The sequence below is a fragment of the Pleurodeles waltl genome, chromosome 5 (genome assembly GCF_031143425.1).
Source record: "Pleurodeles waltl isolate 20211129_DDA chromosome 5, aPleWal1.hap1.20221129, whole genome shotgun sequence".
Taxonomy (NCBI): domain Eukaryota; kingdom Metazoa; phylum Chordata; class Amphibia; order Caudata; family Salamandridae; genus Pleurodeles; species Pleurodeles waltl.
Genome location: NC_090444.1, coordinates 623928265 through 624504980, shown reverse-complemented (window position 1 = coordinate 624504980; position 576716 = coordinate 623928265). Strand labels below are relative to the sequence as shown.

At 45.2% G+C, this 576716-nt stretch overlaps 2 protein-coding genes across 2 annotated transcripts in view; one reads left to right on the top strand and one right to left on the bottom strand.

Moving 5' to 3' along the window:
- The window catches only part of HEATR1 (HEAT repeat containing 1), a 710058-nt gene extending 643092 nt beyond the window's left edge, over positions 1-66966 (bottom strand). The window contains exon 1 of the mRNA XM_069234483.1: positions 66855-66966. The gene's annotated coding sequence lies outside the window, so the exon portion shown is untranslated. The remainder of the gene's footprint in view (positions 1-66854) is intronic.
- A 158526-nt stretch (positions 66967-225492) lies between these two features.
- On the top strand, positions 225493-500372 carry ACTN2 (actinin alpha 2). Its single transcript, XM_069234482.1, has 21 exons — positions 225493-225907; positions 330664-330778; positions 334438-334557; positions 338486-338572; positions 346213-346300; positions 352639-352717; positions 355659-355740; positions 369679-369764; positions 372757-372849; positions 375603-375833; positions 384051-384198; positions 388328-388478; positions 450952-451060; positions 453742-453882; positions 456690-456872; positions 459158-459292; positions 469253-469432; positions 472837-472983; positions 488664-488729; positions 489905-490063; positions 498968-500372. The coding sequence occupies exons 1-21, from the start codon at positions 225779-225781 to the stop codon at positions 499124-499126; spliced, it is 2688 nt and encodes an 895-aa protein (XP_069090583.1). The 5' UTR covers positions 225493-225778; the 3' UTR covers positions 499127-500372.
- The last annotated feature ends 76344 nt before the right edge of the window (positions 500373-576716 follow it).

The following is a 576716-nucleotide window of genomic DNA, read 5'->3' as shown; positions in this document are numbered from 1 at the left end:
CGCCCTCCATCTTCTCCGGAGCATAAGGGGGCTTGAAGCATTCTAAGAGGAACAAAGCAATCAGCTGTCTATGCATGGAAGAAAATATTTTTTAGGACACCTGACAAAGAAGTAGGGGGACAGGATACCAAGTGGAACTACAAACGTGAACACCTTCCATGATGAACATTCCAACAGGGGATGGCTTCAGGCTGCCCTAATAATCAAGGGTAAGCAGAGTTCCAAGCAGCACAGCAATTACTAAAAAGACGGCCGACACAGCAGTAAAATAATAAACTAGATTGTAGCAGGACTAAACACTTTGCTGGGAAAAAAAATAAACAAAAAAAAAAAAAAGATACCCTCGAGTATCTGAGTACAAGGGATATCCTGTGCTTTAAGGAAACCTGGTCTATCGCAACCACGTCTATCCCGCTATCCCGGGCTATCATGCAATCCACACAGTTGCACAGAAGAAGAATCAGTTTAGGAGACCCCTTGGTGGCCTTTCTACCTTAGCAAAACTTGACCTTCCGCTGAAAGTGAAGGAGGTAAAAAAATCTCATCCATGATCTGCAGGCACTTGAACTCATAGGCCTGGTAATGGATGGGAAAGCCACACCTATCATGGTAATAAACGTGTAAACCAATCTGCGAAGGGATGGAAAAAAAAAGGTTGTTTTGGATAGCTGCAAACAAATAAGGCCCACCCAGGCCACGAGGTCATTGTGGTCGGTGAGTTCAACACACACACAATCTATGTCAACCAGAAGAGGATCACAAGAATATTCATCTAAATATACTAGAAGCCTGCATCAGAGAACTCGACCTATGTTCATGCAACCAGAAAGGTTCTTCAGAGAACAAACTAAAACCCACATCCAGAAACATCTCGACATTAGATTATATTTTCTTGAGTAAGAATTTGCTAACAAAATGCAAGGAATATCAAGTTCAAACTAGAACTGAACGTGATCACCATCTGCTATAAATTAAAGGTCAAAGTGAGCTCTAACATCCAAAGGTGTGTCAATCTCGATGAACAACCGCTGTCCACCAATGCAGGCCTCGAAAACTCTACTCACCCACTTGCTATGGCATTTTATCAGATTGTGCTATTTTTAGCACATACTCATCCGTTCTGGCGAGTGAACTTAAGCTGGAATGAGCGGGTGATCTGTCCATTCAGAAAGTAAACGAGCAATAAAGACGCCTTTAAATCCTGTTTTTATCTTGACACATTTGCTGTTTGTTCAAGGACAGAGGTCAAATGTCAGTTTGTCTTTTTACTAATTGTTTCTTATCTTATTCTGGAAGATGGTGTTTACATTTCTTTCTCTTACTGCAGTAGAGATTTTTGTCAAGTGAGCGGTCAATCATTGTGAAACAAAAGGCTGTTAGATGTCAGTTTTTTTTCTTCCTAACACAACATTTAAACAGCTTGTAAATGAACAGTACAAGTATTTCAAAATATATATAGAATTCCGAAATAACTTTTTTTGTAGCACAAACGTGTGATGAAAAAAAGATTTAAATAGGAGTAAAACAAACCAGAACACTTTATTTGGGGATATAGCTGCAGAAACTCGATTTCCAAACATTATATATACCATATAGTTTTATCAGTAAAACCACATGTTAGCTGGAAATGTTTTGGCCATTTCAATGGAAAATCTGATGACTGCAATTAAGTGCGCTACCAGTTCAGATAGATTATGAACATGATTTGAGAAACGTTCCTGCCCCCGCCCGGACAGTGCGGTTAATGAAATAAGAGGCAAGACAGCAGTCCTGTGTATCCTATTCATAGTTAGATTTGTATTATATATGTAGCAAACGTTTAGACTATCAAATCAAGTGTTTTTGATACAGAACAAATGCTCAACTCTCATATCTGAAGGTGCTCTTACATGTGATAAAGAAGAACATGGTGGCTCAGAGATTTAAAATATTTGCCAAAGATCACATATTTTGAAACCAATTTATTGGTCAAGAGCATTATAATTAGGTGGAGTAGATTATTTAAGTCACTAGACCTGCAGGCCAAGTAACATTTTTATGATTTTTCAAGGCCTGCAATGCCAATCCAGTACTATGAAGAATAAAGTGGGGACCAGGCAGAAAACTTCTTTATCAACAGTGGAAATTAGATAGATCACTCACACTTCATCAAAAAGCTACCATAGAAGAGAAATCCGGGGGGGGGGGGGGGGGGGGCCCTAATAGGAGAACTACATTCAGCCTTAACCTCCAAAAATGTCCAGCAAAACCTTGGCCGCCAATGAGACATATGTCCTCATCATCGCACACAAAAAGTTCAAGCACAGCAAAAGGAAATGTCATCTGGCCAAACTAAGACATAGAAGGCAGAAGGATCCAACCACGGAAAGTGCGCAAAAAGGGGCAAGAAAAAAAGAAAAAACACAAAAGACAATCTGGGTTCTAAAAAAGAAAACACAGAGGATAAGTGGAAACACATATGCACCCTTTTTGCCCCAAGTCAGTCACTGGAATTATGGGGCTACATCAATGGCCTGGTAAACAAATCCATTGGCAAAGAGAATGCAGTTTCTGCAGAAAAAAGGATCACACATGTGTGGAATACCTGGACAGCAAGAAACCCAGGGTCACTGTGGAAGATCTAATTATTGGAGCCACAGAGGGGCCAGAAAAGAACTCGTATGAGATTACTGAAAAGAAGAGAGCAAACATCCTCAAGTCAATTCGCAAGGACGGAGCCCAAGGCCACATGGTCTACCTGGAAGTGCCTTCAGGGAAGATATTGAGCTCTGGGCACCGTATATGCACAGACTTTTTAACAAATGCATCCTCTTGTCCCTTATCCCAAAGCCCTGGAAAAGCTTTATTCGGCATCCAATCCACAATCATTTGCAGTCCAATAGGTCTCGCATTTATTTGAGTTGAAGCTATTGGCATTGTAAAGTCATACCTGGTTAACTGGTCAACCCTGTTGCATATTTTGTTCATTTCTGCCACATAATTCCAGTGGCCCTGCATATAACTGAAGGGCTAGCAGGCTTACTGTAATATTTTTTCAAACAAGGCCCTTAAAACACAAACTAATCCCAGGAGCAAAACAAAAGTTCCAGCCATAAGAGAGCTTACAAATACACTGGATGGTGGGATGGGTTATTATTTTGCATCCCCACTTACCTACTGTGGGGACCCAGAGGTGATCTAGAGAGAAAGAGCACGTTGTGGTGAACACGTTTTGAAGGTGGTCACATTGTCCAGGAACCATCACAGGCTGAGTTATGAGCAAAAATGTTTTGTAAAAGGAATGTCATGCAAAGTATTATGGGGGAGTTTCCGAATGCCGCCAATATTTTAGTATGTTGACTGTAATGCTCAGAACATCCCCTAGAGGACACCACTACAATAAACATAGCACAAGAAACATGATCATGTAACCATATAGTTAGTTACTAGAGGGCATAACTACATGAAAACAGAATGGCAGAAAATAATGCAGTGCAAGCATATATTTAGGCCCTAGAGGGTGTAGTGCATTACACATTTTCAGGGTTGGCGGACCCGTTGCAACAATATTACAAACAAGGCCTTTAAAACACAAACTACTCTCAGCTCTAAAACAAAAGTACCAGCCATGAGAGAGCTTAGACACTGAATGGTGGGAGGGATTATTTTGGGGTCCCCATTAACCTAGTGGGGGGGCCCAGAGTTGACCTAGACAGACAGAGTGTGATGTGCTGAAGATGTTGGTGGTGGTCCCATGCTGAGTTATGGGCAACTAGGTTTTGTAAATGAATGCTTGCAAAGCATTATGGGGTGAGTTTCCCAAGTGCAGTGAATAATGTAGTATCAGCTCTCCTGTTATGTTGGGAGAGTCGCTTTGAGGATTTGTAGTTTATTTTTTAGTTTTTTTTTTTTACGTAAAGCATTTGTCAATTACAAGTGTTTTTGTGAAAGCTATGAAGCGTGAAGGGGAGAGCCCAAAGAAATGACTTTGATTAGGTAACAGTGAGTACACTGTGACCAGAGCTTCAATATCGCCGATGGAGTTTGCGCTGCTGTTCTGCCCTGTAAGCGCCATGTGGCACAAAGGGGAGAGCCCAAAAAAAAAAAAGTTTGCCCACGCTGAGGTATATCAACAATCGTGCAATAATCCATGTAAAAAGGTCAGTCTCATGGTAGTAACAAAACCACCCCACGGCGGGACAAACGTAAAACATTTAATAATGACATCAAGGGATTTTTGAAAGACAACCCCACGAATGAGTGAAAGGGATGGGTGTAAGATGGGCATGGTTACAAGCCCACAGAACACTTTCAACAGGTCAAAATGTGCTTGGCTTAAAAGGGACACAACGTAACACCAGAAAAACCTTTGCGAAACTACTCATGTGGTCTAGAGACTTGGGTCAAGGACAAAAACTTCATCCCTTATAATCAAACAGGATACTGACCAAAAGCACCCACAATGGATAATGTGATAGCTCTCTCATATTTGGCAGACAAGGCTGTCAAAAAACCTCGAGCCCACTATATGCTTCCTTCACAGATTATAGTGTGGCGTTCGATAAAATCGACCAAAAACATTATGAGCTGAACTCGCCACTAGGGGAATCCCAAAACATCTCCTGGCAGGTATTTTAGCTCTATACACAGACATTTGGGTACAGATGAAGCTAACCCAAACCCATGCCACGCCAAAAATACACACAAACAAACAAAGGCCTGAAACAGGGATCTCTCATCGCTACAATCCTGTTTAACCTTTACAACGCAGACCTGAGTTCAGAATTGTTGAAAGGGAATCTTTTTCCATGGAAGCTAGGGCCCACAAAGTTACCCATTATACAATATGCTTATGACCTGTAAAACTGACCACACACGCATTCGCATGAAGAGGGCATTGGGCATATTGCACACTTAAAATAGTACTAACTCCTTGAAAGCAAATGCTACTTTTAACGTGTTTCCTTAGTTATGAGTTAGTGGAGGTCTATGGATCTTTTGCAACCAGCTGGGGGACGGCAAAATCGAAATAACAAATCCAATTTACAGTATGATCCATTTGGTCGCACAAGGAATATTCCAGGTGGAGAAAAGGTTACAAGTTTTATTACAAACTGATGCTCAGAATGATATAAATAAGCCTCAAGACAAAACCATCAAGGTACAGAATCACCATGAGCTGAACAAAGCGGCAGAAAAGGTTCAGGTGAGTTACCATTTAAAGGACCAAACATTCCATGATAATCATAAAAAGAATATTAGTAATACAATTTGAGGTTTGAATAATAAAGTCTTCATTAAGACAATTCTAATTGTCACCTCAGCTAGTTAACTGGGACAAGGAGCACCCTACCAATCAGAAAAAGGACTAACGTGCTGAGCAAACATTTGAAAATCCAGCAAGTGCTGAGAGGTCAGTACTTCTCAGAGTCCAAAGAGAATCAGCTCCTCTTGAGACGAGCAAGAAGGGTCTGGGGGCAAAGTCTAAGAGGAAAGAGGACATGGTGACAGCTCCAGGGGAAACCAAAGCAGGGCTGTTCAAAGGGAAAGCCAGGATGAGACTGTACCGGCAGAAGGATCAATTAGGACTGCTGCGGGGGGAAAGGTCAGGACAAGAGTGCTCCTAATCCACAAGTGAACCATATATCGAAATCCAAAGTGCAAGATGATTCACCAGTCCGCTCCACACAACTCGACAGATGAAAATGTCCAATGAGCACTAATCATATGACAAGAGTGGCAACATAGGGAAATTTTCCCAAATCCAGCATAAGAATGCCATGCATCTTAGCTCATCCGTTTGACTGAAAACAAATGTAGATACTTTTACTTCCACAGTTCCTGAATGTACTGAAGTCAAGCTTAGTTTCCCAGTCTCACTATGTGTGAAACAATAGGACATTCTATTACCAATCAAGCATCTCATGAAAATATTACCTAAAAGGAAAGCTCATGTTGGCAAGAATGACTGAACATCTTCAACATTATCAGAAATCAGGGCACTGCAGTCCACACTTAAGCTAAGCACAGGAATATGTGAGGCTCAGCAACATCAATTAAGGCTCGAACATTTCAAATCATACATATATCATTATTTAAAACTAAACAAACATATTAATACATTCAGTTACAACAATTAGGGCACAAACATTCAAAATCATAAATTCATCATTATCAATAGTCAGTCTTATTCATTAGTGTTTAAAGCGGAACAAACTTTATTAATACATTTCAGTAAGTGTGATGCAGCATTTGCATGTAACTTTTGTAACATTTCTCTTTAGAAAACTTATCTTTTTATTGAAAACTAGTAATCAACCTAAAGAAATGATTAGAATCACAATGAATAATTGTGTTTGAAGTTTTGGTCTATACCACATCTACTAGAATGCGCTAACCCTCAGTAAATGCACATTGGCATAGGCTGTCAGCACACCACTTTACAACTAAGTTGATAGAACCATTAATGACAAAATACAAACTGTCACATTCAGGTGATTACTGTGATGTCAAAGGAGCTTTGACATTTCTGCTTTATCAACCCGTCCTCTGATTATGAATCAAGCCATCACACTAACTCAATCTTTCTAATTTCAATGAGACCGGTCAAAATCTTAAATGCTCATCCAGGTAAGGGCTTCTGGATTCCTCTAACTGCTTCATGTAACTATAATAAATTATCCTCATCTTTTCCTGGTCTATTTGTTCCTTTCTTGTCCTCTCTGTGCTCTCTTCTCGTTCAGCTTCTTGCACATTCTGAATAGGCCGTAGGCCACCAGGGCGCACACGGCTATCATCAGCAGTGGTCTAAGACCAATCAATCCACTCCTAAGTTTTGAAACCACTTCCCAACCGTTGAAATAACATTCCCTATTGTTTACCAGAGGCACCTGTGACTTCCAAGTCCTTCAGATCTTTTTTCAAACTAGTCTGGTCAGTAATGTACTTTCGCAACTCCCTGCTATTATCAAGGATGTTGGTACAACATTGTTGAATCTGCAACATTTTCTAAACTCTGGTCTCCTTTGGGAGAAGAATGTCTAGCGCAAGATGATTTTGTAAAGCCATTGGGCAACCCTTTCTGTGTCTACAAACAAGAAGGCACCTGCTAGTCTGTAGATAACATATCTGCAATTGATGAAAACTTCCCTATCTTGTGAGCATTCAGGAACACTCCCATAGATGGAATTATGGCACCACAAATTTCTCCAACAATCTCTGAAGCACTGGCACCTCTTAACTCTGGAGTTTGACTTCTCATTCCAAACAAGATCGCCAAAATGCTCCACATGATAAATCTTTGGAAAGATTACTCCTAGATAACATGTTCCATAACAACCTTTGGGTATCTTGTAATAAGCATTTTTCCCCACCAACAAAATACACAACTGGTATGTCGGAGTCTTGTCCATTCAACATAAAATTCCAAACACTTTTAATCACAAACACATCTACACTCACTAGTCCTTATGAATTTGGTGTCCGTCTTTGTCTTAGGCCTATATAGACACAGCTTCCTTACATGCTGCTAACCTAAGGCAAGGGGCCCTGCATTGCCTGCTATTAAGCAAACTGCTTTTCTCTACCACAGCTAAGTTTTCCTGCTCCTTTCTCTGCTTTAGCTTCCATTGCTCTTCTTCTACCTATCCAAATAAACACTTTTCTACTGGGGTAAGAATAAGGGTCAGATTGTTCTTGTGGGCATATACTGTTCCAAAGGTCAAGGAAGGTTCAAAGAAACCTCCCAGTATCAATGCTTTTAGCGTTAGTAATGCTGCTCAAATGTCTGATGATCGGGAAAATTGAAAAGACCAGTTCATAATTGGAGTGTTAATACTGGTAATACTCTTGCTGATGAAATAATGTCAACAACATACTACTGGAGATTCCTTAGGTAGGGGAATACTATGATTATGTTATCCCTTAACTAGCTGAGAAAGGCAATTGGGTACACACGTAGGAGTCCTTGACCTCCATGGTATTTACATACTCATTCAATAACTTATAATATACATTGGTAGACCGATCATCTCTGGATCCGTCCGCATGTAAATCCTTTTCATTGAACAAAGACTTTTTATTAGCTAAAGGGCTACTATAACTTGGCGTACTTGTGGCTCTAACCTCTTCTATGTTGTTCGGTGTGGGCAGATTTAATCCAATAAATAATAAAATAATCATTATGGCTGTCACAACTAACACTCCTATACATCTGTACCTACGTTTACTGCATGTGTTTTTGTTTGACTCTATCAGTTCTCTAAACTAAGTTCAAAAGTCAAAAATTTATCAAAATGAAAAAGGTGCAAGTAGTGGCACTAAAAACAGTAAATGTCTCTTTCAGTCTTTTTTAATTTTGTTGAACAAGTGAATAGCAAATAATTTTTCTCTTTAGATAAGTTTAAATGTTAACAGCAAAAGCTTCTTTATCTTCTAGAAAGTTCATCAAGTTTTCAAAAATCTTCCAAAATTGTCTACTTAATTGCACAGCTCATGATCAGCAATAAACACATCCAGGATATAATGTCTTAGTTCATCAAGTGGTAATGCAATTTCAAAGTTCGGTTCTGCCACAAAAACGTATTTAAAAATGCTCACCTGGGTACGAATTGTTAATACAAAAGGATGCAAATTATTTCTCCCATTCATTCGATGCAAGGTAGGTCCATTCGGGTGCGCATACTTTTGGGATGAGATCCCTTTTCTCCTTGATTTCCGGCCACTGGTCGATCTGAATCACTGAAGAATCCGAGCAAAGTGACAGTTTCTTCTGCAATAGCTGGGGCACTGCTACAGCTGGGACAACTTTTTCTCTTGACACCTAGCCTCCGGGTACAACTCGCTTTGTCGCAGTACTACTGCCTTCATCAGCATCTGCGTTTTGGGGAGCCAAACATTTTTGTCTCGACCCTACTGTACCAACTGCTGCTGTTGACTCGTTCGACCCCTCCTCAGACAGCAATTGTACAGTACTAGTCACTTCTGCATTCCCCACAGCTTGATTAACCTGCCCTCTTGGTCTTACTGTAACTGGCTCTTCAAAAACAGATGCTGTATTGTCAAAGGGAGCAGGAACCTTACTAGTACGGGATGCATGTACCCAGTTGACGACACCAACACACTTCACTGCTGTAGTGGTAACCAGCACCACCTGGTATGGCCCCTCCCAACGTGGCTCTAAGCAGGACTTCCAAGAATGCCTCTTGATCATCACATGATCACCAGGGCATAAATCATGACAGGCTTCCTGCAACTGCGGGACAGTAGCTTCTCCAACCCGATGAGGCACAGAACAGACCACATCCTTTAGTCCTTTGCAATAATCCAGCACCAAATCATCTGCGATGTTCACAAGTACATTTGTAGGTATAGCTGGTAATCTCATAGCGCGTCCCATCAAAATCACGTGGGAAGATAAGACATTTCTACTGTCTGGGGGTACTACGCAAACTCATCAGAACAAGAGGCAATTCATCAGGCTATTTCAGGGAGGTTAAAGCGCATACTTTTGCCAGTCTGGAATTTAAAGTTCTGTTAACCTGCTCCACCAAACCAGAAGCTTCGGACCTGCAGTCTTTACTCAACCTGTAATGCCTCACATTACAATATGAGGACATCCCTGTTAAAGTGAGTTTCTCGGTCTGACTCCAGAGAAGTCAGGAAGCCGATCTTGGTTATCAGTTTCCCCAAGTAACAGTTTTGCAACTGTGAGACTGTCATTTCTCCTAGTTGGGTATGCTTCAACTCGACGCGAGAAGTCACAAACAATAACTAAAAAAATACCTCAGTCAAATGGTCCTCCTGATCTGCCTATATGATTCAGTGTGACTGCAGTTTGATTACCTCCATTCATCTGTTGACATGTGATCCACCTGTGACAGATGTAGGGGTTTGGAGTTTAATAAAATATCTACTTGACCATGGGACAGGTTGCTTCATAAATCTACTTGCCCTGCAACAAAATGTACTTGTCCCTTCGGTGCCATGTGGTGCAGCGACAACATATGGTAGCAATCTCAAATAAGGGCTCTAATAACAGCCTCTCTGATTATGCCAGGGCTCATACCATAGTAGGGTTTGAATACCATAAAATCCTTTATTTTGCCACTGTAAGGAAATGCCTCCTTGGCATGGTTACCCCCTGACTTTTTGCCTTTGCGGATGCTATGTTTTGAATTGAAAGTGTGCTGAGGCCTGCTAACCAGGCCCCAACACCAGTGTTCTTTCCCTAACCTGTACTTTTGTATCCACAATTGGCACACCCTGGCATCCAGGTAAGTCCCTTGTAAATGGTACCCCTGGTACCAAGGGCCCTGATGCCAAGGAAGGTCTCTAAGGGCTGCAGCATGTCTTATGCCACCCTGGAGACCCCTCACTCTGCACAGACACACTGCTTGCCAGCTTGTGTGTGCTAGTGAGAACAAAACGAGTAAGTCGACATGGCACTCCCCTCAGGGTGCCATGCCAGCCTCTCACTGCCTATGCAAGTATAGATAAGTCACCCCTCTAGCAGGCCTTACAGCCCTAAGGCAGGGTGCACTATACCATAGGTGAGGGCACCAGTGCATGAGCACTGTGCCCCTACAGTGTCTAAGCAAAACCTTAGACATTGTAAGTGCAGGGTAGCCATAAGAGTATATGGTCTGGGAGTCTGTTTTACACGAACTCCACAGCACCATAATGGCTACACTGAAAACTGGGAAATTTGGTATCAAACTTCTCAGCACAATAAATGCACACTGATGCCAGTGTACATTTTATTGTAAAATACACCGCAGAGGGCACCTTAGAGGTGCCCCCTGAAACCTTAACCGACTATCTGCGTAGGCTGACTGGTTCCAGCAGCCTGCCACAACAGAGACATGTTGCTGGCCCCATGGGGAGAGTGCCTTTGTCACTCTGAGGCCAGTAACAAAGCCTGCACTGGGTGGAGATGCTAACACCTCCCCCAGGCAGGAGCTGGAACACCTGGCGGTGAGCCTCAAAGGCTCACCCCCTTTGTTCCAGCACCACAGGGCACTCCAGCTAGTGGAGTTGCCCGCCCCCTCTGGCCACGGCCCCACTTTTGGCGGCAAGGCCGGGGGAAATAATGAGAATAACAAGGAGGAGTCACTGGCCAGTCAGGACAGCCCCTAAGGTGTCCTGAGCTGAAGTGACTCTAACTTTTAGAAATCCTCCATCTTGCAGATGGAGGATTCCCCAATAGGATTAGGGATGTGACCCCCTCCCCTTGGGAGGAGGCACAAAGAGGGTGTACCCACCCTCAGGGCTAGTAGCCATTGGCTACTAACCCCCCAGACCTAAACACGCCCTTAAATTTAGTATTAAAGGGCTTCCCTGAACCTAAAACTTTAGATTCCTGAAACTACAAGAAGAAGACTGCTGAGCTGAAAAAACCCCTGCAGAGGAAGAACAGAAGACACCAACTGCTTTGGCCCCAGACTTACCGGCCTGTCTCCTGCCTTCCAGAGAAACCTGCTCCAGCGACGCTTTCCAAGGGACCAGCGACCTCTGAATCCTCTGAGGACTGCCCTGCTTCAAGAAAGACAAGAAACTCCTGAGGACAGCGGCACTGCTCCAAAAGAACTGCAACTTTGTTACAGAGGAGCAGATTTAAAGACCCCTGCAACTCCCCGCAAGAAGCGTGAGACTTGCAACACTGCACCCGGCGACCCCGACTCGACTGGTGGAGAACCAACACCTCAGGGAGGACCCTCCGGCGACTCCAAGACCGTGAGTAACAAAAGTTGTCCCCCCTGAACCCCCACAGCGATGCCTGCAGAGGGAATCTAAAGTCCCGACAGCTGGAAAAGACCCTGCACCCGCAGCCCCCAGCACCTGAAGGAACGGAACTTCTGTGCAGGAGTGACCCCCAGGAGGCCCTCTCCCGTGCCCAGGTGAGGTGGTGGCTACTCCGAGGAGCCCCCCCCTTGCCTGCCTGCACCGCTGAAGAGATCCCTTGGTCTCTCATTGAACATCATTGAAAACCCGACGCGTGTTTGCACACTGCACCCGGCCGCCCCCGTGCTGCTGAGGGTATACTTTTTGTGCTGACTTGTGTCCCCCCCGGTGTCCTACAAACCCCCCCTGGTCTGCCCTCCGAAGACGCGGGTACATACCTGCTGGCAGACCGGAACCGGGGCACCCCCTTCTCTCAATTGAAGCCTATGTGTTTTGGGCACCTCTTTGACCTCTGCACCTGACCGGCCCTGAGCTGCTGGTGTGGTGACTTTGGGGTTGCTCTGAACCCCCAACGGTGGGCTACCTTGGACCCAAACCTGAGACTTGTAAGTGATTTACTTACCTGCTAAAACTAACAATAACTTACCTCCCCCAGGAACTGTGAAAATTGCACTAAGTGTCCACTTTTAAAACAGCTATTTGTGTTTTATGTGAAAAGTATATATGCTACTGTAATTATTCAAAGTTCCAAAAGTACTTACCTGCAATACCTTTCAAATGAGAAATTACATGTAGAATTTGAACCTGTGGTTCTTAAAATAAACTAAGAAAAGATATTTTTCTATAACAAAACCTATTGGCTGGATTTGTCTCTGAGTGTGTGTTCCTCATTTATTGCCTGTGTGTATGTACAACAAATGCTTAACACTACTCCTTTGATAAGCCTACTGCTCGACCACACTACCACAAAATAGAGCATTAGTATTATCTCTTTTTACCACTAACTTACCTCTAAGGGGAACCCTTGGACTCTGTGCATACTATTCCTTACTTTGAAATAGTGCATACAGAGCCAACTTCCTACATTGGTGGATCAGCGGTGGGGTACAAGACTTTGCATTTGCTGGACTACTCAGCCAATACCTGATCACACAACAAATTCCAAAAATTGTCATTAGAAATTGATTTTTTGCAATTTGAAATTTTTCTAAATTCTTTAAAGTCCTGCTAGGGCCTTGTGTTAGTCCCTGTTAGCATTTCTTTTAGAGTTTAAAAGTTTGAATTAGATTCTAGAACTAGTTTTAGATTCTTAAAAAGTATTCCAACTTTTAGAAGCATAATGTCTAGTACAGATATGAATGTGGTGGAACTCGACACCACACCTTACCTCCATCTTAAGATGAGGGAGCTAAGGTCACTCTGTAAATTAAAGAAAATAGTAATGGGCCCCAGACCTTCCAAACTACAGCTCCAGGAGCTGTTGGCAGAGTTTGAAAAGGCCAATCCCTCTGAGGATGGCAACTCAGAGGATGATGATAGTGACTTGGAGGGTGATTCCCCCCTACCAGTCCTATCTAGGGAAGACAGGGCCTCTCAAGTCCTGACTCCAAGCATAATAGTCAGAGATGCTGGCTCCCTCACAGGAGGGACCAACCTCTCTGAAATCACTGAGGATAACCCCAGTGAAGAGGACATCCAGTTAGCCAGGATGGCCAAAAGATTGGCTTTGGAAAGACAGATCCTAGCCATAGAAAGGGAAAGACAAGAGATGGGCCTAGGACCCATCAATGGTGGCAGCAACATAAATAGGGTCAGAGATTCTCCTGACATGTTGAAAATCCCTAAAGGGATTGTAACTAAATATGAAGATGGTGATGACATCACCAAATGGTTCACAGCTTTTGAGAGGGCTTGTGTAACCAGAAAAGTGAACAAATCTCACTGGGGTGCTCTCCTTTGGGAAATGTTCACAGGAAAGTGTAGGGATAGACTCCTCACACTCTCTGGAAAAGATGCAGAATCTTATGACCTCATGAAGGGTACCCTGATTGAGGGCTTTGGATTCTCCACTGAGGAGTATAGGATTAGATTCAGGGGGGCTCAAAAATCCTCGAGCCAGACCTGGGTTGACTTTGTAGACTACTCAGTAAAAACACTAGATGGTTGGATTCAAGGCAGTGGTGTAAGTAATTATGATGGGCTGTACAATTTATTTGTGAAAGAACACCTATTAAGTAATTGTTTCAATGATAAACTGCATCAGCATCTGGTAGACCTAGGACCAATTTCTCCCCAAGAATTGGGAAAGAAGGCGGACCATTGGGTCAAGACTAGGGTGTCCAAAACTTCCACAGGGGGTGACCAAAAGAAAGGGGTCACAAAACCTCCCCAGGGGAAGGGTGGTGAGACAACCAAAAACAAAAATAGTAAAGAGTCTTCTACAGGCCCCCAAAAACCTGCACAGGAGGGTGGGCCCAGAGCCTCTTCACAAAACAATTCTGGGTACAAGGGTAAAAACTTTGATCCCAAAAAGGCCTGGTGTCGTAGCTGTAGTCAGTCTGGACACCAAACTGGAGACAATGCCTGTCCCAAGAAAAATACCACTCCAAACTCCACTCCAGCTAAAACTGGAATGGCCAGTCTCCAAGTGGGATCAACAGTGTGCCCAGAGCAAATCAGGTGTCACACTGAAGCTACATTAGTCTCTGAGGGTGGGGTGGATTTAGCCACACTGGCTGCCTGGCCCCCTAACATGCAAAAATACAGGCAGCAGCTCTTAATTAATGGGACCAGTGTAGAGGGCCTGAGGGATACAGGTGCCAGTGTCACTATGGTGACAGAGAAACTGGTTTCTCCTGGCCAATACCTGGCTGGACAAACTTATCCAGTCACCAACGCTAACAATCAGACTAAAGTACATCCCATGGCTATGGTAACTTTAGAGTGGGGAGGGGTCAATGGCCTGAAACAGGTGGTGGTCTCCTCAAATATCCCAGTAGACTGTTTGCTTGGAAATGACCTGGAGTCCTCAGCGTGGGCTGAGGTAGAACTGAAAACCCATGCAGCCATGCTGGGTATCCCTGAACTGGTGTGTGTCAAGACAAGGGCACAGTGCAAGGCACAGGGTGAAAAAGTAGAGCTGGAGTCTGGAAGAAAGGCCCAGCCTACCAAGAGAAAAGGAAAGTCAGCTGGGAAACCAGCTGCAACACAACAAGAAAAAGAGAACCTCTCTTCTCAGGAAGAAGTTCTGCCCTGTGAGGGAACTGAGCCTATGGAGCTGGAACCTTATCAGGTTGAGCTCTTGGGCCTAGGGGGACCCTCAAGGGAAGAGTTGTGTAAGGGACAAGAAACCTGTCCCTCTCTTGAAGGCCTTAGGCAGCAAGCTGCTGAAGAGTCCAAAGGCAAGAAAAATGGAACACATAGGGTCTATTGGGAAGATGGACTCCTGTACACTGAGGCAAAAGATCCCAAACCTGGTGCCACTAGGAGAGTGGTAGTGCCTCAGGCGTTTAGAGAGTTTATTCTGACCTTAGCCCATGATATTCCCCTTGCTGGGCATTTGGGACAAAGGCGTGGGAGAGGTTAGTCAACCACTTCTACTGGCCCAACATGTCCCAGAAGGTTAAGGAGTTTTGCATCTCCTGTCCCACCTGTCAAGCCAGTGGTAAGACAGGTGGACATCCAAAGGCCCCCCTCATTCCACTTTCAGTGGTGGGGGTCCCCTTTGAAAGAGTGGGTGTGGACATAGTGGGTCCACTTGAACCTCCCACAGCCTCAGGAAATATGTACATCCTAGTAGTAGTGGATCATGCTACTAGGTATCCTGAAGCTATTCCACTTAGGTCGACTACTGCCCCTGCAGTAGCCAAGGCCCTCATTGGTATCTTTACCAGAGTGGGCTTCTCTAAGGAGGTGGTGTCTGACAGAGGTACCAACTTCATGTCAGCATACCTGAAACACATGTGGAATGACTTATAAATTCACTACACCATATCATCCACAAACTAATGGCCTTGTTGAGAGATTCAACAAGACATTAAAGGGCATGATCATGGGTCTCCCAGAAAAACTCAAAAGGAGATGGGATGTCCTCCTGCCATGTCTGCTTTTCGCTTACAGGGAGGTGCCTCAGAAGGGAGTAGGGTTCTCACCCTTTGAACTTCTGTTTGGCCACCCTGTAAGGGGACCACTTGCTCTTGTTAAAGAAGGCTGGGAGAGACCTCTTCATGAGCCTAAACAAGACATAGTGGACTATGTACTTGGCCTTCGCTCAAGGATGGCAGAGTACATGGAAAAGGCAAGTAAAAACCTTGAGGCCAGCCAACAACTCCAGAAGTTTTGGTATGACCAAAAGGCTGCACTGGTTGAATTTCAACCAGGGCAGAAAGTCTGGGTTCTGGAGCCTGTGGCTCCCAGGGCACTTCAGGACAAATGGAGTGGCCCTTACCCAGTACTAGAGAGGAAGAGTCAGGTCACCTACCTGGTAGACCTGGACACTAGCAGGAGCCCCAAGAGGGTGATCCATGTGAACCGCCTTAAGCTCTTCCATGACAGGGCTGATGTGAATCGGTTGATGGTAACAGATGAGGACCAGGAAGCTGAGAGTGAGCCTCTCCCTGATCTCCTATCATCAGACCCTAAAGATGGCTCAGTGGATGGAGTGATCTATTCAGACACCCTCTCTGGCCAACAGCAAGCTGACTGTAGGAAGGTCCTACAACAGTTTGCTGAGCTCTTTTCCCTAACCCCTGGTCAGACACACCTGTGTACCCATGATGTGGAGACAGGAGACAGCATGCCTGTCAAAAACAAAATCTTCAGACAGTCTGATCAAGTTAAGGAAAGCATCAAGGTGGAAGTCCACAAGATGCTGGAATTGGGAGTAATTGAGCACTCTGACAGCCCCTGGGCTAGCCCAGTGGTCTTAGTCCCCAAACCTCACACCAAAGATGGAAAGAGAGAGATGAGGTTTTGTGTGGACTACAGAGGTCTTAATTCTGTCACCAAGACAGATGCCCATCCCATTCCTAGGGCTGACGAGCTGATTGACAAATTAGGTGCTGCCAAATTCTTAAGTACCTTTGACTTAACAGCAGGGTACTGGCAAATCAAAATGGCACCTGGAGCAAAAGAGAAAACAGCATTCTCCACACCTGATGGGCATTATCAGTTTACTGTTATGCCCTTTGGTTTAAAGAATGCCCCTGCCACCTTCCAAAGGTTGGTGAATCAAGTCCTTGCTGGGTTGGAGTCCTTTAGTGCAGCTTATCTTGATGATATTGCTGTCTTTAGCTCCAACTGGCAGGATCACCTGGTCCACCTGAAGAAGGTTTTGAAGGCTCTGCAATTAGCAGGCCTCTCTATCAAGGCATCCAAATGCCAGATAGGGCAGGGAACTGTGGTTTACTTGGGACACCTTGTAGGTGGAGGCCAAGTTCAGCCACTCCGGCCTAAGATCCAGAATATTCTGGACTGGGCAGCTCCAAAATCCTAGACTCAAGTCAAGGCATTCCTTGGCTTAACTGGGTACTATAGGAGGTTTGTGAAGGGATATGGATCCATTGTGACAGCCCTCACAGAACTCACCTCCAAGAAAATGCCCAAGAAAGTAAACTGGACTGTAGAATGCCAACAGGCCTTTGACACCCTGAAACAAGCTATGTGCACAGCACCAGTTCTAAAAGCTCCAGATTACTCCAAGCAATTCATTGTGCAAACAGATGCCTCTGAACATGGGTTAGGGGCAGTTTTGTCCCAAACAAATGATGATGGCCTTGACCAGCCTGTTGCTTTCATTAGCAGGAGGTTACTCCCCAGGGAGCAGCGTTGGAGTGCCATTGTGAGGGAGGCCTTTGCTGTGGTTTGGTCCCTGAAGAAGCTGAGACCATACCTCTTTGGTACTCACTTCCTAGTTCAAACTGACCACAGACCTCTCAGATGGCTGATGCAAATGAAAGGTGAAAATCCAAAACTGTTGAGGTGGTCCATCTCCCTACAGGGAATGGACTTTATAGTGGAACACAGACCTGGGACTGCCCATACAGATGGCCTTTCCAGGTTCTTCCACTTAGAAAATGAAGACTCTCTTGGGAAAGGTTAGTCTCATCCTCTTTCGTTTGGGGGGGGGGGGGGGGGTGTAAGGAAATGCCTCCTTGGCATGGTTACCCCCTGACTTTTTGCCTTTGCTGATGCTATGTTTTGAATTGAAAGTGTGCTGAGGCCTGCTAACAAGGCCCCAGCACCAGTGTTCTTTCCCTAACCTGTACTTTTGTATCCACAATTGGCACACCCTGGCATCCAGATAAGTCCCTTGTAAATGGTACCCCTGGTACCAAGGGCCCTGATGCCAAGGAAGGTCTCTAAGGGCTGCAGCATGTCTTATGCCACCCTGGAGACCCCTCACTCTGCACAGACACACTGCTTGCCAGCTTGTGTGTGCTGGTGAGAACAAAACAAGTAAGTCGACATGGCACTCCCCTCAGGGTGCGATGCCAGCCTCTCACTGCCTATGCAAGTATAGATAAGTCACCCCTCTAGCAGGCCTTACAGCCCTAAGGCAGGGTGCACTATACCATAGGTGAGGGCACCAGTGCATGAGCACTGTGCCCCTACAGTGTCTAAGCAAAACCTTAGACATTGTAAGTGCAGGGTAGCCATAAGAGTATATGGTCTGGGAGTCTGTTTTACACGAACTCCACAGCACCATAATGGCTACACTGAAAACTGGGAAGTTTGGTATCAAACTTCTCAGCACAATAAATGCACACTGATGCCAGTGTACATTTTATTGTAAAATACACCGCAGAGGGCACCTTAGAGGTGCCCCCTGAAACCTTAACCGACTATCTGTGTAGGCTGCCACAACAGAGACATGTTGCTGGCCCCATGGGGAGAGTGCCTTTGTCACTCTGAGGCCAGTAACAAAGCCTGCACTGGGTGGAGATGCTAACACCTCCCCCAGGCAGGAGCTGTAACACCTTGCGGTGAGCCTCAAAGGCTCACCCCCTTTGTTCCAGCACCACAGGGCACTCCAGCTAGTGGAGTTGCCCGCCCCCTCCGGCCACGGCCCCACTTTTGGCGGCAAGGCCGGGGGAAATAATGAGAATAACAAGGAGGAGTCACTGGCCAGTCAGGACAGCCCCTAAGGTGTCCTGAGCTGAAGTGACTAACTTTTAGAAATCCTCCATCTTGCAGATGGAGGATTCCCCAATAGGATTAGGGATGTGACCCCCTCCCCTTGGGAGGAGGCACAAAGAGGGTGTACCCACCCTCAGGGCTAGTAGCCATTGGCTACTAACCCCCCAGACCTAAACACGCCCTTAAAATTTTGTATTTAAGGGCTTCCCTGAACCTAAAACTTTAGATTCCTGAAACTACAAGAAGAAGACTGCTGAGCTGAAAAAACCCCTGCAGAGGAAGAACAGAAGACACCAACTGCTTTGGCCCCAGACTTACCGGCCTGTCTCCTGCCTTCCAAAGAAACCTGCTCCAGCGACGCTTTCCAAGGGACCAGCGACCTCTGAATCCTCTGAGGACTGCCTTGCTTCAAGAAAGACAAGAAACTCCCGAGGACAGCAGCACTGCTCCAAAAGAACTGCAACTTTGTTACAGAGGAGCAGATTTAAAGACCCCTGCAACTCCCCGCAAGAAGCGTGAGACTTGCAACACTGCACCCGGCGACCCCGACTCGACTGGTGGAGAACCAACACCTCAGGGAGGACCCTCCGGCGACTCCAAGACCGTGAGTAACCAAAGTGGTCCCCCCTGAGCCCCCACCGCGACGCCTGCAGAGGGAATACGAGGCTCCCCCTGACCGCGACTGCCTGAACCTAAAGTCCCGATGGCTGGAAAAGACCCTGCACCCGCAGCCCCCAGCACCTGAAGGAACGGAACTTCTGTGCAGGAGTGACCCCCAGGAGGCCCTCTCCCGTGCCCAGGTGGTGGCTACTCCGAGGAGCCCCCCCCTTGCCTGCCTGCACCGCTGAAGAGATCCCTTGGTCTCTCATTGAACATCATTGAAAACCCGATGCGTGTTTGCACACTGCACCCGGCCGCCCCCGTGCTGCTGAGGGTGTACTTTTTGTGCTGACTTGTGTCCCCCCCGGTGACCTACAAAACCCCCCTGGTCTGCCCTCCGAAGACGCGGGTACTTACCTGCTGGCAGACCAGAACCGGGGCACCCCCTTCTCTCCATTGAAGTAACTTTGGGGTTGCTCTGAACCCCCAACGATGGGCTACCTTGGACCCAAACCTGAGACTTGTAAGTGATTTACTTACCTGCTAAAACTAACAATAACTTACCTCCCCCAGGAACTGTGAAAATTGCACTGTGTCCACTTTTAAAACAGCTATTTGTGTTTTATGTGAAAAGTATATATGCTACTGTAATTATTCAAAGTTCCAAAACTACTTACCTGCAATACCTTTCAAATGAGAAATTACATGTAGAATTTGAACCTGTGGTTCTTAAAATAAACTAAGAAAATATATTTTTCTATAACAAAACCTATTGGCCTGGATTTGTCTCTGAGTGTGTGTTCCTCATTTATTGCCTGTGTGTATGTACAACAAATGCTTAACACTACTCCTTTGATAAGCCTACTGCTCGACCACACTACCACAAAATAGAGCATTAGTATTATCTCTTTTTGCCACTATCTTACCTCTAAGGGGAACCCTTGGACTCTGTGCATACTATTCCTTACTTTGAAATAGTGCATACAGAGCCAACTTCCTACAGCCACCTTTCCACAGATGTACGAACTGGGGCTGTAAGTAGCAGTAAGAAATAGATACAGGTTTGGAATTCCCATTTGAGCCTGCAAACCTACAGAACTGCATGTTTTAGGGGGTTTTACCAGCTCTTCTCAAATTGTTTTCCATATTGAGAAAGCTTGGAAATGTATTCTTCTTCACAGTTGGGGAAAAATGTAATTGGAGGGAGAGTGGAGTTGTAAATGCCCAACAGATTTTCGCATGAGCAAATACAGGGAGTGCAGAATTATTAGGCAAGTTGTATTTTTGAGGATTAATTTTATTATTGAACAACAACCATGTTCTCAATGAACCCAAAAAACTCATTAATATCAAAGCTGAATATTTTTGGAAGTAGTTTTTAGTTTGTTTTTAGTTTTAGCTATGTTAGGGGGATATCTGTGTGTGCAGGTGACTATTACTGTGCATAATTATTAGGCAACTTAACAAAAAAAAATATATACCCATTTCAATTATTTATTATTACCAGTGAAACCAATATAACATCTCAACATTCACAAATATACATTTCTGACATCCAAAAACAAAACAAAAACAAATCAGTGACCAATATAGCCACCTTTCTTTGCAAGGACACTCAAAAGCCTGCCATCCATGGATTCTGTCAGTGTTTTGATCTGTTCACCATCAACATTGCGTGCAGCAGCAACCACAGCCTCCCAGACACTGTTCAGAGAGGTGTACTGTTTTCCCTCCTTGTAAATCTCACATTTGATGATGGACCACAGGTTCTCAATGGGGTTCAGATCAGGTGAACAAGGAGGCCATGTCATTAGATTTCCTCTTTTATACCCTTTCTTGCCAGCCACGCTGTGGAGTACTTGGACGCGTGTGATGGAGCATTGTCCTGCATGAAAATCATGTTTTTCTTGAAGGATGCAGACTTCTTCCTGTACCACTGCTTGAAGAAGGTGTCTTCCAGGAACTGGCAGTAGGACTGGGAGTTGAGCTTGACTCCATCCTCAACCCGAAAAGGACCCACAAGCTCATCTTTGATGATACCAGCCCAAACCAGTACTCCACCTCCACCTTGCTGGCGTCTGAGTCGGACTGGAGCTCTCTGCCCTTTACCAATCCAGTCACGGGCCCATCCATCTGGCCCATCAAGACTCACTCTCATTTCATCAGTCCATAAAACCTTAGAAAAATCAGTCTTGAGATATTTCTTGGCCCAGTCTTGACGTTTCAGCTTGTGTGTCTTGTTCAGTGGTGGTCGTCTTTCAGCCTTTCTTACCTTGGCCATGTCTCTGAGTATTGCACACCTTGTGCTTTTGGGCACTCCAGTGATGTTGCAGCTCTGAAATATGGCCAAACTGGTGGCAAGTGGCATCGTGGCAGCTGCACGCTTGACTTTTCTCAGTTCATGGGCAGTTATTTTGCGCCTTGGTTTTTCCACACGCTTCTTGCGACCCTGTTGACTATTTTGAATGAAACGCTTGATTGTTCGATGATCACGCTTCAGAAGCTTTGCAATTTTAAGAGTGCTGCATCCCTCTGCAAGATATCTCACTATTTTTGACTTTTCTGAGCCTGTCAAGTCCTTCTTTTGACCCATTTTGCCAAAGGAAAGGAAGTTGCCTAATAATTATGCACACCTGATATAGGGTCTTGATGTCATTAGACCACACCCCTTCTCATTACAGAGATGCACATCACCTAATATGCTTAATTGGTAGTAGGCTTTCGAGCCTATACAGCTTGGAGTAAGACAACATGCATAAAGAGGATGATGTGGTCAAAATACTCATTTGCCTAATAATTCTGCACTCCCTGTATAGGCATACATATTTGCTTGAGCTAAAATGTAGTTCACTAATATTTTCTAAATTCTTGGTAATTCAGGAGTCGTAAATTTGCACTAATGCAAGGACATATACCATGGGTGCACTTTTGTGACTTCCTTTAAGAATTGGGCCCCTAATTAGGTCTGATTTTAACCAAGTTCTTTTGTTTTTATTACAATTCTGACTCTCTGTCTGTTGGCTGGCTTCACTATGAGTGAGAGCATTGTGCTCTTTCACAAAGAGCATATCGGCACACAGTAGTTTTGTTCAATGCCAGGAATTACTGTGGCAGTGTGTGCTTTTTGACAAAAAAAATAATAATAATAATTGCCTTTGCCAATGTTTGTTATAATAGTGAGGGCCCAACAGCTTCCACAACAATAATGTTTTACAAAAACAATGTCAAAACAAGACACACATTGACAAAACCAAAAGGCTGATGACCAATGTCAAACCTACTGACTTTGACAATGCTTGCTTATTTTAATGTTTCCCATAAACTTGTTGAAACTGGTTACACTGATTTTTCCATTATGGATAAATATTTATATATTTTTTTAATAGAAATACTAGCATGCATCAACACATTTAACTAAATGATACTTCAAAGAAATGGAACCTAAAATATTGCAGCAGCTTAGTAAAATGTTTGTTTCCCCCTCATGCAATCTTTTAATGAACATTTTGATTTGGAAATCAAAATCCTCAATATTGCTTTCAAGCTTATGCAAATAGTTGCATCTAATCAGAGAGCATTCTGGGAGCATTATACATAGCCTCATAATGTTCAACTTTACAAACATGTGTACACATTTTTATACTGAAACTAATATTAGTAGTGCTGTCCGAGCTTACAACACTCCGTTAGCACACGCTCACCCAAGTAATAAAATCTTTGCATTAATAAACCATAAATACACGTTCAAACAACATTAACATATGGACACATGTTACCTTTATTATAGACAATGCCCTTCCCTAATCCATATGTGGTACGGTGAACTGGTAGTCATAGGCTTTCTGCTGCAGAGTGTTGAGCCTACTGGTCCCAAGGACAAAATAAATATGAAAACTTCATGTCCTTGACCCCAGACAATATGTCCGGGGTATCAGGCTTTATGAATTACACACCCCTGCAGATGTCTTCAGCCATCAATCTGAATCTAGGGTGAAATCATGCCTGCTTAAAAGGTCGGATCACTGCATCATATCTCACATGTACGGGTCCATGATAAAGCCTTACCCCGGGTGACAGACAACTTGGCATCACAATTCTTCCTTAATTTGAAACCCAAACATCATCCTGCGCTCCCTTGACACATCCTGCTCTAACTCAACTTTGCTGTTCTTCTTCCGAAACTTATTCCTGCAATCTCTTAATTTCCTCCCATGTATATGCTGCAGTTAACAACAGACTGTAAACTGTCTGTGTTTGATTCGTTGGTGTATTCGCTATTAAAAACTCAACAGTTAAGTGCACAGTACCTAGACACCTCGTCAGTATAATTGTTGCCAAGAGTAACATAATCAGTGGATTTGCAAAGTGCAGAACACTTGACAACTGCGTTTTGGGCATGCAACTGTAATACATTCAACGAGCTGTGCACTGTCTCTATTAAGTAAAGTCATGCTCAATTTCATCAATGTCATAATTTACATCAACGGGTTGGCATTAGTGTTGCAGGATTTAGAGATGTGCAACACCGAAAATGTCACATTTTGTGTAATTAAAATAGTTTGCTCGTATCGGATGAAACGTGCACTGGTAAGGTGTTGAGTTTTGGTAAGAGCTAACAAAAATGTCCATTGAACGCGGAACAAAAACATTCAAAGGTGATCTATAATAATGCTTTTGCACTGTTTTATACGGACGCCCACTACTGCAACAGCTTTCAGAACAACCGGGCGAAGCTGGAGCTACAAGATCAAGAGTGGCGGTAAAATCTGCCACAGGCTTGTTGGCATCTCTATGTGACTGACTCAAAAAGAGAGCACATCCCTCCCTCAGCAGTACAAAGTAAAACATTATAAATCAGGCATTCCCAGAGCAGGAGAACAACAGATAATCTCTCTGTTCTGAAGGCTTTTTTGGAGTTGTCATCCTTTGGTACCAGATCTGATCCACTGATGACAGTACCCAACCAATCCCAGAAACATCCTGACCTCTTTCTGCATTGTTGGGGGGATGCATTTTTAAAACTGCAGAAATTCTTTCTGAAGACACCCTCCTTGCACAGTTCTCTATTGGTGTCCTAAATACAAGACTTCTCTTGTGGTACTGCATTTTAGTTGGGGAAACTTTGTCCATTCTCAGCCAAGTGGTTCAACAAAGCAACTGTATCACTTTTTACATGTTTCTCAGTTGTTTGATGCCACTAGCAGATCACCAATATATTGTACCAAGACTGAGAGGAAGGGCATTTCTAGGGACTCCAGATTCTTCTTTAGAATCTGATTGAAGATGGATGGGCTCTCTGTGTATCTTTGTGGGGCTCCGCACCATACCAAAACACGACTGCCAAACCAGAAAGCGAAGATAAACGGTCTCTCTTCATCCAATAGCATGGAAAAGAAGGCTTGACACAAATCACTCACTATGAACCACTGTGCTTCTCATGGAATCTGAAGCAAAAAAATAACTGGTGGATTCAGTACCACTGGATAGCAAGGAATCACAATTTAATTTATCTTCCCAAGGTCCTAGACTATTCAGTACTTTCAATTGGGCTTCTGTAGTTCCATAATGGGAAAGTTACAGGGACTCCCCATTACCTCTAAGAACTCCCTGTTCCATTAAAGAGCCTATCATCAGAGTAATCCCTAAAATTATTTTAAGTGTCCTATTACATGGGGAGGTTTTGTGGTACACAGCATTTGGCTTCATTTTTATTTTAACAAGCTCAACTCTTATAATGAGCCCTATCTCTTTTCCTGAAATGTCCCATACTTCAAGGGACACAATTTCCCCTAAATCTTCCAGTGAATTGTAACAAATTAGCAATGGGAATAATGTAACACATAGGGATTAATTTACCATTTTAAATGCTGAGTCCTCATTACTTGTGTGTATCTCTGTAGCACTTGGAGTACAACTGATGGAACAGTTTAGCTTGCACTGCAAATCGCGCCCAAGCAGATTCACTGGGATGGAGTCACACACCACAAATTGGTGTTCATCCTCAAAGGAACCTATTTTTACAGGTACAGAATCCGTTACTGTGTTGGATGATTGTTTATTTGTAACCCCTATAACCAGGATTCTTATTTTGCACCTCTACTGTTCTGAAATTAGACTGTGTAGCACTTGTTTCTACAAGAAATTACACATGACGCTCATTCACATCACCGTTCACATATTGACCATGCTGCCCAACATCCAAGATGCACATAGCATGAGTACTTCTGTTTGGACAGTCCAACTGAAAAATTACTGAAATATCTTTGTCACTCAAATTAATCAAAAGAAACTGTGATGTCAATTCACTTGTATCTCCATTAGTAACCTTATTAAATTTTTTGTCTGGAAGCATTTGGCTGTAATTGGGGCATCAGAGCTTGTGGAATCTGCTTCTACTGTCTCAGAGGTGCACTTTGAGTTTGTACTCTGGGTCTCTGAACTTTCTGCATTTGGACTTGAATATCGGCTTGCATTTGTATGACTATATTACCTTGTACCTCGTTATTTACAGCATTAATGGGACAATTCCTCTTCCAATGGCCTAACTGGCTGCAAGTGTGACACAGATCTGTCCTTTTCAAAATATTCACATCCACAACACTACTCTGATACATGACAACGCCACGTCCTCTACCCTATTGCTGACAATTCCCTCTTTGCTGGGGTTGCACTCTTTGAATTCCACTTGTATTGATCACAAACTGCTCATTCAGACTCACTTTCTGTGAAGCTTTCAACTGAATCACCATTAATTTCTCTTTAAGCTTTTTCTGCTTCAATTGCAATTTATCACTGCAGTATTTTGCATACACCAGGATTCCATCAATGGATTTTTGCTGCCAACAAATGAAATGCTGCTCTATGATGGTGCCGACATCTGGTCTTAATCCCCGAACAAATCAGAACACAAAATGCCTCATGTCTTTTGCTTCTATCGTTTCAGTACCACAGAAATGATTAAAAGCCTGCAACAATTTCACATAATAGGAATACATTTATTACTTCGACTCCTGAGTTGTGTCAATCCTCAGCCAATCAATGTCTTTTGGTAACACCTCTTTAAAAAAAACGATTACTTTATGGTACTTTTTCATTACTTCTTCAGACGGTGCACCTGCAACTGGATCTCTCAGAGGCTCACTATCAAGCCAATCAACTCTAGTTTTACATTAAGTCCACAAATCACTCTGAACCACAATATCAAACAAGGTATTCAAATCTTCCCAGGGGCATTTTGAAAGCTTCACAAATCATCTGTCTGCTTATACCAGTCTATAGGCTTCTCTCTCGATTTCAGGAAATCATTTGTGAATAACAAAATGTCACTCCTACTCCAAGGTACATGCCCTCCACCAGAAATTTCTCTCAAAAGGCAAATTCAGATTGACCTGTTCTAGCTTGGAACAAATTTTGCTTTTCTCTCCTGTGTTTTTTTTGCCCATCTATCTTCCCATTTATTTATATATTGCTCCAAGTGTTTTAATGTAAAAAAATCTCTAATTTGCAGTCTCAATCCAGGAGGCCTCATGTCCATGTGATCCCCGTCACTAAATTAATAGGTTTTGATTTTTCTACATCCACATCATATTGTTTAGCCACTTCAGCAAACCTCTCCTATACTAATCCTGCACATTTTATAATGCCCTTGCACACGCACCTCAATTCATGTTCAGTGTAAATTTTCAATCGTTCTGTGTCAACGGCTCCCAAAATCATCTAATTTAATTCTAACTTTTGTCTATGTATGTCTAACGAGTTCCCCGTCCGTGGAATGGGTTCAGTTCTTGCACTTCCTAGTGCACTTCCAGAACTCATAGTGTGCAGCCAATCATTTAAGTGCTGGACAGTGTAACCCTTCAAACTTACTGTAGCATTGGGAAAGTGTCTGCTTTCTTAGCAGTATTCTCTCCTTGTTTTCTGTCTTTTTCTTAATCTTTGGTGTAGGAAGTTGGCTCTGTATGCACTATTTCAAAGTAAGGAATAGTATGCACAGAGTCCAAGGGTTCCCCTTAGAGGTAAGATAGTGGCAAAAAGAGATAATACTAATGCTCTATTTTGTGGTAGTGTGGTCGAGCAGTAGGCTTATCAAAGGAGTAGTGTTAAGCATGTGTTGTACATACACACAGGCAATAAATGAGGAACACACACTCAGAGACAATTCCAGGCCAATAGGTTTTTGTATAGAAAAATATATTTTCTTAGTTTATTTTAAGAACCACAGGTTCAAATTCTACATGTAATATCTCATTTGAAAGGTATTGCAGGTAAGTACTTTAGGAACTTTGAATAATCACAATAGCATATATACTTTTTACATAAAACACATATAGCTATTTTAAAAGTGGACACAGTGCAATTTTCACAGTTCCTAGGGGAGGTAAGTTATTGTTAGTTCTTGCAGGTAAGTAAACCACCTACGGGGTTCAAATTGGGGTCCAAGGTAGCCCACCGTTGGGGGTTCATAGCAACCCCAAAGTCACCACACCAGCAGCTCAGGGCCGGTCAGGTGCAGAGTTCAAAGTGGTGCCCAAAACACATAGGCTTCAATGGAGAAGGGGGTGCCCCGGTTCCAGTCTGCCAGCAGGTAAGTACCCGCGTCTTCGGAGGGCAGACCAGGGGGGTTTTGTAGGGCACCGGGGGGGGGGACACAAGTCAGCACAGAAAGTACACCCTCAGCAGTGCGGGGGCGGCCGGGTGCAGTGTGCAAACAAGCGTTGGGTTTTCAATAGGTTTCAATGGGAGACCAAGGGGTCTCTCTAGCGATGCAGGCAGGCAAGGGGGGGGGGGCTCCTCGGGGTAGCCACCACCTGGGCAAGGGAGAGGGCCTCCTGGGGGTCACTCCTGCACTGGAGTTCCGATCCTTCAGGTCCTGGGGGCTGCGGGTGCAGGGTCTTTTCCAGGCGTCGGGATTTTGGATTCAGACAGTCACGGTCAGGGGGTGCCTCGGGATTCCCTCTGCAGGCGTCGCTGTGGGGGCTCAGGGGGGACAACTTTGGTTACTCACAGTCTCTGAGTCGCCGGGGGGTTCTCCCTGTAGCGTTGTGTCTCCACCAGTCGAGTCGGGGTCGCCGGGTGCAGTGTTGCAAGTCTCACGCTTCTTGCGGGGATTGCAGGGGTCTTTAAATCTGCTCCTCTGGAAACAAAGTTGCAGTCTTTGTTGAACAGGGCCGCTGTTCTCGGGAGTTTCTTGGTCTTTTGGAAGCAGGGCAGTCCTCTGAGGATTCAGAGGTCGCTGGTCCTGGGAAAAGCGTAGCTGGAGCAGTTTTCTTCTGAAGGAGGGAGACAGGCCGGTAGGGCTGGGGCCAAAGCAGTTGGTGTCTCCGTCTTCTCTGCAGGGGTTTTTCAGTTCAGCAGTCCTCTTCTTCGTAAGTTGCAGGAATCTAAGTTCCTAGGTTCAGGGGAGCCCTTAAATACTATATTTAAGGGCGTGTTTAGGTCTGGGGGGTTAGTAGCCAATGGCTACTAGCCCTGAGGGTGGGTACACCCTCTTTGTGCCTCCTCCCAAGGGGATGGGGGCACATTCCTATCCCTATTGGGGGAATCCTCCATCTGCAAGATGGAGGATTTCTAAAAGTTAGAGTCACCTCAGCTCAGGACACCTTAGGGGCTGTCCTGACTGGCCAGTGACTCCTCTTTGTTATTCTCATTATTTCCTCCGGCCTTGCCGCCAAAAGTGGGGCCGTGGCCGGAGGGGGCGGGCAACTCCACTAGCTGGAGTGCCCTGTGGTGCTGGAACAAAGGGGGTGAGCCTTTGAGGCTCACCGCCAGGTGTTACAGCTCCGGCCTGGGGGAGGTGATAGCATCTCCACCCAGTGCAGGCTTTGTTACTAGCCACAGAGTGACAAAGGCACTCTCCCCATGTGGCCAGCAACATGCCTTGAGTGTGGCAGGCTGCTAAAACCAGTCAGCCTACACGGGTAGTTGGTAAAGGTTTCAGTGGGCACCTCTAAGGTGCCCTCTGGGGTGTATGTTACAATAAAATGTACATTGGCATCAGTGTGCATTTATTGTGCTGAGAAGTTTGATACCAAACTTCCCAGTTTTCAGTGTAGCCATTATGGTGCTGTGGAGTCCGTGTTTGACAGACTCCCAGACCATATACTCTTATGGCTACCCTGCACTTACAATGTCTAAGGTTTTGCTTAGACACTGAAGGGGCACAGTGCTCATGCACTGGTGCCCTCACCTATGGTATAGTGCACCCTGCCTTAGGGCTGTAAGGCCTGCTAGAGGGGTGACTTATCTATACTGCATAGGCAGTGTGAGGTTGGCATGGCACCCTAAGGGGAGTGCCATGTCGACTTACTCGTTTTGTCCTCACCAGCACACACAAGCTGGCAAGCAGTGTGTCTGTGCTGAGTGAGGGGTCCCCAGGGTGGCATAAGATATGCTGCAGCCCTTAGAGACCTTCCCTGGCATCAAGGCCCTTGTTACCAGGGGTACCAGTTACAAGGGACTTACCTGGATGCCAGGGTGTGCCAATTGTGAAAACAAAAGTACAGGTTAGGGAAAGAACACTGGTGCTGGGGCCTGGTTAGCAGGCCTCAGCACACTTTCAATTCAAAACATAGCATCAGCAAAGGCAAAACGTCAGGGGGTAACCATGCCAAGGAGGCATTTCCTTACATTTGGTCTAGTACTTTCTCCTTCTTCAGTAGCGGTAGCTGGATATAAGCTAGATCCTCAATGATGTCTGCTCTCCAAGCTTTCCGCAAATTGTCCAATCTAGTTACTGAAAATTATTTTACCCGTTTTTTTACTCTGTTCTCATAGTTCTCTATGGTTCAGGTGGAGCATGTGTTCCCAAATGTTAAGTGCCTTAAACTGTGCAGCTCTAGGTGGTCATTTCATGAAGTATTCTCCTCAAGTTCTCAAGACATTACATTAAGAGTTCCAGGGAAATGCTAATGTACCTTCTTTCTAAGTAAGCCTATACCATTGTTCAAAACATGAACATACATGAAGACCATTTTCAGACATTACATGACAACCTGGAGGACCTTCAGGTGAGGACTCTCACCCAACTCTAACTGGAATTAGTACATCTCCCTTCATTAGGTTTTTCAATCTTTTAAATAACTTAATTTTCAATCAATAAGTCAATTATTTTCAATAAACTTTGCATTCACAATCGGTAAATAAACTTGTTCCCACAATTTCTCCTCTAGATGTTTCAAACCAATAGCAGTGCAACACTCTGTGACGTAGTCCACCAGTACCAATGCAGCTTTACACCAATTGACCAATACCAGCACACACAATGTGACGTCCTTGCAGCAGCTCACTCACTTTCGCAACTGTGTCTCACACAATTACTGGCACAAACCTAATGCAAATATTGAGAGCAAAGACAACTTAACAACCTGTCTGCTCACTAAAGAATAGGATTTCAGACACTTCCAAAGCATTTCCAACTATGCTTCTGCACTTACACACATGAGCAAGTCTCAGCAAGCGAATCTCACTCGGGTCGGTATGATTCCTCCATGTGCACTAAGGATTCACCAATACCAGCCAACCACATTCACTCAAGAAATACTTCTGGCACTGTTAATGGTGCCTTACAGCCACTACCCACTGCAGAAATAAATTAACCAAGTGTCTTCTACACTTTTGTGTTACCCTGGGAGCTTAGGCCACGGCGAACCAGTTCAACAATAATTCCTTAACATTAAGCGCTACAACCACACAAGTGAAGAAACTCTGAAAAACACTCAAACATCACACTTCACTGCAATCTTTAGCCTAAGCAATGCAAGCGCAAACTCTATTGATACTAAGACCTCTTCTGCAATGAATGCCGGAACACTTCAATCCTCGGAAGGAACCATGGGATGAAAATTCTCAGACTGGGACAACTGAATATAACAAAATTAGGGGATTCCTTTTCTCACTAGATCAGCTAGTCTTCCCCTCTCATGGGAAGAACCATTGTACTGCCAACAAGATCTGTAAATGCATTTCCTTAGTTATGCAAAAGGCGAGGTCTAAGGATCTTTGCAATCAGCTGGCAGTAGAAGGCAGGCAACAAAATCTCAACAATAAATCCAATTTACAGTATGACCCATTTGGTCACACAAGGAATATGCCATGCGGGGGAAAAGGTTAAAAGGTTTTATTACAAACGGATGCTCAGAATTACATATTTAAGCCTCAAGACAAAACCACAAAGGTACAGAATCACCAACTGACCAAAGGGGCGAAAAATGTTCAGGTGAATTCACATTAAAAGTACCAAACATTCAAACATTATCATACAATATATTAGTAATAATAATGCCTGTATTAAGACAATTCTTGTCACCTAAGCTAGTTAACGGGGGCAAGGAAAACCCTACCAACTGGATAAAGGGCTAACATGCTGGACTACAACACATATGGACAAAAAGTGAAAAGCAAATAAAGGACAACAATAATTGGGGAAAACAGTAATCTTGGGCAAAAAGAAACTAACCAAAATTGGTAAACTGTAGACAAAAAAAGAAAGTGTCAGTATGTCAGAAGCTTAAGAGCCTTCTTCTCTGGGTCAAGAGGAAAAACCTCTAACCTAAGCAAACATTTGAGAATCATACAAGTGCTGAGAGGTCAGTACCGCTCAGAGTCCAAACAGGAATCAGCTCCTCATGAGAAGAGCAAGAGGGGTCAAAGGGAAAAGACCAAGGGGAAAGAAGACAGGGTGTCTGCTACAGGGGAACCCAAAGAGAGACCATCCAAGGGGAAAGTCAGGATGAGACTGCTCCAGCAGAAGGATCAAGAAGGACTGTTACAGGGGAAAGTCAGGACAACAGTGCTCCTCATCCACAAGGGGAATGGTATATCAAAATCCAAAGTGCAAGATGATTCGCCAGTCCATCACTCCACACAGCTCGAAAAATCAAATTGTGCAATGAGCATTAATCATATAACAAGAACTGTGACAAAGGGATATTTTCCCAAGCCTAGCATGAGAATGGCGAGCATCTTAGCTCATTCATATGGATGAAACAAATGTAGATACTTTCACTTCCAAAGTTCCTGAATGTACTGAAGTCAAGGTTGGTTTCCCAGACTCACTATGTGTAAAACAACAGAACATTCTATTATCAATCTAGTTTCTCACAAGAACTCTGCCTAAAAGGAAAGGTCATGTTAACAATAATGACTAAACATTTTCAACACTGTCAGAAAACAGGGCCTTGCAGGCCGCACTTCGTCTAGGCATAGGAATATATGAGGCTCTGCTACATCAATTAAGGCACATAAACATTCCAAATCATGAATTAATCTTTAACAATATTGTCAGTTTCTGGTATTATAAGCGTTAAAAACGGAACAAACTTTGTTAATACATTCTAGTATTTGTGATGAAGAACTGTGTTTTCCCACATTTGCAAGCAACTTTTGTAACTTTTTTTTGTGGAAAATGTTAGAAAAGGGGTCTTTAGTTGACAGTCAGGTTACCCCTGTTCAAGCAAGAACCCTCACTCTAGTCCGGGTAAAGGAGAATCACCCTCAGCTAACTCCTGCTTACCCCCTTGGTAGCTCGGCAGAGCAGTAGGCTTAACTTCAGAGTGCTAGGTGTAAAGTATTTGTACCAACACACACAGTAACTTAATGAAAACACTACAAAATGACAACACAGGTTTAGAAAAATAGGGAATATTTATCTAAACAAAACAGGACCAAAACGACAAAAAATCCACAATACACGAGTCAAGTTATCAATTAAAAAGCAAAAAGAGTCTTTATGTAGTTTAAAACACACACACTAACTCAGAGGCCTTCAAACTGGGGGGCGGGCCCCCCTTGGGGGGCCTCAAGTGATCCCAGGGGGGGCTCCAAACTCTGGCCAAAAGAAATATTATACAGATGACATGCCTTTGTTTTAAGCAGAAGCATGTTATTGCAGTTTAAAAAGGTAACAGTACTTAATTGTATTGTTTAAATAGGTTTAGACCTATTTAAACATTGCCATCTTACTAAAATAATTGTGAAAAATTCTGAGGGGGTGGCCCAATGATTTTTATTTTTCAACTGGGGGGCGCGGCATTAGAAAGTTTGAAGACCACTGCACTAACTGGTGGTGTAAAAATGGACTTTGGGTGTGTCAAAAATAACCCCGCACGGGCGAGTGTGCGTCAAAAAGGGCTTGTGATGCGTCGATTTCACTCACGCAAGAGACTTTGCTTCGTTTATCCTTTCGTCGGGTTGGGCGCGTCGTTTCTTCTCTCCGCAGGAGAGCTATGCGTCAATCCGGTCAGCACTCTCGGGTCCGGGCTGGCCTTGCATTGTTTTTACACGCCCATCCGTGCTTGCGTCGGAAATCCAGCCACATGATGATCCGAAAACCACGCAGCGCGGGTTGCGATCTCCCAGCCTCCGTCAGCGATGCTGCGCGTCATTTTTCCAGCTCCGTGCATTGATTCTTCAGTCGTATTTCCAGTGCACGTCGATTTTAAGCCGCAGAGCCAGCGGCGCAACGTTTCTTCAGCTGCAGATCGGAGTTGCGTTGATCTTTTCCCAGTATGGCGCTCTGTGCGTGGATTTCCTCCTCTTAGGCTGCCAGCTTCTCCTTTCAGGTTCCCAGGAACTGGATAGGCACCACAGGTCAGAGTAGGAGTCTCTCCAGAGACTCCAGGTGCTGGCAGAGAGAAGTAGTTGCTGTCCCTGAGACTTCAAACAACAGGAGGCAAGCTCTAAATCAAGCCCATGGAGAGTTCTTCTCAAGATGGAAGGCACACAAAGTCCAGTCTTTCCTCTCTTACTCTGGCAGAAGCAGCAACTGCAGGATAGCTCCACAAAGCACAGTCACAGGCAGGGCAGCTCTTCTTCCTCAGCTCTTCAGATCTTCTCCAGGCAGGGGTTCCTCTTGTTTCCAGAAGTGTTCTAAAGTCTGTGATTTTGGGTGCCCTTCTTATACCCAATTTCTCCTTTGAAGTAGGCCTACTTCAAAGCAAAGTCTCTCTTGAATGTGAAATCCTACCTTGCCCAGGCCAGGCCCCAGACACTCACCAGGGGTTTAGAGACTCCACTCTGTGAGGGCAGGCACAGCCCTTTCAGGTGTGAGTGACCACTCCTCTCCTCCCTCCTAGCACAGATGGCTCATCAGGATATGCAGGCTACACCCCAGTTCCCTTTGTGTCACTGTCTAGTGTGAGGTGCAACCAGCCCAACTGTCAAATTGACCCAGACAGGGAATCCACAAACAGGCAGAGTCACAGAAATGGTATAAGCAAGAAAATGCTCACTTTCTAAAAGTGGCATTTTCAAACACAGATTCTTAAAATCAACTTTACTAAAAGATGTATTTTTAAATTGTGAGCTCAGAGACCCCAAACTCCACATGTCCATCCGCTTCCAAAGGGAATCTACACTTTAATCAGATTTAAATGTAACACCCATGTTAACCTATGAGAGGGGCAGGCCTTGCAACAGTGAAAAAACGAATTTAGCAATATTTCAATGTCAGGACATATAAAACACATTACTATATGTCCTACCTTAACCCTACACTGCACTCTGCCCTTGGGGCTACCTAGAGCCTACCTTAGGGGTGTCTGACATGTAAGAAAAGGGAAGGTTTGGGCCTGGCAAGTGGGTACACTTGACAAGTCGAATTTACAGTTAAAACTGCACACACAGACTCTGCAGTGGCAGATCTAAGACATGATTACAGGGTTACTTATGTGGGTGGCACAACCAGTGCTGCAGGCCCACTAGTAGCATTTGATTTACAGGCCCTGGCACCTCTAGTGCACTTTACTAGGGAGACTTACTAGTAAATCAAATCTGCCAATCGTAGATAAACCAATTACATACAATTTACACAGATAGCATATGCACTTTAGCACTGGTTAGCAGTGGTAAGGTGCTCAGAGTTCAAAAGTCAACAGCAACAGGTCAGGGAAAAAAAGGAGGCAGGAGGCAAAAAGGATTGGGGATGACCCTGCATAAACTCAAAAGTCTAACAGAAAACTACTATTGTTTTGATGGAAACTAGTAATTAAAACGAAAGAAATGATTAGGATCAAAACAAATTAATACATTTGAAGTTTTAGGTCTAAACCGCATCTACTCAAATGTGCTAACCCTGAGTGAATGCACATTGACACTGTACAACTAAGCTGCTAGAACCTCTAATGACAAAATACAAACTCCTGTCGCATTAAGGTGATAACTGTGTCGTCAATGATGCTTTGACATTTCTGCCACATCACTACGAAAACTAAAATCTTAATCTTGGAACAAAAGGCTAAAAAACATCAGTTGACATGAAATCTGGGTCCCTTAGCTACAACCATGACTGGTAAATACAATTACCTTGGTGTCTGGCTGTCAGACACAGGTAATCCCTTTCTACAGGCTAGGGCCGTAGAGGAAAAGGCAGCTAAACATAATTCTTCCTAACCAAATTTTTATGTTTGATAGGGTCCGACTAATAGCTCGTGCCAAACTGCTACCCACCATCAGCAATGGGTTTCTCATCTTTCTTGAAATGCTCACACAGACACACTAGAGCAGTGTCATACTGCAGCTTACAGTAAAATATTCGGGCTCCCCAAATCAACAAGGCCAACATTGATAGGATGGGAGTTTGGGCTGGTGATCATGGTTGTTGAATGCAACAAAGGATTTCATCAAATTTTCCCACCAAGTGATGAGAGCAGAAGACGACACCATGAAACGTGCAAGATGTGAAGAGCCGATGGGCAAGCCATCTTAATAGCGCTCCACTAAATTAAACTTGGGTACAGAAAACCCCAATAATCCAGCTGTGATGTTACACCATCTAAAGAAACTGGTAAAGCAACTATCAAAAGGACAAGATGAGAATGAAATTAGACACACCCTGGGTCTTTACAAATACCATGAAGATGTGGCATGAGAGGCATACTTGAGCAGCCATGGGGAGATAAGCCCTAAGAAACATACTATTGACCAAAGTTCTGACTGCCCAAATGGGAATACAGAACTCACTGGGAAATAAAAAACCCAGAGCAAAAGGCTATGTCTATACACTCTGGAATCCGTGGAATACCTAGTATTTTGCTGCCCAGCACTGCTTTACCAAAGGCAAATCCTTTAACGGCCATGCTCTTGCAGCATGGTATAAGAACCTGCAAAGAAGCTGTGTTTTATGTTTATCTGTCTGATTTTCCCATGGAGCTAGCATGAATCGCCAAGTGCTTTGCAATAGCAGGGAGGCTACTGAGTGACCACACTTCACACATGCGCACAGCATGTTGCATTAACCGTGAACTCGCGATTATCTCCAATATGAACAGGCGGACCAGGTCTTATTGTCTTACTGTTGGCTTTTACCTCTAGCAGTTTTTGCCACTATTTTAACAAACTGTCACCCCTATCCACAACTATAAGTGGCACTGCAAGCTTTGCCCCTTCACTGATTTTTGAGTTGTACATTTATCATCTTTATGAACATGCCGCAACGATGAAATGCCTTTATCGCGACAGCACGGCACTAGACACTTGCTGCAACAATCTTGAGATAATAGTGCAATGCCTCTACTAACTGCCTTGAGACAGTGGCATGTCGCACTTTTCTGTGGAAGGCATTCGTATTTGCTGAATTAAATGTTGTTTTTAACCATGGTAGGGAAAGGTGACACTGCAACAACTGCAGTAAAAATCTAGGCCAGAGGGTTGGCTGCACTATATGTAGTGCCTCTAGTGAAATGTTCTTGTTCTGGACTGTAAATATCCTACTCTGTAGATTTTACTTTACAGATTTTATTAGCTTTTCTTTATACTGAAGGGCACTAGAAATTAATTGCCTTAATTATGAGATAAATGCAAGAACTTGGCTACCTGTCTATAAATATTGGCTACTGATTTACTGACGCCGTGTGTTGCACATTTTTGTGGCTGCACCGACACTTGCTGTAACTAGACGTTATTCTTAACCATGATAAGGAAATGAGATACTGCACCAACTGAAGCGAAAGCTGGGCCAGAGGGCTGACCGTACTGCACGTCGCACTTCCAGCGAAATGTGCTTGTTTTTATTGGGAAAAAAAAACGATACTATCTTACTAACTTTACTGAATGTTTCTTGCATGTATGGCATTGTGAACAATGTAATTAATCACACCATAAACTTGTTTAGTTGTAAACTGTAAACTGTAAAAACTGTAAACTTTGCACTTGTATAGCGCACTACTCACCTGTTAGGGTCTCAAGGCGCTGTACTCATACCGCTATTGAACCCCTCCTGGCTTTTCCCTGTGAGGTGCCAACTCCTGGGCACCCCCAGGGCGAAGCCAGGCATCCAAGCGCTGTTGGGGCCATTGTGGAAATTAAGCAAGCTATTGCCCAGAGTTGCAGAGTGGGACTCATTAATTAGATTAGGCACCGAGGCGAGAATTGTCTGGTCCAAGGGAATTGAGCCCAAGACCTGCCGAAGCGGGACTTGAACCCTGGTCTTGAGCCAGATCTCTGCTTCAGGGTCTGCCACTCTAACCATTGTGCCACACTTCTCCACTCGCCACCAGTTGTCAGTTGTTCCCATTATTGAACCATCAAAAGCTTACGTACCAGAGAGGCTGTCTATACCATGTAAAAGACCCTCGGGTCCCTTCTAGACCTCAGCATCTTTTCTAGACCTCAACACTTACCGATGGGAGGATCAGAGAAAACCACAAGCAACTCATCTAAAGCAAAAGGCAGTTGCGAAATGTGTTTGATGTGTAAGAATCCTCCTAACTAGCTATGCTGTTCGGCCCATGAACATTTCAGGATAGAGTGAGCCTACCGCAGTCTCTGTTTCCAGCGTCATTCCCACTGAAGTAACACTGGTATCAAACACCACCGTTTGGCATTGCGATCCCAGTGTAGTAGTTCTAAATAAACAATACACCATTGACCACCTTATCTCAGAACAAAACCTTCCAACTACAGACATGATGTCCCAAAACTGTAGGAGGCTGGACTGGCTTGTAGTGAGTACCAAGGGGTACTTGCACCTTGCACCAGGCCCAGTTATCCCTTATTAGTGTATAGGGTGTCTAGCAGCTTAGGCTGATAGATAATGGTAGCTTAGCAGAGCAGCTTAGGCTGAACTAGGAGACGTGTGAAGCTACTACAGTACCACTTAGTGTCATATGCACAATATCATAAGAAAACACAATACACAGTTATACTAAAAATAAAGGTACTTTATTTTTATGACAATATGCCAAAGTATCTTAGAGTGTACCCTCAGTGAGAGGATAGGAAATATACACAAGATATATATACACAATAGCAAAAATATGCAGTATAGTCTTAGAAAACAGTGCAAACAATGTATAGTTACAATAGGATGCAATGGGGAAACATAGGGATAGGGGCAACACAAACCATATACTCCAAAAGTGGAATGCGAACCACGAATGGACCCCAAACCTATGTGACCTTGTAGAGGGTCGCTGGGACTATTAGAAAATAGTGAGAGTTAGAAAAATAACCCTCCCCAAGACCCTGAAAAGTGAGTGCAAAGTGCACTAAAGTTCCCCTAAGGACAAAATAGTCGTGTTAGAGGAATAATGCAGGAAGGACACAAACCAGCAATGCAACAACTGTGGATTTCCAATCTAGGGTACCTGTGGAACAAGGGGACCAAGTCCAAAAGTCACAAGCAAGTCGGAGATGGGCAGATGCCCAGGAAATGCCAGCTGCGGGTGCAAAGAAGCTTCTACTGGACAGAAGAAGCTGAGGTTTCTGCAGGAACGAAAAGGGCTAGAGACTTCCCCTTTGGTGGACGGATCCCTCTCGCCTTGGAGAGTGGTGCAGAAGTGTTTTCCCGCCGAAAGAACGCCAACAAGCCTTGCTAGCTGCAAATCGTGCGTTTGGCGTTTTTGGACGCTGCTGGGGCCCAGGAGGGACCAGGAGGTCGCAAATTGGACCTGAAGAGAAAGGGGACGTCGAGCAAGACAAAGAGCCCTCACTGAAGCAGGTAGCACCTGGAGAAGTGCCAGAAACAGGCACTACGAGGATGCGTGAAACGGTGCTCGCCGAAGTTGCACAAAGGAGTCCCACGTCGCCGGAGACCAACTTAGAAAGTCGTGCAATGCAGGTTAGAGTGCCGTGGACCCAGGCTTGGCTGTGCACAAAGGATTTCCGCCGGAAGTGCACAGGGGCCGGAGTAGCTGCAAAGTCGCGGTTCCCAGCAATGCAGCCCAGCGAGGTGAGGCAAGGACTTACCTCCACCAAACTTGGACTGAAAAGTCACTGGACTGTGGGGGTCACTTGGACAGAGTCGCTGGATTCGAGGGACCTCGCTCGTCGTGCTGAGAGGAGACCCAAGGGACCGGTAATGCAGCTTTTTGGTGCCTGCGGTTGCAGGGGGAAGATTCCGTCGACCCACGGGAGATTTCTTCGGAGCTTCTGGTGCAGAGAGGAGGCAGGCTACCCCCACAGCATGCACAAGCAGGAAAACAGTCGAGAAGGCGGCAGGATCAGCGTTACAGAGTTGCAGTAGTCGTCTTTGCTACTATGTTGCAGGTTTGCAGGCTTCCAGCGCGGTCAGCAGTCGATTCCTTATCAGAAGGTGAAGAGGGAGATGCAGAGGAACTCGGATGAGCTCTTGCATTCGTTATCTGAAGTTTCCCCAGAGACAGAGACCCTAAATAGCCAGAAAAGAGGGTTTGGCTACCTAGGAGAGAGGATAGGCTACTAACACCTGAAGGAGCCTATCAGCAGGAGTCTCTGACGTCACCTGGTGGCACTGGCCACTCAGAGCAGTCCAGTGTGCCAGCAGCACCTCTGTTTCCAAGATGGCAGAGGTCTGGAGCACACTGGAGGAGCTCTGGACACCTCCCAGGGGAGGTGCAGGTCAGGGGAGTGGTCACTCCCCTTTCCTTTGTCCAGTTTCGCGCCAGAGCAGGGGCTAAGGGGTCCCTGAACCGGTGTAGACTGGCTTATGCAGAATTGGGCACCTCTGTGCCCAAGAAAGCATTTCCAGAGGCTGGGGGAGGCTACTCCTCCCCTGCCTTCACACCATTTTCCAAAGGGAGAGGGTGTCACACCCTCTCTCAGAGGAAGTTCTTTGTTCTGCCATCCTGGGCCAGGCCTGGCTGGACCCCAGGAGGGCAGATGCCTGTCTGAGGGGTTGGCAGCAGCAGCAGCTGCAGTGAAACCCCAGGAAGGGCAGTTTGGCAGTACCAGGGTCTGTGCTACAGACCACTGGGATCATGGGATTGTGCCAACTATGCCAGGATGGCATAGAGGGGGCAATTCCATGATCATAGACATGTTACATGGCCATATTCGGAGTTACCATTGTGAAGCTACATATAGGTAGTGACCTATATGTAGTGCACACGTGTAATGGTGTCCCCGCACTCACAAAGTTCAGGGAATTGGCTCTGAACAATGTGGGGGCACCTTGGCTAGTGCCAGGGTGCCCTCACACTAAGTAACTTTGCACCTAACCTTTACCAGGTAAAGGTTAGACATATAGGTGACTTATAAGTTACTTAAGTGCAGTGTAAAATGGCTGTGAAATAACGTGGACGTTATTTCACTCAGGCTGCAGTGGCAGGCCTGTGTAAGGATTGTCAGAGCTCCCTATGGGTGGCAAAAGAAATGCTGCAGCCCATAGGGATCTCCTGGAACCCCAATACCCTGGGTACCTCAGTACCATATACTAGGGAATTATAAGGGTGTTCCAGTAAGCCAATGTAAATTGGTAAAAATGGTCACTAGCCTGTTAGTGACAATTTGGAAAGAAATGAGAGAGCATAACCACTGAGGTTCTGATTAGCAGAGCCTCAGTGAGACAGTTAGTCACTACACAGGTAACACATTCAGGCACACTTATGAGCACTGGGGCCCTGGGTTACCAGGGTCCCAGTGACACATACAACTAAAACAACATATATACAGTGAAAAATGGGGGTAACATGCCAGGCAAGATGGTACTTTTCTACACAACCCCCCCAAACGAAGGACAATAAGACTAGCCATGACCTGATGAGTCTTCATTGTCTAAGTGGAAATATCTGGAGAGTCCATCTGCATTGGAGTGGCTACTCCCAGGTCTATGTTCCACTGTATAGTCCATTCCCTGTAGGGATATGGACCACCTCAACAATTTAGGATTTTCACCTTTCATTTGTTTTAGCCAAAGTAGAGGTTTGTGGTCTGTCTGAACAATGAAGTGAGTGCCAAACAGGTATGGCCTCAACTTCTTCAGAGCCCAGACCACAGCAAAGGCCTCCCTCTCAATGGCAGACCAACGCTTTTCTCTAGGGGTCAACCTCCTACTAATAAAAGCAACAGGTTGATCCTGGCCCTCAGAATTAAGTTGTGATAGGACTGCCCCTACTCCTAATTCAGATGCATCAGTTTGGACATAGAATTTTTTAGAGTAACAAGGGCTTTTCAGGACAGGTGCAGAGCACATGGCCTGCTTCAGCTCCTCAAAAGCTTTCTGACAGTTTGCTGTCCATAATACCTTTTTAGGCATTTTCTTGGATGTGAGGTCATTAAGAGGGGCTGCAATGGAGCCATAGTTCTTAATGAACCTCCTGTAATACCCAGTGAGGCCTAGGAAGGCTCTCACCTGAGTCTGAGTGGTAGGGGGAACCCAATCAATAATTGTTTGGATTTTCCCCTGAAGTGGTGCAATCTGTTCCCCACCAACAAGGTGTCCCAGATAAACCACCTTACCCTGCCCTATCTGGCACTTTGAAGCCTTGATAGTGAGGCCTGCCTTTTGCAGGGCCTCCAAAACTTTCCATAGGTGGACCATGTGATCATCCCAGCTGGAGCTAAAGACAGCTATATCGTCCAAATATGCTGCACTGAAAGCTTCCAGCCCTTGCAGGACTGTGTTCACCAACCTTTGAAAAGTGGCAGGTGCATTTTTCAAACCAAAAGGCATTACAGTAAACTGGTAATGTCCTCCAATGGTAGAAAATGCAGTCTTAGGTTTAGCATCTTCTGATAATTTGATCAGCCAATACCCTGCAGTCAAATCAAAAGTGCTTAGATACTTGGCAGATGCCAGTGTATCTATAAGCTCATCTGCCCTGGGTATAGGGTGAGCATCAGTTTTGGTTACCAAGTTGAGACCTCTATAGTCTACACAAAACCGCATTTCCTTCTTTCCATCTTTAGAATTGGGTTTTGGTACCAGTACCACAGGAGAAGCCCATGGACTGTCAGAGTGCTCAACCACTCCTAGTTCCAACATTTTCTGAACTTCTTGCTTTATGCAGTCCCGGACATGGTCAGGCTGCCTATAGATCTTACTTTTGACAGGTAAACTGTCTCCAGTATCTATAGTGTGCTCACACCAAGAAGTGGTACCTGGCACAGTAGAGAAGAGTTCAGAGAATTGATCTAGGAGATTTATGCAATTATCTTTCTGCTCAGCAGTAAGACAATCAGCCAAAACTACACCTTCCACAAGAGCAACTTGTTCTGTGGAAGAGAAGAGATCAGGTAGAGGATCACTGTCTTCTTCCTGTCCCTCATCAGTTGCCATGAGCAGGGTGAGATCAGCCCTGTCATAGTAGGGTTTCAGGCGGTTGACATGGAGCACCCTAAGGGGACTCCTGGCAGTGCCTAAGTCAACCAAGTAGGTGACTTCACCCTTCTTTTCAACAATTGTGTGGGGACCACTCCATTTATCTTGGAGTGCTCTTGGGGCCACAGGCTCCAAGACCCACACTTTCTGCCCTGGTTGGTACTGAACCAAAACAGCCTTCTGATCATGCCATTGCTTCTGGAGCTCTTGGCTGGCCTGAAGGTTTTTACTGGCCTTTTTCATGTACTCAGCCATCCTTGATCTGAGGCCAAGTACATAATCCACAATATCCTGCTTAGTAGCTTTTAAAGGTTGTTCCCAACCCTCCTTTACAAGTGTGAGTGGACCCCTAACAGGGTGTCCAAAAAGAAGTTCAAAGGGGCTGAAGCCCACTCCTTTCTGGGGTACCTCCCTGTAGGCAAAAAGGAGGCATGGTAGAAGGATATCCCATCTCCTGCGGAGTTTTTCAGGGAGACCCATAATCATGCCTTTGAGAGTTTTATTAAATCTCTCCACCAGTCCATTTGTTTGTGGATGATAGGGTGTTGTGAACTTGTACGTTACACCACACTCCTTCCACATGGCCTTTAAGTATGCAGACATGAAATTGCTTCCTCTGTCTGATACTACTTCCTTTGGGAAGCCCACCCTGGAAAATATTCCCAGGAGGGCCTTTGCCACTGCAGGAGCTGTAGTGGTCCTTAAAGGAATTGCTTCAGGATATCTTGTGGCATGGTCCACTACCACCAAGATAAACCTATTGCCTGAAGCAGTAGGAGGGTCAAAGGGGGCCAACTATGTCAACCCCTACCCTTTCAAAGGGAACCCCAACCACAGGCAGTGGGATAAGGGGTGCCACCTGTCTTGCCACTGGCTTGACAGGTTTCACAGGACTTACAAAATTCTTTTGTGTCCTCAGACATCCTAGGCCAATGAAACAGGGGAACAAGCCTGTCCCAAGTTTTCATTTGTCCTAGGTGCCCAGCTAAGGGAATGTCATGTGCCAGTGTTAGGAGGAACTTTCTGTACTCCTGAGGAATCACTAATCTCCTGGCAGCTCCAGGTTTAGGATCCCTATGCTCAGTGTACAAGAGGTTGTCCTCCCAGTAAACTCTGTGAGAGTCACTGACATCCCCATTAGCCTGTTTGACAGCTTGCTGTCTGAGACCCTCTAATGTGGGACAGGTTTGCTGTGCCACACTCAGCTCCTCTCTGGCAGGCCCCCCTTCACCCAAAAGCTCAGCAGTGTCTGCTTCCAGCTCCTCTGGTGTAGGTTCTGAACAGGGAGGGAATTCTTCTTCCTCAGAAGTTGAATCCACTGTAGAGGGAGGGATAGTAGGAAGTGGTTTGCTTCTACTAGCCCTAGCTTTAGGGAGCACTTGGTCCATTGTTCCAGGATCCAAGCTTCCCTGTCCTTTTTGCTTTTTGGCCTGAGCCCTTGTCAAAGCAAAAATATGCCCTGGGATGCCCAGCATTGCTGCATGGGCCTCCAACTCCACATCTGACCAAGCTGATGTCTCCAAATCATTCCCTAATAGACAGTCTACAGGTAAATCTGAAGCTACCACAACTTTCTTTGGGCCAGTAACCCCCCCCCCCCCCCCAGTTGAGATTTACAACAGCCATGGGGTGGCTTTGTGTTATGTTGTGAGCATCGGTTACTTGGTACTGGTGTCCAAGTATGTGTTGTTCAGGGTGCACCAGTTTCTCAATCACCATTGTGACACTGGCACCTGTGTCCCTGTAGGCCTGGACCTCAACACCATTTATTAGGGTTAGTTGCTTGTACTTCTCCAAGTTATGGGGGCAAGCAACCAAAGTGGCTAAATCAATAGCCCCTTCAGAGACTAAAGTAGCCTCTGTGGTCTCCCTAATCAGACCAACCCCAACTAAGTTACCAAAAGTGAGCCCAGCTACTCCCTTGGATTGGCTATTAGTAGGTTTGCTCCCACCACCACTGCTATTAGTAGGGACACTAGGTGTAGCAGTAGGGGTTGTAGTGGTAGGAGCAGTGGTGCCTTTCTTTGGACAACTGGGATCTGTTGTCCAATGGCCTTTTATTTTAAATAAATAGCACCATGGTTTCTTTTCCTTGTTCTGATTAAAGGAGGATTTGGACCCACCACCCCCACCAGAGTGTTTTTGTGGGCCTGATGAAGACTCATTTTTAGATTTGTCCCCACCCTTGTCAGAAGACTTACCATCCTTCTTTTTGTTGCCATCTTTGTCACCCCCTGTATGAACTTTTCTGTTCACCCTTGTTCTGACCCATTTGTCTGCCTTCTTTCCCAATTCTTGGGGAGAGGTCAGATCAGAGTCCACCAAGTACTGGTGCAACAAATCAGACACACAATTATTAAGAATATGCTCTCTCAGGATCAAGTTATACAGGCTGTCATAATCAGTAACTTTACTGCCATGTAACCACCCCTCCAAGGCCTTCACTGAATGGTCAATGAAATCAACCCAGTCTTGTGAAGACTCCTTTTTGGTCTCTCTGAACTTTATCCTGTACTGTTCAGTGGTTAAGCCATAACCATCCAGGAGTGCATTCTTAAGAACTTGGAAATTATTAGCATCATTTTCTTTCACAGTAAGGAGCCTATCCCTACCTTTTCCACTAAATGAAAGCCATAGGATAGCAGCCCACTGCCTTTGAGGGACATCCTGTACAACACAGGCCCTCTCAAGTGCAGCAAACCACTTGTTAATGTCATCCCCCTCCTTATAAGGGGGAACTATCTTGTGCAGATTCCTGGAATCATGCTCTTTTGCAGGATGACTATGGGGAATACTGCTGCTGCCACCATGGGTATCTAAACCCAACTTCTGTCTTTCCTTCTCTAATTCAAGACTGTCTATCCAAATCCAGCTGTTGCTTTTTAAGCTTCAGTCTGGTTTGTTCCACCCTCAACTTATTGAGTTCCCTCTCTAACATTCTGTCATCACGGTTGGTGGGAGGGACATTTCTAGAAACAGAGCTATGATGGGAATGAACAGAAGGAGACCTGTCCCTTACAGAAGCCACCCTAACAGCTTGGTTTACAGAAACATTACTACCAGTATGGTGAGAATAAATGCTTTTGCTATGATGTGAGACAACACTATTTATATGGTGTGGCTCATCATCATTACCATCTATGCTAGATTGTCTAGTAATGGGCAGGCTAGGAAGTTTCTTTCCTGAATCTTTTCCTGGGGGAGTCCCTGAATCAGATTGAGAACTATTAGGTACTTTTTCAACAGATGAGGCACCTATGGCCTTATCCTGTTCTCTAAGCATGTTAAGTAACAGTTCTAAGGAAGGATTCTTCCCTACACTCAAACCTCTCTCTATACAGAGACTCCTTGCTCTTTTCCAGCTAAGGTTGTCATATGCAAGTTTGGACAGATCAACATTTTGGCCTGTGCCAGACATTTTTTTGAGAGAGTTAAAGTGATAGAAAAAGAGAAAAAAAGTTTTCAGAACTTTTTGGAAAGACAGAAAAAAACTTTTTAAACTTTTAAGAACTTTTTGAAAGTTTAGAAGTACTTTTCAGCACTTAGAAAAGAGTGAAAAGAGGAAATGCAAAACTTTTTGGCTATGTGTATATACACTGACCTTGTTTTGTATATTTTTCTCTTATGAAAAGTACAATGACAAGAGTGGTAAGTAGTCTCAAGCACTTATCCCACCACTGCACAACCAATGTAGGAGGCTGGACTGGCTTGTAGTGAGTACCAAGGGGTACTTGCACCTTGCACCAGGCCCAGTTATCCCTTATTAGTGTATAGGGTGTCTAGCAGCTTAGGCTGATAGATAATGGTAGCTTAGCAGAGCAGCTTAGGCTGAACTAGGAGACGTGTGAAGCTACTACAGTACCACTTAGTGTCATATGCACAATATCATAAGAAAACACAATACACAGTTATACTAAAATTAAAGGTACTTTATTTTTATGACAATATGCCAAAGTATCTTAGAGTGTACCCTCAGTGAGAGGATAGGAAATATACACAAGATATATATACACAATAGCAAAAATATGCAGTATAGTCTTAGAAAACAGTGCAAACAATGTATAGTTACAATAGGATGCAATGGGGAAACATAGGGATAGGGGCAACACAAACCATATACTCCAAAAGTGGAAGGCGAACCACGAATGGACCCCAAACCTATGTGACCTTGTAGAGGGTCGCTGGGACTATTAGAAAATAGTGAGAGTTAGAAAAATAACCCTCCCCAAGACCCTGAAAAGTGAGTGCAAAGTGCACTAAAGTTCCCCTAAGGACAAAATAGTCGTGTTAGAGGAATAATGCAGGAAGGACACAAACCAGCAATGCAACAACTGTGGATTTCCAATCTAGGGTACCTGTGGAACAAGGGGACCAAGTCCAAAAGTCACAAGCAAGTCGGAGATGGGCAGATGCCCAGGAAATGCCAGCTGCGGGTGCAAAGAAGCTTCTACTGGACAGAAGAAGCTGAGGTTTCTGCAGGAACGAAAAGGGCTAGAGACTTCCCCTTTGGTGGACGGATCCCTCTTGCCTTGGAGAGTGGTGCAGAAGTGTTTTCCCGCCGAAAGAACGCCAACAAGCCTTGCTAGCTGCAAATCGTGCGTTTGGCGTTTTTGGACGCTGCTGGGGCCCAGGAGGGACCAGGAGGTCGCAAATTGGACCTGAAGAGAAAGGGGACGTCGAGCAAGACAAAGAGCCCTCACTGAAGCAGGTAGCACCTGGAGAAGTGCCAGAAACAGGCACTACGAGGATGCGTGAAACGGTGCTCGCCGAAGTTGCACAAAGGAGTCCCACGTCGCCGGAGACCAACTTAGAAAGTCGTGCAATGCAGGTTAGAGTGCCGTGGACCCAGGCTTGGCTGTGCACAAAGGATTTCCGCCGGAAGTGCACAGGGGCCGGAGTAGCTGCAAAGTCGCGGTTCCCAGCAATGCAGCCCAGCGAGGTGAGGCAAGGACTTACCTCCACCAAACTTGGACTGAAAAGTCACTGGACTGTGGGGGTCACTTGGACAGAGTCGCTGGATTCGAGGGACCTCGCTCGTCGTGCTGAGAGGAGACCCAAGGGACCGGTAATGCAGCTTTTTGGTGCCTGCGGTTGCAGGGGGAAGATTCCGTCGACCCACGGGAGATTTCTTCGGAGCTTCTGGTGCAGAGAGGAGGCAGGCTACCCCCACAGCATGCACAAGCAGGAAAACAGTCGAGAAGGCGGCAGGATCAGAGTTACAGAGTTGCAGTAGTCGTCTTTGCTACTATGTTGCAGGTTTGCAGGCTTCCAGCGCGGTCAGCAGTCGATTCCTTATCAGAAGGTGAAGAGGGAGATGCAGAGGAACTCGGATGAGCTCTTGCATTCGTTATCTGAAGTTTCCCCAGAGACAGAGACCCTAAATAGCCAGAAAAGAGGGTTTGGCTACCTAGGAGAGAGGATAGGCTACTAACACCTGAAGGAGCCTATCAGCAGGAGTCTCTGACGTCACCTGGTGGCACTGGCCACTCAGAGCAGTCCAGTGTGCCAGCAGCACCTCTGTTTCCAAGATGGCAGAGGTCTGGAGCACACTGGAGGAGCTCTGGACACCTCCCAGGGGAGGTGCAGGTCAGGGGAGTGGTCACTCCCCTTTCCTTTGTCCAGTTTCGCGCCAGAGCAGGGGCTAAGGGGTCCCTGAACCGGTGTAGACTGGCTTATGCAGAATTGGGCACATCTGTGCCCAAGAAAGCATTTCCAGAGGCTGGGGGAGGCTACTCCTCCCCTGCCTTCACACCATTTTCCAAAGGGAGAGGGTGTCACACCCTCTCTCAGAGGAAGTTCTTTGTTCTGCCATCCTGGGTCAGGCCTGGCTGGACCCCAGGAGGGCAGATGACTGTCTGAGGGGTTGGCAGCAGCAGCAGCTGCAGTGAAACCCCAGGAAGGGCAGTTTGGCAGTACCAGGGTCTGTGCTACAGACCACTGGGATCATGGGATTGTGCCAACTATGCCAGGATGGCATAGAGGGGGCAATTCCATGATCATAGACATGTTACATGGCCATATTCGGAGTTACCATTGTGAAGCTACATATAGGTCGTGACCTATATGTAGTGCACGCGTGTAATGGTGTCCCCGCACTCACAAAGTTCAGGGAATTGGCTCTGAACAATGTGGGGGCAGCTTGGCTAGTGCCAGGGTGCCCTCACACTAAGTAACTTTGCACCTAACCTTTACCAGGTAAAGGTTAGACATATTGGTGACTTATAAGTTACTTAAGTGCAGTGTAAAATGGCTGTGAAATAACGTGGACGTTATTTCACTCAGGCTGCAGTGGCAGGCCTGTGTAAGGATTGTCAGAGCTCCCTATGGGTGGCAAAAGAAATGCTGCAGCCCATAGGGATCTCCTGGAACCCCAATACCCTGGGTACCTCAGTACCATATACTAGGGAATTATAAGGGTGTTCCAGTAAGCCAATGTAAATTGGTAAAAATGGTCACTAGCCTGTTAGTGACAATTTGGAAAGAAATGAGAGAGCATAACCACTGAGGTTCTGATTAGCAGAGCCTCAGTGAGACAGTTAGTCACTACACAGGTAACACATTCAGGCACACTTATGAGCACTGGGGCCCTGGGTTACCAGGGTCCCAGTGACACATACAACTAAAACAACATATAGACAGTGAAAAATGGGGGTAACATCCAGGCAAGATGGTACTTTCCTACAAAAACCATAAGAGCATATGTTGCTAAACCTCACTGGATTAATTTATCGAGTGCCTGATCTGTATTTTAACCGATAATCACAGGTTTGAATCCCACTCTGGATTCACTACGTTTTTTCATCTTTCCAAGGTTAATAAAATGAGTACCGCTGAGTTGGTTAACAATAAACATGCTTTGTAGGCCAGGAACCCACATGGACCCCAAATGTTGACAGCAAGCGCAGAAGCGCTACAAATGTGCCTGTTGTGTATTTTTGTGCTCACTTAATTTTTAGCCTGCAATGCAATAATGCTAGGATGAAGACAATCAGATGTGTTGGGTTATTGAAACGTCACACACTCTGCCCCTACTTTACTGCCATTTTAGATGCAACACTGACAAGGCTGCCACTGCCGCGGTCAAGCTAGCATTTTAGATGAGACCTGAACATGTGAATGCCTATGTTCAAGACTACAATTAATTTAGTAACAGGTTTATTATGAATAAATCTGAACCAGACATACTAGACTTTCAAAGTCAAAACTGTCACCCTTACCCAGCGCTCTGAGGTGATATTTGCAAGTGACCAACTGCTGGTCATTTCTGCCTAAGGTAACGCATCCCAACATATGAAAAAAATACACTCAAAGTCTGTCGACCGCTCACATTATCCTAGCAGGGGAGTGCAGCGTTTTCAAGTTGCCCCATACCATATGTGGCACCTTCAGCCAGTCCAAGCTTACGGTTTTGCCCCCCCCATCCCCTTTCTAAACATATATACGCATGTAAAGCAGGCCTGCATAATTTTGGGAATGGTGCATTACACTTGTTGCATGAAACTACACCATAACACTACTTTGCGTAATTACGTGCCAGTCCCAGGAAAAAATCTATCGAGGATGCAAACTTTACTGCAAACACACATGAACAACTGCAACTATTGTTTGTGGTGCTTTAGATTTTTTGGTCTTTTTTTTTTTTTTTAAAGAGAAATGTGTCCTTGCATTAAAAGTTGATGCGAGGGCGCACTTCGTACTACAATGTAGCACTAGGTGACAGATTTGCATTTTGCCTAATTATGGGTAATTTCCATATTTTAGCAAACATTTTATGTAATTATACAAACAAATAGCGCAGGTTTCTAGCGCCTCCTATTGTAAAGTGATGTTTACTAATAAGCCAGAACTGTCTGCGGGTTTAGCAGTTAGCATGAGGTTGCTAACTGCTCCCCCACACAACCATCCTTTAATAGTCAATCTGCTTTAAAAATAGAAATGCTTATAACGTTATTAATAAGACAAGTCAAATAAGTATTACCCAAGCAAACACAAGTATTACTAAAATTATAAGTAAATTGCAACTTTGAGCACTACATTTCCCTTCGTAGATCAAAGGAGCAATTTGATGGCTCTCTGGGCACATGAAAAACAAACGCACAATGCTTTACATAGGAACAGTTTCATTCTAACAGAGAATAAATATTACAGTTACACAGAGTAGCATACAGTAAAAATGAATTATCATGTGAACGATTCCCACTTATAGCTACAGAGTTAAATAATTAACATTATTTAGGCTCTCTTTAGCGTACTCACCAGCATGCTGCCTTTTACAATTGGGACTAGCAACAGCCTTTCAACTATCTGTTTAATGTAAGCTTCATAGGACTTAGTTGTCTCAATGGTCGGTAGGGTGCAGTTCCACGTCCTAGGTGCACTTCCTAGGGGAATTGTTTTTTATTGTATTTGATGTCTTAAACCCTGATATTTACAGAGGGGGTGTCCATGTTCTGAAGGTAGAATTGCCAGCCCAACACAGCCATTTTTTGGGGGGAAGATAGTTAGGGGCTATTTGAGAGATTCTGAGAAGCAATGCTTGAAGCACACTAACTTGGAGATACCTCTTGCAGCTATGGGTGGCCACTTCAGAGGAATGTGAAAGTTAGAGGTATGTTAAAAGTTTCTCACACCTGTAGCCAGCGTAGTTGCTACCTAAAAAGGCTCCTTTGAAGGATGCTAGAAGCAGTAATGGAACACCTATGAGCGGGGACTTACTGTATTCCAATCTCGCTAGCACAAAGGAATGGGGTATACATATGAAATCTTGAATACAAGATTTGATTCAACAACAAAGTCTAAATTGAAATTGTGCATCTTACGACACTGTGTTGGTCTGTGCTTGCAGGTTAAGGTGTTGTTTTCGAACCCAAGAGATTCAAAGCACTTCATAACAAACAAGGTTACAGTTTAACACCAAACAGGAGTTGAGCCATGTTTGGATCAGAATTGGACATGTAGGTGGAATGATCAGGAGGAACTAGAGTGGATTAATCTTAAGGTGGTCATGGTACATCCAGCACCTTCTAAGGCTTTAGCATGTGTAGTGTAGAGGCTGTTAAAAGCACCTGCCCTGTGTGCATCAATCAGAGGAAGCTAGCAGGCTTGGAGAAGTTTGACACTCAACCTGCCTTTGAAGCCCACTGTCTGAGTCCTAACTCACTTCATTTACCTCTTTGGTGAAGGTGGTTTTGAAGATAAGCCTTGGAGCACGCTGTGGAAAACAGGTAAACGCTGAGGTGACCTACAGGAGTCCTTGAGGTTGCTTAATAGCAGCGTGAGAATAACAGCAGCTCAGAGGCTGCCACTCTTAGCTAACACCGCAGTCCAGAGAGCTAATCAGAGTTCCTCACAAGAATCACTCTGGCTTACCACAGGTAACTAATACCTACTAAGAATGGCAAAGGGGCTAAGGCATGCGCTCTCAGTGTTAAAAGATATAGCAACCTGCTCATAACTCACGTGCATGTACTTTGGGTAAAATTATGTGTCTGGCGTGTGGACGGATGTATATCAGGAGGGATACTGAGGGGGTTTCAAGTACAAGGCATATGCACAGGCATTGAGCACAAGTAGAGTGTGGTTATCAGTGGAAGAGGAGATGCAGGCCCCATTAAATCTGAGTGGGGCAACATTGACCTGTGCTGTGTGGACCCTTAAGCCGCAGAACCACTGTTCTTCGTAGGTGTAAGTATCTTGTAAATGTTCAATATGGCCTCATAGGGTGGCTTTTCAACTCTTGGGGGTGCAACTATTTTATCTTGGAGAAGGGCATTTGAGAGAGTCACTTAAATCAAAAATATCCTATCAACAGAAACAGCCAACTATTTACCATTTCATGGCAGGATTTGGCCTCATAAAAGAAACCACTTTAATGTAATGGGGAGTGGGAAGTGCTTAGCCTCTGGTTAAACAAACTACATAAGTGCAAATAAATCCTTACAGTCGTGAGAATGACAATATCTTCTGCAATTTGTTTAGAGAGTGCATTAGCCCAAAGTACTTTACACAAAACAATGGTATGAAATTAATTTGGCTAGTCTAACATGGTCAACTTTCAATTTACCATGGATTGATTAAAATCAGAGCTGACCATGTCTTTGATCTAGTTAGCCGAAGGTAGCAACAACACATATACATTCGCAGCAAGTGCCCAATCAAGACAGGTAAAAGCAGTGTAACATGTATAGACATATTCCTTGCTAGGTGAGACAACACAGTGATCACTAAATACTAGACTGGAAAACATCACCAATCCTTTTAAAATCAATGGTTTGCTATGGTAGTGATGCTGCCATGTATGGAACCACTTCCTGTAGCATAATTGTTTATGATAATTAGGTCCTCCATTTTTTTTTTAAAGATTGTGTTCTGCACAAGTGTGTTCCCACATTGTTTAAAACATAAACAAGGACTACAAAAGCTAAACATGAAGTGTGTTTGAAGCAATAAGAAACACACAGTGTATCTGATAAAGCATGCTATTAAAGTGTACATAGCACCGTTGAAAATCCTAGTACAATTAGGTTTTATGTTGCCAATAAGTAAGATCAGAAATAACCACAGCAGGTAAGGAGTAGGCCTCACAGTCTGTCCTCCAGCTAAAGAAGTCTAGAAAGCGCAGTCTTTTAGAATCCATCATGTGCAATGTCTTAGAACACACAAGACTACACTTTCATAGTTTCGTTAGTCAAATACTGGGATTACTAAAACTATCCACAAGTGGCAACTTTGCATTTTCCTCCATAGATAGTCATAGTAAAATTAACAACAAACTAGGACTACTTTAAGCTCCTGAACTTTTTTTTTTTTTTGTATTCATCATCATTTACTTTATTTCGGTAAAAACATACCATAAAAGTACAAGAAATGCAGTCAAGGGAGAAATTTTAGAAGAAAAATACAAATAAAATAAATTACAAACTCCTGAAAATGAGATAGTAAAATGAGATAAAACAATGACATAATTTTTTTCTATAAATACAATACTTAAAAAACAACCAGTCCCTACTAAAACATCAGACAAACGGACTTACACTTAAATACAACGCCTGTGCACTATATGCCTGGTTTTAAAATCTGCTACAAAGTCTTATTCTTTAAAATCGCTAATCTAAGACGCCAAATTGATTCAAGGAATTTTGCCACAGAACAAACTATTTGTACAGATGGGTCTGATTTGAATACTCTCTCAGCTGATAGACAGTTCCTAAAACCCATTTGTTTACATAAAGGAGTAATCCAAAGGGCCCTCTGTTTACCATGTGCACGACATTGAAAGAAAACGTGAAGATCAGTCTCTTCAGACTTACAGCCCATCGGACATAACTTAGACTTGTTAATAGAATTGGGCCATTTGTAGGTTAAAGAACACAAGGGAAGAGACCCTATTCTAAATCTGATGAAAAGAGCACGCGAAAGTGGAGAGAGTACTGCATCCATAAAAGGCTCAAACGCATAGTGACATTTATATTGCAGAAACCTGTCAGTCATAGAAGAGGGCATAACTTCCATCATTTGTGCAGTTTGAACTTTAAGCCAGAAAGCGTCCTTCAATGTCTGAATGGCATTTTTGGGAATAGAAGAAGGATCCTTCCAATAGGACCCTAGGCCAAGATGGAATAAGGACCGTTCAACATAAGCACACCACTTGATTTTAGCATTAGAATTAGTGCCCATCAGTTTGGGCAACCCACATCTAAATGGAATAAGAGCATCGGTTGACCATAACCGGATCCAGAACAATAGTGGCCTTAAAGCGACGATCTGGTTGATTGAAAAAAGATTTAAATCCATTTGCATAGGCAAAGAGGGAGTGCTTGAAGGAACTCTTAACAGCGTCTTTAAGAACTGGTTTTCCACCCTAGCCAGATCCTCCAGATTGCAGTGGCCCCATAACTCAGCAGCATACAACCCCACCCCCCCCCCGGCTTGTGATTTATATATTTCGAGAGCTGTGGTCAAGGCAAAGCTAGGGGAGCGGGTTGCAAATCTCACAATGTCGCCCACCCTTTGCTTCAAGCATATCAATGATTTCTGGAGGTGGGCATGCCAGTAATGGGAATCTTCTAGTTTTACACCTCAGTGTAAAACTAGAAGATTTACACTGTCGTCTTGACCCAGGTACACAATCCCCCTATTGCCCTGCCTATAGGAGACTGCGTAGCATTATTAATAGCATTATAATATAAGAACAAAACCCTTGCCTATACACACTTTCCGTCGCCCACATTTCCTGGAACATGCAGATACAGAAAGTTTCTAGATAAGCCCCCCAATCAGAGTCGACTAATTTACTCTTAATACCAGCCACGTTCCAAGACAAGAGCTCAGTATGCAGTACACAATTGGAATTCTCAGGAGAAACAATTTGAGGATCCCGTTCAGTATGAACTCCTAAACTTGGCAGAAATCTATAATATAGTGGAGACTGTGAGCCAGATCTAATGCTAGAATTACAAGAACTAGAAGGACAGTCAGTCAACATCTGAGGTAACCCCCTGTAGTTCAGGATCACGTACAATAATATGATTGGAGGGAGGACCCATATCAGACTTGCATGCAATAGTACGTTTAGGAACGGGACCCTTATCAGTCACAACAACTGAGCAGGATGTCGGGCCAGTAAGAGTATGATGGTCTATGGCATTATTTGATGCCGACATAATCATGTTTGAAGAAGAAGGCAACCTCATGCTTCCAAATGCAGGGCAGCTGGCACTGGAAAATATGTCAGAATCCTTCCTCGTGTGATTGCGTGCTTCCACCTGCAATAGGCCCGTGACCAAATGGGGACTTGAAAAATTAAGTTTAATAGTATCCCACCTGCCAGATCGGCCACTTAGCCGTTTGGCCGATACAATGTCAGGATGAATAATTGAGCCACAGCCTCTGACATGACGGATCCAACGTGAGACCTTATTAGTTAACGAAAATGTACCTTCCCGCAAATGTGCTGAAAGCGGAGGAACATTGCACATATAAATGCAGTTTTCATTGGGCATATATGCGGACTGGCCAGATGCTAATATAGTGTCCTGGTTCCGATCAAAATTGAAAAGGGAAGGTATGGATTTTGCCAGGGGAGGGAAAGCAGCTTTACTATGACTAAATGTTAGAAATGGGGTTTTTGGTTGGCAGTCAGGTTGCCCTCTGTCCAAGCAAGAACCCTCACTCTAGTCAGGGTAAGTCACACACAATCCAAAATCAGCCTGTGCTCACCCTCCGGTAGCTTGGCACGAGCAGTCAGGCTTAACTTAGAAGGCAATGTGTAAAGCATTTGTGCAATAAATCATACAGCACCATAGCATAACACCACAAAAATACACCACACAGTATTTAGAAAAATATATAATATTTATCTGGGTATCTTCAGGTCAAAACGATCAAAGTTGCAATACGAATTTGTAAAGATATCACTGAAAAGTGATAGAAAGTGTCTTAAGTCTTTAGAAAGTAAACAAAGTCTCTTTCAAACACAAAGTACCTGGTTTCTGGTGGAAAATCTCCTCAGAGGGCCACAGGAGAAGAGGTGCGTGGAAAACTGGTGTGTGCGTTGATTTCTCCTCAGCACACACGGACTTGCGTCGTTATTTTCCATGCGGGGAGTCGGGCGTTGTTTTCCGGCGCGCGGACAGTCTCTTACTGTGGTTTGCGGGGAGTACCAGATGTCCCGGGTCTGTGCGTGGATTTTCCTGCTTGTTTTCCGGCTGCGCGTTGTTCTGCGGGGCTGCGCGTCGAAGTTTTGATCTCACGGCAGGCGTCGCGTCGATTTCTCCTGCGGAGTCGGGCGGCGTTGTCCTTGCGAGGCCGTGCGTCAAAGTTTCGGTCGTCCCGAAGACGTTGCGTCGATCAGCGTCGGTGTGCGGCGTTTTTCTTGCCGCGGAACAAGCTGTGCGTCGAAAAGTTTGGCGCACGGAGCGTCCAAGAGGAAGAGAGAAGTCTTTTTCGTCCTGAGACCTCAGGGAACAGGAGGCAAGCTCTATCCAAGCCCTTGGAGAGCACTTTTACAGCCAGACAAGAGTTCAGCAAGGCAGCAGGCCAACAGCAAGGCAGCAGTCCTTTGTAGAAAAGCAGACAGGTGAGTCCTTTGAGCAGCCAGGCAGTTCTTCTTGGCAGGATGTAGTTTCTGGTTCAGGTTTCTTCTCCAGCAAGTGTCTGATGAGGTAGGGCAGAGGCCCTGTTTTATACTAAGTTGTGCCTTTGAAGTGGGGGTGACTTCAAAGAGTCTCTAAGAAATGCACCAAGCCCCCTTTCAGTTCAATCCTGTCTGCCAGAGTCCCAGTAGGGGGTGTGGCAGTCCTTTGTGTGAGGGCAGGCCCTCCACCCTCCCAGCCCAGGAAGACCCATTCAAAATGCAGATGTATGCAAGTGAGGCTGAGTACCCTGTGTTTGGGGTGTGTCTGAGTGAATGCACAAGGAGCTGTCAACTAAACCTAGCCAGACGTGGATTGAAGGGCACAACAAGATTTTAGTGCAAAGAAATGCTCACTTTCTAAAAGTGGCATTTCTAGAATAGTAATATTAAATCCGACTTCACCAGTCAGCAGGATTTTATATTACCATTCTGGCCATACTAAATATGACCTTCCTGCTCATTTCAGATCAGCAGCTGCCACTTCAACAATGTATGAGAGCAGCCCCAATGTTAGCCTATGAAGGGAGCAGGCCTCACAGTAGTGTAAAAACGAATTTAGGAGTTTTACACTACCAGGACATATAACCACACAAGTACATGTCCTGCCTTTTACCCACACAGCACCCTGCTCTAGGGGTTACCTAGGGCACACATTAGGGGTGACTTATGTATAGAAAAAGGGGAGTTCTAGGCTTGGCAAGTACCTTTAAATGCCAAGTCGAAGTGGCAGTGAAACTGCACACACAGGCCTTGCAATGGCAGGCCTGAGACAAGGTTAAGGGGCTACTGAGGTGGGTGGCACAACCAGTGCTGCAGGCCCCCTAGTAGCATTTAATCTACCTGCCCTAGGCACATGTAGTGCACTCTACCAGGGTCTTACAAGTAAATTAAAAAGTCAATCATGGATAAACCAATCAGTAGTACAATTTACACAGAGAGCATATGCACTTTAGCACTGGTTAGCAGTGGTAAAGTGCCCAGAGGTCAAAAGCCAACAACAACAGGTCAGAAAAAAATAGGAGGAAGGAGGCAAAAAGTTTGGGGATGTCCCGGTCAAAAAGCCAGGTCCAACACTAAACCTTTGTTTGGGACCTTGAACAGCCTCAAGGTTCAACGGCGGATCTGCTGGCAAGGGCACAGGAGCCGAGAGGTGGTTGCTCCGCAAAGGCGATGGCTTCAATACACTGGGAAGGGATAAGTCAGGCTTCTTAAGAAGCTTGAGTACTTCAAGCAGTAAATGCTTCAACTCTCCTACCTCACTTTTTAAACTAAAACCAATGCTGAAAGTTCATCTCTGGAAGAATAGCAATTGGAGGACAAGGGAGCCAGTGGAAACTGTTGGACACTATCCAGGTCTAATTGTTCCAATATGGAAAAACGATTTGAACAAGAGATCCCACAACTGATGGTATCGGTGTCTGAGGCTTCCAGACTGGAATTGGGCGCAGGATATAAAGCGGGATTGTCATTTCGGGAAAGGCTTTTGGCAACGGGTGCTTGGGGCGGATCACACAGGGGTTGGGCATCCATAGAAGAGTGGATCCCAGTGGTTAAAAATTGTATTAGAGTACCTGATTTCAGCGTCTTCCGAACATTCCTCTCTTTTTTGTTAAGAATCAGCTCCACTTCTTCTATTAGATTATCAATCTCTCTAGACACGCAATTGGTGTGAGGTTGCGTGACTCTATTAGATTTTGAAATTTTTGATTTGGCAGGGCCCAGTTCGGGAATAGTTCTTGCCTTACGTTTCCCCATTCTGTGCAAGGATCTCTGCACCAATGTAAAGGTTATTTAAGAATAAAAAAAGTCACACAACTGTGTCAGCCCGGCCCCAGATGGTCTCAGTCGGGTACGGACGGGCCTACTCTTGGCCCAGGCTTCGAAGCACCCTGGACCACGTCTGCTTTCTAAAAAGTACAGCAGGGATCCTGGAATGTGAAATTGGCTTAAGCTCCACAAGCCCCGCAGTTATGAATTCGAGATCTAAACACTGGACCCCAAAACAAAAAACAAAGAGATATGGCTCAGCCCAGCCTCTTCCAGGCGCTGACGGGCACAGGACAGGCCCTGTTTACTTTATCCACACGAAAAGTAGGCACAATCCCCTGCAGCAGAAATGCTTTTGCTGTCAGTTTACAGTACAACGGTATGCATCTGTGAAAGAGAACTGTCTGCCACTAAAGCAAAGATTTGAATCCATTTGTGCAAGTTGTTCAAGCTTGTATGTACGATATGTGAATATGAATGCCTTTACTATTAGAGCAGGCACTCTAATAAGATGCTGTGAGCTCAGCTTGCACTACTGACAGTGACTCCAGTATAAAAATGCGCGCACGTTTCTAACAATTTGAGGCTACCTTTAGTGTTTACAGAATTCTCCCCAGTAATATATAAGTACATATATAAGCAAGAATGAAAGATTGGCGATTGTTAGCTTTTAAAAAATGATGCACACAAAAAAATGCAACTTGAAAAAAAAAAACTTTTTACTAAACTATTGTCCAACAAGCCCTGCCCCTTGGTTGTGCAGGGTCATCAACACTGCACTTTATCTGGCCTAATTTTACTGGTTTAGTACCATCATCTCCTATGGCAATGGTAAGGAATCTCAGTATGTGAGATTGTGACCTCTCTTTTGAAGCCCTGGCAAAGGAACAGGTAAAGTCAACTCACCTCTAACTTTATTCGCTCTAGGGTACATCCTCTAGTGGAATACGAAAAAAGCAAGAATTCTAGTTCAGGATTATATGTCAGTTTAGCTGACATTTAGGTAAATAATCAACAAAACTGTTGGTGTTCCACAATACAGGCACTATGGTAATTTTTGGTTTGTAAATTTATGTCCATTCTTCTGAAAGTCCCAAGCAATGAGGCTGGACAAAATTTCTGTTAATTTATGTTACATGTATTTGTATATGTACAAGTCATCCACAAGGTTTTCTGACCCTAAAGCAGGAGCTTCATAAGCAGAGTCATAGATGGGGCTAGGTGAAGAACAAGGTCTTCAATTTCTGTCAGAATTCAAGACCCGAGGAGGAGGCTCTGAGGTGCAGTGGCAGGCCATTCCAGCCTTTAGGAACAAGGTAGGCACAGGGAGGACCACCGGATCTGGTTCTGTGTATGCAAGGTGTGTGAGCACAAGTAGGAGGCCTGCTAATCAGATGTGTCTGGTAGGTTTGTGGAAGTTTATGCAGTTGTTGAGATGAGAGGACAAAGTTATGTAAGGCACTGTATGTGTGCATGAGGAACTTGAAGAGTGTTTGTGTATGAATTGGGAGCCAGTGGAACTCTTTGAGGTGCAGAGTGACACAAATGCGGGGTTGGAGTGTGAGGGTAAGCATGGGTTTTGTATGGTCTAAAGCCCTCTGGTCTGGATTTTAGTTGTTTTAATAATTGAGGATTTATTGTTACATTAGTTAATGAGCCCCTGGCATGCTTCAATCAATAGGATGTTATATTGTAATTGTATTTTAGTTCTAAAAAGCTGTGCATCGTTATTTGTACTTACACCTTAAAGCCCACAAGTTTGCATTGTTGGTTCATAAATAAACTATGCTAAGCTAAATATTTGACAGTCTGCAGAATTAGTTTTATCTGTGAAATGAGAATGAAGTAGAACTGTCTTCTTGTCTTGTATTACCATTCAAAATGAAGTGCGCTTCCAGGGGTGTGGAAAAAATATATACTTGTCCATAGAACATGTTGCTTCATTAATCTACATGTCTTGAAAAAAAACACTCCACTTGTCCCTTTGGTGCCATGTAGTGCGGCGACAAATTATGGCAGGAATCTCATTAATGTAAGAGCGCTGATAATAGCCTCTTTGATTATGCCAGGGTTAATACTAAAATAGGGCTTGAATACTAGCAATTTCAAGCTCTACTAAAGCAATTTCCTTATTTTGCCACCTTTCCGCAGATCTACATACTGGGGCCGGAGGAATCAGTAAGCAATAGTTCCAGGGCTGGAAAGCCTTGGAGGCTGTGCAAACCTACTAAAAAGTGTGTTTTAAGGAATTTCACTAGCTCTTCTCTAATCTTTTCCCATACTGAGAAAAGTTGGAAATGTTCTCTTGACAAGGGTAGAAGTAGAAGTTCTTCAATGGTTGGAAAAAAATGAAAAGTGGTTAGAGGGAAAGTGAACTTGTAAACGCTCAATAGATTTTTGTGCAAGCAACTCTACACACCCATATTTGCTTGTGCTAAAATACAGTTCACAAATATGTTCTAAGTGTACGATTCCCTAGTCTATTTCTGTAAATTAATGAAAGCCACTAATGCAGAGTCATATACCAAGGGTGCACTTTTGTGACTTTCTTTAGGAATTGGGCCCATATTAGGTCTGACGTTAAACAACACATTTTATTTTTATTAAAATTCTATATCTCTCACTAGCCAGCTGGCTTTACTGTGAGTGGTAGCATTCTGCTCTTCCAGAAGAAGAATATTGGCACAGAAAGTAGTTTTGTTAAGTGCCAGGAACTACTGTGGCAAAGTGTGCTTTTTGAGACCATTTTTTTTTTTTTTGCTTTTTGCCAATGTTTGTTACAGTGGTGAGGGCTTGGCAGCTCCCACAACAATAAAGTGTTACAAAAGCCATGTCAAAACAAGACGTACATTGACAAAACCAAAAAAAATAAAAATACCACCAATGTTGAATCGGCTGGCTTTGCCAGTGCTTGTTTAATTTCATGTTTCTCCTATTCTTGTTGAAACAGTTACACTGATTTTCCGTTATGAATAGGTTTTAGAAACACTAAGATGCATCAACACAGTTTATTAAATGATGCTTCAAATAAATAGTACCTAACATTTCCAAGTAATTTAGCAAAACTTTTTTCCCCCCACTTGCATTTTTTTACTGAACATTTTATTTGAAAGTAAAGAATCAACAATATTGCTTACAAGCCTCGGAAAACATTTGCATCTAGTCAGAGGGCATTTCAGGGGCATTAGACATAGCCTCATATTGTTAAACTTTTTTAATGTGTATACACACTATTTTTACTGGAACCACTGTCAGTAGTACAGTGTGACCTTACAATGTTTATTTACATTGCTCACCCTAATAATAAAGGCTCTGCATTAATGAATCATAAATACAAGTTCAAACACCATTAATGTATGGACACAAATATTACCTCAACCGCAGGCAGTTCTCTTCCCTGTAAAAGGACAGCCAAAGGGTTTGTGCTGCAAGGGGTTAGGCCTATTTGTCCCAAGGGCAAAATAAACATGAAAACGTGTTGTCCTTGATCCCAAACAAAATGTCCTGGGCACAGGATAAAGTAATTCCACAACCCTGGTGCTTTTTACACGTGGGCTAGGCTATGCTGGAAGGCTAAGTGCACTGAATGTTCATCAGCTGCCTGAATGTGTCTTGATGTCAAAACTCATTCAGAAACATTTAATGCGGCTAGCCGAGATCCCAGTTCCTGCCCAAGAATAGGTGCTGGTAACCATAATCTTGTAAGTTCCCACAGCATCCCTGCACCATCTGGTCCTTATGTATAATTGTTATCTTTCAGATTCTCATGTTGTCTTACTTTTAACCGCAATTCCAGGTTCTTGTTTTGGATTGGTTCTACTTGAACTACAGCTTTCAGGGGAAAGAGACGATATTTTGGATGGGCATATTCAAAAATATGTTTTTGGATTGAAGCAACAGAACAGTTTTGGTGTAACCATTAAGACTGATAACTGTGAGCTGGGTGGCATAGGTTGAATGAGTGAGGGTAAACAAAGTCATGCTATGTTCTTAGTGCCATCTGGGGACACCCAAAACAACGGCTTTGGAGAGATGTTTTTTTCATGAGACCTCACAGATCATTGAGGCACAGCCTGTTAAATGTAACAATGTAGAAGCCTGGTTTCATGGAATGGGTATTTACCAAGCAAGGTGTATCAAGCCTTTATTTGTTGCTGAAGTGATTTGTTTGGGGTTGAGAGTTTTTAAAATGTCTGTGCATCGAAATTTTCCTGGTGATTTTCTATTTGACAAACATAATAAAATATATTGTATGAAGAGAGTTTCAGAAGCATGCCAATAAAGGTGAAAGAGAATATAAATGTCTGCGTAAAGGTGTTGAGAAAGGGCATTCACAAGTTGAATGGACGGTCATTCGAGATGTGTAGGTGAAGATGTTTTAGCGGGAAGCTCAAATCTCAATAGGTAGAAAGGAAAGTCAAGTGTAGGAAAAACGAATGTAAACAGTAGTGTAAAGAAAGGTGAGGAACCAAAAAGGATAGTGACCAATGTTCCCTCAATTTTTTTCCACTGTGTGCGGCAGTGTGCAGTCTCTGTGCGCTGCAGCCAAGGATACGTGCGCCAAGAAATTGACCATTCACGCGCGTGCAGCACATAACTAGCCAAGATCTTTGGCATTAGCTTCTCCATACCACTAAAGCAAAAAAGGGATATCATTGCTCCATGCAATAGGGCATCAAGGCAGTTTAGTGACCTGGTTGCACACCCCAAGGACATGACCTGTTAAGTGCCACCTACACCCCAGTTAGAGAAAACAGAGGACCATTGCCCGTGGCCTTTAAACGCTGTTTTCATTGACTTCAATCCAGATTCAAATATGAGCATTTTCTGCAATAGGAGAGCACGACTATCGCTCTAAAAGGCTTATTTGATCATAGAAAGTGATAATGCATATAAACAACTGTGAAGTATGACAATGATGGAAAAGTTGATAACAGCACATTCCCTACTGCTCTGAAGCATTTCCTAGCTCATTAACCATTAATTTTCAACATAAATATCACTTGCTCGCTTGTATGCTAAAGTACGCCAAATGATGTTTAAAACACTCCCTGCGGCCTTTAAACGCTGTTTTCATTCACTTCAATCCAGATTCAAATATGAGCATTATCTGCCTAAGGGGAGCGCGTGTATCGCTCTAAAAGGCTTATTTATTAACGTGCGCGCTTGCCGAAGGGGCCTGCGCGATGGGGGAAGGAAAGGTGCGCGCGCCTTACAGGGAACATTGATTGTGACTCTGATCCTGTGCGTCACCACAGCGAACACTCAGTTTGTGGGTTTCCAGAGTAAAAAAAAATTTCTAATTGCCACCACCAAGAGGAATCCTATATAAAAACTAGGAGGTAGTGGGATGAATACACACTATAGAAAAAGGGCAGTGGTGAGTAGGAAATCCTGAAGAGCAACTCTACATTGAAGAACAAGCAATTAAAAATGGGAAATCTGGTAGTCGGTCTATCTAAATATGGCAAGGGCTTAGGAACCAAGGGAGTGGGTTATCCCCTGCAGATTTTTAGGTAGGCAGAACAGAGGGGGACAAAGGACTGAGCAGCCAGCCCAGTTTTAACTATTTAATTAGGTCGAACCTGCAGGCAGAACATGCGTGCAATCATTTAGCGACCATTTGTTGTATCGTTAAAAAAAAAAAAAAACACTTAGAAGGTTCTTGAAGCTCACCCATTACTTACTATAGAGTGGCTTCATGGTCACTCTGATTTCATTTCTTCTGATTGGTATCCGGTTATCGCATCCAGTTTCACTTTCTTTATATTGTCTCTTTAATAGGGAGCAGGGACCAAGTACTGATTGATAACTTTATTTGTGTCCTCACGCTCCTCACACTGATCACTTTCAGCTAGAGGTACTATCTTGTTCTCCATTCCGCCCACATCCTGCTTCATTGCTTGTAGCCCAATCCTCCCACGCTGTTGATATTTCTTTTGTCTCCTCGTACCCTTATAATCTCATGAGTGTTGACTTCATTCACCTCCAGTCTGTAGCGCCTATTTCATGTGATTATGTTAATACTTTTAATAAATGAGCTGCTATTTCTGTCAAATCCGATATTAACTTAAAACAGTGATGCTTTTAAGTTATTCAGGTCTAGTAAGTAATTTGCAACTTGCACTAGACCAAGTTGTGTGATGTCCAGCAAATGGCACTCAGCTTATTTACAAAGCTATTCTCCAGTGTCTGTCTTGTGTGTTCACTGTTCAAATATGCGTTCTGAAAAGTGTTTAATAACTGGTTGCTTAAAATGAAGCCTAGCATGTCTCAGTGGGTTAAGTGCTTGCTACAGAGATCCACAAGGAAACACTCCTATTTGTAAACAGTTGTGCCCACGTTGTTATCGCCGTTTTGGGTGCCCAAGAGAAAGTGAATCTAATTAAAAGTGCTAAATGCCAAACGTAAAGCAGTTAACAACCAAACACCTGCATATATTACAAAAGAAATAAAGCTACGTGTTCCTCCAAGTGGTCGAAGACCCACTAATAAAATGTGTTATAGATACAGATTCGACTTTAGTCAGTAAAATGGGCACCTGTTGAGTAACAGTGATGCAAGGTAGATGGGCACCTGTTGAGTAACATTGATGCAACAAGGTACGCAGCGGCAAGACTGTGGTACCACACTGTAAAAGCGGGTTATTTTCACAACTGTATAACAAGCCTGGCCTACCCAAACAAAGCCTTATAAAAAACATTGTAGCCTTTTCCATAATTGTAGCGTTATTTTGGTACTGTATAGAACAATATATACCATCAAGCAGCCTAGTAAATATAAAAGACTGACTTGCATGCAGATGCCTTTCTGGACGCTAAACCAACGAGCTACCATGCTTGGATCTGAATTAAATCAAAAGAACAGATAATGGACGGACTGCCAAGGCCAAGCCCTCCCTGGACAAGAAACAAGGCTGGACAGCTCCCATGGGGGCAGGATCAAGACTGATTTGCATATGGTTGGGTCCAAATTAGGGTGGTGTGGTGAGCAAAAAAAAAATGAATCAAACCCACATATGTTACAGGGGGGTTGTTCGATTTGTTCAGCATTCCGTCCATCATCAGTTCTTTTTGGATCTGACTTAAAGCACATGTTCGCTCCAAATGTTCTAGCTGCTCCATTTCGCTAGGTTTCTACTTGCTTAGTCTACAATGCACCAATTAAGCCACATTCACTTATGTATCCTTTGTGAGTTAAGCACGACTACTAAAGTTTTGCGACCGGGGAGGATGGGATTATGTGACAGAGCAATTATGTACCGTAATTCTGAATTCTGTGTGACAGTACTACTTCATTGTTTGTCTTTTTAAGTCTTAGAAAAAAGGCTATGAGGCAGCCAGAGCTGGTCATGTCACCTTTCTTTTTAAAACTTTCAGCCATGTAGCAAAGCAGCTGTACTGCTGTACGACATGGCTAAAAGACATTGACAAAACCAATAGCTCTTATAGGAAAGCTTTGCTGGCGTTCTTAAGGCTTGTTTTATTTAGTTTATGGTAAAGCAAAGTAAGGCTGTGCACGAGCAAAGCACCCTTCTGTTAACAAGCATCCCCGAGTAAACAGAGGGGATGTGATCTCACTTGTGGGTTATGCCCTGGCCAAGGGAGCAGAAGCTGTGAGGACTATTTAGGAATCATTAACGGGGAATGACACTATTGTTTTACACTACGTAACAAAAAAACAAAAAAAATTAAAAGAATCAAGCACTAATTTATTTTTCTGTCTTTCTCTTAATAATTCCTCTAATAGGAATAGAAAGCTGTTTTTTACAATGACCCATAAGAAATGCTGCAAAATAAGTTGTAGATGTCTGCCCAACAAGCTAAGTGCAAAACACTTTTATATGTTTAATTTGGTATATTACTTGTTGTGTGCCCATTTAACAAGCAAGCACTTAATACTAAATAGTCAAAATAAAAATACTGGAATAGCACAGGCAAGCTTGGTTGTGAGCGACGGAGTTACCGCAGTCTAAAAGAGAGGATGCGAATATAAATAATACTGCCTTTATAATCGCCATAAAGATACTCGCAGCATCCTTACCTTCAAACATGCGACGTGATTGCTGCTGCCTCGGATCCTTTTACTGTCCCGGCTGCTTTACAAACTCGCATACCACATGGCATCCAGCATGTACTTTTACCCGGAAGCGATCCCAACCATTCTGACCAATGAAGCCTGGTCTGGAGTACAAAACAAGCCCAATAAATCGTGAAAAAGAGAAAAAGAGCAAGACTAGCAAAACACATACGAATTATCTGACCGGTTTTATAAGGTGGGTGAGAAATACGAAAAGGATATGTTTCAGTACCAACTTTACTGACGGAACCACAACTTCACAATTCCTTGCTGCTTTGTATAATATAGGTGCACATCTTGTCTACAGGTTTTGGATCACATATCCTCTGGGATACTTTGTTTCTAAATTCTCTTTAGGTTTATTAATGCCGATCTGATATTTTCTTAATTTAATTAAATCAAGCTCATGAAAAAAGCTTATGAATTGAAAAACCTTCCCTTTGCTGTTGTATTGGTAAAAACGAAAACATTCTAAAATGGCCGCCATTCTACCGTGCATTTTGAACCTTTTTTCCGCCGAGTTTTCCTGTCAACTGAGTTAGCGGCGCCGTAGTATAGTGGCTAGCACGCATTAAACGGTGCTAAACTTAGCAATGGCCAGGTTGACCAGGCGTCCCGGATTTCCCGGGACAGTCCCGGTTGTTCAAGTTTATCCCGGCAGACTTCTGGAAATGTAGCTAATGTTCTGGTTTTTAGAGAGGGTCACCTGAAAACTGTGGGAGGCGATTTTTTTTTGTTTCTCAAAGATGAAATAGCTGGTGTTATCAGAAAGCAATTTAATTAACAGACGTTATACTGGTTTTAAAGAATGCATTTTATTTAAGCTCTTAGGCCTCTTCTGTAATTCTGTGCTGATGACTGCTGTCATTCTGTGTGCTCGGTTTAAGTAAAATAGTAGTCCTCCTTCTATTTTTTGTGATATGTCCTGGTTTTGGTCCTAAAAAAAAAAAATTCCAGCATTGTGCAAATAATTAAAAAATTCTATTAGAGGCACGGAGGCGAGGATTATGGTTCTCTTTCTCCACTTTAATTACTTCAACAGCCAATCAGAGAGTTAAAACACAAAAAAAGACAAATCCCATGAATATGCATAACACCTGATAACCATAGAGAGGCCCCCGATATAATGCTCACAACAAAGTATCAAGTCTTCTTTCTTTGCAAGAAACATCCAGGAAAAGTCTACACAAGTCAATAACAAGAGCATAACTTTGAGGTGCACAAATTTGAAATGTAGAAGAAGACCAAGGTAAGTCCAAACTTTGGAAGAACGAAGAAGACTGAAGAAACGACACCGGCTCCAGCTGCAGGGGGAAATCCTCTTGATGCACCAAAGGATCATTTATCATCATTACCTGAAAGGAGACGATACAAACCAGGCCGTAAAACCGATCTAGAACCAAACGATAGTAGTAGTGACGGGGGAGAGAAGCACTGCAGATACAGCAAACAATAATATCACAGAATACATATTACGGTAATAAAAACAGATCAAACAGTGCAGATGGGATAATCCTTGCCTCCGTGTCCTTAATAGATTAATTTTTTTATTCTGTCAAGACCGGAGACGCTGATTACGCTTGTTTAAAGATGACCCACAACCACTGAAGCAATGTCAAAAATAGTAAAAAGATTTAAATGTAGACTCGGTTGACCAATCTGCTGATCTTAAAATGTCTTCCAATCTGGAACCCAAGGCAAAGGATTTCAAAGCCAGGGTCCCTCTCGTTGAATGGGCACCAAACTTCAAAATGTCAATGCCAGCCTCGCTTAAGAGCCAACGAACCCATCTTGCCAAAGTAGCTGACAATACAAGGTGATAAGGATTGACAAGTGAAATTAATAATTGTCTGCCCATACCAGAGCAAAATTCTTCTGTACTTACCTCGGACGCCTTTAAACATTGCGCCACACACAATTTAGGATTGTCTACAAAACAAGGGTAAGACACTGATTTTGAATTGTAATTGGTGCAGCAAGAAATGGAAAAGGTTACTCCTTCAGGGGAGAAAACCCTACCCGCCAAATCCAAGACTCTAACATCAGAAACACATTTGCAAGAGATCAAATATAATAGCATAGTAAGCTTAGCTAACAGTTGTTTTCTAGAAAGAAGTATATTAGCTGGCCAAGTTTCCAAGAACCTCAAAATGATATTCACATCCCAAAGAGCAGAATAACAGTGCTGAGGGGAGTTAGCCAACCTGATGCCCTTCAAAAGCTTGCAAATAATGGGCAAATGACCCGCAGATATAGCAGACCGATATGTATTAACCAATCTGTAAGCTAAACCAGATGACACCAGGAAGGATAAGAAGTTCAGGACCAGACTGCAATCCGCTGAAGAAGGATCTGCGTTCCGTGCACTGCACCAAGAACACCATTGTTTTCAAGCGGAAGCATATCTCTTATGGGTGTCCCGGAAGACCAGGCCCCTGAAATGAAATCGGAAGACTCCTGCAAAAGGCCTGGGAGACTCCATGTCACCACGCCATCAGAGGTAGTTGCCCCAATAGCATTAGAGGATGCGGAAGGCCCAGCAGATCCAGAAGGAGGTTCCACCTGTGCAAAATTAACACTGGATGTGCGCAGTTCAATTCCAGAGCCACTGGGAACCACGCCTGGGCTCTCCAAAGAGGAGTCACCAGAACGAGATCTGCCTGCTGATGATGGATCTGTGCCAAAACCCTTGGGATCATCAGAAAAGGAGGGACTGCATAACCCTGACCCAGAGGCCAGCCCTGGGGAAAAGCACCTGTAGCCAGAGCTTCCGGGTCCAATCTCCAGCTGAAAAACCTCTTTGGATGAAGGTTGAGGGAGGAGGCAAAGAGATCTACCAAAAAGGGACCCCACAGGACATGGAGAACTTGAAAAACCTTCGGATGAGGGCTCCAGTTGCTGAAATCCCAAAGGTGGCGAGAATGACAGTCCACCACCGAACTGCTGCTCCCTGGCAGAGACTCTGCCACCAACGAAATCCAGTGCTGCAGACAGAAGTGCCAAAAGTCCTTGGCAATCTCCGCCAGAATGGAAGGCTTGGTCCCTCCCAGTTTGTTGACATATCTCACCGCTGATGTATTGTCCATTCAAAAAAGGATACTACAATCCATCTTGAGAGGGGATAAACTCCTGAGCACAAACAAGCACGCATGGAGATCCAGACAATTGACATGAAGATCCAACTCCACTTCGGACTAACGACCCCCTGTGGATACTGGCCCGCAACAAGCTCCCCATCCTAAAAGACTGGCATCAGACTCTATCACAATCTCTGGGGAAGATCCAAAGATAGCTCTGCCGTTCCAGGCTTCTATGTGGTCCAACCACCAGCACACCTCCATCTGAGCCTCCTCTAAGAGGGGAACCTGATCCATATAACTGAGACCTTTCCGAAGATGGGAAATCTTCAAACGCTCCAGAGCCCTGTAATGAAGTGGGCCTTGAGGAAGAGAGCAGGCCCACCATGCAGACAATCGTCCTCCATGATACACTCTGTCTGGACGATAGTTAGCTCAATTCCCTCTTGATTGTATGGATCTTTTGAGCTGGAAGGACCAACTGTCCTAGGGTAGGGTAGGGTCCTAGAATCCAGAAAATCCAACTGTTGAGATGGAATTAAGACCAACTTCTGAGCGTTTACTATGAGCCCCAGATCTTGGAGTAGGAAGATGGCACACTCAAGATGGGAGAGGACCAGTACAGGACATTGAGCCATGATGAGGATGTCGTCGAGGTAAATTATCAGACGTAACCCCCTTGCTCGGAGGAATTCCGCAACTGGTTGCATCACCTTCGTGAAGCACCAAGGAGCTGATGAAAGGCCTGAAAGGAAGGACTTTGTATTCTTAACAATGGCCCTCCCAGAGGAACTGGAGAAACCAACGTTGGGGAGGAAAAATAGGGACGGTCAAGTAAGCATCCTTTAAGTCTAAATGAACCATCCAGTCTAGTCCCGTTCCTGAAGAATATCTCTCAGTAAGTGGATGCCTTCCATTTTGAAATGGCGACAAACCAGCCATCCATTGAATTCCTTGAGGTTCGAAACAAGGCAGGAGCCCCCACCCTTTTGTGTCTACTAAAAAGATCGGGCTGAGAAAACCCATAGGGTGAGGGAGAGCACTGATAATAGCACCTTTTTACAAGAGCTCTGTAATTTCTGCGGAAATGAAATTGTGATTTTGAAGGGAAAAATACCAAACCTGTAGGAAAGACCCAGTCCTAAACCCACCCCCCCCCCTGGAAATTAGGCTCACCTGTAGATCCTGAGTCCTGAGAGTAGCAATGGTTACCTCTGGACCTCTCTCTTCGGAATTTGGAGCGACCTGCTCTTGGGCAAGATGCGTAGAAGGTGGAAGAGGAGAACCGTAGTCTTGGACACCCCCTGTGCCCTGCTGATAGTAACCCCACTGAGGGCCTTGATTGGAGAAGCGGCCGAAAGTACGTCCTCTGTACCGTCCGGCCCCTCGAAAAAGTGGACGCAGAATCTTTTTGATAAAACCTTGGGCCTTGTCCAGATTGCAATAACTTGCTGCAAATTTAGAAAGCTCCTTGAGGAAAGGAGAACCAAAACCAAACCTTGGGTCAAAGACCCCGACTCAGAAAAAGCGAGGTCCGCTAACTTGGGCTCCATCTTCATTAAAACGGAGCGGCGACATTCACTTGAAATCACACAATTAGCATTCCCCAGGAAGCATAGGACCCTTTGAGCCCAACCCACCAGAACATCAGGATCAATGGAATTTCCAGATTCTTTAGCCTGAAACCCCAGTTCCAGGATCTTAGTCAAGGGGCCAGCCACATCCAGGAGTTTGTCCTGGCAACCGTGCCATGTGCGGTCGATACCCTTCTTCGCGTCCTTTGAAACCGTTTTAAAATATGTGACCAGTGTGAGGTCCAGTTCCCGGAGTCTCCGTCACCTTGGAAGGGAAATCTGGCCTGGGGCATTCAGAATGTAGCCTAGAACGAACCTCCTTCTCGAAGTCATGTCGAATGTGGGACTCAACATAGTACGTGACCTCTGCAGAAGGTAGTCATAAAGAGGATCTTGGGGTAAATTATATCCTCCAGCTCAAAATCAAGTTCCTTCGGAGGAATAACATGTTCTTCCGGATGGCGTGTCTTCTTCTTGTGCTTCCGAGGAAGTTCTTCCCCCTGGTCTGAGGAATGGGCTGATGAGGAGTCAGATTCCTCTTGAGTCTTAGACTTCGGGGTGGAAGCAGACGTGTTATAATCGTGTTCCTTGGCCAGGGATCTGATAAGACTCTCAAAATCAACCATATGCGGATTTATATCCTTCTTGGGGGCTTGCGAACTGAGAGGCAGGGAGGATCCTTCAATAATCTGAGACCCAGAGGGGGCCACCCATCCCTGCTGTTCGGTGAAGTCCAATAGATGATTCTTAATAGGCCTAATAGCCTGGGCCAAGGTTTGATTCACTGTGTGACGCACACCAACATCTAAGGCATAGACAAGGTCCTGTTTAAAAGATCCAGCAGGATCATCCACATAATATTCATCACCCATTTCTTCATTATGTGCAGCCACGCTGACCAGATGCAAATCGAACACCTGGGGAGCAGTCCACAGAGGTGATATAGGCCAAAGGACAGGTTAATAAACCCTAAAAAACCAGGGGACATATCAGTTTGGATATGGAGGAAGCCCTGCCAACAGAGCAACAGGCCCAGCCTGTGTCAAAATTATTTCAACCCCAAGGATAAAGCCCTTGGGGCGTAAAACGGGGAGTGAAAGCTCTTGCAAGAGTTAAGAGACGAACACACGCATCTCAGTGTGTTTCTTGCCTTGATAGAGGTATTTAGCGCGTGCATGCTAGCCCTGGAGTTGCAAAAATAGAAAGAGGACTGCGCGGCAAAGCAGTGCGTCCTCACTCTCCTGCTCCCACTCCACTGAAGAGACACGGCCTGGAAAGGCCACGTACCGGAGGTAAAGATGCTTCCAATGAAACCCGGAGATGGGTCAGAAGCCGCTCGCACCGACTGAGGTGAACGACGCAGCAGCGTGGCAAATCGAGATAAAATCAGTACTGTGCAATACAAATGCAACAATACTGATAAGAGTCTTTAAGTACTTAACTGGCTGCAAAGCAGCAAAGAAAGAGGAGTTGATACTTTGTTGTGAGCATTATATAGGGGGGCCTCTCTAGGGTTATCACGTATTATGTATATTCATAGGATTTGTAGTTTTTTGTATTTTAACTCTCTGATTGGCTGCTGAAGTAATTAAAGTGAAGAAATAGAAGCATAAACGGAGCCTCCCGTCCTAATATAGAATTCTGGTCACCCTAGCAACGCCCCTACCTCGAACTGTTACTGTACTTAAAGATAAAGTTATCCTTAGGTTCACAATTTATGAGCTTTGCTAGTCTCAGCTCCCAGTAGACACTGTGGTGACAATAATGAAAAAATTCCTAGCTAACCAGAAACACATGGAGGTGAGGATTATGCATACACGTCTCCACTTTATTAATACAGCAGATTCAAAGAACAAAAGAAAAAATAAAGACTACATGTCCCATGAGACCCATGGTATCAGGGTCCAAACATAGTCCAATCACAGCACAATCCACCATATAAATAGATATGACGTCCCTTCCTGTTCTTCTTCTTTACTGGAGGAAGTTAATGTTGATCCTTATTCTAATCCAGTCCCTGGTTATAGCCTACTGTAGATTGAAAATTATAAACCATGTTATCCAGTTCTTTAATTAAAAAAGGTTATATTACAATAAAGACCATAATGTTGAAAGAGAATGATTTATTTCTTCTAAATAACACATTAGAATATATGCATTTAAATGAACATTTAAATTTATGAATGAATGATACCAATATATAATTGAATTACTTACTGGTATTAAAAGGTATATTTCTCTGTGGGAGGGAGAGACTCCTTATGAAAAAAGTGCCTGGGTGGGATAATCCTCGCCTCCGTGTCCTTAATAGAATTGAAACTTTCCTTCTCGTTAGCTAGGAAATTTTTAATTCTATGTCAGGACCAGAGGAGAGGATTATTCATGTTTAAAGCTCACTGACAACCAGTGTTGCGGCTTCTAGTATTGGTTTAAAATATAATTTATTTGAAAGTGGATTCCGATGACCAATCCACTGATTTCATGATGTCCTCTAATATACCACCTACTAGAATGGCTTTAGATGCCATTGCGCCTCTTGTGGAATGTGCGCCAAACCTATGAAAGTCAATACCTGCCTCTGTCATGATCCATCAAATCCATCTATCAATAGAAGATGAAACCGCTCTAAATGGCTTTTGTAATGCAATGAGAAGTTGATTCTCACCTGAAGGTTTGGTATCCAATGTCATGTCTCCGTATGCCTTAATACATCCGACTACACATAATTTAGGGTGGTCTGGGAAAGCAGGATAAGATACTAATCTGATATTAGTTTTAGTCCTGTAGATTGTGAAAGTAACACCTTCTGGAGTGAAGACTATAGTTGTCAAGTCTCCGGCTCTAACGTCAGAAATTGTTTTGCAGGATAAAAAGAATAGCCTATTTAGCTGCCAGTTGTTTTCGAGATAGGAAATTATTATATTGCCATTGATAACGAAAAGGTAAAGTTACATTAATGTCTCAGAGTCCCAAGTATCTGGGTTCTGGGCGTTTAGAAAGGCGAATGCCTTTCATTAACTTACATACCCATGGGTGTTCGCCTACTGGTTTGTTATCAATGGAGATATGTCCAGCAGAAATAGCTGATCTAAAGGAATTGGCTGTATGATAAGCTAGACCCGACTGAGCAAGTTCATCCAGGAAATACAGGATGTAAGTGAGTTCTGCCCCCAAAGGATCGAGATGTTTCTCCACACACCAACAATTCCATCAGATCCAAGCCGATTTATATGCCTTGGTGGCACTTGTAGCCCAGGCTTGTTGTGTGAAGTTATTAGCTTCTGTTGATAGATGTTTGTTTTTCCAACGTCCCCGGAAATCCTCCAGGCCATGAGGGTAAGATGGCCTTGAAGTACTAATGGGTGAGGGGAGCCTTGATGATCTATAAGTATTGAAAGGAATGATGGTAGTTTTATTGGGTGATCCCAAGATAATTCCATCAGTGCTAGGAACCATGCTTGAGACTTCCATATTGGTGTCACTAGCACACTAGCACCAAAGACGTCTGACCTGAGCGGCTACTCTGGGAATCATGATAAACGAAGGGACTGCATAGGGAAGATCCTTCGACCAATCTTGGAGAAAAGCATCTACTGCAGTCGCTTCCATGTCTGGTCTCCAGCTGACGTTGTCAGTTGGTGATTCCGTCAAGAAGCAAAGAGATATAGGTTGCAAGGATCACATTTTTCCATTAGATCTAAAAAAAATGTTCCGATCCAGTTTTCAGTCTGTGTTGTCTGTAAAGTTCCTAGAGTTCCAGTCTGCTACAATGTTCTTGACTCTTGGAAGATATTCTGCTGTTACAGAGATCTGTTTCTGAAGGCAATAATGCCAGAAATCCTTTGCTAATTCTGAAAGGGCTTTCTATTGAGTGCCCCCCAGGTGACCTTTGTACTGGACAGCTGATATGTTGTCCATCCTCAAGAGAATGGAGAAACTTACTTTGTCCTTGGTGAGAGATTTGATTGCAAATGATCCCGCCAGGAGTTCTAGGCAGTTGATATGAAGAGAGAGTTCTTCCTCTGACCATCTGCCTCCCATGGATATCTCCCTGCATGTCGCCCCGATCCCAGACTACTGGCATCTGATTCTATTATCGTGTTTGGTGACGTGCCGAATATTGCTGTCCCATTCCAAGCTTCCATGTGGTTTATCCACCAATGGAGTTCCGTTTGGCTTCTGGAGATGAGATTATTTCGGAGTAAGTTGACCCTTTCCGGAGATGAAACACTTTTAGTATCTGCAATGCACGGTAATGTAGGGGACCTGGGAAGATGGCGTGACTAGAAGAGGATAGAAGTCCCACTATCTTAGCCAATTGGCGGTGAGATATCTTTTCCCTTCCGAGAACCTTCCTGAGTTCTTTCCGAATCTTGGAAAGTTTCGATTATGGAAGGCTGAGTGATGCCGTGACTGAGTTTATGAGGAATCCCAGAAAGATAATCTGTTGGTTTGGAATTAATTCCACCTTTGATTTGTCGATGACAAAGTCAAGATTTTGAAGGAGTGCAATAGTTGTGCTCAGATTGTATCTGAGCTGAACTATGGATTGCTACATCAGAAGAATGTTGTCCAGATAAATAATCATCCTTATTCCCCTAGTACAAAGGAATTCTACTACTGTATGCAGGAGCCTTGAATTTGTGTATTTGCTCTTTCCATGCAAACTTCAGAAATCTCCTGTGAGAAAGAAACATTGGAACTGAAAGATATGCATCCTTGAGATCCAATCTGATCATCCAGTCTTTCAGGAGAAAGATGTCTCTCAGTAGATGAATACCTTCCATCTTGAAGTGACTATATATTATCCACTCCCTGAATTCTTTCAAGTTTATGACAGGGCGAAAGCCTTTGTCTTTTTTCTCTACTAGAAATATATCACTCAAAAAACTGTTTGGGTGAAGTACTGACCTGCAAATGGCTCTTTCCTGTAGCAGATCCTCCACTTCCAAATCTAAAAGATTTTTCGCCAATCTTGAGAACACTAAAGGTCTGGGGCGAGTTTGTTGGATTGGTGTTCCATAAAACTCTATGTGAAAACCCTGAACTGATTGAAGGGTCCATGGATCCTTTGTTATCGTTTACCAGTTGTGAGCAAATCTCTGAAGTCTTCCCCCAAGATTTTGAGGGAAAGAAGGGGTAATGCTTCTCAAAATTTCCTCCTGGTGTGTTACCTCCTCCTCTGATGCGGTTGGTTCTGCCTCTGCCGGAACCTCTGAAGAGATAGAAGGTTCCCTGACGGCCATCATTCCAGCAGTTGTTCCTTTTGGGGTATTCTCTAGAAGGGCCTTGATGGTAAAAATGGCCGGAGAAGCGGCCCCTTCCTCGTCCGGCCACAGCAAATACCTTGGGAGGGAAAATCTTTTTTATAGAAGTTTGGGCCTTGTCTAAGGCAGAGAAAGTTGCTACAATCTTCCCTAGTTCCTTAACAAAAGGTTGCCTGGGATATAGCTCCCACCTCTGAAGTTGCCAGTCCCCTAAGTTTGGGATCTATTTCAATGAGAAGGGATCTCCTGGGTTCTGCCACCAAAGCGCAGTTCGCATTCCAGCCCTTTGTGCCCAACGGGCGATAATGTCAATAATAACGAAATTCTAGTTTGTTTAGCCTGTTCAGCTAACTGGATGATCTGTGTTAGAGGGCCAACAACATCTAGAAGTTCATCCTGACTACTCCTCCAGGATCTATCAATTCCCTTTTTTGAATTTTTAATTTATTTGCTAAAAAAAGGTACATAGATTAGGATCAATTTCAGGTGTAATTGCCACTTTGCCAGGAAGGGAAGGTCTGGGACCTTCTGCCCTAAGCTATGCTCTGATATCTTTTTCTAAACGTTGGCGAATTGGATTGGTCACGTAGTCAGCCACTTTAGGTTCAGGGACCCATTCAGAGGATCTGGGGTGATAAATATCTTAAGGGTTAAGCATGTCAGATTGACCCATGTCTTCCTCTGGAGAATCAGGGGAAACAGAGTTAGGATGGCAAGGTCTACTCATTTCTTGGTCCTCATCAGAGGAAAATTCAGCATCCGATACATCCTCACCTCCATGGGCGACCCCAAAAAAGGGTCTGGATTTTTTGTGACAAAGTCGCTGATTTCTCTGAGTTGGTCTTCCTCCCGGTAGGGCAAATGTTTAAGCATGCACGTACTCTTAGGAAGGTCTCTGTAAGTTTATTGAAACCTTCTAAGTGCCTTGCGTCATACTTAGTGGTCTTATTTCGCCCTTATTTAATACTACTAGGACTTGCTTTAAGTTGAACTGGTTCGCTAAAAACCCCTGCATTGCTCTTAGCGAGCTTATCAACTTGTTCCTGAAGAGGCGTCAGCGCATTATAAATGGCGATGGAAGGCGCTTGATTCACCTCTGGGGAAGACGCTGAGGAGGCCACTCCAGTTCTGCATCCTAAAAGGATGCATTTTCCTTGCCAATATTATGGTCCATATTATGAGGGTGAGAGCACAAAAACTATTAACAGTAATTTTTTATAATAATAATATATGTTATATTTTTAGTAATTGAGAAAAAAATATTTTGACAATTTTTTTTATATAATATAAAATGTCACCCAATTTAAATATGTATGGGTAGCCCCTTCACTGGTGCTCTTAGAAAAATTCTAGTCAGAAAATATATAAAACACCACAAGGTGGTGCTGTTGTGTTAGAATTACACCAAAAACGGTGTTAAGAGCAAGGCTTGGTTCTGGGAAGTGATGCGCTTGAACGGAATACCAAGAATTTCCTGACAGGTCTTCTCCTAAACGCGCATAGCAGTCAGCGGAAGCGCTCACACAAAGCCGCTTCAGAGGCTGCTGATGCAACTGACAGGTCGTTGAGCGGCGCACACAAATGCCCTCGCAAAACCTGTGAGGAAAATAAGAAAATAAGCGTTCGGACAAAAGCCTACTGCTCTAGTGATAGAAAATGAATAAACAATATACAGTTGCATGAAAAAACGCTATTTCCACAGTTAAGAGTACATCACAAAAAGGGGGGTTGCACTTAACTGATGAGCAGTGAAGAAAGAAGAACAGGAAGGGACGTCATATCTATTTATATGGTGGATTGTGCTGTGATTTGACTATGTTTGGACTCCGATACCATGGATCTCATGGGACATGTAGTCTTTATTTTTCTTTTGTTCTTTGAATCTGTTGTATTAATAAAGTGAAGAAAGTTATGCATAATCCTCGCCTCCATGTCCAGATATTGAATTTGCTCACAAGATTGGCTGCAAATTAAATGAATGCCCAGCTGCACAGTAAATGCAGGTGTCTGGAGAGTAAGTGGGCTGGGCAACTACAGAGATGTTATCAGTGAGTTTCTGGGAGTGTATGCTGGCATTTGGGGCTGTGGGCGCAATTAAAAGGTGCATATATGTCAACAGCACATGCCAATAGACCCGATTCAGGTGGGAGACCCCCCTCCACCTCCCATTTTTGAATCCAAGTAAGGATTTATTTTAGATGCCTCCTGTCTAACGTTGCATTTGTTTCAATATAACCCTTCGGGGAAACTACAATCCCCTGATTTTATTTTCAAAACTTCACTCTTACCAGCTTGAAAATGTTGGCATGTTTGCAACAGACCCGATCCAAGCTGGAGACACCCGATTTTTTATCCATGAATGGCTTTATGTTCGGTGTCTCCCGTCTACATTTCCGTTGCTGCACTGTACGCCAATGGGGAAAATACATTTCTCCTATTATTTTCTCCATATCATCCACTTGGCGGTCTGAAAACGTTGGCATGCATGATAAATGGTTTGGTGCAGGGGCGTAGCTATGGATGTAGCATGTGCCCCGACACCAGGACCCAGTGTCCTCAGGGCCTTATTAAAGACTAACTATTGTTGTATTTTAAAATCCAGTTGGGGACCAAGTTCGTACATGCCAACAAGCCCTATTCAGACAGTAGACTCAATTTAGGAAGCAAAACTTTACTTCATTCAGATGTCTCCAAACTGAAATTTTCTCTGCGTCAATATATGTCAATGGTGAAAATACATTCTCCCAAATCTTTTTTAAGCTCCCACTTTACACTTTTAAAATGTTGGCATGTATGCAAGTTTCCATGCTTGGGAAAGGGTCCATGTCAACCTTGCTATGTCTCAGGACCTGAGGAACTCAGAGGTGTCGTAGGTTGTTAAGTGATGGTTTGCCAGTAAAGCTAGGACTTTGAGTTTGCGTTAGGGTCAGCATAGCTGACAAGTAGGTCGATCTCATGAATGACAAATTCAGCCAGTAGTTCTGGTGTTTTATTCATGAGCACTGGAATGTGTAGTTTCACTTTACACATAATAATCATAGGTTACACAGTATTAGTGTGTGATGTGCTGTTGGCAAACAAGGCCAGACTAGCTGAGGGTTTCATGCATGACACTGAGCTTACAAATGAAGAACAGCTGAGAGCATTTAAAGGTCTACTAAGTTGCTCCTCTGTGCAGGCTAAGAGCCAAAATAGAAGATCTGATGGCCTCTTGCAGTAGCCACAGTGAGACTAATGGCCCAGAGATGGGTGGGTGTGCAGCAACAGCCGATAGTCTGTGAGGCAGTATGAGACAACGGTAGATAGGTCTTCTGGGGTTTGGCTGATGGTCTTTTGGACAAAGGGTCTCTAGGGACCTCTGAAAGCCTCCACTGTATGTCATGTGGTGGATTGAGGTAAGGCAGAAGGTGTTGGCAGAGTAAGGGTCATCTGAGGTCTAATGGAGTGGATAGGGTGACCAGATTGTCCAAGGCAGTCCTGGTTTTTCGTGATCTCTCTGACACTTTTCTCTAAATATAACAGTTGTTGTTGTTTTAGGGAGAGTTGGGTGACCTTGCGCTATAGTTATAATGTTTTGCATGCCAATGTTTCCATTTACCCGATCTCTCTACATCTCGGGATTGTCACAGTTATTTGCCATAAAGACTCCCCTGCTGTGCTGCCTTGTCTTATTCATGCAACACAGCAAGTTGTGAAGAAGTGCAATTCTGCATTCGAAGAGACCTTTGAAAATCAGCAGGGTCTAGAGAATATGTGGAGATTTTGTGAAGTGCTCTTTGAACTAGCAGAGTGGTATCAAACATCTGTGAGGTGCAGCTCAAGAAGTGAGAGAGCTGGGCAAGTGTCTCTTAGGCACTCTTGGATTTTCTGAAGGACAGCTGAGAGTTTTGAGGGTCATATGGCTGGCACAGACATGTTTAGATGCTTGATTGCAGGCTCAGGACAATTAGAGGATATGTGGTAACTCAGAGGATGCTGAGGGAGCATCTGAGGGCTAGCTGGTGGTGTGTGAATGCCAGCAGCTTCTCACTGAGCGCAAGTTGATAATCAGGGACAGTCAAAGACCCATCAGGAGATTTATTACCCTAAAATGGAGGCAGAGTGGGTCTGTGAGTGCTGGGTGAAAGTCTGTAAATGCTCTCTGATGCCCTCGGTTAAGGCTAGCTGACAGTTTGTGAGGTCCTGCTAAGGATATTTGAGGATTTGCTGAGTAATCAAGGATCAGGTAAGAGCCTCTGAGGGCCATCATTTTGACAGTGGGTGCCTCAGGGTCACCTGTGGGTCTCAACAGGGCCAGTAAACCGGATCTGAGGGACTCTGACAAAGTTATTCTAAAGCCTGTGGACCAGTTTAGATTTTAAGGGGTAAAATGAAGGTGTTTCTGTGCCATCTGTGTACGTTTGACAGTGCTTATGTTTGGCTGAGGGACATTTAGGAAGGGCTTAAGGTCTCTGCAGTCTTTCTCATGGTTAGTGGAGGGCCAGGTGAAGTTATCATAGGGTCTACAGACTAAAATGTAAGAATTGGTTGGTCTGTGAGAGTCAGAGGATGGTCTTGGGGCAGGCTGAGGATTTGAGAGTGTCAACAAATGGCCTCTGAGTTCAAGAAAAATGATTCTGAGGTCCAGTTGACTGCCTTTATGACACCAGAATAAGTGGTGGGTAAAGGTGTTTCATGGCAGATAGAGGAAGGGTGGCGGGCACCGTGGAATCGAGATTGTGTCTGAATGCTTGATGAGTGTGTCTGTCGACAATATGAAGATATCGTGGAACAGCCGTAGGGATTCTAGGGTCTCTGGTTGTCAGATGAGCAGCCATTGGAGAGACCTGACGATTGTGTGAAGAGTACTGATGCCTGGCTAAAGAACACTGAAAATCAGCAGGGTTCTGGGAGCAGATGTGTACTGTTACTACTGGATCATGATGTAGTGTTCTATAAAGAGGTGCATCTTGTCCCCCTGATTAAGGACTTCTGCCAAACTGCAATTGCGTCTTCAGTAGAAATGTTTGGATTTAACACAAAAATGATAATTATTTTATGGAATTAAGGATTCTTAAATGTTATAAAGCAAGTGCTTTGTTGGACTCTTATATCAAATAAAATTGGCAAATGTGAAGAATTTAAATAATTTACACATATACCATACAGAATCATTAATGCATTGCAACACAGAATGCTCTTTGTGATTAGTACTTGAAAATACTGATTTGTTTATGGTTCTCAGGCTGCAGGAAGCTTTCTTGTGAATAGACAAATTACAAAATACATTGGTGTACACTGCAGTTAAATACATAGGGGGTCAGTACGAGTTTGGCAGACGGAAAAGACTGTCTGCCAAACTCCCGCAGTCAGATTGCCACCACTGCGGCCACCTTTCCGCGTGCCCCATTAGGAGTTTCCCACTGGATCAGCGTGCCACCACTGCGGCCACCTTCCCGCGTGCCCCATTAGGAGTTTCCCACTGGATCAGTGGGTTTCCCCCGCTGGCCCAGCGGGAAATAGCCCACAACATTGACGCCGGCTCATAAGTGAGCTGGCGGTAATGCTGCGGTGCGTAGGGTACACCAGCACCCATCCCACTGTTCAATGTTTGCAACAGCACGTTCGGCTGGCCATGGGGGCCCCTGCACTACCTATGCCAAGTGCATGGGCAGTGCAGGGGCCCCCACTGGGACCTCTGCGCCCTGTCTCCACCAGCCTTCACATATCGGTGCTACCGTCATGTAAAAGCTGGTGGAGAGTGGGGTCATAATCCCCAGCGCAGCGATGCTTGCAGCGCTGCCCTGGTGGATTACAGCCGCCGGGACTGCCAGGCTGCAGGCTGGTGGCAGCCTGGCGGTATCAGCGGTATTACCGTCGCATCACCGCCTCAGTCATAATGTGGCAGTAAGTACCGCCAGCCTGTTGCTGGTACTAGCGCCACATTATCGCCTCCCGCCTAGGTCATAATGGCCCCCTAATTCATTAAGCACTGAGGTTTGTGGGTTTTCTGATTCTAGGGATTTTGGTAAGGGTTTTTCATATATTAAATAGTTTGCATTAACGTGAAATAAAGTATAGTTACACTAATGCTATTTTTTTAGATAAATGGTGTTTGTTCAGCTTTAGTGTTATCATAGTCAATGTAGGAATACATTTCAAAATGATTTCCATCTTATTTATGACATGCAAACATTTTATTTCTAGGCAAGCTGAAGTTCTAATATTGTCGAACGCAATGTTCTTTTCCTTCTTAAGAATTTTTTTCTTTTCTTTAAAATCATAGTGTGATGTGGTTTCAGTGAATAGCACACTCCAGTACTATTCACTGAAACAACATCACTATGATTTCAAAGTGCAGTATGCAGACTATCCTATGTATCATATCTTGTTACGGATAATGTAAGCTTGAAGGACATAAAGAGGAGCCTGTTTGTTGAGAAACCTCAAGAACCTATCAAGTATGCAATTTTATAATTTTGCTTTAACCTGACTAGATAGTTTTCCTGAGAGCTGCATTAGTTGTGCAAACTGTTAGACTTTATTGGATTTTTTTGTTCCTTCCTTTGCCATTCTTTTTACCTTTGGAGGTCAACCCATGCTGAACCACCCTCTGATTTATAAGACTTTCATTTAATCTAATTTGTATATTATTTGTTGCTTATGTATTCTGATTACTAACGACTGTTGACCTGATTTTTGCCTTCTCTAAATGATTAACTTTTAATAAACCTTCATGGAGTGATACCTGTGATCTAAGTTAATACTGTACATAAATGGTGCAGTAGAAAATTATTTAAATATTGCATCAAAGAGCAGAACATTCCATCCTCACCTTTGTGTTTTCCTCAGTGTGATGAACTAAGTGTGACAGGTGTTCCTAGATGTGAGTCCCTTCCTCGCTCTGCCACAGGAAGTAAGCTGAACTTCAATGATGAGGCTGAATTAGGCTAAAACCTGGCTAGAGTTGCTTGTGTTCCTGTTTAGAAGAGATGTGGCATGGGAACCTTGTTTGGGCTGTTTCTGTTGGAGCAGGCCAAGGCTGATTTGTATATGACTGGTCTCAATCTATAGTGGCACTGTCGGAGATGAATGATGGATTGAAGATTGAATGTGGCTTATGCAATTGTCAGTGGCTGAGACTCTTTGAAAGCATCCCATCCATTACCTTCATATTTTCCTTGCTGTCACACTAGTGACCTTTCTGAAACGTATATACAGGAAAAATGCAATCTTTATGGACTATACAATCTACGAGAGGACAGGACCAACCACAATTGGTGTCAATTATGTGTGGTGCAATGTTAAATGATCTGAATTTGACATTTATCCCCTTTAGTGCTATTGATGTGACCACCTTGTCAACAGTGCTCTTAGCCATCAAGCAAGGAAATTGTGCAAGCTATAAACTCCCTGGATGGCTGCAAGGTCCCTGGCCTAATAGATTCACTGGGGAATTCTACTAAAACTTCAAACACCTCCTCACCCTGTGGTTGCTAGCCACGTACACCGGAGAAGACTTTATCCATATGGCATGGATGTGTAGACACATTGCTTTCTACTGGGGTGAGGTTTTTTCCCGACAGACCCAGATGAAGGACACACATGGCGCTAGTAGGTTACATACAGGATCTACAGAAATGCACTAGACACTTTGCTGTCATGGCCCTCCTTTTAGGCAAGCGCGAGATCCCAATACACTGGAGGTAGTGGATGTCCACCCACACTCAAGAACTGGCTCCAAAGCGTGGCATATTGTGATACCACCAGCAAGCTATACACCTCCCTCCAGCCCCCAACTTCCAGGCCAAGGGACATATGGCAGCCTTTGTGTGACTACCTACTGTTGGTGACCAAGGCGTCCCAGGGCTCTAGTGCCATGGACGCTGCTGTTCGACACCGCACCTCACCCTCCGCTTTCTCATCACCTCATTCAGCCAACTCCACTTACGTATTCTCAGACGACCAACAAATCATAGGCATATCATGCACATTGAGACACAGATTTCCCCATCCTCTCCCTCCTTGAAACAGGCTGTAGGAAGTTGGCTCTGTATGTGCTATTTCAAAGTAAGGAATAGCATGCACAGAGTCCAAGGGTTCCCCTTAGAGGTAAAATAGTGGTAAAAAGAGATAATACTAATGCTCTATTTTGTGGTAGTGTGGTCGAGCAGTAGGCTTATCCAAGGAGTAGTGTTAAGCATTTGTTGTACATACAGATAGACAATAAATGAGGTACACACACTCAGAGACAAATCCAGCCAATAGGTTTTGTTATAGAAAAATATCTTTTCTTAGTTTATTTTAAGAACCACAGGTTCAAATTTAACATGTAATATCTTGTTTGAAAGGTATTGCAGGTAAGTACATTAGGAACTTTAAATCATTTCAATTGCATGTATACTTTTCAAGTTATTCACAAATAGCTATTTTAAAAGTGGACACAGTGCAATTTTCACAGTTCCTGGGGGAGGTAAGTTTTTGTTAGTTTTACCAGGTAAGTAAGACACTTACAGGGTTCAGTTCTTGGTCCAAGGTAGCCCACCGTTGGGGGTTCAGAGCAACCCCAAAGTTACCACACCAGCAGCTCAGGGCCGGTCAGGTGCAGAGTTCAAAGTGGTGCCCAAAACGCATAGGCTTCAATGGAGAGAAGGGGGTGCCCCGGTTCCAGTCTGCCAGCAGGTAAGTACCCGCGTCTTCGGAGGGCAGACCAGGGGGGTTTTGTAGGGCACCGGGGGGGACACAAGCCCACACAGAAATTTCACCCTCAGTGGCGCGGGGGCGGCCGGGTGCAGTGTTAGAACAAGCGTCGGGTTCACAATGGAAGTCAATGAGAGATCAAGGGATCTCTTCAGCGCTGCAGGCAGGCAAGGGGGGGCTTCCTCGGGGAAACCTCCACTTGGGCAAGGGAGAGGGACTCCTGGGGGTCACTTCTGCAGTGAAAGTCCGGTCCCTCAGGTCCTGGGGGCTGCGGGTGCAGGGTCTTTTCCAGGCGTCGGGACTTAGGTTTCAGAGAGTCGCGGTCAGGGGAAGCCTCGGGATTCCCTCTGCAGGCGGCGCTGTGGGGGCTCAGGGGGGACAGGTTTTGGTACTCACAGTCGTAGAGTAGTCCGGGGGTCCTCCCTGAGGTGTTGGTTCTCCACCAGCCGAGTCGGGGTCGCCGGGTGCAGTGTTGCAAGTCTCACATTTCTTCTTGCGGGGAGATTGCAGGGGTCTTTAAAGCTGCTCCTTTGGATAAAGTTGCTGTCTTTTTGGAGCAGGTCCGCTGTCCTCGGGAGTTTCTTGTCGTCGTCGAAGCAGGGCAGTCCTCAGAGGATGCAGAGGTCGTTGGTCCCTTTGGAAGGCGTCGCTGGAGCAGAGTTCTTTGAAAGGCAGGAGACAGGCCGGTGAGTTTCTGGAGCCAAGGCAGTTGTTGTCTTCTGGTCTTCCTCTGCAGGGGATTTCAGCTAGGCAGTCCTTCTTCTTGTTGTTGCAGGAATCTAATTTCTAGGTTCAGGGAGAGCCCTTAAATACTAAATTTAAGGGCGTGTTTAGGTCTGGGGGGTTAGTAGCCAATGGCTAGTAGCCCTGAGGGTGAGTACACCCTCTTTGTGCCTCCTCCCAAGGGGAGGGGGTCACATCCCTAATCCTATTGGGGGAATCCTCCATCTGCAAGATGGAGGATTTCTAAAAGTTAGAGTCACCTCAGCTCAGGACACCTTAGGGGCTGTCCTGACTGGCCAGTGACTCCTCCATGTTATTCTCATTATTTTCTCCGGCCTTGCCGCCAAAAGTGGGGGCCGGGGCCGGAGGGGGCGGGCAACTCCACTAGCTGGAGTGTCCTGCGGTGCTGTGGCAAAGGGGTGAGCCTTCGAGGCTCACCGCCAGGTGTTACAGATCCTGCCTGGGGGAGGTGTTAGCATCTCCACCCAGTGCAGGCTTTGTTACTGGCCTCAGAGTGACAAAGGCACTCTCCCCATGGGGCCAGCAACATGTCTCTAGTGTGGCAGGCTGCTGGAACCAGTCAGCCTACACAGATAGTCGGTTAAGTTTCAGGGGGCACCTCTAAGGTGCCCTCTGTGGTGCATTTTACAATAAAATGTACACTGGCATCAGTGTGCATTTATTGTGCTGAGAAGTTTGATACCAAACTTCTCAGTTTTCAGTGTAGCCATTATGGTGCTGTGGAGTTCGTGTAAAACAGACTCCCAGACCATATACTCTTATGGCTACCCTGCACTTACAATGTCTAAGGTTTTGCTTAGACACTGTAGGGGCACAGTGCTCATGCACTGGTACCCTCACCTATGGTACAGTGCACCCTGCCTTAGGGCTGTAAGGCCTGCTAGAGGGGTGTCTTACCTATACTGCATAGGCAGTGAGAGGCTGGCATGGCACCCTGAGGGGAGTGCCATGTCGACTTACTCATTTTGTTCTCACTAGCACACACAAGCTGGTAAGCAGTGTGTCTGTGCTGGGTGAGGGGTCTCTAGGGTGGCATAATACATGCTGCAGCCCTTAGAGACCTTCCCTGGCATCAGGGCCCTTGGTACCAGAGGTACCAGTTACAAGGGACTTATCTGGATGCCAGGGTGTGCCAATTGTGGAATCAAAAGTACAGGTTAGGGAAAGAACACTGGTGCTGGGGCCTGGTTAGCAGGCCTCAGCACACTTTCAATTCAAAACATAGCATCAGCAAAGGCAAAAAGTCAGGGGGTAACCATGCCAAGGAGGCATTTCCTTACACAACCCCCCCCCCAAACGAAAGAGGATGAGACTAACCTTTCCCAAGAGAGTCTTCATTTTCTAAGTGGAAGAACCTGGAAAGGCCATCTGCATTGGCATGGGCAGTCCCAGGTCTGTGTTCCACTATAAAGTCCATTCCCTGTAGGGAGATGGACCACCTCAACAGTTTTGGATTTTCATCTTTCATTTGCATCAGCCATCTGAGAGGTCTGTGGTCAGTCTGAACTAGGAAGTGAGTACCAAAGAGGTATGGTCTCAGCTTCTTCAGGGACCAAACCACAGCAAAGGCCTCCCTCTCAATGGCACTCCAACGCTGCTCCCTGGGGAGTAACCTCCTGCTAATGAAAGCAACAGGCTGGTCAAGGCCATCATCATTTGTTTGGGACAAAACTGCCCCTATCCCATGTTCAGAGGCATCTGTTTGCACAATGAACTGCTTGGAGTAATCTGGAGCTTTTAGAACTGGTGCTGTGCACATAGCTTGTTTCAGGGTGTCAAAGGCCTGTTGGCATTCTACAGTCCAGTTTACTTTCTTGGGCATTTTCTTGGAGGTGAGTTCTGTGAGGGCTGTCACAATGGATCCATATCCCTTCACAAACCTCCTGTAGTACCCAGTCAAGCCAAGGAATGCCCTGACTTGAGTCTGGGTTTTTGGAGCTGCCCAGTCCAGAATAGTCTGGATCTTAGGCTGGAGTGGCTGAACTTGGCCTCCACCTACAAGGTGTCCCAAGTAAACCACAGTTCCCTGCCCTATCTGGCATTTGGATGCCTTGATAGAGAGGCCTGCAGATTGCAGAGCCTTCAAAACCTTCTTCAGGTGGATCAGGTGATCCTGCCAGGTGGAGCTGAAGACAGCAATATCATCAAGATAAGCTGCACTAAAGGATTCCAGCCCAGCAAGGACTTGATTCACCAACCTTTGGAAGGTGGCAGGGGCATTCTTTAAACCAAAGGGCATAACAGTGAACTGATAATGCCCATCCGGTGTGGAGAATGCTGTCTTTTCTTTTGCTCCAGGGGCCATTTTGATTTGCCAGTACCCTGCTGTTAAGTCAAAGGTACTTAAGAATTTGGCAGCCCCTAATTTGTCTATTATCTCATCAGCTCTAGGAATGGGATGGGCATCTGTCTTGGTGACAGAGTTGAGACCTCTGTAGTCCACACAAAACCTCATCTCTCTCTTTCCTTCTTTGGTGTGAGGTTTGGGGACTAAGACCACTGGGCTAGCCCAGGGGCTGTCAGAGTACTCAATTACTCCCAATTCCAGCATCTTGTGGACTTCCACCTTGATGCTTTCCTTAACTTGGTCAGACTGTCTAAATATTTTGTTTTTGACAGGCATGCTGTCTCCTGTGTCCACATCATGGGTACACAGGTGTGTCTGACCAGGGGTTAGGGAAAAGAGTTCAGCAAACTGCTGCAGGACCTTCCTGCAGTCAGACTGCTGTTGGCTAGAGAGGGTGTCTGAGTAGATCACTCCATCTACTGAGCCATCTTTAGGGTCTGATGAGAGGAGATCAGGGAGAGGTTCACTCTCAGCTTCCTGGTCCTCATCTGTTACCATCAACAGATTTACATCAGCCCTGTCATGGAAGAGCTTAAGGCGGTTCACATGGATCACCCTCTTGGGGCTCCTGCTTGTGCCCAGGTCCACCAGGTAGGTGACCTGACTCTTCCTCTCTAGTACTGGGTAAGGGCCACTCCATTTGTCCTGGAGTGCCCTGGGAGCCACAGGCTCCAGAACCCAGACTTTCTGCCCTGGTTGAAATTCAACCAGTGCAGCCTTTTGGTCATACCACAACTTCTGGAGTTGTTGGCTGGCCTCAAGGTTTTTACTTGCCTTTTCCATGTACTCTGCCATCCTTGAGCGAAGGCCAAGTACATAGTCCACTATGTCTTGTTTAGGCTCATGAAGAGGTCTCTCCCAGCCTTCTTTAACAAGAGCAAGTGGTCCCCTTACAGGGTGGCCAAACAGAAGTTCAAAGGGTGAGAATCCTACTCCCTTCTGAGGCACCTCTCTGTAAGCGAAAAGCAGACATGGCAGGAGGACATCCCATCTCCTTTTGAGTTTTTCTGGGAGCCCCATGATCATGCCCTTTAATGTCTTGTTGAATCTCTCAACAAGGCCATTAGTTTGTGGATGATATGGTGTAGTGAATTTATAAGTCACTCCACACTCATTCCACAAGTGTTTTAGGTAAGCTGACATGAAGTTGGTACCTCTGTCAGAAACCACCTCCTTAGGGAAACCCACTCTGGTAAAGATACCAATGAGGGCCTTGGCTACTGCAGGGGCAGTAGTCGACCTAAGGGGAATAGCTTCAGGATACCTAGTAGCATGATCCACTACTACTAGGATGTACATATTTCCTGAGGCTGTGGGAGGTTCTAGTGGACCAACTATGTCCACACCCACTCTTTCAAAGGGGACCCCCACCACTGGAAGTGGAATGAGGGGGGCCTTTGGATGCCCACCTGTCTTACCACTGGCTTGACAGGTGGGGCAGGAGAGGCAAAACTCCTTAACCTTCTGGGACATATTGGGCCAGTAGAAGTGGTTGACTAACCTCTCCCACGTCTTGGTTTGTCCCAAATGCCCAGCAAGGGGAATATCATGGGCTAAGGTCAGAATAAACTCTCTGAAACCCTGAGGCACTACCACTCTCCTAGTGGCACCAGGTTGGGGATCTCTTGCCTCAGTGTACAGGAGTCCATCTTCCCATTAGACCCTATGTGTTCCATTTTTCTTGCCTTTGGACTCTTCAGCAGCTTGCTGCCTAAGGCCTTCAAGAGAGGGACAGGTTTCTTGTCCCTTACACAACTCTTCCCTTGAGGGTCCCCCTGGGCCCAAGAGCTCAACCTGATAAGGTTCCAGCTCCATAGGCTCAGTTCCCTCAGAGGGCAGAACTTCTTCCTGAGAAGAGAGGTTCTCTTTTTGGTGTTGTGTTGCAGCTGGTTTCCCAGCTGACTTTCCTTGTCTCTTGGTAGGCTGGGCCATTTTTCCAGACTCCAGCTCTACTTTTTCACCCTGTGCCTTGCACTGTGCCCTAGTCTTGACACACACCAGTTCAGGGATACCCAGCATGGCTGCATGGGTTTTCAGTTCTACCTCAGCCCATGCTGAGGACTCCAGGTCATTTCCAAGCAAACAGTCTACTGGGATATTTGAGGAGACCGCCACCTGTTTCAGGCCATTGACCCCTCCCCACTCTAAAGTTACCATAGCCATGGGATGTACTTTAGTCTGATTGTCAGCGTTGGTGACTGGATAAGTTTGTCCAGTCAGGTATTGGCCAGGGGAAACCAGTTTCTCTGTCACCATAGTGACACTGGCACCTGTATCCCTCAGGCCCTCTACACTTGTCCCATTAATTAAGAGCTGCTGCCTGTATTTTTGCATGTTAGGGGGCCAGGCAGCCAGAGTGGCTAAATCCACCCCACCCTCAGAGACTAATGTAGCTTCAGTGTGACACCTGATTTGCTCTGGGCACACTGTTGATCCCACTTGGAGACTGGCCATTCCAGTTTTAGCTGGATGGGAGTTAGAAGTGATATCTTTCTTGGGACAGGCCTTGTCTCCAGTTTGGTATCCAGACTGACTACAGTTTCGACACCAGGCCTTTTTGGGATCAAAGTTTTTACCCTTGTACCCAGAATTGTTTTGTGAAGAGGCTCTGGGCCCACCCTCCTGTGCAGGTTTTTGGGGGCCTGTAGAAGACTCTTTACTATCTTTGTTTTTGGCTGTCTCACCACCCTTCCCCTGGGGAGGTTTTGTGACCCCTTTCTTTTGGTCACCCCCTGTGGAAGTTTTGGACACCCTAGTCTTGACCCAATGGTCCGCCTTCTTTCCCAATTCTTGGGGAGAAATTGGTCCTAGGTCCACCAGATGCTGATGCAGTTTATCATTGAAACAATTACTTAATAGGTGTTCTTTCACAAATAAATTGTACAGCCCATCATAATCATTTACACCATTTCCTTGAATCCAACCATCTAGTGTTTTTACTGAGTAGTCTACAAAGTCAACCCAGGTCTGGCTCGAGGATTTTTGAGCCCCCCTGAATCTAATCCTATACTCCTCAGTGGAGAATCCAAAGCCCTCAATCAGGGTACCCTTCATGAGGTCATAAGATTCTGCATCTTTTTTAGAGAGTGTGAGGAGTCTATCCCTACACTTTCCTGTGAACATTTCCCAAAGGAGAGCACCCCAGTGAGATTTGTTCACTTTTCTGGTTTCACAAGCCCTCTCAAAAGCTGTGAACCATTTGGTGATATCATCACTGTAAGGAAATGCCTCCTTGGCATGGTTGCCCCCTGACTTTTTGCCTTTGCTGATGCTATGTTTACAATTGAAAGTGTGCTGAGGCCTGCTAACCAGGCCCCAGCACCAGTGTTCTTTCCCTAACCTGTACTTTTGTATCCACAATTGGCAGACCCTGGCATCCAGATAAGTCCCTTGTAACTGGTACTTCTAGTACCAAGGGCCCTGATGCCAAGGAAGGTCTCTAAGGGATGCAGCATGTCTTATGCCACCCTGGAGACCTCTCACTCAGTACAGACACACTGCTTGCCAGCTTGTGTGTGCTAGTGAGGACAAAACGAGTAAGTCGACATGGCACTCCCCTCAGGGTGCCATGCCAGCCTCTCACTGCCTATGCAGTATAGGTAAGACACCCCTCTAGCAGGCCTTACAGCCCTAAGGCAGGGTGCACTATACCATAGGTGAGGGTACCAGTGCATGAGCATGGTACCCCTACAGTGTCTAAACAAAACCTTAGACATTGTAAGTGCAGGGTAGCCATAAGAGTATATGGTCTGGGAGTCTGTCAAACACGAACTCCACAGCACCATAATGGCTACACTGAAAACTGGGAAGTTTGGTATCAAACTTCTCAGCACAATAAATGCACACTGATCCCAGTGTACATTTTATTGTAAAATACACCACAGAGGGCACCTTAGAGGTGCCCCCTGAAACTTAACCGACTATCTGTGTAGGCTGACTAGTTTTAGCAGCCTGCCACAAACCGAGACATGTTGCTGGCCCCATGGGGAGAGTGCCTTTGTCACTCTGAGGCCAGTAACAAAGCCTGCACTGGGTGGAGATGCTAACACCTCTCCCAGGCAGGAATTGTCACACCTGGCGGTGAGCCTCAAAGGCTCACCTCCTTTGTGCCAACCCAGCAGGACACTCCAGCTAGTGGAGTTGCCCGCCCCCTCCGGCCAGGCCCCACTTTTGGCGGCAAGGCCGGAGAAAATAATGAGAATAACAAGGAGGAGTCACTGGCCAGTCAGGACAGCCCCTAAGGTGTCCTGAGCTGAGGTGACTCTAACTTTTAGAAATCCTCCATCTTGCAGATGGAGGATTCCCCCAATAGGGTTAGGATTGTGACCCCCTCCCCTTGGGAGGAGGCACAAAGAGGGTGTACCCACCCTCAGGGCTAGTAGCCATTGGCTACTAACCCCCCAGACCTAAACACGCCCTTAAATTTAGTATTTAAGGGCTACCCTGAACCCTAGAAAATTAGATTCCTGCAACTACAAGAAGACGGACTGCCCAGCTGAAAACCCCTGCAGCGGAAGACCAGAAGACGACAACTGCCTTGGCTCCAGAAACTCACCGGCCTGTCTCCTGCCTTCCAAAGATCCTGCTCCAGCGACGCCTTCCAAAGGGACCAGCGACCTCGACATCCTCTGAGGACTGCCCCTGCTTCGAAAAGACAAGAAACTCCCGAGGACAGCGGACCTGCTCCAAGAAAAGCTGCAACTTTGTTTCCAGCAACTTTAAAGAACCCTGCAAGCTCCCCGCAAGAAGCGTGAGACTTGCAACACTGCACCCGGCGACCCCGACTCGGCTGGTGGCGATCCAACACCTCAGGAGGGACCCCAGGACTACTCTGATACTGTGAGTACCAAAACCTGTCCCCCCTGAGCCCCCACAGCGCCGCCTGCAGAGGGAATCCCGAGGCTTCCCCTGACCGCGACTCTTTGAACCTAAAGTCCCGACGCCTGGGAGAGACCCTGCACCCGCAGCCCCCAGGACCTGAAGGACCGGACTTTCACTGGAGAAGTGACCCCCAGGAGTCCCTCTCCCTTGCCCAAGTGGAGGTTTCCCCGAGGAATCCCCCCCTTGCCTGCCTGCAGCGCTGAAGAGATCCCGAGATCTCTCATAGACTAACATTGCGAACCCGACGCCTGTTCCTACACTGCACCCGGCCGCCCCCGCGCTGCTGAGGGTGAAATTTCTGTGTGGACTTGTGTCCCCCCCGGTGCCCTACAAAACCCCCCTGGTCTGCCCTCCGAAGACGCGGGTACTTACCTGCAAACAGACCGGAACCGGGGCACCCCCTTCTCTCCATTCTAGCCTATGTGTTTTGGGCACCACTTTGAACTCTGCACCTGACCGGCCCTGAGCTGCTGGTGTGGTGACTTTGGGGTTGCTCTGAACCCCCAACGGTGGGCTACCTTGGACCAAGAACTGAACCCTGTAAGTGTCTTACTTACCTGGTAAAACTAACAAAAACTTACCTCCCCCAGGAACTGTGAAAATTGCACTAAGTGTCCACTTTTAAAACAGCTATTTGTCAATAACTTGTAAAGTATACATGCAATTTTTATGATTTGAAGTTCCTAAAGTACTTACCTGCAATACCTTGCGAATGAGATATTACATGTAGAATTTGAACCTGTGGTTCTTAAAATAAACCAAGAAAAGATATTTTTCTATATAAAAACCTATTGGCTGGATTTGTCTCTGAGTGTGTGTATCTCATGTATTGTCTATGTGTATGTACAACAAATGCTTAACACTACTCCTTGGATAAGCCTACTGCTCGACCACACTACCACAAAATAGAGCATTAGTATTATCTCTTTTTACCACTATTTTACCTCTAAGGGGAACTCTTGGACTCTGTGCATGCTATTCCTTACTTTGAAATAGCACATACAGAGCCAACTTCCTACATTGGTGGATCAGCGGTGGGGTACAAGACTTTGCATTTGCTGGACTACTCAGCCAATACCTGATCACACGACAAATTCCAAAATTGTCATTAGAAATTGATTTTTGCAATTTGAAAAAGTTTTCTAAATTCTTAAAAGACCTGCTAGGGCCTTGTGTTAGATCCTGTTTAGCATTTCTTTTAGAGTTTAAAAGTTTGTAAAAGTTTGAATTAGATTCTAGAACCAGTTTTAGTTTCTTAAAAAGTATTCCAACTTTTAGAAGCATAATGTCTAGCACAGATGTGAATGTGGTGGAACTCGACACCACACCTTACCTCCATCTACAGATGAGAGAGCTAAGGTCACTCTGTAAACTAAAGAAAATAGCAATGGGCCCCAAACCTACCAAAGTACAGCTCCAGGAGCTTTTGGCAGAGTTTGAAAAGGCCAACCCCTCTGAGGATGGCAACTCAGAGGATGAAGATAGTGACTTGGAGGGAAATTCCCCCCCTCCAGTCCTACTTAGGGAGAGCAGGGCTTCTCAAGCCCTGACTCCACAAATAATAGTCAGAGATGCTGGTTCCCTCACAGGAGGGACCAACAACTCTGAAATCACTGAGGATAACTCCAGTGAAGAGGACATCCAGTTAGCCAGGATGGCCAAAAGATTGGCTTTGGAAAGACAGATCCTAGCCATAGAGAGGGAAAGACAAGAGATGGGCCTAGGACCCATCAATGGTGGCAGCAACATAAATAGGGTCAGAGATTCTCCTGACATGTTGAAAATCCCAAAAGGGATTGTAACTAAATATGAAGATGGTGATGACATCACCAAATGGTTCACAGCTTTTGAGAGGGCTTGTGTAACCAGAAAAGTGAACAGATCTCACTGGGGTGCTCTCCTTTGGGAAATGTTCACAGGAAAGTGTAGGGATAGACTCCTCACACTCTCTGGACAAGATGCAGAATCTTATGACCTCATGAAGGGTACCCTGATTGAGGGCTTTGGATTCTCCACTGAGGAGTACAGGATTAGGTTCAGGGGGGCTCAAAAATCCTCGAGCCAGACCTGGGTTGACTTTGTTGACTACTCAGTGAAAACACTAGATGGTTGGATTCAAGGCAGTGGTGTAAGTAATTATGATGGGCTGTACAATTTATTTGTGAAAGAACACCTGTTAAGTAATTGTTTCAATGATAAACTGCATCAGCATCTGGTAGACCTAGGACCAATTTCTCCCCAAGAATTGGGAAAGAAGGCGGACCATTGGGTCAAGACAAGGGTGTCCAAGACTTCAACAGGGGGTGACCAAAAGAAAGGGGTCACAAAGACTCCCCAGGGGAAGAGTGATGAGACAACCAAAACTAAAAATAGTAAAGAGTCTTCTACAGGCCCCCAAAAACCTGCACAGGAGGGTGGGCCCAGAGCCTCTTCACAAAACAATGGGTACAAGGGTAAAAACTTTGATCCCAAAAAGGCCTGGTGTCATAGCTGTAAACAGCATGGACACCAAACTGGAGACAAGGCCTGTCCCAAGAAAGGTTCCACTCCAAACTCCCATCCAGGTAACACTGGTATGGCTAGTCTCCAAGTGGGATCAACAGTGTGCCCAGAGCAAATCAGGGTCCACACTGAAGCTACTCTAGTTTCTGAGGGTGGGGTGGATTTAGCCACACTAGCTGTCTGGCCGCCTAACATGCAAAAATACAGACAGCAACTCTTAATTAATGGGACTAGAATAGAGGGCCTGAGGGATACAGGTGCCAGTGTCACCATGGTGACAGAGAAACTGGTTTCCCCTGGCCAATACCTGACTGGAAAAACTTACACAGTCACCAACGCTGACAATCAGAGAAAAGTACATCCCATGGCAATGGTTACTTTAGAATGGGGAGGGGTCAATGGCCTGAAACAGGTGGTGGTCTCCTCAAATATCCCAGTGGACTGTCTGCTTGGAAATGACCTGGAGTCCTCAGCATGGGCTGAGGTAGAGCTAAAAACCCATGCAGCAATGCTGGGTATCCCTGAACTGGTGTGTGTGAAAACAAGAGCACAATGCAAGGCACAGGGTGAAAAAGTAGAGCTGGAGTCTGGAAAAATGGCCCAGCCTACCAAGAGAACAGGAAAGTCAGTTGGGAAACCAACTGCAACACAGCAAAAGAAAGGGAACCTCTCTTCTCAGGAAGAAGTTCTGCCCTCTGAGGGAACTGAGCCTTTGGGGCTTGAACCTTATCAGGTTGAGCTCTTAGGCCCAGGGGGACCCTCAAGGGAGGAGCTGTGTAAGGGACAAGAAACCTGTCCCTCTCTTGAAGGCCTTAGGCAGCAAGCTGCTGAAGAGTCCAAGGGCAAGAAAAATGGAACACATAGGGTCTATTGGGAAGATGGACTCCTGTACACTGAGGCCAGAGACCCCAAACCTGGTGCCACTAGGAGAGTGGTAGTGCCTCAGCTGTTCAGAGAGTTCATCCTAACATTGGCCCATGACATTCCCCTTGCTGGACATTTGGGACAAACCAAGACGTGGGAGAGGTTAGTCAACCACTTCTACTGGCCCAACATGTCCAACATGGTTAAGGAGTTTTGCCTCTCCTGCCCCACCTGTCAAGCCAGTGGTAAGACAGGTGGGCATCCAAAGGCCCCCCTCATTCCACTTCCAGTGGTGGGGGTTCCCTTTGAAAGAGTGGGTGTGGACATAGTTGGTCCACTGGAACCTCCCACAGCCTCAGGAAATATGTATATCCTGGTAGTAGTGGATCATGCTACCAGGTATCCTGAAGCTATTCCCCTTAGGTCAACTACTGCCCCTGCAGTAGCCAAGGCCCTCATTGGTATCTTTACCAGAGTGGGTTTCCCTAAGGAGGTGGTGTCTGACAGAGGTACCAACTTCATGTCAGCATACCTAAAGCACATGTGGAATGAGTGTGGAGTGACTTATAAATTCACTACACCTTACCATCCACAAACTAATGGCTTAGTTGAGAGATTCAACAAGACATTAAAAGGCATGATCATGGGGCTCCCAGAAAAACTCAAAAGGAGATGGGATGTCCTCCTGCCATGTCTGCTTTTCGCTTACAGGGAGGTACCACAGAAGGGAGTAGGGTTCTCACCCTTTGAACTTCTGTTTGGTCATCCTGTAAGGGGACCACTTGCCCTTGTTAAAGAAGGCTGGGAGAGACCTCTCCATGAGCCTAAACAGGACATAGTGGACTATGTACTTGGCCTTCGCTCTAGAATGGCAGAGTACATGGAAAAGGCAACCAAAAACCTTGAGGCCAGCCAACAGCTCCAGAAGTTTTGGTATGACCAAAAGGCTGCACTGGTTGAGTTCCAACCAGGGCAGAAAGTCTGGGTTCTGGAGCCTGTGGCTCCCAGGGCACTCCAGGACAAATGGAGTGGCCCTTACCCAGTACTAGAGAGGAAGAGTCAGGTCACCTACTTGGTGGACCTGGGCACAAGCAGGAGCCCCAAAAGGGTGATCCATGTAAACCGCCTTAAGCTCTTCCACGACAGGGCTGATGTCAATCTGTTGATGGTAACAGATGAGGATCAGGAGGCAGAGAGTGAACCTCTCCCTGATCTTCTGTCATCAGACCCAAAAGATGGTACAGTAGATGGAGTGATCTACTCAGACACCCTCTCTGGCCAACAGCAAGCTGATTGTAGGAGAGTCCTACAACAGTTTCCTGAACTCTTCTCCTTAACCCCTGGTCAGACACACCTGTGTACCCATGATGTGGACACAGGAGACAGCATGCCTGTCAAGAACAAAATCTTTAGACAGTCTGACCATGTTAAGGAAAGCATCAAGATGGAAGTCCACAAGATGCTGGAATTGGGAGTCATTGAGCGCTCTGACAGCCCCTGGGCTAGCCCAGTGGTCTTAGTCCCCAAACCTCACACCACAGATGGAAAGAGAGAGATGAGGTTTTGTGTGGACTACAGAGGGCTCAATTCTGTCACCAAGACAGATGCTCATCCAATTCCAAGAGCTGATGAGCTCATTGATAAATTAGGTGCTGCCAAATTTCTAAGTACCTTTGACTTGACAGCAGGGTACTGGCAAATAAAAATGGCACCTGGAGCAAAAGAAAAGACAGCATTCTCCACACCTGATGGGCATTATCAGTTTACTGTTATGCCCTTTGGTTTAAAGAATGCCCCTGCCACCTTCCAAAGGTTGGTGAATCAAGTCCTTGCTGGCTTGGAGTCCTTTAGCACAGCTTATCTTGATGATATTGCTGTCTTTAGCTCCACCTGGCAGGATCACCTGGTCCACCTGAGGAAGGTTTTGAAGGCTCTGCAATCTGCAGGCCTCTCTATCAAGGCATCCAAATGCCAGATAGGGCAGGGAACTGTGGTTTACTTGGGACACCTTGTAGGTGGAGGCCAAGTTCAGCCACTCCAACCCAAGATCCAGACTATTCTGGACTGGGTAGCTCCAAAAACCCAGACTCAAGTCAGGGCATTCCTTGGCTTGACTGGGTACTACAGGAGGTTTGTGAAGGGATATGGATCCATTGTGACAGCCCTCACTGAGCTCACCTCCAAGAAAATGCCCAAGAAAGTGAACTGGACTGTGGACTGCCAACAGGCCTTTGACACCCTGAAACAGGCAATGTGCTCAGCACCAGTTCTCAAAGCTCCAGATTATTCTAAGCAGTTCATTGTGCAGACTGATGCCTCTGAACATGGGATAGGGGCAGTTTTGTCCCAAACAAATGATGATGGCCTTGACCAGCCTGTTGCTTTCATTAGCAGGAGGTTACTCCCCAGGGAGCAGCGTTGGAGTGCCATTGAGAGGGAGGCCTTTGCTGTGGTTTGGTCCCTGAAGAAGCTGAGACCATACCTCTTTGGGACTCACTTCCTAGTTCAAACCGACCACAGACCTCTCAAATGGCTGATGCAAATGAAAGGTGAAAATCCTAAACTGTTGAGGTGGTCCATCTCCCTACAGGGAATGGACTTTATAGTGGAACACAGACCTGGGACTGCCCATGCCAATGCAGATGGCCTTTCCAGGTTCTTCCACTTAGAAAATGAAGACTCTCTTGGGAAAGGTTAGTCTCATCCTCTTTCGTTTGGGGGGGGGTTGTGTAAGGAAATGCCTCCTTGGCATGGTTGCCCCCTGACTTTTTGCCTTTGCTGATGCTATGTTTACAATTGAAAGTGTGCTGAGGCCTGCTAACCAGGCCCCAGCACCAGTGTTCTTTCCCTAACCTGTACTTTTGTATCCACAATTGGCAGACCCTGGCATCCAGATAAGTCCCTTGTAACTGGTACTTCTAGTACCAAGGGCCCTGATGCCAAGGAAGGTCTCTAAGGGATGCAGCATGTCTTATGCCACCCTGGAGACCTCTCACTCAGTACAGACACACTGCTTGCCAGCTTGTGTGTGCTAGTGAGGACAAAACGAGTAAGTCGACATGGCACTCCCCTCAGGGTGCCATGCCAGCCTCTCACTGCCTATGCAGTATAGGTAAGACACCCCTCTAGCAGGCCTTACAGCCCTAAGGCAGGGTGCACTATACCATAGGTGAGGGTACCAGTGCATGAGCATGGTACCCCTACAGTGTCTAAACAAAACCTTAGACATTGTAAGTGCAGGGTAGCCATAAGAGTATATGGTCTGGGAGTCTGTCAAACACGAACTCCACAGCACCATAATGGCTACACTGAAAACTGGGAAGTTTGGTATCAAACTTCTCAGCACAATAAATGCACACTGATCCCAGTGTACATTTTATTGTAAAATACACCACAGAGGGCACCTTAGAGGTGCCCCCTGAAACTTAACCGACTATCTGTGTAGGCTGACTAGTTTTAGCAGCCTGCCACAAACCGAGACATGTTGCTGGCCCCATGGGGAGAGTGCCTTTGTCACTCTGAGGCCAGTAACAAAGCCTGCACTGGGTGGAGATGCTAACACCTCTCCCAGGCAGGAATTGTCACACCTGGCGGTGAGCCTCAAAGGCTCACCTCCTTTGTGCCAACCCAGCAGGACACTCCAGCTAGTGGAGTTGCCCGCCCCCTCCGGCCAGGCCCCACTTTTGGCGGCAAGGCCGGAGAAAATAATGAGAATAACAAGGAGGAGTCACTGGCCAGTCAGGACAGCCCCTAAGGTGTCCTGAGCTGAGGTGACTCTAACTTTTAGAAATCCTCCATCTTGCAGATGGAGGATTCCCCCAATAGGGTTAGGATTGTGACCCCCTCCCCTTGGGAGGAGGCACAAAGAGGGTGTACCCACCCTCAGGGCTAGTAGCCATTGGCTACTAACCCCCCAGACCTAAACACGCCCTTAAATTTAGTATTTAAGGGCTACCCTGAACCCTAGAAAATTAGATTCCTGCAACTACAAGAAGACGGACTGCCCAGCTGAAAACCCCTGCAGCGGAAGACCAGAAGACGACAACTGCCTTGGCTCCAGAAACTCACCGGCCTGTCTCCTGCCTTCCAAAGATCCTGCTCCAGCGACGCCTTCCAAAGGGACCAGCGACCTCGACATCCTCTGAGGACTGCCCCTGCTTCGAAAAGACAAGAAACTCCCGAGGACAGCGGACCTGCTCCAAGAAAAGCTGCAACTTTGTTTCCAGCAACTTTAAAGAACCCTGCAAGCTCCCCGCAAGAAGCGTGAGACTTGCAACACTGCACCCGGCGACCCCGACTCGGCTGGTGGCGATCCAACACCTCAGGAGGGACCCCAGGACTACTCTGATACTGTGAGTACCAAAACCTGTCCCCCCTGAGCCCCCACAGCGCCGCCTGCAGAGGGAATCCCGAGGCTTCCCCTGACCGCGACTCTTTGAACCTAAAGTCCCGACGCCTGGGAGAGACCCTGCACCCGCAGCCCCCAGGACCTGAAGGACCGGACTTTCACTGGAGAAGTGACCCCCAGGAGTCCCTCTCCCTTGCCCAAGTGGAGGTTTCCCCGAGGAATCCCCCCCTTGCCTGCCTGCAGCGCTGAAGAGATCCCGAGATCTCTCATAGACTAACATTGCGAACCCGACGCCTGTTCCTACACTGCACCCGGCCGCCCCCGCGCTGCTGAGGGTGAAATTTCTGTGTGGACTTGTGTCCCCCCCGGTGCCCTACAAAACCCCCCTGGTCTGCCCTCCGAAGACGCGGGTACTTACCTGCAAACAGACCGGAACCGGGGCACCCCCTTCTCTCCATTCTAGCCTATGTGTTTTGGGCACCACTTTGAACTCTGCACCTGACCGGCCCTGAGCTGCTGGTGTGGTGACTTTGGGGTTGCTCTGAACCCCCAACGGTGGGCTACCTTGGACCAAGAACTGAACCCTGTAAGTGTCTTACTTACCTGGTAAAACTAACAAAAACTTACCTCCCCCAGGAACTGTGAAAATTGCACTAAGTGTCCACTTTTAAAACAGCTATTTGTCAATAACTTGTAAAGTATACATGCAATTTTTATGATTTGAAGTTCCTAAAGTACTTACCTGCAATACCTTGCGAATGAGATATTACATGTAGAATTTGAACCTGTGGTTCTTAAAATAAACCAAGAAAAGATATTTTTCTATATAAAAACCTATTGGCTGGATTTGTCTCTGAGTGTGTGTATCTCATGTATTGTCTATGTGTATGTACAACAAATGCTTAACACTACTCCTTGGATAAGCCTACTGCTCGACCACACTACCACAAAATAGAGCATTAGTATTATCTCTTTTTACCACTATTTTACCTCTAAGGGGAACTCTTGGACTCTGTGCATGCTATTCCTTACTTTGAAATAGCACATACAGAGCCAACTTCCTACAATCACCATCTTCATATTTAGTTACAATCCCTTTGGGGATTTTCAACATGTCAGGAGAATCTCTGGCCCTAGTTATGTTGCTGCCACCATTGATGGGTCCTAGGCCCATCTCTTGTCTTTCCCTTTCTATGGCTAGGATCTGTCTTTCCAAAGCCAATCTTTTGGCCATCCTGGCTAACTGGATGTCCTCTTCACTGGAGTTATCCTCAGTGATTTCAGAGTTGTTGGTCCCTCCTGTGAGGGAACCAGCATCTCTGACTATTATTTGTGGAGTCAGGGCTTGAGAAGCCCTGTTCTCCCTAGATAGGACTGGTGGGGGGGAATCACCCTCCAAGTCACTATCATCATCCTCTGTGTTGCCATCCTCAGAGGGGTTGGCTCTTTCAAACTCTGCCAACAGCTCCTGGAGCTGTAGTTTGGAAGGTCTGGTGCCCATTGTTATTTTCTTTAGTTTACAGAGTGACCTTAGCTCTCTCATCTGTAGATGGAGGTAAGGTGTGGTGTCGAGTTCCACCACATTCACATCTGTATTAGACATTATGCTTCTAAAAGTTGGAATACTTTTTAAGAAACTAAAACTAGTTCTAGGATCTAATTCAAACTTTTAACAAACGTTTAAACTCTAAAAGAAAATGCTAACAGGGACTAACACAAGGCCCTAGCAGGACTTTTAAGAATTTAGAAAACTTTTCAAATTGCAAAAATCTATTTCTAATGACAATTTTGGAATTTGTCGTGTGATCAGGTATTGGCTGAGTAGTCCAGCAAATGCAAAGTCTTGTACCCCACCGCTGATCCACCAATGTAGGAAGTTGGCTCTGTATGTGCTATTTCAAAGTAAGGAATAGCATGCACAGAGTCCAAGGGTTCCCCGTAGAGGTAAAATAGTGGTAAAAAGAGATAATACTAATGCTCTATTTTGTGGTAGTGTGGTCGAGCAGTAGGCTTATCCAAGGAGTAGTGTTAAGCATTTGTTGTACATACACATAGACAATAAATGAGGTACACACACTCAGAGACAAATCCAGCCAATAGGTTTTGTTATAGAAAAATATCTTTTCTTAGTTTATTTTAAGAACCACAGGTTCAAATTTAACATGTAATATCTTGTTTGAAAGGTATTGCAGGTAAGTACATTAGGAACTTTACATCATTTCAATTGCATGTATACTTTTCAAGTTATTCACAAATAGCTATTTTAAAAGTGGACACAGTGCAATTTTCACAGTTCCTGGGGGAGGTAAGTTTTTGTTAGTTTTACCAGGTAAGTAAGACACTTACAGGGTTCAGTTCTTGGTCCAAGGTAGCCCACCGTTGGGGGTTCAGAGCAACCCCAAAGTTACCACACCAGCAGCTCAGGGCCGGTCAGGTGCAGAGTTCAAAGTGGTGCCCAAAACGCATAGGCTTCAATGGAGAGAAGGGGGTGCCCCGGTTCCAGTCTGCCAGCAGGTAAGTACCCGCGTCTTCGGAGGGCAGACCAGGGGGGTTTTGTAGGGCACCGGGGGGGACACAAGCCCACACAGAAATTTCACCCTCAGCGGCACGGGGGCGGCCGGGTGCAGTGTTAGAACAAGCGTCGGGTTCGCAATGGAAGTCAATGAGAGATCAAGGGATCTCTTCAGCGCTGCAGGCAGGCAAGGGGGGGCTTCCTCGGGGAAACCTCCACTTGGGCAAGGGAGAGGGACTCCTGGGGGTCACTTCTGCAGTGAAAGTCCGGTCCCTCAGGTCCTGGGGGCTGCGGGTGCAGGGTCTTTTCCAGGCGTCGGGACTTAGGTTTCAGAGAGTCGCGGTCAGGGGAAGCCTCGGGATTCCCTCTGCAGGCGGCGCTGTGGGGGCTCAGGGGGGACAGGTTTTGGTACTCACAGTCGTAGAGTAATCCGGGGGTCCTCCCTGAGGTGTTGGTTCTCCACCAGCCGAGTCGGGGTCGCCGGGTGCAGTGTTGCAAGTCTCACGCTTCTTGCGGGGAGATTGGAGGGTTCTTTAAAGCTGCTCCTTTGGATAAAGTTGCAGTCTTTTTGGAGCAGGTCCGCTGTCCTCGGGAGTTTCTTGTCGTCGTCGAAGCAGGGCAGTCCTCAGAGGATGCAGAGGTCGCTGGTCACTTTGGAAGGCGTCGCTGGAGCAGAGTTCTTTGGAAGGCAGGAGACAGGCCGGTGAGTTTCTGGAGCCAAGGCAGTTGTTGTCTTCTGGTCTTCCTCTGCAGGGGATTTCAGCTAGGCAGTCCTTCTTGTTGTTGTTGCAGGAATCTAATTTCTAGGTTCAGGGAGAGCCCTTAAATACTAAATTTAAGGGCGTGTTTAGGTCTGGGGGGTTAGTAGCCAATGGCTACTAGCCCTGAGGGTGAGTACACCCTCTTTGTGCCTCCTCCCAAGGGGAGGGGGTCACATCCCTAATCCTATTGGGGGAATCCTCCATCTGCAAGATGGAGGATTTCTAAAAGTTAGAGTCACCTCAGCTCAGGACACCTTAGGGGCTGTCCTGACTGGCCAGTGACTCCTCCTTGTTATTCTCATTATTTTCTCCGGCCTTGCCGCCAAAAGTGGGGGCCGGGGCCGGAGGGGGCGGGCAACTCCACTAGCTGGAGTGTCCTGCGGTGCTGTGACAAAGGGGTGAGCCTTTGAGGCTCACCTCCAGGTGTTACAGCTCCTGCCTGGGGGAGGTGTTAGCATCTCCACCCAGTGCAGGCTTTGTTACTGGCCTCAGAGTGACAAAGGCACTCTCCCCATGGGGCCAGCAACATGTCTCTAGTGTGGCAGGCTGCTGGAACCAGTCAGCCTACACAGATAGTCGGTTAAGTTTCAGGGGGCACCTCTAAGGTGCCCTCTGTGGTGCATTTTACAATAAAATGTACACTGGCATCAGTGTGCATTTATTGTGCTGAGAAGTTTGATACCAAACTTCTCAGTTTTCAGTGTAGCCATTATGGTGCTGTGGAGTTCGTGTAAAACAGACTCCCAGACCATATACTCTTATGGCTACCCTGCACTTACAATGTCTAAGGTTTTGCTTAGACACTGTAGGGGCACAGTGCTCATGCACTGGTACCCTCACCTATGGTATAGTGCACCCTGCCTTAGGGCTGTAAGGCCTGCTAGAGGGGTGTCTTACCTATACTGCATAGGCAGTGAGAGGCTGGCATGGCACCCTGAGGGGAGTGCCATGTCGACTTACTCATTTTGTTCTCACTAGCACACACAAGCTGGTAAGCAGTGTGTCTGTGCTGGGTGAGGTTGTCTCTAGGGTGGCATAATACATGCTGCAGCCCTTAGAGACCTTCCCTGGCATCAGGGCCCTTGGTACCAGAGGTGCCAGTTACAAGGGACTTATCTGGATGCCAGGGTGTGCCAATTGTGGAATCAAAAGTACAGGTTAGGGAAAGAACACTGGTGCTGGGGCCTGGTTAGCAGGCCTCAGCACACTTTCAATTCAAAACATAGCATCAGCAAAGGCAAAAAGTCAGGGGGTAACCATGCCAAGGAGGCATTTCCTTACACAGGCCATCAGCTTTTCTACACTTTAATGCTAATTGTATGGTTATTAGTTTAATGCAACACATTGTGATCTGGATGTATGACGGAATACTGAATGCCATTAGAACGAATGGCTTCAGAATGCAAGCGTTCTAACAAAAATGCCTATATCATGTTATATAAATATATAAATATAATAATATATATTATGTATATAATAGGTTTATTTGTACTTGTAAAATACTTGAATTGTTTGTGGAAATGCATCTATTGTCACAAGGCCCAGAATGCCTCATTATGGGTGGAATGAACCTTTCACTATTTAAGGAGAATGGTAAAAGGACTCACTAACCGTGAGCAAGACTCGAAACGAGTTGAAACGCATTGGTGGTTGCGATATTTGAAAAAAGAAAGACTCATTGAAACCTCCTGGAGTGCGGTGAATTACTCTTGTGACCATTATCAATCCAAGGGTGGTCTCCACTGGCACCGGCAGCTGAGTGCGTCTATCGAAAGTCTTTCCAGACCATTTATATATCATATATATATATATACATATATTCCTCCAAATGCTCGTTTTTTCCAATAAAGAATGAGCTCGGACATGCTCAGGATCTCCAAAGCAAGGTTTTCTTGCCAGTTCATGTCAAATTCACAGGTTTAGGCGTAACACGTATATATATATGTATATATATATATATATATATATATATATATATACATACAGATTTATATATATATATATATATATATAAATATATCAAAACTATAAATACATATTTACATAAATATACATATATATATGGATATTTATTTATATATATATACACACACACACACCTTTTAACCAATAACCCCTGAACCCTAAAAAAAAATCCTTTCCCACCCCAAAATTCCCTTACCACCCACAACAGATTCCCTTACCACCCAAAATCCCATACCCACTGCAAACCCTAAAAGTTCCCTTACCACCTAAAAACCCATACCCATCCTAGAACCTAAAAGTTCCTTTATCACCCAAAAACCCATAACCACCCTAAACCATAAAAGTTTTCTTACCACCCAAAAACCCATAACCACCCTAAAACCTAAACATTTCCTTACCAAACAAAAACCTATTCTCACCCTAAAACCTAAAAATCAATCCCCTTACCACCCAACCCACCCTAAACCCTAAAAATCCCCTTTCCACACAAAAATCAATGCCCACCCTAAACCCTAAAATCTTCCTTACCACCCAAAAACCCATACCCACTCTAAACGCTAAAAATACCCTTACCACTTAAAAACCCATGCCCACCCTAAACCCTAAACTTCCCTTATCATCCAAAAATCGAAACCCTAAAATGTCCCTTACCACTTAAAAACCCATACCCACCCTAAACCCATACCATCTCAAAACCCATACCCACCCTAAACCCTACAATTTCCCTTAACATCCAAAAACCTATACCCACCCTAGACATTAAAAATTCCCTTACCACCCAAAAACCAATACCTACCCTAAACCTAAGAATCCCCTTACCACCCAAAAACCTATACCCATCCTAAACCCTAAAAACGTCCTTACCACCCAAAACCCATACCCACCCTAAACCCTAAACTTCTCTTATCATCCAAAAATCCATACCCACCTTAAACCCCTAAATTTCCCTTACCACTCAAAAACCCATACCCACCCTAAACCCTACAATTTCCCTTAACATCCAAAAACCCATACCCACCCTAAATCCTACAGTTTCCCCTAACATGCAAAAACCTATACCCACCCTAAGCCCTGAAAATTCCCTTAACACCCAAAAACCCATACCTACCCTAAACCCTAAATACCCCCTTACCACCCAGAAACCCATACCCAGCCTAAAACCTAAATTTTCCTTATCACCCAAAAACTCATACCCACCCTAAACACTAAAATGTCCCTTACCACCCAAAAACCCAAACCCACCCTAAACTTTCATTTAAACCCTAAAAATCTCACCACCCAAAAACCCATACCCACCCTAGAACCTAAAAGTTCCTTTACCAGCCAAAAACCTATACCCACCCAAAACCCTAAAAGTTCCCCTTCCACCAAAAAATCCATATACACCGCAAACCATAAACATTTCCTTACCACCCAAAAACCCATACCAACCCTGGAACCTAAAAGTTCCCTTGCCACCCAAAAACCCATAACCACCCTAAACATATATATATATACACACACACACACACACATTATATATATGTATTTGTACACACAAATATATTTAAAAACTGTTTACTTACCTGTAATATGCTTACATTTCCCACGGTTTTAATTGTAAAAGGCATTTATTGTTATTGCATAATCATTGTAAAGAAGTTTGTTCTAAAAGTCTTTCGTTGTAAAGGCATTTTCATTAAAAAGCTTTTTCGGATGTATGACGGAATACCGAATGCTATTTGAATACATGGCTTCATAACGCAAGCATTGTAACAAAAGTGCCTTTACAATGAAAAGCTTACAACAAATATGCCTTTAGAACGAAAGCCTTTACCACGAAATGTAAATATTTAACAAGTATAAACCACATAAAAACAAAGGTTACATAGACGTTATAGTTAGGCAATAGAATTTTAAAAAAACTTAGAAATTCACTGAAAAAAACAAAGGTTACATGGACGTTACAGTTAGGTTCTGAATTTACTCGTACAAAACCGTAGAAACTTAGCAGTTATATTTACCTGAGCTAACAATAACTTGCGCTCCCATAATCCACTGCTTATGACCTCACATATTACATCGCTCAAGACATGGTCAGATGACATCACTGATGACATCATCCAGTGAGTGTAAATGGTTGTATCGATGTGTGAGTGGGTCTATGGATGAATGAGTGGTTGAATCATTTACTGTATGGTAGACGGAATGGATGTGGAAGTTGCTGTATGGGTAAGCAAGTGACTGTGTAAACAGCTGCATTTCATTTAGTGAGTGGGTCTGTCGATGACAGTATGTGTAAGAGAGTGGGTGTCAGAGTGGTTGTCTGAGTAAGTGAATTTGTGTCACTGTATTGGTGAGTGATTTGGTGAGTCGGTTACTGTATGGGTGAGTCAGTGAGTGTCTGAATGGCTGTAAGTATAAATGAGTGGCTGTGTCAGTGAGTGTAATGGGAGAGTCAGTGAGTGTATAAGTGGCTGTATCCTAAACTGAGTGGGTGTGTTAGTTTTTATATGGGAAAGTGAGTGGACGTGTCAGAACGTATGTTGGTCAGTGAGTGGCTTTGTGAGTGGCTGCATGGGTGACTAAGTGGGTATGTGAGTGCCTGTTCATGTGAGTGCCTGTTCATGTGAGTGAACTGGTAAATGAATAGTTGTATAGTTGAGTGATTGCATGTGTAAGTGACTGTACTGATGAGTCAGTGACGGTGTCAGTGACTGTATGGGTGGGTGTGTGGGTGTGTCAGTGCTTCTACAGCTTATTGACTGGATGTGTCATTAGATGAGTGATCTATTAATGGGGTGTGGGAGTTATTGTATGGGTGTATGAATGGGTGTGTCAATGGGTGTATGAGTGGGTGTGTAAGTAACTGTATGAGACTGTTAATACTTCAGTTAGTAGTGTACAGGTGAGTGAGTGGTTGTGTCTGTGGCTATTTGACTCAATGAATGTCTGTATATCACTACTTATATGAATCCCTGAATAAGTATGTGAGTAGATGTGTGTTTGTATGGGTATACAAGAGTTTGTATCAGCAAATGAGTAGGTATATGACTGTGTGGATGATGTCATCAGTGATGTCATATGAGATGTGATCAGTGATGTCATGAGCGATGTCACTGACCATCTCATGAGTGATGTAATATGTGAGGTCCTAAGCAGTGCATTTCGGGAGCGCAAGTTATAGTTAGCTCAGGTAAATATAACTGTTGAATATCTACGGTTTTGTACAAGTAAATTCACAACCGAACTATAATGTCGATGTAACCTTTGTTTTTTTCAGTGAATTTCTAAGCTTTTTTATTCTATTTCCTAACTATAACATCCCTGTAACCTTTGCTTTTTCAGTGAATTTCTAAGGTTTTCTTTCATTCTGATTACTAACTGTTATGTCCCTGTAACCTTTGTTTTTTTTTTGTGAATTTCTAATGTTTTTCTAATTCTATTTTCTAACTATAACATCCCTGTAACCTTTGTTTTTTTCAGTGAATGTTTAACTTTTTTTATTCTATTTCATAACTTTAATGTCCCTTTAACCTTTTGTATCTTTATGGAACTTCTCTGCTTTGTTTAAGTGTATTTTAAAACTAGAACTTGTGTATAATGTTTGGCTTTTTTAGGTAATTGTAATTTATTTCTTATACTTACTCAGATGTTAACCCCAGATGTCTGGGGAAAAAGTTTTAGAAATCCTTTTATTTAGCTCTCTTCCACAATGAAATACACAACCCTGTACAGTGTTGCAAAAATCCGTCTTATAAAAGTGCTGCTGATAATGTTTTATACTTTATTTAGTACTTACACAGTTCTGAAGTAGTATTGTGATAATATTATTTTTTTAAAAATTAATTTTGGGACCACAGCACCATTTGTTGTTCCGTAGAAGCGGAGCGGCTCAGCTCTATGGTTTCCATTCTGATCACATGACCAGAATGAATCCACTGTTCGGATCCGTGAAGTTTATTAAAAAATTACAATATGCACCCCATTCTTTCCCATATAAACAGAAGGCTGAATTTATTTACAACTCACATGCATATTTTATTTATTTACAATAGAACACAAAACTTATTTTACCATTTTTGTGGAACCGCGACTCCAGTTCAGAACTGCGGATCCGCTCGATGGGTAAAGAGTAATCTGTCATTTCATTTGCTACTTTTTTTGAACCACACCTAGTTTTGGGAAGGGACACTCTCTAAAACAGTTATTATTCGATTGTACGACGAAACAACGACTTCAAAAACAACTACTGCCTTAACAACGAGGTCGGAACACCGACCTCGTTGCTACTACTAATGATTTTACCACGAATGCCTTAACAACGATATTTCGTTGTAAAGGCATTCCTGATAAAAGCATTAGTAATAGGCACCATTCACCCTACATCCCTCACCCCACCCCAAAACCTAAAACCCCCTGACCCCCCACCCCCTCCCCAAAACCAAAAACGCCCCACCCCCCCAACCCCACCCCAAAACCTAAAACCCCCTAACCCCCCACCCCTCCCCAAAACCAAAAACGCCCCACCCCCCCAACCCCAGCCCAAAACCTAAAACCCCCTGACCCCCCACCCCCTCCCCAAAACCAAAAACGCCCCACCCCCCAACCCCACCCCAAAACCTAAAACCCCCTGACCCCCACCCCCTCCCCAAAACCAAAAACGCCCCACCCCCCCAACCCCACCCCAAAACCTAAAACCCCCTAACCCCCCACCCCCTCCCCAAAACCAAAAACGCCCCACCCCCCCAACCCCACCCCAAAACCTAAAACCCCCTGACCCCCACCCCCTCCCCAAACCAAAAATGCCCCCCCCAACCCCACCCCAAAACCTAAAACCTCCTAACCCCCCACCCACTCCCCAAAACCAAAAACGCCCCACCCCCCCAACCCCACCCCAAAACCTAAAACCCACCACCCCCCACCGCCCACCCCCTCCCCAACACCTAAACCCACCACTTACCTTCGCCAACTCCCTTCTTTGTACCTTAACCACTCATGTTCGTTGTTCAGAACATACGTAGTTAAGGCACAAAAAAATGGAGTCGTGGTTAAAAAAAGCGTTGTTGCGCTTTCGTTAACCACGACTTTCGGAAAAAAAAAGTCGGAAAAAAGGATGTTTCCCTTATTATTCTGCTACCTCTTGAGGGCAAAGCATCTCAGCTGTGATCCTCCTGCTACAGAAGTTTCCAGAATGGCTGAAGGGAGTGCTCCACCACCACCTGGAGAGCCTCAAGATATTCCTCAAGAAGATGATTCTCAACAGGTGCCTTCTTTATCAAGACAAGAGAGTGATGTATGGACATTTTTTACCATACCTAGTGGGGAAATAAAAGTCAGTGCAGGAATTGTGAAATGCACCCTCTGTGAAAAAAAGCTCTCTCATGGTACATCAAAGAAATACAACCATGGAAAGTCGAGTATGTGGAAGCATATGCATACAATCCACAAACGGGCAAATCAACAAATGATGAGAGAAAAAGAACTGACACATTTTGATGTAGAACCTGGTACATCATCAGCTAGCCAACTACTGCTCAGAATATCAGTATGCCAGCCACATGCATCGAATTAGGTTGGATGGTAACATCCTGCAGCATCTGCCATAATCTTGTGGTTGCAAAAGTTTAAAATGTCAACGATTTATTTTTACTGGTCAAAAACCACAGTTGCTAATTTTTTTCCACAATGTTTTTCTTCAGACTAGCTGTTATTGCACAAAGTTGTGCTTTCATAATGCAAAAGTATTGCATTTGTGTGTTGGCCACATTTCCAATACATCTTCTGAATAAAGGAAACATAAAAAAAAATGTAAAACTTATTCTATAAAAACAAAAAAAAATGGTTCTTGTTAGAACCATCGCTGAATCAAACGAAGATCTGTGTTCAAATCTTCATTACTCATCAGTATTTCCATACCTTTGTGACTGCATATATAACTTTTCATTTCCATGTATAAGTTTATTTATTAATTTCTGTCTATGTGACTCAATCTATTCAAAATTGTGTCCCTGGGTGTGTTAGTGTATGTGTAAATCTGATCCTGGGTATGTCACTGTGTATGATAGTGTCTACCTGTATGTTTGAATGGAAGCATTACTATATAACTGGCTTTGTTAGTTTCTGCATTAGTGACTGCCTGGGTCTCTCAGTATATGCATCAGTGTGTATCTTGGTGTGTTAGTGTGTGTATTAATGTGTCTCTGGGTGTATCAATCTATACATCAGTGTGCATCTGGGTGTGTCAGTGTATGCACTGATGTGGGCCTGGGTGTGTCAGTGCATGCATGACTTTGCATTTGGCTGTCTCAGTATATGCAGTAGTATCTGCATGGCTTTATCAGTGATTGCATATGTTTGTACATGGTACATGGTTGATTTAGTGTATGCATCAGTTTCTGCCTGGCTATGTCAGTGTATGCATGAGTGTGTGCTTAAGTGTGTCAGTGTATTTATTAGTATGTATCAGGCTGTATCAGTGTGTACATCAGTGTCCATGTGGGTTTGTCAGTGTATGCAATCTGGTGTGCCAGGGTATCTCACTGTATGAATAAAAATGTGTACCTGGGTGTTAGTATATACATAAGTGTGTGTCTGAGTGTGTCATTACGTGAATGAGAGTGTACCAGGGTTGGTCAGTTTATATATTATTGTATGCCTTTGTGTATTAGTATATGTGTAAGAGTGTCCCTCTCTGAGTGTGTTACTGTATGCTATGGAGTAGACATCGGTGTGTTTCTGTATACATAGGTGTATGGCTGGGCATGTTAGTATATGCATCAGTGTGCACTCGGAAGTGTCAGTGTACAAATGACAGTGTACCTGGGCGTCTTAGTATATGCATAAGTGTCTCCTTTGGTGCCATTCTGTCTACATGAGGGCATACCCGGCTGTGTTATTGTATGGATCAATTTGTGCCTTTGTGTAGTAGTGTATGAATAAGAGTCTTTGGGGCTCATTACAACATTGGCGGTAAAAGCCGCTTACCGCCGTGCAGAAGACCGCCAACACACCGCTGCGGCCGCGGAATTCCGCCACATCTATTACGACCCACATCCCGAAATCCGACAAAATTCAGACACCCACACAAGTCCGCCACACCAAAGGTTAGTGAGAAACTGGCGAAAACAAAACCTCCACCGTCACGCCAACAGAAATACGCCATCATATCACGACCCACGAATCCACGCGGCGGTCTTTCAACCGCAGTATTCCATTGGCGGTACACACCACCGCGCTCAAAATACACACACTCATACAAAACAACCCCACATTGGACAATTCAAAAGACACACACCTGATACACATACACACACCACTCCCACACACCCAATACAATATAAAACACACACCCACATCACCCACAAACCCCTACGACAACAAAATTCAGAAAGAAGGCCAGAGAGAGACACCACCATCCACCAACTAGCAGCCACAGGCACACAACACCATCACCCACACTACTTCCGTGCACAAAACACCACACACCACTACATATCATCACACTTATCACCACATACACCACCCCACACATCACCTACACCACCCCATGGCACGGCAAAAACACCCCAGTTTCTCGGAGGAGGAGCTCAGGGTCATGGTGGAAGAAATCGTACGGGTAGAGCCACAGCTATTTCGATCACAGGTGCAGCACACCTCCATAGCTAGGAAAATGGAGCTATGGCGAAGAATTGTCGACAGGGTCAACGCAGTGGGACAGCACCCAAGAAATACGGACGACATCAGGAAGAGGTGGAACGACTTACGGGGGAAGGTGCGTTCCGTGGTCTCAAGACACAACATCGCGGTACAGCGGACTGGCGGCAGACCCCCTCATTGTAGCGTTCCTCTGCCCTGGTCCTGGGATTCCTCACTGGGGTCAGTAGCCATGACAGGTTGGGGTAACCAGAGTCCCCTAATATCCACACACGGTGCCTCTGGAGTTGACCCATCACATAAGGGATGCTGCTATTCCGCAGGATGTAGGCGTCATGCACAGAGCCAGGGAACATAGCATTTACCTGGGAGATGTACTGGTCTGCCAAACATACCATCTGTACATTCATGGAATGATAACTCTTCCGGTTCCTGTACACCTGTTCACTTCTGTGGGGGGGGACCAGAGCTACATGGGTCCCATCAATGGCACCTACGATGTTAGGGATATGTCCAAGAGCAGAGAGGTCACCTTTAACTGTAGGCAAATCCTCCACCTGAGGGAAAACGATGTAGCTCCGCATGTGTTTCAGATAGGCAGACAACACTCTGGACAACACGTTGGAAAACATAGGCTGGGACATCCCTGATGCTATGGCCACTGTTGTTTGAAATGACCCACTTGCAAGGAAATGGAGCACTGATAGCACCTGCACTTGAGGGGGAATCCCTGTGGGACGGCGGATTGCTGACATCAGGTCTGGCTCCAACTGGGCACACAGTTCCTGGATTGTGGCACGGTCAAACCTGTAGGTGATGATCAAATGTCTTTCCTCCATTGTCAACAGGTCCACCAGCGGTCGGTACACCGGAGGATTCCGCCATCTCCTCACATGTCCCAGCGGACGGTGCCTAGGATTGACAACAGCGACCACAGAGTCAAACAACTCAGAGGTATGTACCCACAGTCTACACAGAACACCATTCATACACAAAATCTGGCCTGTATTTGTGTTGCCCGACAAGGCCTAGGTCTGTGTGACGCAGTTGGTAATTAGGCCATGTGGGCCCCTGAAATGGCGGCTGCCTGACCTCTAAAGTGGGACAATGGGATGTGAGGTAACTGCGGTGGCGTTGTACACCATCGAGGTAGGCGGTCGAAGACCGTGGCGCAATGCTGCATTGGATAACATTGGACCCTATGGGTCCCAGGAGCCAATGACGAAGTGCGCAGGCGGTGATGGTACGCACCGCCGTGGACGTCACCGCCGTGGATGTGACCGCCATTTTCTATCTGTTCAATCACTCAATACCTGATCTTCGACAGGAGAGGACCAACACTGCAAGTGCTGCTGTGACCTCGGTCTGGAAGAGACAATGGCTCGTGCGTCTGGGGAAGGGGCCCCTGCCTTCACTGCAGAGGGGTTGGAGAAGCTCGTGGACGGGGTCCTCCCCCAGTACACGCTACTCTACGGTCCTCCAGACCAACAGGTAAGTACACAGGGAGCACGTTGTATGGGCTATGCCTGACTGGAGAGGGCTGGTTGTAAAAATGAAGGGGGCACAGTTCTGCGTGCATGAAGGACTGTGAATGCATGTGCCACATGACAAGGGTAGGGATGTGGGCCACTCACTTCGACGGTGCAGTTGGTAATGACTTCTCTTCTTCCCCTGTACATGTCATGTAGGTCAGCGCCCACCAGAAGAAGGATATTTGGCGTGCCATCGCCAAGGACGTCCGGACCCTGGGGGTCCACCAAAGACGGAGCACCCATTGCCGGAAAAGATGGGAGGACATTCGCCGCTGGAGCAAGAAGACGGCGGAAGCTCAGTTGGGGATGGCCTCCCAACGTGGGAGGGGTGCCTGTCGAACCATGACCCCCCTGATGTTCCGGATCCTGGCGGTGGGGTATCCGGAGTTGGATGGGTGCTTGAGGGCATCACAGCAGACACAAGGGGGTGAGTACAACATCATTCAGCGGAGTTTGCGCGCAGTGAAGGTGTCTGGGTGGGGGAGGAGGGCTGTCGGTTTCCCTAGGCCAGGGCGAGTTCCGTAGGCTAGGCCCCTCCGTAATGCAGGCCATGTGGCACCCCACCCCACCTCTGTAGAGTGCCAAGTACAGGTATACATGCCCCTGTGTCATCTATGTGTGCAGATGTCGACCATAGCCATGTAGGACATATCCCAGGAATTGCATCTGTAGAGCCCAACAGCGCAACGTAGTGCAGGGGGCTGCTGTGTCTGTATTGTCCGCCAACGGTAGCGGTAAGCCATGCACTCAACTTGTCTTTCTTCTGTTGTCCCCCCCCTTTTTGTGGTCTCCCTGTTCTTGTGTGCATCAGCATCATCAGGCGGAGGTACAGTGGCACCGGAGCACGAGGGAGCTGCATCCCACATGGCCATGGAGGGCCACACCACGGACTCTGAATACACCAGTGGGACGGAGGGCGAGGGGAGCTTCGCGGCGGGGATAGGATCAGCAACCAGCGACACAGACTCGTCCTCCGATGGGAGCTCCCTTGTGGTGGCGGCAAAATCTGTGCCCCCCACTTCTACTGGTACAGCCGCCACCCCCCTACCAGCACTGCCCTCCCAGCAGCCCCTCAGCCTTCGCACCGTGCCCGCTCACCCAGGAGGGTGGGCATCACCTTCGCCCCAGGCACCTCAGCCCCTGCCCCTGTCACCTCAGCTGCCCTCAGTGAGGAGGCCATTGACCTCCTCAGGTCACTCACTGTTGGGCAGTCTACCATTTTGAATGCCATCCAGGGTGTAGAAAGGGAATTGCAACACACAAATGCATTCCTGGAGGGCATTCATTCTGGTCAGGCTGCCCTTCATCGAACCCTGCAAACTCAGGCCTCAGCACTGATGGCAGCCATTGTCCCTGTCTCTAGCCTCCCCCCTCCAACTTCCTCCACCCAGACCCAATCCCCTGTACCCCAGCCTATCCCAAGCACACCATCAGACCAGCCTGCACACACCTCACCACACAAGGGAAGCTCAGGCAAACATAAGCACTACACATCCCACAGTCACTCACGCAAGCATCACACACATACAGACATAGCAACATCCACTGCCTCCACTGTGTCCCCCTCCTCGTCGTCTCCCTCCTCCCTCCCAGTCTCGTCTACACTTTCACCTGCATGCACTACCTCTACAGCCACTACGTCCCGCACCAGCACACCCACCACCACACCCCGCTCACGTGCAGTCACCACCCCGACTCCCATTTACACGTCCCCTGTGTCCTCTCCCAGTGTGTCGGTGACGCCCCCTCCGAAGATACACAAACGCAGGCACACACCCACTCAACAGCCATCCACCTCACGACAGCCTCCAGCGCATGCACCTTCACCCAAAGTCACCAAACGTACACCTCCTACAACCACTACCTGTTCCTCCACTCTCAAACCCCCTCCAGCTACCCGTCCCAGTGTTCCTAAGAAACTTTTCCTGGCCAACCTTGAACTCTTTCCAATCCCCCCACCCCCTCCAACTCATAGGTCCCGTACTAGCACCTCAGCCAATAAATCGCCGGGACCAGTGGTGCCTGTTACAGGTATGTGGAGTGCACCGGCCACCAGGCCAGCCAGTGTGGCACGGAGCCACAGCACAGCCAGTCCCCCCCCGTGAAGCACCAGATGTTGGACAGTGCCCGGCGGGAGAGGGGGAAGACTCCAGCCAGCAAAGCCGCTCACAAGGGTCCCGGGGGTAGTGTTGACTCAGCTGTGACTCCTCCCAAGGTGGGGAAGGGGCAGAAGAAATCTCCAAAGTCTAGGAGGGGCAGCACGTCGGAGAAGACCGCCATCATCCCCGCTGCCCAGGAGGCCACCGCCAGCCCAATCATCACTGGCCAGGAGGCCACCGCCAGAGTCACTGCCCAAGAGGCCAGCCCCATCGTCACAGGCCAGGAGGCCACCGCCAGAGTCACTGCCCAGGAGGCCAGCCCCATCGTCACTGGCCAGGAGGCCACTGCCAGAGTCACTGCCCAGGAGGCCAGCCCAATAGTCACTGGCCAGGAGGCCACCGCCAGAGTCACTGCCCAGGAGGCCAGCCCCATCGTCACTGGCCAGGAGGCCACCACCAGAGTGACTGCCCAGGAGGCCAGCCTCATCGTCACTGGCCAGGAGGGCCCCGCAAGCCACAGCCCAGCTGACCCATGAAGGACCGCCAGCCACAGGCCTGCTGGGCAATGAAGGACCGCCTTGGCAAGCACCACTGAACAGGCCAGGGACCGCTGAACAAGGCAAAGGCCGCCATGGCAAGCACCGTTGAACAGGCCAGGGGCCGCTGAACAAGGCAAAGACGGCCATGGAATGTACCGCTGAACAGGGCAAGCACCGCTGAACAGGTCAGAAACTGTCAACTCAAGCACCGCTGAACAGGGCAAAGACCGCCATGGAAGGCACCGCTGAACAGGGCAAGCACCGCTGAACATGTCAGAAACTGCCAACTCAAGCACCGCTGAACTGGGCAAAGACCGCCATGGAAGGCAATGCTGAACAGGGCAAGCACCGCTGAACAGGTCAGAAACTGCCAACTCAAGCACCGCTGAACAGGGCAAAGACCGCCATGGAAGGCACCGCTGAACAGGGCAAGCACCGCTGAACAGGTCAGAAACTGCCATCTCAAGCACCGCCGAACAGGGTAAAGACCGACAAGGCGAGCACCGCTAGCCCATTAGCGGCAGGGGCAGTGACGCAACTGGGACCGTCACAGGGTGAGTGCTGCACCAGAACCAATGGAGACATGCATCCACTCCGTCTGACCTGCACATGATGAAACACTCTGGGCACCAGTCCCCCTCCAGAACCAGTGGAGACATGCATCCACTCTGTCTGTCCTGCACAGGATGAAGCACTCTGGGCACCAGTCCCCCTCCAGAACCAGTGGAGACTGTTATCCACTTGAGAGACTGTGGCTTTGCACTCCCCAGGATGGTACAGTGGGCAAACCACCCACTTGTGAGACTTGAGAGACGGTGGCTTTGCACTCCCCAGGATGGAACAGTGGGCAAACCACCCACTGTAGAGACTTGAGAGACTGTGGCTTTGCACTCCCCAGGATGGTACAGTGGGCAAACCACCCACTTGTGAGACTTGAGAGACTGTGGCTTTGCACTCCCCAGGATGGTACAGTGGGCAAACCACCTACTTGTGAGACTTGAGAGACTTTGGCTTTGCACTCCCCAGGATGGTACAGAGGGCAGACCACCCACTGGAGAGACTTGAGAGACTGTGTCTTTGCACTCCCCAGGATTGAACAGTGGGCAAACCACCCACTGTAGAGACTTGAGAGACTGTGGCTTTGCACTCCCCAGGATGGTAAAGTGGGCAAACCACCCACTGTAGAGACTTGAGAGACTGTGGCTTTGCACTCCCCAGGATGGTACAGTGGGCAAACCAACCACTGTAGAGACTTGAGAGACTGTGGCTTTGCACTCCCCAGGATGGTACAGTGGGCAAACCACCCACTGTAGAGACTTGAGAGACTGTGGCTTTGTACTCCCCAGGATACATCAATGGGCATGGAGCCCCCTCGTGGATCTGGCATGGTGCACTCATCCGGCTGAGGTGCCCCCCCTTCCTTCCCCCTGAGGTGCCTGTTGTATTTCTATCTGATGCCCCTGCATTGTTCTCTCCATTTTGATCAGGTATCTAGTGTGGGCCTCGCTCATGCATTTTGGGCCCAGTGGTCCACGGACAATGGATGGTGCATTACCTGCACTACTAATCGTGGTGTATATTTTGTTTAATGTGTATACTGTATATATATATGTATATATTTGGTTACTGTATTTTGATATATTACAATGGTTCAACTAATTTCCTTTTGTCTTTGCATTCTTCCAGAGGGGTTGGGGGTTGTTACTGTAATGTTTGGTTATGCATTGGTGTGTGTGTTGTAGTGGGTGAGGGTCGGGGTGGGGATTGTGATGTTGGTTGTGTGGGTCCCTGTGTTTTCCCTCCCCTCCCCTATGTCGTAGGTGCAGTACTCACCGTGGTCTTCGCCGCCGGCGTTGTTGATCCTCGTATAGGAGCAGGAAGACTATCGCAGGGAGAATATGGAGTTCCGGCTCCATGGTGTCGTCGTTCCTCGTGGGGTGTGTAGAGGTGAGCATTTTCCCTTTGAAATGGCTGTTTCCGCCGTGTTTTTATCTGCAGTGAATCCGCACCGGAAAAGGTGGCGGATTGGCCTGTTGTAATAATGTGGGCAGTACATTGTCTTCCGCCTGTCTGTTGGCGGTGACCGCCGCGCTGTTTGTCTGCACCGCCGTTGTGGTCTGAGTGTTATAGTGGCTGTCTTTGTTGGCGGTTTCCGCCACGGTCATCATTTCAAAATTTTTACCACCAGCCTGTTGGCGGTTTTACCGCCGCTTTAACACCGACCACCAGGGTTGTAATGACCACCTTTGTGTGCTGAGCAGTCTATGTGGGTGTGTTAGTGTATACATAAGTCTATGGCTGGATGTGTTAGTGTATGCATCAGTATGTACCTGGGTGTGTCAGTGTACAAATGACAGTCTACCTAGCTCTGTTAGTAAATGTATAACTATTGGCCTGGGTGTATCAGTATGTGCATCAGAGCGTATATGGGTGTGTTAGTCCACAAATCATTGTGTATCTGTGTGTATTATTCTATGCATAAATGTGTCCCTGGGTGTCTTAGCGTATACATGACAGTGCACCTGTGTGTCTAAATGAATGCATCAGTGTGTGACTAGGGGCCAAATGTACGAAGCATTTTTCAAGTGGCAAAGGAGGCGATTTGCAGAATCGGCCCGTTTGCAACTTGAAAAATGCTTTTTGGGGATGTAGAAAGCCCAAACTGCGATTCAGTAACTTGTTACCGAATCGCAGTTAGGGTTTTGCGATTCGGTATTAAGAAGGGGCGTGTCAAGGGCGTCCCTTCCTAATACCAAATTCAAATGGTATGTATGATTGTTTTGTGACCACGAATGCGGTCGCAAAACAATCGCAGTTAGCACCAGTTTCAAACTGGTGCTAACCCATTCACAAAGGGGAAGGGGTCCTCATGGGACCCCTTCCCCCTTTGCGAATGGCAGCCCAAATATTTTTGCAGAGCAGGCAGTGGTCCCTGTGAGGGCGGCCATTCCCAAAGGGGTCACAAATTGCGACCTACCTCATGAATATTCATGAGGTAGGTCATTTGCGACCCTATTGGGAATCGCAAACAGTGTAAACTATACTGTTGTACATCTGGTTTTGCAACTCGTAGTTTGCGAGTTGCAAACCTGATCTTTGTACATGTGGCCCTAGATGTTTGAGAGTGTATTCCTGTGTATCCTTCAATATATCACTCTACGTAATAATCTTTGTCAAAGTTTCTGAGGTTAAACATCAGTGTTTTGTGAGTGTCTTAGTATTTACAGATATATAAATACAAATGCATTTACATTAATGTATTCCTCTATTACTATCATTACATATCTGTAGCTGCATATAATTATGGACAGACACAGATGTACTTACTTTCCTACATTACTACAGTAAAGTCATCTTTTTACATGTATAAAAATACCCAAATCATAAATATAAGTTAAACTTTGATTGTATTAGGCTGTCCATTCGAAGTTTTCAACCTGTAATAAAAAATAATATAGCAAATATTAACACATGACAAATATTTAGCACTATATATGAATATTACAAATATGATTTAAACGTGTTAAATTTCCTAATTCACTGTTCTCAGCTTCTACACTTTCGCACTACATAATAAGTGCATATAGATATTCATCCTTGGACAGTGGGGGGAAAAATAGTCATAAAGACTTTACAAAAAAAACATAACTTCAAGTTATTTCAAATTAACATTCCTATGTGTGGTACTCACTAGCAATATTAATCAAACTCTGTCACCTATACTTTTCAAATTATATACATATTATTACAGGTTTTTAATGCAATTAATGTGTATGAATCACACTACTAGTTTAAAAAGTGTCCGTAAACATCACCCTTGGTAGGCCGCAAGATGTCAGAAACTCCACTGATCTATTAAAGAGGACTATAGTATGTCATCAGTTTTTTTATCTTCAGTAGATGTATATTGCAGTTCACTGATTGTATTGTCCATTTTCAGGTTAGTTGTATGTGTCCAATTACCATCCAATTCTATGCCTTATATTCTGCTTTTAAAACTCCCATACATGTACTGTTCCATTCCTCCAGTAATGCACTTCCTGTGAAGCATCTTCAAACAACTTTTCAAAACTGACAGTTTTTGAATCTGGTACAATTAGGTAGATAAATCGTTCTGAATCTATGTCTGCTGTTGAAGAAGAGGAAAAATGTTCACAGTCATGCTGCCCTGAGTGACTTAGTGCAAACAGTTCATTAATAGGTACCATTTCTTCTTCTAAAATTCCCAGTAGGACAATCAAACATTCTTGTGCATCTTCTTAAGTATGTTGTCTAAAATGTACACATCAAGAGCACATAGCTGCAATATCTTTAATCGAAGATGCAGAGTATGTTTTTGTTCTATCACTCCACAGCCTTTCTAACAAAGATAATAGTGCAGAGCATAATTGTTTTCCCTTTTCTCCTTAAGTTCATGGATGAGAGTAGGTAAGGAGAACAGCGCATTAACTACATTAGTATAGCAGTTCACTCCAGACAAATTTGATAACTGATAACCTACAATTTCACATTTACTATTGCTCTTGCTTTTCTTTGATACTTCTTTTTTTTTATTTTTCTTCTTTTTCTCTAGAACATCAGTCAGATCGTTTGCAATGTTTCATTTTGGTAAGATAATAGGTTTTTTATAAACAGGATACTACTTTAGGTGGGGAGCATACAGGGTGCTCAAACGGTTGTACTCCAATACACAACTGGAATCAGCATTTAGGGGGTCATTCTGACCCCGGCGGGCGGCGGTTGCCGCCCGCCCGGAGGGAACCGCCATTTGGCCGCCCCGCGGTCAAAAGACCGCTGGGGCCATTCCAACTTTCCCGCCGGCCCAGCGGGAAAGGGGCCTGCAACACTGAAGCCGGCTCCGAATGGAGCCGGCGGTGTTGCAGGTGGGGGACGGGTGCAGTTGCACCCGTCGCGCTTTTCACTGTCTGCTAGGCAGACAGTGAAAAGCATGCTGGGGCCCTGTTAGGGGGCCCCTGCACTGCCTATGCCATTGGCATGGGCAGTGCAGGGGCCCCCAGGGGCCCCAGGACACCCGTTCCCGCCATCCTGTTCCTGGCGGTAAAAAACGCCAGAAACAGGCTGGCGGGAAGGGGGTCAGAATCCCCATGGCGGCGCTGCTTGCAGCGCCGCCATGGCGGATTCGCCCAGCCGGGGGAAATCCGGCGGGAAACCGCTGGACCCGGTTTTCTGACCGCGGCTTTACCGCCGCGGTCAGAATGGGCAAGGAAGCACCGCCAGCCTGTTGGCGGAGCTTCCGTCACCCGCGGCGCCAGGGTCGGAATGAGGGCCTTACTTTACTGTCACCAAAGTCAATTAGATACAAACCAGACAAACTTCTTATGGGTGATAATGCTACATAAAACATAGCTTCTTTAAATACAGTGCTACCAATATTAATAAAAGCTGCATCTACACCTAAACCTTGAGACTCATGTATTGTTACAGAATAAGCTAGAGATATAGGAAAAAGCTTTCATAGAGGTCTCTCACAAGTAAGAAATACAAAACAGATCTTGCTATCTATTTTACAACTTCAAGATCATCACATTTAATTGCCTGATACTAAATTTCACTTCTGTTTGGATACAGAATAAAATGTATTATTTTTCCTATAGCTCCATTAACTAGTCCTTCTTCAACATTTAAATTACGCCGCAAAATTACTCTACAGTTATTGTAAACACTTTTCTAATCCTGCAGTTTTGGAAATAGATTTTTCCAAAGAATACAGTTTTGACTGTAGTTTATCATTCAATAGTATTGTTACTCCTTGGTATTCCATTTTATCAATTGATATCAACTCTAATATTTGCTCATTCTGTAGTTGTAGTAATTGTTCATTAAAATGTGTGAATTATTGAATGGTAGGCATTAGGCAATGTAGAACTGACTTTTATTCTTGAATACATTTAAACATTAGTTTTGCTGCAGTTTTTTGAAGGAAATATGCCCCTCATTCTGATTCTGGCGGGCGGCGGAGGCCGCCCGCCAGAATTCAGCCCTCCATAATACCGCTCCGCGGTCAAAAGACCGCAGAGGGTATTATGAGTTTTTCCCTGGGCTGGCGGGCGGTCTCCAAAAGACCGCCCGCCAGCCCAGGGAAAAACTCCCTTCCCACGAGGATGCCGGCTCGTAATCGAGCCGGCGGAGTGGGAAGGTGCGACGGGTGCTACTGCACCCGTCGCGTATTTCACTGTCTGCTACGCAGACAGTGAAATACTAGCGGGGCCCTCTTACGGGGGCCCCTGCAGTGCCCATGCCATTGGCATGGGCACTGCAGGGGCCCCCAGGGGCCCCACGACAATCCTTACCGCCATCCTGTTCCTGGCGGGCGAGCCGCCAGGAACAGGATGGCGGTAAGGATTGTCAGAATCCCCTCGGCGGCTCAGCGAGCTGCGCCGCCATGGAGGATTCTTTTGGGCAGCGGAAAACCGGCGGGAGACCGCCGGTTTTCCCTTTCTGACCTTCCTAAATAACTATGAGTTTCTTCATGTGACAGAGTCTTAAATATAGGTTGTTCTTTCACAGGGGGAAGTTGTAACAAATCCCCAAAAACAATCACATGCTTTCCTCCAAAGAGCACATCATAGTCAGTTTTTAATATCTGTTGCATTCTCAGATGCACAAAGACAAACATTAAGTTTGACACCATGCTTACCTCATCAATAATTAAAAGCTTTAGTTTCTTCAAAAGTCGGGAAACTTTGTGGCAAGCTTCACCAGATAACCTTTGGTATTCTAATTTATTGTTGTGTTTTACAGGGAGCATTTATAGATGATGCAAGGTAATTCCTTTGATATTGTGTGCAGTTAATTCAGTTGCTAGAGCTTGTATTAGAAAGCTTTTTCTAGTACCTGTCTGCCAACTAACATATAAAAGAATTAGTTTAAAACTTGAACAGATACATTGATTTCTTTCATGCAGTAATCTGTGGTCTATTTTTCCTTTGATTTCCATATATATATTTCTTTCTGCTCACTATTGAGTTGGTCTACTAAATCTTCCAACGTAACATTTTTTCTCTTACTTGTTGCATTACTGTCTCCACTTCATTCATTGCTGTCACAGCTTTGCTTTCTATTACTGGCTGTCTAAGAGGATCTTGACAAAAAGGTGCAGAACGTTCGCTGCTTTGTGAACTTTCCTTTGCAATCTCAGTAGCAATTGTTTCTTCTTGTTCAATTGCTTCATTTAACATTTTCATATAACTTGGAGATACTATACACTGAATAATGTCTTTCACAGCATTGAAAGAGTCTTCATAGCAGTCAAATTGTCCAAGTAACTATGTTTCAGTTTACCAAGATATGACTAGCTGAAGAAGTGCCAAGTAGCAAAATTCTCTTTTTTTCAGTAGCTTGACAAGTACGTTTTCTATGGTTAATTAAGTTACCCTTCACATGCCAAACTAAAGAACCATCACAGCCAGCTACACTGTTTTTGCCTTCATCAATGTTATCTGAAACATTATTTCTATACCTATAGTGTTGTAGAATTTCATAAAGACACAGATTTTCAAGGTATACACATCTTTTTGGATAGCATGAAACTAACATATTTGTTTTTACAATATCTGTACTCTCTGGATCAAATTCTGCTAAGTACTGAATTTCTAGAAAAGATTTCAAAACTCTGTTGTGTGTTCGCAAGGCCTTGGCTAACCCAAACTATTCCTCTAGACTTTGAGAACAAGCTAGCTGAACTCAACCTATCACAATACTCATAAGAACTTATCTCTCTATGTGAAAGCATTTTCAAACTGAAACTGTACAATTTCTTTGATAGGGCCTTTTCTACAGAGATGTCCTCCCAAGCTTCCTTCATCTCTTTTTTTCTGACTTAGTGATGTATGAAGTGACATACCAAGCAACATCAATGGAATTGTCAGCAACAAACTGTTTGCCCATATTTGTATTCCACATTTTCAGAGTGAGAGGATTCTAATTGTTAATATATTTGGAAGCATCTCCTCTCCTCAGCTTGTATGTATTTTTTGGTGATTTTCTGTTGAGTGTGTACCTTACAGAATACATAAAGCTGTTTACTCTTCCCATAGAGAGGATAGGCCTTGGAAATCCAAAACAACATCTAGTATAAAACTTTCCTTTGCATCTATATCTTCGGTGACAATATTTGCTACACTTCTGTGTTTGGAAACATAGACCTTGCTGTCTTACATGTTTGTTATGATTGTCATCTGGAATACCACATGTAACATACTGCTCTATAAAAGACAGCACACAGTCATCATAGTCAGTTCCAAATTTCTGGGAACCCTTTATCCATAATAGCATGTGTACACGAGGGGCTCCTCTTGCTTGGTATCCTTTTCTCAAAAGAAATCTGTAACGTCTCCAAGAGGAAGATTTGTTTTATTGCATATGAAAGCCAGCATAGCTTGAAACCTGTGACTGAAATATCTACAAACATCAGCTTGATCCAAAGAGCAAAGTTCTCCTGCTGTCTTCAAATGGATATCCTTTATGTTAGAGTTTGCTATTCTTAGAAATGTTAGTGAATCATCCCATGCATACTCTGTGCAATTGCTACTAACCAAGTAGGAGGACCTAGATTATATTGTATAGCATGCATTTAGCTTCTCCATGACGACGGTACCAGTATTCTTTAGTTCCATGTTGACAAGCCATCAAATTGATTAAGTTGTAATCTAGATTTTCATTTTCCCTAGTATGTTATCCACAAAATCTCTTGCAGAAAGATTTTAGAGATCAACTCCTGTTTTAAGAATATGGTTAACAGCATAAAGAGAGTCTAGACAAATCGCTCCCAAATAACAGATTGAATATATCAGGAATACATTGTCAGAACCTAGGATCCTCTGAAAATAGTCTTGTTGACCTATACTCAGCTGCCGGTATTTGTACAGGTCGGTCATCATACTGTCCACCTACTCCTGTAGGAAACAGATGTGGAAAGGAACGAGCCTCTAAAGTTTTTCCCAGACAATCAAAGGAGCTCCTATAGCTTGTTTCATTTGAAACAAATCAATAGAATCCCCTACAACATCTTTGGAATGTAGTGGATGAATACTATAGTGTTCATATATTTCTTCTGACTTCTGCTTGTCCACTTTTTCAATCTGTCTACTAGATTGTACTATTTCATCTTCAACACATGTTACATCTCCAGTAATATTAACGTTAGGATAAAACAATGTATTTTCTTTTAAATAAATTGTAGCTTTTTGCACTTTATTGACATCTGCTAATTCTTGCCAGATTGTTTTATTTTTTAATATTTACTAGATTAATCAGTGGTTCATTTACGTCTCCGTATCAACATTTAAAAAACAATCTAGATGTAAATATACTACTCTTCCCTTTAGACCTTTTTGTAGTTTGGTTGCTGGCAGTTTCCCTGTTTTTGGCTCCCTTGGAACAATTGCTTGAAATGGATGCACAATTTGTATTAAAATTGATTTATACACATTTAATTCATTAAGTTCATCTGGCATAGGTATCAACTCAAATTTGTTATGAATTGCTCTAGCTGGCATTTTATTCTCTTGTAAAATATCATAACAATACTTACATATAATTTGCTTTGTACCTAAATCAAAACATTCTTCTACAAATAGATATGCACCAAATTCCTGCCACTTATCATCATCTTCTTCAGTTTTAGAAAATATATCTATATAAAAAGATCATTTTTTTGTAGTGAGTATGTGGACAAGAGACACAAATATACCTAGGTATCTCAGAACACACTGAATTGAATTTGTCTATTTCCTTTCAAAATGTGTCAATATTAATTTCTGTATCTATTTCCTGAACAGTTTCAAGCAGTACCTGGCCATTTTCCCTATTCTCTTCTTCAGGGCCAAAGAAACCAAACGGATTGTCTTCAGAAACTTTCTAAACCTCTCCTATAGTACTGTGTAAGAGAGCTCTATTCAAATCTCCTAAACATAAAGCTGGAGCATTCACATAATATAGTCTCCTTACCAAATTTTGCATTCTTGAATGATGCACAGCTAGCATTCTAATGTGATGAAAACTACTTTGACATACTTTCTTTGAAAGACATACCAGAGAATACCCTTGTAAGTTACTATATTTTCTAACTCTGCAAGGGTCTAATTCTTGAAGCATTTTAATTTTTGTTTTAAACTTCTCCATGAAAAATCCTCTTAGTAAATTGTTAAATTTATTAATTGACTCCTGACAAATACTACAAATACTACTTCTCTTCCACTTGTACACAGGAGCCTGTTTATGTCTTCCTTGTAGTTCTTCAGCTATCATTTCTTCTACATTCATAGCAACTATCTCTTCTTTTTCTATAGGATTACCATATTTCACTTCACAACAACAACGACTTGTATCAACACATGTGCTAATGCATTCTCCTGGAAGTAACTCTCTTCATTAAAAAACTGTTCTGTACTAGATGTGTGCACCCATTCACCTTTAAATATTTTGCAAAAATTACTTTTGTTAACAATTCTCTTTCGTAAACTCCTCTTCCTCATAGACCTGACTGTTTTATCCAGTGTCTTCATTGTATTCAATAGTAAAATAAAAAGGTTCCTCTTCACAATAAATGCTTTGTCACTTACATTCTCAATATAGTGCTTTTATTTGATAATAGCACTTCTCCTCTTATACTTCTTCATCTGATTCTACAAATTTTTAAATACTTTGTGTCAAAATATTTGTACTCTCAACTCCTTAAATTGTTGCTGTCTAAAAGTCTGTGGCTTCTTATTGGATTTCCTAATTCTGACATCATCCATATGTTGCAATTCATCACTACATTCCAAATTTCCTCTTTTAATTAACGTCTTCCTATCATTTTGCATTTTACAGCATTTTATTTTTGTTAAGTCCTTAGTAGTCTTGTGGGTATCTCTTTTCTTTTTCTGAACATTTTCTACCTTACTTCATTTTTTACTGTCAGTTTTTAGCAGATAGTACAGTTGTTTCTTTTTTTTCCTTGTTTCTCTTTTGTCTTAAAAAAAACAGTACCTGGAAACCAAATAAAGAACACATTTTCACATATAGAAAAAAAGTTAACAAAATTTTCTAATACACAGTTTACTTTAGACTAAATTTGCAAACATACATTATATCACTGTTTATCTGTATTTGTGAAACTATGGTGGTCATTACAAGTTTGACAGACAGATGCCTGCTACGCAGGCGGTGACAATCTGACCGCCAACAGGCTGGTGGTGCGGACTGCCATAATATGACCATGTCGGTGAGGGATCCGCATACTGCCATCATTTCCTAGGGGGGGTCAACCTCCACTCAAAGCATGGCGGAAAGGAACAGTAGAAATGGAAACACTCACCGCAGGGACACAGAGGAGGCTGCGGATGACATGGATCATGAACTGGAGATCTTCCCGATGCTGGTACTTGCCATCCACCTCCAGGACATACAGTTCTGACAAAGATGACAACGGTGAGTACGTCACCTACCACGCAAGGGAGGGAAGGGGTCAATTACACACTCAGATGCCACACACCCCCCAACACCGACTACCATGCCCACACACAAACACACCCACAACAACACCCATACCCATAGACACACACACATGCGCACTCACAATACACTCATGCACAACCAGAACACACACCATGCCCCCCACAAACGACACACACACACCAAACAACAGCAACCATAAACACATCACAGCACACATACCCAGCCACACACAAACTGATCACAAACCTACGGCCGACACAGACACCAGGTAAAAGACGGCATACCAAACACATATATGGCACACAACCACAAGTGCCAACCACACATACACTGGTACCATACCATAACGCCATCGTCCATACCACGCACTCTACCCACACCATTCACAACTGAACACACATCACAAACAAACACCCACACACATACCATCCACACCAACTTCCAAAACTATCACCACACAAACAGCATTGCACACACAAATACAGACAGGGGAAACATTGAAAAATAGAAGTGATGCACCCACACAAACAAAATACAGATGCACAGATGGGGCCAACGATGCACATACTTGTGCATACAAGGCAGCCTTAGTGAAACGCAGGACAACTTGATCAAAGTGCACCTACTGCGCATGTTGGCCAGATATATTAAATTTAAGTTGGCAATCATGAACTATTTACAAATGGGCCCCCTGGGCAGTTCAGAGGACCGTAATCATGCAGCCACATAGGCACAACAAGGTCCCAACTTGACTCCTGATAAGACCATGGTCTCCACAGGGCAGGGGCATCAATGAGGCACGCATCTCAGGGTGCAAGGGGAGGGTTTTTTGGTGTGGACTCAGGTCCACACCAAAGGGGGAGCTTGGGCTTTGGTGGGGGTGGCTTGGGCTTCTGCTTTGGTGGGAGTGGCTTGGGCTTTGGCTTGGGAGGGAGTGGCTTGGCCTTAGTACCTGATGGAAAACGGTGGGTGGTAGCAGGATCAGGGCTCATGCCTGGTGTCTTCTTGGAGGGTGAAGGGGCATGGGAACTGGAAGGAAGGTCCACGGAGGAACATGAGGCAGAGGTACTGGGTTTGAGGAGGCCACAGGAATGCGCAGGGACAAGACAGGGTGGGACCAGGAGGTTCAAAAAGGTCAATGTGGGAAAGGAAAATTTTCTTAGGAGCACAGGGAGGGGCTGAGGGAAGAATGTTGGGAGTATAGGTAGAGGGAGTTGTCGTAGAACGTGTAGGTGTGCTGGACGTGGATGCAGGTGGGTGCTCAGTCTGCTTGTGTATGGTGGATGAATGTAGGGAGCCTGAGTGGGTGCGTTTATGTATGTTGGCAGGAGGTGGGTGAAAAAGGGTGGGAAAGGACAAACAGGCAGTGTGGATATAAGTTGTGGTGGTGTCTGCATGTCTGATGTGTGTGCTGCAGGTGTCTGTAATGGTTGTTGTGGTGAGTGCAGGTGTGGTGTCTCTGGTGCATGTCTGGGTGACTGCTGTTGCGGTGACTGTGTCAATGTAGGCAGGATCTGGGAGTGAGGTTGCAGTGCTTGCAGGTGTGTGTGGTGAGGTCACTGTAAGGGAGGAGGGGGTGGGCGAGACAGTGGAGGACGTGGCTGTTGTTGTATTTGCATCTGTATGTTAAGAGTGTGCATGGCTGTGGTGTGACTTGTGGTGCCTGTCTGTGTCCTTGTGTGGTGTATGTGTTGTTCTGTGTGCATGGGATGGGTGAGGGGAGAGGGGTGCTGGATGGGGCACAGGTGGTTGGAGGGGGGACAGAGATACCAGGGACACTGGCTGCCATCAATGAGGAAGCCAGAACCTGGAACTGGTTGTCTGTCCCACAGAGATGGTCCTCAGGAGGTCAATAGCCTCCTCATTGAGTGCAGCAGGGCTGATTGGGGCAAGGGCTGAGTTGCCTGCAGGGAAGGAGACGCCCACCCTCCTGGGTGAGTGAGGACGGGCAACTCGGTGGGGAGCTACTGGGAGGGCAGTGCTGGAATGGGGGTGGCAGACGAAGATGTTGTTGGGGTGGTCCCAGAGGGGTTTGCCATCACGAGGGAGCTGTCCTCGGAGGAGGAATCCGAGGCTGATGTTACAGTGGTAGTAGGCTCCCCTGTGGTGCTCCCCTCTCCCTCCAACCCACTGGTTCCCTCGGCTTCGGTAGACTGTGCCTCCTGGGTCCCGTGGGCTGCAGCATCCCCACTCACTGGTGCCTCTCCTCCTTTGCCTGATGATGCTGATGCACACAAGGACACAAGAAATCAGAGAGGGAGGGGGGAGACAAAGAAAGGGATGCAGGCTGTGAGCAACTCAACTATGATGCAGGTAAGCACACATGCAGTACACTTCAGTCCCTGAGCTCACCTTACCATGCCTTTCCACTACAGGAATGTACCACTGATAGGGGTACACCTGCCTCTTTGGGGTACACTACACTACAGTGGTGCCCTAGAGATTCAATTTACATGTCCTGCAACTCCAACTGAGGTATCAATTTAATGCTCAGATGTCATGAGTACCACTACGTCACTTAGCAAGACAGCCGGAACACTACCTGACTGACTGTACTATACAATGTTCACCTTGCCTGGGTACACATGTCCCCTACATAACATGGTAACATAACCTGACCAAGAAGCTGAACACCTGCATACCCGAACACCTATGAGTTACTGTAACAGCAACATTGCCTATCATCCTCCCAATACAGTTGGCATGCAGGACTGTGTGAAAACTCACCCCTTGTGGTTGCTGTGATGCCTTCAAGCGCCTATCCAAGGCCGGGTAGGCCACCGCCAGTATGCAGGCCATTAGGGGGGTCAGAGTCCGGCGAGCACCCCTCCCTAGTTGGGAGGCCATCCCCAGCTGAGCCTCTGCGGTGTTCTGGGCCCAGCGTCTCAGGGCCTCCCACCGTTTCCTGCAGTGGATGCTCCGCCGGCTATAGAACCCCAGGGCCCGCACATCCTTGGCAATGGCTTGCCATAACCCATTCTTCTGATGGGTGCTGACATGCATGGGAGAAATTTGGAATACACATTAATGTAGACTGATCACATAAATGCTGACATAGGATACAATCACACTGACAGTTGACAACAATACATCCCATCATCTTCCTACAGGTACACATTGATGGCCTACTTCACTACTCCTACACACTTGGTAATCCTATGTTCAAACATACCTGCATCCAAGCAATCGCACTCACTGCTAGGACACTGTTCATCCACTCACCTGCTCCTCTGGTCACCCAAACAACTTTGCATAAAGGGGAAGGACCCCGTCCACAAGCCTTGTCAGCTCCTCCTGGGTGAATGCTGGGGTCGTTTCCCCTGTAGCATGTGACATTTTCGTGACCAGATGTAGGACACAGCAGCACACGCAGTACAGTAGTGATCGTGGTGAGTGCAGGAGTCAAGTGGCTAAGGTAAATCAAAATGGTGGGACACCAATGTTAACCAATGGGAAATTGCACAGCAGTACAGACCGCCTAACGCAATGACGATATATGCCAGCGGAGCCATGTCACTTCCATCGGTCCTCAGCATGTAGGACAGGCAACCACCATTTGAAGTGTAATGTGTGATACAGTGCAATATCTGCCCGCCCTCCATGCTGTCTTTTCCTCCTGAACATGTCATGCACACCAGTCATACACAGCATTACATGCCATATGTGATGTGTGGCATCAGTTATCTGCATTTGTAGGTTGCTCGTCGATTGTCAGAGTGTTAGCAGCACGCAACCCTTCCATGATGTGAAGGCTACATTTGTGCAGTTGTGTGTGTGTTGACATCATCCGTAATGTGTTGGTGTGGTGAAATATGTGTGTTGTCCCTCCCTAGGGAAGAGTTATCGAAAGGACATTTGGCCTCCTGAAGGCAAGATTCCAGTGTCTGCATTTGTCAGGCAGATCCCTGTTCCATTCCCCAAACAAGGTTTGCCAGATCATCGTGGCCTGCTGTATGCTGTACAACTTGGTACTAATGAGACATGTACCCCTACTGGAAGATGAGGAACGACATGATCCACAGGTGGCACCTGAGGGGACAGAGAACAGCGATGAAGAAGGGGAGGATGATATGGACTCCAGGACTCATTCAGCTGTACTTCCAATGAGTTGAAGGTACATTTAGCCTAATTTTGACTACAACATTTCCTATGTAGAGTAGTGTACAATTGTAAGATTGTACAACCATTGCTGGTGACACGGCAGTGTGTGTGTGTGTGTGGTGCAATGTGTGTACTGTCACATACCCCTTACTGCTTCATGGCACCTCCTGTTGGCTGCCATGGGCAGTGTCACCTGTGGAGTAAAACACATCAAATTGATTGTGTGTCCTGCAGAGTATTTGACTGTGCTTTAGCTGGATGGCAGTAGTGTTCAACAGCTTCAGGGGATATGGCATTGACAATCAGTTAGTTGTCCATGGTGGGCATTGCACATGTGAATTGCTTGCACACATTTGCAGTGGCATGTGTTTCCTTCTGTTTCCGTCCTTTGTCCTGTCATTGCCATTTTCTTATCGCCAACTGCCACCAGTTTCTTGTGCTTACATTCCCATATATCTGCATGCAGGACTCACATTAGGATGGGTGCAGTGCATAGAATTAGTGGGATGGGTGATGCATTGTGGGAGTTGTGCTTCAAGCACCACATGCAGGGACTGGTGGTTGTGTGCACATTGGTTGGGTAGGTGTTAGTGGGGTGCGTGGACATGCAGGGGATGGGTGTAGGTGATTGATAGGGTGGGATGGATACGGGATAGGGTGTCTTGGGTCTGGTACAGGGGGAGGGGGTGACATGCCTTTCAGGTACAGGTAGTGGGAGGGGTGTGTCATTGTTTTACCAGAGTCCGGTCCTCCAGTGGGTCCAGTAAGGCCCCCAGAATAAAGGATTGCCATGACCTTCTCCTTCCACTCAGTCAACTCGGGGGAGGTGGTGGTGGGACAACCGCCAGTTCTCTGGATGGCAACCTGGTGTTGTGATGCCATTGCCTGAACCTTCCCCGCAGGTCGTTCCAACTCTTTCTGATGTCGTCCCTTGTGCCTGAATGGCTTCCCACTGCATTCACCCTGTTGACAAACCTCTGCCATAGCTCCATCTTCCTGGCTATGGATGTCTGCTGGACGTGTGCACTGAACAGCTGTGGCTCCACCCGGATGATTTCATCCACCATGGTCTGCAACTCCCTGTCAGTGAAAGGGGGTTTCTTAGGGGGTGCCATTAAGGGTTGTGTTGGGAGATGTGTGCTGTGATGTGGTGGTGTTGTTTGGGGTTGTGCAGTGTGTGAGTGAGTTGGTGGTAGGTGTAGTGATAATTGAAGGTGCAGTTGTGGGATGCGTGGTTGTGTGTTTGTGAGTTATATGTGGCATGGGGTGTGTAAAGACGTGACTTGAGTTCGTGGTGTACCTTTCCAGTTGGCCGGTAGTTGTGTGGCAGCAGATAGGAATGGCTCGGATTGAGGGAATTGTGGGTGTGTGTTTTATAGTGGGGTATGTGGGTGTGTGAAGTGTATGTATGTGTCTCAGGTGTGGGGTTTTCAAATTGTCCTATGTGGGTTGTTGTTGTTGGTGAGTCCATTTCATGACCGCGGCAGTCCGTACTGCCATTGCACGACTGATGTGCTGATTTCTGATTCGTATTTGGGAGGGAGGTTTAGTTTTTGGCATGGCGGAGGCAGATTCTGTGCAGCCTATTACCTGCCGGCGTTCGGCCTGGCGGGGTCAGATGCCTTGCTCTTTTCTGGGGGATTTTGCCTTTGGGGTCGTATTACGGCGGTAAGTTTTCCACGACCACGCCGGTCTTTACACGGCAGACTTAACCGCGGTTGGCAGTAATTACTGACAAACTCGTAATGACCACCTGTAACTTAGATTGTGTATTACTGCATCACTGAACACAAGACTTTCTCCTGCATCTACAAGTCAATGTACTACTGTATGTCTACCTGTGTTACAATATTCATATGTGTTACCTTGTTCACGCCACTATATGTATCACTGTCTTCTTCACAGCTTTTTTATATATATTAATGTCCTCCTACATGTTTCACTCTATGGATATTTCTCTCGGATAGTCTCTTACTGTATGTATAAATCTCTCTCACGATGTCTGACAGTATTCACGTCTGGGTGCATCAGTAAATACATCACCATATGACTGGGTATATCAGCCTCTGCCCAGCTGTATACCTGGGTGTGTCAGTCTATCCATTGCTACCTGTCTCAGTCTATGCATCAATATGTCCCTCAGTGTATGAGTGTATGTATTAGTGTGTACCTACCCATAAACCTCTCTATCTCTCACTGTGCACCTAAGTTTAGTTTAGTTTAGTTTTTAGAATTTATAGAGCGCATGGCGACCCGAAGGCATCCCAGCGCTAAAAGCAACAAGACACGAGTAGGAGGAAGAGTCGATACTAATTACAGAATAAAAAAGTTTAAAGCTTTTTCCTGAAGAGGCGCTCAGAGGGTTCATAACGGAGCTCCATAGGAAGGGTATTCCAAAGGTGGGAAGCCTTACTGGAGAAGGAGTTGTTGCCCCAGGCTCTCTTAGACCGAAAAATGTGTGCATACCTAAGAGAGGAGGAGCGTAAGTTCCTAGAAGGAGTATGCAGGAAAATACGTTTCCTCAGAGAGATGGGATCTTTACCATGTAGGGCCCTATGGACGATGCAGAGAGATTTAAAATGGATCCGTTCTTTGATGGGGAGCCAGTGGAGAGTGGAGATAGCCAATTTGGCAGATGAATATTTTGAGGAGTGAGTAAGAAGCCTGGCAGCTGCATTTTGCACTCTTTGCAGCTTCCTTATAACACAAAGAGGGGAGCTGTGGAACAGGGAATTTCCATAGTCCAGCCGGGAAAGGATTAAGGCTTGGATGAGAATTCTTCTGGCTGTGGGAGGGAGAAGGGTGAGAATCTTTCTGAACATGCGCATGAGACCAAAACAGGTAGAGGAGACTTTACTGGCTTGGGAATCCATAGTAAGCCGGGGGTCAAGCATCACACCTAGAGTTTTAACTTGAGGTTTGGGGAGGGGAAGAGTACTAAAGGCGTCTGAGAGCGAGGGGAGAGGAAGAGCGGGGGGACCATTGCCCAAGACTAGGACTTCCGATTTTCCATCGTTAAATTTGAGTTTGAACTCGGTCATCCATTTGGCGATGTCATTCATACAGCGGGAGAGATTAGCCACCGGCGAGTCTCCAGATCTGGAGAGGGACACCACTAGCTGAGTGTCATCTGCATAGGTGACCAGTGACAGATTATGAGGGGCGATTACTCTAGCTAAAGGTGACAAGTAAACGTTAAAAAGAGTGGGGCTAAGGGACGAGCCCTGAGGGACTCCACATGTCAAAGGGAAAAGGCCAGAAAAGAAGGTGCGGTCCAAAACTTGGAAAGATCTATCTTTAAGGAAGGAGGAAAGCCAAGACAGGGCAGAACCTCCTACTCCTATATCTGATAGTCTCCAACAGAGAAGATCGTGGTCGACAGTGTCGAAAGCTGCACTTAGGTCAAGCAGGATGATGGCTACGTGAGACCCTAGGTCTAAGAGCTGGCGGGCCGACTCGGTTACGGTAAGAAGAGCTGACTCAGTGCTGTGAAAAGCTCTAAAGCCCATTTGGGTGGGATGAAGGAGTTCATTGATTTCGAGATAGCTGGTTAGTTCAGTGTTGACATGTTTCTCAAGGATTTTTGCGGTGATAGGGAGGAGGGCAATAGGTCTGAAATTTTCCAGTAGAGTGTGGTCAGGTTTGGGTTTCTTCAGAAGGGGCTTAACAACAGCGTGTTTAAATGACTGGGGAAGGGAGCCTGAGGATAGGGAGTTGTTAAGAATTTTAGTGAGAGGAGGAACAATAGTGCCTGCTACCTGCAAGAGAGCAGAGGGAGGGGTGGGGTTTAGAGGAGAGCCAGATTTAATTTTGGACAAGAAGTTGATGGTCACCTCATCGGTGAGAGGGGGGAACGTGGTTAGGGAGACTCCTACAGGAAGGGAGTCTGTATCTTTACAAATAGGGAGAAGATTCATATAGGCGGGGAACCCAGAGTATATACTGATGACTTTGTCCTGAAAAAAAGATGCCAGTCGATCACTATGGGAGACAGAGGCCTCCGTCATAGGGGTAGATATGAGAGGGGAGGTCAGATCATTAAAAATTTGAAAAAATTATTTCTGAGGACATGAAGAACATTCTATTTTCTCACCATAAAAAGTGGACTGGGCAATTTTAATATTATGGTGATATGTTCTGATCGCTTGCTTGTAAATCTCTCTGTTGGAGAGACTGTAGTTTTTACGCCACAGTCTCTCAAGTTTTTTACAGTTCTTTTTAAGTCCAAGCAGGTAAGGGGAGAACCAGGGTTTAGATTTGTGGGATGAAGGAACTACTCTGGTTCTGATGGGTAGAACAGCGTCCAGAGAGGATGAGAGCCATTTATCAAAAGAATCTGCAGTTTCTGGGACAGGAGGGTGATAGGTTTTATCAGGGGCCAAAAGGGCCTTACGCCATTCTTCTGGGTCCAGTTTTGACCAAATACGTCCAGATGTAGTAATACTGAGGAGGTGCCCTTGGATGGCGTCATACAGGAAAGTAAAAGAGAGAAGGGAATGATTGGTCCATAGTAAAGGCAGAGGGGGGGGCGTCAGCAAGTTGGCAATGTTGCTGAATATAAGATCTAGCGTATGACCCTTCTGGTGGGTGGGGCCAGATACATGCTGAGTTAGTTGGAGTGCTGCGAGAGAGGTTGCCAATAATTTAGCCGAAGGGCAGTCCAAGTTGTCGAGATGAATATTAAAATCTCCTAAAATAGTTAAATTAGAGAGATTGCATATATGACTGGCTGCAACCTCCGGGAGAAAATCCAAGAAGCGTAAAGCAGGTCTGGGAGGTCGATAAAGCAGAATTCCTGAGAAAGTGAAAGTGGGGGACAAACATAGTGAGAACATTAAGCTCTCACAGTAAGGAATATCTAGGGGTAAGGTGGTGCATTTAGTGGTAATTTTATGAATGATAGCTATTCCACCACCTCTAGTAACGGGCCTGTGTAGATGGATCATAGAATAGAAGGAAGGCAGGGAATTACAGATGTGTACTGTAGAATCATCATCGAGCCAGGTTTCAGTAAGAAACAGAACATCAGGCAGGAGGTCTTCAAGGAGATTATAGATGTACAGGGAGTGAGCAGGGAGGGATCGGCAGTTAAGCAGCATCATTCTTGCTGGGTGGGGAGAAGGAACTTCAGAGGACGTAGAGGGGAGGGCGGTCCACCCACAGCGTGGGCAGGAAAGGAGGAAAGGGAGGTGTGAGTCGCTAGAATGGGAGAAACAGGGATCAGTGGTTCTACATGCCAGTATTTGCGAAGAAGAGTAGACTAACCTTGTTGGGGAAAAAAGGACAGCATCTCTGGGCTCAGTGTCTCAGTATATCTATATATTTACCTACGTGAATCATTGTATGCATTGGTGAGTGCTTGTGTGTGAAAGTGTATACATCAGTGTACTCCCAGGTGTGTGAGTGTCTCTCTCCCTGGCTGTCTCAGTGTATAAATCACTGTACATCCCAATTGTTTTCTGAATACATCAGTGTCCACTTGGATGTGCCTGGATCTGTCACTAGATTCATAATTGAATCCCTGGATGTATCACTACATGTAAGAGAGTGTGTCTGCATGTGTCATTGTATACATCAGTGAGTGCCTGGCTCTGTCAGTGTTTGTGGTGGGTATGGCGGTGTCAGCCGTCCAACCGTGGTGCTTTTGCCATGGTCCTAATGTGAAGGTCGGACCGCCTGTACCGCCACTTTTTCGCCTGCCAGCGGTCTTAATTCACCAGGGCAGCGCTGCCTTGGTGACTACGAATCCCCTGTCCGGCAGCTTTTTCATGGCAGGTGCACTGCCATGTAAAAGCTTGTGGAGATGTGGTGCTAGGGGCCCCATGAGGGCCCTTGCACTGCTCATGCACTTGGCATGTACATTTGCAGAACTCCGTGAATCCAACTGCAGATTCACACCGGGGGCCGCGCTGAGCTCCTTGGGTGGATCCGTGGATCTCACAAAGCGTCAAAAATAATAATTTTCCACATTTCAAAGGCATTATTTGTCCCATCACCACAATTATATCAACCCCATGGGGTCAAAGAACCTATATCCTGACCCCATCAACTCAATTGCCCCCACATTTCTGCCCCAGGGACCGTTTACCAAGAACAGAAAATGGCGGCGGCAACATTTCTCTCAGGTTGCAGGCAGCCAATCAGATTCTTCCTGTGGCGCGGAGGATCTGCGTCCCTATATATCTATATTTTTGGCCTTAAATTTCCCCGAAACTACTGAACCGTTTCGCACCAAATCACAAAAAGCATGATCTGCGGAACAGAATCTAGCTTCGTGCCAAATTTGGTGTAATTCCGATCAGTTGTTCGGGCTGTAGGCGTGTCTAATGGTCCTACAGAATATCACTGGGGAAAATGCATTTCGGCCCCCCCTTTTCTCGTCCCCCGCTTAACAGATCACTCTGAAACTTCCCAGACAAAAGCTGAACTTAGCAAAGTATACGTTTTAAAAAGTTTGTGAAGATTCGTCAAGCAACGCCACAGTTATAGGCAAAACAAAAACTCTCTTTCTATAGAAACTAGGTCCTAACTATAACTACCTACTGGCAACCACCAGTAGGTATTATATATGTGTGTGTGTATATATATATATATATATATATATATATATATATATACACACACACACACATATATATATATATATATACATATGTATATATATAGTTTTATATATATATATAAATAAATATATAATATATATAACATTTTTTGTTGAAAGGCATCCATTGTAAAGATATGTATATATATCAACAATATAAATACATATTTATATAAATACACATTTATGTAACTATATATATATATATATATATATCTATATACACGTATAAACAAACACCTTTCAACCAATAACCCCTGAACCCTAAAACCAAATCCTTTCCCACCCCAAAATTCCCTTACCACCAAAAAAAACCATAACTGCCCTAAACCCTAAAAGTTCCTTTACCACCCAAAAACCCATACCCACAACAAACCCTAAAAATGATCTTACCACCAAAAAACCCATACCCATCCTAGAACCTAAAAGTTACTTACCACCCATCATCACCCTAAAACCTAAAAGTTCCCATACCAACCAGAAACATATACCGACCCTAAACCCTAAAGGTTCCCTTACCACCCAAAAACCCATACCCACCCTAAACCTTAAAAATTCCCTTACCATCCAAAACCCATACCAACCCTAGAACCCAAAAGTTCCCTTACTACTCAAAACCCTTAACAAAGCTAAAAGTTCCCTTGTCACCTAAAACCCCATAACCACCCTAAAACCTAAACATTCCTCTACCACCCAAAAACCCATAACCACCCTTAAACCTAAAAGTTCTATTACCACCCAAAACCCATAACCACAATAGCACCTAAAAATTCCCTTACTACCCAAAAATCTATACCCACCCTACACCCTAAAAATCTCCTTACCACCCAAAAACCCATACCCGCCCTAAACCCTAAAAATTCCCTTAACACTCAAAAACCCATACCCACCCTAAACCCTAAAAATTCCCTTACCAACCAAAACCCATATTGACGCTTAAACCTAAATTTCCCTTATCACCCAAAAAACAATACCCACCCACAAACCCTAAAATTTCCCTTAACACCCAAAAACCTATACCCACCCTAAATCCCCAAAATCCTGGTACCACCCAAAAAACCTATACCCATCCTAAATCCTAAACATCTTGTTACAACCCAAAAACCTATACCCACCCTAAATCCTAAAAAATCATTTACCACCCAAAAACCCATAGCCACCCTAACTTCTAAAAATCTCCTTACCACCCAAAAACCTATATCCATCCTAAACCCTAAAAATTTCCTTACCACCCAAAAACCCATACCCACACAAAACCTAAAAATAATATATTTATGTATATACACACACATATATATATATATAAAATTAAATATTATGCAGAAATATTTATTTTAAAATTTGCATGTGTGTATATATATACATGTATACACACCACACACACACATATATATATGTATATATATGTGTGTGTATACACAAATAAATATATTTAACAGCTGTTTATTTACCTGCAATATACTTACATTTCCCACAGTTTTCGTTGTAAAAGGTATCGGTTGTAAATCCATAATCATTGTAAAAATAAATCTCTAAAAGCCTTCCGTTGTAAATTCATTTTTGTTATAAAGCCTTTGTGATAAAGGCTGTTTCCCTTGTGATGTATGTAAAGAAACAAGGCATTGTATTTCTCTTTTTGTGTTTGTTTGCTCTATCAAATATTGGCCCTGTTCACAGCGTCCGTTACAGCACTTCGGTGCCCTTCAAGGGACTACTTACTATACCCCATTGAGTATCGTATTGTCTCCCCACTTTGAGATCCTATAATATCAGCAATTGTACCCTCTTATAGTGGTTATAACTCGAATTACCTAACAGCATGACATGTATACGGCTACATACCACATCTGCCCCCTGTATATGACATTGTATTGATGTTGTGATTCATTATGTGTATGTTCATTTACAAGCTCAATAAAAACATAATTAAGAAAACAAAACAATGCTGTCATCCAGCTTTCCTGACGTGAAGGTCACGTCAAAGCACCCAGGGCAGGGAATCCCTCTGGTGCTGGTCTTTCTACCCACCAAGGTCTGGATGGGGGGACGAATACCACCAATATGCACACTAGGGGAGTGTGGGGGCTGAAAGTCCACTAGATGCTAGAGAAAAATAACAGGTCCAATTAACACAGAAGGGGTGGGTGGCCCACCTAGGCATCAGACCATGCCCTGACCCCAGAACAGACACATTAGTCATTTTGCCGCACTAGGGGTGGATTGGAGAGTTGACCTACTCTCTCCCCATGGAAGGGCAGACAACCCACTAGACACCAAGTATTTTTTTTTTAGAAAAACAAGAAGGGGCAGTACGGCCCGCACAGGCATCAGGCAGTGCCCCTACCCTACTCCACCGTGGGGGGTGGACCCCCAGTCTGACCTCCAGGAAGTAAAAAGCCCATTAGGCACCAGGGCCAAAAAGGCAAAAAAAAGAAGTGATGGGGTCGCCCATCCAGGCATGGGGCTATGCCTCCAAACTAGACTAGAGGCAACTGTCATTTTACCTCCTCCATAGTGGTGAGTTGGGGGAGCTTAACCCCAATATGTCACCCTAGAGGGCCGAAAGCCCACTAGACAGGAAGGACAAAAAGTCCAAAGTAAAAGTAGAGGGTAGGGTAGCGTGCCCAGGCATTGGGGCGTGCCTCGACCCCAGAAAGGGTGTGACAGTCTTTCTGCACTCCATGGTAAACTAAGGTACTCCTCTTCGGGAGGGACACTACCGTTTGGAGTGCTACCTAGTGGCCACAGAATATAGGTACTCTTCTGTAGGAAGTTGGCTCTGTATGCACTATTTCAAAGTAAGGAATAGTATGCACAGAGTCCAAGGGTTCCCCTTAGAGGTAAGATAGTGGCAAAAAGAGATAATACTAATGCTCTATTTTGTGGTAGTGTGGTCGAGCAGTAGGCTTATCAAAGGAGTAGTGTTAAGCATTTGTTGTACACACACAAGCAATAAATGAGGAACACACACTCAGAGACAATTCCAGGCCAATAGGTTTTTGTATAGAAAAATATATTTTCTTAGTTTATTTTAAGAACCACAGGTTAAAATTTTACATGTAATACTTTAAATGAAAGGTATTGCAGGTAGGTACTTTAGGAACTTTGAATAATCACAATAGCATATATACTTTTCAAATAAATCACATATAGCTATTTTAAAACTAGACAGTGCAATTTTCACAGTTCCTAGGGGGAGTAAGAGTTTGTTAGTTCTTGCAGGTAAGTAAACCACCTATGGGGTTCAGGTTTGGGTCCAAGGTAGCCCACCGTTGGGGGTTCAGAGCAACCCCAAAGTTACCACACCAGCAGCTCAGGGCCGGTCAGGTGCAGAGTTTAAAGTGGTGCCCAAAACTCATAGGCTTCAATGGAGAAGGGGGTGCCCCGGTTCCAGTCTGTCAGCAGGTAAGTACCCGCGTCTTCGGAGGGCAGACCAGGGGGGTTTTGTAGGGCACCGGGGGACACACAAGTTAGCACAGAAAGTACACCCTCAGCAGCACGGGGGCGGCCGGGTGCAGTGTGCAAACACACGTCGGGTTTCCAATGAAAATCAATGGGAGACCAAGGGGTCCCTTCAGCAATGCAGGCAGACAAGGGGGGGGGGTTCCTCGGGGTAGCCACCACCTGGGCAAGGGAGAGGGCCTCCTGGGGGTCACTCCTGCACTGGAGTTCCGATCTTTCAGATCCTGGGGGCTGCGGGTGCAGAGTCTTTACCAGGCATCGGGATCTGGGAGTCAGGCAGTCGCGGTCAGGGGGAGCCTCGGGATTCCCTCTGCAGGCGTCGCTGTGGGGGCTCAGGGGGGGCAACTCTGGCTACTCACAGTCTCGTAGTCGCCGGGGAGTCCTCCCTGAAGTGTTGTTTCTCCACAAGTCGAGCCGGGGGCGTCGGGTGCAGAGTAGCAAGTCTCACGCTTCTGGCGGGAAACGCAGTTGTCTTGAAGTTGCTTCTTTGGAAACAAAGTTGCATTCTTGGGTGAACAGGGCCGCTGTCCTCAGGAGTTTCTTGGTCCTTCTAGAGCAGGGCAGTCCTCTGAGGATTCAGAGGTCGCTGGTCCTGGGGAAAGCGTCGCTGGAGCAGCGTCTTTTCGAAGTGGGGAGACAGGCCGGTAGAGCTGGGGCCAAAGCAGTTGGTGTCTCCGTCTTCTCTACAGGGTTTTTCAGCTTAGCAGTCCTCTTCTTCTTAGGTTGCAGGAATCTGGTTTCCTAGGTTCTGGGAAGCCCCTAAATACTGAATTTAGGGGTGTGTTTAGGTCTGGGAGGGCAGTAGCCAATGGCTACTGTCCTTGAGGGTGGCTACACCCTCTTTGGGTCTCCTCCCTGAGGGGAGGGGGGCACATCCCTATTCCTATTGGGGGAATCCTCCAAAATCAAGATGGAGGATTTCTAAAGGCAGGGGTCACCTCAGCTCAGGACACCTTAGGGGCTGTCCTGACTGGTGGGTGACTCCTCCTTGTTTTTCTCATTATCTCTCCTGGACTTGCCGCCAAAAGTGGGGGCTGTGTCCAGGGGGCGGGCATCTCCACTAGCTGGCGTGCCCTGGGGCATTGTAACACGAAGCCTGAGCCTTTGAGGCTCACTGCTAGGTGTTACAGTTCCTGCAGGGGGAGGTGTGAAGCACCTCCACCCAGAGCAGGCTTTTGTTTCTGTCCTCAGAGAGCACAAAGGCTCTCACCACATGGGGTCAGAAACTCGTCTCTCAGCAGCAGGCTGGCACAGACCAGTCAGTCCTGCACTGAACAAAAATACAGGTGGCATCTCTAAGTGCCCTCTGTGTGCATTTATTAATAAATCCAACACTGGCATCAGTGTGGGTTTATTATTCTGAGAAGTTTGATACCAAACTTCCCAGTATTCAGTGTAGCCATTATGGAGCTGTGGAGTTCATTTTTGACAGCCTCCCAGACCATATATTCTTATGGCTACCCTGCACTTACAATGTCTAAGGTTTTGCTTAGACACTGTAGGGGCATAGTGCTCATGCACCTATGCCCTCACCTGTGGTATAGTGCACCCTGCCTTAGGGCTGTAAGGCCTGCTAGAAGGGTGACTTACCTATGCCACAGGCAGTGTGAGGTTGGCATGGCACCCTGAGGGGAGTGCCATGTCGACTTAGTCATTTTCTCCCCACCAGCACACACAAGCTGGCAAGCAGTGTGTCTGTGCTGAGTGAGGGGTCCCTAGGGTGGCATAAGACATGCTGCAGCCCTTAGAGACCTTCCCTGGCATCAGGGCCCTTGGTACCAGGGGTACCAGTTACAAGGGACTTACCTGGGTGCAAGGGTTGTGCCAATTGTGGAGACAATGGTACATTTTACATGAAAGAACACTGGTTCTGGGGCCTGGTTAGCAGGGTCCCAGCACACTTCTCAGTCAAGTCAGCATCAGTATCAGGCAAAAAGTGGGGGGTAACTGCAACAGGGAGCCATTTCTTTACACAAGCCCCCCCCCAGCCCACAGGCCAGGAGACTCAGCCAAAGCTGGGAGAGTCTTCCTAGTCTGTCAGGCGAGGAAGAGTAGAGGAAATAGGCTGGTTTGTTGCAGGGCCTACTCTGCCTTACATCCTCCTGTTCAGGTCATTCCCTCTGGGGAACTGACCCACTTCCACAGTGATAGGACCTAGTCTGAATTGCCTCTTGTCTATGTGTTTAATGTCTCCACCCATTCTCTCTATTTTGGAGTTAGAGGTATCCACCTCTGCTAATCTTATTTTAGCCAGGGTCACCCCTAGCTTACCCAAAGAGGCTACCCAGAGCTGGAGTAACCCCCCCATGACCAACATGGTCAGGGGGCCTAACTTGCTATTTGGCATGGGGTCAGACCACCATGCCAAGGATAGTGTAGCCATAAAGGCCAACACCCAGCAGAGGCCACTGACAGCTGTCAGTGCCCAGAACCACACCTTTAGCTCTTCACCTACAAGGGAAGGGGCTAAGTTACAGGCTTCTTTGGGTTCAGGGTGTCTGTCTGCTGTATTAGAGTGGGGGGTTACCACATCTTGTAGTAAACACCCTTCTTCCACTCTTTCTTCTGTTAGCTGAGGCGCCACCCACTCAGGCTTAACAGTTGCCTGACTAGCCAGGACTTCTTGTGGGACAGGTTGGACTTTACCAGTGCCACTTTTGGAGTTCTCCCCTACTGGAGCAGAATCTCCTTGGCTTGCTGGAACCTTGGCTAAAGGTTGTCCACCCTTCCTACACTGTTTTCTTTTCTTTTTCTTCTGGGGCCTGCTTGCAGTTCCTGCAGGGGCAGGACCTCCAGAATCCTTGGGCTCTGACTGGCACTGGACCAGTTCCTCTCTTGGGCTCTGACTAACCTCTGGGTAGTCATTTCCAAGGAGATAATCAAGGGGGAGGTCTGTACTGACTACCACCCTTCTCCAGCTAAAAGTCCCACCCACTTCTATGGGCACAAACGCCACAGGCCTATCAGTGACCCTGTCTGGGCTAACTCTTACTCTGGCCATCTCACCTGGGATGTACTGGTTTGAGAACACCAGCCTGTCGTGCACAATAGTGTGACTGGCACAAGTGTCTCTCAGGGCAGTGGCTGGGATTCCATTCACCAGTAGGTGGTGGAAGTGTCTACTTCCCTCTGGAATCTCCAACTCACCTGTTGGGCCCTTTTTCCAGTTGAAGGGTATGAAGACCTCCTCATCTGAGGAGTCATCCCCAATGGCTACACTGGTCACCCCTGGGATTTTGCTGGGGGGTTTGTTTTTGGGACAAGAAGTGTCCTTGGTGTGGTGCCCTGTCTGTCTACAGTTATGGCACCATGCCTTAGTGGCATCCCAGTTCTTACCCTGGTACCCACCTTTGTTTTGGGTTGTATCTCGGGACCCACCCACCTGGTCTGGTTTTTGGGGCCCTACAGAGGACTCTTTTTCTTTGTTTCTAGTGTCACCCACTTTCCCCTGGGGAGGCTTTGTAACCCCTTTCTTTTGGTCACCCCCAGTGGAAGTTTTGGTTACCCTAGTCTTGACCCAGTGGTCTGCCTTCTTTCCCAATTCTTGGGGAGAAATAGGACCTAGGTCTACCAGATACTGATGCAACTTTTCATTGAAGCAGTTACTTAAAATGTGTTCTTTCATAAACAAATTATAAAGCCCAACATAGTCATGCACTTCATTTCCAGTCACCCAACCATCCAGTGTTTTCACTGAGTAGTCTACAAAATCAACCCAGGTCTGGCTTGAGGATTTTTGAGCCCCCCTGAACCTAATTCTATACTCCTCAGTGGAGAATCCAAAGCCGTCAATCAGGGTAGCCTTCATGAGGTCATAGGAGTCTGCATCTTTTCCAGAGAGTGTGAGGAGTCTATCCCTACACTTTCCTGTGAACATTTCCCAAAGGAGAACACCCCAGTGAGATCTGTTTACTTTTCTGGTTGCACAAGCCCTCTCAAAAGCTGTGAACCATTTGGTGATGTCATCACCATCTTCATATTTAGTTACAATCCCTTTTGGGATTTTAAACATGTCAGGAGAATCTCTGACCCTATTTATGTTGCTGCCACCATTGATGGGACCAAAACCCATCTCTTGTCTTTTCCTTTCTATGGCTAGGAGCTGTCTCTCCAAAGCCAATCTTTTGGCCATCCTGGCTAACAGGAGGTCCTCTTCACTGAGGCTATCCTCAGTGATTTCAGAGGTGCTGGCTCCTCCTGTGAGGGAAGCAGCATCTCTGACTATTTATTTGGAATCAGGGATTGAGGGTCCCTGATCTCCTTAATTAGGACTGGAAGGGGAGAATTCTCCTCCAAGTCACTATCATCCCCTGAGTTGTCATCCTCAGAGGGGTTGGCTTTTTCAAACTCTGCCAAAAGCTCCTGGAGCTGTTGTTTGGAGGGTCTTAAGCCAACTGGGATTTTCTTTATTTTGCAGAGAGACCTTAGCTCCCTCATCTTAAGATGGAGGTAAGATGTGAGGCCGAGTTCCACCACATTCTCTTCTGCACCAGGCATTATGTTTCTAAAAGTTGGAATACTTTTTAAGAATCTAAAACTATTTCTAGAACCTAATTCAAACTTTCACAAAAATTATAAACTCTAAAAGAAATGCTAACAGGGACTAACACAAGGCCCTAGCAGGACTTTTAAAAATTTAGAAAAATAGCTAAAATTGCAAAAATCTGTTTCTAATGACAATTTCTGGAATTTGTCGTGTGTTCAGGTATTGGCTGAGTAGTCCAGCAAATGCAAAGTCTTGTACCCCACCGCTGATCCACCAATGTAGGAAGTTGGCTCTGTACGTACTATTTCAAAGTAAGGAATAGTATGCACAGAGTCCAAGGGTTCCCCTTAGAGGTAAGATAGTGGCAAAAAGAGATAATACTAATGCTCTATTTTGTGGTAGTGTGGTCGAGCAGTAGGCTTATCTAAGGAGTAGTGTTAAGCATTTGTTGTACACACACAAGCAATAAATGAGGAACACACACTCAGAGACAATTCCAGGCAATAGGTTTTTGTATAGAAAAATATCTTTTCTTAGTTTATTTTAAGAACCACAGGTTAAAATTTTACATGTAATACTTTAAATGAAAGGTATTGCAGGTAGGTACTTTAGGAACTTTGAATAATCACAATAGGATATATACTTTTCAAATAAATCACATATAGCTATTTTAAAACTAGACACAGTGCAATTTTCACAGTTCCTAGGGGGAGTAAGAGTTTGTTAGTTCTTGCAGGTAAGTAAACCACCTACGGGGTTCAAGTTTGGGTCCAAGGTAGCCCACTGTTGGGGGTTCAGAGCAACCCCAAAGTTACCACACCAGCAGCTCAGGGCCGGTCAGGTGCAGAGTTCAAAGAGGTGCCCAAAACGCATAGGCTTCAATGGAGAAGGGGGTGCCCCGGTTCCAGTCTGCCAGCAGGTAAGTACCCGCGTCTTCGGAGGGCAGACCAGGGGGGTTTTGTAGGGCACCGGGGGGGACACAAGTTAGCACAGAAAGTACACCCTCAGCAGCACGGGGGCGGCCGGGTGCAGTGTGCAAACACACGTCGGGTTTCCAATGAAAATCAATGGGAGACCAAGGGGTCTCTTCAGCGATGCAGGCAGGCAAGGGGGGGGCTCCTCGGGGTAGCCACCACCTGGGCAAGGGAGAGGGCATCCTGGGGGTCACTCCTGCACTGGAGTTCCGATCTTTCAGGTCCCGGGGGCTGCGGGTGCAGAGTCTTTACCAGGCGTCGGGATCTGGGAGTCAGGCAGTCGCGGTCAGGGGGAGCCTCGGGATTCCCTCTGCAGGTGTCACTGTGGGGCCTCAGGGGGGGCAACTCTGGCTACTCACAGTCTCGTAGTCACCGGGTAGTCCTCCCTGAAGTGTTGTTTCTCCACAAGTCGAGCCGGGGGCGTCGGGTGCAGAGTAGCAAGTCTCACGCTTCTGTCGGGAAACGCAGTTGCCTTGAAGTTGCTTCTTTGGAAACAAAGTTGCAGTCTTGGGTGAACAGGGCTGCTGTCCTCGGGAGTTTCTTGGTCCTTCTAGAGCAGGGCAGTCCTCTGAGGATTCAGAGGTCGCTGGTCCTGGGGAAAGCGTCGCTGGAGCAGTGTCTTTTCGAAGTGGGGAGACAGGCCGGTAGAGCTGGGGCCAAAGCAGTTGGGTGGTCATTACGACCCTGGCGGTCGGAGACCGCCAGGTGTAATGTAGCGTCCGTTCCGCCAACAGGCTGGCGGTACGGAGGCCCTCATTACGACCACGGCGGTAGCGCCGCGGTCGCACCGCCGGGGCCGGCGGTTTCCCGCCATTTTAGCCCCGACAGTGATAATCCGCCCGGGCAGCGCTGCAAGCAGCGCTGCCTTGGGGATTATGACATCCCTACCGCCAGCCTGTTTCTGGCGGTTTGCAAAGCCAGGAAGAGGCTGGCGGTAAGGGGTGTCCTGGGGCCCCTGGGGGCCCCTGCACTGCCCATGCCACTGGCATGGGCAGTGCAGGGGCCCCCCAACAGGGCCCCGGCCAGCTTTTCACTGTCTGCATAGCAGACAGTGAAAAGCGCGACGGGTGCAAGTGCACCCGTCGCACAGCCGCAACACCGCCGGCTCCATTAGGAGCCGGCTCCTATGTTGTGGCCTCATCCCCGCCGGCCCAGCGGGAATGTCATAATGGGGGCCGCAGGGCGGTTAATGACCCCCTTGGTGTCTCCGTCTTCTCTGCAGGGTTTTTCAGCTTAGCAGTCCTCTTCTTCTTAGGTTGCAGGAATCTGGAAGCCCCTAAATACTGAATTTAGGGGTGTGTTTAGGTCTGGGAGGGCAGTAGCCAATGGCTACTGTCCTTGAGGGTGGCTACACCCTCTTTGTGCCTCCTCCCTGAGGGGAGGGGGGCACATCCCTATTCCTATTGGGGGAATCCTCCAAAATCAAGATGGAGGATTTCTAAAGGCAGGGGTCACCTCAGCTCAGGACACCTTAGGGGCTGTCCTGACTGATGGGTGACTCCTCCTTCTTTTTCTCATTATCTCTCCTGGACTTGCCGCCAAAAGTGGGGGCTGTGTCCAGGGGGCAGACATCTCCACTAGCTGGAGTGCCCTGGGGCATTGTAACACGAAGCCTGAGCCTTTGAGGCTCACTACTAGGTGTTACAGTTCCTGCAGGGGGGAGATGTGAAGCACCTCCACCCAGAGCAGGCTTTTGTTTCTGTCCTCAGAGAGCACAAAGGCTCTCACCACATGGGGTCAGAAACTCATCTCTCAGCAGCAGGCTGGCACAGACCAGTCAGTCCTGCACTGAACAAAAATACAGGTGGCATCTCTAAGTGCCCTCTGTGCGCATTTATTAATAAATCCAACACTGGCATCAGTGTGGGTTTATTATTCTGAGAAGTTTGATGCCAAACTTCCCAGTATTCAGTGTAGCCATTATGGAGCTGTGGAGTTCGTTTTTGACAGCCTCCCAGACCATATATTCTTATGGCTACCCTGCACTTACAATGTCTAAGGTTTTGCTTAGACACTGTAGGGTCATAGTGCTCATGCACCTATGCCCTCACCTGTGGTATAGGGCACCCTGCCTTAGGGCTGTGAGGCCTGCTAGAGGGGTGACCTACCTATGCCACAGGCAGTGTGAAGTTGGCATGGCACCCTGAGGGGAGTGCCATGTCGACTTAGTCATTTTCTCCCCACCAGCACACACAAGCTGGCAAGCAGTGTGTCTGTGCTGAGTGAGGGGTCCCTAGGGTGGCATAAGACATGCTGCAGCCCTTAGAGACCTTCCCTGGCATCAGGGCCCTTGGTACCAGGGGTACCAGTTACAAGGGACTTACCTGGGTGCCAGGGTTGTGCCAATTGTGGAGACAATGGTACATTTTAGGTGAAAGAACACTGGTGCTGGGGCCTGGTTAGCAGGGTCCCAGCACACTTCTCAGTCAAGTCAGCATCAGTATCAGGCAAAAAGTGGGGGGTAACTGCAACAGGGATCCATTTCTTTACATCTTCCTACCCCAGTTCCAAAAGTAAGGAATTGTCGGGTAATATCTGATTCTAAACTCACTTTTTCTGATCAAATAAATAACATAATTTCTATCTGTTTTTACCAGCCAAAAATCCCCCCAAAATTCTGCTCTTTCTCCCTGTAGACCTCCAGAAAACTGTTGAGATATCTTTGGTTGTATCAAGGTTGGATTACTGCAATGCTCTCTACCTTGGCATGCAAGAGGCCTCCCTCAAGAAAATGCAGTCAGTACAAAATGCAGTGGCAAGCCTGATTAAAAACATCAAGAAATTCGACTCAGTATCGAAAGCCCTAAAGGACCCACACTGGCTTCCAGTAGAAAAGAGTGTCTTTCAAGGCTCTGTGCCTAATGCACAAAGCACTCCACAGCACAGGCCCTGATTACCTTAGGAACAAGCTATCCTGCTATGTCCCAGGAAGAAGCTTTTGATCAGCAAACTCAAAATCTGTCAAGGTGCCTAGAATTCCAACTGCCTCATGGGGTAGCAGAGGTTTTATATTCTCGATTAGTAAACTGTGGAATCAGCTGCCTCTCTACCTTAGAAACCAGTCACATTTGGTGACTTTTAGGAAAGTGCTCAAAACATGGTTATTCCTACTCCCTATATAGCCATGATTAGTAGTTTTCATTACAGAATTTCTTCACATGCAGATGTTAGCAACAACACGCTCTCTGGCATATGTTGCGCTCTACAAAATGAATATCATATCATAGCATGGTATCGATTGTGAGAGGGTACCCTCAATCTGCCCCACAGGGTGTGGGGCAGAAATCCCAGTAGATACCAGGGGAAAAAGGTACAAACAAAGGGGTGGATGAAGCCCAACAAGGAATTTGGGAGTTTCCTACCCTAGGATGGTTCCAGCAGCCTTTCTTGCCCCTGGATGGATTGGGAGAGTTTACCTCATGCTGCCTCCAGAGAAGCAGAAAGCAGATTAGACCTGGAAAAAAAGTAAATAAAAAAATAAATGCCCCCCCACAGAATGGGCACAACAATCTTTTTGCCCCCCCCTGTGGATAGATTGGAAGTGGCATCCAATATCCGCCTCCTCTTATGGGGTAGAAAGCCCGCTAAAGAGTAGGGATTTTGTTTAGGGCAAAAAAGTGGTGGGGAGGCTGCAATAGCATCTGGCCATGTTCCACCGTAATAGGGCAAAACAGTCTCACTATGTCCCCCAGAGTGTGAAGAAGGGGTATTAATCTCCAATCTTCCTCCCCTGGGCAGAAAGCCCACCAGAACCCGGGGATTTTACATGGCAGAAAACACAAGAGGGGGCTCATGCCATTCTCAGGCCAAGCATCACCCGAAAAGGGGAAATGCAATCTTTCAGTCTCTCTGGGGGACAGAAAGGGAGTTTGATCTGATTGGGATTTGCACACAATCTGCCCTGGGGTAGAAACCCCATTAGATATCAGAGATTTTTACCTTGGGGCAACACAGAGGTGGAAGCAACCCACCCTGGCATATGACTATGCCGCCACCTCAAAAGGGGCAATAAAGCCTTTCTTCCCTCGGAGGGCTAATGGGAGGGTCTGCTCTTATTCAGTCCCGGGGAGTACAGAAAGCACATGGGGTGACAGAGATATGTTTTAAAGAAATTATGGGGGGGGGGGGTGGCCCATCCAGAAATCAGCCTACACCCTCATCCCGAATGCCCCAACAGTGTTTGTGCCTCTCTGGGGACTAAAGCATCCTTACTCCCATTGCAAGCTAGATGAAATCTTGATTCTTTTGGGGAGAGTTTTTATATATGGCCCAGCAGAGTGGGATAAATCATGGCAATTTCCTCTTAGTTGCCATGCAAAATGCCAGTCTGCAAGAACGGATACATCTTGCAATATACCCTGGAACCACAATCACATGATAGTATGGGTAACTCCAAATTCAGATGTGTACAAATAACCACTGGTCCTAAACTCAGTGCCTGTTGCACATTTAAAAAATAAATAGATTTCTTTCATACCCAGTTTTCATTCATCAAATTTTACCCTCTGATTTGCTGCATGATTGGTACACATTGAAACATCATTATAGGTTGAGGCTCAGCTGTTGGATCTAGTATTGCGTGTTTTTGTACAACCAACAAACACTATGGTCCTCATTACGAGTTTGGCGGTAATTACCACCAACCGTGATGCAGTGTGCCATCAAAAGATTGGCTTCGACGCAGGATACCTACTGCCATAATACAACCCCAAAGGCAAAATCCTCCAGAAAAGAGCGAGGTATCTGACCCTGCGAGGCCTAATGACAGCAGGAAACAGGCTGCACAGAATCCGCCACCACCATGGCAAAAACTAAACCGCCCTACCAAGTACGAATCAGAAATCAGCACAGCGGTCGTGCAACGTCGGTACGGCATTGGCGGTATGGACCACCACAGCCACAAAATGGACTCACCAACAACAACACCCCACATTGGTCAATTTGAAAACCCCAAACCTGAGACACATACATACAGCTATTACTACCTGCTGCCACACAACTGGAAAGGGACACCACAAACTCAAGTCACGTTTTTGCACACCCCACGCCACATATAACTCACAAACACACAACCACTCATCCAACAACTGCACCTTCAAATATCACACCTGCCACCCAGTCACTTGCACACTCCACTACCCCAAACAACATCACCACATCACAGCACACATCTCTCCACACAACCCACTATGGCACCCCCTAAGTACCCCAGTTTCACTGACAGGGAGTTGCAGACCATGGTGGATGAAATAATCCAGGTGGAGCCACAGCTGTTCGGTGTACATGTCCAGCAGACATCTATAGCCAGGAAGATGGAGCTATGGCAGAGGATTGTCAACAGGTTCAATGCAGTGGGAAACCATCCATGCACAAGGGACCACATCAGGAAGAGGTGAAACGACCTGCGTGGGAAGGTCAGGGCAAAGGCATCATCACACCAGATTGCCATCCAGAGGACTGGTGGTGGTCCCCCATCACCTCCCCCCCGAGTTGACTGAGCGGGAGGAGAAGGTCATGGCTAACCTGCATCCTGAGGGCCTCACTGGACTCACTGGAGGACTGGACTCTGGTAAGTCAATGACACACCCCTCCCACCACTGCACCGTAAAGGCATGTCACCCCTTTTCCCCTGCACCGAACCCAAGACACCCTATCCCATATCCATCCCACCGTATCAATCACCCATACCCATCCCCTGCATGCCAACATACCCCACTAACACCTACCCAACCAGTGTGCACATAACCACCAGTCCCTGCATGTGATGCTTGAAGCACAACAAGTCCCACAATGCATCACCCATCCCACTAATTCTATGCACTGCACCCATCCCAATGGAGTCCTGCATGCAGATGTATGGGGATGTAAACACAAGAAACTGGTAGTAGTTGCTGATAGGGAAATGGCAATGACAGGACAGAGGACAGAAACAGAAGGAAACACATGCCACTGCTAATGTGTTCAAGCAATGCACATGTGCATTGTCCACCATCGACAACTAACTGACTGTCAATGCCATATCCCCTGAAGCTATTGAACACTACTGCCACCCAGCTAACGCACAGTCAGACACTCTGCAAGACACACAATCAATCTGATTTGTTTTACTCCACAGGTGACACTGCTCATGGCAGCCGCCGGGAGATGTCTGGAAGTGCCAGTCCCAGAGCAGAAGAAGCCCCCAGTGATGACAGTACAGCGGGATGTCTGGATCTGGACGAGCAGCCTGGCCCATGGGAAACCTCTGGTCAGTCACCCTTCAGAAGCCCCACCCAGCCCACCATACAGACCCCCACTACACAGCCACCACCAACAGCTGTGGCTCCATGCCCCCAATCCAATGTCCCTGGCTCAGCCACTGTGTGCCCACCTGTACAGGGACCGGAGTTACCACCTGTCACCAGGCAAGATGATGAAGGTCCTGGTGCAAGTGGGAGAGGGGTGACTGTAACGGGTGTCACAGGCACAAGTGGCCCAGGTCAGTGAGAGGCCATCTGTGGGAGAAGGGGGGAGCCAAACAAGGGTAGCGACTGGCCTGGAGGGCATTTCCCAAATCGTGTCAGCATACCAGCACACCCAGAAAAGGTTGGGCCAGATCCTGCCCACTTTGCAGGAGATTCAGAGGCTGCAGAGTGAACAGCCTCAGGAGGCCATGGAGTAATGGCAGACCCACAATGCCACCTGGCCTTCATCAAAGGGGTGCTGCAGGACATGACTGGAGTTCTGCGTAAGATCTCCACCCATATGCAGGCCCCGTCCATAAGGCACAAGACACCCCAGCTCTCCACATCTGCTTCTGGTAGTGAATTGGTGGCCCTGCCAGGGAACTCACAGGACACCAGCACCCATTCCTCTGCTGCCCAAGAACCCCCATGCAGATATGGCCATCCAACCAGACATACCTCAAACACTGTAGCCCTGACCAAACCCACCACCAGGAAGTGATCTCTTCTTGAACTGTCTCCCTTGCGTGCCACTGACACCTTGTTGACCATCTACTGTCCGTGCTTATTTCCCAGTAGCCCCATGGGCTCTGGACCTTTGGTACCAACAGCTGTGAACACCAAACTGACTATTTCGTCCACCATCTGCCCACTCCCTTGTATTTCCCCATCCCTGATTTTGCTGCACTTAATGAATCTGTGCTGTATTCATAATTCATGCACGTGATGTATTACTTTCTCAATGTCAAATGTTAAAACAGTACCAGAAATTGGCTACGTCGAATGTCTGCAGGCATGTAACATACCAAATCTGAGAAATGGCTTCCTGACACTTGCACGAGGAATGTCCTAATCCTCCTTGTTCACTGCATGGCAAAGGGTATCCTACCATAGTAAGACCTGTGAGGAACATATATGTAACATACATTTAAGTACAGTTTGTTCAATGACACATGTACCTGCTTTGTGTTCAAAGTTGGACATCATTGCCAGAGTACTGTCACTTTTGACTGAGCAGTATTACCATTTGTCAGTTGCACTACACAAGAGTTATGCACTCATATATGCAGCTTTGCAGATTAGTACCACTGTAGGGACATCTACTTCTGCTGAGGTGACCCTTCACCCACATTGTGAGGGATACTCGGTTGGTGTGCAAGTACTGAGGAGATGTGGTGTTACAAGTACTGTCAGCAAAGCTGGCCCACACGCTCTATCCACACAGCATGTCCAAACAGTCCATACATGTGGAGGCAAGAAACACATGCAGGAAAGCAAAACTTCAGTGTGTGAACTACCTTTGGGAGTCATCAAACACATGAAGCAGTAAGGGGTATGTGACAGTACACACATTGCATCACAGACACACTGGTGTGTCTCCAGCACTGGTTGTACATTCTTACAATTGTACACAACTCTAGGAAACATAGGAAATGTTGTGGGAAACATTAGGCAAAATGTACCTTCAACTCATTGGAAGAATAGCCGAATGAGCTGAGTTCTGGAGTCCAAATCCCTTTCTTCCACTTCTTCATCGCTGTCCTCTGTCGCCCCTCAGCTGCCACCGGTGGATCAGGTCATTCCTCCTCTTCCAGTAGGGGTACATGTCTCCTTAGCACCAAGTTGTACAGCATACAGCAGGCCATGATGATCTGGCAAACCTTGTTTGGGGAATAGAGCAAGGTTCCACATGACTAATGCAGGCACCGGAATCTTGCCTTCAGTAGACCGAAGGTCCTTTCGATAACTCTTCTTGTCCTGCTATGTGCCTCATTGTAGAGAATGTTACCCCCTGACCTGGGACACCTCACTGGTGTCAACAGCCAGGACAGGTTTGGATAGCAAGAATCACCTGGGAAGAGTGGGACTACATAGCACATGTCAGCATTGTGTAGAGAGTAAAGAGTAAGAAAGGCAGGCTGTTAGCTACTGCACTCTCACATCTCACTAACTCACAAGCCAGGCTCTCTCTCTTTGTAGTTGTGCCATCAGGTGTGGGACACTGCTGTTCCTCAAAATGTATGAGTCATGCACAGATCCAGGGAATTTGGCAATCACTTGGGAGATATACTGGTCTGCAAGACACACCACCTGCACATTAATGGAGTGATAACTTTTCCTATTCCTGTACACTTGTTCATTTACCCGGGGAGGAATCAAGGGAATATGGATGCAATCTATGGCCCCAATCACATGTGGAATCCGTGCAATGGCATAGAAATCAGATTTCACAGTCGCCAAGTCAACAGTTTGGGGAAATTTGATGTAGCTGTGGAGGTGTTTCAGTAAGGCAGTCAGGACATCCCTTAAGATGTCACTGAAAAGTGGCTGTGACACACCTGCTGCCAGGGCGACTGTCGTCTGAAATGACCCAGTAGCCAAAAAATGTAGAACAGATAGTACCTGCACAGTAGGAGGAATAGCATAGGGATTATGCAGGGCTGGCAGTAGATCTGGCTCCAGTTGGGCCCACAGTTCACGTATGGTCATCTGATTCAGACAGCGGATCAGTATGATGTGTCCTTCCTCCATGGTTGCCAGGTCAACTAGGGGCTGATACACCGGTGCATTCCTCAGTCTCTGCAGGGGTCGGTACCTAGGGAGGGACAACATACATATTTCACCACACCAACACAGTACGGATGATATCAACGTACACACAACTGAACAAATGTAGCCGTCACATAATGGAAGGGTTGTATGCAGTTAACACTGTGACAATCGATGTGTGAACACGGTGCTATGCAACCTACAAATGCAGCTAAGTGGTGCCACACATCACATATGACATGTATTGCTGTGTATGACTGGTGTGCCTAACATGTACAGGAAGATATTTCATCATAGAGGACGCGTAGAGATTGCACTGTGTTACCTTTCACACTTCAAATGGTGGTCGCCTGTCATACATGCTGACGACAGATGGAAGTGACATGACTCCGCTGGCATAAGTCGTCATTGCGTTAGGCGGTCTGTACCACTTTCCAATTTCCCACTGGTTAAAATTGTATGGGGAACAGGGGCCAATCATGATCGCCGCCGGCGGTGATGGTGCGTACCGCTGTGGTCTTTACCGCCATTTTGATTTCCCTTAGTCACTTGACTCCTGCACTCACAACAACCACAACTCCACTGCATATGCTGCTGTGTCCTGCATCTGGTCCCGAAGATGGCACTTGCTACAGGGGAGAGGGTCCCAGCCTTCACTCAGGAGGAGCTGATGAGGCTTATGGATGGGGACCCCTGTATTCCAAGTTGTATGGGTGACCAGAGGAGCAGGTGAGTGGATTAACAGTGTCCTAGCAGTGAGTGCGATTGCTTGGGTGCATGTGTGTGTGAATGTAGGATTACCAAGCGTGTAGGAGTAGTGGAGTAGGCCATCAATGTGTATCTGTAGGAAGATGATGGAATGTATGGTTGTCTACTGTCAGTGCGATTGTACCCTATGTCAGCATGCGTCTGGTCAGTCTACATTAATGTGTATTCCTATATGTCTCCCACGCAGGTCAGCGCCCATCAGAAGAAGGGATTATGGTGAGCCATCGCCAAGGACGTGCGCACCTCAGCCTTCACCCAGGTGGAGCTGATGAGGCTTATGGATGGGGACTCCTGTATTCCAAGTTGTATGGGTGACCAGAGGAGCAGGTGAGTCGATTAACAGTGTCCTAGCAGTGAGTGTGAGTGCTTGGGTGCATGTGTGTGTGAATATAGGATTACCAAGCGTGTAGGAGTAGTGGAGTAGGCCATCAATGTGTACCTGTAGGAAGATGATGGAATGTATGGTTGTCTACTGTCAGTGCGATTGTACCCTATGTCAGCATGCGTCTGGTCAGTCTACATTAATGTGTATTCCTATATGTCTCCCACGCAGGTCAGCGCCCATCAGAAGAAGGGATTATGGTGAGCCATCGCCAAGGACATGCGGACCCTGGGGGTCTATAGCTGGCGGAGCAACCACTGCAGAAAACGGACGGAGGACCTGAGATGCTGAGCCCGGAACACCGCAGAGGCCCAGCTGGGGACGGCCTCGCAACAAGGGAGGGGTGCATTTCGGACCCTGACCCCCCTAATGGCCCGCATACTGGTGGTAGCCTACCCAGCCTTGGATGGGTGCTTGAAGGCATCACAGCAGCCACAAGGGGGTGAGTTCTCACACTGTCCTGCATGCCAACTGTATTGGGGGATGGTAGGCAATGTGGGGAAAGGTTGCAGTTACAGTGAGTCATAGGAGTCAGGGTATGCAGGTGTTCACCTTCTTGACCGGGTTACATTACCTTGTTGTGTAGGGGGCATGTGTAACCAGGTAAGGTAGAAATTGGGTGGTACAGTCAGTCAGGTAGTGTTCCTGTTGTCTTGATAAGTGACGCAGTGGTACTCAATACATCTAACTATTAAATGGATACCTCAGTTGGAGTTTCAGTACATGTGCATTGAATCTGTAGGGCACCACTGTCAGTGTAGTGTACTACAAAGAGGAGGTGTAATCCCTATCAGTGGTACATTCCTGTAGTGCAAAGGCTATGGTAAGGTGAGCTCTGAGACTGAAGTGTACTGCATGTGTGCCTACCTGCATCATAGTTGAGTTGCTCACAGGCTGCATCCCTTTCTTTGTCTCCTCCCCTCCATCTCTCTTTTTCCTTATGTCCTTGTGTGCATCAGCATCCTCAGGCGAAGGAGCAGAGGCACCGGAGAGTGGGGATGCTGCAGCACACAGGACCCAGGAGGCACAGTCCACTGATGCCGGGGCAACCAGTGGGTTGAAGGGCGAGGAGAGCACCAAAGGGGAGCCTACTACCACTGGAACATCAGACTCGGATTCCTCCTCCGATGGCAGCCCCCTGGTGGTGGCAGACCCCTCTGGGACCACTCCAACTCCATCTTTGTCTGCCACCCCCCTACCAGCACCGTCCTCTCAGTAGGTCCCCACTGAATTGACCATGCCCGCTCACCCAGGAGGGTGGGCGTCTTCTTCGCCCCAGGCACCTCAGCCCCTGCCCGAGTCAGCCCTGCTGCCCTCAATGAGGAGGCTATTAACCTCCAGAGGACCATCTCTGTGGGACAGACAACCAGTGTTAATGCCATCCAGGGGCTGGCATCCCAGATGCAGCAGAGCAATGCCTACCTGGAAGGCATTCGCAGTGCCTTGTATGGCCTCTAGTGATCGTTTCAGGCTCTGGCCTCGTCTTTGATGGCTGCCAGTGTCCTTGGTACCTCCGTCCCCTCTCCAACCACCTGTGCCCCATCCAGCATCCCTTATCCATCCCAAACACACAAACCAAACAGCATGCACACAGAACAACACACATGCAATACAAGGACACACAGGCACCACAAGTCACACCGCAGCCATGCACACACTCAACATACAGGTGCAAACACAACAACAGCCACGTCTTCCACTGTCTGCCCCACCCAGTCCTCCCTTACAGTGAACTCACCACACACACCCGCAAGCACTGCATCCTCACTCCCATATCCTGCCCCCATTGAAACAGTCCCCACAACAGCAGTCACCCGGAGATGCACCCCAGACACCACACCCGAACTCACCACAACAACCATAACAGACACCTGCAGCACACACCAGACATGTATACACCACCACATTCATTTACATTCGCACTGCCTGTTTGTCCTCTCCCACCCTTTTTCACCCAACTCCTCCCAACACACATAAACACACCCACTCAGGCACCCCACATTCATCCACCACACACAAGCAGACAGAGCACCCACCTGCCTCCATGTCCAGCACACCTACACCTCCTACGACCACTCCATCTACCTCTACTCCGATGCCTTTTTCTACAGCTACTCCCTGTGCTCTTAGAAAACCTTTCCTTCTCTGCGTTGACCTATTTGAACCTCCTAGCCCACCCCATCTTGTCCCTGCGCATTCCTGTGGCCTCTGCGTTAGGTTCCTCCCTGGACCTTGCTTCCATTTCCCATGTCCTTTCCCCCTCCAAGAAAACACCTGTCAAGAGGCCTGATCCCGCTACCGCCCAACGTTCTCCATCAAGATCGAAGGCCAAGCCCCTCCTCCTAAGCCAAAGCCAAGGCCACCCCCTTCATGACCTGAGTCCCCACCACACACCCCTCCCCCCTGCACCCTGAGGTGCGTGCCCCATTGATGCCCCTGCCCTGTGGAGACCATGGTCGTGTCAGGAGTCAAGTTGGTGTCTTGTTGTGACTGTTTGGCCGCATGGTCATGGACCTCAGTACTGCCCAATGGGCCCATCTGTAAATAGTTCCGGATTCCCCGTTCATATTTGGCTTTTAATATATCTGGAAAACCTGCACAGTTGGTGCACTTTGATCAAGTTGTCATGTGTTTTACTATGGCTGCCTCGTGTGCACAGGTATGTGCATTGTTGTCCCCAACTGTGCATGTGTACTGTGCTTATGTGCGTGCATCACTTCTATTTTTCACATTTGCCCCTGTCTATATTTTTGTGTGCAATGGTGTTTGTATGGTGGTGGTTTTGGAAGTTGGTGTGGATGGTATGTGTGTGGGTAATTGGTTGTGATGTGTCGTCATTTGTTGTGCATGGTGTGGGTGGAGTGAGTGGTATGGACGATGGCATCATTTTATGATACCAGTGTATGTGTGGATGGCACTTGTGGTTGTGGGCCTTATGTGTGTCTGGTATGCCGTCTTCTACCTGGTGTCTGTGTCGGCCGTGCTTTTGTGATCAGTTTGTGTGTGGCTGGGTATGAGTGTTGTGACGTGTTCATGGTAGGTGTTGTTTGGTGTGTGAGTGTCATGTGTGTAGAGCATGGTGTGTGTTCTGGTTGTGCATGAGTGTATTGTGAGTGCGCACGAGTGTGTATGTGGGTAGGGGCGTTGCTGTGGGTGTGTTTGTGTGTGGGCATGGCAGTTGGTGTTGGCATGTGGGTGTGTAATTGTCCCCTTCCCTCCGTTGCGTGGTAGGCGGGGTACTCACCGTTGTCGTCTTCATCGGTGCTGTATGTCCTGGAGGTGGATTGCAATCCCAGCATCGGGAAGATCTCCAGTTCACACTCCATGTTGTCAGCAGCCTCCTCTGTGTCCCTACAGTGAATGATCCCTTATATATTGTTCCTTTCCGCCAGGCTTTGAGTGGAGTTGGCCCGCCCCAGAAATTGTGGGGTGTGCTGATCCCTAATACGGTGGACGGTAAGGTCCTTTCCGCCACCCTGTAGATGGCATCCGTAGATGTAGATGGCATTGGCGGTCAGCCTGCACTGGCGGTACAGGTGGTGTACTGGGTGTGTACTGGCCTGTTTACTGCCACAGTTGTATTACGGCGGTCTGCACCTCCAGCCTGTTGGCGATCGGATCGCCACCGCCAGCGTTGTGGGCCTGTATCTGCAAGAATCGTAATGAGGGCCTATATATCTCTCTGACTAGAAGGGTCTGACAGATGTAATGCGATGTCACTTTTGTCAATTGGCCACAGTGGTAGAATTACAGATTAAAATGTTGTCACCAATTGCTATTTTTCCTATTCATTTTCATCATTTTGTTTAACTTTCTTTCATGAGCAATCTACACAAATGACATATCGCTGAATTCCAAATGTTGTTTAGTTTACAGAAATGTATAGCTTTCTGGGTTTTCCCATGGGTTTCACACCTGTTTTCACCCCAACTACATGTAGACTGAAACCACAAAAATAGGAAAAATGGTCTACCAGTAAGAAAAATGCACAAACTGTGCAAATCTTTTTTCTTACAACTGTGGTTTTCCTGAAAGTTGGGAGATGGTGATTTTATCACAGCAAACCTTTCATTGATGACATTTTTAGAAAAAAATATCTTTCTTACACAGCATTGTTTTTCCAATATTGTTTTTTTTAAAAACATGTACTTTAGTCATATTTTGCTAAAGTCTCTGTTCCCTCTAGGGGAATCCACAAACCATGGATACTTTTAGAATCCCCAACACGTGGAGAAAAACAGAACACAAATTTGGCTTTGAAGCATCTTTTGGAAAAAAAGTTAGAAAGACTTAAGTGGGATCTGTCCCAAGCAAAACAGGGCTCAGCACGAGTGGGAACCCTCGCAGTCAAATGGTCATTCAATCTGCAGTGAGTTGAAGTGACCAATGTACACTGCAGTGAGTGACTAATTAGTACCCTCATTCAATGCATCAGCTTGAATGTCTTAGGGTTGAGGGAGCGAGGTCAGAGTGAAGTGGAAAGCGAGCCAACAAAACCTTGATTTCTTTCATTTGGAGTGGTAATAATGCTTAGAGGACTGCAAGCTCAACTCCTCAATAATTTCGGGAAATTATACTTAATGTGGCGTGGCCCATCTCTGGAGTTAGTTGATGGAGTTGGCTATCTGCAGCACAATATAATGGCAAGGAAATACCCCAAAAAAGTCCTAAAGGATGGTCCACTCCTTTCTGTGGCTGGTGCCAAGAGCTTCTTAAAGTAAAAGGGAAACTAAACAAACACTGCCAAGACAGTAGTATTTCTATGGTGCTCTTGCTAAAAGCCACCTTACGTACATCTACATGAGGCAAAATGTGCTCCTTTAATGAGGCACAGATTATATATACTAGCACTGCAAAGCACAGACTGGTAAAAAGAAACCCGGTGACACAAAAGGGACCCTTTAGCATAGGTAGGAGAGGCAGGGTTAATCATAGACATGAAGAAAGGGAAAAGAAGTTGCCCAGTTCCCGCTCATAAAATGGGGATCACGATTTTGTGTGTGGAAGCAAATTCTCATATTAAACACATTGCAACATCCACATGCACACTCAGAAGAAAGTGAAGTGTCCCAGAGATATGTAACATGAGGGCCCATAAGCATCTCAACCAGGGCTCACATGTTAAAAGGACTGTGCCACTAAAGTATTTAAGGAAATCGTTGAATGTAGAGGAAAAGCAAAGCTAAAAAAAAGAATTAAAAATGCCTTACCATGGGGCTTGACATGACTTCACCCCTTTGTTTTCTAACTTCAGATCGAGGAACCCTGGACAACAGAAACAGGAGGAAGACTATCTGCAATGGGATTATTTTCTGGGCAAGGCGTCCTTTCCCAGAGGAGTTCCTTCTTTTCCCAGTTGTCAAGCTTACCCACCTTATATACTTTAAACAAACTAAAGAGGAAGGTTCTAGAAAGCCCCCTCCTTTTGAGTAAGTTGTGAAATTCACGTGTTGGATATGTCAGGTCAGTGTTGAGAAAACACACATCAGACTGACCAAATCTCATGGTGTTTTTCCAAGACCGAGCTGTCCCGTGCTCTATCATAAACATTCTCAGCCTGGTACCTGCTTATCTTCATTGCTCCCCCATGTTTTGTTCCTTTCCCTGGTGAGAAGAGAGAAAACAGGTTAACAAGCTGTGCACCAAAAAAATACCTGCACCACCAATATGACAATGTTTGAAGCTAAGCTAAGCACAATATGGAGTCAGTGGTCAAGATGGAGCCGGTGGTTAAATACAGATAGCATTACACTCCACTCTTTGACCAGTGACTCTCATAACATACTGGTTCGTTAAATCAATGGAAGTATGATTGATATTCTTAACCATTAATCATGCTAACTTGTTAATAACTCGAGTATTATAAACAGCCGATCCTGGAACTCCTACAATAGAAAGACTTAGGGGGTCATTACAACATTGGCGGCAAAAGCCGCTTACCGCCGTGCAGAAGACCGCCAAAACACCGCTGCGGCCGCGGAATTCCGCCACAGCTATTATGACCCACATCTCGGAATCCGCCGAAATACAGACACCCACACAAGTCCGCCACAACAAAGGTCAGTGTTAAACTGGCGAAAACAAAACCTCCACCTCCACGCCAACAGAAACACGCCCATGCTATTACGACCCACGAATCCACGCGGCGGTCTTTCAACCTCGGTATTCCATTGGCAGTACACACCGCTGCGCTCAAAATACACACACATCTCCAAAACACCGCCACATTGGACAATTCAAAATACACACACCTGATAAACATACAAACACCACACCCACACACCCAAACACCCAACACAATATAAAACACACACCCACATCACCCACAAACCCCTACGACCAAACATTTGTCACAAAGGCCAAAGAGATAGCACAGAATAGACAATCCCACCACACAGAGGCACACAACACCATCACCCACACAACATCCACGCACAAAACACCGCACACCACTACACATCACCACACACATCAACACTCACACCGCCCCACACATCACACACACCACCCCATGTCACGCCAAAGACACCCCCGCTTTTCCGAGGAGGAGCTCCGGATCATGGTGGAGGAAATCCTACGGGTAGAGCCACAGCTATTTGGCTCACAGGTGAAGCACACATCCATAGCCAGGAAGATGGAGCTATGGCGCAGAATAGCCGACAGGGTCAACGCTGTGGGACAGCATCCAAGAAATCGGGAGGACATCAGGAAGAGGTGGAACGACCTACGGGGGAAGGTGCGTTCAGCGATCTCCAGGCACAACATCGCGGTTCAGCGGACTGGTGGCGGACCCCCACCTCCTCCCCCACAACTAACAACATGGGAGGAGCAAGTCTTGACCATCATGCATCCTGAGGTCCTCGGAGGAGTCGGTGGAGGAATGGACACTGGTAAGTCAAATCTTAACTATCAGATCCCCCACCCTACCTGCATGCTATCACACACCCCCACCCTCACACCCTCCCCTATCACCCAAACTCCTCACTAATTTACTAAGAACACAAACCACACATCCCAACAACAAGCCCTGCATGACACAACTAAGCATGGACACCCATCACGAAAGCATGCTCACTGCACATACCCAGAACCACCCCTAACCATCATCACACAAGCCCCCACACAGGAATGCTTGCACTGGGGTACACGCACACCCACCCATTGCACACCAAGACACACACACATGCAATAATCATGCTCTTATGCCCCTGCAGGATCACGAAGGACCGTCACCACAATGGAGGGTCCAGACAAATCCACTCCGCCCACAGAAGAGGCCCACAGTGACGATAGCAGCTCTGCCCTACTGGATCCTGATGACCAGCCCGGACCATTGTGGGCCTCGGGACGGTCGGTTCCCCTTGCACAGGCACAGCCCAACACTGACCTTCCACCTTCTGGTAACAAAAGCACAGCACCCACCCAGTAGGCCCAATCCTCCCTACCCAGGACAGGTCAATCAGCTGTGAGTCCACCACTACAGGGAACCCAGGATAACCCACCACCCCAACAACAACAGGGACCTGGGGGCAGTGGTTGTGGGCCAGGGTCCAGGGGACGGAGGCACAGGAACACAGGGGAACTGGGAGGGCTGCTGTGCGACAGGGGGCGGACAGGCCAAGGGAACCGACTCTCCACAAGGCCCTCTCCTCCATCATGGGAGCATACCACCACTCCCAGGAGACGATGGCGACGGTCCTGGTCAAGTTTCAGGAGACCCAGCGCCTGCAGGAGGACCAGTATTTGGGGTTCAGGGAGGAGCTCAGGACCATCAGCTCCGCCTTGGGCACCATCGTAGGGGTGCTGAAGGACATACAGCAGACCATGAGTGACACCGTGGCACTCCAAGGGGCCCCTGACACTAGCATGGACGATGAACTGCCCACCACCTCCGCCGGCGCTAGTGGACAGGACGCCCCGCCACAGGACCACCACACCAGCACCCCACCCCCTGCAGACGGACAACCACCTCGCAAGCGGTCCCTGAGATCCAAGAACAGGACAGAGCAAGATGGCAAGACCCCCGCCAGGAAATGAGACCACCCTGATTGTCACCCCACTGTCCCACTTTGTTACCCTGTCCATACTTAAACTGCCCCCAGCTCCACTTCCTATGCCCATATGGGCAGTGCAACTGTGAGACTAATAGACTGGACTCTGCCATGGACATTCCTCCACCATCACCCCTCACCATTTTACAACCCCCCTCCATTTTTGAGCACTTAAATAAACACCCTTGAACCACAAAACAATGTGGAGTCAGTCTATGATTTGTTAAAATGTATTATCAATGACAGTGTCAAAATGCGTTTCTAGTTGTAAAGGCAACATACCTATGTCACACATCACAAGTCCTTGAAGGATGCATGCAGATGACACACGTTGGTAGGCACACCTGTGAAACCGTAATGTAAAGGAACAACTCAGTTACCAAATAATCCTATGAAATTACACACAGGATAGAGGAAGACGTGTGACAGTGAATGTAATGGTAAAAATGAAAATGTTCTCACCTGTGTGTCACTGGAAATATTACTGTATGACTGACTCCCTGTTGTCGTTGTCTTCTTCCTCAGCTTCCTCCTCATCACTGTCCACAGGCTCCACAGGCTCCACAGCTGCCATAACACCGTCATCTGGACCATCCTTCTGCAGAAAAGGCACCTGGCGTCGCAAAGCAAGATTGTGAAGCATCGAGCAGGCGATGATGATCTGGCACACCTTCTTCGGTGAGTAGAATAGGGAACCACCTGTCATATGGAGGCATCTGAACCTGGCCTTCAGGAGGCCGAAGGTGCGTTCGATCACCCTCCTAGTCCGCCCATGGGCCTCATTGTAGCGTTCCTCTGCCCTGGTCCTGGGATTCCTCACTGGGGTCAATAGCCAGGACAGGTTGGGGTAACCAGAGTCTCCTAATAGCCATACACGGTGCCTCTGGAGTTGACCCATCATATCAGGGATGCTGCTATTCCGCAGGATGTAGGCGTCATGCACTGAGCAAGGGAACATAGCATTTACCTGGGAGATGTACTGGTCTGCCAAACATACCATCTGGACATTCATCGAATGATAACTCTTCCGGTTCCTGTACACCTGTTCACTCCTGTGGGGGGGGACCAGAGCTACATGGGTGCCATCAATAGCACCTATGATGTTGGGGATATGTCCAAGGGCATAGAAGTCACCTTTCACTGTAGCCAAATCTTCCACCTCAGGGAAAATTATGTATCTCCTTACGTGTTTCAGCAGGGCAGACAACACTCTGGACAGCACGTTGGAAAACATGGGCTGGGACATCCCTGATGCCATGGCTACTGTTGTCTGAAAAGAGCCATTCGCAAGGAAATGGAGCACTGACAGCACCTGCACGTCAGGGGGGATTCCAGTGGGATGGTGGATGGGTGACATCAGGTCTGGCTCCAACTGGGTACATAGTTCCTGGATAGTGGCACGGTCAAACCTGTAGGTGACGATTAAATGTCGCTCCTCCATTGTCACCAGGTCCACCAGTGGTCGGTACACCGGAGGATTCCGCCATCTTCTCAATTGTCCCAAATGACGGTGCCTAGGAAGGACAACAGCGACCGCAGAGTCAACTTTTTTCCAGGTATGTACCCACAGTTACACAGAACATGACACCAAACACCAAACCCTTCCTGTATGTGTGTTGAGTGTAGGCCTAGCTATGTGTGACGCAGAAGTAAATGAAGCCATGTGGGCCCCTGAAATGGCGGCTGCCTGACCTCTAAACTGGGACAATGGGATTGTGGGGTAACTGCGTTGCCATTGCACACCGTCGTGGTAGGCGGTCGTAGACCGCGGCACAATGCTGCATTGGTTAACATTGGACCCTATGGGTACCAGGAGCCAATGAACAAGTGCGCCGCCGGTGATGATACGCACCGCCGTGGATGTCACCGCCGCGGACGTCACCGCCATTTTCTATCTGTTCAATCACTAGATACCTGATCTTCGACAGGAGAGGACCTACACTGCAAGTGCTGCTGTGACCTCGGTCTGGAAGCGACGATGGCTGCTGCGTCTGGGGAAAGGGCCCCTGCCTTCACTGCTCAGGAGTTGGAGAAACTAGTAGACGGGGTCTTCCCCCAGTACACGCTACTCTACGGTCCTCCAGACCAACAGGTTAGTACACAAGGTAGCACATTGTATGGGCTAGGCCTGGGTGGAGAGGGCTGGTTGTAAGAGGAAAGGGGGCAGAGTTCAGTTAACAATAATGCATGTGAATGAATGTGCCACATGACTAGGGTAGGGAGGGGGGACACTCACATCGACGTTGCAGTTGGTAATGACTTCTCCTCTTCCCTTGTGCATGTCATGTAGCTCAGCGCCCACCAGAAGAAGGACATTTGGCGTGCCATCGCCAAGGACGTCCGGACCCTGGGGGTCCACCAGAGACGGGGCACCCACTGCCAGAAAAGATGGGAGGACATTCGCCGCTGGAGCAAGAAGATGGCGGAGGCTCAGCTGGGGATGGCCTCCCAACGTGGGAGGGGTGCCCGTCGAACCATGACCCCCCTGATGTTCCGGATCCTGGCAGTGGCCTACCCTCAGTTGGATGGGCGCTTGAGGGCATCACAGCAGACACAAGGGGGTGAGTACACTCTCATTCTGCGGACTTTGCGCGCAGTTAGAGGGGTCTGGGTGGGGGAAGAGGCCTGTGGGTGTACCTAGGCCAGGCAGAAATACGTAGGCTAGGCCCCTCCGTAATGCAGGCCATGTGGCACTCTACCCCACCGCAGTAGAGTGCCAACTACAGGTATACATGCCCCTGTGGCATCCATGTGTGCAGAAGTCCACCATAAGCATGTAGGCCAGATCCCATAAATTGCATCTGTAGAGGCCAGGAGCATGGCGTAGTGCAGGGGGCTGCTGTGTCTGTATTGTCCAACAACGGTAGCGGTATGCCATGCACTCAACCTGTCTTTCTTCTGTCTCCCCCCCCCCCTTTTTGTAGTCTACCTGTTCTTTTGTGCATCAGCATCATCAGGCGGAGGTACAGTGGCACCGGAGCACGAGGGAGCTGCATCCCACATGGGCATGGAGGGCCACACCACAGACTCAGAATGCACCAGTGGGACGGAGGGCGAGGGGAGCTTCACGTCGGCCACCGGATCACCAACCAGCGACACTGACTGGTCCGCCGATAGGAGCTCCCTTATGGTGGCGGCACCATCTATGTGCCCCACTTCTACAGGTACAGCCGCCACCTCCCCTACCAGCACTGCCCTCCCAGCAGCCCTTCAGCGTTCGCCCCGTGCCCACTCACCCAGGAGGGTGGGCATCACCTCCGCCCCAGGCACCTCAGGCCCTGCCCCAGTCACCCCTGCTGCCCTCAGTGAGGAGGCCATTGACCTCCTCAGGTCACTCACTGTTGGGCAGTCTACCATTGTGAATGCTATCCAGGGTGTAGAAAGGGAGTTGCTACATGGTAATGCATTCCTGGAGGGCATTCATTCTGGTCAGGCTGTCCTTCAGCGAACCTTGCAATCTCTGGCCTCAGCACTGATGGTAGCCATTGTCCCTGTGTCTAGCCTCCCCCCTCCAACCTCCTCTACCCAGACCCAATCCCCTGTACCCCAGCCCATCCCAAGCACACCATCAGAGCAGCATGCACACACCTCAACACACAAAAGTAGCTCAGGCAAACATAGGCACCACACAACCCACAGGCACACACACAAGCATCACCCACATGCAGACACAGCAACATCCACTGCCTCCACTGTGTCCCCCTCGTCGTCGTCTCCCTCCTCCCTCCCAGTCTCGTCTACACTCTCACCTGCATGCACTACATCTACAGGCACCAGGACTCGCACCAGAACACCCAGCACCACACCCCGCTCACCTGCACTCACCACCTCCACTCCCATTTACACGTCCCCTGTGTCCTCTCCCAGTGTGTCTGTGACGCCCCCTCCCAAAGTACACAAACGGGGGCACCCACACACCCAACATCCATCCACCTCACGACAGCCTCCAGTACCTGCACCTGCACCCAAAGCACCTAAAGTGACACCTCCTACAACCACCTCCTCTTCCTCCACTCCAGACCCCCTCCAACTACCCATCGTCAGAAACTGTCCCTCTGCAAAGTTGACCTTTTTGCCCCCACCCCCCCCTTCAATTCATCAGTCCCGTCGTAGCGCCTCAGCCAAAAAGCCTCCAGTACCAGTGGTGCGTGTTCAAGGTGTGTGGAGTGCACCGGCCACCAGGGCAGGCAGTGTGACACAGAGCCAAGGCACTGCCAGTCCACCCCCTGTAAAGGCTCTGAAGTTGGAAAGTGGCCGACGGGACCGTGTGAAGACTCCTGGAGGCAAAACAACTCACAGGGGTCCCAGGGGGATTGCAGAGTCAGCTGTGACTCCTCCAAAGGTGGGGAAGGGCCAGAAGAAGTCTGCACAGCCTGGTGTGAGCATCACGGCGGAGAAGGGCGGCATCCTTCCCGGCGGCCGGGACGCCACCGCCAGCACCGTTGTCACTGGTCCGGAGACCACCGCCAGAGTCATTGCCCAGGAGGGCCAAAGTATCGTCACTGCTCAGGAGACCACCGCCACCGCCGGAGTCATTGCCCAGGAGGGCCCAAGTATCGTCACTGGTCAGGAGACCACCGCCACTGCCGGAGTCAGTGCCCAGGAGGGCCCATGTATCGTCACTGGTCAGGAGACCACCGCCACCGCCGGAGTCAGTGCCCAGGAGGGCCAAAGTATCGTCACTGGTCAGGAGACCACCACCACCGCCGGAGTCAGTGCCCAGGAGGGCCAAAGTATAGTCACTGGTCAGGAGACCACCGCCACCGCCGGAGTCAGTGCCCAGGAGGGCCAAAGTATCGTCACTGGTCAGGAGGCCACCGCCGGAGTCATTGCCCAGGAGGGCACAAGTATTGTCACTGGTCAGGAGACCACCGCCGGAGTCAGTGCCCAGGAGGGCCCCGGCAGCCACAGCCCCGCTGGGCAATGAGGGACCGTCATGCCACACACCAATGCCCAGTCCAGAGAACGTCATGCCACACACCAATGCCCAGTCCAGAGAACTTCATGCCACACACCAATGCCTAGTCCAGAGAACGTCATGCCACACACCAATGCCCAGTCCAGAGACCGCCATGGCTAAGCACCGCTGAACAGTCCAGGACCGCCATGGCAAAGCACCGCTGAACAGTCCAGAGACCGCCATGGCAAAGCACCGCTGAACAGTCCAGAACTGCCATGGCAAAGCACCGCTGAACAGTCCAGAGACTGCCATGGCAAAGCACCGCTGAACAGTCCAGAGACCGCCATGGCAAAGCACCGCTGAACAGTCCAGGACCGCAATGGCAAAGCACCGCTGAACAGGGCATGCACCGCTGAAGAAGGAAAAGACCGCCACGTCAAGCATCGTTATCCCATGTGCAGCTGGGACAGTGACGGGACAGGAACTGTCACGGGTAGATTAATCCAGTCTGGGCACCAGTCCCCCTCCAGAACCAGTGGTGGCTGTTATCTACTTGAGAGACTGTGGCTTTGCACTCCCCAGGATGCTACAGTGGGCAACCCACCCACTGTAGAGACTTGAGAGACTGTGGCTTTGCACTCCCCAGGATTGAACAGTGGGCAACCCACCCACTGTAGAGACTTGAGAGACTGTGGCTTTGCACTCCCCAGGATGGTACAGTGGACAATCCACCCACTGTAGAGACTTGAGAGACTGTGGCTTTGCACTCCCCAGGATACATCAATGGGCATGGAGCCCCGTCGTGGATCTGGCTTTGCACTCATCCGGCTGAGGTGCCCCCCCTTCCCTTCCCCCTGAGGTGCCTGTTGTATTTCTCTCTGATGCCCCGGCAGTGTTCTCTCCGTTTGTGGACAGGTATCTTGTGTGGGCCTCGCCCCTGTATTTTTGGACTAGTGGTGCACGGACATTGATATGTGCATATCTGCACTACTTCTCATAATGTATATCCTTTTGAATGATTTTATGATATATCTATATATATTTGAGACATGTGTATTGAGACATTACAATGTTTGAACTGATTTCGTTTTGTCTTTGCATTCTTCCGGGGGGGGGTTGTGAGTTGTTACTGTGATGTTTGTGAATGCATTGGTGTGTGTGTTGTAATATGCGAGGGTGGGGGTGTTGCGTGTGTGTCCCCCTGACTTTTGCCTCCCCCTTCCCTATGTCTTAGGTGCAGTACTCACTGTTGTCTTCGCCGGCGCCGGCGTTGCTCTTCGTAGATGAGTAGGAATACAAGGGCCGGTAGGATTTTTAATTCTGGATCCATGGAGTCCTCCTTCCTCGTGGGATGTGTTCAGGTGAGCGTTTTCCCATTGCAGAAACTGTTTCCGCCGTGTTTTTATCCACGGTGAATCCACCTCGGAAAAGGTGGCGGATTGGCGGGTTGTGATACTATGGGCGGTACATTGTCTTCCGCCTGTCTGTTGGCGGTGAACGCCGCGCTGCTTGTCTGTACCGCCATGGCGGGCAGTGTGTTAAAGTGGCTGTCTTTGTTGGCGGTTTCCGCCAGGGTCATGATTCCCTTTTTTTGTCCGCCGGCCTGTTTGCGGTATTACCGCACCTTTAACACCGTCCGCCAGGGTTGTAATGACCCCCTTAAGCTTATATATTCTGATTTAGATAATAATTGAATTTCAGAATCACAGTTCTCGCTTAATTGAACTGTTTACCTTGGATAACGAGTTTGTACAGAATGAAATGGAAACATCACCAGTCCTAATCGTGTAAAGGTACAGTCCACTAGTTATATTAGGAAGAATGTATGTAAAGGTGGTATTTCCACAATAGAATAACCATTGTACAGGTAGTTTGACATTCTTGGTGTGACGTTCTTGGTGTGACTAGTAGCAGTCACAATGTGTAGACAAGACATGTCATTGTCTACATGTTTGTACTGTTTATTAGTTCGATAGTAACACAGAGTTTGTGGTTCCCATGGGATCTCTTTAGGAGACTCCGTTGTTGACTCTAGGCTCAGTTGAGCACATTTTCTGATTTTGTGGTAATCACAGGCCATGGAATAACATACGTCTCCGTGATAATGTTGTAAGTAATCACTTGGGTCAAGTTGTCCCACTTTTCAGTCATTGTTTCTTGGCAAAACCTACAGTACTCATATCGACTAAAATGGGATAATACGTCACTTTCGTGTACATCTCCATCTTTGTGAGTGACACTGAAAATGTCTAGTAAATGTCTAGTAAAACTTTTGCAGGCGTTGGTATGGCCACCAGACAGGTTAATATAACATCCACTGTACTTTGCATGGGAGTCATACAAAAATCCGACCTGTTGAGTACGACTCGTGCCAGATGGGTCCAAACATTTTTGGTCAAGTGCAGTAAAGGTGTCGATCGGAGTGCTCGATCAATCATTTCGGAGCTGGGGGCTTTCAGTCCCTCCCAATCCCACATGCACACACCCGAAGGGAGACCAGCTAGCATACTGCTAGCACACAGACACCAAGTAGGATGATCTGTAAAAGAAATAAGTATGATCATTCTCGCGAATAACATTTGTACTCCCACTTGTCTTTTCCTGGTTTTATGACTAGAAGGGTATTCACAGTTTTTATCAAGTCTTGGGGAATGTGCATCTCTCACCCAGGTGTCTACATTTTTGGTGCACCTACTTAGCTTTCCCCACCAAGTCAGAATCTTGTGTCGCCACTTCTGCCTCTGAGATTTTGGCTTTGTCGCCTCCAATGGAATTGAACCAGCGTTCTAGTGAATCAGTGGGACAGTAGGCATCTACATGATACACAGTAACAGTACTTTGTTCTAGAAATTCCCAAATTTCTTGCCACAACTCTTTGCGCCACACCTCCTTCGACTGTATTTGACAGTTATGTGCATGCCATGTGGGAAGCCAGGTGGCTAACCCATTGGGGGTAGATCAAGAATCAGTATAAATGTGACAAGTCCCAGGTAATTCTTGTTTTAGTGCCTGATACACAGCGTACAATTCTTTATATTGACTACTCTTTCATTCTCCTGTAGTGGACAACACCTTCTTGGTAATTGGGTAATATGACACTGCTTTCCAATGTCTTTTAGCCCCCACATACTTGGTTTACTGATGGCTGAACCATCAGTAAATCGTACATGCTTCCTATTCTCAGGGGACAAGGATTCAAATGGCTCACCCTACCTCACTGGTGACTCTTATTTACGGATACGTCCTGTACCCTCTCCTCTCTGTTTATGTAGAGAGGCTGTCCCTGCTGGTCCTAATTGGCCCCTACCCTGTATGTACCATTTCCAACATATGATACTCGCCTCTAGTGTATGTCCTATGCAGTGAGTTTAGGGGAACTCATCACCCACTGCATTATTGGAATCTCAGGTGAGAATCAATTTATGACCTAGGGTAATTTGCTCAGTATCCAGAGCCCAGAAACAAGCATGTAACTGTTTCTCAAATGGAGTATATTGCTTTCCAGCATCAGGTAGCTTTTTAGTCCCAAAACCCAGGGGCACCTTCGTTCTTCCCAGCTTTGCCACATGCTCCAGTTTGCATATTGCCCCTGAACGTTACATGCATCTCAATGTCTCCTTCCAGTACTGGTCATAAGTCTAAAGTCTGTTGAATCGCCTCCTTTGCCAAGTCAAACGCACACTGCTGCTGTTCACCCCATTCAAATTTGTGTTTCTTTCGTGTCCCTCTGTACAAAGGGACCAAAATCTGACTCAAGTGAGGAATGTGCTGTCTCCAAAAACCAAAGAATCCAATAAATTGCTGTGTCTCCTGCTTAGTGTGGGGAGTGGCAAACTCCAAAATCTTTTGTTTTGCCTGAGGCAACACCTCTCTATGTCTCTGATTCCACTGAATTCCTTGAAACTTCACATTTTGAGAGGGTCCCTGTGTCTTATCTTGATTAACCATCCACCCTTTACTCTGCAACAGTTCCACAACCCGCTCCAACTGAGTCAGCACTTTTTCTTGTGTCTCTACTTGAATCATCAATCTAATGGGTCAGTTGCACCCCTGGAATGACAGATATTTCATCAAGGTGCTCTGCCACTAGCCGGTGACAGATGGTGGGACTATGGCCTTCATCATGACTTTGGTAGTCTTTTCCAAAGACCACCGAAGCTGCCGGCTCTGAAATACTGCCAGTGCTGGTGGTCTTAAGACCGCCCTAATATGACTGATCTCTGAATTCTACCTGAAATCGGGTGGAATTCCGAGACCAGTCGTGCTGGTGGTCGGCAGTGCAGAGGCTATACCGCCACCAGTACCGCCACACCAAAAAGAGATCGCACACTATATTATAACACGTAATATGGTGTGGCAGTGTCCAGATGGTGAGGCGCTACTGGCGGTGGACGCGCCAGGACCCGTCCCCTCCCGGGCAACTTCCTCAACAGACAAGGTAAGTAGATCATCCGACAGGGGAGGTGTGTGTGTGTGTGTGTGTGTGTCTGGGTGTGTGAGTGCGTGTATGAATGTCGTGAATGTGAGGGAGGGGGTGTTTGTAGGTGGATGTCTGTGTGTGTGAGTGCATGTGTGAATGTCATGAATGGGGGATGTTTGTGGGTGTGTGTCTGCCTGTGTGAGTGATTTTTGTGGATGGGGTGAGTGAGTGTTTGTGGATGGGAGGGGTGTGAGCGACTGAGTTCTTGAGTGTGACTGAGCGGATGGAACGGGTAAGTGCGTGTATGCATGTGCATGTGTATGTAAGTGGACAGGGAGGGAGGGTTAGGGTTTGTGTAAGTCAAAGGTCTTCAAACTGTGGGGCGCAGCATCATTCCTGGGGGGGCGCGCACTTCGTCTGATTGTTTCACCATCCCTCGTGTACTTTCCGACGTTGAAAGTACGTTCGTTTCCTTTCCTTTCCATGGAGCTCTCTGATTGGCAGATAAGAGCATAGCAGCCAATCATGAGCCTGCACCATGAACTATGACGTTTAACAAATCACAGGACAGCAGCTGAAGGAGATGGAAATGTCGCAGATTTTTGCTTCAAAAAGCTCCAGAATGTGCACTATTTTGGAGTTAGTGGCACTTTTCCGCTGCTGCCTTTCACCTCCGTTTGCTGCTGTTTGGATTCTGCTTGCTGCCTTTCACCTCGTGGATCCTGCCCTTCGCCTCCTGTGTCCTGCCCTTTGCCTCTTGGCCCCTGCCAACGACGTAAGACAGACATTACAGGTAAGCCTGAACAGCTTTTGTAGTGTCTTGCAGTAATTATCCACTTTGGCTCGTGGCACACAGGGCATGCCGTTATATACTAAATATGTGCATGTCCCCTTGGTGTTAAACACAGGAGTTCGTTATTTGTTAGGTTGTCCAATCTAGAGGAATCACTGGGCTCCCAGGGGCTGAAAGACTCAAGATGCAGGAAAAAGGGAAGGAACAGCTGAAGAGAAATCGAAACTGCACTGTGAAACAAGGAGTCGAGGCTATTTACTTTTAATTGATCTGATGATGCAGGAGAAACACTTCACTCAGGCATTAAATTAAGAGAATACGTCTTCCATATTGTTTTACTTAAAGGTCAGGAAAGAGCCAACAAAATAAATTAGGACAAACAGAACCAAATCACAACAAACTATTAATCATCATTATAAAGATCCATTGAATCGTTATTGACTTCGGAACGAGACTGGCATCAATACTGGGCATCAAGCGCTGCCCTGGAAGGGTGGTGGTGTGCTTTTGTACAGGGGTGGTGGAGGGTGATTTTGTAGCAGTGCAGCAGTTGTGAAAGCACTGCAGAGTTCCCCAAAAATCCAGTCGCTTTCAGGTAACAATAAAGGCGCCAATATGTTGTGATTAAGGTACCTGCTGGAAAGAGATGGGGTTTTGTCTATTGCCAGTTGTGACTCATGAGAACTCAAAGAATGTATATATGCAGATCACAGAGCAGTATTTTATGTGCATAGCTCAGTGGCATACTGCCCTTGTAACAGAGCTCCTTTTGTTACTGTGCAATTGATTTATAATCTAGCACAGTGAGCTATGAACTGCCATCAAACAGCGGCATGCAAACTGCATGGTACAGGTTAGAAAGTTATGTGTTTCTAATTTTGGTAAAGACGATTTGTTGGGGTAGAAATACATTATTGATAGTAAAATCAACCCTAACCACTGTGTTACATTCTGAATCCTGAGTTTGTGCCCCCCCCCCCTTGACCAAGCACTGTTAAAAAATGCCTACCGGCATGGGTGACATGAATCCTACACCTTGTAGTTCTCTTTGTCAACACTTTCTATTTACTGATTTACACGTGTATGGTTGTGATGTAAGGTTCTCCAATCAGTTGATGAAAAGGTTAATCTCTTTCCCCCATGGTAAATCCTCATGCATACAGACAAGCCCACTGAGGCTGTAAACCTTGTTGACTCCATAGGCCAGATGTACTACTATTCCAAATAACGATTACCTAATTGCGATTCTCTGTGAATCACAATTGGGTAATCGCTATTCTAATGTATAAAACTCCATGAGTTTCATTTAGCGTTTCCTAATGGGTCGCAAATTGCCCTAACTCATTAATATTAATGAGGTAGGTTGCAATTTGCGACCCATTAGTAAATGCAAAAATCACACGGATGGTGGCCTGCTGAGGTCAGTAGACCACCATGTCTGTCACTGGTTTTAAATAAAGCTATTTCTTTTTTAATGCAGCCTGTTTTCCTTAAAGTAAAACGGGATGGGTTTAAAAAAGGAAAGATGGAAAGTTTTTAAAATTATTTTAAGGAGGCTCCCTTCCCATTTGTCAATGGGTTACTACCCACTTGAACTAGGTAGTAAAATGCAACTGTTTTGCGACCGCATCTCAGTCAAAACATTCTTGCATACTGCGGTATTAGGAAGGGATGTCCTGAACATGCCCCTTCCTAATATCAACTTAATATGTTTTCGCAATTCCAAATTGCGATTCAGTTTTATGTTACCAAACTGGAAATTGGAATTCATTCATACCAAAACGCATTTTATCAGTCGTGCAGAATCGGGCAGTTAAAATGCATGATACATATTGCAGCATTTCTCTAACATACCATTATGCCACCCCACTATACATGGTTCTATGTTGACACTCTATGCTACTCTACTCCACAACCCTCTACCGTACGACTCTCCACTCCACACCACTGTCCACTACATCACTACATTTTTGCCATGTGGATACAGGCACTGGCCTTGTGGCACTTTTCGCTAAAGGTTTCCCATCAAAGCATTTCTGATGTGGTTGGTGATTGAGTATCTATGCTGTCTTGTAATTTATTGACCTTTCTTGACTTTGCAGGCCACAATTCCTCAGGGTGAATGCTTGATTTTTATTGGATGTTTCTTTGTAATTTTCACATGTGACGTATTAGTTACATACTGTGAACTGAGTCGCCTCTAGGTGTCTTATGAGTTGCGGTTGTGGGTGGTGTTTATGATGGACCCGAGATGAGAGCTCTGGAGTTGACACTCGGAAGTGCAAGTTTATCATAGTACCGTCTTCAGTGTCATAACTTTATCAATTGAAGTTGCCCAGTTTGAGCCATTTCCATGTTTAGTCGATGCTCCTGAAGAAACAGAGTTAATAAAAAATCACCTGACATCACTCAGCGACCGTTTTCACAAGTATTTTCCTGAGGAAAACAATCATATTAATGACTGGGTCTTTCAACCATTTCTGGCAGATGGGGGTATCCATCTCCCAATTCGCATGCAGGAAGAACTAGTTGATCTCCAGAGTGATCGCACACTGCAGATGCAATGTAGCAAACTCTCCTTGGGGGAGTTTTGGCTGAAAATGCCTGAAGAACATTCAGCTTTGAGGGAAAGTGCTATCAAAACTCTCTTGCCTTTCAGCACATCATATTTATGCGAGATTGAGTTCTCAGCACTTGCGGTATTGAAGACTAAGTATCGCTCAAGAATGGAAGTGGAGCACAACCTTAGGGTGGCAGTTTCAAAAATTCATCCACAAATTGACCGTCTCTGTGGTGATAAATAGGCACACCCGTCACATTAGTTTTGAAAGTATTATGTCAAATTCTGTGTCTTAGTGAAAAATAAAGCCGCATTGTAAATTGTTCTGTGCAAACATTTTCTTGGAGGCTTTTCCTTTGAACTGTGTAATAAGCACTGGTGCTCTCAAACCTTCAGTTTATTAGACACTCTGAATTTGTATAATAATGTTTCCCATATATGATCTGGACTCTGGGGGTGGGGGTTGCCGTCGATGAAGCAGAGTACCAGCTTCCAGAAATTTGCGGCAGGTGGTGGGGGGGCTCGATGCCTAAAAATGTTTAGAAGGGGGGATCAGCATAAAAAGGTTTGAAGACCTCTAGTGTAAGTGGATGGGGAGGTGGGGTGAGTGTTTGTGTAAGTGGACGGGGAGGGGGGTGAGTGCATGTATGTGGTGCAGGGGAGAGGGGGAGTGAATGTATCTATGCAGTGCAGGGGGAGTGAATGTATGTATGTAGTGCAGGGGGAGTGAATGAGTGTGTGAGTGCGATGTTTGTGTATGTATGTTAGTGTAAATGGTGTGTGTGACGCAAGTGTGTGGGTGAGTGGGTGTTTGTTTCTTTGTGTGTGGCAGTATGTGTGAGTGTATCCTGGCGACAGGAATGCTTATTCCTGTTGCCAGGGTGCAAGACCACCAGCTTTTTCTGGCGGTGCGAATGGCAGAAAAATGCTGACGGTCTCCCGCCTCATGATACCACTAGTGGTATCACGCCTTCCGCCGTGCTGGAGGTGCTCACCTCCAGCCCGGCAGAACGCAGTAATGTGGCAGGACAGGTGGAGGCTCAGAGTTTTGGCTTCGGCCAAACCTCCAAACTCCTAATTTAGCAGTATTCACCACCGGCCCCTATGTGGTGACACCGCCACAGCGGCCCTGGCAGTCTTCGGACCATCAGGGTCATCCTGAGGGCCTATGTATATACCACATAGGCAAAGATAACATTTTAAATTGTCTGCCACAAAGTGAAAAGCTGAATTGCTCTTGACACTCAGGGGCCAATGGTATAGAAAATAAAGCATTAACAATATCAATGGTGACATACCAGGTCCCTTTATGTTTCTGTATTCTTTCAATCAAAGTGATGGTGTCGGGGACCGCAGATGTCTAAGGGGGTGTATGTTTATTCAGCTCACAGTAATCCACCGTCATTCTATAGCACCCATCAGGTCGACAAACAGGCCACAGAGGATTATTCCATTCATTGGTGGTTGGAGCTATCACACAAGCCTCAATCCATTCTTGTATAGTTTGATGTATTTGCTCATGCCCTCCTGGAATGCGATATTGCTTTAAGCAAATTACCTTGGTTGCTGGGGGCACCTTCACTGGGGGTATCTTCAGATGGCCCACCCTCAAGGCTGCCATTGAAATGTATCTCTTTGATCCAAATTGATAAGAACCATCATTCAAGTATAAAGTCATCCCCTTCAGAATGTCAGTTCCCAATATATAGTCCAGGAGCGGCACAAACCAAAACACTATATTCTCTTTTTGGTGTTTTTCCTATTTTCATGTGAACAGTAGTCTGCACAGCAGGGGTTTGTTTTCCACCCAACACTGTGATGGTGTAGTGCTGACTGGTGAACCCTTTAGGATTTATATAAATTAAAGAGGCCTCAGCTCTGGTGTCAATGAATGCCCGGACCCTCTGAACATTTTTATACTTTCAATGTATTTCTAAATCAACATATGGGGTCTGTTATCTTTACGAGCCCATCCATGTACCAGAGCTTGGCCTGTTTCCCAATCTGATTTAAACCTGTCAACTTTTGCCCAAGTCAGGTCTGGATATATGTTTTCATATCTGCAAGCAAATTCTCTTCCTTCCCTGCTTTCAGCAGTTAACCACTCACTGTCCAAATCGTCCTCCTCTTTCCCTCCTGAAGAAACATTTTTCTCCCTTTCTTTTCCGTCCTCCTGTGTCTGTGTCTGACTCTGAGTTGCACATTTATTATCTTGCTTGTTAACTCTTCTGATGCCTTCTTTCCAGTCTAAATCTATCTTATGGTACACCTCTCACAAGCTTTTGGTATCTATCCCATCAATCTTCTCCTTCTTGACACCATTTTTCAGTAATCCCATAAACATGCCTTTCCTAGATACTCTGTTATTATCTGTGCGACCCTCAGATGTCAAGGCTGTCTCTGGTTTATTCCAATCTCCCAGCTCTCCTAACTCACAAACTACCTCCAGCACATCTTTCAATACCTGCCCTATCTGATTAATTAGGAGAGTTAATATTATTTGCTTGTAAGGTGGAGGAGCAAGGCGAATATTTTATTTCGTACTGAAATTGTTAATGGAGCATCTAACAAATTGTGAGCTTTATCCAAAAGAATAGCAGTTTTCATACCTTCTTCTTTAATTCTTTGCATAGCACCTCTCAATGTGTACCAAGACTTATTATCTGGTGGCCAATCTGAATCAGTATGGTTTTTCTGGCTACATCCCATAACTGCCAATTGCAACAAGTTAGCCACTCCTTGATTCTCACAACTTCTAAATTGTTCCTGTATTACGGGGTCAGAGCTAAGAATAAAAAACTTCCTTGAATCTCCCTCATCTAGTGCCACTCCAGAGGCACCCATGCCAAACAACCTCACCATCCACATAAGCAATGCTTCCCCAGATTTCTATTTAAATCTGTCTATAATATCATTGACTTCTTTCTGGGTGTAACCTTCTAGAAAGTGCATTTCTGGGGAGTACACGAACCACTTTTGGCTCGTCTGTCTCAAACTGGCCCCCACCTTCATTGCTGGAATTTGAAAAATCAGTACGGTCCCAAATATTCATATACCATTTTTTGGGGTCCCAGTCTAATCCTACTTTAGCAATTGCTAAATTACCTCTCTTATGATTGATTTTACCCCTTTGTTTCCAATACCTGTTTTGAGCGACTTTGACAGCTGCTTATTCAGAAATAGACTGATAAGTATCGTTCTTATCTTGCAATAATTTATTCTGACAAGACAGCATGGTTACATAATTTTTGGTGTCAACCAGCTGCCTCTCTAACTGTTGGTTTTAATGTTCCAGCTGCTTAGATTTGTCATGCATTTTTCTATAAACAGATAATAAAATCCACCCTCTTCTTCCAAAAATAGATAAATCACAACCCCGTTCAAGAGGTACTTTTTGTAAACATAATAAAGCATTTTTTGGCTCAGCTTCATTAGGACATTCGTCCCAGCTTTCTGACAATCCAGCCCCACAAGAGTATCCGTTCGCAAGGACATTCTAAGGTTCTTCAATCCACTCTGGAATCTAACATGAAACTTGGGAAACTGCTGGTGAAGCTGCTTTTGACTTCTTGCCAAGCATTTTTCACTTTTAAATCTTGCACTTTTCAACCTCCCACCCACGTACTGCCGGACTATGCCAATTTGTTCTGCTCTGCTTCAGATTGAAAGAAAACAAAATAAAAGGAATGTGTAGTATGTTGGCTCTGTATATACAGTAAGAGATAGTGTGCACAGAGTCCAAGGGTTCCCCTTAGAGATAAGATAGTGGCAAAATTAGATAATTCTAATGCTCTATTTTGTGGTAGTGTGGTCGAGCAGTAGGCTTATCAGAGGGCAGGGTTAAGCATTTGTTGTACACACACAGGCAATAAATGAGGAGCACACACTCAAAGACTTAACTCCAGGCCAATAGTTTTTATATAGAAAAATATATTTTCTTAATTAATTTTAGAACCACAAAATTCAAGATTTGAAGAAAATACATAAAATGCAAGGTACACCACATAGATAAGTAAGGAACTTTGAATTAGATCAGTAACATACACAGTTTTAATTAAAATGGCAATAAGCTATTTTAACAGTGGACACAGTGCAAAAATCAACAGTTCCTGGGGGATGTAAGTATTGGTTAGTTTTTCAGGTAAGTAAAGCACTTACAAGTTCAAGTTCCTGGGCATATGCAGCCCACCGTTGGGGGTTCAAAGCAACCCCAAAGTCACCACACCAGCAACACAGGGCCGGTCAGGTGCAGAGGTCAAAGGAGGGCCCAAAACACATAGGCGCCTATGTAGAACAGGGGTGCTCTGGTTCCAGTCTTCGGAGGGCAGACCAGGGGGTGTTTGTAGACCACTGGGGGGGGACACAAGTAGGCACACAAAACACACCCTCAGCAGCACAGGGGCGGCCGGGTGCAGTGTGCAAAGCAGGCATCAGGTTTTGAATAGGAATCAATGGAGGGACCCGGGGGTCACTCTAGCGGTGCAGGCAGGGCACAGGGGGGCTTCTCGGGCCAGCCACTGACTGGGCTAGGCAGAGGGTCGCCTGAGGGTCACTCCTGCACTGGAGTTCGGTTCCTTCTGGTCCTGGGGGCTGCGGGTGCAGTGCTTGGTCCAGGCGTCAGGTTTCTTTGTTCAGGCAGTCGCGGTCAGGGGGCGCCTCTGGATTCTCTCTGCATGTGTCTCTGTGGGAGTCCAGGGGGGTCGTCTCGGGTTACTCACGAGGTCGCAGTCGCCTGGGAGTCCTCCCTGTAGTATTGGTTCTCTGTAGCACAAGCTGGGGGCGTCGGGTGCAGAGTGTGAAGTCTCACGCTTCCAGCGGGAAGAGTGAGGTCTTTAAAAGTTGCAAGAAAGTTGCAAAGTTGTTGCTGTTTTTGAACAGTGCCGCTGTTCACAGGAGTTTCTTGGTCCTTCGGGTTCAGGGCAGTCCTCTGAGGCTTCAGAGGCCGCTGATCCCTGTCGGATGTGGCGCTGTGCAGGTTCTTTGAGTCTGGAGACAGGCCGGTAGGGCTGGGGCCAAAGCAGTTGTAGTCTCCGTCGTCTCTGAGGGCTTTCAGGTCAGCAGTCCTTCTTTGTGTAGGTTGCAGGAATCTGATTTCCTGGGTTCTGGGTCACCCCTAAATACTAGATTTAGGGGTGTGTTTAGGTCAGGAGGGCAGTAGCCAATGGCTACTGTCCTGGAGGGCGACTACACCCTCTTTGTGCCTCCTCCCTGAGGGGAGGGGGGCACATCCCTAATCCTATTGGGGGAATTCTCCAATCTCAAGATGGAGGATTTCTAAATGGATGGGTCACCTCTGCTCAGGGCACCTTAGGGCCTGTCCTGACTGGTGGGTGACTCCTCCTTGTTTTTCTAATTATCTCGTCCAGCCTTGCCGCCAAAAGTGTGGGCAGTGGCCGGAGGGGCGGGCATCTCCACTAGCTGGGATGCCCGGGGGCGCTGTAACAAAAGGCATGAGCCTTTGAGGCTCACCAGCAGGTGTTACAGTTCCTGCAGGAGGAGGTGAGAAGCACCTCCACCCTGTACAGGCGTTGTTCCTGGCCACAGAGTGACAAAGGCACTCTCCCCATGTGGCCAGAAACTCGTCTGGTTGTGGCAGGCTGTCAGAAACTGGTCAGCCTAGCACTAGGAGTCGGACTGGTATTCAGGGCTCATCTATAAGATGCCCTCTGGGTGCATTTTACAATAAATCCCACACTGGCATCAGTGTGCAGTTATTGTGCTGAGAAATTTGATACCAAACATCGCAGATTTCAGTGTAGCCATTATGGTACTTTGGAGTTCGCGTTTGACAAACTCCCAGACCATATACTCTTTATAGCTGCCCTGCACTTACAATGTCTAAGGTTTTGCTTAGACACTGTAGGGGCATAGTGCTAATGCACATATGCCCTCACCTGTGGTATAGTGCACCCTGCCTTAGGGCTGTAAGGCCTGCTAGAGGGGTGACTTACCTATGCCACAGGCAGTGTGAGGTTGGCATGGCTCTCTGAGGGGAGTGCCATGTCAACGTAGTCTTTTTTTCCCCACCAGCACAAACAGGCTGTGAGGCAATGTGCATGTGCTCGGTGAGGGGTCCCAGGGTGGCATAATACATGCTGCAGCCCTTAGAGACCTTCCTTGGCAACAGAGCCCTTGGTACCAGGTGTGCCATTTACAAGGGACTTATCTGAGTGCCAGGGCTGTGAAAATTGTGGAAACAAAGGTACCATTTAGGGAAAGAACACTGGTGCTGGGGCCTGGTTAGCAGGGTCCCAGCACACTTTCAATCATAACTGGCATCAACAAACGGCAAAAAGTCAGGGGGTAACCATGCCAAGGAGGCATTTCCTTACACACCCCCAACGCCCAAACGAAAGATGATGAGACTAACCTTTCCCAAGAGAGTCTTCATTTTCTAATTGGAAGAACCTGCAAAAGCCATCAACATTGGCATGGGCAGTCCCAGATCTGTGTTCCACTACAAAGTCCATTCCCTGTAGGGATGTGGACCATCTCAACAGTTTAGGGTTTTCTCCTTTCATTTGCATCAGCCATCTGAGAGGTCTGTGGTCAGTTTGAACTATGAAGTGAGTACCAAAAAGGTATGGTCTCAACTTCTTCAGGGACCAGACCACAGCAAAGGCCTCCCTCTCAATGGCACTCCAGCGCTGCTCCCTGAGGAATAACCTCCTGCTAATAAAAGCAACAAGCTGGTCAAGGCCATCATCATTTGTTTGGGACAGGACTGCTCCTATCCCATGCTCAGAGGCATCCGTCTGCACAATGAACTGCTTAGAGCAATCTGGAGTTTTCAAAACTGGTGCTCTACACATAGCTTGCTTCAGGGTGTCAAAGGCCTTTTGACAGTCCACGGTCCATTTCACTTTCTTGGGCATTTTCTTGGAGGTCAGTTCTGTGAGGGGTGTCACTATTGATCCATATCCCTTCACAAACCTCATATAGTACCCAGTCAAGCCAAGGAATGCCCTGACTTGAGTCTGGGTTTTTGGAGCTACCCAGTCCAGAATAGTCTGGATCTTGGGTTGGAGTGGCTGAACTTGGCCTTCACCAACAAGGTTTCCCAAGTAAACCACAGTACCCTGCCCTATCTGACATTTGGATGCCTTGATAGAGAGGCCTGCTGCTTGCAGGGCCTGCAAAACCTTCTTCAGGTGGACCAGGTGATCCTGCCAGTTGGAGCTAAAGACAGCAATATCATCAAGATAAGCTGCACTAAAGGACTCCAAGTCAGCAAGGACTTGATTCACCAACCTTTGGAAGGTGGCAGGGGCATTCTTTAAGCCAAAGGGCATTACAGTAAACTGGTAGTGCCCATCAGGTGTAGAGAATGCTGTTTTCTCTTTTGCTCAAGGTACCATTTTTATTTGCCAGTACCCTGCTGTTAAGTCAAAGGTACTCAAGTATTTGGCAGCACCTAATTTATCTATGAGCTCATCTACCCTTGGGATGGGATGAGCATCTGTCTTGGTGACAGAGCTGATCCCTCTGTAGTCCACACAAAATCTCATCTTTCTCTTGCCATCTTTTGTGTGAGGTTTGGGGACCTAGACCACTGGGCTAGCCCAGGGACTGTCGGAATGCTCAATCAACCCAAACTCCAGCATCTTGTAGACTTCCACTTTGATGCTTTACTTAACTTGGTCAGACTGTTGGAATATTTTATTCTTGACAGGCATACTGTCTCCTGTGTCCACATCATGGGTACACAGGTGTGTCTGACCAGTGGCTAAAGAAAAGAGCTCAGCAAACTGCTGGAGGACTTGCCTGCAGTCAGCCTGATGTTGGCCAGAGGGGGTGTCTGAGTGGATCACTCCATCTACTGAGCCATCTTTAGGGTCAGTGGAGAGGAGATCAGGGAGAGGGTCACACTCTGCTTCCTGGTCCTCATCTGTAAACCTTAACATGTTTACATCTGCCCTATCATGAAAGAGTTTGAGGCGGTTCACATGGATCACCCTTTTGGGGGTCCTGCTAGTGCCCAGGTCCACCAGGTAGGTGACCTGACTCTTTTTCTCAAGAACTGGGTAAGGGCTACTCCATCTGTCCTGAAGTGCCCTTGGAGCCACAGGCTCCAGAACCCAGACTTTCTGTCCTGGCTGAAACTCAACCATAGCAACCTTTTGGTCATACCACATCTTCTGGAGCTTTTGGCTGGCCTCAAGGTTTTTCTTGCCTTTTCCATGTACTCTGCCATCCTTGAACGTAGGCCTAGTACATAGTCCACCACATCTTGTTTAGGCTCATGGAGAGGTCTCTCGCAGCCTTCTTTTACAAGTGCTAGTGGTCCCCTAACAGGATGGCCAAACAGAAGCTCAAAGGGGGAAAACCCTACTCCCTTCTGTGGCACCTCTCTGTAGGCGAAAAGCGGACATGGCAAGAGGACATCCCATCTCCTTTTGAGTTTTTCAGGGAGCCCCATGATCATGCCTTTCAATGTCTTATTAAATCTTTCTACAAGACCATTGGTTTGTGGATGGTATGGTGTGGTGAATTTGTAAGTCACCCCACAGGAAATCCCACTCTGGTAAAAATACCTCCTGAGTTCTTTGGCTACTGCAGGGGCAGTAGTCGACCTAAGGGGAATTGCTTCAGGGTACCTAGTAGCATGATCCACTACTACTAGGATATACTGGTTCCCTGATACTGTGGGAGGTTCCAGTGGACCCACTATGTCCACTCCCACTCTTTCAAAGGGGACCCCCACCACTGGAAGTGGAATGAGGGGGACCTTTGGATGGCCACCTGTCTTACAACTGGCTTGACAGGTGACACAGGAGGTGCAAAACTCCTTTACCTTCTGGGACATATTGGGCCACTAGAAATGGTTGACTAATCTCTCCTATGTCTTGGTTTGTCCCAGATGCCCAGCAAGGGGAATGTCATGGGCTAAGGTCAGAATGAACTCCCTAAACTACTGAGGCACTACCACTCTCTTAGTGGCACCAGATTTGGGATGTCTTGCCTCAGTGTAAAAGAGTCCATCTTCCCAATAGACCCTGTGAGTTCTACTGACATTTCCCTTTTCTTGCTCAGCTGCTTGCTGTCTTAGGCCTTCAAGAGAGGGACAAGTTTCTTGTCCCTTACACAGCTGTTCCCTTGAAGGTCCCCCTGGGCCCAAGATCTCAACCTGGTAAGGTCCCAGCTCCATGGACTCAGTTCCCTCAGGGGATAGAACTTCTTCCGGGGAAGAGAGGTTCTGTTTCCTTTGCTGTGTTGAAGCTGGTTCCCCAGTCTTCTTTACTTTTCTCTTGGAAGGTTGGGCCATTATTCCAGACTCCAACACTTATTTTTCACCCTGAGCCCTGCACTGTGCCCTTGTCTTGACACACACCAGTTCAGGGATACCCAGCATGGCTGCATGGGTCTTGAGCTCTACCTCAGCCCATGCTGAGGACTCCAGATCATTTCCTAGCAGACATTCTACTGGGATTGCAGAAGAGACTACCACCTGTTTCAAGCCAGTGACCCTCCCCATTCTAAAGTTACCATAGCCATGGGATGTACTTTAGTTTGTCAGCATTGGTGACTGGATACGTTTGTCCAGTCAGGTATTGTCCTGGGGAAACCAGTCTGTCTGTCACCATAGTGACACTGGCACCTGTATCCCTCAGGGCCTCTACTCTAGTCCCATTAATTAAGATCTGCTGCCTGTATTTTTGCATGTTAGGCGGCCAGGCAGCTAGTGTGGCTAAGTTCACCCCACCCTCTGAGACTAATGTAGCTTCAGTGTGAACCCTGTTTTGCTCTGGGCACATTGTTGATCCCACCTGGAGCCTGGCTATTACTGTGCTAACTGGAGTAGTAGTTGAAGTGGAACCTTTCTTGGGACAGGCCTTGTCACCAGTTTGGTGTCCATGCTAGCTACAGCTGCGACACCAGGTCTTTTTGGGATCAAAGTTTTTATCCTTGTACCCAAATGAGGATTGTGAAGAGGCTACGGGCACACCCTCCTGTGCATGTTTTTGGGGCCCTATAGAAGACTCTTTACTTTCTCCCTTGGATGTCTCAACACTCTCCCCCTTGGGAGGCTTTGTGACCCCTTTCTTTTGGTCACCCCCTTTGTAAGTCTTGGTCACCCTAGTCTTGGCCCAATGGTCTGCCTTCTTTCCCAATTCTTGGGGAGAAATTAGACCTAGGTCTACCAGATGTTGATGCAGTTTGTCATTGAAACAATTACTTAACAGATGTTCCTTCATAAACAGGTTATACAGCCCATCATAATCACTTACACCACTGCCAGTTATCCAACCATCTAGTGTTTTGACTGAGAAGTCAACAAAAGCAACCCAGGTCTGGCTCAAGGATTTTTGAGCGCCCCTGAACATAATCCTCAGTTGAGAATCCAAAGCCCTCAATCAGGGTAGCCTTCATGAGGTCATAGGATTCTGCATCTTTACCAGAGAGTGTGAGGAGTATATCCCTACACTTTCCAGTGAACATTTCCCAAAGGAGAGTACCCCAGTGAGATCTGTTTACTTTTCTGGTTGCACAAGCCCTCTCAAAAGCTGTGAACCATTTGGTGATGTCATCACCATCTTTATATTTTGTTACAATCCCTTTTGGGATTTGTAGAATGTCAGTACTTTCTCTGACCCTATTCATGTTGCTGCCACCATTGATGGGAGCTAAACTCATCTCTTGTCTTTCCCTCTCCATGGCTAAGAGCTGTCTCTCCAAAGCCAATCTTTTGGCCATCCTGGCTAACAGGAGGTCATCTTCATTGAGGCTGCCCTCAATGCTTCCAGAGTTACTGAACTCCCCTGTGGAAGAACCAGTATCTCTGACTATAACTTGTAAAGTCAGGGTTTGAGGGACCCTGGCCTCCCTAACTAGGACAAGAGGGAGGGAATTATCCTCCTGGTCACTAGTTTCCTCCTCTGTAGAGTTATCCTCAGAGGGGTGGTCTTTTGCAAACTCTGCCAAAAGCTCCTAGAGATTCACTTTGGTAGGGTTTGACCCAGTCTTTATATTTTTTAGTTTACAGAGAGTCCTTAACTCTGACATCCCTAGATGCAGGTAAGGGGTGAGGTTGAGTTCCACCACCATCTCTTCTGTGCTATACATCACTTTTCTAAAAGTTGGGATACTTTAAGAATCTAAAACTATTTCTAGAACTTAATCCAAACTTTTACAAAACGTTTAAACTCTAAAAGAAATGCTAACAGGGACTTACACAAGACCATAGCAGGACTTTTAAAAATTTAGAAAAATAGCTCAAATTGCAAAAATCAGTTTCTAATTTTTGGAATTTAGTCTTGTGATCAGGTATTGGCTGAGTAGTCCAGCACATGCAAAGTCTTAGACCCCACCTCTGATCCACCAATGTAGGAAGTTGGCTCTGTATATACTATTTCAAAGTAAGAAATAGTGTGCACAGAGTCCAAGGGTTCCCCTTAGAAGTAAGATAGTGGCAAAAGTAGATAGTTCTAATGCTCTATTTTGTGGTAGTGTGGTCGAGCAGTAGGCTTATCAGAGGGTAGTGTTAAGAATTTGTTGTACACACACAGGCAAAAAATGGGGAACACACACTCAAAGACTTACTCCAGGCCAATACATTTTTATATTGAAAAATATATTTTCTTAGTTTATTTAAGAACCACAGGTTCAAGATTTACATTAAACACTTTAAATGCCAGGTACTTCACTTAGATACTTTAGGAACTTTGAATAAAAGCAATATCATATACAGTCTTTGTAAAAATTACAATAAGCTATTTTCAAAGTAGACACAGTGCAAAAATCAACAGTTCCTGGGGGAGGTAAGTAAAGGTTAGATTAGGAGGTAAGTAAAACACTTACAAGTCTCAGTTCTGGGCATAGGCAGCCCACCGTTGGGGGTTCAAGGCAACCCCAAAGTTACCACACCAGCAGCTCAGGGGCGGTCAGGTGCAGAGGTCAAAGAGGTGCCCAAAACACATAGGCGCCTAAGGAGAACAGGGGTGCTCCGTTTCCAGTCTGCCAGCAGGTAAGTACCTGCGTCCTCGGGGGGCAGACCAGGGGGGTATTGTAGAGCACTGGGGGCACCTTGGCGACCATCTTGCCAGCCGTTGTTCCTGACGCCGAAGGAACTGGAGCCTTGTTGGGAGAGACGGCCAGAGGAGCGACCCCTACCTTGTCCGGCCCCTTCAAAAACCTTGGCCAGAAAAATCTTTTTCATGGATGATTGCCCCTTATCCAGAGCCGAAAAGGTGGCGCCAAATTTACCCAACTCCTCACAAAAGGGTCTCCAAATAAGTTGCCCTGGGCGATCGCCCCTGCCTCTGAATTGGCCAACTCCCCCAACTTGGGGTCTATTTTTATAAGAAGGGAGCGGCACCTCTCCGCTGAGATGGCGCAATTCTCATTGCCCAGAAGACAAACCGCCCTCTGGGCCTTCCCCACCATGACATCCGTGGGCAAAGGGGTGTCTGTACGTCTGGCAGGTTCTGCCAGTTGGATAATTTGCGTTAGGGGTCCTAACACATCCAGAAACTTGTCCTGGCAAAGCCCTCCAGGACCGATTGATACCCTTTTGAGGGTCATTGGTAAACTTGGTGAAAATAGTGCACATTTTCAGGTCGATGTCTGGAGTGGCTGCCACCTTACCCGCCAAAGTAGGACGCAGGCATTCCGCCTTAAGACAGGCTCTAACCTCCTTGTCCAGAGGTTGCCTGATCTTACCGGCTACATACTCAGCCACCTTCCGTTCCGGTCGCCATTCTGAGGACCTGGGGTGGTAAATGCCCTCGGGATTTTTCTCCCTTTCTTTTCCGTCCTCCTGTGTCTGTGTCTGACTCTGAGTTGCACATTTATTATCTTGCTTGTTAACTCTTCTGATGACTTCTTTCCAGTCTAAATCTATCTTATGGTACACCTCTCACAAGCTTTTGGTATCTATCCCATCAATCTTCTCCTTCTTGACACCATTTTTCAGTAATCCCATAAACATGCCTTTCCTAGATACTCTGTTATTATCTGTGCGACCCTCAGATGTCAAGGCTGTCTCTGGTTTATTCCAATCTCCCAGCTCTCCTAACTCACAAACTACCTCCAGCACATCTTTCAATACCTGCCCTATCTGATTAATTAGGAGAGTTAATATTATTTGCTTGTAAGGTGGAGGAGCAAGGCGAATATTTTATTTCGTACTGAAATTGTTAATGGAGCATCTAACAAATTGTGAGCTTTATCCAAAAGAATAGCAGTTTTCATACCTTCTTCTTTAATTCTTTGCATAGCACCTCTCAATGTGTACCAAGACTTATTATCTGGTGGCCAATCTGAATCAGTACGGTTTTTCTGGCTACTTCCCATAACTGCCAATTGCAACAAGTTAGCCACTCCTTGATTCTCACAACTTCTAAATTGTTCCTGTATTACGGGGTCAGAGCTAAGAATAAAAAACTTCCTTGAATCTCCCTCATCTAGTGCCACTCCAGAGGCACCCATGCCAAACAACCTCACCATCCACATAAGCAATGCTTCCCCAGATTTCTATTTAAATCTGTCTATAATATCATTGACTTCTTTCTGGGTGTAACCTTCTAGAAAGTGCATTTCTGGGGAGTACACGAACCACTTTTGGCTCGTCTGTCTCAAACTGGCCCCCACCTTCATTGCTGGAATTTGAAAAATCAGTACTGTCCTAAATATTCATATACCATTTTTTGGGGTCCCAGTCTAATCCTACTTTAGCAATTGCTAAATTACCTCTCTTATGATTGATTTTACCCCTTTGTTTCCAATACCTGTTTTGAGCGACTTTGACAGCTGCTTATTCAGAAATAGACTGATAAGTATCGTTCTTATCTTGCAATAATTTATTCTGACAAGACAGCATGGTTACATAATTTTTGGTGTCAACCAGCTGCCTCTCTAACTGTTGGTTTTAATGTTCCAGCTGCTTAGATTTGTCATGCATTTTTCTATAAGCAGATAATAAAATCCACCCTCTTCTTCCAAAAATAGATAAATCACAACCCCGTTCAAGAGGTACTTTTTGTAAACATAATAAAGCATTTTTTGGCTCAGCTTCATTAGGACATTCGTCCCAGCTTTCTGACAATCCAGCCCCACAAGAGTATCCGTTCGCAAGGACATTCTAAGGTTCTTCAATCCACTCTGGAATCTAACATGAAACTTGGGAAACTGCTGGTGAAGCTGCTTTTGACTTCTTGCCAAGCATTTTTCACTTTTAAATCTTGCACTTTTCAACCTCCCACCCACGTACTGCCGGACTATGCCAATTTGTTCTGCTCTGCTTCAGATTGAGAGAAAACAAAATAAAAGGAATGTGTAGTATGTTGGCTCTGTATATACAGTAAGAGATAGTGTGCACAGAGTCCAAGGGTTCCCCTTAGAGATAAGATAGTGGCAAAATTAGATAATTCTAATGCTCTATTTTGTGGTAGTGTGGTCGAGCAGTAGGCTTATCAGAGGGCAGGGTTAAGCATTTGTTGTACACACACAGGCAATAAATGAGGAGCACACACTCAAAGACTTAACTCCAGGCCAATAGTTTTTATATAGAAAAATATATTTTCTTAATTAATTTTAGAACCACAAAATTCAAGATTTGAAGAAAATACATAAAATGCAAGGTACACCACATAGATAAGTAAGGAACTTTGAATTAGATCAGTAACATACACAGTTTTAATTAAAATGGCAATAAGCTATTTTAACAGTGGACACAGTGCAAAAATCAACAGTTCCTGGGGGATGTAAGTATTGGTTAGTTTTTCAGGTAAGTAAAGCACTTACAAGTTCAAGTTCCTGGGCATATGCAGCCCACCGTTGGGGGTTCAAAGCAACCCCAAAGTCACCACACCAGCAACACAGGGCCTGTCAGGTGCAGAGGTCAAAGGAGGGCCCAAAACACATAGGCGCCTATGTAGAACAGGGGTGCTCTGGTTCCAGTCTTCGGAGGGCAGACCAGGGGGTGTTTGTAGACCACTGGGGGGGGACACAAGTAGGCACACAAAACACACCCTCAGCAGCACAGGGGCGGCCGGGTGCAGTGTGCAAAGCAGGCATCAGGTTTTGAATAGGAATCAATGGAGGGACCCGGGGGTCACTCTAGCGGTGCAGGCAGGGCACAGGGGGGCTTCTCGGGACAGCTACCACCTGGGCTAGGCAGAGGGTCGCCTGGGGGTCACTCCTGCACTGGATTACGGTTCCTTCAGGTCCTGGGGGCTGCGGGTACAGTGTTGGTTCCAGGCGTCGGGTCCCTTGTTACAGGCAGTCGCGGTCAGGGGGATCCTCTGGATTCTCTCTGCAGGCGTCGGTGTGAGGGCTCAGGGGGGGCCATCTCTGGTTACTCACGGGCTTGCAGTCGCCGGGGAGTCCTCCCTGAGGTGTTGGTTCTCTGAATCGCGAGCCGGGGGCGTCAGGTGCAGAGTGAGAAGTCTCACGCTTCCGGCAGGAAACGTGCAGTCTTGGAAAGTTGCTTCTTTGTTGCAAAGAAGTAGCTGGTTTTGAACAGGGCCGCTGTTCACAGGAGTTTCTTGGTCCTTTAGTCCAGGGCAGTCCTCTGAGGCTTCCTGTTGGATGTGTTGGATGTGTTGGATGTGTTGCTGGTTGCAGGTTTTCGAAGTTGGAGACAGGCCGGTAGGGCTGGGGCCAAAGCAGTTGTCGTCTTTCTCCTTCTCTGCAGGCTTGTAGATCAGCAGTCCTTCTTGTTTCTTCAGGTTGCAGGAATCTCCTTTCCTGGGATCTGGGGTGCCCCTAAATACTGAATTTAGGAGTGTGTTTAGGTCTGGGAGGGCAGTAGCCAATGGCTACTCTCCTTGAGGGTGGCTACACCCTTTTTGTGCCTCCTCCCTGTGGGGAGGGGGGCACATCCCTAATCCTATTGGGGGAATCCTCCAAACTCAAGATGGAGGATTTCTAAATGGATGGGTCACCTCTGCTCAGGGCACCTTAGGGCCTGTCCTGACTGGTGGGTGACTCCTCCTTGTTTTTCTAATGATCTCGTCCAGCCTTGCCGCCAAAAGTGTGGGCAGTGGCCGGAGGGGCGGGCATCTCCACTAGCTGGGATGCCCGGGGGTGCTGTAACAAAAGGCATGAGCCTTTGAGGCTCACCAGCAGGTGTTACAGTTCCTTCAGGGGGAGGTGAGAAGCACCACCACCCAGTACAGGCTTTGTTCCTGGCCACAGAGTGACAATGGCACTCTCCCCATGTGGCCAGCAACATGTCTGGTTGTGGCAGGCTGTCAGAAACTGGTCAGCCTAGCACTAGGAGTCGGACTGGTATTCAGGGCTCATCTATAAGATGCCCTCTGGGTGCATTTTACAATAAATCCCACACTGGCATCAGTGTGCAGTTATTGTGCTGAGAAATTTGATACCAAACTTCGCAGATTTCAGTGTAGCCATTATGGTACTGTGGAGTTCGTATTTGACAAACTCCCAGACCATATACTCTTATGGCTACCCTGTACTTACAATGTCTAAGGTTTTGCTTAGACACTGTAGGGGCATAGTGCTCATGCACATATGCCCTCACCTGTGGTATAGTGCACCCTGCCTTAGGGCTGTAAGGCCTGCTAGAGGGGTGACTTACCTATGCCACAGGCAGTGTGAGGTTGGCATGGCTCTCTGAGGGGAGTGCCATGTCAACGTAGTCTTTTTTTCTCCACCAGCATACACAAGCTGTGAGGCAGTGTGCATGTACTCGGTGAGGGGTCCCAGGGTGGCATAATACATGCTGCAGCCCTTAGAGACCTTCCTTGGCAACAGAGCCCTTGGTACCAGGTGTGCCATTTACAAGGGACTTATCTGAGTGCCAGGGCTGTGAAAATTGTGGAAACAAAGGTACCATTTAGGGAAAGAACACTGGTGCTGGGGCCTGGTTAGCAGGGTCCCAGCACACTTTCAATCATAACTGGCATCAACAAACGGCAAAAAGTCAGGGGGTAACCATGCCAAGGAGGCATTTCCTTACACACCCCCAACGCCCAAACGAAAGATGATGAGACTAACCTTTCCCAAGAGAGTCTTCATTTTCTAATTGGAAGAACCTGCAAAAGCCATCAACATTGGCATGGGCAGTCCCAGATCTGTGTTCCACTACAAAGTCCATTCCCTGTAGGGATGTGGACCATCTCAACAGTTTAGGGTTTTCTCCTTTCATTTGCATCAGCCATCTGAGAGGTCTGTGGTCAGTTTGAACTATGAAGTGAGTACCAAAAAGGTATGGTCTCAACTTCTTCAGGGACCAGACCACAGCAAAGGCCTCCCTCTCAATGGCACTCCAGCGCTGCTCCCTGAGGAATAACCTCCTGCTAATAAAAGCAACAAGCTGGTCAAGGCCATCATCATTTGTTTGGGACAGGACTGCTCCTATCCCATGCTCAGAGGCATCCGTCTGCACAATGAACTGCTTAGAGCAATCTGGAGTTTTCAAAACTGGTGCTCTACACATAGCTTGCTTCAGGGTGTCAAAGGCCTTTTGACAGTCCACGGTCCATTTCACTTTCTTGGGCATTTTCTTGGAGGTCAGTTCTGTGAGGGGTGTCACTATTGATCCATATCCCTTCACAAACCTCATATAGTACCCAGTCAAGCCAAGGAATGCCCTGACTTGAGTCTGGGTTTTTGGAGCTACCCAGTCCAGAATAGTCTGGATCTTGGGTTGGAGTGGCTGAACTTGGCCTTCACCAACAAGGTTTCCCAAGTAAACCACAGTACCCTGCCCTATCTGACATTTGGATGCCTTGATAGAGAAGCCTGCTGCTTGCAGGGCCTGCAAAACCTTCTTCAGGTGGACCAGGTGATCCTGCCAGTTGGAGCTAAAGACAGCAATATCATCAAGATAAGCTGCACTAAAGGACTCCAAGCCAGCAAGGACTTGATTCACCAACCTTTGGAAGGTGGCAGGGGCATTCTTTAAGCCAAAGGGCATTACAGTAAACTGGTAGTGCCCATCAGGTGTAGAGAATGCTGTTTTCTCTTTTGCTCAAGGTACATTTTTTATTTGCCAGTACCCTGCTGTTAAGTCAAAGGTACTCAAGTATTTGGCAGCACCTAATTTATCTATGAGCTCATCTACCCTTGGGATGGGATGAGCATCTGTCTTGGTGACAGAGCTGATCCCTCTGTAGTCCACACAAAACCTCATCTTTCTCTTGCCATCTTTTGTGTGAGGTTTGGGGACCTAGACCACTGGGCTAGCCCAGGGACTGTCGGAATGCTCAATCAACCCAAACTCCAGCATCTTGTGGACTTCCACTTTGATGCTTTCCTTAACTTGGTCAGACTGTTGGAATATTTTATTCTTGACAGGCATACTGTCTCCTGTGTCCACATCATGGGTACACAGGTGTGTCTGACCAGTGGCTAAAGAAAAGAGCTCAGCAAACTGCTGGAGGACTTGCCTGCAGTCAGCCTGATGTTGGCCAGAGGGGGTGTCTGAGTGGATCACTCCATCTACTGAGCCATCTTTAGGGTCAGTGGAGAGGAGATCAGGGAGAGGGTCACACTCTGCTTCCTGGTCCTGATCTGTAAACCTTAACATGTTTACATCTGCCCTATCATGAAAGAGTTTGAGGCGGTTCACATGGATCACCCTTTTGGGGGTCCTGCTAGTGCCCAGGTCCACCAGGTAGGTGACCTGACTCTTTTTCTCAAGAACTGGGTAAGGGCTACTCCATCTGTCCTGAAGTGCCCCTGGAGCCACAGGCTCCAGAACCCAGACTTTCTGTCCTGGCTGAAACTCAACCATAGCAACCTTTTGGTCATACCACATCTTCTGGAGCTTTTGGCTGGCCTCAAGGTTTTTCTTGCCTTTTCCATGTACTCTGCCATCCTTGAACGTAGGCCTAGTACATAGTCCACCACATCTTGTTTAGGCTCATGGAGAGGTCTCTCGCAGCCTTCTTTTACAAGTGCTAGTGGTCCCCTAACAGGATGGCCAAACAGAAGCTCAAAGGGGGAAAATCCTACTCCCTTCTGTGGCACCTCTCTGTAGGCGAAAAGCAGACATGGCAAGAGGACATCCCATCTCCTTTCGAGTTTTTCAGGGAGCCCCATGATCATGCCTTTCAATGTCTTATTAAATCTTTCTACAAGACCATTGGTTTGTGGATGGTATGGTGTGGTGAATTTGTAAGTCACCCCACAGGAAATCCCACTCTGGTAAAAATACCTCCTGAGTTCTTTGGCTACTGCAGGGGCAGTAGTCGACCTAAGGGGAATTGCTTCAGGGTACCTAGTAGCATGATCCACTACTACTAGGATATACTGGTTCCCTGATACTGTGGGAGGTTCCAGTGGACCCACTATGTCCACTCCCACTCTTTCAAAGGGGACCCCCACCACTGGAAGTGGAATGAGGGGGACCTTTGGATGGCCACCTGTCTTACAACTGGCTTGACAGGTGACACAGGAGGTGCAAAACTCCTTTACCTTCTGGGACATATTGGGCCACTAGAAATGGTTGACTAATCTCTCCTATGTCTTGGTTTGTCCCAAATGCCCAGCAAGGGGAATGTCATGGGCTAAGGTCAGAATGAACTCCCTAAACTACTGAGGCACTACCACTCTCTTAGTGGCACCAGATTTGGGATGTCTTGCCTCAGTGTAAAAGAGTCCATCTTCCCAATAGACCCTGTGAGTTCTACTGACATTTCCCTTTTCTTGCTCAGCTGCTTGCTGTCTTAGGCCTTCAAGAGAGGGACAAGTTTCTTGTCCCTTACACAGCTGTTCCCTTGAAGGTCCCCCTGGGCCCAAGATCTCAACCTGGTAAGGTCCCAGCTCCATGGACTCAGTTCCCTCAGGGGATAGAACTTCTTCCGGGGAAGAGAGGTTCTGTTTCCTTTGCTGTGTTGAAGCTGGTTCCCCAGTCTTCTTTACTTTTCTCTTGGAAGGTTGGGCCATTATTCCAGACTCCAACACTTATTTTTCACCCTGAGCCCTGCACTGTGCCCTTGTCTTGACACACACCAGTTCAGGGATACCCAGCATGGCTGCATGGGTCTTGAGCTCTACCTCAGCCCATGCTGAGGACTCCAGATCATTTCCTAGCAGACATTCTACTGGGATTGCAGAAGAGACTACCACCTGTTTCAAGCCAGTGACCCTCCCCATTCTAAAGTTACCATAGCCATGGGATGTACTTTAGTTTGTCAGCATTGGTGACTGGATACGTTTGTCCAGTCAGGTATTGTCCTGGGGAAACCAGTCTGTCTGTCACCATAGTGACACTGGCACCTGTATCCCTCAGGGCCTCTACTCTAGTCCCATTAATTAAGATCTGCTGCCTGTATTTTTGCATGTTAGGCGGCCAGGCAGCTAGTGTGGCTAAGTTCACCCCACCCTCTGAGACTAATGTAGCTTCAGTGTGAACCCTGTTTTGCTCTGGGCACATTGTTGATCCCACCTGGAGCCTGGCTATTACTGTGCTAACTGGAGTAGTAGTTGAAGTGGAACCTTTCTTGGGACAGGCCTTGTCACCAGTTTGGTGTCCATGCTAGCTACAGCTGCGACACCAGGTCTTTTTGGGATCAAAGTTTTTATCCTTGTACCCAAATGAGGATTGTGAAGAGGCTACGGGCACACCCTCCTGTGCATGTTTTTGGGGCCCTATAGAAGACTCTTTACTTTCTCCCTTGGATGTCTCAACACTCTCCCCCTGGGGAGGCTTTGTGACCCCTTTCTTTTGGTCACCCCCTTTGTAAGTCTTGGTCACCCTAGTCTTGGCCCAATGGTCTGCCTTCTTTCCCAATTCTTGGGGAGAAATTAGACCTAGGTCTACCAGATGTTGATGCAGTTTGTCATTGAAACAATTACTTAACAGATGTTCCTTCATAAACAGGTTATACAGCCCATCATAATCACTTACACCACTGCCAGTTATCCAACCATCTAGTGTTTTGACTGAGAAGTCAACAAAAGCAACCCAGGTCTGGCTCAAGGATTTTTGAGCGCCCCTGAACATAATCCTCAGTTGAGAATCCAAAGCCCTCAATCAGGGTAGCCTTCATGAGGTCATAGGATTCTGCATCTTTACCAGAGAGTGTGAGGAGTATATCCCTACACTTTCCAGTGAACATTTCCCAAAGGAGAGTACCCCAGTGAGATCTGTTTACTTTTCTGGTTGCACAAGCCCTCTCAAAAGCTGTGAACCATTTGGTGATGTCATCACCATCTTTATATTTTGTTACAATCCCTTTTGGGATTTGTAGAATGTCAGTACTTTCTCTGACCCTATTCATGTTGCTGCCACCATTGATGGGAGCTAAACTCATCTCTTGTCTTTCCCTCTCCATGGCTAAGAGCTGTCTCTCCAAAGCCAATCTTTTGGCCATCCTGGCTAACAGGAGGTCATCTTCATTGAGGCTGCCCTCAATGCTTCCAGAGTTACTGAACTCCCCTGTGGAAGAACCAGTATCTCTGACTATAACTTGTAAAGTCAGGGTTTGAGGGACCCTGGCCTCCCTAACTAGGACAAGAGGGAGGGAATTATCCTCCTGGTCACTAGTTTCCTCCTCTGTAGAGTTATCCTCAGAGGGGTGGTCTTTTGCAAACTCTGCCAAAAGCTCCTAGAGATTCACTTTGGTAGGGTTTGACCCAGTCTTTATATTTTTTAGTTTACAGAGAGTCCTTAACTCTGACATCCCTAGATGCAGGTAAGGGGTGAGGTTGAGTTCCACCACCATCTCTTCTGTGCTATACATCACTTTTCTAAAAGTTGGGATACTTTAAGAATCTAAAACTATTTCTAGAACTTAATCCAAACTTTTACAAAACGTTTAAACTCTAAAAGAAATGCTAACAGGGACTTACACAAGACCATAGCAGGACTTTTAAAAATTTAGAAAAATAGCTCAAATTGCAAAAATCAGTTTCTAATTTTTGGAATTTAGTCTTGTGATCAGGTATTGGCTGAGTAGTCCAGCACATGCAAAGTCTTAGACCCCACCTCTGATCCACCAATGTAGGAAGTTGGCTCTGTATATACTATTTCAAAGTAAGAAATAGTGTGCACAGAGTCCAAGGGTTCCCCTTAGAAGTAAGATAGTGGCAAAAGTAGATAGTTCTAATGCTCTATTTTGTGGTAGTGTGGTCGAGCAGTAGGCTTATCAGAGGGTAGTGTTAAGAATTTGTTGTACACACACAGGCAAAAAATGGGGAACACACACTCAAAGACTTACTCCAGGCCAATACATTTTTATATTGAAAAATATATTTTCTTAGTTTATTTAAGAACCACAGGTTCAAGATTTACATTAAACACTTTAAATGCCAGGTACTTCACTTAGATACTTTAGGAACTTTGAATAAAAGCAATATCATATACAGTCTTTGTAAAAATTACAATAAGCTATTTTCAAAGTAGACACAGTGCAAAAATCAACAGTTCCTGGGGGAGGTAAGTAAAGGTTAGATTAGGAGGTAAGTAAAACACTTACAAGTCTCAGTTCTGGGCATAGGCAGCCCACCGTTGGGGGTTCAAGGCAACCCCAAAGTTACCACACCAGCAGCTCAGGGGCGGTCAGGTGCAGAGGTCAAAGAGGTGCCCAAAACACATAGGCGCCTAAGGAGAACAGGGGTGCTCCGTTTCCAGTCTGCCAGCAGGTAAGTACCTGCGTCCTCGGGGGGCAGACCAGGGGGGTATTGTAGAGCACTGGGGGCACACAAGTAGGCACACAAAACACACCCTCAGCGGCACAGGGGTGGCCGTGTGCAGTGTGCAAAGCAGGCATCGGGTTCCAGGTAGAAAACAATGGAGGGACCCGTGGGTCACTCTAGGGGTGCAGGCAGGCACAGGGGGGCTTCTCGGGACAGCTACCACCTGGGCTAGGCAGAGGGTCGCCTGGGGGTCACTCCTGCACTGGATTACGGTTCCTTCAGGTCCTGGGGGCTGCGGGTGCAGTGTTGGTTCCAGGCGTCGGGTCCCTTGTTACAGGCAGTCGCGGTCAGGGGGATCCTCTGGATTCTCTCTGCAGGCGTCGGTGTGAGGGCTCAGGGGGGGCCATCTCTGGTTACTCACGGGCTTGCAGTCGCCGGGGAGTCCTCCCTGAGGTGTTGGTTCTCTGAATCGCGAGCCGGGGGCGTCAGGTGCAGAGTGAGAAGTCTCACGCTTCCGGCAGGAAACGTGCAGTCTTGGAAAGTTGCTTCTTTGTTGCAAAGAAGTAGCTGGTTTTGAACAGGGCCGCTGTTCACAGGAGTTTCTTGGTCCTTTAGTCCAGGGCAGTCCTCTGAGGCTTCCTGTTGGATGTGTTGGATGTGTTGGATGTGTTGCTGGTTGCAGGTTTTCGAAGTTGGAGACAGGCCGGTAGGGCTGGGGCCAAAGCAGTTGTCGTCTTCCTCCTTCTCTGCAGGCTTGTAGATCAGCAGTCCTTCTTGTTTCTTCAGGTTGCAGGAATCTCCTTTCCTGGGATCTGGGGTGCCCCTAAATACTGAATTTAGGAGTGTGTTTAGGTCTGGGAGGGCAGTAGCCAATGGCTACTCTCCTTGAGGGTGGCTATACCCTTTTTGTGCCTCCTCCCTGTGGGGAGGGGGGCACATCCCTAATCCTATTGGGGGAATCCTCCAAACTCAAGATGGAGGATTTCTAAAGGCAGGGGTCACCTCAGCTCTGGACATCTTAGGGGCTGTCCTGACTGGTGGGTGACTCCTCCTTCTTTTCTCAGTATCTCCTCCAGCCTTGCCGCCAAACGTGGGGGCAGTGGCCGGAGGGGCGGGCATCTCCTCTAGCTGGGATGCCCTGGGGCGCTGTAACAAAAGGGGTGAGCCTTTATGGCTCACCGCCAGGTGTTACAGTTCCTTCAGGGGGAGGTGAGAAGCACCACCACCCAGTACAGGCTTTGTTCCTGGCCACAGAGTGACAATGGCACTCTCCCCATGTGGCCAGCAACATGTCTGGTGTGTGGCAGGCTGGCAGAAACTGGTCAGCCTACACTAGAAGTCAGATTGGTATTCAGGGGGCATCTCTAAGATGCCATCTGGGTATATGGTACAATAAATTGCACACTGACATCAGTGCGCATTTATTGTGCTGAGAAGTTTGATACCAAACTTCCCAGATTTCAGTGTAGCCATTATGGAACTGTGGAGTTCGTATTTAACAAACTCCCAGACCATATACTCTTATGGCTACCCTGTACTTACAATGTCTAAGGTTTTGCTTAGACACTGTAGGGGCATAGTGCTCATGCACATATGCCCTCACCTGTGGTATAGTGCACCCTGCCTTAGGGCTGTAAGGCCTGCTAGAGGGGTGACTTACCTATGCCACAGGCAGTGTGAGGTTGGCATGGCTCTCTGAGGGGAGTGCCATGTCGACTTAGTCTTTTTCTCTCCACCAGCATACACAAGCTGTGAGGCAGTGTGCATGTGCTGAGTGAAGGGTCCCTAGGGTGGCATAAGACATGCTGCAGCCCTTAGAGACCTTCCCTGGTATCAGGTCCCTTGGTACCAGGGGTACCAGTTACAAGGGACTTACCTGAGTGCCAGGATTGTGCCAATTGTGAAGACAAAGGTACAGTTTAGGGAAAGAACACTGGTGCTGGGGCCTGGTTAGCAGGGTCCCAGCACACTTTCAATCAAAACTTTGCATCAGCAAATGCAAAACGTTAGGGGGTAACCATGTCAAGGAGGCATTTCCTTACACCCACAAAACTACTACACACCCACTTATAGACCCATACAACCAAGTACACACCCACTTACACACTCATATACACACTCAGACTCACTCACCAACACATACAGCCACTCACACATACATCCTATGAGTTTACAGGTTACGGTTAGAAAATAAAATGTAAAAAAACGTGGAACATCACTGAAAAAAACAAAGGTTACAGGGACCTTATAGTTAGGAAACAGAATTAAAAAAACCTTAGCAATTCACTGAAAAAACAAAAGTTACAGGGATGTTATAGTTAGGAAATAGAATGTTTTTAAAACTGAGAAATTTCCTAGCTATCGAGAAGGAAAGTTTCAATTTTATTAAGGGCAGGAAGGCAAGGATTATGCTCGTCTTTCTTCACTCTTTATTAATGCAGCAAGTTCAGAGATCAAACAGCAAGAACAGAAAACTACATCTCCCATGGGAAAACATTCCCATGACGACCAAAGTCAAATCAACATCAGTTCCGACGGTGGTATAAGTATCCTTAGCCGCCTCCCGACTTCTTCGACTTCACTGCGAAGGAAAATTTAGCACACTCAGGTTGTTGTCTTCTCCGAACCTACGAAAATAACATCATATATTCAACGAAGGAAAAATATTGAAAACCAGAAAAATTGAACAGTCAAAAAGAAAAAACATAGCATGTATGCATACTTGAGATCTCCAATTCCTATGAAAAAATGCAAAGCATAACACATAAGGGACCCAGTCATTAAAAGTTCCGATATCACGGTTCTAAACATAGATACCACCAGAAAACATTGTCGTTCCAAGGGAGGCCAAAACTCGTCTGTCACCTCCTCATAAGCCTTGAGGCATCGTACTACACAAAGGTTCGGTGCATGAGGAAAAGCTGGATAGGTTACCGGCCTGATATTACACTTGGTCCCTCTGGAAACCATGAATGTGACCTCCTCTGGGGAAAAAGCCTTGGCAGAGACATCTAATGCCCTGACATCAGACACCCTCTTGAAGGAAATAAGGCACAGTAGAATGGCTAGTTTAGCTGACAATTCCTTCCTAGAAAGGTACTGGTTATCCTGCCACAAGGATAATAAGTGTAGGACCTGATTGACATCCCGCAGTTCCGGGTACCTAGGCTCTGGGGGTTTAGAAAGTCTAATACCCTTGACCAATTTGTACACCCAAGGATGCTCCCCACCGGCCGATTGTGGAGAGGGGGATGGCCTACTGAAATTGCTGATCTGAAGGAGTTGATAGAACAATGAGACAAACCTGATTCAGCCAACTCCGCGAGGACATTTTTGACATCCGTAATGTGGGCCCCCATGGGATCGATTTGTTTTCCCAAACACCAACAAGCCCATTGATGCCATGCAGACCTGTAACGTTTGCAGGTTCCCGGAGCCCAGATGAGACTCTGAGCTTCCTATAAAAGTCGGCCGTGTTCCCAGTTTGCCTGGAAATTTTCCATGCAACTAGTGTGAGGTGACCTTGAAGGACTAGGGGATGAAACTGGCCCATAGGATCCGAGAGAATCGATGGAGAACTCGGAAGGAGGATGGGGAAATCGCAAGAGAGCTCCAGCAGGGACGGAAACCATACCTGGGATCTCCACAATGGGGTTATCAGGACCCCTGTAGCTCTTTGACGACGGACCTGGGCCGCGACTCTCGGGATCAGAATGAACAGGGAAAACGTGTACCCCGAGTGATTCTCCAAATCCTGAAGGAAAGCATCGACTGCTGATGCCCCCGGGTCCGAGCACCAACTGAAGTATATCGGCAATTGGGCATTCCATCTGGATGCAAAGAGGTCCACAGAGAGTGGTCCCCACTGCTCCATGAGTGCCTGAAAGACTACCCTGTCCAGGCACCAGTCGCTGGAGTCCCCCAGAAACCTGGAGTTCCAGTCTGCTAGGATGTTCTGGGAGCCTGGAAGATACTCCGCCGTCACGGAAACCTGGTGTTGGAGACAAAAATGCCAAAAATAATTCGCCAATTCCGCAAGGGCCTTCAAACGTGTGCCCCCCAGGCGATTGATGACTGCACCGCAGACACATTGTCCATCCTCAGGAGGACCACACAAGAAACCCTGTCCTGAGTCAAAAACCTGATTGCAAAAGAACCCGCCAGGAGTTCCAGGCAATTGATATGCAACTTGAGTTCCTGTGAGTTCCACCATCCCCCGAAGAAGATGTTCCCGCATCGGGCTCCCCAACCCTGCCGGCTGGCATCTGATTCTATGACCAGGTCCGGGCAGGCACCAAAAATGGCCCTGCCATTCCACGCCTCCATATGCTCCAGCCATCAATGGAGTTCCGTTTTTGCCTCCTACATAAGGGAAATGAGCTTGGAGTAGGTGAGGCCACGTCGGAGGTGATGAGCCTTCAGGTGTTGAAGCGCTCGATATTGAAGAGGGCCCAGAAAAATGGCCTGGATCGATGATGAGAGCAGACCCACTACACGGGCTAGCTGTCTGAGAGAAATTCTGTTGCGTCTCAAAACCTTTATCAGTTCCTTCTTGATCTTGGAGATCTTCGCAGCAGGAAGACTGAGGGTCGCTAACTGGGAATCTATGAGAAAACCCAGAAATATCATTGATTGCGATGGCAGCAGTTCTGATTTCTGCTGATTTATCACAAGCCCCAGATCCTGAAGGAGTGCAACAGTTGTGGTCAGTTGGACAAGAGTTGCGTCTGAGACTGATCCATAAGAAGGATATCATCCAGGAAAATTATTAGATGGATCCCCTGAGAACGAAGGTATTCTACCACTGGTTTGAGCAGTTTGGTGAAACACCACGGAGCCGAAGAAAGGCCGAAGGGGAGGGACATAAACTCAAATACCTGACCCCTCCACAGGAATTGTAGGAATCTGCGATGAGGGGAAAAGATTTGGATCGGCAGATAAGTGTCCTTGAGATCCAGGCGGATCATCCAGTCCCCCTGAAGGAGAAGGTCTCTGAGCAAATGGATGCCCTCCATGTTGAAATGTCGGTAGACCACCCATTCGTGGAAGTCCCTGAGATTGATAACTGGGCGAAACCCTTTGTCCTTCTTTAGGACAAGAAAGAGATTGCTCAGAAAACCCCTAGGATGAATAACGGACAGAAGGATGGCCCCCTTCCGAAGAAGATTGTGCACTTCTGCATCTATGAGGGTTGATTCTGCTGCTGACAAAATCAATGGTCTCAGACGCCGTTCCTGAACTGGCGTCCCCCAGAACTCTATGTGGAACCCTGAAACAGTCTGCAATAGCCAAGAATCCGAAGTTATACATGCCCAAAAATGCCTGAATAGCCGAAGTCTCCCTCCTATACATTGAGGAAAAGAAAGGGTAATCCTTACCGGAAGGGCCTCCTGGGGCGTTCTCCCCTCTGCGGGTGGTTCTGCCGGCTCGGCCTTTCCCTCTATCCCAATTGTGGAAGAAGGCCCCTTGGCGACCATCTTGCCAGCCGTTGTTCCTGACGCCGAAGGAACTGGAGCCTTGTTGGGAGAGACGGCCAGAGGAGCGACCCCTACCTTGTCCGGCCCCTTCAAAAACCTTGGCCAGAAAAATCTTTTTCATGGATGATTGCCCCTTATCCAGAGCCGAAAAGGTGGCGCCAAATTTACCCAACTCCTCACAAAAGGGTCTCCAAATAAGTTGCCCTGGGCGATCGCCCCTGCCTCTGAATTGGCCAACTCCCCCAACTTGGGGTCTATTTTTATAAGAAGGGAGCGGCACCTCTCCGCTGAGATGGCGCAATTCTCATTGCCCAGAAGACAAACCGCCCTCTGGGCCTTCCCCACCATGACATCCATGGGCAAAGGGGTGTCTGTACGTCTGGCAGGTTCTGCCAGTTGGATAATTTGCGTTAGGGGTCCTAACACATCCAGAAACTTGTTCTGGCAAAGCCCTCCAGGACCGATTGATACCCTTTTGAGGGTCATTGGTAAACTTGGTGAAAATAGTGCACATTTTCAGGTCGATGTCTGGAGTGGCTGCCACCTTACCCGCCAAAGTAGGACGCAGGCATTCCGCCTTAAGACAGGCTCTAACCTCCTTGTCCAGAGGTTGCCTGATCTTACCGGCTACATACTCAGCCACCTTCCGTTCCGGTCGCCATTCTGAGGACCTGGGGTGGTAAATGCCCTCGGGATCGAACATATCTGAGCCAGAGTCCTCAGACTCCAGCGGATCTGGCGCGGTGGCCCCAGGGTCCTGGTCCTCTGCAGAGGAAGAATCCCCCTCCGAATCCTTCTCCGCCCGTTTAGGAAACCCCCGTTCAGGGTCCGATAATTGGTGCTCCCAGTCACTTGTCAGCCCGGGTGCCAAGCCCTCCCTGCAGGGTAGGCGCTTATGCGTGCGCGCACTCTTGGAGCACACCTCCGTGAGGTGCTGGAGGCTGTCCAGGTGCCCTGCGTCACGCTTGCGCGATTTCTTGGGAGGAAAGACCGCCTTGTGCCGAGGTCGATCTCCCGTTTCCCCACTCATACTAGTCCCCTTAGTAACCTTTTCAGTCAACTGCGCCACACTCTCCTTAATGGGGGCCAGGGCCTGGGCAATCACTTGCGAAAGTAAAACATCTACCCCAGGGGGTAGAGTGTGATGTGAAGGGCCCTCCCCAGGGGACAAGGTGGGAAAAAATGACTTATCTTGGGTGGCCTGCATCCTTAAGGAGGATTCAAATGATGACAGACCAAATGCCCTGCAGATATATAGGGCAGCCCCCCCACTTATCTGTCACAAAAAAGGGGCCAAGAATAGACAGACCAACAATGGTCTAACGCGCTGTCAGGAATGAGTGTATTTGGATTGGGTGAAAAACACCCTAGCCGCAAAGCGGTATAATCCTGCCCGAAGGAGGGCCTGCTGCACTAGCAACACATCATAACATCGGCTCCGGGTAATAATAGCAATAAGCACAGAGCCACAAACAAGTTTATAAACAATATCACAGAGTTGCACAATTGAGAGGCAGAGCAAAGAAAAGGGCGACTTATCTTTCCACCAGAGCAGTGAAGAAAGTGGAAGTTGGGAGGTGGCTAAGGATACTTATATCACCGTCGGAACTGATGTTGATTGGACTTTGTTCGTCATGGGAACATTTTCCCATGGGAGATGTAGTTTTCTGTTCTTGCTGTTTGATCTTTGAACTTGCTGCATTAATAAAGAGTGAAGAAAGACGAGCATAGTCCTCGCCTCCGGTCCTGCCATAGAATTAGAAATCCACTGAAAAAAAACAAAGGTTACAGGGTCATTACAGTTAGGCTCAGATTGTACACACACAAAATCATAGAAATTCAGCAGTTATAGTTACCTCAGCTAACTATAACTTATGCCCCCACAATGCATTACTTATGACCTCACATATTACATCACTAATGACATGGTCAGTGACATCTCTAATGACATCTCAAATGACATCACTAATGACATTTTCCACAGAGCCACTCACACACCCAAACAACCATTCAGACCCCCACTCACATACCCATACAACTCACACTACCCACACAACCACTCACACACCTATTCACAGACACATACAACTACTTACACATCCACTCACATACCCACACAAATACTCACACACTGCCACAACCACTCACACACCCATACAACCACTCACACACTCATGCAACCACTTACACACCCACACAGTTATTCAAACTCCCAGTCACACATTGATATAACTACTTACAAACCCACTCACACATCCATACAACCACTCCTTCACCCATATAACCACTCACATATTCACTCACACACCCATACAACCACTGACACAGCCACTCACACACAAAACACGCAGCCACCGATTCACAGATGTATATAGCAATTCACAAATCCACTGACAGACCTATACAGCCAATCACAAACCCACTGATAGATCTATACAGTGACTCACAAACACACTTACACATCCATAGAGCCACTTGCATACCCAGTTATACATCCAAACAGCCACTAAAACACCCACTCACACACTGATATAGACAGTGACACAGCCACTCAGATGACATATGTTAGAAATAGTATCGCTTATTAGTAGTAGAGAACAAATAATAATTTAGCGTATGCAGTAGCTCAGCTGTTCCCAAACTGTGGTTTGCGGCACCTCCAGGGGTCTGTGACACATTCCCAGGGGGTCCACAGGCCTGGGCCACAGGAAGGCAGTTCTCCAGCTGGGGTTTCTCAACAGAAACATATGAATGTTTTTTTAAATATTTATTACTTCCTTTGTGCAGAAGTTTTAAAAGCACTGCAAAGTTCCTTGTACATTCAGCAACTGTCTTAAAAAAATAAAAGTGTCAAGGTAACTCTGGTGGTTAATGTACTTGCTGGAGAAAGATGGGAGTTTTGTCTAGTGGCAGTTTTGCGCAGATGGTTAAAATATCTGCTGCAAAGAGCGTGTACAGTATTTAATGTGCATATCACAGTGGGTTACTGCCTTTGTCATAGAGATTCTTTTGTTACTGTGCAGTTCATGAGTTACAATTGTAATCTAGCACAGTGAGCAATGAACTGCCATCAAAGAGCTGCATGCAAACTGCATGGCACAAATTAGAAAGTTATGTTTTTTTCCCCAGTCTTTCATTATCCTTATGCTGCTAAAAAATGTTTGCTTGCTTAGAAATACATTCCGATTATTAAAGTCAACACCAACCACCGTGTTATGTTCTGAATCTTGAGGTTGTGCTTCTCCAGACCAAGCACACTTAGAAAATGCCTACCAGTGTGGATGACATGTAAATCCTACAACATGCAGTTCCCTTGTAAAGTGCTCTGACACCCTACACTGGTAAGTGAGGTGCTATAGACCAAATGAATTACATGTAACAGAGAGGCTATGGAGAGATGAAAGCCCCATATGGTTTTATTTCCTTTCCCCACCACATATTTAAGTGAAAAAGCTTTCTCAGATCTTATGTACCTAAAAAATAAAAACAGAAATCGCTTGGAAAATTTAGAATCTAACCTGAGGATTCAGCTTTCCTAAATAAAACCAAACAATGAAAACTTAGTCTCCGAGATGCAGCACCAACCTTCCCATTAAAATGTTTCAATTTTTGCATATTTTTTCAATATAAAATATTAATATCTTTAGTTATTTGAGTATTTGTTTGGTGTGTATTTGTTTGTATATTTTTTGTGAATTACTGTTTTAAAGTTTGAAATTTAAATTGTACAAATTGCTTGGGGGCCCCCGGCTTCCAGTAGTGATTAAGTGGGGGTCCTCAGGAGTCAAAAAGGTAGGGAACCACGGCAGTTGCTTACTATATAACTTTAGGTGCCATAAACATTTATGAAACACTTACTATTACTCAATGATGTAATCAGTGAATCCATTTGAGATGTCATCAGTGATGTCATCAGTGACCATGTCATGAGAGATGTAGCTGCTAGGTAGTTATAGTTAGGACTTTTTATACCATAGATAGAGTGTTTTTTGTTTTGCCAATAACTTTGGCGCCGATTGACGAATCTTCACTAAATTTTCAAAACTTATACTTTGGTCAGTTAAGATGCTTTCCTGAAAGTTTTGGGGTGATCTGTCAAGTGGGGCTGAGAAAAAAGGGGGGTCCCAAAACACTTTTTTCCAATTCTAATTCAATAGGATTTTTAAAAACGTTGCACACAACTACAGCCCGAACCGCTGAAAGAAAATATACCAAATTTGGCAGAAAGCTAGATCGTGGTCCCGAAAGCACCCTTTTTGTAATTTGGTGTAAATCCTTTCAGTAGTTTTGAAGAAATTATAGTTTTCAAAACATAGATATAGAGGGATGCAGATCCGTGGATGTTTCTGCTGTTTAAAAAAAAAACAAACGTGCATTTTCCCATCCTTTTCATGAAGCCCTTGGGTGGGCCACGTCTCAGGGGCATGCGATAAATAAGGAGGGGGGTGCACGGCTCCCCCTCCTGGGCTTGCCAATGCCCCGTGGACCACCACATCCCTGGGGGCTCAAATATAATTAAACGTAGGGGGGGCGTCTGCCCCCCCTGCAGCCCAAGGGACTGCCACCTCCCTAGGGCTTCTATCTAAAGAAACGCGGGGGCCATCTGGCCACCCAGCAGCCCTTGGGACTGCCACCTCCCCGGGGCTTTAACAAAATTAATGTGCGGGGGCCCACAGACCCCTGCAGCCCCAGGGACCTCCATCTCTTTGGAGCTTCAAACAAATAAAATGTGGGGGGACACCATGCCCCCCCGCAGCCCCAGGGAGCGCCACCTTCCCCGGGCTTCAAAGAAATAAAATCTGGGGGGGGGCTGCACGGCTGCCCTGCAGCCTTGGGGACCGCAACCTCCCCAGGGCTTCCAACACATTAAATGTCGGGGTTGTCCGGCCCCTCCCCAAAGCCCCGGGGATCACCACCTACCCAGGGCTTTAACAAATCTAATGCGGAGGGTGCCCGCCCCCCGGTAACAGCCACCTTTCCCGGAGCTTTAACAAATCTAATGTGGAGGGCGCCCGCTCCCCCCAGAAACTGCCACCTTTCCCAGGACTTTAACAAATCTAATGTGGGGACACCCGGCACCCCCCACAGCTCCAGGTCCACCACCCCCAGGGGCTTTATTAAAACAATGAAGGGGGTTCTTCACAGACCCCCAGGCATAAGGGACCACCACTTCCCCAGGGCTATTTTAGTTGGAGGTGGGTCCCTCCTCATGAAGCCACTGATGGCCCTGGGGACAATCACTCCCCAGGGACACCTTCTGCTATGTCCCAAGGTGCCCACCCCCGGGACATACCCGGCAGGAGTATTGTTTGCTGTGACTTGGCAGGAGCTTTGACAGCTCCCACCAAGTCAGAGCAAACACTCGGCTCACAGCTGTCAAACAGCTCTCCCTCACTGCGAGTGGAAGTTTTCTCTGTTTACCTGCCCATGGAGATGGAGGCAGGGAAACAGAAGAAACTGCTTTCACAGAGAGGGAGCTGCTTTAGCACGCAGCTACCCTACCCCCCCAAAAAAAGTATAACTAGGCCAGGCCCTGGGAGATGGGGTTCCCAGGGCTGAGATCGGCCTGGGAAGGTGGGCCAGGCGTGGCAGCCAACTCCCCTGCACATTGCTGAAGGCCAGGAACAGCATTGGGTTGGATGATTATAGAGGATCGCCACAGATCCTGGCTGAAGGCCAGTCGTTATGGGCAACCCTGAAGGGTTAGAAAACTTAGAAATTCAATAAAAAAAACAAATGTTACAGGGATGTTATAGTTAGGAAATAGAATTTTTTTTAAACATAGAAATTCAATGAAAAACAAAGGTTACAGGGACATAATAATTAGGCTCCCATTTCACACGTACAAAACCAGTGAAACTCAGCAGTTATAGTTACCTCAGCTAACTTGCGCCCTGCAATACACTGCTTATGACCTCACATAATACATCACTCATGACATGGTCAGTGACATCTCTGATGACTTCATCCTCAAAAAAAGGTCATACATCCACTCATATCCCATACAAACAATTGTGCATCCACTCACACACACAACTACTTTGTTTTCTTCAGTGAATATATATATATATATATATATATATATATATATATATATATACAAAACAAATGATCCAAAGCAAAAACAGACAGCGCAGTACCCGAGAACCCACATAAAATTAGGAGCTCAATAGGCAAAGAATAAAACTCATGAGCTAACCTTAATTGACAAAATACCAATCACCCAAAAGATGAAAAAGAATATCCACGACTAATACTCACCAACAGTAAGAAAAGTAAGGATATTATTAAAAAGTTTAAGAAACATTGGAGGTTATTAAAAAGTGATCATGATATAGGACAATTGATAGGCTCAAGACCCCAAGTAACATACAGGAAATCATGTTCCATAAAAGACATGTTAGTGAAAAGCCACTTCACTTCACAAGTGACAAGGAATTGGCTGGAGAAAGAATCGACTGGTTTTTATAAATGTAACAACTGCAAGGCTTGTCAAATAGCCAAAAATATGAAAACCATAAAAGATCACAAAGGAAATGAGATAGGTATCTCACAAAGAATAACATGCAACAGCCAATATGTTGTATATCTGATTGAATGTGAATGTGGCTTACGGTACATAAGTAGTACAATATGTCCTTTTAAGAAAAGCATATTGGAACATATACGAGCAATCCAACATCAAGAGTACAGCTATGCCATTGCGAGACATCACAACAGACATCACACAAGAGTTGGAAAAGCATTAGATTCTTTGGGTTAGCTCAGGTACAGGAAGATGAGAGAGGTGGAGACAGAACTCTTAAATTACAGCAGTTGGAGAGTAAATACATTATTCAATTTCGAACAAAGACAACTTATGGATTGAATATGGACGAAGAATTGTTTGTTCATCTATAATTAGTAGAGATTACAATATAAATGACTTAGTGAATAGCAGCATAAAAATAGTATTACTAGGAAGAACAGGAAAATCATCAGTCCCATTGTCAAAGAACATGTGAACATAATCGATTAAATGATTGAGTTACTATAAGATACATTAAGGATTAAATATAATTAAAGAAAATAATAGATTTATAGTGCATAGTAATAGAAATAATGGTATACATATATGGTTAATAGACACTTAGCCGAGAAACAATGTATTAATTATTATATAAGGATTATCTATTTGGAATTGAATACATGTGTAACTAATGGCAACACTTAATTGCTTCTTGGAATTTTTTATGATTTGTGTCTTATAGGTTGAAAGTAAAAATGCATCAGTAGAGAAAGAATATATTTAATACATTATATTTTATATTATATTTAATAAGCCTGACTGATTGTATTTTATCAATGTAGTATAATGGTAAAATTAAAGTAGAAAATGAACTGTTATAGTGGACTTGTGGAGCCCAAAACAATGAAACACCAACAACACTTCCATCACATACCCTTGGTTTCTAAAAAATTACTTTTTCATTTTAAAATTGTTATTATCCCCTTCGCTGCCAGGCCTTTTCCCCCTCCTGTGCCTAGCCTTTTTTTGGCTATTTGGGGCAGTTTGCGCTTAGGCCCTCATAACTTTTTGTTCACATAAGCTACTCACGCCAAATTTGCATCCTTTTTTTCCAACCTCCTATGGATTCTAGAGGTACCCAGACTTTGTGGGTTCCCCTGAAGGAGCCCAAGAAATTAGCCAAAATACAGTGAAAATGTTTTTTTTTTAAATAAAATGTGAAAAAAAGGGCTGCAGAAGGCAGCTCGTGGTTTTTTCCCTGAAAATTGCATCAACAAAGGGTTTGCGGTGGCAAGATCACCATCGTCCCAGCTTTCAGGAACAGGCAGACTTGAATTGGAAAACCCAATTTTTCAATATAATTTTGACATTTTACTGGGACATACCCCATTTTTACTATTTTTTGTGCTTTCAGCCTCCTTCCAGTTGGTGACCAAAATGGGTGAGAAACCAATGCTGGACCCCAGAAAGCTAAACATTTCTGAAAGGTAGACAAAATTCTGAATTCAGCAAGGGGTCATTTGTGTACATCCTACAAGTGTTTCCTACAGAAAATAACAGCTGAAATAAAAACATATTGAAATTGAGGTGAAAATAAATAGCCATTTTTCTTCACGGTTTACTCTGTAACTTTTTCCTGCGATGTCAGATTTTTTAAAGCAATATACCGTTACGTCAGCTGGACTCTTCTTGTTGCGGGGGTGTATAGGGCTTGTAGGTTCATCAAGAACTCTAGGTACCCAGAGCCAATAAATGAGCTGCACCTTGCAATGGTTCTATACCGGGTATACAGCAATTCATTTGCTGAAATAGAAAAAGTGAAAAATAGGTATCAAGAAAACCTTTGTATTTCCAAAATGGCCACAAGATAAGGTGTTTAGAAGCAGTGGTTATTTGCACATCTCTGAATTCCGGGGTGCCCATACTAGCATGTGAATTACAGGGCATTTCTCAAATAGACGTCTTTTTTACACACTGCCTTCCATTTGGAAGGAAAAAATGTAGAGAAAGACAAGGGGCAATAACACTTGTTTTGCTATTCTGTGTTCCCCCAAGTCTCCCGATAAAAATGGTACCTCACTTGTGTGGGTAGTCGTAGCCCCTACGAAAGGAAATGGCTCAAAACACAACGTGGACACATCACATTTTTTCACAGAAAACAGAGGTGTTTTTTGCAAAGTGCCTACCTGTGGATTTTGGCCTCTAGCTCAGCCGGCACCTGGGAAAACCTAGCAAACCAGCACATTTTTGAAAACTAGACACCTAGGGGAATCCAAGATGGGGTGACTTATGGTGCTCTGACCAGGTTCTGTTACCCAGAATCCTTTGCAAACCTCAAAAGTTGACCAAAAAAATACTTTTTCCTCTCATTTCGGTGACAGAAAGTTCTGGAATCTGAGAGGAGCCACAAATTTCCTTCCACCCAGCGTTCCCCCAAGTCTCCCGATAAAAATGATACCTCACTTGTGTGGGTAGGCCTAGTGCCCCCGACAGGAAATGCCCCAAAACACAACATGGACACATCACAATTTTTCACAGAAAACAGAGGTGTTTTTTGCAAAGTGCCTACCTGTAGATTTTGGCCTATAGCTCAGCCGGCACCTAGGGAAACTCACCAAACCTGTGCATTTTTAAAAACTGGAGACCTAGGGGAATCCAAGATGGGGTGCCTTGTGGGGCTCTGACCAGGTTCTGTTACCCAGAATCCTTTGCAAACCTCAAAAGTTGGCTAAAAAAACACGTTTTCCTCACATTTCGGTGACAGAAAGTTCTGGAATCTGAGAGGAGCCACAAATTTCCTTCCACTCAGCGTTCCCCCAAGTCTCCCGATAAAAATGATACCTCACTTGAGTGGCTAGGCCTAGCGCCCACGACAGGAAATGCCCCAAAAGACAACGTGGACACATCCCATTTTTTGACAGAAAACAGAGGTGTTTTTTGCAAAGTGCCTACCTGTGGATTTTGGCCTCTAGCTCAGCCGGCCCCGCGGGGTCAGAAATGGCCTAAAATAAATTTGTCCCCTCCTGCCCCCCCCCGGGGAGCGACCCTTGCCTACGGGGTCGCTGCCCCTGCGTGACATTGGCGCAATAAAAAAAGATCCCCGGTGCCTAGTTGTTTTCGGCCGATTTGCCCCCAAGGGGGGCAGAAATGGTCTAAATATAATTTGCCCCCCAGGGGAGCGACCCTTGCCTACTGGGTCGCTCCCCATCTCTAAAAAACAAAAAAAAAACAAAAATTAGTCCTGGCGCCTAGAGGTTTCTGCCCCCCCTGGGGGTAGATCGGCCTAATAACAATAAATTTGCCCCTCCCAAATCCCACCCGGGGAGCGACCCTTGCCTACGTGGTCGCTCTCCTTGCGTGACATTGGCGCAAAAAAAAAATCCCCGATGCCTAGTGGTTTCTGCCCCCCTTGGGGGCAGATTGACCTAAAATCGGCCGATCTGCCCCCAAAGGGGGCAGAAATGGCCTAAATACAATTTGCCCCTCCAGGGAAGCGACCCTTGCCTAAGGGGTCGCTCCCCATCTGTAAAACAACAACTAAACAAAAAATCCCCTGTGCCTAGTGGTTTCTGTCCCCCTTGGGGGCAGGTCGGCCTAATTAAAATAGGCGGATCTGCTCCCCAGGGGGGCAGAAATGGCCTAAAATAAATTTGCCCCCCAGGGGAGCGACCCTTGCCCAAGGGGTCGCTCCCCTTGCGTGAAAATTGCAGAAAACAAAAAAAACACTCCCTGGTGTCTAGTGGTTTCTGTCCCCCTTGGGGGCAGATTGGCCTCATAAAAATAGGCCAATCTGCCCCCAAAGGGGGCAGAAATGGCCTAAATATAATTTTCCCCCTAGGGGAGCGACCCTTGCCTAAGGGGTCGCTCCTCACCTCAAAAATACAAAAGAAAACAACAAAAAAAACAAAAAAAAATGCTCCCTGGTGCCTAGAGGTTTCTGCCCCCCTGGGGGCAGATCGGCCTAATTATAGGCTGATGGCCTTTACAAGAAAATGCCCCCCCGCTGGGAGCGACCCTTGCCCAAGGGGTCGCACCCTTATGCCAATTTCAACCCAAAAAAAAAATTCCCTGGTGTCTAGTGGGCGTTTTAGCAGCCGGATTGCTTTCAATCCGGCTGCTAAAATGCTGAGAGAGACTTCAAAGGGAAGGAAGTACATTTCCTTCCCTTTGAAGCCTCTCTGGGCCTCCTCCACGTGATTGGAGCTTCCAGCGCGATGGGAGGAGGCCGTGTGACAATCAGCGTGCGATCGCGCGCTGATGTCACAGGGGGGGTGGGAGTGTCGGGGGTTGAAGGGGAAGGGCTTCCCCTTCCATCCCTGCCTTGGGGGGGGTGGGAGGAAACCCCAAGAGGGAGCGCTAGCGCTCCCTCTGGGCTCTGTGCCCAGGACGTAATGGTTACGTCCTGGGCACACGAGCACTGTGCCTCAGGACGTAACCATTACATCCTGGGCACAGAAGGGGTTATTATTCTTTGTGACTACAACACCCAGAATGCTTCATTATAGGCAGGATGGTTTTTCAGTATTTAAGAGAAAGAGTGAAAGGACTTACTAACCGTGAACAAGACTCTTTGTTGAGTTGAAACGCATTGGTTGTTGCTTATTTCTGTTAATAAAAACTGCAACTTTGGAGCTTTTGGAGTGCGGTGAGTTTTCTTTTGTTTTGCAATATTAATTTGAGGTTGGTCCACCTCGTCACCGTCACCGGCAATAGAGTGCGCTGTCTGTTTTTGCTTTGGATTGTTTGTTTTGTATATATATATATATATATATTCACTGAAGAAAACAAAGTAGTTGTGTGTGTGAGTGGATGTACAATTGTTTGTATGGGATATGAGTGGATGTATGACTTTTTTTTTAGGATGAAGTCATCAGTGATGTCATCTGAGATGTCATCAGAGATGTCACTGACCATGTCGTGAGTGATGTAATATGTGAGGTCATAAGCAGTGTATTACGGGGTGCATGTTAGCTGAGGTAACTACAACTGCTGAGTTTCACTGGTTTTGTACGTGTGAAATGGGAGCCTAATTATAATGTCGCTGTAACCTTTGCTTTTTTAGTGAATTTCTATGTTTTTATTATATATATATATATATATATATATATATATATATTACCTAGTGGCAGCCTCCCACCAGGTAGTTATAGTTAGGACCATGTTTCCATAGAAAAAGTGTTTTTTTACTTACCTATATCTTTGGCGCCGGTTGACGAATCTTAACGAAAAAAAAAATTTAAATTCTTGCTGCATATGGAAAGTTTTGGGGTGGTCGTCAAGCGGGCGATCAAAAAAGTTTTGTTTCCCATGTTAATTCCCATATGGCCTTTGAACACAACTGCAGCCCGAACCACTGAATGGAATTACACTAAATTTGGCAGTAAGCTAGCTTACGGTACGAAGATTGTGCTTTCGCTTATTTGGTGCAAATTCGTTCAGTAGTTTTTGAGAAATTTAGGAAAATCCAAAAATGTTTATTTCTGGCTGCTACAAGTTCTCAAATATTTAGTGGAAATTTGCGGATTTTCGTGAATGCACATGTGAAAAAAAGCGCTGTAATCGACTGACTGCAGCCTGACTAGAAAGTTGCAGCAGCATTTTATTTCAGGGACATGGTCTCCAGGGGTGAAAACCCTGATTGAAAGTGGCATAAAGGGTCAGAATGAAGGTATCCTGACCCCAGGGGTGTGATATAGGTGTGTTTTAGGGGCAAATTACAGGTTTAAAATAATTTTGCATCACCATGCTTGATATTAATGAAAATTCACGAATTTTCACGAATTTTTCACAAAATATTCTCTAATTTGGAAACAATTTCATGAAAAACCACAGACTCGTTCATGCACTAAATCATTCACTCACTCATACATGCACTCAGAGACTCATGTGCCCACTTACACACCCACTCATGCACCCACTCAGACCCACTCAGACACTCAGGCACCCACTCACAGATCCACTGAGACAGACAGGCCCTGTGACCAGCCTGCGCTACGCACTGCCAAAGGCCGTGGGTTGTGCGTGGTTGGTCATATGGGCTTGGCTGCAAGGCCTGGCCTTGCGGGCCGAGGTTGGAATAACATACAGTAATTAAAATTACTTTACGTTAAAAAAAACATAGAAATTCACTGAAACAACAAAGGTCACAAGTTTGTTATAGTTAGGCTCTGAATTTTCTTGTACAAAACCATAGAAATTCAACAGTAATAGCTAAAAGTATTTTAAGTAACTATGGGCCATATGTACAAACACTTTTTCCCATAGACACAGAATGGGTAAAAACCTTTGCTGCATCTGGCCCTATAACTTGTGCCCTGCAGTAGCTATAACTCGCGCCTTCGCCATGCACAGCTAATTACTCCACATATTATATCATTGATGGCATCTTCTATGGCATCTTTGATATTATCACTGCAACATTTGCACTAAAATTATTGATAAGAAAACTGCATGGCAAAGATGCAAGTTATAGTTACTCGAAAGAACTCTAACTATAACTGCTGAATTTCTATGATTTTGTACGAGTAAATTAAGAACCTAACTATAACGTCCCTGTAACCTTTGGATTTTTTGGTGAATATATATACAGTGTCTGAATCACCAAGTGCTTTTATTCCACATCAAAAAAACGGCAGCATCCTTCATTCTCCTAGCACATTTCGGCTCTTAGCCTTGATCACAGGTGAACGGCAGTCCAAAGGAGCCCCATGCTCTTATAGGCAGATTTCTCAGTGGGTCTGCAATCTTACTGGGCATACCTTTCCCAAAATGCACCTTGAAACCATAGTCAAATATCAATTTGGACTCCAGTGCTAAACATCTTCAATTACAGTAAAGTACTTTTCAAAAGCACTGCAGTCTCCAATAAAGATAAACACGGTGCCAATGCGCTTTTGCAATATTCTTACTGCCTCTTTTAATTTTAAAATGTCCTGCAGGGCAGGCATCCAGACACAGCAAGTGGCAGTAAACTACCCCTCTCACATCCATTGCTCTTCTTCATTAATTTTGTTTATATTTGGATAGTTCCTTTATATATCCATATATGTATGCACATATATATATACATCTATATGTATTGGGGGTGAAGAACAACAACAGCTTACAACAATTGGGTTGTTCCATAGTAGAGAAATGACTTCACCATACTTAAAGGGCTTTTGAATGTGTCAAAACCAGAAACTCTGAGTGACTGTGCTGAGAAGGTCCTTTTAACAGTGGAACAATGCCAGAAGCACGCACAGTCCAACAGCTGTTCATTGCTCTATGTGAAGCCAACTTTGGTGGACACTAAGGATCCTTTTCCTAGCTCAGGAAACCCTCCTGTCCTTGTTCATTTGTTGAAACTAGAATTGAGAACCCACTTGATTAATGTTGGAAAATTAAATTTGCATATTGCAAGTTGCAAGCAGTCAGTAATTCATCAACTCCACGTGTTGTGATTCAAGTACATTTATTGATTTCCATCATGAAAAGTGCAGAAAAAATTGCCTTAAGGTAGTTCATGTGCAGTAGTTCATTCCCAACAAAGGAGTAATTTTGAAAGTTGCAAGAGAAGGAAACAGTCTATAATTCATGTACAATCGTTGATATCCAATATTGGAAAAATCTTGAAAGTTGCACGAAGAAAACAGCCGACACATGTTTCGCCCCTTGTGGCGTGTTCACCTAGGGCTTTCTCAAGGCTGCAAGTGATGGCGAGTGCGCAAGTCCGGTATTAAGAGTAACCTTCCAAGTATTATAAAATAAAAGACTAGTGAGGTCATGTAGGGCTTGCACCCATCAGTGCTAAATAGACTAGGCAAAGGTAGTGAAATTGTGAGCGGAAGAGAAAACCTAAATGTAAGCCCAGTGAATGAATAGTCCCATAATCTAATCAGGAAAACCATTGAAAAAGGCAACAGAGTATTATTTACTGTAATCCCATCCGTATAAGTCAAGACTGAACAAGTGTCAAGAAAACCTGTACCAAAAGTGGGGTTAGAGGACCATAGAAACAGTGAAGAGATGTAGGGGTTAGAGCGGTACTGGCACAACATAATATAATATAATATGTAGGTGGACGAGCCAGGGTGTCCAGATGGTCCCAGAGAGTTAGTCAATCATGCACTCCTTTATAAGATTGTACAAACAAACAGAGAAAAATCATACAATGGAAATATTCATTTCAAATTTTTCATAATAGGAATATGGATGGTCTAAATACAAAAATATAACAAGGATAAATGACATATATCAGTTAAATGCTATAAACATTGCAGAAGGAGAATGGCACTTTAATGATTTGAATGACAATATGCACTATAAGGTGGTTGTAAGGGTATAAGCAATATTCAGAGGTATCTTGAATATAGTTTAAATTTACCAAAAATGCAATGGTAGGAGGAGTAACGATCATATTATAGGAGAGGTTTGTCTGGCAATGTGATGTAAATCCCTAGTCTTCGATATCAACAAAGTTTATCAATAGGGTTGTCTGTTAATGGCAATTTTAGGGATCATAAAAATGATTTATAAAGTTCTATAAAAGTCCGCAGATGATGGATTACAAGTCTAGCCATATCAGAAAATCTCCTATAACTCACCCGAATTCAGCAAATAAAGTCAGGAAAATAAACACCGATTGGAGAAGCCGCGTGTTGGTCGGGCGCCATGTCGGATGCGTCTAGAGACGCGAGCGAACATGTCATGGTATTTAATTAGGAAATGCGGCTGAGTCCTACTTTCATTTTCAGCATAAGATGTAAGGAAACTGAAGTGTTGGTGGGGCGCCACATTGAAACCGGCAAAAAGCGCAAATGGGCATATTGCCATTAATACATGCCGAGCATGTATTGTACGTTCTAAGTTGTTCATTTTGTTTTTTTAAGAAAAGAATGAATCTGTATACGAATTATGCACAAAGTAAAAATGTAGCTAGTAAAATACTGAAGATAAATTTACAATAGTGTTAAATGTACAGATACAAGGCATGGCTAGACCGTCGGCCATGTTGTGTGTTTTATGTAAATAGGTGCTTGTGGCCAGTGAAATTAGAAAAAGGTCACTTATGGATTTACTGAATATAAAATTATCATATGTATGGAAAAAAGTTCCTAAGAAAATGATCCTGATATTTGTACTAATAATAGAGGTGGGATTGGGGGACAATGATATTCGGCTAAGTGGACCTTGGGTTTGATTATATGTATAAGGTCACTGTCTGTGGTGATGTATAAAGGGTTGGGTGTAGCCTTGATATATTCAAGGTAAACTATGAAAATGGAGAAGAAGAAGAAAAAAGGAAGAACAAATACCCTCACTGCTGATACAGATAGCTAAGAAGTAAAAGGAGAAAGAAACAAAATATCCTCATACATAATAAGAATGATTTTAAATAGCCTACTTTCAGCAGTAACCTTTTGAAGTACGGAAATGACATGGACATGAATGACAGGTGATGAATAAATAGGTGTAAACCTATATATAATTAGTCAGTTTTGAACATGAATAGTAAATTAGGTCCCTTGAGATAATAACAATTCTTCAAAACAAAATGATATGCTTAGACCTAATACAGAATTAAATCTAGCGGAACAATGTAAGTGTAAATATAGATGTAAAGTTCATCAAGCGATATTAATCAGGCTTTTCTAATGAAGCCATTAGTGCCACTCAGGATCCTTATTGAGACCTTGCCGTACAGTATCATAGCGAATAATGAGTCGGCTTTCATTCCGTCGTAGCTGAAGTTCAAGTTTGCCACCCCGCGGGTGTGGTTTCAATTCCATCAGGCCACTAAATGTAAATGATCGTGTGGGGGGGGGTGACATTTTACAAAATGTTCAACCAAAGGGAGTTTTGTGTCATTTTTTTGTATGTTACGATAATGTTCCTGTATCTGGATTTTAGGTGCTCTTAATGTAAGGATGTAAGGGTCAGCACGTGCACTAGGGCATTGTTTTTCCCAGGACCGATGATTTCATTAAGTTTACTTGCTATATTGAAACCCATTTTGCAGTGTGTTTTTTTTCTATTGGAGGTGCGTGACCTTACCGGCTCACTGAAACCATAAACAGTATGGTGGTGGAAGCAGCCAGTATTTAGTGTGAAGCTGGTTTGGGTCTCACTGTCCAAGATCATCATCCTAACTTTATAGAAACACATGCCACGACCAGAAAGCTCCTTGCGCGCAGGGCCCTTGGATCTCTCTTATTCATTCCTTGCATCATTCCTTATTTAGATCAATATTTAATAGCCGGGGTACAATGATCTCTAATGAAACATCTGAAATTCTTCTGATCAATGAAGGTTCCACCCAAAATTCAAAAAGAATCTCTTCAAAACAAGCCAGGTGACACCTTTGTAAGATTACTCCAAATGTTCAGAACATCTCCAGCTATAGAGATAGGGGATTCGTTGACAAGGTGCTGGAAAATGCAAGAATCCTGTGACTTGCAATCTCTAACCTAAGCTCCAGGGTTCTCTCTGAGAGCACCATATGGTAGTTTAATAATCTACATTTGAGTCTTTGAACTTTTATTTCCAGTAAGGCTAGAAGCTCCTGCAGTGGAAAACTAGCAGCCAGCGAACGCATGTCTTTAGGCTTTGGTGCCATGCATTGTGCGGCCTGCACATTGTTTGAAAATGCTCCAGTGATACATGTGTTCAAAAATAACCTCTGAGAGGGGAAGGTGCTGGCGAGGGCCGGGTGTTCTCGTTTTGCCCAGGCTTTGAAAAGAGCCTGCCACTATTAATCCTGGAGAAGCGTGCCATGCCAGTCACATGACCCCGGAGGATAATAGGCAGCTGCCTGCCCCAGTCGGAGCTTCTCTGGAGGGATCAGCCACCGGCAAGTCCAGGAGGGAGCGGGCGAGAGCAGAGGTCACAAAAAGGCGCGCAATCCACGCAGCACAACAGGTGCGACTCTCTCACCTGCAGGCCACCGAGTGAGGAGAAGAGGCGAACACAAGGCACGGCCGCCTGCCCCACCGAAAGAAACTGCGTGTCTCCTCAGTCAGTGTCACTCACCGCCAGGGCAGAAAAGAAGCGCTCACAGAGAGAGCACTAGCACAGGGGCACCTGGCTGCGGCAGCATGATGAACCAAACAGAGATAAACGCGCAGTACAACTATGTGTACGAAGAGGAAGAGTACATGAACCAAGAGGATGAGTGGGACAGGGATATGCTCCTGGACCCAGCCTGGGAGAAGCAACAGAGGAAGGTGAGCTCGGCCCACACACCATCTGCAAGCGAGCGGGGCCTGCTAATGATAGAGCGTCTCTAGTGGTCAGGGCAGGCGAGAATCTGTAATATATACAGTTTTCAGAGAACCCACATCACCGAATTTGCAGCACTAGCAAGATTAGAAGTTGAAAGAATACGTAAACATTATTGGCAAATTAATACTGAGTTCAAACTACCTGAATTTAACAAAACCCAGTTTTACACCCAGATACATAAATGTCAAGCGCGCAACACACACGCTTGTGATATTGCAGGTACTATACATTCACAGATTGCCAATAAAATGTGGTACGTGTTCAGAGATGACAAAGATAGAGTTGTTGGAGGTTTGGGTCAATTACTATGAAGCTAGCTCTGTACCCCGGGGGAGGGATTCCGATCATGGTGGCCCCTGTGGCCTCGCGTTCTCCCTCTGTTGCTGTACATGTATTGGACCTCTTTGAAACACGCAACACGTCTCCATACCATTTACCGCTCAATTAAATCACACAACCAAAACATTGATAAACTTCCGGAATTATCTGCATGATCTATGTTGGCATGGGCACACTGGTAACACCTCAGTTTTCTCGATAAGTGAAGGTAGGAGGACTTATCACTTGTCCGTCTTATAATGGGTTTATACAATAAATGTCCTTTCAGAATCCCTGTAGGGTTAGCACCCTTCCCACCAATCTTCTTTCTGAGCAGATGCTCACCGAGATGAATGTGGCCCAGCAGTACCAATCAATCTAACACCCTCACAGTTTTATAGCAGTCAATATGTTCAATAAAAAGAGTTATTTATTGTAAAATAGATTTAAGTACTATCCATGGTCTTTCAAAGCGAAGTCTTTACCATAGATACGGTATTTATCAGATATACTTGCTAATCCTTTATGTACAGTCAAAAATAGGTCCTGCTTTGCTGTTCCAAACACCATGAATCTTTGGGGTGTCAATATGTTGTGAGGTGTGTACACTTTCATGAACTACTCTGCTTCACATTACTAGGGAGGACTTATTTATTTTTGTAATTCGCTATTGCTTTGCGATTGTTTTGTCCTAGCCACGTACAATACTCCCTTTAATGGAAACTAATGGCCTTCAAAAAATACCTTCAGGATTTCATGCCTGGCTCATATTGTGCACCCTGAACATTGTTTTAAAATGTTAAGGTGACACACTTGTTCAAAAATAGCTTCCCGGCGGGAGTTCTGCATTCCCGTTTCTTGGCAGCCTAGTGGGGCAGGATTTAGTTGCCATGGAGGGGGCACGTAATCTCTCGGGGTAGCCAGACAGCCGCAGGGCTGAACATACACAGGGTGCATTCCCCAACTCCAAATGTGTAGGACCTCGTGCGGTGGCAGGGGTGAGGGCAGGTAAGGCGGGCAGGGAGGACATAACTGTTGTGCGGCTGCTTTGCTGACGCCCAGCCAGTAACACAACCCCGGGCGCAGGGATCTGAGTGCAGGCTTCGCTGGCAGTCTGAGGGCGCAGCATAGATGCTCTCTGAGACAATCTGCTGGTACACAGAGAGATAAAGTGCCGCTGTTTCTATTGTGGGCTGCCCACACTTGACTGCTGCCATTTCAGTGATACGCAGGGTATGAGACCTGTCAGCAGTTGCTGGTACCAGATGACGATGACTGTAGGACTGCGATGTAATTATAGCTCCCGGTTTTCGTTTAACATACTGCCTAGTGTGGATTTCTTTGTAAAGTTCCGAAAAGGCGGGAAAACCCCAAACGCCACAGCATAGCTAAAGGTCAAACTGGGCCGTTCAAACATGGATGGGATGGATGGTTGGATACTTGTGATAATGGCAGTGATTAATTTGTGTTAGGAGTGGCCCTCATTTTTGGAGTCCTGAACTTATTTTTTATCATAAAATTTAGACCCATAGCATGAGAGAGAAGGGGAGAAAAGGGAGAAAAGAGGAGGAAGTAAAAATGGCAATAGTGAAAAAGAGAGAAAGTAGGAGTGAAAAAAAAACCTGCAAGAGTGAGTTAAAGTGAGAGGAATTTTAGAGTGATGGAAAAAAGCAAGGAGGAAGAATCAATAATTGCAGCTGTCACATTCAGCAAGCAGGACATCTAGCAACGCCAGTGGCAGGCTCCTAAGAAAAATTATTAAAATGTAGCACTCAATATAGTATATATTTCTGTGATTGTCTAACTCAGGAACTAGGGTAATTCCTGTCACAACAAGTATGGAACAAACATTGGCAAAGCCAACAGGTTACCCCCTATTCCAGAGCTATTGGCTTTGGCAATGTGTACACCAGTGTGGCTGCTGTCTAGCATGGCTAAACGGTAATGGTGTTGAGTGTCAGAGTCGAGTGGGGGAGTAGAGTGTCATAGAGTTGATTTGTTGGAGTGTCATAGAGTGGAGTAGGGGGAGAAGAGTGTTATAGAGGGGAGTAGAGTTCAGTGGTTCAATGGCAGAATGTGTCATAGAGTAGAGTGGAGTGGAATAGGGTGGAGTGGGTTGGAGTGGATTGAGGTACTGGGTAGGTTGGACTGGAGTAGAATGGGGTGGATTGAGTGGAGTGGGGTGGATTGGGATAGAGTGAAGTGGCTTGAGTGGGGTGGATTGGATTAGATTTGATTGGGGTGGGCGGTTTGGATTAAAGTGAGAGGGACGGGGTGTGGTGGATTTGACTGGGGTAGATTGGATTCACTGGATTGGGAGGGGTGGATTGGATTAGGGTGGGGTGGGTTGGTTTGGGGTGCATGGATTGGATTGTAGTCGGTGGACTGGGGTGGACTCGGATGGGGTGAATTGGATTGGGATAGAGTGGGGTAGATTGGAGTAGAGTGTGGAAGGTTGGAGCGAGTGGGGTGGATTGAGTGGAGTAGGGTGGATTGGGGTAGAGTGAGGTGGATTGAGTGAAGTGGGGTGGATTGTATTAGATTTGATTGGGGGCGGTTTGGATTAGAGTGATAGGGCTGGGGTGTGGTGGATTGGATTGGGGTAGATTGGATTCACTGGATTGGGAGGGGTGGATTGGAGTAGGGTGGATTGGATTGGAGTGGGGTGGATTGGATTGGATTGGAGTGGAGTGGGGTGGAATGAACTGGGATGGGGTGAATTGGATTGGGATAGGGTGGGGTGGATTAGAGTAGAGTGTGGAGGATTGGAGTGAGTGGGGTAGATTGGAGCTGGGCGGGGTTGATTAGGGGTGGATTGGAATGGAGTGGGGTGGACTGGATTGAGGTAGATTGGATTGGGGTGGACTGGAATGGGGTGGATTGGAGTGGGTGGACTACATTGCGGTGGGGTGGATTGGAGTGGGGTGGGGTGAACTGGAATGGGGTGAATTGGAGTGGGGTAGATTGGACTGGACTAGGGTAGATTAATGTGAACTAGATATGACTGTAGTGGGATGGATTAAAGTGGATTGGATTGGAGTCAAGTGGATTGGGTTGCAGTGGACTTGACTGGAGTGAGGTGGATTGGAGTGGGTGGATTGGTTTGACTGGAGTGGTGTGAGTGTTACTAGAGTAGGGTGGGCTGGATTTGAGTGGGGTGCGATGGATTGGGTTGGATTGGAGTGGGGTGGGGTGGTTTGGACTGGAGTGGGTTGGATTGGACTGAAGTGGATTGTGGTGAGCAAAAGTAGGGTGGATTAGATTGGGGGAGGTTTATTGGATTAGAGTGGGGTAGATTGGACTGGGGTGGAGTGGATTGGATTGGTGTGGGGTGGATTGGTATAGGGTGCAATGGATTGTAGCAGGTGGATTGTGGTGGATTGGAGTGAGGTGAATTGGGATGGACTGGGGTGGTTTGGATTGGAGTGGGGTGAACTGGAGTGGGAAAGATTGTTTTGGATTGATGTGGGGCAGGTTGGAGTTGGCAGATTGTTTTGGATTAAAGTGTTGAAAATTGAAATGGACTGGATTGGGGTGGTTTGGAGTGGGATAGGTCGTTTTGGATTGGAGGGGGCAGATTGTTTTGGATTGGAGTGGGGCAGATTGTATTAGGGTGGATGGAGTGGGGTGGATTGGAGTGAAGCATATTGTTTTGGATTGGAGAGAGGCAGATTGTTTTGGATTGCAGTTGGGCAGGTTGTTTTGGATTAAAGTGGGGTACATTGTAGTGAGATGACTTGGAGTAGGGCAGATTGTTTTGAATTGGAGTGGGGCACATTGTTTTGGATTGTAGTGGGACAAATTGATTTGGATTGTAGTGCAGCAGATTGCAGTGGGGCAGATTGTTTTGGATTGGAGGGGGGCAGATTGAAATTGGGAAGATTGTTTTTGATGGGAGTTGGGCCTGTTGTTTTTGATTGTAGTGGGGCAGATTGTAGTGGGGTGGATGGGAGTGGGACATATTGCTTTGTATAGGAGTAGGGTAGATTGGAGTGGGGCAGACTGTTTTGGCTTGGAGTGGCGCAAACTGGAATAGGGCAGATTGTTGTGGATTGGAGTTGGACAGATTGTTTTGAAGTGGTGTAGATTGTTTTGGATTGGAGTGGGACGAACTGGAGTGGGGCAGATTAGATTGGGGTGTATTAGGAGGATTGGAGTGAAGTCGGTTGAAGTGGATTGGATTAGGGGTGGATTGGTGTGGGATGAAGGGATTGATTGGGGTGGGCTGTAGTGGGGTGGAGTGGAGTGTGGTGGATTGGGGAGTACTGCACGATTATGTGTTACAGCATAATTTCACAAATTACACATAATAAAGAAACAATGTTGCTTTGCAATACCTAGAACAAGATAACCTGCATCTTTTGGGGACAGTGGCAAGAAGCAAAAACAAAAGAAAACATGAGTGCAAAGTGAGAAAAGACCACTTGGCAAAATAAAAGAAAGTTATCTATAAAAAATAAAACTTTGCAATTTTGTTTGTACTGCTGGGCATGTTGTTGACAGTCACAAGCCTTCTATTTGCAGGGCAGTAGAAATTAAAAAGAACAAAATAACACCTCAATCACGTTGGAAGTAGTGGACGGGCACTGATCAAGTTGAATCAATCAGTGCTTGGTCCTTGCTCCACAGAAAGGAAGGGAAATTATGCCAGGCTTGCAGTGACAAATTATGAGGTTGTAAAGCAGAAAGCTAAGCAAGCCAACAGATGGTAAGTGACAGACGGGCTCCAAGCGCTTTAATGTACACAACAGAGTCTCGCAAGTGGCCACATGCGCATAAGGGTCGCAGGCTCGACCCTAAAAATGCAGCCCAACTTCTAGAAGTTAACGAACTCTGAGAAGGCACATTTTTTTTATCCAATAATACATGCCACTGTACCCCTAGTGTAAAGACTTCTTGAAGAAAAACATAGCTGAAACTAGAAACAGAAAGGGGGCTAAAGGTTCAATCTTTGCCAAGCTGCATGGCAACCTGAATAAAGAAACACCTGTTAATCTAAGACGTGCGCAGAGCACATTGGTGCACAATGTGGCTTGGTAACCTTATATAAGACTCATACTACAAACAGTAGCTGCCTATTTCCTACATGCGACATATCAGTTTAAAGATGGATCTCATTAACATGAGGAGGTACTCATAACACAACACCCTTTCACTAACCTTTCTCCACTTTTAGCGGCACAAACAAAATCTACTTAAACAACATACAGTGCGCCACCCTCCCAGAGGCACTTAGACGGATCAAGATAGAACCTTTGTTGCAGGGGCCCTGAGAATTCATGGGTTTATGCAGCGCTTTTGAGTTAAAGTCAGTGTTATTGCTTGCATCTGCTTTTACTGCACAGGTGCGCAGTGCTTTTGCTCCAGTTGCTCTAAAGAAACAACGTTTGGCTTTAGGGGAAGACTGGTGTACTGTATATCCACTTTTGCAACATAAGCATTCATTTGCTGTTCTCAACGCCTGATTCGTGCACCGGGTGGTCAGATTATGTAACGGACTCCCTAGAAGGCAACAGGACACACACTTTCACTTGCACTGTTAATCATTCTTTCCGAATGAAAATTTAAACAACCATTGGCAAAGTCAAATTTGTTAGCTTTAGCTGCCAGCCTTCTGGATTTGTCAATGCTCGTTTTGTCATTGATTTTATAAAACTTTATTTTTTGGAGAGTTGTCATGGCAAAAAAAGACATTGGCGAAATGCAGGGGTCTACTTTGGGTGTGGGTCTGCTGCTTGGGATGACACAGAATGCCATCACTCACAGGGAAATAATCAAGGGACTGATACGGGCCTACCCACTGCCCTATTTTATGTGCTGTAGTGGGTGGAAGACAAATCTGAATCACATCACACCAATGGATGAAAAAGGCTGGTGAAAGCCCCTATCAGTAAGTGTATTACATGCATAATTTTCGTAAAATCAAAGGGTCTGGGCTATAGCCAGACCTAAAATATATACATGTGTATCCCTAAAAAGAAAGGAGTGCGAAATTGCCTACACAAAAGTAAATAAGCACATGTGAATGGAGGCATGTGCATTGGGTTTTGAACGCATGTCTTTTAAGTTTCTCACGGCAGAATAAAACACTACATAAAAAAGTAGTGGATGTTTTTAAAAGGAACAGAAATAGGGCAATAATTGTATTCTTGGGCCACAATCTGGGGTAAGAAAATAATGGCAGCAGGCAATAATGGCCGGCATGTTCTCCTTTTCCATCTAAACCCATGCTGTAGTTCAAGTCCACAGTCTTGCTGGAGGTTTTTTCAACACAATCAGTTACCACGATTCACACATTCAACCGAAGTCTTGTGACTTGTTCATACTAAGTGCTTATCGTTATTCAAATTCAGATATAGCATCAGTAGAGCAAATAATGTAAGAAACAGCCTTTTTGCACAAAATCTGGAACACTCCATGACGCTTCATGCCACTTCAGTGAATCGTGGTAACTGATTGAGTAAAAAAACCTCCAACTATAACAGTTGCATTTTTCATCACACAACCGTTGTGCTAAGCGTTAAGGTTGTTTTGTTATTGCCAACCTCACACCTCACCATTGAGTTTTCATGTATTCTGAGGCTTCCTATTGAAGACAATAATCTTTGTGAAAATCTTGCTCCGCACTAACTGCCAACAGAAAAGAACAGGGCTGCTCACTATTCGGGGCGGGTGATGAGGTTGCTCAAGGAATTCTGCTCCGAGAGGTTGATGCAGAGAACTGTGTGTGATGTAGGATACGTGTGCTTCACCCTCGTTCATGGGAGCCCCCAGTACAAGGGTCGCCCTCCCAAGGTGGCAGAGAATGCCCGGTGTAGCTCTTCTGCGCAGAAGGCCCCATTCCACTGGTGCATCGACAAGTCTATGAGGTGCGCGTGTTGTACAGATCGGAACACATCCATTGTGCAGATTGGCTCTTTGCATGCCTGTGTCCTGTTCAGCTCTCTCAGTTTGACACCAGTAGCTCTTGTGGTTCTGAGTAGCCAATAGACAACTGTATTGGGCAGTGTCAGTCTGACAGGGCGAGAGACGGCCTCATTGAACTGCAGCTCTTCTAGTCATCCTTATGTAGTCTTTCTTTTCTTCCCTCGATGTCCGCATTGGTAGGAGCGCACCGCGTTTTTCCAAGCTAAAAGCTGACGTCTTTGTACCACCGCAGCCAATGAACATTGCTTACACCACCGAGCCCCCAGCCAGGTCAACTGAACCTCCGACTGCAATCTTCAGATGCAGAATTTGTTTCCCACTAACATTCGATTAGGAACGAGCTTGATTCAAAGCAATTTCCATTTATTCATATACAGTTGCCTAAAGCACCATCTGAGAAGCACAAGCTATCTGTTGCAAGTGTCTAATCACAGCATGGTGCCTGTTTGCACTTTTGGCGGGTACCGGAGCACCCTACATACCAGGGCCTGCCCTTGTGCCCAAAATCCTTTGCTTGAAGATAATCACCACAACTTTAACATGCTGCATTCCCAGTGCTTAATTTGTGCTTGTTGTTTCCGGTGCTGAGCACCGGCACTTATTTTTGAGGGCCGGGGCTTATTCTTCTGCCTCAAGCATTTGCTGCGAGCAAAAGACACATGGGAAAGATGGAGAAAAACAAAAACGAAAAAGCGTCACAAAGGTAGAAAGTAGAAAGCTACAAGAGTGAGCTAAAGGGGCAGGGAGTGGCTTTATATGGATTAAAGAGGCCCGAGATGGCTTCAGGATTACGCCGCCTCAGTATTCCGTGTTCCCACATTTAATTACAGCAGCCGCATGTTTAAGAGGAGGGATTTGGGCACCAGCCCCTTTTTATTTACAAATTAAGCACTGTGCATTCCTAGAATGTAGAAACTCGGGAACCTGTCATGCAAAGTTGTCAATGACTATGTTTGCATCACTGGTTTAGATAACCTCCTGGACGTCCAATCTAAATATTTACTGTCCATGTTATAGAAGGCAACCACCATTCTTTTAATTCAGCCTGTTGTGGTCTGTCCAGGTACAGAGTGGTGGAAGTATTTTGGACACACTTTGCAAAATGCTGTCTAGCCACAATACCCTTCCATTTCAGTGGTTCCATATTTGATGTTTGAACTGAGAATTCGGCACTACGCTGCTGTGGCATCCTAGATGGCCCCTAGTATGTCTTTCCTAGGACTGGTCCTGGGTGGCAAAGGACTACAGAGCAGTGGTTCCCGCTCCCCATCGTTAACAGGGAGTGAAGAGGCACATGTAAGAGGACTGCAGTGCTTGAGCCCTGCCTTTCCTACCCTTATTCCTCTAACTTCATCCAACATCCCGTCTGGCGACGGTGAATTTGAAAGCCAACATGTGAGTTTTTATAATACACACCATTTCAGATGGGCTAGTAGAGCGCACAAAGTTTACAATCTAGGACAAGTGATAAATCGGATGTCTGCATGAGAAGAATCTTATTAGAACTTCCATAATGTAACCCAACCCTCCTAAAGTGTTGACAGGCTCAAGTGCCCTGCACATACTTCGGTTGCAGAAGAGATTATTTCCTATCCAGTAGCAGCAAACCTACGCATCTGCCCACATGTTGGCCTAGAGCGTCATTGTGCCACTGCATGAGTTCATCTTTAAGTCGAGCTCCACTGGAAATGCACATCGAAGTGGGCAGTCTTGTTAAGAGAAACAACCTTCAGGCAGGCAAATTCGCTTCACGCCAGGAAACGAAGGAAATAATGTTGCATCCTATATGCAATTTGATTACTTTGGCCCTTCTGTGTCACCATCTGCTCTGCAGTTTATTTCCTAAGAAGTCGAATTGCAATGCTCATACTAAATAAGTTACATTGCATTCGTTCTGATGCCTCGCCTGCCCCAAGTGGCTTCCGTACCGAGTCCATGCCCTACAATTCTGATTCTGTGTAGACTATTTTTTGAGAACTCTGTGCAGTGGTTTATTTGTAATGTGTTTTTATAAGGATTGGGTACGAATCTGAATGTTCCATCATGTTGAACCGAATGCATAATTAAAGTGCTAGTGTTACAGTTCACTTATGCTCATTGTTAATGGTTGTTCTGGTGGATAACCAATGGGCTTCTCTATTCACTGATTGACTAACTGCAAAACTGCTTTAAAAACCCACAGTCTCATACAAGGAGTGATCGATGAATTCTTCATCACCCGCCATCTTTAATCACCCATCACCTCGACTGTGTACCCCACGAATAGACCTATTGTAAGCTATATTAATGTATGTAATGTCTTGTAACGCAGTTTTAGGCACCATGAATAAAAAATAAAATAAAATAAATAAAATCGTTTCCATCACCACCCATCCAAACCTGGCCTCAATTAACTTGATATACTATGACTTAAGTCTGCAACCATTGCGGCTGGCATACTTCTTTGGCAACCAGCAAGCAGTATGAGACCACCAAACACGTCACTTCCCCCAGTATTGGATTTCATGCCCCCGGCTGCGAGCTGAAAGCCACTTGTGCCAAGACACACTGTGCTACCTAGCCTGTGGGTGTCACCTTCAGTAAAGAGGCCTCTGAATAATTGAGCGCTTAGGGCACCGTTTTTAGATAGCCTATGTCATGAAGAGACTTATGCTTTTTTGAAGTCTTGCCATGAAACATTCTTGTTTGTTATTATGGGCGATCGCTAAGCCTGTGGGAGAAAGGAAGGCTTGAGTCTGCGCGACAGGTGCAGCACATTTTGCCTTTTAATGTTGGTGCCTGGGCTAGCAGGCCCGGTGGTGCTGTAGCAGTTTCACAACTCCTGCGGCTGCCTTCCGTGATTGAAGCCACTGGCTTACCACCGTCTTCCACCGCTTGGAAACTGTTTGCTAGTGTGATTGAACTGACGCGTTGCAGTACAGGTTCAGCCAGCAGAATCTACTCACAAAAATATCAGCTATTTCAGAATGGTTGAAAACATGATATTCAAAAAGTCTTTCAACGCTTCCTCGGTGGCAGAAAAGGCTATATTAATGCAATTACAATGCAATACCACTCCTGCTAAAATTAATTTACATCTCCCTCTGAAACCTCTTCTACACATCCTTTCCTATTCCATAGCGTCAAATCACATTTGTCCCAATTTTCAATGATAATTATGTAGTCATCTCAAATACCAGGAAAGCTGAATAGTCAGGGGTGGGTAAGTTAAAGGAAAACCATGGTTTAACAACCCCCTTAAAACAATAGAATAATTATAATATCATTACTTACCTGTGTCTGGGCCATGCTTTTTTTAAATGTATGGGTCACTGTGGACCTTCGCAGTATCTTTATGAAGGTGGTTCACCTTGTGACGTTTACAGAGCACATATAATGCAAATCTTGCTATACTCTCCATTTTAATGTCATAATCTCTTTGGACTTCAACTTTATCTTTATCGATTTAGTCTCCAACTGAACTCATCAATACAGTCACATTAAAACATAACCAAGCATTTACATCTCATTCCTATATACAGTTGTGTAACTCAAAATAACCCAGCAAATTCAGAATCCTAATAGATATATATATATTTTAAATAAAAAACATCTAAAAAAAAAAAAACTACGATAGCATAGCCTTTCAGATATTGGAGCTAACACAATTGTGAAAATGTATTTTCCAGCATTCCCTAATATTTTTTAATATTTAATGACTTGCCTCGTTTTATGTTTTTTCCTTTTAAAGAGTTCAACTATTTCTCTTTTCTCATTTTCACATTTCGGATCTCTCCCGGTGATTTCCTGAGGCACAAGGCGCTTCACTGACAGTCATGGAGCAGGTCTGTGCTTCTTCCACTTTCCCAGGAAGAGTCGGCAATAGTAGAGCCCCAAGAGAAACCTTTCGGCTTGTCGTAGGTCAGGGGTCGGAGTCACCTCGGGATGAGATAGGCCTGTCGACATGACTGTATGCATGATCGTCAGTAACTACAATAACATAAAAGGTTCTGGAGCAGAGGACATGGTTCTATCAAAGACTTTGGTTAAAAAATGGTACAGTAATGTGAGGTCATTAAGTAAATTAGTAGGATATGGTGCATATGAAGTTCCTTGGGCACGAGACATTGGTCGAAACTGTGTAGGGAACAGAGGATTGACCTCAGAAGAATTTCAGATAAATTCAGAACAAAACTGATACATTTTCACAGATTTTTTAAATTGAGAAAATAGGTAGAAAATCCTTCTTCAACATCACTTTGAGGGAGGGCTATTGGTCAACTATGAGCAGGATTTAAAGATAAATTTACTGCCTCTATTGCCAATTGAGTGGAACATGGTGCACTTCTAAGCATGTTACATTTCTACCGCTGCTGAACATAAGAAATAATACTCATGGAACTCACCCTTGTGGGTGAGAGGAGTAATCAGTTGTTTCGGTGGGATTGAAGGCTTCTTGATATCAGGCAGTTTATAGGCTGTCAAGGTGAAATTTACTTCTCCACTCATGTCACCGCCACATTTGTCCCAACACTAAATACTAATAATCAGGGATTCCATACCTGAACTCTCAACAGGAGCACTCAAAGCAGGTCTTCCTTGCTTCTATAGGACAACACATACACTTCTCAGCTCGGCTACTATACATTCTAGGGTCCGTATTAACACTTATATGGAAGGCTTATATACTTTTATTGGGCAGTGGCAGCACTTGTCAGCGAGGATTCCCTACTTCTCATGAGAAAGTGCCAGATTACACCAAAACTGCCTCGACATATCATTACATAGACACCACTACTTTGACATTTACCATGACGCTGATTTCATTATACTATGATATACACAATACTACATTGATTGCTAGGGTAAGAGGGTTTGGGTAAGATAACTAGGCTTACATTTAGTGTAGTGACAGGCTTAAGATTTGTTTTAGGGTAAGAGTTAGGGTTAGCGTTAACATTAGGTCTAGATGTAAGGTTAGGGTTTAGAGTTAGTGTTAAGGGAAGTGTTAACGGGAGGGGTATAGTAGGGCTGCTTTTAGGGTTAGTGTATTGTTTGGGTTATGCGTAATGTTAGGGTAAAGTTGTAAGTGGTGGTGATCTTAGGCTGAGACTGTGGGAGGGCAAGGCTTAGGTTATAAGGGCGACTCTAAGCTAGACACTTTAGCTTAGCTAGTGTTATTATTAGGGAGGATGTAGCATTTCTGACGATTTACTGGCTTCTTACATTATATAAATACATATTTAGTTCATACATCGCTGGGTGATTGGAGTGGTTTACATGTAGGGCCTTAAGGGTCAACTGCAGCTACTTGTGGCTTTTTTGCCAACAACATTTTGTGTTTTTTCCACCATAGGCATTGACCAGCAAATCCCACCAAGCTTGGTGCGGGAGGCTAAAACAGTGAATGTCTGAAGCTCTCTCCAGCCAGATTGCACGTTTTGCTTGATACGCATGATACAGAGTGGTTCGTTCAGGACGTGCATTCCCTGAGTCGAGTACAAAACACTAAAACTTTTGTACACAGGGAGGTTGGGTAACATAATACACTCTGCACTTTCACTTCTCTTTGAGATCAGACAGCCCCGAAATACACTATGAGCAGCCTAACTGTGGACTAAGTAGAGGGAAACAAGCAGGACCGGACTAGAAACCAAAAGAAGTCCTGGCAAAAAAAGTTCAAACCAGCTCTGCTCCCTTCTTCACCGCTTTCTCTTCTCTCTTTCCTTTCTCTCTCCCACCTGAAGGTACAACGCCATTCCTCCCTCTATGGGTGCTGTAACTACCCGGGGAAGCTAGAGAAGGTGACAGAGGAACCAGCAGCAGCTCCCTCCCTAAAGAAGCATTGGCAAAGCCATTAGGTCTCGCCTGTACATGAGCTATTGGCTTTGGTAATGTGTTTTGCCATGTTGTGCACCAGTGTGGCTGCTGGTCAGCATGGCTAAAAGTTAGTGGCGTGGAGTGGGGGAGTAGAGTGTCATAGAGTGGATTTGTTGGAGTGTCGTTGAGTGGAGTAGAGGGACTAGAGTGTCATAGAGGAGAGGAAAGTTCAGTGGTTCAGAGGCAGAAAGTGGCGTAGAGGGAGTGGGGTGCAATAGGGTGGAGTGGGTTGGATTAGATTGAGGTAGTGGGGTGGATTGGACTGGAGTAGAGTGGGTGAATTGGATTGGGGTAGAGTTGGGTGTGTTGAGTGCATTGGGGTGGATTGGTGTGGTGTGGTGTGGATTGGATTGGAGTGGGATGGACTGAAATGGGGTAGGGTGGATTTGAATGCGGTGGATTTGAGTTGGTGTGGATTAGATTGGATTGGGGTGGGTTGTTTTGAATTTGAGTGATAGGGCTGGGGTGGAATAGATTGGGGTGGATTGGAGTGGGGTGGCTTAGATTGGACTGGAGTGGGGTGGATTGGAGTAGGGTGGACTGAACTGGGATAGGGTGGGGTTGATTGTATTGAATTTGGATAGAGTGGGGTGGATTGGAGTAGGGTGCGGTGGATTGTAGTGAGTGGGGTGGATTGGAGTGAGTGTGGTGTAATGAGGTGGGGTGGATAGGATTGGAGTGGGTTGGGTTGGGGTGTGGTGGGCTGCAGTGGGATGGATCGGATTGGGGAGGGGTGGATTGGGCTGGACTGGATTGGAGTGGGGTGTGTTGGATTGGATTGGGGTGCATTGGATTTGGGCGAATTGGAGTGGGGTGGACTGAACTGCAGTGGGGTGGATTGGTTTGGTGTGGGGTGGATTGGATTGGGGTGGATTGAACTGGAGTGGCGTAGGCTGGATGAATTAGATTGCAGTGCGGTGGGCTAAACTGGGATGGGGTGGGGTGGATTGGATTGGGGTAGAGTGGGGTGGATTGTTCTGGAATGGGGTTGATTGCAGTGGGGTGGAGTGGATTAAAATGGGGTGGGATGGATAGGGATGGGGTGGACTAGAGGGGTGGATTGGGGTGGGTTGGACTGCGGTGAGGTGGGTTGGAGTGGGGTGGATTGGAGTGGGGTGGACTGGAGTGGTGTGGATGGGATTGGGGTGAATCAGACTGGAGTGAGGTGGATTGGATTGTGTGCAGTGGATTGGATTGAGTGAAGTGGATTATGGTGGGGTGGGATGGATTAGTGTGGGGTGGATTGGATTGGGGTGGGGTAGACTAAAGTGGGGTGAGGTGGATTGGACTGGAGTGGGGTGGATTGGATTGGAGTAGGGCAGATTGGATTGGTGTGGGGTGGATTGATTGGAGAGGGGTGGACTAGATTGGAGTGCAGTAGATTAAGGTGGTTTGGAGTGGGGTGGATTGGACTGGAGTAGGGTGGGTTAATGTGGACTGGATTGGACTGGAGTGGGGTGGATTGCACTGGAGTGGGATGGATTGGGGTAGTGTGGGTGGATTGGATTGGAGTTAGGTGGTTTGGGTAGTGGTGAACTTGTTTAGAGTGGGGTGGACTGGAGTGGGTGGATTGGGTTGGATTGGAGTGAGGTGGGATGGATTATAGTGGGTTGGATTGGTGTAGGGTGGTTTGGACTGGAGTAGGGTGGATTGGACTGGAGTGGATTGGGGTTGGGTGGATTGGATTGGGGTGACGTGTATTGGAATGAACTATATTAGAGTTGGCTGGATTGGATTGGTGTGGGATGAACTGGATTGGTGTGAGGTGGAGTGAATTGTAGTGGGCTAGATTGTGGTGGGGTGAATTGGGATGGAGTGGGGTGGATTGATTTGGGTGAGGTGGAGTGGGGCAGATTATTGTTTGGGATTGGAGTGGGTCAGGTTGGAGAGGGGAAGATTGTTTTGGATTAAAGTGGGGCAGATTGGAGTGGGGCAGATTGGAGTGGGCAGGGTGTTTCGGATTGAAGTGGGGCAGATTTGAATGGGGCAGAATGTTTTGAATTGAAGTGGAGCAGATTAATTTGGATTGGAGTGGGGCAACGTGGGGTGGATTGAAGTGGGACAGATTGTTTTGGATTGAAGTGGGGCAGATTTGAGTGGGGCAGAATGTTTTGAATTGAAGTGGGGCAGATTAATTTGGATTGGAGTGGGACAGAGTGGGGTGGATTGAAGTGGGACAGATTGTTTTGGATTGGAGTGGGACAGACTGGAGAGGGGCAGATTGTATTAGGGTGGATTTGAGTTGGGTGGATTGGGTTGGAGTGGGGGAATTAGATTGAAGTGGAGTAGATTGGGTTGGTGCGGATTGAATTGGATGGGATTGGGGTACATTGGAGTGGGGTGAATTGGGATGGAGTGGGGTTGATTGGATTGGTATGAGGTGGATTGGAGTGGGGCATATTGTATTTGATAGGAGTGGGGCAGATTGGAGTGGTACAAATTGTTTTGGATTGGAGTGGGGCGGACTGGAGTGGGCAGACTGGTTTGGATTGGAGTGGGGCAGATTAGAGAGGGGCAGATTGGAGTGGACAGACTGTTTTGGTTTGGAGTGGGGCAGGTTTTTTTGGATTGAAGTGAGGCAGATTGGAGTGGCGCAGATTTTAGTGGGAAAGATTGTTTTGGATCGGAGTGGGGCAGATTGTTTTGGATTGGAGTGGGGCAGATTGGAGTGAAGCAGATTGTTTTGGACTGGAGTGGGCCAGGTTGTTTTAGATTGCAGTGGGGCAGATCAGAGAGGGTCAGATTGTTTTGGATTGGAGCACAGCAGATTGCAGTGGGCTAGACTGGAGTGGGGCAGATTGTTTTGGATTGGAGTGGGAAAAATTTGAGTTGGGTAGATGGGGGTGGGGCATATTGTTTTGGATTGGAGTAGGGCATATTGTTTTGGACTGGAGTAGGGCAGATGGGAGTGGGGCAGATTGTTTTGGATTGGAGTGGAGCAGATTGTTTTGGATTGGAGTGGGGCAAATTGGAGGGGGCAAATTAGATTGGGATGGGTTGGAAGGATTGAGTGGAGTGGGTTGGAGTGGATTGGGGTAAGTGGTTTGGATTGGAGTGGAGTGGATTGGTGTGGGGTGAGATGGGTTGGATTGGGGTGTACTGCACGATTATGTGCATTTCAGAAATTACACATAATAAACAAACAATATAGCTTTGCAATATTTAGAACAAGATAATCGTCATCTTTTGAGAACAGAGCTCACAAGCAAAAACAAAAGAAAACATGAGTGCAAAGTGAGAAAACACGACATGGTAAAATAAAAGAAAGTTAGCTAAAAAAAAAAAAAAATTGCAATTTTGTTTATCCTGCTGGGCACATTTTTGCCAGTAACAAGTCGTCTGTTTGCAGGGCACTAGAAGTTAAAATAAACAAAACAGTACTCCAATCATGTTGGTAGCAGCGAATGGGCACTGATTAAGTTGAATCAATCAGTGCTTTGTCTCTGCTCCACACAGAGGAATGGAAATTATGTTTGCCATACAGTGATGAATTACGAGGCTGTAAAGAAGAGTGCCATGCAAGCCAACAAATGGTAAGCGTCAGGCGGGCTCCAAGCCCTTTACTGTACACAACAGAGTCTCACAAGCAAGATGCATGCGCTAGTGCATGCAATCGCAGGCTCAGCCCAAAAAACAGCTTCCAAAGGCTCTATCCATCCGGGTAAATACCTGGTTGAAATAATGGGCACTCTGGACCTGAAAACCAGATCCGGCGAGCAGAATGGCAAGATTGTATATTTGCAATCCTCAGTCCTTTTCACTATTAGTTACGCGTGTTTTCATCTTCCTATTAAATAAAGGTTATGTGGCTATTTGGTAAGAAACAATATGTTATATAGGTCTTTTGGTCCTGAGGGCTGTAGTCGAATTGTGTTTAACTGCGGTTTTAGCCTCTGGTACCAATGTCCAATGCTAAAGTTATTTTGGTGTCTGTCGTCTTTCACTGTCCTGGGCCCTGTCTTTGTATCATCGTATCCATTCACTGCATCAGTTCCATTGTCAGCATCCTAGTGTTAGTGTTCCTGTGACAGTTTCATGATTCCTATCAGTGTCCCCTTGTCATCGAAATTTGGTCTTAGTTTTTCATTGTCTATTCAAAAGTGTCCCTATGTCTGTGCCAGTGCGCCCATGTGTTGGTGCCCATATGTCAGGGTCTCTATGTCAGTGTTTCTGTGCCCCTATGTTAGTGTCGCTGGTCTGCTGTCAGCGTCCCTTTTGAAGTATCCTAGAGCATATTGTCAGTTCCCAGGCCAAATTCCAATGTCTTACTGACGGTGCTGCAGTCTGAGTGTTCCAGTACCGTACAGTTCTTCCATTTTTAGTGTAGGTGCTTATGTGTCAGTGACTTAATATCAGAGTTGCACTGTCACCATCCAGGGTCAGCAACCTTTTCACATTCCCCACATGTGATTGTCGCTGTTCGTGTGTCAGTGTACCAGTGACAGTTCTCCTCAGGCAGTGTCAATGTCCACATTCCAGAGTCCCGCTCATAGTGTTATGGTCAGTGCCCCTATGCCACTGCCCCCTGGATTAATTGTGTTTATGATATCTGGCCTCTCCCTCCTCATACATCATATCTACTTTTGTCTCTAATCTGAAATGGAGAGATCCAAAATCCCTGTTCCAGTGTATAGCTGTGGGGAAATAAACCACCAAACTCATAAATGCTAAGAGCTTCATTTAGGGACTGGTGGTAACAGTGTATCAGGCAAAATAAGAGGATCCTCCATCTGCCAATCCTGTGATCTCCACACATCATTTAGTAACAGGGATCATTTGACTTCTGATACTGGCTCCTCAACAGACTTTGCCATCAGAAATGTTTATCAGGCAGCCTATCCACCACAGAGACATGAAAGCAACAAAAATGTACCTAATACCTAGGGAGACAACTGGCATTGAATGCTAGTGGGAATACATATGTTAAAAAGTCCCAGTCTATGCAGTTGGGATCTCAAAGTATTGTGTTTGCACTGCTGTGAATCTGGTGGAGGTGGTGTCCTTGTAGTGCACACTCACATTGGGTTACCTGGCCAAAATGTGCATGGGGAAAACAAATGTGGTGAAAACAAGTGGCAATCCAACACCTTTTTGGGTACCAGGAGCAGATGACAATTTGTCACCTGTATTTATGGAGATTGCACGAGGAGTGGCATTATGGGTCTTAGTGCAGAGGCCCTGGACATGGTGGTGTATTAGAAGCCTCCAAGGAAACGGGTTTTCGGGAGAATCTGTTCTCTCTGATCCATGCAACCAATGTGAACACCATTCTCCCAAGAGATGCTTGACCTGGCTTTGCGGTGTTAATAGTGGCTTGGCACTGACTTATCTCCTTAGCTGTCCAGATGACTGAGAGTTTTCTCCTTGGCAGTGGCACCCAGAAACATAATCAATGGAGGACATCTAGGTAGAGGCATTATTGATGATCTTGTGCACCAGATTCCAGTTCAGGTGGGACCTCATGCTGTGTGCTGTTGCTCAGGCTTCCATCAGTTGTGACAGGGATAACATATCTAAAGTCCCGTCAGAATCACCTACCCTTGAGTGTAGTACACAGTCTAGCTCACTTTCAGTCCCTGCATACCAGGGGAAGGATGTGTTTTATACGTTTTACTCTGATGTTGACATGGTGGAAGCCATGTTTCTTGCACCAGTTCTAATTCTGAGGGTCAAAACAGTGATGCAGCAAGGTGGTGGCTAGCCCTATGTTCAGGGCCCTCCAAAATGTCCACTGTTTTGTTGTGTCATAATGGATTGGGACCACTTTCCCTGCTACCAATGGTGTGGCCCAATCACATAGGATGTAATTGTGGAAAAACCTATGCCCAGGTAGGGATGGGTGGCCCATACATATTCATAACATGATCTATTCTGAAGTACAGTTCACCTAACCCTCCACTAGGAATGGGGGCCTCTGCAGGTATTCTGCCCCCTGCGTTTCATAGGGGCTCAATGAGCTATAGTTACAGTGATTGGCTCAGAAGTCTCTTGACCTGCGTTGTGGGCTAGCACATACAGTCAATCTCAGCATAGCTTCATAGGTGCTTTGGTCCCTATGCCAAGAGCTGGGACCAGTGGCATTGCATCCTGTGTCACTTATAACAAAAGGTTTTTAGTGGTTGAGTGATTGATGTTAATCTGTGATTGGTTCAATAGCTGTGATTCCCATTGGACAGAAGCGCACACATTATCATACATCCTAGTGTGTAACACGTCTGCAGAAGTCCCACAACTGCACAAAAGCATAATCTTGAATTCTCGAAAGCAAAGTTGGCCAACTTTGCACTTGAGCACTCAGGAACCTCCGAGCTCCTCATTTCCCAAATCATACCATCATTCCCAAACCACAATGTGATTCTCCCAAAATCACCCTTATCAGTGCTCTCTCTTTTGCAAGCAAAACTGTACCCCAGAATTTTGACACCCCAAAATTTACCTCATTCTATTCTCCCACAGTTTACTGGTTCGAAGATGGTGATAAAACTCACTTTCATGAGGCAATGTGTCCCTGTGTTAAGGCACCTCCCCAAACATCAAATTATCAGCGTAAAACAGCTTAATAAGTAATGGGGTCCACTCAATAATTGAGTTGTAGATCAGTGAAAGGATAAAGGATTTTATTAAACAAAATTCAAAATAAGAGGTAGAGAGTCAATGCCCTGAATGTTCTCAGATATAAGATTATGGGCCAGATGTACAAAGAATCAAGTTTGAGATTTCCTAATTGCAAATCTTTGCGATTCGCAAATAGGAAATCACAAACTGCGATGTACTAATGTGCCTCAGACACATTTAGGCCCTCATTACGAGGCTGGCAGTCATCAGACCGCCAGCCTCGCTGTGGCGGTCTTACGGCCATGGACCCGTCGGTAAAGACCACCACGTTACAAGTTGTGGGGTTTGGTAGAAGCCAAACCTCCACAACGCCACCTGGCCCGCTGGTGCGGTCGACCGACGCTGCCGGCGGTAAGCACCTCCAGCCCGGTGGCAGGCCTCTGTACATGCATGCATTCACAACCCACCTCCACATACACGCATGCATGATGCCGATGCAACCATCTCTTCGGAGTGGGACTTCCACCCATAATTGGGGGGAAGTCCTCCAATGACTCCTAATATGGTGGTCAGCAGACCGCCAGCACTGGCGGTCTGTTGGCTGCAGCGGCTTCGACGGTCTTACAAAAAGACCTCCAAGGCCTTAATAAGGGCCTTAGTGATTCGTAGTGGGTTGCAAATGGACCTGGTTCATCAGTATTCATGAGGCAGGTCGCAATTTGCGACCTATTGTGAATGGCTCCAATCACAGGGAAGGTGGGGACCATATCTGTGATTGCTTTTTCAATTAAGCTATTTTTTTTTGTAATGCAGCTTGTTTCTTTGAAGGAAAACGGGATGCATTACAAAAAGAAAAATTAAAAGTTTTCTTGTCAATTTTTAAGAGTAGGCAGTGGTAGGTGGGACAACTGCCTGCTCGTAAAAAATGTTTGCACCCCCATTCGCAAAGGGGAAGGGGGTCCCTTGTGGACCCCTTCCCCTTTGTGAATGTTTTATCACCAACTTGAGGTTGGTGGTAACTGCAAATGTTTTGCGATTGCATTCCCGGTTGCAAAACATTCCTACATACCAGTGCGACTCGCTTTTAGGAAGGGATGACCTTGTCATGCCCCTTCCTAATACCAGATCGCCGAATCACAAAATAAGGTTTTATACATTTAAAAATGCTTTTTTCTGGTTGCAAGTAGCCCAATTCTGAAAATTGGGCCGTTTGCGAACAGAAATAAACTGTGTATATCTGGGCCTATGTAGAGTATGTAAAATCTGAAAATATTCTAAGTCTTAATGAGCAGCAAAAATCAGAAAGAAATCGGACAGCATGCCTAGTAGAATAAGAAAGTCTTCTGGTTCACCCCCAAATCAAGGGGTTCTTATGCACAGTTCTGACATAGAATACAAATTCTGCATATGCATCATGGGGTGAGCAAATTGTAATTTGTTTAGTAAATCACAACACTAGAATAATAAACATCCTTACCTTAAGGCATAAGCACTATCCCAATAGTTAAAAAAATTATTCAACACCATCTATGCTAATGTCACCCGGCAAACAAATATGAAACATTTTACAATAAGACGGTCTCTTGGTGAATAGGTCCACTGAAGGAACAGAAGACATAGATACTTGTAGCAATATTACAACTGCACCATAGAAAGTTAATCCTGAACCAAACAGTACAACAATGAAAATGAACCTAATATGACCTCAGTTTGTGTGCTGCAAAGCGTGTGGAGAGAGGGTGTGCGTGAGGGTGGGGTGGTGAGCAGGAGTGAGTGACAGAGATGTTATCCAAATTGTCTAAAATGGTGTTTTACACAGAAATGTGGCATAACCAAAACATGTTAAAAACACACTTCTACACATCATAGGAAGTTTGTTTCAATTGCAATTATGTTAATTCAGTCTATATATGTAAAATCATGTGTAAGTTATATTAATCATTATTATTGGTGCACAAAATATAAAGCTGAAAAACGTTTCCACACTCTGTGGCTAAATATTCAAATGACAATCATGACAGGCTAGGGGAGGAAAATGCTTCAGCCTAGGAGTGGACAGGAATTTTGTTTACAGCTGGAGTCCTGGGCATCCTCTGCCAATTGTAAACTCCCAACAAAAGACAGAATGAATGGGAGCTGTGCTGTTCTAGTGCTTGTATATCTCGAGCCGTTCGCTTGTCTGGACATCCCTAACTCAAACTATTCATTCTTCAGACTTCCAACAACCTATTTCACTAGCTGCCCCAGCACTTCATTCATTGTCACCTGAGTTTATCATAAATCTAGTTATGGCCCTACAGGAGGAACTTCTAGACCTGGCCAAGGCCACTCAAGTCCCCTCAAGCAAAATCATTCTCCTGGCTGCTTTCAATCTGTAGTTATTCAAAACTACAAACACATTACAGAAACCATTGACACCCTAGAGTCACTCCGAATGAATTATTTTGACTTCAGCTCACATAGCTGGACACACAACAAACGTTTCTTTTTCTACAAATTTATTTTTGCTTTTAGCAAATTTCGGGTTGCAACGAGCAGTACATCATACAAGGACAGACAAATTGGGCAATACCTATTATTCATGTGGAGGTACACACAGTTAACAATATATCAGGCTATAATAAACAATGGATACAATTTAGGAACAATGTACATTGTGAAATGGAAGACCAGAATATGTGTTCAGACCTGGGGAAACTGTAATTCAGAAGATCAACGAAAGGTAAGATAAGCGAATGTAGATTCAAGAAACTATATAGGGTTTGATGCTCAAGAGTGAAGACCGAGTTGATCTAAATGATCATTTTGTGAGATGGTGGAGGGAAGTCTTGACAGGAGAATTTGGCTGCTGAGGGAACCATGACCCTGGAAGGGTCAACGCACAGGCGGGAGTGCCAAGTCAAGAGTTTGCATACCATTATATCTTTAGATTACAGGAGAAGTGTTGTGAGGTAAGGGCAAGAAGGGGAACTAGTTAAATAGAAGGAGTGAAGAACTCAGGGTGATAAGTCACTTTCATTATGTGAATCAGTTAATCTAGACCGCAGCTCTTCTCAGCAGTTGGCTTTCAGTGTCGACCCTTATCTTTTTCTCTGTGTAGAGCCACATCCTCCACCCTAGACTCTCAGAGAGTGGCTCCAGGCTTCTTTGGAAGGGGTTATTGGGTTTTCCATTGCATTGTGATGGTCTGTTTTGCGAGAATTAATGCAAGGCCAAGAATGCACTCAACTGTCTTCACTTTCTCTGGCTGTTTGTAAAGTCCTAGGGACAGATCTTTCAAGAGCCTGCACTTGGTAAACTAGTAATCACCTCCATAGTTTGTAATACCTCTTCCCAATACTGTCTGAGTCTCAAGTCTTCCTAGAGTATATTTTTAAGATCTGCAGCTGGGGCATTGCATCTAGCTCAGGAGGCCAAAGCACTGGGAAACAATTCTACTAATTAGTTTGAATACATACCATCAACGCACACAAAGATTGTAGGTGGACATAATTTTACAGAAAAAAATGAAGAGACTCATTGAGGCGGTTCTCAGCTTCTTTCAGCCCATGCTCGTACACTCAGTGTGATTGATAGCACAGGCAGAACTTACAACACAGCCTATGTACTGGAAGCTGATACCTGGGTATTGGACACATTCCAAAACTTGCATTGTTGATACTTTTATGTTAAGTTTACTTGGCTCACATGCATGTACTGGATTATTTAATGAGTTCTTCAGAGCCTGCTTTTTTTCTGACAATTGAGGTGAAAATTATGGTAAAAAGTACACCACCTGATGCCATTTTACAACATTTTCTTGGGTGGGGCCCAGCTTCTCCTGGATCTATTTAGGCTTGCTCAAGAGGAATTTTTGGTGACAGTCAATGGACCCTCACTTACAATCTTCACCAGACACCACTGCCAGCTACAAAAATTCAACAGCCACACAGTGCATGGCATACCCCTTCAGTGGTGCAGGTGTACTATGATGTGGCAGTTCATCCTATTCTACGAATGGCCACTGGAAATGTTTGACATGTCAGTGAGCAGGGATCTTCTTCTCTCAGAATATTTTGAAAAATACTGCCCAGACAATTATTCAAGTTCTAAAACTAAGTTTGACCAAGTAGTGCTGTAAAACAGTTAACTAGAAGAGTAGTATACCTTCTATTATCCAGTAATTTCAATACAGATATGCACACCTAACAAGATGAATTATTTGTTACGTATATTCAGGGCCACTGGAATTATATGATTGTGTGCCCGCAGCTATTTTTGCATAGTTATAGATCTGCCGCATAATCCATCATCTGCCACATAATCGGCATATTTAAACCTGTTTCACAATGAAAATCTCTTAATCAGGGCCAGAATCTCATCTCCTTAAGAATCTTCTCTTCATTTAAAAATTGGTTTCCCAGATCACGGTGAAGATCAATGTCCTTAAATAAAGAGCCATTCAAGTAGAATAAAGTTATTACCTTGTTCAAAGTAGAAAAGTAACCAGCATAGTTCCACGCCACGAACAGTATGTCATCAACTTGCAGCTCATCTGGTCAGGAAATGTTAAGGTGCACAAGGACATCTGAAGGAGGATTCCTTCTGTGAGGAAAGTATTTTTTCCAGTAACTTCAAAGGTGTTTTCCTCTGGGGTCCTGCCTGTGGAGGGCTGCATGGCTGGGATAATACTTTGGATAGGCAGAGGGTTGGAAAGTTGTGTACTGGGCCTATCCTGAGCTGTTTGATTATTTTCCCATGGAATCATCTAAGCACCTTTCTGTTGCTTATTTCTATATTTAGGTATTAAATTTGTACTAATAAGGTGCAAGCAATGCCCAGAGAGTTTTACCAAGTTTAAAATGAGAAAATCATGAAGTAATACTTTTACAAAATGTGCTGTATTATGCCACATAATTTGGCTTTTCTTGCCGCATAATTTACTCAACCCTGCCCCATAATTTAACCCTCTCCTGCTGCACAATTCCAGTAGCCCTACATATATTTGGCACGGACTGCAGAGATCAGTATGTAATCTGTAGGGAACAGTTTCAAATACTAGCAATTTGACTCGCCTTTTATCCACCACAAACTGAAACACTATGGGAAGCACTGTCCTGCATGAGATTATCACATTTTCTAAAATAACCTAAGAAGCTCCATAACAGAAGCATCAAAACTTTATTTAATAAAGCAATTACCATATAACTACTCTGATGTTTACTGACATGCGATGGCACCCCGTGGCAGTCTTTGAGTGGAGACAGAGTCTGCCTGCCAGGTGCTGTGTTTTCATTTAAAACCTTTTGTCTCTTGGTTCCGGGGTGGCTTTAGGGAATCTGATACGAGTAACTAACAACTTAAAATCCTCATTTCTGTGTAAGAAACTTGTTCTTTAAAATGAAAAAACATTAACTTCAACCCAAAAATGAAGTGTAAAGTAAGCGGGCACATCTTTACCTATACTGTTTCCAGGGGCGGCTCCTCCATAAGAGCGGAGGAGCGTCACCCTCACACCAGCAGCGGCAGCTGCAAATCTTTTCCACAAAAACGATAATAAACTTTGTTTATTATTGTTTTGGGGGGAAAAGGGCAGGGCCACAGGGTTGATGAGCAATGAAGGGGAGTGCAGCAGTCCCCCTCAGAGGGCATGTATGTTTGGCCGGCCAAACACACATGCGCACAGGGCTCTCTCCAGCCCAGCAACACAATTGCTGGCCTACAGAGAGCCTGCACAGGCTCCCAGACAATCCTGACGCTGCTCTAAGCAGCAGCACAGGTAAGTGTTTTAAAAAAATATTTTTAATCAAATCCTCCCCTCCCTCCCCCATTAATCCCCCCTCCATCCATCTGCGTGCCGCTGACCCTTCAGCGTTGCACGAGCCGCGACTGACTGTTTCTTTTGAACTGAGAACAGGCAAGTGGATATAAAAGAACTACGATTCTAACTGGGAGCTCACAGTTCTTACGTGAACCCTCGTATGCACTTAACTTGATCAGCGGAATCACCACTTTAGAGCTGTCATCCACTAACATTGTTATCCGTGCTCAGGCAGGTAGCATGAAAGTTCTAAAAGTTAAACAATATGATTTTAAGAAAGTGCAATGAAGCGGCCAGCGCTGCCCGCTTCAAAGAGCTTTTTAGGTCAAAATTGAGAGATAGGGCGGGCAGGAGAGGAAGAAGTAAGAGGGACAGAATAAGAAGAAACAGGGGGGTAAGGGAGAGGTTAAATAAAACAAGAAAAAAATAGTGGGAGCTGCAAGCAGAGAGAGTGGAAGGGAGAAAGAGAAAGTACCTCAGTCATGACTGGAGCAGCAAACGGGCACTAATTATCTAGAATCAATCTGTGCTTGGTCCCTGCTCAGCAGCAATGATATGAAATTAAGTTGTGACTGCACTGTCCAATTAAGGAGGCTGCAAAGCACAGTGAGTTTCAGCCAACAAATGGTAAAGCAATGGGTGGGCTCCAAGCCCTTACTGTATACAATAGTGTCTCGCACGCGAGACACATGCGCTAGTGCATGGTCTCGCAGGCTTTACCCTAAAAATGACAAAATAGGGACATAATACTGCCACAAAATGCATTACATTACATATTCCTTGAGTGTGGCAGGCGTGGCAGAGGCTAGTTACATAACTACTAACACACCTACCTACCGAAGGTAAAAATGACTGATTCCTTAGTCCCTAGTTGGAGGTGTCTTTTCCATGAATACAGTCGCAAATCAGTATGTTAGCCAATATTTTCAAGTCCAGCCAATCCATAAATTTACCGACTAATACTGTTCCAAACTAAATCAATCACACATCAGTTAGGGGAAGCTAATCCATCATTGTATTATTCCCACAGGAATTGTCAGCCAGCTGGCTCATATTCCGTGAACTGAAAAAAACACGCGTTTTGTGTTTTTCTACCCCGCAGTGTTTCCAATGCCCCTACGGCCAAAACTGTGTCTTTTTCCGACCATGCAATGTCCCCAAGTAAACAGCTTTTTTGTGTAATTCACAGAGTACTTCGATTGTTGTTGGTTGAAGACACAAAACGCGACCGAGTGTAAAAGCAGATGTTGCTGCTCTTCGCCCTTGGGCTATGCCATTAGTTTCCATCTTTTGTATCTCGAGGAGCTGAAACAAAGGGGTCTGGGCGCGTTCTCTTAAATGCTTTTCAAAAAGCAAGGCAGCCATTTATGTTTAAACATCACAGCAGAGTGCCTTCTACTGGCTCGTTCTGAACTCCCTCAGGAAGTGTAACATTTTGCGTGATTGCGAATGGCGCAGCATGTTAGTTTACTTTCATGCCATGTAGTTGATTGTTCACCGTTTGATAACCGATCCTTTCAGCAGGAAAATATAAAGTAACAAGACATTTCTCATTGTTTTGTTGAGTTTTTCAATTGTGATTCTTTTTTTACTTTTCCCACCTAGTTTATTTTACCGTATCAGGATCAGTTGCCCCAATTTCTCTTCTTCTTTTACAGCCTTCCACCATTCTTTGTGCTTGTTGCATAACTCCACCTATATCCCCTGCCTTTTAGGTCTGGCAGGGACAGCTTTAGCTGATTGTCAGCATGGGTGTCGATTCACAATAATGCCAGAGGTAGCGGAAGTGGCACCACATACCCTTTGACCTTAATGACATCACAGGAAGTGAGATCATAAGACACTAGACCCTTATTTTTTCCACGAAGGCATGTAAAATGACCTAAAGATCACAATGATTGACATTGCTTACATTTAATAATAGTTGCATCATTAGCATAAGTACACAGACAAATGTCTATATTAGATACCACATATATTAATGTGCTGACTTTATCTTTGAAAGTTATGTGGCTTAATATTTGCCCTTAATTGTAATAAGTGAGCAAAGTGAAAAAGCCAGACCTCTTCTAGGGCTCTTCTCCCCAGCCGAAAAGAAAATTGAAAAGAATGAGTGAATAGGCGGTTTTAGAGCCCAGTTTTCACACAAATTTGCTAAAATGCTATAGGCACTGAATGGACACTCAATAAATATTCAAATCCTTTCATGGAGTGCCAAGATAATGAAACCTGACGTTCCACAGGTGTTGATGCAATTTTTTTCAAAATGTGGTATGGGTGCACCCATATGTCAAAAATTACATCTATTGTGCCAGGGCCAGCATTTTGTTGTGGATACTCCCATATTTGATGGGTACTCACTTATATAAAAAATGACATAAAATATGCTACTGCCAGAATTTTTCAGTTTATGCCATCCATAAACCATATCCGACCTCTATATCAAAAATGGCCTCAGTATGTTAGGGCCAGCATTTCTTCATGGCTGCTACCCTCCCATATGCCAGGTTGTTCACCTTTATGCCACAATTTACCTTCTTTGAGCTAATGCAAGCATTTTGCCACAGGTGTCCATATGCCAAGAATTTTCTCAAGTAATTACCTCTAGTATGTCAGTAACAGTATTTTGCCATTGGTGCCCTTATGCCAAGAATTAACCCTAGTGTGCCAGTGCCAATATTTTGTCACAGACGTCTGTCAGGCTAAGAGTTGCAGCAAGTATGCCAGTGCCAGCATTTTGACATGGGCATATCTATAAGACAATAATTACTTTAAGGGTGTGAGGGGCAACAAACTTGCAAGCATCACATCACATTCTCGCTCACACGCACTCGCTCTCATTCTCAATCACTTACACACCCTTATACTCATTCTTACTCATTTTCTTGCATTCACTCTTATCTCACTCATTCTCACTCATTCGTACTTACTGGCACTCAGACCCAGGTTTACTAAAGCTTTGCTTCAGGATTGAGTCACTTTTGTGACTGATACCTGGCATAAAGTGTTAAGGTGGGATTTGCTATCCAATGCAAATCTGGATTTGCATTTGATAGTAAACCAAATTAACACAAAGTTGGGGTATGCGCTGCTTCAGGTTACTTTGCGTCAAGGTGGCGTTCCTTGGGTAATGTATGGGGATTCCCATGCAACCACTCATGGGGTTTGACATAAATCCCTATCTATATCCATTGGTAAACAGGAATTAGCACCAACATCTTACACCTCCTCGAGGCAGGCATAAAGAGGAGAAATGTTTTCATTGCCCCTTGTTTTTCCAACTTTGCATGTGTGGTGCATTGTACAGCACACATACAAAGTGGGAAAAGCCTTGAAGTAGCTTGTTGTACTTGTGACCACACAAAGCTTTGACGAAGCACCAAAATCATCAAACATTTTCTCACGAGTCTCTTTTTTATTAAAAAGTAGCTTTATTTAAGATCAGGATTCAAACAAAGAAAAAACGATCTGGGAGGCATGTCGACTGAATGACGAAACAATGAGTCAATGACAAAGCTTGTTCAGTAACCACTCCTGCAATTACTTGGAGGTTAGTTATGCGCTCAGGGTAACAGAGGCTTGTCTGCAAAACTGGGAGAAAAAGGGAGAGGTGTGAGACATATGTAAGCACTTCACCCCAGAACTTGCCTAAGAGAATCAGGGAGGGGCAGCTGAGAAACCTAGGAGGGGCAGCTCAACTCACCAGGACTGGTCTAGGAGAGCTAAGTGACAGGCACGCCAGCCATAAAACGTTTCTGCAGAACGAGGTAGGGCTAGAAGAGGTAGGTCAGCACTAGACATCTTCACTGGCCTGGGAGAGAGAACCGAGTTGCAAATTAGCTGCACGGTAGAACTGGACCAGAGATGTAGCTAAAAGGAGGTGTGAAAAATGTTGGGAGAGGGGGAGACCAACAGTTAGGCCTGACCTGTCCATATGTGTGTCTCGCCGACATAAATCATGGGGATTTACTTCTTTTTGGTTTTTGTGCAGCTGGCCTTTTTGGTGGCATGGCCATCTGTGGGCCAGGAAAGTGTGACAGGTACAGGGCTGGTCACAATGAAGAATGTCCTGCCTGTTCCTGCAGGAGAAACTATTGTCAAAGGCTGTGAACACTCAAGGCGAGAGGTGGAGCCTGAACAGCACACACCACTTTATAATGGGATGAATTACCATGAGCGGGGTTGTTTGGCTTAAAAGGAACTTTTGATTATATGGCTCTCCTGTATATTTTTCTACCATAGAAGGTTGTGCATCTAGAACCTGTTGCTTGAGAAGAAAAAGTAGGTTAAGGCAGTGATTTTGTTCATATCATTCAGTTCCAAACTGCAATACCATTCACTGATGAAACAATGTTAATTTGTAAGCAAATGCTTTCTTTTAAATGGAATGATTTCATCATTGCCTTCTACCTCAGAAAATCACAGAAGGTAAAGATCTGCTTAGAGTGTAGCAGAAATGATGGCAGAAACACAGTTTTTAGAGCTGGCGTTAGCTAAGAATTTCTGGGTTTACTACAACATATAATAAAATACATACATTTATCAGCTTCTAGTTAGCTCTCTTCACTCATTGGTCCATTGTTTTTGTCATTCACCCTTTCCTTCCATCTGTTGCAACATATAGTATGGGCCAGTGAGTCACATCACTTCAGCCATTAGCAAACTTCACTGTGAGTGATGGTATTTTGCTGTTTCACAAGGGCCATTCTCTACCTTACCTTTCATTATATTATTGAAAACAACCTTTCCTTCTCTATAGATCTTACCGAACGCCCCTAAGTATTGCTAATAGCACTCAAACATCTCAAGTTTGAAGCAAGCTTCTTCATCTGAAATGCTTTCAGGAGGTCTAGGATTCGGTTAGTAGACCAATATTCAGCATAAATACATTTCAGCATGTGATTGATCTCGGATCAATCCACTGTTCACCAGTTCAAGACAAAGATTATCTTAGGTATTTGTTCCTTCCCTTTATAAGGTGACTTTTCCATCATAACAATAGGTTGGTAGTCGCATAAGCAAATACTTGTCTAACCTCCAAGCATGGTTTGCTGTGACCATTCTCCTGGAAGACTCCTGCAGGATCGAACAAATAGTAAAGTCTAGTTTTTCTGAATGACAACAAGCATTACATTTTCTCAAGTCAAATTTAGTATGTGTAAATTGCATACTTTGATATCCTGCAATCCTGCCTGATTATTTGGTTGCCCAACAGATCCTTCCAAGAGCATATTAATGATATTTGAGGCAAAAAGGCAGAAGCTTCACTTGTACCACCCCTAGACAAAAAACGAGTTTGCTTCTTTCACTTTTTTGTATTTATTAATAATGTATTTAATATATATTTACTTCATAATATAGATAATGTAATCACCAATTCATTAGACTCAGCATTTCATTTTACGCGTTCACAAGACATTCCACAACTAAATCAACATTAGGTACAGAAATCTAAACCATCCATTATTGGCAAAATGCATAGCTATCATGAATTGCAGTTTTCCAACAATGAAACATAAAGGCCATCATTTTAACCTCGGTGGTCTTTTGCCAAGACTGCTGAACTTCCTCCGGGCCGAAGACCATCAGTGGTGATGGTCTTCTGCCAACCATATCATTACTGCTGGCAGCCCTCTGCCCTTTTTCGGACGGAGAGCCGCCAGCAGGCATACTGGCAGTCGGCGGTAAAGTGGAGGCTGCTCCACCATCACTGTCACTGCCACTGCCACATCATCAGAACACCGCCCACCGAATAACGTCCCTTTATTCGGCGTGCCGGTGTTCTGGTGACGGGGTGCTGGTGGCGGAGCAGCCCCCCATGGATCCCGTTCCCTCCCGGAGGATCACCGGAACAGGGGGGTTCCGGCGTATATGGGGGTGTGCGCGTGAGTGTGTAGAGGAGATGTGTGAGTGCGTGTATGCATGCAGGGGTGTAATGTGTGTATGGGAAATGTGATGTGTATGTATGTGTGCATGTATGTGTGCATGTATGTGTGTGAGTGGTGTGAGCGTGCGTGTAGGGGGGTTGGGGGTGTGTGGGGGTTTCTGTGGGGGTGGGGGGGTCCTACCACCTTTGGGGAGTGGTAGGGGGGCCGTGGGTGTTGGGGGAGGACTCAGGGGAGGGGGAAGGGGAAGTGGAGACCCCAATCAGTGGTAGAGAACAAATTCCCTGGCACTGATAGTGCCTACCACCATGGATTTCGTGGCAGTACAAAACCCCACGAAATCCATGGCGGTATGCGGGGTCCTGATACCAACTGCGGTCTAGTGACGGCCGCCGGGCTGGAGACCGAAGTCTCCAGCCCAGCTGTCGTTACCACCCTGGCGGTCAGTGTGTGAAAGTGGTGGTTTTGCATGGTGGTGACCGCCATGCTCAAAATCCAATTTTATTTCCGCCGGCCTGTTGGCGGTATTACCGCTACTTTAGCACCGACCGCCAGGGTTGTAATGAGGGCCAAAATGTGCAATTGACCCTTCCTAGAGGTCATAGGCCCTCATTATGATCTTGGCGGGATGCCCTGCCGCCAACCGTCAACGGAGGACCGCCAGTGGCGGCGGTCAGCATCCCGCCAAATAATGATGCCTGGAGCCTCACTGCCATTGATGGCAGTGAGGGCCGCCATGCTGGTGGTCGGTGGCGGGGGTGGATGCTGCTCAACCCTCACTGCCACATCAGTCCAGCACCGCCACACCTATGCTGATGCAGTCATAGGCGTGGCGGTGTGTGGAGGCACGACGATACTGGTGGAGCAGCATCCACGGAGCCCGTTCCCTCCCGGAGCAGCACCACGGAACAGGTAAGTGCTGCCCGAGAGGGAAGAGTGGGAGGGTGTGTGTGTGTGAGTGTGCAATTGCATGGGGGTGTGCATGAGTGTTTGTGTGGGGGGATGTGTGTCTGAGTGTATGTTTGCGTGTGTGCATGTAGGTGAATGGATGCATGAGGATGTGGGGGTTTGGTGTTTGGGGGAACTGTATGTAGGGGTGGAGGGTGGGGATGGTGAGGGTGGAGTTGGCAGGCACATGAGGATTTTTGAAGGGGAGGGTTGGGGGTCGGTTTTTGGGGTTCAGGGGTGGGTGGTGGGGGCTTTTCTAGGGATGTGGGGGTTGGGTGAGGGTAGTTGCAAGGGGGGGCTGGTGTGTCACATGCAGTTGACAGGAATGAACATTCCTGTCACCCATATGCTTTCCACCAGGGATTACCTGGCAGTTTATCCCGCCAGGAAATCCCTGGTGGAAATGGGATCATCATCCCACCGCCCACAGTCGACCCGGCGGTCGATTCTGGCCTGGCGGTGGGTGGTAGTGAACCGGCTGCTTTGCAACCAGTTTACTACTGTGTTCAGAATATGGCGGTCTGGACAGCCATGCGGTTGGCGGTAATGACCCCCACCACTGGCATGGGGGTCCAGACCCCCATGTCCATAATGACCACCATAATCTTTTTGTTTTCAGGGGCCACCACTATTCTCCTTTAGCAATTAAAACTGGTACTTGCCTGGAATAGAACAACATGAACTGATGCTAAACTTTGGCTTCTGGAAAGTTGGCAGCCGACCTTATTACAAAAAGTGCTTCCCTTCCACAGGCAAAAAGACAGCCAAGAGGTACATTGACTAAGCTCCATAAAGAGGTGATGCACAGTCAATGAACCATCCCGCACTCCAGAGGGCGGGCTTTGAAAGCAGTTTACTGGGTCCCAAGGACGGTCCCAGGGACAGGCATGCCCAATAAAGGCAGGTGCAGTCAATTACTGTTTCCGCCTGCAGGGGGATAACTGATCCACTTTGAAATACTGGCTGAGTTGCCACTTGTAATGAAAGGCAGACTGGAAGCTTGAAACCGCGAGTCCACTGGTCACTAATGTGCTATTTACAGACCTTATTTACTTTACTATATTAAGAGGTGCATTGGTGCTGTTGAATGTGTGAGCCTGTGAATGAGCATGTCAGTGAGTTATTTATTGGCCATTTATCTAGTGCCTCAAGGCAATTGACTCCACCAAGGTAGTTCCTTGTGTTTGTCATATGAAATTCATTTAGAATAACAATTCCATAGTCACAGTGGCACGCTACGCTCCATCAAGGCTGTTTTCCTGCATATTCTCCACACATTCCAGACTGCTTTCCTAGTTACTTGCAGTGTTGCGGTATGCCACTTGTTTTCCTTAACATTCATATTTGTTCTTTAAAGTACCATGTTTTTCCAGCCCCGTAGACAACTTGCTCACAGAGTCAACACAAACAATCTGCTTACAAATGCAGAGGCAAAGACCGCAATTAGTGTGCATGAGAAGTTTTGTAAATGGACTAATGTCTTTATAGAAATTGTTAAAATAGCACCAACTCAAACAAGAAACGTCAAATGTATATATTGTTTTCAACATATGCTAGGAAACATTTGAATAAAATGCAGGGGTTGCAGAGCACAGTGCGAGGTGAGGGGAAACCAACATAACAAGTGCGAAGTACTGTACCTCCCAGTCCCCCCTCCAGCCCTCCTAGAAATCTCAAAATGTTTTTAAGGGAGGCCTTGGAAGGGGAAATAGTTATGGTTCCCAGTGGAAGGAATTTTTCTTTTGTATACATACACAAGCATTTGCAATACAATGGGTCTTGCTTTTGCTTGAGTTAGAGTTATTAACGTTGTAAATTCCTAACTGGACTTTTCTCGCCACATAAATTAAAAATTAAAAGTAAAACAGCTGACATAAGCAAGCCGATTCAAAGTGCCGCGGCTGCCATGAGCGTGAGCGCGAATGAGAGACATAAAAGGAAAAAGAAGTTTGCTTGCAGTCAAACGTATCGGCAAAAGTGCAATTATCCATGTAACAGGGTTGATGGCCAAGGCGGTAACAAAACTGCCCCAAGGAGGGACAAACGTAAAGCATTTACCAATGATAACAAAAGATTTTTGAGAGGCAAGCCCACGAACGAGTGATACTGATAGGCATGCTGTGGGAGTGGCTAAAAGCCCACAGACAGATTACAGCAGGCCAGAGTGATTGCGTGCTTGACCTAAAAAGAGTAGAATATAGATGGGTAAAAATGTCAGGACAGGGTTTCTGTCTGCGAGATGAGTTGGGGAGGTTATAGGTTGCGAGTGAGATGTTCTTGGAGGAGTTTTCAGCCCTAGTCTGTGCAGTGAGGTTCCAGGAGTTTGTTTCTGGTTATCCCTCGTACAGCTTAGTTACAAAAGAGTGACTTATGGAAAAGCTAAGTGAGCCACTGACTAAGGATGCCCACCTTTGCTATTTACAGGCTGTAATGTAAAGGTAATTCGTTGAAACACAACTATGAAAAGATGTAGTAAGCAATGCTGCAATGTGATCTGTAACTCAGAAAGCAATGCCACCTACTGCTTTTAATAGATATTTTCGCTTCATTAGAATAACCATTGCATGTGCGAAACAAGCAGTTAATTCCCTGATGAGCTCAAGACATGACCACTTTTACCTCTGTAACAAGTTGGAGGTCAACAAAGCTGGACTAGAAGCCTAGAACAACCCTGGAATACATTTTAATACTGGCCCCAATTTGCAATACGCTGTAACTTTAATAAAATTGTTAAATATTTTCGAAAGAGCTTTTTATTTTTTTTGTCCAATCAGGAGAAACTCACATTTGAGAATTTTTTTACTTTTTCTGGCATTATTCCACTTACTATTCATAGACATTGTCTCTTTTGACTTTCCAGTAGATTACAGGCTAGGTCTTTTTTTGCACCCAAAGTCTGAATTTAAAACTTGCACCTCAATATATGAGCACGTTAGACGTGGTTCAGCATGTTTTTCCTGCTTCTGTGCACTCTGGGGTTGACCAAATGTTATGATGCATGTGAGTTAAGTTTGTTATAATTATAGGACAATTGTATTATAAATAGGCTGAGACCCAGATACAGCATAAATTATTATAAGAATCCTGGACCGGGCCGGCTCCAGTGAAATTTACTGAATTTGCTAACACTGTGATGCAATCAATGCTCAAACGTTCTCTGACTTTTGGTTGGAGCAGTAACTCCCTGTGGTTGAGGGGGGTTGCATATTTTCTCTTCAAGCAGGGCCCAACACAAAGTCTCTGTTAGACCTCACAGCCTTAGGGTGGTCACCCCTAACTTTTTGCCTGCCTTGTACGTCCCCAGTAAAGTGCACTACATGGGCCTGTAGAATAAATGGCCAGAATGGTAATACAAAATCCTGCTGACTGGTGAAGTTGGATTTAATATTACTATTTTAGAAATGCCACTTTTAGAAAGTGAGCATTTTTTCTGCACTTAAATCCTTCTGTTCCTTACAATCCATGTCTGGCTGGGTTACTTGACAGCTCCCTTGTGCATTTCACTCAGACAACCCCTAACACAAGATGCTCAGTCACACCTGCACACATCTGCATACTGAAAGTGTCTTCCTGGGCTGGGAGGGTGAAGGGCCTGACACTTACATTTGAAAGGACAGTGTCCTGCCATCACACAATGGACTGCCACACCCCATACTGGCACCCTGGCAGACAGGATGTAACTGAAATGGGACCTGGTGCACTTCTAAACCACTCTTTGAAGTCTCCCCCACTTCAAAGGAACATTTGGGTACTTAAACAGGGCCTCTGACCCTACCAACTCAGACACTTCTCGACAAGGTACCAGTGGTGAAGAAACTCTTAACCAGACCCTGAAACCTGCCAAGAGGAACTGACTGGCTGCCCAAAGGACTCACCTGACTGCTTTTCTGCAAAGGACTGTTGCCCTGCTGTTACCCTTTCACCTTGCTGCCCTCTGGCTCTGCTGAGAAGTTCTCTAAAAGGGCTTGGATGGAGCTTGTCTCCTGTTCTTTGAAGTCTCAGGACCAAAAAGACTTCCTCCTGCAAAGAACTCCTTGTGCGGCAAAAATTAGATGCACAGCCTGCCAGAAACGACGCACAGCCTGCATCACGGTGAGAAAATCACCGCACGCTGAACCAAACGATGCAGCCCAGCTCCCTGAGAGGAGATCGACGCAGTGCCAGCGTTGCAACCAGAACTTCGATGCACAGCCCACTGGATCGCTGCATAGCCGAGCCGGAACGACGCAGCCTGACTTCCTACGAGAAGAATCAACACAGAGTCTGCCGTGTGACAAAAATTTCCCCGCATCGCCCACCGGATCGACGCAGCTCCCGTGACTTCGTCCTGCACACCCAGGATTTCGCCCCATTGTCCCCAGGTCGTCCGAAAACTCTGCAACCCGAAGAGGATCCAAGTCCGCATGCCGGAAATTGACGCAAAGCCTTCCCTGGGTGGAAAATTATTGACGCATCATCTGTGTGCGCCCGGAGAAACCGATGCACACCTCCCTGTTTTCCATGCATCTCCTTCTCTGCGGTCCCTTGCGGAGAATTTGAACGCAAACCAGGTACTTTGTGCTTGCAAGTGACACTTGTTGCTTTTTAAAGACTAAAGGCTCTTTTTATCATTCTCTGAAGTGATATTTCAACGTGTACTTATCAAATCTTGATAGTTTTGACCTGCAACTAACCAGATAAATATTCTATATTTTTCTAAACACTGTGTGGAGTATTTTCGTGGTGGTATACTGTTACTGCATGATTTATTGCACAAATACTTTACACATTGCCTTCTATGTTAAGCCTGACTGCTCAGTGCCAAGCTACGAGAGGACGGGCACAGGATAATTTGGATTGTGTGTGACTTACCCTGACTAGAGTGACGGCCCTTGCTTGGACAGGGGGGAAACTGACTGCCAACCAAAGACCCCATTTCTAATAGTCTCCTTAATGGGATGTTACCCCTTGTTGTGTTGTTGTCTCATCCTGGCTAGGAGCTATCTGGAATCTTATACCTAGATGCCAGGGAACGGATGGAAACAATTACGCACAGCTTCTTATCACTTCACAAGTGCTTATGATAAACTACAGTTTGGAAGCAGGTTTTTGTCCTTGTTCAACCCCTGTGGGTAAAGGGTATGCATGCCCTGGACGAATGTCACATGTATTTGTCTGTATGAGTAAAGATTCAAATACCAATTTAAATAGATATTTTTTTATTTATTTACTATCTTCTATACCGCTACCTAACTCCATGTAGAGTGTCAGAGCGCTTTACGTCACACACATACAGAAAAAAATCAATCATACAAATCAATGTATAGGAAATGTTATACAAGATAATGAGGTTTAGAAGGTCCGGGAATCAAACAGCAGCTATACTGATAGGCATTACATGCAAAAATTGCTTGATATGGAGAAACAAAGTTAGGATTTAAAATGTAAAGAACTGGTTGGACTGTCTATATGAATACAACTTTATTACTGAACCAAGGGGCCCTTATTAACAACCCTAGAACAGCAAATTATCGAAAAAACATAAGTTTTTAAATCAATACCTTTCAGGGCAAGCAGCTCCTTTATGCCTGTTCATAACTCACTGTGTTATATGAGAAACACTGTAACTTTTGAGCTAGCAGTAACAAAAGACTGACAAAAGCAGTAAGCCTTTGAGCTATCTAAAAAGGTACATCTGTGATCTATTTGTTACACGTTGTGGTTTGCAGCAGGAACATCAACTCTTTATGCGACTTTATGGTAAATCAGAATTGTAACTAGATGAAACACAGTTCTCTCCAGTAAGCACTTTAGCGACCATAGTTATCTAACCATAATTAGGCCCTGCTAATTGCTGGGCACACAAAGATCTCTGCAGCTGGGGTCTTAACCCAATAATATATTTTAAAATGCTGCCTGTTTGTTACCAATTAAGTAAGCCAGAACAGATCTACTGCCTCTTGTGTCCCTTTTGCCAACTTCTTTGTGGGATGTTTTTTTTTAAAATAGAATTGAATGACAAGCTCTATTTTTCATGATTCTGCCCCTCCCAACCCCACTCCCTTTCTTCTGCCACACCTTTTTGCCCATTTTATGAGTTCACAGAGTTATTTTTTGTTTTAGATTTTTAGCACTGTCGGTGTGTAACACGCAGGATAGTTGTATATTATAATAGGTGTTTTATCTTCTGAAGTCACCTTCTGCCTGAGTTGGTCGAAGTAAGACTGTTTGGTGAGTGCCCTCTAGAGGAATAACATAAGAACTGAAGTTAACAGGTCCCAACCAGCCTGCAGCTGATTCGTTCACGCACTGCACATCAGTTATGCACCTTCATCAAACGTTCATCTCTGGCAATGATATGACGGTACTAGACTTCTGTTAACAGGCGAGCTATGAGCAACTAATATATTTCTGACCCGGTCATTCTGGTGTTCATGGGATTAAGGTTCTATAGAATTTCGAAATCTGTATTTGTATTTATTGAGGAACTGGTGGCTCTTCTGCCAGACGTGGCATACGTATATAAGAACCTCGGCAGTGGGGGTGACTGCATGGCGATTCACTGATAATAGCTGATGATTATACTAGTAACAGATCGACATGGTTCATGAGTCATGGACCTAGACATTACAATTAGGTACATTTAGGCACAGATTATATAATATGTACATATTTGCATTAGTTGGTTGAAGAAGGAGGTTCAGGGTTCATGGGCAATGTCTTTCAAAATGGATTTGAAATTGTATTTAAATTCACTAATTGAGGGCTTGAATCCGAGTTGGGGTGGATCCAGAGAAAAGGAATGTGTGAAATTTGTCCCTTCTGCAGGGTCACCTCGGAGTTTTTGATTTTTGCTGGACACTATATTTATGATGGCCGTAGTACACTTTGCCCCTGCTATACAGTGATAAAGTGCCTCTGCTCCCCCTTTTAACTAGGTAAAATTTGAATACCCTAATTGGTATATTTAACTTACCTATATGTTCCTAGTATATGGTATAAAGTGTATCCAGAGTATGTGAGTAAAAAAATCACTAGTGGACTCCAGCAGCCATTGTGTCACCCACTACAGGGACAGTGTGAGCATAACTGCAGGTCTACCATTCGTAGCCTGGTTGTTGCAGTTTTAAACTGCAAATTCGACCTGTCAAAAACACTGGGTTACGTTCTTACATTTACTATTGTTAAGACCAGTTAGGAAACGGCTAGAAAAATAATGAAACAACTATTTTTAATAGTTATTAAAAACCAAATTCACTGTTGAAGTCAAATGTTTGATTAATATTATGGAAAAGGGAATTTTAGAATGCTACTGTTTCCCTGCGTAAAGCCTAAGGGGGCCAATTTGCATTGGCTCTCTCACTTATTCCAGCGAGTAAGTAGCATTTGAAGAGGTGTGACAACTGCTCCTAGAGTGGAGAACAAATGCGTGGGTGTGGAGAAGTTTTGTTTCATTGATAGGATGACTAGAGGGGTTCAGCACAGGAACTAGATTTACTTCAGATAGCCCTCACATGTCACTGGCAGACATAAGCTGAACCCAGGGCTGGGCCCTTCCTATGTACCCCCAGCCAGCCAGGCTCCAATCACAGTGGGCCTCTTTTTGACATTACAGTGTCAAATTCTGCTTGGCAGGTCTCCTGGGGCTTAAATATATCACTAGGTGCGCACTTGAAAGGAAGGAAACAGGTTTGTCTGGTTGCTAAAAACCCACTTTGTTCTACTAGGCCTCTGCCCCTGGATTTATTGAGAATACAATGACTGACCTAACCTGGATTTTAGTGTTAGATGTAGGAGGCCACTAGGACTACCATAATACACTCCCCATCCACCCACAGTGCTCAGAACCCACGTTTAGTTTGGCTGAAGATTTCTGACATCTTGAAAATGCCCAAAGTCAACGCCATCACTGCATCGTGATTCCACACCCTGATGATCCTGAGGAAGGTTTTCAGATGGCTCCCAAGCAACACAAGAAAAACTATCTCTCATGCCTTAGTCACCAGCAGGTTGGACTATGGGAACACCCTCTATGCAGGAATCACCAAACAACTCACTTGAAGACTGCAGACCATCTAGAACTCTACAGCCAGACTCATACTCAACCCCCCACATAGAATTGACATTACACCACACCTCAGGGAACTACACTGGCTTCCAATACACAAGCACTCCCAATTCATACTCCTCACACATGCATTCAAAGCACTCCACAACTTAGGCCCCGTACAACCTGAACAGTCGCAACTCCTATCACTAACATCCAGACACGTCCACTTCACAGGACTCCTCTACTCGTCAACAACCCATGGATACACAGATCCAGATCAGAAGGGTGAGCGGTCTCTTACATTGCTTTTAAAGCATGGAACGGCCTCCCTCTCCACATCAGAGCCACCTCCTTTCTTCTTGAACTCCACAGGAAGTTGAAGACCTGGCTTTTTAATTAACCAACTTACCATTGGTAGGGCTAGACACACAAACCTACTCAGTGCTAGGATACTCTTACAGGTGGTAGTGTGCTTATTTGGCCGTAGGAACTTTTACCCCATTTGTTAGGGCATGCCCTGGAAATCATTCTCACCTACTAGCTCATGTCAGGCATATATGTGGCATCTCCAGGCATCCACTTCAGAACACTTCTGGGCCATTGAAAAAATCAGAAGAGGGCTGAACTGTCTGTCTGAGACCGAAGAAGAGCCTATAACACCGGATTTGCCCTCCCTTGTGTATCCAGGGCAAAGAAGTAGAATTTAGGGTCATAAGGCTGACCTTCTGTTAAAGCTTACAGGGACATAACAAGCTACAAGAGCCCTTTTTCGCCAACTGCCCAGCTGACCAGTGGCAACTGGATCTGGACCCTACTGTTTGGCCTCTGCCTGGCACCCTGTGTGTCTCTAAATGCTCCCTTGAGGTTCCAGGGATCTTCCAACAATGTACTTCTGTGGAGTATTGGGACTCAAAGGACTAAAGGCAGAAAGTTAAATCTTTGACCATAGCCTAATTAGTGTATCCAACCCATGCTCTATCAGTGTCCAACTCTACCTAGGTCCTGGTCTGCAGTGCACACTGACTATCATTAGCATTTTATGCTTCTTAATGCTATTTCTGCTTCTGCTTAAAAAATTCTTATCAAATTTGACTTTGTTTTTCTAATTCAGTTTGTGATTTGTACTGTGTTTTGATTTTTTTTTACTGTTTTGGTACACACATTGTCTTAAGTGAAGTCTGTCTGCTCTACGCCACCAGCTACCAAGGCATTGAGCTCAGATTGATTTAGTGACTTTAAGAGTTCACCCTGACAAGGATTGTGATTATTCCTTTAGGTGGGTAGTCACCAACCCCAAATAATAATCCAGTTTATTACAAGTGACTATTACTGGTATGGTATGAATCTCGAGTTGCAGTAATATGTGCCTTTGATTAGATGGAAGAGATATGGACTGGCAGTGCCATTAATAGCTTATAGTACCAAAATGACCAGGTTGTAATGTGCCCTGTGTTTAATGTTAGTGCAGTAGGTAGGTGATGTGTCTGTTTAGTAAAGCTTGTGATCCCATGGAAGGGGGGAATGCATACAGGGGGAGCTCCACAATTAAATTGTTGATATAGTTATGCTTGCTAATGATCAATATATTGATGAGAGATTTGACCATTTGGAAGGAGAGGTGCTGCTAGTTTGTTCTATGTGTAAAGTCTGACTTAGCGGCTGTGCAACTGAGGCAGGCATCTCTGGCGCCAGGATACATTCATGCTAATCATTTGGGGGTGATATAAGTGTGGTGTAAATAATTGAACATCGTATAATTAAGTCTAGAGTTGGTTTGGCCACTCCCTTACACTGTGCCCACTGCTGATCCGCTGCTGGCATGCCCAGTAAGTTTTCAGCTTGTGTAGTGGTGTGGTCCTCTCCGTGCACAAGGTGCTATATATGCCCCCCCCATGGATGAGTGGTGTTTGCAAAAACTGCAAAGTCTCAGGTTCACTGTGTGTCCTATGCCAGACCTGGTGCAGGTGTTGTGTTAGGGCAGTGTAAATTATGAAGGAGCCCAGGGGGATACCAGAACCCTCGAGGAGGCCCTCAAACATGTATAATACATTATCGTTACAATGATTACCCCATGTGGTGAGGCCCGCCACTGGGTCACTTCCTGACATAGACAGAGTTTAGTGTAACTTGGCATTGCCTCGAGGGGCAGGTCTGGTGCATAGGGCGTACATGTGTGACACTTGGTTGGTCATGTAGATGTTCCAGCACGCCCTGGCCACCTGCTTGAAAATGTTACCATCCCCTTTAGAAAATGCCTCCTTAGAGACCAGCATCTCCTGAACCAGTACCCCAGCTCTGACATACCAGAGTCAGCCAGCCAGCGTGCCGGCCACTGTAGTTGGGCTGCAGCATAGTAGTATTCATAATTAGGGCCACCTAAACCACCCTTGGTCAACAGAGCATACATCTGGCTTCTCCCCTTGCCCCATATCAATTCAGTTAAAAGTGAACAGAGCCCTGCAAAGAACCCCTTGGTTAACAGGACAAAGATGGAGGAAAAGAAATATAGCAGTCTCTGAAAAAAATAACACTAACATTTGGAGACGGCTATGTGGCGCATAGGAGAGAGCGGGAGGCCCATCCAAAAGGGCATCGAGCTCCATACTGCTGTCAGTGCCCTCCTTATGTTACAGTTTACCGGATCTGTGACGGTATGATACACTCGAACCCCCAGGCACTTAAACGTTTCACTGCTCCAGAGAAAGAGAGTGCTGGAGAGTCCCCGTCTTTGCTCGTATGTAGTCACTGTTATGGAGAAGAGTTGGGATTTGCCCTAGTTCATCATAAGATCAGATGCCTCTCCAAAAAGTTGTAGGAGAGCTATAAGGATTGGTATTTTGTTCGCCTTGCCTCGCCTCAGAGGTACACCAGCGCATCGTCTGCATATAGTGAGAATATATACCATCTGCCCTCAACCCAGCGCAGAGTGCAGAACCCAGGGGTTTCATGGCCAATGAAAAGATTATCGGTGAAAGGGGGAAGCCTTGCTGAGGGCCTCCCTCGATGTGGAATGGGGCAGCCTGTTTTCACCCTAGCCTGTGGTGTATTATAGAGTAGCGAGACCAAGTCCAAAACCGCAGTGTCACACCTAGCTTGTGGAGAACTTCCTTCAGATAAGCCCACCCCTGTTTCAATATCAAGAGAAGTGATCCAGGGTGTTGCTGTAGAGGTGTTCGCCCAGTCCATTAACATGAAAAGGCAATATAGATTTATGAAGGTGTTCCTACCTGGTATGAAACCGTTTTGATCGGGATCAATTAAGTGTTGGGCTACATGTATCAGCTGATTGGCCAGCATTTTCTCAAGGCTCTTATAGTCCATGTTTAGAAGGGACAGAGGGCAATAGGACACCAATAGCAGTGGATCCCTATCCGGTTTGGAAAGCAACACCAGCACCTCCTCCCTCATAGATTGAGGGAGTATTCCCGACTCGTATGCTGATATGTAGACCTGAAAGAGTCGTGGGGTGAGCTGGGATGAGAAGGTGGTGTAGAACTCCATCGGCCAGCCTTCTGCTCCCAGAGTCCTACCGCGTGCATTTGCTTAATCACCTGGGAGATTTCATCATCCAAAAAAGGGACATTTTTAAGTCTGCACAGTGAGTTACCAGCATCCATGGGAGTTGCAGTGTCTCTAGGAATGTTCAGATTGCAGTAGCATAATTCATGATGAGGGCATGTACTGCGTGCCATAATAGCAGCGGAAAGCAAGGTTAATGGCTTTCTGAGTGTTGACTATTATTGGAGGATGGATTATTGTAGGGATAAGCATGCACCTATCACTAGTAACAAGGCTACTACCCGAACATAAGATCCAGTCAAGGTCTCAATACATTAGCCCTGGCTCAACCTTTGGTAGCTGGCTGCGAGCAGGCAGGCTTAATTTAGGAGACAGGTATGTAAAGCATTTAAATACACCCATACATTAAGATAGACACAACACATAATAAACATCCCACACCAATTTCTAAAAACTGGAAATATTTTCATCTTTAAAATGACACCAAAGACAAAAATCTGATATAAGGAACTGGAAATATGATTTTTTAAAGATTAAATAAAAAAATGTGCTTTCTAGTGCTTAAAAGCCAACAGCGCCAACCAGGGACACATGGTCGCGCTAAACCAGGACCAAGTCGCAATTTGAGGCTGACCGCGATACAGCCCTATTCTGATGCACTGAGCGGGAGGCCTCAGTCTAAAATTTACCTTCATACTTAGAAACATTTTGGGAGGATTTTCTCCTAACGTCGTGTGGTCCTTTCCAGCAAGATGTGTCATTGTCAAATTGCTTTTCCGTGAGGCCTCGGTCAAATCCTGGAAGTCTGGAGCTCCAGAGCTTTCAGCGTGACAAACCTGAAATTCAGGCCTTGTCGCAGTTGAAGGCTTGCCTCTATATGTCGGATCCGTCTACTTATGGAGCTTTTTCCATAAGTTGCTCCAAAACTTCTCCAAACTTCTGGAACTTCTTCCTGAAGTTCCCCTCGATGGTTCAAAGTGTCCACAACATAAATTCAAGGGTCTAGAGACTCTGAGATGGAAGTTTGGACTACAATTCCCACAATGAAATCCTTAAATGTCTGCTGGACACACTCCAGGCTGGGGACTTCTTGAGTGAGATGGTGCAGGGAAGTTCTGTAAATCTATTGCTTTCACGGAATCCACTCCTTAATCCTTTTGGAAGCAAGGCAAAGTCCTCAAGGTTGTAATTCCTAGTGTTCAGCAGGAACAGTCCTTCAGAAAGCAGTTCTTTGAGGAGGGGACCAGGGTTCCAGCAAAGTGGTCCTTCTTCTTGTAGTTTCGGGCAGCAGATCTGAGTTGCTATGTAGCCCTCACAAATGTATTCAATAGTCTGGAGGAACAAGCGGGGGCACCCCTGTCCAATGTAATGCAGGGTCCTACCCAAAAGCATGACGGCTTCCTCCAAAGTGTGGTACATTCTTTCCCCACAAAGCACTGCACTTTTTAAATCAAAGATGGTGGATTCCTCTCTAGAGGAATAAGACCTGGCTAAACCAACATACCAGCATGGCTCATTTCCACTAACACCCCCCTTCCAGGCCATCTGCAAATTCCATTCTTTGGCCTGTCATCTTGCTGGGGAGTACAGGGAGTGGGAGTAGCCCTGGCTGGCATTCCTTGCTGTCCTGTTCCCTTTGAAGCCCCATTTGATTTACCTAGCCCCCTTTCTGGCCTGTGCTCTGCAACTGCAGAGCCTCCCCATCATATAACATCTGCTCTATGTAGGCTACTTATCACCTCATCAAAGCAGCTTGGCTAAACCTGTAAAGGCTCACCCATCAGGAGAGGCTGCTAGAAAGCTGAATTTTGAATCACAGAAAAGAAAGTCTTATAACGTCTTCTCTGCAATAATTATGATAAATTCAATTGTGGCAAATTGTTGGATTTATCATTACTAATCTTTTGAGTCCTTGCCTGACATTTCTAGCTACTTCCTAGCAATATTTATACTTAAATAAAATATTCCAATGTTAGCCTATGGAGCTAGGCACCTACAATGGAGAAAAATGAAATGGGCAGTTGGCCCCTCACCAGGACATATAAAGCATGCTTTATAATGGCCCTGCTTATAGTTATATGGCACCCCACGGGTGGGGCACGTAGGGGAGACCTTAGGGGTGACCTACATGTAGAAATAAGGTAGATTATCACTTTGGAAGTACCTTTAGTTGCAAAGTCAAATTTGCATATATTTTTCTTTTAAAGACAGTCTGTAAAGCAGGGCTGCCTTTAAAAGTGACAGTAGGCAACGCAGCAGTGCACATTCCAGTACAGGAAATATACAGGGCTTCTAAACCTCCCTGCCCTATTATATACTAGGATTTATAGGTAGTTTGAATCCCACTTGCTTTATTATATAGTAGGGACTTACAGAGGTCTGTCATTGCCAATTGTAAACATGCCTAATTAACGTATACTTTCTCCATCAGAGCACTGACCCCGGGTCTGGTTAGCAGAGCCCAGGGCACAGTCAGAGTCAGTAACCACCAGTGTCCGTCAGAAACAATTGGGGTAAACAGGGTGAAAGGGATGCCTTTCTCACAACTATGGTGCCATTTATACCTCAGATGGGTGTGATGGGTGCAGTAGGAGAGTCTGAGTGGACAAACCAGGCCAGGAGTCTGCCTGCTTTGTCACCTTCCACATGCTTCCTTGCCATGTACGCCCTGTAATCCAGGCCACCCAGGTCTTGTAAAGCAGTATTGTTTGCGAGCCTTGTTGTACCAATGGAGAGCAGCTTTGTGGTCCTCAGTGAGCAATAATTTGTGTTCCCCGATTACTGCCTCCAGGTGATGTAGTTCCTGCAGAAGTACCAGTTTGGGGGACATATACCGTTTTAATGACCATCCCCCTAATGACCTCTTTAAGTGCATCCTATATGATCTGGGCGTATGAGGCAAAGCCCTCGTTTTTAGTAAAGTACAAGTGTATATGTTCAGAGAGAGCTGCACAAAATACAGCGTCCTGTAGGAGCTCAACCGGCAGGTACCATGTAGGTATGCGTGGCTGCCCTCGACCCAAAGACAAGGATAGTTGGAACTGGTTGTGGTCAGAAGAGATCCATCCAACTTCAATTGCTCAACACCCCTTCCCAGACCAGTATGCCAGTGAGCAGCAACACAGCAGCACTAAAATGCAAAAGATCATGTTCATAGAACAGTCAGAAAAATACCAATGACGTAATCGAGGGTGCAGGTTGGGAAGGCAGCAGTTTGCCATCCAGTAAAGAGGTCCTCATGGCCTGTCTATTGCCAGTATCGGGCCCTCACAGTCGACACAGCAGGACAATAAAAGTACTTTCAGCATCTCTGGTGAGCATGGCCCCCAACCCAGTGGGAGCAGACTTCATGTGGCATGGGCACCTCAAAGTCCTCTGCCGTCATGGGGGTGATATCTGCCCTCCTGCTGCACAGTGTCCTTTTGATCCCTGACAGGATCCCTGACATGCTGGGGGTGTGGTCCCATGTGCCTAGTGTAGTCTGCTAAGGCCCGCCCCATGGAGCAAAGTAGGCAGAGGATTCTGCACAGATGGAGAGAGGGGCTGTGAAGCATCCCACAGCCGTTGAGAATAATGATGGGGGAGGTGGATCCCCATCTAAGATGGCACCAGAGTAAATGTCACAAGAAACCCGGAAGGGGCGAGAAGGACTCACTACGCCTGCAAATGTGATTCACAAAGGTGGCACTGGCACTCTGAGGAGCACAGGAGAAGTGGGGAGGAAAGAAAGCAGAGGATCATCCAAACCCCGTCAGGGGTGTCCAGGTTATTAAAATATGCAGGCCAGTAGAGAGGGCCAACATATAAACCAGTGTGGCCATGCCCTTCAGTGCGCCAGAAAGTGGTGGCCATGGGCTGATCATCTGAAGTGGGAGTGGGGAGGGGGAGTCTCTCCTGGGCCCCATCCAGATAGAGGTCTCGGGCAGGGGAGCAAGCTCGGTCGCAACACGCACCAGGGGAGTCTCATGTGCAGCAAGGCCTCTCCTCAATAGTTGCCGACTCTTCTGGGCACCAGGATGCTGCAGCAATAGGAAAGGTAAGTGGAGGGGGTGTGGGGGTAGTGCAGGGGAACATCTTGGTTCTCAAGGCCTTGCCTAAGTGAGATTGGGCCGGGTGGACACAATTGGCACAACCACCACTGGTCAACTCAGCCATCCCACAGCAGGTGGGTTCCTCCCAGCTCCTCCGATGTGAGGTGCTCAGGCTGCCTAATCTGGGTTGTGCAGTCACTCACCAGCAAATGTTTTGATTTTTCTGATGCATACCCTGGGGGCCTCGCCAACATTGCTTCGCCTCCAGGGGCAACGAGTGACGGGCCGGACCCTCGTCTGATTGCTCAGTAGGAGGACCCCATAGAAGTTGCAGGCACCGCCTCCTCAAAAGCCTGTGGCTCTGAAAACAGTCTCACGCCTCACCACGAGCAAGCCGAGTTCTGCGCTTGCTGAGGAGGGGGGCGCAGAGTGCACCACCGCCCTGCAGCTGTCATTGAGGGCACATCAACTGCAAGGCAGGAATCACAGGGGGTCAGGAGCCCCCAAGGATGATGAGCCACACACTGGGCTCATGGAGCTCCATTAGTTGCGACTCACCACGTGCCTATTTTGACCACGCCCCCAGACGCGTTGAATTTTTAACCAATAAATGTTCTGGAGAATCGAGATTTTCTCAACATGTTGAGAGCAAGTTAATCCTCTCCAATCAACCTCTTCTTCCAATACTGGCAAATGGTTGAATCAAATACTTACCAGCTTGAGAATCTTAATACAGCATTTTATTACTTCATATTACAGCAAATTGTGCTGACTGGTAAAGTATGCTACATTTCCTTTATCGATTTTATTCTCTGACAAGGGCCAATAATGAGCCTGAGTTAAGGAATGTATAAAGTAAATCTAATGGACCTCAGCAAAGCTATTTGTTTAGTACCAACAAGGAGGTTCTTAAAATCCATAACATTTAACTGACGTTGACGACTATATATATAATTATTTATAGATGTGATCACTCATAGCCCGACTGATTATGAGTATCAACATCAAGGTTACAAAATAACGCTTCCACCCAGCTACATCGTAAATCCATTTTTTAAGCATATAATTGCTAACAGAGTACTGCTTCTTTTTGTATGGGGAAGTCCTCTAGGTACCACTGACCTTTCAAAGGAGATACCCTAATAGCCATGTTCTTTCTTTTATCTTTGTTCACCTATAATGGATTATTGTGTTCATTGTTGAATAGTAATTATAACATGCGTTGGAATCCAAACTGAGTTCCAATGCACTATAAGATGGCATCCATATATCATCCATATAAGGCACTAATATTCAAGGAGTTGGTGGAAAATTATTGCCTGTACCAATAATGTGTTTAAGTTATTGAAGTATTTATTAAACATTGTAGATGCTAATACACCCCCCTGCCTGACTCAAGTGAAGAGTGGTACATTTAATGTATTAAAATCCAGTTGCACAGAAGGTTCTTGTTTCTTTAATTTCAATTGAAAAATATGATAATGTATTAACTAAGGGGTACGAAAATCATAGTAATCTTAGTTTAGGACAAAAAATTGATCAATTATTGTGAAAACTACATAAGCATAACATAATAGGCTGTCTTTCTATCCCAACAAACATTTAGCCGGTACAAATAAGAAAACCCCTTTATGTACTCTAGGTACCCATTTGAAAACCCAGTTGAGTAATTGGCAAAATCTTTCTTACTATTATCTTTGTTCTCCTATAAAGCATTATTGTGAGCGTAATTGAATAGGACTTCAAACATGTATTGGAGTCCGACCAGTGTTCAGTTGCATAAGGTATCATCCACATTTTGTAAGCCACTGATATTCAAACTATCTAGGGTTGGTGGAAAATTCTTCTTTGGAGTAAAAATGTATTAAAGTTGTGTGGATATGTGTTATAAAGTGTAAGGTCCACAACACACCCAGTCTGACTCCAGTGAAGGTTGATATCTTTACTATATTAGAATCAAACCGTGCAGTGGGGTTATAAGTCATGTATTTAAATGTAAATGTTGATAAGATATTATATAAGGGGCATGCGAGCCATAATAATCTTAGTTTAGGCCATCAAATAAATTCATCAGTATAGTCAAAAGATTTTGTAAAATGTATATAGGCACAACATAATAGGCTATCTTTATATCCCTCATCAAGGTATCCTATAATCTTAACTGTTTCTCCTGCAGATAATAGAGGATAAATTATGTATATGGAGTGAAGCTATACCCATAATTAACATAATCACACTGTGTTGTTATGTATACTCTCACACACCCTCTTGGCATCATGCTTCATTATCGGGTCTCATCCTGGTCTCTAAAAACCAGGATGGGCTTGACCATATTCCAGGGAGCACTTTGGATAATTTTCCCTCCGAGGTCTTGGGCTAAAAATACCTCGAAACAAGAAGGTATCCCTTTTAGTCACTGTGATTCTGGTATGATTAACATAAAAATAGGGGGTGTCTATGGAGATAATGGTTTGACACCCTCTCTATAAGGTTCAGCATGTTTCAGCCGTACAGCACGGGCTTTCATGAGGACTTAAAAACTATGCCCTGTAATGAAGTCCTTGTCTGTCAGTTAACCTAATTCATTTGGTCGTGACCAAAACAACATGCAACACATATCTGGCATAAATGAAGGACAGTATTGCCCTTATTTCAATCAGGGTCTGCTCTTGGATTCCTGTAAAAGAAGAGACAATAAAACAACACAAAATTTGTTTAGGTTTCAGTGGTGACTCACTTCACATGCTCTATTGTGGTGCACTCTCAAATCAGTGATAGCAAGCTTATTTTTGATGAACAAATATATATATTGGTCCAGGTGCACATCAAGTCAAAGCTCACACATTTTCACAATATTGAGTCATGCTTATAGTACATGCAGATAGACCAAAGGTAGACTGGCTTAAATTGTCACGGAGTGGTAATTGTAGGTAAGTAGCACATTTCTGGCATAGTTACCACCACTTTTTGCCTGGTGTCAGTATGTTTGGACTGTAGAACTCTGGGATCATGCTAACCAGGACACATACATTTAGTTGTATGGTAACCTTTACACCACACAATTGGCATACTGCTGCACCCATGTAAATCCCTAGTATATGGTACTTAGGTACCAGGGCATTGGCGCACTAGGGGTCCTCTGTAGGCTGCAGCATGTATTGTGCCACCCAGGGGGGCCCGTGCAAACTGTGACTACAGGCCGCTGTTGCAGCCTGTGTGAAATGGTGCATGCACCTTTCACTCCAGATAAAAAGTTTGCCTTATATCATGGTGACTGCACTCTGGCTCTGTAAGGTAGGTCCTTCAGCCCAAGAGAAAGGTGCATGGTTCCAAGTGTGAGGGCACCCCTGTATGAGCATAGGTGCCCCTACAAACCACAGACTCAATTTACTGGGCTTTGTAAGTGCTGGGAAGACATCTTAAGGTATGTAGTGGACACTGGTCAACACGAGTTGTCCAACTACATAATGGCATCACCGACCATAGGCATGTTTGATATCAAACATGTTGGAATCATGCAATCACATCGATTCCAGTGCTAGTTTTATGATACCTTGAACTCTAGGAGGGTTCCTAGGCGATCCCCTAAAGTCGGCCTGTACAGCCTTGCAGGGCCTACATGCCAGCTGGTGCTGCTGCCGACCCCTGACACTGTGCTGCCCTCCAGCTACTGAGCTTAACTTGGGCAGGGGAAGGCAGAACAAAGGATTTCCTGTAGGATAGAGGTGTGATCACCTCTTTTTTAGAAATAGGTGTCTCTGGGCTGAGGTGGGGGTGCCTCTGAGCGCTACAAGGCTGCTTGGAAGGGCACATTTGGTGCCCTCTTTGCATAAACCAGTTTGCACCGGTGCAGGAACTCCCGGGTTCCTGCTCTGGCGTGAAACCACACAAAGGACAGGGGAGTGACATACCTGTGTCAAGCTCCTCCCCTAAGGAGGTGCACAGAGCTCTGCCAGGTGGCCACTTGATTCTGCCATCTTGGAAATAGAAAGAGCAGAAGGCCCTGGGAGCATCTGACTGGTTAGTCCAGCTGGGTGACGTCCCTGACCCCCACTGATAGGTGGGTCACTGCAGTAAGTGTCCAGAGCCCTTCCTGGGTTACTTAAGGGCTCACCTCAGGATAGGACCCTAGATTCATCTGCAAGACTTCAGGAACAGTCTGCAAGCCTCCTCTGTGAGACACTTCTGCAATCTGGACACCGGAACCACTGCTGTTCTTTGCTGGAACCAGAAGCAAGACTGTAACCAGTAGGAGGGTTCCTACTGCAACTTTGTTTCCAAGTTCTGCAAAGACTTCTGCAACCCCCTGGCTGTGCATCCTCCAGAGTCACTGGGACTCTGCCTGTACTTAGGAAAGCAGGAAGGAATCTCCCTTGGAGTGAAGGAGTCACTTCCCTGCATCCACAGGCACCTCAACAACGACAACCGGCTTGTGGATCCTGCTGTCCCATGGACTATCTAATGCTCTACAACACAGGTGGTGGTTCTGTGACTCTCCAGAAGTCTGATCTATCTTCCTTGCAACTGGGAAGTTTGTGGTCCCTCACTGAAACTGCTTGGCTGAAGCCCCCATGCACCGGCACCGCGTCCGTTTGTCGTTGTCAATGCTTGTTGGCTCTTCAGTCTGAAGACCTCCAATCTCCAAGGAACCCCAGCCTCCAGCATCCTCCAGGTCCAAGAATGACATCCTCTCTGCATCTCCTGCGACATGGGCACCCCTCTTTGCTGTGCTGTTGAGGCCTCCCTGTGACTCCCTGTGCCTGCTGCCAAAGGGTCCTGCTGGGGCTCCACTAATTCTTGCTGGCTCGTCTCCACGCTGCTGAGGCCTGGCCCTGACCTACCTGCCAAGGTTGTTTTTCCTGGACCTTGCTGGTCCCACAAATTCTGCAAACTCCGTGCAATGCTTTCCTGCATTTGCCAAGGCTTGTTGGTGGTCCTGCTGGCCACTGACCCCTCTGCAATTCGACAACTGGCATAGGACAGCTCGTTTACTACTCTTGGGATCTTCCTGCATCCCCTTTACTCCACAGCTGCACTTCTTTGTCCACTGTCTTATAGGAAAGTATCTCAGAGACGGGGTAGGCATTGCCCTCCTGCACTGCCTGGGCACCTCTGGGTGGTCTGGACTCTGTCCCCTCTTTGCTTAGGTCCTCCTCTTCTAGAATTCACTCCTGGGTTCCACCAACCTGGTCCATGGGTCATGACCGCAGCTGGACAACCGAGGTAACCATTGACTTCAGCGGGAGGTTCCGAAACAAATTCACCCCTAGTCACCTGGCCATCGCGTGTGATAATTTAAATACGGTGTCACGCTGCTGCATGCCGCTAACCCTGATGAGGATTATAGTGCCCCGAGCTGGCGCCTCACTCGAGTCTTAGTGACTTTGGTCTAACAGTCTCATCAATCGGAGTGCACAAAAAAGAAATAAAGGAGAGTTCCCTGGTTATTTTCCATGCCATCTTAATTAGAACAATCATTTAAAGGGATGTTAAAGAAATATTATTGTAGAGGCAATATCATTGTATAGCTGTAATTCATATACCCTTAGCACAGGAGTTCAGAACTATGGCTAAACTGGTACATATATAACTACATTGGGACTTATTATTAACTCAATATTGTAGGTAAAAGGTGAGAAATATGACAAACAGTTGGCAAAAGGAAAAAAAAACGAATTAATTGTCTGTAGCGCAAAAATCCTTTCTATTATCTGGGACCATGGGATTTCGTCATTTAGTCCTGTAACCGAGTGTGCAACCTGAACACATATAATTGTTTATGGGTTAGTAATACCCTGGACATGTTGGGTTTAATGTCGATCTGTTCAATATCTGTCCAGAGCAGGTCTTCCTCTGTGTGGTTTCTTTCAAGGTAATGTGCTGGAAGGCGAGTTGCAGTGCATTGGCATTGAATGTTACTACAATGTTTGTCTATACGAATCTTTACTTTTTTTGAAGTCATACATATGTACTTTTTGTCACGGGGCACCTATTGAGGTATATCACGTTTGTTGAATTAAAATAGTGTGACTTCATTGTTCCAACGGGGTGTCTAGACAAAGGTCAATGATTTTCGTGGTTATTGGAAAGCAACATAAGTCCCACAGGGAAAATGCTCCACCACTTTTGGCAGATTCCATAGGGTGCTTTGTATGTTATTGTCCTATTTGTGTCTTGTCAGCATGTCTCTAATGCTCACATTCCTTTTAAAGGTGAATAATGGTTTCTTGTAGTGTAATTTACCACTATTCAAGATCCTCCAAATGTTTCATGATAATTTTTTGGGCTGCGTTAGAGTTTTATTGCAAGTACTTATGCAAGCCAGTTGTGTCTTGACTGGTTTTTGTTTCTCCTCTAACAGTGCTTCTTTGTGGTTGTTACGTGCCTATATGTGAGCTCTATCTATGATCTTTTTAGGGTAATGTTGATCCGTAATTTTTTTAGTGAGGATGTTTGCCTCTGTCTTATAGTCTTAGATCAGAACAATTTTTCTGGATCCTCAGAAACTGTCCTATTGGTAAGCTTTCCCTAAGTAACCATGGGAGTGGGTTTTCAAAACCAAGGAGATTGTTCCTATCAGTAGGTTTTACATACATGCTTGTTTTAAGTTTCCCTCCTTTTGTGGTTATTGAAACATCCAGAAACAGTTGCATGTATTCATCTAAAAAAGAAATTACTCTGCTTTCTCATCATTGCCCTGACAGATAACCATTATGTCGTCTATGTAGCACCGCCAAATGATCACTTGTTTCTTCTATGGGTCGTTAGACCATATATGTTCTTTCTGGAATTGATGAACATACAGACATGCCATGCTAGGAGCGAAGGTACAGCCCACTGATGATCCATGCTGTTGTAGGTGGATGGTACCTTTATATTGAAAGACATTTTTTGTCAAAGCAATCCGCATTAAGCTCATGATTCAATGGATTGGAGATTTAAAAGGCCAATCTCTCTCTAATAGTAAATCCTCAATAACCTGGATGCTGTCTTTGTGGGGTATGCTTGTATACTATGATTCCACATCCAAGGTTGTGAGTAACTGTTGTTGAAGATCAAAATTAATGTCTTCAGGGATTTTGAGTAGGTGCTTTGGTCTTTTAGATAAGACTGCATCTTGGACACCAATGGGCGAAGGAACCAATCGAAAAAATATGACAGTGGTTCTAAATATAGAACCAATCCCAGAAACAATTGGACTCCCCGGGTCTGGTACATGTTGTTTGTGTATCTTAGGTAGTGTATAAAAATACGGGACTCTAGGGTTAGGAAACGTCAGAAATTCACCTTCTTTTTGTGTAGTCCACTCATTTACATTGGGTGTTTCAACTAAGTTCTTGATCTCTTTCTGTAACATTGGTATAGGGTCAGAACTCAAAATGTTGTAGTTACGCTCGTCTTTCAACAAGGTCACACAGGCTTCGTGATAATCTTCTCTTGTTTAAATTACTATTGTCTCACATTTGTCAGCTCTGTTTTTATAACACAGTTTGTACTTGTTTTTCGGCGTGTGAAACCGGTCCTCTCCTCTTTGAAGAGGTTATGGTAACCAATTTGTTTCGGGTATAGCAATTAAATGTCTTTGGTAACCTCGTCTTCAAATGCTATGATCTCAGATGACAGTGAATGGGGGGAGGGCGTTAAAAAAGGACTTGCTTTTCAATCCTGCATGTCCTAGTTCCTCATCCCCCGGGGGCTATTTTGGAAAAAAAGCTTTTATCCATGTAATTTGTGGGGACGAAACTGAGGCCTCTGTTTAGAACTTTAATTTCTGCTGTTGTTAGTGTTTCTGTTGTGATGTTAACCACTAAACTTGTGTTGTGCTCGTTCCTGTGGGTTCTTTGTTTTGCTCCTCGTTCTCTTTCTCTCTGTTTCTGTTTCTTCCCATTGGCCCATTCTTTCTCCTTATTGCCTTTAAAAAAAAAGTCTACTGCCCTGACAAAAAGGTGGGGTCGGTGTGTAATAACACAATGTGATGTCCTGATTATAGGTATAGCTTCGGTCCATATGCATCACTGAGCCTCCATTATCCGCAGGAGGAACAGATAAGCCTATAGGATACCTTGTTGTGGATATTTATGTAGTAGGGAGGACATATCCTATAATTCTTACCACTCATCCAGTCCATGACTCTGAATGAGTTTCTGAGGATCTTCTGTTTGTGTATTACTATCTTTATATCCCAACAAATATTAATCCAGTAGTGATAAGGCAACCTCATTATGTACTGAAAAGGCCATTTTAAAAAACATGATTTCTTCTATCCAAACCTTTAATTCAGCCAGACGTATTTTAGAAAACACTGCATAAAAAACGTTGCCATTCCAACTATCCATAATAGGGTATCCCTTAAGAATGGCTTTATTAAACAGGACTACCACTTTGGAGGTTTCTTCAAAATGTTCTCAAATCAGCAACAAATAGGAGGTTTACTCCTCAGAATGGGGGAAAATGTGATCGTAGCATGTTATACCTTCATTCTTAGTTCTGGAACTCGGATTGGTGTGAAAATACAGCCCACAGTATCAGTATTTAGCATGTATGTTATTACTTCACCAAAATGATAGCCCACTTGCAGCGAAGGTCAGACTCTGAGGGCCACATCTAAAGAAATTAGGGAAATTACACTAATAGGTTTGTCCCCTACGTTTGAGTGTAGATTTGAATTTTAGGGATTCAAAGGTTTTCAAAAATTACTCCTGGAGATCTTTAACAGTCACAGCTTTCCAGCAGTACTGTAATCCTATGGAAATTCCCATTTCCATTCATGTAAAACCCTTTCCACATACTTAATTTCACATGGGGTACAACTGTGAATCCTAGAATTGCTTCACATTAGTGAAGCTATACTTTTTTCCCTCTAAGCCGAAAATCCCAAGCCACCCATCAGTTTTTTAGGTGTTCCCACGCCCATTCCCATCCTGAAAAGAGATTATTCTGTCCCTTGGCATTAGTAAATTCTCCCAAAATCAGGCAGTTGCAGGTGTGCTTATACTTTCCAGGACATACTCATCCCTGAAATACCCACCCTGCGGCCATGGGAGCGGATTTATTCCCATAATATATCTCAGTTTGGTGGTAAGAGTGAAATTTTTTATTTTTAAGTTGTAGAATTGAATTTGGTCCCATAAATCAGGCAATTTGCGTATGTAACTTGAACTTACATATGTAATTGCCTTTGTGGATCGGTCATGGAGTGCTTAATGTTCACTGCCCCTTGCATTTTTGCATCATATTTGCATATTTAAGTTCGCATGACTGTTCTCAGTCAGGATATTTCAAAACATCAAGTTCTGTAACCATTTAAACCACAAAAATCCCTGGTTTGGAAACCTGTTATTAGACAACTTAGGAATTGCTTAATAGCGGTCAGTGTGTAAAACATCAGAGTCCAAAAAACACAGTGATTTCTCTGTAACTTTACAAGCTTCTGCATTATACTGCCTTCTCAGAGAGTTATTGTTTCATCAGAGAAATATATTACAACACGTAGGTTTGAATTTTGGGACTCGATTTATAGTCCTAAACCCCTATGAGCCCAGTTACCACATAGATTCATGAGTGGGCATGTAGCATGCCCCTATAATGTCACAGGAATCTAATGTTTCTTAATATTGGGGATATGTACATTTGAAGTACTTCGTTCCTTCTAACATACTTCCCAGTTCCTCTTTCCCCAAAACCCTGCTGACATCCCCATGCCCTTCACCCTCAGCGTAATGTTGTTATACCCAACCTACGCATGAAATTTATTCTAAGTCCGGTTAAGGATTCTTAGTGTACTGTAACAAATGAGTGTCTCTTCTGCAGAAATATCTTGATGCATTTTTATTTTTGGGAGCACAATATGTATTGTTACGGTTGGTTTTACCTCCAGAATCATGTCTTTTTAACTCATGAGGGTATCTGAATTTATTTATATATTTTTGTAGAACATTTATAAGGTGCAGCATATTGCATAAAGCCATATGACAATGCCAAAATAGCCATTTAAATACAGGAAATTTGTCAAAAGGGTTGTTGCAACAACCACATATTTGGGTAGCTTGTTGGTGTTGTGCGAGAAAATTCCAGGGTACTGAACCTCATATCTCAAATGGTTTGTCACTAAAGGAATAACATTTGAAAGAATTAATATAAAGCACGTTCTTGTTGCAAAGAGTCATGTGGTTTCTAAGAGTAGTGAGAGATCATACCAGTAATACTTTATGAACACAGATGACAAATTTAAACTCTTCTCTTTCTTTAATAATGATTTCAGGTGCTTGTGGTATCATAAATTAGCACTCAGATATGTGGCAGCTTTGGAGGGCGTGTTTCTTCTTAAGAGATTTGTTTACACTTCAGGTCTATTGTTAAGAATGTCCAATTTTGGAATGAAAATTGTTTGTGTGACTCTTGGGGGCTTGTTCTCTTTTTTAGTAGGTAATGGAAGGTGGGATGGCTTTTGGTCTGTGTTGACTTTGTGGTTTGGGAATTATCTTTACAACCATAGAATGGATTCCAATATACTTTCCATCCAGCACAGTGGACTGAGGCCAAACCGGTGTTTGCCTTGGATGGAATATTGTTAACGGCAGATAACCATATTTGTTTGTGTCTCCACACTCGACACCGTAGGTCACGCTTTCTAGATTGATCTTTTCACCAGAACTGGATTGATGCTTAGACTTGCCCATAAGCATATGGGTTAGGACATCTATTATGCAGATCCAAAGGGATTTGCAAAGTGGGGAATGCTGCCTGTAGAGGGATGGGCAAAGCTCTGCGGACAACCTCTGCTGCTTTCAAGCTCCAGCCATGTGCATTGGGAACTGACTGCCTACAGTAGGTTGTATGCAGGATCTGACTGGCAGGCCAGGCTTTGTGACCAACCCCACTTCTCAAAGACAGTGCACAGCTGGGGTTAGGAAAAAGTATGTTAAAAAAAACATAGACATTCACTGTAAAAACACAATTAGATTTGAGTTATGGTTCTGGCTCGGTCTGCAAAACGACTGATGTTCATCACTAATGGTATGCAACGCACACAACACAGGGCACTCCTCACGTGTCCTGCAAAGCTGGAAACAGAAAACAAACACAGATTTTAAAATATGGCACAGGAAAAAATGAATGACTACAAAGAGCAAAATGTGGTGGATGATGTGAATTATGGCATGCTTTGTGTGCACAGCATACCATAACTGGCAGAACATACATTTTGCAGTTTGATCCTGAATATATAACATAGGGACTCATTTAGTGTTAGGTGGATTGTTTACTCTGTCACAAACGTGATGGACATCCCTTCCATCATGTTACAAGATCCATTGGATATAATGGATTTGTAATACCACGGACAGAATATCCTTCATTTTTGTGACAGAGTAACCGATCTTCTGAATCCCAAATCATCAGGAGCATCATTCCCCCCGCCAGCAGCAGCAGCTGCAAACGTTTTACTATAAAAGGATAATAAACATAGTTTATTATCCTTTTATAGTAAAAGGGGCGGGCCACAGGCTATGATGGGGAAAGAGGAGAAGTTCACAGCACTCCCCCTCAGTGCGCATGTATGTTTGGCTGGCACTCTCGGGCCAGCCAAACACACATGGGCACTGGGCTCTCTCTAACCACTGTTTTGCCGGGTCTCGGAATGCCCTGGCTGGTGGCTTCGGCCTATCCCGACGCCAGCAGCATGACAGTACTGTTCGGATTGGCCACAGGGCAGGCTGGGAGCCTGCAGCTGCAGCATAGGAGCGGAGCGGTGGTGGTGGCAGCGGCGAGAAAGGTAAGTGTTTTTTTTTTAAAATCAATTCCCCTCCCTGCACGCCCCACCTCGCACCGCCCCTTAAAATTGTCGGAAGCCACTCCTGCAAATTAGGCCCTTAGTTTTTAACTGTACGTTATAAATATAGCATTTAAATCCAGGTTGCTTTGATTGAAGTAAGAATGCTAGCCTTCAAAGATCTGCATCTGCTATTATTATTCTTCGATGGCTGGATGCAGTTTGGCTAAACGCCTTTGCTGTTGATGGAGGCATTTAACCGAAGCACACCCAGCCATAGCTCAATAAAAAGACCCCAAGCAGCTCTCAGAGTACCAATATTCTTTCTTTAATGAAAGCAACTTAGATATAAATGATGGGACCTCCACCCAAATCATGTGCACCGGAGCTGATATATTTCTATATATATATATATACGTTTATTTATATATATATATATATTTAAACCAAAGGTTGAAGTAATGTTTGTTTACACTGGTACAAACACCTCAACGTATGAAAAAACCCTGAAAAATTAACCTGCAAGCGACAGTAAAAGGGCTGCTATGGTTATGAAGTCAAGATCTTGGTATTGGGAGGGGAAAAAAAGAAAGCAGAAGTGTGACTTGCCACGAGTCTGAAATGCCCACTGCCACGTTGCAGATGTGTATGCCATTTTTTACACAGATTTCCGCTTTGCTTCCCATCTCGAGACGGTGATTCAAGGGTGTCAATTTCTACTTGGAGAGGCAGGACTGGGGAACCCAAAACAGCCCTGGCAAAATTTTTCCAACCAGCCCTGCTCCCTTCACCTTCTCAGGCCCTCTCTCTTTCCGTCCTTCCATTCTCTTTCCTCCTCTCTCTCTCTCTTCACCTTCTCAGATCGATTTTGCTCTACCTTCCCCACCTTTACTTTCTCTCATGAAGCCTCCCTATGCCTGCTGCATCAACCAAGGGAAGCTGGTGAAAATGAAAGAGGCACGTGGAGCATCCCTTGGCTTTCAAAACCCACCTTCAAGGGCTATAGCACACCAGGGAAACGATAGGTAGAAAAAAGGCCTGTGCAGTCTTTCCAGTTAAACCATGCAGCTGAAGGTTTTTCTTATCCTTCAAAATGGCACTTGCAACTTGATCTGCCACAGCCTCCCCAAAATACCTAGTGACACACTGCATAGAGTTTAGAACCGGCAGGCAAAATGAGCCCAAACTATCACAAATAAAACCATGTGAGACCTTATTTAGAGCATTGCACAGACCTCAAGTGATGTCAGAAGTTCAAATGAAGCCAGAATACATCATGCAGTAAGCAAATTGGTCAATATGGGATCTTTATAGTCCTGTCTTTGGCACTAAATCGGAGTATCTTGTAGTTTCAAATTCTTGTGCCATACATTCTAAATCTGCGCAACGTTAATGCTTGCAGTTGTGTGGAAATATGCATAATGTCTTGCAAATGACAAGTGTATAGTGTGAAATCCCAAATATTTTCCTCGTTTATATCCCTCGAACCTCAAACCCCACCAACACATTCTTGTTTTTGGAAGAGGTCTCAACGCGTCTTGACACAATAATGTCCTATGTACAGGAAACGTCCTGAACAACGCATTGAGAACAAAGCAAACTTTTCCCACGCAAGCGTAACCATTCTTGCCTAAACAACACATGGCTTTTTCTCTGCCTTAATCACGCATGTGCTAAAGTGCGCATATGCGTGGTTAAGGCAGAGAAAAAACAGAGTGAATCGGGAGAGGACGCGGTCAGGTAAGGGTCGGGGGGTAGTTTTTAGAGGTGGGGTGTGAATAAAAGGCATGGGGTGGGGATGGGGTGGTTGGGATTTTTTTTTTAGGTGGGGGTGGTGGTTGTTTGGGATTTTTTTTAAGGGTAGAGCTTAGGGTGGGGGGTTGTGCAGTGTTGGGGTAGTTTTTAGGGATGGGGTGGATAAAGGGCTTGGGGTGAGGGTGGGCGGTTGGGCTATTGTTTTTTTAGGGGTGGGGTAGGGGGTGTTGTTTTTTGTTTTTTTACAGTGGACCGGGAGAGGGTGCAGTGAGGTACTTGGAGCTGGGGTAGGGCTTGTGGTAGTTTGTAGGGGTGGGTGTGGATTAAGGGATTGGGGTGGGGGGTTGGGCTATTTTTTTTCAAAGGTGGGGGTGGGGGAGTCAGGGTAATTTTGTTTTTAAGGCAGGTGGGGGTCAGAGTAGTTTTGTTTTTAGGGGTGGGAATGGGGGTAGTTTTGTTTTTAGGACGGCTGTGGGGAGTCGGTTGTTTTTAGGGCGAGTGGTTGCCGGGGAAGGTTTAAGGGCTCACGGTGGATGGAGGAATCAGGGTAGTTTTGTTTTTAAGGGGGGTAGGGGCAGTCAGGGTAATTTTGTTTTTGAGGTTGGTGGGGTAGTGTTATTTTTGTTTTTAAGGGCAGGGGTGTGGGGGGTCAGGGTAGTTTTGTTTTTAGGGCTGGCGGGGGGTCGGATGTTTATATGGTGGGGGCAGGGAAGGTTTTAGGGCTCAGGGTTGGTGGGGGTTGTCGGGGTAGTTCAGTTTTTTAGGGGTGGGTCAGGGTAGTTTAGTTTTTAGGTGTGGGAGTGGGGGAGCCGGGTAGTTTTATTTTTAGGGTGGGTGGGGGGTAGTTTTGTTTTAAGGACAGGTTGGGGGTCGGGGTAGTTTAAGTATTAGGGGTGGTGTACTTTTGGGCCTTGGGGGGGAGTGGCATGCAGTTCCCACACATGCCTTTACTAGGCATGCTTTTATAACGAAAAATCATTGTAAAGGCGTGGTAAAAGCATGCGTAGAAACAACGCAGTTGTTGCTCCGGCCGCTTTGTTAAGGCATGCGTGGTTCCCGCATGTGTTGTTCCATCATACAACCCTGATGTACAGCACTTCATATTTGCGTTACTCTTGTTGCAATAATGTTCTCGGTAAAGTAGTCTGCAACTTGTAGCTATGTCGGTTCTACATAAAATATCCACCCCCAAAAAAATATAAATGCATGTAGTTACATTCCAACTACTCTCTAACAATGTTCAAAGGAGTCTCACTGCAAAGCCCAGCACTCCGAAGTAAAGGTAAGGTGATGCAGCACTTACTATGTCAAATTAACAGGTTGACCTTAAATCAGGTCTGGGTAAAAATGCTTTTCTATTTCAATTGACATAACTTCTGTTTGTAGTGTGGCTCAATTGACTACTGCTGGCTTCTTTCTGCACTCCTATCAAGTTTTTATCACCATTATTGATGGATGACTTTAAAGGAGCCCATATTGTTCTTTCCATGTTCTGGGATTTGAAACATTGGTTGAATTCTTCAACAGACATTTCAAGGTGAAACAAGATATTCTTATTTGTCATACATGTGGTTCAATTACTTACCAGTAATTGCAATACTCTGTGTACCTTTTCACACTAATTTATTACATATTGACCCTGTTGCGCCACACAGACACACTCAGTTCCTTTCCCAAAAAGTCAAAAAGCCCACCAGGGCCTCCTGTTTTAGTTGGCACAAGCCCCCAGCTAATACAGTTGGCCTGGTTACAACAGGGAAGGAGGGGTTAATTAATTAGGGTGAAAATGTACTTGAAGTAATGCAATTACAGGTAAGTAATTGAAGCATTACCTCCTCGTTACATTCCCCCCTAATTAATTACATAATGAGACATAGCAAGCAATTACATTGACCAGGGCAACTGTACATGCACCACTCAGTTTATTTCGTCATGGAATCATACCTTCTGTTCATTCACGGAAGGCAGAACTGTTGACCCCAACACAACCTCCAAGTCAATTTCCTTCATCACTCTGTAATGTTGCACAAAGGTAGAAGGTGAAGCCTATGTTGCAGCCCTACAGATTTCAGCTGTAGATGCTTCCTGTGCCTCTGCAAAGGAAGTAGACATGACTCTAGTGGATCTACCTTCCACCCCAGCTGGACATGGAGTTCCTGCCTCCCTGTATGCCTATGCTAACCGAGATCTAATCCACCTACTTAGAGACTAATTGGAAGGTTTGGATCCTTTCCCTGCAGGCCCAAAATTAACAACCAATGAAGAAGTAATCTTGAATTCATGAAGCCTATCCAAATAAATCAGGATAGCCTGCTTAACATCCAAAAATGTAATTTCACCTCTTCAGAGGAAGAAGGATTAGGATGAAACACAGGTAGAATATCCTCCTGTGTAGAATGGGACCAACACTTCGCCTCAACTGCGCCACACATCCTCGATACCGGGCTTGGCTTCGCAAGCCCTGTCAACAGGATCCTCAACATCAACGCATCAGTATCTCGCAGCACAGCTTTGCCTCATCTCGGAACCGACGCATTGCCTCAGCTGTGCAACACATCAGTGCTTCGGATCCATGCAACACTTTGCAACCAGGATATAAGGTACTTTGGTTCAGTGGGCCTAACTGGGTACCTGTAGCCAGCCCATGCTTCATCGTGGTCGGTCTGAACTTTTGAATTTGTCCTAGTCCGGCACAGCCAGATATTCCTAGTTGGCGCTTCTTCCTTCTAGCACAATTTTACAGTTTATTCTTAAAAAATTCATAGCTCAAGTTCTCCTTATAGGATTTTTGTTGTTTTGATTATTAGATTTTCATCCATTTTTTTAACCTGGTGTGGAATCTGTATCAGACAAGACTTCTTCTGATTTACCAGAAATCCATGATGTTTCAAAAGCCGAAAGCCCTCTTGTGACATGAGCCACTGAGGAGTCTAGGGAGGATGAGAACACCAGGCACTTGTTTAGATATGGAAGGACTGTGATGCCCTTCTGATGCAGTAACCCCACCATTGTAGCTAGGACTTTGGTAAAAACCTTTGGTGCTGAATTTTTACCAAAGGTCAGTACCGGAAACTGAAAGTGCAATGGACCTACTGCGAACCACAGACATCTCTAGTGATGTCTGTAAATGAGGAAGTGAAGGCAGCCATCCTGAACATCGATAGTGGTCAGAAACTCACCTTTTGACACCAAAGAAATAACTTGCTGCACGGAAAGCATTTTGAAATGAATGGTCTTTACCCATTGGTTCATTCTTCTTTGGTCCAGAACTGGCCTGTACTCTCTGTTTGCCTTCTGCACCCTGTGTCGGAACATCGACAATTGGCCTATTCTTCAAGAAGGCTAGAATGCCTGACTGCTAAGCCTCTCGCTTTACTGGATCCCTGGGAATACACTTAGGGAGAGTTCCAAAATACAGAAGTTTCTGAACATACTCAATCATATAGCCTCTCCTGAGCAAACTGAGCACCTAATGATCTTTGATGGACTCCTGCCAAACAGTGCCAAAGTTCAGTAACCTCCCTCCAACTGGGCAGCTCCTCTCCAGAAGGGGAGACTAGTCAGGCATGTTCCCGCCTGTTTACCAGAGTCCTGAGATTTGGAGAATGTCCTAGGCTGAAACTATCTTCTTCTGGAAGAGTAATCCTTCAAATCCTTCCTCGAAAAAAACTTATAGTCCCTGACGCAAGATCTATAGGATTTCGAGGTTGCCTCCTTATAGGGAAATGTGTGCCTCTTGTCTTTGAAAGACTTTGTAATGGTAGCATCCAGTTGGTCTCCAAACAAGGTCTTCTCCTTAAAAGGAATTTCCAAGAGGGAAGCTTTCTTTTGATAACCAGTTATCCAGTCCTGCATCCATAAATAGCAGCATGCCAGGATTGGAGCACCCGAAGCCACAGTTGAGGATCTAATAATGTGTGAAGAAACATTAGCTAACAGTTCTGCCTCCTGTTCCTTTTGCAGCAGCAAATCAGAACTATCAACTTTTTACTGGATGGCAATAGAAAGATACTCAAAATCCTTTTATAAAGACTGCACCATATATGCTGCATAAGCAACTGCTTTTAAGGACACAAAACTGGCAACAAAAGATTTCTTAGTAGCACTATCAATCTTATGATCCTCAGCATCTGCAGGTGAGACAATCTCTGGCTTAATCGCCGTCCTGCCAATCAAAGGTGGCAGAAGTGAATCCACCCTAATGTTGGGCAAAAATACCTCTTTTGTAGGGGCTTACATCTTTTTGAGGAACCTTGAAATAATGGATTGATCCACCTCCTTCCAGTGCCTGAAGATATAGGCCCAGATGTATGAACCCGAGTTTTGTGACTCGCAATTTGCGACTTGTTTGTGAGTCACAAATTGCGAGACGCAAAACCTTATGTACAACAGTGTACTTTACACTCCGATTCACATGGGATCGCAAATGACCTACCTCATGAGTATTCATGAGGTAGGTTCATGAGGTAGATCGCAATTTGCGACCCCATTGGGAATGGCAGCACTCACAGGGATGGTGGCCTGCTGGGATCAGCAGACCACCACGTCTATGACTGCTTTTAAATAAAGCAGTTTTTTTTAAATTGCAGCCCTTTTTCCTTATAGGAAAACGAGATACATTTCAAAAACAAAAATGAAAAGTTTTCTTTTCCTTTTTTCAGAGCAGGCAGTGGTCCGTAGGAACACTGCCTGCTCTGAGAAAATATTTTCGCTGCCATTTACAAAGGGGAAGGGGTGCAAATGGGTTAGCACCAGTTTGAAACTGGTGCTAACTGTGATTGTTTTGTGACCACATTCACGGTCACAAAACAATGCTACATCGTGCTGCGACTGGCAATTAGGAAGTGTAAGGAAATGGCTCCCTGTTGCAGTTACCCCCCACTTTTTGCCTGATACTGATGCTGACTTGACTGAGAAGTGTGCTGGGACCCTGCTAACCAGGCCCCAGCACCAGTGTTCTTTCACCTAAAATGTACCATTGTCTCCACAATTGACACAACCCTGGCACCCATGTAAGTCCCTTGTAACTGGTACCCCTGGTACCAAGGGCCCTGATGCCAGGGAAGGTCTCTAAGGGCTACAGCATGTCTTATGCCACCCTAGGGACCCCTCACTCAGCACAGACACACTGCTTGCCAGCTTGTGTGTACTGGTGGGGAGAAAATGACTAAGTCGACATGGCACTCCCCTCAGGGTGCCATGCCAACCTCACACTGCCTGTGGCATAGGTAAGTCACCCCTCGAGCAGGCCTCACAGCCCTAAGGCAGGGTGCACTATACCACAGGTGAGGGCATAGGTGCATGAGCACTATGCCCCTACAGTGTCTAAGCAAAACCTTAGACATTGTAAGTGCAGGGTAGCCATAAGAGTATATGGTCTGGGAGTCTGTCAAAAACGAACTCCACAGCTCCATAATGGCTACACTGAATACTGGGAAGTTTGGTATCAAACTTCTCAGAATAATAAACCCACACTGATGCCAGTGTTGGATTTATTACAAAATGCACACAGAGGGCATCTTAGAGATGCCCCCTGTATTTTACCCAATTGTTCAGTGCAGGACTGACTGGTCTGTGCCAGCCTGCTGCTGAGAGATGAGTTTCTGACCCCATGTGGTGAGGGCCTTTGTACTCTCTGGGGACAGAAACAAAAGCCTGCTCTGGGTGGAGATGCTTCACACCGTACCCCTGCAGGAACTGTAACACCTAGCAGTGAGCCTCAAAGGCTCAGGCTTCGTGTTACAATTCCCCAGGGCACTCCAGCTAGTGGAGATGCCGCCCCCTGGACACAGCCCCCACTTTTGGCGGCAAGTACAGGGAAGATAATGAGAAAAACAAGGAGGAGTCACTGGCCAGTCAGGACAGTCCCTAAGGTGTCCTGAGCTGAGGTGTCTCCGACTTTTAGAAATCCTCCATCTTGCAGATGGAGGATTCCCCCAATAGGGATAGGAATGTGCCCCCCTCCCCTCAGGGAGGAGGCACAAAGAGGGTGTAGCCACCCTCAAGGACAGTAGCCATTGGCTACTGCCCTCTCAGACCTAAACACACCCCTAAATTCAGTATTTAGGGGCTCCCCAGAACCTAGGAACTCAGATTCCTGCAACCTAAGAAGAAGAGGACTGCTAAGCTGAAAAACCCTGCAGAGAAGACGGAGACACCAACTGCTTTGGCCCCAGCTCTACCGGCCTGTCTCCCACCTTCTAAAGACACTGCTCCAGCGACGCTCTCCCCAGGGACCAGCGACCTCTGAATCCTCAGAGGACTGCCCTGCTCTAGAAGGAACAAGAACTCCAGAGGACAGCGGCTCTGTTCACCCAAGACTGCAACTTTGTAACAAAGGAGCAACTTTAAAACAACCTGCGTTTCCCGCCGGAAGCGTGAGACTTGCTACTCTGCACCTGACGCCCCCGGATCGACTTGTGGAGAACAAACACTTCAGGGAGGACTCCCCGGTGACTGCGAGACCGTGAGTAGCCAGAGTTGCCCCCCCTGAGCCCCCAAAGCGACGCCAGCAGAGGGAATACCGAGGCTCCCCCTGACCGCGACTGCCTGCTCCTCAGATCCCGACGCCTGGTAAAGACTCTGCACCCGCAGCCCCCAGGACCTGAAAGATCTGAACTCCAGTGCAGGAGTGACCCCCAGGAAGCCCTCTCCCTTGCCCAGGTGGTGGCTACCCCGAGGAGCCCCCCCCCCCTAGCCTGCCTGCATCTCTGAAGAGACCCCTTGGTCTCCCATTGAAACCTATTGAAAACCCGACGCGTGTTTGCACACTGCACCCGGCCGCCCCCGCGCTGCTGAGGGTGTACTTTCTGTGCTGACTTGTGTCCCCCCCGGTGCCCTACAAAACCCCCCTGGTCTGCCCTCCGAAGACGCGGGTACTTACCTGCTGGCAGACTGGAACCGGGGCACCCCCTTCTCCATTGAAGCCTATGCGTTTTGGGCACCACTTTGACCTCTGCACCTGACCGGCCCTGAGCTGCTGGTGTGGTAACTTTGGGGTTGCTCTGAACCCCCAACGGTGGGCTACCTTGGACCCAAACTTGAACCCCGTAGGTGGTTTACTTACCTGCAAAAACTAACAAACACTTACCTCCCCCAGGAACTGTTGAAAATTGCAGTGTCAAGTTTTAAAATAGCTATATGTCATTTATGTGAAAACTGTATATGCTATTTTGCTAATTCAAAGTTCCTAAAGTACCTACCTGCAATACCTTTCATTTGAAGTATTACATGTAAATCTTGAACCTGTGGTTCTTAAAATAAACTAAGAAAAGATAATTTTCTATACAAAAACCTATTGGCCTGGAATTGTCTTTGAGTGTGTGTTCCTCATTTATTGCCTGTGTATGTACAACAAATGCTTAACACTACTCCTTTGATAAGCCTACTGCTCGACCACACTACCACAAAATAGAGCATTAGTATTATCTCTTTTTGCCACTATCTTACCTCTAAGGGGAACCCTTGCACTCTGTGCATACTATTCCTTACTTTGAAATAGTCCATACAGAGCCAGCTTCCTACAGGAAGGGATCGCCCCTTCCTAATTGCGACTCGCAAACCTATTTTGCGATTTGGTAAATCGATTACCGAATTGCAAAATAGGGTCTGTACATACCAAAATGCTTTTCTCCTGTCGTAAACAGGCCGTTTGCGACAGGAAAAATGGTACGTACATGTGCCGTAAATTCTTAATTCTTTTATGAAGAGGTAGAGGCAAAAGCAAAGGCTTGGCATACTGAGGACAGAGACCCTCTTCATCTGGCATGATCCAAAATCTGGACCAAATCCTCTCTGGAAATGTACTTCCCATAAGTTGAAGAATTAGGTCCCTTTGACGCTGAATCTGAGGAAATATCCTGCATCTCTCCCTTTACTCCAGAAGACCCTGCTTTCTTTTCCTTTTTCTAAGGCTTGGCGGGCAAACCCTTAGCAACTGCCACCCTAATCATGGACTGGACCTGGGCCTCCGTCAAATAAGTGGGACAGGCCAGAGGAATGAAAAAATGTGCCAACAGCTTCCCGCCGGCTCCCCACACCTAACAAAAGGTCAGGGACCTTATCTAAACAACGCTACAGCTCACCTAAGTCGCCCCCTCTTGGGTGTCTGCAAGACACAACTAAAACAGGAGGGGGCTTTTCAACTTATTGGGGAAGGAACCAGATGTTTCTGTGAGGTGTGGCAGCCTCATTATATAATTAATTAAGGGGGAAAATGTAAGAAGGGGATAATGAATTCCCACTGAAATTTTTAGTGTCGCTGCACCAAGAATTAATATTCTTTTCTCTTTCATGTGGCAAACCCAAAACCTGACATTGCCTGCTTATGACTGCCTACACGGCTATGACTGATTAACCTATTTGCTTGTGTTATTTGACTGAGTTTAGGTATCTGTTCTTTGTTTCATTTTGTATAGTTTTTTTTAAAGACATAATTGTTTTCATAAAAGTTACAGAATCCTAGGAGTTTGCCCTCTTCTATGACATCACACAATGACACCTGTGGCTGAATAGGAGCATCCTTCTAGGAACTTATGTGTCCCTCATCAGCCTGTGAAAAAAGTAAAGCCTATGGGCTTACATTGAAGGCCGTTACCCTAATCTGGCATCAACATTTATTCTTTGGACACATTTTACAGAGTGTATTGCTGTGTGCAAGTGTTAACCCTTCACTTTAAAGAATGGGGTTATGCTAGTCTTCCATTTTCTTTTGTAGTAGTCTTAGACATGAACAATCACCAACCGGTGGTCCCCTGAAAAGTCAAAGTATCTGGAACCCACTTTTAGAGTCTCCCATATCACGGCAAGCAGACCGACCCAGGAATCTGCCATCAGTCAGTCCTCTTTTCCCTCTGATGCCCCATTCACTCCTGGCTTATTTTGCTTCTCCGGGGTAAATATTGTAAAACACATGATTTGACTTTATCCATTTTAGATAATGATCTGCCACAGGCGGATAGATGCATCTTTTTCACATTTAGGCCCATATTTATATACTTTTTTAGCGCTGCATTTGCGTCATTTTTTGACGCAAAAGCAGCGCAAACTTACAAAATAGAAGGCCCATATTTATACTTTTTGACGCACAACTGCGCCAATGCAGCTGTGTGTCAAAAATGTTACTGCCGGCTAACGCCATTCCAACGTTCCATGCGGGCGACTTATTAATGGAATGACGTTAGCCATAGGTCAGCCAATGAGGGAAGGCAGTAGTCCCAGCCTCGTCACAGAGTGGGATGGGGTTAGTGAGACTGCTGACCCCACCCCACTCTGTGACGAGGTGTCACTGATTGACACTCGCCCTGGGTGCTTCAGGGCTTAAACCTGAAGCGCCCAGGGAGAGTGTCAATTGGTGACGCTTTCCTTGTCACCCAAGGGAGGACCTCGAGGCACCTTTGCTGAGCCGAGGAGGTCACGCCCATAGGAGCTGTGACCTCCTCAGCCCAGCAAAGTTCAGCTCAGGCAGCTAGGAGTGTGCGCAAATCGCGCATGTCTGCTCCTAGCTGCCTGAGCTGAACATGGAGAGTGTCTGTCAGGCTGACCTTTGTTCAGCCTGACAGACACTCTTCATGAGGGGCAGAAGGTGGGGGGCATGGCCCCTCCGCCCTAAACGACGGGCCGCCACTGGTGATCAGCATAGTTATGATGACGTTGGTGCAGATGCATGTGTACACATGCGTGCAGGCATACTGTGACCATCTTGGAATAATTTATTGCACTTCATAACAAAAACAATTCCTAGATGGCTACATTTGTAAGGGACTGGCCGTATTTAAATGTTTCACGCCATAAGTCAATGCGAACCTAGGTATAAGGACAGGAGTTCTAGAACACTTTTTGCTTAGAAAACTGAACTCATGGGTCATCAGAAACTCTTCCTCCTTTCTACGTTTAGTCAGACCAAAGATCTTGCCTCTAATGTCATGTAGATCATCTAATCATGTGCTGTTTTGTTTAACATTTTTTTTATCGTTTTGTATTGTTATCTTATTTCTCTTTTATTTCATGCGTTGTTTAAATTACGATGACGCCTTAACATGACCCTGTGCCACCACTTGTAACCCACGCATGCATCCTAACTGCACTATGATGCGTTGCAAGCCTCTCTTGTCTTTTGAAATGCTTTGTGGTCCAAGTGCCTCAAGCCCCTCTTTCAAGGACAAACATTTTTAAATGATGCATCCAATTCCCCCATAAGTATCTTACTACTGACAGTGACAGTTACTACACCGCCTGTGCACATTGTGGTCTCTAACCACGAGAGACTCACACATAACAGGGGAATATTTGCCCTGTCCTGATTCATTCTGGTCCATGTTTCAGAATACTAATTCTTGGCAAATACACGGACAGTGACCATACGAGTCCTCACCAGCCTCCTGTTGCTGGAGTTTGGCCTGCAAGAAAGACCCCTTGCCCACACTGGATTTCCCAGGGCTGGTAAGAGGAATTATTCAGTATCTGTATACTTAATTTTGGTATTGGTATTGAGATTATGACCCATGATCTCTTCTCGAGCAGAGACCGATATTGTTCTGGGCATTACTTTTGCCCATCCATTTGTGGATTGAATGAGTTCTTCGTGGCCCAAGCAATTTGCTGCACCTTTTGGATTGTCTCCTATGGGTAATTGCCTCTGTGCCCTCCATTTATCCTGTTTCTCAGATATGAATAGAAACAACATGGATTTTGGCCTTCCATCCACTTAGGTGCACATATTCTCTGGCAAACTTTTTTATGCCTTCCAGATTGCTGAGGCTGCCTTGGAAACATCCACCATCCCAGCATAATATGTCAACCGATTTCCTAGCACAAGGTACCTTAATCTACGAGTACAGTGGTCCATTAATATGTCACCAGGTTCCAATCTTGGCTCTAATTATGCCCATATGATTTTCTTCAGGTTCCCTATCTATCACTGTCTGATGAGACCCCTTGTAAATGTGCAAGGGTCGAAACATCATTTAAACCAAAAGACAAACTAACTTTTCTCCATTTTGAATTGCCCAGAAAATAGGTGAATGTGGACCTGTGATATTAGAATAATGAGCACATTAGTTTTACTCTCATCTTTTAAATCATGCACTAAAATATAAGTTCCTTTTTGTTTGAATCTTATGTTTTCTGTGGAAACATTTATTGTGTACAATGATTCTACTGTTCCAAGTTTTGAATTATTCCAAATGTGAACTGGTGTTCGCTTCATAAAATATGGCAAGGCAAACAAGCTCAGCCAAATCCAATGGCTCTGCCGCTTTATATTAAAGGCAAGACCCTTTGGCATTGTCAATGTTTATTTACTTTTCTGCGAATCATTATAATTAATGTGGATTACATTTGGATTTTTGTGTAGAGATCGTTCACTTACAGCATCCATAATGGCAGTCTGAAGAATCTATTAGAAAAGGTTCTCAATTTCATGGGATGGGTGTAGTGGTTTGTGACTGCAGGGATATGAATCGACACACCATTCTTGGGATTTTCCTTTCTAATGGATTCTTCTCTCAAACTCACCTGGCCTCAGGGTCATGTATTTTCCCTTCTTTGTTGGGTTTTACATTTTTATTCACATTGGGAAATTCGGGCTTCTGTCAAGGGATTGCTATGATCAATTGTCTTTGGTGAGTGAATGATCTTAGTTTTTAAAAATATTTATTAATCCTCTAGAATTTTCCAGCTCATGGTTCCTGCAACGCTGGGCTTCTCTGGTATGCAATTAAGTAAAAATGAATCACTTGGAGATCAATTGTAATTGATAGGAACTTTAAAAAAGTCATGAATTTTCATACTTTCTCATATGAAGTTCAGAAAGTTAGAACTCTACTACTCAAAAATTGATGTTCACCTCTTTTTTACTATATCGGAAGAGACGACTTCAAATGTTGTGTCCCTTAAATATTTTTGAGTCTAAATAATGCTAAAGTGCAATTCCTAGTGGCTGTCTCAAAAACATCAGTTGAAATGCTTCTCTTCATCCATCAGTCCAACACTGTCAGGAATGCCAGGTGGTTTGTTACTGAAGCTGAGTCACCACCACAAAGAGGGCTTTGTACACTTGCCTAGCATGTGTCTCTGCTTCATATTATAGTCTAGGTACTCCAGACGTTGCTCCTGGGATCTCCAGTCAGCACTGTAACACACCATCACAGAGCCGCGACTACCCCTACCTTCTGCGATGCGCTGTGCAGAGTATGCTCCAAGGCAGCAGACTGGTGCTGTTTTCTGTCACAGGATGCCTGGTACCAGTGTGCACGTGTGCATATATCACCGCAGAGCACCCTTTACAGTAATACTGTACACCTGTCTGTGGCAAACAAAATGAAAACCCTGGCAGTATCAATATTAACTAGCATTAGCCAGAAACCAAACATTTACTGGATCACTGCATTTGCCAAAAAAATCCATTGAACCTTTCCTGCTTCATTGGTTCAATGCCTGGTGCTACGGGACGAGCAATGGCAGACTGCTGCTACTCGGTAATCCAGTTACCGAATAAACAATCACCTGACATAAAAAAATAAGAGTAGTGTATCCAAGGTCGTTAGACAAACCAACAGAAATCAGCCCACTGTCTAATGCCTAGTCCTCTCCCCAAATGCCTTATGCAAATTACTTACGCCAGATAAACTGCGGCCCCTGCTCCATTCCAGTCCCCATTGCTCTGGAAAAATACACTGAGAAGAGCTCAGCAGTCAATTAAATGTGCTTTCTTCAGACTTGACATGACCTCTATATTCTGGTAATAACCAACCACTAAGTTAGCGGCTGCTTAAATGGGGTTGAGATCTATGCAAATTTGCAAAACATAACTTAAATGGGGAAGAATGTATAGCGTTAGCTTTAATTCATAATACAAAGCGGTTTTTCAGGGAAATACAGTAAATGTAAAATATTTTTCAATCAGTGTCAAATCCATTTTTGTATCACCCTGAGTATTTACATGAAATGGAGTATGAACAAATGGTCATGATGATGTATTGAGCACGTTTTATCTCGAGCAGCTTTGCTGAGTTGCTGCGAATGACCACCTATCTTTATTTTTTAACATTTCTAGCCCTCATATTTATTTTCTGCTACTTGGTACATTATCTTCAGAAAACAGATCTTACGGTACCTAACTCACATACCTTCTTCCCTTTGTCCCTCAGGTTCTGTACTAATTCACTATACACAATTGCTACTGATGGGGCGTATTCCTGCCGAAAAGGCCTGGTTCAAATCTTTGTATAATGAAGACACTCCTATTAGTAAATATGAGCATAACAAGACATATACTTTAACAATACCGAATTCCTACATCTGAAGCATGCACAATTACACTTGTTATATAATTTCCATTAACTGCTATAGTTTGACAAATTTTGATAATGATATTGTGTTTTAAAGCACATTCCATAAAGTATGCAAACAGCATCACTTCCAATACGTTTGTTTAATTCAGTGTAATTAATTAAAGCTGCAATTCAAGAGACCTATAGCAAAGTGTCACACAATTAGTAATCAATTCTTTAATTTTTACAAAGGGGCGAGTACTGCATCCCTTCATGAATGACAGATGCCTTCGCAGAGTGCGGTAAAACAGTCCAGTGGCTTCCTCTGTGGAGTAATTTTATGTGAAATATCTTTTCAATGCTTTCAAACTTCGAGATGCTCTTGCCTTTTGCCATATCCCTATTCGGATTTATTGACATAACTATATTATGCTACGAAATTTTTTAAAGGAGCAACGTGAATTAGTGTGCCAGACTGGGATTTTCTCAATTGCTCAATGTTATCCAATAAAATGAGAGAAACCCCAACTCTTCTTCACAAAAAACAAGTTGGAGAGCTTTCCTTTTTGCTTTGTGCTCACCGTGTTTAGGTGCGAAGATCTCGGGATATTTGGGGGCGTTTGATTTTCCAGCGGAATGCATTCCGTGGCCTTTAGTTTTGACTTCATTATGACAACAGAAGGACAATTGTTTATTGTTTTCATATTATGACTCAGTTCTTGCATCGGAGATGGCAATCCTCTTCTGTGTTCATGTTTTCTTCTAAATGGGTTACCCCACCATCAGCTGACATGATGTAAGGTGTTGTGACCTGGCAGACTCTGCATGACATTGTTGTAAGCCTTGGGACTATATACCCGCATCCATAATATCCTCCCCGGTCTGCTGGATGAGGATTCATGTGCTACTCAGTGGGTGCCCTGACTTGTGCTCCCCCTTCATCACTGCTATATGTCTCTTCCCCTTCATCACTGCTGTGCCTCTCTTGGAAGATCATTTCAATTTACTTTTCTGTCCACAAATACTCACTCAAAAATGTGCTTGTCTTGATGTGATTGGCAACTATGATCTCAATAGGAAAAGGTGAGACACAGGCGAGGCTATAGCAGCTGTTAATTGGGCAAGTGCCAGAGACCCTCTAAGGAGATCAGGAACCATTAAACACCAGAAGGGCAGGGGAATAAGTTGCTGGACTACCGGGGTACCTGAGCTGCATCTTAAGGACCCTGAGCAATAGACGCCCATCCTCTTTCTGTCCTTTGTACAGTTGGTGCAATCCATGTCTCCCCTAACATTGGGGATTGAAGTACCAAAGGGCAATAGCGCCCTCGAATGCATCAGTCTTGATTACCAGGATATACTGTGCTTTGAAATGCGCCTCGATGCATATTTATAGAACCATTAGATAAGAAAATACCAGTGACCAGCAGCGACAAATACAGTGAGGGTGAGACCAGCGGAATAACGAGGCTTAAAAATGATCGTCAACATAAAGCTTCGGCAACTGTAGTTTGAGTTGACAGCCAATGATGCCACATCTTTTCAAAGAGAGGAAGCCAGGTTTCGGATTTAGTCTCGAATTTCAACAAAATCATATTTAGTCAGGCAGAGCCGCCTGTGTGTGGAGACTGGCAGACTATGAAGTCACATGCTGTTTCATTGTCAGCTGGAATGCAGCTCGAGTGTACAGCACTTGGGCTAAATATAGGTAATCGCTATTTAAGCACAGAAGCGTCAAAGAATGCAAAGTACAAACTGAGGCAAAGTATGTCTGGAGGCCGTGAACGATCCAGCTTCCGCCTTTGACTTTTAGGATCAAGAACCTAGTCCATCAGTGCTTTCAGCAGCTCTTTTCTGTCATGTCTGCATAATATAAAGGACAAGAAGTGGTGTAACTTAAGCCAGAGTGCAGTCGATTTTGACAATTTTGCTGATCAAATAAATTGTAACATACTTTATGCACAGTTGTCAATTTTCAATGAACCAGATTCACAAAAACTCTTGGGGGAGAGTCTGTAATCTATCCTTGCAAGTTTTTTCGTAGGGTTGGATGAGAATTCCGACTTTTCATGGAATCACTAACACACAAGTAATAATCCTGAAACTCTGATTATTTTCTTGGACTATTCATCCTCCATACTTCATACTTTACAGTTTTACTGAATAATATATTTTACCTTTGGAGAAACCCATTCCTTCACATCCTCTGAAAAAATGGCAGAGTTTGAGCACCATTCCACCACATGTACCCTTTTTATAGTAATTTTAAATAGATTAAATGTAGTGGGAAACTCAGTTAGTAATATTTCTGAGGACGCATAAAGTTACTAATATGAGGGTGTTTAGATTTTCAGTAGCCACCTTTCGACCACTTTTCTGGTGACATTGACATTCCTACCAATAACCCTAAAGTTATGACCTTGATAAATTCACCATGTTGATGGATTTCTCATGTGAAATTTACTGAAGTACAATTCCACAAACACTGATTCTGTCGATCAGGATGGTGAGTTTAGGAGCACAGTTGGCAATTTTGGGGCACCTAAGTCCTACTAAGCTTCCTGTTTCTGCTGTCTGCCCACACATAATAGTCAATAAGGGAATCCTTTCAGGGACCTTTTGTGAATAGTTTCAACATGCATGGTGCTCTGGGAATCAATCTGCAGAAATGAAACAACAACTTGGCAGCTAAAACACTTCCAGTACCTGATCAAAAGGACTCTAAGTAGGAAAACCAAAGATTTCTTAAAAGTACCCGTGCCTGCATTTTAGTGAGTTGACACAAACTGATGGCTTAGTTTTCAAAAATATTGAGCCAAGGAGCTATTGTGCAGTACTGATTGCAGGGCAGTCTAAGAACAAAGAATATTTGTTTCAAACGTATTTTGTGGAAGTAAGATGACTTATTAAGTAAAAGCCACACATAATTAGTGGAGAAAATATAAATGAAAAGTTGGTAAAATAGGATAATGCTTCTTTGGCCAGTGGGGCTACAATTGCGTCATTTATAAAATAAAAATATCTAAAAACATAAACAATCATTGGGATTAAAAGTATCAAACCCCTTAATACATTTGCTTTTTAAGAATAAAGGTTGAAACGTTTAGCACCAAAAATTGCCTCTTATCAAAAGTGCTTATTACAACTCTTCATTGCTCCCTCATTATTCAAGATAGCATCACTGTGCCTAACAGGTATGGATGAAGTGGTTTGGAGGATGAGGATTTACTGTACTTTGGCGCCCATTGTAAGAAGGGAAGGAGTCTCTAACTTGTCAGTCAAACACATGTAGATGTAGTCCATGTCATGGGTTGTCTCTAAGGGGTCTTTTCCATTGGAGTTCAGGTCATAAGCAGTTGATCTAACCTAGACTATGGTAGCATACGTGAGAGATCACTGGGTGAGTGACAACACCAGGGTCCCTTTAATGTGACCGGTGCATATCAAAGTAGTCATAGTGTGGTGTGCCCAGATGAAGTTAGAATGTGTTGTCATCTGTTGAGTAATGGTGAAATGTGGTGTGAAATTGGAATGGTGTTGTTTGTTGCAATATATTTAAATGTGGTTTCGTGTGGTATGGTATGAGGAGTTATATGATGTGGTGTGTCTTTTCAAGGCGGGGTGATTTATTGCGTTGTATAGAGAACTGCAATTTTATGTGGTTTTCGGTAATCTAGTGTGAATTGTTAACATAGGGCATTTTAAGCAAGCCATGCTACAAGGCTTAAAAGAAATCAAGATAGATGCTCATTAAGTATTATAAACTCAATCAGTCAAGGGCAATCATTTGCTCTAAGTGGTATAAACTGAAGTACTCTTAGTGTCATATTCCTATAACTGCCTCTTAGTTGGGAGTTACTTTAAATGTACGCTGAGGCACCATAAAGAGATCGGTGAGGTGGTCCATGTTATAGCTGTATGTTTTTGCAAATGTAGGACTACTTTCCCAGCAGCAGGCAGAAGAGTGAGCTGTAGGTTTAGTGTTGCTGAGAGCACAAGGAAATCTGCGATTAGTGAGCCAGGGAGGAAGATTAAAAATAGTATCTGTGGACTGAACTATGTGCCCGGGCCAATTCCAAAATTATTTATGGTGCTTATGTGGGAATGAGTGGGTACGACTGTGAATGCTTTGGAAGATTAAAGAGAATTCCATCTTCATGAGAGAATCAGAGTGTGGCGATTGCAGGTGAACTGCCCATGGGATAGCCCACCAGGTTCTTGATCTTTCTGCTTTAGTATGAGCAAGATGTTCTCCAAACTGGAGCATCATTATAATGGAAGGAGTACCACTTGAGGGGCAGGCTGGACTCCCGAGGACACAAAATGTGTACATTTTGCCAAGTTCATAGCAATCAGCAGCAGAGCTTCTGAGGCTATCATGGCACCTTCCATCCAACTTGTCTTCAGAATGCACAGATAATGGACAGAGGTTGAATAAACACAGGCCAGAAAACTTATGGTTAGGCAGTAAGTGGGTGACACACTACAGGTCACCACTCAGTGTTCAGTTGGGCCTTGCTCTCACCCTGGCTCCCCAGTCAAGCCAGATAGGAGCATGTTACCACCTTGGGACTCATGCAGGCCTTATGCTTGGTGGACTATTAGGGTGCTCGGGAGGGATGAACTTGACACCAGGTTATATGATTATGTACAACATCACCGCTATAGTTAAAACCCCTGTGTAGGTCAAGTAGGGCACACCTGGATTCCCACTAAAGATGGAAAAGACACCACTGCTTTTGGTGAGGAAAAGCAAGGTGTAAGTGGGGATTATTGTTCCCAAAGTGAATTAGACCTGAATGATATGTTGACTTGGCTTTTATCTGTGACCCTCTATGTAGTTGTGTTATCACCTACTGTGTGAGTGATGGAATATTCTGTAATGAAACAACAGGGTATAGCACCCCGGACACAATAGGGATAACTTTGATGATGTTTGAGAGTGATTCTAAACCCAGCTAATACTTAGGCACATTGGATCAGGATGTGCACCCACTCCTTTACATTAGCTCAATCTCTCACTTGCTGCCTAGCATTAGATTTGACAGAAAAGCAAAACCAAAGCTACCCAACATTAATGTTTCTTTTACATAGGTGCTCAGCGACATTGTAGCACTGTAACATTTTGGATGATATTGAAGTGCAGTAAACTCGACAGATGCAGATGGATACTAATTCCCAATGTCTTCCTTTCTTTGCAAACACCTAACCAAAATTCCTTGAGGGTGAATGTCGAAGGCCAAGGGGAAAGGGCAAGAAGATAAGAAGAAAAAACCTTCTGTCTTCTTCTGAGGTCCCCTCTATCGGTTCTTGAGCTTTTTAGTTGGAAAATGGTTTCCTTAGTTGGTTCAAGACTATCTCTCTCTCTCTCTCTCTTTCTCTCTCTCTCTCTCTCTCTCTCTCTCTCTCTTTATCTCTCTCCTGGAGGGAAACTACGATACAAATATATACATATAAATATGTGTGTAGAAATGTTACTGTGACGTTATAGTTAGGTTCTAAATTTACTCGCACAATACCACAGAAATTCATTCGTTATAGTTAGATTTATTTCTAGTAACTATAACTTGTGCCCTAATGTAACTATAACTCATGCCCCTGCCATGCACAGTTTTTTCTTCAATGATTTGATTGCTAATGTTTCATTTATATTGTTTAATAACAATCAAGAAGTTGTCATGAGTGCTGTAATATCTGGGTAATTAGCAGTGCACGGCGAGGACCTGAACTGACTGTCGTATTAGTTTTAAAAATTTCATGTAGATCTGTCAAGCCGCACCAAAGTTACTGGCAAAACAAAAAACTCTGTTCCTGTGGAACCTAGGTCCTAACTCTAACTACCTACTGGTGACCATCAATAGGTTCCATATATATATATATATATAAAAATCTGTGTAAAACATTTTCAATCCAAAAAACTATTAAAATACATAGATTTGCAGAATACTTCCACTGTCACTTTTACATGCACATTTCAAGTTAAAACTTCAAACTCCTCTTTTTTTTAATACGTTCCACTGCATAGATATATCTGCTAACACCATAGACTAAAAGGCGGGAGTGTCTCAGTTTGTAAGACTCTTAACACATACAAACATCTCCTGTAGCCTAGTTTGCAGCAAAGTGGGCGGATCCACTTTTTCCTTGTGGTTACATGGGCTGGCCAAAAATCATAATGTGTGCAACATTCTCTTTTACTTTTAAAGTGCATAAAGTGCAATTAGTACAATTTACCATAACTCCAACAGGGCATTCTTGTTTCCATTTCTCTGTAAAGAATTCATAAAAAGACTGCCATAATGGAACGTCATATACAAAACTTTAGCAAGTTGGGGTTGCTCATCGTTTATAAACAATACAAAGCTCGCATTAGGCTTAACAGACCGAAATTGCTAAGAAAGCCTGCCCAGGCCTGGGCTTTGGTGGAGATTAGACAGTGTATAATTCCAATAGGCTTGCTTCAGAATGATCTTTGATTGAGCAGTCAACAAATTTGGATAACTCCAGAAAATACCTAGTCCCATCCCATCAAACCAAGATTTCACATATTGGAACCAAGGGATTGAAGAAAATGTATCTGTTTTGATCAATTCCATTAGACCCTCCCTGTAGTGGGCAAGTTCTTGCGTAACCCACTGCCTTATCCAAAAAAGTACGGACCTGATGGTGGCTAAGTGTTCAATTCTCTTTATTCCTAGATTTTGGTATACTGGGATCAGAGGGGGTACTCCTAGGAAGATGTAATAATATTGTTACGCACTTATTTTTACCCACTGTCAGTTTGCCCAGTTTACTCGTTCCCCACAGTTCTGTCCCATATAGTGCTTCTACCTGTGCCTTGCATATATATAACTCTAGGGCTGGGGAAACTGCTTTAGACCTTGATGTTTGATGTCTTTTTATAACAGCCATGGAGTATTGGGCAAGGATCATCTTTGATTTATTTATATGTGGGGTCCAAGACAACTTGGAATTCAATGCACACCAAGATAACTAAAGTTATCCAAAAGCTCCAGTTGTTGCCCCTTCACTGCCAGATTTAGTTTAAAGGTCCTAAGTGGTTTTATGGCCATGCACTTTGTTTTGCCTATATTGATCTTGAGTCTTTAAGCTGCACAATAGTCACTGAAGCTATTTAATGGACTCTGCAATCCCCTTGGTGTCTGAGATATTAGAATATGTCATCGACAAAATGTAAGGCCGGTATAGGATATCATCAGAGCATAGGTGAGTCATGGTTGTACTTAGTAAGGTAGTGTAGCATCATTCACATATAACGAAAACAAGGTGGGTGCAATACGCACCCCTGCTTTACACCCTTTCTGAATGACATAGCATCAGTTACATCACCATTGAGACCCCGCCATACTCTGGCATAGTTGTCGTGATGTAAACTCATGATCTGTGTTATGAGATAATCAGGCACTCCTAAGTTTTTTTATTAAATCCTAAAACAGATTTCTCGGGACAAGGTCAAAAACTGTTTCAGTTCAATAAATGCAACATATAGATGGCCTTCCTTCAGCTTTGAGCATTTCCACACCATACATAGAAATGTAAACATTTGGTTGATCGTGTTCACACATGGTCTAAAACCAGCTTGGTATGGCGTAAGTATGTGTTTTTCATCGATCCAGCTGCTTAGTCTATTCAGGATCTGCATGGTGTAAACCTTCTAAAGAATATCGATTAGACTTACTGGTCTATAGTTAGCAGGGTCCTGGCCCGTCCCATTTTTATAGACGGGAAAAATGTCAGCTCCCTTCCATTTATCAGGAACTGGTGTGCCTAATGCTACTGCATTACAAAGAAGAGTTACATATGGTGCCCATACCCACTTAGCATGTTTCAACAGATCACCCAGAATTTTATTAGGGCCTAGGGTTTTGCCTGGTTTGATGGCTTCAATTGCTTGCATGGTTTCTTCCCAGCTAAAACATGTCATATGAACTACATCTTTCTCCACTCTTGCTACATCCTGTTCCAGGCAAGATACATATGTTCCTCCACTGAACTACTGAGTCTCCCATACAAAGGCCTATGTGGTGCAATCAACCCCAAGTATAGGTTGGAGAAATGGTGGCTCCATGTTGTAGGATCTATATAATGATCTGTTTGTATACTTATGTCTTTACTATCATGTGCTACGATTTTCCAGAAGGTAGCATTATCATTAATTTTGGCTGCATCCACAATTCCAATTAGCCTCATCCCATTCCTTTTGAGCTCCAGCAAGCACTTTCTTATATTCTGACCTTGTTTCATGGACTGCCACAGTTGTTTATAAAGTGAATAAGAATTGTGTTTTTGCCACTCTGCACTCCTTTGAGTACCAGTGGTTCGATGGGATTTTCCTTTGGAATCCACTGTTAGCATTTTGTGCATTGGTTTTGGTTTAATACGTTTATATCCCCTCCTCTGAAAGGCGGTTGACATATATTATTGGGATACTAAGCAGCAGCTAGCCAATATATGGTAAGAGTGGACAGGGAGATTTTAATCCATATACCTCCCGAAGGTCTGCCTTTTGGCCAGGGAATTGCATTAATATGGAGTGTTTTATATCCTAATTTGTATGGCGGTGCTAGTAACCAAGTCTCCTGGAAGAGGCAAAAGTGAAACTGATCTATATATTCCTGCCAATATGGATCTACCAACTTATGTCTAAGGCCGGCTGCTTTCCATGAAATTAATGACACAGACTCGTGACATACCATTTTTTGGCAAATAAACCTAGTATTTCTCATATTTTCTCCATACTGTATCCTTCTAATGCACCCCAGTTTTACTTGGCCAATTCTACAACCTGCCCTCCCAGATTTTGGGTGGTATGGGACACATCCTAAGTTGTCGATGGAATAATTTTTAAGGGAAGGCCTGTGCAGTCAATCCACAGCCTCCAGGGTTACCAGAGGTTGGATACTGTCAGATAGATGGGCAGGATTTAGCAAGGTCCTTGTTCCTTGGGCTTTGTCCTCGGCTGTTTTTTTTTTATTTAAACCTTATTAATGAGCCTGAGAGCATATTAGTTCTGAGGCCCATGGAAATTAGCCCTTCAACTATTGTTTTTTTGTTAATGTTAAAGGCCAGTGCTACATTATATAGTCTCCTGTTTTATTGGGTAATCGCTCAGCTTAAATTAAATCCAAGCGTACTACTGACAGACAATGCCGATCATGCCTTATCCAGTGAATCACCTTGTTTATCTGCAAATTTCCGTCCTCTTTAGTGTTAGGTGTCAATTTAGGGACATTGATCATGAACAATCTACGTATGGCCTCTATTCAGAGACAGACCCCTATTTGGGGCCTGTCGTTTACTAAAATGAGAGATCTCTCTGAGCAGATGGGGGTTACATAGGATTCTCCCACTGCATGCTGGTTATATACTTCTCTCTCGTTGGACTGGGTAATATAGATCAGTCTGGATAAGGCTACACTCAGGTGTGCTACTACCAGGGAGAGCTGCTGGATTTGCCGGTCTGGTTTGTTATTTGGACCCTCTATTAGACGTAAGGCCTAAGCTAGAGGAGCCCTCCACCCTGTCTTGCAAAGTTACATCATGCCTTACCCCTTTTGTCAACGGGAGTCTTGAAGCCAACACAGTTGAATCTGCCATCTGTGAGCTCTGCCTAAGTGCTCAAGTGTGAGATGGTTCATTGCATCTATAGCAGTGCCCTTGATCTCTTACACATAGCTCCCCTTCGGCTTTCTTGCCTTCAATCAAGAGACTCTTCCCTATTTGTTTTAGGTCAGCTACCTCTTTCATTAGTGTGTCAATTTTTCCTTGAAGCAATAGCACCACTGTGTCACTAATGCTACACTGAGTTGCCTTTGTCTGGCTTGGGGGAGATGGTTCTGTGGGTAGCAGGTCATAGCTGTCAGTATTGTCAGGTCGGGGATGAATTGTGCTGGTTTTATACATTTCCACCTGCGCCAAAGGTGCATATCTATTAGAGCAGGTTATGGGCAAAGAATCTTCATTAAAAATCTTACCATTGCTAGTTGGTTGTGATAGTTCCCTCACAATCACATGGCTCATTGCCCGTATAATATTAGTGTTTTGAAGATTTCTGGGGTTATAAGCCACCTAGAGTGGAATTGAGGAAAACTTTTCACTTGGAAGCACAATAGCTGGGGAGCAACGGTTGCACTTTTAGTACCAGGTGCGCTTTCATGCTTTTTATAAAAAGTTGTTATTTTGGAGGTTCGGGCACTTGCATCTTCCCATGTATCACTCTGCTTATCGCTTAACAGTGTTTCAACTTCTTCTATAAGATCATCTGTCTCCGCTAGGGTGCAGTTGCCCCCTGCACTTTTTGTTATCCTTGGGTTTTCCCCTTACCATGCAGGACCTTAGTTGCTTTGCGCTTGTCCATAGTCTGATCTCATCTTTTAGTTTGCGCACCTGCACATTAATAGAATAAATTACAGTGGTTACAATCCCTGACCCATCTCACAATAGAGCCTCCCAGTTGTTAACGTTTCTATTGCTGGCTAGACTTTTAGGCACAACAGAGAAATAAAAATAAAAAACGTGAACTAGCCCTGTCTAGTTTCGGTTTGCCATGACAGTAAACAAACTAGAAATGCAGGTGAGTCAAAGGTCTCAACAGAATTCTGCCTTAGCTTTGATCCCCAGAAGATTAGCTTAGCGCCTCTGTTGTAATTTATTCTAAAATTTTCACTAGCTGGACTTCACACAAACCAGACGTTCAATGTTACTATGGTTTGTAATCATCCTCCATCTTTTCCCTTAAAAACAAGAATCAATATGGTTCCCTTAGGCTGCTGGACGCCTTCAGGAGGCTTTAGCGCCTGTCTCTCCTCCTGACACAACAATAGCTGGGTGCAGGACCAAGGCGGGTGGCCCTGCCCTACCTCTTCGGGGTGCTGATGGACACAGGACAACCCCACCCTTGCCCGGCTTCACTGGGGCGCGACCCCCGCACAACTCATGCCACGGTGATGAGAAGGGTGCTTTATAGCGCTACTGCAATTGGCAACAGGTGTGGGCTTCCCTTCACGCCCGTGATAAAAAAAAAGAAATATATATATATATATGTATGTGTATATATATATATATTTTTTTATTTTTATTTTTTTTCACTTAAAAAACCAAAGGTTACAAGGACGTTATAGTTAGGCTCACATTTTAAACGTACCAAACCATAGAAATTCACCAGTTATAGTCAGAGTTATCTCAAGTAACTATAACTTTATGGTAACTATAACTGGTGCCCTCACCATGCATGTCTTTTTTGTAATGTTTTTTACTACAAATATTAGATTGATATTATCAATTATATTATCAAAGATGTCATGAGTGCCGTAATATGTGGGGTTATTAGCAGTGCATGGCGAGGGAGTGAGTTATAGTTACCTTAGGACACGAGTTATAGTTACTTGAGATAACTCTAACTATAACTGGTAAATTTCTATGGTTTGGTACATTTAAAATGTGAGCCTAACTATAACGTCCTTTTAACCTTTGTTTCTTAAGTGAATTTCTATGTTTTTTTAAAACATATATTAATTATCATTAGTATATGTTAATCCTACCACTGCCATACAGAGCTGTGCATGGTGGCAGTTGGCCACAGTGAGTGGGTGCATGAGGGTGTCGGTGGGTCTATGAGTGGGTGTGTGTGTGAGAGTCTGACTGGGTCTGTTAGTGAGTACGTGAGTGTCTGAATGGGTCTGTGTGTGGGTGCGTGAGGGTCTGACTGGGGCTGTTACTGGGTGCATGAGGGTCTGACTAGGGATGTGCGTGTGCACGAGAGTCTGAGTGGGTCTGTGAGTGGGTGCATAGGTGTGTGAGTGGGTCTGAGAGTGGGTGTGCCAGGCTGTGAGTGTGTCTGTGAGTGGGTGTGTGTGTCCAACTGGGGCTGTAAGTAGATGTGTGAGTGTCTGGGTGGGTGTGACAGTATTTGTATAAATATATATTTTGTTCTTTCATCGGCAGTGTTTACGATGTTACATGAGGGGGGGCAGCGCTGAGCACCGCAACAGAGTCACGGATCCACGATTGTCAAAAAAAGAGAAGGTTTTAATATTTTTAAACTAATTATCCACATGGGGTGAGAGTACCTCTACCCTGACCCCTTCTAACCATTTCTCAAAGAAAATCAATCCCCCAGGACCGTTGCCGGTCGATAAAATGGTGGCCACAACTTTCTGAACAGCTTGCACCCAGCCAATCACACTCCTCCATGTGGCTTGCGGATTCAAAGCAGAATGCAGCAGTCCGCGGCAGATGCGCAACGAATCCACGTCCCTATACATACAATTATTTTCCCTGTTAATTACCAAAAAAACACTGAACAGATTCACAGCAAAATGCAAAAAGGTCGCTTTCTGGACCAAGACCTACCTTACTGCCAAATTTGGGGTAATTCCGTCCTGTAGTTTCAGCGCTATCGCTACGGAAAACTGAATGGAGAAAAAGTGTTTTGGGACCCTCACTTTTTATCACCATCCCCGGATGGATCCCCCTGAAACTTTCCAAACAGCAGCTGACTGGAAATTTCTTTTGGAACGTTTCATGAAGATTTGTCAATCCGCGCCAGAGATAAAGGCAAGTAAAAAACACGCTTTTTATGTAGAACGTAGGTCCTAACTGTAACTACCTAGTGGCATCCGCCTCTAGGTAACATATTAGAATATATATCACTTCCAAATATATGAGCTAACTGGGAAACTTCTCTCCAAATCCAAAAACTAGCAGACGAGTGTTGACAGAGTGTTGAAGTGAAAGGGAGAGTGGAATTAAGAAAGACACCCCTGAAAAGGGGAATGGGGAACTTCAAACGTTCACACCAGAACACTGCAGAGAGGAGATGCTGCACATTTTGACAGAAACTAATTACAGTGTGGTACAGACTCTTGCTCACTTGCTACATTCTATGAGACCAGTCTAACGAGAAGTCGCACATACAACTCTCAGTACTCAGTAATACAATGACAGCCATTTTGGGAGTGACCAAGACACCGTTTTCTCCATAAATATCTCAATGTGACTTTAACTGGATTACTAGGGCACATTTTCAGAATGGTTTTGTGACAAAATGAATTACCCGTCTAAGGAAGTGCAATTTGAAACCTGACTCTAGTGCACTCACACTGTTTCCCAGCGTTGATAATCTTGCTGTTTGTTTTGGTAACTAGTATTTAGCAGTACAACATGTAATTCTTGCTGTTGAGCTCCAGACCGCTCTCACTGAAACTTCGAGTAATCGTACATTTTTACGTGGCAGCAGTGTATTCCGGACTGCTACACTCCAGAAAAGTACTGGTAAGCATACAGAATGCAATCAGCTTCTCTTGAGGCTCGTGAACACATTGAAAAGGAATTCGTTTTTTGTAGTTGATCTTTATTGAAAGTTTTCGCATACACAGAATACGCATATCTGGCCAGAGTGTACAGCAATGCATAGACGTGACAATCTTTGGTTTAGCAATCAGGGCAAATTTACAATCAGATTGAGCGCAGGTAAATAGCATGTTACAAACTTCGATGTGTGTGCTGCAAGGGAGTGTGTAAAAATGTAGCGGAGAGGGGAGCCATCCTGCATAATGGGGTGATAGCACAGCCACATCAGCAGTGAGTTGAGCCTCAGGGAGAAGCGTCCCCAGCGAACCAGTAGCGAATTTACATGAGTGGGTTGTGATGGGAGTGATGGGGCGAACCCCGACAACAGTGGTCATTAATTAAAGCCTGGTTCCAGCACCAGCAGTGTTACCTCCCACACTGTAATTTTCGTGCCCATCCCGGCCTTGTATCGCAGTTGTGTGACCATGTTGTCCTCTGCCCATGCCTAACGACAGAGTTCAGGTTTCCAGGCAGGCAGAGGCTGGGCGGTGGCCACCCTCCAGTTCATCCTTCTGTCTTGTTTGCCTAATGCGAGAGCCAAAACGATGAGTTTGGTCCCGGGCTCGCCCATCTTGGGGAAGGTCATCGGGCCCACAAGCATGACTTTGATGTATTACTGTGGCATCTGCTGGTATGACTTTGATGTATTAATGCGGCATCTGCTGGTTATTTGTGTAAGGTAATCACAGATCGCATGCCAGAAGGGTTGCAATGCAGGGCACTGCCACGTTATGTGGTACAAGTCTGCATATACGTCACACTTAAGTCATTTTTGGGAAGCAGTGGCAAACACTCTATGTATCCATGTCTGGGATCAGGTACGTATAATGGACATAATTAAATTGTACCAGCTTGCAATGCGCTTTCCTGGAGACCTTAAGGACATGACCTGGGACGTTAGACCAGTCTTTATCAGACAAGTCAATCTGCAAGTCCTAGCTCCAGCGTATTCGGAGGTTGGGTATTGCCTATCCCATCCCCATCTCCATCCCCAATGCCCTATATACGTTTGTGATCCTGTGTCTCTGGGGACCTATGTCAAAAGTGTATGCAAAGCAGGGTCAGTGTCAGGTTCGTAACCCTGGTCACTTCAGAAATGGGATCAAGTTTGAGCATGGCACGTCATACCATTCTAAGTATGTGGCTGCTATAGAGAGGCACCCTTTTTTTACTGCCTGTATGAAATAGGATATGACTTAGCATTATTATTAAACCTTGTTGATCTATGACAACTCATCAGGTGCCATTACTGGCCAGAAAGCTATCTTCAACCTAGCCAGGTGGCCTCAGTTTCAAAACCTACTTAGCAAATTTAAACATATCAGTTTTGTAAAAAAGACCATCATTGTATTGATAAAGCTAGCATGAGATAACTAACTTTGACAGAAGACGGGGACATACTAAAGGCCTGGTGATGAAACAGGTCTTTGGACTAACTGCCCTATGTATCCATGTCGGGGGACAGGTACATATGATGAACATAATTAAATTGTATTAGCCTAAAGGAAGATTTTGGCAAATAGTTAGCAAGCTATGTTTAGTTCCATACTCAAGGTAGTCAAAGTAGTCCTTGGACATTGCTAATGGAGGGGTAAAACCCATCATTAGAGGAGCAGTGTTTAAGTATCATCTGATGCCGTAAGAAATGGTCCCGTTTTTAAATGAGATACGTTTCACTGTTGTGCGTAAAAGGCTTGTGGCATTATAATGCACTTGCTAAATTGCTAATAAAAAAGTTATTCCTACATACCTGTTTGTTAAAGGAACTGCAGCATGGACAAATGGAAGCAGCTGCCTAGAGAAGCAAGAGAAGGATCAGGGGACATTATGTGACGTTTTCAATGATGTATGGTTAGTGAGAGAAAAGAGGGATTCTTTTTAGGACTCAGAAATTGGATAGGATGTTCCTTGCCTATCCGCATAGTAACCAGTGCACCAAACGTCCGTCAGTAAATTCTTGAACCTACAAACCTACATTTTAAAGCAAGGAGCAGCTGGGTTGTGCACACTCTTGTGAGCTGTCACCAATCTAAAATGTTATTTGAAGTCTCTGATCTGCTAAACTCCTGAGGAAATGTTGGAAATCATGTCTGTGTCCCTCTAAGAGGTGGAGAGTGCGGCGATTCCTGTTGCTGGCATGTTTTTCAGGTAAACATTTTACAAACTAAAGCTTCACAAATACAGTACAATTATTTCCTGGACACAATGAGTCAATGTTAATAATCTGACAATAATAATTATGAAGCAGTAATTGCAAAGATGGTCTGGCTCACCCAGACTTGGCTTAGAGAACTTGTTTGGTGTCTGTGGTGATGAATCAAGCATGTGGTATGCCTTGCCATCTGGTCTGCATTGCTACGAGTTGCCAATCATCATGCAGAGCCTCACCACTGGAGGGTCTTCGGAAAGGGGACATGTTTATCGCAATACACAATGAAATAAATATGCGAGGTATGCTGACAGGTGGTGCAGCTTTGTGCATGAGGCTTGCCCTTGCAGTGACTGTGGCGTTTATGTGCATCCTAATCCACAGCGTATCTAAATTTAGGATTGTAGTAGGAAATAGTTTTTTATTGCAGATCAGTTCTTTTTTGGGAAACCATAAGTCCATGAACAAGCCTTTTATGACTCGGAGCTCTATTAATCCACTGTTTAATAATGGAATATGATCTATCTAACCAGAGTTAGCCTTTATTTTTAAGAGCCTAACTGATGGAACAATAGTGCATTTGTTTCATTTTGTTAAGTTGTTCATTGTGTTTGGAGGAGAATAAGAGGCTGGACGCAGCTAACTGTGCTAACCACAGAGAATGTTGTCCCAGGCGAATAGCTCAGTTAGACTGACAAAAATCGCATTTCAGTCACGTGAATTTTATTATTTGGGATTTCGCCGTAAATGGACTCCAGTCATCATGGTCTTCTTGACAGTCTGCGATCTTGTTCACAAGACGTTCAGCACCTTGCTTTATCTAGGGGCCATGAGTCCCTTATGGTCAACTGTCCTGCAAAATAGATCTGGACACACATTTTATATCAGATTGATAAAGTTTGAATATCACAGACACTGAAAGGCTGAATTAGTATTAACCAAAACTATTTTATGTTGAAATTCGGTAGAAAATATCCTTCCAAAAACTTACAATTCCCACACTGCCTTGTGGGAGTATTCCAACACCCTATCCACTGTGGCAATGTTCTTTGTGGATGGCGGTTGGGCTCAAAAGAAGTCAAACAGGATTCCTCAAAGCTTTCAGACACCCAAAGGAAGTCACCCTCTATCACTTACTCACTCACCCATCCACCCACTCACGACAAACCACCATGCTCACTCACTCACTTGGGCACCCTTTTTAAGTTGCTTCAAAAATGCAACATAGACCAAAATCACCCTCGGCTGAAAGTGGGCCCATCACCCACATTGGTAAGAAATTAATTAGATGAAACATTCTGCCATGTATTTTTTATTTGGCTCAATATTCATATTCTAATTCAAATTCTAACTGATTAATGATACTACTAGGCCAAGGAAGGCATGTTATTTACTAACTGGTCCTTCTTTCAATTAGATTGCAGTGGAAAACAAGCGATAGAAAAGGCAATTATTTTCATATTAGCTTGACACTTTTCTGGCATTTGTGATCGCATACCTTACAACCTTCCCTGTATCATTCCCCTTTCCCAAATCAAAGCACAACAACACCTAAAGATTGTGTCTCTTGCCTAAAGCTGTCAGTAAGTGCAGCGAGTAATGGGTATGGCTGTGCTTTTTGAGTCACGTAATATTACAATCCAGCCAGGTTTTCAAAACGATGAACAAATATGTAAATCGTCTCCACTGTAATACTCATATGAAAATGTATCTCATTAATATTCATTATGAACATCCAGAAAGCCTGACTAGATTTTACTATTTGATGGTTCAGCAAATAAAACCCTAACTGTCAGAGGCATCATGCTTGGCAGCAAGAACCGTGTAGATCTGCTAAGCCCACAACATTTAATTACAGCCTTTTCGGAGAAACGAGAACTGGAATTTCTCAGTCACAGTGGTACGTACAACGTCCCACCCCACACCCTTGAATTCAGTACGAACAGACAACTGTTGGCATTTTATTACATGATTATCTACTATACACTATTTGCCTGCAAATCATAAGCATTAGAATGATAGTAAATATTACAAAAAGCTCAGTGATAGCTATCCATAGTAAGACAATGGTCAAATATGCCCCAATCATATTTCATCACACAGCTCTACATTTAGCAATTATCATGCATATTAGGGCAAAGGTAAAATATGCCCCAAACATATTTCATCACACAGCTCTACATTTAGTAATTATCATTCATATTAGGGCAAAGGTCAACTATGCCTGAATCAGATTTCATCACGCAACTCTACATTGCTAGTTTTTCGCAAATTGCTTGTAACCAGCCATAGAAGGGCATGGCATTTTGATTATTTTTAATATGATAACATGCCGAGCAATGCAGTAGTTCCCTGCATACCTTATTATTCCTTCAGGTTCAAAGTCAGAACTCCATCACCCAGTGCCTCCTCCAGCATCCACTTCCTGCATCTAAGCCTACCCCAATACCTTGTACACCCTTCCTAGGTGTGGCCCTCAATGGAGCGAGGAGGGGTCAGCTGGTGCTTGGAAACTATATCATTATACAGGATATTCAAGCAATACATTTTGTTCAAAGGTGTATGTGGAAGCCACTGGTCCTTTCTTTCCTCCTGTCTACGGTATGGAAAACACAAGGTCACTTCCATGTAGGTATCTCTTCAGCTGCCGTGCTCACCAGCAATGGGTGCACCAGAGCATGGACCCTTTCCTTCCGGGTCTTGTAATCATCAGTTAGAAATACATGGAAATCAAGCACGTCTATCAACGGTAACAAATAAAAAGAACAAGGGAACCTAGTTGCTGCTAAGCCTTTCGCTTGCATCTCGCACATCCAGGATTTGAATGCAAAAAGACATTGTACAATAGGACACTTTGGGGGTTATTACTATTTTGGAGGAGGTGTTAATCCGTCCCAAAAGTGACGGTAAAGTGACGGATATACCACCAGCCGTATTACGAGTCCATTATATCCTATGGAACTCGTAATACGGCTGGTGGTATATCCGTCACTTTTGGGACGGATTAACACCTCCTCCAAAGTTGTAATAACCCCCTTTGTATTCAACCAGGGCTTTCCTGCATGCAGCAACGAAACACTAAAATGTCTTGACACACGACACTAACACTATTAAAATGTTCTCTACACTGTCAAAAAAGATTCACACTTAGATGTGTCTGCGTTTCTCTTTATTTCCCCACCCAATACAGCCCCCTTCATCACGCCATCGCGTTACCTTTGCTTTGATTCTCAGGAATTTCAGAGCAAGCTAACTCGCTGCACTAACATTGCCACCACAGAAGATAATTTCCTGTGTGTCCTCAATGCAAGCAGGCAAGTGACCACACATCTGCAGCACTGGAAGGCTGCTTTGTAGTTGTATGGAAGTGACGATAGTATGTTATAATGTTTTGTTATGATGTTATGTTATATTAATTCATATTATAAAGCACAAGTTGGCAACAAGTGGATTTTTAGTGCTGTAAAGAATAGGTGGCACAAAATTAGGAGCCTGGTTCTTGGGAAACAGACAAGTCTTGAGTTGTTTTCTAAACTGAGATAATTTTCATTCTGACAAAGTTGGAGGTCAATTCCAAGGCGTAGCTGAAATGACCGAAAAGGGCCGAGTACTTGTTCGTACTTTGTGGGTCTTTCAAAGTAAGAATATAAGGTTTTGCCTGAATGCAATCACTTTAGGAGTACCTAACGGATAAGATGAGTATCCAACCATGAGAATTCCGATAAAATTCCCTAAGAGTAGCGCATAAGGCACTTACGATTTTTCAAAGGACAACCAGTGAGGTACCCGACAGGCTAAAAAGCTATCAAGGAAAAGGATGTTGAAGATGTAAACAAAAAAACGCATATCAAGTTGTTCCCCACAATATACAATTCCCAGAGGGTCCCACACTATCCTAAGCAGCTTTGCCCACATGAACAGAAAATAACATTACTGAACCCCTTTAGAGTATTTTCGATAGGGTGAACTGGGGCAAGGCTCAGATCGTTCTTGCCGACTGTGTGTAACAAAGTTGGAGTCACTGAGTCGTGTCATCTGTATCTGCCCTAGCATCCTTATAGATCGAAAATACTGGCTTAACCAATGTTCAGATGCCTGTCCATCAGAACTTGTCAGGTAGTAGTGGAGACCTGCTTCAAGGCTGAATCCGGCCAGTCGGCGTCCTGTTTCCTTAAATTTATGAAATTTGTTGCCAAATAACTGAACAATTGCGAATGGCTTCTCCCCTGATTTTTAATTAGAATCTTTATGTTACTTTGCACGTAATTACCTTTTTAATGTTCATTATGTATGTGACTGCACAGTTGCACTTTTTTGCCCTCTGTCATATTTCGTTGATATAATGGGTTTGGGAAACGTCCTAAACAACGCGTTCTGAATGATGCAGACGTTTTCAGCGCAAGCGTAACCACGCTTGCCTGAACAACACATAGCTTTTTCTGTGCCTTAACCACCCATGTGCTGAACTACGCATATGTTTTTTTAAGGCACAGAAAAAGCCATGCAGTGTTTGGAGAGGATGTGGTGAGGTAAGTGGGGCTGGGGCAGGGATTGGGGTGGGGGGGTTTGGGTATTTTACTATGGGAATAGGGTGGGGTATTTTTTATTTATTTAGGGCTTAGGGTGGGGCGGGTAGTTTATTTTTAAAGGGGTGGAGCAAGGTTTAACGAAGGGCGGGAGGGGGGAGAAGAGAAGAGGAGGAAGGATCAGGAGAGGACGCAGTGAGGTAAGAAGGGTTTGGTCAGGGTTTTTAGCGGTGGGGTGGAGTTAGGGCTTAGAGTGGGTGGGGGGTCGGGGTTACTTCGTTTTTGTGGGCGAGGGTAGGGATATATTTTTTTTTAGGGCTTTGGAAGGGTGGGGCGGTCATGGTAGTTTACTTAGGATGGAAGGTTTTAAGGGCTTAGGGCAGGGTCAGGATAGTTTATTTTTTAGGGGCGGGGAGTCGGGGTAGATAATTTTTTAGGGCTCAGGGCGGGTGGGGGTATCGGGGTAATTTTGTTTTTATGGGGCAGAGGTGGGGATCAGGGTAGGTTTTTTTCTAGGGTTCAGGGCGGGTAGGGGTGTCGGGGTACTTTAGTTTCTAAGGAAGGGGGTGGGGGTTAGGATAGTATTTTTGTTTAGGGCTCAGGGCGGGTGGGGGTTCACATTAGCTTACTTTTTAGGGGTGGGGTAGGTTTTTTAGGGCTCAGGGCGGGTGGGGGATGTCGGGGTAGTTTTGGTTTATGGGGCAGGGATGGGGATCAGAGTATTTTTTATTTTAGGGTTCAGGGCAGGTGGGGGGTTCGGGGTACTTTAGTTTCTAAGGAAGAGAGTTGGGGGTTAGGATTTTATTTATTTTAAGGGCTCAGTGCGGGTGGGGGGTCGACATAGTTTTGGCATTAGGTGCGGGGGTAGATTTGGGCCTCAGGGTGGGTGGGGGTTGTATGATAGAGCCACGCATGCCGTTTCACATGCCATTTCCATACATGCCTTTACTAGGCATGCTTTTACAATTAAATTTGTTGTAAAGGCATGTGTGGTAAAGGCATGCGTGGAAACAATGCGGCCGTGGTCCCGACCGCGTTGTTAAGGCATGCGTTGTTCCGGTATTCGTTGTTCCATCATACAATCGGCCTATACTATCAATTTTATTATTATTTTAATCCCGACGAACTCTACTTGTGACTCCTGCTAATCCATGCTATATGTATGTTTTGCAACGATTTTAATTATCTTTGCAATAAAAACTTTATTTACTTAATATCCGAAGAAGAGTGGATCCATGATCCATGGGGGCCTTTTGGGAAGATTGTCCCCTGCATGAATTAGTTAAGCAATGCTCTCCTGCCATTGTATATTTTCTCTCTAGCCCTGTGTTCTTTCACATGAACCTTCAAAACTGTCCAGCTCGAGGAGCCGCTTTGCCACACTTACAAATTGAGAAGGTTGAGGTTGCATTGTCCTCGATCCTCCCCTTATCCCCTTATCCAAAGAGTGCCTCAAATATTTCGAGTTTTGTGAGCATAAAGAAATCCTGACTCTAAACCATGACTCAGGGTCCTGTGATGTGAGTTGGAGAAAGTCATCCTACTTCTGGGAGCATTTAAATTATCATTCTAAGCCAAATGGTTCAGAATATATTAACATTTTCAACTCCATGCCAACACTTCCCCAAGACAGTAGCCAACTGGCCACAGGACTATCTGGTGCCTGTGGTGCCACCAGACTGAGGGTGGTGCCACCGCAGTGGCACTTCCTTTCATTGCTGGGTTGGCTATTGGGCATATTTGTCAGACTACTGTAGCTGGTCCAAGGTGTGCCATCCTCATCATCTTCCTGAAAGATATCAGTGAATATAGAAACAACAGAACTGACAATGTTGCCTTTGATATTACTTCCAAAAAGTCTTTGCAATATTTAAGACCTAAACTCTACCAAAGGGACTGCACACTCCAGGAACCCCAACCCCCTCGTTGGATTACTATTAGAGTTTATCTTGGCGTTCCTCTGTGACTGTTGCTTTTTTGACATCTGCCCTGTGTGTAAGCATGTAGTATTGTGTTGTGCCTGGTTTAGCTTGTGTTAAGGAAAGGAGATATTGTAGTGTCTTGGTGCGACTGTGAATCCGTGTGCTGAGGAGGCATGCTATGAATGTTTAGTGTGAAAGATGATTGAATGTGGTGATGCATGGAATGTTGGGAAATGTGTGCTGGGAAAAGCGTGGCAGTTAATAGCGGTTGGAGGGAGGATGGAGCTCTAACATGAGCTAATGATGCTGTGGTTGTAACGTGTGAGCCAAATGTGATAAAGAAATGCCTCCTCCCCAAGTGGCTCGAGATTCTTATGTGAAGAATATACTCTCCAACTACAACAATTAGATTGATTATAGATGCAGCGTTAAACTAATAACTAGCACCTAGAACTAAGAAGACCGCATAATTGAAGTTAGTTCTGTGGACCAGAAGGTGGCTGGTACATCTGGTGTGGATGTTTATTTGTTTTTGGATGTTAAATCTTTGCTTATCTATAAATAAAGTACTTTTGTTTGGTAAAGTTAGGAACAACCAGGAACTTAAAGTTATTAACAGTTATTTCAAGTGCCACATTGTTTCCAACCCAACACTACCTCCTCGAGTAAGCCTTGACTGCTTGACCCTATGGTTCTGTGACAGTCAGGTGCTACGAGGCAGTACTTTGCTATTCAGTTTCAGTCCAACAGTAAAGTTACCCCTGGACACCAGTGGTATTTCCTTGTTTTCAGAGTCCGATTGGGACAGAAAATAGCCCGTGCGCCAAAATAAAAGTGTCCCCCATTAGTGGACCAGAGAGCTAAAAAAGTAGACCACATATGCAAATCAGGGCAACGTTGATCTTGAAAAGACATTATGCATGGGTGTCTTGCAAAGTGTAGGGGATTGTTTGCATTTATGCTTGCTACATGTTATATTTGCTATACTAGTAGTGAAATCTATGTTAAACCGGATGATCAAATAATAAAACACACCCACAAACAGCTAAAAAAAAGGCCCACACACTGACCCATTAGACTAGCCTTTCTGGCACTGTCAGATTGTCCTATAGGTTACTCCGCCCTGCCCCTTACCTCTGACTGTCAGGGAAGTCCATCAAAAAAAATCTTACTGGGTCAGTCTCAGGGCGGATCGAGTAGCCATGTTTTCTATCATATGCCTGCTTGCCAGTTAGTACTTGGAAAGATCCATGCACAGATTGATGCAGTAGTCTAAGAGGTAGTGAAATGGAGACACAGTTGAGGTGCAGAGGACTGCTCAGACCTCTGCGCTCAAGTGCCACTGCACCTGCTGTTCTATGAATACCTATGTCCCTGGCCATGAATAAAAGTAGAGGTGTGAGGCGAATTACCGAGCTCTTGAAGATATTGATGGAAATGTAAAGGGATTATTTAGGTGAGAGGAGTAAATGTTTTTCTTTGCTTTCTAAATTTGCACCTTATATTGCTTCGGTTGTTGTTTAATTGTTGAATATATACAACCTATAATCCAAAAGTTAAATACATTTAAAATGACCATAGGAGCCTGAAGTTCTGTATGAACTGGATACATACTTGGAAGCTTCACGGATCACCAATGTGGAGAAGACCAGGGTCTGGTGGTTTTAAGTGATATATTAGCAACTTTCTTGTAAGTCGTTGCTTTGATCACAACTAATTAATCGTTGGTTCGAGCACGCAAGCAAGAGGCAAAAACTGACAGATCTTGATAAGGGTTCAGAATTAAAAAGGGATGGAAAATGATGAGTCGTTTGCATGTCAGACTATCACTGTCACATAATGGGCAATCTGGAAACATTGAAAATATATTGTGTGTCTGAGTGTTTATTTAATGTATTTATTCAAGCATTCTTATGTCATGCTGTTACCGACTAGATGTATCACCACAATGTATTTTATGATCCCTATAGTTTACAAAGAATTGAATGGAATATATGTTGCACAATTTTCTATAGGACATACCTTTTCATAAAGCTATTACGTAACACTGAGCAGCGGACTTGCTCCAGTGTTCAGTCTGTATGTATATGGCACTTGCATTGCACAGGACCTAGTAGAAAGGCAGCTGATCGCTGGATAGGATCAAATGCAAAGATACAACCGATGTGTGGTTACAGGGGTCGTTGGTTTCTAAGAGTAGGAGTGAACTGTTACTGGTTCATAACTTTCATTTCACCCCCAAATTCAAGCTATTACAGTCACTGAAAGGACTACCCTAAAGTTGATCCCAGACTACAGACAGTAAATAATAGTGCATTGAATGATCACCTCCAGAGTGGTTTACGCCAATTCACTTTATTTTGGTTTACTTACTGTTCATATGCGCAGGCTGCTGAGGATACAGAACGTGGCTGCAAGGCTAATCCTCAACATTCCGCGTTGGCATTCATCTCCACCCATCTGAAACAACTGCATTGGCTCCCTGTCGAAAAAACAAATCCAGCTTAAGACCCTGATGACCACGTATAGAGTGATCCATAAAAAGGGCCCTTGTTATCTTAGATGCAGGCATTCGGCTTATGTGCCAACCAGATCTCTTCACTCAGCAAACCAGGGCTTTCCAATAATTCCTAGGGTCCAAAGAGCCAGAAGGGGCGGCCACTTTGTTTTATATTTGGCAGCAAAACTTTGAAATAAGCTACCCACTAATCCTAGAAATCAGCACCAGGGCACTTCTGTTGTAATAGCCATGTGCTTTATAAGTCACAATTATTCCTTCATTCATGAGACAAGCTTTGTGTAGTATTTCAAGAATCATATACCAATCTGCAGTACAGATATGCAATCGCCCACACTGGAGAACATCCTGCCTAGCACAAGTAAGCGGCAGGCTCCCCCTCTCCTTTAAAACATTAATGTATTCCATCCCCTTGACATAAGAAGGAAGATCTAACGGCTCCCCAATGGCCCACAAAATGGTATTTTAATATAGAAATACATCTTTTACATTTATATTTAATTCACATTTGATCTCCAAAGATCAGCCTGGCATTTTTATGAAGTACAAGTGTGGATTCTGCCTCACTTGCCCAAGTGTAATTATTGCATTCCAGGGATGTAAGTTGTATGTCAGGGATCATCACCATCTTTCTATCATGGACTTCCTCAATATGCCTATGATGCCTGTAAGAATATGGGTTGTTGGTTGACTGCATTGGGAGCCTAGGTCATTCAGCAACTGCAAGATGTGTCAGGGTAAGGCAAAAACAAACCCTAAATTAACCCATGCTCAACCTTCTGGTAGCTTGGCACAGAGTAGTCAGGCTTAACTTAGAGGCAATGTGTAAAGTATTTGTGAAACCCTTCAAACAGTAATAAAGTAAAAACACCATACCAATTCCACATGAAGATAGGAGAATAGAACTTATTTTAATAAATAATACAAGACCACAATGACAATCCTCCAATCAATAGAACCGGAGATTTGCAATTTTAAAGATTTTAGTGAATATAGCACCAAAAAGTACAAAGCACCAATTGTGAATATCTGGTCACGATGAACTGAAACAAAGTCACAAGTTCAACAGACCCCGATAGAGCATGGGCCATCTACAGGGACCCAGTTAGGCCCTACTGAACAGAGTAATTTAAATCCTGGTTTGCGGAGCATTGTGAGGATCGAAGATGTGTCCGCAGCCGAAGCGAAACATCAGTTCGGAGATACAGCAAGGCTGCAATGGGAGGACCTTCGTTGTCATCGGCAATTCCCATTGACCGGGCTTGCAGTGCATAGTCCCGCTTCAAGGATGCAGCGCACAGTTACAGCGATGCATCGGTTTCTAAGACCTTCGAGGCAGCAAAGCGTGGTCTAGCATTGTCATTGCATTTTGCAGTGGCGGTTCCGGTGGGCTACAGCAGCGATGGAGGTCTTTGTGACAGTCCAATTCATGTAGAAGCAGTAAAGCGTCAGTACTGCTCACGTTTGCACTGTGCAGCAGCGGAGATGGGTCGGATTTGCTGGATCCACAGAGGCTGACAGGGCACCTTAATCCCACCTCCAAAGGTCCAGGACTGGGATGGCACCACTTGGCAGGGTAGACTCACAGTTGGCAGAGTCTAGGTGCAGAGGCAAAATTGTTGGAAGCCTGTTGTGCCCCTGAGGCGAGGCTTCAGATCAGTCCAGCCAACTAGTCACTCTGGAGTCACTCTGGGTTCAAGAGATGCAGGTCCAGTCCTTCTCACCCATGCAAGAGGGCAGCAGGTCAGCACAGCAGGGCAACAGTCCTTCAGAGACGCAGTTCAGCAGAGTGGCAGTCGTTTCAGCAGCAGCACAGAAGTCCTTATTCCTAGCAGAGTTTCCACAGGTCCAGAAGTGTACTGAACTGGTGGTGTCTGAGGTCCAGTGTGTATTTACTCAGTTATACTTTTGAAGTGGGAGAAGCTTCTAGAGGAATACCTTTGAAGTGCCCATGTGCCCTGCTTTTCTGGCTTTGGCTCCAGACTAACTACAGGGTGTATGCAAACCTTTGTGTGGAGACAAGACACAGCCTATTCAAGTGTAAGCAAGGCTAGGTCCAGCTCCTCCCTCCCATCTTGCCAGTGATGGCCCATCTAGTCACAGCTATACTCCCCTTTGTGTGTGGCTGTTTAGGAGGAACACACAAAGCCAACTGTCAACTATACCCAGTCATGTGACCCAAAGACAGGCTGCAGGCACCAAATGGCCAAGGCGAGAAAATGTCAACTTTCTAAAAGTGACATTTCAAAATTGTAATTCAAAATCCAACTTCACAATGAGCTACGGTTTATCATTACAATTCCAGAGGCACCAAACATGAACCTGCTACCTAGTCGTGATGGAATTTACACTTATAAAATGTAATATGGTAACTCCAATTTTATCTTCTGGGAGAGGTAGGCATTGTAGTAGTAAAAAATGAATTTAAGAGTTACCAGGACATGTAAAACTCAAAAGTGCATGTCCTACTTTTTATATACATGTCCCTACCCTCATTCCTATCAAGGAACTACCCTAGGAGAGACTTATATGTGCTAAAAAAAGAAGGCTTGGGCCTGGCAAAAGGTTTACTTTGCCAGGTAGGAATAGCAGTGTAAAACTGCATACACACAGACTGGATTGGCAGGCCTGAGATATGTTTGAAGTGCTACTTAAGTGGGTGGTACAATCAGTGCTGCAGGCCCACTAGTAGCATTTAACTTACAGACCCTCGACATAGGAAGTGCCACTTTCCTAGGGAGTTAGAAGTAAACTAAATATACCCAGTGTATGCAAGCCAGTCTTACTATGTTTTAAGGTGAGAGCACAAGTACTTTAGCTCTGGTTAGCAGTGGGAAGATGTGCAGAGTCATAAGGCCAGCAAAAACAAATTCAGCAAAAGGAGATCTGAAGGCTAAAAGTTAAGGGGAAAACCACACCAAGGATTCCGGGTCTAACAATGCCCATCATTATTTCATGTCCTCTATATTTTGGGATTTAAAACTCTAATGTTAATCATCCCCACAATTAGACGGAGATGGCTATCATTAAGTCGTAGCCATTATATCCCAAGGCTTACTTGACTGAGATTGCCACGATTAATCCAGAGCCAGAGCAATGCCATGAACTGGCACTACAATTTCAAGGATAACTACAATATCCCAAACATGGTGTACCAGAATACCAAAGTGACCACCCATATGCCGTAACGGGACCCAATATGCCAGTGACTTTGTTTTACACCTCCATGTCTGAGCTGATTCCAGCATGTCAGGGAGGGCAACCAGATGTGATGCGTGTTGCATAAGCAGGAGATCCTACAAAGGAGAACAATTTTTGCCAGTGAGGAAATGAGAATTTGACACAGCTCCAGGAAGGCACATACACATACTCAGGCACAAATACAAAGACGTACATTCACACATATGCACATGCGGCCACAGATACATGCACACATACACACACATGTACACACCAACATATGCACGCAAACCCACACACAAACAAAAACACACAAAAGCACAAACACACAGATCAGTTTTTTACTTACCCACCCCCTGCTCCTATTATACTCCTTCTCATTATGTCTTTTGGTTTATTTTCATGACCACTTTTTTTTCGTCTGCCCTAGATCCATCCACATTTGCAATGCCGGTTGGCATTCTTTTTCCCTTTGTTGATTCTCTCAGGGTACCTGACAGCACGAAGCCCTCTTTTTTGGAGTTTATGTAAAGTTGCTTAATATGCTAAGCTGTACTGAAGTTTACTGGTGTTTTTATAGGATGAATGGATGTCAGAATATTGTTAGCAAATATATCGTCTGATATAATTTTCGTGTCTTAAGTGATGTTTACAAAATCATTGTCCCAATGGATGTAAATGTTATATTACTCAATTTTGTAAAGGTTTGTTTCACATTCATCTGAGCACTTGAAAACATCAAAGCATATTTGTTGGACGCCAGCTAGAAAAAAGGTCTTCTCCAGACTGAGCATGGCAGACAATTAATGGCTACTTTGCATATTCTGTGGATCATTAAAGAGAAGTTTCCTAGGAGGAACTACTGGTGGGAGTGCTGCTGACTAGTACAGCAAGATTAGAAATATTATTTAACTTGCCATGTATGTGTGCTTCATGATGTAATGTATTTCTGAAAACCTAAGGTTCTGTAGGAGTTATCTCAAAGTGCTAAACCCTTTCGGAACATTTAGATTTTCATTACTCGTCTGCTATAGACAAGTTAGATTGAAAGACAATTGGAAACTAGTGGACTTTCTCAGATGAATCCAGTTTTAAAGGTTGACCTCACCAGATCATATTGCCATTCCCGCTGGTGCTCATGTTGTGTCCAGACAATGGAAAGCTGCCAAATTTCTGTGTCTTAAAGTAGACGTGTTCAGCAGGTGAAACTCTTTCACATAACTGGCTTAGCGAAAAGGTCATTGTCCAAAGGGCAGATTTATTTGACTTACACTCTGCACGACCAGCGCCAGTACTTTCACAGTGCATCTTTAGCTGCAGACTGGACACCATTGTGTCAAAGATGATAGCAGAAATGTGTGTTTTTAGGTCTGGTGATAGCCTTGACCTGTTGATTTCACTAAAATATGTAAAATATACTTACCTGTAGGGCTGTCAGCCACCTCTCTTCATCCATTGGTCTGATGTTGTGTCATTCATATTTTGCTTCCACCTACTACAGAATACAGCATGGGGCAATGGGACACCCTACTTAAGCCACTCATTAACTTCACTTTGAATTACTTCATTTTGATCTCTCAGAAGGAGTACATCCGCACAAAAGCTACTTTCAGTGCAAGCGTCTTTGTTTTTAGTTTATAACTACTTTAGTGTTACCTTTGTGTCTAGAACCTGATGTGATAGCAAGATGCTTCTGATGCATATTCTATCTTTATCAGATCCCCTCTCCTGATCATGCCGCTATAAATTCATTTTGGAGTGTTTTGCTTTTCCGACTGCAGCTGTTTCACAGCGTACACGATTGTGTCCATTTGAAACTGTTCTGTATTGAGTTATTCTCTTTTTAGTTTTTTTGCTCTCCGTTCTTTCTTTCCTTCCTTACTAGTTTTTGTCTTCCTTCCTTTTTTTTCCTTCCTTCATACCTTTTGTCTTTCTTTCTTTCTTTTTCTTTCCTTCTTGCTTCTTTCTTTCTTTCATTCTTTCTTTCTTTCTTTCTTTCTTTCTTTCTTTCTTTCTTTCTTTCTTTCTTTCTTTCTTTAGTGCACATTCCGAGGGTGCTTGCAGGGGCCCCCTGTGCGAAATCATTGGAATCAGATCCATGTGGAGCCCAGCCTAATGCAGCCGCCCGTTTTCCACTGGGCTGACCGCCGGAAATCTTGGTTTCCGCAGGTCAGCCCAATGGAAAACTCGTAATGGGGCCAGTGGGGAGCTCCCAGCACCGTGGGGGTCTCCTTATCAGGAGTTTGGCGGTTGGGTTTTTCTAACAGCCAAAATTGTAATCAGCCCCACAGTCATCCAACAAAGTTGTTTGGGAGATGCCTTGACAGATTAAAGATCTTTACTGAATTTCATTGTTTCTTTTCAGACATTCACAGCCTGGTGCAACTCTCATCTGAGGAAAGCCGGAACTCAGATTGAGAACATTGAAGATGACTTCCGAAATGGTCTCAAGCTCATGCTTCTACTGGAAGTCATATCAGGTTAGTTTTGAAATGATTTCACTCACCTCATCCATCCTGAGCATCATGTTGCCAGAGAGGTCAGGTGACAAAAATTGTGCTTCTATTGTGTTTTTGTGACTAGGACGTATGAGGCTATTCCATGTGTAATTTATCCTTACACTTTTGAGTAACTTTGCTTCTTTTGGCTATTCACAAAATCTGACTATAAAGTTACTCAAAAGGGTAGACCTACACATATCCACCTCCTGAAAAATAGTGGGGAGCTAAATATGAGAGTCTAGGTTACTACTGCCAAAAGGAAACAGTGAAAAGTTCAGCACCACACATGACCAAACAACTATACCGCAGCACCCTCCCATAGAAAATCATGGAGACAGGTCTTAAAATAAAATTCCATCGGAAATAATGTTAAAATAAAATACATTATTTAATACAGTTTAAAATACAAATAAGTGTAATTTATTGTTAAAAATATGTATAAGTAAAATATATGTCTTAGTTAATTATAAAATATGAACTTTTTGAATTTATAAATTAATGTAACATTATTTATTACTAGAACATAATTTAACGACTTTTATTAAATTCTATGCATCACGTTGAATAATTATTAATGCATACAAATGCATCTTTTTACTTTATGTGTGACTTTATTCTTAATTTAAAGCTTGGAAAATAATTTTAATTGAATTTAATATATTTAAATTAATTAAAGATTTAATTCAAAGGTACGTTAATCATGCTACAGCCTTTTTTCTTTTGTTCCACATTTAGAAATAAATATATAAAATTAATTTACAATAATATTTGATATAAGTATATATTTACTAATTTATTATAAGGTTTAGTAAACTCTTTACATCTTCCCTATAGTTTACCATTTGGAGACTGCCACACCTAACCCTGGAGTTTTCCTTTGGTAGAATATAGGGAAAATGTAAAAAGTTTATTTAGCCCCCAAATAAAATAGTAATAATATTTGTATGTGCAACAATAAAGTAAATTAATTTTATATTTTTATTTTAAATACAGAACTAAATAAAAATGCTACAATACTATTAACGTAATTTTGACTCACATCTTTAATTTATTTAAATATATTCAATTAAATAGAAATTATTTTCCAAAGTGTAAACAAAAAAATACGTTTTCATCTAAAGTAAAAAAATATATATTAATCATTAAACGTGATGTATAGAATTATTTATATTTAAAAGCAATTTAATTATATTTTATTAAAAATTAACATTACATTAACATTAACATTACTTCGAAAATGGTTATTAAACTATTTCATAAATAAATAAGAAATCTGTTTTTATCTTATTTTTAACATTATATTTGATGTTACTATTTTCTATTACATAATTTAATTTAATTTACATTACTTCATATGGCATTTTTAAGTCCTCAACTTCATCAGTATTTTTCATGAGAGGGTGTTTTAATACCAGTGGTTGGCCACGTATGGTGCTGAATTATCTCCAGTTTGACCTGGAGTAATTTACTATTGTTTTGGGTCCCCTTTTGAATGTAGTAACTTTAGGAATGCAGTTTTTGAATACCAGTGGGCCTTCTCTTTTGTGGGTGCATGCCTCTCCCTAAACCCTTCCCTAATCCTCCGTACCCACTTCTTACTTTCCCTAAACCCTTCACATTTAGTAGTAGGTATGCCCTTTTTTCCAACCACTCCCCTGGCCCTCCCACATTCACTACTAAGTAGTAAACTGACATGTGTGAGAATCTAAAGAAAAGATAGGAAGGGTGTAGGTGGAGATTTACTTTTATAGGTGCTTTAGTAGTATATTTAACACCACTAAATGTACTACAAAATGCTGGTTATGAAAGAGTCCCATTGTGCAGAAATTCAGACATGTGAGGCATATCTGAAAAAAGGGCTCATGGCCACCCCTTTTAATTTCCATAGCCCCTCTTGTGGCATTCAGTATCACTTCTCATTTTATCATATCTGCACTTCAAGACAAAGGGCCTGATTACGACCTTGGTGGAGGAGATTACTCCATCACAAACGTGACAGGTATACTGCCTGCCATATTACAAGTTGCATTATATCCTAAAAGGGTGTTCCCTTCCTAAATGCGAGTCGCAGTCCCATGTATGATTGTTTAGTGACCGCGAATGTGGTCACAAAATATTTGCAGTTAGCACCAGTTTCACACTGGTGCTAACCCAGTAAAAACAACAAACAGCAATATTGATATTTACTGGGTGCAGTAAATACCTAACCTTTTCCTCTCCCCTTCTCATCAGAGACTGAGGTGGTCATTATGATCCTGGCAGTCTTCAGACCGCCAGGGCCGCGGTGGCGGTCTCACCACCACCAAAGTGGTGGTCCGACCGTTTTGGCGGCGGGCAGATCGCCACATTATCACCTTGGCGGTTGGGCCGTGGTCGGACCGCCAGCACTGCCAGTTTCCCACCACTTGAGGGACTGGCGGTGCTGGCTGACTTAATCCGCAAGGGCAGTGCTGCATGCAGCGCTGCCCTGGAGATTATGAGCCGGATGTACAAAGCATTTTTCAAGTTGCAAACAGTGAATCAGGCCATTTGTGACTTGAAAAATGCTATTTGGGATGTAGAGACCCATTTTTGCGATCGGTAATCTATTTACTGAATCACAAAAAGGGTTTGCGAGTCGCAATTAGGAAGGGGTGTTCCCTTCCTAATTGCGAGTCGCAGTCCCACGTATGATTGTTTAGGGACCGCGAATGCGGTCGCAAAACAATGACTGTTAGCACCAATTTCAAACTGGTGCTAACCCCTCCGCAAACAGGAAGGGGTCCCCCTGGGACCCCTTCCCTTTTGTGAATGGCAGTGAAAATATTTTTTCAGAGCAGGCAGTGTCACCACTGCCTGCTCTGAAAAAATGAAAAGAAAACTTTTCATTTTTTGAATTTGAAATGCATCTCGTTTTCCTTAAGGAAAACGGGCTGCATGAAAAAAAAACCTGCTTTATTTAAAAGCAGTCACAGACATAGTGGTCTGCTGTCTCCAGCTGGCCACCATCCCTGTGAGGGCGGCTATTCCCAATGGGGTCGCAAATTGCGACCTACCTTATGAATATTCATGAGGCAGGTCATTTGCGACCCCATTGGGAATCGCAAACAGTGTCACTGACACTGTTGTACATCAGGTTTGGCGACTCGCAAATTGCGACTCGCCAAAGCTGAATCTCGTACATGTGGCCCAAAGACTCCCCTCTCTGCCAGATTTTACATGCCCGTTGCATCACCATGTAAAACCTGGCGGAGACAGGGTGCAGGGACCCCCATGGACAGCCCTGTCACGCAAGCAATGCAACATTGCCGCCCGCCCAATTATGAGCCAGCGTCAATGTTGGGGGCTGTTCCCCGCTGGGTCAGCAAGCGGAAAGACCTTTTCCCCCCACTGACCCAGTGGGGAATTCCTAATGGGGCCCACGGGAAGGCAACCTGACCTTGAGTTTGGTGGGTAGCCTTTTCCGCCTGCCAAACTCTTAATGAGGGGCTGAATGTTGTAGAAAGAGTGCAATTGCAAAGAACAGTTTATAAGAAAAACAACCTAAGTTATGTGTTGGTTTCTCGCTGATGGCATGTTTGCATTTTTGACGTCCCTACCAAGCCATGTACGCATCTACATTTCTGATATTTTTATAATTCTATCCATCTGTGATGTAGGTGAACGACTCCCCAAACCAGACAGAGGAAAGATGCGCTTCCACAAAATTGCGAACGTCAACAAAGCCCTGGATTACATTGCTAGTAAAGGAGTGAAGCTTGTGTCAATTGGTGCCGAAGGTATGTTGCTTGTCACGTTGCATGCTTCATGTCCTAAGCATTTACAATAGCAGCACTGGGTTTACTTCCGTTTACTTCTGTATGAAAAGAGCAGATAATGACGACAGCAGAATTGGAGGGGGTTGACTCTCAAGTCATGAGAAGAGAATAGGTTCATCAGAGAATAACAGGAAGCTGTGGTTTGTGTCTCAGGAAATTGAGTAGTGTGAGAAGGGGAAATGCAAAGCGTAGTTTCTCAGCAAGTAAGGAATGAGTATCTTTTGTCTGAGAAGCATTTTTAAAGAGCTCACTCCAGACAGTAAAAGGAACATGATAACCCAAGGCACATCAATGCGCAAAAATAAATTGAAGCCAAGCATCTGGTGCACTCGTCGGCAGAAGTGTTGATGTTCCTATGAATTTAGTACTACTGAGGTGAAATAAACCACTTTAGTGCTGATCCAGCAAAGTGGCTATCTGTACCAGGCTTTAAGTGTTATTGAGGGCCACCCATCCATTCAGAATGTATTCACGTGGTTTGCTGGTTCCTAGGCATCCTTTGTAGAAAATATGCAAGGGATCATAGCCTAGGAAAACCAGGAGGTTGTTCAATTGAAGATGTTTTTACTTTCGGACTTTTGCTTTGAAACCTTTTCTGGATATCAAAGATTTTCATGGGGCAAGATTTCAATCTGCTTTTAATGAATTTACTTTTATTTACATATGTATGTTTGTATTTTATGTAGCGTGAACTAGACCCAAATGGGTGTCGGAGATCTTTACATAAGAACAGTTCCAATACATAAGCATTTTAATGTTCATCATATTACACTTTCTGAGGCTAATTTAAACAATCAAGCACAAAAGCAATTCATCATTGAAGATTTTACAACCCAATGAAGGCCAAAAACAGCCTGATGCAGGTGTCCAGATATATAGTCTTTCCTTTGCTAGGCAGTGTAGTCTGGGGTGGTAGGGCTCCTAGTATGCAGTTTAGTATAGTGGATTTGTGTCCCAAAGACATAGTGGAGAATTGTAGGTTAGTATCCTAAGAGTGCTTTTGGTGCAATGTGGTTGGTTAGTATCTCTTGACTGAACTGTGATGTTATTGCTTAATTTATTTGGAAAGCATTGAAGTTGTCTGGATTAGTTTCCCTTTGGGCATTTAGGGAGATAAGGATCCTTGCATTTTTTTGTGGTGGGTTTTCTCTTAAGTGCAATGTGATGAGTTAGTGTTCATAGGATGCAGCTACGTATGGTTGGTGTCACTAAGTACAGTGGTTTATGACAGGTTTGTGTCTCTCGGATGCAATGCAGTGAGATAATGTTTTATAAGTGTCCCTTTTATGCAAGAAAACATGGTGTATTAGGGCCAATAAGGGCCTTATTACAAGTTTGGCAGGCCGACCGTCGGCCCGCCAGACCAGTGGCGAGGAGACCGTCACAGAGCTGGAGGTCTCCCCCCGGCTCAATTGTGATGCTTCCACTGGGCTGATCGGCAAAAACCTGCTGTAGTAGACAGTGTGCATTCCAAGGGCCCCCCCTGTGGTCCCCATTACTGCCTTTCTGCCAGCCTTTACATGGAGGGGACCGTGCCATGAAAAGGCTGGCAGAAAGGGAAGCTGTGATCAGCACAGCAGTGCTGGGAATCCGTGATCCTGGCTGTGGTGGCGTCCCCTGGTAGTCGACTGCCAGGGTTGTAATCTGGCGGTCGGACCACCAGGACTCCAGCGATCCGACCGCCACTGCGAGTTTGGTGGTTGCAAGACCACCAAACAAGTAATGAGGCCCCTAAGATTTACAGGAGAACTTTGGGGCAATGATTTTAGGACACAGTTTAATGGGGTGGGTTAGTATCCTAGGGGTCAGAGTAATGGATTGAGTTAAGAGGTAATTTAAGGACTGGTGTGCCTCATTTACATTATTCTGCAGGTCTGGTGGAGTTTTCCTCCAGGTGGCACCCGCCATCATTGAACGAGTTGCTTTGGGAAAAAATACAGTGGCAGCAGCTCACTCATGGCATTTCAGACCTGTCACCACTTATTTTTACACAAAGAGAGACTTCCGCAACAGAGAGAGTGTTTCAGAAAAAAATCCAATGTCCTGGAGTGGTAGGACTTTCCTCTAAAGCCGAGTAACAATCGTTCTTACAGGCTTACATCATCAGGATTTTAAATAGTTCAGGGCAACAACCCCAACTATGGCAACTATGCATTGGAAAGACATGAAATAGTTTGTGCACGTAATATATACCTGGTGTACGAGGAATAGAGTCACCTAATTTCTGGTGGGAATTCTCTCCCAGCACAATATTTACACTGAGCATTTTTCCTAAACGTCGCTGGACATGGTGTTCAACCAACCATCCTAAATAGGCAGGGCCATCTGATACTGTGTCCATTAACTGGTGCCCCCTAACATTGTTTTTCCATTGATGTAGTAAGCTGCAACTCAATTTTCGAGAAATCCTCCATTCTCTGACCTCTAAAAGAGGCAGGGTATGGTGCAGATAAGTGTTAGTATCACCATCCAATTCTTGGCCGGTGTATTACTGCCCACTGTTGAATATTGTCCCTAGTGTTTCTAAACTGCATTGTTGGGAGGGTGTGCATTTATGATAATGTGGCAGATTAGTGTCCTGAGAATGGTGTGTGGTGGACTAGAGTTCACGGGATCCAATGTGGTGATGTAGAGTCCCTAAGAAGCAGAGTAATATGGGGCCAGATGTATCAAAGGGTTTTACCCATTCTGTGGCTATGGGAAAATGCGTTGGTACATATGGCCCATAGTGTGAAAGTGTCCCTAGGGTGCAGTATTGTGTAACATACTCACATCCTAATTATTCAGTGTGGTAGGCTAATCTCGCTAGGATGAAGTAAAGCATGATGCGTTTGTACACCTATGACACTATCAGGTACGGTGGTTTAGCGTACGTAGGATGGAGTACAGAGGGCTACTACCCCCATTTTAGAGTACAGTGTGTTCGTTTGGTTTCCCCTGCATTCAATGTAATGACGTTTGCAAGTTAGGAGAACAGCAGGCAGATGAGTCGCTTGCAGACATATGAATATGTATTTGCAGAGCGCTGCACCTGTTTTGCTTGTATTGCACTGACTGAGTGCTCTACGGCTGTGTTAGCCAGAGGTAAAAATAGAAATAGAAAAATACTTTCATATTTTCAAAAATAACACATGTAACGCGTTTTACAATAAACAGATTCCGACATAACTCTAGCAGCTCTTCATCTGAGCATGCATTACTCCAACATTGCACTCTGGAGAATTATCTTTGAATTTTTTTGCATAGTTTAGATGTGTTTTACTGGCAACGTTTGTGTATAATTAAGAACCAGATTAATTTGTCCTAACTGTCACATGCAAGCAAGATAAATAAAAACCAGTGTCTAATTCTACTACAGTAGAGAATGAATGGATTGGGAGTCCACGATAAATTATAACCCTGTGGCTGTTAGATGGTGCACCTTAAAATACAGTTTCATAGGACAGCAACTCATAGACCATGATTTACAGAAGGATCATAAGTGTAATCCCCTGAATAACAATGGTAACTATGTATTGCTTGGGCACTGGATCCAATTAAAAGCGACTTTGGTTTAATGTCAGTTTTCGTGGAACACTAAGGTTCTGATGTTGAAGTGTAAAAAGGAGAATTTAGAACTTGCTATCATCACCAGAAATATGTTATTAGCTAAAGGAAGGGATCTCCCAGGTGTTTTATTGATAATCACGTTTTTAAAATAAGTGGCGGGAAACTAGTGAGAAATGTACAGATTAATGCAAGGTCTTCAATATTGTTCCAATAAGAAAAGGGGGCTAGTTGATTTTGAGGGGCAGTACAAGATGGGATCAAATACTCATAGCCCAAAATTGCATAGTAAATATGGCAACTTGATTTCATGTCATATGTGCCATGTTCTTCTTTCCTGCAGAAATTGTGGATGGCAATGTGAAAATGACCCTTGGAATGATCTGGACTATTATCCTCCGATTTGCAATTCAGGATATATCAGTAGAAGGTAGGATAATCGAGTTCTCCTCACTCCCTAAAGCCTTACTTTCTTGTATGTCATGTCATCCTTGCTGTGGCACGTCATGTGAAAATTGACAAGTTGTAACAAAGGACTAAGGACCAGATGTATGAAACCATTTTGAAGTTATGGGCTGTGTGGTTTGCAAAATCACATGGTTTGTCACCAGAAAATGGTGTTTGGACATGTACTGAAGCCCTTTCCTTTTAGGAGCCATGACTGGTGGCAGTGGGGGCACGAGGGACAGACAGTTGCCCAGTGGATCACTGCCACAGTGTCTTACCAAGTGGTAAACTTTTTTTTAAGCAGTACCAGTTTGTGTTTGGGAATGTGAATGCAGCAATAGAGGTCGTCATTCCCTTTATAGGCTGCCATCCCTGCATTGACAGCCAATCACAGGGGCTCACAAATAGCCACCTGCCTAATTAATGTTAATTAGTTATGTTGTTCTGTGATGCCTTGTGAAAGGGAGTTTTGTGATGCGACTAATTTGCACCTAGGATTTGGCACCAGCCTATTTGCACATCTGGCCCATACTTGTTATTATATTTATATTTATTCTTTTCAGTTTGCAATTCATCAGAGCCTTAGGAGCGATTAAAGCCACTGACTTTATAGATTTTCTCTACCAGGTTATGTAGAACAAGATGACTTTGGTAGTCACTAATATGGTAAAAAGAGTTACTTTTATCAGTAATTGTTATCATTATACTTATGTCATAAGTTATCCAATAAACCAATCCTTGGGGGCTATTCTCTGGTGAGATCCTTCATGAGGGAAGTGTTGAAGATCTTATTTCCTAGAAGCAACTACAGACACTTCAAGAATGACGCACACTCCAATAGTATTCTTCAAGTACAAGCTGCTTGCACTATAAGCTGACAAATTAATTGTCCACTGCCAGCCAAACTCTCTCCATTCAGAAAATGTCCTCCCTCCCTTCGTGTGTAGCACTGGCCTATATATACAGATATAAAAAGGAAATCAGTGGCAAGTGGCTGTAGCTGGGATCCATATATATATATACACACACACACACACACACACACACACACATATATAAATAGGTAGATAGATAGATAGATAGATAGATAGATAGATAGATAGATAGATAGATAGATAGATAGATAATTTCCATGAGAAGAGTATTTTTTCTTTTATAAATAAAATAACTTTGGTCCTGTTTGATGAATCCGCACAAAACTTTCCTCAAGAAAGTTTGCTCTCAGATACAGAAAAAACAACTGAATGTAATTACATCAATTTTAGCAAAAAGTTAGAACTTTACTCAGAAAGCCCCCGTTACTACCATGGACCTGACAATTTTTAAAAATAGAGCCCTCTGATTGTCTGAGGGGAACTTTTCTTCCCATCAGCCATTTCAGTACCATGGTAACAGTACTGGCCAGTCAAGCGGGGTGGATGGTGGCCCGTGAGGAGTTGGCTACAAGGTCTGGTCAGAGGCTACAACCGAACGCTCTTCACTGCAGGAGAGTAAGCTGAATATTACCTAAAAAACAGAAATTCACTGGAAAAAGTGACATTATAGTTAGGTATGGTAATAAAATCTTAGCTTATATTTAAAAAAAAATAAAAATCACTGAAAAATCCAAAGATTGTGATGTTATTTAGGTATTGAAATAAGAAAAAAAAACTAATGTTTAAAAAACAAAGTCAGTCATAATTTACTGAGCTAACTATAATTTGCTCCCCAGCACTGATTATATCATACATTATATAATTCATGACATATTAAATTACATCTTTGATGACATCTCAAATGACACCACTGATTATATCATATAATCATTGTGATACCGACTTTTAGGGTTTGTGGGCTTGAAGTAATTTAACATTCTACACGTTTGGACAATTTCCTGTGGACCTTAATGAGATTACCCTCTGAAATACTTCACATGGCCTGCAATTTAAAGTCAAGAGGTTGACAGCTTTACATGTTCCGCAAGAAAGGCACCATCTGTCAGAACCTTGGAAAACCCTCCATAGTTTAGTAGAAATGCAGTACACATATCCCTGAGACGGGCACACTGCATACAACACTAGAGCCGTGCTTAAACCACTGTGAGATAAACACCTCTAAGTGGGATACCCCCTGCATTCTACAATATTCAGCAATCAGCAATGTTTTTTATAAATTGCCATCCTACACAGAACTTATCAATAGCACTGCATTAGAATTATTTACCTTGGGCACATGTGCAGAGACCCTCTGATGGACAGTTGTCAAAAAAGCTTTGGACTTTCTCACAGTTTTTGGGGAACAGGCTTTGGCTCTAAGCTTCAACCTACTTTCAAACATACTGCTGCAGTCCATATTAGGTATATTCGCCCTTTACCTTGTTTTACATGGAGTAATACTTGCACCCCATATTCTAGTGGTTTGTAAATAGTGCACCATATAACTTTCAACATGTACAATTACACTTTCCTCCAGGGTTTACGGTATTTCCATGCTATAGACCCACACATGTCCAGTCATTATCTCTATGCTGTATATGACTTTGGTGTTATCAGTGATGTCATCATTGATGTAATTAATTATGTCATTTTAGATGTCATCAGTGAAGGACTAAGTGATGTAATTTAACATGTCACGTAATGTAATGTGTGATGTCATAAGCAATGCACTGCAGGGATGTAAGGTACAGTTAGCTCAGTAAACCTTGGTGAATTTCAGTGGTGCTTTTGATTATAAACATTCGTTTTTGCTTAACTAGCAGTTAACTATATCGTCATATTATTTTTTTTTCCAGTGAATACATAAATATTATGTTTTTGAAAACCTTTATTTTAGAGTTTTTCTCAGTTACAGAACATAGTAAATGCAAACATAATTCCTCAGCAACATATTGCTCGTCCATCATCTCTCCCACACTCCATGGGTCGCACATCAGCAGTGTGTGAAACATGTACAATGGAATATTTTCATAGGCCAGGTCAGGGTACTTATTGTGACACATATATCTCTTGGAGTCCGGAACACCACCTAGGAGCTAACATCCATCCCTCCCCATTTCTCCCTCCTTGAGTCCAGAGTCATCAAAGCTAGATTCACTGTTGCTGCAGCCCTGGAAGGAGTCCAGCACCCCCTACCCCATGTTGTGATATCATATTGACCTTGTCATCCATCCTTGATTACCTAATATGATGTTCCTCAGCCACTGCCTATTCCAGGACATCTATAACCCACGTCTATGGATGGTACCGGGGAGTTCATCCAACCAGTGGCCACCCTCCTCCATGCCAATAGTAAGGCCAGTTGCAGAAATCTATAGGGCATATTTTCCCTAGGTTGCTTTACTATTCCCAGTAGGCACATCTGCAGTGTAGCTTAGAGCAGGAGTCCCACCGCGGTCTCCGCCCATGATATAATCTCTTCCCAGAACCTCCTCACTGCCCTTCATCCCAGTGCATAAAAGGGGCATTTTCTTCTCCGCATCTAGGACATTGGGCCACCCTCTTTGGGTAAATCTTGCTTAGAACATAAGGTGTGATATGTTTTTGGTGGAGGTAATTGAAATGTATAAGCTTGAACCTATTATTAGTGGAGACCCATTTGACCATCGAGCATGACAGTTCCCACTCTCTGTTGGAGAAGGGCTCAGCCAGCACCCCCACCCAGGCTTGCCAGTCCTGCAGCGAGACTTGGGTACAGTCTTCGCTAATGGCTTTGTAAAGGAATGTGATTAGATGTTTCCTTTCGCCCCAATAAAGTAGCCCACCTGCGAGGAACTGGGTGCGGCCAGGAATGTGTTCCACACCTCACGCACTGTGCTTTCAGCTTTCAGATACTGCAGGATCTGACCCACTCTCAAATGGAAGGTGTCCCTGGCCTCTTGCAGCGTGATAAACGTTTCCCCAAGAAATAGGTCTCCAGCCACTTGACTACCCCCTGCTTTCCACCTTTCCATTGTCATATCCCTTCTATTGTGATGAATGGGGCCAGCTCCCAGAGTCTCAGGTCCCAGTCGAAAGGGGTGCAACGCGTCACTTTCTTAATGACCTCTTCCCAGACAGCTGCCATTTGCCATACCAGGCAGGGTACTGGGAATTTTACGCACCCCTCATGATGAGTCGAGTGAGCATCTTACCTCTTTTCATGCCTTGCAGCAAGTGTTTTTCTCAGTTATCAACATCTGCAAGCCACTGGGCTGCATATTCCAAATGGGATGCTTAATAATAGTGTTGCATATCCAGGAGTGCAAGGCCCCCAACTTCCACATCGCTCTTCATCACAGATAGGGCCCCTCTGCTGAAGCGGCTGGCCCATACCAGTGACACCAATAGACTGTCTACTTGCCAGAAGACCATTAGGCTGATAGGACATAATGAATTCTGAACAGTGCCACGCCCCCAACTTTCACATCGCTCTTCAGCACAGACAGAGTCCCTCTGTTGAGGTGGTTCACCCATAACAGTGACACCAATAGACTGTCTAGTTGCTGGAAGACCCTTAGGCTGATAGGACATAGTGAACTCTTAACACATATACACATCTGGGAAGAAAGACCATCTTGACAATGGCCGCCCGAATTGGATAGTGTTCCAGACTCCAGTCACCAATCATTCTATATTGCATTGCGTCTGCTGTGCCTTTGTATGAGCCACCTGACCCTCAGATACCGAAAACAATCAGTCTCCCAGTGAAATCCCAAGTCTGGCAGTTGATCTGAGGGAGCAACACCAGGCCGCCTAGGTGGGAACAGAATGGTACAGTAACCGTACTCAGGCTCTGAATGCCGAGCCAAACCCCAGTACCCTCAAACACTTCTATCAAGTAAGGCCACTCCACTGTGTCAAAGGCCTGCTCGAGATCTATAGCCACCAAGGCCATTTTCCGTCCCTCCTCAGCAACTGCATGAATGATGTGTGTCAGCCTGAAAGTACTGAGAGCTGTGCTCCGACCTGGTATGAACCCACATTGATCATCCTGCACTATGGTCCTTATCACCATCCTCAGGCTTGTGGCTTTACATTAGCATTAATTATGGTGAGGGATCGGTACTTGGCTGGGTCGGCAGCACCCCCACCAAGCTTAAGCATAACATCTTTTATTTCCTCCCACAAGGTTGGGGGATGGATCTGTCTTTCCCACGCTTCCTGAAGGATCTCCAGCAGGTGCTCAGCTAAGTGTATGGAGTACGTTTGACACAACTCTGCCGGAAAGCCATCAGCTCCCGGCGCTTTGGTTCGGTTCAGATCCCTAATTGCACCCCTCATCCCTTCCAGTGTGAGCTTCATGTCCAGCTCCTGTGCCCCCTCTGGGTCTAGCCCAGAAAGTGCCACTCCATTAAAACACCTCTCCAGTGCCGCTGCACCAATCATGGTCCTAGCTTTATACACTTCCTGGAGATGAGCCTGAAAGGATGTTACAGTGGCCTGCCTATCCATGATGATCTTCCCCTCTGGGCTCCTCAGGTGTAAGATGAGTGATATGCCCTGCTCTTTTTGCAGAGTCCAGACTAATAATTTCCCTGACTTGTTGCCCTCTCTGTGTAAGCATTACCCATAGCACATTGGTGTGTATTTGTCTGGTGTATGCCAAAGTTGTGCAGTTTCCCTCATGCTTCCATAGCTTCTCTTCCAGCGTCAAGCAGAGCAGCCTCCCCCTTTTGAGGTTCTGCTGGTTGTAGCTCCTGGTGGACCACCTCTGCCTCCAGCTGGCTTTGTATCCCAACCGTAGACCCTATACAGTGGCCCCACATCACCACTTTCAAGGCCTCCTATTCAATGGCCCTAGTCTTCATTGTGGCCCCGTTGCAGTCCATATAGGCCGTCAAGTCAGCCGCAAGGATTCCCTCCAGATTGTGTCTGTCAGGGCTTCTGGGGGCAAGCACCAAATTCTACTACACATTGACTCTTCCCTCCACCTCACCCGCAGCAGAGTCAGGCACGGCCTGAAAGGAATCTCCCAAAGTGTATTGCCTCTTGTATGGGGTGGTGCGGAAGCCCTGCCACCAGTATTCTAACTAATTGGCTGAAGGTGTTGTGTGTCAAGGAGTGTAATAGCCGCCAACTGTAAGAGAGCCCCAGATTATACATAACCGTCAGGAGTGACCGGGCCATTCTTGGTTTTGTACCTTCTTTGGGTATGGTTTCCACTGAAAGCCTCTATCATGAATAACTGGATCGAAATCTGATTATTCGTTGCTCTGACATAACAACAGGGGGTAATGAAAGCAGTTATCTAAAGTTGTAGCATCTTCAGGGGAAAAAGTTGTGTCCCTTTTCTTCCCCCTGCCTCTCCTGTGTCTCAAGATACCCAAGAATGATGGAATGGCATTTGGTGTTCTCACTCGCCTTCTTCCTCCTTTCCTTGGTCACCACTGTCCCAAGGGAAGTAGAAGAATGTGTGCTGGGCTGTACTTTCACCAACTGCCTTCTCCCCTGAGCGGAGTTTTCCGCAATGTTGTGTTGACAGATAAAAAGACAGCGGCTGTTAGTCTGTAGCTAATTCTTTGGCCAGGGAAGGGGTGAGAAGGCACAGAGAGTGGTGGTGGTGGGTGGCAGGAGGCCATGTATTTATGTTTATGTTTTGTTCAGAGAGGGGAGGGTTAGTTTCATAATGTGGGGGAGTGGGTGGCAGGAGGCCAAGTATTTATTCATTTGGCAAGGAGGAAGTAGTATATGTTGGGAGTGTTACGGGTGGATGGCAGGAGGCCAGGTTTTTTATTGTTTGGAGGGCAGGCCATGCTGTGTGTGGCTCCCTTAACACTCCTATGTCCACTGTATATGTTGGAAACAGAGGCAGATTATTTAAGGGAGGCATACATAGCATGGCTAAACTGTGAACTACGGGAGGATCTTCCTTTGAGGTTCTGAGTGACATCATAAAAAATTCAAGCTTCACTCTCATTGTCTATATGATTTAATTCAGAAACCTTTAGTGAATCCATCCCCCGTATTCAGTTTCTCATCTATAATTCTATGCATATTCCAACTTTGTTATTGTTTGATCATTCAAAAGATCTTCATTCTCAGCTGTGTTTGAATGATTCAACCAAATATTCAGAATGTATTTAAATGATATTTTATATAAATTAACAGTAGATGGTTTGATATGTCCCAGTGCATATTGTTAAAAGTGGGATTGGCTTACTAATGCTATTAACTCCACCAAGATGCATTGAACAAACTAAAACTACATGAAGAGAACCTTTAAGTATTCAAATCCTGGTAGAGGAATTTACTATCGTAATATGACATAGTGCAGAGGCCCAAATTGAACGTTTGTTAATGTTGTGTAATGGTTGGGTTGATTTAAAGGATTAGAGTTCCCACTGAGAAGTAGAAGGTTAGATTTCCTGAGAAGCATTTTTCCTGAAGGCTGGTTGACAAGGAAGCTCTTTGTATCTGTCCATTTCCCGTGTGCTTTGCAAAATGTTCTCTGAAGTATTGTCAACTTTTTCTGTGCATTCTCCGGTTAAGAAGAGAGACTTCTGATCCGTATTGAAGATCTTTGCTTTCCTTTTCTCTTACCCAGATCTAATGATGAAATCCAGAAGCACTGGATGGTGTTTTGGGTGCTAATTTACATTGTATTGTATTTAAATGATAAATAAAAAGAAACGCCACAGTAGTTTGTTTCTTTCTTCCACTTTGACAGAGACATCCGCCAAAGAAGGCTTGCTGCTTTGGTGTCAAAGGAAAACAGCTCCCTACCGAAATGTGAATATTCAGAACTTCCATCTCAGGTGAATAATGTGTTTTGAATAAGACTATAACTGTACCTTTTAAGTTAGGCTAATAACTTCACAAAAAGAGCGACACCCTAAATAAGTAAAACGCACAGCTTATTTAGAAAAATGCTGCAAAGAACTCTTGTGATGTTCCTGTTTTGTTGGACTTTTTGAATCGCAACTATATGGTTCATGAATCCTGTTGTTTGGAGATGTTGGGCTTGATTTAGATCCCAGCGGAGGTACTCCGTCGCAACTGTGACAGATATCACGTCCGCCGAAATCTAAATGCAATTGTTTTCTATGTTATTTAGATTCGGTGGACTGGATATCCGTCACTGTTGCGACGGAGTAACCCCTCCTTCGAGATCTAAATCAGGCCGGTTGTGTCTATGAAGTGGCGGATCTTCAGTTGTTTTCTGAATTGTAGAAGTGCTGGCACCTACATAAGGCACCTCACTCTTGTACACTATAGTAAAACATTTAAATTCACCTTCCTTTTAAGCATAAATAGAATATGGGAAGCCTCCCCAAAGCAGTGATATCCAGAATGGTTCTGATTTAGTTTTTCTATTAAAGACCAGACATTCTGTATTACCTCCTCGTCCCTCTCACCATGATAAATCACTCCATGAGGCCCCTGTGCCTCCCTTCACAATCGCCCTCAAGCCATAAAAGCCCCCACCCCCCTCGTTATTTTCTGTTCCTTTTTTGGTGCATTTCAGTTGGGCCGGTGCGGTGCACTTGCTCCAATGTGTCTCCGGGTGCATCTCCTGCCTGGTGGAGCCTGGTAGGAATGGTGGTTTGGGCTTCAGGCGGACGTGGCTTGCAGACGATTCCTTGGAAGGTATGACCCCAGGCTATTAAAGGCACCAAGTAAGGTCGAGGGAATCCTGGATGTGCAGCTCGCATGTCGGCTGTTCTGTGGGCTACAGCGCACACGTCTCTCCTGCTCACATCATTGCTTCCATGTTCTGGGAGTGTGGTACCTCCTCCGGGCTGCTGGGGCGTGTCTCGGTTGCTGGGGATATTGTGGACGACTGTGCTGTCACAGGCTTTATGGAGTCTCTGTCTGATCTCTGATTTTATGTTTGCAGCAGCTGTTCTATTGGCAACTTTTTGCTGAGGATTTTTGTTTCTCATGGTGTTTAGGTCTTCTTCTTGTGGGGACTGGTGACCAATGGGACAAATCTCTGGGCTACTTAAGTTGAGCATGTTGTCAAGCCAACTAGTTTTGGTGATACTATGAAAGAAAGGGGAGAATCTGAAACACTGTCCAGTCACCTTTATCTGCCGAAGAGGATGGCAGTCTTCAGGATGGGCGGAGTAGGATGTTTAGGGGTACCCCTGTGGTTGGTGCAGGTTCCCTTTTAGGCACTTGAGATCCTAACTTTGATTGATGCTGCAGTGGCTAAACCTTTGGCTGGGAAGCATAAATCCAAGAAACCTTCTTCTCACTTTGACATGCTGGACTCAGATTTATCTATGGAGACAGGTCCTGAGCAACAATTTGTGGCTGGAGGGAGTTTATATCTAGGTAGAAATTGACTGAGATTTAGTCTCATATCAGAGATAATCGGACTTTGGTGCCTCCTCCAGTGGAGGAGCTTGCTGTGGATGTCTTCTGTTTATTTGCAAGGCCTGTGGTGCTGGCATTGCCTTTACATCCTGGATAAAAGATGCCATCTTCGGGTCCTGGGAGGAACCTGAGCACAGGCAAATTCCACAATTACTGCAAAAGCCTTATGATTTGGAAGATGGGGATAAGGTGTTACTCCAGATCATTAAAGTGAATTCCATCTTGGCCCCTCTGATTGGCAGAGCATCTCTGAATCCGGATTACTGTACCCCTTCAGATTGGGTGGATCACAGAGTTTATGGTAGCCTTAAGAAATCCTTTGTGGCATTGAATCTAGTCCTTAGGGCTGCTACTAATGGGGCCTTGACGGCCACTCTTTGGTTAAAGACTTCGGGCCTGATTACAACTTTGGAGGAGGTGTTAATCCGTCCCAAAAGTGACGGTAAAGTGACAGATATACCAACAGCCGTATTACGAGTCCATTATATCCTATGGAACTCGTAATAAGTCTGGTGGTATATCCGTCACTTTACCGTCACTTTTGGGACAGATTAACACCTCCTCCAAAGTTGTAATCAGGCCCTTCAAGGCCCTGGCAGAAGCCAATCAAGAAGGTGTGAAGGTTGCCAACATTCTGATGCACATGGAGTAGCAGTTGAAACTCCTGGCAGACGGGTCTGCAGACATTATCAAGGCAGCCTCAGTGGCATCTGTCTCGATAATCATGGCCAGGAGGAGCCTGTGGTCATGGGACTTGACAGCAGATCTGGCAGAGGAATCCACTTTTCTGAAACTTTCATTTAAGGGTAGCAAGTTGTCTGGTGAGCACTTGGATGGGCCTATTAAAAAGTCCTTCAAGGACAAGAAACAAACCTGGTCTTATAGGGCATCTGGAAAGCTGCTAAGCTTTGGAATCGGATGTGTTCTAGTGATTCCAAAGACTTTTCTCGAAAGGATACCTACTCTTACTCATCCTGTAAGAGAAGATTCCAACTCGGATGGAACAAGCGAGAGGATGTTGCTACTAAAGCAGGAACTTCTAATCAGCAGTCCTGACTATGGCAGTTACTCGGTTCTGGGTCCATTGGAAGACAGGATAGAAGCTTTCCTTCCAGCATGGGATCTCTCAATTACAGATGTCTGGGTACTGAGTATCATTCGGAGCGTTTATCTTACTGACTTTGTCTCACCTCCTCCAGATATGGGATGCATCCCTACTTTCTTGTTCTTTCTGGTTCAAAAGGTGTTGGGGAGTTCTGGCCTATGTTGGACCTGAAACTTCTCAATCGTTGGGTGGCTATCATCCCTTCCAAGATGTTTTCAGTGTGGCAGCTCCTTCCTCTGATGTCTGCAGGAGAGTTTGTTGCGACCATCGACCTTCAGGATGAACACCTGCATGTCCCTATCCACCCGAGTCATCAGTGGTTTCTAAGGTGTTCTGTGGGTGCAACACATTTCCAGTTCCGGGTGCTGCCATTCAGGCTGACATCAGTGCCTCATATCTTGACAATGGCTGTTCCTCACCTAAGGGGGTTTTCATCTTTCCCTATCTTGACGACTGCCTGGTCAAGGAGGAATCTCTTCTCCAGACCTTTACTCATGTGGCCACTCTACTGGCTCTTTTGTCTTCTCATGGGTTTTTGGTTAATGCTCAGAAATCCCAGCTGATCCCACCCCAGGATTGCATCTTCATTGGGGCCTGGTTCCGGATGGATCTGGGCTTGGTCACTCTGCCAGATTCGAGGGTGGTCAAGATTCACTCTCATTTGCCGGACTTGTTATCATCTCTTTCTCAGCCGTCTTGATCTGGATGAAGGTACAGGGAGATCTGACTGCCACTGTGTTGTGTTTTTGGTTCCCTGGGCCAGGTGGCACCTCAATGTCCTCTTGAGGTTCATCCTGATTCACTGGGTCCCCAATGTGCAGGATATGTTGTGCCTGATTCCCATAACAATAAGAATCCAGAGGGAACTGAAGTGGTGGCTCATTCCTTCCACCATCTTGAAGGGTGTTGCTTGTTTGCTCCTTCTCTGTTGGGCTTCACAATGGATGCCAGCGAAAGTGGTTATGGGACATGGTCGGGAGCCCTTTAGGTCAAGGGCGTATGGGAAATCAGCATGAGTTGTCAGTCATCCAATTGGAGGGAACTGGAGATGATTCATCTAGCCCTCCTGTTCTTTTCTGAACTGATTTTGGGCAAAGGCATGGCCATTCAGGCAGACAATACAAAGGTCAGATCCTATGTCAGGGGAAAAGAGCCCTGCCATTGTCACAGATTGTGAATTCTCAAGCTGATCATCTGAGCAGGGAGACTCCATCATCTCAATAATTTTGTCTCTCTCTCTGCGTGTTTGCCAGGTTGTGTCAGCTGTGTGGTTGCCCCAGGGTGGATCTGTTTGTGAGTTTTTGCAATGTCCTACTTCCCCGTCTTTTTTCCAGAGTATGGGAGGAGTTGACTTCAGTAGTGGATGCCCTGATGTGTCCTTGGCCTTCTGTTTGCTTTCCCTCTATTTCCTTTAATCCAGAAGTTTGTGATTCAGGTTCGGAAGGAGACAGCTCAGGTCATTCTGGTGGCTCTAGCATGGCCCGCTCTATCTTTTTTCCTCTTCTGATAACAATGACAATGGGTCAGGAATGGTGAGTTCCCTTGGTTCCTTCGCTCCTGAGGTTTTTGTTTCTCCAGGTCAAGGCTCTGCTGAAAATCAAGCTCACGGCTTGGAGGGTGAACTGGGGCGGGGGCTGGTTTGTGGTTTTTCAGATGCTGTCAGTATCTGTCTCTTCTTTTGTGCAGGCTTTCAGGAGGTTGTCCACCAGGTCTTTGTATGCTTGGCATTAGAAGACTTGCAGTGCTGGTGTGATCAGAAGAGCCTGCATCCCCTTTCTGTGTCTCTCCCCCAGGTCCTTGAGTTTCTTCGGAATGGGTTCCAGTTGAGCCTAAGTCCTGCTCTCTTATGGTTCAGTGTGCCTCCATTAAGGCATTTTGGTCCCCATAGGGTGGTGTGCTGGACGATCAAAGGCTAGTCTCCAGGATTTTTAAGGGGTTTTCGAATCTCCATCTTCTGGTTCAGGAGGTGTGTCCTTCCTGGAATTTGCAGTTGATTTTGCTGGCTCTCATATATCCCCTTTTTGTACCTTTATCTTTGGTGGATATTTGACTTCTGACTCTGAAGGTATTCTTCTTGATGGCCGTTACTTCGGCTCGCCACTTGGGGGAGTGGGTTCTCTGTCCTGTATTCCTCCTTTTTCGGGTCTTCGATGACAGGATTGTCCTTAGTTTAGGTCCTGGGTTTGTGCCGAAGATGAAGTCTATGTTTCATCTACAGCAGGAAGCAATTCTTACTGTGTTTTTTCTGGATCCTCAGTCTCCTGAGGAAGTGGCACTACATTCTCTTGATGATCTCGGAGCGGTTTTGATCTACCTCAAATGGATGAAGGAGTTTTGAGTTTTCTCCACTGTGTTTGTGAATTTTGGTACTGTTCGTAATCGGGAGGGGGTAAGCCTTCTACACAGACTTTGGTGGATCAGATCTGTGATTCTGCTGGCTTGCAAGCAGTTTGATTTGTCTTCCTCCCTGGGGATTCAGGGGAGGTCTACAAGGGCTTGTCTGCTTCAGTTGCTGAGTATCAGGGGGTCTCTTTGGAGGAAATTTGCTGAGCTGCCATTTGGGCAGTTCTTTCTACCTTTGTTAACCGTTATCGGGTGGTTGGGTTCCAAGGTGTTGGCATCTGTGTTGTAACTGTTTGATCTTCTGTTGAATAAACTTGGTTTCTGCATATAATTAACAGATTTCCTGGTCCATTTTGTGGCTTGGGTACATCTCAGGTAGTGACTCCACATGGCGAGGGGGACAAGGAGGTAATGTTGCAGTTACTTACAGGTAATGGGATTACTCTGAGTCCTTTTCAAGCTGTGATGACTCAGCCCCTTACTACATCCCTGTCGACCAGTCCAACTGTGCGATGTCATGTGCTTGGTACAGAATAGGAAGTAAGGAGGGGGAAAGGGGCTTTTATAACTTGAGGAGGGTTGTGAAGGGAGGCACAGGGCAAGTGAAGGACTCAGAATAATGCCATTACCAGTAAATAATTGCAGCATTCTAAAACTTCTCCTGGAAGTTGTGTAAGCCAAAGAGGAGATAATGTAAGGTCGGAGGATGTGCATAGACAGGTGCCGTACATGGCAACCAATACAGCAGAAAAGAGGTAAGTGGGATGCTCAAATAAGGACAGAACGGTGTACACACTATCCCTAATGTGACTTCATTATCATCATCTTCTGCCCAGTTCGTCCTAGGTACTTGAGTGTCACATGTTCTTGGACTTCAGCAGACCCAACATGCCTTAAAATGCAACACAGATTTTTTCCTTAGAGGGTAAGCTGAGGTTATAGGTCCACCCAAGACAGAGGGAGCACTTACCTATTACATGCCCCATAAATGTAACTACTATGTTGCATGTGCATTTTGAGCATTTGATAAGCTGATGTAGTGGGTGTGAGGGCATGCAACAACCATTCCACAATTCAAAGCAAGTTTCTGGTCAGCATTGTGTTCTCATGAAGGGGCTAGTTAGAAGGTGACTTGTAGAAGGTGTGAATGTGGAGTGTTTCACTAAAACTGTGGAGGTCTGCTTTTTGTTTGTTGAATTGTGGGAGGTCATTGCACAGGACGGGCCCTAGATAATCATAACAACATCATGTGATGAAACTTTTACTGTGTAAAATGTAATGAATGATTAACTTGCTTTGCCCTTTATATCTTTCATTGTTGGAAAGCTGGAAAGACGGCCTTGGACTATGTGCACTTATCCACAGACACCGGCCAGATCTCATTGACTACTCAAAACTCAACAAGGTCATCCTCCCCGCCTGACAGCATGGATGCCTGCTGTGATCTGATGCATTCTCCTGCATGTTTTCGCAAAGGGGGGACCTCACAAGCACTTAATGACCATGCATGTCCAGTTTTTAAATAGCACAGTCCAGGCAAGCACACTTTCTACTTCTGCTGGAAGCTTGCTTCTGAGGTCAATGATTTGGATGATTTTTTCCTCAGTCGTGAAAGCTATTTCCATTTCTGGAAGCTTTATCTTACAGTTTCATAAAATCAGCATGAGCATATACAACTGCATGCATTTCTGGTGTGACTGAATATCCCTATTTTGTGGTTTCACATTGCACTCAAGACCGAACTTACGGAAGACCGCGAAAGCATGCCCAATGGGAAGCCATTTTGTAGCACTGACCAAATATTGCCAAAAAGCACATTATAGCTATGGGACAATGTTTGTAGATGTAGTAGATTGTAAATTATTGGGAGTGGTCAAATTAATCAGTACCTGTCCAGCTGGTCAAAATGATTGAGTGCCTCAGCGAATGGGAATCTGTATGCATGCTCTGTAACTGTGGAGTAATTTCTCGTGGTTTGGCCTCTCCTTCGACTAGGTCTTTGCTGCTGATTTCTGGGTTTGTGAAAATCATTTCAGGTCCCTTGGGTGTACCTGCTCCCCAGACCCTTAGTCCACTACCTCCTAGACTAATGAGATCCTTTAACACGCACCTTTGAGAGTCTAGTTCTATACTCTCCCTGAAACTCAGTTCAAACTTTATTGGTGACTTTCACAGGGGTTTTCTTCTCTCCCTTGCCTCCCCTTTTGTTCTCATTTACAATAGATACTAGCATTTTGGGTTGGTAGTCACATAGGGAATTTATGTTCCCCTGGAGCATTGGCTGGACACAAACTAGTGCCAGTCGTCCAATTGAAGGGAGTTGGCTACTGTGCAGCAGGCACTCCACTGCTTTTACTTTCGTATTCTGGGTTGTGGTGTTTTTTTTGTACATACACCATGGTCACAGCATGGTCAAAAAGGCCTACCTCAACCAACAATCAAGGACAGGATCTGACTGACTTGCCTTGCCAGACAGGAATTTGGGCACAGTCCCATCTTGTAACATCTCTGTAGTTCTCATTCAGTCGATGAGCGTTGTTCGGGTGCATTGTTAGAGCAGAGTAATTACTCTGATTTCCCATAAAAGTCTTCTTTGTCACACGACTTTTGCAGAACTCTCCCTGAGGGTCGGTAAGCTGTACCAACATCACTTTGAAAACGCATCTGGCACTTTTCTTCCTTGCTTGTGTTGATGCCCTTAAGACCCCTGTCCTGCTGTTCTCCTATATGAGTGAGTTCCCTCCATTTCCCAGGATTGCATTGAGGCATCCCTTGCAGATTTTGTATATCTTCTATATGTCTGGGTTTGGATGAGGAAGGATGTGAGGAAGGAAGGACCTGATTACTTACTTGTGATATTTAATACTTCAGTACCTTTTTCTCGCTTGAGTACTGATATCCCTTTCCTCACTTCAAAGCCTCTCTTACTGTTGTACTTGAATATGGCTGGTGGTTGTCTCCTACCCCTGTTCGAGGAGTGTTCCAGTGAGTATCAGTGGACGTGCTGTAGGGAAAAATAGCTTCTTCTTAAATTGGGCTACACAGTATCTGAGGAACATGGTCTACTTCGGCATGTCAGTACAGAAATGAGAAAGGCACATCAGAGAAACAGAGATGGCCAGTATTTAATCTGCTGTAGGCAGTGGAATATGGAAACAGCTTTAAATAGAAACATAAAAGTTCTGGTACTCACTATTCACAGTACTTGTTTTCTCATGAGAAGTGGTGGTACTCTCTAATTAAGAATATTTGAGCTGTGCAGTGAAGTGCACGTACTCCCCCTTTCAAACTAAAGAAGTGCAGTACACAGTACCGTACAGTACCTTATCATTTAAAGCAGTGGCAGGGTATAGTGTACAGGACTATATTTGTGTTGCCTGTGTGTGTAGCACATTGTAATAATCTGTGCGCATTGGTCACTGTACATCTGTTGGTCTGTGTGTGTGGGTGTCTGGAGAAGCGTTAGTCTGTGTAAGTATGGATGTTCGAAGGGGTGTTGCTTTGTCTTTATACTTACATATAAATGTGATTTCCATGACAAGGGGTGCATTTATTTTGTGTGTCACTGTGCCCATGCATTAAACAAAGGCTAACCCCATTGCCTTTGCCATTGCTTGCTTTTATTTGGCATTGTAACAAATCAACACAATTAATAGTGGCTCTGTAGAAAAACAAGCCTACTAATTCAAATACTTACAGACCATCATGAACTATGTTTTATACCATGTTTTTGCTTTTTCTAATCTCCATGTTGAATTCTCATTCTTGCACTCATGTTAGACGATAGACCTTTGGTGGTTGTGTGCACACAGAAATGTGCAGTAGAAGGTGTGTTTCGAGTGTAAATGCCGTTGCACAACGCTAAATCTCATTTAGAGTCACTGAAACAAAGCTTTATTAGCGTTTGAGTGGATTGTGACATACATCCTTGTTACTCAGCAATTTATTGCCAGTTGCGCCTTATTTCTACTTTGTGTTATGTCAGTCTTGTTACATTGTCCTTATAATTCCCGTCTTTCACTGTAAACAAATAATTTCAAACTAAGCACGACTAGTTTAACGTTCAAATGCATGAACATAGCAAAACATTTGGCGTTTCTATGCCAGTGTTTGAATGCATGGTGCTCTTTTTGCGGTGACATCACGACAAGATACTAACGCATCTTCGGCCCAAGATCTCTTTGAATTCCTCGCTTGTACCTATGCTGATTCTCTACCCTGTGCCCGCCCATCACCGGTGTTGCATGGTGATGTTACGAGGATGTCCTTGCTGTGAAACCTTCATGCCAGGAAAGCCCTCTAAAGTCAACAGAGCATTAATTCCTCCTTGTCTTTCGTCCATGCAGGATGATCCCCTTGGAAACATAAACCTCGCAATGAACGTTGCAGAAAAATACCTGGATATTCCAAAGATGTTGGATGCAGAAGGTACGACTCAGCTGCTTGAAATTAAGTTCTGATTATGAAAATGATTACTATTATGATTATTTGCGGTTCTGCTACATCATAGAGTTATTCTTCTGTAGTGATGTGCTACTGCAGTACTTTCTCACTTCACTGAGTTATTTTATTAGTTAGTTTTGCATATCACTGACATGTCACCTTGCAGCTACTTCAGCACGTTTCGTGGTGGTAGGTATAGCCTTAGGTTTAGAACAGCTAAATCTCAGATGTTCGTGATGGTTCAAGAGAACATAGGTCCACCTTAGATGGAGCAAAAGTCTTATTGTCATTTTCAACTTGATCACAAACCACACACCAACAAGAGAAAGAGATGGGAGAACTTATCTCTTTGGAAAGGAATACCTGCCGATTTTCCCACTGGTGGGCTTCTAAGGCATATTGTTATGGTTAAATATAGCAACCTGAGATCGACTTATCTGAAGTTCATCTTAGTAGTTCAAGTTTCTTTTCATTGCCTCCAAAGTCCATGTGGATTCAATAACATAGCAGAGAAAAGTGTAAAAACAGTACTCATCGTACTCAGGGGTCAAAACAATCAGAAGTATAGGTCTCCTATCTAACAAAACATTCTATGGATGATAACTTTAGTCCCCCAAGACAGATACACAAAGATATGAATGTAGATGTGATGACTAAGTAAGAGGTTTGTAGTTATTCTCATACACTCCCCTATGACTAATCCATAAAGTAGTCCCTTTAGTAAGTGTGTGCATGTGGGGGGCGTGGCCAGGGAGGAAACCTGCCAAGATGTGTCTCCCCTGAGCTCTCCACACTAAGCCCTTAACCCCCCTGTAGTGGCTCATTGTTGGTGGGGGTGTTGCCCCCATAACCTTTCTGTGTCACAACATCAGCGCAGTGAAGGGGTATTGGACACTTTCCACAAAAACAGGAAAAACACCTATGAGATGCTGATCTGAACGACTGGAGGAGCCTCAGTGGCCATCTTAGAGCCACGCCCAATATGACTCGCGGGCTGTGGCATTTTTTTTGTGGTGGAGACCGGCGGTCGGCAGCAGTGGCCCCTAGCACCAGTGGCCTGAGTTCCTCTGTGCCCGAAAACAGTTGCAACGCCCTGGTGTCCCTGTGACAGCTGGTCACATGCCTTCAGCCTGGAGTCCTAAAACCGCCATGATCGTGTTGGCACAGAGACCAGAGCGGGCCTAGCTCGGGTGCACAAGACGCACTGTAGTGACAACGGAGAGCCAACCTAATGGTGCATCGGCATCCCTTGATTGACCTCATCCCTCTCGCACGGCTGACTGCTTTGTACTCGAATTTGCCTGACACCTGTGGAAGAGAGCTGCGAGGAGACAACTCCCCCTGGCCTGCGATGAAGAGGGGCTTGAGCCTGAGACAGGCGTGACACGTTGTGCCCCACAATGGGACCGGAGGTGAGGTCGGAGGGGTGTAGGCTGACCTTGAGAGTGACAATCCATTGCATGCCCCAGCTCCAGACTGCCTACAGAATTGTATTTGCCTGACACCTCCCCCCCCCACCCCGCTGGGGTGAATGAGAGGGGTGAGGCACACACCTTAAATTGGAGCCTGTGAGCTGCCTCGCTTTAGTAAACCAGAATATTGAGGGGGTCCTCAAGTGAATGTGACATTCACCGTCAAAGCACACTGCTCCATTTTTACTCCTCCCAACTCATCAGTAACTGGGGCCCGGAGGCCTAATGAGGGATTTACAGGCACACTGACTTCAGTACCGCTGGTGCTTGGGACTTCTGACTCATGCCTAATGTCTTTAAAAGTACACTTTTCTACACTTTCTAACCTTTGCCTTTTGACTCGTTATCTGTTTTCTCAATGGCTGGTGGCCAGCCAGCTCCCCACTTGGCCCTTTACCTCTGTTATTGAAAGTTATGTTCTCTGTTATTATTTCACCGTTACCAACACACAAATCAATTACATGCTGCTCTGCGGGGAAGAAACTGCACACACATCATTTCACTCTGGATGTGTTGGGAACTCATACGCTTACTCGCATGTGATTAGTCTCCATATTGTCCCCCTCAACATACATAGCCTAAACACCCCTCTCAAACGCAGGGCACTAACAAATTGGTTGTGCTACAAAGAGGATGTCATGGCTCTTCTACAGGAGACGCATCTCTTCTGAGCTGACACCAAACACCTCCACTCCTACTGGTACCCCACACAATTCCACTCTTGTTACACTCGTATGTCCTGGGGAGTAGCTGTCTTGCTCCACCTTGACCTCTCCTTTACCATAGACAGCACTTATAGAGACCACTACCCCAATCAGACTGGGACATGATCGGAGATGGTGCTAACATTGATTTTGGTGATGGGAGGCTAGGCAGTAGAGACTGGAAAACCAAGAAGTAATTGAGTCAGGAGTATGTATTATGGCCACTGGAATAGAACATATAGTCCTGCTCTCGGGGCAGTGGTGATGCTAGGAAGCCACTAAAGCCAGGTCCAATATTCCCTGAGTTAGGGCTGCGCGCACACAAGGTTTGGCCTGCCAGGAATGAGAGCAGTCAAGTCGAGGCTCCAGAGGTATATTAAAGTCACAGCCTAGCACGAATTCTCCTAGACGGAAATAGAAGATCCTTGGGAAAAGGCCAGAATAAAACTCCTCCCTATCTCCATTGGGACCATAAATCGAGATTATGGGCAGCCGGTTAGAACCAAGCATGCTACCTTGGGATTCGTTTGCCACCCCAGACGAAGGATATATACTCCTGCAACATACCCCTGCTCTTCACTTTCCTTTTCAAGGATCTTTATCATTGGTGGAAGTTAGAGGTTTCATGGGTGGGCAGACTTAATAGTTTGAAAATGAACTTCATGCGTCTGCTTTTATATGTCCTTCAGACCCTTCCCGCTGGCCCTTCCTCCCTAGCTCTGTAAACATATCTGTGCTAAAATGCTTGATTTTGTGTGGGGGGGAAGTCCCCGAGAGTGGCGAGAGCGACTCTGAGCAGTTTGGTTCCAGAAGGTGGCCTGGGCTTCCCCGACGTCGCAATCTATATCCTAGCTGCACAGCTTCACCCTTCTCTTGACTGGAACCACAACCCTGACAGAAAACCCTGGGTCGAAATAGAGTAGGCATTCTCTCCCTCCCCTCTATCCAGAATGCTGTTTCTTCGGCATCATCTGAAGTGAGAGCTCCCTGCATTACTGCCTTTGACATCATTACTTTTAGCATACTGGATAGAGGTATGGCAACGCGGGGCATTTCCGACCTATCCTTTTTCACTCACATCCATGACTCATATTCCTGACTTTCCTCAGGAAAGATCAATCCTGGTTCCTTACGCTGGGTCCAGGGCATTTCCCCCATCCTAAACGATTTCTACAACAATGGAGACTTGCAGCGGCGAGGTGACTTAGGGCCAGATGTAGCAGCTTCCGCATTTGCGATTTGGAAATTGCGACAGTTTCTCAGACACCGTCTGCGACTCGCTATGGGGTCGAAAAGACCCACCTCATAAATATTAATGAGGTGGGTCGCATTTTGCGACCCCATAGCGAGTCCCTGCACTCACATGGATGGTGGCCTGCTGAAGTCAGAAGACCTCCATGTCTGTGACTACTTTTTAAATAAAGCAGTTTTTATTTTATTTTGCAGCCCGTTTTCCTTAAAGGAAAACGAGTTGCAAAATAAAAAAAATAACGAAACCATTTGGTTTCGTTTTTTCAGAGTAGGCAGTGGTCCATTGGACCACTGCCTGCTCTGAAAAAACCTTTTGGGCAACATTCACAAAGGGGAAGGGGTCCCCTGGGGACCCCTTCCCTTTTGCGAATGAGTTACCACCAGTGTGACACTGGTGGTAACTGCGAATTGCTTTGCGACTGCATTCGTGGTCACAAAGCAATTCTGCATTGTGAATGTGCATCGCAGAAGGCTGTTTGCATGGCACAAACTGCGATTTTCGCAGTTTGCACCGTGCAAACAGCTTACTACATCTGGCCCTTAGTCCTAACTCGCCGAGAAATTTAAAGGCTGAGTCAGGTGGTCCATTGGGCAGGCCACCTGTGTGCTTAGTTCTCCAGGGCAATTACACACCCATAGAGTCCCTCTAGCTGAACAATGTTTGCTGTAAAGGCATATCATGACTCTACCAATATCTTTTGCAGTTGACTTCCCCCAAAAGACGCCTATATATTACATAGGAAAGGGAACTGGCTATTGGGATTTCTGACGACACGCGTGGGCGCCATATGTCAAAGAGCAGCTAGATCATTAATTTGCATCGCCCACAAGCGGAATGCATACAAAATATTGACCCGCTGGTACCTTACACCGGTCAGACTTGCCAAGATGTTCAGGGGTTCAGATTTGTGTTAGAAGGGATGTGGGGAGCGAGGCACCTTTTTACACACATGGTGGTCTTGCCTACCAAGTCAGACCTTTTGGGTAGTGATTCAGCGCACAGTACAAGCCATCACAAACATTCACTACTGCTAGAACCACTTACGATTCTCTTAGGTAACCCTGGGCAGATAGAATCTTTCCCACAATGAACCCTCAAGGCTGCGTATTCTCCCACCTGCTCCTAGCAGCATAACTGTGTGTGGCTCAAATGTGGAAACAGCCATTACATCCTTCTTTAAACATGGTGGGGGGACGTTTGGTCCATCTATGCCATAGAAAAATTGACCACCATCATCTGCAACTGTGTGGCTGAATTTGATACCATATGGCACCCCCTCACTTCCCACATTAAGCGCTTGCAACGGGCTGGAGGCCTTCATATGCTAATGTCCAAAACAATATGTGCATCGAACATCCACATAATATCCTCCTCTGACCCCGAGGAAGGATTTGTAGGAACGTAACTTCTATGTTAATGAGCATCTAGATATTTGTTGTTTTGCTTTCTCCATTTTCCCTTTCATTTCCCCCCCTCTTCCTCCATCTCCTCCCTTTGGGATTGTTTGAGTTTCTTTATATCCAGTGCCCAACCTGGGCGGGGTTGTGCTTCAAATTGACTTCCTTATTATAACCGGGTGCACGTGGACTGCATTTCCCATTGTCCTTGAATAAGGTTTATCACTCCTAGTGGAACTGTACTGTGTCAGAAGAATGAGTGTGCATTTATATGTTTGGTTTTGAGGTAGGATAGTGACATGAACCTATTCTCCTGTCCCTTCATTACTCAATGCTAGGGCTAGACACGAGTAATGTGTATTTTTAATCAAACTGTTATTTCTACTTTGTAAATATTTGTCTCACACTTAACTATTACTTACACGCATCTGGGGAATATTGAAAAGTCTGCGCCCAGCTCATTTGGGTGCAAAGTCAATGTATGTTTTACGTGCACCGTCACCTGGCAAAGAAATCTCCGTACCACAGTCTGAAAAAGATTTATTGACAAAAGAAAAATTAATGGTCTGTGAATCACAAAGTAATTCAGCCAGAGTTTCCTCCATCACTAATTAACAGAGCAAGCGCTCAGGAGAAGGGTGGGGCAATCATTCATACTCTAGTGCTCATACATTTCAAATGGGAACGCATGATTCATTCTTAAACAAACACAAGTGTCTAGCTTGAGCTCGTGAGAATGGATGAAATTACCTTTGAATAGTGAGGAAATGTGTAAACATTTCAGCTGAGCAAGACAGTCTATGTTATCTTGAGTCGGCGCCAAGGGGGGAGGGGGGGGGGCAGCTGAACATCAGAGATAGGTACTTGCTCTGAGCAGTGTTAGCATAATCAAGAAAGCATGGCTGAAGTAAGTAAGAGTTACACTAATGCAAGTAAATACAGTTTATGCTTTTACAGTGCATTACAGATACCCATGAATGTAAATATCTATATCTATATATCTATATATGTCTATATATGTATGCATGCCACATTGTCATTCCTGACATTCGCGAAACCTTGAACATTTCAGTAGAGCTGCTAACATTTAGATGTTTTTCATATAAGGATGGCAATCACGTCACTTGTGCAATATACATGTATGCATATATTCTTCACATTTGTCCACCTATAATTTATGCTTACACTGGGTTTGAAGGTGTTTATATTTTTTCGGACTTAATTGTACGTTGTGCCTGGAAAATCTTTTGAGACTTTGCCCCTAGTTCACTAAAAACAAAATGAAATGCGGATGAAGTGTAATGAATCCACGAGACAAAGACTTTGCAACACTTCATGAAGTAAAGAAAAGAATTGTGGGGGGAATGCCTGACACAGTCTTGGCCATTGGTAATTACTTAGGCTGCTTTCCAGTGTATCATTTTGATTTTTTGGCTCACTGTGCCACTACAGACAGAGACCGAACATGTGCATATCAGAAATGTTCCTAGTCTAATAGGGCTCCCCTAAAAGTTAGATTTACTGACATTGTGCAAAATGTGAGAGTAAAGACAGTCTTCCGAATGCTGCAAAAATAATGAAAAAAATAATGAATTCACTCAATTACAATACATGGCTAGCACATTTTTCAGGAGCTGTCTATTGTTCACATCATCATTCAGGAGTATTATCCAGTAAAGTGGAGGAAGTGGGATAATGCAGCCAACTGCCTTGTGGGACAGACAAAGTTGCATTGTAGTGAAGGCAAGATTTATCCTCTTCATTGCTTCTCCTTGAAGCCAAAACCCTGTGCCTGGGCATTAAAGAACCTCATCAGATGATTTATTGACTGTGCAAGCATTTAATTTGGTCCAAATTAAAGTGATACACCGCCATGTTGAGACTACTCTTGTTTTTGACAAATGCAGCAAGCAAGAATTGGGGATCTAAGACAGAATAGAGCTTTCAGTTGGAAAAACCATTTACACCAATTTGGAGATGGTTCAAACAGTCCATTGGTCCACACCAGGCCCACAAGTATTGACTCCCTTCGGACAAAAGCTCAGTATTTACTGATGAAAAGCTGCAAAACTAGGTATACATTGCTTTCATATTTGGTTGTTTCAGAGTACATGAATCATGCATAATGGACCAAAATCATAAAAGTGCAGAGTCCATCTTCAACAAAAAGGAAACTCAGGTGGAGGAATTTGTGCTATATCACATTGCTTAAGGTTAACAAATTAAGGAGATTGAGTTCCTTATGAAGATCTACTGGGGAAATGTTCCAAGTTGAATCAATTTGAACTTGAAATTTTTTTCAACCCATTGCAGCCATTTTAAAATGGGGAGTGCTGTATTTTCTATGGTTATCAGGTCTGAGGAATCTCAGTGGACTATAGTGTGACATCTTGTTGCATAATTAACTAGGACCCTGCTCAGAAGCATCACCTAATAACAGGAAGGTCATTTTATAATCTATTTTTCCTCAACAAGAGACAGTGCAAGACCAAGATTGTGATTGCATTCCCTCACTCAACCAGCTGGTCTTACTGAAACATTCTGATCATGTTGAGCAGATCCAACGATTGCTTGAGCAAGGAAATTGCAATGTGAAGCCTGGAGCTGGCAAATGATCTAACCACAATACTAATTAGGAATTAGTGGCAACATTAACTCACCAGTAAAGCTAAAAAATATACTTTAGGCTTCAACACCATTATGAGTTTCATTGATAAGCTCTTTGACCATCCAACTGTCTAATGTTTTACTCCAGTATTTCTAGGATAGGCTGTGTCAGATGGCTATGAGAGAGCATAAAAATAACACGATCTCCATTTTATCAGCATTTAGTTGTAACAAGCTGATCTTCATAAACATAATGAGAACAAGACAGGCTGACATTGCAAGAGTAGTCAATCTACAGTGATGTAAAATTGAATGTCCTTAGTATGTGAATGATAACCAGCCATGAGTTGGTGGTCAACGAAACAAGAGGGTATCATGCAAATGTTACAAAAAGCATTAGTGATAGGATGGAGAACTGCGGGATCCCACAGGTAAGGTTGGAGGAGAATGAGCAATAGTGATTGAGCAATTGAGAACTGCAGACCATGTTAAGACATTGGTACCGCGTTCCACTCCTGCTAGCTCAAAGATCAAGTCAGTATGCTGACTAGTCCATCACATCAAAGACAGCAGAGATGCAAAGAGGTTTTCCTTGAGTCTGCAATATTTACTATGCAATTTCAAACCCTAAATAGAACTGTTTCAGCATCATGAAAATGACATTCACCTCATTTGAAGACAATGGATATGCACAGTGATTCCAAATTGTTAAGTAAGTGGATTGATAGGCAGGTGTACCTGAGTTATTTCCATTGTCTGAGATTACTTCAAACATTGCTATTATCACTTTATGATTTTCACCACATTCCCAAAGTCCTTGCCTTCCTTAAGCACCTTCCTGTTTCTGTGCTGTAATAATTGTATTCATGGTAAGCTCCCTGCAAAGATAGACATGAAAATGTACATGACCCCAGATGGGTTTCCTCCTCCATGTTTGCTTCAACCATCCCTCCCACGATATCTACTTATATCTCACTTTCATGTAGTATGTCAAGCTGATCTTTTATGATGTATCCTGCCATGTGATGTTTGGATCTTTTTGCAGTTTGGCCATATTTCTGGAAGCTGCGCAGGGATTTCAGGGCTGAAACAATCAAAGAACCAGCTGGGGCCTTTTGCTCTTGGGGCTCTTGTGCTAGGCAATGGCACTATATGGCTTTCAATGCCCATCGTTTTGAGCTTCAAAACTACAATAGTGATAACCAACATCCCAAAATCTTTCTCTTGGAGTTAAATTTATAGGTGGGCTTCATGGGGGTGGAATATTTTGTCCTATTAGCTCACTTGATCAATCTTTTTATTCTGTGAAAGGTCTAATGAGGCATAATTGGACCTCCAGGTAAAGTGTGAAGCTAGATCACAAACCTAAATGGTGTAGGGATAGTTCAAGTGGATAGTTCTACCTTGACCACTCTTGATCTACTTTAGCCTGACCATGTTTGAACTAAGTATAAGACTGTACCCAGCCTCATGTATAATCCTACGTCAAACTACTTTCTTAACCAGCCAGGTTGTACCTGAACCTCCTGCTCCAGGTATTAGCAATAAAATAGTGCCCTGCAAGTATAATGGTTGGGATATCAGCTTGGTCTTCCATAATGCATTTTGTATGCTCTACCTATCAGTGTCTACTTCCCCCCAACATACTGATCTGATCATCTCAGTTCCATTACTACATGTGATATATAACATAGTGTAATAAAAGATGTGCTTACATTCTCCTTAATAAAGATCCATCATCCCTTAATCTTGGTAGATGATCCTTATACAGTAATTCCAAACTAATTGGTTATAAGCTATTGAAGCAACTCAGCGAGTAATATTAGATTGGGTTGTTATACAGAACCTACAATCTCCAACTCTTTTATTTGAAGTGTAATCTTTTTATGATAAATATATGATCAATATATGTTCCTTACACAGGCAATATGCGGATATGCAGTGGAGAGATAGATTATTAATTCCTCAGTGTTTATTCTCATTGAGTTGTGTAGTCATGAACACCTATTATGAGCACTTAGAGAGAAGATGAATATTAGAATGTGTAACATAAGTGTTCTGTACATTGAATTCAGCACCCTAATCATGGCATTCAGAAAAAATGCTTCAGATTCCATCATTTATCAGATTGACGGTTTACTGTTGGGGTAAAAACTAAGAGTACAACCAGAGGGAACGTCCTCTGCCAGAATAACATTTCAAATTTTTAGGTTTGTCATCCTAGATTTCAGATTCAATCAAAGTGATACATAGCATCATCTTCCGAATTCTTGACCAAAGCCAGATGTCTGAATTCCTGGAAAAGCATCTAATGGATTTACAATAGAGTGGTGTGAATCCAGGTTCTCTTTGTCTATAGGAATCCCAACCATTTCAGGTTTGATGGCCAGTCGTGATCTTCAAGATGTTCACTTTAGCTAAGTTATAGAATCTGTATCTTTGTTTCATTCTTTTTTATGGTGTATTGTACTGTCTTCCACAACACCGTGCATTCTTCTAGTTGCACCACTCAATAACTCGTATCCAACATCTTTTGGCCTATCTCCATTAGTCTCACATTGAGACCTGCATAATGCTTTTATTTATTCCTTTGTTTGTTTGATATCTTCTATTATATCAGGCTGTCCAGCAGTCAGCTGCACTGATAACTTGCTACACTGCTGTAAGAGCAGACAAAGCAGGCATTTGCTTGAGTCAGAGTCACTTTGTATTAGGGAACAACTTTAAATGCTTTTCCAATGGATTGCTATACCTCACCAACTTTAGGCGATGCAAAGTATTGGCTTGTGAATCACTTTGTTTTACTGGGTCTTGCTGTTTGCATCAGAGGATGCAGAAGTGATTGCTGCAATGAAGAGATCTTTACAAACCGCAGAGGGGTTATCCGAGGAAAGTGTTTTGTGTCTACATTGTGACTCGTTTATATGTATACATATGTTCTTCATGCCAGATCTGCAATGAAATCCTCTGTCTTGTGAAAGATGTCAAAGGACGTCCGATTTAGAAATTGTAGGTACATGATAGTCTAGAGGCTGAGTTTTGATTCTGAGCAATATGCCACGAGTCTGCTATCAAGGGTAGCTTGGTTTCCTAAGTGCTGTTACATATGGTAGTAATAGATTTTTGGTGAGTATAGTGAAATAAGCCAGCTATTTTCAAGATCTGTGACACCACATCTATTCATACACCGAAAACATCCAAAATCTTCTGCCCCCTTTAGTTCACTATCTTTTTGCTTCCTTTAGTACAACACCATCATCATTGGCAGCTGTGAAAGAGAAGTGCATGACAAACTTGGCTGAAGTTTGGTTTCCCTTCAACCATGCTAGCCTTCCTCAAAAATTCTGATTCCTCGTTGCCTTTGACACTACGTACCCTGCCTCACTCAAAAAGGTGACCCTTTAGTGACCTCCCCTTTTGGGGTGTGATTGCACAAAAAGGTGTGTGTATTCAGCTTAAGTGACTTCAATATGTACTCAAGAGATGGAAGAGTAAGGTTCTTGACTCTGCTGAAGGGTACTTTGGAATGGGAGATTTAGTCACTTGTCCCCTGAAGTGGGTTGTCTGTTAGTGCTTCTCAGGATGACCCTAAAGTGTCGCTCTGCTGGAAGGTGGGTGGGTTAAGTGGTGGTGGTGGCAACACAGGTAAAAAAACACCTGTTGATTGATGTAGTATATTTCAGTAAATCAATGCATATACAGGGAGTGCAGAATTATTAGGCAAGTTGTATTTTTGAGGATTAATTTTATTATTGAACAACAACCATGTTCTCAATGAACCCAAAAAACTCATTAATATCAAAGCTGAATATTTTTGGAAGTAGTTTTTAGTTTGTTTTTAGTTTTAGCTATGTTAGGGGGATATCTGTGTGTGCAGGTGACTATTACTGTGCATAATTATTAGGCAACTTAACAAAAAAAAATATATACCCATTTCAATTATTTATTATTACCAGTGAAACCAATATAGCATCTCAACATTCACAAATATACATTTCTGACATTCAAAAACAAAACAAAAACAAATCAGTGACCAATATAGCCACCTTTCTTTGCAAGGACACTCAAAAGCCTGCCATCCATGGATTCTGTCAGTGTTTTGATCTGTTCACCATCAACATTGCGTGCAGCAGCAACCACAGCCTCCCAGACACTGTTCAGAGAGGTGTACTGTTTTCCCTCCTTGTAAATCTCACATTTGATGATGGACCACAGGTTCTCAATGGGGTTCAGATCAGGTGAACAAGGAGGCCATGTCATTAGATTTCCTTCTTTTATACCCTTTCTTGCCAGCCACGCTGTGGAGTACTTGGACGCGTGTGATGGAGCATTGTCCTGCATGAAAATCATGTTTTTCTTGAAGGATGCAGACTTCTTCCTGTACCACTGCTTGAAGAAGGTGTCTTCCAGGAACTGGCAGTAGGACTGGGAGTTGAGCTTGACTCCATCCTCAACCCGAAAAGGCCCCACAAGCTCATCTTTGATGATACCAGCCCAAACCAGTACTCCACCTCCACCTTGCTGGCGTCTGAGTCGGACTGGAGCTCTCTGCCCTTTACCAATCCAGCCACGGGCCCATCCATCTGGCCCATCAAGACTCACTCTCATTTCATCAGTCCATAAAACCTTAGAAAAATCAGTCTTGAGATATTTCTTGGCCCAGTCTTGACGTTTCAGCTTGTGTGTCTTGTTCAGTGGTGGTCGTCTTTCAGCCTTTCTTACCTTGGCCATGTCTCTGAGTATTGCACACCTTGTGCTTTTGGGCACTCCAGTGATGTTGCAGCTCTGAAATATGGCCAAACTGGTGGCAAGTGGCATCGTGCAGCTGCACGCTTGACTTTTCTCAGTTCATGGGCAGTTATTTTGCGCCTTGGTTTTTCCACACGCTTCTTGCGACCCTGTTGACTATTTTGAATGAAACGCTTGATTGTTCGATGATCACGCTTCAGAAGCTTTGCAATTTTAAGAGTGCTGCATCCCTCTGCAAGATATCTCACTATTTTTGACTTTTCTGAGCCTGTCAAGTCCTTCTTTTGACCCATTTTGCCAAAGGAAAGGAAGTTGCCTAATAATTATGCACACCTGATATAGGGTGTTGATGTCATTAGACCACACCCCTTCTCATTACAGAGATGCACATCACCTAATATGCTTAATTGGTAGTAGGCTTTCGAGCCTATACAGCTTGGAGTAAGACAACATGCATAAAGAGGATGATGTGGTCAAAATACTCATTTGCCTAATAATTCTGCACTCCCTGTATACACAGAAATATTTTTTATTCTCCCTACCTCTGCAGCTTTTGCTGTTTATCACCTCTCATGTTTTTTTATCGTCTAGTGGTCTCATTTTTATTGTCTGCACTAGTTACAGACAGCTGAGTGGATGGTGAGAACAAGCATAGCACAATTCTCCTTCAAGCACTCTACCAGCCGACTGTGAGTGTGTGTGTATGTGTGTGTATGTTTTTGTTTATTTGTGTGCAAATTTGTTTGTATCTGAGATAGGGTCTTTTGTGACACTTCTCACACACCTAAAAGTGTTTCGGTAGTGAGCAGCTAACCTTCTTCTTTCTACACAGATTTAGTAAACAATAGCAGACCTGATGAAAGGATCATTATGACTTATGTGTCCTGTTTCTACCATGCATTTGCGGGTGCTCAGAAGGTGAGGATGCAATCAAATGGACCAGCTTCACCTTCTACTCTTCAGCTGATATCTCTTCTGCATTTCTTCACTGTCCATGCCTAGGGACACAGAATGATTGTAAAGAGTGAGGAGCTGTAGGGTATTTCCGGCCATAGTTTTATATCTGTGGTGTTTGACATTAGTCGAGAAGGGCTGGATCATGCCAGACTTTCAAACTATCCACTTCAGTTAAACCTTCATATAATGAATCTAAATGGAATATATCTGAAAGTCAGTGGTTATCCTGAAAATGTGCTCTGGACTCAGTCCACCTGGACCTACATTGAGGACCCTGATTACGACTGACCCGAAGGGCCAGTCCAGAATTTGCCTAGGAACTCATTTCGCCTTTAGTGTAGTTTGGCATTTTATGCACACTCTAATAATGCCTAGTGGGACTCAAGTTTGTATTTCATTCTGCAGCCCTTTGGAGTGAGAGACAGAAGGGAGAAAACGTTAATCAGGCCCTTCTGCCTTATTCATACCCCTTCTCCATGTAGCATCATAGATTTCACATGATGTATGCTTGATGCTGGGAAATATGATTGAGGCTGCAGAAGTACCTGACAAGCAATTGTCATCAAGATAATAAAAAAAACATAAACAAGTCAGCTTATTAATCGTATGAGATGAATTCATCTTCGTGTTTCCCAGTGGTTTCCCTGCAAGATAGTTTAAAGCATGGCAAGTGAAGAAATATTTCAAGTGTATTCCTTTCTTCTTAACTTGATTAGCTTTCTCCTTTAGCCTTTGGTGGTTCTTCCTGTCTATCTGTGCTTTGATTTCCTTTTTCTCCTCTATAGATATTGTGAACACCCCCAAACCTGACGAGAGAGCTATCATGACCTATGTCTCATGCTTCTATCATGCTTTTGCTGGAGCCGAGCAGGTACCCCTCACCTGTTCCCTGGAACTGCTGTAGTGGCTTGTGTTTTGTTCGACTTAGTGCTCTCTCTTGCTTTGGATCTGATTTTCTAACTTCAACAGACTGTCTTGCAATAGTTTCCAGATCTTGTCATATGTCCCTTTCTAATCAATTCCCACACATTCCAACATTCATTTTTCTACTTACTAAAGCACGAGGGTGTTGAGTGTTGTTTATTGTATGCACGTTGTGGCTTTGTTATTTGCTTTGATTCCTGTTAACATGTGTCTTTCATGCATGCAATGTTGCATATTTTCTAGTTATTCAGTGCACCTTCAAATTACCACAGTTAGGGAATATTGTCGAAAACAATCTTAACACTCATAGATCGGGGATACTAAAAGTAGGGGGTCAGGCCTAATAACTAAAGTTGGGGCTGCAGCTCTAGTTCCCATCTTGCAGATCTTTACTTCCCACCCTCAGCTTACTCATATGCACGAATTCATGAGTTCATTTCCCAAAGACTTGTGCCATATGTGGACAGGAAAAGAAGATGTCATTTTGAGCGTGGCACAAGCACATACTGCCTTAAACCTAATATAGTGAGACCACTATCAGCCAAAGTCACAGACTTGTTAGTGAAAAGAGCCGTAACCTTCCCATTGCACACTCACTCTCCGACAAAAAACAAAAAACAAGCATTGGTAATGCCAATAGGTCTGGCTTTAAAGGAATTTCGTATGGTAATGTGAAGCACTACACATAAATAGCATGGGAATGGATATGTATTTGTGTGGAAACATAGGGTTGTAGAATAATATTGTGTATGTTAAAACGTCAAGTGACGGTTGCACTGTCAAGTCAGAAATAAAAATGCATGTAGGTTAATATTTGTCGTTCTCCCATCTGTTTTCCTACGGTGCTTCATTTGAGCCGGTGGTTTACAGTGCAGGGCACCGGCATTTATTTTTGAGGGACGGCACTAATTTTTCTGCCTCAAGCATTTACTGCGAGCGAAATACACATAAGGGAAAGACGGAGGAAGAGAAAAATGAAAAAGCAGCACAAAGTGAAAAAGCAGAAAGCTACAAGAGTGAGCTGAAGGTGCAGGGGTTGGCTGCAAATGGATGAAAGAAGCCAGAGATGGCTTCAAGATTGTGCTTTCTCAGTATTCCATGCTCGCACATTTAATTGCAGCAGCTGCGTGTTTCAGAGGACAGCTTTGGGCACCGCCATGCTTTTATTTACAAATTAAGCACTGTGCTGCCACCAAAAGAAAAAAAATTGTAAATTATCTAGTTATCTAAGATACTTTTAATTGCATTTAACTGTCATGTGTGCGCCCCTGAAATTTCAACTTCAGACAGCTGGATAAACAAAACTATCAGAGATGGTTGAGGGCAAGCACTTTTTTTGAAAGCACACATCTCCCCAATCAGAACTTGTACTTCTGTCTCCCAATATGTGGGTAGGGCAAACGCCCCCCTCTAGTGATGGTCGCATAATTGTCTAGTGAACTGCACTGTCAAGACAAACCAAAAAGTAGGCAGAAGTTCCATTTACTTATAATAATTTATTCAAAGTGTGCATATGTTACACACAGGGCTGGCTTCACGGCAGTGCAAGCTGTGCATCTGCACCGGGTGTTGACCTAAATTATGGGGCACTGACTTTAGCGGGGGCGCTCTCTTTAACAATAACTTAGAAACTTGGGATTTAAAAGCGCCTGTTGAAATGTTCCTTTTGCGTCCAGCCTTCAGGAAGCAATTCAAATGTCAAGAAATCTTTTGTGATTAATGTTCCTAGGGAGAGAGATGGGAGTTTTGTCTTGGGGCAGCTTTGACTCGCCATATAGTAGCGTAGAAGGTTAATATGCCAGCTGCAAAGAACAGAAATATATTTTATGTGGATAGCTGAGTGGATTATTAAAGCCAGCCTCTACAAGTGCTTTAAAACAAATGAATATCATGTGAAAGGAGGACTATGGAGAGATGATGGGCACATTTACCGGGTGGTAGTGAGCAAATGCGAGGAGGTAGTCATGGACTAGGGGCGCCAAAAAAGTCTGTTGCACAGGGCGCTATCAGTGCTAAAGCCGCCACTGGTTACACATTCATGCAGACTATCTGTATGAGCAGAAGTAGGCATTTCTATGGGAGAATTAAGAAGTGACCTAGGAAATGTAGCGCTATGAAGTGAATTTATGGGCATTCAGAAACATTTGTACTGCATTACTAACCCTTACATGCAAATGTAAACTTACACCCGTGGTGTGAGTGGTGCAGAAAGTATGGCAACATGAAACAGAACAGTGTCTGTAAGGATGCAAAATATTTATATTTTCAACAATTTATAACCTCATTAAAGTAATATTTCAATAATATTCTAACACTATCAATGCGTATGTTTCTATATAACATGTACTCCACACAGTTGTGTTTGGAAATCAGGCGTAGATCTCCAATATTTTTTAAAGTGAAAGTTACACAGGATTATACCATGCATGTCTGAATGTACATCTTTCTATGTAAAACCTGTCATATGTTACACAGATGCATCATGGCAGAGACAGCAATGGCAAAAATGCCTTGTCTGTCTTGCCCCTACTTTGCCTGCAACCTTAGAATTCTCCATATATTTTCCTTGCCTTTATGACCACGAAAACATTAACATCTTTTTTCGAAGTCCTTCGAAATTATGTAAGTTTGCACTATGTAAAAATACAAAAAAATACAGTTCGGTGTACTGAATGACTTTTTGCAGCAGTATGTAGCAAATGCAGGTTTTCACACAGGAGTGCGGACATTGCACGTGACCTTTTTTGTAACTCAGATTTCTATCCCTGATTATAGAAGCATAAAGGAACTATGGCCCATATTTATACTTTTTTGCGCCGCTTTTTGACAATTGTATTTTGTAAGTTTGCGCTGCTTTTGCGTCAAAAAGCGGCGCAAATGCGGCGCTAGAAAAAGTATAAATATGGGCCTATGTGATCATTACTTTCGCTGTTTTGCAGGCTGAGACCGCAGCAAACCGAATCTCCAAGGTCTTAGCAGTGAACCAGCAGAACGAAAAGTTGATGGAAGAATATGAACGGCTCGCCAGTGAGGTATGGACCAGTGGAGGTGGCACCGGTGATAAATTCATAGGGTTCTGCTAGCAGCGCACACACAGTATTGTGAACATGCAAGAGGCAAGGCCGGACTGGTTGTAGAGGCCATCATGGGTTCCCCAAGAGACTGGAAATGTGGGGTGGTGGGGGGGTCGGGGAATTGTTCCTGAGGGGGGTGGTTTGGTTACTATAGATGTTATCACTGAGTTGGGGGATACTGTGTTGTGCAAAGTGCAAAAGGTTTAAAAGAATCATGTGCAGAGTTCCTTTTATGTCCAGCAGTTTTCAGGTAACAATAAAAATGACAAGATAACGCTGGTGATTAATGTTCCTGCTTCAGACGGATCAAAGTTTTGTCTAGTGTCAGTTTTGACTCATCTAAATTAGCGCAGACACTTAACAGGACTACTCCAAAGAACGTATACCACGCAGATCACAAATACTTATGCTATGCTGATAGCTCCTTGGGTTACTGCTTTTGTCATAGAGATCCTCTTGTTACTTGCAGTTCATAAGTTAAAATCGTATTATGGCACAATGAGCTATGAACTGCCATCAAACAGCTGCATGATTAGAAAGTTATGTTTTTCCAGTCTTTCATTATCCTAATGTTGCTAGAAATGGTTTGGTTGGGTAGAAATAAATTATAAGTAGAAAAGCCGGCCCTAACCACTGTGTTTCTTCTTGAGTCCTGAATTTGGGTTTCCCCGGACCAAGCACTCCTAAAAAATGCCTACCAATATTGATTACATTTGATTCCTACACGTTGTCACCTTTGCCTTATGTAAAATTTCCTATTCACTGATTTACACACGTATGATTGTCTCTGTTTGTGTGTGATGTAATGTGCTACGACACCCTTCACTAGTGTGAGGTGCTATAAAATAAATGAAATACATATGAGAGAGGAGGCTATGGAGAGAAGAGGGCCACTGTTGAAGTGTGATAGTGAAGGAATCGGAGGAGTAGGAGGTCATGCCACGAGGTGGCGCCCAAAAATATTGTCACACTGAGTGCCACTAGCCAGCCGTGCCATGCTGCTTATTGGGGTGAAAATTGCAAACATCCCCCAATATGGCCTTTCATTGTGTTCCCAGCTACTTGGCTGTGCTTAGCAGTGAATGTATACACGTATATTATATTTCAATTCATGTTTCATGCTTGACATCTTATTTTCTATGTTCTCCATAAGAATGTCTGTGGGCATGACTGGGTATCCTGGTGCATTGTAATGTCATCATTTTCTATGCTCTGTGAGCTAATACATTTGAATATACAATGAAAAAATGTGTCACAGATTGCACCATATTTGCCATTTTTTCCCCAAATGTTTTTTTGGGTTGAAGTCCCCCCCAACCCCTCTTATAGTGGTCAGTTTCGCTCGCTGCACTCGCTCGCTAAGCAACATACAGGGCTGGGCTGGCAAAATTGACCAGGGCTGCTTTGGTTTCCAAGTCTGGCCCTGAAAAGGGACCTTACCTCACATTGAACACTAATTTCCTAAAGCGATGTGGTGTTTCCGTATTAGAATGTGGTAATACCACGTTTTAATGGGGTAATATGTGGTAATGCTATGATTACTAGGTGCAGAAGCTCAATAACTGATTTCTGGTACTACCACAAATTTATTTGAAAACTCCAAATGAAGGCTTCTGTTTCATGAAATCTGAAAACAAATAGAATAATGAACACACGTCAGACTCCTCTGCACCCTGTTAACTTAAAACTGTTTCCTGAAAAGTAACATTTTGGTTGAACACGATAATAACAATGTGCTTGATTCACAAATAGTTTTCTGTAAGTTGATGTGAATTATTTCTGACTTACTCTTGAAATTCCAGAAATAAGTCACTATGCATGAAAAATATGTTTGTGAATCAGCCCCTAAATGTTTAGGACAAATAGGGATCATTGAAAGCAGTAGTGTCAATGACAAAATAGAAGCAAATAGATATTTGGGAGACGCTCAAGAAAGTAAAACAAGTCTGAAATGAATGAATTCCATTCAGCTTTTGAAAACATTTTGGGTTGTTCCCCCCTACAAGTTTGAAAACAGGACAGTGTTTTGGATTCAACACTTTTAGCCACAGAGAGCACCTACAACTGTTTCACACCCAAGGAGATGTAAGAACGATTTCTTTAGGTTATGCCAACGGATTTTGAGTTCACTGTAGGTTGAGTTAGTCTTTTGTCAGTATGGTTGCCCTTAGTTTAACAAGCCCACACAACTTTCTGGTGTCGTTTCAGCGTTTTTTGAAATAGCATATTTTAAAGTTACTGAATAGTAAGCATGGCTGATGTCAGAAATCTGTAGTGAGAAATATCGTCTGTCCTAAGTAGCTTTTAGAAAAAATATCTTCCAATCGGGTGAAGATTTTCTATTATTAATTCCAACGGGGATACATTTTTTAGAGAAACATATTTAGGACACAATATTTACGTCAGATGACATTATGATTACGATATTCTGGTACTGTTCTGGTGCACATCAGAATATCTTAGTGATAAATGTTGTCTAACATAAATATTGTGTCCTAAATATCTTTCTAAAAAATATTGTTCCATTTGGTGCAGATTTTCTAATAAGAACTCAAGCGCGACGAAACGATTTACAATATTTTTGTTTTCACTACAATATTCTGGTACCACACCACTTCAACAGGAGAGCAGTTTCTTTGTTTCTTCTTTGTTAACAATTTGATGTCCTTGTTCTGACAGCCATATCGTTCTTTCTTTCTATTTTCTGTTAGCTCCTAGAATGGATTCGTCGAACCATCCCCTGGTTGGAGAACAGGACCCCAGAGAAGACCATGCACACCATGCTGAAGAAACTAGATGACTTCCGAGATTATCGCCGCAAGCACAAGCCCCCCAAGGTCCAGGAGAAGTGCCAGCTAGAGATTGATTTTAACACCCTCCAGACAAAACTGAGGCTCAGCAACAGGCCTGCCTTTATGCCCTCTGAGGGCAAGCTGGTTTCTGTAAGTAACAGCATTGATTGAATGATCTTTCCACCTTTGCTAGGTGGTAAAGAATAGATTATTCTCTTTATTTATCTAAAAAGCACAAAATATAGCATTTTCAGTGACTTTGAGGTAACAATGCAGTGGATCTTGTCAGGCAAGCTAGAAAACATAAGTGAATGGAGCAAACAAAACTTACTATGAAAGAGATGTAGATGCAGAAGTGTTTTTAAAAATGGCCACATTTCGGGCGGCGTAAATCTTTATCTCAGTAGGGAGGTTATTACTTTATGTCTCTAATCATACACCAAAGATAGAGGTATGATCTTCCAGAGAAGGCTGGAGTGGAGATCGGAGTGTTCCACTTAATCAAAGATGGGTTCCTGTACATCCTGTGGAAAAAGAAGGGGTGAATAAGAACACCTTCTGGCAGCCCAAGTGTCTTCTCTATGTCTACCCTGAAAGTCCTCCCACTCACAGAGTCACTCAAGCAACCCCATTTGCCTGTGGAAAAGAGACGCACTGCCTAAGAATATCTACTGTTAGTTCAAGCACCTTCTTTGCCACCTGACAGGAGAGTTCTGTTTATACAGTGATTTGCCCCATGTAGCATGGCCTTTCTTCTTCTCCCTTTCATGTAATAAGCTGTGCCTACTGCTTTCTCCTCCTACATGCCTGTTCTCTGGGGGTCTGACCCTTCCCATTTCAAGTGAATGCCCTGCACATCCTTACTCTGGGGAATGGAGGAGCAATGCCCACAGACCATGGCTACTGCCTCTGTATGCTGCAGGTTTGGATTTCCATCACAGAGTGTAAGGCTCCTTTGCAAGTCCCACTGAAGGCAGGTGAGTGCCTTGCTGATAGCGCAAGTAATCTTAGGCCAGATCCATGGCCCACCCAAACACAACACCTCCCCTAAAGCGTGACAGTCATCTATATAGCAATGTGTTTCTGCCTAGGTGCCTGTCAATGGCCCTCTATAGCCCTTACAAAGTGGTTCAAAGTGCGAGATACCATGGCAGAAGGGGCACGAAAGTGGAACTCACTATCTAATAAAGTATATGTATGGACAGATTTAAAACGTGACCAATTTGAAAACCATGCACGGGTGGTAGACACAGGAGTATCTCACACAGATCGGGAGTATATGGTAGACAATGGACAAAGAAGAAAGGGGGGTACAGTGTGTAAGCACATCTCTTTCTCGCTCTCTTAATTGTCCTATCTCTGTTTCTTTCTCACGCATGTCCCCTCTCTCTTTAAATCCCACTATCTACATAACCCCGATTCGCACTGTCTTGTTTGATTTGTTCCTTGCCTTTTTCTCTTATTATTTCTCTCTCAGTTGCTCATTTTCTTCTGTCTCAATTTCTTATTGACATAATACTTTTATTGCACAAAAGCCCATTGCAAAATTTAAAAGTAAAACATAAACATAATGCAGACTCATTTTAGACCAAACATAATAAATACAAATATAAAAATGTAAATTACACAATAGTTTCAAAACGGGTATGTGAAAGATTAATTGCAAGAGTGACTCAACCTTAGTCATGAATTTGATGAAGTGCACGGTGAGCTGTGGGTCACCTTTGTTCAAACGTGCTAACATGGCATCTCTGCTGCTCTCATTGCCTGCCCTAAGTGGTTGAAAACAGGTTCCAATAAAGTTCTACAAAAGAGATTGATTTTATGACAAAAACAAAAAACGTCTAGAAAGGACTCAATGTAATTGAAGCAAAAGACACAAAGTAATCCCACACCTCTCCCGTGACTTGTCTCCAGTTAGCTCTAAACTCTAATAAAGGAATAATCTAATAAGAAAAAAGCTGAAAATGAAGACAAACCAGTTTCAGTGCTGACTGAAATATATCTGGGTCTGATTAAAGAGTATAGGAGTTAATAGTCATCAAAGTATTTCTTTTCATTTCCCTTGAGCGCTGATCTTAGGCAAAGGAAATTAATTTAGTCTGTCTCATTTTGAGGAGTTTTGATTGCAGCAGAGAATGATCTAGATGCCAAATGGTACTTAGCAGAAGACTACTCACCATCCAGAACTCAGCAGTCAGACTCATCCTCGACCTCCCACAGAGAACTCATATCACACCTGTTAGAAATGGGGTTTTTGGTTGGCAGTCAGGTTGCCCTCTGTCCAAGCAAGAACCCTCACTCTAGTCAGGGTAAGTCACACACAATCCAAAATCAGCCTGTGCTCACCCTCCGGTAGCTTGGCACGAGCAGTCAGGCTTAACTTAGAAGGCAATGTGTAAAGCATTTGTTCAATAAATCATACAACACCATAGCATAACACCACAAAAATACACCACACAGTATTTAGAAAAATATATAATATTTATCTGGGTATCTTCAGGTCAAAACGATCAAAGTTGCAATACGAATTTGTAAAGATATCACTGAAAAGTGATAGAAAGTGTCTTAAGTCTTTAGAATATAAACAAAGTCTCTTTCAAGCACAAGTACCTGGTTTCTGGTGGAAAATCTCCTCAGAGGGCCACAGGAGAAGAGGTGCGTGGAAAACGGGTGTGCGCGTCGATTTCTCCTCAGCACACACAGACTTGCGTCGTTATTTTCCACGCGGGGAAGTCGGCGTCGTTTTCCGGCGCGTGGACAGTCTCTTTCTGTGGATCGCGGGGATTACCAGATGTCCCGGGTCTGTGCGTGGATTTTCCTGCTTGTTCTCCGGCTGCGCGTCGGTCTGCGGGGCTGCGCGTCGAAGTTACGATCTCACGGCAGGCGTCACGTCGATTTCTCCTCTAGACTTTGATCTGCGAGGCTGCGCGTTGAAATTACGATCTCACGGCAGGCGTCGCGTCGATTTCTCCTCTAGAGGTCGGGCGGAGTTGTCCTTGCGAGGCCGTGCGTCGGATCTTCGATCGTCCCGAGAGCGTCGCGTCGATCAGCGTCGGAGTGCGGCGTTTTTCTCGCTGTGAAACAAGCTGTGCGTCGAAATTTTCGGTGCACGGAGCGTCCAAGTAAAAGAGGGAAGTCTTTTTGGTCCTGAGACTTCAAGCTCTATCCAAGCCCTTGGAGAGCACTTTCACAGCCAGACAAGAGTTCAGCAAGGCAGCAGGGCAACAGCAAGGCAGCAGTCCTTTGTAGAAAGCAGGCAGGTGAGTCCCTTGAGCAGCCAGGCAGTTCTTCTTGGCAGGATGTAGGTTCTGGTTCAGGTTTCTTCTCCAGCAAGTGTCTGATGAGGTAGGGCAGAGGCCCTGTTTTATACTAAGTTGTGCCTTTGAAGTGGGGGTGACTTCAAAGAGTCTCTAAGAAATGCACCAAGCCCCCTTTCAGTTCAATCCTGTCTGCCAGAGTCCCAGTAGGGGGTGTGGCAGTCCTTTGTGTGAGGGCTGGCCCTCCACCCTCCCAGCCCAGGAAGACCCATTCAAAATGCAGATGTATGCAAGTGAGGCTGAGTACCCTGTGTTTGGGGTGTGTCTGAGTGAATGCACAAGGAGCTGTCAACTAAACCTAGCCAGACGTGGATTGAAGGGCACAACAAGATTTTAGTGCCAAGAAATGCTCACTTTCTAAAAGTGGCATTTCTAGAATAGTAATATTAAATCCGACTTCACCAGTCAGCAGGATTTTGTATTACCATTCTGGCCATACTAAATATGACCTTCCTGCTCCTTTCAGATCAGCAGCTGCCACTTCAACAGTGTATGAGGGCAGCCCCAATGTTAGCCTATGAAAGGAGCAGGCCTCACAGTAGTGTAAAAATGAATTTAGGAGTTTTACACTACCAGGACATATAACTACACAGGTACATGTCCTGCCTTTTACCTACACAGCACCCTGCTCTAGGGGTTACCTAGGGCACACATTAGGGATGACTTATATGTAGTAAAAGGGGAGTTCTAGGCTTGGCAAGTACTTTTAAATGCCAAGTCGAAGTGGCAGTGAAACTGCACACACAGGCCTTGCAATGGCAGGCCTGAGACAGGGTTAAGGGGCTACTGAGGTGGGTGGCACAACCAGTGCTGCAGGCCCACTAATAGCATTTAATCTACCTGCCCTAGGCACATGTAGTGCACTCTGCCAGGGACTTACAAGTAAATTAAATAGTCAATCATGGATAAACCAATCAGTAGTACAATTTACACAGAGAGCATATGCACTTTAGCACTGGTTAGCAGTGGTAAAGTGCCCAGAGGTCAAAAGCCAACAACAACAGGTCAGAAAAAATAGGAGGAAGGAGGCAAAAAGTTTGGGGATGTCCCTGTCAAAAAGCCAGGTCCAACAACACCACACCTCAGAGAGCTCCACTCACTCCCGATACACAGATGTGCTCATTTCAAACTCCTCACACACATATTCAAGGCATTACACAACTTAGGCCCCACCTACCTGAACATCACATCTTCTTTCATCAGCCACCCATACACCAAACCAGATCAGGAGAATGGATGTTCTCTTACATCGCTCCTAAAGTGTGGACAGTCTTCCAGTCCACATCAAAGCCTCCTCCTCTCTTCTTGAATCCCACAAGAAGCAGAAAACTTGGCCTTTCAATTATCCAACCAACCATAGGCTGGGAACACACACCTGTTCAGCGCCAGGGTACCTTGCGTGTTATAATGTACTTCAAAAATACAAAACATAACACAAGCTCAAGATATGAAATCGCTGAGGCTAAGTTCTGTTTTCAGGGGGTGTCCAATTTATTAAGCACATGCCATATGAAATGGTTTAGATGTCCCTCTGGGACAGTTGGCATCCTTAAGCAGAAGATTGCTTGTAAAGACTGAATTCAAGTCTTACGTTCTCCTGTGCAGTACTATTAGCTAAGAAGACAATACAATGATATACACAACATTGGAACTGAGAAACTGGCCTATTATTCTGTCAAAGGACAAAAAGCCATTGTTGAGAGTTTGCTTTAATTTGTCACTAATAACTTTCAGTGTGGGGGCTAATGAGGGCCGGGCAACTTTTTACTAAGAGCAAAAAGGGAGTATTTAAGGCTAACATTTTAAATGTTAAAGTGGCCCAATGATGTTTCATGCACACTTGTTCTCCAGGTCAGATCCTAGGTATTTGTAATAAGCAACACATTTGAGATTTTTACCACCTTGACTGGGATATTTATTTTTAATGTAGAAAACAATAAACACATTACACCAATATTAACTTAATTTTGACATGAATATATACTAAATGAAATTAAATAAACATTTTATAAGGTTAAGTAAACAGAATCCAACCTAAAGTAAAATATTTATATTTATTTATTATCTGTTAAAATTACAAAATGTTATGTATAGAATTAATTAAAAATAATGCAACAAATTTCTAAAAATAAAGTTACATTTATTTTTAAATAACAAATATTGAAATATTTTAGCATGAAATAATATTTATTTTTAGTTATTCGTCCCAAAGGGATCCAGTTAAGGCGCACTTCTTAATGTCGGTGTCCGCGCCAAGGAAGGACCTTTTCCTTAATTTATTTACACACCAGCTTGACACTTCTGTCAACGACACGGCACTCCCAGGATTTTCACAAAATCTTCATTTAATACGACAAAATGATACCAGACAAACAAACACCAACGCGTTTCGACCTTCACGGTCTTGATCACGGTAATTATCCAATCCATTAAGTGCTCTATTTATACTCTCCATCTCATGTAAGCCTTTATGTGGCATTCTGGGATATGTAGTTTTTAAAAGTGTGAATACCACATTTCATTCTAATAAATCAAATTTTCTCTCACCATACCCCACAATTCCATTACACCCCTTGAAATATCAAACCAGCAAAAACACAAACATAGATATTACACAGCTTAAAAGCACAGACCATTCTGTATATTTCTCAAATAGTATACACTTGCCAATGTTATCCTACTAAATTTAAATATCACCAGTATCTATATATATCATTATTACATCTTTATCAATTTTTCAGTCCACATGTATAATAGTAACTTATTTATTATTATAATGCCTAGTAGGACTCATATCCCAATCTTCTATTTGTTCATTTTTCAATTCTTTACATGTAGTACTCGCATTTCCTTATTTATTTGTTAACTGGTTTTCGATCTAAGCTCATTTTATATTTACAAATGGCAGTATAATTCCTCGTCACAGTTGATCCCAAATGGGATCTTAGTTTTTAATCTGATGATATACCTAGACTCTAAACTCCTCAGCTTTTGGACTCTGTCACCTCCTTGTTAAAAAATATTTTTAATTATGTCTACATTTTCTATCATTAAATTAATTTTGTCTATACATTTAAAATGTCAAAATAAATTAATTTAATTTGACACTATTTCCTAATGGTTTCAATTTAATGACCCTGCCTCCATTATTTTCTATGATGGGAGGCAATTGCAGCATCAGTGGTGGCCATATAAAATGCTAGACTTAGTACTGTTCCTTTTTGACAGTAGTAACTCACACTCGTACATTTGGCTCTTCACACTATTTCGGGTGGTGGAGATATGTAAGTCTACACTGTTGATTAGTTTTACACTTGTAAATGGTGAATAGGTAAAAATAGTATAGTCAGCTAAAATGTAAGAGTAAACTTACACATGTAACTTACTCACAAGTGTAAGTTACCTTTAATAATAGCCCTGAATATAGTATAATGATATTAAACATATAGTATGCAAAAGAGTGAAAGTCTTACCTCTCCACTAGGTGCAGAACACCAGTAGAGATTGTATCCTTAGGTAGCAATATCAGCAAATCATCAAAAGGCTTAAAAGCAGCATGAAGGAATGAAACAGAGAGGAGAATTCCACCTAAAAGAATTGGAGGGATGGTTGCTAGTTAAAAAACAAAGTTGAACAACAAGAGGAACCCCACATGATAGGGGCTATACTAGCATTGGCCTCCAGAGGTGCTACACCTCTGACAAGTACCGATGGTGAGCTGAGGGGCACACAGCTATATTTTTGTTGAGAGGTGAGTTTAGGGTAACTGCTACTATGAATCATCCAGTGTGAGATAATAGGAGTCTTTAATGCTTTAGCAGTACCATGTTTTGTTATAAAGCATGGCTCTAATATTTAAGGATTATGTGATACAAAAACACACAACAGAGAATCAGGACAATGGTTTGCAGCCTAGGACACCTGAGTGTAGAGAAAAAGTTCACGATCTTTCTCTAATGCTGAATGGGCACAGATACAAGTTCTCTGGGTGTACCGGACAGGTCAGGATGGTAGGAGACCACTATACATTGCAGTCCTGCAAAGCTGGAATCTACAACTGCACAACTACTGATCATATTTGCTACTTCTATAGTAATCCTGGGTACAAAGGCTGCACAGCCCCCATTACTCAGGAGTTTTAAGTCCTGGTGAGAACGTCCTTATAGGCTTTAATCAGGTGGACCCTGAGGGAGGCATGCTTCACATGTGCCCCCTTGCCAGTCGATCATAAGTTGTACCATTCAACATCACAAAATCGTGGAGCACTGAGCATCTCCAGTGGACTGGCAAATTGTATGAAGTGACTTTGACTAGTGAAAATATTGTCACTGCTAAATGTAGCTGTTTAACCTGCATATTTTGTAAACCATATTTCTGAACAAGATATAGACAGTTCACATTTTTAAGGCATCCGAGTGAAATAATACAGCATCAAATGTCATGAGTTTTATTCTGTCTCAATGTTCAGTGCTTTGAAAAAGGTGGGGCCTCGTCTCTAAGCTCCCCTTCCCCTCCCAATTCCACTGAACTTTGGAAAGACTAAGAGCCTGGTTTAGATGTGGGTGATATTGAGAAGCCCTCTGTTTTCTAGAGGAAAATCCACTTGTGGACATTTCCCCACCAGAGGGATAGTAAAGTGGACGAAGTTCCATCAATATATTCTCCTCCAGATTTTACACTTACCAGAAAGTAGAGAAGTAATATTTTCGATTAGCACCCAATTCTAAACCAGGCGCAAGCAGTCTCTTTTTATCATGGTTATGGTGTACTTTGAAGAATAATTTGCCTCTAAAGAGTCATAGCATTGTCACCAAATGGACGAGTAAGTATTGTTACCTCAATCTGTGCTTTTTTGCTTCATCAGCTTTGATTCCATTTGTCTAAAGAATAGATGTGCTGCCTCACTACCTAATTAAAGGTGTCAGGTTTTCAGATGTGGCTGTCTCTAACAGTATCCAATGACAGTAGATTGTTGTCCATCAACGTTTTCCAATCCACCTGTTCATTTTTCTGATGTCTCATGTTTATCTTGATTCTCTTCTTGCAGGACATTGCAGGTGCCTGGCAGAGGCTGGAGCAGGCTGAGAAAGGTTATGAAGAATGGCTACTAAATGAGATAAGACGACTTGAACGACTGGATCACTTAGCTGAGAAATTTAGGCAGAAGGCTTCAACGCATGAGTCTTGGACATCTGGTAAGTGATCATTGTAGGATTTAAACCAAGGGGGAACCAATTCAACAAGTCCTTTTCTTAAGTAAAGCATCACATGAAATGCATGCACAAGTAATGGAACACCATTTCTTTCTTTAAGAAAGTGTGACCACACCATTCAAGTAAGCACCAAGGTACTGCACAACAATATGAACTGAAGTTTTACGAGCAACAGTGGCCTTTGAAAGGAAGCAAGGGTCAGGAACGTGCAAACAAAGGGTTCTGCAGATCCCTGTGAGCTGTACATTTCTGTAGTCTTCCTCAGAAAATGTATAGTCATCCAATGTCTGTGTAAAATCTGAGACTCAAAACTAGTGCAGCAGGGAATATATTGCCGATAGTCTGACGTTGTAATGGACCTGCAAACTGACAGGCCCAAGATTGTAATCAGCATTTTATAGTGCAGATATTGGAAGTGAAACCTCAGTGAAATCCCCTGCAGATCATATCAAACAGGGATAGTCCAAGTTAACAATACAACACAAAATTTAAAGTGCACTTTTAGGCACTAGTGGAAGACCTGGGCATCATCAGAACACCAATGGCTATGTGTGTCAAGGGGCGGACTGCTATTGTTTACAATGCCTTATTATATATAAGGATCAACATTGAGGGACCTTGTGGGAGACTAGATTAAATACCCTGACAAAGAGTGCATTACCATCTGCTTGAGGTAGTATGTCTGAATAACGACTCTAAAATATTGTAGCCACAATGTTCGCTAAAAAAAATTTGTGAAGTTAAGTATACATAGGTAAGTATGGATTTACTGTTCCTAACTGTGCATCTACATACCTTGAAGGTATATATCTATAAAAATACTTTTCTGGTTTCAATAATTGTTTTAATTAAAATTTAAGTCAAGAAATACAAAAGTAGGTTGAAGTCTGCATGTATCATTTAGCAACATGCAGCCCTTTCCATTACTTATTCTCTACTGCAGTGGGCATCAGCACTGGGCATACGTCCCTTCTACGAAACTGGACAGTAAGAACAGCATATCTGGATTTCACTCAAGATTGGGTATCTTTTATCTAAATACTAAGCCCCTGTGTTCTTTGGTGTGATGGTCAGGTGTGAAATGCAAGTGATGGCCACTGGCACTCATTTATGGGGACCAGTAATTTTTTTGTATTGTTAGACTTAGTCCCAAAGCAAAAGAGAGAAGGCAGCAAAGAGAGAAAGATATGAAAATAGTGAAAGAAGTAAAAACAGGAATGAGATGAAGAGCTAGGAAGTGTTTGATGGTGGAATAAAGAGGCATGAGCTATAATCAAATGTACGCAGCCTTTGTATTAGGCAACCCCCCACATTTAGCGGCACCAACTGCAGGCTCATATAAAGCCTTAGGGCATTATTGTTTTGTTTTTTTCCCTTTGGGCATTTATTATTATTTTTTAATAAATTGAGTACTGGAGATAGATGAGATGTTAAGTGTGCACCGTGATGCATTTCATAACACCTACCTACTTTCCCTCTCTGGTTCTCAGTCTTGTGCAGTAAAATTACTTATTGCCTTCCCTTTCTTTTGTAGATGAACAAATAAAATATTATTTGTACAACAATCCATTTACTGACTCTCTGGTGCTCGATACACAATCACTACATTTTAGTGAATTTGTCTCTGATGTATTAACTCTTCTTCGGATCCTCCAGGAAAGATCTGGAATGACCGTTATGTGAGAGAAGGAGCTATCTTTCCAGACTCATACAGAGAAAACAGATTCTCTGTGGTTACATCTGCCCCAGTAACATACTGCTTTAAGTAAGGGAGTCTCCAACATAGGTTCCTGGATTAGGGTCCATGCCATATTTTAGGACATCCAATACACCACTTCTGTCTAGACAACAAACAATAATGCTGCCATTTTCACCTCATGCCTAGACCATGTACTCCATGAATGAGTTTCCACTGCATGAACAGAGCCAGGAGCGTGCTGGAACGGGGGTTCTTGTATCTCAGTCATCCAGTATAATCATTAAATAACCCCTGCCATTGGTTGTATTGATCTTTGTTATTCAGCAAGGAAGGATGATAAGGAGCAATCATTTACATCAGTTACCATGAACAGTGTAGTCCAATTGGGGCTCTTCAGGAATCCGCATAGAGATTTGGTGTGCGTTTAAAGGGTTTTATTAACAAATGAATTAAGATATCTCCTCCCAGTAAGAACCTCACTATTGGTTGTTAAATACATAATAAATCCCTATTCACTAGCTAACAGAAGGCTTCTGGAAAATTACAGGATCTGCAGTGAAAAGAGAAAAACATCTTCTGTGAAACAACATTTCAAATGCAAAAACAGGTCTTTAAGTCCTACCGTGTAAAGTCATCATTTAAGATGACATCATCAGTTAGGCTAATTTAAGTCAATACACTATGTTACTTCATGTCTGTGCTTAAAATGCCTAAATATGATTCCCTACTACAAATTGTGCGTTTATTAGCCATGCGTTAGTCAGCTTTGAAATTAGCACTTTTCATCTAAATGCATTTAATGTGTGAGTCTTGTGATAGGAGAAACTGAGACTCTCCCTCTGCCTTTCAGTTGATTTCCAGGACTACTACTGCAATATTCTTTACACTGCCTCCCTCATAAATTCATAGCCAGGCTTTAAGGACTTTAAAGCCTACAGAAGTAGGCAGCCACAATGTGCTTGTATCTCTGCAAACATGACTATATTAAGCCTGGCTTGAAAGCTTCTCTGGCTTCCAGAAGAAGCCAGGATCAAATTCAGGGATCTCTGCACCATCCAAATTGATGTCACACTACATCCCAAGCAGACACCTCCATTCAGCTACCGATCCACCAACGATCATTAAGAGGATGAAACATGGAGGCTGATCCTTGGGTGTGCAGGGCACCAACCTGGCAAAGCCTGCAATCCTTCTGTCAGATCTCAGCCCAAATACAAATTATTCAGGAAACTCCTAAAAACTTAACTATTCAGACTTGCTCTAATTAAATTCCCACAAAAATCAGATCACTCAGTCCAATAACATCCCATGCAGGCATTGTCCCATGTGATTGGACTATAACTTCCTCTTTCACTGGACTGATTTTTTGTTACTCCCTTTAGCACTTGCAAGGAATCATAACACAAGAGGTAGCACATTATACAATTTACAAATAAATAAAGATCCGGATAAGAGATTCTGAGAAATAACATAAATGGCACTCATTAGACAGTCATTACATATCCTGAAAATATATCGAGAAGCCATCATTTCTGACCTAAGGGCACAGACCTGTACTTAGCACCTTTTGGGAACTACATCTCTTAGAATCTAATACACTATTAATGTAAAGTTCTGACAATGCTTTGGGGAAACGCTTATAAAATGAAAACATGAATTGCAGGAATTAAGTACAGGAGAAAAGAATAATTAGTGAACTGCCTTTACTGGCGAATTCAAGTTACAAAATCAGATGATCTGACATCATGCGTGTATACATTCCTTGACCACAGGCCACAGTCATAGACATACTACACCACAGTCCAGGTGTACAAGGAGTTTGGTCTGGTTTGTGCTACTTTTTTAATGCAACTTGACACAATGTCTTCTGCTTGGATTTACAAACCCAAAGTAACGCAAAGCAGCGCAATGCGCTGTCTTATGTTACTTCATATCAAGGGGCGTTCCGTGGATGGTGCATGTGTGTTCCCATTAAACTACCCATGGGTTTTGATGCAAATCGTTATCTAGAAAGAATTGTAGACACGAATATGCACCACAATCCTGTGCCTCCCTGAGGCAGGTGTATTGAGGAGAAATTTTTGAATTTCTCCTAAAGCATAGATTTTGTGCAGAATGTGACTCCTTTCTGCAAAAACCCTATGCCGAGTACAACACAGATACCCTTGCACTATGATGCAACAGTGCCTGCTTTGAAGCATGGGAGTGCAAGTACGCCAGCGCAAGGAGAGAGAACAGAGCTGTGCACTTTTACTCTCTCGCCTTACTGCGCTGCATGGCGTGAACTGTTTATAAATATGCCCCCCACATTTTGAGAACTTTACAAGATGTTGTACTAATGTGTAGATATGCATATATCTCTCACGTTTTTGTGCACCACACGGTGGGTAACCACTGTTTCATTTTCTGCAGGCAAAGAACAGATATTACAGCAGAAGGACTATGAATCGTCATCTCTGTATCAAGTGCGGGCCCTGATGAGGAAGCATGAAGCATTTGAGAGCGACTTGGCAGCCCGCCAGGACAGAGTGGAACAAATTGCTGCCATTGCCCAGGAGCTGAAGTAGGTTCCATTTACAGTTGCACAGCTGCTGACATTTAGCTGACAAACTCTTCCCAGTGATTCCGATAGTGCCACAGGTACTGCATGAAAATTCCAGAGAGAACATGTTGCCCCAGCCTTCAGGACAAAATACTTTCTTTTGGGATCTAAATATAGACCTGCTTCAAACCCACAGCTGTTGAGTTTCAGCAGTTGGGTTATAACACATTACCGTCTCTCCTGACTCCACTGTTTTCAGACATTGCGCATGATTTATAATTTGGTGGATGGATTAAGGACTGTTGGCATGTCGAAGTACTTTACTCCTGCCATGGCGAAGGTACTCTGCTCACCAAATTTAGAGATGTCTGCTGGGCCAGTGGACATTTTTTGCATTAGTAGGAACCGTTGTCTTGCTGGTTGCTATAAATGCTTTGAAAGTTTGACGGACATCTCCGTCAACATGATAGAGCCCTACGTCAAACATTCAACTTTTTTTTATTTTCAAAAACAAAATCACAAAGCAGTATTCCGTTTAAAAAAATAAAAAAGCAATGACCCCCTTCATCATGGGAGTTTTTTCCCATAGCTTGTGGGTCAATTTGCAGTATCCGCTGCCCCTTACAGCCAAGGTTTACCTGGCAGCGACAGACAGTTAAGACTTGCCATTTGTCCCCCACTCAAAATAGTCTGGTAAGACAAATGGCAAAAACTCACCTGGCTGTTACGCTGCTGGGCTATTGGGGGTGTATGTCGGCTTCTGAGAAGAACTATTCTCCGCATATTGAAGGTCTGCCAAATAAAGAGTTATTTACATCCCTGAAAACGGAACTCTGAGGATGTAAATAATATCAGCAATTTTCAGGCAAAAGAGACAGGAATGGTCAGAGAAGTATATATATTTACAGCAGACATGTCTCCCTTGTTGTGCAATGATGAAAGATTTTCTCACTTTCTTGATTAGTGAAGGGGTCTGCTCCCAATAAATCCAATATCGAACAGAGAAAGCACTATTCTTTCACATGTAAATCTTATTTCAAGTACATCCTTGAAGGTAGCACAGACTCAATAACTCTTCCAAGCACAAAAAGAAATCCATTGTTCTGATAATTGAATGACAGTTGTTTGACAGGAGGTGTTTGACAGGCAGCTTGTGCTCTCAATTTTGTAACCTGACTCTGAACGATGGAACTCACAGTGCTCAAATATGGGGCAACTGGCCATTCCCAGCAAAAAGGTGATTCTCTTCAATGTAGACCAGGGGTGAATAACTATTGCTTTTTCTCTGAAACTAAGACAACATCTTTAATTTCAAGCCTGGGGATGTCTGTCTTGGCCCTAGAATCTAGGATCACTACACTTCTATATTACCCCCAAACATTTTCTATGTTTGTGTTGTTTTATTTTATGGGTTATAGGCCCTCAATATGACTTTGACGGTCTTTGAAAAAGACAGCCGAAGCCGCTGCAGCCAGCATACCGCCAGTGCTGGTGGTATGATGGCCGCCCTATTAGGAGTTTTCCGCTGGGCCAGCGGGTGAAAGCCAAAAACTCACCACAACATTGAAGCCGGCAATGCTGCAGTACATCAGGTGCGACAGCAACAGTTGGGCTTTTCACTGTGAAAAGCGCGATGGTGCTGTCCATGGGCCCCTGCACTGCCCATGCCAAGTGCATGGGCAGTGCAAGGACCCCCATGGGGCACCCAGCACCCCCTTTCCGCCAGCCTTTGTATGGCGGGGTTACCGCCATGCAAATGCTGACGGTAAGGGGACTCGTAATCCCCAGAGCAGCACTGCTTACAGCATTGCCCTGGTGGATTGCGACCGCCGAGACCGCCAGGCTGTCGACAGGCAGCAACCTAGCGGTGCCGGCTGTTGGACCGTGGTGCATCTGCCACAGTAATAATAGGACAGTAGGACTGCCCTGTTGGCCGCGGTCTGACCGCCATCACGAGTGTGCCGGTCTTGAGACAGCCACACTCGTAATGAGGGCCTTAGTTTTTTTTCTAGGTAAAGCCTGAAATGCTTCTGAGAAATGGCAAATATAAACTTCCTTTGTTATGAATACAAGAAGGCAGATTATCAGTGTGTCACAGTTAGTATAAAGAAGCAGCGGTAGGAACATCACTACACCCCGTAAGACACATATTTTGAATACCTAACAAAGGTCTGAACTTTAAGAAGTGATTTCTTTACTTCCTAGGTACCTTGGCATTATTTTTTTTTTCAGTCCTTGGTGGAATTGTAGATACCATTGAACCCAAATGCTGGTTTTATAGGCTTTGTAAAAAAGAACACAAAACTACGATAGCAAGAATGTAATTTCTTTTCAGGCAGGTTCAGCTCTCCACGTCCTAATACAAATCAACAGTTGACTTACAAATGTTACAATTAAGGAATAACAGCTCATCAGTCATTGACAAAAGATGGCTAAAACATGACTCAAAATAGTACTCCAAGTCAGCACTCCTTCTTGTTTCCAGCCATCACTACCCCCACAGTGGTCCCTCTCTTTCCAGCCAACATGATGTGAGGTGGCCCCCCTATTACAGGTCTGTACCATGCTAAAAGGTCTTACCTCTTTGTCAATTACCTGCATGGACTTAAGGCTCCCCCGCCAGTTCTGTTTTTCCTGTCTTCAGCCGGCAATGTTATTTTCTTTTTAAAATTTGGAAACTGCTTTCTTTTCTTACTTCCTTGTTGGTGCACACAGCAGGGGTTCTACACCGCTGCGGGCCCTCTCCTCATCCATGTGCTTGGATGATCAATGCGTCACAGTGGGCCATTTTGGGACAGCCTATGGGTTTCCTGTCCTCTGCTGGGTGCGTGAATGTGTGCAACACATAGGGAAGACTGCAGGCTGGTTATTTCAGCAACCTAGTCTCATGCGTCAGGAGATTTGGTTTTTGTGCAACCACTATAATTAGGAAGTATAGCTAGGCTAATTTCCTGTTCATCTTAGAGCAACGTAGTCTGCTCGCTCTGGGAAGAGAGCTGAGAAGCTCCACAATGTAGGCAATTGAGGAGGATAATACACTCCAGATTTCAAAAGCAGACTTACAGAAAATGATTAAGCAAGCAATGGATTAAGCTTTGAATGATCCTCAGTTAAAGAGACAAAGACTGGATAATAATAATGATCTTGATGCCTCTCCAAATGTAAAATATATACAGGAAAGGGATGTGCTGGGGTTTGAGAAAACAATCTCAAGGTGAGAAAAGCTTTTATGACCAGTACAGTGGATTCTTAGTGGAGGCTCGACCTTTCCATAATAGCCTTCAAGATATTGTCCTAAAATAGTGAAAGAATGTGGATAAACAGAATGTCCCCCAATTCTTGAATAAGAGATAATGAAGGATTTTGGAGAGAAATTCCCTCAGATTCCAAAGATCAATTTGATTCTTTCTTCCAAGACTTCTTCCTCCTTCTGAGGACTCCACATTAGCAGATCCTATAGACAGGATGGCTGAGTATTCCTTGAAATATTCTTTATGCTGCTTCTTATTTTGGGTCCTGAGCTAATTGTTATGCGGTATATGCATCTCAGGTCCTACTCAAGGATTTTCAAAGACTAGTTGTCTCCAAGAAAATACGTATCCTACTGAAATCTTGGCTCAGATGAAGGTGCTGTCACAGTTCCTTTCAGATGTCACTTCTGATAATTTATGGGCCTTGGCATCAGCAGCAGGAGCTGCATTTCAGGGAGTTGTACACTCTGGGTGAAACCCTGGTAATTGGAATCCTCCCAGAGATCGCTGGTGCAAAAACTTACATTTCCCACATATAAATTCTTTGGAGAATAGCTAAACAACATATTATCAAAATCCACAGAGGAAAATAAGATTTTAAATTGTTTTAAGCTCTATCGGGGGAAGTTGTACAAAAACAGTCTAAGTAGTGGCTGGAAGGAAGGAGTCTTATTCCCTTTCATGGGTGGACTTGTGGTCTTGGAGCCATGTTTGCCAATAAATCCAGGCCTAAGGGACAATCCGAGAGAGATGCTAGTCACAAACGACTATATGGCAGTGAAAGCTAGATTAAAACATTTCCTTCTTTAATGTAGAGCACAAGTGACGGTTCTTTGGGTGCTCTCAGTCGTTCAAGAGGGTTACAAAATTCCCATTCGGGAACCCGTTCCTCTTCCAGTGTTCGATCTATGCCTCTGTCAAACAATACTGCAAAAAGGGATGCTATGCTATCAAGCGTAGAACAGCTGCTGTCAAAAAATGTAATTGTTCCTGTCCTGCCTCATCAAGAGAAAGGGGGATTTTACTCACCGCTTTTTCTAGTTTTGAAACAAGATGAGTCATATGGGCCGATTCTCAGTCTAAAGCCATTGAACAAAAAGCTTCTCTTGGAATAATTCTGAAAATAATTCCATTGGTGCAGACAAGAGATTATCTGGCAACGCTGGATTTGGAAAATGCATACTTCCATGTGCCCATTTACATCATCAGCATCACCAGCAAACCATTCTTCTGGTTTTATGTGCAGAGAAGACATTTCCAGTTTCAATCACTGCCTTTCCGATATTGGACTGCTCTGAGGACCTTCACAGAGGTATTAGCTCCAGTGTGGTTACTCTCTTGCTAAGGCTTAAGAGGCAGTCCTGGTTTCAATGGAGCTTCTCTGCACAATAGGCTTGAACTTCCAAAAATCACACTTAACACCAGTCCACATCATCTAATCATAGGGGTGATATTTGATACCCACAAAGGATCTATGTTTCTCACTCCAGAAAGGTTTGCATCACTATAGAGCAGTCCTTCAACTTTTCTATCCAAAATCTCTGCATCATCCAGATCTTGCTTGTGAGTTCAGGGCCTGATGGCCTCAACAACCACAGTGGTGCCATGATCTTGGTTCCACCTGAAACCTTTAGTGAATCACCTTCTGAGATATATCGATCCAGCAATGACAAATTGTGAGGCAAAGGTACCGGTGACCCAGGAGATTATTCATATTCTCAGTTGATGGTTGCACACTCCAAATTTGGAGAGCAGAATCCTCTTACAGATACTTCTTCCATTTGTTGATGACAGATGCCAGTTTGTGTGGATTGGGTAAACAGTTTTGCACTGGGCGAGCAAGGGGCAATGGTCTGAGGAGGACAGATGTTGTTCCTCCAACTAGAGAGAACTGGCTGCAGTTTTGAAAGCAGTCCAGTTTTTTCGATCTCATTTGGAGAGGAAATGCCTCTTAGTCCAGACAGCCAGGTGGCTAGATCCTACTTGAATCAACAAGGGGAACAATTAGTGACAAAAATGTGTACCTGGGCAGAGGCTCAATTATTGCCCCTGAGAGGGGCTCTGAATTTTCATGCGGACAGTCTAAGTTACAATCTGACTTCTTTATGCTGTTTCATCTGCCGATTCCACTGTTCACCCACATATGTGATCTCTTTGGGTGTCCTTCAAAACACCTGTTTGCATCTCCTTGAAACTCAATCCTCCAGTCAATTGCACAGAGATCAATCATCTATTGGCCATAGAGGTGGATATGCTGCTGATTTGTTGGCCAGAGGGTCTTCTATATACTTTCTCTCAGATTCCATTACTCCTGAGGGTTCTTCAGGAGTTTCGGGGGGAGACTGTCCTTGATCTTAGTAGCACCTTTTTGTCCCAGACATTCTTGGTTTTCACTCCTGATGGCTCTATCCAAAGGTTGATTTTTTAAAAAGTTTTCAACAGTCCCGTCTCCTTGGCAATTTCCAGAGATGTCTCCAAATCAGTTCCACCACCTCGGTCTAACTGCCTGGAAAATGGAAAAACTTGAGTCCGGTTAACATGGGCTGTTCTTCCCAGGTGGCGGAGGAAATTCAGCAGTTTAGAAACAATTATACCAGAGCTATAGGAAGCATTAACATTCTTTTCTTCGATGGTGTTAGTTGGACCTGGACATTTTTATCCCCAAACTTTTTGCCTTTCTCCTCCTATTTTTCTGACGTCTTTTTGTTGGCTTTAGGACTCTGAGCACTTTATCACTGCTGATCAATTCTAAAGTGCATACGCTCTCCCTTCTAAACTTGGTATTATTGGTTTACACCTGATTGGCACATTTATTTAATTTACCTATAAGTCCCTTGTACAGTGGTAACCCTTATACCCAGGGCCTGTAAATTAAATGCTACTAGTGGGCCTGCAGTGCACCTTGCGCCACCCTAAACATGTCTCAGGCCTGTCACCACAGGGCCTGCATACGCAGTTACTGCCACAGGGACCTGACATCTAAATTTACTTGCCAGGCGTGGAACTCCCCCTTTACTACATATCAGTCACCCCCAAGGTAGACCCTAGCTAGCCCTATCCGCAGGGTGCTCTGTATTTAAAAGGTAGGACATATATCTTTAAGTACTACATGTCCTAATAGTGACAAACCGCCTATTTAGTTTCTCACTACTGTGAGCGCTGTTCCTCTCATAGGATGGCATTGGAAAAGCACTAACACATGTCTAAGTGGTATTGTCTGATCTATGAGGGGTGGAGTAGGAATGTTTGGAAGGGTCGGAATGGTAATGAGAAATGCTGGTTTCTGGTGTATTTATTGTGTCACATGTGTTATGTGTATTATGCAAGCGCTTTACACATTGCCTCTGGGATAAGCCTGACTGCTTGTGCCAAGCTACCAGGGGGGTGAGCTGGGGTTATCTTGGGTGTGTAACTCCCTCGCCCTGACTAGAGTGGGTGGGTTCTGCCTGGAGGGAAGGTTTTCTGAAGGATCCGTCTTTTTCAACACTCTCTGCTCAGTGAGCTGCTTTTAGCTAATATTTTCAGGGGATTACAATGTGAGCCTTACTAACCTTTTGATTCAGCTCAGATGATTTGGCAGGCAGATTTTTTTTTTTTTTTTAGCAATTACAGTTGCTAAAAAGAATGGTGAGTTGGATTTCCTCGTTGTTAATTACCCATATATTAGGACATTACCAGACAGGGTATTCTTTGTCCTCATCTCGAATTCATTCCTAAAATTAATTTCAAATTTCATAAGGGCCATATGTTGATTCTGCCTGTATTACAGGGCGATGCAGCTGAATCTTTCATCCATAGATGTTAAACAGACTCTTGTGTTATCTGGATCATACTAAGGGACTCACACTGTCATATTCCATGTTTATTGCTTTTTGGAGAATTAACAGAGGAAAACAGGTGTTTGTGACTAACTTTAGTCGATGGATTCCACAAGCTATTTCTTAAGCCTATAAATCAGTCGGGAAATCCCCCCTTTCCCAGATTCAGGGCCATTCTACCAGGTTGGTCTCATCTTTCTGGGGGGTTGAGGTTGGTAGGCTGTCTATTCGGGAGATATGCTGAGCAGCTACCTCATCACACGCTTGTAAAACATTACAGTTTAGATGTGGTGACTGACACTTCCAATAATTTTGGTCTGAATGTTGTAAAAGCAGCAATGAGATAATTGTTATTTCTGTAATGAAGTTTTGTGGCATCGAAGGTTGGTGGCGTGTCATTTGCCAGACACTTGTGAAATCCTCACATTGTGTTAACTGGGATGAGGGGGATCAATGAGGGGTAGTGAAAACATTATTAATTGTTAAACCTCCCTGTTGAGTATTTCTTCTGCTCCTCCTTTCTTATGTGTTTTGATACTCACAGAAAGGGTGTGGTGAAGGAGCCTTAAGACCATTCAGGTCATGAACATAGAAATAGGACTTTTTAGCGTGGTACAGACCTGTGGTGGGCGGTGCAAACTGACATCTTGGAGACTGGGACAAAAGGAACCTTATTCGGGGTAATAAAGTCTACTGGTAAGTAATGGTTTCCTTTCCTTTCATACAGAGCCATTTATATCACCCTCCATTGTTGAATGACAATTACCCCACTCATGTTTTTCCAACCAGGGTGCTGAAATTTTCAAGGTAACATTGCTGCATAGTTTTAACGTAATCGTTACACAATTATCTTGTCTAACATTATCCTTCTCTTTTGTCCTGGAATGTACATTTTGCATCTTCCACTTACCTTGCACTTCTTTACCATCACCTTTCCATTTTCTCATTCATATGGTTATGACTTAATGTAAGCCTACCTTGCTCTCGCCAACTGAAAAGGACTGAAGCCAGTGATTGCATTTCGTATGCTGTGAGGTGCTCAAGTAACTTCCTGCATTACTGTCCTAGCCCTCCTCCATCTGGACCCAGTCATCTTAATAACTCCTTTCACCATTCTGTTCAACAAATCCTGATGGTGGTAAAGAGAGGTTTTTGCATGACAATCTTTTTCAAGAGAGTCAGCATCCAATCAAAGTTTAGCCATTGTTTGTAACTAGATCCTTTGAGAAACCTTCTTTGAGAACTCCCACCGTTCCTTAGTTGTTTTCTCACTTACAGATTCAACTAAATTCATAAAAAAATACCCAATGATTACCACAGCAAATCCTCTACTCATACAGTTCATTCAGACCCATAAAGTCAAATTCTACTTTCTCACATGCTTTATTAGGCAATTTCACTTTTGCCTTTTTCTACTGCTAACCCCATCTCTTTTTCTTTATACCCCCATCCAGTATATCTTAATTTCCTCCACAAACAGCCACACAAAGCTGTCCACAATCTACACCTCATTGAAATCTGACCCAAATGCTCTTCATAGGCTTGCTCGATCAGCTTTCCCCTGATTCCAATTTGAGAAACACATTTTATTCCATGCAGCAGCACCATTCTCCACTAAAAACTTTACACAATCCTAGAAAGGTCTTTACTGATTTGCTCTAGAAACCATTCCTTTCCCATTACTCTTTAATCATGCCAACCATCTCCAACTAATTTATGTTGGGTTCAGCAGATTCCTGCCATATCGTTTTCCCAGATCATGCCATTGATGTTCACTACATCACCAGTGGTAACCACTGCTCAAATATCTCTGCACTTGTCTTCAAATCTTTCCATGATGATTTCCATCTTGTAAACAGCTTCGATAAATAAACAACTTGCTTGTTTCACCACCCATGTGCATATTCTCTGGTATTGCAACTCGTGTAAATGAGCAGCTTAATCTACTCATACGACTGTAACAATTGTGTCCATCAGAATTCAGCACTTAAAATGTGAGCTGTGGTTAGTGTAAAAGTTAAGAATTGTTCCCCACACATATGTTCTGAAGTGCTCACTTACAATGTAGTAGCTATGGACTTGTACTCTATGACTGAATGTTTGTACTCTGCCATGTTCAATCAACAAGAGGTAAAACCCCCTGTGCGTCCTTATTGCCATGTTTTTTTATGATAGAATGGCACCCATTCCATAAGATGTAGCGTCCACAGCGATGATGTCGGCTTAAAAATTGTGCTTCAACAATGTCTTCCATTACTCACTTAAAGTCAGTCTGCCTCTGCTCTTCAACACAAGTTCTTTTTTCATTTCCTTCTTATTTAGACCCTTAATGATTCTGCTTTCCCGTCAGAATTCTCCATATGTATGACATACGTATTGCACTTCAGTGTCCATAAAAGATCTCAGATGATTTTTGTTCTTCAGAGTGGGTGCCACATTTGTTGCCCTCATAAGATCCTTTTTTGGCTTTAAGCCTATCAGCAGAACTAAAAACCTATATACTTCATCTCTTGCAGAAAAAGTCTGCATTTCTCTGTATAAAACGTCAGTGCCTCAGACTTCAGAACAACGTGGAACTGAGTCATGTTTCTCTCTTTTTTTTTTTGCAGTTTTACATAGCGTGAACTTGACCCAAAGGTATTGGATCGCTCTACATGAGCGCCAGTTAGGTTACACAAGGACATATTCATTATTGGTAGGCACAGGGAGGTTAAGTAATTTGCCCGGAATCACAGGATGTTGAGCCAACACTAAGACTCGTTCCTCAGCTCCAGGGTCAGCAGTTCTGGCCGTTACGCCACATCCTCTCCCCTCTTTGGTAGCTCCATACATTAAAATGTCACCCTAGAAGAAAAAAATTATGTTGACCTTCAAAAACTCCTGTTCTTCAATTGTTGAAAGACACAAACCTTTGAGGCCAAACCAAATTAAGCATTTTGAATGGCACAATCCCATTTGTGATGCTAAACAAAGATAATTCTTTTCACATTGTTTGAAGTCGGGGGTATGCTGGCATCAAATCCAAGTTGTATAAGAATTTTGCGCATTCACTAACAAGACCATTTGTTTATGTTAGGGAAAGGAGAGCTATCCAAAACCACAGCTGATTACAATTCCCACACACAATTGTAAGTAACCATCTACTTCTGCATATGAAGTATTGACGAAAGCTATTGGTAAGGTGCCTCAGGCTCAATAAATCTTTCAGTCTCCACCATGTCCTCCAACACATTGTTTACTTCCTCTCGCAGCAAAACTGCTAACATTTGTAATTTGCTACATGTGGGAATGGCGTCCTCCTTCAACTATATGGCATGTGCATAAGCCTACAGAATGCCTAGGTTCACTTTAGATTCACTCTAAAGATTTCAGCACAATTGTATGCAATCATTTCATATGTCCTCTGTATTACCACTAAAATATAATCCTTTTTTTAGACAAATCATATTGAAAAGCCCAAATGGAAACCAGTTGTAAAAATTAATGTCCACAAATCTATGTGCCAGGATATTTATGATCTCTTCTTCAGGAGCTTTCCTGTACTTTAACAATAATCCTGCTCAAGCCTCAGTTTACTAGTTCCTAACTTTTATCTTCCTCCCCATTCACCTCCACTACACACAGTACTCTTTCATTCATCTGCATCTTCATCTTCACTACACAAATGCTACTTTTAATTTTACAAGCTCTCTGTAAGGCAGCCAGACTGCATCAAAAGTCTCCCACTGCCTCTGTCCCACACACAGTACAAAATAAATGAGTATCAACAGTGCTTAATTTGTAAATAAAAAGGTGCCGGTGCTCAAAGCTCTCCTCTTAAACATGCGGCTGCTGCAATCAAAAGTGCCAGCACATAATACTGAGGCAGCGTAATCCTGAAGCCACCTCGGGCCTCTTCAGTCCATTTATAGCCACTCTATGCCCCTTCAGCTCACTCTGTCAGCTTCCTGCTTTTCCCCTTTCTGACGCTTTTTCGTTTTTCTCTTTCTCCGTCTTTCCCACGTGTCTTTTGCTCGCAGCAAATGCTTGAGACAGAAAACTAAGCGCCGGCCCTCAGAAATAAGTGCCGGTGCTCAGCACTGGAAACAACAAGCACAAATTAAGCACTGGGTATCAACCAATACTTCTGTAAAATCTGCACTTTAACATTCCCATGCAACCACCCAAGGCTTTTGGCAAATATCCCTATCTAGTAACATTTGTAGCAGGGGTTTGCGTCACAAAATTATCCCTCCTCAAGGCAGGTGTAAAAGTGGAGCAAGTTTTAAAACTCTCCACATTTTGCTATGTTTGCATGTGTGCAGCACTGTACGGCACACTTACAAAGGGTACCCTTCTAATACAAAACCTATGCTTGTCAGAACGGCCACACCACTGCACCATGGCTCATGGCAGCTTAAAGTACTGCAGCACTGGGAGAGAGAAAAACAGCACCAAACCTGTAGGTATTGCGCTGTTTTTCTCTCGCCCTCAGAAGCAACACAGCACAGCAACTTTGGTTTCTACACTGTGTTGCCCCAAAACTTAGTGAATCTGTTCCAATGTGTCTTGAAATGCATGGAATTTGCAAACGTGTGGCTGTACTTCCTAGCCTGACACCAACTCGGCTCCTCCACCTGGCCCACCTGTTGCCTCTTTGTAGTCAATGTCGCATGTTAAGTTCAATTTCAAAAGAACACAGAGACTGCTCAACTTATTCCTCGGAGGTCCTGTACACATCAATATTATACACTGGGTAGGACTGTACCCTAGGACAGGAGGACTGAGGAGAGACAGAGGGACCCTAATGGGGGAATTTGAAGAGGGAAAGAGGTGTGCATACATGGTAGGCAGCAGACTATATACAGGTAGGTTCAAAATACAGAAAATAGAGAAGGTGCAAGGGAGAATAAGAGGATGGAGCACAAGAGTGATGCAACAGCAATATGGTAAAAGTAAGGATGAGACAGGATGGAAGAAAAGAGTGATGCATGAAAAGGAAGTTGCAAAGGAATGAGAGTTTAGGGACCAGAGTGCCAAGGAAGAAAATGAAGGAGCATACTGTGAGAGGAAGATTCGAGTGGTATGAAAGATAACTGAGTCAGAGTGAGAAGGAAAAGTGATACGGAGAGAGGTAAGAAAAGAACTACTAGGGTTAGAGAGACTAAGGGGAGCCAGTGAACTGAAGGAGAAGGAGAGTACAGAGTGATGAGGTGAGAAAAAAGGAGACAACTGAGAGACAGGGTGAAAGACAGGATGCATGCAGAGGGATGGGGTTAGAAATGGGGTCTCTAGTAGGCAGAGGTATATACCCTTGTCCAAGTAGGGACCACAATCCTAGTCAGGCTAAGTCACACACAATTCAAATTATCCTGTGCCTAACCTCTGGCAGCTTGGCACTGAGCAGTCAGAAATAACTTAGAAGACAATGTGTAAAGTATTTGTGTAATTAATCATACAGTAACACAGTGAAAACACCACAAAAATACACCACACAGGATTAGAAAAATAGATAGTATTTATCTGAATAAAATAAAATAAGGTCAAAACGATCAAGATTCAATTAGCACAAGTTTAAAAAGAGTCTTAAATCTTAGAAATCAACAGTTGTCTCTCGATTACACAAAGTACTTGGTTTAGCGTCAAAAATAACACGCACGGAGACCGAAGGGGAGGAGATGCGTGAAAAAATATGGTGTGCGTTGGATTTTCTGACACGGCACAGACGGTGCTTTGTTTCTTTCCACACTGCAAGGGGCTTGCATCGTTTTTTGGCACGCAGTCTTGGTTCCTCACTGTGATGCAGGGATCTTTTTGACGCCCAGGGATGATGCGGGGAAATTATGGGTGCACTGGAAGAAGTCACAGGCGTTGTGGCGATCCGGTAGGTCGATGCATTGAGTTTTATGTTGCACGGCAGGCACTGCATTGATTTTCCCCTCAGGGAATCAGCTGCTTCGTTCCAGTTCGGCTACATTCGATCCAGTAGGGCTGTGCGAAAAATATTCTGTCGCAAGACATGCGCTGCATCGAATTTCCACTAGGAAAGTTGGGCTACGTCGTTCCGGTTCGGCTGTGTTGCAATTTCTCAGTCGCAAGGCAGGCTGTGTGTCATTTCCGTCAGGCTGTGCATCGATTTTCGGCGCACAAGGAGTTTCCTGAGGAGATGAAGGGCCGATGTACGACCCACAATTTTGCGACTCTTTTGCGAATCGCAAATTGCGAGATGCAAACCCTTATGCCTTTGAAGTGGAGGAGACTTCAAAGAGTGCTTTTGAAGTGCACAAGTTCCACTTTCAGTACAAGTATGTCTGCCAGGGTCCCAGCAGTGGGTTTGGCAGCCCATTGTGTGAGGGCAGGCCGCTAGCATTCGAAATGTAGGTGTCAGGCCCTCACCCTTCCAACCCATTCAGTATGCAGATGAGTGCAGGTTTGACTGAGTGTCCTGTGTTTGTGGTTGTCTGGGTGAAATGCACAAGGAAGCTGTCAACTAGCCGAGCCCAGACGTTGATTGGAGACAGGCTGTAAGGCACAGATGGTTGTAAGTGTAAAGAAATGCTCACTTTCTAAAAGTGACATTTCTAAAATAGTAATAATGAAACCAATCTCACCAATAAGCAGGAGTTTCTATTACCATTCTGGCCATACTACATATGAACTGGTTGCCCCTTTCAGATCAGAATCTACCACTCAAACAGTATATGAGGGCACCCCTAATGCTAGCCTATGAAAGGAGCAGGCCTCACAGTAGTGGAAAATTCATTTAGGAGTTTTCTACTCCCAGGACATATAAAGCACACATGTACATGTCCTGAATTATACCTACATAACACCATGCCTTATGGGTTACCTAGGGCCTACCTTATGGGTGACTTATATGTAGGAAAAGGGGAATTAAAGCTTGGCAAGTGCTTTTAAATGCCAAGTCGAAGTGACAGTGAAACTGCACACACTGGCCTTGCAATGGCAGGCCTGCGACATGGTTAAGAGGCTGCTTATGTGGGTGGCACAATCAGTGCCACATGCCCACTAGTAGCATTTAATTTACAGGCCCAGGCACACCTAGTGCACTTTACTAGGGACTTACAAATAAATTAAACATGCCAAGTGGGTATGAGCCAATCCTACCATGTTTTAGGGAGAGAGCACATGCACTTTAGCACTGGTTAACAGTGGTAAAGTGTCCAGAGTCCTAAAGCCAGCAAAAATGAGGTCAGAAAAAGAAAAGGAGGAAGGCAAAAAGTTTAGGAGTTACCCTTCAGGGAGGCCATTTCCAACAGATGGGATGAGAGACAAGAAGTAAACTAATCGGGTGAAGGTAAAAGAACGAAATGAAAATACAAAAAAATGATAGCACAGCCAATGGTCAGCGAAAAGAGGGTAATTAGAGACAGAGTGAGAGAGGAAGTCTCAAAAGTAATATTGAGAGAAAAGTAGAGAGCAGAAAGATGGGTAACAGTGAAAGTTTACAGACAAACGTGGTGACTGACAAGAAGTAAAATGATAGTATGATTTTTTTTTTTTTCAAATATATTTTTATTAACAATTCGCTGTCTTACACTTTCAAGTCAAATTATGGCATCATCTTGTTCTCATCATATACATTGTTTAAGAAATACGTATTGAATCTAAATGTTACAAATACTTGGTTTCTCAACTTATTATTCATTATGACTGCCATGTAGTATTAACCGATCTCAGAATCTGGTACACTAACGTTTCTGCATTAGGGATTCACTCACTCGGTGGTTCTGTGTTACCATTTTGGTTTTTGTGGCCACATAACAGACTTAACTCAACTTTAAACAATGTTTAAATATGTTGGCATCGTGTGGGTGGGTCTCTGCAGCTGCTGGGGCAAGTCTCTCCCGGGACACTCCATTGTTTGGGGGATAGCTAGCCACCTACTCTCCCCATCTCCCAGCAAGTATGTGACAGTTGGTGCCTAACCCGTCCCTGTCCTATGATACTCGGTGAGGTCTGTTAGTGCATTCGTCCCTATCACACATCTGGTTTCAGGGTCTTTCCCTAGGGCCCCATTCTGTTGGGCGTATTATCGGCCATCTCATCCTTATGCCCTCTCAGGGTTCTATTTCTGCTGGTTCCACATTGGGAACTACCGGCCCCCTCATCAGGTCGTCCCAGCTCGTCACTAAGTCCTCCCACTCTGGGGCAATAGGGGTTTGACGGATGCCTCTTCGCCCTTCAGGACCTGTAGTTCAGCCCTGGTCCATTTCGTAACGTCGCTTCTCCATTCAGTCAGCGAGGGGTGGCTTGGGACCTTCCAACCCCTCGTAATCAATCTTCTATAAAGGGCCAGAGCCAGGTCCAGGAAGCGGCCCCTAACTTTCCCCTGCAGGGCACCAGTCTTGAGGCCCAACAAGCATATAGCGGGGGCTGGCAACAGTTCCGTCATAAATAATCTTGACAGGACTGCCATCATCGCCCTCCAGCTAGCCTGGAGTACTGGACATCTCCATACCATGTGGTCAAAGTCAGCATCCTCGTCCCCACATCTAGGGCATGTCCTGGGGGTCCCACCATATAGGAGGAACAGTCGGTGAGGAGTGAGGTACGTGCTATGTAGGTAATTATATTGGATGTATCGTAACCATGTGTTACGTGAGAGCATCCGGGATAAGCCAACGCTCTACTCCACTCTGCTTCGGACAGGTCACGCCCAACCGTTCTCCCCCATCTTTCTCTCAGGGAATGCAGAGGGTCCAGTGCAACCTCAATCTGGGCCCGGTATATTTTAGTGATCAAATGAGGTTCCTCTCCTGATGTCAACAGGAGGTGTAACACCCTGTGGACAGTGGGTTCCGCGTTGATCGTGTCCCAGTGGTCCTTCAGAGTATGCACTAACTTCCGAAAAAGTAAAAACTGTCCCTGGGGAACTCCTCCACTTGTTAGGTCAGTGAAGTTTTTCAGCACCCCTTCATTGAAGAGTTCCCCAACTGTCACCACTCCTGCTCTTGTCCATGGTCCTAGTCCCATGCCCCCCAGGCCCTTTCCTCCCGGATCCAGGGCAAGGACCGATAACGGCAAAGCTGGGGAATAAGGTGGGCCTACTCCGACCCTTCTTGCACATCTCTTCCAACTTGCCATCGCAACTCTAGTCATTAGGTTGTCCCTTTGGGTGATAATCTTCCTATTTGGCATGCGTGCTACGATCCGGACTGTTTCAATCTCACTGTGGGTGGTACACAGGTCCAGTTGCCCCCTACCCGCGAGCCAGCCGAGCCAGCCACCCATTGTAATTGGGATGCCAAGTAATATACCTCAAAGTCTGGAGCACCCAGTCCACCCATATGGGTCGGTCTACAAATGGTCGTCAGCACTGTGCGTCTACGACCATCATCCCATATTAGTTCCCTAAGCAAGGTGTTCAACTCGCGAAACCACGCCGGTGGGATCAGTAGTGGTAAGTTAGCAAAGTAGTAGAGAAGGCGAGGGAGCATAATCATTTTAGGTAACGCTACTCTGGCCATTATCGTTAACTTCAGTGATCGCCAGAACCCAACTGAGGACCGCAGGGAGCGGAGTGTCCTACCGAGATTACCATCCCGGAGATCACCCATGTCATGGAATACTTGAATGCCCAAATATTTGAAGGTCTGTGGGGCCCAGTTCACATCACTGGGGCATGTTACAGGGCGTTCGCAGCTTGGCATTATGGGAAACACAAATGTTTTGCCTCGGTTAAGGCGAAGCCCTGACAATACCCCGAAATCTTCCAGGTTCCTCAAATCCCATGGGAGTCCACTGATCCCGTCCCTAAGATAAATAAGTATATCGTCGGCATATAGTGAAATGATATGTTCAGTTGGTCCCCATTCAATTCCTTTACCCACCCCTTCCCGTCGCAGCTGGGCCGCCAGGGGCTCAATAGCCAGGGCGAATAACAGTGGGGACAGGGGGCATCCCTGTCTGATTCCCCGGTATATTGGGTATGCGTCAGATATTGTTCTGCCCGTCTTCACTCTTGCTAGTGGAGATGAATATAACAAGTCCACCCATTTTACCCAACCTTCCCCCAGTCCCATTCTAAGCATCACGGCCCTTAGGTAGTCCCATCTAATCGAGTCAAAGGCCTTCTCGAAGTCCACCGCAAGCAAGACCCCCGCTGGGGGTTTCTCTTCACTAGGCATGTGCAGAATAGCGAAGAGTCGCCTCAGGTTCAGGGAGGTGCTACGACCGGGACGAAGCCGTTCTGATACGCGTGCACAAGTGTGGTCATGAGGGGGAGCAACCGACTGGCCATGACTTTACTAAGGATTTTAAAATCACTGTTCAGCATCGATAAAGGACGGAAGTCAGTCACCGATGCTTCCCTGGTTTTTGTCTTGGGGAGCGGTACCACCAAGGCCTCCCGCAGTGTGCATGGCAGCTCCCCACGGTGTAATGCTTCCGTGTACATCTCCACTAGCTGGGGGACCAATAGTGTTTTATATTTTTTGTAAAAGTCCATGGGGAGGCCGTCCATACCCGGGGTCTTCCCGGGGGCTAATTGCTATATGGCCTCACCTATCTCCTCCGCTGTCACTAATCCCCCCAGGCTATCCCTCTCTTCTGGCTTCAGAATCGGCAGTGGGGTTTGCTGTAGGAAGTTATCAAAGGCCTCCGTCCCCAATTCGCCAGGCCTCCCATACAGGTGTGTATAATATTCCTTGAATGCATCATTTATTGGGCCCGGTCTGAGTCTGCAGAGTCCCTCTTTATCCAGTACACTCGTGATGGGCTCGCTGTCTCCCCCTGGGCGTACCAGCCACGCCAGCATCTTCCCGGATCTACCCTCTTCTGATTGTAATGATGCAAAATATTTTTGCATATTATGACATCTAAGTTGTTCTTCGACCCGGGAGTGAGCTCTCCGGGCACGGTTGTATTCCTCGTTCTCCTGAGCGTCAGATCCCTGTCTCAGTTCCCCCTCATGTATTTCCTTCTCTAGGGTAGTCAATTCCCTTTCAAGTGTGCGCCTCACCCCCACCGACTGCCCTAGACAATAACCCCTCGTCACTACCTTAAGTGTTTCCCACTCCGTGGCTCTAGAAGGGGTAGATCCCCTATTGGACTCAATATATTCTGCCAGATGGCATCGTAGGGCATCTCTATATGCCTGATCTTCAAGTGCCGCGGGGGTCAGTCTCCATGATGGTATGGGGGGCCTATCTTCCATCACCCTCAATGTCAGCAACAAGGGATTATGGTCTGACAGAGTACGGCCAAGGTATTCAGAATGGGTCATGTTACGTGCGAGAACCGCCGTGCACACCACTCTATCAATTCTGGTGTGGACCCGGTGGAGGCCCGAATAATACGAGTAGCCTCTGACATTTAATTGTTGCTCTCGCCAGACATCCACTAGCCCCCAGGTTCCTAACCATTCACACAGTTTTTTGGCTATTTTAGTTGACACTGCCCCTTGTAGTGGCGGTGTGGACCTGTCCATATTTATGTCTAATACTGCGTTGAAATCCCCCCCGATTAGTAGTTCTCCTGTGCGTTGGCGGGTAAGGTGGCTCGACAACCCTGTCATGAAGGGGACCTGGTCCTGGTTAGGGGCATTTATGCAGCTCATGACTATCGGGGTGCCGTGTAGCTTCCCTTCCAGAATCACAAATCTGCCCTCCCGGTCTATGTTGGATGAGTCTACTTTAAGAGGGACCCCAGCTCGAACCCATATCATTACACCCCTTGCATATGCTGAGTACTCCGTGGCGAACACCTGCCCCCTCCACCTGCGTCTCAGTTTCTCCACCTCCCCTGTTGCTTAGTGGGTCTCCTGTAGCATTGCCACTTGTACGCCCCTTCTCTTTAAGTAGGAGAGTATTCTATGTGTTTTAGCCGGTGTGCCCATCCCCCGGACATTCCATGTTAAGAAATTGTAGTCTGCCATCCTAATGTTTCAATCTGATGGTAGCGTTCCGGGTCTGCCCAAGCCTCCGACTTGCCCCTTCGCGTACTCAGACCCTTGCTATAGTCGGACTTCACCACCCACATTGCCATTTTAACTTGTAATTGTATAACCCAACTCCCTCTCCCCAGGGCGCCTCTCAAACTGTAAGTTGCCCAGAAAACTGTGCAACAGTGCAACTTGTTCAAACTTGTAACTGCAGTTCTCGCCAGCCTGACTGGACAGGCGAGGTTCTGGTCAGGGGGGTGGCCAAGTCCAGAGGGGCCTCTTGTTCACCCGTTGTTCCATGTCTCCGGGCACTCCTGTGGTTTGGATTATCTGAGATCGTCAGCCGTCTGCGGGGTCACTCTCGGGGCACGCGCCGAGCAACCTGAGCCCCCCGCCGAGGACACCACTGTGTCATCCGATTCCTCCTCCGAGCCCTCCGGAGGGGACACCTCTCCACTCACGCAGGCCGCCGCCTCCAGAGCCGCCTTTCTGCCCTTTTCTTTCTGTGTTTGCATTGGCGCTAGGTGGGGACGATCCCTGGGCAGCCGCCCCCTCGGAGCCAGGCGAGTCCGGCTCCCAGCCAGGCCCTCTCTCGCAGGGCGACCCGCCTAGGACCCATGATTCTCAAGCCACTCCCACGCCTCCTCTGGGGATTGAAGGTAAGTGGTCTTCCCCTCCATTATCACTCTTAACCTGGCTGGGTAAAGCAGTGAATATTGAATCCCTTCTTTTCTCAGGGCCCTTTTAACTGCTAGGAATGAGGCTCGCTTGTTCTGAACATCCAGAGTGAAATCCGGGAATAGCGTCACTTCTCCATTCGCTACTTTAAACGGGACCATCTCTTTGGCCCTCTGTAGGAGAATGTCTCTGTCTCTGTAGTGCAGTAATTTGGCAATCACCACACGAGGAGGCCTACCAGGGGTGAGAGGCCTCGACGGCACCCAGTGCGCTCGCTCCAGCGTGTAGAAGGGTGCCACTACCGTGCTTAACCATTTCTCTAGAAATTCCACCATGTTCGCTCCCTCAGCCCCCTCAAGGAGGCCCACCACACGCACGTTGTTCCTCCTGTTTCTCCCCTCCGCGTCCTCAGCCCTCTGTTCTAGACGTGCCACTCTGTCTGCGAGGGATGTCACCTCAGCCGTTAGGTCTTTCTGTTTCGGCACAATTTCCGCCAATGTGGACTTTGTTTCTTTAACTCTGTCCACCAATTTATGGTGGTCTGCTCTCAGTAGACCCACTTCAACCGCGACTTGGTTGATGTCGCGCTGTAATGTTGTCTTTGTGTCTTCAATTGCCCCTAGTATTTTGGCTAGGGTATCCTGTACTTTAATTTGTGAATGGCCCTGCAGGTCCACTTCTTTGTGCCCCGATGGCGCCGCGGAGTCCATGGTTCTGCTCTTGTGTCGGCTCTTGGGGGACATTGGGTAAACAAGGGGTCGCACCCCCAGGACCATGGCGGGGGCTAGAGTGTTATTGCGTGCTTTCCTCCCTCTGTGGCCCCGCGTCTGGATCTCCGCAAGCCACACTGTAACCCCCGGGCGGATCTCGGGCAGGCTTCCTAGGCACCCCACCGGCTATCATCAGCTTCCAGCTGCAGGGATGGGGGGTTCCTTGTTGTCGGCTCGTGGTGGTCTGCCACACTCTCCAGCCCTGGTCGTCCCCACCGTTCTACCGTGTGTTGTGCGTCCGGGGCCACGCCCCACTGGGTTTCACCGCGGTGTCCAGAGGCCACCCCCCCCAGTGGTCCCCTCGGAGGTCCGTTCAGGTTCAGCAGCGCGTCGCAGGCCACCGCTCGGCCACACTCCCTCCTTGTGTCGCTACTGCCTCTTCAGTGTCATCTCTGCAATGCCTGCGCCACATCCAGGCGCGCTCCCCCACCACACAGGGACCCAGCCCCTCCAGGTGCCCCATCCGCTATGTTACTCACTCTGGGTCACTGGCGCTCCCAAACGTTTGGGGCGGTCCCTGTTCTTCTTTCGCCAGGCAGTCTACCTCTTGTTCCTTTTGTGGGGAGCGCCGCCTCGGCCGCCCACTCCGCTGGTCACCACACTTCCTCGCCGGTTCGCCCCCAGCCGAGCCCCCAGCGATGTCCGCCCGGTGTGACCGCACGCCGGCCCATGTCCCAGGCGGGGCCACGCCCGCACCTCCTGCTCCGGCCTCCTGCAGCCCAGCGAGGCTCCCCCGAGACTCCCGGCCGGCAGGGCCCACTGCCGCCTGCGCACTCACCAGAGTCACTTTTTTCCCCTCTCAGGCCTGGAAGTCGGCCTCACCTCGGTCCCGGGGCCGCGACCCTAGTCCAGCAACCAGTGCCCCCATCGGGGTTCAAGTGATGCGGTCGCAGGCCAGCCCCAGTCCAACTCAGGGCCGCGCCCGCTCCTCCAGCAGCGGTCACCTGCAGCCCAGCGAGGCACAGTCCTCCGGGGTTCCCTGGTCGCCACCAGCCGCCGGTCCAACGCCACTCGCGTTCCTCCTCGCGGTCCCCTTTCGGCCCCTGGAGGCAGCTCCGGCGGGCAGACCCGTTCGGGGCCTCCTGCAGCTCCCCCAGTCGACCGCTTCTGTTTTGCGGCGGCCCGCGCCTCTACACGAGGTCCCGCCTCCGGCTGAGGGAAAGGGCCGCCGGCTCCTTTCTCCGCCGGTTCAGCCGGCCCTGCCCGAAAACACGCTCCAGGGCCAGGACGGGGGCTCCGCAGCTCCCAGGACCTCCCCCCCAGGCTGCCACCTCCGCCTGGGCTCCGATCGTCCCGGGGACGGCACGCTTTCTCACTGATAATTATAGGCCCCGCCGGAGCGAGGGGATTAAGCGTGCGCCATCTCTGGATCCTTGGCCACGCCCCCCAATGATAGTATGAGTTAAAGGAAAATAATTAAATGAAAGTGTAAGAAAGGAAGCGAGTATAGAGTTAGTCAGTAGAATGGAAATTAGACAGGGACGAGCGTGAGGAAACCTACAAACTGACAGTGTAAGAGAAACATAGAGGGCAAGGTGGTGTGGGAAGCTGCAGTCACACCAAGACCAAGTATTGTGAGGTGCCCTCTGCATCTCAGTGATATCTGCCTGTTACTACCTAACTGCAGAGGTAGGTGGCCCATTTTTTTGCTTGCATTAGGGTCCATGGCACTCTAGATATGCAACTTAACCCTCCCACACACACACTTCATGTGTTGTTGCAGAAAATATTTTGCGTAGGATCATCCCACATTCATGCTGTAGGTAGTTAAAATGTAGTAGGCAAATGGTGGCAGTACTTTTGCCTCAGTGCTTTTCAGGTTTAGAATTGTTGAGTCCCACACAAGGGTACAAAGACATATTGTCATATTAATGGAAATTATTCCTAAAAGTGGGGCTATAATTCTTTTATACAGGATTGTGGGTGTGTCAGACCTTATTTGCTTTTATATTGTTATGATAAGGTGACAGGTATAGGGTAAGTCATCGATTACCCTCAGAGGTCGACTCAGACCTTTTGACTCAGATAGGAGTGTGAAATCATTCAATTAGACACTGTGAATCTACCAGATATCAAATATAACATCAAGTAATCAACATAATCAATAAGTGTCAGCAATTTGAACACACCATGATTAGTTAATATACATTCGAAAATTAGATATTTAGGTCAGGCGTCCCTAACCAATACTCTTATTTGAAAAGCATGTGTGGACTACATGCAAAAAGGAAAATAAGACAAAAATGTATTTGGAAAACATCTAATTAGGGCACTAACCAAAATAAGTGATTGGATTTTCTAAGGGAGAAAAACAAATGTGCATTTGTTATACCTCTCCTAAATGGATCAGCAAACAGCATACACATTGTCAGCAGAGTGCAGGTACATCACGTCTTCAGGAAACAGCATCAGGACATGAAGAGAAACAGTTCAGCAAGTTGGGCCTAATATAACTGAACTTGTAGAATCATAGGCAAGAACTAAGCATCATCTTGTAGTTTGGAAAATGAAGAACTAACTTACATCACCTAAAACATTGCTGTGTTATAGGTCCCAAAAGTTTCTAACTAAGCCTCTATTGGACAGACTATGGGATGTTTTTAGTGTGTAGCCAATGATCATCTTGTGCGCATCAGATGTATCTCTTCACGTTTTCTGCTGTAAGCATTGGTTTAATGCTGTTACTCCTCTCTCCTCTCCAGACAGCTTTGTGATTAATTACATTTAAAACTATGTGGAAACATAAAATGTGCTTCCTGCCAAAAATGAAACTGTAACAGAAATTAAATGTTTATGAAAAACATGACATTGAGCTTTAGTTTGTATGTTATTATCTCATCTCAGGAAGGACAACAGTATCAAGCAAAGAACATAACTTTTCCACAGTGTGTGAGTCACACAGGATGCTTGAAGAAACTATTTTGCAGAGTTAACACTTTTAAAACATTGCCTCTGGAGGATTACTAAAACGTGAAGCCTTTTAGACTAATGCTAAAACATAAAGAATAAAACATTTCATAATATTTAAACTATTAATCCTTTTAGTACACAATAATATTAATTTTTCAGTACATCTAATTATTATCAAGCAAAATATATTTTTATTAGACATTATTATTTCATATTAATATATGTTGGTTATGGTGTCCACCATATCAGCTACACGTTTTTATTTGCTAAATCTTGATTTCAGTTAGGCATTTTAATACATGTTATTTGACATTATATTTTTGTGGCATAATTTTACTAATAATGTTTACACTCCAACAGGATCACACAGTGCGCAATGTCCTGCAGAACCCAAGAGTCTATAAAGTGTCCCTCATTGCCTGGGGTAACACTTTGATAAGAAGCCTGGAGTGTAGGAAATTTGAGGGGGCATTGTGCTTTGATTGTACTGTTCTTTAGCAATATTAGCAATAATGTGCCATTCTTCAGCGGATGGCAGCTAAACTTGTGATTTCCGTAAGGAAAATGTATTGCTATGTAGGTTATCCCGTCTAGGACAACGTTGCATCTGAGTGTGTATTAATCCAGATAGAGAGGTTATACCCCATACCTTATCTTACATCCAGAGTAGGCAAGCACTGAGAAGCTCAGTGCTGAGAGGTAAGCAAGTGCTTAGTAGACAGCATTTGCTCTGCTACAAGAAGTAAAAAACTATGGGGCCCATTAAAAAAACAGTAAATCTGCTCCCACAAATGTATGCCAACATAGAGGTGCAGATTTAATACCTTTTGCAGTTTACTTATATTCCCAGAAATGTGCTTGGAAAGCTTCACCAGGAATAGATTTCTGCGTGTGTTACTGGGAATCTCCCCTTTGGATCATTCTACATAGCGTAGATTTAAGCACAGGAGAAATAGTGCCCTCTATGGAAATGCACACTTTTTTGTTTTTCTATTTTTTCCATGGAGAAGACATTTTGCCCTGAGGAGAAAGCCTTTCCCATGTACAGCTAAGAAATCTGGAGGTAACCCAGTTCCTTTCCGATCCTGGAAGGGGATCTACTCCAGACTAAGTAAGTGTCTGACCATTTCCAGTGCGGGAAGGGCGTATCCGAGTTGGTGAATGCCTACAAACATATAGCTTTATGACCATTCCCAAAGATACAAGGTTAACTAAGCCTTGTAACTCCCTCGACCCACCCCTGTCTAAAAGCTTACAGCGGCGTATGTTTCCGCACTTGCAGTGGAGAAATCCATAATATTAAACCCATTTAGGCCTGCCAGGATTCCTGTCGTGAATTCCTGGTATGCATAAATGGACGTATTTCCAGGCGTAAATGTACATTTATGGCTAAAAATGCCTTTTTGAATTGGCCCATGAGTATCTATCTATCAGTTGCCTCAACCGGAAATTATCCCACCTCCAAAGAATCGGTTTTCTCTTGCACACACAAGCTGCAGGACCGTTTGTTACGGAATCTTAAGGTATCTGAATCTTTCAATGCACTGATTATTAACAATCATAGTCCTTGCGTGGATCTGACCAATTGTGCCCTGGTATTCCAGTCTCCCAGCACCCTTCGATATCCCTGTGATCCACTTATAAACAGACGACTTTCCATGCAATACACTACACTCTCTTAGATGCGTGGACCTTTAAAAATGCAGTCTGCATGGAACTGTGATATCACTCATGTTTCCATAAACTAATGACTTGTGCTATTGTCACGCTATGCGTAATCTGATCCAATAAAGTTACGGCCTCCGTCATTAAAGACAAGTCATCGCAGGGAGCTGAAAAAACTGGGTAAATAATATAGAAGTTCAATTTCTAAGGTGAAGTTTGAAAAAACTTTTACAGAGAGTTTCAATGACTCGATCAAAAAGCTAGTTCTAATTTGCTCCTATTTTAGGTGGCAGGCCTGAATATCCAGACTGAGTCACAAAACACTTCCTATGAGTTGTTGCATCTTACTCCAATCTCAGATGTAACTTACTCATGTATTTAGAGGAATAAGACATGCTTTCTCAAGGAGGGCCATAGCTAGGACGTCCATTATAGCAGAAGCTTGAGTTGAGTGTTCTCGGCTTGTGGCTCAATTATCCAGCACAATCCTCTGGCACCAGGCAACCCTCTCCAGGTGGTTCTTCACAGTACACCGGTGCCATCTGGGGCAGAGGGGGCCTCCTGCGGCATCGTGCTCCCAGAGATATGACCTGGGCAAGGCCCCTGGGCCATGAAGCTGATCGCGACATATGGCATACGTGGCGACCGCACCCTTACACTCAGTGGCCTGCCACTCTGGACGGTGCTGAGACAGTGAGTAGTCTATTCGGCCCCTAGTTCAGGCAGGAGTGGCCAGATGTCCGGTGATGGATGGTGAGGAAGGGATTCAGGGGACTGTGGTGGGGCTGCTGAACCTCGGATCTCTTGGCTGGACTATGAAGACCTCTTGGGAGCATCCGGGAGGGCTGGCACCCCTAGCTGCGAGACTGCTGTGTTGTGCCTCAGGGGCCATTGTGGAGGCCTAGTGTGTGGGTCATTGGCTCTCTTGGACCTGGGGAACAGAGGGACTCGAGCACTGGATTGGGGCTCCGTGGCGGGGTACCATATGAGAATAGACCCCCATCACTTCTTTGGACAGGTGACACATGCTGGTCCCCCCTGCGTTCATTAGGGGGCGACCAGCCACCCAAGGGTGGCAACACTTGGATGCCGGACTCTCCCTTGCTGCTCTCGTGACCCGTCACCTTGTCAACCCACCCCCTCCTGACCAGAGGACCCTAGAGAGTGAACTGGACTGAGCTGAGCCACTCACGATCCCCACAGAGGCAGTATGGATGAGGGTTCCCCCCTCTTTTTGATAACCTGGACTGCTGCATTGGACATTCCCACGCTTGGAAACAGGCCTATCTAGTACATACGTGCTCACACAGGAGATTGGTGAGGCCAGGGTGCTCTGGTTGCCTTGCCCTACAGGAGCCCACCAATGGCCCTGGCAAGTGGGCCCGGCCTCTCGCTTGTTGGCACCCCTCTCCTCTTCAGGCTCGTCATCACGATAGGGCATACAAAAACTCTCAAAACAGTTGCTCAGCCTTCATCACCCCCATCAGTAGTCTTTCTGTCAGTCACCTCCTTGAAGAACCCAGACAAACTGGTTGCCATTGTCCAAGCAATTGAAACCACCAGAGTATGCCTGGAGGCAAAAGTTGTTGTAGGATGCTGGCCTGGTGTATTGTGATCACCTATGGTGTTATCACCTTATACCAGTTCCAGGTATCCCCTATTAGTGAGGTGTAGACAGTGTCTAGGAAGCCAAGGCTCTCTAGAGGTAGCTGTGGATGAGCAGCCAAGACTTATCTAGGAGACATGCAAAGCTTATGCAATACCACTACAGTCACACAGCACTTACACAAATGAAAGAACCACACAGTGTTACAAACATAAAGTGGTTTTATTGTAGTACCACAAACACTAAAATACTGAATAGGCAATACTCCAATAGGAAGTAAGTAAACACACTATTCTGTACATATTAGAAGTCAGTGATTTGCATAGAAAGCAATAGCAAATAGTAAAAACAATAGCAAATAGTGAAGGCCCCAAGGGGAGACCAAACCATATACTAAGTAAGTGGAATGTGAAAGACAGTCCCCCACCCAAGGAAGTGGAATCAGTATAGGGGAGCTGGAGGAACTAGGAACCACAAAAGGTAAGTACCAGGGTGCCCCCCAGCAACAAGGAACAAAGAGGTAAGTACCTGGTTTTCCCCAAAACCAACAGGAGGACTTTAGGAAAGTACTGTGCAAGACCCAGACAAGACTGGAAGAAACCAAAGGTGGATTCTGACAGACGAGGACCTGCAATGGAAGGCGACCAAGTCCAGTTTGCGTTGGAGTGTCCGGTGGTGGCTGGAGCCACTACCCAGCCATCTGTGGATGCAGGACAAGGTCGATGGTGAACAAATAAAGTCAGCAGTGCAGCACAAGAGTAGAAGAGGAGTTCCAGATGTGATGTAGGTGATGTCACATGTTGTCAGTCGTGATACAGTCAGTCAGTGGTGCTGGAAACCCACTAGCAAGCCTTGGCAAATGCAAGAGTCAGAGAAGAAGGTTTTGAAAGGCTGAAGAGGACCAGCAAGGCCCAGGGGACTAGACCCAAGGAGGGGAGTCTGAGATGACCGTCAGCAGCTGGGAGAGTCACAAGAAGAGGAGGCAGCCCCCACAGGCGACCCACGGGTTGCAGGCACAGGAGTCGCAGGGAGGCCCACTCAGCACACCTGAAGAGGAGTCCCACGTAGCTGGAGCAACAGGCTGGAGGCTGTGCTTTGCAGGGAAGAGTGCTGGAGGCCAGGGTTACACGGAATCTGAAGACCTCTTAGATGAGGAACAAACAAGCCTTGGTAGTTGCAAGAGTCGCGGTGCACAGGGGTACTGTCCTGCAGAAGAAGCAAGGGCTTACTAACTTCCAAGTTAGACATCTGGTAGAGAGGACCAAGGGGACCACTCCAGACCACCACCTGTGATGCAGGATCCACGCAGCTCCAGAGGAGAGAAGATCCACGCAGCTGGTTGTCGTTGCAGTTGGTGCCTGTGGATTCAGGGGAGTGACTCCCTAACTCCAAGGGAGATTCCTTCTTGCTTCTTGTGCAGGCTGAAGACCAGTCACCTTGAGAGGATGTACAGCCAGGTAAATGTTGCAGTTGCTGGAAGGAGCCGGAGAAACAATGTTGCAGAGTGGAGTCGTCACTGGAGTTGCAGATTGTCGGTTCCTGGAGGGTTCAGTTGCAGTCCCGGTGGTCAGAAGGTAAAGTAAACAATGCAGACGAGTCCTGCTGGAATCTTGAACATCGAATGTGAGGACCCACCCAAGTGAGAGACCCTCAATATCCCAGGAAGGGGGATTGGTGACCTAGCAGGGTGACCACCTATCAGGAGCAGGCTGTGACATCACTTGCGTGACCTGGCCACTCAGATGCTCCCAGGGGCCTCTGTCTATCTTGGATTCAAGATGGCAGAATCAAGTGGCCACCTGGAGGAGCTCTGGGCACCACCCCTGGGGTGGTGATGGACAGGGGATTGGTCCCCCCCTTTTCTATTGTCCAGTTTCACGCCAAAGCAGGGACCAGGAGTCCCTGGACTGGTGCAAACCAGTTTATGCAAGGAGGGCACCAAATGTGCCCTTCAAAGCATACCAGTGGCTTGGGGAGGCTTCCCCTCCCAAGTCATGTAACAACTATTTCCAAGGGAGAGGGTGTTACCTCCCACAGGAAATCCTTTGTTCTGCCTTCCCCTTCCTGAGCAGGTCAAGCAGCACGAGGGCAGAAACCTGTGTGAGGGGTAGCAGTGCGCGGGCTGCCCGGAAAATCCCAGAAGACTGGTGGGAGCAATGCTGGTGGTCCTCTAAGGAGCCCCCAGTGTACATGGAATCATACAACCAATACTGGCAACATCATTGGGGTATGATTCCAACATGTTTGATGCCAAACATGCCCAGGTTCAGAGTTACCATTATGTAGCACAACATAGGTAGTGACATATGTCCAGTATACAGATAAAAATTGCTTCCCAGCACTTATGAAGCCCAGTGTAATGGAGCTGGAGTTTGTAGGGGCACCTTTGTTCATGCAGGGGTGCCCTCACACACAGGTACCTGGACCCTGCCCTCTGGGCTAGGCGGACCTCCCATAGGGGTGACTTACAGTGACCTGGTGCATGCACCTTTTCACGCAGGCTGCAGTGGCAGGCCTGCAGGCACATTTTGCATGGGCTCCCATGGGTGGCAAAATACAGGCTGCAGCCCATGGGGAACCCCTAGTACCCCAATGCCCTGGGTACCTGAGTATCATATACTAGGGACTTACGTGGGGGCACCAGTATGCCAATTGAGGCGTGAGTAAAGTTCCAAGCAACCAAATTTAGAAGGAGAGAGCACAGTCACTGGTTAGCATGATCCCAGTGAACACAATCAAAACACCCTGTCAGCAGGCAAAAAGTGGGTGTGACCATGCTAAAACGAGGGTACTTTCCTACACATAGTAGTCAGGAAATAAATCTTCTGTGGGATGATCATAGGAAACGCTCAGAGCAGGTCACCCAATCTGAAAATAGTTTTGCTGACCTTCAGAAACAATTATAGGATCTGAAAGAATGGGTCCACTTTCTGTACGACAGGGCGAACAATGGAGAGGGACAAGCCCAGTACAGCAACCAGTGGTGGCCGCTGCATATGTCAAGGGGTGGGGGAGACAACCGGGGAAGATGGGGAAACAACATAAAAAAAAAAAAAAAAATCACTTACCTCATGCACCGTCTCCCGCGCCATCTCCTGCTGCTGCCTCGCTTCTCTCGTGGGACCCCAGCACAGGCTCCCCTGCAACCCTGGCACTGCTTATATGCTAAACAGAGCATGTTAGCATTGTCAGGATTGGTCTGAGCGGCAGTCACTGAAGCTCAGACAGAAGCCAGGGGTCTGTGCTGTTTCTTCAGCCCGGCTGTGTTTACAGCCGGGTTGGAGAAACCTAAGTGTGCATGTGTGTTTGGCCGGCCTCAGACGGCCAGCCAAACAAACATGTGCACTCTCCCGTCCTCCACCCTCCCAGCTCTCTGTGCCCCCCGTCCCTTCCTGCACTTGCTGGCTGAGCTAGCTGATGAAAAATTTAAAATAAAACAATAGCCACCTATTGTTTTATTTTTCATCTGCTGGCTCAGCCAGGGGGCGAAGCCCCTCCGTCACTGCGTAGGAGCTGCCCCTAACAGCAACATACATGTTGTGGGCCTCCATGGGGGCAGTGAGGGCCCTAATATTGTGGATTACCTAGTGACATGTTTGAAGGTACTCCTGGTCCCACAAATACCACCAAAAACTCAACTAGGCCGAAGTGATGACACTGCTACTGCCAGATTTGCATCCACTAGTTCTTGAACAGTATGGTACATGAGGATACCCAGGCATTGAAAGGAAACAGGCTCCTTGCGGACCAGGGCCTCACCCGGATCCTAGAGTCTGACCACATGACAGGTATGAGAGGAGAGGAAAAATGCAGGATTTAGCGTAACTCACCCAAAGTCCTGAACCTGTGCCAAACTCCACAAAAGGCCTGCTATGGGAAAGTAATTAGATGATAGGTCTTTGAGATAAAATAAGACTTCATCAGCGTACACCAATATTGCATGAATTCCATCGCATAGAGAAATACCCCACTTTCTGCCACATTGCCAAGCCTGCATTGCCAGAGGTTCCACTGCTAAAGTGAATAAGGGTGGCGAGAGTGGCAGCCTTCCCTTGTGCCCCTGCCTATCGGTATGGCCTCAGAGAGGAGTCCCCTGTATTGGAAATGGACTGTCGGGTCTGTATAAAGTATGCAGATTAATCTAACAATTCATACGCCAAGGCCAAATCTTGACAGCACACAAAATATATAATTCCAGCTGAGAATGTCAAATGCCTTTCGCAAATCCAACATAATGGCAGCGGCTCATGGCCATATCCCCTGGACTGACTCAATGATGCAGTAAAAGTGCTGGATATTCAGGAAGGTATTTCTGCCCAGTATGAACCTGCTTTGGTCCTTATGTATAAGGTGGGGGAGCAGTTGTTAAAAACTGTTTGGCCAGGATCTTACTCAGGATTTTGTAAACCATGTTTAGTAAAGCAATGGGTTGATACAAGGCACGGTCTGTTAGGTCTCTCCTTGGTTTCAATAGCAAGACTAGCCAGGCCTTCTGTAATGTGTCCGGGAGGCTCCTGGCCTCCAGGCCAACTTTGTACATCTTAGCCAGTTGAGGAACCAGAGAGCCTGCATATATCTTATAGAATTCAGCCCGGAGGTCATCTGTACTGGGGAGCTTACCTGTCATGATCTCTGGTATGGCCACCTTCACATTTTGCGATGTGATAGGGGCATTGAGGTCCTCTCGGGCTTCTGGAGTGAGTCTGGGAAGAGGGTCGCCCACTAGGAAAGCCCCAAGTATGTCTGGTGGAGCTCTTGGTGGTGGGGTGATGTAGAGCCTTGTAGTAAGTGATGAAAGCTTTGGGTATGGCCTATTATGAATGGAAAAGGATGCAGTCTGAGCTAAGGATAGGCACCACTTGGGGCTTTTTGAATTCCCTATTGGTTAACCGCACAAAGAGACAGCGGACTTATCACCCTCAGAATGCCTGCAGGCTGTAGAGGAGGGATAGTTAAGCAGCAGAGCCACTCGATCAACAGAACCTCTGCCTCGCTGAGCCAAACCGAGTCACTGTGGGCCAGAGCAGGAGGTACTCGACCACTATTATCTCTATTGCTACATAATCTTGTTTGGTCGTGCCTAGTTCTTAAAGTATCAATTTGCATTCCCCAGAGACCACATGGATACAAATGCCTTGAATGACCACCTTAAAGACCTCCCATTAAACAGATGGCGAGGGTGCTATGCTGTTGTTGTGCGGAAAATATTCAGACATTTGTGCTAAGATGGTGTCTCTGGAGGGTGAGTCCCCGAGGGTGGAGGCCTGTAGGTGCCAAGTGGAAATGGACAAGTTTGTTCTGCCCCAACGTAGGCTCAGTTGCAGGAGACTATGATTGGACAATTCCCTACCGAGATAGTTGAGAGACGTGATGGAGGGGCTAAGTGAGAAGGAACAGACTATGCTGTCCAAGCATGCATACACATCTTGTACCAGAGAGTGGCGGAAATAGAGATTGATCCCAGAGTTCTGGTAGACCCAAGTGTCTGTTACATACCATGGTTGGAGCCATGCCACTAGGCCCCAAGCGTTAGACACTGCCAGCATGTTGGGGAGTGAGGGGTGTGAGCGGTCAAGGGGAGGATCCATTACCCAATTAAAAACCTCACCCATCAGCCACAGGATATGTGCCCATTTAGCAAGGTGAGATAAAAATTGATTGAGGACATTTTATTGGTCAGAATTGGGAACGTCGAGGCAGCCTATAAGAATGGGGGAGCATTTAATCGGGCCTCTAAGTGAACAAACCTTCTCTATGGGTCCATATCATGGGAGAGGATGCTGAGGGCAGTCCCTGCTTTTACCGAAATCATTGACTAAAGAGTTGGTGATATAGATATGGCCACTCCATCTTTTCTGAAGTTTTGCACCTTTCGCCTGTGTAATATGGGATTATTGGATCAAAGCTATGTGTACCCATTTTCATTTAAGATAAAAGTGGATTCTTTAAAGCTTGGATAAAGCCTGCATTCCCTGAACATTCTAGGATCTTGTATGATAGGTTTGAGAACCCAACATCTTGTGGGGCAGTCTCCCCCATTCAATCTCCCCCAATTTGTTCCTATATGCCGTGTGTGCTTGCAAACTCCGCGGCAGCTGGAGGAGTCCAGCTGAGTCTGGGTAGGGAAGGGTTTAGAATACCAGCTGATAAAGCACAAACAGCAGTAATCAAAGCATCAAACCAAGCAGCATTGAAATGTAAAATGCTCGGGTATAAGTCCAACTGCCAGATAACCAAACCAGATAAACAACTTTCCACAAGGAAAACAAGGGCTCATGGAGTAGCACTGTTGGTTGTGGCTGTGCGGTTGGTTCAAAGGGTTAAGAATGTAAATGAGGTGACCCTCAATTGTCTGGCAGGAGTCCGTGGGGGGCCCACAGAGGCCAGGGAAATCGAAGGGACCAGGTCCAATCTACCCCCAGGTGGAGGAGGGTCAGGTATTAAATAGGGCCATGAATCCCCCCAACTCAAGCCATTCAGTCACAATGAAGAGCAAGCTCAAGCTGAGAAAATCAATGGCTGATGTCTCTGTTGACAGGCTGGTGGGAGTAGCAGACTTGCAATGGGTTTAGGGGGGAACCACTCCGGGGCCCCCAAGCTCCAGCCTAGTAGAGGCTCTCTCAGTCACGCTGTAAGTTACAGGTCTTTGTCTGCTGTTTGAGGAATTTGCATATGGTGGAGATCAGGATACAGGACTGAGGAGGAGTGTCTATCCCCTAAATCTTCCGATGAGATGCCCCCTAGTGGGTCCCGTAAAGCTGCTGTCACTTCCAGGACTGATCGATGTCCACCCTGGACCTATTCTGGAAGTGGAATCACTGACATGACACAAGATTTGCCAGACTCCCTCCACAAGTGGCAGCTGCGTCAGCCCAGCCCCGGGGTAGACCGCTCTGAGGATGCAGCTGTTCATGATTCTCTGCCCAGTTCCAGGCCTCTGAAGGATCCAAGAAGAAATTAGCTTTATTGTCCAGGATAACCTTCAGTTTTGCGGGGGGAAAAAGAGGGCATACTTAACCACTGTATCCCGTAGCTTGAAACCTAGGAATGAGGATGTCTGCAGCTGGACTGCCAAGGAATAGTTTGGAAAGATGAGGATAAGCTAGTTGTCTCTGAGTAGCAGGTCTGTCTCGTCTTCCTGAGGATTGCCTCCTGGCAGTTGCAGCTCGGGGCAAGCAGAAGCGGAGTGGTGGTGCGGGGGGCTTTGGGGATCAAATTAAAAATTATAAAATAATAATAAAAAACACATACCTCAGCTGCTGCCGCTGCACCGGTCTATCCTTCCTCTGCTGGCTGCAGGCACAGGCTCCCAGCCTGCCTTGCGCCAATCCTGACGCTGCTTAGAGCAGCATTAGGATTGGCTGGGAGTGCCCAGCTAGCGCGCTCCCAGGCAGAGAGAGCCTACTGCGCATGTGTGTTTGGCCGGCCAAACACACATGCGCTCTACTGCTCATCACCCTGGTGGCCCCACCTCTTTTACCAAAAAACGATATTAACCACAGTTTATTATTGTTTTTTGAGAAAAGGTTTGCAGCTTCTGCTGCTGGCAGAGGGACAGGGCGATGCTCCTCCGCCCTAATAGAGGAGTCGCTCCTGCGTCCTGATCGTTGAAATGGAGGATTTTGGCTACTTTTGTCCTCGGTTAGGCCCACACAGACTTGATGGGCTTTCTCCAGGGGAGAGATTGCTTCCCCGCCCCCTGTTTTACTTCACAAACCTTCCCATTGCTCTCCCTTGGAGAACAAGCTCTTGGGAGTCTTGGTCTGACCCAATTCTTGCAGATAGGGGACTCGCTCAAAAGTGCAACTCCCACCAGATCATGAAGGTCTTGGGACCCCCAACTTTTAATATTATGATATGGCAGCCCATTTACAATGGATCTAGAACTGGTTAGCAGATCACTTCCTCGAGGAAACATGCACAACGGGTGCCCTGCCAACTTGAGCAGAACTGCTAACACTCATGGCCCATGGGACTCAGCCAAAAAGGGCTATCCCCTTCTCCTCCAATTGGCCCTTGCTTGTTTCATCAAGGCACCGAGCATAACAAAGCAGGCATCTTCCCAAATGTCCGTGATATCTCTTCTTGGTCTCCAGACACATCAAGACCTCTTTACTAGGCAGGGGCTACAGACCTGAGATCCGGCTTTGATCCTCCTCTTGGAGGACCCCTTCCAGAATGGTCAGCTTCTCTCCTTCCTAAACCTGTTGGAGCTATACAGCCTGCATGCACTATTTCTCCTATATACTTCCTTAAAGGGTGCCCTCAGGGGCACATCTGGGGTATTGAAGAAACAAAGCTGCTACCCATCAGCTCCTACAAGCTCTGTAAACTCTGGGTGGTGGTCGCAGACTGATTAGTTGGCTCACTAATGCACTTGTTGCCCAAACACAGTCTTCACTGCAGCCCCTAAGGGACACGTGGGAGGGACATTCTTGCAGACCTCTCCACAATAATGAGTGGAAGAAAGCGTTGGCATACCCGAGGAAGACCTTGTCGAATGCCCATCTAAAATTCATCCAGTTCTATAAACTACACAGTGTCTATTTCTCCCCTCAGCAGAGCGCCAGGATCTTCACCAGAGCCCCCCACTCATGCACCAGATGCAACATCTTAGCAGCAGATTTGAAACATATGTTTGTGGGAATGTCCCCAGCTATGCCCCTTCTTGGAGATGGTACTGTTGAGACTCAAAGAGGTCATGGGTATAAAGGGATCGAGCTCCTGGGAAACAGGAGCCTTGGGAGCCCCGCAGGTCCCGCAGACACATTTCTTTGATCTTGCCCTTGTTTGTGCCAAAAGGACTATCACCATGAAGGGAAAATGTCCAATGCCCCAGCCTGCCAAGGCCTAGCTCCATGCACTGTCTTGCTGGGTGAAAGCTGAGGCCGAGGTCCTGCACAGGGAGGAAGTCAGAGGCTTGCCCCGCCGCCCCATGGTTCATGATTGGGAGCTATTAATCTCCAGGTTACTTAACCCCTCCAGACTATACTGATTCTGTGTATGAGACTTCTGGCCAAGCTTCTGGCTCCTTTAATGGTGACACCAGCTCTCCCTGCTGTGTCACCAATTGTCCCCAATAATTATCCAGGATCATCTCAAGGTAATATGGGTCGCCCCAAATATCGGCTGTACCCATCCCCAATGGTTACCGGTACTCGATGCCTTGAGGACTTTTCTCCCTCGTTCCTTCCCTTCATTAGTTATTCCACTTACCAGCTCTAGTGTTGCTTATGTAGGATTAGAGCACCCACAAGCCTCTTATAGGTAGGTCGCTGGCATTCTTCAGGGCAGAATATCTCCACACAATGGATCCCCCCTTCCTATCGCATCACCAGCTACCACACAAGAAGGGTCCTTATGGACTGGATGTACATCGATTACCCAGCTGTTGTTTCGTTGTCACAAATTGGAGCCCTATCACCACATCAGATGTTAAATTGTGCTAATCCATTGCTTATATATTAAAACATATCAAAAAAAAGTTTTTTTAAAAGAGGCGCTTTCTCAAGGAAAGCCTCTTTGTCATCCACCAACCATTTTTTCCTGTGAGTAGAAATGTCTTCGCGAAGCTCATGAGCAAAGCCGCATCTAATACAGGATAAGCTACACTTAGTCACTGTAAAGCTTTGTAAAGCGGGCGCTCTGTTATTATAGGGGAAGGCGGGGGCGCTGTGGCTCCCTTGGTCTCCATCGCTATTTTAGAGAGGAACAATTGCCCTCATGACCTTGCATAACTACGCCCCTTCTGCCGCAGCCTCAGCTTGGATATGAGCTGCTGGAACAGCTGCAGCCCTAAAGAACGTAAAGGTCAGAGTTGTTAACCGCCTGTGGACTGATGGCATCTGCAGGGAGCAGCATTCGGACAGGGAGCTGTCTGGGTTCCCGCTGGGCTGGTGACGTACTTGAGCCTCTGGATTAGAGCCTGTCCGCCTGGAGGCCCTGATGTCAGTCTCTTGATCGGGCACTCTGGAACCAGAAGGGTCCACAGGCCACGATTGTGCTTTCATCTCGCTAGTAATTGACTTTAAGAAATGATAGCAATGAAGCATTGAATGCAGGCACGCCCTTTCTTTAATTTATTCATTGATTTGCGCCACGCCCCGTACCGCCTGCAGAGTGCTTCGGAGTGCTAAGGGGATTAGTTGAAGAGCGTGGATGTACAGTGTTAAGTGAGCTGTCAGTGAATGTTTGCATTCCTGGTGGTAGTCCTGATTACATCTGGTCTTTTCGTCCTCATTCCATTAGTTACAACCAGAAGCGTTTTAAGGCATGGGTAAAGGGGGCTCCGGCCCAGGGCCCCAGCCTTTGAGCCCACCACCACTTAGAGCTAGCTCTGTTCTGCACTCGTGCTTCGATGACCTTGGATAATTCTTAAACACATTGTTTTAAATACAGTTTTCCTTTAATTTATTTTTACTGTGACTGACTTGTGTGAGCCTGTTATAGACATTTTGCAGTAAAACTTTGTTTGTGTCATGCAACATCTATAAATAAAACAAAAAACTTCTTTTAGATCAAAACAAGACCTCAAATATGAGAACTGGGAGAGCATCACAATTGCTAGTTTTCATTAATGTTAGTGAACTGCTGCAGTATTACAATATTAAAAACATAGGTCACTATCCTTGAATATTAAATGTAAACATTTAAAATTTGGAAGAGTGTGCCTGTGCACTTTCAGTGACCTGGTCAAAGAGGGCATGAAAAAGCTGAAATTTTAACATAAATTCAAAGCTGTTTTGCGCACCCAGCCATTCTAGCCCATCCTCCAGCCACTCCGTAGGGCTGTGGTGCTAAGCTCCCCCCTTCCCGGTCATCACTGCAGCTCTCAATAGCCATGTGTATCATCCTGCACTCTCTATCTTAGCCCGCATCCACGCCACGGAAACCTCATGCTTCAGGGGATATAAGTGTATATTAACTAACCATTGGCCCAAAGCATTATGGGCTATTTCTTCCTGCTGGTTTGTTCCTTAAGCGGCCATGGCACTGGCTGCAGTGGGCTTACCATGGCTGCCTTTCCCTCCTCAGCCCTAAATAAATCCAATTGTGGGATACCAATTACTATGTGAGATTGACTCTGTCCTGCACTTTTAGTATTTATTGCTCAGCCGCACCCCCCCCAACACAGCATGGCATTCCTGCAACATGGCCACCCCTGATTATGCACTGCTTGAAGCCCTCATGATGGCTGTTCCTTTGCATCACCTTTGTGATACCTGCAACCAGTACTCTGGTACACCCATTACACCAAGACGAATATACGTCGGAACAACGCATGCTGGAGCAACGCATGCCTGAACAACGAGGTCGGAACAACGACCTTGTTGTTACCACTAATGCCTTTAAAACGAATGCCTTGTCAACGATTTTTCGTTGTAAAGGCATTCCTGGTAAAGGCATTAGAGAACGGCATGCATGGTTCCAGCATGCGTTCCCCCTGGACCTCCACCTCTAAAAATTACTGCGACCCCCCCTCCCCTAAAACCACCCCAACCCCCACCCCTAAAATTACCGCAACCCCTCACCCCGCCCCTAAAACCTAAAACCACCCCAGTCCCCACCCCTAAAACCTAAAGCACCCCAACCCCCCAACCCTCCCCCAAAACCTAAACCACCCCAACCCCACCCCCAAATACTAAAAATACCCCAACCCCCACCCCACAAACCTAAACCACCCCAACCCCCAGCCCAAAAACTAAAAATACCCGCCCCTCCACCCCGCCCCTAAAACTAAAAATGCCCAACCCCCCCTCCCCGCCCCTAAACCTAAACCACCCGACCCCCACCCCTAAAACTAAAAATACTTCGACCCCCCCACCGCCCCTAAAACTAAAAAAACCCATACCTCTAAACCTAAACCGCCTGACCCTCCACCCCTAAAACTAAAAATTCCCTGGCCCCCCCTTCTCCCGCCCCTAAACTTAAACCGCCCCAAAACTAAAAATACCCCGAACCCCCATCCCACCCCTAAAACCTAAACTACCCCAACTCCCCAATCCCAAAAAAGTAAAAATACCCTACCCCCCACCCCACCCCTAAAACCTAAACTACCCCAGCCCCCACTCCCAAAAAGTAAAAATACCCCGATCCCCCACCCCCACCCGTAAAACCTAAACTACCCCAACTCCTCACTTCTAAAAAGTAAAAATACCCGACCCCCCACTCCCACCCCTAAAACCTAAACTACCCCAACCCCCCACTCCCAAAAAGTAAAAATACCCTGGACCCCCCACCCACCCCCAACAACTAAAAATACCCCGATCCCCCACCCTCGCCCCTAAAACTAAAAATGCCCTGACCCCCCTGCCCCTAAACCTTGATCACCCCGAGCCCCCCACCCCACCACCAAAAACTAAAAATACCCTGACCCCCCACCTCCGCCCCTAAAACTAAAAATGCCCCGACCCCCTCCAATGCCCCTAAACTACCCCCACCCACACCCCCTAAAACTAAAAATACCCTGACCCCCACTTACCTCCTCCTTGATCGCGTCATCCTCCTCAGCCGACTCACTTCTTGTGTGCCTTAACCATGCATGTGCGTGGTTAAGGCCCTGAACAAGGAAGTCGTGGTTAACGAAAGCGTTCCGCTTTCGTTTTCCACTACTTCGTTGTTCAGGAGTCGTTGTTGAGGATGCTTCCCCACCAGGACATGTGTTGTGGAGTGCCCCCCCCCCAATGCTCAAATGGATATTCATCCCTGTCTCTTTATGCTTGGTCATATGCCCCACTGGCATACAAGCCAGCAACAAACTGGTGCACCTACACTTTCCTGCACCTCAAAATGATCAACCCATAGCCAAGAGAGTCTCATCGTACCACCCACCTGCAGTTTCATTTGCCTGATAAGAAAGGAGGGACTACGGCACCACCAGCTCACCAGCAAGAGCTATGTCAATATTTGCAAAGGGCCTTTGACTTGCTGATGCCATACGAAGGACACTAAGAGGTGAGCTCGGCCACCCTTCTTGTTCAGCCTGATGCACCAGAGATTGGGCATCAGGGTTGCCTCCAATAAAACATTTGAAAGGATGCTGCCTGTCTGTGACCCAAAACTTGGTCTTTTGGGGTGGGGAGGAGTCTCTGCCTGGCCACTGGAAAGAGGGCTATGGTGGTGACAGTGGGGTGGATGTGTTTCTCCTTGTAGGAGCAGCATGAGATGCCTCTGGGTTGAGAACTCTGTGCAGGTAGGCCCTCTGTGTCATGCCACCTTAATGTGCAGTTTCACTTATAAATCATTATTTTTCTTATGGTTCTTTTTGTTGTTTTTAATTCAACCTAGTTGCTTGCCAAATTCGTGATTTTTTTGACTTATGCATAACAATGTTTATATAACATTTTAAATCAATCTGTATTAATCAGCACAGCGCCTTCTTTAGAACAATTGACATATTTGATTCACCAGTGAACCATCACAGAGGAATGTTCAGAAGCTGACCACAACCTACGACACAGCAATCTGCTCCATTCACCACTTCATCATAGTACCTTATTCACAGCAGATACCACTCACCTTCAGTCACTAACTCACGGTGTCAGATGCTCATCAATCACCACTTGTTAACTGGCTAAAAGTCCAGAACTACTTACAAACAACACCGTCACCAGTCACATAGCAACCTGAGTCAACACCAATTACCCACAACCAGTACTACAGTATACCACTTGTCCTCCATGTTAGAAATTGGGTCTCTACCTGGTAGAGGTATACATCCTGTCCAATTAGGGACCATAATCATAGTCAGGGTAAGTCACAATACACCCTAGTCAGAGTAAGTCACAACATACCCTAAATTATCCTGTGCTCACCCTCTGGTAGCTTGGCACTGAGCATTTAGGCTTAACGTAATGGGAAATGTGTAAAGTATATGTGTAGCACACAAGCAACAACATAGTGAAGACGCCACAAAATCACTCCACACTAGGTTAGGAAAATAAGGTATATTTTTACTAACAAAACAAGACCAAAATGAAAAAATCCGATAATCAGAAGTCGAGATATGAATAAAAAAAAAAAAAATTAAACTGTAGTGCTTAGAAGCAGAAAGCGCCAACCTGGGCTGCCTGGTCACACTAGACCAGGCCAAAGTCAAAAGTTCAGGCTGACCATGAGGAGCGCAGGCCGGCTACAAGATCCAGACAGGGCCTGCTGACCAAGAGCGCCTTTGTCCTTGAGATGCGTTGGTTCCAATCAGTGCAACAATATTGATGCGTCGGTTCTCGGTTCACGCTGAAGAAAGCAGTGAACTGAAATGTCAGCTTTCATCCGGAGGATGAAGGAGATTCATTGATTTCAGGTCACGCTGAGGAAATGATGTGTTGTGCAGTCCGCAATGCGCTGCTCCTATTCTTGCTGCAGTGGTGCGCTGTCGTCATCGGTGATGTGGTGTCCTCGATACTCGCAGTAGCGGCGATAGGGTAGTAAAGCATCAACAGTGAAGGAGATGCATTGGTTCTGATCAGTGCAACAAAGTGGATGTGCTGTTCTTTACAGAAGCAGCCAAAAAAACTCACTTTCAAGGGCCCGGACTAGGTTGGCACCACATGGCAGGGCAGGACTTACAGTTGGCAGAGTCCACAGGCTGTAGGAGGATTGTTGGAAGTCTTTTGTGTCTCTGAGACTACAGACAACAGGAGGTAGGGTGGGTTACTCTGGGTTAAATTGATGCAGGTCCTGTCCTTCTCATCCAGGCAGGGGAACATCAGGCAACAGGGCAGCCCAGCAAGGCAACAGCCCAGCAAGGCACGGATCCAGCAGAGTAGCAGTCCTTTAAGCAGCACAGCAGTCTTTCTTCCTGGCAGGCTTCACAGGTCCAGAAGTGTACTGACTTGGTGAGGTCAGAGAACCAGTACTTTAAACCAGTTGTGCCTTTGAAGTGGGGGAGACTTCAAAGAAGGGTCTTTGAAGTGCACAGAGTTCCTTTCTTCCCAGCCCTGGCTCCAGACTATCAGTAGGAGGCAATCAGCCTTTGAAGTGGGGATAGGCACTGCCTATTCAGGTGTACGTGTCAGCCCTCCCCTCCCATCCTGCCTAGGAACAGCCATCAGAATGCAGATAAGTTCTCAGACACACCTAACTTTCCTGTGTTTGTGGCTGTCTAGCGGAAATACACAAAGTGTAGCTGCTATCCACCACAGATGTGTATTTGAGACAGGCAGCAGGCAAACATTGCTGTAAGAGCAGAGCAATGCCCACTTTCTAAAAGTGGCATTTCTAAAATAGTAATGTTAAACCCAACTTTACCAATAAAGAGGATTTATCACTTCCAGTACAATGATATGAAACATGACATAGCTACTCCTTCTCAATCAGGAATTACAGCTTAAAAATGTAATAAGGAATTCCCAATGTTAACCTATGAGAGGAGTAGGCATCACAGTAGTGAAAAACGAATTTGGGAGTTTTCCATTACAGGGATATGCAAAATCTTAAAAGTACTTGCCCTACCTTTTACTTACACAGCGCCCTGCCCTATGTGCTACCTAAGGTCTGCCTTGAGGGTGACTTTTGTGTAATAAAAGGGGCGTTTAAGGTGTGGCAATGGTTTTAAACGCCAAGTCGATGTGGCAGTAAAATTGCTCACACAGGCTCTGCAATGGCAGGCCTGAGCCATGGTTAGGGGGCTACTGGAGTGGGTTACACAATGAGTGCCGCAGGCCAACTAGTATCATTTAATTTAGAGGCCCTGGGCACATGTAGTGCACTTTACTAGGGACCTATATGTAAATTAAATATGCCAGTTGGGGTTTAGCAAATGTTACCATGATTTAGGGGAGAGAGCACAAGCACTTTAGCACTGGTTAGCAGTGTTAAAGTGCACAGCCTCCTAAAACTTGCAAAAACTAGGTCCGAAATGGAGTGAGGCAGGCAAAACGTTTGGGGGACGACCACCCTAAAGCTGTCAGGTCTAACACTCTAACAATCACAATTACCACCAAGGGCCCACACTAACAGCCACCACTGTGCACATCCACAGCTGCCACCATGCACAACCACATCCACCACCAAGGGCCATCGTAAAACAAGCTGAACGTATTGGCTTTGCAAATGCTTTTTGCTTTTAAGTTTATTGATGGGAACTTTCAGTGTTAGAACCAGAAACAATCATCTCGCAGAGTGTGAATTGCATTTCCTGTGACTTAGCACCTTAAATTTTTCTCTACCAGCTGGGCAACTCCTGATAATTACCACAGATCTCTCTATGTGACATACTGTATCATCGTGAATTTTCATTGTATAAAGATACACACTGCATGCCCTTGCCTGTTGTTACTGGTTTTGGGGGGGTGTACACTCTTCTCAGGCAAAAAACACAATTGTTGTCAGGGAGAACCACACAAGTCACTAAATTAGCTTGTGCTTAACCCCCTGGTAGCTTGTCACAAAAGCGGTCAGTAAAATGTATTAAATTATTTGAGACCAAAATCACAAAAATCAATAGATAGAATCGTAGATATGCAGCTTCAAAGTTTCAAGAAAGTATAGTGCCTAAAGACACAAAGCACCACTTGCGGTCATCTGATCATGGTAGATTGGGGGATACAATTTCAGGCCGATCACAAAGGAACATGGACTTGAAAAGGGACCAGGTTAGTTGACTTCTCAAAGTCTGGCGCACAGAGCTCTGTTCATGGTGGAGGAGGTCGTGAGGAGCTGTAGCAGACTTTGGTTTCCTGAAGCTCCACTTTGGCGGTTACCATTTGCTGTTCTTGCTTTAACGCAAACAGTTGTGATCACCAGGGATTAGCATTCACAAATGCCAATGGCGGCAAAATCTTGGCATGAATGAGCCCGTTCATGGTCAGGAAGAGCCCAAAACATCAGGATTTCTCCTTTCTTATAGAAGAGTGCATTCTGGTGCCAGCCAAGGGTGCCTATCAGGGAATCACTCTAGCAGAGGTCAGAAGGGCTCAGGCGGGTCCTGATGCAGGTACAGGTAGGTCCAGTTGCAGCAGGTCAGCTAGGTAGTTGTAGCTTATTTTATCCCCTTAGCTCAGAGCAGAAGGGCTGCCAACTGACCCTTGGAGCCACTCTGATAGTCCTTAACGAAAGGAGATGGTTCTCTTTCCTTCAAGTAGCAAGACAGGCCTCCAGCAGCACAGCTGTCCTCTGAAGATAAGGCAGGCCTCAAGCAACAGGGCAATCCACTGGTAGCAGCAAGTCAGTCCTCTGAGAAATAAGGCAAGCCTCAAGCAGCAGGGCTGTCCTCTGATGTACAAGGCAGTACTTCTGAAGTCCTCCACAGGTCTAGGAGTGCACTAAAGAGTGGCTCTGAGGGTCAAGTACTTATACCTGATGTCAGGCCAAGGCTTCAAAATGTCTAGGGTGACAAAAGACTGGTGACAGGTTATTTATGTGTGCTGGAGGCTACCCTATTGAAGTGCAAGTGGGGCAAGGAACAGCTCCGCCACCACCCATCCTGTCAGGGTGGCCCATCCTGCCAATACCTAAGCCCTATTGTCCTGCTGTCTCGGAGGAATGTTCAAAGACCAACAGAAGGGTCATGTGACCGAGGACACTGGCAGCAGGCACTAAAGGTTAGGACAAGAAAATGCCAACTTTCTAAAAGTGGCATTTTCAGAATTGTGACTTAAAATCTGACTTTACCTTTAAAGAGGATTTTAAAATACAACTCATTTGAGACTAAACATTAATTTCTCCCAGTTCACATTTAAAAGTTAGCACATATTAAATGTTACCACATGGGAGATGTAGGGCTTACACTAGTAAGAAAGAAATGTAGGTGTTTTACATTACTAAGACATGTAAAACTTAAAAACACATGTCCTACTTTTAAATACAATGCAACCTACCCTGTGGGCTGTATAGCGACTGCTTTAGGGGTGACATATGTAATAGAAAGGAAGGTTTAGTCCAGGCAAAAGGTTAGTTTGCCAGATCAAATTGGCAGTTAAAAACTTAACTACACCCTAAAATGGCAGGGCTGAGACATATTTTAAAGAGCTACTTTAGTAGGTGGCACAATGAGTGCTTCAGGCCCACTAGTAGCAGGCCCTGGGTACATATAGTGCCACATTGTATTTAGTCTCTTACATGAGATTTGCGAGTAAATTAAATGTGCCAATTGGGGATAAATCAATGTTACCAAGCTTTAGGGAGCGAGGACACCCAATTTCACAAAAGTTAGCAGTGGTAAAGTGCACAGAGCCCTAAACACCAATGGATTAATGAAAGAGGAGGAGTGAAAGCAAAATATTTAGGGGGTGACCCTTCAGAGACGGCAATGTCCAACAAATGTGTTTTCCTATTCTTAGTAATATGCCATCCAATCAAACACAGATTCATAATTTGGACCTGAGTCTCAAAGGAAACCTTACGCTTTCTAATAAGTTTACTACTTTTCAGTACTCACAAACTATGTGCGGAGTTTGATCACTGTACATTCCCTATACTTATGTGTGTGGAGTTCTACACACCTGGAGACTCTGCAGTCAGGGTGAAGAGCTCTGCACACATATGTATAAGGAGTGTGAAGTCGCAAAACTATGCACTTTGTAGTACATTTTGTAGTACTACAAACATACAACAAATGCACTACAAAGTGCAGTTTGAGAACCAGGCCCAATATCTTTAAACACCTACAATACCCAGACAAAGGTCGTTACTATGACCCTGGCGGTCATGAGACCACATTTTGACCGTGGAGAAAACGCCACGGTCCGACCGATGGCACCACTAGGTTGCTGCCGGTCAAAAGCCTGGCGGTGCCGGCAGTCTTAATCAGCCAGGGCAGCCCTGCTCTGGGGATTACGACCCCCTTTGTCTGCCAGCCTTTGCATGGTGCTTCCACCGCCATGCAAAGGCTGGCAGAGATGGGGTGCCAGGGGCCCCTGTACTGCCTGTGAATTTGGCATGGGCAGTGCAGGGGCCCCCATGGACAGCCCCATTGCTCTTTTCACTGCCTGTAAAACAGGCAGTGAAAAGTGCGACAGGTGCTGCCGCCCCCAGTGCACCGCAACATTGCCGCTGGCTCGATTATGAGCAGGCATCAATGTTGTGTTGAGTTTCCTGCTGGGACAGCGGGTGGAAATGCTGCTTTCACCCATTGGCCCAGCGGGAAACTCTTAATAGGGCCAGCGGGAGGAAGACCAGACTGGCAGTCTTCCGTCCTAAAGAGTTTGGCGGGCCTCTGCCACCCACCAAACTCTTAGTGAGGCCCTAAATGCCAGTTTAAAATTCTGTATATAACAGAATCCCCCCCTACAAATAATAAGCTGATATACTAAGCATCAATGACATTGAAACTAGTAGTGTGAAGCACTCTGTTGACTCTAGTATATGAAATTCTCATCGCATATGGCATCTGCACAACATTGAAATAATAGTCATGAGAGTAATATCACAAATGTCATGGCACTGAGTGGAAACAGCATCACTAACTACAACCCTTACGTTAGACTAAATCACTAATACTGGTCTACGACAAAGCACTCATCAGAAGAGAGCACTTCTGGCATAGTAAATGCTAAGTAAACAACCATACCACACCACACTACACCATACCATACCATTGTTTCAAAGTGCCTGCTAAGGCAGTCCCCTAAGCCCATCCAAGATTACATATTTGTGTGTGAGTGAAACATGTGGGGTTGCTGTCAGTGATTTTCCTACTATGGCCCACATATCACGTCGGCCAGTGTTTCTGATCCCTGCATATACCCTTATTTGTGCATGCATCAGAATTACAAGTGATGCCGAGTTTATTGCACTTTGTAAGTACTAGATACCAGAAAGTATGTACTCTTTAGATACATTTCAGTAGTTTACACTTGTCAAAGAGTGCAAGACGGTAAAAGGTCCACTAATTACTGAGAAATTTGGATTTCCGTGCAGTAAACACCACCATCTGGATGTTATTCACTATTATTGGAGGAAAATTCTGAATAGGTTATATTTATTGCACTCATACTATGCTAAACCCCCGTGGTAGCAGATTTGGCTGGGTAAGATCCAGTGGCGGCTGATGATCTTTTAAAGTTGTGGGACAATATACTGGCTGGAGTTCACCACATTTTTCCCCAACATTTGCCTCCCTCATACTCACTCCCTCTCACATTTACTCTCTTTCCCCTCACTCACTCTAACTCTCATTCTCACACTTACACCCACTCACGGATTCTGGTCTCTGCTGCAGCTGCACCTGCTGCACCACCGATAGCTACAACCTTGACTCTTTTGCACTCCCTCACACAATCTTTAATCAATCACTCATTCAGACACACTCACGGTCCTTCACTCACTCTATAGTACTCACTTTCACTTCTTCATACATATTATCAAACTCAGATTCTCGCTCACTTTCACTCTCATTGACTTACAAAGACACTCACACACATACTTTCACTCAATCCCATTCACTCTCAGTCACACACAAACACACTCACAAAAAAACAGACACACATGCATTGAGAAATAACATTGCCTTTTACCTAACTTGCTTAATTAGCTGGCATGGGGACCAACAAGGCCTGGTTCCCAACGAGGAACCAGACGAAGCAGGAATGGAAGGTTTGACTAAAGGAAGACCCACCTCAATGCTTCCTCGTAGGACTGAAAGCACAGGCCTATATGAAGCCGTGATGGTGCTGGGGTTCCTGGCCGTGATGCTCTGTGTGGCTTTTCATTGGCTTCAAGGATGCACTGATGTGCACCTGAGAGCCACATATTAGCAGATTAGACATGTGGGGTATGCCTGCTAAGTAAAATGGACTGTGTCTTTGTAAGGGGGTTGTTGCTGAACTATGCCCCTCAGACATTAGCAATCCAGATATTCAGCTGCAGTGTGTGTTTTTTTTAAAACCACACTCTGTAGCTACCAAGCCTTAGCCAGTCACCTCCTTCTCCTCCTGCTGTCATCAGGAGCCAGGAAACGAGACGGAGAATGCTGACCTGCGCACCAGCGCTGTTCATGAAAATGCTAAACTCGTGTTCTCATGAACACTGTGAAATCGAAAAATGTGCATGGGCCTCATAAGAGGCAGAGGGGCTGCGACCTGAAGTCCCTGACTAGGAGCCTCTGCTGCGAGATCACTATCGCAGCACCCACCGGGCCTAGGTGTTTATTGCTGATGCCTGGTCTGCTGCTAAAATGTCAGACATACTTCATCTAAGCAAGCGCAGCAGTTAGCTACTGAGGATGAGAAATACAGCTACTAAGAGCTTTCGCTTTTGAAATAAAATAGTAAAGCACATTTTATCTCATAGCAGGACTTAATTCTAAGTCATATTTGCTTATGTAAATTTTACCAGCTGGTATGCTAAAATGCTTACTCTAAAAGCATCCTTTTACAACAGCAGCACTCTTTTTTAAGATCTTAATTTGTTGTAAGGCATTCTGTAATATTACAAATTACAACTGAACAGAATAGTGACAACTGAAACTCTTTAGACAAAATAAAACTAAAAGTAAGAACAAACTAAACAAGCATTGGCAATGCCAGTAGGACTGACTTTATAGGAATGACGTATGGTAATGTGAAGCATTACAAGTGAATAGTATGGGGCTTGCTGTGTATTTGTGTAGAAGAAAATAACTTTAGGATAATATTGTGTAGGTTTAAAGATCAAGTAACAGTTGCACTGTCAAGCCAGACCTAAAAATCCATGTTGGTTAATGACTGCCCTCCTCCCATCTGTGGTGCTGCCAGAGACAAACGACATAAATTATCTAGTTATCTAAGCCATTAAATAACACTTCAATGTCTTGTGCTTGCTCCTAAAAGTTCAAGCTCAGGCAGCTGGATAAATAAACAAAATCATCACAGCCTTGTGAAGACAAGGACTTTTTTTGTGCAATCACACAACTTTTGCCAAATCAAAACATGTACTCCTGGTTCCCAACATGGGGGCTAGGCCAAAGCCCCTTTCTGCATTGTCAAGCCAGACCATAAAAATGGGTAAAATGTATTTAAACTTTGGAGCCGAAACAATAACAGTTACATTGAGTAGGCACAATGATATTTGTCTTCCAGCTTCTTTCATCTTTTCACCTCAGCCATTTTGCTGTTCAACTCTTTTAACTCTCATTGTGTACATCAGCTGTCATACATTCATGCCATTCCTTTTATTTTTATCTTTTCAATTCTCTCCAAACCTTTCCTGTAACCGTACTTTTATTTTCTGAAATCATGGTTTGGTACTTGATTTTGCAGAGCCTAATTTCTTAATACCAAATAAGAAAAACATTAATGGGTACTATGTGGAAGATCTGCATGAGCAAATCATACCCAAATATGAATTCGTACATGTGTTTCTTGTCTCTACAGGTGTAAGAAAGTGAATTATTATTTGGGAAGAGGAGTGGGAGGTCCCCACAAGTAAAATACAGCCACTAACCTGTTATATATAGTCAAAGTTTTCAGTAATATAAACCTGAGCTCAACCCCTGGTAGCTATGGCTCTGAGTAGACAGGTTTAACGTAAAGAAAATGTGTAAAGAATTTAGAAACACCAAAAGAGTTAAAAAGCCACAAAATCGATAACAAAAAAACTCACATTTAAATTTATAAAAATAGGAAAACTTTTAATAAACAAAATGAAAGCAAATTCTCAACAATCTAATAAGGAGAGTCAGTGATATGAATTTTAGAAAATGTAAGGTAAAATGCAACAAGAAAAAGTAAAGTACCAATGATGGTCTATGGTCATGGTTGACCGGGATCTAGGATTGATTTCAGACCACATGCGAAGGGTTGGCTACACTAAGCAGATACACCTCAGTCAGAGATTTTGATTTGGGATGTTGGGCCAGCTGTACAAAGCTTTTTCCCTGTCGCAAACAGGGCAATTCTGCTAATTGGCCCATTTGCGAATGCAAAAAGACTTTTTAGAATGTACAAAGCACTACTTGCGATTCAGTAACCTCTTACTGAATCGTAAATTGGGTTTGCAATGTGATATTAGGAAGGTGCGTCTTTAGAGCGTCCCTTCCTGCTACGAATCACATTGGTATGTGTGAATGTTTAGCAAACAACATGATGTTGCAAAACATTCACAATTTACAGCCAACTTCAAGTTGGTGGTAATCCATTTGCAAATGGTAAGGGTTCCCTAAGGGACTCCTTCCCCTTTGTGAATGTTTGTAAAATAATTTTTTAAAGAGTAGGCAGAAGCCTTATGGGCCTCTGCTTCCTCTTAAAAAATTAAAAGAAAACATTAAAGTTTTTTAAAACAAATCCTGTTTTCCTTTGATGAAAATGGGCTGCTTTTTAAAAAAAAACTTTTTTATTTAAAAGGAATCACAAACATTGTGGTCTACTGCCAGTAGGGCACCATTCATGTGATTTTAGCAATTCTCAATGGGTCGCAAACCAAAACCTATCTCATTAATATTCATGAGGTAGGTCTGTTTGACACTCACTGGGAATCGCAAAATGTATCAAAGACGCATTTGTACATTGGTGTTTGCAATTACCAAATAGCAAATCGCAAAAATGTACTAATTGGTAATTGCAAACAATTACCTTTGTATATGTGGCCCCTACATTTGAAATGGATGTTGAAATCCTCCAGTGGGGCAAGTATACAGGCTGTAACCAATGAGGGGTTCCACAGGGCTGGATACTTTGTTGCTGAGGGCCAGCTGAAACAGATTTGCTGCTTCAGAGACCCTCCAAGCAGGTCAGCCTAGCAAAGTTGCAGCTTGGGCAGATCGGCTCGGATGGTTGGTACTGTACTCCGGCAACTGAAAGTCAGGATTTTTCTCAGTCCCACAGCTTTTCAGGAGTTGTAAGAGAAGTCCAGTTAGACAGAGCCAAGTGTTCCACAACCTCAGGGACAGCTCTTGGGGGGAGTCAAGACTTGCTACAACAGAAGCAACCAGCAGGGTCCAGTCAGGTCCAGCTGCAACTGGACAGATGGGCACTTCAAGAAAAAGGCTTCTTGCAGCTTGTTGGAGCTCTGTAGCAACATGTGGGGGGGGGGGGATCAGTGAACTGACCCTTGTATTCCACCTGTTTGTGGGAGCAGGTCCAATCCTTCACGTCTCCTCCGAGATCTCAAGCAGCAGGTGCAGTGCTTCTCCTGTTCTTCCACAGCTACAGGAAGTGTTCTGAGGATTGTGTCTTGAGGTGCTGTATTTATGGTGGGCACTAGCTAGTGAATGGGGGTGACTCCCAGGTCCTCCCTAAATAATAGGGTAAAAGTTAAAACGTTTCAAGGAGTAACCTGCCTCACTTGTGCAGCACTTTCTGTTTGCTCTGCTGTAAACAATCCCACCATGCACTTTACTCTCAAAATCCAAAATGTAGTACCCTGTTCTACTTTGTGCAGAGCCTGTGTGTTCACCCAAGGGTGAGGCCAGGGAAATGAGAAGTCCCCTTTTCATTGGCCACTCAAACACATCCCTGGTAGTAGGTCTAATCCTACTGGATTTAGGGCCGGGCCAGCCTGCTTTGGGGGCGGGGTTGCTTTCTCCAGATCTCACCTAACATTTACTTGTGAAAGTACAGCCCTTTGTAATGCTAATGAAAGTCCTGCGTCCAAAGTAACTGATGTTCTTACAAGGCGAAAAAACACCCAGCAACACCCTGGTTATTGTCTCTGCTTCGGGAGCAGTTTTCATACCTTATTAAAGTCAAGCACCGGCTGAGCAGCTGCTGGAGAGCAAATGCAAATTAGCCCCCAGGAGCTCCTGGCAGGGGAAAGATAATTTTCTAAAACTCACTTATCCAAAATATATTTTAAAAAGCTTTTTAACCATTAAATTGTTTTTTAACAAATATTACAAAATAGTGGTCGAACTACTACAGTGGAAGTAGTTGTTTGGTGGTAAACACTGTAGGGACATGTTAACCTTATATTTCTAAGTGCCCCAGTTTTAAATACCATGCAGCTTAGCTTGGGGTATATGCGGCCTACAGAAGGTGACTTATTAAAATCCAAAACAAACATTTTGCCCTTGTCAAAAAGATCATTTTTACAGAGTGGGCTTCACGTTTAAACTGAAGCAGCACCCCTACAATGGTAGGGCTAGAGTCATGTTTGCCCTGTGACATTATTGATTGGCACAATAAGTACTGCAGTCTACAGGTGACATTTAACTTCCCAGGCCATGGGCGTATTTCTGCACCATATAATATGGCCTTATTGGAAAGTTAAATAAGCCAATTAGGAGTTAGCCAATGTAACCATGTTTTAGGGGTCACGGCACATGTACTTGGGTCTGGGCAGTAGTATCCCAGTACACACAGCAAAAAAGACAGCAGCATCAGTGTGCCAAACAAATGTGGGCGACCACACACAATGGGGCATTTTGCCACAAGAGGGATTTTTTGACCATGGAGATATTCCTTTCCCTCAACCTCCATTAATTGTGGGGGGCTTTTTTCCCTTTCCCAACCTTTGAAAGCACTTCTTCGTCTTCTTTAAAAGCATTTTTACCTGTTGTACACCATGACTAAGGCCATAAAATATGTGTGCAAACCTAAACTAAAAATATCATGCCTTTGCTTTACAAGGTGTGGGGGCCACGTGGGCGTGGCCTGGCGCTCATGGAGTGAGCAGCCTTGAGAGGGAGCTCCTGCCCGGGACCTCCGAAAACAGCCCATCCTGCCTGCTTTGCCAGGTGCACCATAGATGGCATTTGGCACCTAAGAGGGCTTGGGGTGCGGGGACTCGAGAGCCAGGAGAAACACAGCCCCAGGAGCAGAGGTATCGGGACTCGGTAGGCGGCGGCTGATTCGAGGGCCCGCCGCCTGACCCTAAAATGGCAGTAGCGATGCCCTGAGGGGAGATATCCCTCTTCAGGTGAACCTGAACAGCAAGGGCATCCGGGGAAGAGGTGAGGCTGCCCCGACACTGCTGAGGCTGAAGGACCTCGAAGTTAAAGGGAGCACAACAGGGGAAAGGAGACAGCGAAGAGCCTGACCCCAAAATGGCAGCTGCACCGGAGCGGCGCCTTATAACTGCGGGGCCTGGGCTAGTTGGAGAGTAGAGGCTGAGGCTAAACGTGAGCTAAGACCAGAGGTGCACAACACGACCAATTTAAAAGCATTAACAAGACTTTGTCACTGCGAAGGGCCCTGGGGACCGATGGGGCTGTGACGGAGCGAGGTGAGAGCAGCTGGTGCTCGAGCGAACCAAGGGGAACTTGCAAGACGTGCCCCCCTCCTCTACCTACCCCTGGGATCATCCAGAAGAGAGCCCTGTGGACTGGCGGACGCTGGTACATTGCCTTGGATCTGGGGGGGGCTGGGGCGGAAACGAGTATCTGACTGAGATGAGAGCTCCGTGGTGCCTTACCTGAGGGTAGCACAAAGAGGCGTACAGCGCAGCACCTCCAAACGACGCTGGCTTAGAGCAGCCAGAGACGCAGACTTAAGCATAGCACCCTCCTATCCAGCTCAAGATGGGCAAAATTGGGAAGAAAAAGGACGCAATAGGGGAGACAGAGACACAACGGGCGGTGCACCACCCAACCCAGCAGAAGCACCGTACACCGACGGGAGCAAAGACTTAACTGAAAGCCCATCGTTAGTTGACATCATGCAGGCAATCACTAACTGCAGGGAGAGTCTCGAGACAAAGATTGATTCACTGGCGGTCGATCTGGGCCTGCTCCGAGAGGACCAGCGTTGCCTAGCGGAGAGAGTAACGACGACGGAGAGGACGCTAGATGCCATCAGCCCTGGGTTGGCAGCGGCGGAGGGTCGCATAACTAAATTAGAGAAGCAAACAGAAATCCCTGTGGCTCGAGCCGAAGATGCGGAAAACAGATCCAGAAGAAACAATATCCGCATCATAGGTCTTCCTGAAAAAGTTGGACAGAGTAATCTTCCTGAGTTCTTGGAGCACTGGATAGCTGAAGCTGTTGCGCCAGAGGGTCTTTCGCACTTTTTCGCACTGGAAAGGGCGCACAGGGTCCCTGATGGGGCTCCCCCCCTGGGGCCGCGCCGCGCCCAGTAATAGTCCAATTACTGCATTACAAAGATCGGGATCATATACTGGCCCAGGCCAGGAAAACTGGAGAGACACGACTCGAAAACTCATTGATTCGTATCTTCCCTGATTTCTCAAGAGAGGTGCAGAGACGAAGGGCAACATATTTGGATATTAAGAAATGCATCCAGCAACTGAATGTCTCTTACGCAATGCTCTTTCCTGCAACTCTGAGGGTAGCGGATGGCAGGGGAGCGCGATTCTTCCATACACCGGAGGAGGCGAGTGTAGGAAGTTGGCTCTGTATATACTATTTCAAAGTAAGAAATAGTGTGCACAGAGTACAAGGGTTTCCCTTAGAGGTAAGATAGTGGCAAAAAGAGATAATTCTAATGCTCTATTTTGTGGTAGTGTGGTCGAGCAGTAGGCTTATCAGAGGGTAGTGTTAAGCATTTGTTGTACACACACAGGCAATAAATGAGGAACACACACTCAAAGACTTACTCCAGGCCAATAGGTTTTTATATTGAAAAATATATTTTCTTAGTTTAGTTTAAGAACCACAGGTTCAAGATTTACAAGTAATACTTCAAATGAAAGGTATTTCACTAAGGTATTCTAGGAACTTTGAATAATCACAATAGCATGTACAGTTTTGACAAAAATGGCAATAAGCTATTTTAAAAGTAGACACCGTGCAAAAATCAACAGTTCCTGGGGAGGTAAGTATTTGTTAAGTTCACAGGTAAGTAAAGCACTTACAGTTCAAAGTTGAGTCCAAGGTAGCCCACGGTTCAAGGCAACCCCAAAGTTACCACACTAGCAGCTCAGGGCCGGTCAGGTGCAGAGGTCAAAGAGGTGCCCAAAACACATAGGCTTCAATGGAAACAGGGGTGCCCCGGTTCCAGTCTGCCATCAGGTAAGTACCCGCGTCCTCGGAGGGCAGACCAGGGGGGTTTTGTAGGGCACCGGGGGAGACACAAGCAGGCACAGAAAGTACACCCTCAGCGGCACAGGGACGGCCGGGTGCAGAGTGCAAACAGGCGTCGGGTTTTGTGTAGAAAGCAATGGGGGTCTCTTCAACAATGCAGGCAGGCACAGGGGGGGCTCCTCGGGTAGCCACCACCTGGGCTACGTAGAGGGTCGCCTGGGGGTCGCTCCTGCACTGTAGTTCGGTTCCTTCAGGTCCTGGGGGCTGCGGGTGCAGTGTTGGTTCCAGGCGTCGGGTCCCTTGTTACAGGCAGTCACGGTGAGGGGGAGCCTCTGGATATCCTCTGCAGGCATCGCTGTGGGGGCTCAACTCTGGCTACTCACGGGCTCGCAGTTGCCGGAGAATCCTCCCTGTAGTGTTAGTTTTCCGCAGGTCGAGCCGGGGGCGTCGGGTGCAGAGTGGAATATCTCACGCTTCCGGCGGGAAACGTGGAGTCTTTAAAGTTACTTCTTTGTTGCAGAAAGTTGCAGTTTGTTGAACATGGCCGCTGTTCTCAGGAGTTTCTTGGTCCTTTGGATGCAGGGCAGTCCTCTGAGGCTTCAGAGGTCGCTGGTCCCTGTTGGATGCTTCGCTGTTGCAGTTTTCGTCGAAGTAGGGAGACAGGCCGGTGGGGCTGGGGCCGAATCAGTTGTTGTCTCCGTCTTCACTGCAGGGCTTCAGGTCAGCAGTCCTTCTTCTTCTTTAGGTTGCAGGAATCTGATTTACAGGGATCTGGGGTGCCTCTAAATACTGAATTTAGGGGTGTGTTTAGGTCTGGGAGGGCAGTAGCCAATGGCTACTGTCCTTGAGGGTGGCTACTCCCTCTTTGTGCCTCCTCCCTGTGGGGAGGGGGGCACATTCCGAATCCTATTGGGGGAATCCTCCAAAATCAAGATGGAGGATTTCTAAAGGCAGGGGTCACCTCAGCTCAGGACACCTTAGGGGCTGTCCTGACTGGTGGGTGACTCCTACTTGTTTTTCTCATTATCTCCCCTGGACTTGCCGCCAAAAGTGGGGGCTGTGTCCAGGGGCGGGCATCTCCACTAGCTGGAGTGCCCTGGGGCATTGTAACATGAAGCCTGAGCCTTTGAGGCTCACTGCTAGGTGTTACAGTTCCTGCAGGGGGGAGGTGTTAAGCACCTCCACCCAGAGCAGGCTTTTGTTTCTGTTCTCAGAGAGAACAAAGGCTCTCACCCCAGGGGGTCAGAAACTCATCTCTCAGCAGCAGGCTGGCACAGTCCAGTCAGTCCTGCACTGAAGGATTGGGTAAAATACAGGGGGCATCTTTAAGATGCCCTCTGTGTGCATTTTTTAATAAATCAAACACTGCCATCAGTGTGGGTTTATTATTCTGAGAAGTTTGATACCAAACTTCCCAGTATTCAGTGTACCCATTATGGAGCTGTGGAGTTCGTTTTTGACAAACTCCCAGACCATATACTTAATATGGCCACACTGTACTTACAATGTCTAAGAATAGACTTTGACACTGTAGGGGCATATTGCTCATGCAGCTATGCCCTCACCTGTGGTATAGTGCACCCTGCCTTAGGGCTCTAAGGCCTGCTAGAGGGGTGTCTTGCCTATGCCACAGGCAGTATTTTGTGGGCATGGCATCCTGAGGGGGATGCCATGTCGACTTTGCCTTTTTCTCCCCACCAACACACACAATCTACAGTGGCAGTGTGCATGTGTTAGGTGAGGGGACCCTTAGGGTGGCACAACATATGCTGCAGCCCTTAAGGACCTTCCATGGTCACTGGGCCCTTGGTACCACTGGTACCTTTTACAAGGGACTTATCTGTGTGCCAGGGGTGTGCCAATTGTGGAAACAATGGTACATTTTAGGTGAAAGAAACACTGGTGCTGGGGCCTGGTTAGCAGGGTCCCAGCACACTTCTCAGTCAAGTCAGCATCAGTATCAGGCAAAAAGTGGGGGTAACTGCAACAGGGAACCATTTCCTTACAGCGAGAGACTGGCTGGAGACTCGAGGAGACCCATCGGTGAGAGGAGTACTTGGGAACCCAGACCCCGCAGCAGACATCGGAACACAAAAGACCATAGACGAAGTACCGTGGCCTCCACGCAAGAGGAGGCTCAAGCAGAGAGAACCCGAGCTGCGATGGCAGTGGCCTCGTTTAGTCAAGGGGGGGCAGCCCACGCTTGACCGGAACGACGAGAGGTACCGGAGGATCGGACTCCGATGCGGAATCGGCAGGATCGAATGCGACAAGCCTGGAACTTCCAGAAGTGACACCAGGAACATCAGACTGCATTACATGACTGCCGGCCCCGGCTCCTGCACTCCATGCTACAGGCCCGTAATTTAATTTGAACTTATATTTACACCTCGAAAATCACAACTTCTACGACTCCAGAGGCATGCAGTAAGGTATTTAAAATAACCCTGGGCCTAGGGCTCAACTCCTTGGCTGGCTCGGGAGATCTTACCTACCTGCCCACCTTGAATTAACTCATGTTTGACACAGTTTGGATGGTGAAATGTTCCGCCTCCTGTCCTGGGGAACGGGAGTTGAGGGTGTTCTGGTTGTTTAATGAGGGAAATGTTTTCAGCTTTACCTGTGATAAGACAGTTTCCGAGAGAAGCACTGGTCTAGGTCGCCTGGTTGCAGAGCGGTGGTATGGGGTGGGTTGGACAATATTCTCCTACAATGGCTGAACCGCAGGGATATAAGATAATCTCCTGGAATATTAGAGGGATGCAGAAGAGGGACACACATAGTTATGTTGCAGGATACCCACTTGACGGCCGCTGAGGGTGCAGCTCTGCAAAGGAGGAGATGGAGGGGCCAGCTGGTTTACACTACTTACCCTGATATGGATTAGGGCGGGGGTTCCGCTCCAGGTCACTAACACGCTAATAGACGCTGACGGACGATATGTATTGGTCGCTGGCCGATTGGGTGGACAAGACATAACACTGGTCAATGTCTACGCCCCTAACTTAGACCAGGGTGCATTTCTCAATAAATTAACAGCCACACTAGCACCACACATGGTGCACTCGGTACTGATTGGGGGGGAGTTCAATTGTGTCGCGAACCCTGATATAGACAGGTCCCACCCTCTGCTGAAGGAATCACCGGTTAATATGCTTGCTAGAAGATTCACAGCCTGGCAGGCAGAATGGCACCTGGTAGACATATGGAGAACTTTGAACCAGGGGACTAGGGAGTATTCCTATTATTCTGCTTCCCATGATCTTCATGTGCGGCTAGACACCTTCCTATGCACCCCAGGGGTGAGCATACAGGCGCGCAGTATAGAATATTTGGGGAAAACCGTTTCTGATCACAACCCGCTCTTAATACACTTGGCATGGGCTTGAGCTCTCACATGCATCCCCACCTGGAAGCTCAAACCCGATTCGCTGATGGACCCCGCTTTCCGAGAGCAGATCAGGGGCCACATAACCAACTACTTTGAGGATCTCGAGCCCACTGCCCCTTCGCCGCTGATACTCTGGGAGGCATTGAAGGTAGTGGTGCATGGTCGTTGCATGGCTGCTTCTATAGGCATTAGGGGGTCCTTGTTGAGGGATATTGTGGCTGCAGAAAATGAACTCAGATCGCTAGAGAAACTCTCGCCGAATCAGCTGGAGCAGCGTGAGGAAGAGCAAGCGGCCAGAGAGAGAGTGGCGGAGTATACCGAAACACTAAGATACTTTGATTATAGGCAGTACACCGCAAGGGCCCATTCCGACAGGGATAAAACAGGGGCGATGCTGGCATGGATAGCTAACCCCGCCAAGAGGGGGACACAAATAATGGAGATAACTGCTCCAAGCGGTGAAAAGCTCTATCGTCAAGATGACATCAACTTGTATTTCCGCAACTATTACTCTGCCCTCTACACTAGCATGTCCCAAGGGCTGGAAGAGGAGATGCAAGATTTTTTATCGCCACTGACGACCCGCTACTTGACCAAGGAGGAGCAGGAAACCCTGGGCGGGGATATCGAGGAATCGGAGGTCGGAACTGCAATTGCGGGCCTAGCCCGCGCGAAGACCCCCAGAACGGATTGCCTGCCTATCGAGTTCTACGCAGCTTACGCACAGACACTTACCCCTAGGCTGGCGAAGCTGTATAACGAAACACGAGCGACGGACATCTACCGAACTCGACGGGAGAAGCATTAATAGTACCGCTGGTCAAACCAGGCAAACCTCCTGATGAAGGAGGGGCATATAGGCCCCTTTCCATGCTTAACACAGATTACAAAATAATGAGCCGAGTACTAGCAACAAGATTACTGCCATTCATGACAAGGCTGGTCCACCCGGATCAGGCGGGCTTTATCCCTACTAGGGGCACTGCCCAGAATGTTCTCCGGCTACTGTCCTTTATGGAATCAGCAGCCTCCACGGACCTAGGATCCATGGTCCTTGCCATAGATATAGAAAAAGCATTTGATAGCCTGCAATGGGAATATCTATACACGGTCCTAGCTCATATGGGCCTCGTGGAAGGCTTTATTAAATGGTCGCGGTTGGTCTACACAGACCCCAAGGCTAGGGTTAGGATGGGAACATCTATCTCGACACAATACCCAATTGGCAGGGGCACCAGACAGGGATACCCGCTGTCGCCCCTCCTGTTCGCTCTGGCAATAGAGCCGCTAGCCACACAGGCCAGAACCGCTGCCTGGTATCGGGGTCTGGAAAAGGACGGTCGGCGACATGTGATCGCTCTCTATGCCGATGACCTCCTCTTATTTCTACAAAACACTGGCCCGGAAGGAGAGGGGGCGCAGATACTACTAGCACGCTTCAAACAGATATCAGGGTTACGGGTCAATTGGCAAAAGTCTTTCCTATTCCCGATGGTAGCGGGGACTGAGCTGCTTACAGAGCTGGATGGAGTGACTTGGGAACTGCGATGCATCACCTACCTGGGGGTGATAATATTTCACTCCCAACCGAACATTCTAGATGGCAACATTTGAAGGGCAATGGGGGCACTGCGGTCGAGCTTTGGTTTTTGGGGATCGCTCCAGTTGTCGGTGGCTGGACGGGTCTCCCTCCTAAAGATGGTGGCGTTACCCCGAGTGCTGTACTATTTTGCAGCATTACCGCTCTGGGTGCCGCATGCCATGTTCAGAGAATTGGATTTGGCGATAATTGCATTTATTGGGGGGGCAGATGAAGAGTTGCACTGGCGACACTAAAAAAGACCCCGCACGGGGGCAGCCTGGCAATACCCGATTTCGAGACCTATTATCTAGCAGCACAGCTGCAATGGTTAGCGAGATGGGTGGGGGACAGAGGAGCTGGAGAAAATGTGGAGGGCCTGGAGGCTCCCCCTGCTGCTGAGCTGGCTAGAATCCTTTTTAATACCACAGGTAGAGGACTGACGATGCCTCTGGAGCCTTCTATTATCCAAAGATATTGGAGACGCTCCCTTCGAAGGGCAGGACTACACACTCCGTACTCTCCTGACATGCCACTATCCTGGCTCCGCCGGCTGCCTGGAGTGGGAGAGAGGGGAGGCCTACTCATATGGGAAGAGACAGGAGTCACGCGAATAGGGGAGGTATTTAGGGAGGGCAATCTATTACCCTTTGAAGATTTTCACCAAGAACATGACCTCCCGCAGGGTCACTTCCTACTGCACCGTGCGCTCACCAGGTCAGTTGGACGGCATTGGGCGAGGGGAGCTGTTGAAACCCCGCAACACGGCCTTAGCAATTACTTACTGACAACAGGCTGCACGAATAAGGCAGTCACAAGAATTTATAGGGCGATTAGGGCAGAAGAGGAGATCCCCCTGACAGACGTGAAACAGAAATGGGAGCATGATTTAGGGATGCAGATACCGGACGCAGACTGGGAACGCATCCTAGAAAGAGCACCCGGGGTTTCCAGAAACGCTCGATTTCAGCTCATACAGTTCTATGTGCTCCAAAGGGCCTCCCTCACCACACTCAGATTACGAGATCACTTTGGCGTGAGGAGGCAAAATGTCCCCGCTGCGACATAGTGGCGGCAGATCTTCTCCATATGCTTTGGTCCTGTTCCCGGCTGGAATCCTATTGGGACGCGGTGGTAGGGGAGGTGGCTAATGTTATTGAGACCAAGATTGCCCGCACACCAGTTAGATGCATACTCCACTGGTTTCCTCACACTCCCAAGAATAAGGCCACTAGCAGATTCCAAGACCTCACGTTTATCCTAGCCAAAAGGGAGATAATGAGAAACTGGAAGGCCTCAGGGGGACCACGACTACGAGATTGGCACAGAGAGCTCAGGAAATAGGCAGAAAGTGAGGGAGCGGTGCTCTACACGGAGCTAAGGAGGGGCAGGGGTCCCCAGAGATGAAAGAGGCTTGGGATCAGATAGTCATAGCGCTGCAGGAGGAGCACTCAGACCCGAGTGGGAACGCCCCCATATAGTCCAACATACCCAAAAACCGATACCTCTACAGAGCTTAGGAGACACAGGGGGTCATTCCGACCCTGGCGGTCCATGACCGCCAGGGCCGGGGACCGCGGAAGCACCGCCAACAGGCTGGCGGTGCTTCCTGGGCCATTCTGACCGCGGCGGTAAAGCCGCGGTCAGAAAAGGGCAACCGGCGATTTCCCGCCGGTTTACCTCTGGCCCAAGGAATCCGCCATGGTGGCGCTGCTTGCAGCACCGCCATGGGGATTACGACCCCCTTCCCGCCATCCTGGTCCTGGCGGTAAATACCGCCAGGAACAGGATGGCGGGAACGGGTGTCGTGGGGCCCCTGGGGGCCCCTGCACTGCCCATGCCACTGGCATAGGCAGTGCAGGGGCCCCCTCACATGGCCCCAGCATGATTTTCAGTGTAAAGCAGACACTGAAAATCGTGACGGGTGCCACTGCACCCGTTGCACACTAGCAACTCCGCCGGCTCCATTCGGAGCCGGCTTCATCGTTGCTGGTCCGGCGGGCGGCCTTTTGGCGGTCGCCCGCCGGCCCAGCGGGAAAGCCAGAATGGCCACCGCGGCGATCATTCGGCGGTAACCGCATGGCGGGCGGCTACCGCCGCCCGCCGCAGTTGGAATGACCGCCACAGTGCCCAGCGCATACTAAAGAATAAAATAATCGGGAAAACGCCCATGCCGTGCAAGACAGAGCAGGACCAATATGACCAGACAGACCATATCATTATCATAGGTTGATAGCTGAGGGGGGGGGGATTAGCAGCATGCAGCCCGAGCGGCATATAATCTCACCTGATAAGCAATTTCTCAACTGACAGCAGCACTATGACCCTAATAATGACTGAATATCCATACATCAGACGAGCGAACGAGATCAGCCTGACACTCAAACTGGTCGCTGAACGATCAATATTAGAGAAGCAAATAGCGATAGATGAACACTGATATTAACGAGCAAGGAGGTTAGTATTGGGTATGTCAATGGTACCTAATAGAATTGGGTCGCTATAAGCATTGATGACTGGAGAAATGTAACACCACAGTCAACCACGCTCGTAAATAGCTGCACTGTTTATTGCAGATCATTGTCAATAAAATTTGTTTAAAAAAAAAAAATACAAGGTGTGGGGGCCACACTAGAAAGATTTGTAAAGTCCAGTAGTAGGATTGGAACGTCTGAGGTTGTACATGAGAAATGTTTCAAAATGTTCTGTAATATAGTGGATATATTTGTAATTTATATTGATGCAGGCTAACTGATGTTTACTGTTACCCAGCTCATTTTATTGATTTAAAAAAGATGTCTGTCTGTTTGGACCCACCCGGATTCAAATCTGTGACCATGAGGTCAAACATAGGTTTCTCAGGCGGAAGCATCAATCAGTCCACTGCGCAGCCAGACTTAGACAACAAACTTTAATCAATATTTTTTGGATAGGGTTAGTGCCCTTCAGGTATTGATTCTGTTGGTTTATGTTGTTTTAATATTGATGGTTTCATGAGTTGATGTTGTCTTAAGTTACTCCCTTACATTATACAGTCCAGTGGGCCTACTCACCCTAGAATTATTGATTAAGTGTTCTTCATGAAACATTTCTCTTTTCTTCCCCAGTGAACTGGACTACCATGATGCTGCCACAATCAATGAAAGGTGCCAGAAAATCTGTGATCAGTGGGACAGACTTGGGACGTTGACTCAGAAGAGGAGAGAATCACTGGAGGTAGAACTGTTTACCAGAAGAAGCTTAACAATAAATACTTGCCTTCCTCGTTGATAGTTACATTTGGTTCCTAAATCACTTTCACCAACAACTTTCAGTCTGTGACCTCCAGCCTAAAATTCAGTTTTCCTATGATTCAGCACATATGCCCACCTTAAGGCATGTTGCTCTACCAACAATATTTGAGCCCACATTAATTAGGGTTTCTCCTCACCCCTTTGCATTTTTCCTTGCACTTCTAAAAATGGCCTTTGAAGCACCACCACTACCCTTGCAACTGGTCCCAGCAGTGAGTGCTATTCATTTAATATTTTTGACACTCCCACTTGCCAATATTTCATAGGGGGCACAACATATTTTGCTATAATCTGCCTTCTCCCAGTTGGTAAGCATCCCTGGGCTAAGGTTTCCTCAACCAAACACTTTATGGAATTATTGTTCTCATACTCTTTAGCAGGCTTAGCATTTTGTTCAGGCTGGTTACGTTGTCCTCACTAAAACCCTGCTGGTTGCATGTCAGAATATCGAGTACCACAATACCGTCCTACAGGAATATCAACAGTAGAATATCAAGTATCAATATATCATCAAGGAAATTATATGTAGGTAAGTGTAGGTATAATATTCTGCGCTTCACATCAAGCTCCCTTGAACATATACATATACTTACCTTGAAGATGTGTAGGACTTCACAGTAAGCAGCTCTGCAGCTAAGAATAGTAAATCTTCATGCGTCTATATATACGAACATCAAATATATCCAATAGTTAATATCTCTGCAGGGTAATATTAACTCCTCGATATTCTGATATAACACCAATGTCCCACATGCTGGGCTACACAAAGCATAATGTTAAGATGAATGGGTGGGTAGGACTTGTAGAAGATTATTGACAATGATAACAGCTCACCAGAACTTGCTGGAAGTCTACTATGTTCTCAAATGTGTTAGTCACAGAAGACACATACAGTGAAACGCTTAAGGTGCTGTCATTTTGGTACATTTAGAAATATACTTTTGCAAGACAAGTCCACATCAGCTTGTCTCATAGACACTTAATGATTGTTTGCGAAGCACAAGAGGAATTTCAAATGTATAGTTCCTTCTTGACTTCCTGAGGGTCTAGAGTAGACAGTCATCTAAAGAAGTCTGTTTTGTGTAAAGAATAGATGTTACAACCGTGTAACCACAGTGAAGGCAGGGCTTACTTTCATTAAAACCCTCCATCTCCACAGCTGACTATGTGATGAGGGGATAAAGGAGGGAAAGGAAAGGGTGTGGGGGTTTTACTTTCCACACCTACTGTAGGTGCCTTTGAGAGGGTAGAATGGGTTGTGTAATGAAAGCACTCCCAGTCCTTCTAGCATATCTGCTCTCTCTTCCTCTTGATCCCATCTCATCCTTTGGACACCTGTCGACTCCCGAGCTCTGTTTGTATATCATGAGCTCATTGGCCATCAAACATACCAACATTATTTTTTTTGTCTTCAGTAAATGTGGATGGACTGCTTTGTGCATGAACGGTCACGAGGTAAAGAGGTGTTAGGAGAGTGCAGTAAATCTCAGTCCATCCTGTGCTCATGCTTTCTGAATTAATGTTTGCTTTTAATACTTCAGGTCTTTGGCACCCTCGGCTCCTCAGTAATGACTGCATGACTAGATGCCATTGAAAAGTAGTCCTTTCTCACCTGGCCTGTGAGTGAGAAAGACTGTCCACAGTTTCACCTCAGTTGTGGCTTTCAGACGTCTGAGTACTGGTTATGCTAACAACATCTGGCTGGCGCTTAAAATGCCACCAGTCTAGGCTTTTGGATCCTCATAAAAGCTTTTATGAGTCACAGATAGTCCTCGCTTCTGAGAAGGATTGGACTTTGAGAAGACTAAAAATGATTAAACCCCATAAAACTTCGCCTGCATACGGAATTAACTGTAATATTCTTACTCATGATTAACACTGGTAGCGACTTCTACAGCTATCTTCAGCCAGACTTAAGAAAGCACAACAACTTCCTCATATTTGAGGCAAAGAAAGAATAGAAAATGAACAATGTTAGGCTGCCTAATATAGGATAATATAAATGGAAAACTAACATGTAAGGAACGAAACGTGGGCAGGTGCAAGTTTCAATCAAAGTATAATCACATGATTATTATGCAAAAACAACCAAGTGCATTTATCTCAGGGCCGGACTGGCCGCAGAGGGCATTTTCCCAGTGGGCTGGAAGATTGGAAGCCGGTTTTTAGTCATTGGGGCCGGTTTTGCCACAGTGCTGCAATATTGGCCATCAGTAACAAAAGAACAAAAGCAGCAGTGCCTCGTCTCACCAATTACTTGCCCCCCTCCCTCCCCTACACCCCCTACCCCCTCGACCGGGCGGGTCCAACAAAATTGCCAGGACTGCTTTGGGTTCCCAGTTGGGCCCTGATGTAACTGAAAGTAAAAAATAATAGTAGTACAATACAAGTGGATTAGTAAAATAGTTAAAACTTCATCTCACATATGGTATCATTCATAGATTTGTCACTGAAGGACTGACAACCAGTTATTTGCGAGCACACTAATTGTTATTATACCTTAACCAACGTAAAACTGCTGTATATTTTGATGCACATGTTATATGCTTATATTCCTGCTAATGTGGAGTTGAACTGTAGTGAGCCTGTTTCCATTCTATTCAGAGGGCAGAGAAGCTGCTGGAAACTATTGACCAGCTCCACCTGGAGTTTGCCAAGAGGGCGGCCCCCTTCAACAACTGGATGGAAGGTGCCATGGAGGACTTACAAGACATGTTTATTGTTCACAGCATAGAGGAAGTCCAGGTAATGAACTCCTTAGCACAGCCGTTTTGTAACTCCAACCATGAAAGGGTACTGCAGAGCTTAACCTAGACGAATCTCGTGTTTGATGTTCATTGGCTACTGGCAGGTCCTGGGTCCCTTACAGTAGGGGAGTTTTGAGTTTTTTTCTGAAAACATTGTAGTTTTTCTCCTTTTCATGACATGAAGAAACCTTGTTAATTTCTGTGGACCGTTGTATTACAAAAAGTGACCAGCTGTCTGCCCTCATATTCTGTGGGTTCCTTATGTTTTACAGGTTGAATTATTTTTTCAAAGGATTTGTGGTCTGTCTTTGCTTTATTTTTGTGCGCTGTAAACAGTTTGAATGCATTTTGAGATTTCCAGTGCGTAGCAAGCATACCAAAAGCAGCGACATAATGGGGGCCCCTACAGCCGCTGGGGTGCAGGGTGGCCCTCAAACTTTCAGGGCCCCCACAAACCCTTCAGAGATGCCCCATTCCATCCAAGGCCAATGAATATCATCTGTGAGGTATGGGAGACTAGGGGCAGATGCTCTGTTCACGGTCTGAAGGGGACCCCATAATTTTATGTTACGACAGAAAGGCCCCAAACATATCTACACACTCTGCCCTCGTGCCTTTCTTAAGGTCTATACATCAATCGCAATAGTTCTCACCCCATATACCCATCTCTCACCTAGAGTCTTAATTTAAAGGTGCCGCTTATACAAGTCAGCCGTCACCTAGAACTTAGCTCTAAAAAACTGGTCCAATTCAGTAATAGAAAACATTATGTATTTTCCAGAGTAACAGGAACATGCCTAGCAGATCCTCTTTACATAGCAACAAGGCGCATCTCGTAGGAGGGTATCGCACCCAAACTATCAACTCACAGAAATATTGTGCCCTAAACATCGTGTGCAAGATTATTGCCCCATCTGAGTTAACTTTCTGTAAACGATATTCATTGCTCGATATTCCTATCAGCAGATATTTTTGCTAACCGGTTCCTGGTTTACGTGGTTATGTAGACACTGTATGAGCCGAGTGGCATGGGAAGGACATTATAAAGACTCAATTTACATATCTGTGCTCAAATCTAGTGTATGAGAAGCTAAGAGGTGTTGGCTACGAACTCACAACGCAGACTAAAGGAACAATGAGTTGTGGACATATATTTGCTTTTGTGGACAATAAGTCCGGGGAGGGATGGCGCTTCCGTAAGATGAGGAAAGGCATCCGCCAAGTACCACCTCTGAATGGTGATGCAAAGTTTCTACCAAAGGCCCGAACCGTGATGCTTTTTCAGTTAAAGGTGATCATCTAACAACAAGTAGAAAATCCAAGAAACATTTGTGTCTAACAAAACAGAAATGTAACATTTCTTCTCGTCTCAACGGATAGTAAAGTGCACGTTTCAAACTGGGTAAATTTGTGAAAACAATTGCAGATTTAAAAAAAAAAAAATTCTTCCACAATTAAAAAACAAAACTTTCAAATGTTCAGTTATAAATCAACTTTTTTCATCTTTGCATTTGTCGAAGGATAAGGCAGGAGACGTAACCAAAGTCCATATTGTTTTTGTGAAACCGCATACATGTTTATGAACATTTGTCATTGGGGACATACTTTAGAAGTGCCCTAAGAGACGCTAGACGTTTGCATCTGTTTTCTGCACCCCAAGGCATTTTCACATTACAGAAGGGGCTACAGATGTTTGACAACCCCTCCTGTAATACACATCGTGCAGGTGTACGTTTCATCCCTGCCCATTCTCAAGTAGCAATCAGTCATTATCATGGGTGTGTGGCCCATGAAACGTGGGATACCAGAGTTACACTGCGTGTGCATCGCATACGAAGTGGCAGTGATCAGTACACCTTTAAGGATGTCTCTTCTTGGGAGTGGGCTTGGCAGTGCTAGGGATCCACCAGGCATATCCCTCAGGCAGGTGTCGCCATCCACTGTTCCCGCCTGTGGGGAGCTTCCTGACCCCACTGAAAATCAGGCCAGTTTCCCTGAAGTGAAAGTCGGACCGACTGATTGAAACTACGGACCCGTGTTTCACTGCTGATCGGTCCCCACTGCAGTTGTGAGGTTGTGCCTGCATTCACCCTTGCACTGGCGACACCACATTTTACTGAAATTATATGTGTAATATACTCACATAGAGACGTTTTCAGCCAACACTCTTGATCCGTTGGTCTGTTATTGTGTTATTCACATTTATCTTCTGCCTACTACAGCATGGGGAAGGTTGTCAGACCACGTCAGGCATTTGCCAACTTCACTGTGAGTGACGGTATTCTGTTCTTTAAGAAGGAGAACATAGGCACACAAAGAGTTCCGATAAGTACTAGGAACTACTATTGGCAATGTGTGCTTTTTGATACCACAAAATATAATTTTGCTTTTAGGCTATTGTTTTTTTAAGAATAATAAGGGCCAGGCAGCTTCCCAACAATACATTTTTGCAGAACTGTGGCAAAAAATATAAGCACTGACAAAGCTAAAAGCCTGGTGGGCAATGACAGGCTTTGCTAGTGCTTATTTTTGTTGGAATTCAGCATAGCCATGCTCTGTGGCAGGCACACTCAGTAATGGTGGTCCCAGCACAGGACATGGCCATGTGCTGAAGTAGTGAAATATGCAACCCAAGGTGCAATTTACACGTTTTAACCATGGAAATGTTTGTGAAACACATTAATTTACACGTGGGTCAGACCTTAATTTTAATAGGAATAACTAGCTCTAATGTCCATGAATCTATGGGAATCATCTCCATTTTTTGAGTTATTAATTGTATTTTCTTTTAACTTTTCCATGTAGAGTTTGATCACAGCCCATGAACAGTTTAAATCCACTTTGCCGGAGGCGGAGGGCGAGAGACAGGCCATCCTATCAATCCAAGCTGAGGTGGAGAAGGTTATCCAGAGTTATAGCATCAGGATCACCTCTACCAACCCTTACACCAACCTCACAGTGGAAGAAATCCGCATAAAATGGGACAAGGTAAATCTTTGTTAACAGCCTAAAAGAAGAGCACACTTAGTGCTTTTCTGAATTCATCCATTAAATTTGCATATGTGCAGACTTGGCTGTGTTTACATAAAATAGATTCTGCACACGACAACTGCATTACCTACATACCTGTATCTGGGACATTACTTTCCAAGCCCCAGACACTGCAGCACCTGCAGCTGGGACATTACTACACAAGCCCCAGCTACTTTAGTACCTACTTCTTGGGCATTGCTTCCCAAGCTGCAGGTACTGTGATACTTGCACCTAGGATATTACTTTCATTGGGATATTACTCCCACAGCATAAAAGGTTTGTGCATTAATTGCATTCATTTTAATGAAGATGTACGCAGGATGTAATTCAAAAATTCAATTCGACATGGCAAGAAATATAATACATCTTTTTTCCCAGGATAAATCTTTATCTATTTGTTTATTGGCTTATATTTTTCCACCTAAACATTGTTATTCCACCCAGCTTATTCTGGACAATTAAATTGTCTCATATATAATTATTATACCGTGATCATTCACAATGCCATTAGGAGTTGGAAGAGAAATGCTCGCATGCAGTGAAGAAAAAATACTTTTAATTTAACTCCATTCACAACTTCTTAAGACATTTCTATACTCTTTTTGAATCCTCTTGCTTGTGGATGTGGTCCTCGTGTCTTTCTTATGCATCAAAAGTATAAACATATCTATTAGCAATCAAAGACTTCATTTTCAGGTCTCTTCTGCCTACAGAGCATGGTCTGGTGCTGCAAAAGGTATTGTTTACTGAAAGGGGCTTGGAGCCCGCCCATTGCTTACCATTTGTTGGCTTCATTGGCACTCTTATTCGCTGCCTCCTAATTGGACAGTGCTTTCCGAAGTCACTTCCTGGTCAATAGTTTGGACCAGCGACCAAGTAATGATTGATTTACTTTAATTAGTGTCCTTCCGCTGTTCATCACAGGGCTTCAGGTACTATTTTATTTATCTTCTTACTCCATTGCTTCTTCCCCACCCACTTCCCCTTACTTCTTTACCTCCAACCCCCTTACATTGTTTTGCTTCTTCCCCTCCAACCCCCTCAACCGGTGCCATTGTTGCTTCTTCCCTTCCACCCGCACCCTCCTGTTGTCTGTGTTGCCTTACCTCCCACCAGCCACAACAAAAAAAGTGTTATGACGCAGCCTTCACTGGCAACGTCATAGCACTTTTTCTTTAGAACTGCTCTATCCTTCCCATGTTGTCTGTTTCCTAGCTCTCACCCTCTCTCCTGTTGTTCATCTTGCCCACTGCCACCCGCCAGAAGGAAAAAAGTGATACGGCATGGCCTCATAGAGCTCATAGAGCTTTTTTTCTAACTTTACTTTCAGCCAATACTGCACAGCCACACTTCTATACAACATGGCTAAAGGATATTTACAAAGCCAATAACTCATAAATTGGCTTGGCCAATGCTTGTTAAATGTATATAAGCTGGAGCTGCATGCCTATAGCGTTCAGTGCAAACATTTAGGAAATATTAATGTGATAAGAAGAATAGAAAGGAGAACCAGGCTATGACTGATACTCAAGAACAAGAATTGTCTGACATCCTTGAGCTGCACCCAATGATGAGCCTTCATCACTTTGTGCCTTTGATCTGAATGACTATTGCTGCAGCCACTGCCTTGTAGACTGAGTTTGTCAGAAAGCTTTGTGAGCACTCTGGACACAAAACAGGTATGATATTCATACTGTAGAGTCCCTCCGACAAAGTAACTAATAAAATAAATACAAAAGCTCTATAGTACAATCAGTTGTATTTTGGGGCATTTTATGGTTATTCTGTGCCAGTACAAAAACATATGTGATTCCACACTCGAGCTGCACGCATGTTTCACACGCTGACTACAGATTCAGGAAGAAGACAGACACACTATGTAGTCGGCCCAGAGTAACAGCAAAGCAGGGAGCAATTGAATCATCCAAGTATCTTGTTATAGGTAAGAGATTACTAGGTGCAAGGCCTCTTTCACATTGTTGTGTTAAATGTAACTTGCCATCGATAAAGTAAAATCAACACACACAGACATTCATAAACACTCTCTGAATTTTCTCTCTCCAGTCTAACGACTAAGGAGTCCTTGTGCAGGCATTGCTGAGGATTTTAGGATGTGCTGCCATGACTCTGTAACAGTGGGATGCTAATTGGGCCTGTAGCATGCCAACCAAGCACCAGGAAGCAAGGGAGGATTCAGATGATATATGGTATTGTAAATACTTTCATTTATCCAATGACAGGTAAAGAAGCTGGTGCCATTGAGAGATCAGTCTTTGCAGGAGGAGCTCAACCGCCAGCACGGCAACGAACGCCTTCGTCGCCAGTTTGCTGCTCAAGCTAACGCAATTGGACCTTGGATCCAGAACAAAATGGAGGTAATCACGTATTCACTAATTTTGTTGATCACAATGCATGTTCACTAATATAGGCCATAGGCCATTTTGTTTGTCATTTAGTGTTTGTTGAGATTTTGGGTTTGTATAATGACATCACAAACAAACAATGAGCCATTGATGGAACTCCATATTTTAGCAGTGTTTGCCTCAGGGTTACAGCGATTTGCACCTCTATTATACTGTTTCACGTCTAATTGAGAGTGATAGATCATTAGTCACTGCATTAGCATTCTCAGTATATCTTCCAAAGCTTAAGTAACTTGTTAGAGAAAGCAATAATGTCAGCCCCAGAGCCTGGAGAGTATCCCAAGGGGACCCAAGAAGGGAATCTAGTTTGTACCAGGAGACCATCTGTAGGAAGTTGGCTCTGTATGCACTATTTCAAAGTAAGGAATAGTATGCACAGAGTCCAAGGGTTCCCCTTAGAGGTAAGATAGTGGCAAAAAGAGATAATTCTAATGCTCTATTTTGTGGTAGTGTGGTCGAGCAGTAGGCTTATCAAAGGAGTAGTGTTAAGCATTTGTTGTACATACACAAGCAATAAATGAGGAACACACACTCAGAGACAATTCCAGGCCAATAGGTTTTGTATAGAAAAATATATTTTCTTAGTTTATTTTAAGAACCACAGGTTCAAGATTTACAATGTAATTAGCAAAATAGCATATACAGTTTTCACATAAATCACATATAGCTATTTTAAAACTAGACACACTGCAATTTTCAACAGTTCCTGGGGGGGGGGGTAAGAGTTTGTTAGTTTTTGCAGGTAAGTAAACAACCTACGGGGTTCAAGTATGGGTCCAAGGTAGCCCACCGTTGGGGGTTCAGAGCAACCCCAAAGTTACCACACCAGCGGCTCAGGGCCGGTCAGGTGCAGAGGTCAAAGTGGTGCCCAAAACGCATAGGCTTCAATGGAGAAGGGGGTGCCCCGGTTCCAGTCTGCCAGCAGGTAAGTACCCGCGTCTTCGGAGGGCAGACCAGGGGGGTTTTGTAGGCCACCGGGGGGGACACAAGTCCACACAGAAAGTACACCCTCAGCAGCACGGGGCGGCCGGGTGCAGTGTGCAAACAAGCGTCGGGTTCTCAATAGGAATCAATAGGAGACCAAGGGGTCTCTTCAGCGATGCAGGCAGGCAAGGGGGGGCTCCTCGGGGTAGCCACCACCTGGGCAAGGGAGAGGGCCACCTGGGGGTCGCTCCTGCACTGGAGGTCGGATCCTTCAGGCCCTGGGTGCTGCGGGTGCAGAGTCTTTACCAGGCGTCGGATCTTTGAAGCAGGCAGTCGCGGTCAGGGGGAGCCTCGGGATTCCCTCTGCAGGCGCCACTGTGGTGGCTCAGGGGGGGCAACTCTGGCTACTCATGGTCTCGCAGTCGCCGGGGAGTCCTCCCTGAAGTGACTGTTCTCCACAAGTAGAGCTGGGGGCGTCGGGTGCAGAGTGCCAAGTCTCACGCTTCCGGCGGGAAACGCAAGTTGTTTCAAAGTTGCTTCTTTGTTGCAAAGTCGCAATCTTGGGTGAACAGAGCCGCTGTCCTCAGGAGTTCTTGGTCCTTCTAGATGCAGGGCAGTCCTCTGAGCCTTCAGAGGTCGCTGGTCCCTGTGGAAAGCGTCGCTGGAGCAGTGTCTTTAGAAGTGGGGAGACAGGCTGGTAGAGCTGGGGCCAAAGCAGTTGGTGTCTCCGTCTTCACTGCAGGGTTTTTCAGCTTAGCAGTCCTCTTCTTCTTAGGTTGCAGGAATCTGAGTTCCTAGGTTCTGGGGAGCCCCTAAATACTGAATTAAGGGGTGTGTTTAGGTATGGGGGGTTAGTAGCCAATGGCTACTAGCCCTGAGGTTGGCTACACCCTCTTTGTGCCTCCTCCCTGAGGGGAGGGGGGCACATCCCGAATCCGATTGGGGGAATCCTTCATCTGCAAGATGGAGGATTTCTAAAAGTTAGAGTCACCTCAGCTCAGGACCCCTTAGGGGCTGTCCTGACTGTCCAGTGACTCCTCCTTGTTTTTCTCATTATCTCCTCCGACCTTGCCGTCAAAAGTGGGGCCGTGGCCGGAGGGGGCGGGCAACTCCACTAGCTGGAGTGCCCTGGGGTGCTGTAACAAAGGGGGTGAGCCTTTGAGGCTCACCGCCAGGTGTTACAGTCCCTGCAGGGGGAGGTGTGAAGCACCTCCACCCAGTACAGGCTTTGTTACTAGCCACAGAGTGACAAAGGCACTCTCCCCATGTGGCCAGCAACATGTCTGGTGTGTGGCAGGCTGTTAAAACCAGTCAGCCTACACAGGTAGTCGGTTAAGATTTCAGGGGGAACCTCTAAGGTGCCCTCTGGGGTGTATGTTACAATAAAATGTACACCGGCATCAGTGTGCATTTATTGTGCTGAGAAGTTTGATACCAAACTTCCCAGTTTTCATTGTAGCCATTATGGTGCTGTGGAGTTCGTGCATGACAGACTCCCAGACCATATACTCTTATGGCTAACCTGCACTTACAATGTCTAAGGTTTTGCTTAGACACTGTAGGGGCATAGTGCTCATGCACTTATGCCCTCACCTATGGTATAGTGCACCCTGCCTTAGGGCTGTAAGGCCTGCTAGAGGGGTGACTTATCTATACCTATAGGCAGTGTGAGGTTGGCATGGCACCCTGAGGGGAGTGCCATATTGTCTTAGTCGTTTTGTCCTCACTAGCATACACAAGCTGGCAAGCAGTGTGTCTGTGCTGAGTGAGGGGTCCCCAGGGTGGCATAAGACATGCTGCAGCCCTTAGAGACCTTCCCTGGCATCAGGGCCCTTGTACCAGGGGTACCAGTTACAAGGGACTTACCTGGATGCCAGGGTGTGCCAATTGTGAAAACAAAAGTACAGGTTAGGGAAAGAACACTGATGCTGGGGCCTGATTAGCAGGCCTCAGCACACTTTCAAATCAAAACTTAGCATCAGCCAAGGCAAAAAGTCAGGGGGTAACCATGCCAAGGAGGCATTTCCTTACACCATCCACTAAGGTGGACCCCATAGTTTCAGGAGAACTTGGTGGGGACACCTGACACAAGCGTCCAACCAGTTCTGGTATCTGGAAATACCACTCCGCAAGGGAGGGTGCAGAAGCCAAGATGGAGGGGTAGGGCGAGGAAGGACTCATCCCCTAACCTCTGTTCAGCCCAAGAGTACAGACCCGGGGATGGAGATTCAGGTTCAGGATATCATTCCCGACCTGGGGGAAGGGGCAGCTGCCACCAGCATCCCTACGGTTTTGTCTTTTGGCAGTACCACCCCTAGAGGGAGGGTGCTGAACCCCAGAACGAGGTGCGGGGGGAGTGGGGAAGGACTCACCCCTGACCCTGGTTCAACCCAACAGTACAGACACTGGGTTTGAAGACTAGTTGCAGGATATCACCCCTGGACTGGTGGAAGAGCTGAGCAGGATGGCTGCCACAACAACTGCCACAACGCCCTAACAGTTCTGGATTCTGGGGGTCCCACTCCCAAAAGGAGAGTACAGAACCCCAGAAGGAGGGGCATGGGGAGGAAGGACTCACCACTGACCCCTGTCCAGTCCAAAGGTACAGGCCAAGGAATGGAGGGCCAGTGTCAGGATACCACCCCTTAACTGGTGGGAGGTGGAGTCGAGAAAGGATGTGATGCATTTAGGGCTACCACCCCCCACTCTTAGAAGCCACAGAGGACAGAGACCCATGAATAGCCTGGGGACAGGCTTTTAACAGTGCCTGCTGTCAGTGGCCTCTGTTGGTTGCTGTCCTTAAGGATAGAGTTTTCCTTGGGTTGGGGACAGAAGTCAGGCCCAAGGGTTAGAATTGGCCACATTACTTTGTTGGCAATGGTGGTACTGTCTGCTGACTGGGACACATCCCTGAGCAGATTAAAGTTAGGTGCTTCTCAGATGGGGTCTACAGATGAGGAGAAGGATTTCCCACTGGTTAGCTTAGTTGGACCTGAGAGCATAGATAGATAGAGGGATCTAACTGGGTTCAGATAGGTGTAGAACTGGCATGTGCCCTTGTAGTAGCAGACCAGGGTTCCCTAAACAGGGAAGCCCATCAAGGTATTGATTAGTCTATCTCAGCTGTAGGTTGGTGGGGGATTGTGTTGGACCTGGCCCTTTTTGCAAGGTTACCCCAAACTTTTTGCCTTCCTCCTCCTATTTCTCTGACCTTCTTTTTGCTGGCTTTAGGATACTGGGTACTTTACCTCGCTAATCAGTGCTAAAGTGCATGTGCTCTCTCCTCTAAACATGGTTTAACTGGTTTACACTTGTTTGGGCATGTTTGATTTACTTGTATGTCCCTTGTAAAGTGGTATACCATATGCCCAGGGCCTGTAAATTAAATGCTACTAGTGGGCCTGCAGCACTGATTGTGCCACCCACAAAAGTAGCCTTTTAAACTGATCTCAGGCCTGCCACTGCAGTGCCTGTGTGTGCAGTTTACTACCACTTCGACCTGGCATTTAAAACTACTTGCCAAGCCTTCAACTCCCCTTTTATTACTCATAGGTCATCCCTATGGTAGGCCCTAGGTAGCTCTATGGGCAGGGTGGTATGTAAGTAAAAGGTAGGACATGTACTTTTATGTTTTGCATATCCCAGTAGTGACAAACAGCCTATTCCGTTTTTCACTACTGTGCGGCCTGCTCTTTTCATAGGTTAGCTTTGGGAATTCCTTTATACCATTTTGAGTGCTAATTCCTGATTAGAAAGGAGTGGCTTTGTTATGTTTGGGATAGTACTGATAAAATGCTTATAGGTGTATTTGGATTTTACATTAATACTTTCCAAATTCCACTTTTAGAAAGTAGGCATTTCAGCCTATCTCCAATCCACGTCTGGTCTGGGTGACAGCTATACTTTGTGCATACTCTCTAGACAGCCACCACACAGGAAGGGCTGGGTGTGACACAGGCTACATCTTCATTCATCTGCATACTGATAGTCTTCCTGGGCTGGGAGAGGGAGAGGTGGTTCACACTTACATGTCAAAAGATTGTGTCCTGCCCTCACTCAAATGGGTGATTTACCCTCTACTGATCATCTGGAGCCTCAGCCGGGCTGAAAGGGATTTTTGTGCACTTCTGAGGGATCTTTTGAAGCCACCCCTACATGAAAGGCATTTTTGAGTATTAGTACTTGGGCTCTGATCCCATATCTTTAGACACTGCGTGGGGCTTGTAACCAGGTGCTGCTGGCTCTACAAACTGCACATTGCCAGAGGACTGCTGTGCTGCCAGGAGGAACTGCCATTTGGACTAACTGCTTTGCTGTGTCGGACTGCTACCTACTGACTGTTGGGCCGCAGAAGGAACTGCCACTTTGGAAACCTGACTTCATGTCCTGACATGCCTGCCTGTGCCCCTCAGCACGTGTTCTCTAAGGGCTTGTTGGCTTGCCCCCTGTTCACGGGGTATCAGGACCATCAAATATTCCCCGCTTTTGCATTTTGCTCCTGAATAGCGCTTCATTTGGCTTGGGACGTGCGCTTGATTTTTGCTTGTGGTCCGCGCTTCTTTTGACTGGGGATCAGAGCTTCATCTGCCGAAAAAAGCATGTCCTGCCTGCCAAAAGTGCCAACATTATGAAGGAGAACTCACACCTGGGACCAGTGTACTCAACCACTTGCACCACAAAGGCAGTGTGCTGAGAGTCTGCGAGCCACTTTCCTGGAGGAGACACATTTCTTAAGTAACAGGGAGGCCTGACGATGTCAACACTGACTCAGAGCGCAGAACCCAATGGGGTGTGACCACATTTGTTGTCTGACGAGAGGAGGTCCCTCCCAAGAGCCACCTGGGCTCAAATGCGGAGGTGGTACTGTGGGAGGCCACAAAGGATTTTCCGCCATCCTGCGCTTTTTCGGGAGGCCCGGGACCCGCAAAAGAGGCTGCACTGTGTTCTTAATAGCTGCACTGCGTGTCTGCAGGCAGATGTATTTAACCACTCTGCAAGCAGGGGGGACCCAGTGAGGCCCACGCTAAACTCTACAGTGTGTGCGCCTCCCATTGGGTCTCCTTGGGGGTACTTGGCTGGATGTCGGATGACGAGATGAAACCTCGACGGAGGCCCCCAATTGCCACTAGGGACGTTCTGGATTTAGGAAAACTGAATGACTGTAGTATTGGTAGTAGGCATGCAGGTGCTCCTGTGCCCTACCTTTTAGTCATAAGTGCATTTGTTCTAGCTAGGCCATAGTGTTTACTGTTACCCTGCTAATAGAGGTGCAGATGTACCTGGATCCATGGTTACTTTTGGTTACTGATGTGCGTTTCTGCTGCATTCCCTGTACTACAGTTATGATACATATTGTTTTTGCCGTGCATTGTCCAGGGTCACGAGTACTACCTAAGTAATTGCATTACATGCACAGTAATTATGATCCATGCCATTTTGGTCTTGTCTTACCTACAATATAACACACACACATATATATATATATATAAAAAATACAAAAAAAAAATATATATATATATATGATAATTCCTGTGTGGAGTCTCTTATTGTGGTGTATTCATTGTGTTGCTATGTAAATATGTTGCGCAAACGCTTTACACATCGTCTTTGAGAATAGGCCATGACTGCTCTGCGCCAAGCTATAATAGGGTGAGCACAGGTTGTCTCTGGTGTGTATCTGACTTGCCCTGACTAAAATGGTGGGTTCTGCCTAGCTTAGGTACATATCCTAGCCAACCAGAAACCCCATTTCTAGCAAGAAACAAACCAACATATCAACTACCCAACTAGTAACAGTGTTTGAAATCTATACAGAGGTAGATGATTGACTGTGTGTGGGGGTATGAGGTATACTTCCACAATTAGCAAAAGGGCCGCAACACATTCCAGGTTCAAAGTGGCAAATTATGTTTTTTTTTCTTTGTTATACTTTGGTTTTGAGCGACTTTAGCTTAACACATGCATAAGCACAGCATTCACATAAACTGTTCAACAGGCATTAGGGAGTACAGCGTACTCTATGAACGCTAATTTGCTTTCTACACTCCATTTTCACACAAAATATTAGTAGCGGGCAATGAATTTCATAAAAACTGCACATAAAATGATCTCTTTTGGTAGAGAAGGGGTTCACAATGTATGCATTCTTACAGTGTGTAGCATACATTTTCCATAATAATTATTTATTTTCAGTATAGGCATATTGGAAAAATAACGCTTGGTATCAGTAACTTTGATTATATGTTTTTTGTACTGGTAGTCAATATAACATTTATTATATATTTTTTGGAATTGTAATTTAGTCAATATAACTGAACTCCTTCTTGTGATACCTATGCTGTTCTACCCATATTAGGATGACACTGCTTGCAAAATATGCTTATTCGGGGGAAATGGTGAAACACCAATAACTTCTCATGTTTCTCCTGGTCAATGTGAAATGGTGATCGTCAAACATTGGGATTTTTAACATGAGTGTTTTATCACCACAGTAATTTTTTGATGTGTTTGTATGAATGTGCGAGGGTATGATGACACAGGGGGTCATTCCTACCCTGGCAGTCATAGACCGCCAGGGTAGGTGACGGAGGAAGCACCGCCAACAGGCTGGCGGTGCTTCCGGGGGCATTCTGACCGCAGCGGAAAAAGCCGCGGTCAGAAAAGGGAAGCCGGCGGTTTCCCGCCGGCTTCCCGCTGCCCCAGGGAATCCTCTACGGCGGCGCTGCAAGCAGCGCCGCCATGGGGATTCCGACCCCCTTCCCGCCAGCCTGGTTCTGGCGGTTTTCACCGCCAGAACCTGGCTGGCGGGAACGGGTGTCGTGGGGCCCCTGGGGGCACCTGCAGTGCCCATGCCACAGGCATGGGCACTGCAGGGGCCCCCTAACAGGGCCCCACATTGATTTTCAGTGTCTGCGTGGCAGACACTGAAAATCGCGACGGGTGCAACTGCACCCGTCGCACACCAGCAACTCCGCCGGCTTCATTCGGAGCCGACATCCTCGTTGGTGGTGCTTTCCCGCTGGGCGGGCGGGCGGCCTTTTGGCGGTCGCCCGCCAGCCCAGCGGGAAAGCCAGAATTACTGCGGCGGTCATTTGACCGCGCAGCGGTATTCTGCCGGGGGAACTTTGGCAGGCGGCCTCTGCCGCCCGCCGAAGTTAGAATGACCCCCACAGTGTTTTCTTCCTAGTTTTGTCTGAACTGGAGGAAGATAACCAGTCTCTTCCTGTCCCACCCAAATCTCTTGTCTATACTTGCTTTTGAATATATGCCTATGCCTTCTAATTCTTCCGCTTTTTATTTTTGCAGATACGATGCAATTTGCACTCAGGCCCCATCTCTCCTCGCTAGCTTGACTAAAAAAGTGTAAATCAGTGGCATTCTTTCAGTGCTTTTTTAATGCAGTGGGGGTCGCTCGAAAAATATTAGGGTTCTAGCCAGGACTTCTCTGAGTCAGTTCATCTGGTAGAGTGTCAGTCTCCATACCCAGTGATGTGTTCCACCAAATCTAAGATATACTTGTTAAGGCTGTTGGAGGAGACAAGGGCAGAGGAAGACGGAATGTAGATTGGATCTGAATGGGTTCCAGCATGTCTTCAACAGCTGTGCTGGCAGACCAAGCACTAAAACTTATTTTGTGTTCAGGCACCTCTCTGAGCTGAATGTATCTTTCAGCCAGAAATCAAAACATGGGGAATACTGCTAGTGGGGGCACTCGAAGGACAGAGAAGGTGAAATGTCCAGAGGACACATTTCTTACCACACAATGTCTCCCTGCACACCACATGTAAGCCAAACAAACAATACACATCAAGTGGAAAAAAGGGCCCCAGTTATGGAAGTCTGAATGGATTTTACCTAGAGAGGGTCAGTGGGTTACTCGTACAGAGGTTCAGATGTGAGGCTGTACCCCTTAAATGAACCTCAATAGCCACCGACTGCAATCTCTGGCTTACCTAGTGAGTGGGCTGCAGCTGTAATCTACTAAGGGTGTGCGTACACTATGGTTGCAGTTTAAGTCCAGTTGGGGTTTGTTCATTGCTGATGAGTAACACAGAAACAGGTACAATCCATGTAATGGGTCACAAATATGAAGCTCACAGGTCGGAAAGTGCAGAAAGAGCAAAAAAGCACAGCCGTCCAAACAATCTGAGGACTTTACTACACTATATTAAGGATGTTAATGGTTCACAAATGTGTTTGTGGAATGCATGGGTTATATGTTCCACATTGGTCACTTAAGAAAGTTCATTCCAGGATGAGCTACGCAAGAGTCAACATGTATGGGGCAACCAGGAACTAGCCTTGAGCTTACTAGTTGGTGTTACATGTTATTTTAACCAGATGTGTAATTAATGTATTTATTTAGATATGTTGATGTAGAGCTTGCTATTGGCTGCGTTGTGAGTTAGGAATTGATATATAGCATTATAGCATTATACTTGTCGAATGACTCGGGTATCAATTTCTGTGATAGTTACTACATAGGTGGCTCGAGCTGTGTTAATTAAGTTTTTACTTCATGAGTGAAGTGTTTTCAGTTAAATTTAGTGTGGCGTTTGCCTTTGCACCATTTATCTATTGCTTGGTGATTGACTACTTACTGCTTTTGGATTCTTTGTTGTGTGAGATTAGGAAAGGCTAGGGCGTGATGTAAAACAGCTCTAAGGGGCTGTGAGTAATGTTGCTGGTTTTCAGGGAAAGTTGAGAAAGCCTAGCAGGACGGTAACAGTGGGTTAGGTTGTGGTCTCAGCGGTGCAGAGGTCTAGTTTGAGCACATTAATGAGGACACCTTTGGTGGAGCAGGACCACTGCAGAGAAGCATTTCCAGACAAAGATCTAGATAGCAAACAATTATGTCCAATGGCACTAGGAAGAGGCAGTCAAGGGCTGGCATGGAGCTAATGACCTGGGCTAGAGAGTTTTCTTTTGAAGATGTGTATCACCGGGTGATTTTTTTTATAACGTTTTGGTGTTTCTTATAACGTTTAGGAGGTAGCCCGCAGCACTGTTACAATTGGTGGAACCCTGGAGGATCAGATGAACCAGCTGAAGCAGCATGAACACAATATCGTCAGTTACAAGTCAAATATTGACAAGTTGGAAGGAGATCACCAGCTCATACAAGAGTCCCTTGTCTTCGATAACAAGCACACCAATTATTCAATGGAGGTAAGCAATGACCGTAGGGTTTTGCATAGATCTAAACAGTTGCATGGCCTCAAAATTTCAGGTTAAACGCCACTTTGAAAACAAAATCATAGCAGCATGGAATCTTCTGTGTCTAATGCAGATGCCTTGTTTGTCAGTACATAGCACCTCCGCTTCTGATATCTCAACTTCGAAACTAAAACATTGTATATTGTGATCTTTCAGCTAAGCATTTCAGATTTTGGCGCAATTAATTAAAATTAAACTTCTCTCTCGAATGTATACTTTACCTTGAATATTTGAAAGAGGCTTTTTAGCAAGCAGCTGAATCTCTAGTGTAGGCTAGTTACACTTTGCGGTGCAACAACTCACCTTCACTGTCCGTAGGAAAGCACTTGTTAATGGTCAGCTGAATGGTTAATTCAGCTATCTCCACTGACCGTTTACCAGCAGACCACAATTGACTTTTCATCCAGCAGACTTGTGACCATATCAGAGTCCATTAATTAGAGAGCCTTCAAATTTGAATCCGTGAGAAGCTGATAAAATCAGCTCTCATACCAAACCATTCCAATGCTTTATCTGGATTTCAATTTTGATCGCTCATCTTATATTGATCTTGCTGTAACAAAGCATGCACTGAAGGGCAGCCAAGCCTGGCCATTTTGTACTTCAAAATGTCACAACTAGCCATCCACACTGTGCATCTTCCATCAGGATGTTCAGATGATTGGTTGTCCAATAGTTAACTGATCACACATAAAAATTGGTCCCAGTTTCTCACACAGATGCAGTATAAGACTTCTTGTGGGCTATAACAAAGATGGAACCATGTCTGCGTTTGGAGCACAAACTTGACATTAGTTGTTACTAGATATGTAGGGTGTTCTATGATTCTGTTAGAATTCACACCCTCATGTTCATTGGTTGGGTGAAGCTGTACCTAGAATTTAGAGTAAACATGTTTAGCAGTATCTTAAGTAATAAGCCGAGATGATAATTGCCTGAGAGACACATTCCACTCATCTCCAGAGGTCCAAAACAATGAATTGCCTATAGGTTTCTGCACACTCAACAGGAGTGTATAAGAGCAGTGATACTCGGCTGTTAGCTTTCTATTTGTACTTCAAATTGTGGTGGTACATTGTAGCAAATGTGTCTTATGGAATATGTTTCCAAACTGAAGGCCTGACTTAGGTTCCGCAGATGGGTTACTCTGTTACAAACGTGAAGGATACCCCTTTTGCCGTATTACAAGTGCATTACATCCAGTGGCACTTGTAATATAGTGGATGGAGTAATCTATCTCCCGAACTATAACTCAGGCCTTCAGTTAACATTTTTTATTTTGGGTGTTCTACTTTCATTAGTACAAACAGATAAACCTTAAATAATTTAAGACTTCTAATTTTCCAGGGCTGTCTTCCTGTTACCGCCTCGCAACTCTCTTTGCAAGAACAATCATTCATTGATCATTCGATAGTGGGTGGGGCCCTCTTTAATAATTGTAATCGTATTTATATAGCGCTTACTACCCCTGACGAGGCGTCGAAGCGCTTTCGATGAGTAGCACGCTACTCCGGTACCCAACAAGAATTAGTGATGGATTAGTATAATTTAATAAGGAGTACAGTTTTAGTATTATTGTGAGTTAATTTGAGTTGCGGATATGAGAGTTTGTTAGTTAGATTGACTGGAGTAATGGAGGGGTGGAGGAGGAAAGAAATCCAGAAGTGTTAATTGGGAGTTTATCCTTCATTTACTCAATCCAAAGGCTTGAGATGAATAAAAGGGGAGCGGAGGGGAAAGAGGATGTGGAAGGGTTAGGGAGAGCATAGTAGCAGGGTGAGATGAATGCAGGAAAATTTAGTAGGGTTGTGTGGGAGGTCACAGAGGTAGAGTGAGGTTTGGTGAGTTAGATGTGGAGGTGGAGGGAAGAGCTTAGGCAGAGATATTTAGGAGATGAAAGTGGTCGAAGGGATTTGGGATGAGTCCGAGTGAGAATGGAGGATAGTTTGATAGAGACATGACATAAGAGTGATGAGTAGATAAGTCTGATAAAAAGAGAGCAGAAATTCATAGATATCTAGTATAACAACCCAAAAAAAAAAAAAAAAAATAATAATATCACCCGGCGAGCCACTAGACAATCAAAATAATGGAGTTCTGACTTATTATCTGATACAATATTCTTAAAGATCATAAACATTATAGATCTGATTCACAAAAAACCTTTATCTAAAGTGCACAAAAAGTACCATCCTCAAAGCATGGTTCTTTCTTTTTTAACTCACAATTTGCAGTCTGTGTGCCTGCCAAAGAAACCCACACTCTCACAACATCTGCAAATCGGGCGCACCTACTATAGACGAAGAATTAGAGTTAGAAATGGGAACACATGCTAAGTGGCAGGAGAGTGGCATTGATAATCAGTGTCGCCTTTACGATTTCTGTTTCGAACAACCTTGAATTTTATTACCTATTTTCACATAATTCAAGCCTGCATGATGCCAAACAGTAATTATACTTAAACATTCACATACAAAGTTTAAATATTTCTGGCCTGGGGTACAAAAATCCTTAAAATTACACTACGTGGAGAGAGACAGAGGCCAGATGAGGGATGGAGAAAGACTCGTATAGTGAAAATAATAAAAGTGAGACACTGAGAGAAATTAGATAACTTTAGTATGGTGCAGTGTAGAAGTTGGGGGCCCTAGGCAATTGCCCAATTGATCCATGCCTTAAAACGTCTCTGTGAAATAGGTTGGAAAAAAACCAGACTTTGTTGGTATTCAACATTAATTCCAGTGATTTTCATATCCTGTCTGTGCACTGAAATTTAATGCCAAAAAGCTAGAGTAAATAGGCTGAAAAATTCCAAACACTTCCAAAAAGCTGTGGTGCATTTAGAATTTAAACCTAAGCACTTGGCCATAAACCGGCACATTATTCACTAGCAAAAAATGTATTGCTTTAGATGTACAAACAGAAAGCATTTGTCTTCGTATATGTAGGTGCGAATGCCATAAAATATTTCTTAAATCCATAAAAGAAATACCGTAACAAAGCTAGTATGCATAATCTTGCGAATTATAGAGCTGCTACTTTTTTGTGAATCTGCCTCTTCTTTTAGACATTTATCACACATCCACTGGGCTAAAAATCTTACATTCCTGAAGGGAAATAATCTCTCGGGCCTTTGCAGGAACCAGCATTAAAGCAAGTGCAGTGTCTGATGCAGCAAAGCTTTATCACTGACAATGGTGTATCTGGAAAACGACAAACATAATTAACATGTATTCATCCTTCCATACAAGCGTCTTCTATGACTTGCTGTTGTTCTCCAAGTATTTGTTATACCCACTAATGTCCTGTCTTAATTGGCTGATCACTGAACTAATGGCTGTTTCTTCTTCCTACAGCACATCCGGGTCGGGTGGGAGCTGCTCCTCACTACCATCGCCAGGACTATCAATGAGATTGAGACACAGATCCTCACGAGAGATGCCAAGGGCATCACCCAGCAGCAAATGAATGAATTCCGGTCCTCCTTCAACCACTTTGATAGGGTACAGTACTCATGCATTTCTCTACACCAGGCGGAGGCTTCTAGAGGGGAGCCATCTTGCAGTCCGCTCAGCTCTTTTATTCTGCAAAGTTGAAGCTTAGTCAGAATGTAGAGCTATAGGTGACTTATCACTGTCTGGCCGTAGCGCAAACTGCCTGAAAATCAAATTCACACTTTATATATGGGTGACCCCAAGGAGCAAATATCTTTGAATCATTAAACCTTCAAATATATTTCTGAAACGTTTTCCAGGTAGGGAGGCATCAATGATTCTTCTAATTATTTTCTCACTCTTGCTGTGTCATTATTAGTCAGTCATCAAAACATTTCAACCAATCAATGTTTATGAAAATTGCAAAAGTCAACACGTTTCAGTGCTTATTGCTGCTTCTTCAGGGCTAGATTGAGCTGTTGGCTATACTGCATAGTCCACTACCTCTTTATCACATATCTACATCATTCCATGACGAACAGTCACCTATTACATGTTTATTTCCTTTCACTGAATATAAATCCTAATGATATGCTAAAGTGTACTTTATGTAGGCAATATGATTGAAAACTGGTGGTCTCTTTGCTGAGTTTGACTCTAAAGAAGCAACCTTCAGTTGTGAAATGTTTGTTGGCACTTTCTCAGTTCCCCTGAATCTGGGTTTGCAAGGTTTGTTTGTTCTGCACCTCGGTCGCCCCTCACTGTAGAAAATAAGACTTAACTTGTATTCACAAAAATATCAAAGAAAATTCTAAGTTTGCTTTATGAAGAGCTGTTGTGCCAAGTGTTTTAATCCTGGGCATCCAAATTTCAATGATATTAGCACCCCGTATAAAATGCTGACACTGGCTCAGACAATTTGAATGCTTAGAACCCTGGCCATTAATAAGGGTGCTTGGCAATAGTTTATGTTCATTATAAATCTGCTGAGTGAGGCATATGAAGGAGAAGGGGACAGCTGGCTTCTTGGTAATCCTGTTGGAGGCTGTGCTGCTAACATATTTACTGCCCACATGCTGTCGATTCTAACAGCTGTTAATTGCCCCTTCACCTAACTAAGGAGCTTCACTATTAACTGTGCTTCCCCTCTTTATGTTCCTTCTCCTTCTGTCATTGTCGTTAATGCTGTAAGCAGAGGTCAATAATGTTTAAGTGTTCCATGGGCACTGAATTGAAATGTTGAGCCAATCACAGGTGGAAATAGGCAAAACTAAAATTTCTTGTGTTTTTTTTTGGGTGGTTTGCAGTGCATGGAAACCTTACTGTACAAAAAATATCTAGCGTGGCCAAAACTAGTTGTACTCCTAAAAACACAGGTTGTCTGTCGCTTCTGCTAATTAACACTGTAATCATCCCTGATTGTCAGAATGATTTGCCACTAACATGATTGCTTATTTTCCTTTCTAAATTTGTTTTGCGTCATCCATAACATACTACTAGACTGAGTCTGGGGAGCTGCGGCCTGAAGAATTTAAAGCCTGCCTCATCAGTTTGGGACAGGTTGGAAATGACCAGCAGGTAGTGCACGTGGAATGCTTTACATATGGATTCCATGCTCTTTGTGTTGTTTCTTTAAACCAGGCACCTGTAGCCTGCTCTTTCCTTCTTCTTATCAATATCCCTCACAACTTTTTTCATGTTATTCGGCACTGAACAGACCAATTTTCAGGGGTAGGAATACTTTCTCAAAACTTTGCTGTTCACTTACTGGTAATCTTTACTATTCTGATTACCCTTCCATATCCCATAATTTATGTAATTTCAGATATGTCGACCGATCGGAAGCAACACATCATTTATATAACCATAGAAAAGAAAAATGTACCCTTTCTTCCCTCACACTACTCCCCTTTCTCTAGTAACCACCCTCTAAAATGGACCATAAATGGAAAGGATCCTCTCACCTCGTCCTGTCATCACCAACCACTGTGGACCAAGGCTGGAGAATAAGAGGGGGAGGAAGGGAAGTAAATACTGGGATGCGGAAGGTTAATAAGATTAATGAAGAAATGAAGATTACCAGTAAATAATCGTGCCTTACCTCCTCAAGCCTCCTCATCCTAGTCATTACATAATTTGAGAATGTACTAAAACAGTATTAACCCAACCTGTTCCCACAAAAGACAATGACTTTATTTATTACAGAAATTGATTTAAAAGAAACTTAAGTAAGGAATGACAGTCGATAAAACCTTGCCCCCAAAATCCAGTGATTCCTTGTTGCTGTGGGAAATGATTGTAGAAAGGATTGCTCTGGTGGGCAGTTGATAACTAAAGCTTCTTAAGAAATTGAAATTATAGACGCCATTCAGCAACTAGGGGAAGAAGCTGAAGCTTGCGCATGCTCAAAAATACCAATATGAAAAAAGAGGTAATGGCAGGGTCAATAAGTAGCAGAACTAGAAATGTAAATCTGAATTGCTCTGGTGACATCAAGTAGATGTGAAGAAAAATTCAGAAAGAAAGAAGCAAGAGTTATTTTTTGCTCTTGGTACAATGTAAATTTTGCCTTAGGAATCCTAAACACAGACGCAAAACGAGTTGATCTGGAAAGACTCTGATGTAAGAGTCTCATAAAGGCTCAAAGGGAGACTCCTACAAAGCCTTGAGAGTTAGAAGTAGATCCCAAAAAGGAGCAACAGGTCTGAAAGCAGGACATGGTATTGCAAACGCATCTAGCCTCACTGTGGAGGAAAGCCCACCTCACTGAGCCTTTAGGGACTTAGCAACTGCCCACCATCTCACCCAGATCAAATCCATCTTGCAGAAACTGAAGAACCCACAAGATTCACAGCTAGGGGGATACAAAGAATAGTTCTGAGAAAGAAAACCAATGCTTTTAATTTGATTTTACGGTTTTTAGTCTTGGACAGTAGCATCCAAAGCTGAAAAGAAACCTAATTGCTATAACTCTCTTCTCTCAACTATCGACATGTTTGTTCATAATCACCTTGTGCTCCTTAACTAGGCAGAGACTGTTACAGGAGATTAGAGAGAGAAGGACTTTCTGAAGAGGAGTAGCTTTCAGAAGAAAGATCCATTCTGGGGAAACTGTTAGACTGTGAAACAGGGAAAACCACCTAATTTGTGGCTGCAATGGGACAATCAGAATGGCATCTGCCTCTTCATTGTGCAGTTTTACTATATATATTTGCAATCAGCGGAGAGAGAGGAAAGGTATACATCAGCAAAGGGGCCAAGAATAGGATAGCGCATCCGTCCCTCAAGACCACAATATGAAGCGGAAATAAAGAAGAAGTGCATTTTTAGGGGCTTGCAAAGAGGTCTACTTAAGTAGTCCAATGTTGCTATAAGATCCTAGAGAGGTAGACGTTGTGAGGAGTAGGAAATTCTCTGTTCACAACACGTGCTTCCATATTTTCTACTCTCGGATCTGGGGATCTCACAGTACAAAAAGATGTTGTCTTGTTCAACACCTATCTGGAATTCAAAGAGTTCAGAGACTGAGTGCCTGCCACTGACTGTCTTTTATATAAGACTATGCACATTATTGTCTATTTGTTCATAATCACCTTACACTCCTTAACTAGAGCAAACAAGAGGAGAGCACGATGCAGTGCTGCTTATTCACTCAAACTGAAAAACTAGACCTTACAATGGAAGTCAAATATCTTGTGCTGTGAGAAACCCCAAAGTCTCCCCACCCCATTTTGCTGACGTCTGTCACAACAGGCATTGGAAGGGAGAAAGGAACACGTTTTTTGAGGTTTGATGGAATGATTCAGAATGTATTTTGCTCTCTGGACTTGAGGTCCTGAGATGATAGGCTCCAAAAATGAGAAAGATGTTGCACCAGAGTACCCAGGTGAAGACTACTCTAAGACTCCATAATTACACAGGAGACTTGTGGAACAAGAAAACCCAAAATGGTTATGTTCAGAACATGAGGCATTCTTCTTTGCCTGCCCCAGGCAAAATCTTGATGTGTGTCCTTCGACTGTAAGCCATTCCCTAATTGGTGCATTCTCTTGAGCCAATAATGCAGACAGTTGATGACAGAGCTTGCACACAGCTTGGATGCCCGCTGAATAGGAAGAGGTACAAAATGAAAATGAGTCTGGAATCTTGCTCTAGTGAAGTCAGACACTACTTCTTTTGACCTAATCAGAAAGCTCTGGTGGGTTAAGAGATGACAACCTGTTCCTTTGTCTGTTGTGGTCCTGGAAGCAGACAGAAAGTCAATTATCCAATCATCAAGGCAGGGCTGGATTAGAATTCATAGAATACAAAGAATCTCTACCAAGGGGGATATGACCATGACGGATTTTTCTGGAAAGGTTATGAGTCCCAAACAGAACATTTTTGATAGCCAGTGGTAACCTTGAATGTTGAACCTGAGACATTTCTTTTGTGCTAGATGGATAGCTAAATGTAAGTAAGCATCCTGAAGGTCAACGGCTGCTGTGCACTCTTCTGAAGAGATCAAATGAATGACTCTTTGATGAGTCTCCATCTTGAAATGTACTGGCTTTAAATACAAATTTAGGGTGATTAGGTTGATGATCAAGTGATATGTCTGATATGATTTTAATATCTTACGCTTATGGGAGTAATCCTCTGACCCATCCCTTATGGTGGGACTGTGAACACTACATTTGTTTCCACTAGATCTGCTAGCTCTTGAATACAGCCAAATATCTTGATGAATCCGGGAGCCAAGGAGTGGGAACAGTGCTGGAATCTGGTAGCTGTGTCGCGTAGGTTCTCATTAGCCTAATGAGACCAGTGGATTCGGGCGGCAGAATCACCTGGACTGCGGGAGACTGAGTCTAATCCTGCACCACGTAACACCTGTCGGCCAAATCCTGGTTTCGTTCCGGCTAACTAGCAGTGCCTCATCTCCACCGAAGAGCAGGGATGACACAAATGACTGCTCAGGGAAATCGTGGTCACTCAGATCTCATCTGTTTCTCTCAGTGACATTAGTCTCACATATTCAATGACAATCAGAGGCAGAGTATAGTTCAATAAGGTTTTTATTGAAGTAACTGCATCTTAAATAATAAATCATGTATTGCAATAACTATGACGATGAAGCATGACAGGATTAAAATTGTGACAAGGAGAGTAAAACAGAAAAATAATTCTTCTATGTTGTCACTACGGTTTTTAAGAATATTTCCTACCTAGGCTATGTTAGAGCACAGCATGTTAAGCTCTAATTCTGCCCTTCAGGTTCCACTGGGAAGACATCATCCCTCATACCTGAGCAAGAGGCCCGTAGTCTACATGAGCAGCTGCAGCGAAGCACCCAGCAATCAGCATACAGTTGTGTTCATCTGGCTGGAATCTCCCTCTGACATACATGGGTCAAAGTAGTGTTTCTATAATAAAACAGCTGATGTTCCAAGAAAGGATCCCTACGTAAGAGTGTGTATGTTTCTATGAACATTGGAGACAAAGCATACCACTTTTGCCGGCAACCTATTTTACCTCAGCCTTGAGAAAAGCACAGAGTGAAGAAATGTTTTGTTTAAGAACACAGTGCTAACCTAGGCTAAGAGCAGTTAGATAGAGAAAATAAAACAAGACCGCAAATGTAGATATTGTTAAAATAATATAACAAAGCTAGAATAAAACATATCTAGGTTAAAGTGCATAGCAGCAGGCCTAGTTTTGCTAAAATAACGTGTATAAAACTATAGCTCAAATGGTTACACAACAGCTGCACTTCAAAATCAGACATTATCCTTGCTGAATGATCTCTTGAACCTCAGTGTAGGAAATTGATTTCTCCTAGAGGGGGCTGAAAAGAGAAAGCTTACCCACCTAGTACCTCCTACAGGCAGAGCATGCTATAGTCAGAAATTCTGCCGGGATTTACTGCTGGTAAATGCACAGTGGGAGTCTCCTTTGGGTCTAACGTCTGCCTGGATTTCGCACTTAGAAGGCTCTACTGGGACAAAAGTGATACTGGAACCATCTCCTGCCAAAAGACCGGTAGAAATGCCTATGTTGATGACTATGGGATGACAGACGGGAAGACTCAACTGACTTACGCTGTCCTATAAAATCTGGGTATCCTTTTGTTGTTTGAAAACATGAATAAGGTACTTCTTTAAATGGTGTCTAAATGGCATAATCTTCAAATAAGATATCTTGAAGAGAGCTGCTTTTTGAGCACCATGTGCCTCCCAGTTTTTCAGATTAATTTGTCAACAGTCTGCCACATTAGACCTAGAGGCAAATGCCAATGCTTTTGAACATCGCATGACACACTGGACAGAAATTTGGCCTGAACTTCCATGTGTATTAGGAGTCCTACACAGACTGTAGAGACAATGCAACTGCTTGAAACATCTTGGCTAGATATTGTGACTGGTAAACTTCATCAACATTTGCATTACTGCTAGATTTAAACCAGAAAAACTTTGTGCTAGAGTAGCCTCCACTCTATGATGAACAGGTGCCGATACTACCATATTCTGTTACCTCTGAGTTGTGGCTCACCAAGATTGCCAACATGAGGTCAAAAGTAAAAAATGAAGAAAGCTCCACTTCCCCTTTGGCCAAAGGGAACAGTTTCATACTAAACCTTGGCAACGGTAGTTTGACAGGATCTCTCCATCCTGTTAAAAGATGGTCCTAGATTTCTCTGTTAATCGTCAGTCTGTGATGAGACAAAACCTAGAACTGTTGGAACATCCCAATTCTCACCTAAATAATGAAATTGGCAGGTAGTTCAGACCATTGCACACAGTTATCTCTGGGTGCGGGATCTCGGTCAGGGGTCAGTCCTCATCCTGTCTTTCAAAAGGCTGAGATGACCTAGAGTAAGGAGACGAGATATCTGATGTAGAGTCTGATGCAAGGGAAGACGTATTCTCGTGAGCTACACATTGTGCTTAGCACGACCCCTTAGTTCTCTCCGGGGCAGCAGAAAGGAATTCAATAAGAGCCTGTATCCAAGGCTCTGGTCTTGTAGGAGGAGCTTCAGTTGCCATCATACGCCATTTCCTTTCTTTATCTTGGTGAGAAAAATAGTGAAATTTAGCAGTGTGTTTGCCATGCTGCATGGTCCAACACCAACACAAATCAACCAAAGCCAGTGGTCTGCGTATAAATAAAAATGCAAACAAGGCTCAAGGTGGCTGAAGCAAATGCCTGTGATCAAAACTGTCTGTGAATTCTCAGGGCTAGTACAAATACACAATAAAAAGGACCTTGTTGCAAAAAGCATATCTCATAGGAGAAATGCTGTCCATTTTCAAGTATCACTGATAAGAGTAGAGCTAATAACCCATAAATGCTTGAAGACAGGGTGGGGTGAAACCCAAAACTATTAGTGAGGTCCTTAAGGCAAATTATGATTGAGTTGCCAGATTAGCAAGCAGGCCCAAAACCAAGATAACTGCTGAACTCATACCGTTATCTATTAGATGGTGAGTCAAAATCTGAACTACTACAATACAATCATATTTCTCCCATGTTCTTCCTCCTACTGGCCCTAAATTCAAAGACAGGTCAATAAGAAGGATAACAAATGGTGAAGAAACTCCATTCCCCATGAGGGTCTCTTCACCTCTCTCACATGATCTCCAGATCCTTTAAGGAGCCCTACTCCCACTGTGCAGATTAACAAATAAGATTGTGGTACCAAAAATAGAGACCCGGAACTACCAATCCAAAGTTAAATACATTCAGTAATAAGAGGTCAGAGTCAACGCCCCTTTGACCAAGAATATCAAGATGCAGCCTTTACTGACCACAAAGAAGACTTTGATTTTGACGGCCTTGCAGTGAACCTAGACACCATATTGCTTAGACTAGGCCCACATACACCCAGAAGAACCCTTCTCCGTATCTCCGTCCAGCCTCTTCCTTACAAACTCAAGTGTGGTTGTTGGTCAAACGATTCCACACGAAGGTAGCCCAGCACAACCCGAGCTTTCATGGACTTACTACTTTATCATTATTGGAACCAGGGGACCCCAACTAAATCACTATTGGAATTCAGGGGCCCCAATGAGTCCTTACTTTTAGCCAGGGACTCAGGCCTAAACATTGTTGATGATGTGAACCACAAAACAATACACACAAAATACAGAAAGAAGCATTCCATCACACACATACACAAATAACACATTTTATTTAATTTGTAAACAAAATAAAACCCTGCTCTGTTCCCACAAATCAATCTGAGGTTGTATATTTGTATACACCTAATTGATCTGTTAATATTAGTTAATTTTCTAAGCAGCCACGGACCCCCTGAGGAGGCTTTGCGGACCCCAGGAGTCCTCGGATCACAGGTTGGGAACCAGTGTACCAAAGAACTTCTTCCATAAAAAACCCATGCCACGCTATACAGTGGAACCCCTTTCTTGTGCAACAACAAGGTCCTGGAAAACAGAAAAGTACAACAGATTAACTACATAGAACCGAGGCCCTACCAAAACCATGATAATGACTGCTGGGACTCAGCCAAACAACTGAAGGATGCGATGTGAACCATCACATATGTGGTTTGTGCTAATAGACTGACCTAGTTCCAAGGGTGCAGATGTGAGGGAAGAATTATACTTTTTCTGTATTAAGGGTTATCTAGATCATGGAGTGCGTGTGGAAGATAGACAAACCTCAAATTACGTAAGGACTGGGACAAGGAAGGACTGAGGAGATAATACACTTTTAAAATCTTAATTTAAAGAGCCTCAGTTCACTGGAGCGCAAATAAAATGTAAATAATTCACATTGAAAGGGGCCACAAGCATTATATGGTGTACATTTGGAAATAATTCTGTCTATTTTGAGCTGTGTGATGGTTTATATTTTTATTCTATATGGCAATCGTATGCAACAAAAAATAACAAAAAGAAGCAAATGTCTGCCTAAATGGAGCTGGTTATATGTCTACAGTACAAAATGTATGAATAAACAAATTAACCATTACATACAATTTACAAAAATAGAAGAAAATGTCACCCCCTTAAGGTGGTGGGCACATGCTTGCAAACAAATTTTAAAATTAAAAAAACTAATCGTTATGTATAATTTTATTAGAACTATACGTATATGTTTTAGCAGGCTGGTGTGGTTAAAACAGGTATAGTAATCCTTGTTAGTTTTAATGCACAATCGAAGGAAATTTAATTTGTTTTAATGCAAAGAAAAGGTGCTAATGGCTTTGAATTAATTTAACCTAAAGAAATTATTTTAAACACCTGTGTACGGCTAAAAAAGTAAAACAAAATATGATGGTAAATAATGGAAAGAAAAAAGCATTGGCTAAGTATAGTACTGGGCCACCAACCCTGTAGCACAATTCTTTTTAAACAGACTTGCACTTGTGATCCTAAAGATGCTGCCAATCGCAGTGAAACAGAACTAATGGCTGAAGTGGGCTGACCTATTTCCCCTTGTTGTATGCTGTGGTGGAGAGATGGATAGGACAATGAATGATAGGTGTTAACTCAAAGCCCTATTTTATAAGGATGCATTTTTATGTAGGAATTTTACTACATGAGCCAGGCTAAACAGCTGAAGCAGTGGCTACGGCTAGACCAAATCTAAAACAGAAGCTAGAGAACTTCGCTTGTGAAAAACACAAATATAGCACATACTTAAGCGGCTTCCAAGCACAAATAAGTACAAAGGCTGTCCATGCCACACAATGTTACTGAAAAAAAGTAACGGCTATAGCTTTAAGATGGAGATAGAAAATAAATGACCATGTATGCAAGCATGGTAAGTGCAGCCAGAATATGCGTTGCAGGGAATATGTGTGCACCAGACTGGCTCTGTGGGTTCAGTGCCTGCTGTGGAGTTTTGTGAGCAGGTCTCAGAATCGCAGTCCATCTGCTCCAAGGCTCCTCTTGTATTTCTAATAATTAATAGATATAGCACCAGGTGCATTTAAAAATGGGCACAACTCAAATAGCAAGGAAAGCAGGGTGCGTACCATATAAAATGTCAATAATTCACTGCAGTAACAAAAAACACTCACCGATGTGTCAGTTTTGTTAGGTATGATTTAAAACAACAACCCTTTCATTATAGCTATTTTGCAATAATGTTATTTTCACCGACTTTGGTTTTAATTGGAACGTATAGAATTTTTTTTTGAAAGGGCTTAAGGGGGTATATAAATCCCAGTTAGACTAAAAGATGGTATCTTAAACAGTACTACTCCTACTCAACAAACAATAAATTAATTAATTTAAGTAACATCTAAATCTGATAGAAGTGATTAGCCACATATTCCTTACCCTCGAATATTCCCCAGGTGTCAGAATGGATCCGGAAACTTTTCAAGTGTACCTCTGCACGACAGTAGGTGCCATGGGTCACCTCCTCTTCATGCCGGAAGTGACTTGTGCAGGCCTATATAAATTCTACCCCAACGTGTTGACCTCAGTTCTTTTCTTTATGTTCCAGTCAATGCATATCCAGAGAGAGCTACCTCCCTTAACTTTTTTGACTCACCTTTTTTTGACATTTTGTTGAACTCCTTTTTTGAGATATCGTCTCCCAGTGTGTCAAGGATGTCCCCCACAAAAAAATGGTGGGTCTTAAACTCTGTGGTACCTGTCAAAGGTAGATGTCTGTCATAGATCCTCCCCTGGTTTATCTTTCATACTTGGAGCTGTACCAGGACTCCAAGACCTAGAAGACTGCTGCACCATGCACCGGAAGGCGTTGCGGGAGCGGTCGCTGAAGCTCCTGGTTGGCCAAAGCTATATAACTCCATGATGTTCCAGATCCCAGCCATGTAGGAAGTCCCTGGAGCATTCGCAGGGCTGTTCTCGATGTCCGTCTTTGCAATCGAAGTCACTGTCGGGTAAGTCCCACAAAAAATGTAAAAAATCCAATAAGTTGAATCACTTTTCAACTTCACTGCGCTGGTCCAAGTCAGCGTACAAAGCACAGGAAATACATCACCGCTCCCACGCATCATCCACAGAGCCTGTGCCTGGGTCTGCTCCACGACTCCCAGAAAAGCCTTCACAGATGTCCTTCTCAGGGCCTGGGCTTAGCCCTGTATAGTGGCTCCTGTGCGCTGGACAATTGCCTGCCACCTTTGACCCACTCCTGGAGACCCAGCATTCCTCACCTAGCACTCCACCCTGGAGAGCCTGGTGGTCCAGGCCTCCACCTGTAAAGTCAACCCCGCTGTGTTCTCCACCACTTCACCAGATAGGGAATCCAAGAGGCTGAACAATTTCCGTAAGTAGATGTTCTCTTCAGCATCCTGGCACTGCTGTTGGTGAACACCATGTGCGTTTTGGACTGATACACCCACATCATATGGGATTCAGTTGCACAAGTGCTGCTCATGGTCTCAGATGAGGCCTGAGCCATCCTTACTCAGGCTATTGCCGATGGCAGGAATGCAGAAAAGTTCACCATATGCTGCGGACTGGACACGATCCACTTGCTAGGTAGAGCAATTGCATCATCAGTGACACTGAAACGCCACACATGGATGCGATCGACTGACTTTTTAGGGGATGTCCAGCCTTCCCTCTTGGACATGCTCTTTGATGGCACTTGTATTTTTTGGCAAGAAGGCGGATTCGGTGCTTGAGCACTTTAATGACATCAGGGCCACTGCCTGCTTCCTTGGACTTCCCATGGCCAATGCCAGTCCCAGTCCACCTTTTACCTGTACCACGGCTTTAAGAGGGGTCCTAGATGTGTTAATTCCCACCCAGCTACTAAGGTCAACAGGCTTCCCAGTCCTTTTGTGGCTGAGAATGTGGTTCCCACGTACTCTGTGGGACAACCAGCTAAAGGTAGACCCATTCTGCCACGAAACAGGCAGCCACAACCTCCAAACCCCTTTAGTATTCCCTCCTATCAACACCGGCACCCAGTGGGTGGCATGATACACCATCAACTGCCCCACTGGGAGTCCATAACATCAGACAAGTGGGTACTTCAAATTGTTCAGCGGGGTTACTCCATCCTCTTCCTCAAAACCCATGCCACCTTCTTTTAGCTGGCTGATGGACGATCACCTGTCCCTTCTTCATCAGGAAGTACAGGGTCTTTTGGCCTAAGGAGTTACGAGAGGGAGCCAGAATCAGAAGTAGGTCATAGTTGCTATTCCTGCTACTTTCTGGTACCTGTAAAGAATGGAGGCCTTTGTCCTCTTCTAGACCTATGAGTTCTCAACCTCTTCCTGAAGAAGGAGAAATTCAAGATGCTCACATAAGCTCAGGTTCTGTCATCCCTGGTTCCCAGAGACTGAATGGTAGCATTGGACTCACAGGATGCCTATTTCCATATTCCCATATTGCCTGACCACAGATGCTGCCTACAGTTCATGGTGGGTCGCAAGCACTTTCAGTCTGCAGTGCTTCACTTTGGCTTCTCCAGCATCCCTCAGGGACTCACCAAGGTTATGGTGGTGGCAGCAGCATAATTCCCGAGGTCAGGGGTTCCAGTCTTCCCCACCTCCATGATTGTCCGTTGAAGGCAGCCTCACCCCAGGCAGTCGTCTCCCGCCTCCAGACTACGGCAGACCTTCTGCACTTGCTGCGGTTCACTACAAACATGCCGAAGTCACACTTGCCTCCATCTCAGACGTTCCCTTTCGTTGAAGCTATTCTGGTTACAGTGCAGTTCCAAGCCTATTCTCCAGAACAGTGAGTCCAGGATTCAGACTATGATACTAACTGTTTCAGCCTATATTCTGGATTCCCTATACCTTCCCCTTCTCCAGAGCTGACTGTAGTGACAGATGCTTCACTCATGGGCTGGGGCAGCCACCTGGGAGAGGTGGAAAACAGAGGACTCTGGTCTCCGGCAGAGTCTCAGCGTTACATAAACGTTTTGGAGCCGAGAGTGACATGATTGGCAATGAAAGCCTTCCTTCCATTAGAGGGAGCCTGGTGCAGGTGTTCACAGACAACACCATTGCCATGTGATATTGCAACAAGTGGGGTGGAATGGGTGCTGGGGTGCACCCTGTGTCAAGAGGCCCTGTGTCTCTTGACATGCTGAGAATGTCAGGACATATTCCTGGTGGTTTAACATCTGGCGACATCTCTGAACGCCAGAGCTGACAAACTCAGACGTTGATGCCTGGTGGATCACGAATGGCATCTCCATCTGGAGGTGGTGCAAGGTCTCTTCCAAGAATGGGGAGAACCTTGGTTAGATCTATTTGCCACAGCCAAGAACGTAAAATGTCAGCCCTTCTGCACAATGGAGTTTCCAAAGCAACTCTCACTCAGAGACACTTTTCATGTTGAGTTGAGCTCAGGCCTCCAGTACTCATTTCTGCCAATACCACTCCTGCCAAGAGTTCTCAAAAACAGATTTGGAATGGCCAGGTCCATGTCATTCTTGTGGCACTGGATTGGGCATGGAGAGTTTGATATTCAAACTCCTGAATCTGAGCACTGGTCCTCAGATTAGGCTGCCCTTTCTGGACGATCTATTGTCACAGCAGCAAGGCAGGGTCCTACAACCAACCCTGCTCATGCTAAACCTTCATACATGGAGATTGAACAACAACAACTGACAGTCTTTGATGTTCCTCCACAAGTCTGAGATGTTATTCCATTAGCAAGGCGTTCCTCAATAAGACTGTGTACGCTTGCCGGTGGGACGAATTTGTGGCATGGTGCACCTCAAAACAGGTCAATCCAGTTTCTGCACCTTTATCCAAAATGCTGTTGTTCATTCTTCCTTTAGCCTCTCTTAGTTCGGCAAAGCTTTGCTTTGGGCACCATTAAAGTTTTACTTTTGCCCATTTCTTGCAGTTGCCGGATCATCCCTCCCTCTTCAATTCACCTGCTGTGACCCTTTTCTTGAAAGGACTCTAATATCTGTTCCCGCCAAAATTCTTCATTATGCCCCAATGGAACCTAAATTTAGTCCTGACATTCTTGATCAGCTTGCCATTCAAGCCCATGGATAACTGTCCACTACATCTGTTTACCATCAAAACAGCTTTCCTGGTGGCCCTAACATTAGCCAGGAGGGTCAGTGAAGAACAAGCACTATCTGTCAACCTCATTACACGTTTATTTCCTAGACAAATTGGTGCCTCCTTTTTACCAAAGGTAATCACCCCCTTCCGCTTAGGCCAGAACATCACACTGCCTACCTTCTTTGCTCTGCGTCATCCTTCCAAGGAAGAAGTGAGACTCTACCATCTGGCCCCAAACAGAGCCTTGGTATTCTACATTGATCATACAAAAGAGTTCCAGATAGACAATCAACTCTTCATTTGGTTTGTTGGGGCAAACAAAGGAAAGGCAGTGTGTAGAAACGGACCATCTCATGATGAATTGTACTCTGATTAAAACCTGCTGCTCATTGGCCAAGAAGCAACCCCCTGAGGGTTTACATGATCATTCCACCAGAGCCAAGGCTTTGACCACTGCATTAGATTACTGGGTCCAGGTCCTGGACATCAGACAGCAATGTGGGAGTCTCTGCACACATTCACCACCACTGCCTGGACAGTCAGGTCTGTCATGACAGGCACTGTGTCCGTTTAATCCTCCAGGACTTCCTGTCTAAATCAGACCCTCCTCCTGCGAGGTATTGCTTGGTTATCTATTGCAAGGTAAGGAATCTGCACTAGAAGTCTCTATCAGCTGAACAAGTTACTTACCTTTGCTAACGCCTTATCTGGTAGACACTATTTAGCCATATATTCCTTACCGACACTCCCGTCCTCCCTGCTCTGCGAACGGATCAGCAGACTTTATGGCTCTGTGCTTCTGGTGAGGAAATGTCACAGAAAGTAACTAATATCAGTGCTTTGGGGTGACCCCTATATAAGCTCAAGCATGTTATTTCCAGCGCAGATGACTCAAACACCGCCGACACACAGCTGACCGACACCACCTATCTGTGCGTAGAGGTACTTCTCAGAAAGTTTCTTGAAAATGCCTTGTGAATATTCTAAGGTAAGAAATCTGCGGCTAGATAAAGACTCAACCAGAGAAGGTATTACTGAAGGTAAGTATCTTGTTCTTCATGTTGCCAAAAAGGCTCAATGAAAGTGATAAACTTAATAACAGCACCTTTGGAAAGACAACTTTGGGTAAAGAATATAGGGGGTTATTCCAACTTTGGAGGAGGTGTTAATCCGTCCCAAAAGTGACGGTAAAGTGACGGATATACCACCAGCCGTATTACGAGTTCCATAGGATATAATGGACTCGTAATACGGCTGGTGGTAAATCCGTCACTTTTCCGTCACTTTTGGGACAGATTAACACCTCCTCCAAAGTTGGAATAACCCCCATAGTCTCATATTAGTGCTACCTGATAAGTCAGGAAACATAGTTTTTAGATTAAAGCCTTCTATTTAGGGGCTACCTGAAATTTGAAGCTGGATATAAAGTTTCAAACTAGTGTGGAAGTGTTGCATCACAGCAAATCATCTAATATTGTTCTTTTGCTGGAAGACTTTCATCACTAAACGTTTGTTTTCTTGTTATTTTACTTCTTTGTTTGTGCCTGTCTATGTTTGTTGGCCTTTTTTCCCCTTTATACGTATGTGCACCCATCTGTCTGGTCTCTCCTTGTGTTAGCTGCTTCTATTTCATTCCTCCTGACATCAACATCGACCTTTTTTGGCCATCTTTCCTCGTTGCATGGACTTGATCTTCTCCTGACCCTTCGTGTGGTGGTGGTCTCTTCTTGCACCGGTCGTTGATATCTCTACTTTCTGTATGCCTATCAATGTGTCTGACAAACAGAAGAAGAATGGACTGATGGATCACGATGATTTCAGAGCATGCCTCATTTCAATGGGCTATGACCTGGTATGACAATATGTTTAAAATCTTTCTTGAGTTTGACCTTTGCATGACCATGTTATTCACTTCGGCTTTCTATCCTTGACCTTGATCGCGAAAGGAATATATTAATTTCACCACTGTGGCTGTTGGTCAACTATAAAGGTAGAGAATTGGCCCCTACATATATATTTAGAGACCTTTCAACAGTTTCTGAATATATAAGTAGGGGCTGAATATATATGTAGGGGCTGAACTTAGGGCCAGATGTATCAAAGGGTTTTAGCCATTCTGTGTCTACGGGAAAATGCTTTAGCACATAAAGCCCTTAATGACTAATTTCATAACATATAATGGGAAAACAGAGTAAATAAATGTAATTATTTTTACATTGTTAAACATTATCAACGTATTAAAGTCTCTTCTACGTGGACAAGCTAAACTGTTAATTACTATTAGGAAAATGTTAAAACGTGCAACTTAATTGCAAGATAGTTTATACATCTGTTGATGTTGCAATCCGGTGCAAACAAGCCCAGTAAAGAAATACTTCGCCATAACTGAGAAGATAAAACATGAATAGTATAATTTGTTTGTTCAAAACACTTTCTTCAAGAGAATACATAAATTGTATTTCCACAGTTGTAAAACGGTCAAACTGAATTTATAAATAAATGTTTAAGATGCAGGCATGTAATTGTATTTATTTTAGGGCAGTTTAGCATATAATTAATAGCTCCAAGTAATCTCTTATATTTACTTTGGCGGATCTTGCCGGTTCTTAGAGCCACAAAATAATAGCGGATTTTTCCTAAAAAGTTGTGAAACACTTTTGCATGGTTATATCAGTGAGATCTTATTGAATCAAAGGTCTGAGAAGACCCATGAGCATCTATCCTGGAAAGGTTAAGTAACGTCCTAGTAAATTGACAGGTACACCACTTTTGCCACTTGCATAATAACTAACCTATCCCCACCTAGTTACAGTACTGTTGTGCGGAGTCGGTGTGACCACATTTCTCTTCATGTCAAGGGGCTACATTAGAGGTGAATGAACACCGTCTACCAAAAACCATAACAGGACATTTTTAACAATTATCACCTCGCCCAACATGTACAATTGTTGCCCTCTGTTGTTTCGCCACAGTAGCACATTAAAGGGCCTTTCACGAGCACTATTTTGCCTTTATTACATTTCCCAGGGAGAGGCTGAGTTTGCGCGAATTATGATCCTCGTTGACCCCAATGGCACCGGAACGGTTTCCTTCCAGTCCTTCATTGATTTCATGACCCGGGAGACTGCTGATACTGATACAGCCGAGCAGGTCATCGCTTCTTTCAGAATCCTAGCAGCAGATAAGGTCAGTTTATTAAAACTGAATGCTTGGGTATAACAGCAATAACACTGTGTGTGCTGAGCATATGCATACGTTTTTGTGTGCAGTGGTACCAGTGAAAAAGGCTCAATATAAGTCCTACATTTCTTGTTTATTTTAATAAATGACAATACACGTTGGCGTTGAATAGTGCCATATATCCTAATGCATGAAAGGAAAATGGCCCTCCTTTACTTTTGGGTATTGAAAAAAAGCCGTAACTGGAGTGCAGTGGGCCCCTCACATAATGAGGAAATTATTATAGCTGCACCAGGTGCACCATATAGGGCATGGGCAAAAGTTTTTGGATCACAAAGTACTTCACCCACTAAACAATGTTTTTTCAGAGAATAAGCAGACGTTTACAATATTTTTCGATGCACACAATACATAATTACAAAGCAAAAACCATCCCAGTAGGATACCAGTCATGAACCTTGCATAATGAATGAGAATAAGGGCCTCATTACAGGTGTGGCAGTCCGAGGAAGGCCACACTCGCGGTGACGGTCTGACCGCTGCACTCCAGGCAGTCTGACCGCCACATTACAACCCTGGGGGGAAGACCCACCAGGGGGCTGTCATCACTGCCAGGAACATCATTCCTGACTGGCTGACGGTGGTCTGAGTTGTACTCAGCCACAGTAACGTTGACCTCTGCACCGTCGTGCTGATTACAACTCAGCTTTCCACCAGCCTTCCCATGACAGTCACCCTGCCATGGAAAAGATGGAGGAAAGCCAGTGCCGGAGCCCTGCACTCCCCATGCCCAGCACCATCGGAATGTGCACTGTCTACTTTGCAGACAGTGTGCATTCCGATGGTGCTTATGTGCTATGGTATTGGTCTTTGCTTCCATAAAGGAGCCAAAACCAATACCGTAGCACCGTTGCCACTGGTCAGCCCAGCGGGAATGACGTAATACAATGTTCCCTCCAGTCAGCCAGGCAGGAACATGGTGGTGGCATCCTTTCCGCGAGCCGACCCCCAAACTGAAAATGAGGCCCTAAATTTGTTTTGTACCTTTTGATAGTCCATTATGAGCTCATTAAAGTTAAAAAAAGACTCTGGGACGGATTGCAATTGTCTCCTTGCACAAACACCTGTATGTGCAGGGATCGAAATTAGAAGTGGTGTGATCTTTATCACACTCGGCAATTAACAGGTGCAATAAACATCAAATACTGTTAAATTTCAGCAGGTGAATCCGGCCAAAATTTAACAAGGCCAACATGCTGATTTGAGTGCAGTAAGCACCAAAATCCACACATAATTCCCCAAAAACTCAGAATGTGAGAAAGGCTTCTACAGAAAAATTATGAAAGCCACCATAGTCTAATAAATCATATGGATTAAATGGACAACTGCAAAGCAAAGTGCTCCAGCCTCCTCAAAACGCAAACAGACCCAAAACATAACACATTGCAGCCAGAGGAGTCGTAAAATGTCCTAAATAAACTATTATTCAACATTCTAAACAAGTTCTTTTGGACAAATTGGACGCCAGAATTAAAATACAAGCAGCATGAGATATACATACATCAGTACACAGTAGCTTTCCTACTTATTTGAGAAAGTAAAATATCCAAGTTTTGTATCATCTTCAGCTCAAGCAACAATAATACTCCTATGCAACAACAGTGGGGCTGAAGGGATTAAGAGTATTGGAGCATGAATATTTAAGCCCTTTTAATCACCTTTTGGCAAGGCCCCAAGCTTTTCACTCCTTAAAAGCTCGATTCGTCACTGATAACAGGAAATAAAAGTATATAGACGCCAACCTTCCAAAACCCTTTTTGCCAAATATTAAAACTTCATAGCTTAACTGATATTAAAGCACACATACCAATAAAAATAAAAGACAAATGATGTAACTATGTTGTGGCATTGCTTGAAGCGTTGAGGTAATCTTTAGCAGTGGAGGCTCTTGCCTTCAACTTATATGTGTATTCCTGTGTATTGATAGACGTTGTTTCATATAACACATACAAACTTTGTACACTGCAAAAAAATATCCCGTTGACCTGTCAGGCAATAATAAATTAATGTGAATATTTCCTTACATAACACTAAGACATATGGACCACAGAAAACGTAATTAATTAACTCCACATACTGATCAAAATGGAACATATCCTGGCCTTGTATTTATTGTATTACAGATGCATATTCAGCCCTTCATACCCCTGTCAAGATCCTGATGTACATTAGCCAATACACAGCATTCTGCGCTCTGCAGAAGTACTTTGTTCAAAGAGTGTTAAATTGCAGAATGTTTATGTGGAGAGCACTCTGTATCGTGCAGGAGTGACCAAAGTGGTGCTTTTGTCAAGTTATTAGGTAGGTCACCATGCCTAGGCATGTAATGAAGAGCTGGAAGCATGGGATAAAAAAGTGGACCAAGGCATGCTCTGGCAGTTGGGATAAGTCCTGCAGGATCAATCTTTGAGCTTCCTTAGTTGGGAAAAAGTTGTCTTTACTTCCGTCCTGATTTTCAGATATTTTGGTACGTTTTTCATTTTGCCTGTGAGGAGTAACCATAGTTTCATGGTTTGTACAATGAATGCGGTTCAATTTATGCTTTTGTTCTTATAGAATGGGCTGGATACACTAATTATTATTCCAGGGCAGGATCCTTGGCGTTTAGCATGCATGAACAAAGGCATTTTCCCTTGACGGCACTGTGCAAGATGCAGAGTACATTGAAGGCAAAGTGCCTTACTAAATGGAACCAGTGGAGCCCCTGGAGTATTTTAACAGAAGGGAAAAGAGAATTAGGCCTTGTTGAACTCTAAACTGTGTGGTGAAAGGAGTTGACATGAGAAGGGATAGTGAGATGATCATGTGCTTTCCTTGGATTCAGGAGGTGATTTAGTTTTGGATACATCCTTGCATTCAGGGTGTCTCTAATTTCAGTAGAAACGTCTGTTGGTGGAAAGTGTCAAGGGAAGCTGATACATGCAGCCATACCAGTGTGACTACTCTATATCTGTCCACCATCCATTGTCTTTTATCAAGGCAGATTCTGTGCCTCGGCAGATCCTTTTTCAGGGTCTGAAAGTAGATTTGTCCCTTCTGTGAAATTGAAGATCTGTGAGAAGGCAGCGTGTTCTCTTAGTTTTAGTATAAATGAGTAGTTGAAGATTGGTTTGTAGCTGATGGGTCTGATGAGCAAAGATTGCTTTTAATTAGCTTTCTGAAGGAGGCGGTCGTGAGTTCTGAGTGGAAGGTTCCTGAGGTTAGGGAGGTTTTTAATGATGTTTCATGGCTCAGTGATTGCAGATATGTTGAGTTAGAGGTCTGTCATGGATATTCAGGTGGTTGACTGCAATGATCAGTTCTTTGGATTTGGCTTATGAGAGCTGCTTAAAGGAAGCTGGAAACAGTTGTTTGTCTTCACCTTTCAATGTGTTAGTCATGATTTTCACAGGCTACGCATGGATCATCTTGCCTGTCAATAGTCTTTAATAGTTTTTGTACTTGGGACTGGTTCATTAGCAATAGTGTTGCAGAAAGCTTCCTACTGTGATATTTTGGTGGAAGGGCACTTTGAATCGTGGAACTCTGAAAAGTTCCGATGTAGTTCTTTTGATGGAAATTTTGTATTGGCATTACTAATGGTCCTATGGAGTCTTTTTACGTTCCTGATGCATGAATTGTACAGTTTTTGTAGCGACTTGGATGTTTGATTTTCTCCATTGGCATTGTACAACACCTTGTTCAGTGTTTAGCTTTTTGTATCCTTTTATACCCTTGTCCTTTTACCTTTTATTTAGGTAGCTCTAATTCTGTGCTTGAGGCAATTAGACATTTTGTTGGCATTTTTTTGTTAAAGCGTTTTGTGAGCAAGTTGTAAAAATGATCCACTTCTGTTATTTGTTGAGAAAGGCCTCAATGATAGATCGAGGTTCTTCCATTGTATGTAAGTAGTTGTATTTTTTCTATTCTTGTTACAGTTGTTTGGTAGGGAGGTTGACACAAAGGGATGGCCAATCACATAAATTGTGTTTCCAGTTATTGTCATTTGCCCAGTGAAAATTATGTCCAATAATGTTTTGGATTAGAGGGTGTTGGACCTTGATCGTAGTTGTGTGAGGTGTGCTTGGTCAAAATCGATGTTTAGGTCTCTCAGAATGCATAGGTGGCTGAGGTTGCACATCGGAAATCAGGGCAGGAGCCATACAGAATGCATAAACATAAAATCCTTCCTCTGACACATGGGCAGCTTAAATATAATGGAAAAACACTTCATCCATGCAAACCACCAACATTACGTAAAACTATTTCATCCTGTCTTGATGAGAGGTTTTAAGATCAAGTTTTAGGTGCATAAAAGTCATAAATGTGCCCCCTCCTCAGCCACAGAACCCATTTCCCAGGCCAGAGGGTTTTGTGGCATGGAGCAGAACATGGGGAGGAAAACATTTATTTGAATGGGAAAAAACATGTTCCTGGGAGTTCCCAACATCAGGCAGTTTCCCAAAAGGCTTGTAGATAAAGACCTAAGTCCTGATATGCTGGAAAAGATTTGCTCAGTCCATGCCCCTAAATGTTGTTTAACCCCATTGTGTGAACCATTGGCAAAGCCAGGACATTGACATTTGCCCACATATTTGATTCAAATCAAATGATGCCCTTTTTGCTGAAGTAAATATTATGGTTGTGTTTTGAGTATATGTGATGATTGTAAAATCCTGGGGCATTAATTGAAAGGCCTATACAGAGATATTGCGAACCCTCCAGTTTGAGGAAGATATATTCCTGTATGACTATTTGCACTGTGCACATGCCTCTACCAGAGTCCCTCCATAACCCACAAAGTTTGCCTCACCAATAATGACCTCAGAATGGTACAAATCAAAATGAAGAACCCTTTACAAAGTCCTAAATTCAGTATCGTAATTTTAGGAACAAGCTGCCCGATTTGTTATTCTGAATGATGCACCAATGAAATCCAACAGCTGGGAATGATCAAAGCAGTTATTTTTTATTGATCAAGATTCAGTTCTCTTATTGTTGAGTGCATTTCTCTCTCAGGATCCTGCCATGTAATTGATAAGCATTGATAAGCATTGCCTTGAACAGAACAGGAATTATCACATCATGCTCAAGACTAATCTTCCAAAAAACATGCCCTAGTAGTTAAAAATAGCTGTAAAATCAGCAAACATTTGGGATAAATTCACATCTGCTGACCCACATCCAGGGCAGGTGGAAGATGCTTGCAGGCTTCACTGATACAACCTTTGTGGAGTATAATATATCCTGGCTTGACTGCTTTTACATGTCACACCATTTCATGTACACTTCTGATGGGACGTCTTTAACTCTCTTGTACTTCTGATTGTTTCAATAGCCCACTCTGGAGGATCGGATTTCTCAATCCCTTAATTCTGACTCATCATTTCTCAATATATCTCGCTCCAGTTTTTATTTGTACCTCCAGTGATCAAAGAAGACATTAGTTTTCCAAAGTTATTCAGCCAAAAATGTACATATCTCATTCAAAGGTCAATCTCATTCTCACCACCGTTTGGGCACACATTATGAAGGTGCCTGGTATTCAAACACTTTTGTTTTCAAACACCTATTTAGGAAACAGACTATTTTCTTCTAATATTACTGATAAATTAGCAAACATGGATTCAGGAGGACATTGATTCTGTTGTCCCACTGATACATGGCAACAGGTGTCTTACTTCTCAAAAACAATGCCTTAAACTTAACCTGGTAGATGATCAGTTCTTTAAGTGTTTGCTCATGAATGGAAGTTTTTGATCTCATTTTTCAAGCCAGAGTCTAACTGAACCTCTTCATAATGCCACAGTCGTTTGAGATTCGCACTTAGGTTCTTTATATTAGTCCACATTATGTGATAATACATCATTTAATCTTGAAAAGGCCACTTGTAATTGATCAAGAGAACTACACAAAATTTAGATATTAAGCAACCATTAGGCTGTAAGGAGGACCACTTTTCACGGGATGAAGGATGGATGTAAGGAGATGCTATTCCCCACCATTATGATAAAAAACAGCATAAGCTGACCAAAACACATGGTCAAGGCAATTAGAAGTTGTAAGACAAATGGCATTTGAAACAAACATCATGTGACTGAATTAAGGGTGAAGGTTGTGGAATTCCTGTTAGAATGTCTGACTTTAAAATGGCTTAATACCCACACTTCTTACACATGTGCACAATGGATCTATGGGTATCAAAGTAATAAGGAAAGTAAACCCACATATCCAAGTTGTTGAAAAAAAGTCAAAATAAGAAGTAAGGGTAAGACAAAGACTTTTCCTAAATCCTGGAGTAGCATGTTTGTGAATGAATATGTATGTAGGAGATTATGTGACTGGAGGACTGTTCATGTCAAGCAAACGGACACCTCTCAGTAAAAAAAGGATTGGGATGCAGATGTGGAATTATTAATCACTGGTATTGATAATGGAGGACATCTCTGATCGATATTAAATAAAGTCTGCAAGTGGAACTCCTAAGCAAAATCCCCAGAGTACTACAAACAATTTTGTATGAAGACGATAACCTGAAACGTACTTTCAAGACTTCTTGGTCTTCAGAAGCAAATTACCTGACCATGTCCTGTAGTATGATGCCACAAATAGGCACGCTGCAGTTTTAATTTCCTCAGGCAGAAGAAACATAAAGCATGGAGCAGCAGAATTAAATAAAATAGTGTTCAAGTGTGCCCCCAGCAATATTAGGCCCTATTCTCAAGCAGTTTTGTGCACCCAGGTTTTACCTTGGCATTCAAAAATGTCACTTTGCAAAAGTAAATCAACGACTGTTGAAAGGAAGCCCTGTGGGATATAGCCTGGTTTTCTTATATCCCGATTCACAAGAGAGGTGACATATCAGTTAATTACAGACTTAGATCTATGTTTGTATTTTATGCACTATTTCTCATTTGAGGGATTTTACCAAACTGACAGGCACCTACTTGGGGAAACTATAGATTTCATACTATATATGTCTGTTAGCCATACTATAAATGCGGGTGGTAAAAAGAGCCACTGATTCCCTGTTATTTGTAAATTTACTCTGTGAGGCAGGTTTGCTAACACTATGGGCCTCATTACAAGTCTGGTGGTCACAAGACCCGCCAGACCCGCAGATGGTGGTTGGACCGCCACCAATGCAGCGGTCCTAATTGCACATTACAACCCTGGCAGTCGGGCAGCCAGAGAACCGCTAGCTCCTCCAGGATCAGAGATCCTGGCGGTCTGTAGGGTGGTGGTTCTCATCCACCAGTGCAGTGCTGCAAGCAGCACTGCCTTGGGGATTACAACCTCGTTCTCCACCAGCATTTTCATGGTGGTAGCACCACCATGAAAATGCTGGAGAATGGGTGCAGGGGGGCCTCTGTACTGCCCATGCACTTGGCATGGGAAGTGCAAGGGCCCCCCCTGGCCAGCACCCTTGCAATGTTTACTGTCTGCTTTGCAGGCAGTGAACATTGCGAGGGTGCTGGTGCACCCTCAGGCTACAGCATTGCCGTTGGCTCGATTACGTGCCGGAGGCAATGCTGTAGCCTCTTTCCCGCTAGGCCAGCGGGAGGAAATTCCCTCTGACCTAGCGGGAAACTCTTAATAACTCAGGTGGGGAGGTCGCTTCATAGGTGGTGGCCACCCTGTCAGGAGTTTGGCAGACGGAGTTTTCCATCCACCAAACTCAAAATCGGGCCCTATGTTTAGGGTTTGAGTAAAAAAAAGTGATGTAAACCTGTGGCAAAGTTTTCCAACACAAATCCTGATTTGTATTAGAGAGTAGCCCTAACGTAACGCAAAATAGCACTACATGCTACTTTATGCAGCTTTGCGTCAAGGGGGTATTTAGTAGTACATGGGTTGTCCCATGCAGCCACCCATGTATTCTGATGCAAAGCTCTACCTACTGAAAAGGTAGACAGAACTTTGTACCAAAAATTCCCACCTTATTGAGGCAGATGCAAAGTTTAAGTTTTTTTCTTTCCTCAAAACATTTTCAGCTCTGCATGTGTGCTGCACTGTACAGCATATATGCAAAGTGGGAAAAGTGTTAAACTATGTCAAAGCATAGCATTGTATACTGGAAGAAGAGCCTTCCAGTAGCAACCCCATGCTTAACATCATGCACACACCCTGCCACCATAGTGCAAGGATGTATACATTAGTGCAAGGCAGCCTATAGTGTGCCAGCGCAGCAGGAAAGAGAAATAGTGCCATATGTTAGTACTTTTGGGGCTCTTCTGTTCTCTCCCTTTCATGCAACGGAGCACAGCAGAGTTTGTTGCTGTGCTGCATTGTAAGACTGCCCCTGAATCTTTTTCTGGTCATGTCCAATCTCTGAGCCCTATACCAAAAGTTATTTTGGCCATTATCTTGGCTAAGAGCCAGTGTTTAAAATCTATCAGTCCTCTATAGATTGTAACTGACTTTCATGCTAGCTAGGAAATCTCGTTTTTCATAGGTTTCCAGTTCTTCCTTCTGCTTTAACAATGGCAGATCTGTCATGCCATCCATAAAGGAAAAGTTATTCTCTATAATCAATTACATAGAATACCAAATGTGTTTTTCTGCTTTTGGAGGTCCTCTCTCTGTGCTCTATTTGAGTGCTGCCAGGCAGTGATTACCCTCATCCATTACCCTAATAGAACTTTCTACATACTGTGCTTTTCCCTGGGTTAAAGCTCCTTTTTAAAAATGAGATGGAAAGTGAACACTTCTATTTTGTTGTCTTCTTAAATAAAATGAAACATGCTTCCGCTGATTTAGGTCTTTTGTAGTTCAACGATAAGAATTTTCATAGAATAAGAACCAAAGACATTCACTTTCTACGTTAAACACTCTTTATAAATTCTAGAAATGTGTTTGCTTTTTTCGCAGCCCTACATTCTTGCGGAGGAGCTGCGCAGAGAGCTGCCTCAAGAGCAGGCGCAGTACTGCATCAAGAGGATGCCGCCCTACACTGGCCGCGGAACCGCGCCCGGCGCTCTGGATTATGCTGCTTTCTCCACAGCCTTATACGGCGAAAGTGACCTGTAGATGATGACCCAGCATACACAAGACACCGATTTGAATCCAGAATTTGCTTTTTAAAAGCTTTGATGAGGTTATTGATACACCTAATACAATGTTAAGAGTTGAATTTATCCAAAAAGATATTCAGCATTTAGAAGCTGCTCTGCATGCATGGTTTACAGTGCTGTGTGTCCTATGCGGAGGCAGGGATTTGTGGTGGGAAATATGCCAGATGTTCGACATTTTGAAAAGTGAACATCTGGCATTAGCAGTTCCGAAAGCCCCTCTATGACATAAATTCAAATCTTTTCAGGAGTTTTGGGGCATAATCATAGGAAACATTGATTCAGCCAGGTATTACGGCAAAACACACCCAGAAACAATGACCTGATGGGACACTGTATTTTATTCCAGAAATTAATGGGTGGGGCACAGTTTAGCCCTCATACCCCCCATTAATTATTAGGAATGTTTGTAATGATTTAGAGGGAGAAAGCACCTTGCAATCTGATTACCAAACACCTTTTACATTTCTACACCATAACTAAAAGGCTAGATATGAGGGGAATAGTCTTGCCACTGTGAATGTGTTTCTTCAACCAAACGATTCCCAAAGAAAAATCTCATTACCACAGGCCTCTGCTTAATCATCAGCCAATAAGCCAGCTGTAAAGCAAGAACAGGGCACAGTTGAGGTTGCAGAAGTTCTCCATTTTGAACTTGGAAAGTTGCTATGACCAATGAGGCAAGGAGAGGTGGCAGAAAAATGTGGCCTAGGGCAAAAACAAGTGCCTTTGTTGACCATGAAAGATGAGTGAAGAAATGTGTATGGTGATGAGCAGTCACCACACACAGTGGCTCGGTGCCCAACAAAAAGCATTTTCTTTCTTACATACATACGTGTGTTTAGCCCCTGTTGTTTCTTATAGTATAATGTATAAACATCTGTGGCTTTAAAGTCAACACAGCATCGATCATAACAGCATAAAGAATTATTCAAAACACTCTCTTACAGCTTCACATCCTGCAACTGGAAAACACTGCCTGACACACAACTAAACTTGTTACCAAGCGAGACATCTTAGACATTTAAGCATTTTAATTTACTGCAAACCAATATTGGCATTTTAACAGACACTACATTGGCCTGTCCTGTTTGGTAAATTACATTCACACTCTCTGTGCCTTTGTAAACTATTGAGAACTGACTCTTGTATACTGAATTAAATATGTATTGTTCCAAATTCAAATAAAAGTAAATGTGACACAAGGGGCTGATCGCTGTGTTTGTGCATGTTAAATATGATGACACGTGAGAGGAGGAACGGTAAGATTAGAAAAGGAATTAAGAAAATTCAAAAGGGTTCATTTAGAGCTGAGTGAAGTTTGGAAAGTGGACAGTAGCTCGTATAACACATATTTTGCCAGATTCCCCAATTTTTTTGTTTTGTGCGAAGATTGCACATACAATGCAGTGAAATAGAATCACAACACAGAAAAAACGGTTTTCGGTACTGTCAGATAGTTTGATGTCAATGAGGTGCAAACAAATACTTAAAACTTATTCCTAATTTTTGTGTGCAAAACACAATTCTTACTGTAATACCCAACTGATAATGTTAGAACTGCCAACAGTATTACCGCCTGAGAACATCCTGATTTTCGACATGAGTCTAAGGTTGATTTTACAGTCTCATCATGGTCCTCCAACACATCTTATTAATACCCCAATCTCTAAATTGTATTTTTTCATCTATGATTTCATAAGCATGGTCACACTCACCAGCACCTCTTAGATTGTACTATTTCTAACACAGATATACTAAGGTAGCTATTTCATTCATCTTATTAAAATTGTAGAGGTTTGCTAATGTCAAAGCCAGTTTCGTTTCATAGTAGATTAAATGAACAACAAATCCATTTTGGACTTTAAGATGTAATTAAAAAAAAACATTTTGCCTTGTACTTTGAGTTTTAATAGCAGCAAAATAATCAGGTAGAAGAAGGATAGGCGTTTGTCTACTGTTAAATAACCTCCTGTTTTACAGACTCAAACGTGTTCCATTAAGAATTTGTCCACTATGCCTGGTTGGTGTTCATCATCAATGACCATCTAGCATGTGTAGCTATAAAGGGGGTGCTTCCCTAACTACATCTTTGCACATATGTCGTATTTTGTTTATAAAATAATATTCAGGATTCGTCATAATAAACAGCACACACAGCTATTGTCTTAAATCCATGGAAGTACAGATAGGGAGTGTGATGCACCTCCAAATCCTTCTGTCATCAACACTATTGCTGTAGTCAATTTTTGCAGTGATACGTTGACATCAGCCTGGCTGGCACTTAGAGGGAACCTCATATTGTGTACCACTCTTAATGTTCTTTGGTGATGTTTGTTTATATTGTTTAAGTGGGAAGATGTGTGGCATCGGGCCACGCTGCAGTTTAGAAGGAATCTCAAACTGTGATGTCATGGAATTGTGGTGGAGATTTTTTTTAATGTAGACTACTGGACTTGAGAACGAGTTAGAGATGGTGGAGGTGTTTGCTGCTTATATTTTTTGTTTGAACCTTGTATTTAATAAACTTTCTTACCTGGGGCCTGGTGTGGCATTTGTCTTCCCAACACTGGAGACGTGGAGGCCTGAAGGACCTAGGAGCAGGAGATCAGTTGATATCCTAGATCTCCCACGTGCAACTGTAGAGTTTGGCAGTCAGATCAACAATTGTGGTGCATTTTGTAGGTGCACATAAGTCAACTGCTCTGACGTGGGAAGAGGCCTGCACAGTAGGCTCCGAAACTGTTTGTGTTCCAAATTGTTTTGCATTCCACTGTGGCCCAGGTCTCACATAGGAGTGCCCAGAGAGCTTATTGCATCATTTACACATAACTGTTGGTTTCATCACCTGCAGCCACCTCAGGAACTTGAGGCTGTGAATACATGCACATGCGCTCTGCAGTGCATTCAACTGTCGGGGTTGCCATTTTGGAGTTCGAATTGGAATGAACTTAATTCCAGCTACCACACAGGGGATACGGTTTTCAACTCACCACAAAGGAGGCACTGTTGACAAACCTATCTTCCCTTTATTTAATTTACAGCTGACATCCTCCCGTTGTTCTGCGAAGAACGTATTCACCTTGATTGGTGGATTTATGCACAGTGATCTAGTATTGCTTTTAGAATGCAGATATTCATCCTTTTATGAGTTGATTTTGTACTGAAAAGGATGTCACCCACAGCAACAGTGACTACTATCCAACTATATCGAGACCTACGCAATGTATCTTGTGCACTGCACCTTCTGCCCCTTTTGTCTGTATGTATACGACCTATACTACTTCTTTTGTTTTAATAGCTGTTTTCTTGACTGAATTTGAGGATAGTTTACTCAGTGTGTCTAGCATATTCATTCCACCTTTCTTTCTACCAACCCAAGATAACCAACAATGGAATAGAGTCTATGATATGAAATGTTGTTAACTTATGTTAAGGTACTTGAAGGGGAATATTGTACCCACTATAGAAAGTTATTGCCATTAAAGAACTGTATAAATGGGGAGAGAATACAACACTCTAAGTTGTTGCCTCAGTACCCAATGTTGCCAACTTGAATTAAAATACCTTTGTGTATGCAGTGAAGCAAATAGAAGCCAAGTATGATTGCAAAATAAGTACAGTGATGGCATGCTACACTATTCAAGGAGGCAAAGAGCAAGACATAGAATTGAGGACTAGATTGCTACTCGCAGGAATTTGGATTTGAGACAATTAATTATGATCTTGTCGTTGGAGACCAGATATTAATAAGAACAAATAGCAAAGAAATTCAGGAATGTTTATGAGCTACTTCTAGTCCTCGCAGCACCGGAATTGCAATGAATGTCATAAACAGAAGAAACAGACATGAGAGGAAAGGTGAATGGAATTTTGAGAGGTAGGGTCCCGTTATTGCATATTACAAGTCTGGCTGTCATAGTAATGTGAGGAATTCAGAAAATTGGCCAACTTCCATTATATGCTGTAAGAGATGGAAAAAGAGAGGGCATTTTGGATGAGTCTGCAAAGGGTAATGATTAGTTTAGTCCCCAGTGAACCATATTATGAGATCAATTTAGACCCCATTAGATGTTAGGTGTGGGAGTGGAAAGGATTTACCAAAATGCTAAATTTTTGTTCAGTGGCATTCAAGTACAAGTAATGGTGGATTTATGCGCCTGGTACATCGTCCTGGGAGGAGCCTGGTTCAAGAATATTAGAAAGGGAGGATATTTTGCCTACAGGCATACGACCTCTATGATACACCACTACTAGCCATTGTATAAATTATAATGTTTTTTTATGTGAAATGAATTTTAAAGGTTGCAGGAGTAAGGAGAAGGTGTAACTATTGACTAAGGTGATGCCATTTTAGCTGGCCACACCAGGAAGAAATGGTGTTTCCCCTAGTTTATGTCATTGATGCTGATCAAGATTGAACAAGATACAGTGAGGAAAAAGTGCAACAAAATATGAAAGGAGTATCAGACAGATATGTCTTGGGACTTAAAAGAGATTTTGTGAAAGTCTTTGCTGACAAGTTAGGACAGAATAAGGGATTTTATCACTGTATCAAACTCAGAAGGTCCTGAAAGTTCATTTATCTTACAGATTTAGAATGAAGGAAATCTTAAGAGATCTTTGTGAGAAGCGGGATGTGGAACCTATTGTACTTTCACTTATGATTGTGGCCCAGCTGAGTTTGTGTGCCCCTGAAGAATGTCTCTCAGTAGATGTAGTCCCTCCATTTTGAAATGTCCGTACACCACATATTCGTTTAAACTCCTTAAATTGATCACTGGTCTCCAACCTTTGTCCTTCTTTTCCACTATGAATACTGTGTTCACAAACACTTTGGGCCTGATTACAACTTTGGAGGAGGTGTTAATCCGTCCCAAATGTGACGGATATACCACCAGCCGTATTACGAGTTCCATAGGATATAATGGACTCGTAATACGGCTGGTGGTATATCCGTCACTTTTCCGTCACTTTTGGGACGGATTAACACCTCCTCCAAAGTTGTAATCAGGCCCTTTGTCTTCTTCTCCTACCTCCAAAATAGCCCCTTTTTCCAACATACAGTAAATCTCTTTGCTCACAACCTCTTTTATTTGCTTCTGAAAACAAATCTCCATGTGTTCTGTAATCTGATGTGGAGCTTCCTGTAACCTCTTACTGTCTTCAAACTCCAACTGACCAGTGATCAATTTAAGGAGTTTAAACAAATATGTGGTGTACAGGCATTTCAAAATGGAGGGAATACATCTACTGAGACATATTCTTCCGAGGCAAGATTAGTTCGCAAAAATAGATCTGACAGATGCTTATTTTACGATTCTTATGGCAAAAAAGCGTCAGCTGTATTTACAGTTCAGTTGGGAAGGATGGTTATTCCAGTTTACATGTCCACTCTTTGGCCTGTCCTTAGCTCCTTGGTGTTTTTTGAAGGTACTAAGACCCTTAGCAGGTTATCTGAGGAAAAGAGGAGTAAGGTTGATTATTTATCTAGACAATATTTTGGTCATGAATCAGGACAAATCCTTGGTGTTGAGTCATGTGAAAATGACAATAGAAATTCTTCAGGATCTGGATTTTGTGTTCAATCGGGAGAAGTCAGTTCTTTTGCCATCTCAGAAGATGGAATGTTTAGGTTTTGTGATGGACACAGTGAAAGCGCAATTGCAGCTGGTGGCAAAGAAACATTTGCCTTAAAAGAGAAAGATAAAATGTGTACTGAAGAAACAGAGGATCACTTTGAGGCGGGATCCAGACTCCGTTACATGCAACAATAGGCCCAAACCTTCCAGGCTTCCCTGTATCTTTTGTTTGTTCCCAGAGCCCATGACTCATTGAGAAGTTCTGAAGCCTTAACCGAAACTAGAAGGTTGAGTATCCCTTCCTCCACAAAAGGGTGTTCTTCTCCATCCATACCTTTCAACATTCCTTTGCAATGTTCTATTAGAAATGGTACATATACAGTCATTTCCAAAACTATCAGAATCAAAATTTGTGTATTCCAGAAAGGTGTTAGTAGAATTAATTCATAACTCTGTCTCCTCACGTGCACTAAAACCCTCTGAATCATAGCATACAGAGGGAATACTTAACCTTTTATCTGTGCCAAATTCTGAGTAAAAGCATCTACTGCTAACGCCCCTGGATCCAGACGCCAACTGAAATAATTCCTCTTTTGGATAGTTAATCGAGATACAAATAGGTCTGCCTCTATCGGACCCATAGAGAATTCTGTTTCTTTGAAAATCTTTCTGTTCAACATCCATCGCTGTAATACCTTATGTTGCATGAATTCCAATCTGCTATTGTATTTTCTTTCCCTGGCAAATGTTGTGCTGTCAAAGTTATCTACTGTTCGTGACAAAATTCCCACAATTCTTTGGCTATCTCTGTTAACCTCTTGGATCTGCTTCCACCTAACTTGCTTATATAAGATAATGCCGTAACATAGTCCATCCTCGGCAGTAATGAACAACCCTGTAACTTATATCTGAAACTGCGCAAGGTCAAAAATCCTGCTTTTATCTCCAAGAAATGTATGTGCTCTTGTTTCTCAGACAGAATTAAACTTCCTCCTGTCTCCTCTCTTTTGCACATCGCACCCCATTCAAAGGTGCGTGCATCCGAATGTAATGTATAATCTGGGATTGTTCCAGACACTGCCCTTCCATTCCAGGCTTCTGAATTTTCCAACCACCAGGATAACTCCTCTCTCGCCTCTTCTGATATGTTCACCTTGTCTACATACCATAAACCCTTTGACAAACCAGCACCCTTCAACCTCTAAAAATCCCTGTAATGTAAAGGACCTTGGAATAATGCCTAAATTGAAGAAGTCAAAAATCCCCTTCTCCTGAAATTCTGTACCTGAGATGTTACTCTATTCTGTCATTTATTTTTTAATGCACTCCTTTGTAAATTATATTCCTATATTAATAATGTGAAAATATCTATAAATAATGTACACTCAGAATAAATCTAGTCTATTCCTTTCTTCCAGAAATTAAAAATGCTATATATAAATTATTAAGATAATAATGAACTTTCTTTTCCTAAATATTTTTTATATATGCCCTGTTTTCTCAAATAACGCTTCTAACTAAACTCTTGCCCAAAAACACGATCAGATTTGCCAACACCTTTCCTAGAAATAAACCGTCGCTTAGAAACCGATCAGCATCCCAGCAATCTCTTAGAGCCACAAATCATGACTCGTTATGCGTTTCAAATAAGAGCTCTATTTCTGAAAGAAATTGACTTTTCTACTTTCCATCCAAGGCCTCAAAACCAAGGTTTTCGATACTCACGTTATGACAGTGTGCGGGAGGAGGACGCTGGAGCACGAGGAAGCGCTTGCTTTAAAATCTAAGGTTTAAAATCAAATTTCCTAAAGGTATTAGCATTAGACCTGTCAGCTGCCTTCATGATCTCCTTTGAACTTCCTCCAAACATAAAAGTCTTACTTACCATGGCACCTCTTACTGAATGTGCCGTAAACTTTGTCAAATTAATTCCTACTTCTTTCATTGCACACTTAACCCACCTTGCAATTGTTGCATTTGTGACTGCTTTAAATGGTTTTACATATGAAATTAATAACTGATCCATGCCTGTCTCTTTTGCATCATTCTGCATTTATACTTTTTAATACATATTACTACACACAGATTTGGAAAAGAATCCAAACTTGGATAAACAATTGAGCTAATCCTGGTCTTTGTTCTTTTCCATATTGTAATTGTTTAAATTAAACAAATAAAAAATGTCCTTGAACAGTGTAACACTAAACATAATTTGATCAACATATCAGATAATCATTAATGTTTTTTTCCTAATTAAAATACAGGGAAATTGATTTAACCTATCTTACTAAAGCAATGGTTTTAACCTGAACATTGGGCTAAACACAAATCCTGTTATAAAATATTAAACATTTTATATCAATACATCTCTTTCAACATTAAATTAAAATACTACATTAACATAAATGGCACATAAGGTATATTATCTGCACAGAAGCAGCAAACAAAAGAGGAACAGTGCTGTGGACACTGAGTTATATGTATTGTTATGGTTTTATTGTTATGGCGTCGTTAGGCCACCTATCACTAGTGATGGTATCGGACAAAAGAATAGTCATATCCAAACTATTGAACCTGTGAAATTTATGGCCAAGTTTATTGAAGATTATGTGATGAAACTAGAACTCATCTGATCACTCCTTACGAAAAATCCAAAGTTTCGGGAAAAGAGGAAAGGATGGTTTTGGAAATGTTCAAGGTTGATGTGGTGAATGCCCCTTACTCTACGTAGTTTGCTGTTCGTAAGAGGTGTATTGTGTCTGTTGATGCAAGTGGCTGTGGAGGGGGAAGATTTGCATCAGTGTGACAAACGGAAAACATGTATGGTGGAATATTGCTCCAGGACACCCAGAAAACCTGAAAGGAATTATTAGATGATAGAAAGGGAGCTAAAGTACTCCCCTTGGTCAGCTGATCATTTACGCTTGCTTTTGGTGAGGGAGGGACTACGATTACTTTTAGATCTGATGATAAGATACCTGTTAACATGCTTTCTCAAGGAGATAGAATATTCATGACTGCCAGTTTGGCCCCGGTTTGCAGCTAGGTGACAACATTTTTAGTTTAGCATTGAGGAAGTATCTGGGAAAAATAACCAGTATGTAGACTGATAGTCTCATGTACGTTTACTGTGTGAGATTGTGGTGAATGAGGAGTACGAGAGTGAAATTGTGTTCAATATATTTGTATTGGTTACAGGCAACAAGTCTATGACATACAAGTTATGTACGGAAAAAGATGAGGTTAGAACATCTGAGGGTGATCAGGATTTGTGTGAGGCAAAGTAGTACCTGCTGACTGGATGGTCAGATGAGAGGATGCTGTATCGTGAAATTTGTTTTGAAGATGTAGGGTGAGTTGATCTGGTAAGAGGGTGTGCTCCTCAAGAGGGGATAAGGCTGTTCCACCTCACATGTTGAGATGCATTATTGGTTTCCAGTGTCATGAAGGACAAATGGGTATGGCTGCAACTAAGGGCCAGATGTAGGTACAAAAAAATTAGCGACTCGCAATTTGCTAGTATGTGCGACTCGCAAATTGCGTGTCGCTAATAGGAATGCAGGTACAATGTCCGTGTACAATTTGCGACTCGCACCCAGAGTCGCAACGCAGATAGCGAGTCCGCTGTCTGCGAGGTCGCTTTTTGCGACCGCGCAAAAAACGAACTCGCAATTTGCGAGTGGGTGTCGCAAATTGCGAGTACCATGTAAATTGATTGCAGGTGCTGCAGAACACTCCAGAAACCACTCCAGAACACTCTGGAAACACTTCCTGGCACATGATGATGACATCACAGCCAGGAAGTTTACTAATACACCTGGGAGGAGGGAGGACCACACCCATTTTAAACTGCTGCACAGCCAACAGGAGGAACAGCAGCTACAATGGCTGAAACACCAAGAAAAAGAAAACTCAAATTTTCTGAGACGGAGCTGGAGGTGCTGACAGAAGAATGCTGTCAGCACTATGATGAACTCTTCGGAAAGGCAGCCCTCAATGTGCCAGAAGCAACCAAAAAACAACTCTGGCTGGAGATCCAAGAAAAAGTGAACTCCCTGGGGGTGAGCCACAGGAGAGTGGAAGAGATAAAAAAACAGTGGTATGACCTCCGCTCCCAGACCAAGGAGAGGGTGGCAGAAAGGCTCCGGGAGATGAGAGGCACAGGAAGGGGACCATCATCCGTACCACCACCCACACCCCTGGAAGAAAGGGTGGAGGAGACCCTGGAGCAGGAGGCAGTGACCAGAATAGGAGATCTGGACACCTCTGAGCCCACTACATCAACCGGTGAGTACCATGTGATATGCCTGTACCCCCATCAATGCCATACCCCCACCCACCATGTACACAGGGGCATGCACAACCAAGATAGCTCCATTACAGGGTAGCAAACACCAGAATGATGCATTATGGGAAATGTAGTCAAGTAGGCAGTTCATAGGCAAATCTTTATTAGGAAGTGTGCAACAGATAGTAGACACTGACAGTCTGTTCCCCATGTCCCACAGGTCTCCCACAAGACACCACAACAAGCCACAGCAGCCAGCCCCATGAGGACAGCACAGGAGCTGCCACCACCCCCACCTGCACGACCAACACCATCCCTGTGATGTCAACACCTGCTGCAACAGTGTTCCAGGAGGCTGCGCCAGCAACAGGCAGGAGTGCCACAGTAGAGCACACAGGGCATCCACCGCTGCGCAGGCGACGCATGTTCAGGAGAGCAGGGCTGCAGGCTGAGTCCGGCCATCCATCTACCACCAACAGCGAGGCACAGCTGCTCCGTGGTCAGCGCCTGCAGAACAATATGTTAGGGCGTATTAGTGGGGTGCTGCACCGCTTTGTGAGAAGCAATGAGGCCAGCATGCAGCAGCTCCATTCCCAATTGGACGTTGTAAAGAAATGGCTCCCTGTTGCAGTTACCCCCCACTTTTTGCCTGATACTGATGCTGACTTGACTGAGAAGTGTGCTGGGACCCTGCTAACCAGGCCCCAGCACCAGTGTTCTTTCACCTAAAATGTACCATTGTTTCCACAATTGGCACAACCCTGGCACCTAGGTAAGTCCCTTGTAACTGGTACCTCTGGTACCAAGGGCCCTGATGCCAGGGAAGGTCTCTAAGGGCTGCAGCATGTCTTATGCCACCCTAGGGACCCCTCACTCAGCACAGACACACTGCTTGCCAGCTTGTGTGTGCTGATGGGGAGAAAATGACTAAGTCGACATGGCACTCCCCTCAGGGTGCCATGCCAACCTCCCACTGCCTGTGGCATAGGTAAGTCACCCCTCTAGTAGGCCTTACAGCCCTAAGGCGGGGTGCACTATACCACAGGTGAGGGCATATGTGCATGAGCACTATGCCCCTACAGTGTCTAAGCAAAACCTTAGACATTGTAAGTGCAGGGTAGCCATAAGAGTATATGGGCTGGGAGTCTGTCAAAAACGAACTCCACAGCTCCATAATGGCTACACTGAATACTGGGAAGTTTAGTATCAAACTTCTCAGAATAATAAACCCACACTGATGCCAGTGTTGGATTTATTAAAAAATGCACACAGAGGGCATCTTAGAGATACCCCCTGTATTTTACCCAATTGTTCAGTGCAGGACTGACTGGTCTGTTCCAGCCTGCTGCTGAGAGACGAGTGTCTGACCTCATGCGGTGAGAGCCTTTGTGCTCTCTGAGGACAGAAACAAAGCCTGCTCTGGGTGGAGGTGCTTCACACCTCCCCCCTGCAGGAACTGTAACACCTAGCAGTGAGCTTCAAAGGCTCAAGCTTCGTGTTACAATGCCCCAGGGCACTCCAGCTAGTGGAGATGCCCGCCTCCTGGACCCAGCCCCCACTTTTGGCGGCAAGTCCAGGAGAGATAATGAGAAAAACAAGGAGGAGTCACTGGCCAGTCAGGACAGCCCCTAAGGTGTCCTGAGCTGAGGTGACTCTGACTTTTAGAAATCCTCCATCTTGCAGATGGAGGATTCCCCCAATAGGATTAGGGATGTGACCCCCTCCCCTTGGGAGGAGGCACAAAGAGGGTGTACCCACCCTCAGGGCTAGTAGCCATTGGCTACTAACCCCCCAGACCTAAACACGCCCTTAAATTTAGTATTTAAGGGCTCTCCCTGAACCTAGAAACTAGATTCCTGCAACAACGAGAAGAAGGACTGCCCAGCTGAAAACCCCTGCAGAGGAAGACCAGAAGACAACAACTGCCTTGGCTCCAGAAACTCACCGGCCTGTCTCCTGCCTTCCAAAGAACTCTGCTCCAGCGACGCCTTCCAAAGGGACCAGCGACCTCTGAATCCTCTGAGGACTGCCCTGCTTCAACGACGACAAGAAACTCCCGAGGACAGCGGACCTGCTCCAAAAAGACTGCAACCTTGTTCCAAGAAGCAGCTTTAAAGAACCCTGCAACTCCCCGCAAGAAGCGTGAGACTTGCAACACTGCACCCGGCGACCCCGACTCGGCTGGTGGAGAACCAACATCTCAGGGAGGACCCCCGGACTACTCTACGACTGTGAGTACCAAAACCTGTCCCCCCTGAGCCCCCACAGCGCCGCCTGCAGAGGGAATCCCGAGGCTTCCCCTGACCGCGACTCTCTGAAACCTAAGTCCCGACGCCTGGAAAAGACCCTGCACCCGCAGCCCCCAGGACCTGAAGGACCGGACTTTCACTGCAGAAGTGACCCCCAGGAGTCCCTCTCCCTTGCCCAAGCGGAGGTTTCCCCGAGGAAGCCCCCCCTTGCCTGCCTGCAGCACTGAAGAGATCCCTTGATCTCTCATTGACTAACATTGCGAACCCGACGCTTGTTCTAACACTGCACCCGGCCGCGCCGCTGAGGGTGAAATTTCTGTGTGGGCTTGTGTCCCCCCCGGTGCCCTACAAAACCCCCCTGGTCTGCCCTCCGAAGACGCGGGTACTTACCTGCAAGCAGACCGGAACCGGGGCACCCCCTTCTCTCCATTCTAGCCTATGCGTTTTGGGCACCACTTTGAACTCTGCACCTGATCGGCCCTGGGCTGCTGGTGTGGTGACTTTGGGGTTGCTCTGAACCCCCAACGGTGGGCTACCTTGGACCAAGAACTGAACCCTGTAAGTGTCTTACTTACCTGGTAAAACTAACAAAAACTTACCTCCCCCAGGAACTGTGAAAATTGCACTGTGTCCACTTTTAAGGTAGCTATTTGTCAATAACTTGAAAAGTATACATGCAATTGAAATGATTCAAAGTTCCTAATGTACTTACCTGCAATACCTTTCAAACAAGATATTACATGTTAAATTTGAACCTGTGGTTCTTAAAATAAACTAAGAAAAGATATTTTTCTATAACAAAACCTATTGGCTGGATTTGTCTCTGAGTGTGTGTACCTCATTTATTGTCTATGTGTATGTACAACAAATGCTTAACACTACTCCTTGGATAAGCCTACTGCTCGACCACACTACCACAAAATAGAGCATTAGTATTATCTCTTTTTACCACTATTTTACCTCTAAGGGGAACCCTTGGACTCTGTGCATGCTATTCCTTACTTTGAAATAGCACATACAGAGCCAACTTCCTACATTGGTGGATCAGCGGTGGGGTACAAGACTTTGCATTTGCTGGACTACTCAGCCAATACCTGATCACACGACAAATTCCAAAATTGTCATTAGAAATTGATTTTTGCAATTTGAAAAGTTTTTCTAAATTCTTAAAAGACCTGCTAGGGCCTTGTGTTAGATCCTGTTTAGCATTTCTTTTAGAGTTTAAAAGTTTGTTAAAAGTTTGAATTAGATTCTAGAACTAGTTTTAGATTCTTAAAAAGTATTCCAACTTTTAGAAGCAAAATGTCTAGCACAGATGTGACTGTGGTGGAACTCGACACCACAACTTACCTCCATCTTAAGATGAGGGAGCTAAGGTCACTCTGTAAAATAAAGAAAATAACAATGGGCCCCAGACCTTCCAAACTACAGCTCCAGGAGCTGTTGGCAGAGTTTGCAAAGGCCAACCCCTCTGAGGATGGCAACACAGAGGATGAAGATAGTGACTTGGAGGAAAATTCCCCCCCTCCAGTCCTACTTAGGGAGAGCAGGGCTTCTCAAGCCCTGACTCCAAAAATAGTAGTCAGAAATGCTGGCTCCCTCACAGGAGGGTCCAGCCTCTCTGAAATCACTGAAGGCAACTCCAGTGAAGAGGACATCCAGTTAGCCAGGATGGCCAAAAGATTGGCTTTGGAAAAAAAGATCCTAGCCATAGAAAGGGAAAGACAAGAGATGGGCCTAGGACCCATCAATGGTGGCAGCAACATAAATAGGGTCAGAGAGACTACTGACATCCTAAAAATCCCCAAAGGGATTGTAACAAAATATGAAGATGGTGATGACATCACCAAATGGTTCACAGCTTTTGAGAGGGCTTGTGTAACCAGAAAAGTGAACAAATCTCACTGGGGTGCTCTCCTTTGGGAAATGTTCACAGGAAAGTGTAGGGATAGACTCCTCACACTCTCTGGAAAAGATGGAGAATCTTATGACCTCATGAAGGGTACCCTGATTGAGGGCTTTGGATTCTCCACTGAGGAGTATAGAATTAGATTCAGGGGGGCTCAAAAATCCTCGAGCCAGACCTGGGTTGATTATGTTGACTACTCAGTGAAAACACTGGATGGTTGGGTAACTGGAAATGAAGTGTATGACTATGTTGGGCTTTATAATTTGTTTATGAAAGAACACATTTTAAGTAACTGCTTCAATGAAAAGTTGCATCAGTATCTGGTAGACCTAGGTCCAATTTCTCCCCAAGAATTGGGAAAGAAGGCAGACCATTGGGTCAAGACTAGGGTAACCAAAACTTCCACTGGGGGTGACCAAAAGAAAGGGGTTACAAAGCCTCCCCAGGAGAAAGTGGGTGACACTAGAAACAAAGAAAAAGAGTCCCCTGTAGGCCCCCAAAAACCAGACCAGGTGGGTGGGCCCAGAGACACAACCCAAAACAAAGGTGGGTACCAGGGTAAGAGCTGGGATGCCACTAAGGCATGGTGCCATAACTGTAAACAGACAGGGCACCACACCAAGGACACTTCTTGTCCCAAAAACAAACCCCCTAGCAAAATCCCAGGGGTAACCAGTGTAGCCATTGGGGATGACTCCTCAGATGAGGAGGTCTTCATAGCTTTCAACTGGAAAATGGGCCCAACAGGTGAGTTGGAGATTCCAGAGGGAAGTAGACACTTCCACCACCTACTGGTGAATGGAATCCCAGCCACTGCCCTGAGAGACACTTGTGCCAGTCACACTATTGTGCATGACAGGCTGGTGCTCTCAAACCAGTACATCCCAGGTGAGATGGCCAGAGTAAGAGTTAGCCCAGACAGGGTCACTAATAGGCCTGTGGCTTTTGTGCCCATAGAAGTGGGTGGAACTTTTAGCTGGAGAAGGGTGGTAGTCAGTACAGACCTCCCCCTTGATTGTCTCCTTGGAAATGACTACCCAGAGGTTAGTCAGAGCCCAAGAGAGGAACTGGTCCAGTGCCAGTCCGCTCCCAAGGATTCTGGAGTGCCTGCCTCTGCAGTAAATGCAAGTAGGCCCCAGAAGAAAAAGAAAAGGAAACAGAGTAGGAAAGGTGGACAACCTTTAGCCAAGGTTCCAGCAAGCCAAGGAGATTCTGCTCCAGTAGAGGAGAACTCCAAAAGTGGCTCTGATAAAGTCCAACCTGACCCACAAGAAGTCCTGGCTAGTCAGGCAACTGTTAAGCCTGAGTGGGTGGCTCCTCAGCTAACAGAAGAAAGAGTGGAAGAAGGGTGCTTACTACAAGATGTGGTAACCCCCCACTCTAATACAGCAGACAGGCACCCTGAACCCAAAGAAGCCTGTAACTTAGCCCCTTCCCTTGTAGGTGAAGAGCTAAAGGTGTGGTTCTGGGCACTGACAGCTGTCAGTGGCCTCTGCTGGGTGTTAGCCTTTATGGCTGCACTATCCTTGGCATGGTGGTCTGACCCCATGCCAAATAACAAGTTAGGCCCCCTGACCCTGTTGGTCATGGTGGGGTTACTCCAGCTCTGGGTAACCTCTTTGGGTAAGCTAGGGGTGACCCTGGCTAAGATAAGATTAGCAGAGGTGGATACCTCTAACCCCAAAATAGAGAGAATGGGTGAAGACATAAAAAGCACAGACAAGAGGCAGTTCAGACTAGGTCCTATCACTGTGGAAGTGGGTCAGTTCCCCAGAGGGAATGACCTGAACAGGAGGATGTAAGGCAGAGTAGGCCCTGCAACAAACCAGCCTATTTCCTCTACTCTTCCTCGCCTGACAGACTAGGAAGACTCTCCCAGCTTTGGCTGAGTCTCCTGGCCTGTGGGCTGGGGGGGGCTTGTGTAAAGAAATGGCTCCCTGTTGCAGTTACCCCCCACTTTTTGCCTGATACTGATGCTGACTTGACTGAGAAGTGTGCTGGGACCCTGCTAACCAGGCCCCAGCACCAGTGTTCTTTCACCTAAAATGTACCATTGTTTCCACAATTGGCACAACCCTGGCACCTAGGTAAGTCCCTTGTAACTGGTACCTCTGGTACCAAGGGCCCTGATGCCAGGGAAGGTCTCTAAGGGCTGCAGCATGTCTTATGCCACCCTAGGGACCCCTCACTCAGCACAGACACACTGCTTGCCAGCTTGTGTGTGCTGATGGGGAGAAAATGACTAAGTCGACATGGCACTCCCCTCAGGGTGCCATGCCAACCTCCCACTGCCTGTGGCATAGGTAAGTCACCCCTCTAGTAGGCCTTACAGCCCTAAGGCGGGGTGCACTATACCACAGGTGAGGGCATATGTGCATGAGCACTATGCCCCTACAGTGTCTAAGCAAAACCTTAGACATTGTAAGTGCAGGGTAGCCATAAGAGTATATGGGCTGGGAGTCTGTCAAAAACGAACTCCACAGCTCCATAATGGCTACACTGAATACTGGGAAGTTTAGTATCAAACTTCTCAGAATAATAAACCCACACTGATGCCAGTGTTGGATTTATTAAAAAATGCACACAGAGGGCATCTTAGAGATACCCCCTGTATTTTACCCAATTGTTCAGTGCAGGACTGACTGGTCTGTGCCAGCCTGCTGCTGAGAGACGAGTGTCTGACCTCATGCGGTGAGAGCCTTTGTGCTCTCTGAGGACAGAAACAAAGCCTGCTCTGGGTGGAGGTGCTTCACACCTCCCCCCTGCAGGAACTGTAACACCTAGCAGTGAGCTTCAAAGGCTCAAGCTTCGTGTTACAATGCCCCAGGGCACTCCAGCTAGTGGAGATGCCCGCCTCCTGGACCCAGCCCCCACTTTTGGCGGCAAGTCCAGGAGAGATAATGAGAAAAACAAGGAGGAGTCACTGGCCAGTCAGGACAGCCCCTAAGGTGTCCTGAGCTGAGGTGACTCTGACTTTTAGAAATCCTCCATCTTGCAGATGGAGGATTCCCCCAATAGGATTAGGGATGTGACCCCCTCCCCTTGGGAGGAGGCACAAAGAGGGTGTACCCACCCTCAGGGCTAGTAGCCATTGGCTACTAACCCCCCAGACCTAAACACGCCCTTAAATTTAGTATTTAAGGGCTCTCCCTGAACCTAGAAACTAGATTCCTGCAACAACGAGAAGAAGGACTGCCCAGCTGAAAACCCCTGCAGAGGAAGACCAGAAGACAACAACTGCCTTGGCTCCAGAAACTCACCGGCCTGTCTCCTGCCTTCCAAAGAACTCTGCTCCAGCGACGCCTTCCAAAGGGACCAGCGACCTCTGAATCCTCTGAGGTCTGCCCTGCTTCAACGACGACAAGAAACTCCCGAGGACAGCGGACCTGCTCCAAAAAGACTGCAACCTTGTTCCAAGAAGCAGCTTTAAAGAACCCTGCAACTCCCCGCAAGAAGCGTGAGACTTGCAACACTGCACCCGGCGACCCCGACTCGGCTGGTGGAGAACCAACACCTCAGGGAGGACCCCCGGACTACTCTACGACTGTGAGTACCAAAACCTGTCCCCCCTGAGCCCCCACAGCGCCGCCTGCAGAGGGAATCCCGAGGCTTCCCCTGACCGCGACTCTCTGAAACCTAAGTCCCGAAGCCTGGAAAAGACCCTGCACCCGCAGCCCCCAGGACCTGAAGGACCGGACTTTCACTGCAGAAGTGACCCCCAGGAGTCCCTCTCCCTTGCCCAAGCGGAGGTTTCCCCGAGGAAGCCCCCCCTTGCCTGCCTGCAGCACTGAAGAGATCCCTTGATCTCTCATTGACTAACATTGCGAACCCGACGCTTGTTCTAACACTGCACCCGGCCGCCCCCGCGCCGCTGAGGGTGAAATTTCTGTGTGGGCTTGTGTCCCCCCCGGTGCCCTACAAAACCCCCCTGGTCTGCCCTCCGAAGACGCGGGTACTTACCTGCAAGCAGACCGGAACCGGGGCACCCCCTTCTCTCCATTCTAGCCTATGCGTTTTGGGCACCACTTTGAACTCTGCACCTGATCGGCCCTGGGCTGCTGGTGTGGGGACTTTGGGGTTGCTCTGAACCCCCAACGGTGGGCTACCTTGGACCAAGAACTGAACCCTGTAAGTGTCTTACTTACCTGGTAAAACTAACAAAAACTTACCTCCCCCAGGAACTGTGAAAATTGCACTGTGTCCACTTTTAAGGTAGCTATTTGTCAATAACTTGAAAAGTATACATGCAATTGAAATGATTCAAAGTTCCTAATGTACTTACCTGCAATACCTTTCAAACAAGATATTACATGTTAAATTTGAACCTGTGGTTCTTAAAATAAACTAAGAAAATATATTTTTCTATAACAAAACCTATTGGCTGGATTTGTCTCTGAGTGTGTGTACCTCATTTATTGTCTATGTGTATGTACAACAAATGCTTAACACTACTCCTTGGATAAGCCTACTGCTCGACCACACTACCACAAAATAGAGCATTAGTATTATCTCTTTTTACCACTATTTTACCTCTAAGGGGAACCCTTGGACTCTGTGCATGCTATTCCTTACTTTGAAATAGCACATACAGAGCCAACTTCCTACAGACGTGATTGGCACAAACACTGGGGACCTAGCCCTGTCCATGAGGGAACTGGTGGCGTTACTACTGGCACAGGGCGAGGGTGGGCGGCGCAGGGACCGTCAGCTGCTACAGAGGCTTGACAGGATGGCCACATCAATTGGCAGACTGGCAGTTAACACCACTGGCCTGTCGAGAAGGACAGTTGGCCTCCAAGTAGAAATGGGCCATTTTGCAGGGGATGTGGCTAGAGGCCTGGGCCGGATCACACATGTGATTGATTTAATGGAGGCACGGCATCTGTCCAGGGGCACAGGGGACACACCCCAGGACAGCGAAGAGGGCTCTACAGTGAGCAGTGTCTCTGCCAGTGACACTAGGGTGCTCCAGAGTGGGAGTACCAGGCAGAGCACTGCAGAACAACCAGGGACCAGCCAGGCTGGCAGGGGCAGCCGTAGGACATAGACTGAACCATGTCCCTGATGTTGGGGCACATGACAGCAATGTGCCCCATGCATGGTTTGCATTTTGATGTACATGAACAGTTAGTAATTGTAAATAGTTGAATTTCTGCACATATTAAATAGTTTTTGTGTTCTACTTAACAAATGGACTATTTGGTCAATAGGTGAGTATGGTTGAAGTTGACACGTACCTTCCAAAGTATTGGGTTGCGATGTGTTCCCGTCTCAGTCTGCCTTGATTTGCTATACTCCGATCCCCATGATGGCGATGTGGTTGCTCTTGCTCTTCATCCTCAGAATCTGGGTCTGCAGGGGTGAGAGGTAGCCCACGTCGGGTGTCAATATTGTGCAGGATGGCGCATGCGACAACAATTTTGAATGCTGTAATGGGGGTATACTGGAGGGCACCTCCACGGCAGTGGAGGCATCTGAACCTTGCTTTCAGTAATCCGAAGGTGCGTTCTATGATGTTCCTGGTCCTCTTATGTGCACTGTTGTATCGCCTCTCTGAATCATTGCTGGGTGTTAAGAACGGAGTCATTATCCATGGCCGTAGAGCATATGCACTGTCACCTGTTGGGCACAAACATTACACTGTTAGAAAGTCCTGGTTGGTGTGCACAGTGACCTGTGTGTATGTCTGCAAGGTGTATGCAGCTCTACCTAGGAGGTATCCGTCTCCAAACTCCCCACGTTCCAGGTGTTGGTGTATCCCACTGTGCCTAAAAATGTAGGAGTCATGGGTACTGCCTGGAAATTTTGCAACAATGTCAGTGATGACATAATGGGCGTCACAAACAACCTGAATATTGAGTGAGTGGGTACACTTTCTGTTGCGGAACAGATGTTCCAGGTTTGCAGGGGGGCATATTTGAATATGTGTCCCATCTACACATCCTATGACATGGGGAAAGTTGGCAATCCGGTAAAAGTCCAGCTTGGTGCTGTTAATTTCTGCCTCATTCCTGGGTAGGTATATGAAGTGAGACATGTGTGTGAGTATGGCATCTAGGAAGGCCCTGAGGAACCTTGACAGTGCACTTTGAGATACCCCACCTGCCACAGCAATGACCCCCTGATAGCTCCCCGAGGCCAAGAGGTGCAGTGAGCATAGCACTTGCACATGCGTAGGGATGGCGCAGCCGCGCAGAGTCTGGCGTTCTAGCTGTGGTTTTAGTAATTCAATTAATTCTAGTATGGCTGCGCTGCTAAGGCGGTATTTATCGTATATCTCTTCCTCAGTTTTCTGAAAAAGAGTCTGCCTTGTTCTATAGATCTTCTCCTGTCTGTGGCTCCTCCTCCTCCTCTGCTGGGCTGCGTGGACTCTCCTCCTCACTGCTATCAGGTATATCTCCGCCATCTTGAGTAACCCAGATGCCTTCTGGGTCTCCTTTTATACTTTGGTAATGGTTACCACCTGCTCTGAGTTAGTGGTAAATTGGACATGCAAACTGGGCTTTTTGCGACTAGTCGCAATTTGCGAGTTGCAATTGCATATGGTTTGCGACTCGCAAATTGCGACTTCCTATTTGCGGGTCGCAAAATGGGGTTGCAATTTTTGCGAGTCGATAACGGCTCGCATCGCTTTTTGCGAATCGGAAATGCGATTTTTGCATCCCATTTCCGATTTTGCACAGTCGCAAATAGCGATTCGGCCCATTTGCGACTCTAAAAACTTTGCTACATCTGGCCCTAAGTGTCATATTCACAAACATAAATGGGCGGAAGTCATCCAATAACTCCTAATATGGTGGTCAGCACACCGCCAGCAGTCTGTTGGCTGCAGCGGCTTCGGCGGTCTTACAAAAATACCACCAAAGTCGTAATGAGGCCCAATGTGTTTTTTTTCTACCCATTTTAATAGTTTGTCTAGGACTTGTCTTGCAAATACTTTATGTAAGTTATCTATAAGGTTTTGGGGCCTATAGTTAGATGGAATACAGGCATTGCCCTTATCATAAATGGGAATTATTTCCGACCCTTTCCATGAGTCAGGCATTTCCCCGCCAGCCGAGATGCCATTGGATAGTAAGTTGACATAACTAGCCCAAAATTAGGACTCTGATTTATACAGATCACTAGGTGTTTTGTCAGGGCCAGGTACTTTAGCTGATTTTAAAAGAGAGACGGCGCTAACAATGTCCTCACTGCTAAGGTTATTGTACCATTTGCTCCAGGATCTAGTACTACTGTGTCCTCAATGGTTCTCAAGCCAGGGCTTGGGGGAACACCATCAGGGTTATTTTTGGCATACATCATGGAAAAATTAGTAACCCATGTATCGGGCAGAATGTGGTGCTGATATGTTCTCACACTTTCTTTACTGCCATGTGATATCGTACGCCAAAAAGACCTGTTATGGTTGGTTTTAACAGCACAGAGCAAAACCTGCCAGCTCTTATCATCCCAATTTGTTTTTAGCTTTTGTGAGAGCAGATTTGTAGTTCCACCTTGCCTCTATGATATCCACCCACCTGCAACACTTAACAGCTATTATAATGTTTGTTTTGCTGTTTTACACTCTCAGTGGAACCATTTTACCTCCGTCCTGCTGGCTGTGTGCTTGTGATGAATTCCTCTGTAAAAAATATCTTGTAGCTTAGTGAAACGCTGATTATGATTGTTTAGAATAGGTTTGCAGAGCTGGGAAAGCCTTCATAATTGGACAGGGAAGACAAAAGGAGGCCGTATATCTCCCAGTGCAGTTCATGATTTCCCATAACTAAGGACCAGGAGACTCAAATGCAGTTGTTAGCTAATATGGGCTCTGGTACTATGGTAAAATAAACACTAGAGGCCCTCCTTAGGGCTTTCCCAGAGATGGATACAATCAAGGAATTATGATCGCTGTCTATTCGAGTTTCAACTTTCATATCGACCAGTAACAGCCAGAGCCTATGCCTAGAAGAACATAATTGATGACACTCGAGTAAAGGCTTCTTTTGAAAGTGGCTGCCCTCTTAGGATTTGAGTTGGTACACCCATTACAAGTCATTATCCCCTAACCAACACATACAGAAGCTAGTTGGAGAGCAATGCCAGAGATGCTACACTGTGGTTTCCCTGATAAATGGAGAATATTCCATTGTTCATCTTCTACCTCTATTAACTTATTGATGTAAGGTGAGGGTTCAAAGGAAGTACTGAACTCCCCCACCACTATTATCTTTGTGTATTGCTGGCATGATTCAATTAGTTCATCTAGTAGAGCTAGAAAAGGAGACTCACTGCTGGTAGAAACAGATCTTACATAGACATTTATTAACGCCAGAGGGGAATTTAAGTGTAATCCCCATGATATTAGGGGAATCAACCCTCAAGGCAGTATGTGAACAGAAGAGATTGCTTTTTTACTGAGATTAGGGGCCCACTAAAAGCCCACCCAAATTTCCTAGGGGGCTTTGCTTCCACACTGGAATTCGCAAAACCATTTATAGACGCTCTATTGGTTGCCAAAGTCTCCTAAAAAATGCAAACTTCACAATCCCCACAAGAAGATATCAATTCAGAGTCAACCAGTTTAACCTTAATGCCAGCCAAGTTTCAAGAGATTATAGTAATACTAGTGCAAGAGTCAGAGTCACCACTAGGGCACTGGACATCTCACGATTGTGCACTTACAGCCAAAGCTGAACCAGACGAGTTGCCATCACTTTCCCCCGGTTGTATAACAGAAATATTATGCCCCGGTATTAAAACATCGCTAGTAGGGGGTAAACTTCCGGGCACAAAATAATCACCTGTTATAACAGACTCACCTTAAGGTGTCAGTCAGGTGCATTTAAATCCGACACCTCTGGTTGTACAGTGCAGCTGGGTTGCCGAAAACACAGTTTAGGGGGATTGTTCGAGCAGTACTGGATAAATGTGTTTGCTGGTGGTGATAGCTTTAACCTGATTTCGGTCTTGAGCAAACCCGCAAGATGGCAGGTGCGCAGTTGAAAGCTTATACGGTTTTCAGCCAGAAAATCGGTATTCAGCGTCACAAGGATGTGATCATAAGTAGAAGAATCGGCAGTTCTTCGTCTAGCATAAACAATCCCAGACCGGACCATAGAGAGGCAATTGCAGTTTGTCCTGAGCCAATGCGTAAATGTGTCTATCAGTGACTCAGTATCCTTGAATGATCCGGAGGACAGTTTAGGTACCTCGGTCATATAGATTACTTTCCCAGGGTTATCCCCATGGCTGAATAGTGATGGAGTTCTCTGGCGAAGAGGCCGCTGCCATAGCATGTTCCTCTTAGAAAACGGTACTCCCATCATCATAATAAACTTAGCAGAGGAGAGATCATGTTGTTGAACAAAAAGAGGTCTAGGACCGTACGGATAGACTAAGGGCTAGACACAGGTGAGGAAGAGGTGCAGGCACCGGAGTCAGCTGCAGGCACAATGCTTTCACATGATGATTCAGACTTCCACTACCACTGTCCTTTGTGCCCTGCAGGGGCAACTGAGTTTTAACAGCATGATCTGGCCCCTGATAATAGAGAAATTGGCCCTCATTATGACCCTGGGGGTGAGTGATAAAGTGGCGGTAATACCGCCAACAGGCTTGCGGTAAGTACACCCAAATTATGACCATGGCGGTGAAAACTCCCATAGACAGACAATGTACCACACCAACCGCCACGGCGGAAACAACAGTCACCACAGCGATAGCTGTCAACAGCCAGGCGGGAGACAAAGTACCGCCCACCATATTATCATACAGGAAACTGCCACTTTTTCCGGGGTGGTACCAATGCCATCAAAAGCCTGGTGGAAACAAATCTCAGAAGTGAAAGGACTCACCATCGGAGACACAGGGAAGAGCCAGGCCACCATGGAACCCGAACTGCAAGGCTTCCCGATGATCTTCTACGTCATGCTCCACCTGGAACACCAACGCCGATGATGACGGTGAGTACAGCTGCTTAGCACACAAGGGAGGGAGGGAGGAAAACGAGAGTGACACACACATGCACAACACACAGCCTGCACACCCACACCATACACACAACCAGCTGCACACGTAAACCAATTTCACATGACACACGGCATAATAAAACACGGACCATAATGCTGGATTAACGACAATGTATTAGCAGAGCAAAATCCACCACATGAACCAAATATTTACAAATATCCATTAAGGGCCAATGCCCAGTCCAAAGTCATGAAGGCACACAAAGCCACAGGGCACAGTCCAAGGCCCAACCTGTTTCCTGACACAGCTGGAGAGAACACTGCAGGGGCATCATTTTGCAAGTGGGAAGGCACCTCCAGTGGATGGTGGGCACCTCAGCCGACTACGGGAACGTCTCCACTGGTTCTGGATGGGTCAATATGCCCATTTCTTTGTCCTGGGGAGTGCAAGGCCACAGTCTCTCAAGTGGGTGACTTGCCCACTGGTTCTGGAGGGGGCAACATGCCCATTTCTTTGTTCTGAGGAGTGCAAGGCCACAGTCTCTCAAGTGGGTGACTTGTCCACTGGTTCTCGAGGGTCAACATGCCCATTGCTTTGTCCTGGGGAGTGCAAAACCACAGTCTCTCAAGTGGGTGACTTGCTCACTGGTTCTGGAGGGGGCAACATGCCAATTTCTTTGTCCTGGGGAGTGCAAGGCCACATTCTCTCAAGTGGGTGACTTGCCTACTGGTTCTGGAGGAGGCAGCCCGCACAGCAGCTCCTGGAGGGTGGCCTACATGGCATCTGCTGGCAGTGACGGCTGCACTGTGGTGGTGGTTGGAGGAGCCTCCTGGGCAGCCCCTGCACTGTCCGATGGCTGCATTGTTGTGGTGGTTGGAGGAGCCTCCTGGGCAGCCCCTGCACTGTCTGACAGCTGCGTTGTGGTGGTGGTTGTAGGAGCCTCCTGGGCAGCCCCTGCACTGTCCGATGGCTGCATTGTGGTGGTGGTTGGAGGAGCCTCCTGAGCAGCCCCTGCACTCCCTGATGGCTGCATTGTGGTGGTGATTGGAGAAGCCTCCTGGGCAGACTGGGCTGATGGCTGCTCTTCCACAGCTGGCAGTGGGGGACCCGTGACAGCTGGTGGTGGTGGTGCTGTTAGCCTGACAGCTTATGCTGGCGTAGATTGTCTCCTCTCCTGTCCATGGGTCGTGGATCCCTTACCCTTCCTGGCAGGGATGGATGGACTCTTCCCCTCTCTGCCTGGTGGTGCAGGCTCCTTCCCCTTCTTCATAGCTGGTGCAGGCCCCTTCCCCTTCTTCACAGCTGGTGCAGGTCCCTTCACACTCTTCCCTGGTGCAGGCCCCTTCACACTCTTCCCTGGTGGTGCAGGACTCTTCACACTCTTCCCTGGTGGTGCAGGCCCCTTCCCCTTCTTCCCTGGTGGTGCTGGCTGCTTCCCCTTTTGTGCTGAAGGTCTGGTATCCTTACCACCACGAGTAGGTAGTGCTACCACTGTCCCCGTGGACTGTTTGGCTGAGGTGCTGGGCTGAGTCCTTGATACCCTGCCCATAGGTGCAGGACAGGTGGGGTAGGGAAGAGGTATATTTGGGAAAGGAAAAGCTTTTTAGGGACGTTGGGGCTGGAGAAGGGAGGAGTAATGGGAGTGGAGGATGAGGGAGTGGTTGTTGGAGGTGTATGTCTGCTGGATTTCGGTGCAGGTGCATGGGCTGTATGCTGATGTGAGGTGGATGGCTGTTAGGTGTGTGAGTGCTTTCGTTTGTGTCCCTTAGGAGGGGGGGACAGACACGGTGGGAGAGGACACAGGGGATGCATGCATGGTTGTTGTGGAGGTGTCTCCCAGTGAGATGTGTGTTCTGCTTGGTGTGGTGATACTGATAATGGATGTAGATGTAGTGCATGCAGATGTGAGTGTGGACGTGACTGGGAGGGAGGTGGAGGAGGAGGAGGAGGGGGAGATAGTGGAGGCTGTGGATGTTGTCATTTCTGCAGCTGTATGGTGTTTGTGTGAGTGCCTGTGGGATGAAGTGTGGTGCTTGAGTTTGCCTGTGCCACTCTTGTGTGTTGCCTTGTGTGCATGCTCATCTGTATGTGTGCCTGGGATGGGTTGGGGTTGAGGGGAGTGGGACTGGGAAGTGGTAGTTGGAGGGGGGACGGTAGAAACAGGGACAATGGCTGCCATCAGAGAGGACGTCAGAGCCTGAATCGATCTCTGTTGGGCAGCCAATCCACTGTGAATGCCCTCCAGGAATGCATTACATTACTGCATCTGGGATGCCAGCCCCTGGATGGCATTCACAATAGTTGACTGCCCTACAGAGATGGATCTCAGGAGGTCAATAGCCTCCTCAATCAGGGCAGCAGGGCTCACTGGGGCAGGGCCTGAGGTGCCTGCAGTGAAGGATATGCCCACCCTCCTGGGTGAGCGGGCACGGGCAACTCGCTGAGGGGCTACTGGGAGGGTGGTGCTGGTACGGGGGCTGTACCTGCAGCTGGGGTGGTCACAGAGGTGTCTGCCACCACCAGGGAGCTCCCATCAGAGGAGGTATTAGAGTCTGTGTTGTCCCCTCCAGTGTCTGCCGTGATGCTCCCCTCGCCCTCTGTCCCACTGGTTCCCTCAGCATCGGTGGACTCTGCCTCCAGGGTCATGTGGGATGCAGCTCCCTCTGTCACCGGTGCCCCTGCTCCTCCACCAGATGATGCTAATGCACACAAGGACAGGATGACAAAACAAGAAAGGAGAGGAGAGAGACAAAGGATACACTGGGTCAATGACTGCACCAACACCACCGGCGTACACAGCAACCTCACACACAGGGAACAGGCCTATGCAATATGCATTGCACTACCAGTGATATGGCTAGTCACTAAGGCATAAGGAGGAGCACACACCGCCAACTGCAGCACACCTGGGACCCACAATGCCCTGCCTGAAAGTGACTACTAACAAGCTAGGTTACCTGTATTTGCCATGCAACCATTACCCTTCAGAGGACCCACGCTGCAATGTCTGGCCTGGCCTTAGGGGCACCCACTAACACACAACCACCACCCGAATACCACGCCACCATCCAAAATTTGTAATGATACCCACTGTACTCACCCCCTTGTGGCTGCTGTGATTCCCTCAAGCGCCCATCCAGCTCAGGGTAGGCCACCACCAGTATGGGGGCACCCCTTCCTCGTTGGGAGGCCATCCCCACCTGGGCCTCCGCAATCTTCCATGCCCAGCGTCTCTGGTCCTCCCACCGTTTCCGACAGTGGGTGCTCGGCCTGCCATAGACCCCCAGGGTCCGCACCTCCTTGGTGATGGCACGCCACATTCCCTTCTTTTGATGGGTGCTGACCTGCAAAGGCAATAAAGACAGGAGAACACCATTATACTAACAGTCCAGCCTGTCACACACATGGCCCACCATACCTGTTTCCATCACCATTGGCACACACATTGCCCAGCGCACAACATGTACAGTAACAGACAATCCCCCGCCCTTACACAATGCCTTCACACACATCTCCATGCATCCATGCCACATGCATCCTGCCCACAGTGTACTCACCTGTTGGTCTGGAGGCCCATACAGCAGTCTGTACTGGGGTAGGACCCCATCCACCAGTCGCTTCAACTCCTCCGAAGTGAAGGCTGGTGCCCTTCCCCGGTCACACAGGCCATGGTAGGTTCCAGACACAGGTCACAGCAGCACAGACAATGTAGGTCTTCTTCTGTTGAAGGTCAGGAAACAAGTGAGGAATGATTTAGAAAATGGCGGTCACGTCCACGGTGGTGTACACAGTCAGCGTACATCCCCATTGGCCACTGTACTCCATAGGGCCCACTATTATCTAATGAGGAATTGAATGGCGGTTCATGACCGCCTACCGCCACGACGCCCAACGTCGGCGGAATGACCTCACTTCCACCTGTTCCTCCACACAGGACAGGAGGTCGCCATTTCATGGGGGTGGTGAATAGGCCTATCGATAATTGCTGCATCACATGATAAATAGGCACATACTTAGAAATTTACACTGTCTCAATACCAAATTGCACAATGTGGACTGCTGTTGTGGTTTAGTTGTTCAAATTGTGATAGCCTACTCACTTTTGTGCCCTTAGATACCTACCGCTGCAGATGAATAGGAGATGGAGACATACCCCTGTGTACAGACCGCTGGTGGACTTGGCAAAACTGGAGGAGAGGCACATTCTCCTCACCTATAGACTGGACAGGGCCACAATCACAGAGCTGTGTGCCCAGTTGGAGCCTGGTCTGATATCAGCTATTCGTCATCCTACTGGGATCACCCCTGTTGTGCAGGTTCTACCAATGCTCCATTTCTTGGCAACTGGTTCTTTCCAAGTGACAATGGGCTTAGCAGCAGGAATGTCACAGCCAATGTTCTCAATCATGCTGGCAAGAGTCTTGTCTGCCCTGGTAAAACACATGTGCAGCTACATTTCTTTCCCCCAGGTGGAAGATTTGGCCACAGTGAAGGCCAGATTTTATGCAATGGGACATATCTGCAATATTATTGGGGCGACTGACGGGCACATATTGCATTTGCCCGTCCCCCCCGCCAGAATGAACAGGTGTACAGGAATTGTAAAAGTTTCTACTCACTGTCTGTACAGATGGTGTGCCTGGCGGACCAGTACATCTCCTACGTCAATGCTAAATATCCTGGGTCGGAACATGACGCCTTTGTCCTGAGGAATAGCAGCATCCCAAATGTGATGGGCCAACTACAGAGGCACAGGGTGTGGCTTATAGGTGAGCCTTGGTCCCCACTCGGTGTATGTTAGTGTCTGCCTCTGATGTTAACCTAATAGGATAGTGTGTGGCTAAATGTTATCCCTCAATGTCTGCAGGTGACTCTGGATACCCAAACCTATAGTGTCTGCTGACCTCTGTGAGGAATGCCTGGACAAGGGCTGAAGAACGTTATAATGGGGCACATGGGCGAACCAGAAGGATCATGGAGAGGACCGGTGGCCTCCTGAAGGCCAGGTTCAGGTGTCTCCATCTGACAGGTGGATCCCTGTGCTTCTCACCTGAGAAGGTCTACCAGATAGTAGGGGCATGCTACATGTTGCACAACCTGGCCCTCAGACGTTATGTGCCTTTTCTGCAGGAGGAGGAGACTGAAAATGCACCTGTGGCAGCAGTGGACCCTGAGGACAGTGAGGATGAGGAGGCAGAGGAGGAGGATGTGGACAACAGAAGATCTGTTATCCGTCAGTACTTCCAATGACACACAGGTGAGACAATGCAACTTCACATTTCAATGACTATTGGTGTATTCTGTATGGCAGAGGCATGCTGGCATTACCCACCTGTTACCTCGACTTACTGTCACCTATGGATTATCATTTTACAGATGTTGGTGATATGACAAAAATGTCCTGATGTGACCACTACAGCAAGCTACAGGTCATTCTTTCTATGATCTCACTATGTACAGTTCATTTGCAAAGGATGTAGCTGTTTCCATCAATACAGATTTCAATACATGAAAGACTAGTAGTTGAGTTTTTTCCAAGGGTGTTTATTGTAGTGCTAAGAAATAGAGGGTAAAGTACAATGGAATGGGGTGATGATGGAGGAAAGTCAAGGGTATTGATCAAGTCTGTTTGTAGCACAGGTGCAGTGTCCAAGGGGCCATAGGAAGGGGAGCAATGGCAGTTCAAGGTGGACAAGGTGACTGAGTGGGACACAAGGGGGACAATCAGGAGAGTCTCATTTCCTGGCGGTGGTCTTGGCAAGTGTCTCTGGCTTCTGTCTGGGTCGCAGGGAACGTTTGTGGGGTGGTTCACCTTCTGCAGGGGCAGGGGTGCTGGTGGCCTCTGGGTCCTGTGGCGGGACATCCTGCCCACTAGTGGCAGCAGAAGTGGCGGGCTGGTCAATGGACTGGCTAGTGGTAGGTGCCCACTGGTGTGCTGTTGCTTCCCTAATGATGTCGGCCATGTCTGCCAGCACCCCTGCTATGGAGATCACGGTATTGTTAATGGCCTGCAAGTCCTCCCTGATCCCTTGATATTGTCCCTCCTGCAGCTGCCTGTTGTCCTGTACGTTGTCGAGGATCTGGCCCATCGTGTCCTGGGAATGTTGGTAGGCTCACAGGATCTTGGAGAGTGCCTCCTGGACAGTCGGTTCCCTGGTCCTGTCCTCCCACTGGTGCACAGCAGTCCTCCCATTTTCCCTGTTGGCCTGTGCCCCTGTCCCCTGAACATTGTGCCCACTGCCACTGACCCCAGGTCCCTGATTGTCTTGGGGGCGAGGTGTGGCCTGGGGTCCCTGCACAGGTGGGCACACTGCTGACTGCCGTGTCCTGGGGACAGAGTTTTAGGTACGCTGGGTGGGTGCTGTGATGTTGGATCCTGATGGGGGAGGCTCTGTGGTGGTCTGTGATTGTGCTTGGGTGACCGGCTGTCCGGTGGTCCCTGATGGACCAGGTAGGTCCTCCACATCCAGAACTGGGGGCATCTTCTGTTGGGGGACTGGATAGTGGTGGCACCTCCTCTCCACTGACACTGGCTGGGGTACCTGTGGGGATGTGAGTGATGTATTATGCTTCAAGTGTATGACATTTGTACATCCCTAGCTTCCCCTATATGGATGGTGTTGCCCTTCCAACTTTTGCTTGTGTATGGTGATGTATTGTGGGATTGTTAGTTTCCCTATGCTGTGCATGCTTTAGTGATGGGTGTCCATGCAGGGCTGGGAGGGGTGTCCATGCATTGGTATGGCATGAAGGGCTTGGCACTGGGGTTAGTGAGATGTGTAGGTGCAGAGTGTGGGATGGAGTGGAGTGATGGGAGTGAGGGTGTGGGTGTGAGATGGCATGCAGGTATTGGGGGGGATGATAGGTAGTAAATGTTGACTTACCAGTGTCCAGTCCTCCGGCTACTCCAGCGAGTCCCTCAGGATGCAGTATTGCCAGTACTTGCTCCTCTCATGCTGTGAGCTGTGGGGGAGGAAGTGGGGATCCACCGCCAGTCCTTTGTATGGGGAGCTGGTGCCTTGCTGCTATGGAACGTACCTTCCCCGTACCTTCCTGATGTCATCCCTTGTTCTTGGGTGCTGTCCCACGGCGTTGACCCTGTCCACAATTCTCTGCCATAGCTCCATCTTCCTTGCTATGGATATCTGCTGCACCTGTGCTCCAAACAGCTGTGGCTCTACCCTGACAATTTCCTCCACCATGACCCTTAACTCCTCCTCAGTGAAACGGGGGTGCCTTTGTGGTGCCATGGGTGTTGCGTGATGTGTGTTGGTGTGGGTGTGTTGGGTAATGTGGTGAGGTGTGTGATGTGGAGTGCGTGAGGGGTGTATGGGTGTAGTTGGTGTCTGTGTCTAGTTGTCTCTGTTCTCTTCTTCTCAGTCTCCTGGTGGCAATTGGTGTTCGTAAGGCTTTGTGGGTAATGTGGGTGTGTGTTTTATAGTGGTGTTGGTGTCTGGGTGTGGTGTGTGTATGGGTGTCAGGTGTGTGTATTTGGTATTGGCCAATGTAGTGTTGTTTTGTATGTGTATCTATTCTGTGTGCAGCGGTATGGACCGCCAATGGTTTACTGCCGTTGAATGTCCACCGTGGTGATTCGTTGGTCATAATGTGATGGGGGTTGTTTTGTAGGTGTAACGGTATGGGTTTTGGGACCGCCACTTTATCATTGACCTTTTGTCTCGCGGATTTGTGTATGTGGCTGTATTCTGTCGGATTGGTGTGTGTGTGTGTCATAATATAGTGAACGGATATCAGCCACCGCGGCGGCATGTTGGCGGCTATCAGCATGGCGGTAGCAGCATTTACCACCAATGTCATAATGAGGGCCATAGTCTGCTCGTAGAGAGCTCTCTTTCAGAAGAGTTAGCTCCAGTGAGTGTCAGTTGTTGCATCCTCAGTCCCCTTGCCACATAAGCATTTTCAGCAGCATTGATTACATTTCATATGTATTATCTGGTTAGATAGAGAAATAAGTAAGCTCTTTAGATGATCTAATTTGTGATGGAATAATACATGATCCTTGCTATTTTCAGGTGCTTGGGTAAAGGCGCAGAGATCGTTGTTGGTTTTAACTAAAGCTTGGGTTTGGGATGGTTCCGTGGGTTCGAGAGGAAGCTGGATGGTTCCCTCAGTTATAATTAAGGGAGAGAACTTGTTGGAACAAGGTATGCTCGAGATAATGTTCGCTTTGGGAGACAATGGTTTTTGGGGCAGTAACAATGGATCACTGGGAGAAGATTCTCCATGCCTGACAATTGTCGGTTCCATGATCCCAGGGAGTTCAGGGGCCCTTTGAATATCAGCGGTGGTTTTCCACAAGCGTCGGCAGTCCTACTAGATAACCTCTTCGATTACCAGTACATATCTAGCACTTTAGTTGGTTTATCTCTAATTGTAGGTGCTTTGGTATTCAGCAGTGACTCCACTTTTGTCAATTAGGTGCTCAATATCCTTGAGCATACAGTCTCTATCAGTATCAGTAGAGAGCCCTAGACCGCCTAGGGGATTGCTTGATTTTTAAGCACAAGCTGAAGATCTGGATGCTTCTGTGTCTTTCCATTCCCTCATAGTTGTTAACAGCTTTCCATAGCAACAGGAAGGGCAGTAGGCAAACAGCTGAAGAATTGAGATATAAAATGAACTTACAGAGTTCCAGAAGTAGTGTCCACTGGATCATAGGTTAGACAGAGTGGCCCGGTGTCTTCTGGGGGATGATGGGTGAAGACTGGGCCCTCTTGGTCTTGCCTTGGCTTGGGCACGTGCCCGGGCACGTCCCGCGCTGCGCGGCAGAGGCACTAGTTTATACGCTGGAGGTGCTTTCACTGCAGGTGTTGCAGCTCCTGCCACAATGGATAATGGTGTCCATATTCCTGCGCACATGATACAGTTGCTCCCCGCACTGCGGGACAGTGGCTCTGGTTTTAAGCACTTGATGCGTTTTCACTGCAGGGGTGGCGGCTCCTTCCACGACAGATAACGGTGCCGGTGGTCCTTCGCACATGATACAGCTGTTCCCCGCACTGCGAGATAGAGGTGCTGGTTTTAAGTGCTGAATGCACTTCCAGTGCAGTAGTGGCGGCCCCTGCTATGTTGGGTAATGGTGCCTGTTGTCCTCAGCTCACGATACAGCTGTTCCCCGCACTGCAGGACAGAGGCGCTGGTTTTAAGCGCTAGACGCACTTTCACTGCGGACTTGGCAGCTCCTTCCGAGATGGAAAATGGTGCCCCTAGTCCTGTGCACATGATGCAACTGTTCTCTGCACTGCAGGACAAAGGTACTGGTTTTGAGTACTGGATGCGCTTTCACTGCAGGAGTGGCAGGTCCTGCCATGATGGATAATGGTACCTATAGTTCTGGGTTCTCGATATGGTTGTTCCTCGTATCAGTTGTCATGGTAGTGGGAGTAGTGACAATGATGGTGGTAGCAGCTCTGGTAGTAATAGGGGTGATGCAGAAGGTGGCAGTGATCTTTATGGTGGTGATGAGTAGAGGTAGCACTTATGATATTTTTGGGAAAAGTAAGGAAAAAGTGCGCCAGATAAAAGTGTCTGTTTTTTCCCCCGAAAAATGTCATCCACGGATGGTTTCCAATTTTTGTACCACAGTTTTAGCATTTTTCTAAGAGTTAGCCTATTTTCCCTATTTTTGTGTTCTCAACCTACTTCCGGTTTGTGGTGAAAACCAATGTCAAACCATTGGATTATCTAGAAAAGCTATACATTTCAGAAAAGTAGGCCAAATTCTTAATTCAGCAAAGGGTTATGTGTGTGAATTCTTCAAAGTTTTCCCAAGGAAACCATTGTTGGAAAAATAAATATTGAAAATGAGTAGGAAATGTTGCTTTTGTGTTTGCATAGAGGTTCTTAGTAACCTCAATGCATGGAGGAGGGAAGGCACACTTTAATAAAACTAAGAACAGTACTTCCCATTATACCTGGTCAAGTGCCTTTTTGGCATCCAGCAAAATAATTGCTCTTAGTCCTCCATGTAGAGAGGAAATCGATTGCTTGGGTCAAATGAGTATTGGAAGGCATGCTTCTCCTTACCACAAATCCATTCTGGTCATCATGATTTACTGGAGGGACTATGGCTGCCAAACGGTTTGCTGAGATTTTCTTAAACAGCTTATGGTCACAATTAAGCACACTAATTGGTCGATAGGAGTTCATGTTGCTTGCTGTAAAGGAGTCAGGGATTTCCAACCCTTGTAGGATTGTGTTAAACAGGTTGACCAGGAATTATTTTATTTGTGGTAAAAACATTTTATACACTTCAGCTGGAATTCCATCACCACCACAAGCTTTGGCACACAAGCTTGAATTTCACGCAAGGGGAGCGACCCCTTAGGCAAGGGTCGCTCCCCTGGGGGGAAAATTTATTTTAGGCCATTTCTGCCCCGCTGGGGGGCAGATCAGCCTATTTTGATTAGGCCGATCTGCCCCCAAGGGGGGCAGAAATCACTAGGCACGGGGATTTTTTTTTGTTTTTGTTTTACAGATGAGGAGCGACCCCTTGGACAAGGGTCGCTCCGCTGGAGGGGAAAATTGTATTTAGGCCATTTCTGCCCCCTTTGGGGGAAGATCGGACGATTTTTTCTACACCAATCTTCCCCCAAGGGGGGCAGAAACCACTAGGCACCGGGGATTTTTTTTTTGCGCCAATGTCACACAGGGGGTGCGACCCCGTAGGCAAGGGTCGCTCCCGGGGGGGGGGGGGGGGTTTGGTGGGTGGCAAATTTATTTTAGGCCAGGGCAAATCTTTTTTTGTGTTTTCCTTTTTGTTTGTTTGTTTTTTTAGAGATGGGGAGAGGCCCATTAGGCAAGGGTCACTCCCTTGGGGGGGGGGGGCAAATTGTATTTAGACCATTTCTGTCCCCCTTGGGGGCAGATCGGCCGATTTTAGGTCAAAAACCACTAGGCACTGGGTTTTTTTTTTTCCGCCAATTTCACGCAAGGGGAGCGACCCAGTAGGCAAGGGTCGTTCCCGGGAGGAGGGTTGGGGGGACAAATTTATTTTAGCCCATTTCTGCCCCCCGTGAGCAGAAACCTCTAGGCGCCAGGGCAAAAAAAAATGTTGTGTTTTTTTTTTTTTTTTTTGTTTTTTTAGAGATGGGGAGCGACCCATTAGGCAAGGGTCGTTCCCCTGAGGGTCAAATTGTATTTAGACCACTTCTGCCCCCCTTGGGGGCAGATCAGCAGATTTTAGGTCAATCTGCCCCCAAGGGGGCAGAAACCACTAGGCACTGGGGATTTTTTTTTTTTGCGCCAATTTCACACAAGTGGAGCGGCCCCGTAGGCAAGGGTTGCTCCCGGGGAGGGGTTGGGGGGGCAAATTTATTTTAGGCCATTTCTGCCCCCCCCCCCCGGGCCGGCTGAGCTAGAGGCCAAAATCTACAGGTAGGCACTTTGCAAAAAACTCCTCTGTTTTCTGTCAAAAATTGTGATGTGTCCACGTTGTGTTTTGGGGCATTTCCTGTCGCAGGCGCTAGGCCTACCCTCACAAGGGATGTGTCATTTTTATCGGGAGACTTGGGGGAACGCTTGGTGGAAGGAAATTTGTGGCTCCTCTCAGATTCCAGAACTTTCTGTCACCGAAATGTGAGGAAAATGTGTGTTTTTAGCGAAATTTTGAGGTTTGCAAAGGATTCTGGGTAAAAGAACCTGGTCAGAGCCCCACAAGTCATCCCATCTTGGATTCCCCTAGGTCTCTAGTTTTAAAAAATGCACAGGTTTGGTAGGTTTCCCTCGGTGCCGGCTGAGCTAGAGGCCAAAATCTACAGGTAGGCACTTTGCAAAAAACACCTCTGTTTTCTGTCAAAAAATGTGATGTGTCCACGTTGTGTTTTGGGGCATTTCCGGTCACGGGTGCTAGGCCTACCCACACAAGTGAGGTATCATTTTTATCGGGAGACTTGGGGGAACGCTGGGTGGAAGGAAATTTGTGGTTCCTCTCAGATTCTAGAACTTACTGTCACCGAAATGTGAGGAAAACATGTTTTTTTAGCCAAATTTTGAGGTTTGCAAAGGATTCTGGGTAACAGAACCTGGTCAGAGCCCCACAAGTCACCACATCTTGGATTCCCCTAGGTCTCTAGTTTTCAAAAATACAAAGGTTTGGTAGGTTTCCCTAGGTGCCGGCTGAGCTAGAGGCCAAAATCTACAGGTAGGCACTTTGCAAAAAACACCTCTTTTTCTTTCAAAAATTGTGATGTGTCCACGTTGTGTTTTGGGGCATTTCCTATCGCTGGCGTTAGGCCTACCCACACAAGTGAGGTATCATTGTTATCAGGAGACTTGGGGGAACATAGAATAGCAAAACAAGTGTTATTGCCCCTTGTCTTTCTCTACATTTTTTCCTTCCAAATATAATAGAGTGTGTAAAAAAGACGTCTATTTGAGAAATGCCCTGTAATTCACATGCTAGTATGATCACCCCGGAATTCAGAGATGTGCAAATAACCACTGCTACTCAACACCTTATCTTGTGCCCATTTTGGAAATACAAAGGTTTTCTTGATAGCTATTTTTCACTCTTTATATTTCAGCAAAAGAATTGCGTATACCCGGTATAGAATGAAAACGCACTGCAGGGTGAAGCTCATTTATTGGTTCTGGGTACCTAGGGTTCTTGATGAACCTACAAGCCCTATATATCCCCGCAACCAGAAGAGTCCAGCAGACGTAACGGTATATTGCTTTAAAAAATCTGACATTGCAGGAAAACATTACAGAGTAAAACGTAGAGAAAAATTGCTGTTTTTTTCACCTCAATTTCAATATTTTTCTTTTTCAGTTGTTATTTTCTGTAGGAAACCCTTGTAGGATCTACATAAATTACCCCTTGCTGAATTCAAAATTGTGTCTACTTTTCAGAAATGTTTAGGTTTCTGGGATCCAGCATTCGTTTAACGCCCAGTTCTGTCACTGACTGGAAGGAGGCTCAAAACACAAAAAATCGTAAAAATGGGGTATGTCCCAGTAAAAGGCCAAATTTGTGTTGAGAAATTGGGTTTTCTGATTCAAGTCTGCCTGTTCCTGAAAGCTGGGAAGCTGGTGATTTTAGCATCGCAAACCCTTTGTTGATGTCATTTTCAGGAAAAAAAACACAAGCCTTCTTCTGCAGCCACTTTTTCCCATTTTTAAAAATAAAACGAAATTTTCACTGTATTTTGGCTAATTTCTTGGCCTCCTTCAGGGGAACCCACAAAGTCTGGGTACCTCTAGAATCCCTAGGATGTTGGAAAAAAAGGACGCAAATTTGGCTTGGCTAGCTTATGTGGACAAAAAGTCATGAGGGCCTAAGTGCGAACTGCCCCAAATAGCCAAAAAAAGGCCTGGCACAGGAGGGGGAAAAGGCCTGGCAGCGAAGGGGTTAAGGTGGTGCTCTGCCGTGATTGGGCCTCCACATGATGTCACCTAGCAAAAAATGCCCCCCAAAAGTCTTTCACAGCCTGCAGGAGTCCTACGGAGGGGCCTTGCTCGGTCCTCCCTGCCATTAGAGTTGGCACACAAGATGCAGCTGCTCCTAGTCCAAGTGTGCCGTACCTGCCTTTGGCTGGGGCCACGCTAGCTGTGCTCCATTAGTAGGGGGCAGCGCTGCAGTCCCCCAGGGCAAGGGATGGGTCGCTCCTTCTAGGAAAATTGCAGTCCGGCTCCCCGTGTGGCAATCACGGTAGTAGACTCCCTTCTCTAGGGGAACCGAGGCCGCAACAGTGTTGGTGCAGCGGGGCTGGAAAAATGGCGAGGGCGCTCCTCTTAGGGAGATTACAGTAGACTTCACGGTGTGGGAGCCCGGGGGCCTTTCCTGCAGCAGCCTTTCTGTCAGTCTTTGTGTGTTGGTTGGTGCGGCACCCATGGTGCGGTGCACACAGTGCATTCAGGCAAAAGGTCCCATCTTAGATCCGCCCTCCATGCACTTCCGGGGGGGCACCTTCCCTTTCCAGTTTGCCAGCTCCACAGAGGAATCCAGCAGAGCACTCCTCTCCTGCTAAAGAACCTGGGAGTGTTCACTCTTTATTACATGCAGGCGGGCGAGCAATAACGATGGTTGTAATGGCAGGTCCTGGGCGAGAATGAAAGTGCTTTAACTCAAAGGCACCACTCCAGCAACCATAGGCAGCACTCCCCATGCGCTATAAGTGAAGACAAGACTCAGTGAACAGCTGTGCCCTCACAGTGATTGTTCAAAGCTCGGGGCAGGCCACCAAGTCCTGTGAGACTCTTGGGTTCAAGGTCAATTAGAAGGGTCCAGTCCTTCTCCTTGCAGGGCAGGCACAGCAGACAGCAGGTCAGCACACAGGTCAGCAACTAAGTGACAGCAGTGTAGTGTAGAGTGCAGTCCGTCCTGACAGTCCTTCTCCCTGGCAGGGTGTCCTTGCCCCAGCAGAGTTTCAAAAGTGCTCTAGAAATCCGGGGGCTCATTTTCTCAGAAATGCCTTTGTTCAGGGGGTAGCTTCAAAAGAGCCCTTTCAAGTAAAGTAACAGCCTTTCAACCCAGCCCTGTCTCCCGACATCAGTAGAGGGTAATCAGTCCATTGTGTAAAGGCAGATCAGAGCCTTTTCACATGTAAGGTGTGAACGACCCTCCCTCTCCCCAGCTCAGGAAGGCTATCAATATGCAGTGCCTCTTCAATCACACCCAGCCATTGCTGACTGATGGCTGTCTGGAAAGTATGCACTGAGTGGAGCAGCTATCACTCTGCCCCAGACATGGAGTCAGGCTGCAAAGCACTAGAGATATAAGCACAGAGAAATGCCCACTTTCTAAAAGTGGCATTTCTACAATGGTAATAAAAAATCCACCTACATCAATAAGCAGGATTTCTCACTCCTATTCCAAACATACTAGACATGCCCACTCTATTTCTCATAGATCAGAAGATACCACTTAGACATATGTCAGGATATTTCCAAAGCAATCCTATGAAAGGACCAGCACTCACAGTAGATGGGGTTTCTAGTTGGCAGTCAGTTTGCACCCTGTCCAAGTAGGGACCCTATTTTAGTAAGGATAAGGGAGATACCCAGCTCAGATAACCCCTGCTTTCCCCCTTGCTCGCAGAGGCAGTCAGGCTTATGTCAAAAGCAATGTGTAAAACATTTGCACATAACACACAGTAATACAGTGAAAACACTATAAAAGGAGACCACACCAGGTTTAGAAACATAATCAATATTTATCTGTGTAAAACAAGACCAAAACAAGAAAAATCCAACATACAGTCATAAAGATATGAATTTTGCAAGAATTACTTAAAAATACAGTTCCTTGAAGTCAATAGCTCCATCTGGGGCTGTCACGGCATCGAGAACAACAAATCCAACAGTTCAGGCCGACCACGGGGTTGCGGGCCAGCTACGCTGTTGGGAAGACCTGCAAACAGTACCTTAGAAATGTAGGGCGTTGTGATCCTCGCGATGAGATCCGGACTGCAGCGTCGCTGGTGTCAGATGTCGGTGCAGGAATCGTCGGGCCCTTGAAGTCACACGCATTGCAGATCGAACTCCAGGCTGATGACGAAGTCAGGAGCACTGGTGTTGATGGCGTCGGGCTGTGGTGCTAAGCGGAATGATGTGACATGTAGTGCCCACAGGCCACGGTGCAGGCAGGGGCTCGGTGATGGCGTCCTGTGGCGTCAGTGAGACCAGGGCTGCGGAGTGTGCGACCTGCAGTGTCTCCAGGTTGTGGTGCAGGCAGTGGCATCTTCATTCCTGAATCGCTGTTGTTGTAGGCCAAAGGCGGCAGTACGACGTGGGGCGGGCTCTGTGTGGTGACCACAGGTTGCAGTGCAGACAGAGGCGTCTGTTGATGATGCTGGAGTCGATGGCACTGGTGTTGGTGGACTGAGGCTGCGGGACGGTGCTTCATTCCGTCTGGGGCTGTTATTGCATCGTGAACAATAAATCCAACAGTTCAGTCCAACCTCGGGGTCGTGGGCCAGCTATGGTGTCGGGAAGACCTGCAAACAGTACCTTAGAAATGTAGGGCATTGTGATCCTCGCGATGAGACCTGGAGTGCAGCGTCGCTTGTGTCAGCAGGCGTCAGATGTCAGTGCAGGAGTCGTCGGGCCCTTGAAGTCACACGTGTTGCAGATTGAACTCTGAGCTGATGACGAAGTCAGGAGCACTGGCGTTGATGGCGGCGGGGATGGCAAGGCGCGGTGTGAGCAAAGTGATGCAGAGTGCGGGCCCACAGGTCACGGTGCAAGCAGCAGCTCTGTGACGGCAACAGGTGGTGTTGTCGGTGAGACCAAGGTTGCAGTGCGAAGCGGGGCACAACTCTGTGTGGCATTGTCAGGTCACTGTGCAGGCAGCGGCATCGTTGACAACTTTGTGGTGGTTTTTCTTCTGTTGCAGCACAAAACACAAGTTTGCCAGTACTGTAGGCAGATGAATCTGAGGTTTTTGATATCCCTGGGACTTTCAACAGGAGGGAAGCTCTAGGCAAGCTCTACTTCGAGCTCTACTTTAAGCACTTGGAGAAAGTACATAAGCAGGATACACACCAAAGTCCAGTCTTTGTCCTCTTTAAGGCAGAGGAAGCAACAGCAGGCCAACCCAGCAAAGCACACACAGCAAAGGGGAAGTACTTCTCTTCTAGCTCTTCAGCCCTTCTCCTTGACAGAGGTTCCTCTTGATCCAGAAGTATTCTAAACATCTGGGGTTTTGGGTCCACTACTTCTACTAATGTCTGTCTTTGAAGCAGGCAAACTTCAAAGGAAAGCCTCTGTTGTTCACAAGATCCTGCCTTGCCCAGGCCTGGCCCCAGACACACTCCAGGGTGTTGGAGACTGCATTGTGTGAGTACAGGCACAGCCCTTTCAGGTGCCGGTGTCAGCTCCTCCCTCTACACTCTAGTCCAGGAGACTCATCAGGATATGCAGGACACACCTCAGCTCCACTGTCTAGAGGGAATTCACAAACAGCCCAACTGTCATTCTTCCCCAGACGTGGATTCTACGGGCAGGCAGAGGCACAGAATGGTTAAGCATGAAAACCCCCACTTTCTAAAAGTGGCATTTTCAAACAGACAATCTAAAAACCAACTCTACAAAAAGATCTATTTTTAAATTGTGAGTTCAGAGACCCCGAACTCCAAATCTCTATCTGCTCCCAATGAGAAATTACACTCAAAAGGAATTAAAATGCAATGCCCATGTTAAGGTATGGGAGAGATAGGCCTTGCAATAGTGAAACACAAATTTGGCAGTATTTCACTATCAGAACATAAAAAACACACCAATACATGTCCTACCTTTCAAATACACGGCACCCAGCCCATGGGGCTACCTAGGGCCTATCTTAGGGGTGACTTACATGTAGTAAAAGGGAAGGTTTGGGCCTGGCAAGTGGGTACACATGTCAGGTCGGATTGGCATGCAAGACTGCGCACACAGACACTGCAGTGGCAGGTCTGCGACATGTTTACAGGGCTACTCATGTGGGTGGCACAATCATTACTACAGGCCCACTAGTAGCCTTTGATTTACAGGTCCTGGGCACACATAGTGCACTTTACTAGGGACTTACTAGTAAATCAAATAGGCCAATCATGGAAAACCAAGAGAGCATCTGCACTTTAGCACTGGTTAGCAGTAGTAAAGTGCCCAGAGTCCTAAAGCCAACAAAAGTAGGTCATAAAAAATAGGGGGAGGGAGGCAAAAAGCTTGGGGATGACCCTGCAAAAAGAGCCAGGTCCAACAGGGCCATTTCCAACACAAACCATAAAAGCAGGACAAGACAATCAACAGATGATCATCAATAAATACCATAAAATGTTACTTAAACATCACCAAACCATAAAAACAAACTACAAATGCTAAAACAGAAATATACAGCATTGGATCTCTTGGTAAATGCCATAAACACTTTGGGCTCTTAATCATAACTGTTCCTCAACCTAGCAGCAACTTCCAGGAAGCTAAGTACATTAAGAATAATGTCCCCCAAGAGCACTGGCAAATACATAAGAGCAATCCTGACTTGTAAAAAATTTGCCCTCTTTAAGACAGGAACAAAATAGGCCTTCAAGGGTATTGAATAAAAGTTACGAAACATCATAAAATGCAAGGTGTCCTGAGGGAACCTATTGCCGCAGCCGCAGGGTGCAAATTTGTACCACCTGACCTTGCCCCTAGGGTAGGCTAAGAAATAAGATAACAGATCAAATCCAAACCTGGTTAAGAGGAAACGATCATGCCCTTTTCTTTTTGAATAGAAGGTAGGATTTGGTGGTTGGCACTAACTTCAGGATTATGGGGGTCATTACGACATTGGCGGGCGGCTACCGCCGCCCACCAAGCGGTAACAGCCGTGCGTCTGCCAATGCGGTCGCACTCCCGCGGCCCCCATTACGACATTGCCGCTGGGCCGGCGGGGATGAGGCCGCAACATAGGAACCGGCGGTGTTGCGGCCGTGCGACAGGTGCAGTTGCACCCGTCGCGCTTTTAACTGTCTGCTATGCAGACAGTGAAAAGCTGGCCGGGGCCCTGTTAGGGGGCCCCAGGACACCCCTTACCGCCAGCCTCTTCCTGGCGGTGCAAACTGCCAGAAACAGGCTGGCGGTAGGGGTGTCATAATCCCCAGGGCAGCGCTGCCCTGGCGGATTATCACCGGCGGGGCTAAAATGGCGGGAAACCACCGGCCCCGGCAGTGCGACCGCGGCGCTACCACCGCGGTCGTAATAAGGGCCTCTGTACCGCCAGCCTGTTGGCGGTACGGACGCTACATTACCCCTGCCCGTCTCCGACCGCCAGGGTCGTAATGACCCCCTATGTGTTGAAAGGCACAGAGCTTCTCTAAAACAGACCCCTCCTTGTCGAAGGCCCTCTGTCCAAAACAATTAGCGTTAACTCAGTGTTGTCGGTGGTGCATTTCCCCTCCGGAGACCTGAAAAATTCACGCCTACCTAATTTCTGGAAGGAGCCCCTGACATACTAAAGCCAGGGAATATGGAGTGCATGATCAAGAGACAAACAGTCCTGCAGAATCTCCTTACTAAGTTTACACCAGACTGAGACCAGATGTTTAACCAGAGAGCAAGCGGGTGAAGGGCCATAAAGTTTGAGATATAGCCTACTCCTAACTCCTCATGCACTGAAAAGGAGGGGTTACTTTGTGGAAGACACAAAAGCATTCTTAGGAACTTAGGGGGTTATTACAACTTTGGAGGAGGTGTTAATCCGTCCCAAAAGTGACGGTAAAGTGACGGATATACCACCAGTCGTATTATGAGTCCATTATATCCTATGGAACTCGTAATACGGCTGGTGGTATATCCATCACATTTAGGACGGATTAACACCTCCTCCAAAGTTGTAATAACCCCCTTATTCTTTAATACTTGCAACTCGGCCTGGTTAGCATAGCCCCAAATTTCACTCCCATAAATCCCTTTGGAGATATATTTCACCATATAGATCTGCAAAAGGGCCTGATCGGCCTGCCTCCTAGTCTAGAGGCAAAATTAAAAAACTGCGGCATTCGTATGCATAAAATCCTCATTTTTCCTATTCTGAGCCAAACAGCAAACCCAAATAAGAAAATGCTCTGCTATTAGTGAAAGCGCTGGATCCTAAAATTAATTTGGATGGTTTAATGGGACAGGACCCAACTACAATCACAGAAGATTTCTTTTCATTGATAGAAAGATCCAACTCATCCATAAACTTGACAAAGGAGTTCAACAGGGAGTGAAGACCTATAGATGTTCTAGCCATGAGGAATGCGTCATCTGCATGAAGCAGAACCAGTAGACTACATGACCCCACTCGTGAGCAGTCTGCTTTCACATCTGCCAGAGCTTGCTCTAAGATATTAATATACAGATTAAATAAAAACGGGGCCAAAATACAACCCTTCCACACTCTTCTGTTAATACTGAAACTATGTGAGCAGTGGAGATCTTTAGAAAAATGAGCCGCGGCCTTGGTGTCCCTATAAAGATCATGTAAAAACAAAACAATGTCACGCTCCACCCCAGCGACAACATGATCTCCCACAGCTTAGATTGGTTGAGCCAATCAAACTTGGATGTGAGATCCATAAAGCCTACGTAGATGATGCCCGAGCGTGCAACTGTGTATTTCCCAAGGCACAAATACAAGTTCAAACATTGCTTAACAGTGGACCTTCCAGTGCGGAACCCATATTGAGCTTCTGACAGCATATTGTTTTAAAGACTGATTTGCATATGGTTGGGTCCAAACTGGGGTGACGTGGCGGGCAAAATAACAGTGGATTAAACCCAGATCTGTGACTGGGGAGCGAGTGTTTGAAAAGTTTCAAAACTCCGTCCATCATTTTATTTTGTTTTGTGATGTTGCCCTGTGCGCCCTAAGTAGCTAGGGTATGCCCAGACGTGGGTCTCGTGCTCGCTGCCCCACTAGTTTCAAGTTAGTCTGTCAGATGAAGGGTGATACCCTGAAACCGGTCTTAGGATGCTTGTTTCCTGTCCAGGGAGGACCTGGTCTGGCAGTTCGGGCTGGACTGTTCCCATGGGGAACAGGGTCAAGACTAATTTGCATATGGCTGGGTCCAAACTGGGGTGACTTGGCGAGCAAAATAACGATGGATTGAAAGGTTTTAACACTCCGTCCGTCATTTTTTTTTGTGATGTAGCATATTGTTGTCTTCAGCCCACATCGAAAGTCTCTCCAAGAGGATTCGACTAACAACCTTAACTACTGAGTCGAGTAGGGAGATGGGCCTGTAACATAATGTACTATCTTAGTCCCCCTTCTTAAAGATTGGTACAATGGTGGACATAGCCCATGACTGTGGCGGACCAACCTTCACCGCCATGTTGACAAGGGCTGTCAGAACAGGCACCTAAGCACCCACATCATTAAAATAAATGTAAGGCGGAATACCATCTGGGCCTAGGGCCTTGTTGATAGACGGACCCCAAATTCCCTTTCTTACTTCCTCACTGGACAAGATTAACATGGGAGACTCTCCTCTGAAGCTCCAGCAAGACCGAGCTATAAACGACTTTGAAGTGAGCCACCCAAGCATCTTCTGTAATATTTGCCTCTACGGAAGCTGAGAACTCTGGGGCAAACAAGAGTCCATTAATGTTGCCCCAGAATTTCGAGCTGCAATTCAAGGCACTAGCCTCAATTCAATCAGCCCAGGCCTCCTCCATTAAGTTGTGTTTATGCCTAGCCCGTTCCCTTTTATACAGGCAATGACACATCTTAACCAGGGCTGGTCCCTGGCCTTATGGAATAAGGCCCATTGAGTACCAAGTATAAAACAATTCTCATAGCAAAATAGGCAGAGTGAACAATTGGTATCAAGGAAACATCTGTATTTCTGAAATGGGCACAGGATACAGAGTTTAGGAGCAGTGGTCATTTCTACATCTCTGAATTTGTGGGTACCCATTCTAGCTTATGATTTGTAGGGGATTTTTCAAAATGTCATTTTTCTTATACACTGGCTTACATTTCAAAGGCACAAATGCAGGGAAATCCAATTGGGTAGCTCTAGATTTTGGACCCTCGCTCAGCCAGCAACTAGAGAAACCAAGCCAACCTGTACATTTTGAAAAGGTAGACACCTAGGGGTTTCCAGGGTGGGCTGACTTGCATGTCTTGCACCACATTTGTGTTCTAGATTCCCCTGCAAACCTCAAACATTGACTAAAAACACTGGTTCCTCCCACTTCTGTAATAGAAAGTACTGGAATCTGCAGGGAGCCATAACTTTCCTTCCACCCAGCATTCCCCCAAGTCTCCTAAAAAAAATGGTACCTCACTTGATTGAGTAGACCTAGGGGCATATTAATAGTTTTTGATGCAAAACTGCACTATTGCAGTTTTGCATCCAAAAGTTTAGCACCGGCTTGCGCCAGCCGGGCACCTTATTTATGGAATGGTGAAAGCCGGTGCAATTGGTGGGCTTGCGTGAAAAAAAAAGACAGGAGTCATGCCCACCACCCCAATGGCCAGCACACAGCATGTATAGAAACTTAGCCAACCTATATATTTTTGAACAATAGACACCTAGGGGAATGCAGGATGGCGTGACTTGCGTGGATCCCATTAGTTTTTTTTTTGTTTACCCACAATGCCCTGCAAACCTCCAACTTTGCAAGAAATCATGCGTTTTCTTTACATTTTTGTGATGGAAACTTCAGGAATCTGCAGGAATCCACAAAATTCATACCACCCAGCACTGACCCACCTGTGCCGATAAAACCGCTGCTCCACTGGTGTGGCTTTCCCCCCACCCACCCCAGGGGGTAATCCAGGGGTAATAATCCTCATCTTCCTCCAAGGAAGGGCAGAAAGACAGTGCCCATTTTTGGAGGTGTGGGGGGCATAGCCATGCCCTTTCTGAGCACCCCCCACTACTACACTAACAAAAATAATAATCTCTGGTGTCTAGTGGGCTTTCTGCCGTTCCCCCCCAAGGGAGCAGATCAGGGGCAATAAGTCCCATCTCAGAAAGACTGGCTATTTGTATTTGGGGGTGGGGCATTAGCATGCCCATTTTGGGCAGCACTCACCCCTGTATATTAAACAAAATGATAGTTCCTGGTGTCTAGTGGGCTTTCTTCCCCAAGGGGGTTGAAAGACTGTTCCCATTTGTGTTAGGGTGCTGGGGGCAACCCCCACCTCTACATATTAAAATAATAATCCTGGTGGGCTTTCTGTCCCCTCAGAGGGGACAGATCGGGGACTATTGCTCCCATCTGCCCCCCAGGTTGGGCAGAAAGTATGTATTGGTTAAAAAATACTGGGCGGAGCCAAAGCCCTTCCCCAGAAGGCCGCCACCTCCCTGTTGTCTAGTGGATCGCCCTTCTGTGGCGATCCTCAAGTAGGAATTTAACTACGGAAAGGTATCATTGGAAAGGGGAGATTCTCCCCTCTCCAATGATATCTATCCCGTCTGCCTAGGTGCTTGGGGGGGCTGAGAAAGCCCAGCGAGCACCTATGCAGTGAAAGTGAAATGAGCCGATCGACTCATTTCACTTTTGTTTTCAGTGAAATTACATCAGCATGCCATGCGCGCTGATCCTCATTTCAGTGAAAAAAAAGAAAAAGCCTCAGGAGCTGGGGAAGCTCTCCCCCAGCTCCCAGGGCTGTTTTGTTCAGCAGGAAATCCCTCTGATGTGAACACCAGAGGGATTTCCTGCTTCGTGTGCGGAGACCACTGGGAGCAGGGCCGGCTTTTGGGCGGTGTGAGCGGTGCGACCGCACTGGGCGCTGACCTTAGGGGGGGCGCCGTGTTTAGAAATAACTTCAGAAACATGCCATTTAAAAGCACCTGCTGAAAAGTTCCTTGTGCGTTTATCCTTCAAGAAACATTTTAAAATGTCAAGGTACCTCTTGTGATTAATGTTCCTGCTAGGGAGAGAGATGGGAGTTTTGTCTAATGGCAGCTTTGACTCAACATAAGGTAGCATAGAGGGTTAATATGCCTGCTGCAAAAAATAGAACTATGGGGCATATTTAAGAAAAGAAGCGCCAATTTTCTTGCACCCCTTAGCGCCCCCCTAATGCCACCATGTGTGCATCATATTTAAAATATGGAGCACTGTGGCAGTAGTTGTGGACTAGCACCACCATTTTTTATGCTAGTCCGGCGCTTTGCTGGATTAGCGTAAAAAATGTTGACGCTAATCCTTCAAAGCACCCAGAGGCCCATTGTAACCAACGGAAGCCTCCTTTTAATGTCTGCTCTGAGCAATCCAACAGATTTCTTTACGTCATTTTTTTGGCCCCCCTAACTGAGGGATGCCCCCTTTGCGTACAGTATGCCTGGCGCAGGCACAATGTAGTGCAAAGGGTTACAAAGTGGCGTAATGCATGATTGCGCCTCTTTGTAAACATGGCGCAGTGTTTTTGGCCTTCTAATGCCACATTAATGTAAAAAAATGACACTAATGTGGCGTTAGAATGGCACTAGGAGCTCTTAAATATGCCCCTACATCAGTGCTTAATTTGTGCTTATTGTTTTCAGTGCCCAGCACCGACACCTATTTTTGAGGGCCGGACCTTATTTTTCTGCCTCACTCATTTACTGCGAGAAAAAGACACATATGGGAAAGATGGAGGAAGAGAAAAATGAAAAAGTGTCACAATGGGAAAAAGCAGAAATCCACAAGAGTGAACTGAAGGGGCAGGGAGGGCCTGTAAATGGATTGAAGAGGCCTGAGATGGCTTCAGGATGTATTCCGTGTTCACACATTTAATTACAGCAGCCGCGTGTTTAAGAGGAGGGCTTTGGGCACCGGTACCTTTTTATTTACAAATTAAGCACTGCCCTATAGGGCATATTTGAAAAAAGTGGCACTGTACACAGTGCTGTGCCACTTTTCTTGCACCCTTTAGCACCCCCCCTAACGCCACCATGTGTGCGTCATATCTAAAATACCAGCACCATGGCGGTAGTTAGGGGACTAGCGTCAGAACTTCTTATGCTAATCCGGCGCATTGCAGGATTAGCATCAAAAATGTTGACGCTAATCCTGCAAAGCACCCAGAGGCCCATTGTAACCAATGAAGACTCCTTTTAATGTCTGCTCTGAGCAGGCATTAAAAGTGCCGGAAAAAAATGAAGCAAAGAAATCTGACAGATTTCTTTGTGCCATTTTTTTGGCCCCCCTACCTGGGGGATGCCCCATTTGCATACATTATGTCTGGTGCAGGCATAATGTGGCGCAAAGTGGTGCAATGCCTGCATTGCATCACTTTGTAAATATGGCGCAGCATTTTTGGCCTTCTAATGCCACATTAGCTTAAAAACAAATTACACTAATGTGGCGTTAGAATGATACTAGGAGATCTTAAATATGCCCCTATGGGGCACATTTGAAAAAAGTGGCGCTGCACACACTGCTGCACCACTTTTCTTGCACCTCTGAGCACTCCCCTAACACCACCATGTGTACCTGTATTTAAAATATGGCGCAACATGGCAGTAGTTAGGGGACTGGTGTCAGAATTTTTGACACTAGTCCAGCGCTTTGCAGGATTAGCGTAAAAAAGGTTGATGCTAATCCTGTAAAGCATCCGGAGGGCCATTGTAACCAACAGACGTATCATTTCAAAAGTGCCGGAAACAAATGATGCAAGGAAATCTGTCAGATTTCTTTGCGCCATTGTTTTGGCCCTCCCCAACAGGGGAATGCCACCTTTGCATTAATTATGACTGGCCCAGGCATAATGTAGCGCAAGGGATACAAAGTGGCGCAATGCATGCATTGCGCCACTTTGTAAATATAGCACAGCGTTTTGGGCCTTCTAACGCCACATTAGCGTAAGAAAATGATGCTAATGTTGCGTTAGAATAGTGCTAGGGGCTCTTAAATATGCCCCTATATTTTATGTGACTAGCTGAGTGGATTAGTAAAGCCAGCCTTTACAGGTGCTTTACAACACATGAATGTATGTGAAAGGGGAGTGATGGAGAGATGAGGGGCACATTTTCGGGGTGGTAGTGAGTGAAACCAAAGAGGAGGTCATGGGGTGGGGGGTGCTACAATAAACTGTCGCACAGGGTGCCACCAGTCCTAAAGCCGGCCCTGACTAGGAGCCGTCCAATGCACACAAGCACCGTGGCATGGGAAGGCTCCCAGCCACCTGAGCAGCTCCTTCTACATCCATTAAGCACTATAGCATGGTGCAAGGTCTTGAGATGGAAGATGTCTTTGGCTCTACGGTTCTGTCTGCTTTGAAGTTAACAATAGAAAGATAATTTCAGAAGAAAATTTGCTTTTCTTTGAGCAGAAATGTACAGTTGTCCCGGTGTTTTGTTTTCTAGGGTACACCTCATGGTGTAATTCATCCAAGGCGACATGGACGACGGGGTAATTGTTTTTTTGTTTAGAAAATACTGTTAGTGGACGGCTGCATACTTTAAACAGCATTGGTATTTCTGAAATTGAAACATATTTCTTTAATGTATATGTTAATGACATGGGGTACTCATTCGATTACTTATTTGTAATTGCAATACTCGGAATCCACCTCTCACCTTGATTAATTAAATCATGTGGTCTCTGTGCCTCTCTGTCACAGTCCCTATGATCAGATTAAAACTCTCTCCCGCCTTTCAAACATCCAGTTTCTTTCAATGAGCCTGCATAACACAACTGATCTGGACAGACTGGGTGGGAGGGAGCGAGAAATAAATTAAGGTGAGAGAGGGACTTGCGGTAATGCAATTACTGGTATGTAATCGAAGCAATTACTATTATCCAGGTACTTACTATGGACTACATTAAACATGCAATTGCAACAAACAGAAAAAAGCTTGCCTGAAAAAAGGGAACTACAACAAAGAACACAGTTGAAAGTAATACATTAATATCAATATTACATACTATAGTAAGTGCATGTGTAAATACGCATATGCAGCAAGTGTTAAAGAAGGATCGTTGAGCAGATAATAGGACTAAACTTTAAGCACCATTTATTTGAGAAGGCGAACACATATTATACCATACAATATAATCCTTCTGCAGCTAGCAGGGAACGGAGGAAGGAGTTATTTAAAACTTCACGCAAAAATGTTTTTCAGAAAACATATTAGTGCCATTACTATGTAAAAATAATTGCATTTACAAGCACCAATGTGCTGCTTTTCTAAAAAGAAAACCCAAGAGAGATTGCGCCATAAACAAAAATACCCCAGAGAGGAGAACTGAGATTTTGTTTAAGGGATTCTTATCTATTACAGAGGCCGCTCTGTGAACAAGCAGTCCAACAGGAAGAAAGGAGGACTCACGAGGAATCCACTTGTAAAATAAACAAGCAGTGGGAAAGTTAATAGGGCTCAGCAATCCGAGAGCTAGTGGAGTTGTCAATGTCAATGTCTTTTAGCCATGTGTTATAGAGTGGAGCTGATGGATGTGGTGTGGAGTTGAAATATGTACAGTGTAAATATGTGGCATGATGTGGAGTGGAACTATGTGGAGTAGAATTATGTTTCATGGTGTGGATTTACGTGGAGTGGCATTGTGTGGCATGGAGTGGCATGCAGTGTAGTGGAATTATGTGGCATGATGTTGAATTATATAATGTGGATTGCACCTATGTGGTGTGGAGTAGGAATATGTGGGTTGAGTGGAATTGTGTGACATGGAATTGTGTGGCTTTGAATTGTGTGGCATTGAGTGGAGTTATATGTAGGGGAATGATGATGTGCAGTGGAATTATGTGGATAGTAATTATGTGGTATTGAGTGTAGTGGAATTATGCAGTGTAGGATTGTGTGTCATGGAGTGTAATTATGTAGAATGGTATTGTGTGTCATGAAGTGGAGTGAAATTATGTGGTGTGTTGTTGAATTATGTGGCATGGTGTGGGATTCTGTGGTGTAGAATGGATGTATGTGGTCTGTAGTGGAATTATGTGTTGTGGAGTGGAATTATGTGGTATGGTGTGGGACTATATGGTGCTGTGTTGAAATGAATGGAGTTGACTTCTGTGGCGTAGAATTGTGTGGCGATGAGTGGAACTAGGTGTGTGAAATTATGTGTCATTGTGTGGAGTGTATTTATGTGGAGTGTTGCTATGTGGCATGGAGTGGATTTTTGTGTGGAGTGTAATCACATAGTATGAAGTGTAATTATGTGGAGCTGAATTATTTGGCATGGAGTGGTATTATGTGGAGTGTAATAATGCTGGGTGGTGCTTAATAGTGTGGTGTGGAATTGTGTGTTGTTGTGTGGAATTATGTGTTATGGTGTGGGTGGAATTATATGGAGTGGAATTATGTGGCATGGTGTTGAGTTGCATTTTGTGGAGTGGAATTATGTACTTTGGAGCTGAGTATATATATATATATGTGTGTGTGTGTGTGTGTGTGAAGTGTAATTAGGTGGCGTGGAGTGTAATTATGTAGAGTGGAGTGGAATTACGTGTAGTGGAATTACCTGGAGTTGAACTGTGTTGCGTGGAGTGGAGTTATGTGGATTGGACTGGAGTGGAATTAAAGTGCATGAAGTGGTATCATGTGAAGTGAAATTATGTGGAGCTGAATTTGTTGGATTGTAGTTATGTGGCCAGGAGTTGAATGATGTGGAGTGTAATTGTGTGGAGTTGAATTGTGTGTCATGGAATTGTGAGATTTTGAAATGTATTGTGTATAGTGGAATTACGTGGTGTCAATTTGTGTTGGGGGGAACTGTGTGGCACTTAATTGTGTGGCTTTGTGTTGTATTATGTGGAGTTGAATTATGTATAGTGGCATTGTATGTCAAGGAGCGGAATTATGTGGAGTGGACAGGACCAATTGGAGAGGTTGGTTGGCAGGCTGGAGAGGAAGAATGAAGGACGGTGCAGGAGGGAATAGATTCAATTGCAAGGTTACCAGTGGCAACATAAATACTACCAGCAAAGTAAACATGTTTATCTGCCATCTGTTATCTGTAAGCAAGCCAGGGGAGAGGATGTGGTGTACCCGCCAAAGCAGCCGACTTTAGAGCTGGGGAACCTGGTTCTAGTGTTGACGCTGGCTCAACATCATGTGACTCTGGGCAAGTCACTTAATCTTCCTGTGCCTACACAAAATGAAGTTATCAACCAATTTATTCTTTCTTCTTCTGCCAGGCAGCAGAGCCTATTTGCCAATATCAAAGCACTAAAATAGGTATTTGTGTCTTTTGTGTCACAGGAGCTTGCATGTTGCTTTTGTTATATTTTTCAGCAGGTTCCATAGAAAAACCGTAAGATAAATTGAACACTTTATACATATTTTGTTGATATATTACTCCATAAAACTTTCAGCCAGATGTCAAATGTAAATTGTTTAAAGAGCAATGTATCATCTGGCAGACCACTTAGCTTTTTGTGATTTTGCGAATCGCGTATTTGCACTAAAATTGCCAAGGTACACGGTGCAATTTTATGCCGGAGTGCCTCGATTAAACACAAAGTGCTCCTTCCTCGATTTATGTATTGTTTTATTGCAGGATGCCTTAGGGCTCCAAACACCTCTCTCTCCATGAAGAAAGGGCAGCAAAATGTGCCTTTTTGCTACATTCATACCCTCTCAAGACCTCCTCTAAATAATGTTGCTTGGCCTTCCTCTGCCTCCTTCTTCCTATTACTGGGAAACCATGCCTGTATCCATATTTTATTTATTTAAGATAGCACGAGCTTTTAACCTATAGTGAGCTCTGATATAGTTCTACTTATTTTTGACTACTACTCGTTTCACACATCCCTCTGCCTGCTCCTTGACCTACCAAACTAAATGAAAGTTTACCAGCCTGGGGGCGGTCAGGTGAAGAGATAGGCGAGCCAACAAATAAACAGAGAGCGAGTCAAGAGCCAGCCCTGGCTCTAGCAGCCCATATACGAGCCAAGGCCTGAAAGTATTTGGCATGTAAGTCGTGCAACAAAGATATTGTTAGAATACAATAAGGTGTCTTCAAAATGCAGAATCATTTCACCTTAATACACCTGATTAAGTATTCCCATTGAGAAATATTTATTAATGTGAGCGCATTTAAAAATGAACTGAGAAACATAACTTTGCTGCCCTGATGACAATGTTATTAGTCAACTAAGAGCTGGGCCACTGGAATTATGCTGGAGGGGAGCACCAAATTATGCAGTAGGGTTTAGTAGATTATGCAGCAAGAAAAAGCTAATTATGCAGCATAATGCAGCACATTTTTGATAGTATCACTTATTTCTATTTTCTTTACATAGTAATACTATTTGGGCAAATATGTAATCTCATTAGTACCAATTTAACAACCATGCAGAAATAAGCAACTGGAAGATGACCAGTTAACCTTTGGGAAATGCCCTCCACTGCACGGGGACAAATGTCACCACATATTTAGTAACTTTTGATCTGTTTATGCAAGAAACAAAAACATTTTTGTTAAAATCTGCAGAATATGCAGCAGATTAATGTGTGGCAAATGCGGCAAATCCATAATTATGCGAAAAAAGCCACAGCCGCAGACTGCATACGACTAGCGGCCCTGACTGAGAGGTAAGTCAATTGTCATGTGTACTCTTTATGTGGCTTAGATTGTTATTGAAAATGGGGCAACGTTATATACTGTTAAATCAAACACAAGATGAGTTTGTGTATCTAAAGGCCATACGTTCCATGCCCATTAAAAGTTACCACTTGACTTATGTACTTTCTGCAGGCACAGAACTTGTAGACAAATGTTCCTGTTTCCAGTGAGATAGTTTGTTATTTTGGATAATTGGCCCTGTAACCTCGGTTACCCATAGCGGATCGAACTGGAGTAAGTGCATGGAATGATTTCCTTGAGAGAATAAGACTAATCCCAATGACCAACAATAACCACTGGACTAACCACTAACTTTTGAATCCTGAGTAGTGTGCTACTCATCATAAAATGCTTCGGTTCCTTGTGAAGGGTGGTAAGTGCTATAAAAATTCAATTACATTACAATACAATTTCAATTGAATCAATGAGACCAACACAGCTAAAAACAGTGATTTCTATAAGGAAAGCCTAGTACTGGTGCACAGTGTTCCTGATAGCATGGTGTCATCTGATAACTTTATTTGTGTATAAAGTGCAAGCACAAGTAAACCTCTTGTTACAAACTGCCAATAAACATAAAATATTTTAAGTCACTATGGCCCTCATTCTGACCCTGGCGGTCTTTGACCGCCAGGGCGGAGGACCGCGGGAGCACCGCCGACAAGCCGGCGGTGCTTCAATGGGGATTCCGACCGCGGCGGTAAAGCCGCGGTCGGACCGGCACCACTGGCGGGGTCCCGCCAGTGTACCGCGGCCCCATTGAATCCTCCGCGGCGGCGCAGCTTGCTGCACCGCCGCGGGGATTCTGACCCCCCCTACCGCCATCCAGATCCCGGCGGTCGGACCGCCGAGATCCGGATGGCGGTAGGGGGGGTCGCGGGGCCCCTGGGGGCCCCTGCAGTGCCCATGCCACTGGCATGGGCATTGCAGGGGCCCCCGTAAGAGGGCCCCTACATGTATTTCACTGTCTGCTGCGCAGACAGTGAAATACGCGACGGGTGCAACTGCACCCGTCGCACAGCTTCCACTCCGCCGGCTCGATTCCGAGCCGGCTTCATCGTGGAGGCCTCTTTCCCGCTGGGCTGGCTGGCGGTCTGAACGAGACCGCCCGCCAGCCCAGCGGGAAAGTCAGAATTACCGCCGCGGTCTTTCGACCGCGGAACGGTAACCTGACGGCGGGACTTTGGCGGGCGGCCTCCGCCGCCCGCCAAGGTCAGAATGAGGGCCTATGTGTTGTGATACATTATGCATTAATCCATGACACTTTGGTTGGTAATTCTTCAGCAATCTGCTTTAGATTGTTATCATTTACAAAAGCTTATAATTGGAAGTGAGTGTTGGTGAGGGACAATTGTAGCACTAGCATCTCCCCAGCCAACCCTCATTAGGGGCGAGCGCAAAGCCTCCTGTCCCTCTTCTAATCTCTCTTTAGGGGGATTTTAACCACGCCCATGTTGACAGTCACTTTCATTGGTTCCTAGGCTTACCTTTTAAAATCCGCTTTCTTTCATTCATGAAAGGCATGCATATGTCATGCCTTTTCCGATGTTTAGCCCTCCACGAGAGCATTGGTAAACTACTGGAAACATACGAGGCTCCATGTTTTCCGTATGGTTTCTGGACTACTTTTTCTCTTTATTTCGCAGCACGATTGCGCTGTGTTTTACACGATCATGCTTGTTTTTTTCCTTCATTTAAGGTTTGGCAAGAAAAGTCCGGTTAGGAGTTTACAACGCTAATAGCTCTAACTCGACGTAATGCGAGACCCGTTGCATTGCAAATGCTTGTTTTTAAAATGTAACCACCAGCTGTCACACCTACCCAGTCCACCTTCCTTTAAAATAAAATAAATTTGAACACCAGATTGACCATCTCCTGAGGCCACCATCAAACGCAAGCTAAAAGTCTGCATAACTATTGAATACCACTAAAAGGAACACTCCAGGCAGAGGTCTTCCTCACACCGACTCCTACAGTGGGCAAGAATACAATTTGAGATCCACCAAGGGGTGGTATTAGCATTTTTACACTATTTTACACCATTCCTTTTCTCCTCTGCCCCGTCCACTTAAATAGACCTTGACACCCATACCACTCCTCTTATAGGGTTCTCTTCCAGACAATTTACGCCTCAAGAGCTCTCTTCCACCAGGGTTGTAGCCCAAACCGATACCCCAACATAGTGTCAGAGTGATAAGGAGCCCTATGCTGTTAGGACAGCATACACCATGTTTTTGTCCTCCAGATTCCCTTTTTATTTGGACATAACTATTAAATGGCACTAAAATAAGGTGCCACAAAAATGCAGCAAAAAATGCAATAGTGTGCCACAAACTTTCCATTTTTGTTCTGCAAAATTTCCCAATGCATGCGCAGTATCTTGGGGTCTGATCTTGCTTCCTGTTTGAAGTCCCCAAAGGCAGTGCTTCCTATTGCAAAAATAAATATCTTCAGCTTTTGCTCTGGGAAGCTCTGCATTGGGGGACTTCAAATATAGAAGCAAGATCTGCAATTTGATATCTGCAGGCAAGGGAAGAGGATATGGCGTAACAGCCAAAGGTGCAAGCAGTGTAAGAACACAAGTGCTAGGACCATGTTCAAGGAAAGGGACACATGCAAGACGAGGGAAGCCATCCAATGGTAAGAAATGGGTGGCCTCCAATCCCACTAACAGTACACAACATGTCTCAAAGAGACATCCCATATGCTGTCTAACTGAGATCTAACAAAATGAATCAATTAAAAAATGCTTACTGGAGGAAGTAATAGAATGATTGCATTGTTTTACAACATTCAAAACAAGAGGCAGAATGGGAAGAAAGCATCCGGTAGCATTTTGTGCAGCACCAAAAACAAAAACAAAATGCAAACCAACAAAAAAGAAAATAATTGGGGAAACCAAATGATAAGCTATAATAAAAAAAGGAAAGCAAACTATTTCTTTAGGTGCATGTGTACACTCACATGTGCAAAATGCAGACATTCACTGTAAGGGGAGGCAATGACAGAAGTAGTCTGACCGATTGCCCCGTGCTCTATGCTGTGATGGCCAGAAGCAAAATGTGAATTCCATTTTAACAAACCAATAAATGAAGACTGCAGACCAATACAACTCTATAAATGCAGATAAATGTAGTTATGTTTTTAGAAAGCATAAGCCTGTTAATACAAACAAAGCTGTCCCTAGGCAGACATAAAATATAGGAGTAGATTATAGAAGACAGATGCCAGATCATGAACTGCTGCTAATAGTCAGAATTCGGACATCAGAATGTATACAATGTATGCCCACAGACAGCCTGATTTAGATCGTGGCAGAGGGAATACTACGTCACAAACGTAATGGACATCCCGTCTGCCGTATTAAAATCCACATAGGATATAATGAGATCGTAATACAGCAAACAAGATATCCGTCACATATGTGGCAGAGTATTCCCCTCCGCCAAGATCTAAATCAGGTCCTTAATTGAAAAGGGTAACTAAAAATACCACTACTGTTATTGGCACTTAATGCTGAAAAGTTCTTTGACAGAATGAGCTTGACATTCTTAAAGAAGGTGATGAAGAAAATTGATGTGGGAAATAAGTGGAGCAAAATGGTGATGACGTGGCACGTAAACCAAATGCCGGGCTTTTAATGTGTGGTATGTTCGCTGAAGGCTTTCACAATCAAAGGGGTGCCAGTCAGGGCTGTTCGGTGTCTTGTCTCATTTTTTTCTCAGCAGCAGAGCCCATGAGGCTGGCTTTTTGGCACTCAATTGAAATTACCAGACTGGAATTTGGGGGTTCAGAACATGAAATTGTGGTTCTTGTGCACTGTACACAATGTCATTATACATCTGACAAACTCAACCACGGTAATTTACATCTTTTGGCTTTTATGCCAGGACTTTGGGGAAGACTTGGGGTGCAAGGCCAATGCTGCCAAACAGATATTGCCTTCTGTAGGGGTAGAGAAGAGTAATAATAAATGACTAAGGGCCTGATTAAGACCTTGGATGATAGAATACTCCATCACAAATGTGACAGACATCCTACCTGACGTTTTACAAATTCCATAGGATATAAAGGAACTTGTAATACAGCGGACGGGATATCCATCACGTTTGTGAGGGAATATATCATTTGCCAAGGTCGTAATCAGGCTCTAAGGGGGTGATTCTAACTTTGACGGGCGGCGGAGGCCGCCCGCCAAAGTTCCCCCAACAGAATACCGCTACGCGGTCAGAAGACCGCCGCGGTTATTCTGTGTTTCCCGCTGGGCTGGCGGGTGACCGCCAGAAGGCCGCCCGCCAGCCCAGCGGGAAACCCCTTCCCACGAGGAAGCCGGCTCCGAATGGAGCCGGCGGAGTGGGAAGGGTGCGACGGGTGCAGTTGCATCCGTCGCGATTTTCAGTGTCTGCAAAGCAGACACTGAAAATCTTTGTGGGGCCCTCTTACGGGGGCCCCACGACACCCCTCACCGCCATCCTGTTCCTGGCGGTCAAAACCGCCAGGAACAGGATGGCGGTGAGGGGGTCGGAATCCCCCATGGCGGCGCAGCAAGCTGCGCCGCCATGGAGGATTCCTCAGGGCAGCGGAAAACCGGCGGGAGACCGCCGGTTTTCCGTGTCTGACCGCGGCCAAACCGCCGCGGTCAGAATGCCCTTAGGAGCACCGCCAGCCTGTTGGCAGTGCTCCCGCGGTCGTTGACCCTGGCGTCAATGACCGCCAGGGTCAGAATGACCCCCTAAGTGTCATCTTGCACTTTAAAAAAATACCTTTTAAAATATTTGAAAGTTTATGTAACACCGAGGGTAAGGGAGTTGTTTGCAGCTAATATATCATGAAAGAAAATATTACAAAGAGGTGTATGCGGTGAGCACCAACTGTGTGTTTTGTAGCTAGACAAACAGGAAACCATACTAATGGTGACACTGCCTAAGGTACGATATGCATTTCAAGCACATCCAATAAAGGTATGCATGTAATCTATGTAGCGGTTATCAGTTGTAGTGCTCTCATGATGTTGAAGGTGTTTTTGCAAACATGTTGACTTGTTTTCAAAGTGAACTTGGAGTCCATGATCATTCCTACACTCTTTACTTTAGCCAATGTTGTAGGAAAACCAAAAGTCATACTGTAGCAAGGTCTTATTCTTTCCATGATCTGCATGGCAGGTTCTCTGTTTACTTTTGCTAATTTTGTAGCATCCAGTTTACTCTGTCTAAGTATTTTGTAAATCCCGACGTCCTGAGATGTGATGAGTTTTCCACTTTTAGGATAATCTGAGTCTTGTCTGAATAATTCTAGCAGGTGAGTGCAAAAAAGATTATAACTTTTGAAAGTGGGGCAAGATACACGTTGAATAGGAGAAATGTAAAAATTAAACCTTGCAGAATGCCTACATTTTGTGAAGGTTTAAATTTGCGAAGTTGGTCTGTATCCATTTTTAGGTAGCGCTTTGTATGCCTGTTTTCTTTAATCCTTGCAGTGAAGGGTCATGGTCCTTGGTATCAAAAACTGCTGAGAATTCCATTAGGAGGAAGGCATGCTCTCTGTTATGGTCTACCGTAGTCTTGAGGTCAGCCAAGATTACGTTTAATGCTGATTTAACACCAGGAGCCAGTGTGGAGGCCAGCTTGCTGGTCACACAGGGGCATATTTTTCTTTAATATCTGTAAGTCTACTGCTTTTATGATTAGTTTGCCCTTGAATGGCCATTTCAATATTAGTTTATCAGTTGTTGTTGGGTCTTTACAGTCTAGTCATTGTTTCTTCAGAATTGGTTGGAGATATTTTTTTTTGTTCTCTGGGGAATTCTCCAGATTACAGTGATTCACTGATTACTGCTCTGGCTGGTATTGCAGAAGTAATGGATTACAGAATGTTCTTGGAAATGTTGGGAGGCGGGGGTCATGAGGTTATCCAGTGAGCCTTTATCAGCTCCTTTGTTTCACTAATATACAGAAGACTGAATGAGCATAGTTCTGGTTGTGTACTTTTGAGGTCATAATTTGGTGGAAGTGGTAGAAAAGTATGGCTGTCTTTGCTAGGAATTGGGTATCTCGATCATTTGCTCTTTTATTGAGACGTAGCATAGTTCTTGAGTGTAGTTATTGTTGTTTGGCATTCATTCTCATTTTTGGAAATAAGTGATGATTTTTTTAGCACTTTGGTTGAGTTGGTGACATTTAAAATGCACTGGGAGTAGTGAGTTCTTTTCTTTTTTGATAGTAGCTTCGTAAATGTTATATAATTGTCGTATCGTGTTTTTATTTTCCTGGTCATTTGCATTCCTTCACTGTCATTCTTTGCTTCTGATTTTCAGAAGCTTATGGGCATGAATAAATTCCAAGAAAGCTTTGCTATGAATACTGTTCAATGATTTTTCATTGAAACCTTTCCATGGTCTTTTGCTGGACATGTTGCTTGATGTCATTAATTGGTAGGTTGGTGTTGAAATAAATGATATGGTGATTGCTCCAGATAATGGGCTTTATTTCTTCAACCAATACAAGGAATGCAATGGCAAAGGTAGATAATGGTGAGCAGTGAATGATTAAAGATCCACACACAAGTATAGAGTGATCTTTAATAATTGCTGGATCTAATTGTGGCCGTAGACTGCTCAAGGCCTACACTATCCCTATTGTTTGGTCGGTTTTGGTAAAGCATTATGTATTTTTAGGAGTTCATCATATAGAATGGCTAGGATGTCGTCTCCCACCCATATGTCTGTGATACATATCACATATTGCTTGGAATCATGTAGCATATCATGTATGTGGGTAAACTACTCTCTTATGGATCTTGCATTAATCAGGATGCAAGATGCAGGACAATTGATCATTATGACATGGACAGAGGTGACCCCCGAAGACACAACACGCATGATGAACACCACCATGTCTTCAACAAGGCCGCCTCTACCATCGCACCCCACCTCCGAGACATCATCAACACCTCCTTCGACACAGCCACCTTCCCGAAGAGCTGGAAGCACGCCGAGCTCAGCGCACTGCTGAAGAAACCAACAGCGGACCCGACCGACCTCAAGAACTTCCGCCCCATCTCGCTCCTTCCCTTCCCTGCCAAAGTCATCGAGAAGGTCGTCAACAAGCAACTGGCCGCCTTCCTCGAGACGAACGGATCCCTCGACCCATCGCAGTCTGGATTCAGAGCCAACCACAGCACCGAGACCGCCCTCATCGCAGCCACCGACGACATCCGAGCCCTGCTCGACAACGGTGAAACAGCGGCACTCATCCTCCTAGACCTCTCTGCAGCATTTGACACTGTCTGCCACCGCACCCTAGTCCAACGCCTCAACGACACCGGCATCCAAGGGAAGGCCCTGGAATGGATCATCTCATACCTCTCCGGCAGAACACAGAGAGTACGCCTCCCTCCATTCCTCTCGGAGGCCACCGAAGTCATCTGCGGCGTCCCGCAAGGATCATCGCTCAGCCCCACTCTCTTCAACATCTACATGAAACCCCTGGCTGCCATCGCACGCCAACACAACCTCAACATCATCTCCTACGCCGATGACACCCAGCTGATCCTCTCCCTCACCAGAGACCCCGACACCGCCAAAACCAGCCTACACGAAGGGATGAAAGACGTCGCCAAATGGATGGACATCAGCCGCCTGAAATTGAACACGGACAAGACAGAAGTTCTCATCCTGGGACCGTCGCCCTCCGCATGGGACGACTCTTGGTGGCCCCTGGCCCTAGGCACCGCTCCCAAGCCAACGGACCACGCACGCAACTTGGGCGTCATCCTGGACTCCTCCCTCTCGATGACCAGACAAGTCAACGCCGTCTCCTCAGCTTGCTTCCACAACCTCCGCATGCTCCGTAAGATCTTCCGATGGATCCCGACCGAGACCAGGAAGACGGTCACCCAGGCCCTCGTCACCAGCAGACTAGACTACGGAAACACCCTCTACGCCGGTACAACAGCCAAGCTTCAGAAAAGACTCCAGCGTATCCAGAACGCCTCCGCCCGACTCGTCCTGGACGTCCCCCGACGCAGCCACATCTCAAGCCACCTGAGAGACCTGCACTGGCTCCCTGTCAACAAGAGGATCACGTTCAGACTCCTCACCCACGCACACAAATCCCTCCACGACCTGGGCCCAAGGTACCTCAACGACCGCCTGACCTTCTACTCGCCCACCCGCCAGCTACGTTCCGCGAACCTCGCCCTCGCCCTCGCCGTCGTCCCTCGCATCAAAAGAGCCACCGCCGGAGGAAGATCCTTCTCCTACCTGGCGGCTAAGACATGGAACTCCCTGCCCGTCCACCTACGGCTGACCCAGGACCACCTCGCCTTCAGGAAACAGCTCAAGACCTGGCTGTTCGAGCAGTAGCAGACCCCCTCCCCAAAGCGCCTTGAGACCCTTCCGGGTGAGCAGTGCGCGATATAAATTCCTTGATTGATTGATTGACTGATTATGTCAACTGGAAGGTTGTGTACTTTCTGTATGCTTTCAATTCACTGATAACTGATTTTGGTGTAGAGACTTCATGGTCTTAGTCTGGGGCTTCAAGTTGCTGAGTGTTCATGGATCAGCTGATTGCTCTGACAACTGTATAATTTGTATAAAATGTGGCATCTGTGGACATAGAATGGCATCACGCCATTTTGGTGATATTTAAAGTTTTGAATTAATGGGTCTTCAATGTTTTGCTACAGAGGTTCCTGAAGTCAGTGTGGCTTTGGTCTTAGTGAACCTGGTAGAAATTCTATGTTTATTCTTTATCTGAAGGTTTTCTGCAGAATGAAAGTCTTGGTTAGGTTATCTTTCTTTCAGAATGTGTTAGATGATCCTCATTATATATTTTCCACTTATGTTTCTTCTGAGAAATGAGATAAATTCTTTAGGTAGGAAGTGGAAGAGATAGTGACCTTCTGGGGTGAAAAGCATTATCTCTTTTTATCTGAATCCCACCTCACTTGTGTCTTCTCCTACAAACTCTTTGAAGAGTTATTCCCCATTTCCTACAACACATTGCCAGATTCATTGCCATGTGGCAGAAGAAAGAAGTTGTAGAGATTTTGCCGGTGCTGTGTGCATGCTTCATACTTGAGTGAAGTGGGATGACGCTCAACTGTTACATGTGTTGAATCTGTGCTGTGTTCAAGTAAAAATAGCAATATTGCAATGCTGGCTCCAGTGCCGAGTCTGAGTCTGTACTGCACGGGATAAGGATGTACTGCCCTGCTTTGTGTGTTTGTGCACATGTGTTTAAAAACACTGGCATAATGTTCTATAATTATTTGAAAGGTAAAGTAATCGGAACACTCCACCGTCTTGTAATGCCAAAGAATGCTGTCAAAGAAATTACATTCTGCAAGAACAATTGGGCAAACTAATTGATCTAATCCTTACAAGACCTAATGCAAGATAAGGTAATAAACATGATCACATATGATTCAATGCAGGACAGAGAATGGTCAAATAAAAGTAATCTTCAGTAATATTTTCAAGGGTTCAGTAATCAGAATAACCTACTTGTGTAACATGTGTAATTATGTCATGAAGTGCTGTGCTGTGTCTTGCTGTAGTGTAAAATAATAGTAATTATTACCTTCTGTGTTCTAGTGCAGAACTGACAGGGTGAAGTAACGTCTAATTTCCTAAGAGGCCAAAGCAATCAGAGTGATGTAATCTTTAATGTACGTGAAATCATCTGATGAGATGAACCCCTCTTCTTTATTCTAATGCTGGATATTGTAGTTATGGTAATTTCCTTCTGTAATCTAATGCAGAATTAAGCAATATTTCATAATGTAATGTAAGATAATCAGTCAATCAATCAGTTGACTTGTAGAGCGTGACTTGTCACCAATGAGAGATTCCAGGTGCTGGCAGGGTTTCAGTCGAAGAGCCAGGTTTTCAGAATCCTACGGAACTCGTGTAGAGCAGGGGAGGTCCTTATGTGCAGGGGGAAGCCGTTCCTGGCTTTGGCTGCGAGGTAGGAAAAGGAGCCTCCTGCTTTGCTATGTTGTTTGCGGGGGTAAAGGCCAGAGGGAGGGAGGCGGAGCGAAGGTGCCTGGAGGGTTTGTGGACTCCCAGGTGGTGGATGATATGGGCAGGTCCGGAGTTGTGCAGTGCCTTGAACTGGTGGGTGATAAGCTTGAACTAGTATCTCTTCTGAACTGGGAGGCAGTGGAGTTTTTTGAAGTAGGGTGATGGGGGTGTGGTGAGGCGGATCGAGGATGAGTCTTTCTGCAGCATTGTGGGTTGTCTATAATCTTTGAACTAAGTGTGCCTCGATTCCCACATAGAGGGTGTTTCAGTAGTCCAGTCAGCTGGTGACAAGGACTTGGGTGATGGTGCGTCTTGCGTTTTGGGGTAGCCACTTGGAAATCCTACGCAACATGTGCAGGATGAAGAAGTAGGAGAATGACACTGCTTTGACTTGAGACCTCATGGTGAGTTTGCTGTCCAGGAAGATACTGGGATTCCTGGTGTGTTCAGCGGGGTTGGTAGCGGGCCCAAGTCCTAAGGGTCACCAGGAGGCATCCCATGGGGCGTTGTCACTGCTGAAGAGTAAGACTTGCGTCATATCTGTGTTGAACTTGAGGTAGTTATTCCCCATACGATTGGCGGCGCTGGTCATGTATTAGTGGAAGTTGATTCTAGATGCCGTGAAGTTTTCGGAGAGGATAAGTTGTGTGTCATTGGAGTAGTACATAATGTTGAGTCTGTGGCATCTGACTATGTTGGGAAGGAGGACCTGTAGATTTTGAAGAGTGTGGGGCTGAGAGATGAGCCTTTAGGAACCACGCAGATAATTGGCTTGGTTTCGGAGGTGGAGAGTGGAAGGTGGACTCATTGTGTTCTGTCGGTGAGGAAGGAGGCGATCCATCTGAGGGCGGCTCCTTGAATGCCTATGTCATGAAATCTGGTGCTGGGCGTGTGGTGGGAGATGATGTTGAAGGCTGTTGCAATATGAAGCACACAAATGCACTATACTGTATTCAGGGCGTTCCAATTCTGTGATCCAATGCTGGATAAATAATTTTAGTTGTTCCTGCTGCAAGGGGTCATGAGGCCTATTCTACAGAGGATAGAGTGGCTTAGTGAGGTGTTTTCAGGTGGTGGTTGGCAATAGCTTCAAGGTAGGGTTTCTCATCCCAATTAAAAGATGATGGTACCTATAGTGGTAGGTAGTGTTTTGTTGCGTCTGGTTTTCAGTGGGTTGAGTGCTTGGTGAACTGGCATGATCAGACTAACAGAGGTTACAGAAATCATTGTCAGAGGTCTCCAGAGCACCCATATCAGCTGAGGCAGTGATCTGCCACTCAGGTGGTAGACCTGAGAGGTGGAGGTAGAGAAAGCTAACACACTGCTTCCCAAGGGAAGTCTGGACCTATATCTGACGGGTGAGATTTGAAGACCCCACAGAATGAGGACACAGATGCACTGTCTACTTCAAGTGGTAGAAAGAGATTAAAGACCTGTTAGTATGCTTGCAGGAGATTACAATGGAGAAGTGCATGAGACACAGTGAAAACGGGTGATAACTCTCTACTGTAGGCACATAATCCCAAGTGGCCGGTTTGATTGTGCACTAGAACACCAATAATGACTCGTGCACACCAGAGTTCTAAGAAACTTCTTTGGCTAGGGAAAATATCAGGATGTTGCAGAAAGAAGCCATGCGAACTGAAGAAGAATGTGCAAGAGGAGGAAAACATAGCTCAGTTTGTTCACAACCCTCCACACAGGTATGTGCACCAAAACTGATACCATAGGTCCTACTATTAATGCCAGAGAGGTAAACTAAAGGATTTATCTGGCAGAGTATTCAATGTGAAATCCAGGTCTGTGGTTCATTGTTGATTCTTGAACAGCATAGCTCCTATTTTGAATACTCCACAAAGAAGTGCCAACACTTCAGCCACGCATAATTGTCAACATTATGTGATTGCAAGCAAGAGTAGAGGCTGAGAGAACACAAGGAGAGGGCTGAAAATAAGGGTACTAGGAGTGGTGCATGCAGTGAAAAAAGATGAGCTATGGAGAGTAAAAGAAAGGCTGGTGAAGGAACTGCAGCAGATCATGAAGGACTGCACCACTGTAGCACATGCATGGTGAATAATATCAATGGCAAACCAAGTTAAGTGAGATAAATGAGAGCTAGGGGTCAGCCAATCGTAAGGACTCTGCAGTCTAGACTGACATCCTGAAGAGAGTGTTCAAATGTGAAGCCCAATATGTGCTAATCACAGATCAGAACACTGGCTGTTTGAAAGTAAAGAAGACCATTCTGTGGGAAGGAGCCTAAAAAATCTGTGAATTGTGTTTCCATCATTCTAAAAAAAAGTAGAGGACTATTAGTGCCACAGATGTTCATATTTACATGGACTGAGTACGTCTTTCATGGAAGATGTAAAGGCCAATACAGAATAGTCAACTGCTAAATGACATAACCTGTAAATGCTTCTTGTTTAAATGGAGATGGGCTAATGCACCATAGCGAAAACTACCAGGAGTAATCTTTTGGGGAAGACAAGAGACATCAGATGTGAGTGACTTTAGGCAAATAACCCATCAGAGTCACAGAATATCTGCATATGAAAGTAATGTACTGATGCAGAGGAGCGGGCAAAGGCATACACCAGGACAGGACAAACATGTTAAAGCACAGGAACAGGATAGGGAAGGCAAGCAATCCTAATGTGCACAAATATACGGCTGAACCAGTAATGGATAAACACACTAGATTACCATACTACTATGGTTGTACACAGGTAAGACTCCGATATTCCACTGCAACAGGAAATGCCAAAGTATCAGTGCAGATTACTATTACAGATCCTCAGCCTGCAAAATCAAAAGAGGGAGCAGAATTGATTCTGTGCCTGGGCACAAGGGCACAAACATAGATTGTATTTATATAAACTAGACAAATATGGGTCCAGCAGGAGACAAAGTGGCTATTCCTAAGAAAGAGGAAATGTTACAATGTCACAGTTAGGCACTTACGACTAGATGTAACACCAAGGCAAAGCATGGGGTAGTAATTGCCTCCTGGAAACAAGGAGCCAACCCTGTGCAAAGGAATATACTAAAACACTGGTGAGGAAAAAATAGCACACTTACCAGACACAAAAGCCTTAGAGGGGAACATAGAGCAAGCACTAGAAAGGAACTTAAGAACTGTAGCAAATAACCAGAAGTAGGGCATTCAAGGAAAAACTTGGGATCATACAGGCAAGTGAAGTACAAAGATTCTAGGAACTCTAACAAGCACGAGGCTGGAACTACAGACTGCAAGAGAACACTGAGAAAGAGAACATAAACAAGGGGTACAATCTAGGAGCCTGGGAACAAAACATAAGAATTACGATAAACGAAAAAATAAACAAGAAAATCAATAATAGGTACAGAAGGAGCAAACTAGGAACCATTAGAAACAGTGGTGTTACAATAGCCCCGCAGCACCTGTGATACAGGGGCCCCAGAGCTCCAGGGGGCCCCCTCCCGCTCTGTACACGGGCCATAGGCCCCTCACCTAAGAGCTCCTGACTGGGTCTGGAGCGTGTGGGGGGGGGGGTGCCCCTCCATGTATTTTGCAGGGGGGACCCCTCAAGTTTGGTTATGCCCCTGATTAGAATAGGATCAGCTGAAGCGCTGCTCCTGACTGTAGAAAAAAGGCAGACCAGGGAGTAAAGCAAAAGCAATGCAGGACGGAGAGAAATCTGCAACAAGAGGCTCAGGAACAGGACACAGGCTCTGGCGGATGATGCAAGAAAGGAACTGGACAGTTTAAAAGGCAACAACAGGTATGGTACCTAGAGGTTCACACTTCAATGCACAAACAAGGAGCTTTAGCAAATGGCATCTTATGGGCAATTTCAGGCAGCAGCAAGCCCAAGGTGGAGTCACATGTCTGAGCTGCACAAGAGGGATCACAGGTGTGAGCAATTGCCATCTTTCACAATTCCTCGAGGAGAGACTCCGGTCCTGGGGAACAGCAGACCTACTCCCATAGAAAGCAATGCACAGTGGATACTAGGTCTTGGTGGGTACTTGTAGAACCTCTAGCAAATGTATGTTTTCGAATGTGCCCAAGGTTAAAAAGGGGAGCAAGCAGGAGTCATACAGGGACTTTGGGAAAGTTTTAGTGGTGAATTCCAAACTGCCGTTGGTCTATGTATAGTGCCTCCAGAGGCAGGAAGCAGAACAATGGAATTGTAATATCGAATGACTTAAAAAATGTGTACACAATCCTGTGCCTTTTCAATTACAATGATCTCCCCACCTTCTACAATCCTGGACTGTTGCAACTGTTTATCCTCTATTCATAAATTCAGGAAGGCTGCAGGTTCAAATATACTATGGCATTTTTAATTATAAATCTCAGAAAGTGTCAGATGAAAGCAATGGTGGTTCCAGATGATTTGGTAACACTCACATGCAACGATGTACACTATTAATCACTGAAGTGTGCTGTTGGCACACAGGCTGCTTATTGCTCACAAATGCCACAACATTATTCAGTGTTAAGTAAAATATCAGGATGTTGCAGGAAGAGGCTATGTAAATTGAACAAGAATGTGCAAGAGGAGGAACACCTAGCTCAGTTTGTTCACAACCCTCCACACAGGTATATACTAGGTAAATACAAGGCCTAGATGTGTACCAAAAGTTGGTCAGCTCAGGTATACATTTGGATACTCGTAAAATGCCTCAATCCTAGAAATGTTTCCTGACTTGCCAATGACAAAGGAAGAGGTCCAGGTCTGCTTACAGACTGTCAATAGTGTGAGAGTAAAAAAATATATTACTTAGCTGTGTTAGCAACAGCTGTGTTATTATCTTATATTTCTAAAGAAAAAATAAATCATGTGGGATTTTTTGGAGGTACCCATGTCTTAACCTATAAAAATGTTGTATGTCTGGTATCCTTTCACCCGAGACACCAAACCTAATCAATAACTTGGATCAGCTACCTTACTGGACATATTTCTGTCTTAGAGAGTCAGCTGACCAGGAAGTAGGACGGAGAGAATATTTTCGATCTATTGACTCCATTGGACATTTTCAATTTCCTGGGCACCTGTGAGCCCCTTTCTTCATATCAGTGGTTACTGGATAGTATCAGTGGCATAACACAAAATAATCGGACCCCCCTACAGACTGTGGTGGGGGCCACTTGAATATTTCGTATCTCACAGATTTTGATTGACCTTGGCCTGAATGAGAGCCCCCAGAATGTGTGCCCCCCCTCAAAGGGGTGGGGACCCACCTGCAGCGCAGGGGCTGCAGGGGCTTGTGTTACGCCCCGTGCAATGTCTTGTGTAGGTACTATTGATTGATGCCAGTGTCTAAGGGCCACAAGTAAAAATGCTATCCAATAGGATTCCCAAATTATTCCCTTTGTACAATTCAAGGTTAACATCAGGCACTTTAGGCTGTTACCTGGAGGTGATAGAGGATTCAGAACTAATTAACTCTCTCTGACACAATTATTACACTGAATAGAAACAGAGTTCAGTCAGAGTTATAGCTTTTAAGAAGACTACTATTTTCTTTCATATAAGAAGGTACAGTTGACAAAGTTAGTTAACAAAAAAGGGGAACTTATGTAGTAAATTGCTACAGTAGGGGTTAATAAGCTCTCTCTGGCTAGTGTTACCAAACTGTGATGGTTTTGGGTTTCCTCAGCTAATATGGAAAACTCTCTGGGTTTTGAATCTTCTAGCATGAATGATAGGTTAAAAGTACCAAAGAGAAAACTGTAGGGTATCAGCCTTGCAATAATAAGTCTGTACTTTACCCTGGTTGTGCAAAGGGCCTGCTTGCAAGGAGGGGCAATTTTAAGGATCTGATCTGCTGGGAATTTGCAGATGTTCCCAAAATTCCAGCCAGTAAAAACCCATCACAAAAAAAAACAGAGGTCCTCACCATTCTCAGTAATAGATGATCTAAGGTATGTACATTGGGGTATCAAATTTCATCCGCCCTCATTTGAAAATGGCTGGTCGTGTAAGGAGAGCACCAATGGAAAGTAAATCCCTGGTATTACAGTTGCCCAGCAGTGATTTCAAGACATGATAGTCTCCTGAATTGCAAGCCCTACTGGGATAGTCCAAATGCATCCAGAATTTTTGCACCAACCGCTTTCAAGGAGACACATATTTAACCTCTTCAAAAAGATGTCTTTCAATTCAAATCTATTAAACTGGGTCACATGTTTCCATGGCTCCTTCATGTATCACATTATTGCAACATTATCCATGCAGGCTGCGGTGAAAATGACATTGCCTTTTTTCGTTTAGGTCAGGTGATTGTTCCTTTGCACACCAGACATCACAATTTCTGCTTCTCCCATGGCAGACTGAAGGAGCAGGGTTCTCCAGATTCTAAGGCTGGGCCTACACATAAGGGGACACAGCACTTAGCAAAATTCTGTTCCTAGAAAACATCTCTCTACACCAGCGTTTCGCAAACTGTGGGTTGTGACCCACTGGTCAGTCGGTCACCAGCCAATTTCTGGTTGGTTGTGAAAGAGAAATAAATAAAGATGCTGTTATATTTTGTATTTATCTTGTCTCAATTGTGGTGCTTCAGAGACAGAGGTGAAATGTTAGGCTATGATGAGTTGCTGCTTATATTTTTAACATGGGGTTTGGTGTTCAATTGTTTTTTTCTGACTGAAAAGTAATAGGAGTTTTTAAAGCGAACTATGTGACAATCTTGCTGTGATACAGGGAGTGTGAAAGGAATGGTTGTTGGATGCACACAACACACAACAACATTTAAATACCTATAAATGTGCTGTACACATATTTCTGAATATATCAGCAGTTAGGAAAGTAAAAGTGAAGCACATTTTTTTGTAAGTGTGATGGTAACAGATTGTAATAGGATCAAAGCAAATAAAAGCACTTTTACTTGGTGATGAGCAATAAGAAATATTTATGGAAACTAGATTTCCACACATCTTTTGTGTGCTATATAGTTTTATCATTAAAACTCTATGGGCCAGATGTATCAAGCTCCCGGTTTACATTCCTTAAATAGCAAATTTGAAGAAATCACTATTTTAGAAATGCAAAATGGGATGTATCAAAATTGCCAGTCAGTAATAGCGATTTCTTAAAATTCACAAACGCAATTTGCGAGTTGCAAATACCGAATCGCAAAAAAATTAGTGAATCGGTATTTGAAAATCGCAAATTGCGAAAACAGCAAACTGAAACAGGCTGATGACATCACAACCAGGAAGTGAGTCAGCCCATGCTGTTTTCAGGAGCCACACCCACAGGAGCAAGCAGAGAGACACAGCCAAGCACCAGGGAGGCAGCTGTGTGAGCCAGCCAGGACCAAACAGCAACATGGCCAATGATGGGCATGTGAAGGAGAAAGGAGACAGGAAGCGCAAGCTCAAATTCAATGAGCAGGAATTGGAGGTGCTCACTGAGGAGGTGATAAGGAACCACGACAAACTTTTTGGGAAGAACTCACTCCAGGTACCTGAAAGTGAGAAGAGGAAACTGTGGTCAGAAATCCAGACAAAAATATGCACAGTGGGTGTTGTGCAGCGCTCTGTTGAGGAGATACACAGGTGATGGTACGACTTGCGTTCCTGTGCCAAAGAAAGGGTGGCCAGCAGGCTAAAGGAGGCAAGGAGCACCGGTGGAGGACCACCCACCCAGACACCGTCTACACCAATGGAAGACATGGTAGAGTCCACACTGCTTCCTGAAGCTGTCAGTGGTGTCACTGACATTGACAACTCAGGGACTCGCAGCATCAGCAAAGGTAAGGGCAATAATGATGTGTATCCCCATATGTGCATGTACAAATGCCCCTTAGAAAATAGCTGTCAGCTCGATGCATTGTGATAAGTAGTCCATGCCACATCTTACCTACAAATCAACAATGCCTTATGGGAGTGGTAGTCCTCACCCCTAAAGTGCTAATCCCACATATATAGCAAGTTAGTATACAGCCACACAGAGGAACAACACAAACAACTCACAGTGAGACGATGTTAGTGTACAGTCATTACCATTGTGCAACATTTTGTGAAATATTCATAAATGACATGCTGCACTTTGTCGTTGTAGATGTCCCGGGCCCTGACACAGCAGAAGGTGGAAATGTGGGGAATGGCGAAACACAGCCACAGTCCAACTCAAACACCAGTGAGTCCTTCAGTATTGCACCAACTAGACGCAGGGCAAGGGTGTTACTTCTCCCAGAGTATAACCTGGACTCAGATGAAATACTGGAGGAAGTACCCACATCACCCCCAGAGGCTAGATCTACAGGAAGATATCAGTCCCTGCCCAAGCGTCAGTCAATTCCCCTTCAGGAGGCGTCACGATGCAGGCAGACAGTGCAGAAATGAAGGAGAGGGCCCATCAATCTTTGGCAGCCTTGAAGCTTCATGCTGAAAGTGCAGCGCCTGCAATGCAAACACATGAGATCAATGCACAGGCAGTTGGTGTCTCACAATACAATATGGGAGTACCGCACAAGCAGTTGTATGCACTCAATGAAAACATGGGGTCCATGCACAAACAGTTGGAGTCTCTGAATGAGGGACAGCAACAGCAGCAGAAAACACAAATAAGTTGACAAATGTCGTTTGGGAACTCTGCACTGAGATTCAGTAGGAGTGTGTCAGCCACCATAGGCGCCATCACCAATTTATGGGAAGGTTTGATGGTTTCTGCAGATAGGTCAATCAGCTCGCTAGCTCAACTGCTTTGATATCACGACGTGCTGTGGGCATACAGGTGGAGATGGCACATTGCAGTTGGGACATTGCACAGGGATTGATGCAGATAACCAATGTTCTTGATACAATGCAGACAGCATGCAGTGCTAGAAATAGCGAATTTGGTGGTGGGGATAGTGAGGAACTTTCTAGCCTCAGCAGTCTTACACCCCCTGTGATGGATCCTAGGCATCGCAGTACCAGACACAGTACTGTCTTGGAACCCGTTACAAGAGGTGCCAGTGAGGCCACTGAACACTCAAGTGGAGTGCGTGGACGTAGGAAGTAATGTTGAGGGCTACAGAGGACTAGCTTAACACGTAGCAATACAGTTATACTATGATGCTAATAGTGTTACTCGCACATATTTGCCTATAGTGCATAGCTATGTCCTATTGACACATATGTTACTTGAAGTCAAGGTAATAAAGGTGCTAACTACAGAAATACATAAAATTTAAGTGGTGTTGTCATTACTTACATCAGAAATGGTTGCGTGTGATGTCAGCACGTCTTAGCCTGCCCTCTGCTGCACTGCTCCTGTCTACTGGGTGAAGGGGTGGTAAGGGATCACCATCTTCATCTGAGTCCGGCTCCGTGGGTTCCACAGGTATGTCCCTTGTTGTTGAAATGTTGTGCAACACAGCACATGTAGCCACAATTTTGCAGGTCGTCTCTGGGCTGTAGTGTAGTGCACCTCCACTCTTATGGATGCACCTGAAGCGGCTCTTCAGCAGTCCGAAGGTCCTCTCCACCACACTGCTGGTTGCCCTGTGTGCAGCATTGTACCTCCTCTCAACTGGCATTGCAGGGCTCAGCTAGGGCGTCAGTATATAGGTCCGCACTGCATAGGTATTGTCTCCTGGAATGAAAAGAGAGTAAAATGAGTACTTGTGATATCTGACGTCAAAGTTACATCAATGCAACATTGTCAACTATCAAATTCCCCAGTAGATATCCTTCGCCAAACTCCCCAGCTACTAGTCTTGTGTGAATTCCGCTGTGGCGAAAGATATACGAGTCATGTGTGCTACCTGGGTATCTGGCCACGAGATCGGTTATGATGTTGGAAGCATTGCTAATCACTTGTGTGTTCATGGAATGATGGTTCTTACGGTTCCGATAAACATACTCGGTGGCTGATGGTGGACAGATAGCTACGTGTCCCATCAATGGCACCTATGACATGTGGGAATTGGCCAATCTGGTAGAAATCGAATTTTGTCTGTAGTAATTCCTGTGGGGTGTTGGGGAATCTTATGTGCTGTTGAATTTTGCTCAGCATGGCATTGAGAAATGCATTGAAAATCGTGAGAGGGCACTCTGTGAGACCCCTCCTGCTGCTGCTATGACCCCTTGATAGCTCCCTGAGAGTAATAGATGCAGGGAGCATAATACCTGTACATGGGTGGGTATACTATTGGTCCTCTGTGTGGTGCCCTGCAGTATGGGTTGTAGATCAGCTATCAGGTCAAGTATCATGGCTGAGCTTAACCTGTCCTTCTCATATGTCTCCTCCTCTGTCTGGTCAAAAAGGGTTATGCGCACTCTGAAAATGCGCTCCTGTCTCCTCCTCCCTCTCCTCAAACCTGCCAGGATCCTCATTCTCCCTGCCATCACATAGAGTGCAGGCATTGTGGAAAAGAGGCTGAGTCATTCTGGGCCTCTTTATTTAGGTTGCACCTGGTTACCACCTGATTTCAATTTGTGGTAAATTGCATGTGCAAAAGGCCATTCTGCAAATATTCGCTATTTGCAAATGTTTGATGCATCGTATTGCGAAATGGAATATGTGTGTCGCAATCTGCATATCGCAAATAGAGTCATGATTTTGCGACTCGCTATCTGCGATTCGCAGATCTAGGCCGCAATTTGCATAACGCAGATAGCGATTCGCTAAATCATGCCGCTATTTGCGATACCTAGATTGCGACACGCAAAATCATGTCGCAGTCGCAAAGAATCCCTATTTTAGCGATTCCTTATTTTTGCAGTGCAAATGTCTTTCATACATTGTATTTGCCATTTTTGCATTCGCAAACGGCTGATTTTTGCGATTCCCACCGTTTGCGAATACAAAAAAGTTTGATACATATGGCCCTATGCCTTTGCAAACTCAAGCAATATATTTGCGACAATGAGCACCAAAATGGATAAACAGCTACATCTTACACCCTTACCAGTCTCCTAGTGAAAGCATTTGCTACACTTTGTGTGGAGTTAGGAGTTTTCACAAACCCTGTGATTTCAGTAATGTAATATTGATGTCAGCACCCCACACAGAAAATTGCTCTAGCACCGCAGGTGCAAAGTTGCTGAGCTATATCCTTAAGTCCAATTTTAAAACAAACCCTTGCAGGTATTTCCAAACAAGATTCTGAGTGAACCTTCCAGTATTTTCTGTTGCTGTTTTGTTTTATTACACAGAGCTTTTTCAACAGAGAATGTGCTCACTCTACTTGATCAAACACACTCATGCTACTTGTGTATGCCTTTCATATATAAATTGAGAAATATGGAATTGGCCTACCTGCCGGAGTTCCTTTCCTCAGATCTGTGGAACCAAGTTCAAGTCCTAGCATTGGCTTTGCGAAAATGATTTAATCTCCTTTGCTTAAAATAAAATTAATCTGACCGTATGCAATGCAACCTAGTGCTGGTGTAAGGTGCACCAATGCCACTGGGCAGTGTTTGTGCTGTTTAAATCCACAATTTATGTATGAGTCCAAAATGCACCACTGTATGTTGTTTGAACCCAAAAATGGATATGAGGCCTTGCCCACCCTCTGCTGGAGAGGGTTTTTTTCCAATTTGTTAAAATCACCGGTATCAACACCAACTTGTTTCAGTAGCCTTGTGATTTAACCCCTTCTGTGCCGCGGACGTAGTGGTTACGTCCTGCGGCACAGTGCTGCTGTGCCGAGGACGTAACCACTACGTCCTCGGCACACAGCCCAGAGGGAGCGCTCTCGCTCCCTCTGTGGGGTTCCCCCCCACCCCCCCAAGTCAGGGATGGAAGGGGAAGCCCTTCCCCTCCCACCCCCGACCCCCCCCCAACCCCCCCTGTGACGTCAGCGCGCGAGCGCGCGCTGATTAGTCACAGGGTCTCCCCCATCGCGCTGGAAGCAGAGCTTCCAGCGCGATTGAAAAAGAAATGCTTTTGCATTTCTTTTTCAATCCCATGGGGGAGGCCCCGAGAGGCTTCAAAGGGAAGGAAATGTATTTCCTTCCCTTTGAAGTCTCTCACAGGTTTCAAAAGCTGGATTGCTTGCAATCCGGCTTTTGAAACCCCACTAGACACCAGGGATTTTTTTTTTTTCTTGAAATTGGCAAAAGGGAGCGACCCCTTGGGCAAGGGTCGCTCCCAGGGGGGCATTTTTTTAGGAAGGCCTTTTCTGCCCCCCCTGGGGGCAGATTGGCCTATTATTAGGCCGATCTGCCCCCAGGGGGGGCAGAAACCTCTAGGCACCAGGGACCATTTTTTTTTTGTTTGTTTTTTTGTGATGAATTCTTTTTTTTTAGGTGGGGAGCGATCCCTTAGGCAAGGGTCGCTCCCCTACGGGGCAATATATATTTAGGCCATTTCTGCCCCCCTTGGGGGCAGATTGGCCTATTTTGATAAGGCCAATCTGCCCCCAAGGGGGGCAGAAACCATTAGACACCAGGGAGTTTGTTTTTGCGCGCGAATGTCACGCAACAAAGCGACCCCTTTGGCAAGGGTCGCTCCCAGGGGGGGCAATTTTTTGGGAAGGCCTTTTCTGCCCCCCCTGGGGGCAGATCGGCCTATTATTAGGCCGATCTGCCCCCAGGGGGGGAAGAAACCTCTAGGCGCCAGGGCAAATTTTTTTTTGTGTTTTTTTTTTTTGTTCTTTTTTTTTTTTTAGAGATGGGGAGCGACCCATCAGGCAAGGGTCGCTCCCCTGGGGGGCAAATTGTATTTAGACCATTTCTGCCCCCCTGGGGGCAGATTGGCCGATTTTAGGTCAATCTGCCCCCAAGGGGGCAGAAACCACTAGGCACCGGGGATTTGTTTTTTGGCGCCAATGTCACGCAGGGGGAGCGACCCCGTAGGCAAGGGTCGCTCCCGGGGGGGGTGGGGGTTGGGGGGGCAAATTTATTTTAGGCCATTTCTGCCCCCCCGGGGGACAGATCGGCCTATTATTAGGCCGAACTGCCCCCGGGGGGGGGCAGAACACTCTAGGCGCCAGGGCAATTTTTTTTTTGTGTTTTTTTTTTTTGTTGTTTCTTTTTTTAGAGATGGGGAGCGACCCATCAGGCAAGGGTCGCTCCCCTGGGGGGGCAAATTGTATTTAGACCATTTCTGCCCCCCTGGGGGCAGATTGGCCAATTTTAGGTCAATCTGCCCCCAAGGGGGCAGAAACCACTAGGCACCGGGGATTTGTTTTTTAGCGCCAATGTCACGCAGGGGGAGCGACCCCGTAGGCAAGGGTCGCACCCGGGGGGGGGGGGGGTGGGGGTTGGGGGGGCAAATTTATTTTAGGCCATTTCTGCCCCCCCGGGGGACAGATCGGCCTATTATTAGGCCGAGCTGCCCCCCGGGGGGGGGCTGAACACTCTAGGCACCAGGGCAATTTTTTTTTTGTGTGTTTTTTTTTTTGTTGTTTCTTTTTTTAGAGATGGGGAGCGACCCATCAGGCAAGGGTCGCTCCCCTGGGGGGGCAAATTGTATTTAGACCATTTCTGCCCCCCTGGGGGCAGATTGGCCAATTTTAGGTCAATCTGCCCCCAAGGGGGCAGAAACCACAAGGCACCGGGGATTTGTTTTTTGGCGCCAATGTCACGCAGGGGGAGCGACCCCGTAGGCAAGGG

Excerpts from the sequence above, each read along its gene's own strand:
- ACTN2 (XM_069234482.1), top strand. The coding sequence starts at position 225,779 with ATGATGAACCAAACAGAGATAAACGCGCAGTACAACTATGTGTACGAA. Across the intron at positions 225,908-330,663 it reads GGGAGAAGCAACAGAGGAAG|ACATTCACAGCCTGGTGCAA; the intron begins GTGAGCTCGGCC and ends GTTTCTTTTCAG. Across the intron at positions 369,765-372,756 it reads CTTTTGCTGGAGCCGAGCAG|GCTGAGACCGCAGCAAACCG; the intron begins GTACCCCTCACC and ends GCTGTTTTGCAG.